This window comes from Chlamydotis macqueenii, chromosome 13, assembly GCF_036417535.1.
Source record: "Chlamydotis macqueenii isolate bChlMac1 chromosome 13, bChlMac1.mat, whole genome shotgun sequence".
Classification (NCBI taxonomy): domain Eukaryota; kingdom Metazoa; phylum Chordata; class Aves; order Otidiformes; family Otididae; genus Chlamydotis; species Chlamydotis macqueenii.
In genome coordinates, this window is record NC_141568.1 from 1,700,409 (window position 1) to 2,172,786 (window position 472,378).

The following is a 472,378-nucleotide window of genomic DNA, read 5'->3' on the forward strand; positions in this document are numbered from 1 at the left end:
CCTCCCACCTGCAGCCCGGAGCCGCCTTTCAGTTTTCTAACAAGTTGTTTCTCTCGTCGACGGCTGTCGGGGAGCCTGGGGCCCTGGCACTGGGAGAGCTGGTTTTGGGGTGCAGGGATGGACTAGAAATGGGGGGCTACATAGCCACCGAGGGGGTCACCCCAAGTGTCCGGCAGGCCAGGGTCATGCCTGGAGCCCGGCTGGTGCCCGGAGCCGATGCGATGCTGCTGTTTGGGAAGGCAGTGGCAGCCAGGGGACATCTTCATCCCCACGGCTGCGTCCCCAGGCGAAGGGGCCAGCGCCTGCAGGGCTGCAGCAAGAGGGGCGAGCCCCCGGCGTTGCGGCGTGCTGGCCGCGGCAGGCTGCACCATGTCGGCCATGCCGTGCCAGGCTGCACCACGCTGTGTCAGGCTGCACAGTGCCGTGCGGCAGCTACCCTTGTGTTGCACCAGCTACGCTGCCTCACACTGCGCTGCGTTGCATCACACTGGCCGTGCCATGCCGGGCTGCATCGTGCTGTCCGTGCCGCGCTGGCTTGCCGTGAGAGCCACACCGCACGGTGCCACATCGTGCTGGCTACACCATGCCGTGCTGCGCGGCACAGCCCGTGCCAAGGTGCGCCACGGCAGTTGTGCCACGCCATCCTGCACGACACCGCCTGCGCCGAGCTGCGCCGCGCCGGCCCCTCGCTCTGAGGAAGTGAAGCCGGTGCGAAGGGGAAGTTGTTGGAAAGTCTGACCGGAATGGCTGATAGGGAAGGCAGAGCTGGGCTTGGTCGCAGATGGTTCCTGTTGGGGAAGGACACGGGCGCAGCTGCCCGGCCTCCCCCCACCCGCCGCATTATCGCTGCCCGGCAGCTGTTCACCTTCCCCCTCGCCGTGGGACTCGGCCCCGCTGCCACCCCGGCCCCGGCCATCACACGAACGGCCCTCACGGCAGGGCAGGCACCCAGCGGGCAGGACGCCCCGCGCCCCGCCGGTGCTCAGCATTTCCCTCCCCGGCACGGCACGTGGCAGCCTGGCTGCGCCGGCCCCTGCGAGGCTGGCTGCACCGGTGTGCCGACGCTCATCCCCTGGGATGCCCGGGGGACCTCCCAAGCCAGACGGCCACCCCTCCTGGGCCAGGGCGGCGGGCAGGACCGGCCAAGGTAAGGCCAAGACAGCGGCGGGCGGAAGGCGGAGGGTGGCCGTGGCCGTGCCGCGTGCCATGCCGCAGCGCGGGCGACTCACTGCAACGTCGAACGCGGCCTCGGGTGGGCAGGTGCTCCCCGAGGGTGGCACACGGCCAGTGCCCATCGGTGCGTCCCCACGGGGACCGGCTGGCGGGAGCGGGGAGCTGGGGCATGGCCGAGCCGCAGCACCGGCACCGTGGGCTCGCCAGCACCCACCTGGAGCCCGCTCTGCAATCAGCCTTTCCATAACGAGTAATCAGCCGCAACTGGGCTTTATTTACAGGGTTTAAAGCCTCTGGTGACAGGGTGTTGTCCTTCATTCCCGAGTCGGTGGCTTGCACGTGGCTCGGCAGCGCGTTCCCACGCTCGCTGCCCGGCAGTGGCCGTGTCCCACGAGCAGCAGGTTTGTGCCATGAGGTCAGGATGAGGGCGAGGGGCGCCCCACAGCCTGGCCTTGGCCAAGGGGCTCTGGCAGCTCTGGAGGGACCCGGGGCGGGGGTCCCGCCGGGGCTGTGCTGGGTGCTGGCAGGAAAGCCGGCTGAGTCACCGGCGTTTGTCTGCCCTGACCAAACAATACTGGCCCTCTGCCCCGCTTCCCCTCGCATGCCCCTCTCCCCGCCGGCACGGCACTCCAGCCCCACCGCCCGGTCCCGGCACCCACCCTGTGGGACGGGGACGTGGCACGGATGGGCTCGAGGGCAGAGTTTGGGGTGCTGCACCCATCCCGCCGTGCCGGTTTGCTGCAGGTGGGAGCTGTGTCGGGGTCCCTGTCCTCAGACCCGCTGCCCACGGCAACGATCGGCGCATCCCGGGAGAGGGGCACCCAGCGATACAGTGCTGGGGACCGGGCGGCTCGGCGGGCACTGCTGACTGGAAAGATGCTTGAGGGGAGCCGGGCAGATTGCCGCGGGCTCGCCGAGCTGCCGGTTAGGCTCTTGGCAGGAGAAATGTTTATTTTGCCGGCCAAATATCTCTGCAAACTTCCTGATTTCCTTGCGGCCGGCGAGGCAGCGATAGGGCTGGTGAGGCCGTTGCCTGCCCCGCGCTCCGGCTTCGGTGCAGAGAGCTGTTATCTCGGATGCGCAGCGGGCAGGGAAGAGGTGGAGAAAGGGAAATGAAATACAACAGAGGTGGGACATTTTTCGCTCATGATAACAAAGCCCTGCTTTTAGCCTGGGAACTTGGAAACCACGCAGGTGGCCAGAGATGGCCGCAACGTCCCCCGCCGCATCTGTGCCTCGTAACGAGTCCCAGAGCTCCCCACGGCGAGGCCGCGGCTCCCCACCGCATCGCCTCCCACTAGCTCCCGTAGATTTTTGCAGGGATGTGAGGTATTGGAAGAGCAATGCAAGCTAATTAAATTAAATGATGGGATGGGGAGGGTGAGAAGCAGCCGGGTACCACGGTTTGAGGATACAAAGGGGCGTGTGAACCCGCTCTCGGCCCCGCCGGGCAGGGAGGGTGGCCGCGGTACCATGACGGGGCCGAGAGATGCTCTCATCTCCCCAGATCTTGGCCTTGCACCAAGGTCCTGTCCGCCCCAGGCGGAGTTAGCGGCCAGGCACTGAGGACGTGGCTTTCGTGGAGGCTCAGCGCCGCTGTTCCCCTCACCCAGCCCAGTGAAGGGCAGCGGTGCCGTGGAGAGGGGCACCCTCCGCACCGCGGCGGGCTGCGCGGCTCTCCCGGCGTGCTGAGCTGGCCGGGGCAGCTCGGGGGATTTCGCTCAGCGTTTCCCAGAGAATTCCCGCTGGCCGAGGGGGAGGCTGGCTGGACCAGGGTGCCGGCAGCATCTCTGTGCGCCTCAAATCGCCAGCTCCCGGAGGCAGGGCGGCACGTGGCCGCCCCCGCTTCGCAGTTAAAACACTTTCCAGACTCTGCGTGGCAAAGAGAAGCTGGAAACTTGGCCCCCAGCAGCCCCGAAACCTGGAGGCACAGGGAGGAATGGTGTCATATCCCAAAGTCTCCCAGTGTTTGAGCCAAGCCGGTGATTTTTTGGAGCCTGCGGCGCAGGGCGAGCTGGGATGATAAGCAGCAGGGGCTGGTTTCCCTTCGAATGCCACGAAGCAGGAACGAATCTGTCAGCCAGGAAAACAGGATTTTTTTTTCCTTTTAATAGAAGATGCTTTTTTTTTTTCTTTTATTTATGGAAGCTGTGGGAAAGCCACAAAGCCCCTGGGTCCGCTTCCCAGCGGCGACGGCCTGGGGGCTGCTTGGCCGAGGAAGCGAGGGGCTGGGGCGGCTGCGGGGCGGGTGGCCTCGAGGTCAGGGAGCCCTGCGAGCGGGCAAGGGGGGAAGCTGAGCGCGAACGAACCCCCTTTCTGCAGAAAGGCTGGCGAGTGGCACTTCCTGCCGAGCAGATGTCACCGCGGCGGATGCAGCTGCGGCGGGCGATAGCCGGCGAGCGGGCGAGCCGCCTTCCCCCGCCGCTGGCTCCCCACCAGCCCCTTATCTCCCCCGCGCAATCCCCAATGGATTCACGCGCAGGGAAATGCAGCGCCAGCCGGGACTGCTGCTGCAGGAAAAAATGCCAAGGGAAGAGCTCCGGGGGCTGCAGCCCGACTCCCGGCGCTCATTCCGGGCTGGATTTCGGTGCTGAGATTCAGGCTGCAGTATCCGTGCGCGCAGCCGGGGCGATGGGACCCTTCCCAGCCCGGCATGTCCCTGTCCTGAGCATGGCATCCCCACAGGGATGCTCAACCGGATGCGTTGGGCTTCACGCGGCTGTGGCTGCTTTGCCAGCACCCAGCCCCGCCGCCGTCGCCCGGCTCCGCTCGGCGCTGCGGCACGGCTGGCATGGCCACATCCAGTCGGGATCATGCAGAGGCACGCGGGGATGGAGGGAATGGACAGAGACCAAGAAACCCAGACGGACAGACAGACGCTGGGGGTGGCACAGGAAACCTGTGGCACGCCGGGGGCTGAGCACCGGCACAGCTCGGTGCGTTCACCTCCAGACAAGCCTCCTGGGAGAGCCGGGCAGCAGCAGGACCCCCGGCACGGCGTGGCCGAGGGGCTGTGGGCACGCACAGGCAGGTCTGCCGCGGCTCCTGGCTGCACAGCGTGCCGGCGTGGGGATGACTCACCGGCGCGGCGAGGGGGAAGGTGTGATAAACCAAAACCGTGGGCTTTTTTTAAAAAGCCTGGGGCTTGCGAAGGGGGAACGCCACCTGAATAGCAATCAGTTGGGAAGGCGTGGGGCCGAGCGAGGGTCCGGGCTGCGGGGACAACGTGGTGCCGGCGGGATGCAGGGTGAGGGGCTGGGCGAGAGCAGCGAAGGGTCGGGACGGATGGTCGGGCATCCACGGGTGTGAAAAGCGACCGTGACACCGCGGCAGCTGCGCAGGCACGAGTGGGGCACGGGGCTGCCCCGGCAGCACCCGCGGCAGAGCCCCCCAGCCTGCCTGTGCGGCCCCGATAGCGGGCAGGGGGCCATGCGCGCGGGCGATACGGGGCCCGGATGGCACGCGGTGGTGACCGTTTCCTGCCGGGCTTGGTGCCGGTTGCCCTCACCCGCCCTCAGTGAGCACCTTATCGGCTGGCACGCGCCGTGCCAGGCCACGGCGGCCCCCCCGTCACCCCCAGGCTGTGCCTCAGGGACCCCTTTGCCTGGGGAAGGACCTCGACAGCTCCCTCGAGAAGCACCCACGAACAAAGTGATGGGTGCCGGTACCAACACCCTCCCGTGGGATGGAGACACCTGCGGGCGCAGGGACGGCGGGATGGAGGAGGACAGGCAGCGGCGGCAGGCGATGCCGGTTCCTCAAAACAAAGGGGGCGCGCGTCGCCGTACCACGTGCTGCTCATCCCCGCGCCGGGGCCGTTGCATGCTGCACCATCAATCACGCGCCAGCGCGACCGACGCCGAGTCATTACAGGAGTTTCCACTCTCTCTGCTGGGTGGGAACCCGGCGGGGCCCCATCCTGCCCCGGCTCCAGATTTGCCGGGCCCTGGGCTGGGACGGATCCGGGGAGGGTATCGGGCCATGGCAGGCGCTTATCTCCCGGCCCGGCCGTCGCTTTCCCACTGCCACACGGTGACGCCGCTGGCTTTGCCCAAGCGGGACCAGTGCCATCGCCTGCCCCACTGCACCCCATCCCCAGGGATGGGGGAGGTTTCCACCACCAGCGCTGACCCCGGGAATGCCAGATCCCCCGCTCCATTCCCATCCGTGGGACCCACGCGTGTGGTGGGCGCGTGGCCGTGGGGCGCATGGCAGCAGCCAGCCTGGGCTGTGGGTGGGTGGGGGGCACGAAGGGGTTAAGGCGGGGAAAGTTTGCTCACTCTGGGATGATTTAAACCAGACAGAAAGGTTCTGTCATCCATCACGCTAACAGCCAGCTCCTTGTGTTTTAAAGTGTCGGTAATTGCAGCGATCCGGGCTGGGAGCGAGATAAAGGCTGGGGAGATGCGAACTGGAGGGGAAGCACCAGACCCCACAGCCAGCGGGGAGAAACGGGGTCAGCCCCGTCCCGGCTGCAGGGGAGGGGACAGGGATGGGTCAGGGACAGGGACAAGGATGGGTCAGGGATGGGACAGGGATGGGGACAACCGTGGGGATAGGGATAGGGATGGCCATGGGGGCAGGGATGGGGATGAGACAGAGATGGGGACAGGGGTGAGGACAGGGATGGGACAGGGATAGAGACGGGGACAGGGATGGATGGGGATGGGACAGGGACGGGGATAGGGACAGGCAGGGGGACAGCCATGGGGACAGGGATGGGACAAGGGTGGGGACAGGGACGGGGACAGGGACGGGACAGGGACAGGAATGGGACAGGGATGGGGACAGCCAGAGGGGTGGCCCAGGCATCCTCCCGCATGCCCCAGCTGGGCTATGGCACAGGATGGGTGCTGGGGCGTCGCATTGAAACAGCGCGAGCAAACAGAAACGGGGACAGGAGTGGGCAGGGAAGGGTCCGGAGCGGGTGCTGGGCTGCATCTGCCTCACTCAAAATATCGCCTCGAGATTCCGTTGTCTCGTGGCACCTCCCTCGGTGCCCCCAGCTCAACGCTCAGCCGCGCTTCTCTCCCCATCTCCTCTCCCTCGGGATGCGGGGATCCCTGGGGATGGCGTGCAAAGGATGGTGAGACCTCACTGAGGAGGTGGCCACGGGCACGGCCACCGGTGCCGGGGCTTTGTCTTGGCGGCCAAGGCCACGTGCGAGCAGGGCGGCAGGGAATTATTAACGTTCAGCCGTGGCCCGCTGAATAAAGCGAGCTAACACGAATGTTTATTTTCACAGTAGTGAATTATGACTTCAATAGACCAAAATTACAGGCTGCGCGCGTGGAATAGAAACGAAGCAGACCCCGCCACCCAAGCACCGCCGAGGGGGGACGCGGCCGTGGCTCCCTCCTGCCCACGCTGTCCCGTACACCCCAAATTAACCAGGAGCTGGAGAAGTTTTGTGGTTTTTCCAGACTCATCTCCGTGAGGAGCCCCTGTTCCGGGAAGCGCCGGCAGCGTGCACACGTCATGTCGACCGGTGGAGGGACAAAACCTTCTGGGGTGAGCACAGACCTGCTTGTTCCACCAAAGTGGGGAAGCACTCTGAGCCCCCCCGGCCAATGTGCCGGGCCACCGTGAGAGCAGCAGGGCAGGACACATGGGACTTGGGGGGAAAAATTGGAGCTGGGGGGCAGGATGGCCAAGAGTGGGGTGGAGGGGGCTGGGTCGGGGTGCTGCAGCACCCTGCCACTGCGACCCTGTCAGTGGGGTGACATGGTGGGACACTTGGCCACGCAGTGGCCATGTGATGGTCATTTACTGGCCACGCGATGGTCACACAGCAGCCATGTGATGGTCACTTACTGGCCATTCAACAGTCATGAAGTTGCCATGCGATGGTCATGCAGTGGCCGTGCAACGACCATTTACTGACCATGCAACGGTCATACAGTGACCATGCAATGCTCACGCAGTGGCCATGCAATGACCATTTACTGGCCATGCAATGGTCACACAGTGGCCAATCAACAGTTGTGTAGTGGCCGTGCAACAGCCACGTGGTGCGTACACAGTGACCATGCAGCAGTGATGCACTGGCCGTGCCAGGGCCACGCGCTGGCTGCAGAGTGGCCGTGCAGCGGCAGTGCCACCCAACACCCCGGTAGCCAGTGTGCAGCGGCCGTGCGCGGTGACACGCTGCCTGGCAGAGCTACCGTGGTCCCCGACGCCCGAGCAACGGCCCGCTCGGGCGAGGATGAGTAATACAACAACCGTACGGGCGGCGAAGGCTCCGCGCAGCAGCTCGCAGAGGGAAGGCAGCTGCCAAGCAGAGTAATTACGCAAAGAGGCAGGGCTTGGGCGCGCAGGGAAATTAGCAGGGCTTGCGTTACCCGCCGCACCAGCAAGCAACAACATCGTAGTAGGTCTTGGGGAGGGGAGGGAAATTTGTCATTCTCCCCCTCAGCTGGCACAGGAAGGGCACGCCGGAGAGCTGGCGCGGGCAGGCGGTGCCACGAAGGCACGCGCCGCTGCCGTGCGCCGCAGTAGAGGAAGGGTCCCACAGGTGTTCCCACTCTGCACTGCCACCCTAGGGACCCCCATCGAGGCCAAGCAGTGTGGGGGGCACCCCGAGGCCGGGTCAGGCCAGCTGTGTGGACCGTGGGTGCTGTGCGTGAGGCTGCTCCCTCTGCAACCCCGGTGCCGGGGTGGGAAGGGGAGGGAAGCACCGCAGCTCCAGCACCCTGCAGCCCCCCAGCCCCTTGCAAACACCCCCACCCCGCTCTGGCCCTTGTGAGGCCCAGCCTCTTGCTGTCCCCCCAACCCCACACAAACAACTCCCAGCCCCTTGCAGCCCCCCAAATGCGTGCAGCCCCTGACCCACGCAGCCCCCCCGGCTTTGCAGCCCTCAGCGGTCAGCATCTCCAGCCCCTTGGGGACCCCGAACCTTTTGCAAACCCCTGCTCCTTGCAGCCCCGCGGTGCCGTGCACCTCCTGCAGCCCCATGCAGCCCCCTGGTGCCATGCAGCCCCATGTCCCCCTGTACCCCCTGCACAGCGCCCCAGTCCTTGTGCAGTCCTCAGCCCCTGTGCACCCCTCAAAGCCTCACGCAGCCCCCCCAAGGACCCTGCAGCCCCCGAAGCCCTGTGCAGCACCGTGTCCCCATGCAGCCCCCCCGTCCTGTGCAGCCCCCCACTGCTGTTCAGTCCCCTGGGTGCAGTGCAGCCCCATGTCCCCCTTCAGCCCCCAAATCCCTGCCCTCCCTGCATGGCCCCCCAGTCCCTGTGCAATCCCCAGCCCCTGTGCACCCCCTGAAGTCCCATGCAGCCCCCCGGTGCCGTACAGTCCCGTGTTCCTCTGCAACCCCGTGTCCCCGTGCACCCCCGGTACCGTGCAGCCCTCCCGGTGCCGTGCACCCCTCCGTGCCCCGTGCACCCCCGGTACCGTGCAGCCCTCCCGGTGCCATGCAGCCCCGTGCCCCCGTGCACCCCCCCGTGCCCCGTGCACCCCCGGTACCGTGCAGCCCTCCCGGTGCCGTGCAGCCCCGTGCCCCCGTGCACCCTCCGGTACCGTGCAGCCCACCCGGTGCCGTGCAGCCCCGTGCCCCCGTGCACCCCCCGGTACCGTGCAGCCCTCCCGGTGCCGTGCAGCCCCGTGCCCCCGTGCACCCCCCCGTGCCCCATTCAGCCCCCCCGGTGCCGTACAGACCCCCCGGTCCCCCCCCCATCCCGCTCCCCCCTCCCTGCCCCGGCCGCGCACCCCGCGGGCCCCGCTCCGGTGAGCGGCGGCGGCGGTAGGGCGCCCCCTGCCGGGCGCGGTGGAGGCGCGGTCTAAGGCAGCGGCGCGGGCGGGCGGCGCTCACTCCGGGGCGGGCGGGCGGCGGCGGCGGCGGCGGCAGCGATCGGTGCGGGCGGCCCGGCCCCGGGAACCCCCACCGCCCCCCTCCATGGCCGCCACGCTGCACCGGAGGATGGGCCGCCGGGTAGCGCGCAGGGGGTGAACCGGCCCCACGGATTTTACCGGTTTTTCCGCCTTCCTCCGCTTCTCCGGTGCCCCCCCGCCCCTTCCCGGGGGTGGGGGGAAGCGCCCCGACCCCCTCCCCCCCCCCCCTCCCCGGGCTGGCGGCCCCGGGCGGGTACCGGGGGCAGCCGCCGCCGCGGGACCGCACTCCGCCCGTACTGGCTTTAACGGGGCCGGGGCCGCCGGCGGGGGCCGCTGCCGGTTCTGCCCGCTCCTGCCCGGCCCTGCCTCGGGACTTTACCTCACTCGTCCGCGGCACCTCAGGGCGGTAAGTGCCGTCTGCGGCCGGGAACGGGGGCGGGGGTAGGTCCCGGTGCCCGGGGGATGCTCCTGGGGAAGGGGGGCTGAGGATGCTCCCGGTGCCCGGGGAAACGGGGCTGAGGATGCTCCTGATGCCCGGGGGATGCTCCCGGGGAAGGGAGGCTGAGGATGCTCCCGGTGCCCGGGGAAGGGGGGCTGAGGATGCTCCTGGGACCCGGGGGATGCTCCCGGTGCCCGGGAACGGCGGAGCGGGGCAGGACGAACGGGGACGGCACAAGCGGGGCGAGCGGGTACCGGAGCCGCCGTCCGTGCCGCGCTCGGAGCGGTTCCTCCACGGAGGCAGGGCACGTCTGCCGCGACCGTGGGTCCTGGCTTCCACGGGTCGCAATCGCGCAGGGGCGGTGGGATGAGCACCCCCGAGGGGCCGGGGCTTTGCCTGCGACCCCCTCCCCATACCCGGCCCCTGCTTTCCGAGCGTGGGGCAGCCCGGCATCCCCGAACCCACCCGAGTTTCCTAGTCGTGGCTCCCGACATCCACCCGGTGGGAAAAGCCAGTTTCATCCCTGCATCCCCGGGAGCACCAACCCACCGGCTCCGCATCCCGCTCTGGCCACCGCCACCGATTTAGAGCCGGAGCCGCGTTTCGCGGCGAGGAGGAGCCGATCCACTCGGGAGAGTCCGTGGGAGAAACCCCGGGGCCGGTTTGGGAAGTGAATGGCTACAGCTGCGTAATTCCGTGGTGACACGCGGGGGCACGGCGACACGCGGCGCATCCTCGCACATGCCGAGGGGCCGGTTGGAGTGCATTCGGGATTTGGGAAGGGAGCTTGGCTCCGGGAGCCTCCCTGCTCTCTGCCTCGCTGCTGCCCTGCTCCTCATCCTCGCAGCCGTTCGTCCCGGTCCGGCTGCTGCTTTCCCTGCAGAACGGCGTTAAGCGTTGGCCGGCGCCCGCTCCGGCCTGGCTGTGCCGAGGGGATGCTGTCGGCGTAGCCATGGAGCGGGGTTGGCATCGCTCTCCTCCACGGCTCCTCCATGTCGCCGGGCTGGGGGCTCCCATCGCTCCCCCACCGCTGGATGGTGCCTTCGGATACCACGCAGCGTTTCTCTGCTTGAACGCACCTTTGGTTGGATTGGGTTTTTTTGGATTGTTTTTTTTTCTTTTTTTTTTTTCCCCCTGTTAGCCAAGAAAAACTTTGCAACTTTCCTTCGCTTGCCGAGAGGAGCTGCTGCCGCTGCTGGGTTTCATTTTGTTTTTTTTAATTCGAGGTCACGTGCACGTTGACAGTGTCTTTGAATCCAAGCGACGGTCTCGTCTCTAGCTTAGAAAGAGCTTTTGCGCTCTTCCCTCTGTTGTTTTCTCTCTGTTCAGGAACAAAGAGGTTTTTCTGCCTTTAATTAAAAGGAATATTAATTCTCCGCTCCTTTGTCGAGCAACTTGAAGACGCCCTGCAAACGTCCGCCCGCTCGGCACCACGCCGAGGCGAGCTCTGCTATGCTACAGCGCACGGAGACGCGGGGTGAAGCCACCCAAAACCCCACGGCAAATACGGAGGGATGCTGACAGCCCCGGCGCCCGCGCTCTTGGGCTGAGGAACCCCGCGGGGCCGAGCTGCCGGCCGGGGCGCTCGCTTGGGTCTCCGGAGGAGGAGAAGGCAGGTCCCCACGCAAGGGAGAAGTTTGGAGGGCGGCTGGGGAGGAAAGTGGAGATGAACTTGGCTGTGCAAAGGGGTTTTTCTCCTCCGGCCGCCTCCCGGCAGGCCCGGCCGGCGTCCGCGCTGGCAGGTAAGGATTTACCCCGGGGGACGGCCAGATGTCGGGCGTGTTTTGTTTGAAAAAACGCGTGACTGCGGATGTTGGCTCGTAGGGAGGAAAAGCCAAGAAGGCAGAGGGGGGAAGCGGCTGTTCTCCCATGGCGCTGGGTGCTGGCGCAGGGTGGGTGCTGGGGAGGGGGCTCCGGCAGGTCCCGTGGGGGACCCGGCGCTGGGAGGGGTCTCTGCTGATGTACCCCGCATCCCTTACCCGGTTTTCTGCTTCTGAGCCGCTGTTGTTCACAGGCAACGTGGAAAACCCTGGCCAGGATCCAGCTGGCGTGGCTGCGCAGCGGCCGGCTTTGCCGTGGAAGTGGGGGTCTCGGTTCTGCTTGTGTGATTTAGGGGCAGCTGTGGGGTGCTGCGAGCCCCTCGGGGAGGAGAGGCACCCCGTAAATGTGTGTTATTATGTCTCCTAACGGTGGTCAGCGGGTTGCTGGTGAGCTGGCCGGGGGGCACGGGGCTGCTGGCGAGACTTGCGTGAGTGCACGGGGGTCCCCGGCTGGGACCAGCCCTGGCCAGCTTCGTGACAGCCAGCGCGGGGCAAAACCAGGCTGGTGGCTCTGAGGAGAACCCCCCCTGCCCGGGCGCCGCTGGCCTTAGTGCCATTGCCCGGTTTGGGGTTTATTTTTGGATTTCCTGAAGCTTGTTTTCTGCCATCCCTCCCAGCGCGCTCAGGCTCCCCAGGGACAACCCCACCTTGACAAGCGGCTTTCCTTCGGAAGATGCTGACCAACGTTTCCAGAAAGCATCCGAGGGATTTCCTGTTTATTTTGCTAAATTCTCATTCATATTTTTTCCTGTGCTGTTTTATTCAATCTCACGTGGGCAAAACCACCTTGAAATGGAGCCTATGGTTCAAAAATAGACAAAGAGGCAGGAACGCGGCAGCCCAGAGGCCGTGGGGGTGCGCGGCTGGATTAGGCACCCCCTCGGAGCCGTGACCGTCCTGGCATCCGCGGGGCAGGATCCAGGCCGGCGTCCCTGGGGACCCAGCGATGCCTCGGCGTTCCCACGCCGTGGGGACCTCGCAGGGAGATCCCGCCAGCGCTGGCATGCGGAGGGGGATGTTTTCCCTTTCCCTGGCTGCTCTCTGCCTCCAAAACAGCCCGAATCCCCCGGCTGCCCACACTGCTTGTCCCTGCTCCAGCCGTCAAGGCCACCACGGGGCACAAGCGTCCCCGTGCACGTGGCTGGGCAGCTGCAAAAATGGCAAATTGGGATGTTTTAGCCTGAACCTCTCCCCGCCCTCCCAGAGCATCCGGCTCAGCAGCTGGGGCATCGGCCTTGTTTCGGGGGGCCCTTCGGCAACGCGTCGGCAGATCGGTCAGGGGTGCAATGTGGTGGGCAGCATTTGCGGCAGATGTGGGGCTCAGCAGGGTCGGTGGCCATCGTGCCGCTCCTCCAGCACCGGTGGGTCAGGGGGACCCCCCAGCCGGACCCTCCGCAGGAGGACACCCCACTGCCTGGCCCGTATCCGCGCCGGCCAGCCGCGTCGCTGCCAGCCGCTGTTGCCTCACAGGCTCCGCCGTCGAGTCCCGGGGCCGAACCCGAGATGCTTTTACAGGCAAAAGCCGAAATGCACAAAATGTTCGACTTGTAAAATATGTAGCGTGAGAAAATAGTCTTTTCTGCTCTCCTCCTCGCCGCCGCCGCTCCCCTGCCCCATCTGCTCGCTTGGAAAGCTTCCCGCAGCCGGGGCGGTGAGGGGCTGACGGCGCCCGGGGTCCCTCAGCGATCGCCACCGGCCCGGCGCGAGGACGGCGTCCACCCCGTGCCGCTGTGCCCGCGTGGAGGCGATGCCCCGCCATGGCAGGAGGGCTCCCAGGGGCAGCACGGATGCCTCGGGGATGCGCTTGGTCCACGAGGACGCTGCTCGCGCGAAGCCTCCTCCGTCCTCCCGCCCTTCCCGTTGCGCGTCGGCATCCTGAGATTTCTCTCCCCACGGGACGCAGTTTGAGAGCAAACGTGGCGCCGGCGCTGGGAAAGCCAAGCGGGCCGTGCCGCCGTCGCCGCTGGGGATGACGCGAGGCGGCGTTGGCGCGTCCCGCAGGGCCCTGGGGTTTCCAAAACGGGGCGGCCGCGGTGCCTCTCAGGAGGGTGCTGGGAAATTCCCCCGCGAGGTGCCCCGGCAGCGAGCCGCCGTGCCGGAGCTGGCCACCAGCCGCCGGTTTCGCCAGCCGCCGATAATCCATCACGATCTGGGCACATTTCGGATCCTTGCCAAGAGCAAGGTGGGAAGGGGGGGTGTAAGCATGCTTTCCCTATTCCCCTGCCATCCTTTTTGCTGCCTGTGTGTAATTAACAGAGTAATTAAAAACAGGATGAGTTAATTGGTATTCATTTATGTGGCAGATGTTTTTAATTGAGATACGAAACAATTTACCTGTTTACATAAACAATAGCAAATGAAGGCTTGTAAAACAGAGAGGGCGCTTTTTTTTTTTCTTTTTTGCCTTTTTTTTTGTTGTTGTTTTGAGGAAAATCCAACCGGTCTCCATCCTCCCTGGCCACGCCAGCTCGGGGATGTGTCTGAGCACGGGGAAACTCGCTTCACTGCTGGCATCGTGTGGGCGGTGAGCATCCCAGCCTCGGGGCGGGCAACATGGGACCTGTGGGCGAGGCGAGGCGAGGATGGTGAGGAGGAAGGCTAAGTCTCCCACTGGGTCCCGCTCAGTGGAGCGGCCAAACCAAACCACAGGAGCAATGCCCAAATTGGTGGGCCAGGAGGAGCAGGGCAGAGCAAGACGTGTGCCCAAACTTCATTTACGTCTTGTGCAGAGGGTTTAATTAACTGGCTTTCCTTTTCAAACGGCTTCATTGGCGCTGACGAGCGCTGGGGTTTGGGTGGCTCCCTGCCAGCCTGGGCCCCCAAAGTGTGTGCAGGGGACGCGCTGGCGATGGGGTCGCCGCTGGGGGTGGCCCGCGTCCCTCCAGCGTCCGCCCTCCTGCTTTCTCCCTCTCCGCCCACGATCCGGGACGAGCCACCCCCGGGGCGCCGGGGCTCACCCACCTGCTGTCACCTATCCCCATCGTCACCGCGTCCCTGGGGATGGGCGCAGGGGTGGGGGGAGATGAGGGTGCCTCGTGCTCCTGCCACCTCTGCCGGGCTCGGGCACGTGCACTCGGCCACCGTCCCCGCGCGCTTCCCCGGCGTGCTGCAGCTGGGCTGGCCGGGTCCCTCGCCATCTTTTCGGGGAGTTGTTCTTGGCGGCCGCGGCAGCGGAGGAGCAGGAACGCTCCTCGCCTTTGTTTCGGAGGCGGCCTGGCTTCGGGGAGACGTCGCCTCCAGCATCTGGATTTCATTTGTGGCCATTTGGAGAGCATGAGGGATGCTGGTCTTTTAATTCCCTTTTAACCCCTTCCTCGCCCGGGGACGTCTCGTCCGGCCTGGGAGGGGAGGATGGTGGGAAGCCGGAGCTTTCCGGCACCTCCCTGCGCTCTCCGTCCCCAGGGAGGCGGAGGGGAGAAGAGAGCGGCCACCCTGGGTGCTCTGCGGCCATCGGGCTCACCCCGGGGCTGGCACATCCCTGTCCCCGTCCCTTGGTACTGGGCTGGTGGCTGCTGGGCACTGGGGCTTCCCGTTGGCGCGTGTGGCTGTACGGTGACGTGTGTTGGTGCCCGCCGGCGTGCGCAGCCGCACGATGCCCTGTTCGGGTGACCGCGGGGTGTGCCGTGCCATGCGTTGGTGTCTGCGGGCGCCCAGCGCTGCCGACTGCGGAGCACGCAGCCACACAGACCCCCGGCCCCAGCGCCGGTGGGAACTGGCTGACGGGGCTGTCCCACAGCTTCCACCCGGGAACAGCGACGCGCAAGCCGGGGCGAGCGATTTGGGAGTCGCTGGTGCCCGGCGGGGGTCACAAACCCCAACCCCTCCGGTGCCGCCGGGTGCCGCGGACAAGCTGGGCATTATCAGCTGGTAGCGACCGCGCTGGCGCGTCACCCCAGCGGGTCGGTGTGCGGGGGGCTAAACCCTCCGCTGTGACAAATGGGGGGCTTGGGGTCGCACGAGGGGGCGTGCGGGAGTCCTGGGGTGTGCAGGGGTCCAGCATCCGCTGGCCCCGGGAGGCAGGGTGGGGGACGCCCGCTCCCGCCGGCCAAGGAGAAAATACTAATCCTTTTATTTTTATATTATTACTTATTCATCTGGGCTGCACAGGCCTAATGGAAACCAGATGGAGGAAAACAGACACAGCCTGGAGCGGCTGGGACAAATTACCCCAAAGAAAGCAAAAAAAAAAAAAAAAGGAGAGAAATAGAAAAAAAAAAAAATTCCAGCAGAGCTGGAGTCATGTTGGGGAATTATTCTTTGAAGGCGCTGCCGGGAGGCGGCCCCGTGCCTCCCAAAACCCCCTTCGCCCGCCATCGCGCTCGTCCCATCCTGCAAAGGGCCCGGGTTGGCGCCACGGCCGCGGCCGGATCCCGCGGGCATCCGGGGCTCTGTTGACTTCGGGCATTTCTGGGCTCTGGCACTGAGAAATCCCATGGGATTTGGGGTTGTCCCTTGTTGCCGCGCCAGCACGGCAGTGTTTGGGTTGCAAACACCTCGGGGAAAAATTATGATTTAGAGGGAAAAAAAAGGCAAAGACAAGAAAAAACACCGCCAGGCCCTGTTTCCCCGGGTGTTTGCTCAGCTTCGTGGAAACTTTCTTCCCGATGGGAAGCTACGGAAAAGCCGTGTCGGTGCCAGAATGAGCGTATCCGCGTTTTCCCCTTGGTGTGGGCACGTGTACGGAGTCGGGACAGGGATGGAGATGGGGATGCAGGCAGGGATGATGTCGTGGAGGCACACAGGAACAGGGATGCAGCTGGGGACAGTGCCAGGGATGCTGCCAGGGATGGGGACAGAGGCAGGAATGCTGCCTGGGATGCAGGCGGGAACAGGGATGCGGGCAGGGATGGTGCCAGGGATGCAGGCAGGGATGGGGATGCAGGCAGGGAAGGTTCCAGGGATGCAGGTAGGGATGGTGGCAGGGATGCAGGTAGGGATGGGGATGCAGGCAGGGATGGTGCTGGGGATGCAGATGGTGCCAGGGATGCAGGCAGGGATGGGGATGCAGGCAGGGATGGTGCCAGGGATGCAGACGGTGCCAGGGATGCAGGCAGGGATGGTGGCAGGGATGCAGGCAGGGATGGGGATACAGGCAGAGATGGTGCCAGGGATGCAGGCAGGGATGGTGCCAGGGATGCAGACGGTGCCAGGGATGCAGGCAGGGATGGTGCCAGGGATGCAGGCAGGGATGGGGATACAGGCAGGGATGGTGCCAGGGATGCAGACGGTGCCAGGGATGCAGGCAGGGATGGTGGCAGGGATGCAGGTAGGGATGGGGATGCAGGCAGGGATGGTGCCAGGGATGCAGGCAGGGATGGGGATGCAGGCAGAGATGGTCCCAGGGATGCAGGCAGAAGAGGGATGCAAGTAGGGATGGTGCCAGGGACGCCGGCAGGGATGGGGACGCAGGCAGGGGTGAACACCTCGCAGTCTGCAGCCTCCTCCCTCCCTGGAAATGCCAGCAGAGCCAAACCCGCCGGCACAGCCTCTCCGCGCTGGGACCCACGCGGGCAGAGGGTGCAAGCGCACTTACCCGGCCAAGCTGCCACGCTGTCCCCAAGCCGCTGTGGCTTGTCCCCGCGCCCAACGGCTGCTGCCTGGAGAGCTGGGACCTCGGGCTGAGCATGTGGGCGGTTGCAGCGTCGCGGAGGCGAAGGGCACATCGCAACGCCTCGCTGCGCCATGCTGGATGCGCAATGCCGGCCAGCGCCCCGTGGTGCAAACCCTGGGCTCAGAGCAGGGTGAGATGAGCGAGGGGGTGGCAGCGGTGCCCACGCAGAGCCCTGCGTCACGGAGCTCCCTTGGGCGATCAAGGTGCTGCGGCGGCGCGGACGCGGCTGTCCGGTCTGGGTCTCGCTCCGTGCACGCTCGCAGAACCATCAGTTGTCGTCAGGGCTGGATCCTGCTCTGCTGATGGACGGAGGAAGCCTGGAGAAGCCTTGCCCAGAGATGGGCATGTCCATGGAAAGGAAAATAAAAGGTGTCTTTCAAAAAGTACCATTTATTTTGGCAGGCCTGGTAAAGAAACCATTGTTTTATGGGGAGGGATGCTGTTTTGGGGTTTCTGCTGCGGCAGAGTGGGAGAAAATGGGCAAAGAGAGGGAAACCGGACCACAGACATCCAGGATCTGCAGGATTACGGTGTACCCTGCTCAAACCCCCGGAGCGGGGATGCTCCCATGGTGCCGTCTGGGTGGATGCCGTGGGACCGCGGCGGTGATTTCCTGCGAATTTGGCCCTCGTCACCAGCTCTTCCAGCTCCCCAGGCCCTCACCCGTGGCGTCGGCTGCGGCACGAGCCCCGGTAGCGTCATGCTCAGGATGAGGCCCCAGTTTTATTTAGCCCGGACAATGTGCTCTTGCAGGGTTCAATTAATCTCACGACAGTTGCAGCGGATTAAGCATGCATATTAAATTAGTGTTGATCAGCCCTGCCCGGCGGGGACCGTGCCGGGGCGCAGCGGGGACCCCGGAGCTGGGGGGCAGCCGCAGTGGCCACTTCCTTCTTTGGCTGGGGCCGGCGGCGGCGGCGGCACGGGCTCGGGTGCGCTGACGGACCATCGCAGCTGCCCGCACTTGTGATCACCTGTCACCGTCTGGTGCGGCAGCCGCGGGGCCGAAACCTTGCGCCGGGGCCACGGCGCTGGAGGGGACGGTGCTGGCACACTGCCCCCCGGGGATGCCGCTGCTGGGTGTTATTTGGGGTTGCAGGCGCGGGGCAGTGGGAGGGAGGTAGCGATGCCCGGGGGGAGCCCCGTGCTCCCTGGCTTGCAGGATTGGGGGCTTTGCCGGGACGCACACGCCGTTCGTGTGCAGAGCCCGATGCCTGGGCCAGCCCGAGGTCCCCGAGCATCCCCCGTCTCGACCCGATGCCCGTTAGGAGGGGAAGCGCGGCGCTGGCCAGCGCACCCCGCTCACCGCCCCGTGCCCTCTCCCTCGCAGATAACGCGGAGACGCGGGCCGCCACCATGCCCGACTCGCCGGCCGACGTGAAGACGCAGCCCAGGTCCACGCCGCCCAGCATGCCGCCGCCGCCGGCCGTCACGCAGGGAGCCACGCGCCACCCCTCCTTCACGCCAAACGCCAGTGAGTACCTTCGCCGCCGGGTCACGCGCCGCACCTGGGACCAGCCGCGTCCCTCAGACCCCTGCGCGGCGCTGGCCGTGCCGTGAGGCGGCATTGCCCGTTCTTGTGCTGGAGAAGGGCGTCGGGCTGCGTGACGTGGCCCATGGTGGGGACCACCACGGCGCTGCCCATCGCCAGCAGTGCCCTGCGAGGGGCTTGGGGACAGGGACGTCGTGGTCTCCTGCTGCACGGTCACCAAACAGTGGCACGGCACATGGCCCTGGGTGCTCTCGCCTGCAGGGAGCTGGCTGGAGGACGCTGCGGGCTGGGGGTCAGAGCCGGCTCTGTCACGGGACCCAGGCACGTGGGGACACGTGGCACCCGGCGGTGGCAGGGCGGTGGCACGGCCAGCCGCGGCGGCAGGGATGTCCTCGCCACGTGCAGGCTACAACGCGGTGGCGTCAGGGGACTCGGCGGGGACACGCGGGCCGAGTCTGCAGTAGCATCCTCAAAGTCGGGGAGCCCTGACGCTCTGCGCCGGCCGTGCGTGGGCTCGTAGCACCCATGGGGCTCGCACTGGGGGGGTCCCAGTGCCGGCGTCACCGTCCCGGCACGCAGGGCAGGATCGGGGTGGGCAGGGGCCGAGGCTGGGCCCCTGGCAGGAGCAGCGGCGGCCGTGCCAAGCGTCTGCGCTGGCTCCGCCAAGATGTGTCCCAGGCACGCGCAGGCTGCTTCTCGCTTAGAAACCTCGGTGGGGATAAAACCACCCCAAAACTACCCCCGAGCCACAGCTCCCCACCCAACGCCGCACCTCTGCCACGGCCCTGCTGCCTTCCCGGCCAGATCCTCCCTCATCCGCAATTGCCTCGCGCTCGGCTGCGCTCTGAAGGGTTTTGCTTTTTAATCCCAGCCCCGCGGCAGACGTGGCACCCTGGGTTCGGCCGGGTGCAGGGTGCAGGGCCGGGGGTGCCAGCATCGTCTCGGCCACGGCTCAGCCCGGAGCATGGAGGTGTTTCAGGTTGTTCTCGGTCTTCGAAATTTTGCAAACTGTCCCCTCTGCCTTAGGGCCGTGCAAGGGTGGTCCCGAAACGCAGGGGCTGTGTTAGGCAGCCCAGCATCCCCTCGCTCCGGCCACGTCGGGATGCGGGGACCCGGCTCCATCCCGCATCTGGGCGGCTTTGCCCGCGGCACGCGTAGCCCACGCCGTCGAGGAGCGTTGCCCCAAGGACCCCTGGCCGAGAGCTGCCCCCTCTGCTCTCTCATCATAGCGTGTTTTATTTTGCTTGCAGATCGAGACGCTGGCCCTCCGACGTTTCTGCCTCGCGGCCGTTTTCATGGTTGCTTGAAATGGTCGATGGTCTGTCTTTGTAAGTAAAATGAAACATCCGCTCTCATGAGAGACCCGAGCCGCAGCCCCCTGGGAAGGCGCAGGGGTCCCACGGCACAGGGGTCCCGCGGCGGACGCGGTGCCGCGGCAGGGGGCTCGGGCAGGGCCCGTTCCCCCGTGCCAGCCGCTCTCCCTGCCCCGGATGGGTCACGGGGATGCGAGTCCCGGCCCCGTCCCGTCCCAGGGACATGTGCGACGTCTAACTTAGTAACGCACCTGTCCAGGGAATAAAAGCAGTTGCGGCCGCCGGGTTATTTTCGGCACCTCTTTAGCGGGCGGCTGCCGCGGGCCGGCCATAGAGCCGAGCGGGAGCCCGCCAAAGCGGGCAGGGCGGCGCGGGCACCGCAAGGTTAGTGCGATCCCAGGAGCCGGCTGCCCCGCGCGCCGCGGGGAGAGGCGCGGTGCATGGCGGGGTGCCGCGGGAGCCGCGTGCGGTTGGGAGCCGGGGCGATGCGTGCTGTCGGCTGTGCCAGCTGCGGGAGGGTCCCTTGTGCTGGCGTGGTCAGCGCGGAGGGCTGGCGCAGGAGCGAGGGGCTCGCCGCACGGTGGGCTGGCACCCTGAGTTGTCCCTTGTTGGGTCCCCAAGTGTGGGGTCCTGTGGGCATCCCTCCCTGTAGCCCCTCCAACAGCGCCCAGGACCGGTCCAGGATGCGGCCCCGGGGATGCAGCAGCATCCCAAAGCTTCCTGGGGGGCTCCGGCCCTGCAGTACCCGGCGGGATGCTCCGGTCCCCCCCGTCCCAGCCTTGTCCCCGCGGTGCCAGGGCACGGCCGCCCGCTCTGACCTGCCGTCACCGCTCTCCCCGCAGTGATGAACGGGAGCAGCCACTCGCCGACCGCCATCAATGGGGCCCCGTCCACCCCCAACGGGTTCAGCAACGGGCCGGCCACCTCCTCCAGCGCCTCCCTCTCCACCCACCAGCTCCCGCCGGCCTGCGGCGCCCGCCAGCTCTCCAAGCTCAAGCGCTTCCTCACCACGCTGCAGCAGTTCGGCAACGACATCTCCCCCGAGATCGGGGAGCGGGTGCGCACCCTCGTCCTGGGGCTCGTGGTACGTCCACCGGGCGCGGGGTCGGCCCCGGGGCTGGCGGGGCGATGCCTCGGCCGGGGGGGTCCTGCGCTTTCCTTTCGGGATGGAGATGCCGCTAAAAGGAAAAGAGGGTCCTGTTGGTACCGGGTTGACCTAAATCCTGGGAAAATAGGGGCTGTTTTTCCAGCATCCCTAGGGATCTGCGCAGCACCCAGGGTGGGCACGGCGCAGGGCTGGGACCTCGCTGCCGGCATCGCCCGCAAATCCTTGAGCGTGGTTTTTTCTCAAACGCGGTTTTCCCTTGTGCGTGGTTTCCCTTGAGCATGACAGAGCCAGCACGGAGCAGAAATGGGGGGGAAATGGGGGAAAAACACCAAATGGGGGCGGGGATGGGGGTGGGTGGGGGCTGCGGCCGGTGGCGCTGAGCCCGGCCTGTCCCCGCAGAACTCCACGCTCACCATCGAGGAGTTTCACGCCAAGCTCCAGGAAGCCACCAACTTCCCGCTGCGACCCTTCGTCATCCCCTTCCTCAAGGTGGGTGCCCCCGGCCGGGCGCCACGGGGCATGGGGCTCAGCGTTGCCGGGAAAGGGGGGTTCAGGGGGTGGCTTTGGGGTGGGGCTGCCCACGGACCCCCGGTCACACCAGTGCCCCCCCCCACGCCCAGCGCCGCCTTGCACGTGTGGAGTCACACGAGGCCGGGACTGTTTGCAATAAAGCGAGGGGTTCGGCCCAGCTGGTAACCGTTTGCAATTCATTTTTAAAATCCCCTTTTTTTTTTAGTTTTTATTTTTTATTTGCCTTTTAATTTCACGCTGACTCGGCACTGTCACCCTGCTCCGGAGGGATTTGCCGACCGCTGGCACGCCTGGCAGCACCAGCACTGCCGGCAGATGTTCAAGCCCGGCGTCGCCTGTCCCTCATTAGCGAAGGAATAAGGAAAAAAATGCCAAAAAAAAAAGCCCCTTTTTCCACCTCTGCCTCCCCGGCCCCCCCAGAGCGGAGATCCGCGCGCGCTTTGCTCCTGGCAGGGGAAGGGGTTTGCAGGGGAGCGCGGGGTCCGCGGGAGCAGGGGGACGATGCGTCCCCAGCCGTGTGGTTCCGGGGGTCCCGACGGGTGCTGGTGGCCCCGCGGCTCGGGGCGAGCTGGGAGCCATCCCCGCTGTCCCTCTGCCAAGCGCGCGGCGGCTGCGCCGGCCGCCCTGGCACCCCGCTCCCAGCTGTTCCCACCGCCGGCTCCAGATGTTTCTCATTATTCCTAACTGGAACCAGCCGGGCTCGGCGTGCTTCCCAGATTCAGGGCCTTGCTTGTTTTTACGGGGTCGTTCCCCCCTCAGCCGGGGAAGGCGGGGGTCCGGCCATGCTCGCCGCGGCGCGCATCCCGCTAACGCGTCCGACAGATGGGAATTTGGCTGCGGATCAGCTGCCTGAAGGAAAAAAAACAGAGCCGGCAGCCGGGCAGAGCCTCCGCCGCTGAATTCTTGCTGCTCCTCGGGGCTGCGGCAGCGGAGTGGGGGTCAGGGTGGGTGGGGGAGTGCACAGCCCATCCTGGTGCCCCGTGGGTGCCAGATGGGCTGGAGGGGTCCCCGGGCTGGGGGCTCAGGGTGAGGAGGGGGTGGCAGAGATGCCCGACCTGGCCCCGGGGGATGATGCCCTGCCAGGATGCGGGAGGGCTGGGTGGAAGCTGCGCCCGCGGCCGAACCCTGCGGGGTCCCACATGTGTCCCCCCACCCCGACGCAGTGAGGGGGGTCCCAAGGCGAGCAGGACCCCAAAGGGAAGGCTGCCCCAAATCTGCTCACACTGTGCCGGGACAGAGGGTCCGCGCTCGGGCGGTGCGGGGGTCCCTGCGCAGCGGGGTGCCAGGCTTGGGGTGGGGGGTCTGCGGGGCCGCGGACTGGAGTGTCGCTCCCCTCGCAGGCCAACCTGCCGCTGCTGCAGCGGGAGCTGCTGCACTGCGCCCGCATGGCCAAGCAGACCCCGGCCCAGTACCTGGCCCAGCACGAGCAGCTGCTGCTGGACGCCAACGCCTCCTCTCCCGTCGACTCCTCCGAGCTGCTCCTGGAGGTGGGCGAGAGCGGCAAGAGGAGGACGCCAGACAGGTACGAGCCACGGCAAGGGGTCGCACGTTGGGTATTTTTTTCGGGGACGCATCCCCGGGGCGGCGGGAGCGGGTTCCCGGCGGGGACCGACCTCCTCTCCCCCACCCCAGGACCAAAGAGAACGGTTTGGACCGCGACCCCCTGCACCCCGAGCACCTCAGCAAGCGGCCGTGCACCATGAGCCCGGCGCAGCGCTACAGCCCCAGCAACGGGCTCAGCCACCCGCCCAACGGTTTGGGGCACCCCCCCGCCGCCCCCCACCTGCCCCAGCACTACCGACTGGAGGACATGGCCATGGCGCACCACTACCGCGACGCCTACCGCCACGCCGACCCCCGCGAGCTCCGCGAGCGCCAGCGGCCTGCCGGTGGGTGCCGGCACCCCCGCCTCTCGCCGGGGCGGGCAGGGTGCTGGGGAACCCCCCCCCCCGTTCGAGGGACTGGGGTGCTGCTGGGGGAGCTGACCCCCGCGCTTGCCTTGCAGCGGCGCACGGCGCGCGGCAGGAGGAGGTGATCGACCACCGGCTCACCGACCGCGAGTGGGCGGAGGAGTGGAAACACCTCAACAACGTACGTAGCGGACCCCCGGCCGTCCCGTGGGGCTGGCGTGAGTGCTTTGACCCCCCCACGCTGCTTTGCCCTCCGTGTGTCCCCCCACCCAGGGCTTTTCTCCAGCGTGCCGGCCCTGGCACAGCCCACCGTAGCCCAAATCCCCCCAACTCCTTGCAGCAGAGCCCCCTCCCCACTTTGACATTGGCCCCCCCCCCCCACCCCATCGCAGCTGCTGAACTGCATCATGGACATGGTGGAGAAGACGCGGCGGTCGCTGACGGTGCTGCGGCGGTGCCAGGAAGCCGACCGCGAGGAGCTCAACCACTGGATCCGGCGCTACAGCGACGCCGAGGACATGAAGAAAGGCAGCCCCCCCTCCGCTCGCCCCCACAACAGCTCCTCCGCCTCCGAGGCACCCCAGTTAGGTATTGACCCCCGGGCCGCACCCCTCTCCGGGGTGCCCGTGCCGGTTCCCCCGGGGGTCCGGCGCTGCCGGCGGGTGGGTTGGAAGGGGACGGCGTCTCCTTAACGGTGTCGCCCCTTCTCCTTCGCAGACGCGCACCGGGAGTTCGTGCCGCGGCCGCTCTCCGGGTACATGCCGGAGGAGATCTGGAGGAAGGCTGGTGAGTGCGGGGCGGGCACCGGCGCCCATCGGTGTGCCGAGCTGGCGGGGTCTCTGCCTCGTCCCCTCCCCGCGGGGCTGGAGGGGGTCTGGGCGGGTTTTTGGCACAGGGTGGATGCTCACAGCCCTCCCGTGGCGAGGGGCCGCGCGGTGCCAAGGCTGGGGTGCCGGCACGCCCCGTCCCACGCTCGGCTGCCTTCCTTCCAGAAGAAGCCGTGAACGAGGTGAAGCGTCAGGCCATGTCCGAGCTGCAGAAGGCCGTGTCGGACGCCGAGCGGAAAGCCCACGAGCTGATCACAACGGAGCGAGCCAAGATGGAGCGAGCCCTGGCCGAGGCCAAGCGCCAGGCTTCGGAGGACGCCCTGACCGTCATCAATCAGCAGGAGGACTCGAGCGAGGTGGGGGCCGGCGGGGGCGAGCCGGCGGGGGGACGGGGTCGGGGGCAGCGTGGTCATTTGGGACCCGCTCCTTTTGCAATCAAGTGTCCGTGCATGCGAGTGTGGGTACCGGGGGGCTGCGGCCACACCACAGGGTGGGAAGAAGCGGGGATTTCTTGCACCTGGGGATGGGGTGCACGGTCCAGGATGGGGGCAGCGCAGTCTGGGATGGGGATGCGTGTTCCAGGATGGGGATGCATGGTCTGGGGTGGGGATACATCATCTGGGATGCAAGTGCATGGTCCGGGATGGGGATGCAGTTTGGGATGATGTGCGTGGTCTGGGATGGGGCTGCATGGTCTGAGATGGGGATGCTGCATGGTCCAGGATGGAGGGGCACTGTCCAGGACAGGAGTGCATGGTTCAGGGTAGGGGCAGCAGAGTCTGGGATGAGGATGCATGATCTGGGATGCAGGCGCATGGTCCGGGATGACGTGCCTGGTCCAGGATGGAGGGACATGGTCCAGGATAGGGGAGCACAGACTGGGACGGGGATGCATGGTCCAGGATGGGCAACTATGGCCCAGGACGGAGGGGCACTATCCAGGACAGGAGTGCATGGTCCAGGATGGGGGCAGCAGAGTCTGGGATGAGGATGCATGGTTCGGAATGATGTGCATGGTCCAGGATGGGAATGGGCAGTTTGGGATGATGTGCATGGTCTGGGATGCAGGTGCATGGTCCAGGATGGAGATCACAGAATCATAGAATCATTACAGTTGGAAAAGACCTCTAAGATCGTCAGGTCCCACCGTCAGTTGGGGTTCAGGATGATTTGCAGGGTCGGGGCTGCAGATGCGTGGTCCAGGATGCAGGTGCGTGGTCCAGGATGGGGACGCACAGTTCGGGATGCAGGTGCATTGTCCAGGATAGGGATGCACGGTCTGGGATGATGTGTGTGGTCCAGGACAGGGGTACACAATCCAGGACTAAGGTTTGGCTTTGCATCCCCACAGAGCTGCTGGAACTGCGGGCGCAAGGCGAGCGAGACCTGCAGCGGCTGCAACACCGCCCGCTACTGCGGCTCCTTCTGCCAGCACAAGGATTGGGAGAAGCACCACCACGTCTGCGGGCAGACTCTGCAAGGGCTGCCGGCCCCCGCCGCCCCCGTCCCCGGCGTGGGGCTGCCGCCGGGCCCCTGCCAGCCCGACGGGGCGCCCGCCATCGCCAGCAGCCCCAGCGAGACGGGCTCGGCGGCCGCTTCCCGCGCCGGCACGCCGGCCACCCCGGCTCCGCTGGAGAGCGCGTCCCGTTGAGCCGCCCTCGGACTGCCGCTGCCGCCGCTGCTACCGCCGCTCTCCGAAAGACACAGACTGCACTCGATGCAACTTCCTCAGCTACCTGACTCGTGTGACCTCCGAAACGACCTCTCTAGCTCTCACAAATAATCCTCACGGATCCTCAAACGGGGCTTTAAGTGGAGTTAAGGCAAATACCGGTCTTCTCTGTTCTCTCTTTGGTCTTTGTTTTGGCTTTTTCAGTTTTTTTTCTATCTTTTTGGGGATTGTGGTTTGGATTTTTTTTGTCGTTATTTTTGAGAATTTTTTTTTGTTGTTTTTTTTTTTTGTTTTTTGGATGAGGGATTTGGCTGCAGCCTCGCCACGCGGTGATGTGGGGAGAGGCCAGCCCGGCCCACGTCGGCAAAGCCGAGGGTCTCGCTTGCAGGAGGAAAGAAACTTCTTAAACTTATTTTCTTCGTCTCTCTCTTCTTTTTTTTTTTTCTTTTTTTTTTTTTAAATAAAGAAAATAAAACAGAAAATGTTGGACTCTTTGGCTTTAAGTAAGAAATTGTAAAAAAGGAAAAAAAAAAAAGAAAAAAAAAAAAGAAAAATCCAAAAACCAGACGACGCCAAGTGAAGCCGCGCGATGGACGCTCACCTGTAACTACCTTGCTAGCTAGCCAAGAACAGACCAGACTCACCTCTGCTCCAAAGGAAATCCAAAACCAAGGAAGATCCAAACGTCTCTCCACTGCCAAAGTTCGTTTCGTTCTGTTGTCGCTTCCTTCCCCTTCCTGCAAGGATGGACGGACGCGCCCCTGGGGCTTTCAAAGAGTTTCTATTACAATAAAGAAAAAAAAAAAAAGTTTTTTTTTTTAAAAAAAAGCAAACCCCCGAGGCATGGGAGGGGGAGATGGTGGCTGAGAACCGCCCGGGCGGGCGCAGCCGGAGCCGGCGCATCTCTACCTCTGCCCACCGCCACCCTGGAAAAAGAGAATTTAAAAAAAAAATGAGATACAAAGACAAATTTCTGGTTTTCTCCCTTCCCGAAGCCGCCGGAGGCCGCCTGCGGTCGGACCCCTCCAGCCCCTCGCTGCGGGGCTGCTCCTACACCCCGCGTCGGATTTATTTTGCAAGGATTTTTTTTTTTAAGGAGGAAAAAAAAGGCAAAAGGAAAGCGAGCGCCACCTCCTTCCTGGCCGCTGCCGATTATTTAGCGTTTCTCGCGTCATCGGACGCAGCGCAGAGGACGGGAGTGCAATACGGAAAAGTCCCCCGGCTCCGAGGAGGGCAGCCCCGCGCGGGGCAGGAGTGCTGTACGCTAATGTGAATGTAAATAGTGTTCCGCAGAGGTCCAAAAAAATAATAATATTAATAATAATAATGACGATAGCGATAATAATAAGAGACGTTTGCCAAATAAAAGATGATGAGAACCGGCTGGAGGCTGTGGCGTGGGGGAGCGAGGCTGGCCGGCGGCGAACCGGGGTCGTGCGTGCGGTAGGAGCTGTAGTTTTTCCGCATTTGCAAAAAAAAAACCCATCCTGTGTGTTTTCTGTAGGGGAGGAAGAGGAGGGGGGGTCTTTGCTTTGCCAGTCACTCGTCGCCCAAGGGCCTGGCTGCTGCCTGCGACTGCCATGCCGTGGCGTGGCGTGGCGTGGCGTGGCGTGGCGTGGCGTGTCATGGCGTGTCATGGCGTGCTGTGCCGTGCCGCAGCAGAGCCCGGTGCGCGGGGCAGCCCCGAGGCGACGTTACCGGCCCCGTGCACCCCAAGGCTTCGGCGCATCCCCGGGGCGGGGGTTCGTTACAACCCCTCCCCGGGAGATTTTTGCGCGCCCCAAGGCCGGGAGCTTCGCCGGGTGCCCCGGAGTGGCTGTTCACTTTATTTATGGTGTGACATATGTAATATGTCTATTTTTCTTACGTTTCCTGAGAAGAGGTAATATATAAGAGTATTGCAGATGCACCTGCTGCGGGGCCGCCTGCTCTCCCGGGTGTCCGTCCCGTCCCGTCCCGTCCCGTTCCTTCCCACCACGCGTGTCCCCTCCCATGTCCCCCCCCGACCCCGCTCCGCACCGGGGCTCTGCCTCTCTACCTCCGCCTCGCCGGGAAACCGCAGACGAGAGCGTTTCCACAGAGTCTGCTCTCGTTTCCACTCCTTTCTGTTTTGGTTTTTTTTTTATTATCCTTTTTTTTTTTTTTTAATAATAATAAAAATACCCTACAGAACCTTGCATTGAAACCAAAAGCCGAGGGAGGGAGGGGACAGGTGACGCTAGCAAATGTCCAAACCAGAACGACAGCTTTAAAGTGTAATATTTCCCAAAAAAAATGAGTGATACGGGGAGGACGGCGGCGGCGGCAGCGCGGCCGCGGGGCTGGAGCGACGCGGGCAGGGAGGAGGCCACGGCAGCTGGGGCGGTGCTGGCTGGAGGTTTTGCTCCAAAAATGGTGCTGGGGTCGGGGGACGCGTGCCCCGTGCCGTGTCCTTCGGTGGCTTTGTGGTATCTGGGAGATGGCAGATGGATGAGCCGCACAGTGCCGGAGGACAGGGACACCCCAGCGGCTGCGGGGCAGCCTGGGGGACACGGGGTGGCTGGGCACGATCCTCTGCCGGATCGGGTCCCCACGGCCACCCACGGCTCCCCGTCTTGGGTCTCCTCCCCGCCACGGCGGCTGGGACTGGGGGACGGTGTGGGTGGCCCGGGGACAGCTGGCCCGAGGTCGCCGGTCCCCACGGGGAGGCAGAGCCTGGGGTGCTGGGTGCCGGAATTCTGGAGGAGGCAGCAGGAGAGTCGCAGCTCTCCTCCAGTGCTCAGCATCTCCCCGGCTCCTTCCTCGGCGTTCCCATGCCAAAATCCCAGCTCAAACCAAAGTGCCGTGTCCCGGTGAGGCTGGGCACCCGGAGCGGGGGTCCCACACCTGCCCGGGTTTTGCTCCATCACTGCCGCAGCCCCCCAAACCCTCATGGCCTCTCCTCACCCTCTTCCTCCGGGGTCCCCCCTTCTCCTCGGGGTGCTCCCTGGATGCCAGTGGGTTTGAGGTCGGGGACAAGATGCCACCGTGTCCCCAGGTCCCGGGCACTGTGCTGGGGTGTCCCTGCTGTGGTGGCAGCCCTGGGGGCTCCTCTGATGCCACAAACGCCCCAGCACCGCGATGGGGGTCTCACGCCGCCGTCCCCCACCTCACTCACGGCTGTACTGGCAGCACCGGTTCCCAGGTCCCCGCGTTACCCTGCCAGCCCAGGGGACAGGGACGCCCAGGGGTCCCGAGAACCACAGCCCCTCACCAGGGCCGGGTGGGCAGGGTGTGTTTTGGGGGCCAGCCCAGAGAGATGAGGCGGCAGGACTTTCCTTCGGCATGCTGTGTCCCCCCCCGTGCTGTACCCCGCTTTCTCTACGTGTACTGTATGTTTGACCTGTGAAAGATGTAAACTTTATGATTCAGGTTATGTCTGTTCTTAACTCTGTATCTGTGTAATAAAGACAATTTAATATCAACCGGAGGCTCCGCGCCCTGCGCTTGCGCCGGGTGCCCTCATCCCGCTCTCCCGGCAGCGCCCTGCGCCCCGTGCCCCCCAGTTTGGGGGACGGGTTTGTTATAGCGCTGCGATCATTTGGCTCTGAGGAGAGGTGTCCCCGGCGGGGGGGCACCAAGGGTTGTCCCCAGGGAACCCAAAGGGATCACCCCTCCCTGCTGCGGATGTGGCAACTGCTCAGGGTGCCCCACTGTTCCCCAGCACCACCAGAGGGATGGGTGGTCAAGGAGGGTCGAGGGGGAGTCCCCAGACTCGGAGGGGAGGGAGCCATGCCCCCGCCTGGCCAGGCGTTTCATTCCCGGCTGCACACGCGTGATCCTCTCCCGCCCGCGGGGCTCGAACCCGCGACCCCAGGATCCAGGCTGGGAGGGGCCGCCTCCCCCGCCCCGCCGCTTAAGGGGCGGGGCCTGGCTGAGCGCCCTTCTCTGATTGGTCACTGATGTGTGAAAGTGGCGCGCCCAGGTGGGAAGAGCCGCACGTGGCGGCGGGGGTTTCACGCGTGGCGTCGGTCGCTGCTGGTCCCGCGTGTTCCGTGGGGGGAGCGCAGGATGTTCGGGGGCAGGGCCAGGTAGGGCCGGGACGGGGAGGGGGGCGGCGGCGGCTCCGGGCCGGGGCACAGCTCGGTGAGGCTCCGAGAGTGGGAGTGGGGTCAGGTTCCCACTCGTGGGAGGGGCAGGGTTTGTCTCTCGGGGGCTCAAACCTCACCTGCCGCTGGTGGGGCGGCTCCTGCCTCCTCTCCCCCTGCCCTGCTAACAGGCTGTGATGCTTGTGCTTGGTTTTGTGGGTTTTTTGTTGAGTTTTCTTTTTTTTTTTTTTTTTCTTTTTTTTTTCCCCCTGCCCAAGGGAAGCTGCATCCAGGTGCCCCCTGCAGCCCCTCGCCCTGGCGACCTGGCACTTCAGTTTCTGCATTAAATGGCTAGGTTTTTGTCTGTTACATGGCTTTTTTTCCCTCTTCTTGTCCAGCCCTCTCTTCCTGGACACTTCAGGGATCTGGTGGCAGGACTCGCCGTCCCTGGCCGCGGTGGAGGCGTCCTGGGACGTCGCGGAGATGGCGGCTCTGCGGAAGGCTGCGGATGACAACTCGGACCTGAGCCATGGGGAGAGGGATGGCGCGGAGGAGCTGGCTGTGCAGGACCCGGTGGGTGCCGGGCTGAGGGTGGCATTGATTTTCCCTGTTTCTCTAAGGAAGTGGGGAACGTTCTGTACCTCCCTGCAAGCGCTTCCGAAACTGGAGACTGATCTGGCCCCTGAGGTTAAAACCCCTGAGCTGAGAAGCTGGAAATTGAATTGTTGTTCTCCTGCTGCTTAGCTTTTGCTGCAGAGATGTCCGCCCGGCTGAACCGGAGTCAGGGGCTCCTGCTCATCACCAGCTTCAACCTCCAGCAGCTCTGGTGCTGCCGGGGCCTCTCTGCTGCAACGCACGCAGCAGGAAGGAAATATTTCCATTTTTTTTCTCCCTGGTGGAGCTGCAAGCTCCCCACATTTGTGTCCCCCGCACCCAGCCCACCCTTGTCCCCAGGGCACTGCGGGCGGAGGTGCACGCCGTGCAGCGTGGCCACATCCCAGCCCAGGGTGGGGAGCGGGGCTGGGGTGTCCCCACTCCATGCAGTGCTCATGCAAATCTTGATTTGGGTGTCAGGAACTGGAGGCCATCAAAGCCAGAGTGAGGGAGATGGAGGAGGAGGATGAGAGGCTGAAGGAGTTGCAGCTGGAAGCCGAGAGCCGCCTCATCATGAGCTTGGAGACAGGTACGGGCTGTCCCCAGGTGCTGCTGTCCCCCCCAGGGACACCTCTGGGGCACAGGGTGGCAACTGGGACCAGAGCACGCGGCTCTGCCTCTCCTGGCAGCCTGGTGCTGGGCACGTACAGTGGGTGAGGGACAGCGTGGCACGATGCTAATGCAGGTTATCTCCACTCCTACCTGCAGGCCCAGGTGCAGTAAATTAATTCAATTTAATTCAATTAAGTAATTTAAATTTAGCACCAACAGTGCCAGTAGAGCAGTCACGCTCTGGTTTGGTTTGTTGGTTGGTGGGTTTTTTTTGGGTGTTTTTTTTTTTTTTTTGTGAAGAGAGATGGGGCAAGGGGATGGAGGAGGCAGCAGCAGGGGGATTTGGGTATGGCCCGTGTGCCCGGGGACCCCAGGAGCTTTGCAGCGCGTCAGCTCGGTGGTGGCTGTGCTGGGAGCAGACCTACACGGGCAAACATCCAGCACCGACCCCCTTGTCTCTGCAGGTCTCTTCCCAAAGACGACCGAGGAGAAGGTGGAGGTTGACCAGCGATCCATCTACGTGGGCAACGTAAGTGGGAGACGGTTCCTCGCCCCGCCGGGGGGATGTCCGAGATCCCCAGCGCGGGGACCCATCCCGTGAGGGTGTGCGATTGCCGGGGGGATGCTGGCTGGAGGGGCCGGGACTGTCGTTGCAGGTGGATTACGGGGGCACGGCAGAAGAGCTGGAGTCTCACTTCAACAGCTGCGGGCGCATCAACCGGGTGACCATCCTCTGCGACAAGTTCTCGGGGCATCCCAAAGGGTGGGTCCTACGCGTGGCGAGGGGCTGGGGTTGGGGCATCGAGGCCGCAGCCCTGTGCTCCCCAGCGGGGCGTCCCTGGGGCTCTGCTCACCCCGTCCCCTCGCAGGTACGCCTACATCGAATTTGAAGAGAAGAGCTCGGTGAAGGCTGCGGTGGAGCTGGACGAGAGCACGTTCAGAGGCCGTGTCATTAAGGTAAGAGCCGGATGAGGCCCCGGGATGGTGCACCCATCCCTCCCAGCCCCATGTGCGTCCAGCCGTGCCCAACCCCAGGGCTGGCTGAGCTGCCCCCCCTCGCCCCCCACCTTCCAGGTGCTCCCCAAGAGAACCAACATGCCGGGCATCAGCACCACCGACCGCGGGGGCTACCGGGGCCGCTTCCAAGCCCGGGGCGGGCTGGGCCAGCGGGGAGGCTATTACGGAGGGCAGCACCCCAGGGTGCGAGGGAGGACGTACAGGTGAGTGGCTGGGCAGGGGGCAAGATTTGGGTCAAGATCCCTGTGGAGCAGGGGGTCCCCAGGATGGGGGTAGCCAGGCCTGGCTTTGCACCTCTTGCCCTGGCATGGACAGGAGGATGGAGAAGGGCTCTGGCTGGAATATCCTCTGGCAGACCTGTGCTAGAGATGTCTCCTCCATGGGAGGAAGCGGAGAGGAGATTTCGGGGCAGAAGAAACACCTGGAAACTCACTGCTGTCCCCTTGTCCCTGCAGGGATTTGGGGATGGAGGGTGGGCATCGCGCTCCCAGCCTGACCAGTCCCAGAGCCGTGCCTGGCTTTGGGGCTCCTGTGGTTTTTTTTTTTTGGGGGTCAGTCTGGGTTACTGGGGCAGAAGGGTGAATCTCAGTTCCTGGAGGGGTGGAGGAGCGGGTAGTTGTGCTTTTTGGCACAGCTGATATCTCGGCTGAGCAACGCCCCCGTGCTTTAGGATGCTTTTTGTTCTTGTTTAGGGGTCGGGCAAGGCTGCTGCCTTGGTATTTTCCGTACTAGAAAGGACTGGACCTGCCCCGGTGACACCGACGGGACTGAAATGAGGAGATGGGATTGGAGAGATTTAAAAATATGCCTACCCAAGCCAAAAAAAAAAAAGATTAATTTTAAAATGCCATCTGCCTGGCCGTGAGGATTACCAGTGAGGCAGCCGTGTGCCGGACTGCGGGAAGGAAGACTGGATCAGCTCCACCGTTCCAGAGAACGCCCTGTCCTGGGAAGAGCTCTCCCAGACCATCAGGTCTCACCCCCATCCCATAGACAAGGGCTGTACTGGAGGGCTGGGTGTTAAACCTGGTTTGGCTTTTAGCTGTCCAAATGCCCTCCGCCCCACCGCTGGGCAGACCTGTCCCGCCCATGAAGCACCCTCGGCTTTCAGTTGTTTCTGCAGGAGCTGGATATTGCTTTCTCTTGCCCGTAAGATCCTAAAGACTTTTCCAAAGACTCTTTTCTTCTCCAAATCGTTGGAAAAAGTCCTGGTGTGCAGCTCTAGATCTGACTGCTGGGGAGCTTCTCCATCAGCTTTGTGGGATTCTGACTTTGGGGCGGAGCCTAACAATGTGTTTTGGGTCTGGTTTTTTTATCTCACTGATGCTATTGTAACAACCAGAGGAGGGGAAAAAAGCATCCCTTGCTGTTTCTCTGGAAGCCTCTGTATCTCCGTGGTGGTTAAACAAAACCTGGGTGTCACAAAACCCTTCCCTCCCACTTTTATTTCAAAAGTCAACAACCTCCTCTTCCCTCCATCCTGCTTTTATTCCTAAGCTACAGGGATCAAAGGGCACTGCCAACTCGTAATGTTCTTTTATTTCCAGCAGCAGAATGACAAAATAATTTCCAGTGTAGCAAATTTGGCCTGATCTTCCTCTTTACTCCTGTCACCATTCCTGCTCCAGATCCTCGTTTGGGGATGGTGTGAGCCCAGCTGAACCAGAGGGTCAGGATGAAAGGGCTGCCTGGTGCTTCCCCTCCCTGCCAATCTTGTGTTTATGAGCTCTGAAACCGCTCGGTTTTTAAAGGAAAAACTTGGTGTTAAAAGAGGCAGGCTGCGAACGCCAGCAGACAGCGTTGCTGTGTGAAGTTTGGCATGGGAATCTGTTTTGTTACGTAATTCTCACGCTAATCTTTCGGGATCCTTGGTTAGGATTCCTCTAACCCAAATGCAACAGATGCAACTGACTCCTAAAGCAGCTTTTCACAGCTCAGGGGGCATTGCCAGGCTAAAAATCCCACTTTTTTTTTTTCCTCCTCAAGATCTCAGGGTCTTTTTTTTTTTTTTTTTTTTTTTTTTTTTCAAGCTTGGGTCCTTAACTCTTCATGTTGTGTTGGTTTTGCACTTTGCCCGGCATGGACTGTGCTGCTGAGGCTGGCCTTAATCCGAGCTGTCCTTAGGCTTAGACTATAAAACTGCATTTTTCTAGGGCTTTAAACTTTCCTTTAGTAGCTTTGTAAATTCTTGTGAGTTAATTTTTAACAAAAACTGCTTTGAGGTGTTTGGATTCTCGTACGGAAAAGGAAATGCTGAGTTCCTGTCTCTGTTGAGTGAAAAGAGTGAAGACTTTTTTTTATATGAAAATGTTTTGAAATAGCAGTGTACAGCTGTGCCTTGTTTAGATGGTGGGAGAGGCTCAGACACTTTCATCTCCCATTATTTGACAGGTTGATGTTGAATAAATGTATTTAAGTTCTGTTTGAGAAGGTATTGTAAATGTCACTTATTTTTAAAATAAATGATCCTGCTGTGTGAACTTCATCTGCAGTGAGACCGTGCTGGCTGTGAGCTGACGCTCTGCGCTGACCTGGCTTTCTCCAGGCTTCTTGTATCCTTTGGAGCTGTGCAGCTATTTTTTTTTATGATTATTATTTGTTTTATGTATTTTTAACTCATTAGGTGCTTGAGTGCTGCCTGTGGGGAAGGAAAGACTTGGCGTAGAGGTGTGTGAAAAGCAGAGTAGCTGCTTGGTGCCTGCATTACCTCTGCTGAACTTGCTGTAGCTGCACAGCCTCGTGTAGTGCGAGCATACCGCAAAGCGGTTAAGAAGCTGGGATGCTTTTCTAGTGTAGTTTGTGGGTTTTTTTAATATAAATACCTGCTATTGATTTGGTAGTCTTTAGCATCTCCTCCCCCTGCTGTCCCTGTTAATAGAGATTAGTTTGGGATGAGCCAGGCAGCTGTGTGATGCTGATGTCCTCATCCCCTGGTCTGGATTTATCCCAGCTGTGCTACCTGTGCTCCCTGACCTGGGCTAGAAATGCTGCTAAGTGTGCCTGACCTGGCTGAACGAGGTGCAAAGTGGTAACAGCAAATGCTGTCAAATGTGAGTCACCTAAAGGTCTTCCTGAGGATGGTGAGATCAGTGCAGGGCTCTGTCAGGTTGGAGGTTTTGAGACCAGCCTGCCAGGGCTTGCTCAAGTACCTGAACAGGCTTGTAGAGAAACCGGGAGCCTTCAGCTGACCTGCAAAGAGTTTTCCCTTTCCAAGAATTTATGGAGTAAGTAAATACAGATCTGAGCGTTCCCAGCTAAGGAAAAACAGGACAAGGAGCCCAAGGAAGGGGGCATTGCTTGCACTGCTCCAGTCAGAACGAAGTGCTGATCAGCAGTGAAGGGGGCTGGCGAAGAGCAGAAGGACTGCTGTTGCTGATGTGCTGCTCCTGAAGCACCAGCACTCCAGAGGAACAGTGTCACTGCCTGTGCCTCTCAGCTGACTGAAATCTAGGCTGACCCTAGATTAATCTCTTAGCTGTCCCTTGTGCAGCTGTGCTTGCTCTCATCACAAGCACAGCAGGAACTGCTGTTTTCACACAAAGCCCCATTTCTACAGAAACATCTGAGTTGCACAGAGGGCACAGCTGCAGACAGCTCTGTAGGGAACAACCCTCCCAGCTGACCTTCCTGAAGAAGAGCTGGCTCTTCCCTGCTACCTGGAGGCACCAAGCTGAACAGTGACTTCTGTGCCACGCTCAGGTTTGACAAAGTAAAAATGCATGCAGGCCTTGCAGGTGTCAAGTTTATTTTACATAGAATAAATTTAAAATATTACATGGAATGAAGATATTTACATCACTTTGTAGGCACGCTCCTGTACACAGGGACTGTTCTCAACACTCAGATGAGAAGGGGGAGAGCTTCAGCACACCTGCATCATCATGGAGTTCACCATAGTATCGAAAGCCCTAGAGAAGGAAACGAGAACAGAATATTAAAGGAAGCAGCTAGTTCTGCACAGCAGATCTCCTGTCACAAAAGCAATGGCTAACAATGCCTCTTACTGGTTAACAAGCTGGCTTTCCCCAGGCAGAATACATGGTTTTACTCTTTAACTGTAGCATGCTCTGGTCAGTAAATAAGGACTCTTAATTAAGCTGAAGTAAGGACAAGTTTTATCCTGGCTGTAAAGCTGCCTCAGCGAAGTGTAAAAGAAGTTGTTCTGGCCTAGGCCCTAGAAACTCCCAGAATTATTAAAATTCCCTGAGAGATTTCAGGTGAGAAGTGAGGGGCACTGGCCCCCACACGTGAGGAGTTACGTGTGCTCAATGCCCATCTGTCCTTGCCCAAGAATCAGCCCTGGCCAAGTGCTGTTGTTTGCTCTTTAACCTGCTCTGCTCACCATGTTTATTTTCACATTTACCTACGAAACAGGCAGTTTTTGTTTTCCAAAGAAATTCATTTTCTTGAGCCAATGTTTCTAACACTGGTTCTGAGGTGGGAGTGAGAGTTCAGTGTAACCTCTCGTGAGACTCATCACAGTTTTCTGTTATGCAGGAATGGCCCAAAGACAACACAGCTGTTCTCCATTTACGTGGTCAGAGCGTGCACATCTGAACTGGTCAGGCACAGGGGTGATGCTCCTGGGCCTATTACATCATAGGTGCACTGCAAGCTCCAGAAAAATGACAAAGATCAGCATGGTCAACCCACTTACCTGGACTGGATGCGGTCCCCGGGGTTATAAAAAGGGTTACACATTATGTCCGTGTATGAATTGTGCAGCTTTCGGAACATCTGAAAAGGGATTGCAGTTTAATTAATTTTTTTTTTTTTTTTTTGCTTCTCAGCACTTTATGAATAAGCGGAAGTAGCAAAAACACTGATGTGGCAAGTTGTGCTCTGATTTCCTGCACTTACGCTGCGGATCTCATTGTCTCGAAGTGCTGTGTTTGAAGAATCCACCACCATAACAAACTTCACCTTCGAATTTGTCACATAGCCGTAGCTGTGCAGCTGTTAAGGCGTACGCTTCTGACACACCAGAGCCTGGCAAAGCAAGGCTGGAATGCACTCAAAGAATCAATCTGAGAGGAAACATCATGTTTTTGCTGTGCCCAGCACATAAGTAGGACCAGGTGAGGAAAGCAAGACACTAGATTGCAGGAACTGTATCCCCTTTCTACCTGACTTCTCCCACCTTTGATAACTCCAGGTGAAGCTTGGCCCTGCACTGGCTGGTAAGGCATGCCTTGCAATTTCAGAAGCACCCCCTACTAGCTATTTTGGTGAGGGTTTCTCTCTTCTTAAGAACTGTTTCAATGACACAGCTTATTTATTCTTGTTTGGGAGACCACAGAGACCTGGAGATCTAATATCAGCCAGTGTGATTGGGGCCTTAAAAAATTACCAGCCAGAAAACCCAGAAGTCAGCTCTGTTACAGCAGATAACTTCCACCTGCAGGATTCAGAGAAAAAGACAAAGTTCAAAAGCTCAACTCTGCGATTTAAAAGCAGTGGGATAGCTGAGGAGCACAGATTTTAGAGAAATCAGGCCCCATACCTGGGATGCAGGTACTTACACATCTGATCCAGAAACGCCTTTATACTCCTGCTACTTTCACTGGTGCTTAAAGAGTTTGAGCTTTTTTTTCTAGTCACAGTCAACTGTTTTAGCTAAGCAGAGGACAGAATACCCAGTTTATGGAATGTGAGGTCAAGCTGCACCAGACACTCTCACATGTTGTGCTCCCTCGTGCAGGCTAAGGACAAATTTTTCCCCCACCTGGTTGGGCAACGCAGCAGCTGCCAAACTGACCAAGGCACCAACCCTGAACCTCTGCGTGATAAACCGGTCAGCTGGTGAACCAGTCTGTATTTTGTCTGCTGATGTCTTTAATACGGCACCAAGCAGGAAGAGAGGTTTTCCACGCAGAGCCCCTCGCAAGAAAGCTGCTATAAACACATGCTGGCACGGCAAGAGGCATTAGAAAGATACACCTTGTAGTCTTCAGTGGGGTAGAGCAGCCCTAGGTACAGCTCCCGCTGGTCTACGAGAGCCTTGCCCATCGCAGAGATCTTTTCATCCACGACATCGAGGGAAGTGTGCACGGTGTAGTGGAACTTCAGCTCGTTTTCAGTTGGAACGCTCCGGATGTAGAGGGGATAGTTCTGAGGAGGAGAACAAATGATGCTAACTAGAACCTCCGCTGCGTAAGTGATGGCTGATGCCACGAATGTGCTTTCCTGCTACGAATCGCTGCTGCCAGAAGTAAGCTATTTTAAAATTCTACATTCTCAGCCCTTACAGCACAGCCCTGCTTTACACCTTGCAGCACCTGTGGAGCAGATCTGTCTCTGTACACCAACGGCAGGAGAATCACGTGCACAGGTGCTGCACCAGGCTCAGGTCTCTCCACTGCCTGACGTGTCCCCCTGCCCCAGCAGTGCCTGTCCCCAGCTCTTTTGTGGAAAATCCCTCTCCTCTCCTGGCAGCAGGTCGGCAGGACGCCATAGGGCACCCTGACACTGCCCCTGCCCCAGTTCCCCGTGCCCAACCCAACACAACCTGCAGTGTTGGCCCTGCTCCCTTCACCCCTGCAACCTGAGACTCTGCCGCGGTCCCCTCACCCCTACCCCACAGCCTCGCCCAGCCCCACAGCCCCAGCTCTGCTCCGCTCCTCACTCTTGCTCAGGTCCCACGGCTTGACACCCAGCCCTGCCCAGGCCCCACTGCCCCACTTAGGGCCCGCAAACCCCTCGCCTCTCTCAGGCCCCACGACCCCTGTGAGGGCCCACCGCCCCACCCGGGCTCCACAACCCCACCTAGGGCCCGCTGCCCCCTACTCTGGGCCCACGACCCCACCTGGTCCCGCTGCCCCACTCAGGTCCCACCTGGCCCCACGGCCCCTGTCAGACCCCCCCCCCACCTCCTTGGCGATCACGGCGATGCACACCGCCATCTTGTCCCCGCCCCCTCCGTCCCTCCCGGCCCCGCCCACTCCCGCGCGTCACGTGAGGCGAGCGGCGCTCACGTGACGCGCGGCGGGCGCGCGCGGGGCGGCGGTTGCCATGGCGAGGGCGCTGCTGGTGCCCCTCTGCCTGTGCTGGGCCCTGGGCCTCGCCGCGGCCTCCGCGCCCCCCAACCTCCTCCTCCTCCTCATGGACGACGTGAGTGGGGCCGGGGGGGGGGGGTCCCTGGGGGGGGACAGGGGCCTGTGTCCCCAGGGGGAAGCCACCTTATGTCGGGCAGTGACACTGAGGGGGGGGGGAGGGGGGGGGGTCTGGGTTGGGTTCCTGGGGAGGGGTCAGCGTGGTTGAGGGGAACTGGGGCCTTGGCTCCGTAGCGTGCTTGTTACGGGGTGTGGGATGTGGGTGGGGGTCGTTACTGGGGTGAAAGCAGGCTCCTGGGGCTGGTGGAGGGGCTCCCTCACCCAGGTGATGGGCGCTCGGCGCGGCGTGGGTGGGGAGGTAGTGCCCTGCGGGCAGGGCCGCTGTGGGAAATGTTCAGCCAACCGCTGGAAAATCTGTTTGATGTCTGGGAAATTTGTTCGTGGGGCGTGTGTGACAGGTCGGGGGTGCCGTGGCGGTGGTCTCCCCCCCGAGCTCGCAGGAGCTTCGTGGTGCGTGGGCTGGGTCCAAAGGTGTGCTGATGTTGAGGCAGAGGCCTTTAAACAGAAGTTTCACCAACTGAGCCTTATCCTGCGAATCACTCTTTCCGGACATCGTCCTAAGTGTGCATCAAGGGCCGTTTTTTGGGCCTGGCAAGATTTGTGTTTCGAGAGCGTGTCTTGAGCGTTTATTTGCTGCTTTATGCTCCCTAGAGCTCTGCCTCGTTGGCTTCCGCAGCGCTGAGCTCTCCCTGGCGCGTACGATCCCCCCGAGGCCGCAGTTGCCGGGTCCGCGTGTCATCCCGTGTTTAGCCGTGCGCGGCCTTTGCTGTGCCGCTCTGGAGGCGGGACAGCGCCCGAACACGGGCTGTGCCGTGAGTCACGGTCAGAGGGCTTCAGCACAGCCATCCAGGCGCCGCTCACGGGTTGGTGTGACGATCTGGAAAAGTTTGAAATAAGCAGGAATATTTTAGTAAGTTTGTAAGTACTTATCTGAAAGCCATCGTGCTTGGTTGCTTTCCTTCTCAAGTTCTTTCCAAATTTTGTGTAAAAAGTGGCGAAGAATTGAAAGGAAGGCCCAGGCCCAGCGTATCCCTGCCCTGCGCTCCTTAGGGCAGAGCTGCCCTAGGGATGCTGCAGTATTAACGCAAGCCTCTCGGTATTCCTTGTGTGTGGGTGTCCTCCGATCGGTAAAGTCCAGCCCAAATGCAAACCTTTTGAAATGGTGCTTACACACCTACACGCCTTATCTGCAAGTCAAATCCTCGTATCCACCTGTCCGTTCAGAATGACTGAGCAGTGATCTCCACAGTCCTTGGCAAAGCGTTCCACCAGCTGGTGACTGTTGAAAAACAGGGTGTCTTGGTGATTTTCGAACCTTGCTAGAATCATCCTGAAGTTAGGGCTTGGTTTTGTGGCCTACAAAAATAATTGTGGCGATATCTTCTAATAGTGGCGATGGATGTAGGTGTCGTAGCATTGAATGAGGCGCAGGTACAGTGTAGGCAAAGAAACTCCAGTACATTTCAGGAAAAGTTTTAGAAACCCAAACTTACCTCCTGAAAAACTAAACAAGAAGAAAACTAATTCCGTTAATTTTTGCTCTCTGAATGGGGAGGGAAGGGAATAAATCATTAAAGAGTGGAAATAATCACAGACTGGTTTCCAGCTGAAAGTATTTTCACGTTTGTATCCTACAGTGGTCTTAGCCACACGGGTAAGGAAATATGTTCATTTCCAACGTGTCCACTTTGCTGAAATCTTCCTGTTTGGCTTCTCTTCTGATGTTTTCACATCGTCCTTCAGGTGTATTTGCAGTAGAAATGTGTTGTGTGCCGTTTTAAGCTACTCGGAAAGCTCACGAGGGTGGCTATGTGACTCGGAGGGCGGGCAAGCTCTTCTCACCTGTGTGGCTCCGTTCTGCCTGTTCGACGCGACTGTCTCGCTGTTGTTTGCATGGTGTTTCTACGCTCCTGTACAAGATAATTACCTTGTAAGCCCGGTTTTTCTGTCCGGTTGAGCCTCCGGCAGTCTGTCTCAATTTTCCCTTCAGGAATATTTCCCCTCAAGCTGGCATTTGCAATTTTCAAGATGAAAGCTCCTTGGGACAGTGATTACCCGACTCTAGAAGTGCTGGTATGGCGTGAGACATGACGAGGCACAGATCCTGACTGGTGCTTCTGTGAACTATTTATTTATTTAATATGCCATGCATTAAAAATTCCTCTCCGTGGTCATTTTCCTTTGATCCTTCAGTAACTTCTGCGACTGTCACTGCACGTGAATTAGAGCAACATGATATTCCTTTTTTCTTTCTTTCTTGATGATAAAGATACTGAAGAATCGAGAGCTCGGCGGTGTTCCCGTTGAACCTGTTTTAATTCCACACCCTAGTGTTAGGTGGTACCATTTAATCGCTCCTCACTCAGACCTCAACAGCCAGTTCTGCAGCTCTCCAACAATTTTCTTTTCCAAACTGCACCACTGCAGTGTAAATGTTAGGCTCTCAAATGGGACCAGACAGATGGTTTTCTAAAGATCTCCATACATTACGCCCTCCATACCGGTTGCTCACCTGATAAGCATCTGTATTAAAGCAAGCTATTGCCTTTTTTAAAGCATAATATAATCTCCAGCAACCATGGTGCCTAATTGCTCATTAAGTTGTTCCCTTCTAGAACCTTCTGTTTTAAGGCATTTAATTTTATTTGTATTATTACCAGTAATAGTTTTCAGCAATGAATGTAGGCAACGGATGGTAATTTTACGGTTCTCGCGGTGTGTGACCTCTTTGAATTAGGAGGAAGACGCAGAGTGAAACCGCTGTCTTGCAGATAAGCAGAGTGACACACGATGCCTCTGGCAGGTTTCTCTTGAGAGCTTGCTTTTAAAATAAAAGCTTTCTCTCTTTTCTTGCAGCCCTGCCTTTGAGTTTAGACCTTTTCCTTGCATTTCTAGTTAGGTATCCACAGATGGATAGATGGATGGATTCAGCAGGCTGAGGTGGAGCCTGGGGCCAGTGGTCCAGCACGGAGATGCGTAGCCAGAGACGGAAGGGTCAGACTTTGCAGCTGTACCACACTGAGCATAGCATGTGTAGCTTCCTTTTCCTCCCTGGTGTGTGTGCTTGCCAGTCTTCGGGCACTTGAGTAAGATTGAACGCATTAGGGTTCTTACTCCTTCTGCTACAAGTGTTTTAATCATAGAATAGTTAGAGTTGGAAGGGACCTTCAACGGTCATCTAGTCCAGTTTTAATGCCTGTTAGCAAGTCATTTAATCTCTTCTGTGCCTCGGTTTCCCATTTGCCAGTGGAAACGGTAATAATTCCCTGCATCCCAGGGTTGGGGAAGATCATTTTTACCATGTTTGTGAAGTACTCCCTAAGTAGGGAGATGAGTGCTATAAACGTCTAGGCACGAAGGGCTACAATAAAAGTGTTATGTGGGCCCAGAAGCATTGTCACTGCGGAAGAGTAAAAGTACTTTTGCATCTTTTGGTGTGTTCTTTTTACAGATGGGTTGGGGTGATTTGGGAGCTTTCGGAGAGCCTTCTAAGGAAACTCCTAACTTAGACCAGATGGCTTCAGAAGGGCTGCTTTTCCTGGATTTTTATACTGCCAACCCCCTCTGTTCTCCGTGTAAGTAAACTTGAGTCTTAAACTAGCATCTAAGCATGCCACCTTCTGAGAAGATTGGGATGTTTGCCAGCATCTGACATGAACTAGCAACCAAACTAGTGATTACCCTCAGGGGAGAGTTTGGATTTGGTGCTTTGATCTTGCATTTTGCTCCCTTTTTATTTACATTTTGGTTGGAAAACCTGCAATCTTTGGTTCATACAAAGCAGTGTTTTAGTGATCAAATCAGCCCAGCTAAATAAAGGATTTTTTACAACGTTACGGTTTAGTATTCTAGGCTCAGTCATTGCATTTTTTCATCTTTCGTATTTTGGGATAAACAGACAAAGCAGTATCTAAAATGTTGCTGAGCATAGTTTATACATTGTTTGTCTGATTCCATTGGCTTTGGTGAGACTTTCATGCAAGGAATGGCAGCAGGTTGTGTCCTATTTCTGACCCTGGTGGCTTGCAAGGTCTTAGGGAAGGGACGAGTGATAAAGGAAACGTTTGGGTCTGAGAGATACAGATACTTTTATCATCATTGGTTTTTCTGTGGGGTGTGGTTTGTTTTTTTTTTTTCTTTTTTCCTCAAACCTGGATTGTCAGCCAAGAACTGAAACAAAAAATGAGGACCAGGGGCTTTTTATTTGGACTTTAATTTGGGATATAATTTGTCAGTGTGCTGATGACATCCTTGCTCAGGAAAAGCATATAAAATATGCTGAAATCCTGCTAAATCCAGTGGTGGTACTGCATATGCTTAAAGTTAAACTTCTGTTTAAATGTTTCCTGCAGTCAGGACCTGAGTTTTACCGTCAAAGCTGAACAGCTCGTTCTTCGCTGTTACGTGACTTTTGTTCAGGCAAGCTTGCACACTTAGCTTTAAGCATGTAATCTGTGTTGTGATTTCCTCTTACATCTCTGTCAGGTATTCCTTTTATAATTACTGAGATAGAAGGGCTGCTACAGTGACTATTGAAAGTAATTACTCTTCAGCAGTGGGTAATTTCATAGAGGGGCCAAATTTTGGTCGGGTTTGTCCTGGAATAGCTGTGGTATCAGAACCCGGCTCTCTCCACGGTTTGCTGGAGAGGGGAGTTGCTGCCTGTTGTGACGCGAGTGATCTTAGCAGTGGGCTGTGGCAAAAGGACACTGCCATGCTTCAGCCAGTGCACTGTCTTCAGCCTTAATTCGATAATATTAATTAGAAAATACATGTAAAATAAAACCTTTTTGTTGTTGTTCGCAGCAAGGGCAGCACTGTTAACGGGCCGTCTCCCAGTCAGGAATGGTTTTTACACCACGAACGGACACGCCAGAAACGGTATGGGCTTCACTCCTGATTTGCCTTCCGCTCTTCATTTCCCTCTGTGCTGTGTGGGAAGTTTTGCTTTGAACAAAGGCTTGGCTGGCTGATCTTCCCCTATGGATCTTCCAGCGTGGCACAGGAAGATTACCATGTTAACTGCTGGTAATAAGCGTGAAATTTATTGCTTCCTCTTTGTCAAGCAGAAAACCTCCTCAGATTAAGAGACATAAACAAGGCTGGTTGATCCATTTGCTTCTGCTGGCTGAGAAGGGTTTCCTCTGGGCAGTCTAATTGGTGTCTGGTGAAAGAAAGTCACGTGGGGTGGATGTTAACACCCACAGTAAAGAACAAGCTGCTTACGCTTTTATTCAGCAGCCAGTTTTCGGCCTTGGCAGTTTTGCAGCACTCTTGTGCCCATGGCGCTTCCAGGGAAGATTACCAGTTCATCATGTTTCTGGGTTGGTTCCAGCATGACAGACATCACATGAGACCATGCATGCTTGGGCAAGAATCAGCAGCTACGTGCTGATTCACACTGTGTCAGCAAGCGTGCTTGGCTATCTCCGTCCTAACAACAGTCACACCTCTGATTCTCAAGGGCCAGAGAGCTGAGGACTGTGGGAGACATCATTTCTTTCAGCTCTTGCAGTGTGAACAAATTTATCCATCATTTGATTTAGGGAAAAATGCCTCCATTTTAGAAAATATAAAGCAAATTTGAGTGAAGGCAACTCCAGTGCACTCCTAAAGCACTTGCTTTCTTTATAAACCCCCTTTCCAAGGGTCTTGCCTTCATTCAGTGATGGCAGCTCCCCTTTATTATTGGCTGTGGTCTGCAAGTGGGTGGAGATCTCTTCATCTCGTGGCCTGTGGGAGGATTTCCAAGGAGTGGCATTGCTGAGACTTCAAACTAATTGCTATTTCTGATTCAGTAATAATGCTTCTAATGATGGGTACCCATAAGCTATTTGCTCTAATATTTGTAAGAGTCAGAAAGATGTTTTTTGTTTGTCTTATGCAGCATACACGCCACAGGATATAGTAGGGGGAATCCCAGATTCTGAATTACTGCTTCCAGAGCTGCTGAAGAAAGCTGGCTACATCAACAAGATAATTGGCAAATGGTAAACTTATTTTAAGATCTCTTGCTTTGAGATTTCAGTATGAGTGTTTGTGTATTGTGAAGGAGCAGCAGAACAACCAGAACCGCAGGAAAAAAAAAACCTGCTTTGAAGCTCAGATGTCCAACTTTTAAAATTGGTGGTGGATCTTCCCCCCCGCAGCGATCGATGTCTGAACTGAATTGCTGTCGTTACGAGTACATACATACGTCTTCATACAAAGAGTTGAAGGGGTTTATATGTGGGTGTGTATGTATTTGTAAACCCTTCACCTTGTTGTGCTTTGAGCCATGTATCACACTACTTACTTTAATAAAAAACCACCAAGATGTTGAAATTTGCCTTCAGCACCTACATGCTTTTTATCTTTGACCCCTTCTATATGTTGGTTTTTTTTGTTAGAGGAGCAGGCTAAATTGTGAAAACTTCGTTTTGAGGGGGTAGAAGTGTGTGGTATACAAATGGAGATGCAGATATCTCCAGGGCTACGTTGCAGATTGTTTATCAAGCGTAGAAGGTCAGGGTGTGTAGGAATAGTCTTGATGGGGCTGGTTGATACCAGGTGTTTTAAAAGAGCTAGAGGGCTGATCCAGTACTCTGTGAATATTGTCCATGGACTTTATGGACTTCCATGGAAGTACAGTATAGTCTTTGTAGAAGATACAGAGGAACTTCTGGAAAAACAATGTTTTGCAATGTCTGTAAAGAGTCAGAAGGGAAAAGCCTGGAAGGTATTTGGATCGAACAAACACGGTGGAATTACCAGTGTAATAGTTGAAACTGGTGTATTTATAACATTTGAATTTCAAATGTGCTTGTGGGCTGTAGTGGAATCTCGTGGGGCCTGAGGATCTGTGAACAGTTGATTCACAGTTTGGAACAGCCATGTAATAAATAAATGCATAAATAGCAACTTCAAAACTGCACAGATACCAGAGGAGTGCTGCTTGGTTAACAGAGTAATTATTAATGAAGAGACGTCGGACAGGAGTAGTAATATCAGGGGGATACTGTTTAGGAATGTAATGGGATACAATTTATTTAACAGTTTCGTTAACAAGTTAGAGAAGAGTGAGTTTAAATTGTGGTTGGATTCTCCGCTGCTGCTGAAATTGGAAAGAAAGCAAACTAACCTAAGACAGTGAATTATTTATTACCACAAATCCAAACAGCAGAGTGGCCGTGAAGAATCGGATCAGTGGGCTGAATGCAATAAGATGCAGTTCAGTGCTAATAAATGTAAATTCATATACCCAGGGAAAAGAAATAAACAACACACATACAGATTGGTTCCAGGCAGTTATTTGGAAAACAGCAAATCTGGAAAGACCTGCAGCTGTTAGCAAGAAGCAGACTAAATACAAATGTGCACCCGAGAACCGTTATCCTGGACAGGCCTCGGGAGCGATACTGTACAGCAGCAGTCTTTTATCTTTTGTGTACACCACTTGCATCTCAGAAAGGTGTAAAAAAACCCTGGAGTCTTATCCTAGCCATGCATAGGATTTTAGGGCTTTTTTCCAGCAGAAGTTTTTTATATCCTTTCAACATTAATTCTAAAAACTTCTCAGGGTGTCCTGTAACAGTAAGTTCCACGGTTTACTTATATGTTTCCAAGTCAAGTATTTTCCATTACTATTTTAGAATTTGTTGCATTTCATTAAATATCTCTATTTTTTCCTCGTGACACAGAGAAAATAATCTACATCTCAGTAATTATTTGATGCCTTTTTCAAGTCTCTTCCTCTGTAAGTTCTCTTAGGACTTTCTTAGAATAAAATATTTTTTCATGTCCCCTGTTGTAGAAACAGTCAGAAATAGCTTTGTATTATATATAAAGGAGGAAAGGATAGAATCCTGCAGGTCAGGCTTGCAGTTTTAGTTACATCACTGAGATATGATCATAGCTGGAATGATGATTATTTTCTGTTATAACTCATTTTGGAGTAGCTCAGAATATCACCATGAATCATTTCACTACACGTAATGCATTTTATGCCCCTTATGTTCAGAAAGTGTGCAAAGTGTGACGGCACAAAATGGACAGGTTGCAGACACAGGCTTGTGAGTGAAAGCTGGAATGATTAAATAAACATTAAGCTACAAAGATCTCCTTTAGAGACTAGGAGAGAATGGGCATTCTGTCTATTCAAGATAATATAAATGAAAAAATTTGCAGTATAGAAGTTGGAGATTAGAGAGCAGCTTCATCTTGAAGTTAAGGATGGTGAATTTTCAAGCTGCGTAGTAGAATGGAGCTGTCATCAGGAGTAGCTAAACGTGGTTTTTTATGTTCACCTGTGAAAGTAAAGAACTCATTCTCTTTTACATTCAGGCCTCTGTACCACTTTGGCAGCATGAATACTCCGTAAAGGGAATGCAGATATAATGGCACATTTCATGAGCTTTACCTTGTGTTTTTACAGCTTGGTGGTATAAAAGTGACTTGTCATAGATCAGAATCCTTAACTTAACTGTGTGCATCTTCACAATGCCTTTAGGCACTGTAGGCCGTCAGTGCAGTCATCGAGACAGCACGAGAGAAGACACCAATAGAAGGAAATAGTGAAAAACAAAGTTTGGACAGTAGACTAAAATGGGATCTTTGTAAGCACTGGAGTGAGTCTGCATGGATATGCTTACAACCAGGATGAGAAAGATCTAGACAATGTTCTGCAGTCATTTATTTGATTAAAATGCTTGAAGTTTTTCTTCTTAGGCAAAGATTGTTTTTTTTGCATGCCATTCTGTTGAGATTATTATTTGCTTCTTTGCAGTCGAATTTTAACTCATCTACTGCTTTTGTTCCTAGGCATCTGGGTCACAGGCCCCAGTTCCACCCCCTGAAGCACGGCTTTGATGAATGGTTTGGATCCCCGAACTGCCATTTTGGACCTTTTGATAACAGAGCACTTCCCAATATCCCTGTGTACAGGGACTGGGAAATGATTGGCAGGTAATTCAGCTACTTGCCTGGTAATGTTATTTTCTTTGCTTTCCCTGCTGACATTACAGTGCTGGAAGATAAGTGCTAGTGTAGGAAACCCATTTCAGTGAAAAGGGGTTGGTAAAAACAGCAGCTGCTTCAGGATCAGAGTTACAGCCTCCGTTGGATGGACAGTGATCTACAGGCACTTCACCCCGTGCAGAGGGCTTTTGTAGCGTGTCAAGCGTTGGGAATATTCTGCCTCATGTATAATGTGAGACGCTTACTAGAGATTGCCCTGCGTGTCCTGCACTTCTGCAGTAAGCCAGTGCAGGAAAGATACTTGCAAAAGTTAATGAACAGCCCTTCTGGGTCAGGCCCAAGGCCGTTTTAATCCATTGTACTCTGCAATGACCACTGGTAATGAATGCTTATAAAAAGGGTAGGATGGTCCTTCTCTTGTATGGTTGTCCACCTTCATCAGCTGAAGGTTGTGTCCAGATCTTTAATAGCCACTGACTTAACTTCCATGAACTAGTCTTGTCTCTCTTTCTAAACCCATTCGTATTTCCGGACTCTACAACATCCTGTGCCAGGATCTCCTCTCTTGCTTTGCCCTGGTACTTCTGAGCAGAACTTTCCCTCTAGTCTGCGGATGGCCGATCTCCAGCCTCACAAGGCGTGGCTGGTGGCTTGTGTTGAAGCTAAAACAGAATTAAGGGAAAGCCTGGTGGGAAAACACACAAGATGGGCAGAAACAAATTCTCTTTAACTTCTAAAGAGAATTTGCTGAGTAGCAACGGTGACTTGCTTGTATAAGTAATGGGGGGAGGGCAGCCTTTTTGTTGTAAATTCCTTACGATTGATTATTTTTTCTCTCTGATTCATTTTATTTTAAGGTATTACGAAGATTTCAAAATTGATCGGAAGACAGGGGAAGCCAACTTGACTCAGATCTACCTGCAGGTACTGTCTATTTTAATACTGGTTTCTAAGCTGCAGTGACTTTATGCTTCTTTTTTTGGAGAGACTTAGATGGCAGAGGATGATTCCATTAAACTCATTTTTATTGTTGTTTACAGGAAGCTCTCGATTTTATTAGCAAGCAGCAGGCCAGCCAGCAACCATTCTTTTTATACTGGGCAATTGATGCTACGCATGCTCCTGTTTATGCCTCCAAACATTTCCTGGGCACTAGTCAGAGAGGACTGTAAGTCTGGTTTTTGTGGGTGTTGGTTTTGTTGGTTTTTTTTTTTGTTTGTTTTGTTTTTGTTTTGTTTTGTTTTGTTTTTTTCATTAATACCTCATGCTGCAGAAACAGAAAACCTAAGCAATGTTTATTAGATCCAAGTATATAGATCATTTCTCAAAAGTGTATGCGTGTGCTGAAATACGTTAGTTATAGTTAGTGAGGACTTTGTTTGGATTGTTCTTTAGTAATTTTGCTATAATCTGAAATGAAAATCATGTGACTAAAATGGGGGAGAAGGGGGAGTCTAAGCTCCTTTGCCAGTAGTGTGAGTAATGAAGTGCTGTATGTGGCACAGACAATTTTTTGGAAAGCTTTTGTATGATTAGTGCCTGTTTTAAAAGCCTGTAAATCAGACCAGCAAGTAGAAAAGCATGCATGAAAAACACAATTTACAGGAGGCAAAGGTTGCTGATCTCTCTCCAAGAGTGGCTCACATCTGAACAAATTCTGACTCTTAATACCCAAGAGAGGTTGCTCTCTGCAGGTAGGAGTTTGCAATAATCAAACTTTGTTGTAGTACCTGATGCATAAAAGAAGTACAGCACGGGTATAATTTGCATCCACTAAAAGCATTGTGGCTGATTGCAGTGCGTTATGCTGTGTAACACTTATCCTCTTTTGCTGCCTTTAATGTTTTGCCTCAGATATGGGGATGCTGTGCGAGAAATTGATGATAGCATTGGAAAAATCCTAAAACATCTCCAGAAGCTGGGTATCAGTGAGAACACTTTTGTGTTTTTCACCTCTGACAATGGGGCTGCTCTCATTTCAGCTCCTAAAGAAGGTGAGTCTCGGATGAACAACCTGGGGTTTTGAAATCAAGGCTTAAATCCCCATGTCCAGAGGGGCAGAGAGACCTGTACCTGGGGTTTTCGCTTGTGCAGTTAGGAGAAGCCTCAGAATTCAGCATATTTACGTTTAGACTTAGCTTATGCTCATTACTTCTGGTCACTTTATCCTTGGCTAAATGGACTCTTGGCCTAACCCTGTGTGGCTGTTCACCTGTGTGCGTTTCCACTTTGGACTCCACTGTCAGGGGTTGAATATTTTTTAGTTTCTTCAGGACCAGGTGCAATAACTTAGCAGAGTGTTTACTCTCCATGTGCCAAATGCATATTTGAACTTTCTGAGTAATTACAGAGAGTTCAGGAGTCCCTTGTTCTTTAGCTCTCATGAAAAACAGCAAAAAGAAAAAGCATTTCTGTTACTTCACAAGTTTTCTTTTGTTTAAATGATTGTTTCTCTCAAACAGAGTAATTGCAAATTGATTTTATAACCCGCTGTCTTCTGTTTGGAGGCAGGCTGTCTCGTGGTTATTGGACCACAGAGCAGGGAGTATCCTGAGTTCTGATTTCAGCTGAGCTGCTGTGTTTGACTTTGTGTGACCTGGAATCAGTCACAGGACCTCCCTGTTTGGTCCTCAGCAAGGCTGAGTTAAAAACCCAGGCATTCCTGCAGCGCATTTGCTGTCTCTGAGAGTGAACATTCAGGGAATGCATGATTATTTTTCTCATTCTCGTATCTGCATCTAATACTGCTCTGGTACTTTAAAAGGATTATGAAAAAAAATACTATTTCTGGCTGAAAGTGTCAAATTTCCTTTAGTTACAAACAGCAGTTAACATCCTTAAAGGGAAGGAAAATGCCAGCGAAGTATTTTCTTGTGTTTTGGGGTTCTTTTGTTTGGTTGATAGCAAGTTGTGTTTAACTGTCACTTTCTCCCTGACCTGAAAAGACACTCCTAAAATTTCACCATAAGGGAATCTTTTAAAAAAACCCAACACAACAAACAAATAAAACAAGAAAAAAAAAAACCAAAACAAAAAACAAAACGAACCAGAACAGTTCTGGACATGTTTGAAGAAGCATTCATGCAGAAATGAAAATTCATGTAAAACTAGCCTAAAAATTTCCTAGTTGACGGTGTCACTTTGAAATATGATATTGGCGTATTGTGGGTTTGATGGCTGCTTTTCTCTCTCTAGGAGGAAGCAATGGTCGTTTTCTGTGTGGCAAACAAACCACCTTTGAAGGTGGCATGAGGGAGCCAGCTATTGCTTGGTGGCCCGGACGCATACCCGCGGGAGGGGTGAGTACCTGCTTCGAGCGTTTCTGGTCGGTCTTAAGTGGACTGAAGTGAATGGAGTGGTTCTTGCTGGATTCAGTGGGCTGCAGATCAGACTTTTACCATGCCCGGCTTGTCAGTCCAGACACTTGTCTAAATAAGGAGCTGAATGCTGTCCCTAGAGAATGACGCCATTCTTGTTCATTATTGCAAATTTGCATCTAGAGTGTCTACGAGCAACACTTCTGTGAGCACCAGGCACTCTGGTCTTTTTGTCTTCCTGCTCTATTTAAACCCCTTACTCTTTTGGACCACAGTATTTTTAGTGGGTTACGTTTTTGAACAAATTGCAGAATAGAGACATTGCTAATGTGTGTCCCAGTCTGGAGCAGGAGTGTGTAGCCCACACACGCTCTCTGTGCCCTGAAATATCACAGCTCTCGCTTTGGTGTTGATAAAAGTTCCGCTTGGGGAGATCTAGATACCAAACTATTGCTCTTTCCTGCCTGTACACAAACTCAGATAGGATCATTTCAAAATAACCCTCCAGTGGCACTACCAGCCTCTCTTGTCCCAGTTCTCATTAAAGAAAGATGCAATCAGTTCTTCGACAGGCAGGGTTCACTAAATAATACAGATTCCCTCCCCTTTGCGAGCATCTCTCATCCCTGAAGAGAGTGATAATTCATTAACTGGGCACTGTGCTTAGGACTGCAAACTATTCATAAATAAAATATTTTTCAAAGTTGCATTCCTTTTCAGTGGTTTAATTGAGTCAGGATAATGATAATTTATCGTTTACGTTTAGGAGGAAGCCAACAGATAGCTTAGATCTACAGCTGAGGGCAGGAGGGTAGTTTGGTTTCATCATTTTTAAAGAGTTCACAAAACCTGCTAGGGATGTTTTATTATTTCTTTAATTTGAAATGAAAACAGTCTTTTTGTTTAATTTTAAACATTTCCATAAAGCCTTTAGAAGCCAAGTACAACAGCCTTGGGCTAGCATACGAGAACATGAAACTGAAGCTGACTGTTTTGTTTTCCATGTCCAAACTGAATAATGTGCTAAAAGTAAACATGCTCTAGAAATGGGGACAAGTAAATACCAAATTCAGAAATTCTTTCCATTGTAGTAACTTTGAGGATAATTGAAAACATGAGTAGAGAAATCACTATGCCTGCTTATTTTCTAACTGGAACTGGCTGGGACCCCTCTCCCAGGTAGTCTTTTGCATGTCGCACAGCAGTGAAGCTTTCTGTGGTGCGAAACGTTCTCAGTAGCCCGGTGTGATGCATGGCTTCCTGCTTGAGGCCACAGTGGAAGCTGCTGTTTGAATTCCTGTGAGCGGTCATTTCTGTGCGGAGTTAACGTGTTTGCATAGGAAGGCGACTGACCGACGCCGTACTGTCATGAGCCCACGCGTGCTCAGCGAGCTGGAGAGAGTGTTTATTGGGCAGATGTGTGCCCAAAAATCCTCTCCTGCATCGCTGCTGCTGTCATCCTTGGCACTTAAGCGCGTCCTTAATTTTAAATCCTTCCTATCCTGGGTTCCAGTTCACGCTACTGCCTGCCCAGTGTCTGCACACGCAGGTGTTACACCCCCAGATGTTCTCAGGTACCCTGAGAAGCCAGTTCTGAGCTCTGCCCCTACGATGTGCTGCTTTGCTCTGAATTAGACCCCCGTATGATGCTACTGATAAGTAAACCTGTGATAGCTACTCATATGTCTTTTCTGCTTGTATTCTTGCCATCGAGGCTCCAGCACTGGTACCCACAGCAGCACTGACCGCAGGTGAGAGGTTTGGCATTGCTTCTGTGTAATACAGCTCACGCGACGTTGGCCTGTGGTTATTGCTTCATAATTGCCTTTTTCACTGACACAGAAAGGGAAGAGACACATCTTTGCTAGCACATTTTCGGCTTCTTTTCTGCATCTTACAGAGTCTGTAGCTTCAGAATCTTCTTGACTGTGAGTTTAAACTAGTCAGCCTAAGTCCTGTGCGGTCCAAGTAGCTGTAAAATGTGGGAAAACAGCTTCAAAGTCTCTCATTGCTCTTTCTTTTCAAAAGAGCTGAAGGAAACAAAGGCTTGGGAGCCCTGGACTAGAGTGGGAGCAAAGAGCTTCTCAGGAGTGCCAAGCACAAAGCTGACGGGTCTGCTCCTCCTTGCTGCGCTGGGGTCTCTCCCCGTGCGATGGTTGTTCCTTTCCAGCCGTGGATGTTTTGAGGAGCAGGCAGAGAGGGCCAGTGACCACTTCAGCTGGCACAACTGCAGCCAGAAAAAAGAGGACTTGTGTCTCTGGCCAGTGAAATCCAGTTATTGGGTGGAAGGCTCATCCTGCTGATGGGATCTGGCAGTTTATTGATATCTTATCGATATACAGGATTGGGGGTTTTGTTTCTATTAAGGGGTACATTTGTTTGCTTAAATAAAGGAGTACTTTTTTATTTAAACAAAAGAAGTTAGGTGGCAGGATTGTGAACACTTGACAGAACACTGATAGAGGTTAGGGTAATTGCTGCAGTTGGCTGATTTGCAGTTTTTGGGGGAGAAGGATGCCTCGGGAATGCATGTTGCTCTTGGCATCGACGTTCAGTTAATTCTGGTCCCCCATCAGGAATATTTATTCACACACAAACAGCCTTTCTGCAGTTTCCTCCTCAGCTAAGTTTTCCAGGTGAATTCACAACAAATCGGCATTTCAGCATTCCCCACATCACATCTGCCTTCTGGAAGGATCCAGCTGGGGGAAAAAAAAAAAAAAAGAGAGAGAAAGAATCATATTCTGTTGGTATTTGAATCCTCCTCCTCTCTTCCCTCACCCTCCTCCCTTTCCTCTCTCGTGCCTGCTTCCTGAAGGAGAAAAGAACATATCAACCCAAAGACAGCATTGCAACCTTTTCTTCACTATCTCCCATGGGGCGCAAATTGAAATTGAATTAGACAGGGATATCAGGTCTGCTCGCTGTGATAACTGTAAAAGGATTTTATTTAAAAACACCCTGACATTTGTTCACCCAGTTTCAAATATTTAGCTTTCCTCCTTTCCATTCCTGGCGGGGGCGACTTTATTAATTGTCGCCTTTGATTCAGAGTTAAAGCTTGAAAGCACTGATAACAGCAGTGGTGACTATTTCTTCTAGCGACGTGGCCCACAGCAAAAGGATTTCATTTTCTTAAAGACGTTATGTGTATACTGAGAGTTTATTAAAAAGAGGGGGAGGAAGGAGGGGGGGAAGAATCCGTTCTTACGTGCGTAATACCGGCTGTTTCTCACTGATACGAGCAATATCTGATCTCACTCTTTTTTATATATTATTTATTTTCTCTGGGCTGTTGCCCTCTCTGGATTTTTCTTTTTCTTTTCTTAAAAAGAAAAAAAAAAGAAATGGGAAAGGCAACTAGAATGAAAGAGCACTGTTGACAGGAGAAAATGGTAATTTTTTATTTTTCTCTGAAAATACTTCAAAGTTTTATATAAATATTAACCTTTTTTTTCCCCTCCCTCCTTCAATGTGGTGCTGCAGAGCACAGATAAATCCAAGTGGCTGTGGCATGGGCATTTAATTTCCTTAAGAAGTTTTCTCTGCTTCATGGAAAAATGTTGTCTGAGAGCAGAAATGTAATTGGATGATTAAAGAGAGTCATCTACGTCTGGCTATGGTTAATAAGGGGCAGCACAAGCAGACCGCGGTGGCCCCACAGGATTGTCGCAACGCGATGTATAAATTAGGTGATATTAGAGGCACGAGTCTCAGGTCAGTGATTGCCTCTTGCTGGCTGTTATCAAAAGATTGAGGCGAGGGAACGGAGCGACAAGAAGAAAAGTGACTTTTGGATTTGCCCTATAAATTGAGAGAGACCTAATTACCAAAAGTCTCAGCCACCCCAGTTTGCCCGCCCGCTCCTGACGTAGCAGTTGGCAGGGAGCAGGCGTGCGCCAGACCTCCTCCTTATTAGACTCTGAGCTCTGCATATGGTGTTCTGCTGACCCCGCAGCTCTCCGAAGGCATGCTCGGGGTAAATTAGCCAGCAGATGAGCCTGCAAGGGACTGAGCATCTTTGCCAAGATGCTGAGCGCTTGTAATCCCCTTTGGCTTCAGAGGGAGTGTGGCGTTCCCAGTGCCAGTGGCTCCCGAGGCTGTCCAGCTCTGCTAGGAGTGAGCTGATGGTTTGGGGGTTTTTTTTGAACGTGTGTATACTGTTGATTTTTATTTTTTAATGTCAGTCCTTTTTGAGTGCACATCTGAGACCAGAGAAGAGCCTGTTGCAAGGGGACGGTCCGAGGAGCACGCAGTGCAGCCTGCCACAGCTAATCCTGTGGAGGACACAGCTGGCTTTGGTTCCGTGCTTCCCAAATGCAAGAGGCAGGGTTACCCCATCGGAGGGTCAGTTCTGTTTCCTTCTCCAGAGCTGCGTATCAGGAGATCCCCATCCTTTCCTCATGTAGAGAGGGAACTTTGTGCATACATCTGCTTTTTGTGAGGGGTTTGCGGGCTTGTCTCTGTCACTGCCTACAAGGACAGGCTGAGCATGACCTCTTGCAGGCTGCTTGCCGCAGCGATGTCCGTGAGGAAGAATTAACCTCAAACGTCCAAGACCTTCTGCAAGATCTGTTGATCCAACTGCTTTCCTGGGCAAGCGTTTCCATGGTCAGGCTTCCTCTTGTGCTTAGAGCTTTGCACTTTGACTTCTTCTTAAGAGTTGCAGCAGTATTCTTGCATGCAGCTTTAATATTTCGTGTTCCTGCCAGCAGCTTTTGATGAATGAAAGCCATTAAAATTTGAAATTACTGTAATCAAGTAATGTGATATTGTAATGTTAAACTTGCAATCAGTCCCCTGCGTGTTGCTTTCTCCAGTTTCTTTTTTATTTTTTTTAAACTTCTTAATTCTTTCTTTGTGTTCACTTTTTTCAGCCCAGTCTCTTAATAAAAGGCTTAGTGTCCCGGCAAAAATAGCATTTTCCCTTCAGTTTTCTTTTGCTAGAGCCAGCATCTCACAAAAATTCATTTATCATGTTATCATTTGTTGTCGTATTTAAATAATTATTGTCGGCTTGCAGGCTAGGGGCCTGTTTGTGTGTAGAAAGAGGATTCAGAGATAAAAAGTCTTTGATAGTCCCAGCATCGTAATGTTCACACTGACGTTCTCAAGGCTGCTGTTAGAACTTTTGGATTTCAGTCAGAAAGTGCTTCTGTACTTACAGATGTGGGCTTGTATCAGATGGCTGCTTATCTCCAAACAAGTGGTATGGCTGAAAAGGCTCTTTTCACGTCGCATCTGGTGCTGGTACATCCTGGTGCAAAACAGTCTTGCTCTTCATTTGAATGTATCTGCTTCAATTTAGTGTCTCGCTGGCTAATTAAATATCATAACAGCAGATAACTGTAGCGGACCGCAAGCAGAGTGGGAGCAAAGATTCAGGAAGACTCAATCAGAACAGACTTTTAAGGTTGCTAAAATATAAATAATTAAGACCAGAGAGATACGTATGGCTTCCAATTAAGGAAGAAAAAAAAAAAAAAACAAAACAGGGAAGGAGGAGGGAGAGAAAGCTTGCATATCTCTGTTGGAGCCAAAACCAGATGTTTTTCTCCCTTATTAAAATATATACTAAAAATACCACAACTTCACAGTTCGTGAATTGTTGGAAATGGTTTGCAGATGAAGTCATCGAGCTCTTTGTGTTATTATCCATCTATCCTTGTGCTTTCTGGGAACTCTCTCAGGGTATTCTGGACTCTGGAGATGACCTGGTGAGGGAACAAATCAAAGACTTCTTTTTTTCCCCCTTGTTTTAAGTGCTGATTTTTCAATCCACAAATGACTTGGAATTTGAACTCTGTGAAAATGTGCTCCTGTAAAGTGGATACATAGAGAAGTGAGAGGAAAATGAAAAAATGAGTCAAAGCACAAATGCTCTCTGGAAGTGGAGAAATGTGGATCATCTCCTTTCCTTTATTATTTTAATAGGAGGTTTGCTGGTGACTGCAGCACCATAAAGGGAGATATTTTCAAAAGATGCTTAGCAGAGAAGGAGGTTCAGGAAGCAGTACTCCTGCTTTGGTGGCAACCAGCCTCATTTCGTTTGGCTTTTGCTGAATGTCTTTTTTGCAAATGCATTTCTGTTGATTTTGCAGGTCAGTCAACAGCTGGGCAACGTGATGGATCTCTTCACCACCAGCCTCTCCCTGGCGGGACTGCAGCCTCCCAGTGACAGACAGATTGACGGCATCGACCTTTTACCTGCCATCTTGCAGGGCAAGCTAATTGACAGGTTCGTTATGAGCCCGCAGCTCCGACCCGTGCCTCTAGACCGAAGCGATGCCAGAGTTGGGGTTATTTTTTAAACCACGTTCACAGAAATATTTTATGAACGGAATTGATGCATCTTTGCTCCTGCTCAGTGAGGCAGGGCAGCGCCAGAGCTTTACGCGATGTGTTAATGCGCTGGTGGTGCAAGCAGAGGTGGGATTTCCTGACATGTGGCATGTTGCCATACAGTGGAGTCTGGGGACAGATGAAAATGTCAGGAGGTTAGCAGGGATCCCTGGAACAACATATGGCAGTAGGGGAGATAAAAGCCTGAAAACTGTAGCCTGGGTAGGAGAGAATACATTATTTATTACTGGAAAAACATCCAAGAGTATGCTGGGTCTTTGTAGCCCCTGCTTGAGAGAGGTCGGAGGTAAGGCTGGGCTGCTGCGGGTGATCTGGAAGCCCACCTCCTCCCAGGGTCCTGGTTCCGTGGGTGCTTTTGCAAGAATAGATGTGGGTTAAAGACTGGGATCTTTATGGGCATGGGGCAGTGCTGTCAGCTTTGGGTACAGGCGCTAAGATTTGACAGCAAATATCATTGGCTCTCTCATCGGAAGGGTTGGAGGTCAGGAGAAGTCTTGTTGTGATTTTGAGAAATTTGGCAGCCCAGGAAATCTGAATACAGGCGTAATCTTTGTCTGTGAGGTAGCAAGGAAACATACGTATGGAAATTGTATTTGAGTTATTTTCTGCATTGGATGTGAGCCTTTGTTCCCTCAAATTGCTTTTGTGCCTGTTAAGCAACAGCATTGCGTACGGTATTACCTGAGAGCTCAGCCAGTGGCTGACGTGCGGCGTTGCATATTCCTCAAACATGGCCTATTCCATCTTCACTTCTGAAAGTTTGTAAAGCTTCTTTGTTGTTTTAAAAGAAAATTTGCAGTCACCAGTGCTTTGGAACTAATGCTGTTTGTGTTACAGTAGCAGTCACTGAAAATGCACTATGGCTTTTTTTCCCTTCTTTTTTTTTTCTTCCTGGTTTGTTTTTTTTCCCTCTTCTTGTTTGGTTTTTTTTGTTGTTGTTGTTGTTTTTTGTTGTTGTTGTATTTTTTTGTTTGGTTGGTTTTGGTTTTGGTTTTTTCCCCAGACCTGAGCAGGTCACAGTTTCCACAGCCCCCGAAAACTTTCCAGGAGCTACAGTTTTTGTGTTCTTCTAAGCTTAAAAAGGAAAAATTAAATGGGGAAAAAAGAAATAGCTAATAGCAGAATTTTGAGGACAAGCTGTAATCCTCTTTCAAAAATGGAAAATACTATTTTAACAAAACAACAACAATAATAACCTACACACCTTTGATCAAAGGGGCACATAATAGCTTGTCAAATAGTGAGTGTTATGGCAAGGAAAAGGCAGACTGTCATATTTTGTGGCATATTTGTTTGGGCTTTTTGTTTTGTTACTGGAACTGGTTTAGATCAGGTTCTGCGTTTTGGCAGATCTCTCAAGCTGCCTTATTTCACCTGTTTCAGGTGCAGTGAGGATGCAGGAGTGGGCTCTGCGGGCAGGCAGCAGCGTTGCCCCTTTGTTCACGGGCAGTTCCTGGGGACAAAGGAGAAAGACTCATTGTTTGTGCAAGGAACCTGCAGGGGAGGCTACAATTTTAAAATAGAAGACATCCAAAGCCACTCCTGACATTCAGATGTGGAGATTTTAATCTTATCTTGCATTTAGGGACTGTTAGGAACCTTGCTGGCATACACAGGAAAGGATAGCGCGTGTACATGGGTGCAGACCAAGTGCCCCGAGTGAGGTGCAGTTATCAAATGTATTTTTAATTAGGAAAGCCTCCAGGAAAAAAACTGCAGTTTTCCGTGGTGTGTTTAGATGATGCAAAGGGAGATTTGGGGAAAGAAAATGGACAGGAGTTAAAAATAAAGTGTGTCTGGCTGCCAAGTTTTTCCATATGGAGCTTTTCTGAGATGGCATCCAGAACAGGCCAGCATCTGGTGTCCGCCCTGGCCACCCTGTCCGTGTGACATTAACGGCACACAGCTTGGTGCTGCCGTAAGCAGGAGACTGAGCATCACATACTCGGTGAATCCCCGATTCTCACGCACACACGCACATGCCATTTCTGAGACATTTGGTGTTTAAATCGGCACGCTTTATAGGAAATAACAGGGTCTGATAGTTCAAGGATTAACAGTCACTGGCAGCCAGGCTGTATAATGTTTCATTCTTGCACCCTGTGAGCTCTCAACTTGATGAACACTTTAAAAAATGTTAATTGAAAACCTTGCAGCGGAGACTATTAGGAGGCAGCCTGTTTCTGACTGATAGCCGAATCGGAAGTCAGACGCCATTAAAGTGTTTGTCTCCCTTATCAGCGAGGCTGCTGCGGCGGTGGCTGCCTGGACCCGGCGCGTTGACGTTTCTCATGCGGCTTTGCTCTCCTTCTCAGGCCCATATTCTATTATCGTGGCAACGAGATGATGGCGGTGAGAGTCGGGCTTTACAAGGCTCACTACTGGACCTGGAGCAACTCCTGGGAGGAGTATAGCAAGGTAACAGGACACCAGCCTGCACCCTGGTCTCATTCATTCTCCTGGGGAAAAATAATCCTTTAAAGCAGAGTTTTAAATTGGAGAATGTCGCTGTGCGCTTGCAAGCCAGCCTTGTATTCATAACCTCTTAAGAGCCACCAGATCTGCTGCAAAATCTGAGGGGGCTGATGGCACAGCACCCTTCCGCTGGAGCTGGAGACAAGCAGAGGAAAACAAGCGAAGTCTGAGCTGTTCTGAGGTTAAAGGTGCTCCCTTTAATCAGTACTTAATGCCCCTTTATATTAGACTTCTTTCCCTGCTGAATTCTGAGCTTTCATGTGTACCCCCACAAAGTCTGGAGTCCGATGCTGAATTCATCATGTGTCTCTCAATTTCTAGTACGAAAGACCTGGTGCCCTGAACTATTTAAATGGAATAGGATGGGTTTGTTGGTTGGTTTTTGTTTTGTTTTGTTTTTTTCCTTGAAAGGGAAAAGGAAAGCCATAAGAACCGCACAGTGGAAAGAACAGCAGTTGTTGAAAACAGTAGAGTACATGTGTTTAATCTATTATCAGCACTCTTGCGAGCCCGTATCACACTGTAAGATGTTTTACATTTTTATTTGCCAAATAGGCACAGCTTTTGTAATTTCCTGGCTGATCCTTCTCACAATTGGATGTTAAGCACTATTATTTTTCTTCTTTTGTATCCTTCTTGCCTCAGACTTGGATGCTAAACTCTGGGGCATTTCTTGAATGGCAGGTTCACACATGTGCCTCGCTGATTATACCTTTAGAGATGAACTAAATGCATTATGGCACAGCTCTCAGCAATTTTGACAGCAGGCTGGTATTGGGGAGGGACTGTTTGTTTGTATGCTTTTTTTTTGTGTGTGTGTCTTTTTTTTTTTTTTTTAAACTTGGTGGGTCCTCAAGGCATCACAGGTGCAGAAATAAGCGCTGATGACATTTGTGGGTATAAAAGTGCGTGGTTTCTTTCATTGAGATGTCCTGGGGGTAGAAGGAAACGTCAGTTCCAAGGGAGTAGTTTACATTCAGGGCTGTAAATATGTGCGTTTGTCTGCTGAAGACTGTAATGCTCCGGGAGTCAAAGTTTCTGTTTTACAGGGAGTAAGAAGGAAAGGAAAGTTGGCTCCAGAAATGCATTGCACGCTGTCTCAATGCTAATTCTATACAGTGAAAATGAGATAATGTGTTTGTCTAGGTTAGTGTGCAAGTAAAGCCCATATATCACACGTGGCACAGCGTGGAGGATTTTCCCCGCGCAAGAGGCGCTGGGAGCTTGTCCGTACGTGTGTGCGGGTATGTGAACAGGCTCAGAGGCGTGCTTTTCCCGTGTACGTGGAAGGTAATGTCGCCCATAAATAACTGCTCTCCCTTGTAATATAAGCACATACACACAGTTACACACCTAGTTGGGAAATAAATAAACGTCTACATTGATCTAAACTTATTTGTACATGTCTGAGTATGTGTGTAGCTGTGATAATGGGGACCAGTTACTCATCTCAAAGGCTCTCCTACTGTGAGCAGTGGCAGTTGTGCAATTAAGGAATATTTATTTTTTTCAAAGTCTTTGTTTAACTACTGTCTGATAAAAGTCAGCAATTATACTGTACATCAGAGAGAAGATTAAAAATTCACTTGCTGTCCTGCAGCTCGTATTGCGTGAGGTTGATGTGGGTAAAATTGGAGCGCGTTAGTGGACAGACTAGCCATTAACAACATGCAGAGGAAGCCGAGGCTGAGATTTGTTCCAATTCTCCTCATGTCCTCGAGCCATTAATTACAAGCCTTGCAAGTTTAAAAATAGAAATAAATCAGAATGTAGAACAGTTTCACAGTTCTGAGTCCTGTTTTAGGAGTTTTTTACCCTCATCTTATGACACAGTTGCCTCTTTCAGTGACTGCTGTTCTCAGCTGTATTGATATTGGACTACAGTTTTGCTGCCAGATTCAAAAAGGCCAATTTGTTTCCTGATTTCATTTGAAAAACACATTTAAATACATGCACGTGGGTGGCATTAGGAATTCTGACTCCTGGCACGTTTGCTGTTCGATAAGTTTGATTTGCCATCCCAGCAGAACTTGAGCTAATGAGGCCTTGTTAATTGTACGATCTTCAGCATGAGTCCTTACCTTATTGTGAATTCAGTGTGAAGATTTATTAAACTTTCAAATGTGAAGCTTTTTCTGTCTGAAGGTCCAAACTCAGACCTGGAATAAACAGACATATCTGGTTGGCACATCATCCTTTTGAAAGAGATCTGAAGTTGGCCAGATGTGTCAAAACAGCTGTCTGCAAATTTTTAAGAGGTTTGTTTTATGGGTAGTTGAGTATCTCATTACTTTGACAGATACATGGCACGTTTTAGCCAATCCTCCTTTCGCTTTCAAAATTCCCTTGTTAATTGACAGTGTGGGAATCACTGATACAGAAAACTTGCGCTGTTTTTAATCCCCACTCTGTGCATTTTTGTTTGACTTTTAGATGAGATTATATCATTAAAGCAGCCAGAACTGCATTTTCGTGTTGACACTGGAAAATGTGAAATTGGTGCGTGTCCTGGGTCTGTTTAGGACTACCAGGTCTTTCAGGATTAGCTAGAAAGAATGTGTGCAATTTTGGCCTCTAACCTGGAAAGCTGTGTTTTTGAACGCGGTATAAGTTAGTTAAGTCATAAAGTATGTATATACAAATAAAAATGTACCGGAGAGACGCAGCTTGCAGAAAGCAAAGCCTAGGAAAGCAGAACAGGGATACGAATGCTTCTCTCCATATGGCACTTGGAATATTTACCCTGGAAAGATCCCATGCAAGCCCTACACAGGTCTGCAGTCGTCTCAGACTCCCATGACGTTAACATGCCCTTACGGGTCTGCATCGTCTGCCTTATGGCCTGGGATTAGAATTTGTCATCTTTCACAAAGATGAAGTGCGCTGCTCTCTTCTTTCTATTTTTTTGTTTGTTTATTTGTTTTTTAACCCCCAAGCAGTTTTTTTTTCCAGTCTGACTCCTCATAAATTCTTGTAGTCTCTCTCAGTGCTGGAGGATACCTTGATGCTGTCGTTTCTGCTGGCTTCACTTGATTACTTGGTAACTTGCGTTCTTGAATGGTTAGTCTCTTGAAAGCATAAAGGGAAGGCTCACTCAAGAGAAGCAGGTGAGAGTAAGCGCTCTGGGGGACATTTTTCCTGCAGATTGCATAGGATGCTTACTTGGCTTCGATCTCCTTTCATATAGGTGTCTCCTGTTTACACAGTTTGACACCTCTGACATTCAAGAGGTGATAAATGGGACAGGGGTAGATGAAAGGAAACTTTATTTGAAAAAAAATATGTTTATACTTTTAAATAGTAAGAGATTTTTAGATAGTTTGGTAGAGGGAGAGGAATCTTCCCCCTGCACAAGTGCTGAGTCCCCATTGCTCTAGGACTGGTGGATACCAGCGCATAAGCTCTTCCACCATCATTGATCACCTTTCTTCTTGTAGCAAAAATCAGCAGTGGTAAGTGTAGCAGAAGTAAGAACTAGGGATAAACCTGGGGAGGTCCCTCTCTCCTATGGCATAACACGCAGGACTTTTAGTGTTAGTCTGTTGTAAAATACTGGTCTTGTTGCTCTTCATCCATCCTTTTCGCCTATAAGTCATGCTTGTTCATCACCGTGTTTGAATTGGATTGCAAAGTGCAGGAGAATTTCTGTTTTATTGCTGCTGGTGCCCACAGCTTCCCATTCCTAAAATACAAACGCTCGGTGTCTGCATTGTTGTGAGTTATTTTGTCCACTGGACTGAAGGGAGAGGTACATTTCATCTTCCTTGTTTGGAAGGAGAGGTCTGAAAGGAGGGGAAAAAATGGGTATTCTGTATGGATTTATCTGAGTAGCTAGCAAGTCCTTCAGGTATTGCCTAATTTAATGCTGCATAGAGGAGGGAGGAGTATGAGCTAGCAGGAGAAAGGAAATTTCCTTCTCTTTGCCTGCCAAAGCGACTGTCCAGCAGAGAATAGTTCTTGTGCCCTCTGTGAGCAGTGATGCAAGAAGGGAAAAAAAATAATTAGGACAAAAATGTGGAAAACACCCTTTGGTTCATTGGAGGGTGGCTGATAGCATCAACCTTTCTGCTGTCAGCTTACTATCTTGTTAGTAGTCTTCAGAGGCTTTTCATGCGAGCTGCGGTGTCTTTAAGTGATTGGTGGAGGCGCCTGCCAGAAGACCCCATTGTTTTAACGTAAAATGCCAAAGGGGTTATTCCTGCCGCAGCCTGTCTGATTGCCCTTCTCCTCCATGTGAAGGGATCGATAAGAGCCTTTTCTGCAAGGGGGATGTGAAGTCAAGTAGAACCTCACAAATAATGACATTTGATTGTGGTCCTCTGAGCGTATGAGCTAGCCATTGATCGCTTCTGCTTGACAGCGGCTGGAGGCTCGCTGATCTGCCTGTCTTCTGGGGTCCTTCCAGACAGTTAACACATTAGAAGCAATTTTTGTTCAACGGGGTTGAAGCTTGGCAGTCATACTTTCAGGTGTCTGGTCATTCAGAGCTCCAGTTTGGGAACAGCCAGGAGAGTGGGAATGACCACGTACCCATACTATAGCGAACAGCAAGAAACACCGTTCCTGGCTTTGATTAGCTGCTGTTCTTTTCTCCTTCCAATATTAATACAGTTTTGTTGCTCTGGGGTTTTGTGTGGTGGAATGAGGAGACATGACCAGGAGGCAGACCCCAGATTTGCCGCGCCGCTATCAAAATCCGCAGCCGCTTGTCAAGTCGGAGGGATCTGGGATAGCACCGGGGTGACGAATTGCCACAGGGCTTACGTTAACACAAGCGGTGATTCCATCGCTTGGCGGAGCGCCCAAACTGGCAACCGGCTGTATTTGTCTCATGTCGATATTGACATAGCATCTGTGGTCCATTTGCTCTGGAAATTAAAGCATAAGCCGCGCAACCATTAGTCGCTAGATCTTCGAAACGGAAGAACAGTCCAGGTTACGCGATTGCTGGGGAGAAGGGCAGAAAGGCCTGCTCACTGAAAGGTTTGCCTGATGTGCAGGAAATATTTGGTTTGTTAGGTTGTTTTTTTTTTTAATAAAAAAGAATTCCTGGAATTTCTCCTACAGCAAACAGGTCTGCGCAGCGGTGCAAAACACATGCATGGTGCATAGGGCAGGCATAGCTGCCTCTTTGCTCTTCTCTCACATAATGTGACTTTATTTTTGGGGTGAGGTTGCCATCCTGTTGGCAGTGCTGGGGAGCTGAAGCCGGTCCCTTGTCAGTGTAAATAATGGGAGCTCCTCTGCAGCTGGAACAACGCGGCTTTTACTCCAGCTGAGAATTTGGCACGTTTGTATTTATTGTTAAAGCCTGCAGTGTTCTTGGGGTCCACGGGGCATGTTGTCAGCTCAGGGGGGCAGCTCCTTCTCTCCCTTCCAAGACACACACAAGGGGTTTTGGCATGTCCCTCTGCCCCAGCACCACGCGTCACCAAATTTGCATGCTTTCCAAGCAACCAGAGGCATTGTCCAGATGCTCCAGAGTGTGGATTGTCTCGTCTTTAATTACTTCTCAAATCTCAAGCAGGTTTAATTTATACTGGTTTTGCTCCAGAAAAGAAAAGCAATCCAGACTTGGGGATCCCAGACTTCCAGTTCTCACTGGTATAGCTGATTTTTCTCTTTCCATCCTGACAACTGAAAATGCTTTGACTTACAAAAAAAAAAAAATTACACAGAATTAAGAATGGTAAGTTAAGGGACAGAAGACTAGGCTCCTCCGCCTGTATCTGTAGCGTATTTGTTACCGTGATGCTGGACAATCATCAGGGTGTGAGGGTATAATTTTACCTCTTTTTGCTCATTTGTTGTTGAGCAGATAGAAAATATTTTAAGCTCTTTCTGTAGGTTGAATGTTGGCAGTCACACAGTACATAAAAATAATAATAGTCAATTTTATTTGTGGAGATAAAGTTGAAAGGCCCTAGAAATTGAAAGGGTAGTTTCAGCCACATTTTAAGAGAGTTATTTATCAATGTCGTAAAATGGTATGCTTTTATTTATTTATTTATTTTATTTTTCCCCAATAGACTACACTTGAAGAGGGCATTGAGTGCTGAGAGCGGAAAGACAGATAGCTTGTGGCTAGTGGCACCAGGGAAGTTGCCACAGCATTTTCTTTTTGGGAGTCTTTGGGACATAGCCTGGGCTGTGATCTGGAGTCTAAGCTACAAGGATTTTATGAGAAACAAAAGATAAAATGTAAACAGAGCAACGTATAAATAAATACCCAAGAGACCAAAATCTTTCAGACTAAAGCATTTGCAGCCGAGGAGCATTGTACCAATTAGCAGGCTCTTAATTAAATTGGTTGTTTGATTTGCATCCAAATTATAATTTGGATGTTATGTAGGCTTTGATAACTTTTCATTAACTGTTCCTTTGGGGGAAAAAAAAAAAAAAAAAATCTATTTTCCCCTGTGTGTTTCGGAGGCCTGTGGCATCACAAGGTGGAAAGGTCAATCATTTTTGTATCCACTTAAAGTCCATTATTGGTAGGCCACTACAACCTATCAAGCAACTCTCTTATTTTTCCAGTCAGTGATTCAGGAATCTATAGCTCTGTGCAGATAAATGGGATTTCATGGGCTTCTAAACTTCTTGCTTTATTGAAAAGCAGAATATTAACTGCTCCACTGACCAGCTGCCCATTAAAAACACAGGATATTTTTAGAAAATTGTTTGCCAATCAAACCCTCCCCACATCTGTAGAGAGCCTTTTCAGTTTGTTTGTTTTATAAGCAAATGCTACAGCTGCTTTCCCACCTCCATTGAAATATTCCCATTTACCTTCCCTCCATGTCTCTGTCCGTGTCTCGGGGCGTTTTGAGGTATTGTGAGGAGCGCAGCGTGTTAGCTGGAATTGTAAAACCCAGCTTTAACAAGTCCATTTGGTGCTAGTCCTTGCTGGTCTATAGAGCCCCCTGCTTTATTTGCTGTTTGGGGAAATTAGCGCTTTGCATTTTTTCCTGTTCCCAGGGCTTAAATGGGTTCTGCTCGCCCTCAGGACTGCGGGCCAGGCTCTAGGTGATTAAGAGGCTCGACACCTGGCTAATAACCGGAGGCCTGGCAAGATGTGCAAGGGTAGATGTGGAGAGCTCCGGCCCTGGACGCGCTCACAGGCGGCTGGCTGGCCAGCGAGCACTTTAACCCATCGCTGCTAGCAAAGGGAGAGCGCCAGCACTCCTACCCTTCATACCCACTGCCGGGAAAATCCCAGCTTCTGACCTGAATGATAGTGACAGGAACATCTCCAGACTTAATACAGTTCTTTCAGCCCCACTGTCGTTCCCTCAATACCAACTTGCTATGAATCAGATCAACAAATGCACCAATTTCTTTAAAATTAACTGGATTTGCTTTGTTTTCAGTGAAACAGATCCTCCAGGTCTTCCAGTTTCAGGGAGGCTAGCGGGTGCCCATCGCCTCTCAGGGTGATGCCCCTTGGTTGGGCTGGATGTCTCTCCTGGGACTGTTGCTTTTCAATCAGATATGCCAAGTGATCCGATCCGCTCTGTGTGTTTCAAAGCTGTAGAAATCGAAGAGAGAAGATAATTTCCACGTGCAGAATTCTTATGATTAAATGGTCTCACCTCTGCCTCTTGTTTTGCCATTTCATTTTCATGAATATTTTATAGAGATTATTTTTTTATAAGGCAAAAATGTAAGGCCTGCTCCAGCTTTTATATCAGTGCAATGCCAGCACTGTCACCTTGTTTTACCCCATTTTGCAGACTGAAGCGGGCTCAGTTTAAAATAACTCTGGGGTTTGCGGGTATGTTGGAACAAAGTGCTGAAGAAAGTGGCATCAGCTAAAATTTTGCTTCCTCTCTTGATTCCCCCCTTGATGACCTCTCTCCTCTTTGCTGCAGGGCGTTGATTTTTGTCCAGGGCAGAATGTCTCTGGAGTGACAACACATACGCAGGAGGAGCACACTACTCTGCCGCTGCTTTTCCACCTGGGCAGGGACCCTGGGGAGAAGTACCCATTAAGGTAAGCCAGTTAACAAAGGAATGAAAACTCTCAGCCTTGTCAGTGTGTGTTTTGTATAATTCATTTGCCTTGGTAGCTGTTTCTTGCAATCTGCTTGAAAACTGTCCCAGAAAGCCATTACTGGTGAGAGTAGCAAAAAGAAAGGAACAAACCTTTGTTTTCAAATGGTCAGGTTAGACGGATGCACACGTGTCTATAGCTCGACTCCTCAGGCCGGTTCTTGTTCTGTGTCCTACATCCACCTGCAGAGGAGGCAAAATGCACACTTTTGGACAGGAGAGGACTGAGTGCAGGGCGGCTGTGGAATAAAGCAGTCGTACTGGCGAGCGTGTGCATTGGAGCTGTGATTCTCTGCATTTTGGAAGTAGGGAAGAAACGTCTAGTGATCTTTGCATACTCCGCCGTGTTTTTCCTCTGTGCATTGGCATCTGTGGAAGGCAAACACGGTAACTTTCCAACCTCCTAGCCTCTGCTAAAGGAGCTTCTCCAGAAGGTCTTCAGCAGGAGGACTTTCTACCCATTCCTGTTCCATCCTAGGACTCTCCTGGCTGTCCGAATCCATTTTCCTATAAACCTGCTATTGTAATATTTATCTCCGGCACACACCATGCCCTGAGAGATTTCTGTAAGGATTTATGTAGTCATCAGCCAGCACAGCCCATGTATAAACCTGCCACCTCCAAAACAGCTCCCAAGGCGTCCCCACCTCCCTCCCTCCTTCCTTCTACTGACAGAATTTTACCCTGCGGCAAAACAAGCTGCAAATGGGGGCACGCGGCCTTGTGTCTCACCGGTGGCTCCGACTTGAAGAATGTGGAAATAAATAAAGAGAAAACTACTGCTACTGTGACTGCCTGCACAGAAACGGTTTTGTGCAGCAGCTTTAACAGAGGGATGTTTTCTGAGCTGACGGGACTGCAATTCCTCAACTGTTTTAAATAATTGAGTGGATACGCTCGCTCGTGACTTTCAAAAGAACCGAGCCTGTGCTGTCCACTAAGTATTTTCACTGGAGAGAGGAGGGGAGGAAAAATATTTTCACTTCTCTCTCACTTAACAGACGAGCACCCTAGAGGTGCATTATGCGGCGTATAAAGCTCTTCTGAAGCCCAGCACGTTAGCTCTCGCTCTCTATTGCGTTTCAGCGCTAACGAATAAAGCAAATCTGCCACTCTCTTATTTTGAATTCAGCTCAGTGAAACTGTGCTACTGGGCTGAGATTCCAGATGAGACTGTGCCCTGTTTGGTTTAACAACTGCTTTATTTTAGGAAGAGGAGTGGATAGAAATGACCTCTTTTTCCAAAAGTCAAACAAATGGGTAGTATTCAGTGAACTGTAGTTTGCCTCCTGTTCGCGATTCCTCTGAATTTGAGGGAAAGGAGCTCTTCCCTACTAGGTTTTTGCAGGACACTGCTTCCATGTTCCTTAGATGCTCCTTACAACCACCATTGATTGAGCATTGAAATAAATTCCAGTGTCACATCTGCAATGATTTCTCACATGGTTCCATTGATTTTTGGACGTTCACAAGCTGTTGCTTTGATTAAATTTTATGGCAAGATTATGACGCGATTATGGAAAGCTGTGATGTTGTTTAATATGCAGACCCTAACAGAAAGCCTCTTTTTAGTAAATTAATCTTCCTTTCTGCACTGTGTTCTGCTTCTGTTGCCTCCTCTCTGGTCACAATGGAAAACTCATGGGAAGTGGGTCTCCTATATTGCACATGGTAATTAAATTATCCTCATTTGTGGAGCTGTTACTGTTGTGTATTTTTATTTAGCTTAATTATCCCCCTTGGCAGACAGCCTGTGGGGAGTCCTGACACTAACGTTTCTCAGAAGGGGATCCAGCATTCTCCTCCAAGCCTGCATCTGTCTGTCCGTTCACGCTGGGTGTGCTCGTATCGCTCGTGCTCCAGCGTGAGGTCTGTGTGTGTTCACAGTCCGTCTTGGCCGTGCTCCTCCGTTCACCTTCCTGCCGCCCTGGAGGAACAGGGAGTATCGTTTAGCTCTGTCACCAGGTTGGCTTTTCTGGTGCATCATTATGTTGCCAAAGCATTTAGAAAAATTTGCATTACACTCCTGTTTTATTGGTACCTTTCCCTCTTTTGTATGTTTTACTTTTACCACTTAGCTTTGTTAAATCTGTACTGGGTTTTATTCATTTTTCTGCTGCTGTGAAGAAGTAGCATGGCACACTGCCTTGTTCTCTCTGCCTGCTTTTGCTCATTTTTTATTTCACTTATTCCTTATTTTAATGCAGCTTTCTCCCTGAAATTATTTTAATAATCTGCCATATCTCTTGATTTGTGTTAGTTTGGAGGGTCACATGCAAAACCACCAGTAAGAGATTTCATTGCTGTGCGTGAAGTCCAGGCATCACAGGTACCTGCAGAAAGATTTTCTGCTTATATATTTGGGCTCCTTCTAGGGTCCTAGGGGATCTCAGAGCCAGGGCATCCTAGAAATCAGTCAGCTCAGTGAACTGCGGCAACACTCGTGACTTGCAGGGTGCTTACGGTCAGGCAGCCTCATCTGTAATGCCTTTGGGTCGTGACATTGTGCACACGAGGTAGTGCATGGCACTAAGAGACTTTTTCAAGGCTACGCCTTCAGTTCATCTCAGAACCTGAGGATTAGCCTTTTATATCTTCGCTGGAGAACTGCCTGCTGAAGGGATCACTGAAGATGCAAGTCCTCCAAGATCTAGAGGCAGCATGTGAAGTTTTCAGTCCCCTGGGTTTCGTGGTGAAGCAGGACAAGTCCTTTCCTCTTCCTGACGCAGCTGACTGAATTTCCTGGAGCCTGCCTGCAAACAGTATCAGCAAAAGCTTATCTCCCACAGGAGCACTTTTCATGCAGTGGAAAAACTGGTCAGGCAATTACAGGCAGGTCCTGTCATCATGTTGAGGACATGTCTGGCAGTTCGGAGCCATATGGCACCCTGCACTTATGTTCCCCTTCGTGTAAGGCTGCCCATGCATCTCTCCACACGTCTGGCTCTGGGAACAGGCTCTCCCACCAGGGCTGTGACTGTTCCTTCCGGCTGTTGTGCCTCTGGTTTTGGCTGGACTGCCTCCTGTACCGCAGCTTCTGTCCAGAGACATGGTTGGGTTTGCCCCCTTCGCCTCGAAAGATGATTACTGATGGTTCTCAGTCTGGACTGGAACTTCACCCCCAGACAATCCCACAGCCTCAGACTTTGCGTTTTGTTAGCTGGGATTCATAGCAGTGCCAAATGCATGTTAGGAGTTCCTACACTGCCTGAACTTGCCCAGGTGGTGTCATATTCACATCATCACATTGATGGGCTGGATGGAGCAAGATCCCTGTCCCGTAGTTGACCTTCAGGACTGACGTGCACAGCAATAGCATCCTCTTTCCTGGGAAGAGGAGGACTCTCCTGAGAGCTGCAGGACTCTGGCGTCCTAGCGTTGAGCGAAGCTTGGTGCCACAGGACAAGCTCAACGTTTGTATGGCTGCAGGATGAGGTAGTGCATGAACACGCCTGCAGGTACTGGTGAGGCAAAAGTGGCATTTGGAGAGGAGTTTGCAATAACACCTGCAACACCAGCGTAGATATGGGCAATATATTTCAAATAAGAGTGGTTACTGGTAAATAATCTTTCCTTTGGTTGCCAAAAATGGTAATGTAACTGCACTTACGTAAGTAAGAGTTACCTTGTTATCTGGTCCTTGTGTAGTGAGAAGTCAACCGTCTGCATCTTTTGTCATGCAAGAGATTGACTAGATCTGTGTAGGCTGTGAGATAGAAAATATCTCTTTCTTTTTTTTTTATAGCTCTCAACTCTAAGATTGTGTGTTAGGCAGCACACAAAGCAGAAGCGTTTCTCTAAGTTTAAGCAGTATTTTCTTTCCTCCCTAGATGCAATTACTAGGGGGTTTTGCTTCCTATAAATCCACTCAAACTGTGGGGTGCCTTTGTCACCAAATTTATCAGAATGCACAACTACAAGATCTGATAGGTCTTTTTCTTTCCTAAATTTTGTTATGTTTGGGGTGTTGTGTGTCCACTGAGTCCCACTTAGGGAACTTGTTTCTCCGTTCAAACCATACGTGACAAATGCAGTAAAATTATCTGTTGGTAACATCTTCACAACTGGTGGTCAGTTTTATTACCCAAGTCACAGATTACTGTTTATACTGCCTTTACTAAAATACTTCATCGCCAGTCAGGAAGAACACAAGGAATAATGTATAGCAAAAGCTGGCACAGCTTAAAATACAGTTAAAATACCCAGTGCAGACTGGAGTAGAAAGCGTGTTTTGAGTCAAACGCCAAAGCTGCAAAAACAACTTATAGCAGAAATCGCTGCAGTTCTGTCAGTTTGAGCCAGAGGTGCAAAGCCTTAATAACGAGTGAGTGCAGCCTGCTCACGCCTTGTTGATACTCCGGGTTAGCAGCGAGTTCTGCTTTGAGCAACTCTGTTCAGAACTGAGTTTGCTAAATTGTGAACGCCAAAATACCTGTGTTTTACTTAGGGCAATCGATTTTACTATTACGGAGAAAATGGAAGAGATAAGGCTTGGCTGATGAACATAATGATTTTAGAACACATTAATTAACAAGAGAGCTCACAAGTGCCTATTTTGAGCAGATGGAAAATCCAGGAAATCATCAGAGAGGTAATTGCACTGGTTATGGAGCCAGAAAATAAGGGAAGAAGCTCCTGAAGGGAAGGGGAAAGGATCTGATAGAAATGTTGCCAGTCTCACCCTACTGATCAGGGCAGGAACCTCTCTGTGGAGAAAAGAGAAGGTGCAAAACAGGGTAAAAAATGTGCGTAACAGCCAGAATCTTGCCCAGGGGTGATGCTGACTCCTCATCTTTTTGAAAAAGAAGCAAATGGCACCGGCTGCACTGCGGGGGCGAATTAGCTGGTGCCACAGGAGAGGTGGCACTGAGGAACACTATGGCTGTGGAAACTGTGGAGAGCTGTGGGAAAAGAGCCTCAGCGATGCCAGTGAAAAACATCCAGCATCGACTGTGGAGGACAGTCACTAGCCTAAAAACAGAGGCAAGCTCATCTCTCTTATCTCAACTCAGTTCTTTGCCCAGTCCAGGATCAGCGCTCCGCGTTGTGGCACGCTGTCTGATCAACCTGTAACTTGTTTAATCGTGGCAGACCAGCAGCCTGCAGGTATTTTGATGAGTAACTGTCTAGACTGATGCTGTATAAAAAGGAATATTCAAGTAAAAAGCCATATGAACCAGTTTCAAAAATGCAAAATACAGTTTGAAACGGACATCTTCAGAGATGGGTCCACGCAGTGCCACAGCCTCAGAGCAGACTGAAGAACGCATCGCTTAAATTATGATTCAGAAGTACCACTGAAGCAACTAGCAGGAGGATGAGATGGATAGTTGTTATTTGGTCAAATTAAGGCTTTATGTAGTCACGCTGCCTTTATCCCCTCTGCCATTTCAATGCTGTGGTCGCTCATGATGAAATCCAGCAGAAAGGCAGAATTCTGGAAGCTGGAGAGTTACAACTTCCATCAAAATATGTGACCAGGTAGAGGATCATCGCTGTCACATCTCCTAGCTGCAAGGAAGGCCATGGACACCGTTAGAGAATCTACACAGGTGAGAGGCATCTTTAATACTCCGAATATTTGTGTGGCAGACTGGCCACATGCCCCGCATGCCTCTGGATGTATTTGCATCTGGGATCCACAGATTCTGCTGGACCAGGGAGGTGAATTGGGGTACGGGCCACCCTTTTGGTTCCGTCTTTGTTTTTCTTTGGCCCTGTGAGTCTCTCCAGTAACTGCAAGTTGCCATGTTTCAGCAGCAGAGCCCCAAACTGGTTGTCTGCCCCATGAATCGTGCGGACTTTAAATTGCAAATAAACTTGGTAATAGAAGAGAGGAGCTGCAGAAGACTGAATAATAGGACAAGATCGAGACTTGGATACTACAGTGCTGAGCAGCCTCAAAGCACTGATAACAGATAAAATCAAACTACCTGAATCTGGGTGTATTTCACAATTAAAAATAATGGTTTTAATTAAAATAATTCCAGTGGAGATGGAAGTAAAATATACAAATCATTAGCCAAGTTTTCTGCTCTTCCCATAACTTCATGTGCGTCATGTGCAGGTAAAACCTGCTGTCAGTCTGACAGCTGCCATTAAGAGCCCACTGTCAGGTTTCTGTGAAGCACACTGTGTAACACCCATTTTGTTAGGTTCCTCTCAATAATAACGCTGTCCTGTCACTCCCAGGATAGACAGACTGCGCTGTGCTCGTGTATGAATCATCAGGACGAGGTATAAAACATCAAGATCTAGATTTTTTAAAAAATGCTGAAAATGCTCTTTAATTTGCTCTGGTTCTGATAGATTTGGGGGCGTATTTATGATGGCAGAGGATTGCCCTCTCCCGGTCCATACAGCTCGGGATGCTGGCAGACCTGAAGGCGAAAGATGGACGATTGCAAGGTTAAACCAAAAGCAGAGCGCAGCGCAAACCCTCCTCCTTCCAACCCTGTGTTTCAGCGTAGGGCATGGTGGGGTTAATAGCAGAGCAGGTTACACTGGAGCTGTGTGGCCAGGGAGGAGATGGGAACAGATTGCGGAGGCACAATTATGCTAAATGAAGGAAGCGCAGGCCACACCTGTGCCTGGGACCCTGCGCTGGCAATCCAGCCCTGATTGGATCTCCAGAGACTTCCCAGAGGTAAAGTGTCAATTAGTGTAATGACCCCGGACTTTGTCCACTCCGTTCCCTCGCTCTGAGCGTGGAATAATTTCATGTGCGCTGGGGGATCTCTTTTAGCAAACTCCTCACAACACCACCTGCTCACCCTCTCATTCTTCCAGCGCTATTCCCAGCTCTCCTTCCGCAGGATTGTTGAACTGGAATACAAAACACAGCATGCCCCGGAGGCAGCGAGGCCTGCATCTTCAGGCAGACAATAATGCCCAGACACCTGTATCGATAATATAATCTCTTTTTTTTTTTTTTTGGAACAGAGACAGTAGCAAACCCTGCCCTCGCAGCCCAGTCCTGCGTACCCATTCAGGGAAGTGATGGGACTCACGTAAGGGTAAGAGAGGTTCCCAGCTCCATTAACAACTCAGACTGGTTACCGTGAAGTAATTATCTCCATCTTACATACAGATTAAAGGCACTCGTGTAGATTTTGTCTCAAAATGCACTCTCGCGTAGGGCTGGAGGAAGTTTTAACCCCCGCCCCATATGTAATCAGTAAATACTTCACAGATTGCTGCTTGGATACTGGATCTTGGTGTGCGTTGTGGAGCTAAACTGGTCTGTCTGAGCAAAACCTGAGCTCATCGGAATGAGGAGTGGGCATCTCCATGGGGCCAAGAGAGGAAAACCAACCCCCAGCGCCGGCACCGCTTTGTCTCAGTGGGTGACTCCAGTTTCACGTGAATGCCAGATACAGGTCTGCATGAGGAAGATAGTTCCTGTCTGCAACTGAGGCATCTGACGACGATCTCCCAGTATTGAATGACACCTTACAGCACTTGGGGTCCGTCACTGCCATGTTCTTCAACACAAGGAAGACAGCTGCAATCGCATATGTTTTAAGCTGGTGTCAACAGGTTTAGCCAGCTTAAGAGCATGTTAAGCCCTGCTGAGACAAGGTTTAGAGGTTAGTGGTATGACTCGGAGCATCATCTCTACATGTTCTTTAGCTTTAGCCAGCTTTGTGCTTATGTGAAAAGTGTAAGTCTTTTATACGTGCCAAGCAGTTTCTGTCGTGCTTTGGGGAAATCATTCAGCCTATGCTAAATGCTGAAATAATCTAAAAGTGTAGAAGCTGCAGGGGAGAGCAGTTCAGAAACACCAGGAGCTGAGGTTAGGCCAAGATTTCCTGTCACTGCTGAGCTAGCTGAAAAAGCCCGGAGTGTCCTGAACATGGGAATTAAAGCAAGAAGATGATTTAAACGGCTCGAGCCTACTTTGTTATACTGCAGCATTCACGTGTCTGAGGTTGCTAATGAGCAACAATGCTTCGGATAAATGCAGTAGTTAAGATTACAGCAAAAAAAAAAATTTTCACTGCAGTAGGGCTGGCATATTTGGAGCAAAAAGCAGCAGTCATGACAACATATTGTTTGTCTTTCATCCAGACCACAGCTGTGTTTTCCACTGGCCTGTCCAGATTATAGCTAATTTGGAATCCTACATCTGAAAAGCCGTTTCGATGGATGAAATTGGGCTATCTCTTTAGCACTTAAATATTTGCAAAGATGCTGTGGAGCTTAATTAGTTAGCAGCAACATTTTTATCTTATGGGTCCACTTCCAAAAGAAGATCTTAAATGCTGGAGAGATGACACAAGGATGTGACAGAAATAAACACATTAGGTAGTTACAAGAGCAGCAGTAGGAGGCATTAAATGATTTGATATCTAGAGTATCTGTTAGACTATAACAGTTGATTAAAATATGGATTAATTCATGTTAATCCTTAATATGAGTATCTTAATAAAGTGTGCTTAGCTTGAGTTTGGAAGAGCTTTCAAATCCTGGCACAATAGGTGCATGAGAAATCTAAAACACTGAAATACGCGTGTCTCCCTAAACTGCATTTCATCTCTGTCTAATCACTGGAGGATGCAGGCTTTAAAATGTTTCTGGCTCCCTCATTTCATTCAGTCTCCAGCTGAGGTGCCCAGCGTGCTGTGTACCTCCCTGCTACTCGCCCGCGGTCTTAGGCAGGCTCCCTCGGTGTATTTGTCTCCGACGCCTTTTCTCTCTGTGTGCAGGCTCTCCCGTGTTAACGTCAGCACAGGTTAGCTTTAAACCCTCTCTGCCTCTTGTAAAAATCTGTTTTCGTTTTTTTCAAGCGTGCAGCTGAGTTGGCAATCCCGCTCTTGAAATGCGACCAGAGGGCTTCCAGATAAAATCTGACCAATCCGAAAGGCCACTGTGCCACGGGATCCAGCACTGGCTGAGCCAAGTGATTGCTGCCTGGAGTGTCCTCCTCAGGGTGTGAGTCAGAGATGGTCCTGGGCAGCTCCCAAACTTCTGCTGAGTCTTTGGGGCAGTGCAGGAGTAAAGCAGCTGGCCGCTGTGACAGCTGAGGTGGGACGCGTGCGGAGAGGAGCAAGCAAATTCAGGAGCTTTGCAAGACTAGCCTGAATTTCAGGGTGGTCCATACAGATGGCAGGCGGTCCGTACAGATAGCCTCTCTACCAGGACGCAGCGAGCTGGGTGTGAGATCAACAGATTAGTTTGCTCGAGCTTGTCATTTCCAATTCCCTTCCGGTTCTCTATCAGCAAAGCTCAGGCCCATCCCCACGATCAGCTTCTCTCTGGATGGTTGCCGAGATGGGATATTTATAGGGTTTACTGGAAACTGCTGGCACGTTACTGGGCTTCAAAATGTGATTGTTTTTCAGAGAAGGAAATTAGCTGGAGTATGGGGCTGGTAGCCAGCTTGGACTGTAAGCAAAGGGAGCCCGAGGTCAGGACCAAGCTGCATTGTTTCTTTTATCTTCAGAAGCAATTTGCCGCTCTCTGTTTTTTAAGTGACTCTTAACTTGATGGACAAAATGAGATCATTGGGTAGCAATCCTCCATTTTGGAAATACTTGAAGTATTAGTGAAGTACACCCTGAGCCACTTAAACAAGTACCTGCTGGAGTAATCGAGTGGATAAAAATCTGGTAATTTATAACCCTGTATGAGGGCTTGGAGCATGACAGATGGGTCCCAGCTTGGAATAATAAAGCTGTAACGGAAGAATGTAGATGGGGCAGAACCCCAGGGTGGATGTTGCGAAATGGAGGAGGTATTCTTGTCTTGGACAAGTCGCTTCTATTCTTCTTCTCCATCTTCCTGTTTGCATAATATTATTTCATCTTACTTGGTGATTGTGAAGTTTTACTAGCCAACGGTTGTATTTGAAACCCTTAGCTTGAGAACACTCTTGAAAAACAAAATATTGACATTACCTTCGTTTCCCTGCAATAAAAGCCTCTGCATGATGCACGTGGTATGGTAAAGCACTTGAAGTTGTGGAGGATGAATGCAGAGAGAGCTGGGTGACCTCTTGGGTGACACACTGAAAGGATCGCTTCGGCTGACTTGTTTATGTACGAACGTGTCTGGGAAGGTGTTTGTCCTGTGTCTGGGAAGTCTCCCTTGATAAGTGTTGAAGACACAGCTTGAGGACAACCCCAGAAACGTCTTCTTTGTACGTGCCACCTTTCCCCCTTGGGAATCAACGCGAGCTTGCAGCGTACCTGCCTGAATGTGAAATGACACTTTCTGGGCCTCTGGGACTAGTAGTTTTCAAAGCTGAAGCCCCATGCTGAGATGATCTGCCAGGAGCCATGTGCTTCTTGACTGGGGAGGGCAAGCCATCTGCCGTCCTTGCTGCCCTAAGCAGAGCATCTCAGACCTGCAGCGTCCAGGCCCAGCCAGACTGAGCTCTGTCAGGCCAGATGCTTTGTTCCCCTACGGACCTGTGGGCGATTAGTGTCAACTGCATGTTTATGAACTCTTCTCCTTTGCTAGGGCCCAGGAGAAGTCTTCTGACCTAGCTTAGTGATGTGGACACTGTAATGGTGCTGTGTATGAAGCCCCAGTACTAATGTCTGTATTTTTTCATGTTCTAGTTTTGCCAGCGATGAGTACCAAAGGGCGATGGAGCGAATCTCTCTCATTGTCCAGCAGCACAAAGCGACCATGGTGCCAGGAGAGCCACAGCTCAACGTGTGCGACAAGGCCGTCATGGTGAGTGGTTAAAGCATAAATACATTTGGGAGTCCTTGGCTTAAAATATATTTTGTAAAGGCTTAAAAATGTCACCTAATGCTGGGAAGGGATGGAGAAGAGATGCACACTTGCTTGTTTAAGGGCTGTCTGGCTGTTCCACGGAGGAGAGAGCTGTTTGTTACCTGTGGAATCAAGCTGCATAGGAAGACTCATACAAAGCAAGTGGAGTTAGGTCTGGAAAGCCTGCCAGCATGCTGTGATAAACTCGGTGCCTTCCTTCCTTCTGTAGAGATACGGCATTATCTACAGCTGTAGATCTTTCTTCTCCTTTCTAATCCCCTTCTGCAAACCTCAAAAGTCCTCTGTGTTTTGAGTGGTGGGACTGGGACAGTGGCTTTTTTTCAGTGACGTGTGTGAGTATCTTTGGTCTTGCTCAGTCTCCTCCAATTCCACGCATGCCTGAGTTTTCCAAAGTGTTTATGGCTTGAAACCCGACAAACATTTTCAGTTCTGTTTTCTGTTTCAAATTGCAAACTGGAAACATACAGTTTGGCTTTCCTGTCCAATGCTGCTTGGTTTGTTGAGAACCTGGGAAAGTGGCTCGTTTGTGGGAGGTAGAGTTGTCAGATGATAAGAGTTTGTGTAGTCTAAGGAGATGTGCCTGTAGACCGACGCAAAATAGTAACAGGCAAAATCTTTCTGATGCTGAAATAATCTTCTGAAACAAACAGTCAGTATCTGCTGCTTAGGATCTGTCTCCAGGCAGACAGAAAAGTACAAAATGCGGAGCTGTGGCTCCTTAGTAAGAAGGGAAAGATCTTTTTTAGCTTTGTCACATCTTTTTATTTTTGGATGGTAAGTAGGAAAAAGATTTGAAGGACCATTGTTTCTGTGTTGTTTTCTTTCATTATTCAACTTTTCCCTTAATAAACACTGTTCTGTGCTCCTCTGGGACCTTTTGGGTCCAGGCACTCTCCCCAGTGCCTGGCTGCTGCCAGAGACCTTCACTGGAAAGGCATTTCTTCTGTGCTAATTCCAGCTCCAAAACTGGTTTGTACGTTGTAGACATACTCCGCTGCTCTGCCGCTACCCTGGTGCAGAGTGTTTAGGTGCTGTGCAAACATCTGGTATTCCTGTTTGTCAACAAACAGTGCCTTTGGGTTGCATAATGGAAAAAGGGCTGGACTGGAGGTCCCGTACTTTGTCCCGTGCCCCAGCCCTCTCTCCTTGGGGGCTGCTGAGAGTCGGTTCTTCTCCCTGAGCATGCCTTGTTCTGTCTCAGCTGGGTAGAAGTTTTGCAGACCGTGGGCTGCCGCTTCTGCCTTGGCTACGGCAATGTCCAGGGCTTGGCCAAGCCCCGTTACGCCTGCCTAGTCTATAAGCAGAGGCAGCTGATGACTGCCCCGGTGCTTGGCCCAGCTCAAACCAGATCATTCAGGCCCTCTGAAGCAGAAAGCCATCCCCGGTCGGCTGGTGGGTATTGTAATCCCAGGAGAAATGTTCAAATCTCAGCAGGAAACTTTATGCATGCTGAGTTTCCTGTGCTGTGTAAACTCCTAACAGGCTTACATGGTCATAAAACTAAAATCAACAGGCACCAAATTGTTGTGTTTTGAGAATAGAGATAAAGATAACCAAATCTTTTTGGAGTGATAGCATTGCTGGGGTTGATTTGGCCCTAAATCTGTCTTTGGAGGATACTGGAAGATAAATATCACCTACTAATACTATGCCCAACACTGTCTTCTGTATTCTGTCACCTGTTTATTTGATATGGGCATTTAATGTCCTTTCTGGGACAGAGGAGAATTGTCTTTACTTATCCATAAGCAAAGCAGATAGATCGTTTTGTAGCTACTGCAGTCTTGGCATTGATGTGAGCGCAGCAGCCTCAGCCCTCCTGAGCAGGGGAAGTGTTCGCTGGCCCATCTGTGGTGTATCCCACCGGCAGTGTAGATGAAGCTCCCGCCGAGCCGGTTCTGCTGTGTTTTCCTTGTGTGGAAGCGTAGGAGAAATGGCTCCATGCGGTGAAGCCGTGCTGGCTTGACTGCGTGTTTGACTTACAGCACACATGGTGTCCTCGGGGCTCTCGGCACTTACAGCACGGATCCGGGAAAGCCGACTTGGACTGTGAGACTGAAGCAGATAACGATTTGTTTGGTTTTTTTTTTTTCAGAAGAGCAAACATTTCATGTGTTTCTTTGGATCTCTGTTACCTCTACAAGAGTGGTCAAGGATCTGAAATTTCCAGCACTGGTTGTGTGTTTTAAAATTGAGAAATGGATTTAGGAAACAGCGTTGATTGTTCTTAAACCGGCTGGAGCCCTTGGTGCAGTGAGGTGCCTTCAGCCAAAGCTCCCCTCCGTGGGCTGCTCCTGCAGAGATGCCTGGTGTCTCACTGCCATCTGTTGTCAGCTGTATGGAATAGAAACGTGCTCTGGCATTTTTTCTGGGGTTAAGCTTTTCTTTTGCTCTACAGGAATTTAATTCCGAGAAAACTTAAATGACTTGAAGGATAGAACCAAATAAACTGAAAGGCAATAGGTCAGAGCTGAGCTGACCTTTAATAGGTGACAGCAGGAATCTCCCATGGATGGATAGACCTTGAGAGAGGGAGAAACAGAGAATGAACGCAAAAGATTTCTGAAGGCAGAACAGAAATTGTAACCTGTCATTCACATTACCGCTGTCCCAAATTTAAAAGGACAAAGCTCCATGAAATTGAAAAAGTTTCCATCCAAATTCCTTCTTCCATTAATCCTTTTGGAAGCGGAGGTTTGCAGTGGGTTTCCTCGTTGACGTCGTTTCTCTGTTGTACACATGCTGGAGAAAGATGGTTCAAGAAGCATGGAAACAAGGGAGACAAATAGTTTTGGTCTGATACTTGGTATGAATAATTTTTCTGTATATTTTTTGTTTGTTTTTAACAGAATTGGTCTCCCCCAGGCTGTGAGAAACTAGGGAAGTGCCTGAAACCGCCCAAGTCTGATCCTAAGAAGTGCTTTTGGCCTCATTGATCTTCTCCGCAGCCTTCAGGAGCTTCACGGAAAAGCTATTACCAACCGGACACACAGTTTACAAAGCATGTCTTCTCATGTTGGCACTCCTGTTTACACAGGAAGGGTGTGATGTATGTATGATATCATCACTTGCTCTTCCAAAAGGGCCAGTGTTTATACTGCAAGTGCTCAGGGTTTAGCCTGTACTCTTCTCTTGGTTTAGTTGTTTCCGTAAATGGTAACTTTTCAGTGAAGGCTGTTTCAACTGTAAAAGCTCTCTGGACAACGGCAGCTCTGCCGTCACCTCAGAAGCACCGTGGATGTACCTTTCCTCTTGCTCCTTCCACCCAGCCTGCTCTCTCAAGCCATTGCTCATGTGGATACCCCAACAGCAGCCGTGGGGGGCTGTTCAGGAAGCTTACCGCCGCCAGAAAACCCTGCCCAAACTGCCCTTGTTTTGTTTGCCTGTAACTTGTTGTTTTAACTTTTTATTTCCATTGTGAACTCTAGGGACACCAGCTTTTTTTTTTTTTTTTCTTTCTTCCTAAACTTGCAAGGACTGAGTGCAGCTGCATGGCCCAGACCGCTGCTGTGCATCTCCCTTCTGTTCCCGACTAAGGGGCTGGCTCCAGGGAGGAGAGCACCCTTGCCTTCCTTCCATCTCTAGCTGCAAACATTCCCTAGGTAACAGTGTAAAGACATTTGAAGATCGTATTCATGTAAGTATTGCCTTATTGACAGTGTGCAGAATATTCTTAGGGCGCTGCGGTTTTCATTTAAGGGGTTTTCTTCATTTCCAAAAATCTGGGTCCAAATATGGTTTAAGTCACGCTTCTAGCCTCCTGATCTGGGCCCAGCCAACTGCAGGCTCAGAAATGCCCGTTTACATCAGATGTTAACTCTTGACCCTGTTTCCAGTGTACGCTCTCTGAGGAATTCTCCTTGTGCAAACTTTCCACAGCCTGGGTGTAGCACTCCTTTAAACAGAATTCACGGTAAAATGCCGATCCTTCGCACAATTTCACACTGCAAATTTCTCTTCTGCTTTTGAGCCTGTTTCATGCCCTTCGTTGTGGCTAATAAATGTCTCGAACAAAACTGAGGAAGGTTACTCTGGGGCTTCAGGGGAGTAGCTAGAAGCAACCTCAGACGTGCTCTTTGCACCACTGCCATCTCCACTTCCACCCCTCCAGTGTGCCCTCTCCGCATGGTGTTGTGCTGCCTTGGGAAAAATCGGGGTGCTCTGTACCTGTAAACAGCCCTGCTTCCTTCCCAAGCAAACCTTGGGGCTGGCTTGAGATGGGTTGAGAGTTCTGCTTCTGCGTAACTGCTGTCCTGCTACCTGCTGTGGGCTTCTCGACCTCTTGTTCTTACCCTCCCTGTAATCCCAAGGGCTCTCACTCTCTCCGTTCCTGTGGTTTACGCTACCTGTAATCCCCTCCGCAGTAATTTCTGCTGTATAACTCCTGAAGCTGGATAATCCTATAAGATTGTACTAAGAACAGCACTTGAGTCGGCTCTTCCTGTTCCGCCTATCAGAAATCGCAGCCAACATTTCACCGGCTGGCAGAGCCTCTGAACCTCCGCACATCTGCAAATGGCGTTTGTTTATAGTCCAAATGTCTTAGCCGCCTTATGTTCCCAGTTGTCCTTCCAGTGTATCAAGGCATTTCCAGTTCATCCCTAACACTTCTTGTTTTGATCAGCCTGTTCTTCAGTGACGTTACATGAGAAGGACTTGTAGGAGGACCTGCAGCAGTCGTGTGCATCTGTCAGCACAGGAGAGCGCACAAAACTGCTAACTTCCAATTTTTGGGGTCTGGTCTGCCTCTGCTTTAGTGCTCCTGTCACCCAGAATTGTTGAGAGCCCTGCGCTCTACAATTATCAGCAGATAAGGATACCGCCAGAGGAGGGAGTCTGTCACTGCAACGCCCTGAACATCCCTGTCGCCTCTCAAATAGTTAGGAGAACGTCTGCTGCGAATTGTAACAGCGCTTTGCGAGATGACATCGCAGCATCGCAGCGCATCGTCTGAGCACTAGCCCGGACACGTTTCTCAGCTTTTGGCGTTTGCAGTATGCACATCCTGAGTGTACGGGGTGCCTGCTGTCCCGTGTCCCCTGCCTGCCTGGCTGCCGCTCTGTCCTTTACTCTTTCACAGCTTGCAGTTTTGAGGATACAGCTTTTCCCCTGTCAGCATAACTTGCTTGGACAAGCCATCCTGTTCTCAGCACACCCAGTGTTTGTCTGGTTACGCAGCATACAAAGTCCTCATTCCTCATTGACATAATCTCAGTGCATAAAGACTGGATGTAAACTTTGCACGAGGAAGCTGGCTGCTCTAAGTAAATTCACTTGATGTCTGCTGATTATTTGCTTCATGTCCATTTATCAGAAAAGGTCAAAACTTAATGTGAAGAAGCTACTGCTTTAAATTTAAATAAGAATAGAAGTTCTACAGCTGGATAGCTAGGAAGAATTTTAAATCAATGTCTTTCCCAAAGATGTACAGATTTAAAAGTTGTGAGAGGAAGAACTGATGAAGAAAAATAAACTAATTTATCAGAAATGCATTGTACGGTTTGTCTGTGCGCACCTGTAAAACAGCTGAATACCACCTTGCTTTGGGACAGTCGTGGAGATACGCCTTGCAGATCATGGGACTGACTGGGGTTAAAAATATCTTGTTTTGTTTTCCCTGTATTATTTTTAACGTGGATCAATTTCCCAGCCCACACAGCTGCCCGAGTACAATTCAGAGGCTGCTGTGGGGCCCAGGGGCGTACGTGGCCTGAGGCTGCGTCCACCAGCACGGCTGCAGCGGTGAGCGCTGCCAGCCTGCACCCGTAGCGTGGGGCAGCTCCAAAACACCGATACACCTCTTGCATCACAAAGTGGCCGGCATTTATTGCTGCATCTGCCCTCATAATTATCCTGAGCCTCTGATCTGACGTCGGTCTGTGTGGTAGCTGCCCAGTTTTGCGAACTGCCCGTACTGGGGCAGGTGTTGGTTTTGCAGGGGCTGCCTGCAGGACCTGCCTGGGGTTGTGTGTGCTGTACTGGTCGACAGAGGAGTGGGTCTGGTGGGATTTACTGGCCGGTCGGGGCCCTGCAGCTGTGGAGCCGGTTTGTTGGTGGCTTCCTTTCTCGAGCTGCAAGATGTAGGGCTAAAGGAAAGATGATGTCTCTCTAAGACTGCTTCTATGTGGTGTTTCTTTCTTTATATTTAAATACATCTGCTAAACACTAAAAGCTTAATATCAGCTTAGGCTAAGAGTCGAAGGAATTTCTTTCTTGCCTTTAATTTCCAATTAGCTGAGCCTCTCAAGTCTCCCTGCTCTGCCCCTGAGGCTGCGTTATCATCCGACCCTCCGTGCAGAGAAGCTTCTGAAATGGACGTAACTAATAATCGTGGAAAAAGCCCTGCTGCATTTCCAGTCTATGGCTGCAAAAATGGAACCTTGAGTTAAAATCCTGCAGCGACAAATGGATTATTTCAGTGGCAAATTAGTCTCTGTGGACCAACAATTTGGGGGCCTGAACACTGGAACTGGAAACGGGAAGATCAATTCCAAACACTTAGAGCCAAGGTTAATGCCCTGCAAACTGTATTGAGTGCCGTGATGAAAGATAACATGCCTCTGCATTTTAAATGGGAAGCCAAGGAAAACCGGTATTAAAAGTGAAAATAAGCAAGTTTGGAACGGAATGGGAGCAGGTGATACCCACGTATTTGCTAATAAATGTTACGCGGTGTCTGGGGACTGAGTTTTCAGGTGAGTGCTGAGGGGCTTTTACTACAGGGGCTGAAACTAATATCACCAAGAAGGAGGCTGTTGAAGTTGGGACCCTCGCTGCCCCGTGGAAGCTGGCAGTTCTCGGTACTTGCCGAATCCAGCCTTTCCCAAACGTGGTGGGCAGCTTCCAAAAGCCTCCTGCTTTCGGATAAAGCAAAGCGGATGAGATGAGGATCTCCCGAAGGCTGGAGAATGTTTTTTTTTTTTTTTTTCCAGTGGGGACATCTTTGCAGTCACCATGGGAAATCATCTTCACAGCTGAAGAAAGACCTTCAGAAGGTGAGACTGGTTTAACTGGGGCTCTGCGGGGGAAGGCAGTCCATTGTCTGCAGAGTTGCCAGCAGCCTCTTCAGCGCAGCTCAACGAGAAATCTCTCCCCAGGGACCTTGCTGTTGTCCTCAGCACTGGGAAACTTTACAATTACGTGCACTTTTACTCTCCGAGAGTTGCTCTTGAGTGCTTGTTCAGTATCCAAATAACTGGTTTGCAGTTAGAGTGGCTTGTTTTCCATTTCTCTTAGCAGTTATAATAGTGGAAAACAGACTTTTGCTTTTGTTTTCTGGTAGCATTCGATGTGAGTTTTCCGTGTGTTATCAGAAAGCAACACGGCAGTGCCCCTTGGATTAAACTGTTCGTTTTTAAGAACCGAAATCCCACTTGAGGGTCCTTTTTCCTTTGGAAACTGGCTATTTTAAACACTGAGAAAAGACTCCCTTTGCCTGCTTTCTTTATATCCCCTTCCACCGTTTATAGTTTTGTTGTCACTCAAAGCCTAGTTCAGATTATATAAACCCTCCATGAAGGTGGATCCCTAGCCAAAAGGCTGTGGTCTCTTAGAAGTGAACAAAAACCTCTGCCATCCAGCTTCTTGAGAGAGAAAATCCGGCAGCTCTCTGTGCCTTTGTCCCTCCTGGAGTCACTTCATGCCCTTCTGGGCGATAAGCAGGTTGGTAGCACGATTCCCATCTGAAAGGGATGGGGGCTGGCAGCCTGTTCGCCGGCAGCGAGGAATGCGTGCCACATCCATTAGTTCTGGATCGGACTCAAAATCCCCCCCCCCAGCCAGAGGAGAGAGAGGTTTTGTGTCTTCTCCAAGGGCCTGATCCATCCTGCTGCAGCGGGAGGAGGTGCTGGGCTCGGCTCCATGCAAACAAGGATGCTGTGGAAGGGCAGAGCCGGTTCGGGACGCCTTTGCCTCTTTTAGGGGGGACAAAGCTCGCTCGTTGTTTAGTATGGAGGCTTCAGCGCTGAACCCAGGGAGCTGGCTAGGGAACTGCATTCTTCTGCTGTTGAAATAAGATATTTCAAATTTGGGGTTTTTTTTTAAAAAAAAAAATGGGTTTAAAGTGCATGCATTTCTAGAGCTGAAATTGAAACAAAACGTTCCAGCAGATTTGAAAGGAAATTTTGGTTCTCATTTCCCCTTGTGGAGTGTGTTGAAATTCTGGGCATTTTGTTCCACTTCACACTGAAGTTTTAAAATCCTTAACAGAACAGAAACTTCCGTACTCAGCACAGCCCTTCTAATTGCCTGGTTAAGCTAATTAGAGTTAGCTCTCAAGCTTTTATACCCCTGGTTTCTACGTTCACTGGCTAGGAACATCTCTCGTATCAGGTTCTAAAAGTACTTTAAAATCCCTGATTACCTCTGCGTCCAAAAGAGAGGCAGAGCCAGTGTCCCCCTGCCCCAGTACCCTCGGGGGGGTCCAGGTCGGAGGCGGTGGTTCCTCTGCCAGGCACGGACCAGCCCTCAACCTCTCCGAGCCGCGAGCAGATGTTGAGATGCCTCCCTGGTGATATTCCAGAGCCGAAGTCCTTTGACATCACATTTGGAAAATAGTCCTAGGAAAGTTCTTTTCAGATGGAAATTGCAGTAGGAGTCAGCGCTGTTGTTTGAAAGGTTGAACAATTACAGGGAAAACTAATTTACTTTGGATGTTAAAAACCAGTCTGTACTGGTAGGTGCAATCATGTCCTTTGAAATGAGGGATTAACGGGGTGAAGTTCTGACAGGGATCTGAGAAACGTTGTTTTATAAACCTGAGCTTGCACGCGGTGTAACTTCTGGCAGCTGAATCATTGCAAGTCCCATTTGGTGTAACCTTTGTGCTCTTTCTGGCAGAGCTGGTGATGTCTGAGAGGCCTGATCCTGCATCAGAGGAGGAGAGATTCCCCCCAGCTGCTTCTTCACCCGGCCGCTGGACGCGAAGGGGACCGGTGGGAGCCCTTGGCTGCTCGCCTGGTGAGAGCCACTGGTTTGCCTGGGGTCGGTGGGCGTGAGGGGGCTGGGAACCTCGCGTAGCCTCAAGATGTGGTGGTGTCTTCTGCTGGTAACGGTGGTGATTGTGCAGGAGGGTCGCAAACAAGAAAAGTGTGGCGAACCCCCCAGCTCCTCCGTCAGTGGGAGGCAGAAGGCAGGCGTGCCTGGTGTTTGCGCTGCAGGCAGGCTGCAAAAGAGCCCTTTCCCAGCTTGTTCTTGTTTCCGTGGGCAGGCAGATAAATTCCATCACTTCCATCTGCCAGGAAGAAGAGGAGTTGCTGGAATAGCTCATTATCCGGTATCATGGTTGGTAAGGTTACAAGAGAAACCCTTCCAGCTCATCCGAGGGAGCGAGGCTGTTGTGAAGCCCCTGTTCCAGTGGAAGGGTATGTGCTTCGGCCGTGTCTGCTTCGCTGGAACAGCTGCTAGAGAGGATTTTTCTGGTGCCAAAGAGATAATCTGACTTCAGGGAAAATCTTAGTCGGTAAGAGAACCGTTGTGAAAGGAGGCACGCTGACCTCCTGTGTGGGCTGGCTCTGGCAACGGAGAGCTTAATGAGAGGGAGAGCAAACCTTCAGCTTGTCTCTGTTGGCACCCCAGGCAGACATCTGTTACACAGGTGCCTTTTGCAGATGAATTAGGAAGAAAATAGAGCAGTGGAGGATTCAGCGAATGATTCTCGAGGGTTTGCACCAAGCACTAGGAACTGTGCAACGACACAGAACGTTTTGAACGCCGGGATGCGAGCAGAATCGGGCGTCACGCAAGCCATGCTGCGCGTGTGAGCCTGTCACGGGTGAACCGGAGAGGAGACCAGCTTCCCCTCCCGTCGGCTGCTCCTCCTGTGCGACAGCTGCTTCTCAGAGCTGGAAGGACCCATGGGGCTGTTGGGAGCCACTGGTCCAGCAAAAGCAGGCGAAAGCAGCGTTGCAGCCCTGAGTTCCCGGCCCACGGGGTCTGCATCAAATCACTGCAAAATACCTGGACAGCTGCTGGCACGCCGTCACACGCCTCCAAGACAGGCCCTAACGGCTGTCCCAGAGGCATGGAGGCGACGCCGTTCCTAAGGCAGCTATCGGCAGCAAGCACTGAGCTCAGCCAGGGGTGTTGCACGCCTTTGCTTTTTCTGCGGCGGGTTGTGCCCCAGTGCGTTGGGACCAGATCCAAGTTGTATTTGCTGATGGAAGAGGAGATCTGTGCTCGTTCCGCAGCACGTCCTCTGCCCGCGATGGATTTTGCACGGGCAAACAGCTATTTGCCCATCAGGCGATGGGAGATAGGAGCTGTGAGAGTGCCCTGACCTGCCGTACGCACGAGTGACACCAATAGCTGCTGACCTGTTACACTGCTGGGGGATGATAATGCAGCCAGTGGAGCTCCACCGGCTGCATTATCATCCCCCAGGAGTGTAATCCAAACCAATGGTTTTAACAAACACCAAATGCCATTCCAGGGGTTCACAAGAGGTGATGAGGGACAGAAAAGCAGGAAATCGTTTAGTCCTCCCAAGCTTGCTGTCTGTGTGAGGCGCAGGGCAGGGGTGAAGAGGGGTGGAAGTGTAACCACTGGGCATGGGACCCCTTTTCCCAAGCTAGCTGGGACATGGCAGGGTCGCAGGGCTCCATGCGCTGAAGAAATACGGCTCCACACGCTGCAGGTACCAGAGCACTCTTCAGAGCGGGGACTGGGGGTCTGCCCTGGTATCACAGAGCTCCATGCACTGGGAGGTTGGAGCTCCGGGATACCAGAGCTCCATGCATCAGGAGGATGGGTGCCGTGTGCCCTAGGATGCCAGAGCTCCATGCTCCAGGAGGTCGGGGCTCTGTGCAGTGCGGTACCAGAGCTCCATGTGCAGGGTGGACTGGCACCTTGTGCACTGGGGTGCCGGAGCTCCATGCTCCGGTGTAGCAGGGCACCGCGCACCAGAGTGGATTGGGGCTCTGTCTCCTGGGGTACCAGAGCTCCATGCACCTGGGGACTGGGGCTCCGTGCACTGGGGTATCAGACTGGGTCTGGGTCTCTGTACTCCGGGGTGCCAGAGCTCCATGCACAGGGGGATTGGGGGTCCATGCACCAGAGGGGTCGGTGCTCTGTGCCCCGAAATACCAGACCTCCATGCAGTGGGAAGTCGGGGCTCTGGGGTACCAGGGCTCCGGGCCCTGAGGGGGACCAATGCTCTGTGCCCCAGGGGGACGGATGCCCTGTGCCCTGGGGTACCAGAGCTCCATGACCCGGGTGACCGACGCTCCGTGCCCTGGGGTACCAGAGCTTCATCCCCCAAAGCACCAGAGCTCCACGCACTGGGGGGACTGATGCTCCGTGCCCCAGGGTACCAGGGCTCCATGCCCCGGGATATCGATGCTCTGTGCCCCGGGTGACCGACGCTCCGTGCCGGGCTGCCGCGGCTCCCTGCGGGCCGTACCCGGGGGCGGTGCGGGGCCGCCCCGCCGCAGCCTCTCCCCGCCGAGAGCCCCGCCCGCCGATCCCGGTGCTGCCCGGCGGCTGCGCAGAGCGGGGCCGCCATGAGCGAGGAACGGCTGCGGCGGGTGCGGGACCGGATCCGGCCCTTCCCGGACTTCCCGGTGCCGGGTGTGCTCTTCCGGTACGGGCCGGGGCCGGGGCCGGAGCGGGGGCAGGGCCCGGGGATGGAGTGGGGCCCGGGGATGGAGTGGGGCCCGGGGCCCGCCCGCCAGCCCCCCTTCATCCTCCCCTGGCCCGCTCCGGGCAGCGGAAGCCCTGCATCCCCTGGGCTGAGGTACCTGACCGCCCTCCCTCTTTTTTTTTTTTTTTTTTTTTTTGCAGCGATATCAGCCCCTTGCTGAAGGACCCGGCAGCTTTCCAGACTCTGATTGATCTTCTGGAAGATCACTTGAGGGTGTCTTTCCCCAAAATCGACTTTATTGCAGGTGAGCGTTGGTTGAAAGATCTCAGAGGCCGGGGTGTCGGGAGACGCCTCTGGGAATGGGGCAGCAAATCCTGTGGCCACCGTAATCACCCAAACGCTGGCCTCCATCGTACGGTAACGCCGGCACCCGTTGTACCCTTCGCTTCTGTCCTTTCCCGAAATACTGGTTTGGGATGTGGCAGATGCCATCTGATGATACTTCAGTGTCAATTTCATAACTTATTGCTCTCATTGTTAAAAAAAAAAAAAAGAGTCAGGGAAGGCCAGGGAGGATTGAAAGTCTGATGTAAAGTCTTACAGGCACATCTGTGAGGTCTCACACCATCCCCGTGGCACACGGACCGTGTTCCAGCACGTTTTCCTTCTCAGGGGGCCTTTCCGAGCCAACGGAAACGGCCTGTGCGGTGATAACACACCTGTGAGCGAGGCTGAGGATGGAAGCGGTGAGGAAGGCAGAGCTTGGGGCTGGGCGATAGCCCAAAGTTCGAGGAGTCTAGGCCAAACTTCGTGATAAGTGAAGTCTGTGCCCCGGCGGTGCGAAGTCCCTGGTTGTGTGGCTGGAGCGATATCGGGGCTTGGCTGAGCTTATCTCTAAGGAGAGGAGGCGAAACGGGCTGGTGGGGGGATCAGTGGGGTGCCCCGAAGCCATCAGCAGTGCGTCCTGGCAAGCAAATTGCTTCTAAGAGACCACCCCCGCCCCAAACACGGGAGGATAAACCTGAGGTATCATGCAAAGACACCCCCAGTTGCGTGGCTCTGAGCGTTTGTGCTGCTCTGCTCCCCCCAGGCCTGGACTCCCGCGGTTTCCTCATAGGCCCCCCCCTGGCTCAGAGACTGGGAATCGGCTTCGTGCTGATAAGGAAAAAGGGGAAGCTTCCCGGTCCGACCGAGTCGGTCTCCTACGCCCTCGAGTACGGCAAGGTAACGCCCGGGGAGGAGAAGAGGGTTTCTAGGCTGGTTGATGGAGGGTTGGAGGGTGTCTGTGAGGGAATGGGGTGATAAAACGGGCAGGGGGGGTCTCCAAGCTGGGTTTCGCAGCCATTCCTGATGGCACGGCACAGGTGCTGAGCTTCACCGCGCCCCGGCTCGGCAGCTCCCTTCCCGAGCCGCGGACGCACCGTTTGTATGGGTGAGCTGTGCTGTGATTTTTGGGAAGGGGATGATAAGACTTGGTGCTAAATTGCTTTCTTTGGCTTAAATTCAGGGGCATAAACATGGCGTGTGTGTCCCACTCTTCCAGTAAGTGCTATAGGTAAACGCCTTTATTGCATGGCTTTGAAACAGAGCGCTTACCTCGTAACACCGCAGCCTTCTCTAATTAAAGAGCAGAGGTGTAAGCCTAATAACCCGCTACCGCTGGTAACTAACGGCAGCCGGGCACCGGCAGCAGAAACGCCAAGCCTCAGCGTTATTTATGAGGATCGTTTGGGCCAACCCCTGTGTGGGACAAGTTCGTCCGACACAGGACGTGCCTCTGACGGTTTGGATCCGGCTTGGCGGTGCTGTTGAGGCGGAACGCTCCGGTCCCAGTGCATTACAGGAGATTTTCCCCACTGGAGAGCTGCTTCGGGATAAGGTTTCACAGTGGGACCATAACTCACTTGATGAATGTTCGGGATCTCGACGCTGGGGTTGGCCCAGCAATCGCCTAACCCGCTGTATATTTCCGTGACACTCCCCTGGAGCTGGAGTATGTGGTTTTGGGGGGGGTTTAGGTGCTGAGTGCTAAGGTTGATCTCGCTGAAGCCTTGTCTGTGTTCCACCATGTGTTAGCCGTTTGCGAGGTGTTTCTCTGAAAGACGAGACTAAGATGAAGCTACTCTTTCCACCCCGCAGGCTGAACTTGAAATCCAGAGCGATGCCGTGGAACCGGGACAAAAAGTAGTTATTGTGGATGACTTGCTCGCAACTGGAGGTCAGAGAAGGACGGGGAACCCACGTATGCATGGGGTTTGACCTCGGCACTGCTCCTCGAGTGACTGTGTTTCTCCTCAACCTCCATCTCCTGCAGGTACCATGTGCGCAGCCTGCGAGCTGATGAAGAGGCTGAAGGCTGAAGTCCTGGAGTGCCTGGTGGTCATAGAGTTAAAACTCCTGAACGGGACGGAGAGGCTCAAGTCCATCCCTTTCTACTCTCTGCTGCAGTATGACTGAGGAGGAGCTGGGAGAAGGGAACGCACGCCCTGAGCTCTGCACTGGTTTGGGCTTTGTTTGGTGACTCTTGGTGTCACGGGGGTGGGGGGGTGGGGGGAACCTACAGTTTTGATCCTGGCTAGATGCTACACAGCCATAAGTTCTGTTAATTTTCCAAGCCACAGATTAAGGCGTGTTGAGTGTAAGGATCCTTTTTGGATTTCATCCTTTTGGGAAGAAGGACCGGCCTGATGGTTTTCAGGGAGGCAGACCAAGATGCAGCTTTACTGATGAATTCTTTTTTAGGAGACCAAAGTGAAAATACTGCTGCTGAGGTAGGAGAGGTCTGATAGCTTTAGGGGCCCAGGATTCATTCCCTTTCCCTTGAGCTGTGCCTGGTCACCCTCCTAGGAACCCTTTAAAAGTTTGCCAAAGAAACAGAAGACGGGCACGAGATTATTTGTCTGTATGTGACCTCAGAGGATGGTCTGGTCGCTCTCTGCTGTCGCTCCTACCAGAACAGGTTGCTCTTAAGTTAAAATAGTGCTTGATAAGGAGAATTACATGCCTGCTGCTGACACAACAGAGGTGTACATGAACTCAAACGCCGTATTGGCTTGCAGCTCGGCTCGTGGTCTCCTTTCCTTGAGACCGCAGGAAGCTGAAGGTCTCTGTTGTAGGAAGCCGTCTGCCTTCCCTCTGTCCAGGGTGGTTCTTAGCAGTGGATTTTACAAAACTAGGAGCAATCTGGGCAACAGGCAGCGAGGAAGGGGGCCATGCGCACGCTCAGGACTGTTTGCCTTTTGTCCAGCAGCGCCGGCACCTACCAACCCGTGCAGCTCCAGCCAGCGCTGGTGGCTTTTCTTTGTCCCGAATTCCCCCTCTGACTCCCCTCTGCTGCGTTCCTCTTGGGGCATTGGGATGTTGAGAGGACGATACGGTTTGGGAGCTCATTGTTGGTACGTTTGGCATCTGAGAAGGCGGTGGGAAAGAAGGAAAAGGTGTTGTGCTGGCAGCCGAGCTCCAGCAGCCTCACTGGAGTTGTGCGATGGATGAAGCGGGGTTTGGAGGTGCTCCCTGTAGCACGGTTCAGTTTGGTCACAGGAGCAGCTAAAACCCAGCGTGCCAAAGCTTCCACATGCCTGAAAACACTAGGGACTGTGTCCCTGTCCTAGCAGGGCCTGAACTCACTGGTAAAATAAATGTTGACTTATTTTTATTTTTTTCTAAACTGTCTCAGAGCTGTTCTTGCAGTAGCTGAAGCCTTAATTACCCTCATCAGTGTCTTCCTCCAAACCTGGCTGTAGTGCAAGCTCCCCCTTGCCACCCCAAATGCTTGGAAGGAAGTTGCTTACCAGGACTGAGCCTTCAGGTATTTTTTTCTCCATGCCTGGCTAGAGAGGTGGGCACCCAGGCTGGTCTTACTGGGGTGCAGTGGCAGCGCCCAGTGTTGGTGGGAGCATAGACCAAAACACCGCAGCGCGGCGGATGCCGCGCACCCCGCCCTTACGCTTGTAAAGGCTGTTAGTGCTATCTATTTTTATCACCGTTTCCTGAAAAGCCACTTCAGTGGCTGCTCAGTTTGCGCGGAGAAACCCTGTTCCCCTGGGAGAAACCTATCCCAGGGCAGTCATTTTCGCAGCCAGCCCCTGCGCGGAGCCAAGGGATGCAGTGCCTCGCATGCATACTTGGCACAAGGAGAAGGGTCCCTGCTGCAAGGTAGGGAAGGGAAAAAATTAGTTCCACCCCCAAAGAGCCGTGGAAAGCAGCTGCGTGCTGTGGAAGCGAGCGTAAGCCCTGCCGGTGCCAGGGCTGGCTGCGTGCGGGGCCAAGGGGTGACATCAGGGAACGCGGGGACGGTGCCTTTGCCTTGGCCGGGCCGCGAGCGCCCGTTGATGTAATTTGCTCGTAGAGGCGAGGCTGTGCAGGGGTGGTTTCCAGGCAGGAGGAAAGCTTTTTTTGTCCCAAGCAGCAGAACGGGAGCTCGCTGCGAGCTCTCCTGGGGCACACATGTGCCTGCCAGGCTGCCGAAACCAGCTCCTCTGGGAGCCAGCTCCTCTCTCCACCGCAGCGAGGTATGTTCAGCGTGGCCGTTAGCCCAGCCCACACCCAGAGCCAAGTCTTGCACCCCTGTGCATCCCTCCGGGTGGGGTTTAAACCCTCCTCCCTGGAAAGAGGGCTACCTCCTGCCAGAGGTGCTGGCCAACTGGCCAAAGAATGGTCCAGGAGGGCCACCAGCCTCTGAGACCGGTGCTCATCAGGTGGGGACGCTTCCCTGGACCAGCAGTCTCCCACCCAGAAGGACGAAGGACGGTCACCTCTCTCTGCGAGTCCTCAATGCCCCACACTAAGACCAGCACTGCGGTGTCCCTGATGCAGTGCCGGGCACCTGCACCCATACTGACCCAACCATGCTGGCACCTCTGCAGCACTCAGCACCCTCTTTCTCCCTCTTCCCAAACCACTTCATCCCAGCGAGCCAGGCTTTCCCCTGGGAAAACCCCCCAACCCTGGCGCCCACCGCAGCCCTGCCTGCTCCCGTCCCCGCGGGAGCTGCTCCGCGGTTCCTGATTTACAAAAGCCGCATTCAGTTCCCTGCAAACCCCACGCTCACTTTTTCCAGTAAGTTTTTCTCCAGGAGCGCTGGATGAGGACCCAGCCCTTCCCGGCGCCAATTGCCATGGAGAACCGCGGTGCTAGCGCGGCGCAGGCAGCTCACGGAGGAAGAGCGCTGGGTTAACGCAAGTCAGCTATATTTAAAACATTTAATACAAATATGTTTTGACAAGTCCTGGAGTTGTTTCCAGCCAGCGCTGGAGATGCGTTTTCCCTCCCTTAAAAACAGAACGAGGCCCAGAACTCCAAAAACATCAGTTTGTGACTTCTTCTCTCACTCCTTCCTGCCTTGCCACCCTCTCACCCTGCCCCGCCGGGGCCCAGTTAATGGAAGAAACCTCCTGCCTCAAACCTTCAGGAGAACGCAGAAAAGCAGTGAAGAACTCCTCTTCACCGCTTGCATCCTCACCCCAGGACGCGGGGCCTCCTGCCTTCCGCTCGAGGATTAGGGGAACTACATTCTTCACGGACCCCAGCAGAGGAATTAGTGAAATTAAGGCGTTTTGCTCTTCCTCGGACATCCCTGAGGATGAGCATCCCGTCAGCCAACGCCAGTCCCCAGAGCGCAGTCGGGATTTGCTACATATGGAGGAGATTGCACGGGGGATGCCTGGACCCTCGGGGGGGCTCAGGGGGCTTCCGCCTCCTTCGCCGCCTTGGCGAGGCGCTCGGCGATGAGGCGGAGGTCCTTCCCCTTGTCCAGTTTGATGTAGGTGTCTGTCCTGACGGCGTGGATCCCCACCCAGTCGGGCAGCAGCTCTGCCAAGAGGCGCAAGTGTTTCTCCATCTCGCCTGCGAAAAGGAGCGGGAAGGCGCAGGGTCAGAGCTCAGCTCCCCAACCCCTTCCTCCCGCAAAGACCCCCTCACCCCGGCGAGGAGATCCCGCCCCGCTTTCCTACCAGGAGGCATCTGGGTGTCGTAGCTGTCAGCCATGCGGGCACAAGCCACCTCCATGCTCAGCGCCTGCTTCTTCTCAGCCACGAAGACGTTACGCAGGATGCGGGCCATGGCCGGCAGCCGCCCCAGCATGGCGAGCCGCTCCTCCTGCCGCACGTCCCGCGTCATCAGCGCCTGCAGCTTCTGCGCCTCCTTCGCCCGGATCTTGGGGAGCGGAGAAGATGGGGTGAGACCCAGGCAGGTCCCCCCCGGCCCTCCCAGCACCGGAGTTAGGGCCAGGACCGAATTACTCACCCTCTCGAGCAGGGCCTGGGACACCCCTTTCAGAGCGCTGGAGGTGCTGGCAGGGGCCGGTGCTTTGGAAACCGCCCGTTCCCCCTCATCGGCTCCGGCGGTTCTTAAGGCCAGGTTGGCAAGGGCTTTTTCCATCTGCTCATGTGGAAGAGGGAGGAGGAGTTGGGTTACAGCTGGGAGGAAGGAGAAGTTTCCCCTCCACCGCCCCCGCATCTGACCCATCCCTGCCTGTGCGGAGGACAGCTCGAGGCGCTTCATCTCCTCTCCCAGCCCCAAAATCAGTGCTGACAGCTCCTCTACCCCAAAACCAGTCCTACACCACAGCCTGCCGCAGTAACAGCCCGGCTCGCAGTCTCACCTGCCCGCATCTTACAGCGCTCCGAGCCCCGTGGCTCGGAAACGATCCTTCCCGACCCCGATCTGGTAATGTCTTCCCGGAGACACGGCTGGCTTGAGGTCTGCCAGCCGCAGACGGAGCCAGCCCCCCGCTCACCTTGGGGATCAGCATCCCCCGAGCCGTGCTCAGCACCTCCTGAGCCGTGGTGAGCCGCTCCTCCTGGGGCGGCCGCGGCAGCTCCGCCGGGCTGATGTCCGGCACCTCGTCCACGTTGAAGCGGGGATGCCAGCGGGTCAGCTTCTCCTCCGGCACCACCATGGGAGGGCTGAGGGCGGCCAGGAACGCCTGGAAAGGGGAGAGAGCTGTGTCACGGCACCCGCGGGACAGGTACGGGGAGCCGGCCATCGCCCCGTGCTCCCAGCACGGCACGGCAGCTGGCTTGGAGGAAACTCGGAGCCGGGAGAGATTCCAGCTGCCATCCTTCCCACCCGCTGCCAAGAGCATCCCACAGGAGCCAGCGATGTCCTTCAGCCCGGACGCCAGCCCGCTCCTTCTGCCCGTTCCTCTAGACGGCGACCGGAGCAACCCCAGACCCCAAAAGCGCAGGGTGCCGGGGGGGTCCCTCACCTTGTGGTGCTGCTTGACGATGTTCACCAGGTTGCGGTTGAACTCCTTCCTGCGCTCCAGCAAGCGCGACGCCGACAAGTGCGGGCGGCCGCCCACTTTCTCCTCTGCGAGGAGAGACACGAGTGTCACCCGCGGCGCCTCGGCAAAGCGCGGCCACGCCGTGACGGGGCCCAAACCTCCAGAGCCTCGGGAAGGCCAGGATCAGAGCCGCGGCGTGGGGCTGAGCCGCTGCCGGAATCGCTGCCCCGTCACCCTCCCACTCGTCCCAAAAGTGTTTTCCACCACTTCCGACACACTCAGGCCCTTCGGTGCCACGTGATTATCTAACGGACCAAGCGGAGAGCATCCCTGGAGATTCAGGGATCCCAGCCAGGACCAAGCGCACCCCAGCTCTCCGGGGATCCGTACGTACCATCCCCCAGCACCGGCTCCAGCGTGAGCTGGTAGTCGGACTTCTTCACGCCGTTGCTGAAGGTGGGGATGTTCTTCTCCTGGCGCAGCCTGTATGAGGCGGGGTACACCGCCTTGATCTGCCCCACGTGCCGCTCCTCAAACTGCCTGCAACGGCACCCGGAGAGGTCAGGAACCCGACTGACACCCGGGCATCTACCCGGCAGCTCCAGCCGGGACCCCGAAACAGGCTGCCCACCGCCGCCAACGTACTTGCGCATCATGTCTTGCACCCCTTGCTTGACCTTGGCGAAGGTGATGGTCTCGGAACGGTTGAAGAGCATCCCAGCAATGGTGTCCACGCTGCGGAACATCTCCGCCAGCACCTTGAATTTGTAGGGCAGCGTGAGCCCCGGGGGGATGTCCTGCGCGAGGGTGTGGAACCGCTGGTACGCGGGGGGCTTCTCGCTGCTGGGAAAGGAGAGGAGTCAGGGTCCCCCGACGTGCAACAGCCGCTGGGGTGGCCCCAAGGGACCGAGACTGGCCAAAGACGGGGGTCCCGCTGCCAGCAGGGCTGACCCCAGAGCCCAGGAGCCCACCCTGGTTAGGGGAAAATCCTCCCTTCATCCCAAAACTCTTCACAACTCGCCGGAACCTGGGTTGCATCACCCACCCTCCGTGTCCTGGGGACGGGGATGCCCCGGTGCTCGTGGCAGAGTCAGGGTGGCTTGGACCATGCTCGAGTTTTGCTTCGGAGAAGCCCTTTACGTGCAGCGGGGCTGGTCCAGCGCTCCCCCAGAGCCCCCACGCTCCCCCACGGGGAGGGAAGACCCCTGCAAAACCACTGCAGGGCCGCGGCAGTCACCGGGACGCCCCGATTTCCCCTCAAAGCCGGGGCTGTGTCCCCAAAGCCGCTCCTCACCCGGCCTCTGCCGCAGGAGCTGCCACCTCAGCGTCCCCGGCCGGCCGCGTCGCCGGCGTGCCTCTGCTTCCCGCTTTCTTCTCCCGGATGCGCAGCTCCAGTTGCCGAACTCGCTCCAGACGGCTCCGCAGGTCGGTGCTGGCCCCGGCGGGGACGGGTGGCAACTGGGGCAACTGGGCCAGCTCCTTCACCCTTCGCAGGCGGCACCGCAGCCCGGCCAGGTCCTCCTGGGTGGGGAGGGGGCACAACGTCAGAGCGGGGCTCACGCACCAGCAAGAAACACAAAATATTTGGGGCAGAAATGCTCGTCCCGTACCCGCTGCAGGCGCCTGGTTGTCCCCGGGGGGGCTGTGCTGGGCTGCGTCCCCCCGTCCTGCCCGCGGTTGGGGGTGCGGGTGGTGGCGGCTGGGGGGTCCGCAGCCAGGTCCAGCGAGGGTGGCGGCGGGGGCCGAGGGGGGGCCGGAGGCGAAGGGCTGGCGGCCTGCGAGAGAGCAGCAGAGTTAGACCCTGTTTGGGGACACGCGGGGAACCCACCCACCAGGACCCCTCCCCAGTGCCCCCCCCCAGCCTTGCACTGCGTGGGGGAGGCATAGAGGGGTCTGCACTCAGGGAGGGGGTTAAGCCCTTGGGGGGGGGCTGCACTAGGGGAGGGGGTCACGCCCTTGAGGGGGGTGTCTGCAGTCGGGGGGGGGTAAGCCCTTGGAGGGGGGGTCTGCATCAGGAGACGGGGGGGCAAGCCCCGATGGGGGGGGTCCTGCACTCAGAGAGGGGGTCAAAACCTTGAGGGGGGGGCGTCCCGCACTCAGAGAGGGGGTCAAAACCTTGAGGGGGGCGTCCCGCACTCAGAGAGGGGGTCAAAACCTTGAGGGGGGGGGTCCGCGCTCAGAGAGGGGATCAAGCCCTTGGGGGGTCAGTACTGAGGGGGATTGTTCCGGAGACGGTACCCCGGTTTTCCGCGCCCCCCCCATCTCCCTACCGCGGCCGGCGGCCCCGGCTCCGCGTCCCGCCGCAGCTCCAGCCTCTTCCGCGCCGATTTCCCCGTCGGTTCCCCGGCTCCGGCTACCGGTTCCCCTTCCATCTCACGGCGGCTCCGTTTTCTCCCCGCCAAGCCCCGCAACGCCGGCGAGCCCCCGCGGGCCGGGGTCCGCGGTGAACCGGGCAGCGGCGGGTGGGGGCTCGTCCCCCCCTCATCGGGACCGGTAACGGCGGCCTTGAGCCGGCAGCCGCCGCCTTTGCCCGGGGCTCCGGTAGCCGCTTTCGTGCGGCCGAAGAAATCGGTGAGGCGGAGCTGGGCCATGCCGGTACCGGTACCGGTACAGGGGACGGCGACACGTGCGCGCCCGCCAAAGCCTCCCGGTCCCGTGGCGGGAACCCGCGCGCGCGCGCGCCGCGGCACCGCCCACCGGGATGGTGATTGGGGGCGGAGGCAGTGGTCACGTGGGGCGGATTTGGCGCCACCGGGTTCTTAAAGGCGCCGCGCCTCCTTACAGCGGTGCGGCACGTGGGGGTGTGGAGGGGGCTGCGGGGGTCTAAGCTGTTTTTGTGGGGTTTTTTTTTTGTTTTTGTTTTTTTGGGGGTTTTTTTTTGTGCTTTTTTTTGTGTGTTTTTGGGATGTTTTTGGTTTTTTTGGGGGTTGGGTTTTTGTGTTTGTTTGTGGGGTGTTTGGTTGGTTGGTTGGTTTTTTTTTAGGGGAGGGGCAGTGACAGTGCCTGGCTCAGGGGACCGGTTGGTGCAGCGTGTGCCCCTGCCCGCTGCGGGGATGGGGGCTGCTGGGCGAGTGCGGGGGGCCACAAGCTGGGGGACCCCCGAGGAGGGGGAGAGCAGGGGCAAGCAGCACCAAAATGGCGCTGGCCACTGGGCTGGTGGCCACCCCTCCATCCGGGGCCGAGAGCTCTGCGGTGGCTGCGGGGTCCCTCGAGGGACAGTGCCACCCTCGCCCCCTCCTCGGTTCCAGGGGGTGGCCCGGTGGCGAGCGCCAACCGTGGGGAAAAGGGGTTCCGCAGGACCCCCGTAGCCCAGCATCCCCCAGCCCCGCAGTGCAGCCGGCGCGTTAATGGCACAGCCCGGACGTGGGAGACGCTTCGCTCGCCCATCGGACTCCTCGCCGGGCACTCGGGCCGCGCCCGCAGCGCATTACGGGGCCGCGCCGAGCCTGCGCCAGGCCGGCGAAGTGGAGCGGGGCCGGATTCGGCCCCACGAAGCAGGGCCCTGGGGTGTCGTTCCCGGCGCCCATTTATTTCCACAGCCTCCGTTCCTGGCCCGGCTGCGGTGCAACGAGCGCTCGACGCCGGCGCGGGTGCCGTGCCCTTTCCCGAATCCATTCTAGGGGGGAAGCGGGGGGGGTGCAACCCCAGGGGTTTTTGTGGCCGTGATTTCCACACCTGGGTGGAAATTCCACGGCCGTGGCGTTAATGCCGAAGCCTCACGGCTCGGCGTCGCCAAGCATTTTATTTACGTGAGCAAATCCCCCCGGGTCCCAGCGATGCGGGTGCTCGGAAGCCGTTTGGGTGCCCACAGCCCCACCCCAGCTCCCACGAGGGGCTCGCACCCACCACAACTCGCCAGGACCCCCCTGTTTGGGGACCCTCGGACCCACGCTGCCCGCAGTTTGGGGGCTGCGGCGTGGGCGGGGGTGTCTGGGCGGCTGCGGCTTCACGTGTCTGGGGTCTGGGATGGGGGGGTGAGTGGGTGTCAGTTTATTAAATATTTTCGGAAAACAAGCACCGGGAAGCCAAAGAATGCGGAGAATTTGACGGGCCGATGCTTCCCGGTAGGGACTGATGGTTACCAGTGCTGCCCAGTTCCCAGCGACTTCCCCGTTCTAGGGATACGGGGTCACGCGCCCAGTTCCGGGGATGCAGGATCCCACACCCAGCTCGGGGACACCGGAGCAGCCCCCACGGGTGCGCGGTTGCCGTGTCGCTGCCCCGGCTGCCGGGCTCCGCGGGCGTTACGGAGCCCCGGGCCGAGCGGAGCACTCAGCCTCAATTAGCTCCAGCTTTTTTTTTTTTTTTTTCCTTACGAAGCAAACAGGAAACACATCGGCTTTTTTTTATTATTATTATTTTGATTTTTTTTTTTTTAGACAGTTTATTTATTTCTTTTTTTTCCCCCCTGCTGCAAATGCCCGGGGAGCTGCGGGATCCGGCTTCACCCCCTCCGGGAGCCGCCTCCCCACCCCCGCGCCCCGCCCGCCCTCATTGGCCGTCGGGGCTGAGACCGGCCAACTCGTGGCAGCAGTGACCAAGCTGCAGTGTGGGCGGGGCGGCGCTACGCGGGGCGGGCCGTAGCGACCCGTGCCGAGCAGAGCCGTGCCGAGCCGTGCCCGCCGAGGGGGGCGGGAGGGGGGCGGTTGCCGCTTTATAAAGACCGACGGGAGCGTGGGGAGGGGGGGTGGGGGGGGGAAAGAGAGCGTCTGTGTCGTTGCGGGACCGGTCGGCGGGGCCCTGCCCAGCCCCGGTGGGGCGGCACGGCACGGCACGGCACGGCACGGCATGGACCGGGCCCCCCCCGTCTGAAGGGATGGAGCGGGGGGCGCTGGGCGCGGGGCTCTACTGGCTGCTGCTGCCGCTCGCCCTGCTCGCCGGTGAGTGCGGGGCGCCGGGGGGTGGGTTTTGGGGTGTGGGGGGGGTGCACTCTGTGTGTGTGTCCCCACGCGTGAACCGCGGCGCGGGGCTCCCCCCACCCCACCAGGAGCCGCCGCTGGAGGGAGGCGAGTGGGTGGGGGGATTGGGTGGGTCCTCCCCAGCTCCACGCGGGACCACCCTGCGCCCCCCGCGAGCCCCACGCAGGACCTAGCCCACTCTCGGGCAACGCCGCGACTTCTTTAGGCCGGATGTGGGGTGTGTGCGTTGTGTGTGTGTGTGCGTGTGTCGTCCCCCCTCCCCACGGGCACCCCCCAGCCCACGGGCACCCGTGGGGCGGTTGGGGCTGAAGCCCTCGCGATTCGGACGCGGCCGTGTCACCCCGCTCGCTCCTCTTGGAAGATTGGGGAGTGGGGTGAGGGGGGGGCAGAGAGGGTGCTGGGGTGGGTGACGCTTTGGGGGGGCACCCTGGCTGGGTGATACTTGGGTGGGCGATGCCAGAGTGGGCGATGCTCGAAGGGGCACCTTGGGGTGGGCGATGTTTAGGGGGGGCACCTTGGGGTGGGCGATGCTGGCGGGTGTGGCTGGCACCCGTCCCGTGCCCGGGTGCCGTGGCGGGGCGCGTGACGCCCACTCCGGTCACGGCAACCCCTGCCAGGCCGCGGCCCCCCGGGCTGCGCCCAGCCCGGTTTAAGCAAGCCCGGCTTTGGAAGGCAGGGACGCGCCACCCACCCGGCGAGGCAACCGTCTGGCTACCGGCCTGGAAAATACCCGCGTCCCGGGACGCGCGGGGCGAGAATCGGCTCTTTGAACCCCGGCCCGTTTGGGGATTCTCCATTTACCTTTACGCAAAAAGGAAAAAAAAAAAAACGAAAGAAACCCCAAAACTCTCCGTAAACAAGGATTGTTCAACGGGCTCCTTGTGCCGGGTGCGGCCGCGCCGGGGGGTCCGCAGCCCGCGGACGCGGTGGCGTGGTGACTTTTGGGGTAGCGTCACCCGTGGGCCGTGCGGCCCACTGGAGTCACGTCCAGCCCAGTGACCCCTAATCCTGGCCGCGTTTCGGGGAGCGGGGCTGGGGTGCGCGGGGCGAGCCTCGCCGGCGGAGGAAGTCAGGGACTGTTGGCAAAAAAAAAAAAGCTGCTTTTTAACGCGCTCCGCTTCGCTTGGGGAGTGACTCAGTGCGTCGCGCGCGGAACCCGCGGAGGTTAATTATAACCCGGCCGACGGAACGGGAAGGCGGCCGGCTGCCTCCCCGGTGGGGTGCCGGCCCCCGTTCCGGGGCGCGGGAGGAGCTGCTGGCCGTGTCCCGTGGGTGCGCGGGGCGACACGTGGCCTTTGGGCGCGGTCTCGCGGGGCCCTCGTACCCCCAATGGTCCCGAATCGTCCCGGGGCTCGCTCGTCTCGCTCCGGCGCAGGGTGTTGCGCTGGGGGGCTCGCACCCGCGCCGAGCGGGGAAACTGAGGCACGGGGAGGTGGGTGTGTGCGGTTTGTCCCGCTGCACCTGGGGGGAAGAGCGCGACCCGCCTGCGGCCCTTCCTGCCCCGGCGATTTGGCTTTTCCCGAGCGTCCGGAGGATGTGCGCTGCCGGCCAGCTCGGCGAGGGTGGAGGCGCGGGAGCTGGGCCCCACAGCACGGCTGGGCCCCACGGCACGGCTCGGGGCAGCCCCCCGCTTCCCACGGGCTGGCGGGGGCTCGGGACCCCCACGGTGCGGCTCGCGGCCCTGCCGTGGGTGGGAGATGGGATGCTGGGGTGCCTGGAGCTGGTGGGGGGGGGGGGCTCAGCCAACTGCCCCTTCCCACCAGTGCGCATCCCACCGTGGGGTGACCGGGGTGGGGACCGTGGTGGTGGGTGCAGGTGGCAGCCCCCCTCCCTGGGGGGGGTCCTGAACCGGGGTGGGGCGAGGACACGGACCCCCTGCCCAGCCGTGGGGTGCTGGGCGTCCCGGGGGGGGGTCCCGGGTGCCGCAGGGGAGCGGCGCCCAGCTGGGTGCTGGCAGGCGCGTGGGCCGCAGCCAGCTGCCTCCTGCGGTCAGGTGCTTTTTATAAAATGCAGGGGAATAAAAAAAAAAAGAAAAAGAGGAGGAGAAAAAAAAAACTTTTTTTTTTTTTAAAAAAAGAAGCCACTGCTGTGTCCAAGAGCAATAACTCCCGTTTCCTCCCCGGGTGCGCGGGGCGGGGGGGGGGCGGGAGGCTGCCTGCGGCCTCTGCCCGAACTGGGGTGCCCGTCTCCCCGCGACCGAGCCTTTTGCAAAGCCCCCGTTGAGGTGGGTGACGCTGCGGGGGGTCCCAGGGGTCCCCGCTGGGGCTTTCTGGGCCCCTGGTTGTGAAGCCTGGGCAAGGCCGGGTTTAACCCTTCGCCTCCTGCGCACCCAGGGGGGTCCTGGGGTGCCCACGGGGGCTGGGCGAGGAAGAGGAGGGGGTTCGGGCACCGCTTGGCACCGCCGTACGGCAGGCGAGGGCAATATCGTGGTGGCTCCGGGAACGTCCTCGTGCGACGGGAGTGTGGGTCCTCGTGCGCAGGGCGGGTGCGCAAGGCGGGAGAACGTGCAGGGGCATCCCGGCGCTGAGCCCTGCGGTTCTGGGGGGTCCCGCCCCAGCGTGTGCCCACTGTTGGGGCTCAGGGTGTCCCCGGGCACTGGGGTGGCAGCGAGCGCCTGTCCCCAAATGGGCAGTGTTCCCCTCGTGCCGGCTGCCGGGGTTTCCCGGGTTGGCAGCCGTGGCACCCGCTGGCACCCGGCCCGGTGCCCTCCCGGGGCAGCTCCGGCCGGATCCCTGGGGAGCGGGGCCGGCCGCTGCCCTGGCGCTGGTGGGAGCCGGGATGAATTTTCCACAAAAACAGGATACGGCGGGGTGAAACCGATGTGGCTGCTCCCTTTTCCCGGGAAGAGGAGCTGGGGCCCGGGGCTGGGAACGTTCCCAGGGCCTCACCGCTTCGGGGCTGACCGTATTTTGGGATGGGGATAGCCTCTGCGGCCAGGCTTCGGCCACCTGCCCCAGGTGCCCAGCGCGGGGTCCCGGGGGCCAAGTGACCCTGCCCCGGCACTGGGGACCCCAGTTGGTCCAGGACCCGGCTACGGGGAAGCGGCTCCGGCAGTGGGTAACGGGCCCGTGCGGAAATAGCAGGGCAGGCAGGGAATTAAAGAACTCTGCTAATTAATCCCGAGCGGCCGCAGGTTCCCCACAGAGCCGGCGGCTGCGCTGGTGCCAGCCGGCGTACGGGGGCTGCGCGCGGGCACGGGGTGCTGTGGGGTCACGGCGTGGGGCTTCCCGCGCCCCCCACCCACCTGGGACCCGTCCCCGCGAGCTGGCCGGGCGCGGGATGCTGCCTGGTTTGCAGGGATGGGGGCTGCACCGCACCCCGTCCCGCTCCCGCAGCCACCCCGTCCCGCGCTTCCCCGGCCTGGTCGCAATGGGAGAGACCCTCACGCCAGCTCTTGCCTTCCCCTGGGGTCCCCGCTGTCCCCTGTCCCCCCTTACGGGGACACCTCAAGGGGAAATGAAAGGCCAGCGTGAGGGAAAGCCGGCTCATCACGCCCAGCTCCCGTTTATCCTCCTCCCGGCACGCTAACGTCGTTAATATTTCAAGCGCTGCCGGCCGCGAGCTCCCCGGCAGCGTGGGATCACGGCCGGCTGCTCCCAGCTCCCGGCGGGGCTGGCAAGGGAGAATTTGGGGTGCGGAGCTGGGAGGTCCAAAGGGGGATGCTCGACGCGGGGCCAGATCCTGGCCCACCCACCCACCTGGCTCCCAGCCGGACGAGGGTGGATTTTGCCGCCGGGCTGCCCTCCCCACGCACCAAACTGGTTTTTCTCCCCGCGCCGGCACTTTCCCCGCTGTCAGCGCGGCGGGGAACTGGTTTCCCCCGAATGTGCAGGACGGAGCGCCCACGCCTCGCCGGCACGGCACGCCCCGGCACAGCCGGCCCTGCCAAGGCCCCGGGCGATGCCAGCGGGACTTTTGTCACAACCGGTCCCCTCCGTGGGACGGGAGCTCGCAACGGGGCCGCTTCGCCCAAATGGCCCGGTGCTGGGGTTGGGGGTGCCGGTGGCCGAGAGGGGGGCTGGCTGGCTCCCGCCTTTGCCGGGGCAGCGGCTCGCCCCCGCGCCGGGAAGGCTCCTCTCTCCCGGCCTCGTCGCCGCTGGCGCGGGAAGGGGAATATTTGCTCCATGAGATCATGGTTCGCCGAAACGTAGCCAGCAACCCTGGGCGGCACGCGGGGAGGTGACGCATCCTGGGGTCACCGCCGAGAGGCGGTTGGCGGGACGGTGGTCCCGCTCCCCCCGCTCTGGGCTCCCCGTGCCCCCCAACCCATGCTGGGGGGGCTGCCTGCGCTCCCCAGGGGTTGGGAGGTGGCTGGGGACCCCGCCGTGGGGTCAGGGGCCGGTGTTAGCCCCCCACGGGTGCCGCGTGGGACATGCCCTGGTCTAGTGGGTGCCTCCCGTCCCGCCACCCCCGCACTGTCCAAAGATCCCTGGGGTGCTCACGGGGGAGCGTGCTGTGTCCCCCCCGGCCGTCACTCACCCCAGGATGTGCCGTCCCATTGAAACCTCGTAAACACAGGAAGGGCCGTGCCGGGCTGGCGGTGCTGAGCACCTGGCCTGGCCCCCCCTCGCCCCCCCAGCCCCACGGGGAACTGGGGGCTGCCCCCTTGGCCCCCTCTACCTCGCCCCCTTCCCAAGTGGGGTGCCAAGGGGAGCACGGCCCTGCCGAACCGGGGTCCCCGACATCGGTTCCTTGTGGTCGTCCCCTCCCCGGGCTGCCCCAGAGGGGTCCCCCTACCCAAAATGGGGTCCCCTGAGCCTGCTGGGGGGGGAGGGAGCGCAGCGACACGTCCCTCTGGTTTGCAGAGGGGAAGGGGACAGAAGGATGCCCTGGGACCACAGCGCTGGCTTGGTGGGTCTCTTGCAGTGGCTGTGCCCATCACCGTGGCCTCGTGGCAGGGCTGTCCCGCAGCCGGTGCCAGCTCGCGCTGCTGCACGCGCCGGTGTCCGTCACCCCTCCGCTGGTGTACGCCTGCGGACGAGGGGAACGCTGTGTCCCCAGCCGCGCTGGCAGCTGCCCCGGGATGTCCCCGCTGTCCAGTCCCCGTCCCCGGCGGGACGCTGGCTCAGCCCTGCTCCCGGCCCGGCTCAGCTCCTCCGACGGCTTCACGCCCGCGCACAAGCTGTAATTTTGGTCTAAAAATAAGCGAGGGAGAAGGTGGCGAGCGGGTGGCGCCTCCGGAGCGGGGCCTGGGTGCAGGTGAGGGGCTGTGCCAGCCGCGGGACGGCCCTGGGTGGGTGGGGGTCCCAGCCTGGACGCAGAGTTCTCTGCAAATTTGGGCAAGGTCTTACGGGAGCAGCGCGGAAATGCAGTGGATTTTGCTCATTGCCTTCATCCCCGTGTCACCCCACACGTGCGGGACATCTGGTGTCCCCCCTCCCTCTCTTCCCTTCGTGGGGGGGGGGGTCTGTGCCTCTCATTTTGGGGTATCCCTCACCTCCCGCTTGGCCATCCCTCGCCGTGCGGGTCGGGGTGCCGTCCCCGGGGGTCCTCAGGGTGAGGTGGGCCACGGCCCCCTCCCCGTACCACATCCCTGGCGCTGACCCTCGCCCGTACCTCTGCCCCCCAGCCTGCATCTTCCGCTTCAACGTCCTCTCCCTGGTCTACCTGCTCTTCCTGCTGCTCCTGCCCTGGTTCCCCGGGCCCACCCGGCGCTCCGACGCAGGTAAGGGGCTCAGCCCCGCGACGCGGGCAACGGGCAGCGCGGTGGGCAGGACGCGGGCAGCTCCGGCCCCGGGGGGGGCTGCCGGCCGCGCTCCGGCTGCTACCTGCCCTCCATCCCCTGCGGTTTCCCCCAGGCCGGGCAGCGTGGCTCCGCGTGGCGGCCTCGCTCTGTTAATTATAGCCCGGTGCGGCTATTAATAGGGCCTCCGGCTAGAAAATGGCCAGTTTGCAGCCCCGGCCTTATTAACCAGAAACCTCAGGGCCGAGCTGTGCCCGTCGGGTGGGTGGGCAGGGATGTACCACCAGCGGCCCCCCCGGCCCTGCCCGGGCGTGTGGGGGGGGAGGTCCAGGGGGTGCATCCCCCGCGGCGGGTGCGTGGGATGTGATGGGCACCGGATGCATCCCCCGCGGCGGGCGTGTGGGACACGTCCCCCCCCGTGGCGGGCACGGGGTGCTTGGCCCCCCACCCTCTGTGCCGTAACGCAAGCCGGCAGCGCCCGGCACCGGCCGCGGGCTAAAAGCTTTGCCCTCTGAATATTTCATGGGCTCGCACGGCCCCGGAGCCCGGGCGCTGGCGAGAGCCTTCGCGTGGATTTACAGGAAAAAAAAAAAACAAGCGGAAGGTTTTTGGCCCCGGGCTGCGCCCCCCGGCCGGCGTGCAGCTGCGGTGGGCTCGCTGCCTGTCCCGCCGGCAGGAAAACGGGCGCGCGGCCCGGGGAGCCGGGTGGGATGGGGGCACGGCTGCAGCTGGTGGAAGGTCTGAGGCGGGGGGCTGGCGGTGACGGGTAACGGGGTCCCCGTGTCTCGCAGGTCACGCCGGTCGCCTCCTCAAAGCTCTGCTGGGGACCAGCATCCTCTTCCTCCTCGCCCACTTCGTTTTCCAGATATGCCTGTACACGCTGCCCGCCCTGGGCCAGCTGCTGGGGCCCAGCTGTGAGTACGGGGCGCTGGGGCAGGCTTCGCCCCCTCCCCACCGTGCCCCAGGGCCGGACCCCCAAACTGGTGACATGGGAGTGATCCCATCCTGCTGGGCGCTGGGGGGGCTGCTGGGCACAGGCTGTGCCGTGCCGGGGTGCCCGCTCGGTGACCGCTGGCCTGGGTCCCCCATGGATTTGGGGCGTTCGCCCCGTAGGGGGAAGCTGCCCGCTCTAGGGGGGCTCGGAGCCTGCCCCCGCACGGGGTCTGCCAAACTCAGCGCCTTCCCCGCTTCCCCGCAGGCAGCAGCTGGGAGGTGCTCTCCCGCCACATTGGGGTCACCAGGTAAGGGCACGCCGGCAATGCGGGGCTGGGGGCTGGTTTTGGGTGGCGGGGGGGCACCCCTGAGCCCTCCCCTGCCCTGCTCTCCCCCCGTCCCAGGCTGGACTTGAGCGACATCCCCAACTCGGTGCGTCTGGTGGCCCCCGACGTCGGCATCCTGCTGGTCTCGTCCCTCTGCCTCTGCCTGTGCCGCCGCCTCGTCCCCAAGGCCGGCGCCGCCGCCCGCGGCCGGAGACCGGAGTCTCTGGAGCCCCTTGAGCGGGTGAGAGCCAACCCCGGCGCCCTCGGCAGCACCCCACCCCGCGCGGCCCCCGCCAGCATCCCCGGGGCACGGCGGCTGGTCCCCGTCCCCTCCCTGGGGCGGCAGCCTGGGACACAGGGGGGGCTTGGCGTGGGGATGTCCCCGGTGGCCTGGGACCCGCGTTGGGGCGGTTTTGGCCGCTCGACCGAGCAGGTCAGCATCGCGTAGGGTCGGGGTGAGTCAGCGGCGGAGGAGTGCCGGTGTTTGCTCCCGCGTTGCCATAGGGATCCCGGCAAATAGCCCGGCCCCACAGCACGGCTTGATGTGGGGCTGCCCACCGGCGGGGCGAGCGCGGTGCCCGCACCCCCTGGCTCTGCCGCCCCAAAACCCTCGGGCTCAGCTTGAGCTCACCGGCAAGGTGCTGCGCCGTGCCGGCTTGGCGCCGGGACACTGTGCTGGTGGCACTGGGGTCGCCCGGCAGACACAATCCCAACCTCCTAGCCCACCCCTCAGGGCTCAGCCCCGTTTTGGGGTGCTCCGCGCTGATCCGGGCTCTGGCGGCGGGTGCTCGCCTGCCCGGCTCCGGCCGTAGCTGGGCTGTAACCGGAGCGCCGGCCGATGCGAATGCCTTCGCCGCCAGCTCGGGAGGCAGGCTGGAAAAAAAAAAACCTCGGTGCTGGGAACCCGAGTGCCAGTGCCAAGAAAAACAGCCGCCTTTCGGAGGCGCTTTCCAAGCGGGAAAGAGATAAACACGGCCAGGTGCCGGGCCGCGCGCCCGCGCAGCGCCGGGCAGGGTACTGCGGCCGTCCGCCCGTGCTCTCCCTCAAGAGGGGAAACCGAGGCACGGCTGGGAGCAGCCCGGGGCCGGCCGCGGGGCTCACGCTGCGCTCTCCTCGCCTGGCAGGGGAAAGAGGAGGACGTGGAGCGGCGCGGCGGCGCCGCTGACGAGGACGCGCCGCTCAGCGCCAAGCTGCGGGTGACGGCTCACTGGGTGCTGTGGGCGGCCGGGAAGGGCCTGGCCGTCCTGCTGCTGGCCTTGGCTGGTGGGTACGGGACGGAGCGGGGCGCGCGGTGGTCTCGGTGGTGCGGGGGATGCTCGGCCGCGCGCTGACCGCCCGCGGGGCGCTGCTCCCCCAGGGATCACCCTGCCCTCCGCCTCCTCCAGCCTGTACTACCTGCTCTTCGTGGGGCTGTGCACGTGGTGGGCGTGCCACCTCCCCGCCAGACGCCCGGCCTTCGACGCCCTCTGCGCCCTGGTCGGCGTCTACGCCGGCGCCCACCTCCTCTGCCTCTATGCCTACCAGGCGCCCTTCTTCCAGGGGGTCTTCCCGCCCCCCACCATCTGGGCTCGGTGAGTCCCCGGGGCGGGGAGCCGCGCCGTGGGTCCCCGCGCCGCCCTGGTTGAGCGCCGGCCGCGGCGGGTCCCTGTGGAGGGCGCGCAGTGAAGCCGTGTGCCGTGCCGGCGCCGGGATGGGACCCCGGCTCACGGCGGGGGTCCCGGCTCGGGTGGGCGACGCCACCACCCGCTCTGTCCCCGCAGGGTGTTCGGCTTCAAGGACATCGTCCTGTATCGCAACTGCTCGCAGCCCAACGCCCTGGTGCTCAACACCGGCCACCCCTGGCCCGTCTACGCCAACCCCGGCATCCTGCTCCTGCTCTACTACACTGTGGCCACCCTGGTGAAGCTGCGTCGGCTGGACGCCACGGTGAGGGGCTGCGGAGCCCAGCCGGACCCCCTGCCGATGCGCGGTGTGGCTGGCTGCTCTGGCTGCCCCAGCCCTGGCACGGGGGGCGGTGGGGTGCCCGTGGTGGGGGGGTGCATCGTTGTGGGGATGGGGCGTCGTCCTGCTCCCTCGCCGTGCCCTGAGCTGGCTCCTGCCCCTCGCAGAGAACTGCGGCGCCGGCGCGGCCGCCGGCGAGGGAGCAGGTGGAGCTGGAGAGCTGGCCCAAAGACACGGACGGCGTGGCTGATGACACCAGGGTGGGTTTGGGGCGGGGGCGCCGTGCCCCAGCTGGGGTGGGGAAACGGGTGCGGGGTTCTGGGGCTCTGAGCCCTCTGTGCCCCCCCAGCCCATGCTGTCCCCCAGCACCGGGAAGCCGGGCAGCGACGCCGAGAACTGCACCGTCCACGTCATGGGCAACTCGCCGCAGCCGGGTAAGGCCATCCCCGCCGCGTCCCCCTCCCCAAACCCTGCGCGTGGCCCCGGGAGGGGCCGGCTCACCGTCCCCCCCTCCCCGTGGCCAGGCAGGAGGCGTCCGGCGGAGCGACTGCTGCTGCACACCCTGGGCCACGTCGTCATGAACCAGAGCTACGTCTGCGCCCTCATCGCCATGATGGTAAGGGGCTGGGCCGGACACGGAGCTGGGGGAGTCCACGTCCCGCAGCCGAACCCCGGGCGAACGGCCGCGTCCTGCTCCGCACGCAGGTGTGGAGCATCACCTACCACAGCTGGCTGACCTTCGTGCTGCTGCTCTGGGCCTGCCTGATCTGGACGGTGCGGAGCCGGCGTCACTTCGCCATGCTCTGCTCGCCTTTCCTGCTCCTCTACGGCGTGGCGCTCTGCAGCCTGCAGTACGTCTGGGGGATGGAGCTGACCCCCGAGCTGCCCACCCGCCTCGGCTTCGTCAGCCTCGAGCAGCTGGGCTTGGTGCATCCCAAATATCCCTGCTTGGACCTGGGGGCCAAGGTGAGCCCGGCGTCCCCGTCCCCCCGTCCCCGCCGGCACTCTGCCCCGCTCACCGCCTGTCCCCCGCAGCTCCTGCTCACCCTCACCTTCTGGCTGCTGCTGCGGCAGTTCGTTAAGGAGAAGCTGCTAACGAGGAGGTGCCCGGCCACCCCGCTCCTGGAGGTGACCGTTTCGGACACTGGTGAGGGCTCCCGGCGTCCCCCACCCGGAGGGACCCAGCTGAGCGTCCCCGGGGTGGGGGGGAACATGCGTGGCCCCCCCGCCCGGCTGCCCGCAGCCCCCTCCCTGCCTTGCAGAGCCCAGCCGGCAGCGGGACGTCCTGAAGGCGCTGGGGGAGCTGGTGCGGGATTTCTACGCCAAATACTGGATCTGCGTCTGTGCCGGCATGTTCATCGTGGTGAGCTTCGCCGGGCGCCTGGTTGTCTACAAGATCGTCTACATGTTCCTCTTCCTCCTCTGCCTCACCCTTTTCCAGGTACGGGGGGCTGGGGACCCCTCCCCGTCCCTGTCCCCCAGGTGTCCCCGCTGATGTCCCCGTCCCCGCTGATGTCCCCGTCCCTGCAGGTCTACTACAGCCTGTGGCGCAAGGTGCTCAAGTGTTTCTGGTGGCTGGTGGTGGCGTACACCATGCTGGTGCTCATCGCCCTCTACACCTTCCAGTTCGAGGACTTCCCCGTGTACTGGAGGAACCTGACGGGCCTGACCGATGAGCAGTGAGTGCCCCTGACCCGCCGCGGGGTCCCCGCTGCCACCAGGGCATGGCCAAGGGACGCGTTGCGCGTGGGCAAACTGAGGCACGGGGTGGGATTTGGGGTGGAACGCCGGCTCGGCACCTGTGCAGGGTGGGACGGATGCGGGCCCGCGCTGACGCTCCCCTCCCTGCCCAGGCTGGGCGACCTGGGCCTGCAGCAGTTCAGCGTCTCCGAGCTCTTCTCCAGCACCCTCATCCCCGGCTTCTTCCTCCTGGCCTGCATCCTCCAGCTCCATTACTTCCACCGCCCGTTCATGCACCTCACTGACCTGGAGCACATCCCCGCCCCGTCGCCCTGCCACATCCCCAGGTAGGGTCCCGCGCCGGGGTGACCCCCCACCCTGCGCCCCGAGCGCCCCCGCCCTGTCCCCGCGCTGAGCCCCCCTCCCCGCAGGCCAGAGGAGCTGCACGGGAGCCGGCTGCTGCGGGATGCGGCCGCAGCCGAGAGCGGCGACTCCGACACCGCCTCACAGGGTACCGGGCAGGGACGGGGGGGACGGGGGGACATGGGGGTGGCCTCCAAGCCAGGAAGGGGCTGGGAAGGTAGGGAGATGGATTTGGGGTGTCTTCCAAGTGTGAGAGGGTAGGGAGATGGATTTGGGGTGCCCTCCAAGTGTGGGAGGTTACAGGGATGGATTTGGGGTGTCCCCCAAGCCAGGAAGGGGCTGGTGGGGTTTCAGGGATGGATTGAAGCATCCTCCAAACCAGGAAGGGCTGGGAGGGTAGGGATATGGATTTGGGGTGTCCTTCAAGGGTGGAACGGTAGGGAGATGGATTTGGGGTGTCCTCCAAGTGTGGGAGAGAAAGGGGATGGGTTGGAGCATCCTCCAAGTGAGGAAAGGGCTAGGATGGTGCAGGGATGGATTGGGGTCTCCTCTGAGCGTGGGAGGTTGTGGTGATGGATTGGGGTGCCCTCCAAGTGTGGGAGGATAAGAGGATGGGTTGGGGTGTCCTCCAAGCCAGGGTGGCCGTGGGTCATGATGGTCCATGTCCCCGCAGTGCCCACCAAATGGGGGCTGGTGCTGGAGCGGCTGATTGTGCTGGGCTCGACCTTCTCGGAGACGCTGACCCGCGGGCAGGTCTTCGTGAGGCGCCTGCTAGAGCTCCATGTCCTCAAGCTGGTGGCTCTCTACACCGTCTGGGTGGCCTTGCAGGAGGTACCAGCCCCCAGCACCCCGGGGTTGGGGCTGGGGGGCTCAGCCGGGTTCCCCGGGGTGCTGACACGGCCGCTGCCTCAGGTATCGCTGATGAACTTCTTGCTGGTGCTGCTGTGGGCCTTCGCCATGCCCTACTGCCGCTTCCGCCACATGGCCTCCTGCCTCTCCACCGTCTGGACCTGCATCATCATCGTCTGCAAGATGCTCTACCAGCTCAACATCGTCAACCCCAGCGAGTACTCCAGCAACTGCACCCAGGTGGCCGTGCCGGGGGGTGATGCCTGGTTTTTGGGGTGTTTGTGGTGGCACAAGGGGGGGTTCCTGGCCGGAGGTGGAAGGGGCGAGGGGTGCTGATGGCCGGCGGTGCTCTTCCCCTCGCAGCCCCAACTCAACAGCACCAACCTGAGCCCGGAGGAGCTGGGCAACTCCACGCTGTACCGTGGCCCCGTGGACCCCGCCAACTGGTTCGGCATCCGCAAGGGTTACCCCAACCTGGGCTACATCCAGGTGGGCGCGGGGACGGCGTTGCCTGGGCCGGGGGGGGGGATGCTTGGCGGCGTGCCGCGGTCCTGAGCGTCCCCTCCACCCCCCCCCCAGAACCACCTGCTGGTGCTGCTGCTGCTGGTGTTCGAGGCGGTGGTGTACCGGCGGCAGGAGTACTACCGCAGGCAGCACCAGCTCGCCGTCCCCGCCACCGAGACCATCTTTGAGGGCGTCACCCACCAGCACCTCGACAGCGGCCTGGGCAGCTGCGCCAAATACTTCGTCAACTACTTCTACTACAAGTTCGGCTTGGAGGTGGGGAGCGGGCGCCGTGGCGGCCATGACGGCGGCGGCGGCGGTTGCCGGGGGGGAGGTCCCAGCCTTCGCAGCACCCCCGTCCCGGTGGGGCTGAGCCTCCGCATCCCTCTCCAGATCTGCTTCCTGATGACGGTGAACGTGATCGGGCAGCGGATGAACTTAATGGTGATCCTGCACGGCTGCTGGCTGGTGGTCATCCTGACGCGACGCCGGCGGGCGGCCATCGCCTGTCTCTGGCCCAAATACTGCCTCTTCCTCGTCGTCTTCCTCCTCTACCAGTACCTGCTGTGCGTGGGCATGCCGCCCGCCCTCTGCGTGGGTAAGGGGGCACAGCGGGGACCCTGTGTGCGTGGGCAGGCTGCCCGCCCCGGGTGAGGGGCTGGGGGGCCGGGGGGACTGACGTCGAGCCTGCCCGCCGCGCCCCCCAGACTATCCGTGGCGCTGGAGCCGGGCCCTCCCCGTTAACTCGGCGCTCATCAAGTGGCTCTACCTGCCCGACTTCTTTGTGGCCCCCAAATCCACCAACCTCATCAGTGAGTATCCCCCCTCCACGCCCCCAGCCCACGGGATGCCCCAGACCCTGGCAGACCCCTGCCCGTGGGATGCCCTGTCCCCCTACTCCAGCTCCTGGAGGCCCCCAGCAGACCCCTGCCCGTGGGATGCCCTGTCCCCCCACCCCAGCTCCTGGCACCCCTCTTCCCATGGGACGCCTCAACCCCTGGCAGCCCCCTGCCCACAGGATGCCCTGTCGCCCCTCCCCAGTCCCTGGCAGCCCCCAGCCCACAGGACGCCCCAGCCCCTGGCAGACCCCTACCCACAGGATACTCTGTCCCCCAATTCCAGCCCCTGGCAGCCCCCCTGCCCACAGAATACCCTGTCCCCCTACTCCAGCCCCTGGGGTGCCCCAGCCCCTGGCACCCCCTGCCCATGGGACACCCCAGCCCCCAGCAGCCCCCCTGCCCATGGGGTGCCCTGTCCCCCCACCCCAGCCCCTGGCACCCCCTGCCCATGGGACACCCCAGCCCCCAGCAGCCCCCCTGCCCGTGGGGTGCCCTCTCCCCCCACTCCAGCCCATGGGACACCACAGCCCCTGGCAGCCCCCTGCCCTTGGAAGAGGGGCTTGGTGGGTGCCACGCCCCCTTTTTGGGAGGAGGCACGGCCTACCAGAGCCCCCCTACCCCGTCCCGAGCTGAGCCGTGTGCCCGCAGACGACTTCGTGCTGCTGCTGTGCGCGGCCCAGCAATGGCGGGTGTTCGAGGCCGAGCACACTGAGGAGTGGCTGCAGGCGGCCGGCGAGAACGCCGACCAGCTCGACCTGGCGCTGGACCCCCACAACCCCATGCCCAACTTCATCCACTGCCGGTGGGTGCCCGCCGCCATGCCGCACGGCACCGTGACCCGGGGCTGGGATGGGCTTTTGGGGCACCTGGGGCCGTGGGGATGGGACCTCCCCCTCCTGGGATGGGACCCCTTGGACAGGATGGGACCCCCCAGGCGGTGGGAGCTGCTGGGCTGGGACCCCCTGGGATGGGGATGGGACCCCATCAGCGCTGGGACCGGTTTGGGCCAGGGAAGCCCTCCCCCTGATGCTGGGCTGGGACAGGACCCCCCCACTGTCAGGATGGTGCCCCCACATGTGGGACAGGGGCACCCTGAGGCCGTGCTGGGACCGCTGGGAGAGTTGCGGTGGTGCGGGACAGCCCCGGTGATGGTGCAGGATCCCCGTGGGCGCCAGGACCCCATAAACTGGGACGAGGCACTTTGTCCCCTGAGACAGGGCCAGTGTGGGGACTGGGACTGTGCTGGTTTGGCTCGGGTGCGGGGTAGGACCTCGCTGCACCCTAAACCCCGGCAGTGCCCGGCGTGGGTGCTGGGAGGGGACTGGGACCCCGCTCCAAGCGCCCCCCGTCCCGCAGGTCGTACCTGGACATGGCGAAGGTGGTGGTCTTCCGCTACCTCTTCTGGTTCGTCCTGGTGGTGGTCTTCATCACCGGGGCCACCCGCATCAGCCTCTTCGGCCTCGGCTACCTGCTGGCGTGCTTCTACCTCCTCCTCTTCGGCACCGCCATGCTGCGCAAGCCGGCGCGGGTGCGCCTCGTGCTCTGGGACTGCCTCATCCTCTACAACATCACCGTCATCATCTCCAAAAACGTGCTATCGGTGAGGGCTGCCGGGCCCCCGACCCCCCCCCAGCCCCCGCTCCCCGGGGGGATGCCCTGGGGAGGGGACGGGTGGCGGCACCATCCCCTTTCTCGCCCTCTCTCCCCGCAGCTCCTTTCCTGCGTCTTCGTGCAGCAGATGCAGAGCAACTTCTGCTGGGTGATCCAGCTCTTCAGCCTGGTCTGCACCGTCAAGGGCTACTACGACCGTGAGTGCCGCCCCGGGGCGGAGCGGGGGTCTGGGGGCTGCCCCGCCCGAGCTGCTGGGGTTCGGAGCGGGGGGGGGTGCAGTTTTGGGCCGCAGCCCGACCCACCCGCGTCTCTGCCTGCCAGCCAAGGAGATGGGGAAGGACCAGGACTGCTCGCTGCCCGTGGAGGAGGCGGGCATCATCTGGGACAGCATCTGCTTCTTCTTCCTCCTGCTCCAGCGCCGCGTCTTCCTCAGCTACTACTTCTTGCACGTCATGCTGGACCTGCAGGCCTCCGCCCTCCAGGCCTCCAGGTGGGGTTGGGGGGTCTCGGAGGGTCTCCCGTGGGCGCCGGGGTGCCGGTGCCCCCCCCTCACCATCACGCCGTCCCCGCAGGGGCGTCGCACTGTTCAAGGCCAGCGTCCTGAAGAGCATGCGCTCCCACCGGCAAGCCGAGAAGAAGTCGTTGGCCCAGCTGAAGCGGCAGTGAGTGGGTTTTGGGGGGTGCTCGGGGACCCCCCACCCCCCCGGCACTGCAGCCGCCAGCCCCTCGGGGCACCCCTGTGTGGGTGGGTGGGTTTTGGGGAGCGGGCTCCGCAGCAGCCTCTGCCCGGCAGGATGGAGCGGATCCGGGCCAAGCAGGAGAAGTACCACCAGGAGCGGCTGCCCCGCGTCGCCGGCGAGGGGCAGGATGAGGCCAGGCCAGGTGAGAGCCGGGGGGTCCCCCCTTGCCCCCCCCAAACCCCTCTCCGGGCACAGCAGGGCGACCGCGACCCATCGCTGACGCCTGTCCCAGCGGACCCCCGTGGAGCGTTGCGGTGAACCCCCCCTCTCCCTGCCCACCCCGGCTCACCCCATGCTGGGGGTGGGTGCACCGAGCGTGGCAGTCCTCAGCCACCCTGTCTGCCGTCCCACAGCGCCCGGCGGCCCGGCGGACCCTTCCCGGCGCAGGGAGCGGTGGTGGCGGCCATGGTTAGACCACGCCGCAGGTACTGCCCCGGCACGGGGTCCGTAACGGGGCGCAGCCCCTCGGCAAGGTCCCTCCGCCGGGGACCGCTAACACCCGCGGGGAGCGGCGGTGACGGTGCTTTCGGCAAGGTGACGCCCTGCACGTCCCCCGTCCCTGCCGCACGGCACTAACCACGGCTTCTCCGCTTCCCAGCGCTAACGGGGTGTTGGACCGGGGGGCGCCGGGGTGGGTTTGGGGTCGGTCACCTCCCAACGCCAGCGCCACCCCGCTTTGGGGACGCGGGAGCTGAGCGTGCCCAAGGGGGGTCCCTGGGGGTGTCCCCGGCACCGTGCTGGCAATGCCGTGCAAGAGAGAGCCCTGGGGAGGTGACGGTGGAGCCAGCCTGGGCACCGGCCGTGCCGTGCCACCGGTCATGCTGTGACACCCCGTGCCGTGGCACCGGCCGTGCCGTGACACCCTGTGCCGCCCCGGCAGTGCTGCATTCGGGAGAATACTTCCTCTTCGAGTCGGACAGCGAGGAGGAGGAGGAGGCAGCGGTGCCAGAGGAGCTGCGGCCAAGCAGGCAGAACGCCTTCCAGGTCAGCACGCCTGGGGGGCTGAGGGGTGGGTCTCCTGGGGCCCGTGGGGCGCTGACAGCCCCTCTCCCCCCTCAGCTCGCCTACCAGGCCTGGGTGACCAACACCAGGACGGCGCTGCGGCAGCGGGAGCAGCCGGAGACGCCCGGTGCCGAGGGCGCTGCAGGTGGGTCTGGCTCACCCCGAAATGGGGCTGGGGGCGGGGGGGCTGGGAGGGGATGCAGCCTGGCCCCACACTTGCTGTTTGCCCCGGCTGCTGTCAGTACCCTGTAATGGGGCATCGCCTCAGTGGGATTCCCAATCTGTGTGTGTGGATTCTCTGATGGCTACAGTGGGGTTGGGCAGAAGCTCTCCTTTGGTGCCCACGCTGGTTTTTAAGCTGGATGAGGGGGGACGATGGGGTGGAGAGCCCCAACAGGGGCTGGAAACGATGTCCATCCCCCGCTGAGCCAGTGCTGCCCCTCCCTTGCAGGGTACAGCGGAGGGAATGAGGAGTTGGAGGTGCCCGAAGAGGCCGAAGGCCAGGAGGAAGAGGAGGAGGAAGACTCCGGTATGTGGGCAGCAGGACTGCAGCACAGAGTGGGTGCTGGGGTGGGGTGGGTCTGAGTGGGTGCGAAGTGACCCCCCCCGCTCCCTCCTCGCCCCGGCAGAGCGGAGCAACGTGGTGCAGCGGGCGCTGAATACCCTGCGGTTCCTGTGGGTGCTGTGCCAGGCCATGGTGGACGGGCTGACGCAGTGGCTGGACGCCTGCACCCGCGAGCACGCCGACATGTCCGCCGTCCTGCGCCTGGAGCGCTACGTCCTCACGCACCGGCTGGCCGCGGTGAGCCGCCGGGGCGGGGGGACCGCACACGGGGGGGCACGGCGAGGGGGCTGCAGCCCCCACGGCGGCGCTGACCCCCTGCCCGCTGCAGGGAGGCGACGTGCACCGCGGGGTCCTGGATGAGCTCTACGTGCCGCCGTCGCCACCGGAGCCCCCCGAGGAGCCGAGCCCGCGGGGGGCCGGGGGTGCGGACCCCCAAAACGGCGTCGCTTCCAGGCAGGTGCATAGATACCCCCCGAGGGGGCAGCGGGCAGGGGGCGGCGGGCAGGGGGCTCACCCCCGTCCCCGTGCCGTCCCCAGCGGGCACCGAGGCGCTGCCCCCGCCCTGGCGCAGTGCCCGCTGCCCACCGGCAGCCAGGAGCAGGTGACGACCTGGGGGTCCCGGGAGGACGTGGCCGGGTCTCAGGAACTCCTGACGCTGCCCCAGAACCGGAGCCGGACGGCCAGCGAGCTGCTCCAGAGCAGGTACGGGGGCGCGGGGCCGGCGGCGGCCGGGGGGGCAGCGGCGGGGCTGGCTCACCCCCCCCGCGCCCCACAGGCAGCTGTACTTCTCCGAGCTGGATGAGTCGGAGCGGTTTTATCAGTCCCACAACCGGTTCCTGAAGCTGCTGCTGGCCGGGTACCGCTGCGTGGCCGCCCACTCCGAGCTGCTCTGCTACTTCATCATCATCCTCAACAACATGGTGACGGCTTCCGTCATCTCCCTCTTCCTCCCCATCCTCGTCTTCCTCTGGGCCATGCTCTCCATCCCACGGCCCAGCAAACGCTTCTGGATGACCGCCATCATCTTCACCGAGGTGGGCAGGGGGGCGGCCGGGGAGGGGACAATGCCGCCCGGCTGCTGCCCGCTGACCCCCAGCGTCCCCGCAGGTGATGGTGGTGGTGAAATACCTCTTCCAGTTTGGGTTCTTCCCCTGGAACGGCTATGCCATGCTGGTGCGCAACGAGGGCAAGCCCTTCTTCCCGCCACGCATCCTGGGCTTGGAGAAGACCGACCGCTACATCAAGTACGACCTCCTCCAGCTCCTGGCGCTCTTCTTCCATCGTTCCCTGCTGCTGGTGAGCACCGGGGCGCGGGCACAGCTTTGGGCGGGCGTCCCCGGGAGCTGGGGGTGCTCCCGGGAGCGATGGGAGAGCACCCGGTGGGTGCCGCGGTTTGCGCCCAAGGCACCCGTTGCTGGTTGCGTCCCGTGGTGTGGGACAAGGGGCCGGGGGCCATCAGGAACCCCGTCCCCCTGACCGTGCTCCTCAGTCCTACGGGCTGTGGGACCATGAGGAAGACCCCTTCCCCAAGAAGAAAGTGGAGGCGGAGCGGGTGGAGGAGGAGGAGGAGGAGGAGAAGCAGAAGGAAGCAGCGTCCCCGTCGCCGGTGGTGGGCGAGGAGGGGACGAAGGCGCCGGCACTGCCGGGGGCACCGGGCGCAGCTGTGGGGCCAGAGCTGGAGGGCGGTGCCGTGGGGCAGGAAGAAGGGGCCGGGGCCACGCAGCTGCGCTTCAGGAGGAAGAGGAGGCGGGGGAAGAAGCCGTTGGAGGAGGAAGGTGAGCGCCGGTTCCCGGCCCTCGCACCCCGGCAGGGGGCAAGGCTGGCGTCCCGCAGGGCGGAGGGGTGCTGGGACCGGGCAGGACATGGCCCCGCAAGACCCTGGGCTGTCACCCACACTGTGCCTTGCTCGCAGGGGACGGGGAGGATGAGGAGGAAGAGGAAGAGGAGGAGGAGGAGGCAGCAAAACAGAGCCATGCTCAGAAGAAGCTGAAGGCCTTTGGGCTGCGGGTCAAGCTCTTCTTCCTCACCATGTGAGTGCCCCGCGGCGCTGGTTGGGGTGGGGGATGCGGGGTGCAGCCCCCCCGGTCACCCGTCCCCTCTGTCCCCTGCAGGGCGCAGAACGTGTACCAGCCCGTGCGCGGGTTCTTCTGGGACATCCTGCACACCCAGCACCGGGCGGCCACCGACGTCTACGCCTTCATGTTCCTGGCCGATGTGGTTGACTTCATCATCATCATCTTCGGCTTCTGGGCCTTTGGGGTGAGCAGGGGGTTCCCACGGGGCGCCAACCAGCCGGGCCAGGCCGTATCCTGACCTCTCCTGCATCCCCAGAAACACTCGGCGGCCGCCGACATCACCTCCTCGCTGTCGGATGACCAAGTGCCGGAGGCCTTCCTGGTCATGCTGCTCATCCAGTTCACCACCATGGTCATCGACCGCGCGCTCTACCTCCGCAAGACCGTGCTGGGCAAGCTCATCTTCCAGGTCATCCTGGTCTTCAGCATCCACCTCTGGATGTTCTTCATCCTGCCAGCCGTCACCGAAAGGTACCGAGGACATCCCTGAGGGCACGGCGTTGACCCTAGGGTGGCACCTTGGTGTCCCCAAGCCCGCCTGGAGAGGTGGCCGGAGGGGGTGACGCCTCCCACCCGCAGGTTGTTCAACCTCAACACGGTGGCCCAGCTGTGGTACTTTGTGAAGTGCATCTACTTCGCGCTGTCGGCCTACCAGATCCGCTGTGGCTACCCCACCCGCATCCTGGGCAACTTCCTCACCAAGAAATACAACCACCTCAACCTCTTCCTCTTCCAAGGGTACGGCACGGGGCCGCGCAGACCCCCGGGCACCCTTAGGGTGCTGTACCAGCCCCCCTCTCCCCGTGTGCTCCTCCGCACCCCAGGTTTCGCCTCGTGCCCTTCCTGGTGGAGCTGCGAGCCGTCATGGACTGGGTCTGGACAGACACCACGCTGTCCCTCTCCAACTGGATGTGCGTGGAGGACATCTACGCCAACATCTTCATCATCAAGTGCAGCCGCGAGACAGAGAAGGTAGGGCCCCCCCAGTAAGCCCCTTGTTGTCCCCCTGAGCCTGTCTGGCACTGTGTGCTGTCCCCCCCCTCCAGAAATACCCCCAGCCCAAGGGGCAGAAGAAGAAGAAGATCGTGAAGTACGGCATGGGCGGCCTCATCATCCTCTTCCTCGTGGCCATCATCTGGTTCCCGCTGCTCTTCATGTCGCTGGTGCGCTCCGTGGTGGGCGTTGTGAACCACCCCATCGATGTCACCGTCACCCTCAAGCTGGGAGGGTATGAGGTGAGGATACGGGTGGTGGGGGGAGTGCCCAGCCTGGACGCCGCGGTCTCCTGCGCCGCTGACGACGCCGTGTGTCCCCCCCTGCCCCGCAGCCGCTGTTCACCATGAGCGCCCAGCAGCAATCCATCCAGCCCTTCACCCCCCAGGACTACGAAGCCCTCACCAACCAGTTTGAGAGGCAGCCGGTAAATCCATCCCATCCCGCTGGGTGCCCTGGGGTGCGAGGGGGGGGTGTCGTTGGGTGGGGGGGGGTTCTGAACTGTGTGTCCCCCCCGTCCACGTGCCAGGTGGCCATGCAGTTCATCACGCTGTACGGCTACGAGGACATCGTGACGGCTCGCATTGAGGGCAGCTCGGGCTCGCTCTGGAGCATCAGCCCTCCCAGCCGGGAGCAGATGCGCCGGGAGCTGCAGAACGGCTCCTCCGACATCACCCTCCGCCTCACCTGGACCTTCCAGAGGTACCGCTGGCGCGGCGGGGTGGGGGGGCGGGGGGGGCCAGCCCTGCCCGTACCCCGCCGTCCGTCCCACCTCGCTGAGCCTCGGCTGCCCGCAGGGACCTGGGCAAGGGCGGGACGGTGGAGCACACCTTCGACAAGCACACCACCGACCTGCAACCCGGCACGCCCCAGCGCATGGAGCTGGCCCAGCTGCTGCAGGGCACCCGTGACGCCCCCGTGTGAGTGTCCCCAAGGGCTGGGGAGGGACCAGACCGGACCCCCGTGCTCGGTGGGACAGCGTTCCCCCCCCCCCCCCCCCAGCTCACCTCGCTCTCTTGCAGGCAAGTGCCCAAACTCTTCCCCAAATACATCCGGGCGCCCAACGGCCCCGAAGCCAACCCTGTCAAGCAGCTGCTGCCAGGTGGGTCCCACAGTGTTGTGTGTGTCGTTCCCCCCCCCCAAAAAATGGGTTTTGGGGGCACATCAGCGGCCACGCAGTGCCCTGACGATGCCGCCCCCCCGCCCCGGCAGATGGGGAGGACAGCTACCTGGATGTGGAGGTGCAGCTGAAACGGGAGCGAGCGGGCGCCGGCCGAGGGGGTGATAGCTTTTTGGAGTGGTGGGTGGTGCGGCTGAAGGAGCCCCCCCCCGACAATGGCAACATCCTCCCCATGGTCATCTTCAACGATAAAGTCAGCCCCCCCAGCCTGGGCTTCTTGGCTGGCTACGGGTACGTGGAGTTGGGGGGGGGGGGTGTGGGGCCACCAACCCCCTGGCTGCACCCCGAAAAGGGTGCGAAGCCAGAAAGGGGGGGGGGTGTGGGATACAGGATGTTTCCCCCCCCCCCCACCTCTCGCAGGATCATGGGGCTGTACGTCTCCATCGTGCTGGTGATCGGGAAGTTCGTGCGGGGTTTCTTCAGCGAGATCTCGCACTCCATCATGTTCGAGGAGCTGCCCTGCGTGGACCGCATCCTGAAGCTGTGCCAGGACATCTTCCTGGTGCGGGAGACGGGCGAGCTGGAGCTGGAGGAGGAGCTCTACGCCAAGCTCATCTTCCTCTACCGCTCCCCCGAGACCATGATCAAGTGGACGCGGGAGAAGGAGTAAAGGGAAGGGGCTCCGGGTCTCCTCCGTCCCAGGGACATCACCGCCAATGCCTTAACCAGCGCCCGCCCCACCCCCGCCACCCAAAGCTGGGGGCCACATCTCGCCGGGGAAGGCAGTGGGTTGCGGGGCGCTCAGCACTCGTTTTTAGGGAGGATGGGTTTTCTTCCCTTGCTTTGAAGCCGTCCGACCTGCGGAGACCACACCGTGCCTTCCCAGGGTGGGGAGGGAGCAGGAGCCGGACACCCCCACCCGCTGGGAACCCCTGGCTGCTGGGTGGGAGGGGGTGGGGGGGTCAGGAGCTGGCCCGTGCCCCCTCCCCGCTCTCCCCAGCCCTGCTCCGGAACCAGGTTGAACTCAAAAAGCAATAGCCACCCCCCAGACCCAGGACTGGTAGGGGGGCCTTGGGCCACAGCCCCCCCATGCCGGGGAGGGGGGCCGGCAGTCCCAGCTGGACTCTAGACACTCGTTGTGACTTTGTTGTTTGTTTTTTTTTTAATTAATTCAAATGGTTTATTTATACAGATATCTAATAAAAGAAAGCTGAGACCTCGCTGGCTGACGCACAGCTGGGGCGGGGAGGGGTGTGCGGGGTGGAACAGCACTTCGGGCAGCCCTCAGGGTGCCACCCTGCCCCCCAGGGACAGGGGTCCGTGTCCCCTGCTGTCCCTAGCCCCTTCGGCTCTTGCCAGCCTCCTCATCCTCCAGCGGGACCTCCTGGCTCGGCTGCTTCATCTCTGCTCTGCGAGGGATGGACACGGTATGGACGCGGCACTGGGGGGGGCCGAGCTGGTGAGGAAGGAGACCCCCCCGTCCCCCTTACCCGCATGGATCCTGCGCTGAGCCTCTGCACGCACATAGGGCGGCAGCGTGGCGACGGGGCCCTGCAAGAGAGGGGCCGTGAGGATGGGGACCCCAATCCCCAAGGAAAGCCACCCCGCCGCACCCCGAAAGCCTTACCAGCTCCTTGAAGGTGAGGCGGCAGCTGTAGCACAGCAGCGGGATGAAGGCAGATCTGCTCTCGGCCCTGCGGGGACGAGGACCCTCAGCGGTGCTGGCATGGTGGCCCCGGTGCCACCACGGCACCCCCCCGCCCACGCGCTCACCCCTGGCAGCACCCGTTCTCCGTCGGCTCCAGATCCTCCATGATCAGCGTGGGCTCCAGGGCCAGCTCCTCTTCTGCAAGAGCCAGAGGGCAGGAGGGCGATTAGGGGGTGCACAGCTGCCCCCCATAATCCCCCCACGCCCCCACTGCCTGCCCCACTCACCCCCGGCGATGTCCAGGGCGCACAGGCAGAGCAGGCAGCGCTCCGACTCGCAGCTCGCCTTGGCCGGAGCCGGGCTCAGCTTCTCGCCCGTCCTGCAGCCAACACGGAGGGGTGAGGGGGTGCGCTCCGGTCACCTCCGACCCCCCCAAAACCCCCCCGGGCGGAGGACGCCGTACCGGTAGACGGTGCTGATGGTGGAGGGGAAATCCTCCTGCAGCCCCAGGAGGAAGCGCTCAACCAGGCGGTGGATGCTGGGCTTCTCGCGGCGCTGCGGGAGCAAGCGCAGAGGGCAGGGGTGGGATAGGGGGGTCCCGTCCCCACCGCGGGGCCATGGAGCTCAGGGTCCCCCCCACGGGGGACAGGGGATGTCCCTACCTTGGTGGGGAGAGGCGGCGCGATGACGGTGGGGACGTCGAAGAAGTGGTTGTAGAAGGCGATCTCCTTGGCCATGTACTCCCGCATGGGACGCACCACCATCACGTCGCCGTGGCGGCTGTCCGCGAAGCCCTGCGGGTGGGCGGCTGCCGAGGGACCGCGCCGCCACCGAGGCCGCCCACCCCGCCTCTTACGGCGCTGCGTCACCCCTCCGGGCGAGGACAGCTGTCCCCAGTTCAGGGACAGGGTGCCGGTGGCCCGCTTACCGTGTCGACGGCGAGGAAGGCGCCGCGACCCAGCGCCAGGTTGGTGAGGAGTTTGACGGCCACGCGGGTGCAGCTCTCGCCCGTCATCACCTTGGCGTAGCCCCCGGTCCGGGCCGTCTGCAGGATGAGGTGGGTCCTGGGGGACAGGGTGACACCGGCTCAGAGCCGCCGCGCCACGCCTGGCGCTGGCAGCGGGCAGGATCGGCCCCTCACCGCAGCATCTGCAGCAGCTCCTCTCTCGCTGTCGGCGTCTCCACGGCCTCGAAGAGCCGCAGCAGCTCCTGGGTGCGGGCGGCGGCGGGCAGGCGGGGGGCGGCCGGGGGCTCTGCTGGGACGTCCTGGGTGCCGAGGCCAGGCAGCGAGGTGCCACCGTCCCCCTCCTGCCGCTGCTGCTGGATGAAGCCTTCCACGGCCTCCTTGTAGGAGGGGCCGGGCTCGTGCGATCCCCCCGGCCCCGGTCGCAAGATGGAAGGGGGCAGCTCCAGTGCCTGTGGGGCAGAGATGAGACACCAGGCGGGGATATTGGGGGTCACCAGGCTTGTCCCCCCACCCCGGCGTGTCCCCCCTCGCCCCCATACCTCCTCCAGGTGGGCGAGGTGGTAGGGGAAGCCGGTGGCCTGCAGCAGGCTCTCCATGCGGGCCAGGCTCTGCTCCCGCTGCGCCGGGCTCTGCCCGCGCACCGCTCCCTCTGCGAGGCAGCACCGGGATCGCCGCCACGGTGAGGAGGGGGCACCCACCCCACCCCCAGGGCCAGGGGGACGCCCCGGGGTGCCACAGCCTCGCTGGGCTGCAGCGAGGACCCTGCCCTGGGAGCAGGGAGGGGACAGCAGGGCCAGTCCTCACCGTCAACGTAGACGAGGCCAGGGACGAAGCGGAGCCTCTTGGCTGTCTCCCGGCTGAGCCCCTGGCAGAGGCGCAGGGTGAGGGGTGTGGGTGAGCCGTGTCCCCCTTCACCCCACCCCAAATCCCCCCCCAGTTCTCACCTCCTGGACCTGCCGGAGCATAGCGCTGGAGGCTGGCCCCCCTGACAGCGCCAGCAGCACCTGCGGGGACACGAGGGACGGTCAGCAGCCCCGGCGCTGCCGCCCGGGTCCCCACCATGCCCGTGCTCCCTGCCGGTACCTTCTCTCCCGGGAAGATGACACGGTTCTTGCCCAGCATCGCGCGGAACTTGTGCACGAAGTACTCGCGGAAGCAGCCGCTGCGGAGACGTGGCCCTGAGCTGTGGCGTGTCCCACGGCCCCCAGCCTCCACGTCCCCAAGTCCCAAAATCTTCAAGCCCCCTGTCTCCAAGCCCTGATGTCCCCAAGCTGCAATATTCCTGTGCCCTACTGTCCCCAAGCCCCGATGTCCCTGAGACCTGACATTCCCAAGCCTTTATGTCCCTGAGACCCGATGTCCCCACAGCACCTGTCTCCAAGCCCTGCTGTCCCCAAGCCCCGATGTCCCTGAGACCTGACGTTCCCAAGCCTTCATGTCCCAGAGACTCGACATTCCCAAGCCCCAATGTCCCCAGCCCTTCCTGTCCCCAAGCTTTGATGTCCCTGACATCAAATGCCCCCAAGATCAAACGTCCCCAAGCCCCGATGTCCCTGAGACCTGACGTTCCCAAGCCTTCATGTCCCTGAGACCCGACGTCCCCACGGCCCCTGTCTCCAAGCCCTGCTGTCCCCAAGCCCTGATGGCCCTGAGACCCAATGTCCCCAAGCCCCGATGTCCCAAAGATCCAACGTCCCCGAGCCCCGACGTCCCGGTCCCGCTCCCTCACCGGCAGAAGGCGTCCCCGAGGCGGATGACGAGGGCGGCGGAGCCCTGCCCGCACTTCACGCAGGGCCGCGGGTGGCTGCGGGGACACACACACGGCCGGTCACCGCACAGCACTGAGGCCAGCGCTCCCGGACTCCCGGCGCGGGTCCCCACCTGTCTCCGGCAGCGCGGCGGCCCCGCACCGGCACCGCCTCCGCCCCGCAGCCTCCATCGTCCCCCGCCGCCTCGCACATGGCGGCCCCCGCTCGGGCCCGGCCCGCTCCGCTTCCGGCGCGCTGCGATGACGACGCCACGGCGCGCGATGACGTCAGGGCGTTCTCCCCCCCCCCTCCCCTGCCGCCGCCGCCATGTTGCGGAACTTGCTGGTGGCGGCGGCGCAGCGGCCCCAGGCCCCGGGCGGGACCCCCCGGCCCTCGCCCACCGCCGGCCCCGCCGCTGAGGCGCTGGAGGCCCAGTTCAGCTGCCCCATCTGCCTGGAGGTGTTCCACCGCGCCGTCGGCATCGCTGGCTGCGGGCACACGTGAGCCGGGGACCGGGGCGGGGGCGGCGGGGACCCCCCGGCCTGACCCAGCCCCCGGGGCTGGACCCGCTGGGCGCCCGCCTTGAGCCGGGAGTCCTCGCGGCCCTCTGCCCTGTGCTTCCAGCCGGTAGTGGCTCCATCTCCGCCCCCAACGCGGTACCGGGACCCCCGTCCCACCTTCCCGCCCCGCAGCCCGGTGCCGGGACCCCCAGCCGACTCCCCCCAACCCAAACCCGGTACCGGGATCCCCAGCCGACTCCCCCCAACCCAAACCCGGTACCGGGACCCCCAGCCCACTTCTCCGCCCCCCAGCCCAGCACTGGGGCCGCTGTCCTACCCGCAGCTGCTCCGCCGGCACAGGGCACCTTGCCCGCATCCCGACCCCTTTCCCCTCTCGGGGGGCGGGGTGCTGCCCTGTCCCCCTTTGTGTCCCCCAGCCTGGACCCGTTGTGGGGGGCGCCCAAGGGGTCTTTCCCCACTCACAACCCCGCCCACTCTGCGCCCAGACCTGGTTCCTGCCCCCCACATCTCCCCTAGACTCAGCTCCCAGCACACCAGCAGTGCCGGCTGGGGTCTCGCCTGGGTGGGAATCCTGCCCTGACCCCCTTGGGTGCTGTGCCCTGCTCCCGTGGCCCCCGAAACCCGGGGAGAGGCTGCCACAGGGAGCTGGGGTCCGCTTGTCCCCTCAGCGTTTGGTGACACCCTGTCCCCCATTCACAGCAGGTTTCTGGGACGCTTGGCCTCCTGTTGAGGCCACGGCTTTGCTTGGTGCCCCAGCGCGGTCTCGCTTTTCTCCCCCTCTGGCTCGTTTGGGGCTGGGGCTCTTCACGGGGGCGATGCCGGGGAGCTGGGCCAAGGGGCACCGCGATGTTTCCCCCGCCGTGCAGCAGCAGAGGCCTAGCGGCGTTTCGTGCCCCCGTTCTGGGTGCCGGGAGCTGGGGGGGCAGGCGGGGGGGCCAGGGACGCTGTGACAGTTGACTTTGTGGGGACCCGGCCGCTTTGCCTCCTGCTCGGAGGTGCCTTCCTGTGCTTCCTCTCCGCTGCTTTCGTTTCTCATCTGCGCTGCTGCGGGCGTAAGGACCTCGAAAGGAGGTGAGCCGGGCTCTAACGCGCTCGCTCGCTTTATTCCTGCGTGGCCTGGATGCTCTGGTTTTTGTTTGTCTCCGTTCAGCTCCGCTCCCGGCCGCAGGTCTCGGAGCAGCGGTGTTGTCTGAGCCCTGGCTGCGCCTGGAGGCAGCTCCATCAGGGCTTGGGCTGTGCCTGGCCTCCCCAGACCCTCTCCAGGCTCCCAGTTCTGTCCAGTTCTCCCGGTGTGGACGCTGATCCCTGGGTTTTGGGGTTGCCCTGCAGCCTGGGGCGCACAGGAGTCCCCCAGAGCGCGGGCTGGGGTCCTGCTCCCCCTCCTCCTGCCCTGCGACGCTGCTGGGCCACTCAGCGCCGCTCTCTGTGCCCACAGGTTTTGCGGGGAGTGCCTGCAGCCCTGCCTCCAAGTGCCGTCCCCTCTCTGCCCGCTCTGCCGCGTGCCCTTTGACCCCAAAAAGGTGGAGAAGGCTTCCAGCGTGGAGAAACAGCTCTCCTCCTACAAAGCTCCCTGCAGAGGCTGCAGCAAGAAGGTAAAGCTTGCGAGAGGAAGGCTGCCTGCCCCCGTGCCGCGCGGGCACGGCTTTTTTTCGCCTGCCGATCCCGCGATGGTGGCGCCGGGGGCGGGAGGTGGCTTTCTGCCCGCCGTTCGATTCACGGAGTCCCCCGTTCGGCGCGTCCCCAAGCTGCGCCTGCGAGGCGTGGCGCTCCCCGCGCGTGGCGGCTGCCGCCGTGAGCCGGGGCGAGCGGGGCCGCGCGGAGATGCAGGCGCTCTCTCCTAGCTGCCTTTGTCAGCAGGCCGAAGCTATTATTAGGCAGTGGGGACCTTCAAAAGCAGGCTGAGGTTTTCCCGCAACACGGGAGAGGCTGAGAGAAACCAGCTCTGCTGCTGCTCCTAACGAGGGTAAGGATTTAGGTCGCGCTTAAGGTGCCGTGGGGGAGCTGAACTGGTAGCGTGGCCTGGGGCAGCCTGGTCTGGGGCGCTTCGGGGGCTGGCTGTGAAGCCGTGATTCGTGGCGTGGCTCCGCCGCTGCGTTTTCTGGCTCCCGTTAAGTTTGGGGTGGTTCTTGTAACTCCCTGGCTGCCACCCTGCGGTGTCAGAGCAGTTTGGGGTTTCCGCCTGCCGGCGGTTCCTCTTTTGCAAAGGGAAACGGAGCTGGCGTGCAGGGTGGCTTGTGTGTGACCTCCGGGGACGCGTGCGGTGAGCGTGCAGCCCCAGGTCTCCGTCCTGCGAGGCAGGACGGGCTGCTGCAGCGTTTCCACGCTGGTGCGGGTCGTCCTGCGCAAACTGATGCTCGCTGTCGCGTCGGTTGAGCAACACTGCTGCAGCGGAGGGTCCAGCGCTGCGTCTGGAAGGTGCCGCAGCCTCCAGGAATGTTTCTTCTCTCCTTCTTCTCCAGGTGACCCTGGCGAAAATGCGCTCTCACGTCTCGTCCTGCGCGAAGGTGCAGGAGCAGATGGCCAACTGCCCCAAGTTCGTTCCCGTTGTCCCCACGTCTCAGCCTATCCCCAGGTACTGCCGCGCGTCGGGCGGGGAAACGTGTCCCTGCTTGCGGACGGCGCTCCCCTCCGTCTTCGTTACAAACCCTGAAATCCAGGCGTGTGTTTTACTTTCCCTTGGGCGATCGCAGCGGGGAAACGTCGGCGCCTTTTCCCACCTGGTGCCCCTGCGTTTCCGAGCGCGGTGTGGGAGGAAGGACCAACCAAACCAGAGTGGTTCAGCCTGGGGTGGGGATGGGCTGGGCTGGTTTCCACCGTGGGTGGGTGGCACAAAGCCGAGCAGGGGCGGCTGGGTTGGTTTGGAAAGAGTCGACCAGACCCTTCCCGGGGGGATCTGAGCGCGTCCTCGCTCTCCTCAGCGATATTCCCAATCGCTCGACGTTCGTCTGCCCGTACTGCGGGGCCCGGAACCTGGACCAGCAGGAGCTGGTGAAGCACTGCATGGAAAACCACCGCAACGACCCCAACAAAGTGGTGAGCGACGCTGGGACAGGCTGGTTTCGCACGGGGTAACTCCTGGAAATCCAAACACGCCGTAGCTGGTGCTGCATCTGAGGCCACCGGACGCAACCTGAGCGGTGCTGGATTTCCTCTCCCTGTCCCCACCGGGGCGACCGATGTGGGGAATTTGCGGCTCTGGCACCGCCTCAGAGGCGCTTACGTGTGCGGGGAACTTCTCAGCGGGCTAAAAGCGGCCTGGGCCACGTGCTGGACGCGGTGTGCACAGAGGGATCTGCTCGGGGGCGTGGGGACACCCGCCAATTTAGCACATCCTCTGCAGGATGCGCTCTGTGAGAGGGGGGACCCCTACTCCCTCCTCCCTCGTGCCGTGGGGAGGGAAATAGAGGCAGAGGGCTCCGTGCCCGCAAGTCACGGCTCCCCTCTGTCCCCGCCGGCTGCAGGTGTGCCCGGTCTGCTCAGCCATGCCGTGGGGGGACCCCAGCTACAAGAGCGCCAACTTCCTCCAGCACCTCCTCCACAGGCACAAGTTCTCCTACGACACCTTCGTGGTGAGTACCCCTGCGCCGAAACGGAGTCCTCTGCCCCGCGGCTGGGAGGTGAAACCGGCCCTTCTGCTCTCCGCCAAGATGGGTTGAAGGTTAAACTCTTCCCCTGGGGAGCTGTAGCGCAAAAACCCTTTTTTTTTTCTGAGGCTTCACAAGTAGCGAGAGGGGAGCAGCCCCACCTCAGGGCTTGGGGGGTCCGGCTGCTGCAGGTGGGGGCTTGCTGACCCCTCCTTTGTGGGGCGAGGGTGTGATCGCGCAGCCTTGGCTGCGGGGACCCGGGGGAGGTTTTGTTGGTGTCCTGCTTTTACTGCAGAGACACTCGATTTTAGGGAAAGGAGCCTCCAGCTACTGACAGAAACATCCCCGCGCAGGGAGCGATCGCTGCGCTGCGTAACCCAAACCCGAGCGCTGGAGAAAACCCGTGGCCTTGCTAGAAAGCTTCGCCCTTCGGCCACGGCTTCTTGTGTGGGCGTGTTTCATCCCTGCCCGCTACCAGGGCTGGCATTGGCACGTTCCAGGCAGGAGGGGGTACAGAGGACACCCCAAAAAGCGTGGTGTTCCTGGGACTTGTTTGCCAGAGGAGACAGAGGCTCGCAGCCTTGGGGGGGACGATGAGGAGCGGGAAGGGCTGCTTTCCTGTGGCCACCCCCGCTGCTCAGTGGGGCCGTGTGGCCCGGCCACGCCAACTCTCCTGACTGCCCCTCTATTTTTTTTTTTTTTTTTTTTTTTTTTTTTTTTTTTTTTAGGACTATAACATTGACGAGGAGGCAGCGTTGCAGGCCGCCCTGGCGCTGTCGCTCTCCGAGAACTGAGGCTGATTACGGAGCGTGGGTCCGGACTCCTCTCACACCCCGTCTCCTTTTGCACACTCGGCCATCCTGCCGGGGCGGCGCGGAGCTCGTTAACCCCCCCGGAGACCCGCTGCCGCCTCTTTTCCCTCTCCTCTCTGGGCGAATCCCACCTCGTTGAAGAAGGTGGAGTCTCTTTAGCCTCACGCTGGACCGGTGAGTGAGCAAAGACGCCCGCTGCTGCGAGGAGAGAGGCGTCGGTGCCGAAGGGCTGGGACGGTTCCTCGGTTCGGCATTTCGTATCCGTACGCGGAGCACACGCCCGTATCCAGATCTATTTATTACTAGATGCTTTTTGGCACCGTCTGTCCGCACGCTCTCTGTTGCAATCGAATAGGTACGTAAAACTACGATGCGTTTTATGCAGAAACGCCCTGGTTTCAAACTGCAGTCATCCGCGTCCTTTTTGAAAAGGAAGAAAACGGCACGGAGCGTCTTTTTTTTTTTTTAAACTCTCCAAGGCTATTTCCAGAGACGTCGCTCTGGCCCGTCCGTGTGCAGGCGGGAGCTGCCGCCTCTGCCTGCGACCGCGCGGGCTGGGCCGAGTCCCGCGGCGAGACGGCTGCCCTCGCGTGCCCCGTGACGGCAGCGCCTTTGGAGGAATCCGTGGAGACGGCATCCGGTGTCCGGTGAAACTCTCACCTTCCTCGTTTTGTACCGGCTCTTGTGATACTGAGTTCTTGCCTTTTTCTAAATTAATCGGCGTGATTCCTTTTCCACGTTTTGTAGAGCGGGAACAGAAGCTGTTACTCTTCGCACTGCAATATCCGTCACCAAGGACAAGAGTATTTTTATGGAGCATTGTTAAGAAAGTATATTTTTAAAAAAAAAACCCCAAACAAACGAACGTGCTGTGGATCTGCAATGGTGTGGGATGCAGGAGCTGGACCTCGGGCCGGCGCGTGGGACTCTGCAGAGGCCGTGGGAAGCGCGCGGGTGTCCTCTTCGGTTATTTCTGCGCCGTTCCCTTCCCTTCTCGGCGTGTTTTTCCGCTGGTGGGTGGCGATGCCGGTGAGGCTGGGTCGGAGCAGCCCCTCGTTGGGTGCCGAGCGGCTTGGCGAGCTGCTTTTTTTTGAGGCGCAGCGGCCCTGCCGGTGCTCTCTGAGCTGCCGAGCCTCTCCGGGGCGCGTGGTCAGGCTCGGGGTGGCTCGGCCCTCGCGGGCAGAGCAGCTCCGTGGTGGAGCTGGATGTGGGAGAGCTCTCCCTCTGTGGTTTATCTGCCACCTGGCTGCAGCTCTGCTCTAGCAATACTGTCTCTTTTTTTACTTTGATCTAAATACTGGGTGATTTGGGGGCTGGGAGCTCCCCCGTGCCCCTGGCAGCCCTACCAGGAGCGGGCAGAGGGCAGGGAAAGGGCTGGAGCCGCTCGGCTCCCTTCCCTCGGGCCGAGCTGAGGAGGAGGGACGGGGTTTTCCCTCACCAGCCCGGAGTCGCTGGCACCTGCTGGGACAGAGATCTCCTGAAAGGGACCCCGGGGGGTTTCCCTGTCTTGTCCTCAGCTGGGACCCTTGGGATCCCGGAGCAGCCTCCATCCGAGCTCTTGCGCCATGAACCTCGGTCTCCCTCCTCCTTTTTGCCCTGCAACGCCAGAGCAGGGGCGGCAACGGCTGCTTTTGTAAAGCACTTTACAGCCCGGGCTGCGAGGGCGCGGGCAGGCGCTGTGCTGCGCGGGCAGCTCCTTCTCTCCCCGCTTTCCCCGGAGTCGGGTCCGGCTCTGCCAGCCCCCGGCCGGGCCGTGCCGGGGCTCCCCCCGGCCCTGCCCCTCAGCGTGTTGCCCGCCACTTTTTTTGCATAACTAGAACTTTTAATGAGACCTACTGTTTTTTTTTTTTTTGAAGAAGAATAAAATCGACGACGTATTTGTAGCAAACCATTTTTCTCAATAAAGGCAGTTTCATCCACGGGCAGCCTCGCAGTGCGTTCTCTGCCGTGCGGGGCGCAGCTGGGGGTGGGGGTGCCCCTTCCCCGGGGTTTTGCAGCTTCGCCCCCAGTTTGTGAACCCCTCCTGTTAACGGCAGCGGGGCCGCCCTGGAGTTTCGTCACCCTGCCCCGGCTCCCCCAGACCAAGCGCTTCACGACGCGCTGTCCCGGCGCCGGGTGTTGCCAAAGCTGCCGGGGACTGGCGTTGCTGCTGGGGGTGGGGGGATCCCCCCTGCACCCCTTCAGCTGCCCGTGCCGCTGCTGGCAGGAGGAGGACGCTTGGCACCACGCGCCGTCCCCAGAGTCCTGCTGGGCGCTGGCCGGGGGAGCACAGCGGGCGTTTCTTCTCCCTGGGAAGCGTCCCGGCTGCAAGCCTCCGTGTCAGCGTTCCCCGGGGGAACGCGGGCTGGCTCTGCGCAGCCGATCCTTCCAGCCTGGGCGCGGGTTGCACCCGTGTTCCCCCTCCCAGGAGCAGCTGCTGGTGTCCCCTCGGAGGGGTACGGGGCTTCACCCTTGTCCCCGTGGCCACAGAGGTCTTGGGGACACAATGGCCAGGGCTGATGACGTTGAGGAGCCACCTTACCTGCTCCCCAGCCCTCCCCGAGCCCTGCGAGGCTTTTTGGGGCCAAGCATACGGCCATGGAGCCACACTGGTGGCTTCTGTCCCTGTGAGGAGAAGGGGCGTCGGGGGTCCCCGTGAGCTGAGGTGCCGGCTCCGTCCTTCCCCGGGGGGGGGTTGTGCTGGGTGCAAGCCAGCCCGCCCGGGCAAGGGGATGCCGCGGGCAGTGGGAGCCTGTCTGCGGGGCGTGTGGGGTGGCGGCGGTGCCGGGGGACACGGCTGTCCCCTGTGCCGTCCCTTGCACCTGCAGCAGCCGTGCTGGCGGCCAAGGCCAGCCCTCGGGTGGCGGTTGGCCCCGGGGGCTCCCCGGGGGCTGCCCATGCCAATGAGCCCTGGGGTCTTATGGCACCTGCGGGCGCCCACGGGGACACGGAACAGGGACACGGCAGGGGGACATGGCACGGGGACGCAGCCTTGCCTGGCCGTGCCCCGCTCCTTCCTGGTGAAGAAGCCCTCCAGCACCCGCGTCCCCAACTACGGCCAGCTCGACACCCGCGCTCGCGGTAAGGCTGCGCTGGGGGACCCCGCCACCCCCCGGGACCCTCAGCTCCTGCTGCCACCCTACGCGATGGGCAGGGGCTCCCCAGCCGGGTTTGGGGTGATTCCCTGTGCTGCGGTGCTGGGGGGGCCTCTGTGCCCCCCGCTGCCAGACCCATCCCGGGTGGCTCGGCCAGTTGGGTGATGGTGCTGGGGCGGGAGAACTGGGGTGCCCCCAGGGTCTTCCCAGTGCTGGGCGTGTGGGACCACATCCAACGCATCCGTATGGGGGTCCCTGTGCTGCTGGGGGTCCCGAGGGGGTTCTGGGGACCGGGTGGGCAGCCTGGCTGCCACCTCTTGTCCCTTAACCCCCCCTCCCCACTCCCGCAGAGCTCGACGCCCTGTGTGACTGCGGGGGGCTGCTCCCCGCCGGCCGCCACCAGCCCCCCGCACCCCCCGCTTCCCCCCATCTGCAGGACCACGGCCGCCTCCTCTCCCGCTTCTCCCTCCCGCTGCCCCCCGACGCCGAGTCACCCCCCATCCCGCCGCGGCCCCGCAGCCCTGGCACCCCGCTGAAGGACACCCAGACCCTCAACCTGCCCCGCCGGCGACGGATCTTCAGCTGCCAGCGCTGCGCCCGCGCCTGCGCCAGCCTGGGCGCCCTGCGGACGCACATCCGCACCCACAGCCTGCCCTGCCTCTGCCGCCTCCGCGGAAAAGCCTTCTCCCGGCCCTGGCTGCTCCGGGGCCACCTCCGCACCCACACAGGTGAGGATGGGACCCCCACCCACCCAACCCAGCTGCTGCCGGCCCCGCCGGCACCTCTGTTTTTTTCTGGGGGGACGATGGGTGCGAAATTGCCATCTGCCCAGGTTTGGCAGGGAGGGATCTGCTCGGGGTGGGCACAGAGCGGGGTCCCGGTGCCGGGGCTGGCTGGGGTGCTGGCACGCGCTGTGAATCCTGCGGGACGCTCCCCGGCACGTCCCGCTGAAACATCACCCCGGCGGGAAGGCGGCGATGGGTTTTTGGGGCCTCCTGGGAAGCGCTGGGGGGGTCTTGGGGAGACACGGGGAAAGGTGAGGAAAGTAGCACAGGAGGGGATGATTTTTGGGGACATGGGGTACGGAGAGGGGTGTCCTGACCACCTGTGCCGTAGGGGAGACGCCCTTCGCCTGCCCCCGCTGCAGCCGAGCCTTCGCCAACCGCTCCAACCTCCGCGGCCACCTGCAGACCCTCTCGGAGGTCAAGAAGTACCGGTGCCGCGCCTGCGCCGGGACCTTCTCCCGCGTCTCGCTGCTGGCCCGCCACGAGGAGGGGGGATGCTGCGGGGCGTCCTGAGCCCCCCGCCACACGTGGCCGCCCCGGGGAGGGCAGCGAGCCCCGTGCCGCGCCGCGCCGTGCCACGCCAGGCTATGCGGCACCACGCCGTGCCGACACAACACCCTGAGAAGGGACGCGAGAGGACAGGACCACCTGGATTTCGGCAACGGTGTCGCCGAAGCCCTGCGGCTGCTCCCCGGTAGCTCCGGGGCCGGGGGACAGGGTGCCTGGCCCGTTCCCCCACCACTTTCGGGCACCCTAAGGGTTTCTTACCCCTTATGTCGCAGGAGCCGTTAAAAGCGGAGCCACGCACCGCAGGCACGAGCGATGAAATTGTCCCTTATCGCTGTCCCCGCTTGGATGGCACCGTGTCCCACCGGCTGCGGGGCGCGATTCGGCCAGATTCCGGCTCTCGGCCCCTCTGCGCACCCCCACAGCTCGACTGAGGGATGGAGTGAGGTCCCTGGCTGGCCTCATGCCCCAAAAAAAGGGACTCGGTGGCTTTTCGGGCTTCAGGTGCTGCGCTGGGGGGGACAAGGATGCCCCGCACGTGGCCCTGAGCGTCCCCGCGGCGTGGCGAGGCTCGGGGTGACGGCGGTGGGACCATCGCCACCGCGGGGCTCCCGGCGCCCTCCCCACGGCCCCCCGCCACGGCGGGGACAGCCCTGTCCCCTCTGGTGTCACCCCAGGCACTGGGGTATGGTGGTGGTGAGGGGGGGGGACACGGTTTGGGTGGGTGCCGGGGGAAGCCGCCGCGTGCACCCCGTGCTATTTGCGGCTCTGCCTGGCTAAATCGGGCGCCGCACCTGTGCCGGCGGCGGGGGGAAAGAATCCCACAGCCCAAAATAGCCGCGTGCCGTCCTCTTCCCTCCCGCCCATGGAAAATGCGGGGACATAGCTGGGGAGCCCCCGCCTCGTCACCAAAGTGGTCCCCAAATCTCCCTGCTCTGGAGAGGGGTGGGATGGGGTGGGGATGCTGCTCCCCGCATCCTCCCCGGGTCTTTATTTGGGATTGGTGTCCCCCCCCGGCCGTCGGTGACCCCGTGGGAGTGGGGCTGTGCCCACTGGCCCCCGCTGGGTGACCCAGGCGCCCAGCATGTGCCCCCCGCCACCCGGATTTGTGGGATGTTTTCCGTGGCCAGAGGATAAAAATACCCCGGAGCGGGGGGACGTGCGGCAGCGCCTGGCTGGGCGGTGCCCGTGGGGTGGGATGGAGCCAACTCCCAGCCCCTGGTGTACTGGGAGCACTGGGAGCACTGGGTGAGGGCACTGGGAGCACTGGACACTCTGGGGCTGTGTGAGCACTACGGAGGGGGACTGGGAGCACTTAAGGGATGCCAAGGGCACCGGGAGCACTGGAGGGGCACTGGGATATTGGGATACTGGCCATAGTGGGAGCTGGAAAGTCACTGGGAGCACTGGAAGCACTGAGGTACTGGGGGTCCTAAAGGCTCTGGGAGCACTGAGGGAGCACTGGGGATATTGGGAGCACTGGGGTTTGGGGAGCACTGGTGCATACTGGGGACACTGGGGTGGTGCCGGGGTAACTGGGAGCACCGGTGCATTGGGGATACTGCGGGTTCTGAAGGCACAGAGAGCACTGGAACAACACTGGAGCAGTGGGGTGTTGGGGTACAGGGGTCTTGGGAGCACTGGGAGCACTGGACGAGTACTGGGGGGACGACCAGCAACGGCGCATGCGCAACGCCTTCCCGACTCGAAGATGGCGCCCCCGCATGCCCGTCCCGGCGCCGGCAGGGGGCGGGGCCGCTCCGTGGTCCGATCGCTGCCATTGGGCGCCGGATGCCGGGCGCTGCGGAACCAACCAATGGCGAGGCGGTATGCCTCCACGAGCAACGACCACATGAGGGGCGGGGGCGGGGCTCGAGGCCGGGAGCGGCGGCGGCGCCATGGCGGAGGAGCGGGCGCTCGCCATGGTCACCTGCACGGCGCCCGTCAACATCGCCGTCATCAAATACTGTGAGTGCCGGTGCCCCCCGGGCCGGGACCCCGCCTCGGCCCTGGGGAGCTCCCGGGGACGTGGGGTCCCGCGGGCGGGTTTGGCACCGGGCTAGGCGGGGAGTGGGCGGAGATGCCGGGGCGGGCCGGACCGGAGCAAGCCGTGCTGTGCCAAATTATGCCGTGCCATGCCATGCCATAGTGTGCCGTGCCAATCTATGCCATGCCATGCCGTGCCAAGCCAAGTTGTGCCGTGCCGTGCCGTGCCATGCCGTGCCGTGCCATGCCAAGCCGTGCCATCTCTTGCAGGGGGCAAGCGGGACAATGACCTGATCCTGCCCATCAACTCCTCCCTCAGCGTGACGCTGCACCAGGACCAGGTTGGTGTGGGGTCGGGGTCAGGATCAGACCCCCGGCCCGTGCACGGGGGGGCGCTGAGCCCTCCTCTCCCCGTACTCACCCCCCGTCCGTCCGGCAGCTGAAGACCACCACCACGGCCGCCGCCAGCCGGGACTTCGCGGAGGATCGGCTCTGGCTGAACGGGGAGGAGGCCGACGTGGGGCACCCCCGGCTGCAGGCCTGCCTGCGGGAGGGTGAGTGCGCCCCCCACCCCAGCCACCTTTTGGGGCCCGGGCGGGGTGACCCCTGTACCGACGCCCACCCCCAACCTGGCTCCTGTCCCCTCACAGTGCGGCGCCTGGCCCGCAAGCGCCGGGGCGGCAGCGCTGAGGACGCGGCGTCGCTCAGCCTCTCCTACAAAATCCACATCGCCACCGAGAACAACTTCCCCACCGCCGCCGGGCTGGCGTCCTCCGCCGCCGGCTACGCCTGCCTGGGTGGGTGAGCGGGGACGTGGGGGGTGACAAGAGGTGGTGGTGGGGTGTCCCCCCCCCGACCCTGACCCTGTCCCGTCCCCCGCAGTGTCGACGCTGGCGCGGCTGTACGGCGTGGAGGGCGAGCTGTCGGAGGTGGCGCGGCGCGGCTCGGGCAGCGCCTGCCGCAGCATGTTGGGGGGCTTCGTGCAGTGGCAGCGGGGCGAGCGGCCGGACGGCAGGGACAGCCTGGCCCAGCAAGTGGCCCCCGAGACGCACTGGCCGGAGCTCAGGGTCCTCGTCCTGGTGGTGAGGAGCTGAGCCCACCGCCCCTCGGCTGGGTGGGGTTTGGGGGAGAGTGCTGGCGACACCCAAACCCCGTCCGGGTGCAGACCCCGGGGTTCTGTGGGTGCCCCTCGATGGGGCTGGGGGCTCAAGGAGGGGTCACGTTCTGCCATCTGTGCCCCCCCCCCCCAGGTCAGCGGGGAGAAGAAGCCGGTGGCCAGCACGGCGGGGATGCAGACCAGCGTGGACACCAGCCCCTTGCTGAAGGTACGGGGGCGACGGGCCTGGTCCTGCCCGGGACAGGCAGGGTTTGGGGTCCCGTTCCCCTCGGCGGGGGACATTTCCCCATGCTGGGGGGGGGGGCATGGAGGGAGGGCAGGGGGGCTGCGCTCGCGGTGCCACCCGAGCAAAGCCCAAAGGGTCGCGGTGCCCTGGGTGTGACCGCGACCCGCCTGCCGCGGCAGCACCGGGCGGAGGCGGTGGTGCCGGAACGCCTGGAGCTGATGATACGGCACATCCGTGAGCGGGATTTCGAGGGCTTCGGGCAGCTCACCATGCGGGACAGCAACCAGTTCCACGCCACCTGCCTGGACACCTTCCCCCCCATCTTCTACCTCACCGACGTCTCGCGCCACATTATCGCCCTGGCACACCGCTTCAACGCCCACCACGGCCGCACCAAGGTACCGGCTGGCCGTGCCGGCCCCGCGGGGCTCCAGGTTTGCCGCGGCGCCCTGGTCCCTGACCGCGTCCCTGTGTCCCCCCGACTCCATCCCACCACAGGTAGCCTACACCTTCGACGCCGGCCCCAACGCCGTCATCTTCACGCTGGCCGACACTGTGGCCGAGTTTGTGGAGGTGGTGAGACGCAGCTTCCCCCCCGCTGCCAACGGGGACCAGTAAGGGCGATCCGATCTTTTATTTGGGATGGGAGCGGGATGGCGGAGGGGCCCGGGACTGAGTGCTCGGCTGTGCCGCAGGTTCGTGCGGGGTCTGCCCGTCGGCTCGGCTCCGCTGCCGGAGGAGCTGCTGGCGGCCGTGGTGACGGAACCGGTGCCAGGGGCCGTCCGGTACATCCTGCACACCAAGGTAGTGGGGCTGAGGGGGGCTACGGGGGGGACGTGGGGACGCGTCTGCCCAGCCTCTGCGGCGAGGCTCTGGCCCCGTCCCCATCCCAGGGTGGGTTTGTGGGACCCCATCCCCAGGGGGGTGTGTGGGACCCCATCCCAGGGTGGGTTTGTGGAACCTCATCCCCAGGGTGTTTATGGGACCCCATCCCAGGGTGGGTTTGTGGAACCTCATCCCCAGGGTGTTTATGGGACCCCATCCCAGGGTGGGTTTGTGGGACCCCATCCCCGAGGCTGTTTATGGGATCCTATCCCCAGGGGGGTGTGTGGGACCCCATGCCTGCTCCCAGGAGTGCACAGGATCCCATCCCCATCCCCAGGGGGTTGTGTGGGACCCCATCCCCAGGTGCATTTATGGGACCCCGACCCCATCCCCAGGGGCCTGTGTGGGACCCCGTCCCAGGGAGGGTTTGTGGGACCCCATCCCCGGGCGTGTTTATGGGACCCCGTCCCTATCCCCAGGGGGTTGTGTGGGACCCCATCCCAGAGGGGGGTTTGTGGGACCCCATCCTCAGCCCCACGGGGGGTTTGTGGGACCCTTTCCCCCGGGGTGGTTTTTGGGCACCGTCCCCCTCCCCAGAGGTGTGGGTGAGACCCCATCCCTGTCCCCACGGGTGTGCAGGACCCCCAACCCTAGACATGTTCCCGCTGCCGTGACCCATGGGGTGGCTTTTTGTGGTCTGTGGGGCTCAGAGCTGCCCCACAGCCCCGAGGTGGGGGGGGGGATCCCTGCCAGGATGTGGCCCCCGCTGCTGCTGACCCATCTCCTGCCCCACAGCCCGGCCCCGGCCCCCAGCTCGTGGATGACCCCAGCCAGCACCTCCTGGGAGCGGACGGGCTGCCCCGCTGCCGTCCCTGAGCCCCGGTGACGCTGCCAGGGACGGTGACGCAGTGACAATGCCAGGGATGGCTGTGACGCGCCGGGACGGGGGGGCCTCCGCTGGTGCCCGCCCGGGGGGGTTCGGGGCGCTGAGTCTGGCCCGGTGCAAAGCCGTTCCAGCCCCGCTGCAGGACGTGACGCCCCGCGCCTGGTTTTTACTCTTTTGTAAGGAAATAGAGGTTTTCTGGCTGCAGCGCTGTTTCGGGGTGCACGGGCTCTGCGGGGGGTGCTGGGGGGGCGGGGCGGATCCCCAGCCAAAAAGCGAGGGGCGGGAGTCGGGGCTGGTTCTGCCTAACGGCTGTGCCTGACCGTGCTGGGACTGATCCTGTCCCCCCGTGTCCCTTGAGGGGCTGGTCTGTCCCCCCACGGGGCCCCTGTCCCCCCAGTTGTCCCTGCTGGGACTGGTCCTGTCCCCCCACGTGGCCCCTGTCCCCCAATTGTCCCTGCTGGGGCTGATCCTGTCCCCCCACGTGGTCCCTGTCCCCCCGTGTCCCTTGCGGGACTGATCCTGTCCCCCCAGTTGTCCCTGCTGGGGCTGATCCTGTCCCCCTACATGGCTCCTGTCCCCCCGTGTCCCTTCAGGGGCTGATTCTGTCCCCCACGTGGCCCCTGTCCCCCTGTGTCCCTTGCGGGACTGATCCTGTGCTCCCACGTGGCCCCTGTCCCCGAGTTGTCCCTGCTGGGACTGATCCTGTCCCCCCACGTTGCCCCTGTTCCCCAATTGTCCCTGCTGGGGCTGATCCTGTCCCCCCACGTGGCCCCGGTCCCCCCGTGTCCCTTGCGGGGCTGATCCTGTCCCCCTACATAGTCCCTGTTCCCCAATTGTCCCTTGCGGGGCTGCTCGTGCCCCCTGTCCCCCCGTGTCCCTTGCGGGGCTGGCCCTGTCCCCGCACGGCCCCCCTGTGCCCCAGCGCTGTGTACTCACGGGGGGGGCGTGGCTTTGTGTTATCGGGGCGTGGTCTGCGGGGAAGGGGCGTGTCCCAGGGCGAAGGTGGGCGGGGCGAGCGGTTGGTTACATTGTAGCGCCTCATCCGCCTTCCGGGTCGGGCGGAGCCGAACCGGGCCGGAACGGAGCCGAACGGAGCCGAACCCGATCGGGTCGAGCCGAACGGAACCGAATTGAGCCGAACCGGATCGGGACGAGCCGAGCCGGGCCATGGGGCAGATCGAGTGGGCCATGTGGGCTAACGAGCAGGCGCTGGCCGCCGGGCTCAGTGAGTGGGGGGGGTTGGAGAGGGTGGAGAGGGTCTGGGGGATGCAGGGGCTGGGTGGGTGATGGGGACCTGGGTGCTGCAGGGTTTGGGGGGGGGGGGTGGCCCCACCGACGCGCCGGGTGCTGGGGGTTTCCAGGGGGAGGCGCCGGGGGCGATCGGGAAGTTGTGGTGTCGCTGGGGATGCGCAGAGCTTGGAGCCTCCTCTTCCTCCTCTCCCGCCCCCCACAGCCCCCCCCCCCGGGGGGCGGGGGGGCGGGGCGGGGGGGGGGGGCCGAAGCCCGTGGGTGGACGTGACATGAGCCCACGGGGCCAAAAGCCCACCCCCAGAACCCCTCACAAGCCAGGACCACCCCCCCCCGCAGTTCCCTTCCCTGAATCCCGGGGGTCCCGCACACAGCATCTCCCCGCCATCCCACATGTTGATCACCCAGGGCCATAATCCTGGGTTTAGGGGGCCACAATCCTGGATTTGGGGTCCATAATCCCGGGTTCAGAGCCATAATCCCTGGTTTGGGGGGGGTATAATCCCTGATTTGGGGGAGGGCTTAATCCCTGGTTTTGGGAGCCTGTATCCTGGGTTGGGAGTTTTGCATCCCAGCTTTAGGGGGCCCTGTCCTGGTCTGGGGGTCCATACCCCGGTCAGGGCCCCCGTCAGCCCCGCTCTGTCCCCCCCAGTCATGCTGACGGGTGGGATTGTGGCCGTGGCGGGGCAGTTCAAGGGCTGGTACTTCGCAGCGTACGCCATGTATCCTTGAGGAAAGATTTCCCGGGGCTGCTTTGCGGGGAAAACCCCTTCTTGCCCCCAAAAAAGCCCCTTTTTTCGGGTGGGGGGTTGTGCCTAGGGACTAATCCTGGCCCCGAGCACCCCTTTCCTTGACCCCCCCTGCAGCGTGGCAGGCGTCCTGGTCTGCCTGCTCGAGTACCCCAGGAGCAAGCGGAAAAAAGGCTCCACCATGGAGAGGTGGTAAGTGGCACCCCCCCATCCTCCACCCCCAGAATTGGGGGACACACACCCCCTCTCTGACCCCCCCCCCGGCGTTGTTCTGCAGTGGCCAGAAGTACGTGACGGCGGTGGTGAAGGTGTTTGGGCCCCTCACGAGGAATTACTACATCCGAGCTGTCCTGCACGCCGCGTAAGTGGGGTGTGGGGGTCAGGATTGGGGTGCAGCCCCCCCCACCCGCAGCCCCTCCTGAACCCCCAATCTCTCGCACAGCCTGGCCGTCCCGGCCGGTTTCCTTCTCTCCACCATTCTGGGCACCGTCTGCCTGGGCATCGCGAGCGGCATCTACCTGCTGGTGAGTGCAGAGCGCTTTTCGGGGGGCTGGGGGGCGCGGCTGGAGGAGACACACCCCCACCCCTAGCCCCCACGGCTTTGCAGGCGGCGGTGCGCGGGGAGGAGTGGAGACCCATCGAGCAGAAGCCCCGGGAGCGGCCGCACGTGGGGGACACCATCAAGCAGCCGCCCAGCAACCCCCCTCCCCGGCCCCCCGCCGATGCCCGAAAGAAGCAGCCGGTGGAGGTGGGGGGGCAGGTGAACCCCATCCCCATCGAGGCTGAGTAACGGGGAGGGGGAGCGGGGAACGTCACCCTCCTGCCTCTGCCGCGCTGCTCGTGCTCCTGCTTCCCGGCTGCATCCCGGCCCCTCGGGGGGGAAACTGGGATACCCACCTCCTGGGGATCCCCAAATCCCTGGGGATGCTCAGCTCCTTGGAGGAGGTATCAGCTCCTGAGGATCCGCAAATCCCTGGGGATCACCAGTTCCCCAGGGGCTCCCGAGCTCCCTGAGGGATCCCCAAATCCCTGGGGATGCTCAGATCCCTGTGGGGTCTCCAGCTCCTAGGGTGTCCCCAGCTCCCAGGGGGTCCCCAATTCCTGGGGATCCCCAACTCCCTAGGGATGCTCGGCTCTTCAGGGGATATCCTGGCTCCCCAGCTCCCAGAGGGATCCCCAAATCCTCGGGAATGCTGAGCTCCTCAGGGAGGGTCCCAGCTCTTGGGGATCCTCCCAGAGGGATCCCCAAATCCCTGAGGATGCTCAGTTCCCTATGGGGTCCCAGCTCCCAGGGGCTCCCCAGCTCTCCAAGCAGTCCCAGGGGATCCCAAATCCCTGGGGAACCCCAACTCTTGAGGGAATCCCCAGTTCCCCGAGGGGTCTCCGTGCCCTGCAGCCCCCCGGGGCCGGGGGGGGATCAGGCAGCTGTGCTCCCTGCACTGGCTCTCGCTGGTTTTTGTCATTTCTGCAGTTGCTGTTGCAATAAAAAATGGGAAAGACACCGGCACCCCTGCCTCTCCCTCCCCTGGGGGGGCTGGGGCTGGGTTTGGGGGGGTTTTAATGACAAAAAGGCCGGTTATGGGCAAACCCCGTGGTGCGGCTGAAGCTGGGTGGTGGGCAGAGGGCTGTGGCGGGGTGGGGAGGGGCGTGGTGGGACGGGATGGGGACGACAGGGACAGGGAGATGTCCCCAGGGCACATGTGGGTGCTGCTGTGCCCCCCCTCAAATCTTCCCTGGACCCAGTGGTGGGGTGAAGCTGGGGGGTCTCCGGGGATGGACCTGCACAGTGTGTCCTGGAGGAGCCCCCAAAGGCTGGGACGGGGTGGGGGAACGGACATTTCCCTTCCCACTCATGGGTGCTGGAGGGCGTCTGGGTGGGACAAGGGCCACGTCCAAGCGCTGCGGGGTGGTGACAAATCCTTGACCGCCCCCCCCCCCCCACCCTCCTGGGAATCAGCAGCTGCTGTGGGCCCCCACTTGGCCCCTCACTTGAACCCCAGTTTGGCGATGGGTGCAGATGTCCCTGGGCACCCATGGGTGCTGGCAGGGCCAGTGGGGCGGCCTCAGCAGGAGGGGCTGCATCCCTGGGATGTGGGGGGGGCAGATGTGGGTGGTGGGGTGTGAGGCACCCCCCCCGCCGCCACCCTCCTCATCACCGCCCCGTTCATCCTGCCCTGTTATACTGGGTGCACTGGTGCTTTGCGTCCCATGCTGGGGCTGAGAGGTGCCCCACAGCCGAGCGTTGCCCCCACGGGACACCCATGGATGTGCCCCCCCCGCACCCCTTTGCCCCCCATCGTGCCATCCCACCACGCTGACGGAGACAGAGCAGAGCCCGTGCCCGGGGATCGGCCTTTATTTGCAAGGCATTAAATATCGCGTGGAGAGGAGACAATAAATAGCTCTGCGGGGAATAAATAACCAGCGAGCCCTCGTCAGCGCTCGCAGGGTTGGGCCGGGGGGGGCCTCGGGCACGTGGGGTGACGCTGGACCCCGAGTCGCAGCCTTGGCCGGGGAGTCAGCAATAAATACGGGGTAAAAAACCCCCAAAATAGTGGTCCCTCGGCAGCAAGGCTCATAAATAACTGATAAATAACGAGGTGGTGGGGGGGGGGGGGCCGGGTGGGTGCTCTAAAACAAGCACGGGTGGGGCGGATGCGGTGACACGGTCACGCTACGGGGGCTTGGCGGCTCAGCGGCCGGTGCGGGGCAGGACGCAGGTGCAGCCCACCGGCACCCTGATGTAGTCCACCTCGAAGGTGACCAGGCCGTGGCCGGCGGGCCGCGGGCAGGGCTTGCGCCGCAGGACCATCATGGTCTGGTGGATGGCCACGGAGTTGAGCGACGTGGTCTCCCGCCCCGTCTTGACGTCCACGCAACCGCTGCAGAGGCACTCGGCGAAGGCCAGCTTGCGCGGGTAGCGGTTCTCGTCCTCGTCGATGCTGCGGGGCGAGCGGGGGACATGGTCAGCGAGCCCTGTGCCCCCCGACGCCGGGGCGAACCCCTCCGAGCAGACACCGGGGATGCTCCCGGGAAAGGGAGGTGAGGGATGCTTGGGGAACCGAGGCACGGCGCTGGCTGGGGCACTCACCGGTAGCGCCACGGGGAGATGGAGCGCTCGTTGGGCTCGCTGTGGAGGTCGGCGCGGAGCTGGAGCGCGGGGCAGGCGCGTTCGCGGTGGCGGCGGTGGCGGCGGTGGTGGCCGCTGGCCTCCTGCAAGCGCTCCAGTTGCGGCACCAGTTGCACGGGCACGTAGCGGTCCCAGCGCAGGCTGCGGCCCAGGAGGTGCGCGGGGGCCTCGCCGTCCCGCAGCTCGCCCGCGCTGTAGCAGTGGACGTGGGGCTGGTGCGGGGGGCCGCCGGGGCGGCGCAGCCCGCGGCACAGCGCCAGGGTGCCCAGCAGTGCCAGGGCGCCGAGCCAGCCCTGCGCGAGAGCACGGGTCAGAGGAGGGGGACACCACCCCCCCGTGCCCCGCACCCTGTCCTGGCACCCTCCCCCTCCCCCCCGCCCCGAGCAGGGACCCCCCAGCCGCCCCGGGGGTCCCTTAGGGGTGAGCTCGCAGCCCCCCCCATCCCCTCAGCCCTGGGAGCTTTGACGTGCAGGGCACCAGCACACGCGTGCACACACATACAGAGTACCAGCACACATGTATATAAAACCCCACCACAAAATAGCAGCACATGTATGTGCATGCGTGCACACACAGTACCAGCACGCATACATAACAGCTATACGTACACAGAAAAGACCTGTGTATATACACACACACACACGTATATAAACACATGCACAGCGTGCCAGCACACACATAGCTAAGCACAAATGCACACACGGTATCAGGACAGGCACCTGGAGCACCAACACGTGTGCATGAACACATAAAGATACCAGCACATACGTGTAACACGCACCTTAGTGCCAGTGTGCACCTGTGCACGCACATATTTACACGCACATGCCCCACACTGCCCTTCTGTGCACATACGTGTGTGTACACACAGAGGTAACAGCACATATGCATACATACATGTGCCTGTGTGTATGCATACATGCAAACACACACCCACCAGCACACATGTGAGCTACCCTTCCACGTGCACACAGACACACACCCCAGCCAGAAACACGCAGACCTCGCCACCGTATGAGCACGGAGCCAGGCACGTGTGCACACACAACACTGGCCAGCCCTTACGCATACAGAGCGCTGGGCTTCCCCACATGCCAGCACACACGTGTGCCAAAAGAAAAAAAAAAAAAACACAAAAAAAAACCACACCAAACCAAAACCAACCCACAAAAAAACCCAGCCCACAGCGGGACGGCCATGTGCTTGACGTGTGCTGGCACACACGTGCACCTCCACGCACCGCAGCGCCCGCCAGCCTTCACGTTTCCATCCCTCCAGCTGCGGACCCCTTAGGCACACGTGCGCACAGACAGACACACACACACACGCGTGCGCGCGCACACCGCCACGCAAGGGCGCGCAGACCCTCCCCGCGCGCTCCCACCCCATCGCAGCTGCCACCCCACGCTCGCTCCCACACCCCCCGAACCCAGCGTTACCATCAGACGGGCGTCGAGGGTGTGGGAAAAACGATGAGTTTTGGGGTTGGTTTTTTTTTTGTTTTTTTTGGTTTTTTTTTTTTTTTTTTTTTGGAGGGGGGAACCCCCTTATGAACTCCTGCCCCGGGGGATGCGGGCGCCCGAATGGCAGCACCGCCGCGGCCGCCGCCTTTATATACAGCTGGGGCAGGTGATGTACACACACCTGGAAACTCCAGCTCCGGTTGCCTTCCTCCTCCCCGCGGGCTGGCCGTACTTCCTTCTTCAAACCCCACTTGCGTTCCAGCCCGGAAATTGGCTCCCGACATCTCTTAAAAAAAAAAAAAAAAAATAATTGATGGGGATGGATACGCACGGACTTGTCGGGAAGGTGGCCACCGGTTTGGATGCCTCAGTGGTCCAGGTCACTGGGAGGGCTGGGGGGCCGGCGGACGGGTACCCAGGGCGTCCCGTGCCCGCCGACGGCGGGCACGGGACGCCCTGGGTACCCGTCCGCCGGCCCCCCAGCCCCGTAGAGACACCATCCCAGTGCCCCAGGTCATGGCCCCGTTGCGTAAACCCGCCCAGTGATATCACCCCGGCACGTTCCCGGAGCAGAAATCCCAAATTGGGCAACCCTGGAAAAAAAAAAGAGTCGCCCTGATGCTCCCCAGGTCCTGCAGCGACGGATGTCCCAGTGATGTCGAGGGTCAAAGGTAGGATGATGGTGCTGAGGGGAGGATGGGACTGGAGCAGAGGGGCTGGTTCAGAAATTTTGGGGTTTTTTTTGTTTTTTTTCTTTTTTTTTCTGCTCTGCATCCCCCTCGGCTCACCCGGACAACAGCACCACGCCAGCACCACGCGTGCCGTGGGTTCAACGCCTTTGGTGAGCGGGGAAAGGATTCGGGGTCAGGCTCTGTCCCAGTGGTCCCAGTATAGCAGGAAGCGCAGTACTGGGGGGCACAGCCCTCATCCTCCATGAACGTAGGACCAGGCAGAGCCACGCTTTGGTCTTTTACCAGAAAAATGGGATTTGCACTTATTTTGACGGTGACATTTGGGGTGTCACACACCCCAGGCAGGCAGGGACAGAGCACCCAGAGCCCTCCCCATAACCCCCCAAAGGTCTGGATGAACCTAGAGCCCCCTACCCCCCGCTAACATCCAATACCAGTAGGATACTGGTTTCCTACTGGGTGCAAGGATCAGGGCAGGGCTGCAGGATGGGAGACCCCACAGCACTGGGGGTGCACAGGGCAAGGGGGGGCTCAGGGAGGGGAGGTGGTGGAGGTGAGAACTGTTGGGGTGATCAGGAAAAATAAAAGTACACACCCCACCTAAGGGAGGAGAGGGGCAGGCACAGAGAAAGGAAGAACTGGTTATCAAAATACTTTATTTCAGGGAGATCCCTCAAAAAAAAAAAAAAAAAAAAAAAAAAAAAAAGAAAAAAATTAAAAAAAAAAAAGGGCCCTCCTCATTAGACAGATATCCCCACACCACCTTCAGGGCTCCTTCGCAATCCACCACAACTTCAAATAAGAGACAGGTCGCTTTCCCAATCAGCCTTTCGTCAAGAATATATATATATTTTTGTTCCTGGGGGAGGGCGGGGGAGAGGGGACGTCGCCAGTAGTTCACAGCAGTTTCGGCTCTCTCGGTACACAGTATATAGAGCTGCATCGCTGCAGACACTCGACACACAGCAGGGCTAACTAGGAGAATACAACTCGAGGCTAGCAAAGAGGAGAGAAAGAGAGAAAGAGAGGAACAGCGCGAGCGTCCGACGGGGCCGGAGTCCTCTGTGCAGAATTTACACGGAACGGGCGGCGGCGGAGCAGGGGGGGCCCCGCTGGCGAGTCGTCACGGGCATCTCAGCTGACAAAACTTCAGGATTTTTTTTTTTTTTTTGTGTGTGTGGTTTTTTTTTTTTTTTTTTTTTTTTAAAAAGAATCGCAGCCAAAATAAGACAGAACTGCAAAATCCCAAAGTGGCCGCTTTTACACTATTTATAAAAACATCAACAGTCACTAAGGGGCAGAGCGGCGCTCCGCGCGCGGCCCACTATACTTTCCCCGGGATTTTGGCCCGCTTGCGAGCGATGGCATCTTCCACCGCCTTCAGCTGCTTCAGGAGCTCCTCCCGTCGTGACAGGGTGCTGGACTTGCCCGCCTTGGCGCCCGCGGGGCCTGGCTCAGACGCTTTGCCCGGTACGCTCGTGACTTTGCTGGAGCTCTTGGACTGGGGCGAGAGCTGGCGTTTCCTGGAGGGAGAGGAGAGGGTGGTGAGAGGCGGGAGGTCGGCAGCGGCGCGCCGTGAGGGAAACAAACCCACCCGCGCCCACGCGGGAGGAGGTGCTGCTTCACTGCAGTCCCCCTGGGGAACGCTCCCGTCCTGTGCACGTGGGGCTGGCCCTGCACGGGGAGGACAGGAGCCACTGGTCCCCGTCGCTGGCAGCAGCGGCTTTTCTTGGGTCAAGCTGTGACCTGGGCTGGAGATAAGTCGCCCGTGGCTTTTCCCACTGCAGGCCACCACTTCCCCTCACCGTGGGACAAGGACGACAGGAACGCGACACCGGTGCTGGCAGATGTCAGCAGCGGGAGCCACCGTCCCCCTCTGTTAGGAGCGGGGCTGTGCAAGTGTGACCCAAACAACCCCACAGTGCTCAAAACAGGACACAGACCTGCCCTGGAGAAACCCAGCGCGTCCTTAACCACCCCTGGGCACATCAAAGCCACCACGCGACACTGCCAACCCAACGGTGGCAGGCAGAAGAGGGTCAGGAACCAAGGATGCGGTCAACACCACCAGCCTGGGAAGGCTGAGGTTCCTCTTCGCTGCTAGAAAATGAGACCTCAGGGCCTGCAGAAGGACTGGGCTGTGGCAGCTGGGGACAGGTTTTGGTTTGGGAAGACTCTGACACATAGGAACAGAGGCTCGCTCGTGCCCCAGGCCGGGGAGAGGGGATGACACAAGTCCGGCCAGCCAAGGACCGCAGGGGCCACGTCTGTTTGCTTCCGGAGATCCTCGGAGCGACGACGCTAGGGAAATGGAAAGCAGCGCCAGCTGGCTACGGGCAAGGAGGACCAAGGCAGCTTTAGGTGTGCCGCAGGAGGTGCTCCACAAGCCTTCGGTCAGAGGGCTGTGAGCAGAGCACAGCCCAAGGCCCCTGGAGCCACACATCCAGTTCTGCAATGGGATATTCCCAGCACAGCAGCGGGTGCAGGCTGCTGAGGAATTGGACGTGAGCTGGTCACCTGTCGCCAGAGGGGACGGGAAAGCACAAAGCCAGGGCTGGTCCCCATTCAGTGTCACGCAGGGGCCACATTTTCACAGCTCAGAGGCAAAACGAGTGGCTCGGCAGCACAGCGAAGGCGTTGTGCTTTCTCCTCATCAGCACTGCGCAGCGCTGGCGAGAGGCAGAGGTGCTGGCATGACCAAGCTTGCACCTAACCCAGTCAGCTCCTCTTGCTGGGACTGACCTCAAGAAAAACCCCAGGCTTCTGCTCGTTTCTGAGCTGGAACGGCTTAGCCGGTGGCTTCCACGCAAACTCCTGAGCACCTCTGGTTCCTGCACAGGGAGCTTCACGTCCTTCCTCTGCTCTACCTCCACGGCAACCAGAAACTACAGCCAGGGAGCCTCAGAGCCACCTGAGACGAGGGACTGAACCACGGAGAAGTGTGAGCCCCAGCCTGGCTCACAAGAGAGCCCCAAGAACAAGCAGGCACTGACCTGTCTGTCTGCGCAGGAGAAGGTTTCGGGTTCTGGCCCCTCTGTCGCTCCTGCTTGGGTGAAGAGAGTCTCCCGCTTGCCTTCCTGTCACGAGAGCCTATCGGGAGAAGAAAAGGTGAGATGTTACCTGCTACCCTGCCTACTGTACCGTCCCAGCAGTGCTCTCTCGAGACCGACCAGATCACATCAACAAAAGGCCAAGTCCAGCAGCAGTCAAAAGAGGAACTTACTGTTCCACATCTCATCTTCAGGGGGAGCGGAAAAGCTAGTCAAGGCCCTGCCCTACGGCCAGGTGTACACAACATCACCCGCAGGGAGCTGCACCGGCCCTCTCCTCACCCTCTGGCTGCTGGAACAAGGCTCCTCCACCGTGCTTTTAGGCCATGCTTTGCTTGCAAACCCCAGGAGATCATCTGGTTTGTACGCAACGGGCACAGTGGCACCTGAGGCAGCTGTGTGCTGGCCAAATAACAGGGTGCATCGGCTTAAAGTGCTGGGCGAGCGCAGCTCTGCCGCTTCAGAGCCAGCCGGGGCCAATGCACAGGCAGCATCACCCCCGTGTTTGCTCAGCGCGGGCTGAACCATCACGCCCTGCCTGCGCAGAGCTGCCGTGGGGATTCACTGGTGGTAGGAAGCCCGCTGGGGTCCTGCAGCAACACTACCCAGCTTTGCTGCGGCGGGTTTCCCGACCAGTGCTATCCCAGCGCACAGCTGTGGCTGGCGGGCAGCCCGTGTGCCGCAGGGCTGTCTGTGAGCCCCGGGGAGCAGCCCAGCAGCATGCCCTGCTAGACTGCACTGGGGCAGTACCGCTGGCGGCTGCTGATCTCACTTCCAGCAGCGCTCAGGAGAGCGCAGGTGTTCAGTTCCCCAGAGCAGCAGCCAGCCGTGTGCGTCAGGGCAGCCCTCCGCTCCCGAGGGCTGACAGCGTGAGAAAGGCAAGGCTGCAGACGCTGCAGATCTGATCGCAGCCAGATTACAGAACAGGGAAGCGAGACTCGGGGCACAAACACCGACCAGCTTTGTGCTGCCATGCTGCAGTGCAAGCTGCATGCCGGAGGCTGCCTCTTGCTCCGTCCCAGCTCAGTCAGGGGTACGCTTGCAACTGGGAGGTGAGGTTGAGTTGCCTTCAGGGCTTGAGTCCCATTTGCCACCGCTTAAAAATGCTTTATAACATATAGGCAACAAATAACTACATCTACATCTCTACAGTCGGCACAGTTTGCCAGGTCAGCCCATTCATTTGTCTGGAGCTCAGCAGCAGTTGTGAACTACATCCCAGTGAACTTGAGCCTCACCCAGTCCCTTCCATCGCTGCCTTTACAGGACTCAAATGCAACCAGGCTATTAGCACAGAAATTTTTTCTGGCTGGCACCCAGAGTCAACAAGATACACCTACAGCTGAGACAACAGGGAAAACAACATCACGTGTCAATGCTGGCTCATACGTCAAAACCAAGCACCTCTGGCTGACAATTCCCCCCCAGCTTTGCGTTTCAGCGGGGACAGCAAAGGCTTGAGCGTGGCATTTAGGTCTCTCTCGATGCAGCGTGCTAGCTCAATTTTCTGAGGTGCTAGAGGATTCAGACACAGGAGCACACTTGGAAAGGCTGTGTCTTTCTAAACATTCAGGGCAGATCAGATTGTGTCACACACGAGTGGGGAAATCGCCTCATTTCACAGGACGGGTGATCTAGCCAAATACTGCATCCATCCCCGAGCCTCGGCAGCCCGGGCTCCCTTTCCAAGCACTGCCATGAGCCCTTCTGTCAGGAGGACAAAGATCCATTGCAATGCAGAAAAATACAGGGCGGAAGGACCTGGGATACAGTAAGAGAAAACCCTACAAATTGCACAGCCACATCCAACGATGTTACTACAGAATGGGAGGCCACTACAGGATGGATGTGTACCTACAGCAGAGATGAGCATGCTGCATCTTCAAAGTGAGAGTTTTTTTTCCTTCAGTGGAGTTACACAGACATAGTGGAGCCAAGGAACTCGCAACGTGCACCACAAGACAGCTAGGTTTGTCCTGCCTAGGGCTGACCTCACCTCGCTTACTTCACAGACTGGAGTGTCTCACCTCCGCTGTGTTTTTGCAGCAGGACAGCCAATACGTCCGAGTTATCTGGTGGCAATCGCGCACTCTGAGGTTTTGGAAGGACATACGCCTGCAATTAACCTCTCCAGTGAGTGGACTATGGCAGCAGGGACTTCCCTGGAACATCTGTCGCTCGAGCACTGCCTCGAGTGGCGGAGCAGGAACCCGGCCAGGCCAGTAGTCCCTGGGACGGCTGATATCTCACCTCTGTCAGGTGACAGGTTTGCCCGTTTGGCTGGGGGAGAAGTCGGTCTGTCTTTGTCTGTCGGCTCGTATCTCTTCCTGCTTCCTTTGTCAGCTGCCTAAAATGGAATTAAAACAGACAATGGAGCTGAGCAGCCACTTCCCTCTGGGGAGGGAAGCAGGCAGAGATATTTCCTGTGACGGGTGCTCACGATGTGCACATCTGCTAAATTTTGTGCGTACCAGTCCCAGCCATCACCGGTACCATGCGGTTCCCCTACCACCGTAAGCAAACGGCAACATCCTCTGGCACTGGGGCCAAGACTGCGCTATTTTTCTAATTGTCCAAAACGGGAAAATAGCAGCATTTTGTGGAGGTTTTTTTCAGCAGCACCAAGGATAGCAAATGTCAAGGAGACATGTGGAGCCGTGCCTTCTTCCAGGATCCGACCATGCCAGTCGGTAGTTATGTGTAATTGCACACTCCTCCCCACGGAGCGTGCTTCACAGACTCGATAAAGGCGTCCCACGTCATAGCACAGGGAAGTAAAGAAAACTGTGGCCTCAGACTGCAACGGGGAATTTGGACTGTCAGAAAAAAAAAAACATTAAGGCTTCAAAAACAGGAACCTACCCACGTGACTGGGGCCAACACCCTGCTCCAGCACAAAACTCCACGAGGCCAAACGCTCCCACATGATCTGGATTGTAATCTCAGCCAAAGGCACCGAACTGGGGCACCGGGCTCAGGCATAAAGGGGAAAGAGTCAGGCTCCCTGCGGGAAGCACAGCTGGCGGCAGGCACGCAGGAGAGGCGAGGCGATGGCCACTTTTATCCTCCTAACTCAGTTAACAACTCGTCAGCAGTTCGCTCCAGAGTGGGCAGTGGGAGTAGAGTTTGCTTGGAAGCGTGCGGGGAGCGTGCTTTCAGCAGGCAAGGCCCCAGCGCATGTGGGACTGCGCCGCACACGCCTTTGCCTCGGCGCTCCGGCTGCAGCCTTCGAGAAAGCGGGGAAGAGCCCTTGAAGCTGCAGCAGGAATGCGCCCCAGGGGAGCCGCCAACACAGTCCCAAACTCAAGCCACCACAGGGTGTGTGCCGCCAGACTGGTTCTGTCTGCCGCCCTTCAATCCCAGCTGCAGACCTACCTGGCTGAGCTCATCCCGACAGCACGGAGCCTGGAGCTCCCCTTCTGCCAGGCCCGAGCCCCAGTATCTGTCCCATCCGCTCCTCGGACGCCCAGTGCGGAGGGAATGGCACCCACCCCACCTCTCACCTTATTCAGGAGCGTCAGTTTGATGTCTTTGTGAGCGCTGAAGCCCCCTTGCTGAGACTGGGGGCCTGAGGGCTGCTGGCTCTGGAGGGGCTGCTGCGATTTGCCCCCCTGGGTGGGCTTGGCTGATTTCAGGAGCTGAGCGGGCACGTCCCGTTTCCGTTTCTCCTCTTTAGCGCTATCTTCTTTTTTTGACTTTCCTGTTGAAAAGAGAGAGCAGATGTAGCGACTTGTGATCAATTCCTTTTGCCTTTGGAGGGCAGAGCAAGAGGCTCCAGGGACTGAAAAGCCCACAGCAGTTAGCACAGCACGTAGCCCCAAGGTTAAAAGATTTGGGAAGCCAGAACTGCCACAAAGAGGACACTTAACATAGAAGACAAAGTACAAAAGGCTCTTGCTGTCAACTTTGCTACGATCTAAAAAGCACAGAGGAAGAGCAACATGATACTGGAGTCCTCCAGAAGACTTAGCATCACCTTGCAAGGGTGAAAGAGAACAAGGTAAGAAAGGAGGCATCAGGCAGAACTCCCAGGAAGGAAAAGGCATCTTTACAGCCAGAGACACATAGATGGGAGGAAGTGAATGCAAAATTTGTTCCACAGCCTCCCTTCTCCATGGTCTCACCCTCCTCAGGTGAAGCCTCTGGGCTCCTCTAGTCTACACCAGCCACAAGTATCTGCCTCTGCTCAAGAATTTTCCCGGAGCCCACAGTGTCATCAGTCAAGCTGTATTCAGATCTCCGTTCCCCTCTTTTCCCAGGAGCCCTTAGAGAAGAAAATAGCAAACCAGGTACCTCTACCTTTCTTCTGCTGGGCTGGGGTTGGGGACCGGGAGCTGGCTGAGGAAACAGGACTGGCCAAGTCAGCGTACATGTCTTCAGAGTCGGCGCTGCGTACAGAGCTGCTGCTAGAGGAGGCACTAGAGACAGAAGAAACGCTGCTCACGCTCAGGGACCTGGAAAGAGCCAACAGCCCATTACGGTCATGAATGCAACAAGAACCAGGCAGCGATGAGACAGACACCTTTGGTTTAATTCCCTTGAGCGGCTGGGATGTCAAAAAGCTGCTGAGGCAGGCAATAACCAGGAAGAGATAAAGGCTGTCTCCCGGGGTGCAGACAGTATGAAAAGTCTCAAACATGTCAGATGCAAGCCTAGAAAGTACTGTTTATTTATCAACAGGATTAAGGCAACAAGTGAACAGGTCACTGTAAACAAAAAGCAAAAGCAGGGTGTGCGCTGTCACTACAGGTCAGCATTACGGCTCGGGTCAAGAGCTCCCTGGCAATGCCTTTGCTGTCTGGCACATGTTTACTCACAGAGGCTTTAAAAGGCCTGGAGTCCTACAGCCCACAGCTCCCGCCCGGCTCCCCAGGGTACAGGAGAGCCCAGCTGCCTGTTTGGAGGATGCAGGTACTGTCACGACCGATAATGACAGGGAAGACGACTGAAAGATGACTGTCTTCTGATAGTGCCTAGCAGATGGCTATCTGCTAATGGATTCACAACATTAAAAATGTCAGACAGTCACTAAATGACGGAAGACTTTCTACTTAGACACGTATCAGACAAAAATACAGGGCTATGCATCAGATTTCCCTTCAGGGGCACGCCGCCACCACAGCTTCGCTAGACTGAAGTGGCTCCAAAAATCCCAGCGTAGCTGGGAACCAGCTGGCATCACAGCCGCTGCCACACGGGACCAGGCGTACGCTAGCTACGTGAATATTCCAGGCAGCCTCTCCAGCAGGTTCTGCGGGCCACACCGACTCCTGCGCTCCAGCGACTGCTCTGCCAGCAAGATCCAAGCTCACTTGCTGAAAGCTGGCTCGCGTACGACTGAACAGGCTGCGGCAGCTGCAGCGCAGACAAGCCCTGGAACAAGATGCAAAGTTGCTAGCCACTGGTATCCTGACAGAGATGAGTTTTGAGAGGTATCGTCAACTGCTGGGCTGGATGAGCCAGAAACTCCTTCTCCAGGAAAGCTTCAGGCTACGAGGTTGTGACAGCAAATGTGGTTTGGGGACAGACTACTTCATATGCTTCCTCCTTTTCCACACACCTGTGAAGCAGCAAGCAGGGTCCCAGTGCCACACAAATTACACTTGCGTTAAGTTTTCCCCATCTTCTCCTCTCAAGCCTCGTATGGCAAGGCAGCGCAGAGCCAGCGCGCCTGAGCACTCTGAACCTCTTGCATCATCCCTGCCTGATCTGATGAATGCGACAAGCATGTAGTAAACAAGTTTGCATTTCTGTAAAATAATGCGGATGTTGGACCTTGGAGCTTCACAGAGTTCAGATATGTGAATTACTGCTGGTCAGAGCCAAGTCCTACTTAATCCACTAGTTTTACACTTCTGGTCTGCTTTTAAATCTGACACGACAGGGAAGTGTCATGTTTCAAGGCTGCTTGTGAGGTTTCAGGGATTCCTGCACACAACAAAAAACCAAAACAAAGGACTTAAAGAGGTTTATTTCATGATTCTTTACTGGAGGGAGTTAGCTGTTTACAAATCCCGTAGACTAACAGATACACAACTATTCACTTGGGGCTAAACACAAAGGGAACTGGCCATGCAACTTCACCAGCAAGGTAAAAATATCATTAGCTGGGCCTTTTGGGTATTTTCTGACAGGCCAAGCATCTGCCCTAAGGACATTGAGCAACCAGCAGAGGTTCAGAAGAGCAAAGCTCCATAGCCCGAAACCGTTACCTTGTAAATAAATTAGGATGTGGGATCACCCTGGCCATAAAGAGATGCTTTGGTCACCATTTAGGTAAAAATGGGTGCTTGGGCACATGTGATAGACTATTTTCTTGAATAAGCCACAAGGACACTGCCAACACTGTACTACTGTCACGATTCAGGACTCGGGATTCATAAAACCACACAAAGAAACAATCTTGTTTCACGTCCTAGTTAGCTAGAGCTTCTGATACTTGAGGCTAGAGAGCTCTCGCTGCAGGAAAGCACAACAGTTAAGAACAGTTATCTCCTACTTCAGCAAAGGTTATGGAGTGGGGAGGCTGTACCTGGATTTCCTGGATCCAGACGGCGAGTGGGAGACTGAGGCAGACGACGATCTGGAGAGAGAGCGAGACAAGGACCTAGATCGGGAACTGGAACCACTGTAGCTGCTGGCGCTGCCACTGACGCTGCCGCTGATAGTCCGCCTGCAAGACAGTAAAGGACATCCTCACCTCGCTGCGCGCTGCCGCGAAACGGGGTTAGAAGAAAGCATTCAGGGACAGTCTGAGCACGATGCTGTTGTCCTGTGTTGTATACAGGATCGGTGCTTTCAGATGTTCTCAACCTTGTGTTCCTGGTCCTGAGGAAGCATCTGGACAGTAAACGTTTTATGCAAGACTGAATAATGCTAATGAGAGCCGGGCAAAGAATGAGCTAAAACACCTTAATCCTGTGCTGGTATCAGCGGCAAACGCTTCCTACAAAGAAAAATTGCTAACTGTGTAACACAGCGGGACTACCTTGTATTTCAGGCTATACAAATAATTATACACATTTTTTTGTGACTAATACAGCAGCACTAACAAACACAGCTGTTTGTCATGGGCACAGCAGGGAGAGTGCAGGGCAGTGCGGTTTGTGTAGGCAGAAGCACAAAAAAACCTTAGACTGGAATAAAGAATAAGGGAAGGTGACTAAAGACATCCCAGATTATCACTAACTAGTTAGAGTAAGTGAAATGGAAACCAGAACTGACGGAGCTTCTAGGGAAAGGAAACAGTCATGATCAGCTTTCACCTATGGAGACCTAACTGCTCAGCCCAGTCCTTTTCTTCAGCTGCTGGGAAGAAACAGGAGATGTAACCCCATCTAAAATTGAGAATTGACTTGGGATGCTTCTGAAAACCTGGCAGAAAATGGACTTACAGCCATCTCCAAAACACACTAATAAAAGCATCATCCAGTGACCCAAGAAAACCATCAACGCCTTACTGCACGGATAAACCATTCTCCGCTCCTCAGACAGACATTTACATGAAATACATTTTGTACACATCAAGCTGCTGCTTCCACAGACTAGGCACACAAATATCATACTGCTAGTTCAAAACTTCTACCGCAAGAAGGATGGACGATGAATTTCGGCGGTGCTTAGCTGACGGTGTCCTTGCAACAACAGGCAACGTTACCTGTAACTTTTCTAAATACAGTACAACGGATTAAGCCTGAGAACATATTTCATTACAAATGCTCCTTGTTTGAAAACCATCAGAAGCTTCTCTCATTTCAAATGCAAAGGAGAAAAAGACAACAAAACCAATTAGAGGACAGGGAGAACACACTTGTAATGTTCAGGCTAGTCACACAGGATGAAGCCAGGAGGAGAAAGTAGAGGGGGGAGCCAGCAAACTGTGTCCTGGGGAGTTCTTCCTCCTCTCCTCCAGCAGTACTGCTGGATGCTGACAACCCAGCTCCCGGGACTGCACAGAAGAAACGAAATACTCCCTGCACATTGCCTGAGCCCATCACCACAAACCTCGACCCTCCAACATGTCAGTTCTGATCTCCAGACCAAACACACCTTTGTTCCTCGCTGTGCAGTCTCCACAACCAGCGGCTCTCAAACATGCCTTGAGTTTTCTTTTTTTTTTTTTGCTGCAGACCCTGCCTTTTGGCACATTTCATGTATTGCACCTGCTTCATCCCCCAACCAGCCTTCAGAGACAGGGGCCACTTGCTGTGGCAAGTCACTACCACTCATCCCCAACTCCTTCCTTCTCTTCCCCATTTCCTTCCTGCCCCAGGAAACAGATTTCTCCTTTAATACTGGAAAGTCCTTATAGTTGGTACTCCCAAAAGAAAACCAGGATTTGCTCTGTCTTCTAGGAGATCAAACCTCACTCCTCCCCACAAGCTTTCTTACCTCCTGGGTGGAATCCTTGTCTGGCGTTCCTTCCTTCTTGCCTCTCGATTATCCCCTGGTTTGGTTGGCTCCGGTGCAGTCGTAATTTTAGTGAGTGGCTGAGGGACTGGAAGGGCAGCTAATTTCTTCACAGATTTCTCACTACAAAAATTTAAATTTTCATGTGCATGATCAAAGTTGGTAGGCGCAGAAGACATTGTCACAAGCAATGAGACACGCTCAGTTTTGTTGTTGACTAAATATTATATAGATATAATTACTGTAGCTACAGACACATGGCTATTTCACCAAAACACTCTCAAACAATAAGGATTCCCCTCAAGGTATCTGCTTTCCATATTCCTAATTAAATCACCTTTTCAGAGACAAGTTACTACACAACAGCCACTTTTGGAGACACTCAGCTTGTAAATTAACTAGCAAAGGAGACTGTGGAATTGCTGTTTCTTATCCATCTGATTCCGTGTGTTTTTACCCAAAACATAGACATCTGGTTAAAAACTGCCAGCCAGGCTTCAGAATCAAACGCAGTCCATGCAAAAAATGCTTTTTCACTCCACCGCACAGATCAGCACAGTGCAAAAGAGCCCATGTGTGCAAACATCCCCTGGACCCGTCCCCTGACTCGCGTGAGCCTAACAAAGACTTTAACGGGTAACACCACCGCAGAGGACCGCTAAGCGATGTTTTTGTGACTTTATCTAGCACCCAGTACGCGAGACAGGAATCGCTTTGGCTCGTCAGCGCTGCTCACTTCTGGGCTCAGAGCACTCCAGCTTCTGCTCTAATAGCTGGTTACTGCTCAGCACTCCCAGCACCGATGTCATGCCTACTATTAACTGGGGAGGAGGCGGCTGTCTACGTACAAAACTAGAGACTGTTAACTCCTCCTCTTGTGCTTAAGAATATCCGTATTCATCCCCTGCAGAACACAGGATTAAGGGCACGCAGTGTTATGCAGCGAAAACAATCCCCATGCTAGCGCAGGCCGCCGGCTGGTGCCGCGTGTTACCAAACCAGCACCGCGATACGCGTGCTAGAAGGGTGTAAAGACATCGCTGCAGGCAGAGAGCACGTCCTTAAAGGGCTGAACCCTCAGAGTTGAGAAGAAAAAGAGAAAAAAAAAAAAGCAGGTCAATAAGGCACAAGAAGTGTGGCAAAGGGGATTGTCCCACACCCCGGAGAATTCAGGGGGATTCCCATGGCGTAGTTTATTTGCAGGTCACATTAAAAGAGGTGACATCACTATGGTGTTGTGTCACCTTCCAACGTATCCGTAATTTACTGTGTATTACAGGAGTTTGTGAAATAGCAACTTCAAGCATTTAGAAGAGCAGAAGCGCTCGCATAATCCAACGAACCAGCAGTTTCATAGCTAAACTACTGCTTTCATTTGTATCCAGTGTTAAAAGTAGAAGAGGCTGAACCATTTCTTTATTCTAAGGCAGTGCATTAACAAAATCTACAGTAGAGGAATGAATTAAACAGTCTTATAGCTCCTGTATAAACATATCCGCAAACACAGAATGTTTAAATAGTAAACCACGCATGGGTTTAAAACGCTCATGTATACATGCTGGGGGCCTTGCTGTGGCACTTAGGGCCATGGTGTAGTGCTGGACTTGGTCGTGTTAGGACAACAGTTGGACTCGATCTTAAGGGTCTTTTCCAACCGAAATGATTCTATGATCCTATATAATACTTAAGGATACCTGTACAATTTAACTTGGATTTAAGTGAAAGCGTTATCATTTAATTAAATATGTAAAGCTAAGCACTCTTGTTTGCAGGTCGCATTTCGCAGCTTCCATTTCTTCCTTCAACTGTCAACCAGCTCAGAAGGGTCTGACTCAGGAATCAGGCTACTGTTTGGAGCCTCTTCTGCACCGTGTTACCAAAACAGAGCTGAAGCCTTACCCTTTACCAGCAGGTGGTAACAACTCCCCTTTAGCCTTCGCAAGTGGCTTGTGTGGAGACGGTGTTGGAGAAGGAGAGGGTGAAGATGAGAAGGATCGTGATCTAGAAAGGAAGGACACATCACTCAGCTCAGTCTCTGGGACTGCAGAAGGCTTTCCTGACTTTCTGTGTATTTAGCCACCACTCCCTCCTTCAGCTAATGACCACATCCCAGGAACTAGTGCCCGTGGGTCTGAGCTTATCCTACTTTTAGATTTAGACTCTGCTCAACAAAACCAATTCAGTGACCAGACCAGCGGTAGACATAGAAAACAAAAGGAAAAAGTAGAGTTGGCTGCAAGAGAGGCACTCTTCCAGGTATTCCGCACCAACACCCGTGGCTTTCTCTGTACTCTCTGTATTCTCTCCTTAGGGAGAGTATGTCTACAGGAAAGTAAGTAGGATTTTGACTCACAAGTGCAGCATGATTTGTTTCAACCTGCTTTATCTAACTCCTAGCGCAGTCCACAATCCTTTAAATAGCAGCAAAAAAAAAAAAACCCTTGGGAGAAATACACAAAAAAAGACATCTAACTGGGTATCTGTAATTTCTGGAACACAAGGAGAAAAATCAAGCAGAGTCTATAAAACCCAACAGATCAAAGGGCAAGAGCTGTTTCCCAAGATCAAGAGTGACCAAAGAGGCAAGGAACTTAGCACACCAGATGCTGGCGTCCAAGTGATTCACCCCACTGCCAAGACTGGAAGGAGGCTTCTTGCGGCCCTGTACTTCTGCCAGACACCTCGGTGACCGGCTTTCTGAAGAACAGTTAGGGACCTGGGTGCTCCTCACTCTCCTATCTTCAGAGAGAGGCAAGCTAGTCAAAGTGCATCACCTGTGCTTGGCAACGTCCTGCAAGGAACAGAGCCTGAAACGGGGTGGGCGGGGGAAGGTCAGCCTGCTCCCCAAAAACACCTAAGTGCTTGCATCAAGACCAACACCCACCTGAGCCTTTCCTAGCAGAAACCACCTCTCCAAAAGCGACACCGGGCACTCCCATCGAGTGTGTGATCCGCTCTAGGTGTCTGTGTGATTTTGGCTCTGAAGAGGTGCCTATCTAGGGAGCCAGTTCTCCCACTATGCATATTCCAGACTTGGGAAACTGTCTGCAGGGGCAAGGAAGTGGTAGAGTAATAAACAAGCTTCTGTTTAATCAAACTGCTACTTTGAAGTGTCAGGACTATCACAAGACACAACTGCAGGGACTCCTTTATTAAAGAAATGCAATTTGCCTCTTTAAATAGAAATCCCAGAGCAACAGAAAGGAGATGCCAGTAACTTCTTCCAATCACACAATGCAAATGATGGTGACATTAATCTCAGCCAGGCTCCTAGAACTGCTCAGCTACCGCAGGCATGGGAAACAGCCCAGCACTCACAGGCGGGGGGACTGGGGAGAGGAGGGGGTGGCTGACATCAACAACCAAACCAGCAGCCTGCCTTGCAGTCTGTCGTATTTCCCTCGCTCAGGAAAGCGCTTTGAATGTTTGATTTCAAAATCTGGCTGTTTGCTTTTAAGTAGCAGCAAAAGTAGCTGTTAGCAAGTGTTTGGAAAACAGTCCACCATCACTTTCAAACCCAAGGAGTCATTACCTGGACCTGCTGCCTGAGAAAGAGCTGTGTCTTGAAGAGCGACTAGAGTAAGAGCTGTAAGAAGATGATCTGGAACGAGATCGCGAGGAACCTGAACCAGAATAGGTGGATGAACGAGAAGAGGACCTGAAAGAAAAATATTAAAATTCAGCACCTCTTGAGAAGTTCTCAGAGACCAAGGTCTTGTTTCCAGTACACCCTGTCCAAGTTCTCAAACCCTGCTCCAAAAATTACCTGCCTTCTCCTCGGTGACCTGTCAGGACTGCAGCCTCTCCTCAGCCCTCCCTTTTCTTTTAGGGAGGATCCTGTTGTTGCTACCCACTCTGTGCCCTTGAACAGGCCTCCCCTCCTTTAGCTACCGGACTTTCCATCCCTTTCTGAGGACTCCTTCCACGCAGCTTCATGCCTTTTCACCAGACAATTCCCCGATAGGTCGGGTCACGCAGGTATGAGAAAACAGAAAAATCTCAGGTGCAGTGATCCCAGCAAGTAAAAGCTATCTGCTTTGGGAGGACTTTGATTTTTAGATCCATATCTTCAATTCAGTGTGTTCCTCATTCCTCTCCGATACTTTTTCCCCCTCTTTTTCAGGAGCTTCATGTTCAGGCATTTAAAGAAAATGGATGCAGCTTATGCCTTAACTCTCCTAGATTCAGGGCGCTTCTTTCTGAAGTAGCGTTTTTTATCTCACACTCAGTTTCTGAGCTCCACTGCAGCCCTCTAAGGTTCTGCCAAGCCTCCACAAGCCCAGTGTTTCCTGCAGCCTCAGCATGCTCTTCCTGGAACGGGCTCACCTCATCCCCCCAGCACTCATGGAGCAAAGAGGCTCCAGTTTTTACAGCTTCCAGCTCTTTCTGCTCCTATCAAGGTCAGTTTTCATCTAGGTGAGCTACTAATTGTCTGGACTGCTTCTAAGTCTAATTTCCCTGAAGAGTTACTTTTCCAAGGACCTGTCTTGCCTTAGTCTTTAACAGATCACATCTCCACACAGCACCCAGTTATGGAACACCCTTTGGCTTCCATCTCACTACCTTAGATGCTGGTGTCCATAGCTGTTACTGAGCAGTAAAGCCTTGAGTTGCTCTCCTAAACATCTCAACAACATCTACTGACAAGAAAAGAGTCACGTCACGTTCCCTGACACACTAACAAGGCTCTGATGTGACACGCTCTTCGCCCTCACTTACCTTGAAGACCCAGAAGCAGATGCTGAAGAAGCAGAGGTTTTTCGGCGCCTACGTGCACGGCTGGGAGAGACAGAGACACCGAGTTTCTTTTTTGGGGACTTGGATCGGCGCCAGGGGTCCTTCCACTCATCCGCTCTCTTCGACTGAGTGGTGGTAATTGTGGTTGCCTCCTTCTCCTTCTTTGGTGGCTCAGGCTGACGGCTGGAAAACAAGGAGGAGTTAAGTAGGTAGGATTTTTTACATAGTAAGGCTAACAGAAACACAGGGCCAGGAAAAGATCTCAGGAATCCGTCCTTCATACCAGTACTAGCTCTTAACCTCCACTGCAGGATATTCAGCATCATTTTGGGGTGATGAAGGGTTAGAGCAGCTACCACTTTGTAAATCAGTGACTGCAAGCTCTTCAAAGCAGCACTACCTGCAAGTCTGGTGAACTACTTTGTCACACGGACCAAGCAGTGACCTGCTAGCTGATTTTAGCTTCAGCTTCTGGCCTCCAAGGATTGGAAATGAGCACATGCAAGAGGAAATGGAAGATGGGACCTGGGTCTTCCTAGGCCAAGTAGCTAGAGCTGGAGGAACCCAAGCCTGGTAGGCAACCTCCAGTGCAATGAAAGCACTCAAGAGAGCTAGACTAAGGACAGCATGTGCATCCAAAACACCTCAACATAGCAAACTGCTGGAAAAAACCAGCAGGCACCGAGAGAAGAGACTCAGCCTGAATTACTCTCCTGCAGTTCCCTTATCAGAACATCACGTGGGACTGTGTCACAAGTCGTAGTACAGTCAAGACACAGCCTCCCCCTCACAAAGGGGACAATTACCTCATCAGCTGAGCATAAAGCAGTTCGTAACGGCTGTTTTATCACTATCATTCTCTAGGTGGTCATAAACACCATCAAATATGTGCTCTTCCATTGCTGACAACCATGAAGATGCGACAAGTCAGGCTAGATACTCTCCATCTCCTCCCTTCCCTTTTAAGGGCTCCAGTTGCGTTTCCCCTTTTTCTTTGGTTATCTGGGCTTCCCTTCTCCTCCACAACCCTCCGACAACAATTCAGGGCTAACTTTTCAGCATCTGCAACAGATAGTTCCTTAAGGACCGCAGGCTGAGCTTCTTCAGGCCTAGATTTTATTACCTCTCTTATCTATGGGTGATTTAACTTGGGATTTTTCCTCACCCTTCCTCTAATCCGCACACGACTGTTCAATTACCTGCCCATAACCTTCTCCCTTGCGTTTCAGGCAACGTTTGTGCTTGCTTAAAGGTTTACAAAGCCCATCACACTCATCAAATGACCAGTACAATGATGCATTTATTCCTTTTCTCAAGATTCTGAGAATTTGGGGGAGGAAAGGCACCTTCCATCGCTGGGTTCAGTCAGTACCACCCCATTAGTCACACGGCTGAAGCAACCACTCCCCACACTACTTCCTCCATCTTTTGCGATAAAAAAGCAACTTATAAGTTTTCTAATAATTCTATGGATTGTGTTTCTTGCCACAACACTTTTTCAGCAGACAGCAGGATAATTAAATCTCTCATTAGCAGCCTGTTCTGCTCTTTGAAGGCTTCACTAGTCACTAAGAAGCCTCACTCCCTCCTTGCTTGGCAATATTAAAACAGTCTTAACATGGTCAAGACTCCTACAGCCTCTCTCCTCCTCCCCAACTCCAGAACTTGTACATGCTGACTTTAAAGTCCAGCGCAGCATCCTACTCTTTCCCATCGTTGCCAAAATAACTGCAGCAATTTTACATGTCCCACGTCTGTAGGTGGGAATTTTATGGGAGAAGAAACATCTTTCACATTCACCTCTCCCACAAATCTCATTCCAGCCTCAAAGACGATGCTTACGTATTAACACAGAAAATTGCTGACTGCCCAGCAAGAGAGACCCAAGCAGGGTCATGGCTCAGCATTATTCACCAGCATCTTCACCGAGCATCATCACCCTTCCCAGCGCTGCTCTAACAGACACCACTTAACACAGCGCACGTTATTTGCAGTGAGCTGGTCTGGTTTCCCATATTATAGCTACAAGTACATCTGCGTATTTAAAAATGGAGGAAGATCACGACTCTGAATACGGGGTTGAGATAGACCGGACCTATTATTTATACTCTAGTAAGGAGCTGGGAGTTGGACTAGACGATCTTTGAAGGTCCCTTCCAACCCTAACCATTCTATGATTCTATAAATAATTGTAGCCAGGGTCAAGCTCTCGCTCCAGCACATGCCGTACAAACTCATTCTGAAGCCATCTTGAGCTCTGGAGTATCTTCAGAGCAACTAAGTGCATAGCAGGAAGAAAAAGAAAGTTGGGAGCAGCCTACACACCTTGCATTGAGCAGCAGACTAAACAGCAACAGAAAAGAGGAGAATACCACACAAGGATGCTTGTGAATTATGCTCAACCATGTCCTGCTTCTGTGTCCCTTCCTGAGGGACCACAATCCGGATGCTTTGGGAGATGCAGGGGGAACATTCTGCCGGCACAGAGGCAGTATCCATCTTAAGGTCTGGATAAAGCCCGCTGAGAAGCTTTTCACTGCAGCGTCCCAGGTGACAAATGTGAAAGCCAACAACTAATGAACGACCTTGCCCCTCTCCAGGCTCAACTCTTCTGCAATAGTTTTCAGACAGAAAAGCCTCCTACAGAGTTTATTCTCCATCTCTCTCAAAAAAACCAACTTGCCCACATTCACATCCAACAGCAGCACATCCTGGGAGCCAGACTTCAGCTCCCACCCCACATGGGAACAACTTACGCTGAACTCCACAACTTGGGCGCGAGCTTGGAGCAAAGATGACGATGAAAGCAAATCTCATTACTCGCACCTATTACCTGGTTTGATGCAATTCTCTCTGGATGAAGTCACTTTCTGGAGGAAAGGGTTTTTTTTCCCCAGCAAAACCACAACAGAAAGCCTCATTTCTGGATATGCTTTGGCTTTTTGACTCAGCAGTAAATATGTTTCCATATTACAGCCAAGCAAGAAAGATGATACTCGTGTCAGGACATTTTCAAAGTCTTTCCTCAAGAGCTACCTGCGTGCCCAACACGTAGCATCACCAAATAAACTCGTTCAACTGAATACGAGGGACTGGTATCTGATGCTGCTTGGCTCATCTTCTCCAGTGGAATTCAGGAGTCGGAACTGAAAGTAAGCCAGAGCAACAGCCAAGATCCTCACCATCTGCCTCAGACACACATCTCAATCACAGCCTGTGCGAGTTTCACCGAAGAAGCGAGCTGAGCGGTGCATTTGATCCCGAGAAGGGATTTCTCCTCACTTTCACTCTTACAAGTGGGTAATTTTCACTTCCCATCTCGAGCTGGATCTGGCGCTTGTTGGAGCTCTCCATGTGCCAACTCAACTCCTTCGGTCAACAGGCAGAGGGGGAAAAAAATAAATTAAAAAAATTGAGTAGTTTGCTGCTGGGTTAGCAAGTCTAACCAGCCCATGGCAGGGTTTGAACAGCTGCGGGAGCCGACCCACAGCGAAGAGAGGAGAGAAGAATTGGCTGCTTTGGGGTGGCTTTACCATGAGATCGGCTCCCAGCACTTTATACGTGTTCACCCTCAGCCCAGCGCAGTTCCTCAGGCTGGAGCATCTGCGCTGCAGAGAAAAGTAACTCACCTCAGCGCAGAGCGTGGCTGGCGAAAGTCATACGCTGCCAAAGCACACGTGTGAATCCTGGTCTCCTTTTTCACCAAATCCCAGTTTTTAGGAAGCATTTCAAATATTTGAGAATTAACTCCCTAATGAGGTAAGCCTATGCCACAAGGTTTAAAAAAAAAAAAAAAAATTACAGAGGGAGTAAGAGACTGACAAGACAGACAGATCAAAAGCAGCTTAATTTCCTCACAGAGCCCCGAGGAGCAGCATCCTGCGTCACCAGGGCACGAGCAAGGTCTGCAGAGCTTAGCTATTTCCGAAGCCCATTTTAACCTTAAAATAACTAAATGCTTTATCTTCCAGAACGAACACGTTAATGCGTATTTGGCTGGAATTTAATTACAGCAATCAAGCAGAGAACTGAAGCTGAACGCGGCTTTGGCAATGAGAGGAGGAACAAAGGCAGCTCCAGCTGGCATCGCAAACCGCAGCGTAGGTCAGCCAGCTCCCAGCCGCACGCGCTCCGGCTCCCAAATAAACTCGGTCTGAAGCACGTCACTGAATCCGACAAGAATTTGGAGGGGGCAAAGCGGAGTCGCACGGCTCAAGTTTTCCTCCTCATGTATTATGCAAACAACACCAAAGTATTTCTAATCTTGGAGGGGAAAATAAGCTTCCTGGGGAAAGTGCTTCCTTCCTTCCCTCTCCCCGAGGGACACGGCTCCCACAGGTAACGCAAACCTTATCACCCACGGTCACCGGTGACGTCAGCCCGGCTCCAGGGCTCCTCTTTTGGCCGGCAGTTACAGCTCCATTTTCTGAAAGAGTAAAGTCCACCGATGATTTAAAAGCCTTTTCGCTTCTTGCAGGAAAGCAAGCGTTGCGTCAGCAGTGCCAGCGTGACTCTTCCTTTGGTGTCAGTGGAATTTTCCAGAGGAAGTGAACTCGAGGAACAACTGCAGCCATGTGCCAAGGCAGTTGTGCAGGGACCTGCAACTGCTGCAAAATAAACGCCCGCAGTGTGCATGCACAGCGGAAGATTTTTCCATCTCGGCACAATAAAGTCACTTGCGTGGCCAGAGTGGGACAACAGCTCCCAAAATCCACCAACGTGCAGCTATGATGGGAAATGTTGAACCTTGGAGTCTGCACTAATTGATCTTGGTGAAATATTAGCAAAGGATATGCTTTTCTCAAGATGTTCCGATCTAAAGCAGAGTTACCAGTTGCTTTAAAAAAAAAAAAAAAAAAAAAAAAAAAAAAAAAAAAAAAAGAGATTTCTTCAAAGCCTGATGGGGAGAGGCTTTGAAATTAAATAGTGGAGATACAATCTGAACCTAGAGTATGAAATCATCACAGCAGGTAGATAAATGTATCTGAGATGTGATCTACCCCAAGGGCTGAGCATTTGACGCCTTGAGAGCCTCCTCGAAACGAGAGGTACCTGTGTGCAGCAATTCTGCCCCGGTCTTTGCAATGTTTTAATAAAATCCAGTGTGTGGGATCTCGCCAGTAATTCCATCTCTGAAATGCCACAGAAAAACGCTTTCCTTGAGATCCACATCTGAGTCACTCGACGCCCTTCATCTTGATTTACGGTTACGAAACCCTTCTCCTTTTACTGTGGAAGGGCAGGCAGAACCTCAAGAACCATGAAAACTCCAGCCAAGAGAAATGCTTTGTGGAGAACTTTGAAAAGTTCTGCTGATTTGGTTCGTGGAGAGATTGTGCTATTGCTAGCTTCCCAAATGAACCAGGAGAATACATAAGAGTGAAGTCGTCTAACCAGGTTCCAGTGCTCTGACTGGAAGCTGCACCACAAAAAACAGGGAGGTAAACAAGTTCTTATAGTGTTTATCACCGCAGCGTTACCACTCAGGGCACTCCACTACGAGTCTGGAGAACCACAGAGTGGCACAGGGCATGTTTTGTATGAGGGGAGAGGGAAATCCGCTCCTGAGCAGCGCTGCACGGCAGACCTGGTGCGTGCAGGAGGAGCGCAGGTCCAGCTCCGGGAGCCGACAAACCTCACTTCAGCCTGGGGCCATTCGCTTCTCTTCACTCGCTGCACTCCACTAAGACATCCTGGGAAGGTGCAGGCACCTGGAAAGCAAATCCAGGTCTCCTGACAGAGGCTGCTTTCCCCTCTCAGTCACTTCTCAGGGATGTAAGGCCAGCACAGAGCGCTCCAGGGTCTTAATGATGCCTGACTCTAAACCTGAAAGAGCACACAGTTGTCCACCCTGCCTACTCTTCCTCCTGTGGCAGGAAAACAGGAACAAATGAAGGATTTCCTGTAAGAAACAGCTAGCATTTCCAGAGGGAAAACTGCACCGTCTTTATCCGACAGGATGAGATGTTATTACGAAGCCCACCAAAACACCCACCTCTACGTGAGCAACAGCTGCTTTCGTACAGAGCCCCTGCCAACCACACGCAAAAAAATCGGAAGCAGATCCAGCTGGCGGCACGAGGAGACCACGAGAAGCCGTCGGGAAAGATGACGAGAAGCCAGGAACGCTTAGAATTACAGATTCTTCCAAAAAACGAGTTGAGTCAGTTTGTGATCACACACACAATCATGAATCACTTCATTTGCATTCCCTTACCTTCGCCACTCCTTTATCTAATCAACCTCATTCCAAGACTTTCCATCTTGCAAGCCCTGGGTAACCTGTCCTCATTGATTTTTAGACTCCAGGTTACCCCAGATATTAACAACAACCTATTACAAAGGCAACTTGAACTCGCTCGGAAAATTAACGCAAGAGTGAGCTCTGCGGAGGGAACACGTAACCTTCTGTCCCAAGGTCTGCAGCAACTCAAAATTGAGGGCTGCTGCCACCTCAGCAGAAGCTGGAAAAGCACAACACTCCTTGCTGGAAGGGTTTCACGAAGGATTTATGGTTTGCAACAGAGTAGCTGCCCTTTCTGACATTGCTTTAAATTTTACAGCGTCCCTTCTCGCAGGTGTTATTTTTATATTTTAATGGCTGCGTAAGTGCTCTCCATCGATAGTCTTTAGCCCAGCTGAAGAAAACTTCCTTCCAGAAAACCGTTGTGTGCGCGATAATTACAGAGGATGGTTCACCAGGACACCGCTCCTTCCTGGCAGCTTCGGAGCTGCTGTCACCTCGTGTTCAGACTCTGGGATGTCTCTGAGGACAACAGCCACCTCATCCTCGCCCCATAGGTGCTCCACAAATTTTGGGGTCCCTATCACGGGCTCAGGCCAAACCTGTCTGTGCGGAAACAGCTTTCAGGTCAGACTGCAGGAGAAACTTCCTTGAGAAGCAGAGATGGGAAATTTCTCACCTGAAGGTTCATTTTGCCATTCTGCTTCTCACCAGGGCCCACAACGTCCCTCACAGAGGGAACGCAGGTGGGAAAGGAACCAATGTCCATCTCACAGACCTGCAGTGTGGGTTTGCTTCCTCCTCTTCCTCCCTGCTTGGCAGACAACCCACCTACTGCTCTCCCAGCCAACGGGGCAGCGATACTGAGCCTGCTGCCCTCGCTGTGGGTCTAATCCTCAATGTTCCTCAGTGCTGTGGAAATACAACTGCTAGCAGGTCCCAGGACATTAACTGTGTTGCTTAATGTGCTCCTGAAACAATCGGATTCGCTCGGATGTTGGAAGGATAAAGATTTAAGCAATAATAGAAGAATTAAAGCAAGTTACTATTTCTGCACATAGGGCTTGCCCACAGCTGAAGGCCAGCAGCCTGGGTAAGAACATCTTGCACTGCTCTGAGTTTCTTCAAATACCATATTTCACACCGCTTCTTTATCCCTGAAATGCTTTGCACAACAACGATCTACACTGGCAAGACAGAGACACAAGGCAGAAATTTTGCACTCAGCAAAATCAGTCAGAGCCTCGGGCATCAGAACCCGTTCTGGAGACGGGGAGCACGAGGACAGCCAGCCAAGTTATCCCTCTCGCTGATCATAAAGCGTCCCGGCTTGTTTAAGTGTTCGATGCCTGAGGAAGGAGGAGGAGGAGGAGGGGGAGGCACAGTTTTACCAGCATTGCAATCTCAGATTATAAACTTCTTGGAGTGCTCATCTTAAGCGTGGGGAAAAATAAAAACAACCCCAAAGTGTACAGCAGCCATTGCACGCTCTTTCAAAGAGCGTCCAAGCCACGTGTGACAATCCTACTTGAAGCCTGAACACTGCAGCCTCTTCTTTTAAAAGGCTGAAGGAGAAATGTTTGCCACTGAGTCCATTAGGGTTTGCAATCTTTGTTGTTAAATTCTAACCCTCACTTGCAGCAACCAGAGATGCCAGGAAGTCCTCCGGCTCCTCCGTGTTATTAGCCTTAACTGCTCCACTGTTGTTCAGAGATCAGATTAAACCTTTCTGCTGTCAATATAACGGAAAGGGAATTTGTTTTCACGTTCCTGGCTATTAGCTTTTCCAGTTTTCTTTCATCCCTTTCAACCCTGCGTTCTGTATGTCAGTTTGTTCCTTCCTCCAGCCTCTGCTCGTAGGCTGACGGTCGGACCGGCATCTACCTGTAATTACAGACATCCTCAGCGCTGCCTTTGGCAAAGCTCCTGGCAGGTTGCACAATTTCTGCGGAGCAGCTTTCCCAATCTCCCAAGCTCATTACTAAGGGAAGAGCAGGGCCGCGTGGGCTCCAGCTGGAAGCGCCGCTGCCTTTGGTGCAGGAATGTTAACGGGCAGCTGCCTGCAGCCCGGCGCGCCAGCCCCCGTCGCCGCATGACGCCTGGAAAGGCTGGACTTGCCAAAAGCTGGGATGTAGCGATTAGGGAAAGCCCAGAGTCTATAAATAGAGCGGTAGGTGAGTGCCACGCCACTACCGTGCCTTCTGCTGCCCAGGAAGCACGAAGCAATCACAAGCATTTTACATGTTAAACAAACTCAGCAGCGGTTTAATCCCGAGGTGCCAAACCTAACCCTCCGCAGCGCGGCACGAAGGTATGTGGAGAAAAGGTGAGACGGCTCCAACAGCCGCACCGCCACGAGGAAGTGTGGAGCCTGTCAAAAAGGTTACGTGGGACAAAACGGCACTGCCCAGAGCCAAGTCACATCGTAAGCGTGAGGGAGGCTTCTGGGGAACGCAGCGTAGCGAAACACAAACTGCTGCATGAGGGATGTCTTCTCCAAGGGAGACAAAGTTGAGTTATGCCTTTACGCTTTAAAAAAGCTCTTTAAAAACTTATTTCTACAGTTTTATTTTCTCTGCAAACACCCATACATCTGTAAGTGCTGCAGTAAGAGAGTCCACGTTGACATGGGTTTCAGCAGCAGGAACTGAAGTCCTATTAAGAGTACTTGAAGAGCTGCCTTCAACAACGTAGGACTTGGGATTCACTGGTAGGTACTCCCACTAATTCCACTCTCCTCTAACAGGAGACAGTGTGTAGGTGCTGACCCAAGATTTTTTTTTTTTTGAGATTTTAAAGCTTTCTGCTCAGTACTAGCTCCCTACACAACACAAATTACAAATGTGTCTTGCCACCAGCTTTTAAAGCCCTGCGCAAATGAAGCCAAAACCCAAGCCTTGCTTACTGTCCCTCCCTCCAGCTCTCTGTCACCAGCGCTTGCGTTACAGGATACGGCTGAGGACACTGCCAATGGCAGAGTCTCTACGATCCACTTCTAGAAAGAACAGCAGACTAAACAAAAAAGCAAAGAGGTGTAACAAGGACTAATTTCAATTTACCAAGACCAGTCTTAAGGAGCCTGTTTGGGGGATTCAAGAGGCACCCACAGCTCCCTCAAGCGGTGCTTATGTCAGAGAAGGGGCACAGGAGGGAAGCAGGGGACCCGTATCCACAAAGCATGGAACCTCAGGAATCCTGTAAATCCCACCTCCCGGCTCACACAGAGGGTTACACGGAGCAAGACCGGTGAACACGGCCACCGCTCCTCCCCAGCAAACCTCAGGCAGCAGGACTCGCGAAAGCTCTCCCAGAAAGCCCTGCTCCGTGACCCAGCACGAGCGTCAAGGCAAGGAACAAGGCGCCTCAGCCTTGCACGCGGTGATCCTGGTCACGGTGGCTGTTAATGACTAATACCCTGAGCTGCCAATCAGCTGATGTCACTTTCATCGCCGTCATCATCATCACATGGTTCTGGACAGCAAGATCTCTTCCATTGCTAACCCAACGAGAGCACAAACCAACAGCAAATGTGGTAATTAAAGCGCACAAGTTACGGTTGTAAGTAAAGAATTATTACGTGTAGCGTGTAATTAAATTATACCTACAACCACTCTGACACTGCTACTGTACCAAAGCACTCACAAGACACATTCAAACTGTTCTGAAAATGTCACTTCCTCTTGGAAAAAAAGAATCATCATTAAAAAAAAATCAGCTTTCCGTCTATTAACACAGATAAAAATTCTGGGTCAGATTCAAAACTAAATCTCTGCTCACACCTGGAACCACACAATTCCATGTGGTACCTCGTTCCAGGCCTTCTTAGCCCTGTTCTTCTTTAAAACACACTCTTCCTCACACTCATGATGTTCCACGCCTTCCTCTAGCGCTCGAGAAACAACACAGACATCAGGAAAAAGGAGAAGTTCCAATATGCCTTGGGAAACAGCTTCCCTGCACCCCTCTTTGCTGCAACACGCGCATACGGATGCTTGTGGTCCACACGCCATCCGAAGAGTCCATCTGCCACTAGTTTCCAAACACTGACCCTGCTAAGCAGCTTCCCTGGAAATATCCTTGACACTTTTCCCCAGTTTTGAACCAGAAGACATTGCGACATTGGAACTTCCCGTAAGAGAAGTTCTATGCTCAGTTGCGATATTTATACTGCGCTTTACAAATATGCCTAGTACACAGTATGCTGCTAAGCCACAGTGCTTAAGTAATTGATAAAGAAACAAAATACAACTTTCGAAATTCCTAGACTTCTAGTCCATGTGGTTCAATTTTCTCTTTCACACAGGTCAGAACCAGGATTTTCAGGAAAAAACAGGCAGAGGCAAAAAAACCTGACTCCACACTGCAATTCCACCATACGCGCGGCAGAGACTCATCAATGCATACAACGCCTTTACCTTTTCCTGACTTTTTGGAGTTTTATTTAATATATCTCCAGATACTTTTGCTATCTGCAAACTCCCAAACCAGACCTGACTCTTGTTGAAGGACATTTGCCAAGGCCTTAAAGGGAGCTGCCACCCTCTGCAGGACTCTCATCACCGGGGACTGAGCCAGCCTCCCATAACACGCTGGCCTCGAGGGAGCAGGGACAAGCGGAACATCTCCATACCAGGAGGACAGGCACTCTCCTCTCCCAGCTGGGTTACGCACACTCAGTTCTTACTGATGTTTTAGCTCCACTTAGTGGCCAGTAAGGCTCATTTAAAGTGTCACCTTCCTCTAGAAACTCCTGCTTTACTCAAGGGTTGCAGACAATAGGGATCTTCTCCACTCTGATCAGCGTGAGCCTGGCTCGTGATCCAAAGCGAAACCAACGTCAAATAAAACATCAAATCTGAATTCCAGCAAACGCTTACCTTGGTAGCAGTGGGGACCGGGGCTTTGGTTTCTCCTTCTCCTTTTCACGTTCCCTGTCCCTGTCCCGGTCTCGGTCCCTGTCCCGGTCCCTGTGCTGCCTGTCTTTTTCATCTCTCTTCACTCGTTCTCTCTCACGTTCCCACTCTTCTTTCCGCCGCTGGCGCTCCTTGTCACGCTCCCGTTCCCTTTCGCGTTCTCGCTCCCGCTGGCGCCGCTCCCGTTCCCGCTCTCGCTCCCTCTCGCGTTCCCTTTCCCGTTGTCTGTTCTCTCTTTCCCTTTCCCGTTCTCGCTCTCTTTCCTTTAAAAAGACAAGAAAAATCATTGTGACACTGTGGTAACACCTCCTAAGAAGAGGGCAGCAAGGTTTTAAAGTCTTAGACTGCAAGCAATTAGATACATCCTCCCATGTTCGAGCAAAGCATTGAGAGAAATAATTTGGAGCTTGCTGGCCATCATTGTTTGCTGAGCAGGCAGAAAGTGGAGAGGAACAAAACACCAAATCATATTCATCACAGCTGTAATTTTCAAAGGCAACAGTCACAGATTGATTTGGCTTATTATGCTTATTACATAAATGTATTGATGTTTATAAGTATTCACTCTCATTGTTAATCATATTTATAACAAGCTAATTAACTTTACAAACAAGGACCATGGAAATAATTGATGGGGCATCGTGTGCAACAGCGAGGACAGGCTTCTGTTCATGCACCGCTTCTGTAGAACAGCACCGCCTTACAGCGAAAGGAAAGCCACTTTTAAAAAGACGTGACGAAAATCTCACCACCGAGAACAATTTTATTATTTTCGCCACTACTCTAGAGACTCAACAGTTTGCACGAGGGCAAAAGCAAGCAGAGGGAAAGGGTTCATAGCTTTGTCTTCATTGAGCTCTACACCTTGCAGCAGTGCAACACCGACTGCACCTGGGATTTTAACAACTGTTTGGGCGCTTTCCTCATCTGACTCAACCAAGTAACGTGCAACTCCACCAGCGGCGGACAGTCACGCCAGAGCCTGCGTCTGTACACAAAGCACGCCTGTCCAAATCTAATCCTTTCCGTCTGTCCCCAAAACTAACAAGCAAACCGTTCTTCAGTCAGGTTATTTCCTGGAAACACCCTTCCTCTCCAGCATTTCCAAAAATGGCGGCAGATGCGGCCCCAAGCGCTGCACAGCTGCCTGGAACGCAGAGAAGAGGAATCATCTTCCCATCTCAGACATGCTTTTCGCCTTCATCACGCTGAAGCAGAACTTCCTCCCATCCCTGCACCTAGAGTGTGTCTGTGCAGTAATAAAGTCAAGATTCAACTACTTGTAAGACTGGAACGTCCATGAAAAGTCCCGTTTCAAGCACTGCACTGGAAACACGACAAGCACCAGAAGCACCTGGAAGAAAGTTGAAAGAAAAAGCGCGGAAAGGGGTATTACCTTACTTACTCTGTAGTTACGGTAGGGATCTGGGTCTGTATACTGAACCCTGAAATTCTCATACTGCCCACCACGCCAGAACCGTTCTATTTCATAGTCATAATAGGGGTCTGTATAGGGATCAAGCCTACAACGAAAAACAGGGAAGGTTAGAACGGGAAATAGCACCTGGTCGCTGTACAGAAACACTACGTACTCTAGGTCAGGTCTTACTCACTTGTGCACTGACAAGAAAAAACATGTTCAACAGAGTAAGACCGTACAAAGCGGTTTATTTTCTACATATCCCAGACAGAAACAGTCTTTTTTAAGTGAAGCTTATCAGAGAAAAGCACAAACCTTTCTTGATAAACACAAAAAAGAGAAATACTATGAACCAAATTCAGCCTTCAAATCAATGTGGTCAAAATGCAGAAACACCAATTGGTTTTTTTCAGCCACTTCAAACGTATGCAAACGTCACAGAACATGTTTTGCCTCACTGATTTCGAGCTGCGTTTTCTGTCCATGCACACACAGCTCATTTCGAGCACCCTCCTCACATCAGAGCTGGAACAGATCGTGACCTCCTACTCCCCTGCCACGCTGGAGGCGATGGGCGCACCCCAGTGCCGCCAGTGCAGGATACGAGCTGTTGGTGAGCTTTCCACTGGGAGAGGCTGAGCTTCGGGGGCAGGCCAGCAACGCTCTGCCCCCACTCCTGGAATTCCTCCACGCAGTGAAGGAGCATCCGCAGCAGATATCCTCCAGTGGAAAGCAGGCGCTGGCAAATGAACTGGCATGCCCTGCTCACCCACAAAACTTTTGGGGAGGAAAAGGATCTGAACCCCACCCTCCTTAAATCTGCAACACTTCCTCCACTTGATCATTTCTATTAAGATTAATTGATGTTTTTAATTCACATACTCAACACCATCCAATCCCTGCCAGCCACCTGGAGTGAAAATATCAGATCCATTGTAAAGATGGAGAGGTGGGTACAGGAAACAAGAAACTTCCAGGGCCACAGAGGGGTCAGTGGCAGAACTAAGGTTATAAAGCAAGCGCTCCCAAATTCCAGATTACCCACAACAAGACTCTGACTTGTAAGTACCAGGAATAAAGGGCCCACTTTCTAAAAAAAAAACGCCAAATCACCTAAAATAGGTTAAGATGTAAGTGCTGCCCTGCAAGTCAAGCAAGTACCTGTATTTCTGTCAGGGCTTTTACATGGTTTAAGATTTCTTTTTTTTTTTTTGTCTGAAACAATAAGCCGAAGGGAAAGAGTACCAGGGAATCCTGAATACTGATGCTTAATTCAGCAACAAACTCCTGATGCCAACCAGACAACGGTCTGGATTTGGTGACAGCAGGTGTTCAAAGAAACAAAAAATCTCTAGCTACACCAAAAAAGAAACTCTTGACTTTTTAACCCAGCCTCAAGCCCAAATCTCCCCTTCCTAGAACATTTGTGGCCTTTTTATTCATTTAAACAAGCATCACGGCTGTGCATTTGGATAATTCAGTGCTGAAATCCTCAGGCAAATAATTGGTAGCACCCCAAAAAAATAAAATACATCCATTCAGTTAATAAACCTCCCACCACACCTGATGGGACAGCAGTCTGTGGCCTAGGAAGTTTTAAGAAATACAATGGAGAAAGGAAAGGGAATATTTTCTTACAGTTGCAACAGTACTGGAATCAAAGACCTGCTTACCCATAGTTAATGTTTTCTTTGATGTCCACCTCCCTATAGTTTTTCAAAAAAGAAAAAGGGATTCATGAACTATTTAGACATCTTCATATGTCACAAGACATTCCTGAAAGCATTTACTAACATCCCAGCTGCACCACCACTGGTTAGTTTCCTGCGAGGTGTCAGACTGCGCAGCAAGTGCGTGCGTGAGAAAGATTACCATTTTCTAGAGCTGGCAGCAGCTGCAACTTCACAACTTTTGCCTTTACACACAATAAAGATATTTTAACGCCACAGTCTGGTTATACACAAAGGTGCTTGAATTTTCAGGAATTCAATTTGTTTGATTACTTTTATTTAACACTGGCTACACGCAGGACATTTTTTCATGGACTATATGGAAAAAAAAACCAGAAAGTCTTGTACCTAAGACAATAATTCTTAGATTAGTGAGGCAGTGGCACACAACTGGAATGCTGATGCCAGCTTTCGTATCAAACCATAAAATAAAGATACTATATGGTCAACCCACAGAGCACTGGTGCTAATATATCCCAGGTGCAACTGAACGCCTTCTCAGAGGAAGAGGAGACCAAGGTACAGATCATTTTCTACACAGGAAAACTTTAATATGGGGCAACTGTTTTGTTACAGTCTGCAGAACTGAGTGGATAGCTTCTTTTTAAGATGGGGAAAGGAACTGCACTCCAGAGCAAAGCAAAGACTTAATCTGCGCCTTTTCAGACTTTTTTTTTTGCAGTTCATTCACTCTAAAATAGACAGAGCAAAGCCTTGCAAACACTTTCTCTGTGACTGAGTAGAAGTAATCCATAATCTATACATGTAGGAAGAAGAGAGGATGTGTAAGCAAGAGCAACAGAGATTCACCTGTACTCCTGCAGAACACAGGTTTCTTAAAAATTTTTTCCTTTCCATTTCTTGGCTCCTTAACTACTAAGCAAGTCTCTCAGGGCTGACTTATTTATCCTCATACCTTCTTCTGCCTGTTCTCAGTCCTGACAGGAGTGCGTGTCTGAGGTCTCCAGCACTTCATGTTTTACCTCCTTAAAAACCCCGTCACCTGAACACTTAATTTCAGGGTCTTTGTTTTGGCTGAGGCCGTGCCCTGGCAGCTAACAGTGTCTTACTAAATAGCTTATCTGGGTCTGATCAAGATGTTTGTTAAACCAGCTGCTGTGCCAATGCCCTTGCAAATAAATACCCAGCTGCTGGCGGTACAACTGCTGCCCTGAAGCTCCTGGACGTTGAGCATACTCCAACTTTGCAGCCCCAGTTTTAGCATTTTAAAACTCTCATGGGTTAGAATAAGAAAACAAGAGGAAAAAAAGTGGGAAGAATGCACTGGTGTGAGACACGGAATGCACAACTCAACTGGCCTTGAAGGACCAGTATGCCAGTGACATTGAAGGCAGAAAGCTTTAAAGATGACTGTAAAGGAAAGAAGTGTTGAACTGTAGTGAGCGGAGGCAGCTCGAATTTTTTACTGGTGAACACACTGCTTATTGGAAGTTGCTTCCATTTTCTGAGCTGAGCATCCCTCCAATTTGGAGGAACAAGTTAAGTGAAGGCTGCCACACTGCGCTACATCTCCCACCCTTCTATTCCACGTAGCAAAAACAAGAGTGCATCTTACGCTGGATCTCTGACGTCTCTGGTGATGCGGTAATTCCAGTCACGGAAAAACTCATTTTCTTTGTCAAATTCACGTTCATCTTCTCCAATAGTCACTGTGAACCTCTTCTCCTCAAAGTCAGGCTCCTGCTCTTTTCTCATAGTTGCCTTTTTTAATACCTGCCAGAACATAGAAATAAAACACTGTAAAGAGAGAACACTTCTGAGGCATAGAGAAATTAAGAGTACTAAACATCCTTCACTTGGGAGAAACCTGTTCTTTCAACCAAAGTACCCTTCTTCTGACCAAGTCTGGACAGAACTGGAGATTTCTTGACATACAAAGTGTAATTCACTATTCCTTCATCTCAGAGCAGCAGACAGGCAACAGAAGTTTCACACACACTGACCCTATTTTCTGCAATGATCAGATCCATGGATCCTACAGGTGCTGGAGAAATAGGTACTGAAGTAAGGGAAACTGGATCAGCTTAAGAAGTTTTGCTTTGTGGAAGGCTTGACTCCAACGTTCCTGAACCAGTCAAGGCCATAGACTCTCCCTAGCTCATGTTAATATAAAAAACAAGCCCGGATGACAGCTCTTCTTGACTGCATAATGACTGGGATACACAACAAGACACAGTTAATAGGTTAAAGGCAAAAAGAAGGCTCCTTAAAAAGGGCAAGACACGACATGCTCCAGGAAGAGCTCTTCTACCACCCTGCTCCCAGTGAAACAGGCCAGTGGATTTTGGAGACATCAGCGTACTCCCCGAGGACGGCACTTGCCTCTTTAGCATGACGGAGTCCTCTCTCCCAGGCACTTTCTGTTGGAGGGTCCGGAGGGGGCGGAGGTAAGATTTCATCAACGACAGGCCCTCCCTGTTCAAAGGGTAAGGAGAGGAAGGAGACAGACACTTGTCATCAGTTTTAAGTAGCAAACACATCCTTTTTCAAGAGTTACCCCCGAGCACCTCCGATACTCCAGAGATGTATCAGCAGGACAGGAGCTGGGATACCCATGGAAAATTACTCCTCTCTACTGGCAACTTCAAGACCATCTTTTAAAAACCACACATCCAATAGATGCACTGAATTGTGTTAAAGTACTAGTTCAAATAAAATCTTCAATTCTTATAGAGCAGGAGACAAAAGCTACACGCAGAAGCCATAAATTCACAGGAAAGATGTCCATACCCAAGGGTTGGCTGGCATCAGCGGGTGAGGGCCGATAGGAGGAGCGCCGTTTGGGGAGAAGGGCTCAGGCTTGGAGATCAAGGAGTAGTTTCCTTTGTCATTCACGCCAGGGTGAATAAATCGACAGTTCATGCCCCAGGTACAGTGACCTGTGGAAACACAATTCTGTTAGACCCCAGTATGCCTACAGCAAGCATTTGTTCAGCCCCACAAACATTTAAAATCCATCAAGGAATAATGCAGTTTGAGATGTATGAGTTTTCTCTCCAATTTTCTTGAGATTTACCCGTTTTCATACACATGGAAAGACACTTGCCACCCTCCACCTTCCCAGGGAGGACAAACAGATCCAGTCACAGATGGATGAACGTAGAAGAACCTTACTCTGGTGAGGAGATAGGAGGGACGGACGCACACACACCATTAAGCAAATGCAGTAATAAGCCTATGAGCTCTTCAAGTCTTATTAATGACAAACACCTCAAGTTAGGAGCTTTACCTTCTACAGAAATCAACGAATATAACCTGACAGCAAAGAAAGCATCACAGTGCATTCAGAATAAACAGCTCTCTGGTGAGGCACCAAGTGCATCAAAGCTTTTCTCTCCAACCAACTCTGCAGGCTTGCCGGTACAAAGCAGGAAAGGAGACGTTGCTATGGAGGGCAGCAGATAAAGCTGAAGCCCCTCATTAGCTTCAGGTACCACTCCCAAAGAGAGGGTAACACTCAGGGGTCAAGGGGAATGACCACCCTGACAAGGAAGGGCTCCTGCTGCACATGTGAAGGTGGCTACACGTCAAGCTACTTCACAGGAAGGCTTTGCGAGCTTGTCATTCATAGCACTGGACAGACACAGCCACGTGAGCGCTCCTCAGACACAGCAAGGACAAAAATCTGAACGTCTCCAAGGTCCCACGTGAGCAGCGCCCGATCTCCCCGGTGGCAATAAAGCCTTTACAGGGCAAGCAAGAGTGGATGTCACACGTTATCTGAACCTATGCCAAATAAAAGGAAAACAACTGCGGCAGGAGATCCTGCAGCCTGAACTTTGACTCAGGCAAATATTTCCATGCTGCACAGCGGCATACGTCACGCGAAGGATTCAGGAACAAACAGCTCTCCTTGCCGAGGGACTTCCCTGTTCCACCATCAGCACCAACACGTTCGTGTCTCAGCACAGGCAGAAAATTTGATACAGGAAGACATTCAGGAAGCCAACTACGTGATATCTGATGGTCACGTCTCCGGAAAGCCCCTAAGCAGTTCCCTACGTTGCATACGCCATTGACGCAAGGAATAAAAGACTCCACCCTGTTCTCCACCCTTCTTTTAATTTCAGATTTTCATAAATTGTTTCAAGGGCGACTGTAAATAAAACCAAGTAAATAAGCAAACATGAAGTGAGATGAAGCTGAAGGAAGTGGAAGAGATCTGTAATAAGTTTAAATAAGAAAACTTTTATAATGAAACAAATTGCAGGATAGTCTAAGAGCTGCTGTGCAATAACACAAATTTTGGGGAATGTCCTATTAAGAATTGCGAAAAAACCCCACCAATTGGTGAGATTTAAAAGTTTCAAGTCTTAGGTGTCATTCACAGTAAGGAACACATTTTATGATTTCCACCCCTATTCCTTCCAACTGCGGCTGACAATCCCAATCACATTTCGGAAACGTGATATGTGATACAGTGTGGAGCAATCTTCCGGCTTGAGGAAAAAGCTTCTATTTACACGAGGATTATTTTTTTTTCCAGCTGATCATTTCCTCAGCCCAGTGGAAGTACTGGCCGCTGGCACATCTCACCCTGTCAGGCCCAACGTCACTCCTCGAGCACGCCGTCGCGCTGGGGTTTCCGGGTTGCTTGTGAAAACAGCCATACAAGAGACGCCAACACCTGACGCCACCACGCAGGCAGCGCAGGAATCTGGTCAACAGATGTGTCTGCACGGGTTGCAGCGGCTTGGCGGGTGTCAACACGATGTCACATCAATATTTCTTATAGAGAAACAGTATTTCTAGCCTTATTTTCTACTTAAAAATTTGAGCCAATGCCTTTTAATAACTGGGGAATTGAGATGGATATGGGATTGCAAGAAACAACTATGCTTTGGCAAGGCATGAGCTTGATAAGAAGTGACAAGTATTTGTCACTTTAGTTTCCCACAGAATAACCTCTAAGCAATAGCTGATTGTTAAATCAGCCCAAGCAGTTTTATTCCATGCTGTTTTAGAAACACTACCAAGTTTTCCTTAATTTGCTTCTACTGGGTTCACCACGCTTAGGGCAAAGTTGTTTTTGCATATTGGCTCCATGTAAATTCAGCATCTGGCCACCAAGGAACAGAGAGGCGATACTGAGGACGCCAGAGCACAGTTCATCACGCAGACAGCAGCTCAAGGGGTAAAAAAAAACCAAAGAGGAAAAAAAAAAAAAAAAAAATCACACCATCTTTGGTTTTCTTCCAGCATTATAGCATCTCGTTACCTTTCATGAAGAATCGGCAAGTGGGACGCGGCCTCACTTTTCTGTCGCTGGGGTCTTTAACTTCTCCTTCTTCTAAGTCATCGTCCTGGAACAGACAGACAAGCTGACATTTCACGTGGTGCATTTTCTGCAGCGACTTGACATTTCACAATATGGTCAAATATCAGTCACTGAAAACACACCCTGGAGCAAAACAAGAGAAAAGCAATATAAAGTTACTATAAATGCCCCACAGTGTCTTCGCAGTGTGCTGCTACAAACAGGAAGACTCATCAACCTCAGTGTCTCAAAGGTGACTGCAAAACCCTCCAGGCGTTATGGACATCTTGGTGCCACACCACAGACCAAGGCCCCAAGCCACATCATTTCACCTGATATACGCTTAAAGGCTCAAGATCAGTGGATTAAGCTCTCTTATGTCAGCTGAACAAGGCTGGCTGGGCATTTTTAGCTGAGAGCAAGAGCAAGGCAGTTAGAAGAGGGAGCTTCATGCTCTTTTGAGGCAAATAAGCTAAACCACGTTACCCTTCCTGCCCGGAGGCTAACAGCACGCACACCCACAGCTACTAATTATAAAACGCTTCCCCACAATGCTCAGTGACAATCTCACACACAAGCTTTTCAGGAAAAAAAAAAAGTCATATGCACTTCTTCCAGTCCTCTCTGGCAACAACTTGAACCTTCCCTTCTACTCCTGAGCTCCACGCAGGAGTTGCGAATCGGCTCAAACAAAACCCTGCATCATCTCCAGGCACACCAGCCCCGGGAAGAAATTCTGGGAGAGGGAAGTTTTTTCAAAGATTAATGAACCACAGGGGATGAGAGTGAAATAACAGTCATGAGACACCTCCAGAAGAAAGCTGCTGAAGCTTTAAGGTACCAGCCTTTGCCTTTGTTCCCCAGGAAAGGAAAAAAAAACAAAAAAAAAACCAAAAAACCCCCGAACCTTTTACTGGCTTCATTAGGCTGCATCTAAAAAGTCAAGAGGAGCTAAAAAGAGGTGGCGAGGCAGAAGGGAAAGGCACACACGACCAGGGAGTTGTCAGAGGTATCTGGCAGGAAATCAGTGATTTATCCTAAAAGGCACCCTGGCCTTCCCGCAACCTGCCTCTAGTTCACCGCCACAAAAGTTCTCAGTGTATGAAACACATCTGAAGAGGGAACATCTGGTGGAGGCCTTCCCTCTGCGCGGCAATTGCAGCAGCCCTGTGGCAGCAACAGCACTTGTCTACACGGAAAAGATGAGGAAAGTTATGTACTTTGATCAATTCAGCAGCTGGAAAGGAGGGAAAAAAATCATCACTTGGCTGTAGATAAACAAAGGATCTACAGAGAGATGGGTTAACAGCTTAACAGCCTCTTCTGCTGCATTCCTCTGAGGGCAATGCGAGTAGAGCTCTCCCGAACAGAGCGGGTTTAAACGGCTACACACAGATTCAAATTAAAATTTGCGTTAATATTCCCCTCCCTCCAAGACAGAAGCCTGAAAGCAGAATAACAGGCAGAGATTTAACAGTTTCCCCCAAAGCCTGGGATGGCATTCAACGACGCGTGAATGGTATAAGCAGAGTTGAGCTGGTTCTTTCAAAAGAACTGTGTGAAGCCTTTGCAAACGCTGTACTTGAACAAAAGGGAAAGTATTTATTTCTGTGAGGTCTCCTTGGAACGGGGCAGCTGGGATCCCTGTTATGACTTAACGTATGAAAACCACAGTACAGATTCATCTTGTGCTTTGTAAGGGGAACGCTCCCAAGAATGCCTTCGACTCTAAAGGAAAGCATTCATATTTTAATCAAGAAGCAGGCATGGAGTCAGGACTCCAGGAATTTTTTCTCCCCCCCTGTCTGGACTCTCCCACAACACGCTGAAATTCCTTCTGACTGAATCAGAAATATACAAAAGTTGTGGAAAACATGTAAGTGTTTAACAAAATCATCTGCCAGAACGGGCACCATGAGGAAAAATTACATCACTTTTTTTAAGCACCAGAGCTCGTTAAAGCACCATTACAGTAAAAAGTGCACAATACACCGCTCTCCAATAAAAAGCGAGGAGGGTCTCTCCAGCGAGGCCCCGTAAGCTCTCCGAGCACGTGGCCAGGTCAGCTACACAGCAGCTCCCAAGTCTGAAGCCTCCCTCCCTGAATGAGAAGCCCCACCACCAGCGACCCCAGCCCACAGCCAGTTGCTTCCCTGCCTGGTCCCCAGGACACGCTCACAGCACTGTCCCAACCTAGTCCAGCCGTGCAGGAGCACTTTGGCAAGGACAGCAAAGAGCAGAGCCAGTCAGGCGCTCTGGACCGGCTGTTTCTCTACGTGGCGCACTTCACTAACGCTATTCAGTCTCCAGGAAGGTGTCCACCAGATCAGGAACACGCAGAAGGTTTCTACTCTACTGCTAGATCACTTTGTCCTGTTTTCCTCTGTCTGTAAGAAGGCAAATGTACTAAGCTATTAAATACAACCGCTGTATTGCAGTGCTCCCTACTCAACGACAAACACTGACAAACAGTGCCATTTGCCCTAATCACTAATGCAATGAAACACAGGTTTTTATTTTTCTAAATAGCTGCGTTTGTTCTCAGCTGTGAATCAAAAGCTACTGCGCAGCCCTGAACACCTCACCCAAGCCATGTGCAGGGTGGCCACTTTCCAGAAAGCCCAGCACCCTCCGTTCCTCTTCCACGCACCCAGAAGCTGCCAGAGCCCAACAAACAGCTCAGGGCTGCGGGCTTCCCGCACACGCCTGATGCCTCAAGCACAGCAGCCACTCCACAGCACAAATCTCTCAACCTAAATGGAGGAGGCAGCTTATGAATGTCTAATCCATGGCTAAGTAATTTGCTGTCAGCATCATTCAAAAGTCCTCTGAGAGCTGAGGCAGAATAGTTTCTTAAAGCCCTGAAGCCCTCCCATACTCAAGAGGAGCAAAGCTTATTTGTGACGGCTCTGACAATACTTAGCACAAAGTTTTTCTCCAGTACACGGCACCGGACATCCCAGCCACTGAGTTTATGATTTGGTACTTAGTGTGGTCTTACCTCTGAAGAAAAAGTGTGTTCCTTGCACACTGGGGACACGGCCAACACAGATTTTCGCGCCAAAGAAGAAAGAAGACACGGCAGTCTAAAAGGCAAGCAGTTCTGAAACACCACCACAGGTCTCTCCCTGCAAGACTCTGCCCACTTCAGACCAGCTCCTACTTACATCAATTTCTCCATCATCAATTTCTCCATCATCCTCTTCTTTCTTCTTCTCCTTGAGGGGATCCTGGCCATCCTTTTCATCATCACTTTTGCCACTGGATTTTTTCTCATCTTCATGGGCATCATCTCCTTTCTCCTCTTCCTCATCATCCTCACCAGCAGCTTTCTCACCATCCTCCTCTGCAGCAGCAGCGCTTGGTTCCTCAGGAACCTCCTCATCATAGTCCAACTCATGCTCATCTAGTTCACGGGTAACAGAGGACGCTTCATCACCAAGGTCATTTGTCCTGTCTTCCTCCTCTCCTTTGTGAGGCGGAGGGCTCTTCAGCTCCCCACTCTGCTCATTGTTGTCAGACTCCTGAGACTTGGTTTCACTTAAGCGATCCTCTTCATCTGAGTGGTTCTCCTCTTCACCATGACCCAGTCCCCTGGCTGCATCCTCCTCTTCCTCTCCCAGGACACTGCCTTGCCCACCTTCTCCATCAAGTTCCCGCTCTGAACCGCTCTCCTTCAGGACTTCCTCATCAGAAAGCTGCTGGTCCTCTTCATCAGGAGAGCAGGGGTTTCTCTCAGGGCTGTCGGAAACGTCCATCAGTACCCAATAATCTGCAGAGGGTAGAAAACAACACTTGTTACGGGGAAACAAGCTGGGAAATCAATAAAGACTTACCTTGCAGAGTTTGTACTCTTGTATTTCACCTCCTAAAAAAGAAAAGGTTGCTTGAATTTATGAACATTATTTATCTTACTACCTTCAAAAAGAAAATATAGAGTTTAAACTGCATAAAGAACCGATTCCAATATTGTCCCAGACTAGATAGGAGTGTGCTGGGTTTTCTATAAACGCACGGCATCGCGGGCTGCACAGGCTGCTGAAGAGGCACAGGAGCACAACTCACAGTGATGCTGGAAAAAAGGTCAGTATATTTACAGGACTTGTTACACGCAGAATAGATATGAAAGCAAGGACGGAGTGCATTCATGAAAACTCTTGGATATTTAATACGGTTTGATTTAGCCAGCACACACGTTGCCATCTAATCTCCACCAGTGAAGATTCACAATTCCTTCAAAGAAGCAGATCAACTTCCTAACTGCCTGCGTCATGCACTTCCACTAAAAGCTCAATAGGAATAAATTAAAAATTAGATATCTGCTTAGAATAAGCATAGTAAATGCAACAGGAAGGGAGAAGATGCAAAGCAGGAAAAAAAACCCCATGCCATACATCTATTTATTTTACTCCAGAAAACAAAAAAAACCCCATGAATTACAGCAGAACTGCCTGACCCAGGGAGCTGGTTGAGCTGTCTCTTACTAGGAAAATTACTGGTTCACACCTAGACAAAAGCTCTCGGAGATTAAAAGCTCTTACACTTCAGCTGTGGTCTCTTGCTGTAGCCCAATAAACAACGACACCAACTCCTTCCTTGCCCCTCTCAGCAATAACCAACAGCGCTCGGCTGCAGGAGAGCCCAAGCTGGGAAAGGTGCCTCAGCAGGTTTTCCAGCACCGAGGCAGCCGACACTCAGAGATAAAAGCACCGGCTGTAGCTCTCTGGCTGTACCAGGGGAACAGTTCAGAGGCTCCTCTCAAGGTGGCACCTTTCCAGGGGATGAAATAGTCGCTGTTTCAGCGTGTGCCACCTGCTCCTCCAAACCCAGAAGTCTGTACAGGAACAAGCTCGGGCAGCCACCAGACAGAAATGAAAAGCTAAAGACAAACCCAAGGCTTACAGAAGCGTATTTAGGATACTTAATATGTACCATGTTTTACTTTAGCTGCTCCTAGCTACAGCCTCTCTACAAACACATTTACTCCAGTGCACATTTACTTCACCTTTTCCTGACCCACCCCGTCACTTTTCTCTGCCGTCCTCCTCCAACTGGTTGTGCATCGCTGAGGTTATTATTTACCACAGGTTATAATTTACCATCAAAGAGCGAGAGCAGACAGGCAGAAGGCACAGCAAACCGCGGCATCCAAACAGACTGCCACGCGCTGTAAACACGACCAAAGCAAATCCAGGCTTTCTCAGCGTCTGACACCCAAAACATTTCGGTAATGAGAGAACTGGAGTCTTCAGTGCTGAAATATGGCAGGATGGCAAGCGCGGGGAGCACGAAATCAGGAAGGCATGACAGCTTTGTTACCCGCGCTACTCATCTGCTTCTTCATAAACTTCCCTGGACCAGGGCTGGGAATTGTCTTTATGTCTCGTACGCTGACAGATGTATTGTCATCACAGAGAGCATCTCCTGCCTTCGCTGCAGTGAAGACATTATTAGCTGGTATTTGCAGCAAACTCTTAAGATAAAAGTCACGCTCAAGAAAACGCTGCTCATTATGCTATGGGAGGTCTGCAGAGAAGGAGCTAAGAGCATTTCTCAAAAATAAAAAAGAAAAAGCCCTCCAGAAGCAGTACAATTCTGAATGTTAGTAAGCAGCAACTCTGCTCTACTTCATGTCTTCAAAGCCCTGCGCAAACATGAGCTAATTTATAAATGTGAGGATGATCTAAACATTTGACAGGGCCTCGAGCAGCAAAGCGTCACATTTTGAGCTTCCTACCTTCTACTCTTCTTTCTCTACACATTCGGAGAAGCTGGCTCTTGCTCACAAGCAAAGTTGTGATTTTACCGAAAAGTTAAAAGCCAAAAAAAAAGACAGCAATTGCCTCCCGGTGATGGTGGCTCTGGGCAGTTAAACAAGATGTAACCTGAAACAAATTATATTCTTACTGCGTATCTAAAGGCTGATGCCGGGTTCATAAACGCTTACACAAATTGTTACTGGCTTTAAGAGCGAGTTTGCAGCAGTGATTTTAATTGCCTAATGCCTGAGAAGCTACACTTCGCGTGCACGTAGAACAACTTAGCCTATGACGTCTGAAAGGTCAGCCTTACGAGGCCAGTAGAAATACAAAAGCTGTCAAGGGCAGATGTATCCAGGAAATTTGTTTCCCCGATTTCTTGCAAATAAGCAGCACCAAAGAAAAAGCGTTTAAGTGAACCAAACGCCTTTCTGCATGCGACATCATGACCTTTAGAAGGATGCGGGAAAACAAATACGAACGCATTCTCAGCACCAGTTAAAAACACTCACCTCCACCGGCACCTACTGCAGCTATTTATAAAAATCCAGTGCACCCGTCACTTACAATAATTTCCTATTAATTTCCATCAGCAGAAGCAATAAGAAACACAATAAATGACAGCCCAGTTGAAAAGGGCTCACAACATCCAGGCAGTCCGTTTTTGGTACGCGCTTCCCTGGATTCAAGCGCAAGTTTGCCTTCGGCAACAGATCTTACATCCTCCCAGCGCCTCTGTCTGCGCAGGCAGCGACGCAACGCACGGAAGCACTTATAGCTCCTCTATCGCCTCTTACATCAAATGATTTTGGCGAGAGCCACAGTTCAGCCAGGAGGCAAGAAAAGATACCCCAAAACCAACCAACCCAATTTTTGCTTCTATCTTATGTGCAACAGCACGGAAATGTCCCAAAGGAAACGCGCGACATGCAAAGGTAAAGTTACAAGCATTAAAAAAAAATAAAAAAAAAAAGGAGATGGAAATGAAAAGAAAAGCGTCAGACTAGTTATGGAACAGGACTAGAGAGTTTCTGCTGCTTGACGGCGAGATACCGCTCCAGCAGCCATCCAAAAGTCAGGCTAGCCTCTCACTGCCACAGCAACTCCTCCCGCACCGGGGGAGACCGAGACGATAACATCTCCTCCAGCCATTCCCCAAGGCTCTGAGCCCAGGAGGAGAGCGAGGGAAGAAGGTGTAGCACCCCAATAACAAGCCTTCAGGCAACAGCAAAGTCGCAAAAGCACGGTCTGAGCTGGGAGAGTGCCTTAGCGCTCAGCTTATCAGTATTACTTGTAGTCATTCATTTATAGAAAAAAAAAAAAAAAAAAAGAAATAACTGAACATTATGAAAGGCAGGAGTACCACAGTAAGAATTTTGTGAAGTGCTAGAGTACTTGCTCTAGCCACTCAAGCTTCCTTTCAAGCTCCAAAGGATTTATTCTGTGCACAGTCGCAAGCTGAATCCTGGTTTGAAGCACACGTCCCAAGCGCTGCCTCAGAATAATCTGCAAGTCACAGTTTATCCCGAATCTCTGGAATCCTGCAAGGTTTTTGGAAGTGCTTTTTTAGGGAGGAGGATTGGGTGGTTTTTTGTTTCTTTGGGTTTTTTTTTTTTGCTTTCCATTCTCCTTTAGTTACCCATACAGGTGAATACCAGAAACACCTTAGAAGAATGTCCACAAGGAAGCATTTCACACTGACATAAGTAGTAGAGCAGAAGTCCACAGGCTCCATCCCTCATCATGAGCTTGGAAATCTTGTGCCTTAAAACCAAGCCAGTTTCTTACTGTCTTCAAAACCAGTTATAAAAGCAAAAAATTAACTTCTAACCTACAGATAAGACTGTTTGACTTGTAGCTTAGGATGATGGGGCAAGAAGCAGGTATATAATAATACTTCTCACTGAGCAGTGTTTCATCTTCTGAGGTTTTTTAAAATTACAGCTGTTCAGGCAGAGCTGCCTTTGGCCAAAGCTGCACAACCCCTTCTCTTACAAAACTGACTTCACTTGCTCGAAGCGCGTGCCATTTTCATTTTCAGTGCTGTGAGCTACGGCTTGCATACAGTGGAACAGATATGCTCCTTCTAAGCAAGCCATCTGCGTGGCCATCGTCACCTGCAAGGACTTGGGACGCAAGAATGAAGGGGTCCGTCTCGTTCTCTGCTCCCATTTAAGTCTCACAGCCTTACTGGAAAACATTTATACAGAAAAAATTATACAGATTCCCCCCACACCCTCTCACACAGGTAAAAAAGCACCGTGCCTTGAGGAGGTGTTAGGGAAACTTAAGTTCATCTCCTTCAGCCACACTACAATATGTTTTTTCTATGGCAGCGCAGCGTTTCACGGACCCATGTTCTGACTCTGCAGCTCTCGACAACGCCTATTGCTGGCAGGAGGCTCAAACTCTGTTTCTTATTGCTCTGTGTTGTGCTGGTTTCAACCAGAACTCATGAAAAGTTTGAGCAGCATCCTCAATCAGGCCAAGGATGTGAAGCTTTGTGTACAACTGACTTGCTGCTGCAGGTAGAGTCTTGGCAGCAGATGAACTGGAACCAGTATGGAAAGGATGGCAGCTTACTCTAACCCACAGCAGCACCTAAAGGATAAAGCTGTGAGTTAAGACGGGATTTAAAACAGCCACCGAGAGAAAAATACTCCTGGCAAGCATTAGTTCCATCCATTAAAATCCTCCCTCCAAGGCTTAGCCTCTATACGGTGCCACAAAAAGGTTTTTCCAAGTGAAAAAGGAGCACATCTTGGATATAGGACAGGAACCAACGGCTCAGAGGGTTCCAGTGCCTCCAGCAGCAGGAAGGCACAGAGTACCCTCAAGAAAACTGGAGCTTCCCTTGTGAAATCCTATAAATCGTCAGTCAGGTGGCAAGAACCAAGCTCCTACCCAACCTCTGCACCGGCCCAGCAGAGCCCTCACAGCTCCTGGGGCGTTCACGGGACAGACACTGCCAGGCAGAGGCCAAGGGAACCTCTCTGTGACAGCAGAAAGGGCTTTTTCTCCTTTCTCACAGCCAAACAGCTCGATGTAAAAAATCAAAGCATTTCTATCCATCAGATACAGGAAAACCAGGGGTTAATGCAGAACAGAAAAGTTCCGGAACGTGGACTAAGTCCAGCCACAAGCACGGGCAAAGAATGATGCCTTGAGGAGAATGAATGGGAAATAGCGCTGACAGGGCAGGTGAGAAGAGAAACAAACAACAAAATCGTTTTGGGAACAAAGAACAGGAAAACAGAAGCAAAACAGAAGCAACGGGCAGGAACAACAATGGGGAAAAAAACATGGAAGAGCAGCAACAATAGGAGAAGGAAACAAAATGCCTCGTGATCCAGGAAAGGAGCATCACATAAAACCGAAAAAGCTTGGAGAACAAAAGCGAAGCCCCCAGTCCTTCACTTTGAATGAAAGTATGGTCGTTAACAGCGTTAATTAACCAAAACACACGCTTATCTGCCACCCTTAGAGAAGCACTGACTTTGAAGATGTACAGCAAACTTCCATTACCTGGCAGCTGCCAGGAGAGCCTGTAATGCAGAAAGAGGAGCTGCCTTTCGGTATTAATTTGAGAGAACCGCTTGGCGACAGCCGTTTTCAGCCAGCTGATTTTTAAAGAGCTCGGAGAGCTCCGATCCAGACCACCGACGCCGAGGCAATACGCTGGCGCTACAGTGGCTTTCCGTCAGGCAGATTTTGGGACTGACACCTGAAGAGAAACGATGCCGTAAGCAGCTGGAGTTTGTTTTCACAGCGTGACTGATTTTCCTACTGCTGGAGCACAGGCGGCTCTTCCTGCAGCTCTCTGCTGGCAAATGCTAATTTTGAATTATCGGCGCTCGGTCCCACGACAAAATAACCACGCTCGTTCCTGTAGGATTCACGAATAACCACGCTCAGGAGTCTAACTTCGCTCAGAACATCGGACCAGAGATCTTGCAAAGAGCTGTCTTGATTAGACCACAACCTTTTTCCTCAATCTAAGCAAATCCTAGGAAGACGAGGGGGAAAAAAAAAAAAAAAAAAAAAATCACCCCTTGGAGGTGCTGCTGTCGCTACAGCCAACTGTTCACAGCTGTTTCAGGAGAGCTGAGCTACCGGTGGCAGTAAAAGAAAATACTGTTAGTGCAGATGCTGAACGGACACCTCTGACAAGAGACGGTCCTGCTGAGGTCACTCGCGGAAGGATTTTAAACCCACGGGGGATGTACCCACCCACCCATCACAGGGTGGGCCCCCAGGTGCAGCTGGCACCGCTGTGGGTTCCCAGTCCTTCTCCCTGCTCCCCCTTCACCCCAGCTGCCCCCTCCGCATCTCCCTTACCTCACGGGGCCTCCTGCCAGGCTGAGGTCCTCCTCCTGTGCCCCCCGGGCCGAGGCTGCTGGCGCTCTCCCTGTTCCCACCTGCCTGGGGAGGGAGGGAGGACGGTCAGAGCTGTCTGCACCCCTGGGCTCCCCCCACAGCCCCCTTTCCCCAGCATCCGCCCCTCGGGGCTGCCCCCCCCCGCCGAGACGGGGCGGCTCTCCCCAAATCCCCCCACAAACGAAGGGTTCGCCACCCCAAGCACCCCCTGCTCCATCCGCGCTCCCGCTATGGGGCTGCCCTCGCCAACCCCCCCGGCTCTAACCCGCCCTCCCGTCGCCTCCAACCGCCGTTTCCCCCTCTCCGCGATCCCCCTTCCCAAACCGCACCCCCGCTCCGCGCTGGGCCCGCCCCCTCCCCAATTCCCAGCAAAAGCCACCCCTACCTTTCCACCCTCCCCCCCCACAACTCTGGGGGTGCCCCCGCTCCCCAGCATCCCCCACCGAGGCCTCCCCCCCACCGCCCGCGGCCTCTCCCCCCCCTGGCTGGGCCAGCGCCCGGTTCCGCCCCCCCCCTCCCCTGCGCTAGGCCGCAGCCGGCGCCCGCCGAGCGCGGCCGTGCTGGCAGGAGCTCACCTGTGCGGGCGGGCGCGGCGGGGCAGGCCGGGCCGGGGCGGCGGGGAGGTGCGGGGCGGCGGGGAGGCGCGGGGTGAGGAGGGGGCGGCGAAGCGGCGGCGGCGGCGCGGGACGGGACCGGGCCTCTACTCGCGGCGGCGCAGGGCGGCCATGGCGTGACGTCATCCAGGCGCGACGGCCCTCGCGCCGAGAGGGAGGAGGAGCCAGGCGGGCGCGCTCACCGCGCTACTTACGCTTCCCGCGCGCGCCGCCGCCCCCCCTCCCCGGCCGCGCCTTAAAGGGGACGCGCACGGCGGTGGAGGGGGGGAGGAGTGGGACACGCGTGCGCGCACGGGGAGGGATGCACGCGTGGATGCACGCGCGAGGAGGGGGGTGGGGGTGCGCGTGCGCGTGCGCGTGCAGGTGCGCAGAGATGCTACACGGGTACGCACGCGTGCACGCGCAGGGGCGCGCCCAGGTAGGCACGCACGGGGGGAAAGTGCACGTGCGCGCAGGTAGGAGGGGCACGGGCCCCGCCCCCTGTGGCAGCAGGCGAGGAGGGGATTGGGTGCAGGCGGGAAGGGGCGGGGCTTTGGGGGATGGGGTGGGCGGAGCCTCGGGGCGACAGGTACATAAGGTGAGGGCGGGGGCGGGGGGGGGCGGTGGGCGGAGCCGGGCCGAGGGGAGGTGGGATATGGGATATGGGATATGGGATATGGGATATGGGATATGGGATATGGGATATGGGATATGGGGGTGAGGATGCCCCCGACGCCCCCTCCCCACCCCACCCCAAGGGGCCGGGGCGAGGCCGCAGCCCCCCACCCGCCTTCGCTCCAGCGCTGACTCAGCGCCCCGCTTTGCGCAAGAGCCGCGCTGGCAGGCGGACCCTGCCCCGGCCAAAGGGCAGGCCCGGCCCCGGTGACGTGCTGGTGGGACGGGGCATCCCGGAGCTGGAGAGGTGGCTGAATCCTTCCCTCCCCGGCAGGCTGGGCCGCGCTCCGTGCGAAGATGGACTACGCCAAATCCCTGAGCCAGCGGCTGGCCGCCCCCGTCTCCAAGTAAGTCGGGGGGGGGACGGGACGTGCGACCCCCCCTCCCTGCTCCGGCACCTCTCAGCTATCCCGAATGGATATGCCGATCCCCACTTGGGGGCTGGCGGTGCGTCTCGGGTCACCGCGATCCTCTCCATCCCTCCCCTCAGATGCGTTTCGGCGAGCGCCTCCGTGACCCAGCAGCTGCTGTCGAGCCCGACCCCTCGCCCCCGGCCCTACCGCGTCTGCAACTGGGACCGCAGCCTGCGCAAGGGCCTGATGGCGCGCAGCCTGGCCGACCTGCTGCGCCAGGTGAGCTGCGGGACCGTCCGTCCGTCTGCCGGGCGGCCGCCCGTCCGCTCGAACGGGTGGTGGGCCAGCCGCCCCCCCCCCCCCAACCCCGCTGACCCCCAGCGCCCTCGCAGGCTCAGAGCGCCCTGCTCGCCCCGGGTCCCGTCTCGCTGGTGCTGGATGAGGACGGCACCGCGGTGGAGACGGAAGCTTTTTTCCAAACGCTGGAAGACGGCGTGGTGCTGATGGCCCTCGGCAAGGGGCAGAGCTGGACGGCCTCCGAGGTGGGTGCACCCCTGGGGTGGGCGACGGTGGGGGGGGGAGGGCAGGAGCCTGGTTTGTCCCATGCTGGGATCAGCGGGGTGATGATGCTGGTACCTGGGATGCTGGGTGAGGTGGGACCAGGAGGGTGGGTAACCCCCGTCCCGCCCTCCCTTAGACGCCCGGCTACCAGCTGAGCCTGTCCCACAAGCCCCCTCGGAGGATCGACGTCGCCTGCGTCACCTTCGATCTCTACAAGACCAACCCGCGGGACCTGGGCTGCCTCAACGTCAAAGCCACGCTCTACGGCACCTACAGCATGTCCTACAACCTGCGCTGCCGCGGCGCCAAGCGCCTCATGAAGTGAGTCGCCGGGCTGGGAACGGGGATGCTGCAGCGGGTGGGTGGGGGGGGGGATAACGACGACACCAGTCCCACTGCCCACCCCACCCCTCAAAAAGGGCCGCTCACCCCTCTTTCTTCCCCCCACCCCGACCCAGGGAAGCCCTGCGCTGGACGCTCTTCACCATGCAGGCCACCGGCCACGTCCTGCTCGGCACCTCCTGCTACGTGCAGCAGCTCCTGGACGCCACCGAGGAGCCGAAGGAGCTGGAGGGCAGCCCCCCGCCGCAGAGCCTCCTGCCCCGCAGGAAGACGCTGCAGTGAGGCTGGGCTGCCCTGTCACCCCCTCCACCCCATTCCTGGGGGTCCCCACACCCCCCTAGGTCAATGCTGGGTGGGGGGGGGGAGGCTGTCACGGTGCCTGGCGCTCTCCTCGCACGCTGCTGAGCGCGGCCAGCTCGTCGCTGTGGCGTCGACTGCTCTGTAAATATATTTATTTAAGCAAAGCTCCGCTGAATCCGGCCGCGTCTCGTCTCGCTTCTGCTGGGTGAGGGGTTTTGGGGGGGGGGGGTCAGGCCCCTTGCCCCACTGGGCACACTGGGGCCGTGCTGGGCGGTGGCGCAAGAGGGTGCAAGGAGGGGAACCTGTCGCAAGTGCTTCCCCAAGGGAGCCTTCATCCTCCTCCTCCTCCTCACCCCGGCTGGCACATGGGGCACAGAGCTGGGGAGCAAGCTGTGAGGAGGGGGTGGTGCAGAGGGGCTCTGTTCCCCCCCCAATTTTGCTGGCACAGGCCCCTTCTTGCCCCGTTCACAGGGACAAAAGCCGCCCCCACCCCGCGCTGCTGCCGCTCAGGACCCCGACTGCGCCGCTGGCACCCAGGGCCGGGCTGGATCCGAGCCGTGGCGGGGGGGGGGGGGGCGAGGGGGTTGGCCCCCCCATTGACAGCCCCAGCCTTGCACAACTGGTCCCACAGCGCTGGGGATACCAGACTGGGAAACAAACTGGAGGCAGGGGTGACACCGGGTTACGCCGGACGTGGCAGGGACAACTGGGAGCGGGCACTGGGTCCCTGATACGCAAGCCCCGCCAGCCAGGGTGGGCAAGCTGGGAGAGAGTGGGGACGCCCCGCTGCCCACCCACGCTGTACTGGGAAGCACTGGCAGCGTCCCGCGGGCCCGGCTTTCTCAGACGTGTTTATTTCTGTACACACGTATACACACGCTGCACTATCCTCACCTTCGGTGCCGTCCGCCTGCGGGGGTCCGCTCTGCGGCGGGGGGCACCCGCACGACTCTCAGGGTGCCCAGGGCCGAACCCAGCCGCGCCGTGCCCCCTCCCCATCCCTGTAGTGTCTGCTTGGGGGGGGCAGAGCCCCCCTGGCCGGGGCAGGGCCACATACCTTCCGCCCTGCCTCAGGTTTCCCCCACCAGCACCGTGCTCCCCTCCGCTCCCCGCAGGGTCCTCAGCCCGGGACCCCCAACCTGGGGGGAACTTTGGGAATACCAGAGCGATCTCTGGATGCTGAAGCCGGCCCGACGGAGCCTCCCGGGGGTCCTCCGTCACCCCGACCCCTGCAAAGCAGGGGATGGGGGTGCTGGGCATGGGTTCCCGGTCCCAGAGCCCCCCCGAGTGATGGTGGGGGGCCGTGGTGGGGGTCTTTACTTGACGTGCTCGGCGGCGTGGGAGGAGCAGTAATACTTCTTGTGGGCGATGAAGGTGGAGAGGCTGCTGAACTTGATGTTGCAGAGGCGACAGTACCTGTGGTTGCCGTTGGGCACAGGGCCGGGCACAGCCTTGGCCGGGGGGGTCTGCACCCCCCTGTCCGTATAGCTGGGGGGCGTGGGGGGCTTGCGATTGGCTTCCCGCAGTCCCTCGGGTGCTCCGGGCGAAGCGGGGGGCCGGGGGCTGCCGCTGCCGTCCCGTCCCTCCTTGCTGTCGAAGCTGTCCCGGCGGAGACGGGGCGTGGGCGGGTGGGGGGGCGACGCCGCGGGCAGCGGGGGCTCGGGCGTCCTGCTGGCACCGGGGGCCGGGGTATCGGGGAGCCCCTGCCCGGCCACCGCCGGCTTGGCCACAAAAAGCCCGTGGGCATTACGGAAGTGCTCGAGGAGATCGCCCTTGACGGCCCCGTTGAGGGGACAGTAGGGACAGGCCGAGAGGGGTCCCTTCGCCCCCGGGGGTGCCAGGGGACCCTTGAGGTGACGCTGCAGCGAGTCCGCTCCGGACGCACTGGGGTAGGGGCCGCCGGGGCTGCCGGCCGGGGCCGCCCTGGCCCGCACGCCTTCGGGGTCCTCCTCGCCGGGGCTGCCGGGGCTTCGCCGACCCTTGAGGGGGGCGGGCACGGCCCCCTTCATCTTCTGGAGGTGCTCGAGGGTGCGGGGCTGCAGCGGGGTGGCCGGGCACTGGTATTTTTTGTGAGCCAGGTAGCTGTCGAGGCTGTTGAAGCTGATGCGGCAAGCGGTGCATTCGTGGTAATCGGCCAAGGGCAGCAGCGGCGCCGGCACCGGGTCGCCCTGCCGCCGCGGTTTCTTGCTCAGATCGATGGGACCGTCGGCGTCCGGGCTGGAACGGGGCGACGGGGCGGCTCCCGGCGGGTCGGGGGCTGGCGGCGGGTCGGGGGCCGGCGGGGGTTCGGCGGGGTGGCGAGCGACCCCGTGGATCTCGTAGAGCTTGCGGCGTTTGCGGGTGCGGAGGGGCTGGGGTACGAAGGGGACTTTGGGGGCGCTGGGGCGGCGGAGTGGGGGGTCGTGGCGGGAGGCGCAGTAGAAACGCTTGTGCACCACGTAGGTCTCGTGGCGGCTGAAGCGGATGTTGCAGGCCTCGCACAGCGTCTTGCTGGGGTCCTCGTCCCCCTCGTCCCCCGCTGAGCTGCTGGGGCTCTGGCTGTCCTCGCTGCACCGCCCTGACCCCCCCTCCGCCTCGGGGGACCCCGCTTTGCCACCCACCTCCTCCGCTTTCACCACCTCCGGCGGGGCGGCCGGCGGCGTGGCATCCCGGCCGGCATCCCCGTCCCCCTGCCCGTCACCTGCCGGCGGGGACAGCAGCGTCCCCGAGGCCGGGGGACCCTTGGGTGCCCCGGGGGGGGCTTTGAGCTTGCGGGTCCCGGGGGGGCTGTCTTCGGCGAGGTGCCGGCTGGAGCAGTAGAGGCGTTTGTGCACGTAGTAGTTGTTGATGTTGTTGAAGGTGATCTCGCATTCGAAGCACGTGGCACCCTTGGGCACCGGCGCGCCGGCGTAGACGGCGGGCGGCACCGCGCCGCCGTGGCCCTGCTTCAGCCGGCTGTGCACCAGCTCCGACATCTTCGCCAGGATCTCCGACGCCTGCGGCACCACCGCGGCTTCGTGGCCGAAGACGTACTGGGGCAGGAAGACGGTGCCGCCAGCTGCGCCCGTCCCCGGTTCGCTGGGCACCGGGCTGGAGCCCGGCGTGGGGCTGGCGAGCTCTGACTTGACCTTCGCCGAGGGGAGGCTGCGGGGGGACGAAGTCCGGGAGCAGGCGTCGGGGCTGCCGCCCCCCTCCCCGGGGCCTCCGCTTTTCGGCGCCTCCGCCTCACTCACTGGGCTGCCGCCGGGCTCCTCCTTGATGCGGATGGCCTCGCCGGACGAGGAGGAGGAAGACGAGGAGGATGATGATGATGGACCTTCCCCGTTCTGCGGCTGGGCAGGCGGCGAGAGCTTGCCGGCCTTGGCATCGGGGGGCGAGGCGGGCTGCGCCGAGGGGGGCACGGTGTCGGGGCCGGGCAGGGGGCCGTGCAGCACCACGTGCTGCGGCAGCGCCGGCAGCCCCTCGGGCAGGAACGCCGGCAGGCTGCACTTCCGCAGGGACGCGTTGTTCGTCTGGCTCAGCCCTGCTGAGGGGAGAGAGGCCCCGGCGTCACCCGGCGTCAACCCACGTCCCCGGCACAGGGGTGCTCACCCCGTCCCTCCCCGTGGCTGGAGCCGTTTGGGGCCGTGGCCCTGCGTGGCGACGCCGGGCTCTAGGTGGGACGCTGGCACGCGTCCCCGCCGCAGCCCGCGGTACCTACCGGGGGCGAGGGGTTTGGCGGCGGGCAGGGCCGGCCCTGGCGAGTAGACCTCTCCCTTGGAGCCCGGCTGGCAGATCATGTGGTTGGTGACCAGGTGGCTGTAGAGGATGTCCCTCGTTGTGGAGATGAAGCCGCAGCTGTGGCAGACGCCTGGTGGAGAAAGTGGCATGGAGGGGCTGAGCGGGCAGGATGAGACCCACGGGGAGCTGGGTGTGCTGGAGGGGACGGGATGGGGCTGTCGCCGCCGGGCAGCGGTCACTCACCGTTCAGGGTGTCCGTGTGCACCTTCAGGTGACGCTCGCAGTTGGCTTTCGTGGTGAAAGCGGACAGGCAGATGAGGCAGACGAACGGCCGCTCTCCTGCGGGACGGACGGGGACACGGTCAGGGAAGGGGGACGGGGACGGCGGGGACACCCCACAGGTGCCGGCTGCGGGAAGCAGGACGCCCTCTCCATCGTTACGGCGCTGAGATTGGGAAGACCTACAAGCCAGCCGCCCCAAAACCAGTAACCCAACTGGGGCAAGATGGGAAACCTCATCTAACCGGTCACCGTGCTGCGGCCCCACCGGCTCCCGGGGACTCGCATGAGCCACGCCGCGCCGTGCCGTACCGCTGTGGCTCCGCATGTGGATCTCCAGGGAGCTGGCGCTGGGGCAGCTCTTCTTGCACTGCGGGAAGGGGCAGACGCGCTCGTTGGGGTAGCTCTCCTTGGGCTTCTCCTCCAGCGCGGGCGAGCCGGCGCTTTGCCGGCTGGCGCAGTAGTACATCAGGTGGGCTTGCAGGTTGCGCTCGCTCCGGTACCAGATCCCGCAATCCTTGCAGGGGAACACGTCCTCTGTGGAGGGGAAGGGACGTACATCACCTGCGCGAGGGGCTGGGGACCCTCCGGCACGGTCCCGGCACCGCGTCATCCCCCCACCCCGTCTCTGTCCCCGGGGACTCACTGTTGACCACGGCGGTGGCCAGGATGGCGGCCATGCCGGCCTGCTGCGGCAGCAGCTGGATGTCGGAGCGCAGCGCGGCCGGGTACGGCGACTCCCCGGGCTCCGCTTTCACCGCGTGGTGGTTGGGGACGGCCGGCGGCTCGGCCGCCACGAAGGCGCACACGGCCTCGTCCTCCCGCAGGGCACGCGTCGTCCGGCACCACAGGGCTTCGTCTGGCGGGGGGGGCGCGGGCAGCGGTCAGTGCGGGTCCCCCCCATCCTCCCCAGAGCCCCGTCCCGCTGCTCTCTGCCTGGCTCTGGGCCCCCCAGTCCCCTCTGCCCTCGTCCCCTCTGCCCCAGCAGCACCCAGTGCTTCCTCCCAGCCCGGCTGAGCCCCAGCTTGCCTGGAGATGGCGGTGTCTGCCCGCGCCCGAGCTCGCCTCGCGCTGCCTTTCGCACCAGCGCTTGCACCAACGCGTGCCGTAAGGCTTGCACGGACTCTTGCACCGATGCTTGCACCGAGTCTTACACCAGTGCATGCAGCAATGCTTGCAGCGACACTTGTGCTGAGTCGTGCAGCAACGCTTGCACCAATGTCTGCACTAATGCTTGCACTCACACTTGCACAGATTCTTGCACCAACACTTGCACCGAGTCTTACACCAGCGCGTGCAGCAACGCTTGTGCTGAGCCGTGCAGCAACGCTTGCGACAATGCCTGCACTAATGCTTGCACGGACTCTCACACGGATCCTTGCACCCAGTCTTACACCAGTGCGTGCAGCAATGCTTGCACCGACACTTGTGCCAACACCTGCACAGAGTTTTGCACCAGCACTTCCAGTAACGCTCACGCCGTCTCACACCACTGCACGCAGTAACGCTCGCACCAGTGCTTGTGCTGAGTCTCGCACCAACCCTTGCACCAACGCCTGCCGTAGCGCTCGCGCTGAGTCTTACACCAACACGTGCAGCAACGCTCGCGTCGGGCCTCGCGCCGAAGCTTGCACCGCGCCTTGCCCAAACTGCACCCAAGCAACGCTTGCACCAACATTTGCACGGGTCGCTGCACGCTGGGACCCTCCTCACGCCCCCCAGCACGGGGGGACAAGCCCCAGGGTCGGCCAGCGGTGGGCCACGGAGGTGGCGGGCAGACTTGGGGGGCACGGCTGGTGCTGGGACGGATGGGGCACACACCCACACCCCTGCCCTCACCCCAGCACCCGGGCAGCCATGCCTGGGCCCCCTCCCTGGCCCCCCCTCCCCATCACCGCCACGGCACCGGTACCGACCCTTCCTGTAGATGACGGCGTTGGCATCGGGCTCTCCGGGCACGAGGGGCAGCCGGGACAGCCAGCAGCTCTCGTCCCCCAGCACCAGCGTCACGGGTGGGCTCTGCGGGGGACAGGGAGAAGGCGGGGGGGTGAGCAGCGCTCCCCGAAACGGGCCGGGGTCAGCTCGCACCCGCATCTGCCTTCCTGCATCTCTAATGAATATTAACGAGCAGAGAGGCGGGGGGGGGGGGGAATTAATCTGCCTGATCCTCTGATGGCTGCCGCGGTAACGATATGAAATCTAATTATTTGTCCCAATATTTCTAAACCCTCCAACTCAGCCTGACAGTTGCAGCCGGTTGAGGCCTTATCACCGCCGAGGAGCCGAGCGCCGGCAGCGCGATAAACCCCGCGCGCACGCGCGTGCACGCCGCTGCGGGAACCCGCCTGCCCCTGCGGAGAGCGGGTGGGAATGGGGCTGGGGGCTCAGAGACCCCCCACCCCATGTGGGACGGGGACTATGGTGGCCCCTCCACGTCCCTGCACCCCGGCCAGGAGGGAGAGGAGGGTCTCTGTGGAGCGTTTGTGGGTTTGCTCTGCGTACAGGGGGGATCTATGGGCACCCCTCAACGGAGGGAGGCTCCTGCACTGTCCGGGCACCCCACAGCACCCTGGGGTACTCCCAGCACCCCAAAGGCTCCCTCAGCACCCCTGCCCCGGCTCCCCTGGGCGGCCCCAGCCCCTGCGGTGAGCCCTTCCCTGTTCTCCCTGGAACAAAGGGGTCAGTGTCTGGGCTCCGCACCGGCCTGATAACCATCGGAAACCCTATCTGCTCCGCATCCGCCGGGACGGCCTTAGCGGGGGCCGCCCCGCGCCCTCGCTGTCCCGGGGCTGGGAGGGACACGGGGCAGGGATGGGGCTCTGTCCCACTGCCAGTGGATTTGCCCGAGCAAAGCTGGTTTTGGGGGAGGCCCATGGGACCAGCTGGTGGGGCAGACAGGCATCTTCCTCCTCCTGCTCCTCCTCCTCCTCCTCCATCAGTGCAGCCATGGGCACGCGCGATGCTCCACACCACAGAGGCGTTCAAGCTACCCAGTATCCCCACTAAAACCCCAGGATGGGATAAATCTCCCGCACAGAGATGAAGAGCAGCACCAGGCAGGATTTGGGGGAGACCCCCTGCACCCCCCACCCCGCCCCGCCCCGCCCCGCCGCCAGCAAGGAAGACGAAGGGACCCGAGGGCGACAGCCCGTATCAGGGACGGGGCTGCGATTCCTTCCTCGCTTCCCTGAGCAGAGATAGGGAGAGAGGAGAGCGGGGCTGGGAATCATCAGCCGGGCTCGATAAGGGAGCTGCTGAAATGGGAGCAAAAATATTTAGACAATAAATGAAGTATCAGAAAAAAGCCGCGCATATCTTTAAGAAATCAATCATCCTGTACCGGGTGTCTGGACACACGGCGCCAACCGGGAGATAGGGAGCCAAACTGGGCAGATAAGGGTTAATCAAGGATTTAATTCAGCAAAGATAAACGGGCCTGAGCTAAGAAAAAAAAAGAAAAAAAAAAAAAAAAGAAAAAAGAGCGAGGAGGAGTAGGAGGAGGTGGGGATGGAGCCTGGGCGAGATCCTCCGGCCTTGAAGAGCCTGGGCTGGCGCTGCCCGCGTGCGGCTCCAGGGGATGCTGGGGGAAGGATGCGGCTGTGTCCGGAGCCCCCTGGGAGCAAATTTGGGTGGGAAACCCAGATCCCATCTCCTCTGCCAAGACACACGTGCCACCGAGCGGCCCACTTCGCCTGCAGCCATGTGCGGGAGGAGATGGAAGGGGACGGCCAGCGTTCCGTCAGGGAAACCTCCCAGGCACCCAAACCGGGCGATTCCTGGGGGGTCAGCACCTCAGGCAGGGAAAATCCCCCCCAAACCAACTCTTCTCCTCAAACAACTCGTTCCCTCGGGACTTTCCCCGCCGCCATCCCCAGCAGCCCGCGGCGGCGCTCTCCTTACCGTCTCGCTGCGTCCCGGCGACACCGGCTGGCTGTGGATGCTGCCCTGGAAGGGTCCCCAGGAGAAACCCTCGGGGAGGCTCCTGCGGGTCCGCACCCTCCTCTCGCCGTCCTGCACGGCCAGATCCAGCTCATCTGCGGGGAGACGGGCACAAGCATCAGTGTGATGCCCCCCAAAGCTGGACCCCCCCCCGGCCCGTGCAGCCCCATGTCCCCGGGGGGACGTGGGCACCCACTCGGACCCAAAAGCTGCTGGTGGGCGCCCCGGAGCTGCATGTCCGCGGCGGGTGGGTGGGATGCGGCCGCTTGCTGTGGGGGGTCCGGGCACGGTGCAGGGGGGTCCGGGCGCAGCACGGTGGAGCGGAAGGAGCATTTCCCGTCCCGGCACCCAAAATCGCAGCAGCTACAGGCCTTAATGGCTTTGATTATCGGATAAGCCCCGGGTTTAATGGGCTAGATAACGAGTTAATACGCTATGAAGGCTGCTCTAAAATGTTTTAACCGTGCCTCTGTCTTTCCCAGCGCAGATAAGGTGGCAGGTCACCAATACGCAGACGGATGGGCGCTGGCTGCCCCTCGCCACGTGGCGAGGAGGGGCTGGATGCTGCACCCCAAAAACCAAAATGCTCCTTGATGGAGCCGAACACGGGGCAACCGGCACAGCAGGGGTGCCCAGGGCACCCGGTTGTGTCTGGGAGGGCTCCCAGCACCCCGGGGTGCTCCAGGACAGCGGCAGGGTCCCCTCCCTGGGAAAGAGCCCCCCTAAAGCCACGTGCCTGGAGCCCCGTCCTTCGAGGGCAGACGCAGCCGGTGCTGGGGTCCCATGGGCGGGGAGGAGCCTGCGCTCGTTGGAAGGCAAAATTGCTTTCAGCGCTGGAAGCGCGGCGAGGATAAAGCGATCCCACGGCTGCGGAGATTGAAATCTGATGTGTTTATTAGCCGGGCTGACATCTGGATCCTCCCGGCGCTGGGGTGAGTTAAGGTGAGCGACTGGAAGCGCTGGGTGGGGAGCGCGGGTCGGCGGCACCCACGATGGCCCAGGTCCTGCTGTCACCCGCGGGTCCCCTCCATCCACCAAGGAAGCCCTGCGCTGCCGGGGACGCAGCTCCAAGCGCGTCCCAGGGGAGCAGCCGGTGCCCCTTGGCAAAACCCACCGTGGGAGGTGGGCTGGAGATGAGGCCTGCGAAGGCGTCGAAGGTCCCCGAGGTCTTTGGGGGTCACCGGGCTGGTCCTTGCGCTCAGGGACCCTCCATCCCCCTGCCGCAGCCTCCAGCAGGTGCCGGTGGACGGAGAGACGCGGGGATCCCGGCTCCGTTTCTAGTGGGGATTTCATCCCCAGTGAAGCGGTTTTGGGAGCAAGCACGGTGCTGGCTCTGCCCGTCCTGCGTCCCCGGGCCCGTGTCCCCACCGGCCCACCTCGGGATAGGGATGAGGAGGAGGGCAGAAAGCTGCGGCCTTCAAGCAGCCGATGGGATTTATTCCCTGGCACGAACCAACGCCAAGGAGGGGCAGCAGCAGCCCCTCACCCCGTGAAGAACCTGGCAGGGACAGGCAAGGGAGCAGAGCTGCCGAGCAGGATGCGGCCATCAGTGAGGCCTTGGGTCTGCATGTTGCTACACGTTTGCAACGCCCGGCTCCCGGCTGGGTCCTGACGCGCTGTCGGGGTGCCGGGCTCCCACCAGCCCCTCCATCACGAGCCCAGCATCCCCAGGTCCCTCACCTCCTCCAGCTCTGGGGTGGGGACCACAAACCCCCAAATCCCCAGGAGAGCCCCAACGCTGGTGGCTCCCCTCGGGCTCTTTTGGGGAATGCAGCCCAACCGCCACCTCCCCCGCTCCGTGCCCCCCTGCTTTTTGCCCCCCCTTCCCCCCGTCTCACTGGTAATCAGCGGCGTTTGGGTCAGGAGACCATGTCTCCGAGATAAGAGCGTTCGCCTGACACTTCCCATGTCAGAGCACTTCATCTTCTGTGTATCAATCCCCAGCAGAGAAAACACGCAGGCGCTGATAAAGAGAAAACCGTTCCAGACAGGGGGACAAAAATAGGGTTGTCGGAGCCGGCCCCGTGCCCCGCCAGCGCCCGGTGGCCCATCTGCCAGCGTCACCCCGAAAACGGGGTGGTGGTGAACCCCGGAGAGCGGTGTCGCCGCGCCCGGCCACGGATGCTCCTGGAGCCGCCACCCGGCTGTGCCCACGTGGATACAGCAAGAAAAAAAAAAAAAAGAAAAAGATGAGGAAAAAGATGATTTAAAAGATAATTGAAAATTAACCACGCGGCATTGCTACGCTTCTCCCCTGGCACGGGGAGAACGACACCGAGTGGGGATGGGGCGGCCTGGGAGGCGCCGCGCGTTCACGCTGTCCGCGCTTCCGCAACTTTGCCCAAAGCTGGCGAGGAGCAAGCGACGTCCCCACGCTGGGGACCCCCATCCCCAAATTCGGCCACATCGCCCTGCCTACAACACAGGGAGGGTGGCAAGATACAGCACCAGCCCGTGGGGTGCCCCCCGGTGATCCCCCTGAGCGGCGAGGAGCAAAGTTCGCGGGCGAGGGTCCCCTCCCTGCGGGATCCCCCCCCGGCAGGTGAACACCACCCCGGCTATCTCATCTGGCCATCGGTCCCGGGCCAGGCAGTGCCCCGCCGTTATCGCTGCAGCTTTATCTCCCAGATCATTAACCAAATTGGGCAGGGACCCAGCTGTTTGCTTCGGGTGGCGAAGAAAAGTGGCGGAAATGAAAGAACGAGGGGGGAAAAAAAGCCCCCCCCCGGTGAGGCGGGCGCACCTGCTCGGCGCGGCACGGCCCCCGGCGCTCCGCCCGCTGCCGAAATATGGGGTGCCGGGGCTGCTCCCTGCCCCCCGGCACCCACAGCGCCCACCGGCCCAGCGTTCGCCTCGGCTTATCTCCCCATCGAGAGATTTCAAAGAAATAGGCTGAGCTGTGCCAGAGAGCAAAGATTAATCCTGTCATCGCGCCGCGGGCGATCGATGGCCGAGAAGGCGCGGCTGGGGGTCCCGGGTGGGCAGGCGAGGGCATCACCCCGCAACACGGCTGCGTCTTCCCGCGGCGCGGGGCAAACGCGGGACCGGGGCGCGAGGAAGACCTCGGTGGGTGATCCTTCACCGGTCCCATCCCGAGCGGCTCCCGCGTCCCCTTGCCCAGACCGCATCCGCGCGACTTTAACCAAATCGGAAGGAACCGGCTCTGCCCCTCGGCGGGGATCCGGGCTCGGCGGTCCCGGAGTGTTTGCAGCTGCCTGGATACTATCTGGATAAATACCGCTATCGGGGCGTCATGGGACCGCGTCCCAGCATCGGCCGCGCCGCGCGCCGCTCCTATTAATACAGCGCTTTGCGCCCGGTCCGGGGTCACAACGCTGGGTACGGCCCCCAAATCAGCCCTGGTGACGGAGTCTGGGGGAACGGGGATGAACTGGCGGTCCCTGCTCCCATCCCAGCACACGCGGGATGTCCCCGTGGTGTGGGAACCGGTGAGGGGAGGGATCCATGGATCCATCCATCCGTCGGTACCTAACCTCCCGCGGCTCTCCCGCTCCCGTCCGGGGAAAGCTGAGCCGGAGAAGGCCCCGGCCTGGCCCCGTCGCGCGCCCCAGCTGCTGTTTTCAGAAGCGGCGAGCGCGCGGGCGGAAGGAATAAATCCTGACAACTCAACTAGCGAAATGATGTGATGGCACCGCTCCGATAAGATGGAGGGAGCCGATTGGGAAGAGTCTTAAGCTGCGAACACGCAGCATCTCCACTCTTCACCTCTGCTCACAAAGGGAAATCTCTCCAAAGGGGCTAAGGAGATTATCCCGGCTTTGCCATCCCGGGTGCTCGAGTAATCAGGGCAGCCTCGGGGACGACAAAGGAGCCAGGAGGGTTTAAACTCAAGCCTTGCTGGGCTGCGCCTGCTTGGGCGCAGCTTGGGGTTGCTCAGGCCGAGTTGCCGTGGACCAAGGCGGGACGGTCGGGGGAGAGCGGGGCTGCCACTGGCTTTGTCCCCCTTCCCAGTTTTAGGGTGGGAGCTGAGGGGAGGTTCCTGCCTTTATCGCTCCTGCCCATCGCTGGCAATTTATTGATTTTTTTTTTTTTTTTTACGTTTTGACAGAGTACAAAAGCAAATCTTTATCGGGCTGAACCCTGCCCCTGGTTAATGGAGGAGCTGTGACCTCCCGGCACCCGGGGCGATGGCAAGCGGAGGGAGGGGTGCTGCACCCCCAAAAGGGCCGGGCACCCCGCTCGCCAGCTGTGGCGCACAGCTGGCAGGCACGGGCAGCAGGGCGGGCACCGGCCGTGCCACGCGGCGCCCGGGGATCGCCCTTCCCCTTACGCCCCACGTAAGCCGGGGTGCCCTGCCCGAGCAGGATGCGTCCCGATAAGCCCGCCCGGGACGTTTGCGTTCGGGGTGTTGCTGCGTCCTGCTGGGATGTGGCCCTGTCCCCGTCCCCGGGGGGGGTCCCCATCCCATGGGGGTCCCCATGCTGGGAAATAAACGGGAGCTGTGCCCGGGGAGAGAGGAATAAACACCGGGAATCACATCACAAAGCGCTCAGGGAGGATGGGAAGGAGGAAAAGTTCCCAGTTCCCCTGGGGCTGCCAGGGGTGGCTGGACCCCTGTGCCCCCCGTCCCCGCTTGTGGGGCTGCTGGGACCCCCCCAGCTCTGCCCAGGCTGGTGCCAGGCAGTGGGCAGGGGTGCACTGGGGGGGCAGGAAGCTGAGCTGGGGGGAGAGGAAGGGGAGCGAAGGGGCCCGGAGCCAATGCAGAGGGCAGATATCCCCTCCGGAAAAGGCAAGGGGACCTGCGGTGGGGAGGGAGGACCCCCGGGGGGGCAGCACCCAGATGGAGGAGAGGAGTGGGAGCGCTGAGCCCAAAACCCCCCCCGGTCCAGAGAGCCATCCCAGGGCAGTGATTGACAGCTGTCAGTCACCGTGAGCCAGGCAGCCTCGCCCTCAGGGCTCCCACCCCAAGGAACGCAAGATGTTTTTCTCCTTCCCAAGGGAAAACGGAGCGGAAGATGGGGACAGAGAGCGGGGATGGTGCCTGCACATCTCAATAGCCCCCCATGCAGGGGTGTCCCTCCACTCCAGCAGTGTCCCCAAACTGGTCTGAGCATCCCTTCCACCCCAGAGTGTCCCCAAACTGGTCTGAGCATCCCTTCCACCCCAGCAGCATCCCTAAACTGGTCTGAGCATCCCTCCAAGTCCTCAGTAATATCCCCAAACCGCTCTGAGCATCCCGCCACCCCGTCAGCGTCCCCAAACCATCCTGAGCCTCCCTTGCACCCCAGCAGTGTCCCCAAACTGGTCTGAGCACCCCTGCACCCCGTCAGTGTCCCCAGACAGCGGCTGAACCGAGGGCAGGGACCTACAGGCACGGACCCCAGCAGGACCAGGGTCCCCTTGGATGTCCCCCAACCCAGGACAGGTCCCACCACCCCTGCTGGGACCATCCCCAGCCTGATGCCAAAAGCCAGGCAGCGGGGGGTTCAGGACCCCAGGGAACCCCCCCAACTTGGGGAGACTACCACCCCAAACCCCAACTTTTCCCCATCCCCCAGCAATCTAACGCAAACACAGCTATCTGCCGCTCAGCCCGGCTCCCGGCGATAAAAAGAAATAGCTGGAATAATTTTTCCCACCCACACATACCAGGGCGGAGGGGAAGGGGGAGCGATGGCGGGGGGGGGGGGGGAGATGAGGCGCGCTGCCGGCCATCCGGACGAGCCGTCCCTCCTCGCCGTGCCCTGCTCGCCCCGATAATAAACCTTGAGGTTTGCAGACAAACTCCGGGCGGCCGGAGATTATTCAGGCAGGAGTCGCGGCGCAGATAAACACAACCGAAGGCGAGCGGGAGGCGAAGGGGAAGGGGGAGGCAGGGAGGGGGAAAAAAAAAAATTTTTAAAAAAAAAAAAAAAAAGCTTGCAGTTTTAATTAGAGACGCCAAAAATATAACGAGTTGCGCTGTCCCATCCCGACACGCCGCACACGGGACTGGCGGCGAGGATGGGTTCCTGGTCCTGGGAGAGGTGGACCCGGAGCCACGCGCCATAATTAACTCGGAGCCATCGTTACCACCCAGCAGCAATTAAATAAACCCGGGACAAGCCCGCAGCGGGGGTCTGGGGGGGCTCAGCAAGGTGGAAATGTTGGTGGGGACCCAAATAGTGAAGCTGGTGGAGAAAAGGGGGTGAGGAACCCCCCCCCCCCGGGAGCGAGCAGAGGGAGGACGGTGGGACACGGCCGGGGGCGCCAGGGCAAAAGTCACCCCGGGTTTGGCCCTGGCTGCTCCATCCCTTCCCCATCGGCCCGTTGGTGTCCCCACAGGGACAAAACCAAAACGTTTCACCCCAGCCAGCAGAAAGGCAAGCGCCAGCCGGGCTTCCCAGAAGCTCCCGGTGGGGATTCTCCAGTGTCTCATAATGCGGTTGAGCAGCCTGCCCCTCAGCAGGGCTCTGCTCTCCTCCGTTCCCCTGTCCCAACATCACGTTTCTGAAATTTGTTGGTGTTTTTCACCTTCTCCCTCTGGGAAACCTGGCTGGAGTTGGGGAGGTTGGCTGGGTGGGAGGGGAGCCGGAGGCTGTGGGTGCTCCTGAAAGTCTCTGCTACCGACCCTGCTCCGGAGCAAACAAAAATGAGTGGGAAAGGTGGAAACCTGGGGCACGGCCAAGAGCTGCAAGGCAGGGGAACGGGGAAGCGTTTGGGGAAATTTTGGGGTGGTTTGGGGGAATCTGGGGAGGATGCACATCCCCTCTCCAGCCCCACTAGAGGATGAAGCCGCTGGCACGAAGCATGGCCACGCTCCATCCCGGGATCCCGTCGGGAAGCAGACCCGAATCGGGGTGTCCCAGCACCCCGGCCAAAGCGGCGGCACATCCGAAAAGGCTCCCAAGCCAAGGATCACAGCCTGCAGCTCCCAGGGACTGGCGTCCCAGCCGGGCGAGCGGCCGCCCCCTCCGCCGAACAAGGTCATTTCAAAGATAAAACCAAAACACTCCCTTCTCCCTCGCCGGCGCACGGGGCCAAGGAGACCCACGGCAGAGTCCCGGCACGCCGCGTCCCCACGCTGCCGAGCCTCCTGCGCAGCGGTTTTGGAGACCCAAACGGCGGAGGGTTACCCCACAGCCCCCCAAAAAGGAAGCAAGACCCCGCAGGACACGAACAAAGGCGCCCGGAACGCCCCGCTCGCCCCTCCCCGGCCTCGCCGCATCTTCGCGGCTGCCATTGCTGACATACGGCGGATCCTGCCAGATAAAAAAGAAAATTCAGGCTGCTCAGAGTTTCCCTTTTCGCCAGCTCCATCCCTGATAAGTGCAGAGCCTGCAGAGCGCCTGATAGACGGGCTATCGCGGCGGTTGGTGCGAAAGGAACACCCTATCGCTGCAGCATCGCCGGACCGCCATCAACTCCCAGCCACACAGAAATTAATACCACTCCAATTACCAGAATAGAGATGGGCTGGGAGAAGGCGATAATAAAATCTCTTTTACATAAAGAATGCAAATAACCCGTGAGGGAAGGGGGGAAGGGGAGGCACGGCCGGAGATGAGGCTTCATGGTCCGCAGCCGCCCGTTCCGCTGGGATACGGGGGTCACGCGGCGCCACGACCCCCGGGATGTGGGGACACCCGTGGGTTTGGCACCGCGGTCCCCTCCCGGGATGCCAGCGCAGGAGCGGGGAGCCCGGCGATGCCGAGGGCAAAGGGCCGGGGAGCAGATAAAGAGGAGCCGGGGGTGGCCTCGCAGCTCCTTCCTGCCCGGCACGCAGGAAGGGCCGGGATATCAGCGGGACCGGCGAGCGCTTCCCCTCGGATGGGGCGGAAAGAGGGAGCGGGGCCACGGCTCCTCGTCGGGACCGTGAGGATTTGGGCAGCTGCAGGAGCACGTGCGTTGGCAGCCGGCGTTTCCCAGGATTTCTCCATCGCCCGGCCCACGCGGGAGGCTGGTGGCCCTGGGGACGCACCAGGACCCCGCCATCGCGCCCATTACCCACGGGCGATCGCTGTCCTGCGTCAGGGCCACCCCTTCCCATCACACGCTGCTCCGAAATTCCACCGGCATCGCCCCACCGGGAGCTCCCCTGGGAGGAGTGGGGTGTGGGCAGGGGCTGGCAGCACAAACGGGACCCGAAACGCGGCGCATCCACCCTTGGGGGTGTCAGCTCCCCCCACTCCTGTCCCCATCCACCCACCGGGCACCATCCCCAGCAGACACGCGCCCGCAAACCCAATCTACGAGGAGAAGCCCGAATTTCACCCCAGCGGCGGGTCGGTTTGGAGATAGCGGGGCGATAGGGCGCGGGGTGCCCACACGGCACACGCCGGGCCTCGCCGGGCTGCCAGCGCGCCGGTGGCCCCGGCGCGGAGATGCCGAGAGGGAGATAGACGGCTGTATTCGCTCCTTGGGGTTTTGATAACCATCGCGAAACCGCCCCAGCGTCGCTCTCGTGGTCGCCAGGAGGTTTCGCCAAGTGCCCTCGCGAGCGCGGGGTGACGCAGGACGAGGTCCAAACCCTCCCTGTGCTGGGCAGCGCGGTGCCGGCATCCCCACCGCGCCCGCGTCATTTTTTGCGGTCTCAGCGGTGGCCCAGGGGACGCGAGTGACCACAACCATCTCTCCCAGCAGAAGTGCTGGAATTTACGGCCTGCCCAGTGCTCCCTGTCCTCCTTGTACTGGTCTTGGCAAGAGGTCGTGAATACCAGGGGGCCGCTCCGGTTGCTCCCACCGCGCGGTACAGCCAGGAGGTCAGGATGATGGGCTGCACGCCGAGGACTCACCTGGGCCATTCCAGGCGTCCGTTTCCTGTGGGTTTTCTCCGGGATCGGGCTTTTCCGGCTCCTTCGGGCTCTCCGGGGCGTCCCTGGACTCTGGAGCAGGAGAGGAAAAGGAGGTCACACATGGAATTTCACAGGTGGCATCCCACGGGGGTTGGGACCACCGCACCGGGTGTGGGCTCACCCTCGAGGATGTGCACTTTGTTTAAGGGGGGTTGTTCCCCTCAAAATCCCCACACCCAACCCCCCCGCTGCCCAGCCGCGGGGTCCCCTGCGCCCCACGGGACGACCCACAAGGACAGCCAAGCCCACCCGCGCATCCTCCCTGGGTGGGGGGGGCGGATTTCCCCAGCTACCCCCAAAACCCCTCACCCCGCGTCCCTCCCATCCCACGGCCGGCCCCACGTCACCCGGCCGGGCCCCGCTCCCGTCACGGCTCTATTTGTAGCGTATTCATAGCAACTTGATAACAATTATTTTCTCCATTAACCGCTGCGGGAGATGCAGCTGATAAGCCCTATCTGCATATGACAGTGTGGAAGATTAGCGCCCAAAGTACATGTTTGCCTTGGCGTCCCGGGCGGATAACCAGCACGGAGTCCAATCGATCGGCACCAGAGCGAACACCCAGGGGTGACGTCACCGGCATCGGAGATTATTAATACAGGTGATAAGCGGAACGATTAACATCAAATAAATCAATCACCGGGTATAAAAGTCCTATTATTTTTGGCTATAAATCAAAGTGCCTGGCATATCGATTTTTATCCATCGCGCTGAAAGCTTTAGTGGCCGTTATTGCTGCTCGGTGTTATCTCTGCTATCACCTTTTTATCGAGGCAGGCTAGTGCCAGGTGCAGCTCCGCGCCCGGGCTCCCGGCTCCCTCGCCCCCAGCCCGCTTTCCCCATCAGATAAGCGCCGCTCGCTTCCCCCCGCTGCCGAGCAAAGTTTGCCGGCGAGCCCTCCCTGCCCCCGGCTATCGGGGTGCCGGTGTGGATTCCCCCCCGCCCCGACTTTTCCCAATCTGTCACGGCTCGGCTCCCGTGGGTTTTTAGCGGGGGGATGCTTTGCTCCCCGTTTGCCGGCGGATGAAGGAGCGGGCGCTTGCCGGGGACGGGCCGGCTCCATTAGCCGGTGCAGCCTTGCCCCGCCGCGGTTATCTCGAAGGGCACTGCAAACATGAACTGATTAGGATTTGCCCCCACCTCCACAGGAAGGAACTTAAAGGATATCTGGGGACTGTTTCAGCCCGGCCCTGAAACGCAGCCGCCTCTGGGGCGCGGCACGGCACGGCGCGGCGGCGGGCAGGCGGCGGCGCGGGCAGGAAGCAGCCAGCAAAGGCCCCGTCCCCCCAACCCCATCCTTTACACCCCAAGAAGTCGCTTTGCACCCCAAGGCGGGGTGAATTTGAGCCGGGGGGGGGGTCACTTTGCACCCCCACGTCCCTCCGTGGCCGCCGGCAGCGCAGCGCCGGGGCGGGTGAAAGGCGTTGAAACGGATACGGGGTGACGGCGCTCATTAGCAGCCATCGCGCCGAGCAACCCGCCTCCGGTTTCCAGCAGCCCGGCACGCCGCTGCCCTGGGCCAAGCCGAGATTGCGCCGGCAGAAGGGCGCTCGGAGAGACGGAGCACCCCAGGGAGAGCGTGGGGGGGGGTCTCACCTACCCACCAGCCCACCCCTCGACGGGCAGGCGGGACGCTTCGTTAGCTAATTAACAGCATGCATCACCACCAGCGATGACGCCCAAGATGCCAGCGTGCCCGGGGTGTGGCTCCGGCGGCAGGGCCTGTCCCCGCGGCGGTGGGACATGGCGCTCAGCCCGTGCCGTCGCGGCGAGGCTCACCTTCGCTGCCGGGGGGGCTGGAGGCGTCGCGTTCGGCAGAGCCCTCGTGGTCTGAGGCGGCCCCCTCCCTCTCCGAGGGGCTCTTCTCCCCCGCCGGGCCGTCGTCGCCTTCCTCCATCGCTGCCAGGGAACCTGCCGAAACACAGAGGGGGCGGTCACGGGGGCAGAACTGGAGGAACAAAAATCCCAGTGGGTTTTGCCACCTGGGAAACGCAGGATGCCAACGCCTTGGGTTTTGGCAAATGGCCCTTTCCTTGCTCGGCTGTGGGGCCGGGAGACGTCCCGCAGTTCTGCGTGTCGCGGGAAGGGAAAACCCCGTCCGCCGCCGGCCCCGTGCTGGGGTCCCGTGTCCCCTTGCGGAGGGGGGGCGTTTCTAGAGCCGTCGCCTTGCTCCGGGATGTCCCCTGAGCGACGCCTGGTTCCCCTGCCGACCTCCTGGGGATGGTCCCACGCCTGCCTGGGACGTGAGAGGGGTCCCACCCTGTACCACGGGTGCACGGCCCGCTGCACCGCGCACCCTCGCTTCCCACCCAAACCACCCCACCACCTGCTCCAAATTGGGGCGAGGGACCCCAGAAACCACCCGCCATGGTCCCCAGCACCCCTTGTCTGACGGGAGACCCACGACGCAGCCCCCCTGCCATGCCCAGAGCCCCGGCCAAAGCAGGACACTGCAGTGGGGCCAGGGGTGCAAGTGGAATCCAAAGGGGACACCCCAGCAGCCCCCCCATGAACAGCTGCCTCTTCCGTTTCCACGGCAACGCAGCATCTCCCCCCCTACATCCGTGCCGAAATCCAGAAAGAAAGGACAGAGCGAGCGCACACGCGGCTCGCGCCGCACGAAGCCTGTCCGGGGGTCTGCCCACCCGGTGCCCCATCCGGCACCATCCGGCGCGCGGGCAGTGGGGGGGACGGCGCGGTGACAAACCGGCTGCAGACCTCAGCTGCTCTCCGTGACTCCAGGCGTGGATATTTACAGCGGGAGAACAAAGAGCCCATAATCTATACAAAGCAGACAACAATGAGCGTGGATAAAGAGGCTGCCGGAGAAGGGAAGGCAATTTATTCTAATTCTGCTAATTTCAGTTCCAGCACAATTAAAAAGGCTCTGATAATATTCAGAAACAATCGCCGGCTAACAAATCGTTTCTCTCGCCGTAAATGAAACATTGTTCGGCTAATTTCTTCTTTCACGCCTTCACGGCTCCTGGGCTCCCGATAAAGTTAACCCGACTCTCGCCTGCTCCACGGCTTCGCACCTCCGGGATGGACGGGGAGGGACGGACGGGGCTGGGACCGCGCGTACGGCACCTGCGTCCCACCCCGAAACGCCAAGCCCCGGCCAGGAGGGCGATGGAGACGCCCCGTATAAACGCAACAGTAGAAAATTTGGGGTTTGGGTACCGCAGCATCAGCGAGCGCCTATGGGGATGCCAGGTGGCCGGCAGCATCCCGGCGCCGCGCTCCCCGGATGCATCCCCGCATCCAGCCTGTCCCATGGCGGCATCCCGCTCCCAGCGCGCCCGCGATTCCCAAGGGATGCTCCGGCCCCGGCGGTGCGGGTTAAACGAACGAGTGGGTAGCTTAAAAAAAAAAAATTTTTTAAAGGGAAAAAAAAAAAGAAAAAAAAAGAAAAAAAAGCAAGTGAGGGAGCACGGAGCAGGGAGCGGAGCGTCACTTTTCCGGGATTGCTGGAAGCCCTGCACAGTTATCACCGCACACAGCCTCCCTCGGCTTGCCTGATCTGTCTATTCTTCATTAAGCAAATACGCTGAAATGGAAATGAAAACATAATAGCTATTTGATTTTCGGCGAGATATTTTGCATATTGGTTCGGTGCTGATAGTGGAATTTCATCAACTCCCTTTTTTCATGCTTTAAAACTGAATTACTGAGGCTGGCTTTACAGAGAGGGGAAGAGCCAAAAAATGCTCCCTTCCAAGATACTCCGCTTCGACGATTAACTCTTCTCCCTCCCTCCTTCTCCCTCTTTTTTTTTTTTTTTTTTTTGATAACAAGGAAGGATTTCTTTTTCTTTTTTTTTCTCTCTGTTTTTTTTTTTAAAAAAATTACAGTGCTTGTAAAACTTGCAGGAAGCGACGTGCCTGTATCACCTGGGGGCGCGGGTCCGGGCGGGCGCGAGGGTCGGCATTCCGGGGGTTTTTCCAGGAAAACCCATCGCTACCCAGGGGATGACTGGATCGTTTCACCCAAATTAAGGTTCTCCTGGCACAGGGACAAGAAATATTTTCTTGATTCTTTGCGCTTAGCTAAGCAGCTAAATAAATTAGCGCTTAGCAAAAAAAAAAAATTAAATGAAAGGAAAAATAATGGAGAAAATAAAAAAAAAAAAAAAAAAGGAGGGGGACTTCTCCAGGCTGCCAAGAGTGAGACCCTGGACGCTCCGAGAGCCGGCACGCAGACAAGAGCAAAGCGATAAGAGGCCTCGATAACAGATAGAAAATAGCAACAGCCCCAGACTTTCCCACCGGCTCCGGAGCGAGGAGGAGGAGGAGGAGGAGGAGTCCCTGTGGAAGAACGCGGGTTCTGGACCGAAAACACGTGCAGGGTGGGGGTGACCCGCCTTCGCCGTCTGGCGTCCGTTGGCACGCGTCCCACGTGCCAAACCTCACCAACAGGCACCTCAAAGCTCCGATCCATCTTCCAATTAAAAACAACTGCCCCCCCGCCCCCCCAAAATAAATTCAGAATAAGCCAAAAAACCCCAAAGCGGCCGGGTGAGGCTCCCCACCAGCACTGCCATGGCACTCATCCATCACTGCGTGATCGCGATGTGGGGAATCCAGCTCGCTGCCCCCTAAATCTCCTTATTTCCCCCCAAATTTTGCAGCCACGAGCAAACAGCTGCAGGAGTGGGCACAGGAGCGGGCACTGGGGGTGGTATTCCCTCCAGGAAAGCCGCTGTCGGAGAGGACTGCAGCGGCAAAACCATCTCTGGGGATTTGGTGGGATCTGGCACAGGCCGGGGATTCCCCAGGGTCTCGTAGCAGGGTTGTGCCGCCGTCAACCCTGCAGCAAGCAACGCCCAGACAGCAACCTGGGCCGCAAATCCAAAAAACCGCCGGTATCTGATGGGACACCAGCCTGCCTCTTCTCACCCAATTTTTTTTTCCCCAGTACGGATTAATGTTTGCTTTCACCGACGACCTCGGGCGCCCCCGAGCCCGTTCCCCGGGGGATCGGGGATGCCAAGCGCTGTGGCCGAGGGCAAACGAGGTTTCGGTGGCTCGGAAGTGACGCCGGTCTTCAAAGGTCACGTCATTTTTTTTTTCCCCTCCCCTTGGTTACTGCTGCTGGGACGCTGCGTTAAATCGCAATGCTCTCCAAAAACGGGCGAGACCCTCCCAAGACCCCCATTTTTGGATGAAAATGGACGTTTTTGAGCACAAATCAACCTTTTCCCCTATCAGCCTGGCTGCAGCATCCCAGGGCCGGGCTCCCCCTGCGGATATCAGCCCACGAAATATCAGCCCGGTGCACGGAGCCGATAGCGGTTGGGGCTGGCCCCAGCGGTACCTATCTCTAATTCGGGGGCCCTTCTCCATCGCCCCCAGATAAAACTCGCCCCGAGCCTTCCCGCGGTGCCCTGGGTTAAAAGAGCAAGGGGGGGTAAAAAAATTTAAAAAGAAGAAAAAAAAAAATTTGGGGAGCTGGCAGGTGGAGGGGGGATTTCGAATGGATTTCTGATAATTGGTAATGATATTAAGCTTAATTTATCGAGGGGAATGAGGGTGGTTGGGGACGCTCCCATCGCTGGTGGGACGCCGCGATGGCTCGTGAGGAGCGGTATCGATAATAATTTATCATTAAATGTATAAAGTATTCAGGCCTAACTTATCCAGGAGGGGAACGCAGGATAGCGGCGATTGCTTATGGGGGGGATTTATAAGAATTTATTATTAAATTTATAAAGCATTGAGGTCTGATTGGAAGAGGAGGGGAATGAGGGAGAGTGGGGGAATGCAGGTGGGGGGGGAGGCTGCCGTTGCCCACAGTGGATATTTATAATAATTTATTATTAAATTTATACAGAATTGAGGCCTAACTGGTCCAGGAGGGGAAGGAGGGACAGTGGGGGATGCTGTGATTTCTCACGGAGGGGCGAGGATGCTGCAGGTGGTCCCAGGGGGATGCTGCAGCTACCGACGGGAGGGATGCTCACGGCCGCACCCCGCAGCACCCCGACCGCTGCCGAAACGCCCCGGCGACGCAAACCGCCCCATCGCTCCACCCGCGGGGCGCGGCACCCCCCGGCGTCCCCCTCTACACCGGGGCAGCACCCCGCTCGCAACCGTGGGGGAAGAAACAAGGCGGGGAGCAGCAGAGCCTGAGAAAAACCAGCCCTGCTGATAGGGGAGAGATTGGTTTCAGCCGGAGCTGCTCCCCCTGCCAAGTCCACATCCTATCTGCGCGGGGTGCAGTTACTTAACATTCATCACCGCCTGAACTCTGTAACTTTATCAGCGGCCGAGCACGGCGCCATCGCCGAGCCCAGCCATTCCCGGCGCTCAGATAGGGCCGATAAACCGCTGATAGATTACAGGAGATTGTTTCACTTCGGGGGCCGCGATTACCAATACCCGGAGCGAGGGAGCCCGGCATCATCTCCCAACAGCGGCTGGGGCGGCGGGGCGGGGGGCACGGGGGGCACGAGAAAATAATGAGAAAGAAAATACAGGGACAATGACAATGAAGTGACTTTACGTTTCAGATGGGGTCGATAACGCCCTGATAGATTTTTTTTTTTAAGAGAGGAGAGTCTAATAGAGCCGTCCCTGTCCCCGGCACAGCAGATGGATGCTCCGGGAGAAGAGGATGCGATGGGATGAGTAACGCGGCCCTGCCTTCCCGGCCGGGGCGAGGAGATGATGTTAAAAGTACGGGAGGGAAATTGAGGCGGGCGGCAGAGAGGGACCGGCCCTTAGCGGGGGGATGCGGGCCGCGCGCTCCGTCCCAGTCCCCCAAACCAAGAGTAGTCAGAGACGTTCGACCCGACGCTGATGGGATCTGGGCAGCTTGGCGCAGGAGCAGCTGGATACCCCAAAAATACAGAAGGAAACTCCGTCCGTGAAGGCCAGGCTCCAAACAGGCATGGACGTGCGAGGCCGCACCAACGTGCAACGCTCACTGGCGCTGCCGCTGCTGCACCAGCTGCCTTCACTGCTGCTGGCCAAAGGGAGTTTTTCTGGGGGAAAAACCCCCCAAAACCCCAATTCTGGTACTTTAGCTCCTACCTGGAATAAAGCCGTTCCAGCGGGGAACGGCTGCGATGCTCGCCCGGTGGCACAGCCCCATCAATACCAGGTGACGGCGAGGCCAGAGGTCAAGCTCTTTGCTAATCTAGCGACAAATTACCCCGGAGATGCCGCGCGAAGCCATCCCCCACCCCGTGGGAAGCTGTTTCAGGTCCTGCCGGGCCCAGCCCACTGCCAAAAGCCGCTGGGAAGGGAACTGGGACAGATTTCAGCCTCCACCACGACACTTTCAGTCCATGACAGCACCAGGCAAGGACAAGGATGGAGGGATGGGGACAAGGATGATGGTGGACGTGGCCTGGAAGGCCATCAGACCCATTCCTGAAGATGGTCTGGCTGGGGTGTCCCCGCTGCTCCCAGCCTCCCAATGCCAGCTCCCAGTGCCGTCCTGGACCACTTCGGGGTCTCCAGTCAACATTGCAGCAACAAACAGGGGGGACGGGGCTCCAGGAGCAAAAAAAGGACCCTAAGAGGGTGCAACACGGTTGGGTGGCCCACCTGCAAGAAGCAGGGTGGGCAGGTGGGAGGTCACCGGGGGCTGCTGGGACAGCGCTGTCCCCAAAAACTGGACGGCTCCAGGCCCCCGCCTCGCAGCCTTTGCCGGACCAGCGCACACGCTCGTAGCGACGTAGCCCCTCCGCCGCCGGGACCCCCAACCCTCCTCTTCCTCCCACTCCAAGCAGCATGGCCACTCGTGCCCGGCTCCGCAGACGCTGAATTTGCCCGCGTTCAAACGCGCGTGCCTGTGCTGCCTCTTTCTTTTGCTATTTTTTTTTTTTTTCTAATTTTTTTTTTTTTTCCTGTTCTTGGCATTTTGGTGGAGTGAGATAAGAGTAAAAAACAACAGAGCTGCTCGGAGAGTGAAAAAGGGAGATAGATAACGCAGATACCGACTCCTACACAAAACAGTCCTGGCTTTATCGCTGCTTTTTATCACAGTTCCCCTAAAAAAAAAATAAAGAGAGCAGCCCAACTGGAATGGGGCAGCACATTAAAAAATGAACTTTATACCGTTTGCTCTTTAGTTTTATATTTAGATGCAACAAACTTAGATTCCTGTGGTCGATACCTTTTCCAGCCCAAGGAACCAAAAAGTCTGGCAGCCCCATTTGCTCCGGCGGGGACGAGTGAGGAAATTCAAATATAATTTAGAAAATTGGATGCTAAAGGAGCAGAGCTTGCACCCATCACCCGGCCTTCGGGGTGCCATGGTTTGGGCACCTTTAAGCCCAGATGGGCCAGCGGGATGAGCCCGGTCCCAAAGCATCGCACTGGCCACAGCACCATCCCCCAGTAAAACCAGTGAGGCTCAGGCTGACGATGGGCGTCAACAGGGAGACGCTTCCCGCGCATCCCCGTCAGCCGGCATGGGGATCCCGGCCACGTGGCATCGCCGCAGCCGGCAAAGCCAAATATCCCCGCGATGCGAGCGGGTCCCTGGCATCTGAGGACAGCGCCTCCATCCCGGTGAGACGCGACCATGCGTGCGATACACCCCAGCCTCCCAAAAATTTCTTGCCCACGGCGACGCTCTGTCCCTGAAGGCACCGCACGGGGCTCTGCCCTCCGGCTGCCAACCCCAGGCAGGGCATTTCAGAGGAGAAAACCCCCAACCCACAGGGCACGGCCAGAAAGAGGGAAGGGAGAAAAAAAAAAAAAAAAAATGGACTGGAGGTTTTTCCCTCCCCTCGCACTCCCTTCCCTACCTTCTTTTTGAAAAACATAATTTATCTGTGTATTATCAAGAAATCCAGACACTTTAATCAGTGAGCTATGAAGTCAGTATTTCCATTCTTATCTAGCGGAGGAGTGGAAATGGAGAGCAGATAGGCAGCTCCGAGCCGGTCCGTGGTGGGGAATGTTAATGGGAGGAGCGGCAGAGCCATTGGCTACCGAGCTGCCGCTATCGCTGCCATTATCGGGGCGTTATCGAGGCAACCATCGCAGCGCAGTAATGGGGCCAGTTCAACTTTCCGCATTATCATAGGAGCTGGAAGTAGCATGAGAGGCCTCGGCTGGGAGACGGAGAAGCGAGCGAGCGGCTGAACTTCCCGGCGGAGCAGAGGGTGGAAAGCTAAAAGTGTTCTTTTTTTTTTTTTTTTTTTTTCTTCCTCCCCCCTCGCCGTGCTTCCCGAGCTGGCGATGCGCGGGGTGATGCTGTCCTGTTTGGGAGCGTTCCAGGTACCAACCCTGAAAGTCCGGGTACCAGCCCTGCTGAGCATCACCAAAGCCCCAGGCACCAACCCCATCAAGCATCCCCCAAATCCTCGGTACCAGCCCCACTGAGCATCCCCAAAGCCCTGGGCACTGACTCTGAGGCGCATCCCCAAAATCCTGGGTACCGACCCCGCCAAGCATCCCCAAATCGCAGGGCCACGACCCCCAGCGCGCCAAGGACGAGCGAAAACAATGCATCTATATTTCATCAGATGGACAAATTAGAGGAGCACATTTCCTCCACGCGCTATCGAACGGGAGATGTCAAGAAAATATGTTCATGTGAGAAAGGGGAGATAAAGAATTATTTTGGAGGAAAAAAGCCGTGGAAGGCTCTTATCTGGAGTGACTCACAGGCACACACTCCTTAACCCCACTGCAGCCCAAGGTCAGCAGTTACATTCCTTTCGGCATTTCATCCCTTCCAAAAAAACACGTTGCTGCAGGAACAATGCGGAGCCTTTGCCGGGCAGCCGTCGGAAGAGGGAACTGTATTACCCCCCGAAACACTTGAACTTTCCAGATAAAAGAAGCAGCGGGACAGCAGCCTGGCCAAGCCGGAGCGCCCAAAAACCCTGAGTCAGGCAACAAAAACAGTCATGGGACGTGCTGCAGAGAAAAAAAAAAAAAAAAAAAAAAAAGAAAAAAAAAAAAAAAGAAGATTTTGACCTCACGCTCCCATTAACGCTCTTTTCCAATGGAGGGGCGAGCTGATTTCTGCTCCCCTCAGGAAGAAAAATCCACGCCCTCGGTGCAACCACAGGACTCGCACAGCCGGAACGCGATGCAGGGCTGGCAGAGAGGCGTTTTCCACTTTTTCTTCTTAAATAAAGAAATCTTAAAAGCACGAGGTTTCTCCGCTCCCGCCACTCACAGCCCTCTGGCCGGCAGCCTCGGGTCCCAGTTCCGGCCGTGCCGCCGTGGAAGGTACCAGCCACGTAACGTTGGCCAAGCCAGCATTTTCCAAGGCAGGTCGTGGGGATTTTTACAGTAGGATGGACAGCACGCACGGAAAACATCCTCTTCCCTTTGCCCGGAACGGGTGTATATGCTCACAAATCCACCAACACCCCGCGGGGCGCAGCGGCTCCATCCCCAAGTCGTGCCAGCCCTGCCGCTCCCAGTTTGGGCAGTGTTGTCCCTTCTCTTTCCCAGGGATGTGGGGGGCACGGACCCCACGGCCGCCACGGGGCCGGGAGTGTCGCACGGCACGGGATACCCCAGGGACGCTGCGGATGGGGACACGGTGACACCGGAGGAGTCAGGTGCCCCAGCGCCGTTGGGATGCCGCCATCGCCGGGTGGCTCCGGTGGGTCTCCAGGGAGGGAGGGGGCTGCCCCTCTGCAGGAACCGTGGATCACCTGCGCCGTGGATCTCCATCTCCTTGCGCAACGCCCGTGGGGAAAGAATTGCTCTCTTCCCGAGCCCCGATTGCCGAGTTGGCCGGCTCGCGACGTGGTGAAAGAGGAACCTGCAGCTTGCTAGGTGGCCTCGTGATTCACGACGGAAAAATAAGACCTTGCCCAACCATGCAAGTTGGGATCCAGAGCCGTAAATCCCAGCTGGAGGTGGCTTTCCCGCTCCGACGTGGGATGTCAGGGATGGTCCCTATGACGCGGGCATCACGGCGACTCCGTGCCTTCTCGGGGCGCCTGGGGAGGGGGTGGCACGGGGGTGTCCCCCCGGGGTGCGGGAGGTGGAAGAGCGGCAGCAGATGCAACCCAACCCAACCCCAGCGCCCACGGGCCCTGGAAGCGGCCGCTTGCCAAAGCCTCCGCAGCCTCCCTCGCCGGCGCGGCCGCCAACGCCGTCTTCCCGCCCTGCGGCGGCGACGTGCGCCGGGGCTCTCGGCGGAACAGGTTTTGCACCCGCGCTGTCGGGTGCCCCGCGCGCGGCTGTGGCCGGCCTGGCTCCGGCGCTTGCCCTCCGAGCATCCCTCACGCGTCCTCTCTGCCCGCTGTGGATCCCGGCGATAAATCCCAACCGGGGTCCCAAAACGGGCTCGTGGAGGGCAGCGAGGGACAGGCACCGCACGTCCTGTGGCCGGCAGAGCATGAGGCAGCCCAGAGCCCTCTAAATGAATTTATTGCCGCAAAGAGAGGCTGAGGCAAGTTGTCCCCTCAGCCACCAGCCGCCGAGCACGGTGCCAGTGCCTCTCCCTGCGGGGGACGCTCACGCCGGGACCACCGCCCATGGAAGAGGAGAGAAACTTCTTCCAGCATCACCTGCAGCCGGTCCAAAACCCTGCACGGGGGAAACGGGCGGGAGAGCTCCCCACGATGGGCTGCGGGCTTTGCCGGAGGAGTCCCTGCCAGGGTTTGGCAGGGAAGCAGGCGGCACCCGCGGGCGTAGCGGAGACGCGGGACACGGGGTAGCGCGCTTCTGCCCACGCCGGCCCAGAGCATCGCTTCCCCGGGAGGCGCGAACGGGGAAACTGAGGCACAGAGGTTGGATGGAAAAGTGTGGTGGCATCAGAGCAGCAGGGGGTGGAGGGAGGGAGGAAAGAGGAACAAAAAAAAGCAGCAAGCAGAGGCAGTTAGTCACCTGTGAGCGGAAGGAAAGGAGCAAGGAGCAAAGGGAGCGGGAGAGGAGCGGGCAGGAGGCGTGCCGGGAGCATCCCACGCCACCAGCTCACCACGCCGCGGCTAAAAATAGACTCGGGGTTGGCCACCGTCATCTCCACAAGAAAAGCAATTTTCCAAGCTCCCGGGAAGGATGGCTCCCACGGTCCGGCCACAACCGTCATCCCCACCCCGCATCGCGACCCCCCGTCCGGCATCATCGCGGAGCCCGCGTGGGACAGGGGAGCAGCCGAGCTTGCAAAAGAGGAAAAGAAAAGAAAAGAAAAGAAAACAAAACCAAAAAACCAACCCAACCCAGTTCATCGAGAGGCGGGTTGAGCGGCGCAGATCGCGCTCGCTATCTAACACCATCTAATAGCAATTAAAGAAAATCCACATGCAAAAATATGACGGTGCTTTCGCCGCCTCCCCCCCCTCCTCCCAGCCCATGCGTTTGCTCCGCGGAGATAACGATCGAAAAAGAAAGTCAGAGCTCTCATCGAACTAATGCAACATCTGCAGCTGATAACCGGCGCTGGGGAGAGCTCGGCTTCTCGGCGGAGCACATGGAGGGGGAAAAAAACCCCAAAACAACCCAAAAAAACCAACACACCTTGAGAAAGAAACACACATATGCAGCTGCTGCCCCCCCATCAGATAATTAATCTGCGTTAATCACGTTTGCAATGGAACAAGTTGTTGGAGCCCTCCTGCCCCTCTTTGCTGCCTGTGTTGTTGTTGAATCCTGCTCCGGTCTGGTGGGGAGAGATAAGTGGTCCTGATCTCCCCTGGCAATCGCTATCGGGATGGAGATCAGGCCCGCGGCGCTTATCGGAGGCGCTGATCTGCTGTAGCTGAAAGCAGAATAGAAGGGGAAAAGGGAAAAAAATAAAAAAAATAAAAAAAAAAAACAAACCACAAGCAGGCCCCTGCGACTACTACAGAAGTGTGCGCTTCCAGTTCATTTCGGAAAAAAAAAGAAAAAAAAAAATCTATATATTAGAACAACAAGAGAGGGAGAGGCACATCAGCACGATGAGATCAATCTCCCGCTTATCAGCATCCCCATCGGAGGAGCGGGCGCTGGGAGCGCACGCACAGGCAGCTGCCAGCAGCCTCGCTCACCAGCCGGGTGCCCGCGCTCCCATGTTTGAAGTTAATAAATATAACAGGCTATCTGGGTTGGAGATCAGCTCCCGCTCTCTATCAGCCCCTCGCATCTATCTACCAGCAGAACAAAAGACAGAAAAAAAAAAAAAAATAAAGAGAATAAAAAAAAAAAAACCAACAACCAAACCCAAACCCTACAAAGCAGCAGCAGCAGCTGCAGGGAGGTTGCTGGCGTTACAGCCGCGGATGGAGCGGGGGGGGTGAAACGCAACTGTCCCCCCCCCTCAAGGCACAGGTACCCCAAAAAATTTAATAAATATCTGCTCTGGGTGTTTTCTCCGCTATTGAAGCGATCGGCTGTCAAAGCCCCAGCGCCGCGTGCTGCTGGGCAGAGCGCAGAGCGGGCGTCCCTGGGGGTCCCCGCGCCCCCCTGCGTCGCTGCAGCGCTCCGGCCCAAAAAGCAAAGAGGGAGGAGGTCAGAGCAGCCGGTTAAATATAGTCCGGTGTCTGATCTTTGTCTTATCGCTCTTGGCCATCACCCGCTCTCTCCCGGCGATCTCTCCTGCGAGCCTATCTGCGCATCGCATCGAGCTTGCAAAAAAAAAAAAAAAAAAAAAAAAAAACAACCCAACCAAAAACCCAACCCAAAAAAAAAACAACAACAACAAAAAAAAACAACCCCAAACCCCAGAAGAGATGAAGCCAGAGTGAGAACGTAGCATCACCCAGGGGAAAAAAAAATAATAATAATAAAAAAAATATATATATATAATCAGCAGATAGCAATCTGGAGGAGGTTTTTAATGCTCCAGCCGAGACGATAAAAAGGACAGACTTTGTGGAAACAGGTCCGGTCTGTACATGAGAGGAGTCTGGTTACCGGAGCCCTGATTCATGCATACCTTCCCGCGGCGCGCAGAGCCGTCGGAGGCAGCGGCACGGCGCGCTCGCCGCGTTCGCCGCCTCTAATGACTGTTTTCATGTTGACACATACAGGAAAGGTTCCAAGCTTTCAGCTTTTAATCAGTTTTGGCCATCGCCGGCGGCCTGAGATCAGCCTCCCACTTTATCATTTCTTCACATCTCTGCAGAAAAGCAGCAGAGGAAGGAGATACGAGCCGCCTTCGCCCGGCCAAGCTGCCGTGGCCTCATCCAGCCCCATTTTTAATTTTTTTTTTTATTATTCCCCCCCCCCCCCCCCCCCGCCGGTAAGTGCCGGACGGGCGTCCCGTAGCCTATCGCCTACATCGGCCTCGTTATTTCCACGCTACCGCTCGCTTCGGTCTTAACGCTCCCGGTTGAACGAGCCGGAGTTACCCGGGAAGGGATCGCCGGGCAGCCGGGCTTTTTGCCGAAATAAAGCCGCGGAAGTTGGATTAAAAAAAAAAAAAAAAGGAGAAAATTCTCACCCAAAAAAAAAAAAATAGGAGGCAGCTGGGACTATTTTTAACTCTACCCGGGTAAAAGTCTAGCTGAGCTTTATCACCAGAGCGATCACCCCAGGCAGGGAAACAGGTAGGTGCAACTCAGCCTTGCAATTATTTCGAGAGAAAGATAAAGCGAGATTATCGCATGGTGGCCAGCCTTCCCTATCCTCCCATCTCCCTCTTATCGCCAGTTTCCATCGACTGGAGGGGGAAAAGGGAAAAAAAAAAAAAAACACAACAAAAAAAAAACCCAAAACCACACACACACACACCAGAGAGGAAGGGAGAAAAGCCAAGCTAAAGCCTGTCACCGAAAAAAACTTCCAGCACTTTGCAGAATTTCTCAGCGCAGCCGGCGCATTCCCGAAAGCGGATCCCGGGAAATGGGTTGGATGGCGGGGAGCGCGACCCTCCGGTGATGGGGAGATGCGGCCGAAGTCCCACGAGACCCTAGGGTGGTCCCTGTCATTGGGTTATCGCCCCGTCCCCGCCTGGGGGGGGGGGGGGGGGGGGGGGAGACACACCACTGGGGTGGGCAAAAGGTTGAGGTCACGGGGGACGACGGTGGTCACGGGGGGACGACAGCACCCACGGGGGGACCTCGTGTAGAAAAGGTTGAGGGTGCTGCAGCCGGAGGGAGGAGCTGCTGGCAGGGCTGGGGTGCCCTGGGGGGGGCCGGGGTGGAGACCCTCGGGGGAGTTTGGGGACTCCCGTGGGTGGGTTTGGGGAGCCCCTCGCCCCGGCTGACGGCGCTGGATGGGAGATAAGATCACAATTTCAGGCCGTCCCGACAGAGCGATGTTATCGGGACGGGACTTGCAGAACGGAATATTTTAAAGCCTTATCGGGGCCCCCATCGGGAACCGGTACCGGAGCCACCGCGCTGGGGGCGGGGGGGAGTAGGGGGGGCAGATGGGACAGAGCCCAGAGCCCGCAGCAGGAACGAACACGCACCGCGGCCGTCCCGGGCGGGTACCGGGGGGTAAGGGGGTACTGGGGTGGGGGGTGAGGGGGTACCGAGAGTGAGGGGGTGCTGTACAAAAAATAAGGGGGGGGGTGGTACGGAAGGAGGGAGGGAGGCGGATGGGTGCCGGTACCGGTAGCGGGCGGGGGACACACTCACGTTTGATCTGCCGGGGGTTGCTCTGTTTCCTCCTGGACATCGCTCGGCGAGGGGCGAGCCCGGTGCTCCGGCTGGGCGGGCGGCAGGTGGGTGGCGGCGGGCGGGCCCCCGGCTGCTCGCATGCCCGCCCGCCCGCCCGCCCCCCCGCCTCCCCTCTCTCCCGCCCGTCCGTCCGTCCGTTCGCGCTGCCGGGGCCGGGGCCGGGGCCGGGGCCGGGGCCGGGGCCGGGGCCGGGCCGTGCGCGGCGGAGCGGAGCCGCCGCCGCCGCCGCCGCGGGATTTTTCTCAATGGGGCGCCGCAGCCGATCAAACGCGCGGAACGTTCCACGGGGGCGGGGCCTGCCCCCGCCGCGGCCGCCCATAGGCCACCGCCGCGCCCCGCCCCTCCCCCGACGGCCCCGCCCACCGGATGGTGTAGCCGGCTGCTGCCGGGGCGGGGAGGGGCGTGGCCGCGGCCGCGGAGTGGGGGGGGGGGGGGCGCTCCCCCCACCCCAGGGCCCGATCCGTGCGGGGGTTCGGGGGTTGTCTCGCCTCCTGTGTCGCCAGCCTCGCCTTGGGGTCCCCGCGCCCCCCGGGAGGCCCGTCAGTCCCCTGCATTGGGGCCCTGCTCCGTACGCCTTTGGGGTCCTGCCCCCTTTTGGGGTTCCCAGCCCCTCCTTTGGGACCCTAACTCCGACGTTGGGGTCCCCAGCCCCTCCTGCATATCCCCCCCCCACCTCGGGGTCTCCAAGCCCCTTCTTCCTGACCTCAACTGCTCCTTGGGGTTCCCAGGCCCCTCAATTGCTACCCCAGCACCCCCTTTTGAGTCCCCAAGTATTTGGCACTCCTTTGGGACTCTGCCCCCCACCTTGGTGTTCTCAAGCATCTCCTTTGGGACCCTAACCCCCCTTTGGGGTCTCCAAGCCCCTCCTTTGGGGTCTCCAAACTCCCTTTTCCCCCTCACCCCACCTCTGGAAGGTCCTAAACTCCCACAGGGACACCAATCCCCCCCTTCCAGCACCTCAGTCCCCCCCACTGGGGTCCCAACCCACCCTTTGGAGACCCTCAAACCCTTCCATGGGGTCCCCAGGGCTTCTCTTTGGGATCCCAACCCCATCTTAAAATCCCGCTTGTTTGGAGATGGACAATCCAAAAAGTTCCACTCCCAACTTCCAGGGTCACCGTCACCCTGTCTCGTGGTGGGGGGGGACACCCCAGGGCACACTGGGAATGGAGCCCCCTTGGCACCATCCCAGCCATGCCATGTGGGGTCCCCATCCTCACCACCAGCGTGCAAGCAGGCGGCAATTTTGGGGCTAATTGTGGGATAAACACATTTATTATATTTTGGGTCCATGAAGGAAATATTGCTGCTGTCAAAAATAATAATTTCTGCCAAAGCCGGCTCTCCATCGCGGCCGATCACGGTGCAGGGGGGCGTTGCCGGCGGCGACGGCCGGTGCTCCCCAATTAGTGATGCAATTTTTGGATCAGCAGGGGAGCAGGGGGGCGGTGGGCTGCGGGGGCACAGCATGGCATGGCACAGCACGGCACGGCATGGTGCCTTGGCCATGTCCCCTCTCCATCTATCCTGGACATGGGGTGTGGGGTTTTTTTCCCCCCTCCTCTCTTTTTCTTTTTTTAAAGGGTTTTTAATTAACTTCCTGTTCCAATGGTGGGATAATGAGTTTTAAGCAGCACATGATTCCAGTAAAGAGGTCAAGCCGGCAATGAGGATGTCAAAAGAAATTAAGTTAGGAATTAAGAAGAGTTCCAGGGGAGAAAAAAAAAAAGAAAAAAAAAAAAAAACCCATCGAGGGAAGGAGATGCTGCCGAGGACAAGGCTTTGCTCTCGCCTACTTGGCCAGCTGCCCCCCAAAACGATCCTGATAACATTTTGACATTTTTCACCTCATTTGGCCCCGAATCGCAGCCTTCCTGGAGACTGTCACCCCCCAGGGCAGGTGGCTTTTCCTTCCCCGAGCGATGAGATCAAGCGCCCCGACGCCTTTGCGGGGTCCGGCCCGAGGAGGCTCGGGCGGCCTCTGCCTCGCGTCAGCCGCGACGGACGCTGGCTCCGTCAGGGTGGCGGGGAGCTCCGCTCTGCTGCTTTCGGGGGGTCTCCACCGTCCCTGGCATGGCCGCGGGTGTTTGGAGGTTCACCCTCGGGGTGCATCCACGGCATCGCCTGCCAACGCCGCTCACGGCACCGGTGTGATTTTACCCAGCGCGTTTGCCGACACTGAGATAATGAGACGATTTAATTAAATACAACGCCATTAATTGCATGGGCCTGGGGGGCTAGGGGTGAGCAGACATAAATAGGCCACCCCAAATTTCCTGTCTGCAATACGGAGCAGGGGGCTGTTGGTTATTCCCGGTTCTTCGTGCTCGAAAATGCACGAGAACATCCCTTGAGGGGCCAAGGGGCCAGATCCTGCTTGCTGTCCCACCCTCGGGTGGCTGCGTCTCACCCCTGCCCTAAGAAGCCAAAAATAAAACCTCATCCGAGCCATCCCGCATCCCCGTCCCGGGGAGGGAAGCCCAGCTGTGGTGGGGGGAACAGGTTGCAGTCCTTCCCCTCTCGCATTCCTCACCAGTGCCCTTTCAATGAGCTTTTTTGGCACCATCTCAAAGCCTCTTAGATCCCCCTTCCAGGCCAGAAAATTCGCAGTCGCATCAAACGACACCGGGCCGAGGGCTGGACCCCCGGCACGGGGACGTCCCCGAGCCCCGTGTCTCCCTGCCCCATCACCCACGGGTGCCCCTGCGCGGGGACAACCGGCTCGGTGCCGGTGACAACGGCACGGTTGGGTATTTCCCCCCTCGTCCTCCTCCCCGATCCCGTTGTGTTTGCGGAGAGATTGTTATAGGGTAACAGAATAAATAGCGCGTTTTCCTGCGGAGTGAATTACACGCCTGCAGAGCAGAGATAATGCGCGAGCGGCCGTTCCCCCCATTGTGAGCGGGGTGACATCTTTTTATGGAGCTGTGTACATTTGTGTTAGCGCCAATTAATCTGGGGTGATGTTACGAGGGAACGCGGGGAGGGGAGGCGGCGGCGCGGGAATGGAAACGGGAAAAGCTACGGTGCTGCCTCGGCCGGGTTTCATGGGTGAAGGGGCGGGTGGCGGGGATGCTGGGTGCTGCGCTGAGCACCCCGAGGGGCTCTGTGTCCCCGTGGCGCCGTCCGCTGGCAGGGCAGAAACAGCAAAAGGTCAAGGTTTAGAGTGGTTTTTCTTCTTTGTCCCAGGAGGGAGGAATGGCATCGCGATGCCCCTGCCCGTGGGGTCCTCTCCGGCTTGGACACGGCTGGGACACGGCTTGGGCACGGTTTGGGTACGTCCTGTGCGGAGATGCTGCTGTGGGATTCAGGGCTCCCAGGAGCTGTGATGGCAGCGCAAAGGTTTTTTGGATTAAAACAAATGATGCAAAATGATGCTGGATGCTACTGGTGGGAATGTGTGGACGAGTGGTCCCCACGCCCCACATTCGAGGCTGGGATTTCTCCGTGCCTGTTCCCCCCCGCATTGATCTCCCGCTATACGGACGGTGCTCCAACTCACAAGATCACCGATCCTCCGTTCCCAGGGTTGGGCAGCAGCTCGGGGGGCATCGCTGCTGGCAGAACAGCAGCCCTTGGGCAGGTGCATCGCTCCCGCGTTGTCTCCTCCTGTCCCCACACCCTGCAGCCGCCTGGACTCAGGGTTTCCCCGCTCGAAGGCAATTCAGCATCAGGGATGCAGGAGCCTGTGGGCTCCTGTGGTCCCCATTGTACGCATACGGCCGGGGGAGGTGGGAGCCGGGGTTTAAATTCTTGCTGTGCAAGGAATGGCCAGATTTGACTCAAGAGCAAGAAAAAATAAAATAAATCTTCAGCCTCTGCTCACAATGTGACAACCATGGTGGATCCCATTATCCTCAGGCTTTACAGAGCGGCTTAAAGCACCTTCAGCTCGGAAACTTGGGTGAGAAGAAAGGCTGGCTGGATTTGGTGGGGCTTGAAGAGCAAACAGCAGCTCGGGGAGAATTTAGGGTGGGGGCAAGGAGCCAAAAAATCCCCTAAGGGACTCAGTGCAACGCCAGGCACCCTCCATTCAGACCCAGCCAGCCCCCGGGATGTCCCCATCTGCAGAGGGCGCGGGCGAGGACGGTGCAGATCAGCTGCGCATCCCATTGGGGTGCAGCCCTGGGACCCCCGGACGTGCTGGGTCCCATGGGTGCCCCCCACCCACGCTGCGGGGACCCACGGAGCAGCGAGTTAATCTGCAGCTGGGCTTTGCCTTCCTCGCTGGAATTATGTTGACGGGGACCCGCAATCTTTCCAGTGACAAGCGCTGCCGGATAATGCAGGAGTTGGCAAACGTGGGGGCTTTAGGGAGGTGTTGGGGGGGTCACCCGCTCAGCAGGGATGTGGGTGAGAGCAGGCGGGAGACGATGGGAGAAAAAAAAAAACCCACTGTCACTTAGAGGGGAAAGGGAAGAATTAAATATTTCAGCTGTCAGAGCTGCAGGGACGATGCTGGCTTCCCCCCGAAGACCCAGCGGTACCTGAGGCCGGCATCGCTCGTGGCCTGTGCCGCCGCGAGGTGGGGGCTGCTCTGGGACCTTGTCCCCGCACCCTCCCCAGGCCCCCGGAGGGGTCCCATCCCCTGCAGCAAACCTGTGGCTCTCAGCGGGCTCTGTCTGAGGAGAATCTGGGGGCGCGGGGGAGCTACAGCAACACCCAGGCTTAGCCCCGCAGGTTTGCTGCCCTGCTGAAATACAGCCGAGGGAAACCATAAAAGTCCCATTTCCAGCCCCATCATATTTCCTGCCAAAACAAAGTAAAATGCGCCGCCTTAAATTTTCTGCGAAATTCTTCTGAGGTTATTTTTTTCCCTAAATTAAGCCATACTAATTATTTTCAGCCACTTTATCTCCGCTCTGCAACACACCAGGAGGGTGCAGGCGGCAAGCATTTTAAGCCTCCATAAACAAAAGAGTAGTTTGGAAAATAATTCTATCAATTAATCAAATTAATCCTGCAGTTTTAGTTACAAGCCCCAAGTGGCAAGGATTCCAGCCCGCGGTTAGGAGCTATCTCTCATTGACAGCGTTTAAATGTTATGATTGCAACAGTAATTAAAGAATATAATATGCCCGGCTTTGTGTCAGCCTCCTGCCTTCAGACCTCAGCCTTGTGCTGGCAGAGGTCAGCTTGAGGACAAATGGGTGACGACCAAACTGTGCCGGCACCTTCATCATCACTGTCATCACCATTGCCACCATCATCATCATAAATCGGTGATGACCAAACAGAATATCACCATTACCATCACCAATGAATGCTGACCAAACCAGCTCATTGCCATCACCAGTTGGTGATGGCCAAACTGTACCATCACCATCACCAACTAGTGATGACCAAACTGGACCACCACCATCGCCAACTGGTGATGACCAGACTGGGCCATCACCATCACCAATTGATGCTGACCAAACTGGGCCATTGCCATCAGGAATTGATGATAACCAAATTGCGCCATCACCATCACCAATTGGTGAGGACCAAACCAGACCGTCACCATCACCAGCTGGTGAGGACCAAACTGGGCCATCATCACCACCATCACATTGGGCTTTTTTTTTTTCCCGCTCTGGGACAAGACACCTGTGTTGTGAGTAGGATTTGGGCAAGATGCGGTGAGGAAGAAGAGATGCACGAGCACCTTCACCACTGAGAAGCTCCACCGCTTTGCAAATGATCGCAAGGCGATGGCAGCAGCACCAACGTCCTCCTGTGGCCAGCCTGCAGAGGACAAGGACACCGTGAGGACGTACAGAGCATCTAGCTGTCAAATAGAAAATTAGTTAGAGACGCGCGCGGGAGGAGGGGACACAAATACCACGCAGACAGGGAATTTCTGTGAAAATATTGGAATATATTTGAAAAGATTAATCATGTATGATTTTACAGTACCACCCCATATTTTCATCTCATATTTATTTAACAATATTAAAGAGGCACTTTAAAAGCACACATACAACATCATAAAACGGCGTTTCCTGCTCTCTCTCTGCTTCTCTGACAAAATATCAAAATAAAAACTTTTGACAGAACACATTGCACCCAAGGTAAATTACCTACAATATTTTTATACAATACAAAGAATTGTAAAGATACATATTAACAGAATAAAGCCTCTTTTTTTTTTTTCCTTTTAAATCTAAAACAAAACAAAAATAATAATTGCAGGACAGACGCAAAGTACTCGGACTGTTCATATCACATCAGTGCATCACTTCACCTCCTTGACCTGGGAGTGTTTCAATAGGATTTGTCATTATCTTCCATGTCCTCGTTTGCACCTGAGATTTTGTTCCGGATTCAAAAGTTCGGTTGTACAACGTGCTCGTTTAACGTGACGTAACCTTTTCGACGCTATGGAGTACCAGCATATAGGATTTTTAAATTTTTTTTAATTTTTCTCTAAAGTTGGATCATTTTTTTTTTTTTTCCTTTTTTTTTCCTGCTTCCTTTTCTTTTCCAGGTAACGGCTACTTCCTAATGGTTCCCTTTTATTTGTCAATCAAGGAAGTCTGTATTCACATTACAAAAGAAGAATAGCACCAGTAACTGCATAGTAAAGCGGATACCTATAGAGCCACTAACTCGATACAGTAAGATAGTTTAGAAGCGATACCGTTGAGGGCACTCGGACAGTACCGGTTCGGTGCGGTAAATTGGCACAGTTTTCTCATTGCGCAAAAAAACCCCCCCCACAAACAAAAGGAAAACACACACGCACATACACACATACAAAAAAAAAAAAAACAAAAAACCCTAAAAAACTCAGAGTTTGTCACAAGTGTCAAGGTGCAGTTTGCTCGCGGTGGCGGCTCTCCTCCGGTCACATCGCCTACAGTGGTCAAAGCGTGGCAGCATCCTCTGACGGGCTCCGACAGCCCCAGCGCCGGTTCGTTATCCTCTTGACGACGTAGAAACAAATTCATAGGGATGGCTGTCAAAATATAGGACACTCTGTTCTTAATTTAATTTTTTTTTTTTTTAATTGTATCATCTCTTAGGCCAGCTCCCAATTAAATGAATTGTACGGGATTATTTGTGCAAAATCTTCAAAAAAAAAAAAAATTGGCTTTCTACAGTGTACTGCACCTTATGAATAAGACGTCTACGGAATGAAGTTCATCTCTTCAAGTACTTTGTACAAAGATAACACAGACACAGTCTCAAAAGGGTCTGAGATTTGCAAGTATCCTTATAACCTCAGCACTTCTGCAATAAAGCAACTGCTCTCGACGATTCAGTCTGCCCAAAGCGATTACAATTTCAGTTCATGAAAATCATCAGCAACATCAAAGTTCTAGCATTTGCATGATAAATCAGGTGAATTAAAGTAGATTAGTAGACACAAAGCAAACTATTTCACAGAGGCTGCAGTGCAAGTTCGTTTAAGCTAGACAGAGAAATCATGCTACACAAACGAATTTAATGCTTTGATAATTTTTCCCTTGCAAACCCCATGAAAGCAGCTGAGGATCACCGTAAGTCACTTCCATAAATTACTCTGAAGTATCTCTTCTCAAAGGAATTTTAAAGCTAGTTAATTTTTGCCCAAAGAGTTGGCTTAGCAGGTTGTTCTGGGACTCGGCCGTACGATAGCTGGCCGAGCCGGTCGGCTTGGCACCCCGGGCGGCGCGCGCGCCGTGCAAGGAGCCGCGCGGTGTCGGAGCCGGCCCCTTGGCCAACACTTGGTGGAGGCTCTTCCCTAGGATGGCCTTCCTGCGTTTCAGGTCCCCGTTGGCGTGACGGAGCTCCCCCTTCTTCTGGTTGTAAGTGTCCAGGACCATCTTCTTCATCTGGGTGCCCGTTTTGGGCTTGGGTACCAGTTTGTTGCAGTGCGGCTCCCTCCTCCCAGAGGAGAGGGCAGAGGCTTCGGCGTTGCTCCAGCCAGTGCGTTTCAGCTCGCCGGTGCTCTCGCTCCTCCCCGGGCATGGTGTCCGTGCTTTTTTCTTTTTCCCATCTCCCTCCATGTTCTCCCGGGAGCCGGAGCTGCTCCGGTGGCTCAAGGACTTGTGCTCTTTCCGCCTCTTGGGGTGAAGCTTGCCGCCGGCTTTGCTTGGCTCCACGCGGCTGTGTCTCATGACGTTGCTGGCCGCCTCGCCTCTGGGCTGGTGGCTGGTGGATTTGCTTGGGTTGCCGCCTTGGTCCTTGGCGTTAGCGCTGCTCTCCTTAGCCTCAGGCACGACTTTCTCCCTCCCCAAGATGGGTTGCTGACCCTCCTCGGCACTGCTGCTGGGGCTGTCCACGCCAGGAGCAGCCTCGCTGCCGGGCTGGCTACCTGCAGTCTTCTGTGGGACCGAATCTTTGGCAGCCCTGTTCAGTGTGGGCGATGCTGTCTTGTCCTTCAGGGGCAGGGGATGGTGGTGGGCAGCTTCTGGAGATGTGGCCTTAGATGAACCTTCCCAAGAAGAGGCATCGCTGGCATTGGGGTTGCCCCACCTGTGGGTCTCCTTGGCTGGTGGAGCCTCTGCCTGTGAGGAAGGAAGCTCTGAGACCTTCTTGGCAAGCTGGAGAAATGGGATCCCATCCACAGCATTGGTGGCTGCACTGGGGTTTTCCAGGACACCTGCTATATACTCATCTTTGTTGCCTAGGCTTTTTCTTTTATGGGCATCGGCGTAGCCATGTTTCTCGGTCAGGTGTGGAGGAGAGAGTTTTTGGTCTGTGGTCTGGTTACAAGCCAGCCCAGTGAGGTCAATGGTAAACTCGGGTGAGTCCAAGAAAGGAAGTGGTTTCCCATCAAACGTTCCTTTTTCCAGCTCCTCAATGGACAGGGCAGCGATATGGCTGAGCTCTGGGCTGCTCACCGCAGCCTGCGGCAAAGACGGGGAGAGGCAGGGTGGTGGAGGCAGGGTGTCAAACTGGGATTTCTCCATCTCTGCCAGGAGGTCAGAGAAGTTACCCACCAGGTCTTCTGTTTTCACAGAGGGTTGGGGTGCTCCTGGGTCACCAGGTGATGTAGAGAAAGAGTCAGTGGGAGCCTGCAAGCTGGGGCTTGCAGCTTCTACCAGCTGAAGGTCGCTAGCGCAGTCAAGATGGACCGGTGAGCCACGCGGGAGCGAGTTGCTGTGGTGAGCAACCTTCCTCTTCTTGCTCGGCGGCACGCCCTCCCGGAGAGAGCCGTCCTCTTTCACCTTCTCCCTGCCCTCCCTGGAGGCAACGCCAGGCCTCATGACCCCTCTGAATTTGAAAGTCTTGTTGCTTCCCGCCAGGTGCTTCTCCATGTGCCGGTCATACTGCTCCTTCTTGGAGAAGGTGTAGTTGCACATGCTGCAGATGAAGGACTTCTTGATAACGTGCATGACGTCTGCGCAGAGCTCGCAGGCATACAGGGTGGTGTGCTTGATCTCCTGCTCCTCCACTATCCCGTGCTCCTGGCTGAGGTGGTTTCGAAGCTCTTTGGTCTCCTGGTAGAACATTGGACACTTGTGGCACAAGTAAATCTTCTGTAAACTGTGCACGACTAAGTGCCGCTGGAGCTTGAAGGGCTTGGGAAATTGTTTGCCACAGTGATGGCAGTCCCTGGAAGGATCCTTGCAGTCTGGGTGCATGGGGACAGATTTTGAGGTGCCTTCGCTTTTTGCCATATACTCTGGAGAAGGACTGTCGGATGCTCTAGAGGAGCTGGGTGCAGGTGGCTTCACCTTGCCGTTGCTTTCCAAGGGGTCTTTCATCGCCTTGGCCTCCTGCTCGAGGGGCAGCTCCTTGGGGCTTGTGGTCTCTCTGCTAACCACATGCTTGCTGCTGGGGTCGGCATGCCGGGAGGATCTGCTGGGCTTCCGATACATGATGGTGTTGAGGAAGTGGGTGACGGCGGCGTTGTCCTCACCAAAGTAGGCTGGCAGGCCCATCACGGACTTCTGCGCTTGCCCTTTGCGAGCGAACTGGGTGGCGTGCTCCCGGAGATGCTCATTGTACATCCAGACATCGGAGATCTCCTTCAAGCACATCCCGCAAGCCCACAGACCGGCTTTGTTTTTGGCGTGCTTCTCCTTCAGATGATCCCTCAGCTGCTCCCGGGAGCTGAATTTGCGCTGGACGCACATGTAGCAGGTAGGTGGAGGGGAAGGGTTATGGGAGAGCTTGTGGAAGTCCAGCTCCCCTAACGTCAGGAACCACTGGAAGCAGACTTTGCATTTGTACTGCTTGTCTTTGCCCTTGATGGCTATCTCACCACGGTTTTTCCCCAGCTTCCCATCTTCTAGCTTACTTCTGTGCTTGCTGTGCTGGCCCGGCTTTGGCTTGAAACTCACAGCATCGTCCTCCCCATGGCCAGGAAGATCTTCGCAAGGGCCAAAGAAGCACACGTCTCTCATTTTCAGCTTTGCGTTCAGCATCTCGATATCGATGGTATGAAATTCGGCAGAGTCTGAATCTTCGTTAGCCTTGCCATCGTAGGGCTCCTCTGCCAGGTCAGGGGGCTCGGAGCTTGCTTCTCTGAGCGAGTGCTCATCCTCAAGGTCCATCAGAGGCTCAAACATGTCCTCGGCAGAGAGGCTTTCTCCCTCCTTCTCCAGACTCCCCCAGATGTTCAAGCTGGGGATGTTGTCCACTTGGCTGTTTTGGCACAAGAAGGTCAGCATGTTGTCCTCCAGGTCAATGTCCTCCTTCCCTTGGTCGGTCTTCTCGCAGTCCAACCTCAACTCAATGCTTTCAGATCTGCCAGGAGCAGCAGCTCCACTCTTCGCCTTGCTGCTGTGACACATGTTTAGCATTAAAGCATCATCAACAGAGATGGTTTCATACTCGCAAGGGTCCTCCCTGGTGACACAGAAAGAGCTGGTTTCGCTGAGGTCAGAAGTTAATCGGATCGTGAAGAGGTCGACGGCATCCGCTGGCTGGAGGTTTACCTCGCTGATGGGCTTGGGTTTCTTGCTGCGCTTCCCGTACACCCGTGTGCACTTTCTCCGGACAAAATGGTCATCCCGGGGGAAGAGCTGGGAGAATGTGGAGTCATCGTCAAACAAGCTCTGGAGGTCCGAGACGGCTGCGCTCTCAATGCAGTGCTCTCTGCCCGGCGGCACGTCTGCCTTCGCCCATCGCTTTGGTTCCGCAGGAGGAGGGCTGATCGCCGGCGTGGTCTGCAGAGCGCCTGCCTGGGGGGCCTTTTGGGTGGTTTCTGAATCACGTGTCTCCAGCGGCAGACTCTCTTCAGCAGGAGCCGTGGGACCTTGCAGAGCATCGCTCTGGTTCCCAGTGCCACTGCCTGCTGCAGGACTGTCTCCTGTCTCAGCGTCCATCTCCTCTGCGCCATCAGGACCACGATGCCGCTCTTTGCCTACCTTGCCCAATCCCTTCTCCACTTGCTTCACAAACCCGCTAACCCATTTTTTGCAAGCCCGCGTGTCTTCCACTCCATTTGGATCTTCTGTCTCACTGGGACAGGTGACTGTGCCCGTTACCGACTCCTTGCTGACCGACTCCTTTGAAGACACCATCCTGTCACCCAGGTCCTCTGCGAGCTCAGCTGCACAAGGGGACGGTTTAGCTTTGTGAGAGTTCTGGGATGAGTTGCACCTATTTTGTTCCTCTGTGGAGACGCAACCACCTGGCTCGCACAAGCCCTCCATGGTCCTGGGCAGACTGGAGCTGAGGACAGCAGGAGGAGGACTTGTGTTCTCCAGCTCACAGGGACCACTGGACTCATTTCTGCTGGGAAATACCTTTGCTTTCCTTCGTCTCACTTTCCTGTTTAGCTTCTTTTCAGAATTGCTGTTCACCTCTCCAGGATCTTTGGTTTGGCTCCTTCTGCACTTTTCTCCCTTCTTAGCTTGCCGTCCCGGATCCAGCTTCCCAGCCGTCGCCTCACCTGCTGCCCTTGTCTCCAAGCACGGTCCCTTTGCCTTCATCTCCCTCTGCAGAACGCATGTGCGGTGCAGCTCCTGGGACATCTCGAAGGAGATCACGCTGAGGTCGCTGAGCACTCTGCTGACCACTTCTTGCATCTGCGTGCTGGGTTCTTTCTCCAGGTCTGGGCATATTTTCTCAGGGACGTGGTCAACGTTGGTGGTCGGCATCTCTAAGCTGCAGGTTTTCTCTTTGGCTGAAGTCTTCAGGCTCCTCCTGGGCACCTTTTGGACTGCTTTTGATGTTTTGTCTGCAAGAATCAAAGTGGACCTGGGAGTCTTGCTGGGCTGTGGTACGCCACCGTTCTTCACCTGGTGCTTGACAGCTTTGTGCCTGGTCAGGCCAGGCTTGGACCGGAAAGAAGCTGAACAAATGTCACAGGTCACCGGAAGCCCGGTTGGCTTCTTGTCTTTGTGAAGTTCATTTTGGGAACGGTTTGGAGTACTGTTACTTGCGTTGCCCTCTCCTTGGCCCATATTGCTTAACAGACAACTCCCAGCTTTTCCAGCCCCATGGCTTTTGGGCTTCTCCCCTTTTAAAGGCTTTCCTCTGCTCTCTGTGGTTTTGGAAAGATCCAGTCTCACCTCTGCTGCTTCTGAAAACTCGTGGCCATTTAATTCAGCAGAACCAAGATCTCCCATCCTTGTAAGACCACTACTGACAGCGGCTGGCACCTGCTGGACAACAAAACCATTGGACAAAGCCTCTGGTTCACTTTGATGCTCATTTCCGCCATCAGAGCAGCTTTCAAGCTTGTTCTCTTGATTCAGGTTTACCTGTCTCTCTCTGCTCGGCAGAAGATCCGTCGTGGGCTGTGTTGGGTAATCTTGGCTTTCCAGAGGAATGGAGTTAGCAACCATATCTGTGGTGGCGCATGCCCAGTTTTCTTTAAAATGAGAGGCTGGCAGCACAGCACCAGTGCTTTCGGGTACCTCTTTCCCAACAGCCTTTTGGCTGAAAGGTGGCGAGCAGGGAAGAGAGCAGTCCTTCCCGCGCGGTTTCTGGGGACCATCCATCTCCAAGGCAGAGTCCACCAGGCCATCACCACACAGCAGAGCGCACGTCCCTTCTCTTTCAGATGGTCCATAGTCACCCAAAACGCCATCGGGCAGGTGATGATGACCATCCCCGACCACCTTCATTGGTGTGGTCCCACAGTGATGCAACGAAGGAGGAAAGGTGGGAGCCCTTTTCCATGTCCCTTGCTCTACTGGGCTCACGGTGGGGTGATGGTCACGATGGCTGTTGGCCTCGGGAGGACACTTCTTCATGACAAAAGAACTCGAAGGGTTAAGCAGGGACATACGGTATTTCTTCTCATCCGAGAGCTGAGCGCTGAAGGCGGGGACCTCTCCTCCCTCAGCCCCACCACTTTGCAAGCATTTGGTGTCAGAAAAATCGGTCTGTAAAGGCATGCTGGCCGGAGGTTTGCCTGTGTAGTGACAACCATTGAGGGGTGACTTCTTGACATTTCCTTCTCTGGGAACCTTTGCACTGACTGCGCCGGCTTTTGTCTCCGGCTCCAAGTGGTGATCCCGGTGGAGGTCCTCCTCGGAGGGACCAGGGGGGCTGGTGGGACTCGCGGGAGCACTGCCCAGGGGCTGAGCCCCCTGCCCCACCTGATTCCTTTCCAGCCTCTCTGCTGCTGCACTGCCCAGCGTTTCCTTCTCGAGCAAAGTACGGCTTAAACGGGATTGCTCGTGTTTTTTAAATGCCAAGGTCGCTTTGTCTTTATCTTGCTCCTGCTCTTCCACGAGGTGATCAGCTTTCTTTCCTTGCCCTGGCAGTGGGGTCACCGCTGTGGTTTTGAGTGGCGAGAGGTCATTCTGCTCTCGGGAAGCACCATCTGCACAGATATTAATGTCATTTGGCTCCGCGTGTTCATTTGCTAAGGGCTGCAGCTCCGTTACATTATTTTGCAGCTCCGGCTTCGCCAACGTAGATTGTTTTGCACAGTAAGAGCCCGCTGCACCGAACGACTCCAGCTCCTCGCATGCACCGGAGAAAAGCACAGCCTCTGTCACTGGGGTAGCAATATTTTCCACGTTGCCTCCAATGGGGATGTTCCCCTCCCCTTGGGAGTGGCAGTATGTTGGATTTTCCCCTTCCAAACCACCGCTGCTCTCCTCTTTTTGCTCCAGCTGGACACGGGCAGTGGCAGAAGGGTGGCTGGGACCAAGCAGCATGGGGAAGCATGGCATCAACAGTTCCTCTTCGTTGCTCTTCACCGTTCGGGCAACGAAGAGCTGGAGCTGCTGCAGGGGGTTGGCAGCCGTCTCCTGGGATGCCAACACCTTCTGGGAGCTGCAGTCGCTCTCCTTGGGCAGGCTCAGCACATCAAACAGCAGCACTTTTTGCTTGCTGGTTTTGTCGCTGGGTCCAAGGGCTGGGTAGGTGGTGGGGCTCTTCCTCTCCTCCGTTTCTTCCATCAGTGCGGACCCACCACCATCCCCTTTGAAGTCCATGGCACTTTTTGCCATTTTGGGTGAGTTGGGCTTGTGTAAGGGTCTTTTTTCTGTATCTGGGACCTCTTTGATGTGAGGCGAAAAGGCGAGATCTAAGGCTGCGGTGGGACCTTGCTCAAAGCCAAGTTTGGGTTTACAGTTGGGAAGATTTGCCTCAAACTTCTCCAGCTCTGCAGCATCAGCGAGGCTTTCATCTGCTTTCCCTGGCACAGGGAAGCTCTCAGCACCGCGCTGACCTGGCAGGGATGGCAGGGGATCTTTGGTCGCTTCAGCTGCCTGCAGGGTCTTGGGGAACACGGTGACAACAGGGGGGCTCTTTGTCACGGGGTCTGTGTAGACGGGTGCCTCTGTTTGATCTGGCGTACGTAAGCCAGGTGGACTTTTGGAGGAAGACCCATTTTCCACCTTTCCAGGGTCGCTGTCCCGAGCAGCTGCAGCTCCCTGGAGCGGCTCGCCGCTGTCTTTGGAGCAGAAATGTTCTGCGGCGAGCGGGGCTGGCGTGCACATCCCTGCCCCCAGCGAGCCCATCTCCACCAGGCAGGGCCAGGCTTCCCTGCGTCCCTCGTATTCCCCATGGGAACTCGTGGCAGCCGGCTTCTCACCCCCCAGCCTCTCCCCGACACAGAGGCTTGAACTCCCCAGCTCGTCTTCCAAAAACAGTCTCTTCTCACGGCCCGTCTCTTGCTCCACTGGCAGCGGTGGGAACTGCTCGGCCGCCCGTCCTTGCAGTTGGGCAGCGACGTGTTGCTCGGGTTTCTGAAGGGCGACGGCTGCCTCGCTATCCAGCTTGCTGGTTTGCAGTTGACTTTCCAGCTCTGTGACTAATCGCTTGATCTCCAGCTCATCATCTGATATGTTGCTCATAAAAGTCACGTTATAATCTGTTATCCTGTCCGGCAGCGGCAGGGAGAGTTGGCTGGTGGGAACAGGTCCTTCCTCTGGGAATTTCTTGGCTAGTGGCTTCTCCACTGAAAGGCCGTGGAACTGAGTCATGTCTTCTGGCAGCATCGGAGCCACCTCCTCCATGAGGGACCAGTCTTTCTCCGGCATGAATGGTGGATATGGTTGCTCGAACGGCAGCGGCTTGCTGGGGGGATTGCCAGGGCAGGTGAACGTTGTCACGTAACCGTCCTTGCTGGCAGAAACGCTCTCGTACAGTGGTGGATCAAACTCGGTGACGGGAAGCTCTCCAAATATCGAAGAGGAATCAAAGCTGAGAGGAGAGGAGACCTTGCCCTGAGGCGTTTCTCCGGTGTAAGGGGAGATGCTGGCGTGCTTCTGCTCGAAGGAGCTGGTGTTGATGTCATCCCGGCATAAGTACATGTCATCCACGTGCGAGGAGCCCAAGGCTGGGGGCTTTGAGAAGAGGTTGTCATCGTAGTGACTGGGAAGGCCTTTGGGATCAAAAAATGCGTTGTTGCTGCTGACGTATGGATCGGGCGCCTTGGCAGTGAGCATCATCCCCACCGCATCCTCCCCGTATGGGGCCACCGGCATGGGATAGTCCTTCCGATCGTCACAGAGCCCGTGTGCCTTCGCGTATTTGATGCCTGATTCCGAGTAGGAGGCACTCACGTTGCCAGGACTGGCCTCGTCACCGCCGTGGGATGGCGCAGTGAGCTCTTCCGCACGGTACTTCAGCGCCTCGCCTGCAAAAGGGGTGAACCGGTGCCTCTGGTTGACCATGGTCAGTTCAGGTGAGTCCTGAGTCTCCAGGGTGGGTTCTCCTGCCTCAGCCATGCGCTTTGCTCCTCCCTGGGGCTCTTCTGCCCCCTCCTTACAGGAGAGCGGGCTGGGGCTACTGCCTGAGGCGGCGGTGCTGGGCGGCTGTCTTTCCTGGGGCTGCGGTAACGGCTCCTCCTTCGCGCAGTCGGTGGCAGCAACATCTGGGTCAGTACTCGGACTTGTCCTGGAGCCTGCTGGCACAGGCTTGGCTGAGCCAAACCGCCTGCTCCCCTTGGGAAGGTCCTCTCTGCTCTTCTGGCTCTTCTTCGGGCTGCTGTCCTCGGGAAGGCTGAGCGGAGTCCCGGGCACGCGTGCCGGGCTGCCCAAGCGCCTCCTCCTCTGTGTGCCTCCCCTCTCGCTGCCCAAGCCGGCCCCGTCAGCGTGGGGTGGGCTGGTGCCCGTCTCGCCGGGCACGCTACCGCCGTGGTTGCTGCTGGTAGATGACTGGCTGCTCTGTCTTTGAACTCTGGCGGCACAATCCTCCTTCTCGCCATCCTCCTGGCTCGGGACGCCCCTGTGCTCCCGTGCCTCCCTTTTCCGACCGTCCCTTTTCTGGCTGTAGCTCCAGGCTGGGTCTTTCTCTTTGGCTCTCTCGTTTCTTCTGGGGCGTTTCTTGCTAAAGCTGTACTTGGTCCTCCCAATGTATCCCGTGCCACGCTTCTTCCTCCCCCGGAGCTTGCTGCACTCTGCTCCATCATCATCTGAGTCGGATACGTAGTCGTACTCCCGAAACCTGCCCTCCTTGGCAGCTGGCACTGGCTTCTCGGTGACCTGGGGGAACTGTGCCTGCTTGCTGCTCTTCACCTGCAGTTTGTGGAGCTTGTTCTTCTGCTGCACAATCTTGTGAATGAGCTCCTTGCTCCATGTCCCGCTCCGGGGCTTCCGCTTCTTCATGTCCTTCATGGAGAACCGGGGTGGCTTGGAGCTTTTGGTGGCAACGCCCGGCCCCACCTCACTCTTTATCAGAGGCTCCTGGCTGAGCTTCCTGGGATGCTTTTGGCTGGAGGTGGACTTGGAGGAGGTGGTGGTCGGTGGGACGCTGTTCTTCCTGCCTGCCCGCATCCTGGCTGTCCTCTCTGCTCCTGCTGCCTTGGGATCCAGCTCCTGGGCTGCCAACCTCCGTGCTGTCCTCCCCTTGTGAAGGTGCTGCTTTCCTGCCCCTCTCTTTGGCTGCTCCCCACTTGGGTGGTCGTCATCGTAAAAACAGCTGGCCTTGTGTTGACCTGCTGCCTTCTCCTCCGCTGCTGCCTGCTTCAATTTGTTCTCCGAGGCCAGGGCTTCCTTCGCCTTGTGGGACATCCCACCACCGGCCACCTTCACGCCCGTCAGCTCCTCATCGGCAAACACGTCTATGAAGCTACTGTCGATCTCCGGGTTATCTGACTGGTAGCCCATGCCGTTGAGGGCTTCGGTGATCAGGCTGTCCAGCTTGGCATCGTCGATGTCCAGGTCCGAGGCGGTGAGCGGCAGGGAGCTGGCGGCCAGGCCGTTGAAGAGGCCGCCCTTCAGAGCGTCTTCCTTGCCCTCGCTTTTGCTTTCCCCATCCAGCAAGAAGTCATCGCTCTTGTTTAATGCCAACAGGTGCGCCTGGGGGTCTGGAGAGAGCCCCAGGCTTTGGGGCTTGGGGGGCTCCAGGGGGAGCGCTTTCCGCCCCTCGGCTGCCCGGGGAGCATCCTTGCCCTCTCCCTGAGGAGCGGGATGGGAGGCGCAGAACTGGCGGTGCTGCAGGAAGGAGGAGAGGTTGCTGTAGTTCTGGTCGCACTGCTTGCAGGTCAGCAGCACGTCCAGCTGGTCCAGGCTCGCGCTGCTCAGTGAGCTGGCCAGCAAGTGATGGGAGGAGTACGGCGGCGGAGGCTGCTCCCCGTCCAGCCCATCCGAGCATCCTTTGGCCACCTCCACGCTGGGTTTGTGGAAGGGGCTGGCCGGGGCGCATTTCAGGAGGCCGTCGTCTTTCAGGGCATCGGGAGGGAAGTGGAAAGACTTGACGGAGTCCGGGGGGTGGTAGTGAAGCGAGCCCGAGCTCAGGACGTCGGAGGGGTGAAAGGCTTTGTTGCCGTCCTTGGGATGGCAGGCGTGCTGGAAGAAGGGAGAGGGGGTGAGCGCTCCGGACATCTGGCTGTCTTCGAAGGCGGGGTTGAGCGGGCTGCTGGACATGGGGGAGAGCGACGAGCAGGTGCTGCCGCAGGTGGGGTTGGGGACAGGGGACGGCAGCGGGGACTCGCAAGGGGAGGCAGCCACCAAGGCTGACGGCGGCAGGACCAGCGCTGAGCCCGATGAGCTCCTGGAGGAAGGAGGAGGAGGAGGACCTGCTTGACCCATGCTGTAGAAGAGGGCTTTGCTTCTCGAATCGCAGGCAGGAGACCCCGGTTCCTTCCCACTCTCAAAAGAAAAAGCGCCCGTCAAGTTGGGGTCTCCCCTCTGGACCCCGAGGCTCTCTCCCGACACGAGTTTTTTGCTGTGATACCCTGGAGAATTACTTACGGGGGGCCCCTTCTGGGCTTTCCCGCTCCCCTGCCACTCCGACGTGCCCAGGGGGAAGGGGAGCTTCTGGCTGGTGATCTGTCTCGACAGCTCGAGCCTGTTTTGAGCGGGCATTGCAGAAGCGAGGTGGATTTGCTGCCAAGGCATCCTGGCATTTTTCTGCCTGTGCTGCCTCTGCTCGGGGCCAGGCTGGCACTCGAATGAGAACTGGTTTCCAACAGGGTTTGAATAAGGTGCTGAATTCTGGTCCATGGGAGAAAACGCCTTAGTGGCACCTTCCCAAGCTTGCACAAGCCTGGGGTGGGTGGGTGCCGGAGTGGGAACGCTCGTCTCGAAAGGCACGGCTCCTGCGCCGGCGCTGCCCGCGGGGGAACTGCAATAGGCTTTGCTCTGAAAGTGCACTTGGGAGAGAGGGTTGGGTGGCACGTTCCTTCTCAGGGGGCTGCTCTGGACCAGCAGCCGCGGGCTGGGGACACCGTCTTTCGCTGAGGCTTGCCTCTTACCGACCGGCTTTGGCATACTAGGCGAGTGTAAACTAGACGGAAAAACAGCTTGGTTTTCTTGGAAAGTGCTTGGGTTTTGGTCAATAGCACCAGACGACGAGAGAGCACCATTGGAGTCGGCGGGACGCTCGCTCCTGCCCTTGCAGCACGGCAGCGGGCCGTGGCGCGGGGTGGGCGGCGGTGGCGGGTGCAGGAACGGCGGCGGGGCGGGCAAGGCGTACAGCCTGCCCTCGGGGGACACGCTCTCGTAGGCGTCACCGCTCAGCACCTCCTCTTGCCACTCTCTGGAGGACGAGTGGAAGGTGAAGGCGCCGTGAGCCAGCTGGCCGGCGGCAAGCCCCATGTCCAGGTACTCCTGGCTCCCCGCCTCGCTGCCGTACGGCTCCTTCCCCGAGTCGTGCAGCAGCTGGAAGGGGTACGGGCACGGCAAAGCCCCCAAACCGTGGGCACCGGCTTTGCCGCCCTCGGGGAAAGAGCTGGGCTTCTGCACCGAGATCCCGTAGCTAGCACCGGCAAAACCCTTCTCCGGGGAAGGCCAGGAGTCGGCCCCGTTCGCCTGAAACTCTAAATAATGTAGCTGCCCATTGGTGCCGGGGCTCTTCAGGGGGACGCCGGCGGCGGGGGGCTGCCCTTTGGGGCCGCGGTGGGGAGCGGGCTGTGAGGTATAGTTGGCGGAGGTACGGCCGGCGGCGGCATCGGGGAAGCAGCGACCGAAGCCGAGGTCTTCTTGCCGGAGCTCGGCCTCGCGCTGGGGGACGCTGGGCACGTGGAAGCGGTAGCTGCCGGCCACGGGGCCGCGATTTGCCTCCGGCTTCTTCGGGGGGGTCACCTTCTGTTGGGGGTAGGCGATGCCGATGGTGGGGTTTGGCCGGGTGCCGGCGATGCTGAGCCGGTAAAGCTGATGGTGGCCCCGCTCGCCTTTCCCCGAGCGCCGGCTGCGCTCGCGGGCTCGCCCCTTCCCCGGGGGGGACTGGGGGCTGCCCTTGACCTCTCCCCAGGCGCCGTCGTTGCCGAACTTAGGTTTGCAGTGGAGGGATTTGAAATCGATCTTTCCCGCTTGCTGCGGCCGGATCACGGCTTCCCGCTGGCTGTGGGGCTCCTTGTCCTTGGCGCCGGGGAAGGGGGACGCGCCCTCCCCGCTGAGCACCCTCCCATCCTTCTCCCCGCAGCCTTCCAAGGCAAAGTCCTTGTCGGGGTCTTTGGGGCCGGCCTCAGCGTCGCCGATGGTGTAAACATGCTGGGTCTCTCCAGTCATGATACCCAGGTTGGGGGAAAGGCTAGAAAGCCCCGTTTTCCCGTCCCGCTGCGAGCTGCCGTCCCTCCGTCACGGGCATGGTCCTCCGCCGACGGGCACCGGGGCGGTGAGAGGGGCAGCGGCTCCCCGGGGCCGGCGCGGAGCGGGGTCCCGAGGGCCGGTGGGGCTCTGCCGCATTGTTTCAGACCTGGAGGGGAGAAAAGAGAGAAAAGGCAGCTGTCAGCCGGGGAGGGGGCCAGCGGAGGTAGTTTGGCCCCTTTTCTTGGGGCTGGGGTGGGGTGGATGGAGGAAAGGGCAGCGCAACTCCCCCCACCCTGGAGTGAAGCCCTCCAGCTTTGGCTCTTCGAAGGATGCTCGGAGCTTTTCACCTTTGGCGAAAGCTGCTGAGGGAGGCATTTTTTTCTTGCGGGGAAGCTATTTCTGGGTACTTCTTAGCAACATAAGCAGAAAAAGACGACAGAAGAGCTCCACCTACGGATTAGCGGGAAGGGCTGTCGGGCCAGGCTGGGAGAGGCCTCCTGGGAAGGGCTCTTGCGTCCCTGTGTCCCCATGTCCTGGTGTCCCGGCTCCCGGGGCTGGAGGGACGATGAGGTGGGGTTGTGCAGCCAAAGGCTTTTGCTTCACCTCCATTCCCCCCTCTCCAGCGCACCCCCTTCGACCCGGCTGCCCCTCCACCAAACCATCGTCCTGGAACCCCCCGGAGCACGGACATCAGCTTTCTGCTGCCTCTGCCTTGGCTTCACCACCACCCGCAAACCAAACCGCCCTCGCCTTTTCTGACACCGGGAAGTCGGTGAAAGCGTAAAAACGAAGTCCCCAGTTCCCCAGTTGGTTTTACAATGCGGGATCTCGGGGTGTTAGGCACGAAGCACAAGTCAAGCCCAGCCTTTACCCCCAGGCTTTTAGCCCCAGACATGGGTTGTACTAAAAAGAAGAGTAAATCCCAGTTTTAAAGAGACTCTTTTAAAAAATTCAATGGAAACAGAAAGGGTTTCTTTCTCCTCCCTCACTGGAAATGCCTCTTCACTGTCTGCTGCGGCACGCAAAGGCGCAACGCTGCTGGGAGCTGGGGATGGGGTGACCTGGCTGCAAATAACTGTGAAACTCAGCTCATTCACCTCCTGGGTGCAATCCTTACAGCTCCCCAGCCCCGTCCGGGGTCCCCCGCGCCGCACAGCCTCGCCATCCCTGCCCAGCAGCCACCTGAGCCAAAAACGAGACTTTCTGCCAGAAAAGAGGCAGGGCCCGCACCCGTTCGGGGTGCGCAGCGCGCGGATCGTCTCTCGGTTCACAGCTGCCGCTTCCGCAACGCTGCCGCAGCGCGAGTGCGTTAATATTATGGTATAGATGGAGAGATAGCAGAGGCACTGCCGCGTCCTCACTGCTCCTTCCACAAAGAGGGGAAGGCATTTTGGGGAGGGGTCTCCCCGGGGTCCCCTCTCTGCTTCGAGCAGCCAGGCTCAAACTTCTCCACAATTTCACACCCCGCTCAGCGAAACGAATCCCGGGCTGATCCGGCCGGACCCTATCGCGCTCGCCCCCCGCGCGCCGGCCAAAAGCTCACACGCGGCCCGTTGGCACGCGGGGGTTTTGCTTGCACAACAATGCGCCGCTTATGCCGCGTCCCGGCCCAACTGCGGAGCCTGTTTGCTGCTGGTTAAATTTGCAAAGGCTCCTTGCCAAGATAAAATACCCAAGGCCAGCGCTCGCTACATTATCACAGTCGTGCTCTTTCAGCCACATAAAGGAACCCTTTTTTTTTTTTCCTTTTTTTTTTTTTTTTTTTCCTGAAGGAAAGGCTTGTTTGTGCATCCGTAAAGCTGCGGGATTTGCATGGCGAGGGCTGGGGTTTGCTGGTGCATTAGTGCTGAGCGCCAGGAGAAACAAACACCCTGCTCCCCGCGCGATGGGGGTGGGGAACGCGGAGCCGGCGGCACGCAGGGATGTCCCGCTGACGATGGGGACCCATGCGTCACACCGGGATGCTTGGCAGTGGTGGCAGAGCCCGGGCAGGAGCTGGGCATGAATTTAGCCCATGCAAACGACAGATGGTGCGTGGGGATAGGGACGAGGTGTAAATTAGGGCTTTGCTCCCCAAAACCCTGATGCTCGTCCGCGCGCCGAGGCTGGGTGTGCTAATTTAAACTGATATTCCCCAGGCAACTGCCTGCATCCGTCACCCGAGGGTTTACGGATCCAGCCTAACCACAGCTCATCCCTTGCAGGATGAGAAACCCGGAATGAAATGAAAATAGAGATAATTTCTTTCTTTCTTTTTTTTTTTTTTTTGCAGGCTCTCAGCCTGCTCCTTAGCCTGCCCCTGGGAGCAGGCTGCTCTCTGGGGTACCGCTGGCATCGCTTCTTGGGTTGTTATGTTTCAGCTCCTGGAAGAGGAGGTGGGAAGCGACGGGACAGGGCAAAGGAAGGTTATGTTTTATAAAAACTGTGTGATATTTAGTGCCAGCCTGCCTGGATGCAGGGAGAGCGCTCCCCATCTGCGATCGTGTGCCCTGCCCAGCGCTCAGCCCCTTCACCCAGCACCCGAAGCATCTTCCCACGCTGGGGCCGACACGGGGCTGCCCACAGCTGCGGCTCAGGGACACGGGGGACGATCCCGGCAGCGATGGCAAGAGCCTGGCTGGCAATGCCGGGGCGAGTCCCATCCTGCCGGGAGCCCCAGCGTGCCAGACGGGTTGTGATTCACTGCCCTGGCTCTGCGGCACCCGGAGCCAAGCCTCTCAGCTCCTGGTGCCCTGAGAGCTGGGGCAGAGCCGAGGGTCCCCCGGGGCTGTCCGTGCTCCCTGAACATCCCCTTAGTGTGGGATGTCCATTCCCACAGGGCTGTCCCAGCACGCACGTCACCCCCAGCCCTGACCCCGTCTCCTTCCCGAGAGAGACGAGCGGTGAACCCCACCAGCGGGATGCTGAAGCTTTGCATCTCGGCCGAGACGCCACGTGGTGACCACCCCACGAACAGCAAGGGGACCACCGCGTCCCCACCACGCACAGGGCAGTGGCAGGCGAAGCATCCCCACCACAAAACCCTGCTCCGAGCAGAAACAAACCGGCCGTTGAACGGAGCTCAGCCCCACTGCCCAGGCTTCGGGCGAGCATCGCTCCGGCTGGAAGGAAAAACTCCTTCCCCGCGGCGAGGAGCGGAGGGACGGCCTTGCCGGGGGACTGGGGAGAGCCGGGTTCAGCGCTAGGCTCGGCCTCTCCCTTGCGTGACCTTGGGTAAGCCAGTTAAGCAGGGTGACTCAGCCCTCCATCTGTAAATCAAACCCGACAACGCTTCCCCGCGCCTATCTGCTCTTTGTATCGTCTGTTGAGATTAGCGAGGCAGGGACTGTCCGTGCGATGCCTACGTACAGCGCCCGGCCCGGCAAAGCCCCGGGCTGGGTGGGCGTGAGGGGGCTGCGCTCGGGGTGGGGGTCCCGGGACTGGGGGTTCGGTACGGGCGAGGTCGCAGGCTGCGAATAAAGGTGAATAAACAACCGTCCCGGGATGGGGCTGCTGGTATTGCGGCCGGAGGCGCTGCGGTTTCGGCAACGGCGGCGCGGTGATGGGTGTGGGAGTGGGTGGAAGGGAAAAAAAAAAAAAAAAAAAAAAATCAAGATGCCAGCTGGGTGGCATCACCTAGGTAAATGCCCTTTGCTGAGGCTGGTGGGAGGGAAATGGGTGGGGGTCTTAAAATGAACCCCCCTGGCTCTACAGGCTTTCACCGGCTCCGCGAGACGCAGGGGTGACTCTGAACACATTTCGGGGTTTTCTTTTTTCCCCCCAAAAAGGGGCATTTAACCACTGCCTAAGGAACTGAAATCCTACGCAGGTGGGTCCAGCCTACCCAGTACAGCTTTGGCCGGGACTGGGAAAAATCCCTTCCCCTTGCGAACTGGCCCCTTCTCAAAGCCGCTTGGAATTTTCTGCTTCTCGCAGCCAGAGAAGAAAAGCGGCCGGAGAGATCCCCGAGCATCCCCGCAGCTGGGGCTTGGGGCGGCCAGGGGCATTCCCCGAGCCTGTCTGGGACGAGGAGGAGAGCGCCTGGCTCCCAAAAATAGCATCCGACCCCGCGCCGTCAGCTGGCCCGTACCTTGGCACCCTCCGCCGCTCAGCTACTGCCGGGACTCACTTTCACCTCCCATGAAATATGAATTTCTTGGCTGCAAAGGAAAGAGAAAAATATGTCAGGAATCTGTGTTTGGCTTGGCTGCTGGCACCGCGGCGCGCGGGGAGCGCTCGGGTGCCAAAAGGAGGGGTTTCCACCCCAAAATGCCCTGTCAGGGCCGCCCCCAGCCAGGTCCCGGCGGGTGGGTGGTTTTGGCTGGGTGTGTGGCCGTAGGGTGCTGTGGGGGTGAGGAAACTGAGGCACGGATGGAGATGGGGTCCCTCATCCCCCTCTTCTGCACCCCCAGCTCCATCCCAGCCACCTCCGCCGCCCCCTGGGGTCCTGCAGACCCCACGCCTTGCAGGGGCTCATTGTAACCACGGTCATGAAACGTCCTTGCGGTGCGAGGAGGAGGAGGAGGAGGAGGAGGAGGAGGAGGAGGTGGAAGGGGAGACCGAGGACGGCCAAAGCCCAAACCACAGCCCCGGGCGTGCTGCGGGCAGTGGCCAGGCCTGATCCTGCACCCTGGGTCCAGGCTGGACTTAACCCACTGTCGTTGCTCCCCACGGGTCGTATCCAGACACATCGAACTCTGTGCTGATGTTGAACCCATTTCCCGGTTAAATAAAGAGAAAAGCGGGATGGAAGGCCTGGTTCCCAGCCAGGCGGGAGCATCTCGCCAGGAGGGACGTGCCACCGCCCTTGCCAGCCCTGCTCGGCCCTGAGGATGGAGGCTGGGATGGGGACCTGGCACTGCCCAGGACCGAAGGGGCAGGTTTGGGGATGGAGAGGGGCTCCGTCCGGGAAAGGCCAGGGGAGGCTGGAGCATCCCTTGGGCAAGAAACCGCCGTGGGAAGGAGCTTGTAAGAGGGGCTGGGAAAGATGCTGGAGGTTGTTTCCAGCTGATTTTTCTGGCCCGAGGAGAAGTTGGAAGGTTACTCAGAAAGTTTGTTTCTTGCTCACGATGATCCCAAATTGATTTTCTGGATCGGGACAGGTTTGAATTTCCAAGCTGGGCAGAAGCCAACGTTCGGTCGGGATCCGGATTTCGCCAACAGTCCTAATCCTTCCGCGGCTTGTCGTGTGAAGCTGTGGAGGGGGGCAGGTCCCTGGGTGGGCATGGCCCAGCCGAGCCCGGCAGCCCCTCGGGGAGCCCCACGAGATGTGGGGGGTCTCGGCAAAGCTCTCCTGAGGTTTAGCTCAGCTTCTCCTCTGTCGTGGAGCGGGAAAAGCAGCTGGGATGTGCCGAGCGGGGCTGGGAGCTGCTGGGGTGAAGGGGGACCGGTTGGAGCAAGGTCAGGGGCAGCTCCCAATCTGCCCCCCCCCGCCAAAACAAGGGACTGGGCTAGGTCTGGTGGGTTTTGGCCTGGGCGAGCAGAGCCCTTCAAAGCATCCGCTGCCCCAAAAAACCAGAGGCATCAGCCATCTGAGACCTCCTCCCTTCCTGCTCGCGGAGCCCCCGAGACTGCGGCGGGTTTAATCTCCCGCGGGGATCAGCAGAGGGGCTGGGGCTGACAGCCACATCTTTGTAGGGCTGTAATAAAGAATGACTTATTTTGACATTTATTTAAGAAATATTAATCTTTCATTTTCCTTCTAAATGCTCCTGTTTGCTAAGAAACTATCTGTTACCTAAGTGCTCCGATAAATCTTCTAAGGTAAAATTACATGTTAGATGCTGCCAGAAGGGTACATTTAAGAATACTTCCTAAATTATCAACTGCATTAATCTTAATTACTTTGGTAAAAGTAGAGTCTGGCATTAGGGTGAACTAAATTGAACGGGTGTTTGTTTGTCTTTATCATATCACATATTTGAGATCATTTAACAGAACACAGATAAAAGGCGCGCGGGGCAGCGAGGTACAGAGCAGCTGCCTGATGAAAACGATGGCTCCAGATGACAAAGAGCAGGCGGGAGGGGACCGCAGGAACCCCTGGGGTCCCCGACGTGGCAGGACCCCTGGGAATGGGTGGTACACGGGCAAGGGAGCACAGCAAAAAAAACATAAAAAAATAAAAATTAACTCCTTTGGCACCGTTCTGAGGGATAAAAGCAGAAGACTGGAAGGATCGGTGTCCCGCCGGGTGCAGGGCTCTGGGTACCAGCGCATCCCGCATCCTGTCGGGCTGCGAACGGACGCCGCAGCCCGCGCTTCAGTTTTTGCTGGAATCTGGCCGCTGCCCTGCTCGTTTGGAGAACTGCGGCATGCCGCAGCGGGCCCGGGCCCTTGCGTCGAGGTGAGCGCATCGCTCAGTATTTTAAGGCACAGCAATGAAATTAGGCGTGGGATTAAGTGCTCTCTTTCACGGGGGCCTTGGAGAGGTATTAAATATTGCCGCGATGAAATTTCAGCATCTCCCCAGCATCTGCATCACCTGGGCAGATTCGTTATCAAAGCAGAGTGAATTTGTGTAAGGCAAAAGGGAGGATTTTCCTCTCGCTTTAAATTTAACAAAAATTTGCCCATTGACACCCCTATGCACAGGATGCTGAAGGGGAGCCGGCGGGAGATGCAGATAAAAGAAGGATTTTGCAGCGGAGGAGCCAGCGGCGACACCGTGACCATCCCCAGCCCTGGCTGACCCCACGGCACAGCACGCCGGTGTCCCATATCAACACACCCCCCCTTCCCGAGATACGACCCTGCTCTGCGTTTCCCTCCGAGCCTCTTGTGACCCCCCAAAAAGGAAGAAAAAAAGCAAAAACGCAAAGGTAATGACACCATTCCCAGGCCAATATCACGTTTCCTTCCTCCCGGCGCAGCCTGGGTCTGCTCCAAGCTGCCCTCCCCTCCTCTCCAGCTCCCAGCCCTGGTCAAACGGGGACAGGAAACCTGAGAGCAATGAGCGCATCACCGGTATTTTCACCCAAGCCTCACTTAGCTCCTCGTCCTTCTGGCATCCTCCTCCTTCGTTCGGTGGCACGGCTGCCAGAGATGGACTGAGGGGGGGCCACGGCAGATCACAATCTGCCCCGCGTTCATTTGGCCTTTGGGCAGACACACACAGGTACCCGCAAAATTAATTGGCTCATTGCAATTAACGCAGGCGCAGACTTCAATTGGGATTGGCTGGATGCACATCAGTGTGCTCTCACCCATCGGGGTCCCATGAACCCCCCCCATCCGCTGGCAAGTGACTGGCAAAGGTCTCTTTCCTGCAGGTCTCATCCTTTCTATGTCTCCAGTGATGCCCAGTGACACCAGTTGTGCCAAGCCCCAGCAGACAGACCGACAGCCAAGTTCTGGCAGACAGAGAGCACAGCATCTCCCGACGGGGCTTAGATGGACCACGGGCGGCACGAGGACCACGGGTGGCACAAGGACCACAGGCGGCACGAGGACCATGGGTGGCACAAGGACTACGGGTGACACAAAGATCATAGATGGCATGAGGACCACGGGTGGCATGAGGACCACAGGCAGCACGAGGACCACAGGCGGCACGAGGACCACGGGCGGCACGAGGACCATGGGCGGCACAAGAATCATAGGCAGCACGGGTTGCATCACGGCGCCGGCCAGCACGGATGCTCTGATGACACCCGCCAAGCTGGCTCAGACGATTTTGTCACCCTCCCCATGCTTCTCCTGCCGCAGCAGGAGCCCTCCCAGGCCCATCCCAGGTGACACAGACTCCTCACCCCCTGCATCCCACCTGGCACCATCCCAGCGTGTCCCCGCCATTCCCAGTGGCACCCAATGGCCACGGTGGCCATGCCAGCCCGGAGAGCAGAGATGCTCCCGTCCAGCCTGAACCAGTTACCGCAGGATCTGATAGGAGGAGACTCCTGCGAGATTGGGGGGCTTTTAAGTTGTCAACTTTCCTATAATTATTCACAATGTTTTAAATAAGCTCTCTTCTGAAATTTGCTCCTGAAAGACAAGATTAATGAGCATTTCCTTTGGGGATTTATTGCACTCTTAATTATTCTCTTCCAGAAATTTGGTTCAGAATATTATCAGCTTTTTTTTTTTTTTTCAATTAAAAGTGATTATAATTTGCTCTGTATAAAAGAAAAGTGGATTTTGCAAAAAAAAAAAAATTATAATATCCCCACTTCCTGATTAAGTATAATAGTCGAGCGATGGAGATAAAAGTAGCCAGTGGCTCTGGCAGGCCACGCGGCGCGGACGCGAGCTCGGGGTCCTCCCCGCCGCTGCTCCATCCCCGGTGGGGTCCAGCTCTGGGAATAACGCGATGCGCAAGAGGCCGGCTTGCAATTTATGGAGATTTCCTGCAGAGGGAAGCAAAGGTGTCTGCAAGCAGGCGCCCTGCGCGGTGCCAACTTCGGACAAGGCGTTTGGGGAGGAGGAGGATGGGGACGGCGAGGTCCAGCGATGCTGCTCCAGCAGCCACCTTCTCCCAAGTAACGTTCGGCAGTAATTTCGGGGCCGGGAGATGCTCGGTGGGAGATCCTGGTGGGAGCGTGCCATGGGAAGGCGTTGGGAGAAACGGTGGTTTCTCTTTTCACTGAAAAAAAGGCCTTTTTGCACCCGGAAAGCTGGGGGTTTGAAGCAGAACTGGAGCAGGGACGGCCCTGGAGAAGGGGCTCAGGTCCCCAAAACGCAGCGTGGGCCAGGCACCCGCACCTCCGGGAGGTGGGAGCGGGGCCGTCGTGATTTTGAGGGAGAACGATCCAGGTTGGCTTTCTCGGGATGGGGCTGCTGCCTGAAGCCAAGCTTGCCATCGCCTCCAGCGCCTTGCACGGCGTTTCCCTGGGATTCAGGGCCCTTCGGAGCCAGGAGAGATGCGCCAAGAGGGAAACCACGGAGTGGGGTCCGGGGTTTCGGAAAGGGCTCGATGCTCAGACTCCAGCATCACCGCAGCTCCTCGCCGGGATGGTCCCTTCGTGTCTGAGCTGCAAAATGCACTGGCTGCCCCTGCGCCGAGCTTTGAGCCCACGCTGGGGCAGAGGCACGCCAGGAACGCTGCATTTTGGGCAGCGGGACCCCCCAAAAATTAGCTGCCCCTGTGCAGCCCCCTCCCACCCCGTCTGGCTGCGGACACCGGCGCCGAGAGATGCTTCTCTGTTCTCAACGGGAGCAGAAACGCTCGGGGCCAAGAAAAACGCGCGGAGCTATAAAAAGGCTGGAGAACAGAGCGACATTCACGGCAAACTTCAGTCGGCCGCTCCGTAAAGACACTGGTCGCAGTCGGGCGGGTTACGTGGCCCCAGCCGGCCCCCAAGGTGATGCGGATGTGTCAAAGCATCGGTGGTAGGAAAGCGGGATGGATTTGCACTCTCCGCCAGTGCAAATCCGTGGTTTGCGGGGTGAGGAGAAGCCGGACCAAAACCCAGTGGTGTTTTCCGTCGTTGTCTCCCCTCTGTCCCCTCTCCAGGAGGGTGACAGCAGCTGGTGGCAGCGGAGACCCTCCCGTGCCACCAAACATCAAAGCTGGGCGGCCGCCTGGCTCAGGTTGCTTCGCAGGTGCCGAACACGAGTCCGGCACATGCCTGAAACTTCAAAGGCCGAGTCACAAAAAGCGTTTTGCCGAGGGGTTTCCAGGCACAGGGAGCCCTTCCTGCTTGTCCCGCTGCTGGGCGGCAGATGTGGGGACGCATCCCCGCGCCCCAGCCACGGCAGGAGAGGGCACCAGCCAGGCGATGCCAAGGCGGAGAAAACTCCCCGAGAGGCTCTGTGCTGCTGCTTCTGCTTTTTTTTTCCCCCTCTTTTCCTTTTCACCAAGCACCATTCCTGGGTGAGCGCGGCTGAACACCAATATTCATCGCCCGGACAAGCCGGGCTTGGCACCTTTTCTCTGGGGACACGCTAGTGACAAAATCCCCTTCCTCACACCGGTGTATTTTTCTTTTGTCGCTCAAAAAAATTAGCAGAGGATATTTCAGAGGGCTGAAGAATGGCACCTTTTGAATATTTTCCTTTTGCTGGTGCTGTGTGAGGGGGAAAAGTGCTTGAGGTCCAAGCCCGTGCCCGCTGCGTCGGTCCGGGTACCGGTCTGTGAACACATCCCTCCTTGACGCACGCTTACGAGACGCAAAGCAAGGATTGGGAATTTCCCTTCTGCTTTGGGGTCTCATTTTCAGGCAGAGCAGGGAAATTTCAAAAAGATTTTGTCTCAGGAAGACCAGGTCGGAGGAAGCGACGCTGCTGCCCTTCCCGCAGGGAAAACGCAGATGCAGCCGCTCCCAGGGCTGAATCCCAGCGGTGAGGTGATGCTGCAAGCGGAAAGTGGCCGGAAAGCCCAGAAACGGGGCGGGGATCTGGGCTCTGACCCTGGCCCGGCACGGGTAACACTACCGGGGACCGGCTCCACGCCTTCCTGTGCGGCTCATCCCGTTCCTCGTCTTCGACCACAGGAGGAGGAATGAAAAAGAACAAAAACCTCCCCCGGTCCTCTGGGAGTCTGGAAAAAAATGTGTATTTTTATATCCTGGCTGGAAAACTGAATTATTCCAAAAAGTGACAATTTTTTTTTTTTTCTTTTTTAAGAATCTTGCTTCTGAATAACGGCTGAAAGCCACTCCTTAGTGGTTTCTCTCCAGACCCCAGCGGCGGGCAGCGGCGGCTAGGAGAGGGCAGGGGGTCGGGGCATCGCTCTGCATCCGACGGGCCGTGTTCATCCCCGGATCATTTTTCCTCCCCGCAGAAAGCATCCCAGACAATACCTAATCCACGGACACCGGAAACTATTTATTTCCCTCAGCCATTTAGCAACGACCGAACCAGTGCTAATGCAGAATTACCAAACCCCGCATAGTTTTACAGTGAATTCACAGACCAAGAGGTTTTTTTTCTTTTCCCTTCACCTGGAGATTGAATGCTGCAGGGGGATATTTGCAGGGGGAAGCCGGGTGGGATATTCGGGGGGCTGCGAGCAAATAACTTCACGCATCTGTCATCTGCCCCGCTCCTTTTCCTTGGTTTTTCCAACAAAACGTTGCAACTAATAATTTTCGCACATGGCGCAAGAGCTGCCGTAAAGTGGCTGCTTATTTCATTAACAGCCACCGGGCGCTATCGGGTTTTCGGGGAAGGGGGTGCTGGCGAAGGGCCGCCCGCGCCCCGCGGGGTATCGCTTTACCCCGCCGCTTCCTGCCCAGGTGAACCCACACAAACCCGCCTGTGTGATGGAAAACATTCGGGACGCGAGACACGTTCCTGACCGAAAACACAGGCTGTGATTCAGCCTCCCTCCCGTGCCTTCCGCGACGCCCTCCTTGTAACGCAGAAAGTGGCATTTATCTCGGGACTCCTCAAACCCGCAGTGTATAAAATTAATAAATAATTAATTAAAATTGAAATATAGGTCTGGGAGTCTGCCTGCGCCCTGCCAGCCATCGCCGTGCCCACGCCGCCCGTCGCCGCAGCGGGGGCTGCCCCTCGTGTGCGTGGGGGTGCTGGGGGGATGCTCCCAAAACAAACCACCCACAACCCTACAACAACAAACGGCGCTGCGATCAGCCCGAGGGAAATGGGTTCACCCTCCTGGGTCCTGCTGAAAAAGAGCCGGGCTGGCGAGATGGAGACACGGTGAGAGGACAACTCCCTCACGCCGCGTCTGCTCCCGGGACGTCCCCGCGTCCTGACCCCCAGCCTGCCTTCCCCCGAGCCACCCTTTAATCTTCCTCGCCGCCTGTTTCTAAACTGAGAGTTGCAATGAGCAACCAGAGCAAGACTTTGTTTTTTTTTTTTTTTTAAAGCTGCTTTGCAAAAACACATTGTGAAGAGGAAAATGTGCCGCCTGCCTCTGGCCCGGGACAGGGCCAGCAAGCGCGGCGGGGGCTGCAGGGGCTCTGCCCGTCGTGCCTCACCAGGGCCAAGCCCAGGCAGAGCCCGGGGGTTGCTTTTCCCTTTCATCGGATGCCAGGCTTCATCCCAGGATTTATACGGTCAAATCCAAAATCCCTGGAAGGCAGGGCTTGGCGCAGTGGGAAGCCAGATTCTGCCTTTACCCTGCTGCTGTAATTACGCCACCAAACTTAGAAAGCAGCGGAAGAGCCGTACGTAGCGCTACAATTAGGAGGCTGTTTAATTGCGGCGCAATTGCGTATTGTTTTCCTCTCCCCGGCTCCGGCTGCCAACAACCAGCTGAGCATCGGGAGCCACACTGCAAACCCAGGCATGCCGCTCGTGCATCCTCTGAGTGGCACTGCCGCGCGCGGCCGCACAGCTCTGGGGACAACGGGGCTTGGCACCCAAAGGTGACCCACCACAGACGTACGGCCTCGCTGGGTCAACAGCAGCGGGCAGGCTCAGCCGGAGCATCCAACTGGGGAGGGAGCCACCAAAATACGTCTCTGCTCGATGAAAGATGCTTTCTTTGAGCAACAGGCATCGTTCCCCTCTCTCTAGGATGCCCCTTCCCCTGCCCAAAGCATGCTGCCTGGCTTCAGGAACAGCCAGGAATGATTTCTCCTGTCAGCCCGGAGATTAACATGGATATATGCGTGGGAACCAGTGGCAGCAATGGAGACGACATGGGAGAGCAGCTGATTTATATCGCGTTGCCCCTGCAAACGCTGTGCATAAATCTGCTGCTTTTCAAGGCAAAGCGTGAATCTGAATAGCTCCGCTCGATTTTGCTTTATCTCCTTGTTGCGTGACTCATCCTTCGAGCGTTGAGTTGGGCTTCCTACAGAAAAGTGATGGATGCAAGCGGCCAGCGGACTGGCTTCGCATCAGGGATTTCACAGGAATGGTGCCACCGCCAACTCCATCGTTGCATATGAAGAAAATGAGTCCAAGAGGATAAAACCCAGTTGTTCCCAGTCTGACACAGGCAGGTGCACACCAGTTTGGGCAGAGCCAACTTGGGTCCCTTGCTCTTGCCTGCAAACATTGCCACAACCCCAGGGTTTAAGCTGGAGCAAAGCCTCCCGAGATGCTCACCAGCCCCGAGGCTGCAAGAAGCTTCCATGGATTTATCCAGCCACGGCACCAGGAGGAAGGATGTGCGGGGAGACGCGGAGCGCATCCCGGTGTCGGCAGCCCGGCTGGGGCTACGCGACCCCGACAGAGGTGGAAAACATGAGCAGGACCTGGCATCTTCTGCAGGGTGGCGCTGGATTGACAGCGTTGCCAGAAGGTGAGGTGATAATGCTCAGATAGCAGGTGTCGAGCGTTCTGAAACAAGGAGCAGCTCTGGGGAGCTTTGCGGTCCCAGCAAGGCTGGGGTCTCCTCCAAGCCTCTCCCCAGCCGTTATCGGACAAGACCCTTCAAAATGAACAGACATGGTGACCTCACCCTCACATTCCACCATGTCAATCCTGAAAGCACGTCTAACGTTTAGCAGTCGGCACACGGGGTCGGGCATCGTCCCGTCACAAATGCGGAGGTGCCCGACACAACCAACGCTGTGAGTCCTCTGCTCCCCATGCCGTGACGGTGGCAGGGGCTTTGCCAGAGGAGCCGGACACATCTCCCATACCACGCAGGAAGGCGGCTCCTCTTGTTTTCACAGCTGATGTCAGGTCTGGAGAGGCTGCCGCAACGCTACGCCGGGGAGGAAACGCGGCAGAGGGTCGGCCGGCAGCTGTGGCCGTGGAAGCTTGCACCTGGGCTTGTCTTGAACCCGCGCCGACGGGGATGCTCCTGGATCTGCAGTGCAGAGGGACGCGGAGGAGGCTTTCCAGGGACGAGCTGCTGCTCCGAAGCCCTGCCGAGCTCTGCGTGCTTGAGAGCACGGGAGAAACGGCGGCATCGCTGGGTGATGTTCTAGCGAGATATCAACATGGAGATCCTTCAGTGTCTTGCAAAGAGCTTCAGAACCTGCCTGCAGGATCACTCTGGGGAGCGCAGAGGACCGGCCAGACCCTGGTCATGTCCCCGTGATGTCCTCAGTCCTCCTTCCGCCGGCCAGCAAGGGAGAGTAGGTGGCAGGGAGCCTGGCTGCAACTGGCAGCGTGGACACGACGAGGACTGCGCGGACAGCCACAATGGGAGAGATGTCCCAGCAAAGCCCAGGGATGTGCCACCACCCCGGGCCTTGGTGACAGCAAGGACACCGCTCAAGGGAAAAAGCCTGGCTGCAGAGAAAGGCCAGAGAGCCTCTTCCCTTCCTTCCTTCAGTGATCTGCTCTCAATAAAATAATCAGCAAAAGGAAATATATACACAAAAGCAGACGGTCTGGCAGTCCCTTCACGGCACCCTGCCGTTGCACGCTTCCCAGAAGGCTGCGGAGAGCTCGGCCGAGCCCAACGTGCGCCTGTCCCCAGCAGCCGGTGTCACGGTGCAACTGCCATCGGCTTGTCCCCCTCTGTAAAAACAACAGGCGAAGAAAGAGCACTTTTGTTCCTTCCTCCTCTATTGACACAGCTGGGAGGGCTGGAGTCGGGGGAGGTTCCTCCTCTGGAGGGCCAAGAGCCTCCGCACACTCGCTTTGTAGCTCGGGCGGTGCTGGAAGAAGCAAAGCTCCTTCGCCCACCTCACACGGGCTGGCTGGGTGCAGCCAGCGTCCCTTGGCCTGTGCCAGGGCCCTGAGGGAGGTGGCAATGCGGAAAGACGTCACCCCAGCTGCTCCTGGGGGGTCCCCTCGGAGGTGGCAGCCCTGGGAAGGATCGTTCCTGCGATGACGGTGGTGCACAACCCCAGAGCTGCGGCTGCCGGTGCCGTGCCAACTGAGCCGCCCATCGGTCCTCCTGTACCCACCCGCACCCAAGCTGGGGATGCTCCTGTAGTCCTGGAGGATTTGCACCGGGGGCCGTGCCGAGCTTCCTTCGCCTTCCCCTGCGGCATCTTCCCAGCTCGGTCAGACACGGCACGATGCCGGCACAGACGGACCAGGCGATCGAGCCGGTGCGTGCCCGCAGGCGAGCCTGGCTCCTCGGCCAGCCCGGTGCCGCTCTGAGTTTAGCGTGAAGGCACCTCGCCCTCCTCTCCCGAGCATTGCTGCCGAAGCGTTTCCTGCGCTGGCTTTTGCAGAAGTCCAGTGCAGCTGCTCTATCGCCATTTATTCCAAGCTCCTCCATCAGCACCGTAACGACACGGGGAGGAGATTAATCAATAAACCGTAGAGAGAAGCCGTACGTTCCCCGTAACTGAGCTCTTAGGTGCTGCTGTGCGCGCGCTGGCGAAGTGTGGCCATCAGGTGGGATTTGGGAAGGGACCTGGTTCGGTCTCTTTGAGCAGAATGTGCCCTCCAAGCCAAACTCGGGGTCTCCTCCAGCCAATATTCAAAAGCACGAAGCATCCTGCTTCACAGCCCGCCCCGAGCACCACCCCTGAGCATCCTCCTCCTCGGATTTCCCCAGCCGGAGCCGAATCCGGCCCCCCGGCCCCTGCGCGATTGGTGCGTTTGCTCCTCTTTGCCTCCAGCCTCTGAGGCAAGAGACAAATGCAAAGCATTCCTTTATCTCCCTGCCTCTGCCGTCCGACAGGCAAAGCAATAAAACGCATTTTTTTTTATAGAGCTGTAAATTTAATTTCCTTTTAAACCATTTGCTTCCACTTAGAACTCAATGGAAATCCTGCGCTGCTGGCAGAGCTGCGGCTTCCCTGTCCTGCATCAACGTATAGAAGCAGAGGGCTGCAGTTTTTGGATGAACTTAAAAGCTGATGGAAGGGAATACGGGGTCGAGGAAAGAAAGGAAAATTCTTAGGGCATTAAAGGTTTATTTTCCTCCTGAAGCTTCCTCAAGGGAAGAGCTTGGGCTGCTTTATGGGGGCACGATTAAAGCCAGATCTATCTGCAGGATAAAGGTTCAGCCCTGGGCATCTCTGCGAAGCAAAGGATGCTGGTTGTGAGAGAGGGAAAAAAACCCAAATTTCGGGCCTGGAAATCCACATGGGGCTTTAGATTTGATACTAAGAAGCAAGAAGCAGCAGCGTGGGCTCATGCGCACGCCCAGCATCCTTACGCCAGAGGGAAACCGGAGGGAATTTTCCCAGCGAGTGAGGCAGCGGCCCCGGGATCGCCTGCCCTCGGCATGGGGGACCAACCCGCGCAGAAGCAAGCGGTGGACGGCGGGTCTGGGGACTGATCCCCCGGAGCGGACTCTTCCTTCAGCACGGGATTGATGACGGCAGAGCCCCCACCGCGCGGCCGCCGCTCCTGCCAGCTCCTCGTCAGCGCATCCCTTGACAGGAAGCAAACCAACGGCTGCTATGGCATGATGGCCCCCGGTGCATGACGCACGGTGGCCCTGGAAGTCTGGAGCACCCGTCACTCGCTCAGTTGTGGATCTACCGTGCCAGGGACCACACCTCCGAAACCCCTTCAGCTTTTGCAAACATGCAGTCTGCACCTGCAGCAGCTGCCGTGCCAGGACGGAGCGGGACCAACGGATGGTGCTTGGCGCTGTACAAGGATGCCTGACCCATGCACCTCACCCCAACGCTGCGCGCATCCTCCACCCGCGCCCGGAGCTGGTGCCGAGCTCTGGGCACCCATTTTGTGTCTCCTCCCCAAAGAGGGTGGCCGCGTCCCCATCACCTACCTGGCACCTGAGGACTCTTCTGTCCTACTTGGGCTCTTCGCGTGCTCCGGACGTGCGGAGCTCCCCGGTGTGGCAAATCCCAAAGGCTGGAGAGGCCATTCCCGCTCGTCCTGGCCGGATCCTCCTGCGTTCGCGCTTGTCCCGTGCCACTCGAAGGTGGCAGGCTGCTTACTGGGTGCTGGATCTGCAGGAGAAGGGAGGAACCCAGATCAGTGGGCAATGACTGCATGGGGATGCTGGAGGTGGGCTCCAGGCCACCGCTGCAGGGACATCATCCCACCACCCCTGGGTATTGAGTCCGAAGTATAGGAGCTATGTGGGACAAGTTCTGAAGGAGAAACTGTTCCAGAAAGCCAGTGCAGGGATTTTGGAAGAGTACCCCGGCCCGGCTGGGAGGGGGATGCTGTGGCACAGATCGCGGGGGGGTCCCACCAAAGCTCGGCGGTGCTGTCCCTGCTGAAGCCAGCGCCCCTGCCAGGGGACAGCAAGGGGAAAGCAAGCACCCGCAGCGCTGCCGTCCCTCCTCGTTGCCAGTGCTGCCAAACGTGAGCGGCGCCGGCCACTTTCTCCCTGTGCTACAGCCTATTGATCTTTGAGCTCTATTCGTATCCTGCTTTTTAAATTTGTCCTCGAGGAACAAGGACAAAAAGGCTCAAGACAGATCGACGGGGGCCGCCGGTGCCTCTGGATGTGCCAGACCTCATGGCCAAGTCCCCTGCTCCATCCATCCCCTTCCCCAGGGATGCTCACCCGGCTGGCACGGGCTCTCCGGCCACGATTCGGGGTACCCCTCTGCAGCCCAAAACCCAGCACCCTCCTGGGGGAAGATTTGCTTGCAAACACCTTCAAATCCCTCCTTCCCACTACAGGTGAGCAGAGCTCCCAGCAGTGGCTCCTCGAAGCCGCTCCCATCCCGGCGTCGTTTGCTGTTGCCTGCGGAAAGCTTCGTGCTGTTGCTTCCAGCCGGATCCACGGCACCCCCGAAACAAGATGTGAGGGTGCCTTTTCAGGGGGAAATTTTGGGCAGGCAGCCACAGAAGCAAAGCAGAAAGGAGTTTTACAGCGACCCAGATGAAAACATCATCCCAGCGTCTGCGCCCTGCGGCTCCTCCGAAATCAGGACGTGACCTGTTTCCACTGCCTCAGGTCACAGCGGCAAGGCCAGATGTTCGAAACCGCAGCGGAGCACCCAGATCTTACCCAGGCCATAGTCCTGGGCTCCCTGAAGCATTAAATCTCCCTGAGCAGGCTCTGAGCTGTGATCTCATCTCTTCCGCAAGCTCCCAACCGGAGGCGCGAGCGAGCCCAGCCCACGGACATCCCTCGGTGGCCACGGTCCTTGGATCCGAAGTCGGGGCGATCCGTACCAAAGCTGCACCCCATGCCGAAGGTTGAAAACCCCCAGAAGTTTAAAGCGCAACGTGAAGCCCACTTCAAAGAGCTGCAGCTTCCTACTTGATAACATCAGGAGTCTGGATCAAAGGCTGCGTCCTAGGAAGTCCAGCAAGGGAAGGGAAAATAAAATCGCTTCCTCTAGAGCATTCCTCACTGCTGAGCATCAGCTGCTGCTTTAGGAAAATTAGACCATCGTGTTAAAATTATAGATGATGCTGAAGCGCGCTTCTCTCGTGGCTTTTCGGGGTTTGCTAGCAGAGGGAAGGGGTGGCAGCAGGTCGCCGGTGATGTTTGAACCCGGTCTTGCACATCAGGGCACACCCAGCTCTGCCCCGTGCCGGGACGTGGCTCCCAGCTTCTCCTGTCCCGATGGGGATGGGGCGAAGGGGAAGGCTGCAAGCACAGCCCGGGACGGAGCGGGCAGCTGGGGACACAGGAGCACTGAGCCACGCATGGGACCCATGACCCAGCGTGGGATGTCCCTGGCAGGTCCTGGGTTTGGGAGTATCCCGTGCCCCCGGTGCCTCTCGGCAGCTGGAGGCAGATATTCCTCTTTTCAAGGCTGCTTCCATGCCAGCTAGAGGCACGGCCGTGGGCTTTGCAATCCTCCCAGCTTTTAAGTGTTCCCAGTTGGCCGGTCCCTGCTGGGTTTGATATCAGCGCTCTGGTATGCTGGCCTCGGGATCTGGACTTCACTGGAAGCCACCCCGGAGAACAACCTCATCCCGTCCTCCAGCTCCGATAACAAGGTGAGAGCGAGCAAACCTCGCCCGGATGGCAGCTCCTCGCCCGGGGCACCATGCGAGGCTGGGCTCTCCGGGCTGGGGGATGCCCGATGTGTGGATGGAGGACAAGCTGCCACCCCGGGATGTCCTCGTCCCCGCTTGCCCGGCGCCAGCCCCAGCACGCGGGAAACTCTGCCCACTCGGTCCTGCGCAGCTGCGGAGGGCAAGGACCACGGTGCTGCCTCCGCCACGGCGCTCACGTGGCCAGCCTGGCATTTCCTAACGCATTCTGCAGGACAGCGACCGGCGCTGCCCTCTGGGAATCTCAAAGTGCCAAGAAACAGCAAAATGGCCACACGCAAGAAAAAGTCGAAGTCAAGCAACACAAGAAGAAGCCACGGGGAGAGGTTTTCCTCCTGGATTTGCAAACACCATGGCTAAGAGTCGGGGTAAAAGCAGCCTGCCCGTTTCATAAAGCTGCCTCTGACCACACCAGGTTGAAACAATCCCATTTCACCCCCCAGCAAAACCCCAACGGCCCTGCAAAAGCCTGCGAACACCACGCACCAGGTGCCGCCCGAGCCCTGTCCCACATGGGTGGGCTTTGCACCGGCCGGTTGGAGCAGAGCCCCCGGCACCAGCAACCCAACACCGGAGATATTTGGGATGCTCAGACCCATCCTGTGCCACCCAACTCTGCCAAGAGCATGGAGAAAGGGTGCTGGGGACCAATCGGGGGGCAAGCGTGCCACGAAAACACATGCCCTGCGCACGTACCATCAATCACCGGTGAGACGCCGCCTGCAAACCGATCTTCTCCTCTGGGAACGCGCTGGGACGCCTTTGCCAGATTCTCGTCCCCGAGCGCAGGCAGGGACTGCGGCAGAGCCCGGGCCTGGGTGGGCTACGGCTCCTCCTCACCCTCCTGCCCCTCATCTCGCATCCTGCAGCGCGCAGGGACAGCGGATCCTTTCTCTGCCCTCCGCCTCCGCAATGATTAGTGCCTTTCAGGAACGGGGTGTGTTTTTTTTTTTTTTTGGCTAGCCGGCCCCAGATGAATAGCTCTGGGCAGAAGCGAGCAGACAGCATCTCCTGTATTCCACCCTTCATATGAAAACCAGATGCCACGAGTACGGTTACAAATCAAAGCTGACAGGGGGACGAGAGGTTTACTTAGGAATTGAGAGAGGGCACGAAACCTTTCAAAAGGGGGCTACCGTGCAGCCCCCTCGATGCACAAACCCCAAATTGTACCAACCCTCCCTCCGCCCCGTGCCACGGAGCCTGAGAACTGCCGACAATCATCCCCGTCCGCGCTGTTCATCCTTTCCCGTTGGCTTTCCTAGAAATGGCAACTGGCTAAGGAGCCTTTGAATTTCCTTAGTTTTAAAACTCGGGGGGTGCTCGGGGGGCGAGGCGGTGGCAGCATCCCGACGGGCACCGCGCTCTAACGAACCGGCAGCTCGCGGAGGGAGAGCTGATGGAACCGCCGGGCTAACGCTCAGCGACGGCCGCCATTTACTAATCCACCCGAGAAATAAACAGGAGCCACGCGGAACAAAACCGGAGTTCAAGCCCGGCCCTGGCTGGGGCATTCGCAATGAAACAAAATGTCAGGTTTTATAAACGACTTTTTCATGTGAAGTCCCCGGGAGGAAGCGGGGGCAGCTGCCTGGGGAATCCCTTCGAAAAGTCAGGAGGCTGGTGCTGGATGCGGCCGAGGCCACGGCGGGATCGGGGCTGGGATGAGCGGCAGGGAGATGATCGCTGGGATGAGCGGCAGGGAGATGATCGCTGACCTGCCTGGCCAGAGGATCGGAGCGTTGCGGCCTGCATCTCCCGCGTCTGCGGCACGCATCGGGCCGTGCAGCTCCCGTTTAACCTCCGAGCTGCGGAGCGGAAGTCCCAGCTTAGCCCTGGCATGGGCAAACCGGGCTAAAATCCCGATTTCCCACGCTAAGAAACGCTTGGATGTGCCATTCCTGGCCTCCAGGGTTTATCCAGCCCCACCAAGAAGCCATCCCGGCTGAGACGCCGGGCCGCGGTGAAATATTCTCCGCGAGCCGAGCCCTCGCGTCGCTGGTGCCACTGTCTCAGGGCTGTGCGCGTGAAGTGCGGTGGGTTTCGGTGCCGTGGAATTTCCCGGCTCGCTCCTCCCGTGACACACTGACAGCCGCGGGAGGGATGTTATATTGCAAAATCCGTCGGGATGCAGGGCGGATCTGGCAGTGAAGGACCTCGCAGTGAACTCGGGGTTGTGAAACTCTCCCCAGCCGACATTCCCATCCGGGGAGCTCCGTCTGTCCGGCTCGTACATCTCCCAGGAAGGATTTCTCTCTACTGGAAAAAGAGATTTTTTCAGAGCGACCTGAAGCCCTCGCTGCCGTCACAGCCCAGGAAACATTTCAGCGCGGGTAGCCGAAAGGATTGCTGCAACCAGCTGGCAGCGAAGATCGCTCGGACTGTGCAAGTGCTTTGGGATGAAAAGAATGTGATAAATTAAGATTACTACTCTTCCCTCCCATCAGCCAGTCACTGGTTTCCAGCGCGGCGCTGGCCAGAAAAGTCTCACCGAGGGATTCTGGCCTCGCCCCGAGAGCTTGTGGTTGAATGAAAGCAGATATTTTACACCAGCGTCCAGAGCCTGCTTTGGGCTCTCGAAGTGACAGAGAATTCACCGCAGCTTTCGTAATCTCTTCCAAAATTAATTATCCCTGCTTCTCCAAACCTCCCCGCTTGAATTGCTCAGCCGGCAGCTTCGGCGGCGTGGCCAGCGACGCAGCAGTGTGTGCAACCGGAGAGCCTCTGCCACCAGGTCCCCGCTCTCCGGGCGAGCGCATTGAACCGCATTCTCGTATTTTTTTGCACTAAAACCAGACTTAAAGCTCGCCCCTAAGCTCCCGGCACCCCTGTGCCCTGCTCCCGTGGGAGCACCGTGACGAGCCCTGCGCTCTGGCTCGCCTGCGACCTGAGCGCTTCGCTGGTGGAGATTTGCTGTGGGCTGCCGCCGTGCCGACCTGCGTGCCAGCCGCAGGCATCTGCAGCAGCGCTTCACGCTGCTCCCGGGTCAAAACAATAATCCTGAAGAGTGAAAAGCAGGGAGCTGAAGGACGAGATTCCTCCAGGATGCTCTGGGAAACATCCACCTTGCTTGCAACTCCTTACTTGCAATTTCTTACTTGCAATTCCATACCTGCAATTCCTTGATCGCAATTCCTTGTTTGCAATTGCCTTGCTCGCAATTGAGGCGGAGGCAGGTGGAGGCTGGCAGGAAAGTGGCTTCGGACTTCCAGCCGGAGGGCGAGGAAGCATCGGGGCGAGAGGCAGTGCCCCTTGCGCGGCGGCGGGCAGGGACCTGGCACCGTGGCATCGCTGCTGGAGCAGCCGGCGAACGTGAGGTGGGGATCTGCTCTCGCGCTGAGCAGAATTCAAGGCAAGGAAAAGCCAGCGCCCAACCTGAGCAGGTTTTCATGGAAACCTTCACCTCCGCGGGAGGAGATTCTCCAGCTGCGGTGTGGGCGGGTGAAACGGGGCTTGAAGGAGGATAAAGAACACGGCAGATGCACAACACGGTGCCGATCCCCTCTGCTGCGGCACGATAAATGGCAACAAAATGCTTCCCCAGCCCGGATGGGAGGAGAGGCCACCAAAACACATCCAGAAGGACTTCATACGAAATAAAACACTCGTCTTAGTGGAAATGCCACTGGGAAGCACATCACTTGCTGCGCTGCTAGAGCTCAGGGGAACATCACGGAAAAATGGTTTATTACCCCAAAATGCAGGTGTGAGCCGCCGGAGCTGTTCAGTGACTAGTGTCAGCTGCAAAGATGGACCAAAAAAGCCCAAATTTTCCATTTCCAGAGCAATGCTCCACCACTAAATTTAGGGTTTTTCTTAAATTTCCAAGAGGATGCCAATGGGATGGATAAGACAGAGACCCTGCACACGCAGATGCTGGCTCCTCCGGCGGGAGCCTCCCGTGCCCATCCCGCCCCGCTCCCTGCACCCTTAGGCGAGGACCAAGGATGGGCTCCATGGCACATCCCGACGGCACAACGCTGCAGTGCCGGGCAGTTGGGCTGGGGAGACGTGGGAATCCTCCCTGCCACCATCTCCCTCCAGCGCCTCTGAACGCCGGCCAAGGAAAACACCATTGTGTTGGGAGCAGACAAGGAGCCGGTGCCAGCCGGGTCCAAACAGCCGGCTCATTGTGTCCCTCCGGCTGCCGGCTTCGCTCGGGGTTAGGTCAGCCTAAGTGTGCAGCTTTTCACTTCCAGCCTTCGTTAATGGAGAGAGGAAATGAGAAACATTACACGCCGGGGCTGGCTTGCGTGGAAGGCGAATGTAGAGAAGGAAAACAATCCTCCTTCCCTACGCGACGCCTCCGGCAGAGAGCGACGGCCCGAAACTGGAGCTCCTTCCAGCCCATCCCCTCCATCCCACATCCCAGGTCGCCGGGATGCGCGGGAGTGCATCCCATCCTGGTGTGCTCCTTCCCCTCCCCTTTATTAATCCAGGGGGATTAATTTATTCATCCATTTGCTGAAGAACAGGTATCTCACACCGGGCAGCTAATCCAGCCCTCCTGATGTGTCCTCGGGGGCTTCTCCAGCTTCGGAGGGGTGGGAAGGGACACCCGAGATGCGGGCTGGGACAGTGGGATCGCGGTGGGCGAGGGCAGAGGGGATGGTTTCCCGACGGGCTCCGCGTTCAGCTTCATCTCCTGAACCGCTTGAGATGAGGTCGTTTTAGTTCAGCCACTGCGTGAACTCTCCGAAACCTCTTCCAACAGCTCTGTAAGCTTTGCCAGCCCAAGCTGCCTCCTGGGTGTTTCCTGCAGGTTTTACAAGGTCGGTGGAGAGGCAAGAGCGAGCGCGTCCTCAGCATCCTCGTGTCTCTCTCCTCTCAGGTTAGACACCAGGTTTTTAGTGAAAATCCCGGTCCTCTTCCTGCCTCCACTTTTGGAGCAGCGGGGATTCTATGGGGGCTGCTCCAAGGTGCCCGAATCCCTGCTCCGGGTGGGAGCAGCTGGTCCTTGCACCCGGCCAGCCTCCTCCAGGCAAGCACCTCCTGGCTCTGCTCGCTTTGCTCCGTTCAGCATCCTCTTCCCATGCCCCTCGGCAGCCGTGACAGCCCCAGCCCCTCCGCACCAGCTTCTCCCATTCCCCCCGTTCCCATCGCTCCGGCGTTTTCACAGGGATGGGAAGCACCAAGCGTGCCACCGGCAGCATCGCTCTCTCCGCTCCCAGAATTTCCCAGGCTCTTGTTTTGGTTTCAGCACAGATAAAACATCGACATTTTAGGCACAGAGGGACAGGGCCAGATAGCCTGACCTGTCAACATCTCGAATGGAAAACACGCTCGTCAAGTGCTCGGGATGAGGTTCTAATTACTCCCCACATACCAGCCTGCATAAATACAGCGGAGCGGTCCAAGAAAAGCACGCTTCCGACACGAAGAGCTTTTCCCGGAGTTAAACGCAGTCTCCTTTGCCCTGGGAGCCGCGTTTCGTCTCCAGTAGGTAGCAATTTGCTTCTGCTGGGTTTGCAGGGCGTTACGGAGGAACCCCAGCCCAGGCGGCATTTCCCTGCGGAGGTAAAGAGCGGCTCCCTCCGCGGTGATGGGAACGGCGATGCTGTGGGACCCAACCCAAGGCTGGTGCGCCTGAGCGGGGCTGGCGTGGCCCTGTGGGCTTTGGGGACATCGGCCCCTCCGATCCCGAAGCACTGGAGGATGCTGACGTCTCACCGGATCTCATCCTCCCTGGCTTTGCCTCTGGGAAAGACAAATGTGGAAGAGATCTGGTGCCTTGTTTCATGGCACAGGACAAACTCCTTCATCTTCAGCAGCAGCTTCCACGCTCCCACGTGGCCATCGGGCATCGCAGGCGAAGAGACGCTACCCCAGAAAAACGCAACAAATCTGCTTGAAGTAAATCCTCAGCTCCCGGCCTCACATCTCAGCTCCTCAGAGACACGGTTTCTGCTTCCCTGCAGCAAGAAACCCCCTCTTGCAAACTTCCACCTTGACTTTAGACAACCTGCCCTCTCCGGGCTGGCTCCGGGCTCCACAGAGGCAGCTCCTGCCTTAATCGCGCAGGAAAGAAATGCCTCCCGCCTTCCCGAACGTGGACGCGGAGGAAGGGACAGGGATGCTCCCAGCCAGGGCATGCCAGTGCTGCCGGGTGGATCTGTGTTTATCTCAGTTAACCGCCGTGAGAACTGGGCTTTCTGCTACAAAGTTCCTCTTTTCCACTCTTTATCTTACAACTTTTGTGTCGCCAACGGGCAAGTTAGAAAATACACTCAGTCGAGGCTTAGAAAAATGTTCAGGGGAGCAGAATTCTTTGTTTATGGAATTGTTTGTGGTCAAAAAGACCATAAACCAGCCCAGCCATCAGCTCTGAGGACACTTGACCACAAGCAGGACCAAGGTTGGGCTTGGAGACCCCTGGGAAGAAGGGTCCCAGCAGAGACTGGGACAAGGCGGGAGGACACCCAGACCCGAACCAGCGCTGCCTCAGTTTCCCCTTCCAGCCTTCTCCCTGCCACGGATGTTCCAGTTATACCTTCCCAGACGATAAACCAAACGGCACCTGGGGTGGGTCTCAGCTCCGGCGGGCGCTTCCACGGCATTCCCAAACACCCGGCCTTGCCCGGCAGCCGCGGCCATGCCGTCTCCCGCTTTGCGCTGGGATTCGCAGCGGCGCTGGCTGGGTTGTGGGAAGCCCCAAGCGGGGGACCTGCCCTCTGCAATCCATTTAGCACTTGGCACCGCACAGAGGGCTGTTTTTAAAAGGTATGCAACTGTCCCAGAAACCCAACTTTGAAGTGTGGTTCAAGGCTTTGTTGTTCCAAAAAGAAAGGTTGGTTTTTTTTTTTTAGCATTTGTAATTAAACGCAAACACGAGTGAGTTATTGGACCGGAGCCGGCCAAGGCAGGTCAGCTCCATCCATCGGGGCTGGATGTTATCCCGCTCCGCTTTCACAGCACGCCTGACAGGCTGCTGGCCTTCTCTCCGCTCTGTAAAATGCTGCGGTTTGCTGTCAATTAGAAAAAAAAAATATTGTTTCCTGGCCGCTGACAAGGACCAGGAGAGCTCAGGGCTCCTCATCCTCTGCAATCTGGCGCTGGCGTAGGAAAATCATTCCCCCAGGCTGGGTGGGGTGGGCAGGGGGCTCGGCTGAAGGTGACGCCAACGGTGATGCCCCGGCAGCGGCCACCGTGGCTGGGTTGGGGAGGTTACCTCGAACCCCCCATCTGCATCCCTGTTCCCAGTTTGCCTCCTCCTCTTCCGCCGAAGAAGCTCAGGCTTTTCAGGGTCCATGCTTTCGGGGGCAGGTGATGCTTGATGCAGGGAGACCCCAGAACTGCCCGGAGAGGCGATACCAGCCAGTATACACAAATACGTGGTGTGTATATATACACACCGTACTGGTGCCAAATGAACCCGGCAGCATCGCCCCAACGCCCCCGGGCTGGCAGGAGACGCCCACCGGCGCGGTTTGCATCTCTTGGCTGTGCCGTTCCAGCTGCAGCAGGCAGAGCCGCAAAGCCGCTTTTTAACTCGTCGCCCCGCGGCCGCCCTGGCCCCTTCGCAGGGGTAGCGAGCGTCCCCAGCTCCCCTTCATCCGGGGAGCCCCGACTGCAGCGGCGTGGTCCGGCTAAGGAAAAACATCCACGCTGGGAAAAACACGAGGGTCCGCTCACACGTCCCTCCCAGGGAGGTATTTCGGAGGCGTTGCTGAGCGGGAAGCCGGGGGCCAGCGCCCGGTGTCGTTGCAGCCCGGATTTAACCTGGGCTGGGGCGGGAGGGTGCTAATTAAACATGACAGCTTGACAGGAAGGGGCGTTAAATAATCCCTGCCACGCCGTTTGTCCGGGCAGCTCCACGCAGCCACGGGGAGGGGGCAGGTGGTTCCCCTTAATTAAAAAGCAGCAGATCCAAACCAAAAATAGATCAGGCTCTTTGGTTTGTTTTTTTTTTTTTAATGGGACACTGATGGTCGCCGGCGGCTGCATTTTTCACATGCTTTCTGAAGGAGATCTCTATCGAAGCGCAGGGAGGGTGAGTTGGTTTGGGGCCTGCAGTTTGCCGGGCGTTGCACCCGGGGACACGGCGGGGCGGTGGGGCAGAGCTGGTGGGTCACGGTGGGGATGGAAAAGGCCTCGGCGGCGGGCGAAGCCGCGAGAGGGGAAGGAGCCGGTGCCAGGCGGACTTCAGAGCGCGGCCTGGAAAGCGGGCGGATGGGCGGCGAGGGTTGGCACGGGGGACACCGGGCTTGCAAGGAGGCCAAAACGCAGTGCAAACACCCGCCTGCCGCCCCGCCAGCGCCCAGCACTCGTGTGCCATGCTCCTGGCCCCGCTCCCCACCAGCCGGCACCTCCAGGTCAGGAAAAGGTGACCGTTAAATGTATTTAAACCCAAAGATTTAAAAAATCAGATTAAAACCCAAGAGAAAGTGCGGGGGACAGCATAAGCACTGGTTCCACTGCTGGATTTCGTTCCTAGGGTTGCAGGACCCCGGAGGAAGGAGGGATGCACGTCCTCGGAGAGCAGAACGCACCCTCCTGCATCCTGCTGCGGGGCGGAGCAGGGTGCGGCCCCGCGAGCACGGGGGTCAGACCTCAGGCCTCTTCATCTGTCTCCGCGTCTCTGAGAGCATCCCGTAGCGAAGAACGCAGGGACACCACTGATGACCCTAAAGCTCCAGGCTGAACATTCCCTTCTGAACTGGACTTGTGACAAACCTGGATGGTTTTCTTGGATGTAAATGCTCCGTCTTTTTCCGAGATACGTCAAGCTCTTGGTTTCAGCCTCTTCCACCAGTGGCTCTTTGCTCCCAGGTCTTTGAGGGCTGCAAATAAGCAGAGATGCTGGATCCCAGTACCCTCAGGTGATGCTCCAAAGGGAAACCCCGGCTCTCAGCCACCTGATGGGTGTTACACTGGAAAACTCCCACCATACGTGCAGGCAGGTGGGACAGCAGCAGTCTGCAAGACACCCAGGTCTTCCCTCCCAGCCATCTCACATGGGTTGAGTTCCCCAAATCCTGGCTCAGGATCACCAGACCTGGTGTTGGACATTATTTCTTCCAGCTCCTCCAGGATGCAGAGAGCCGGTGACAGGGCTGGCACAGGGATTCCCGGCGTCATGAGGGATGCTGCTAAACGCCTTGTGGACTTTTCTGGGCGAGCGTTAAGGCTTTAAAACAAGCAGCACCTTGGCAGTGATTGCCGTAGGAGCTCCGGCCAGCCCGCAGCTGGGATTCGTAGGGGACCAGGTAAACACCAAACAACCCCGCGGTGTCTCCCGGGGCGCACGGCTGCAATGCGGTTTCCTCCGCGCAGCGCAGAGTGCATCAATCTCTGCTTTGTTTGCGATAACAGAAAGGCGAGGGCAGGCTCAGGCTTTCCGGGAAGCCACATCCATGCGAGCGGGTGTTAAATGACGAGGAACACCATCGGCCGTCCCCTCCATGAGTCATCCAGCCTCCCCTCCCTGGCCCTCTGCCCTTCGGCAGGAGGGAGAGGAGAGTTCCTTCGCATGCCGGAGCGGGAATTTAAACGGAGAAACCCTTTCACTTCATCCCAAGCGGGCGATGGAGAGACCGAGGCTGGCACAAATATTGTTGGCCAAGCCAAGCCCAACTCCGATTTCGCTGACGTGCGTGCAGAGGAGACCTAACCCCAGCGGGGCCGGCGCTGTTGGGTATCTGGGCTGAGGAATTCAAAGCTGGATCGCGGCCTGAGGTGCGCTTCTGCAAAATGAATGCCCGGCAGTCAGGCGCAGATACCTTCAGGGGTTGACTCCCAGCTACATTAAGGCCCCTTTATGCTCCTCTAGCCATGTAAAGAGGTCTCTAAGTGAGTGTAAATTAAATTTAAGTTATTTTTGCTTCCTCTTTAAGGCCCCCTTACGCTTCCAGTGAGGGGTGAAGGAGCCCTAGCGTGACCGCGAGGCGCAGGCAGGTGAGAGCCCCTCCTGCGCTCCCCACTAACTGGGCTCAGCAGCTTCACTGCTGCCAGCTCCAGCCTTGCCGGCGCGGGGCGCGACAGGGACCGACGTCCTGGGGACAGCGGGTCTCTGGGCAAAGGCAGGTCAGCAGGAACCACATCAAGACATCCCACGTTCACGCGTGGCCAAGGCCTCTTTTCCAAGGACAGCACAGACTGGGATGTGGATTTTAAATTCCCAAGAGCATTTTTCCCCATCCAGGTGAAGGCATTTCCCCACGTGCCCTGGCCGACTTCCAGCCCAGGTAACTCCGTTCTGTGGGAGAGCATTTTCCCTGCTCCGCCCTGGTTAGGACGTCTCCCTCCAAAGCTGCTGGGTGCAGGCGGTTCTCTCACATTTATCCCAAAAGATGACTGTATGTTTATCATGCCAAGAGCAATTCCTGCCCTTGCTGCTCGTACGACACTCGCCAACCATGAGAGCGATGCTGCGGGGTACGGAGTGGCACGGCACAGCCGCCACGTGCTGCGACGCCGGCACCTCGCCGCGAGCTCAGCGCATCCTCAGCCTCCCCTCCCAGGCACCAGGACTGCCGACACATCCCGACCTGCCACACAACCCCAAAACTTGCTCTTCAACCGCGATCCTGGTAAAACTGTGACATAACTACGACGAATACGCTCAAGTCATCCCGCGGTCCCCACGGCATCGCTCTGTCCACACACCTTGTGCAGGCGAAGCCCCAGGGCAAGGTCCCAGCTGGGGGAACCACCCGTCCCAAGCGCTCGGGTGCCAAAATCCTCCCTCCTTTGCGCTAGCAGGCCCAGGTTCCCAAAGCCGCTCAGCTCCGAAGGAGTTAACGGAGCAGAGCGGACTCGGATTCCTCCACCTAACCCTCCAAAGTCCCCGTATAACCAGACTTGGCACTTTGAGAAAGCTCCACAAATCCAGAGGCTGAAACGCGCTGCCTTCCGTTCGTCAAGAGAAGGCAAGTCCCAGCTAATTGAGGAAACAGAGCCTTCCCCCAGCCCCCTTCCAGCCTGCTTATTTATTTAGGGTTGGTTTTTTTTTCCCCTCTTTTTCCTTTTTTTTTTGGTTCTTCCCAGAGCAAATGTTCAGAAAAGAAAGCGCAAATTAATTTGGTGGGGCACGGCTGCAAGTTATGATGCTCCCCAGCTGGCGAGGACCCTTAACCCCATCGGTGCTCGGCGTGGGTGGGTGCCGACACCCCGTCACCCCCCGTGTCTCGTGGGGAGGCTTCCCCATCGCCACCGCCCCGTTCCTCCGCAGGGAGAAGGGGAACGGAAGGCAAAGGGAAACGGTAGCAGATGACTTTTTTTCCTTCTAAACCTCATTTTTTTTTCCCTAAATCCCTTCCCCCGCCCTTTTTCCCGTGTCTTGCCGCTGCAGAAGGTTTCCCGAGCGTACAGTAGTTTTTGCTTTTTTTTTTTTTTTTTTAACTCCCTCTGACTACTGCACGCAATTCAAAAGGAAATCTGGGAAACCAAATTCTCAGCTCTCCAAAGCAGCAAATGGAAAGTCACTTAAAGGGACTTCTGCCTTAAAGCGGCCGCAGCGCTTTTCTTCGGCGGCGAAGCAAAAGGGGTTAAAGTCCCCCCCCCCCCCCCAAAAAAAAAAACTCAGCCACCTCAGGTGACAGCTGGTTCTCGACCCCGCTCCTCCGGTCCCCACCGAGGTGTCCCCCCCCACACACACACCCCGGGGGGATGCGCAATGGGATGGGGGTGGGAGCAAGTGGGTGGGGAGATGCCAGCAGCCCACGCGTGTCTGTGACTCTCTGCCACGCACGCGGGGTGGTAAATCCACCCGGGAGGCTGCGAGCACCGGCCGAAGGGTTAAAGGGCGGGGGTGGGGGAGAGGGAAAAAACAAAAAAAGACAAAAAAAAAATAAAAAAGGAGGAGGAAAGGCAGGACTGACATCAAAGGCAAGTCCTCTGCTCAGCAGATGAGCAGATCTATCCTCACTTCATATTTTTTGCAGCTGAAGTTGGGGGGGCGGGTGGATTAACTCTTTCTGTCCCGGGAGAGGTGGGATCCTGGAGGGGGGACCGGGAGCAGAGCGGAGCGCCGGGGTCCCGGGAGCAGCCCCCAGCCCGCGGAGGGGGGGTCCCGGCATGGGTTTCGGGGGATGCTCCTGCCTTGAGGGGCTGGGGAAAGGGGGTGGCACTGATTTTTCTTTCAAAGTTCCGGGATGACACAAATAGCCCAGCGAAGGAGCATCTTTTTTTTTTTTTTTTTTTAAAAAAAAATCTCTGACAAACCTCGTTGAGTCATTGAATGAGCCAGAAAGGGGAGAAAAGTTGCATTCAAGGGACTTTGCGGTGCAAAAACTCAGGAGCCTTCAGCGAGGCGCGTTACGGAGGCGAACCAACGCCGGGAAATCGCCGGAGCGCAGGCATTAAACCCCCAGCGCTGACATGTGGCACGCAGCACCCTCTCCTTTCCCCCATCCCCGTCCTTCCACCCGACAAAAATCATATTGACGTGACACCGGGGAGCAAGCCTCAAATGACAAAAGTCTGTTTACTCACCTCATCACACGCCGGCCGGAGGGGAAGGCTGCGTTCTCCTCGGCGAGGGTTGAAAAATTAAAAAGAAGTCGGGGAATTAAGAGCTGCTGCCGCCTGGCCCCGTGCAGTTCCTCCGTAATCTGTGTATAAAAAAAAAAAAAAAAAAGAGAGAAGTCTTCATTACTGACCACAGGCACGGAGCCGCGCTGCTCACGCCCCCTCCGCGCCGCACCAGCCAGTAGCGCACAGAAGTTGGGCTACGGGGAGAAGGAGACAAGCTGAGTGGAGGCTATAATGATTTATCTGCACCTCTGGTAGGGGAGAGAAAAAAAAAAAAAAAAAAGGATAGGAAAGGGGAAGAAAAAAAAAAAAAGCGGCTTCGCTCGGAATACGACACGAGAGAAAAAGTGAGTTTTGGAGCTGCAGAAGGGTGACAGAGGCGGGGATGTGCCAAGTCCCTAAGGACAAAAAACCCACACACCTCTTTAATCAGCCCTTCAGCCAAAGCCTTAATTAAAAAAGCTGCTACAAACTATCAGATAATGGATTGCATTTTCAGGCCTCTCTGGAAAACCAGCTCATATGGCAATGTTTCTCAACTCCTGCCAGAGCAGGGAAAGCTGCCAGTTTTGGGTTACAATATCAAAGGCACGCATCCTCCCCGCCGGCAGCCCGCTCCCGGTTACGCCGGAGTAAATCCAGAGCCACCGCGCCGCCTTGGAGGCAGAGCGGGATCAGGCCCCTGCGCTGGCAAACCGCTGGGCTGCTCCCGCCCGCGGCTCCGCCGGCGCGGGGAGGGTTTGGCTGCTTTTTTCCCCCAATCTGGGATCAGGTCTGCTCATGCCTCGTGTTGAAAAAAAAAAAAAAATTACAAAAATAATTAAAAAAAAGCAGCATTCTCCCAATTTGTAAGGATAAAAGGCGGGGAGGATTATCGGCCCTGCTCTCTGACCGCAGCTGGTACAATATTTGAAACCCCACTCGAAGGTCGGCGCGGCTTTCTACAGCGCGAGACCGACTGTTGCTTTTCACGTCACGCCGAGGATTTCTGAAGCTCCGTGAGGGCAGAGAGCGAGCTGCCGGCTCGTCCTGGCGATCAGGCGGAGCCGCAGTAAAACCCCTGGATGGGATGACATCCAGGCAGCTCCGGAGGGAGCAGCCCCTGGAAGAGCACACACTTCTTTCCAGCGACGCCTGCAAGCTGCCTTTGAGAAGTCAATCTGTGGAGCGCAATGGTGGGCCTACACCAACTCTTGACGTTGCTTGCCATAAAGCTTGCACGGTTTTGAATTACTCATATTTAACATCTTTTTTTTTTTTTTCTTTTCAACCCCAAAAGCGAACAAATATTTCTTGGCGTCACTGGGATATGGCTGTGCCCTTCACACAGCATGAGCAACCTCCCATCCACGGCTTTCCCCTCATGACGTCCACCACCCTTCGGAAACATGGGACGTAATAACACACACCACTTTGGATCAAAAGCTCTCCAAAGGCCTGTGCAATTTCAGCGAAGGTCTATTTTGACGAAAACCAGATCTAAAGGGCTGAAAAAGCTGCGGCTTGCCTCCAGCCTGTCCCACCGAGCCTGAACCCAGCTCTACATGGGTCAACTGGTCCACGCATCCCATCTCCCACTGTCTCCCAGTGCTGCCGTGGCTTCGGCACGGGCTTGGCTTTTGAGTTTTGAAGGTAAGCACGTGCGTGGCTTTTTACATCACACCTATCCTTGGGGAAAACACCCCAAACCATCCCTGCATGTCCAGCCGTAGCACGCCGTATTCCAGCAAGAAGCGTCCCAACGCGCCGGCCTTCCGCATCCGTTGGTCAAAAATCACCACAAAACGCGGTCCCCAACAGAGTGGGTGCATCCAGAAGGAGGGATGAAGGAGGAGAAAGGCCCAGTCTAGCTCCTGAGCTAAACTTACGTCCAGAGGAACTGGGAGCTACTATGGACTGAACCCGGTCTGACAGCGAGCCAGCTCTGGCTCCCGGTCCGGGACTTTTTTAGAAGACTCATTCAAACAATGAATTTTAAAATACACGCTGTATTCATAGATTTGTTTTGAACCCACTAAGATGAAACCACTTATATAATTGTCACAGCGCAAACATCTCATTATGCACAATAAACCAAAAATTTAGTTTCGTTCCCCACCCCCCCCTCCCCAGTTCTGTGCTTTTTGCCTTGGCCAAGACGTTTCTCATGTGACATAAATCAAACCCAGGTGCATCTCTCTGCATGAAGCACTTTGCTAATAAATGTTGCTTAAAATACATATATGACTGCACTAAAATAAAACCCAGCCCATCGTTCGGAGGCCTCAGAATTCCCTTTCAGACCCAGGAATAATGGTTTTTCCCCCAGGTGGTGACGACCCCATCACCATTTGCTGCATTCGATATCAGGACCAGAGTGCCCCGTTCTTCCCCACACTGGATTTCCTCTTCCAGATTTCCTGGAAATCAGGAGGGCTTGAAAATGTTTCCATCTTATATACAAGAAAATGATGTTTTCAACCAAGTACAGTTGGCTGCACGCTTATTTTTAACGGTATAAGATTGTAAGTATACATTAATTATATATTATTAATATACTGCAGTGTTAGAAGATTGGATAGAAGATTTTCCCCCTTTTAGCCAAAGGCCTTCAGCATATAGCTGCTGCAAGTGTCCGCTCACGTGGTGGGGTGAAGCCAGACGTTGCTCTGACTGCAGCACACATCAGGGATGTCTGATCCTGATCCGAACCCACAACTGCGACCTGCACGGCTTTGGAGCGCGCCGGCTGGCCAAGCCCTTGCACGAGATGGTCCCAAGGAAGGTGGAGAGGGCTCAACCTCAGAGACAAAGCCAGAAGCCGATTCATGGCGGGGAACTTTGCAGGCAGTGTCGCTTGTCTTTGCCATCTGCTTGTTCTTCATTTCAGGCTCCTCAAAACCACAATCCAAGTAACTACAGGCTCAAAATCAGAATCCAAGGTAAGGGAGATTGTTCCACACCACTCCATTGAGAGCACTGACACAAAACCAAGCTGTAGACCCAGCTGCGGGGACTCACAGGACATTTATGAATGGTGGCTCCAGCCTGGGTGATCCAGCCAGGTAGCAGCGAATCAAACGGGCCACTCAACGAGAAGAGGAGGTTACGTAGCTGCAAACGCTTTTGATTTCACTGGGGTTTGCAAGGCTGATTTCAAATCCCCAGCTCACAGCAGGTACCATCATTGTTAGAAGTGTATTTGTGGGGACAGAAGGAGCCAACACTGTTCCCACCACATCTGGATTTGCTGGAGACAAGCCAAGCAATGGGGAATGTCTATGGGGTCCTGGGGACCAGAAGGGCTCATCACTACTGGTGGTGATGGTTGGACTTGATGATCTTGGAGGTCTTTTCCAACCTCCAAGATCCTATCATTCTATGAAGAGATGGCACCTCTCCAACTCCCTTTTCTACCTGGGTGCTCATCACCTGGGGTCCCCACCTTTGTATTTGCACCCTTCCATACAGCAAAGACAATCACCGGCATGAGATGAAAGGGAACAGTGATCCAAAGACGGCAGCACCATGAGACTCAGGGTTGGCACCTCCAAAGAGCCTGGCTGGCTTTGAAGGGCTTTGGTCAAACACAATGTGTCACCCTGGCCTCTGAGCTACTTGTGAGGCCTCCAAGAATGGGAACTGAAGACATAAATCAGAGATCAGGAAACTTAAAATTCACCCCAGATGAATCGCTGCTACTAACAGAATAATTGCAAAGGGCCAAAAAACCAACTAAGGTTCAACATCACTGTGGATGGTAGATGGTCAATGTGAAGCTAACATCTTGCTACAAATTTCCGTGCAAAAGCTTGTCCCTCTTCCGTTGAAAAACTCATCAAAAGTTAATTTTCTTCCCCAGCTCATCCATAAAAGCGGCAGCTTGGTAAGAGAGCCAGGCCAGGGCTGCGGGCTGATCTCATCTGGCGGGTGGCAGAGGGGGTGGCGAAAGCTGTGGCTGCTCCACGGTGCCTTGCTCTTCCTTCCCAAAGCAAATTCCCTCACCGTAACCCTTCTGTGACCCTCTGCGTCCCAGCACGGATTTCCTCAAAACTCATTTTCTTGCTCTCCTCTAATCTCGCTCCGCTAAAGCCTTGCTGAATCGCTTGACTCCTGAAAGAAAAGCTGACATCGACCAAAAAACCGCTTTCTGCCCAGGGAGACCCACTCCTGTCCGCCCCGTGGCTGCGATGGGTTTCTTCTGTCCACCATGAGAAGATGGGTTTCTTCTCATCGCACGCTCGCATGGGCGCGGAGGGCAAGGGCAGCCAACCCATACAGCGTCAGCTACGGTACTCAAGGCACGCGTGTATACTACGCCGCAGTCCCAATGTGCGCCCTCGGAGCGCTGCCGTGGCTTGGGTGCAGCCAAAAAAGCACCAGAAGATCCCGAAGCATCTTCCCAGGGGTCCCCGCGGCAGGCAGCTAGTGGAAAGTGCTGCAAACTCATCGCTGTGGTGGGTGGAAATGGGAAACTGAGGCACGGGGCAGGCGGGGCAGCACTTAAAGCTGCTTTTATGGCAGCACTTTAGGAAAAAAAACCCCAAACCCCAAAGATTTTGGCTTTCTGGCTCCGCAGGGCTGACGGCAAAGGGCAGGAGTGCGCGGGGCAGGTATTTGCAGAGCCCTTACGCTAATAGGGTTGGAGCATCTCTTCCCAGCCCTTCGCAGCCGTTCAATCTGGGAATCCTGCTAATGAAAGGAAAACAGCGAGGAGCTGCGGAGCGGAGGCCCAGGGTGTGGTAACTCTAGAAGGCAGCAGAGGAGGGATGAATGAAACCTTTCACTGTGGTCCAGGGGAGCCAGCGGCACACAAGCTTGAGGAATTCAAGAGCTCCGCGCACCAAAGCGGGCGGTGAAGACGTTTCGCGGGACGCGGAGACGCGACTTTCCGTTAACGAGCGGGGCAGGGAGGGCGATGGAGGAGCTGCAAGAGGGGGGACGCGCCACGCCGGGCGCAGACACCCCGCGGCGGGAAAATAACCCGTGCATCCGCAGTCAGAAAGGGGACGGAGCAGGCCAGCTTCCCAAAAGCTGAAAAGCTGTCCTTATTTTTTCCTGTAATTATGTCTCCAAGGGATCACTAACATTTACATTTTTGTGCGAGCTGTATAGTTTATTCACAGCCCTGCTCGGCAAAAGGCTCCGCTAATAAATAGACTTATTGATGCTTGCACTTCTATACATTATGCTACATCCCCCCTCAGACAACCAGCCTATTTTACCCCGCTCTACATTGTGAACAAATTCTTCTCCTCTCCGGCGCGGTACGCTCCCACCCAGCCACGCGCCCCGCACGCCCCCAGCCGAGCCATGAATGGGCGCAGTGTCCGGAGCCCCCGCTCCCCTGCCTCTCCAAACACTCGCAAAGGGGGGAAAAAAATAAAAAAAAATAATAACAAAAAAAAAAGGCAAAAAAAGAAAAAGGAAGGGGGTATAAAGATTCCTTCACACTCTGCCTGGGATTATTTCACCTCCACACTCCCCTCCAGCCCCTTTTCCCACTCTAAAAATAAATATATAAGGGAAAAAAGCAGAGGAAATGATTCCTTAATGCTCCTGCACAAAAATCCCGTGGCCTCGCTCCCCGTTGTCTTCCTCCTGCGGCCAGAACAAACTCTCTTCTCCTGCCCCTCATGGGGGGAGAGTACTACGGGGAAACGTTTTGCCTCCCACACTCTCAGCTGGCTTGAAATGATTTCTGTGAAACGGATCTGGAAGCTTCTCCCCGGCCCGAGCAGCGCCGGGTGCCTCCAGGCCACGAGCGAAAGCCTGGGCAAGGTCGGTCGCAGCCGTAACCTGCCCTCGGTATGATCCACAGCGCGCGTGAAGTGAGTTGGGGAGGTCTCAGCCCTCTCCGACGTGGCCCGTGTCCACGCTGCGAATTTTTCAGGAGCCATCCTTGCACTCTGCCCATCCCACTGGCTGTGAATTCAGGAATTCACCCACTCCACTCTTTCATTTTTATGACTTTTTCTTACAGCCAACATCTTTTTTTTTGAGCTTTTTTTCCCTCCTCGCCCTGTGCATCCCTGCCCGCAGCCGCCGAAGCCGCCCAGGCACGGGTGACGCGCCCCGACACGAGCATCACGCTGCACCGCCACAACCCACGCCCCAGCAACGAGCTTTCCTTGCCCCAAATCCCTCTCCAAGGGGGGAAAAAAGCATTTCTGGCAAGCATCGGCATCGGGATCGCTCCCGGCATCCCTGCTCTCAGCCGAGGAGCGCTCCGAAGGCAAATAGTACCCCTCTGTGCCTCCGGCACGCAGCGCCACGGACACATAGATGGCATTATATTTAGCTGGCCCCAGATCTCGGGCATAATATTTTTTTTAGCAGTGGACTAAATATTTTTAACATATGCAAACATGCATGACTGAGGCAGCTACAGAGCCGCGGAGCTGGGATGCTGATGGCCTTCCAGGGCAGAACAATGTCACCTTTCTACTCTCCGGCGCTGCCCGTCCCCGAGATGCCGGCCGCGCGGGTTGAGAGGGATGAGGAGAAGGGGGCGAAGAAAAAACGGGGAAGCTTTTCAGGGTGAATTTTGCAACGGGATCGCAGCGAAAGGGTCCGAATTCCTCGGAGGCAGAGAGCCGGGGATGCACAGAGCGGCGGTCTGTCTCTCGGGCAAACACACCTGCGTGCGCGCCCGGCTTGGCCGAGAGGAAGTGTTCCCGGCTCTAAGCAAACAGAAAGGTGCCGGGTCAAATAAGTGGAGCAGAAAGTTCTGCCGTAGGTAAATAGGTCACTGTCAGCCCCGGGTTGAGCAGCACGGCCAGGGACGTGCCAGCCATCCTGAGTACTCCTCCCATCTCCGCTTTACGGATGGGGAAACTGAGGCACGAGTGCCAGGAGCCATGTGCCTTTGGCTGCAGGAGGGAGAAGGGATGCTGTGCTGGTACCTAACCTGGCGCTGACGTCCTGGACCCCTGGACCAGCTCCGGATAAATTCATTTGGGTGAACGGCCAATGGCTCCGTTGGGGACGGAGCGGTCACAGGAACAGGGCGAGGAATCCCAAACCGAGCCTTCATCCCGCACCGCCAGCAGCAGCTTCACCAGCTCAGCCCGCCGCCGGGCTGCACGAAATGTGCAGAAATCCCCCATTTCATTGCTTAAAGGAGGCTCCTGAGGAACACGACAGGGTTCTTCCAGGGAGGAGAGGGGGTGTAGACGGGGCTCTGCCCCACAGCAGCTCTCCCAGCCTTGCTGCGCACCCTCCCCACGTCACCAACCCGTCTCGTGCATTTCTGGCTCCTTATCTCAAAGCATCTCTGACATTTCTCCTTGCTGAACACCTGCAGCTCCCGCGCACAAGACGCTCGCCGTTATTGCTTCCAGGGGGCCAGACGTGCATGGGAGGCACACGCCATCCCCCGCCGGGGCTTCACGTCCTCCGCTTTCCCTGCGAACAGGCACTTTTGCACTGCCAAAAAGTGCCGGACTGTCAAAAGCTGGACCCGGAATACCACTGTCGACCAACAATTTCCATGAAAACCTCCCCTGCGCCTGGGACGGGGCTGCTATCACCCAGCCTGGGCGCAGGGATGGGGCACGCCAACCATCTCTGTTTCCGGCGGCGGTGAGCCTACACCTAAACCCAGCGCGTGGAAGCGGACGATGAAGCAGCTGTAGAGGAGTGACGCTTCCAAACCCAAGAGCCAGATTAAATAGGAGCGCGGTCCTGCTGCTCCTTCCAAGTCACCGGACACTTGGAGCAGCTTGTGATGACTGAAGGCACCAACCCAGGACCAGAGTGATGGTTTTGTCGCCCAGACGGGTGACGTTCCCCCAAGAGCCGGTGATGGCAAAGGGGGAATCCCAAGGTTAGACCAGCTGGAACGGTCACGGGCTCAACTGAGAAGCCTTATGTGGGGTCTTGGCTCAGAGCACACACTGCTCTTCACCCTACAGCAACAACATGAGGTCAGACTTGGACTTTCCTTTCTTGTATCTCTGCTGGCACAAGTGTATTTGCACCCAACGCTGGGGGTGGATGCCCTTAGAGCAGCAGAAGCCCCACCGGCTTCAGCACAGAGCCGGGATTTGGCTGCTGGGCGACGCCGGCTCTCAGCAGGCGGGAGCTGATGGGCCGATGCGAGGATTTTGCTGGCACGGCGGCGACGTGCGGACGAGGCTGGGGGCGCGTAGAAACGTCTGCTTTAAAGCTTCCTTTTTTAACTCTAAGAAAAACAATCAAAACTCACCTTGCCTCTTCTCCTGCTGAGCCAAAAATCTGCAACCTTGCGCCCAGGGGCGAGAAACCGAGTGGAACCCGGCAACGGGCAGGAGCGAAACGTCGCCCGGAGGGACTGGTGGCACTGGCTGAGCCAAGGGGGACCGCTGCGGGCTGGCACGGGTCCCGCAGCCCTGCCTTGCCTGCTGCCAGCTTTGCAGCTCTCCCCAGCGCCGGGCTCGTATTTGGTTTGGAAAGAGGCGCGATGCCTGCTAGAAGCGCGATGTTCCCTCTCCGGCGCGATGCAGGAGGCGAGTGCCAGCTGGGCGCCTGGGGAGCGGCCGGTGCATCCTCCCGTCCCCTTCCCCGCACAGACACGCCGCTCATCCCGGGCTGCCGCACTGTTTTGACCTTGCAGATATGAAACTCAAGGGGTCGATTTTCTGGCTATGTAGATGGGGAAAGATTTGTGATTCTGCCAAAACCGGCATCTCGGAGGCAGCTGCACGTTGCTGAGCCCTTTCCTGTACCTTTTGCGCAGCATCCAGCCGGGACGGAGCTCAGCCAGAGCCGGGCTCCTCGCTCCCTTCCCCGCGCCACCAGCGTCAGCCCTTGTGCCAGCCATGCGAGGCTGCCGGGACGCAGCGTCCCGTGCCGGTGGTAGGACCTGGGCCATCAGCCTCTGGCACCACCGCTGCTGGCACGAGCCTGGCCAGGAGCGGGGAGGCGGAGGGCTGTGGATGCGGGCGAGGTGAGCAGTGCGGGAAGCAGAGCGAGAGGAAAATCTACATTTTCGGTGGGTTTAGCACCTACAGCGGCCACAGGACAGCTGTCCCCGCTGCTGCATTTCCATCTGTGCCATGGGATTCCTGATGTGGATCTCTGTTTCTGGGTGTCCTCTGGAAAGAAGAGCTGGGAAGGCTCCAGGAGGCTGGCAACACCTCCGCAGGGCACAGCTGCGGGGTGTCCCAGAGCCTGGAACCCAGCTCCTGCCACCGCGGGCAGTCACCTCCACCACAAACCCATCTGGAGTTTAATCCTTTTTCTTTTCTTTTTCGCATTTTGAATTGAACAAGAGTAATGAAAGAGGGAACACCATCTTCTTCTTCTTCTGCCTGCTTTTGACCGGGACATCCCCAGGTCCTGCACCCCAGAGTCACCGCGCTGTGTCTGGATGGACACACGCCTGCCCGAGCCCTGCCACGGCCACAGCGACGCACTGGGGACCTGGGACCAATCCTGCCCCTATCCCGCTGCATCTCCAATGTCACCACAGCCATAAACTTTCCCAAATTTCTCTTAAGGCCATTCAGGCTTCCCCCCCCACCCCTCTCCATCCCGGCTCCCTCTCACACCGAGCGCACAGACCCTCTTTAAAGTCTTCTTGCAGACACAGCAGCTCAGCCTGGATTTTGCTCGAGCATGCGAATAAAAAGAATCTTTTCACACACTTTCAAGCTGCATATGCATTTAAATTTTTTTTTTTTTTTAAGACTAAGAGGAGGACAAGGTTGCTGCCTGGGTCTGCAGCCGGGTCCTCTCTCTGCTCGACACAGAGGGCTGCAGCCTCACCCCGAGGTGCTCGGGCAGCTCCCCTGCGTGTCGAGATGAAAGGCCACCTCACAATCTGGATAAGTGTTTTTCTTCAAAATTATGGGAGAGGAAATTCAATATTTTTTTAGGACTTGGCTTTGCATAATAACGACCGGCGTGGGGAGAACAATTCGGTATTCACGCTCAACACAAACAAGCGCCTTCCAATAACCTCACACCTCCGACTCCAGCCCAGCTACGGGTCAGGTATCGACCTGTCCCCAACTGTCACCCGTGCTCCCAAGGCCACTCGTCTCGATGGAGGGCAGAAGGGTGACAGCGCTGTGTTTTGCCCACCTCCAGCTGCAGATGCCCCCTGAGATGCTTCACAAAGCTGGGATATGCAGGATACAGGGAAAAAAAAAAAAAACAAACCAGAAGATATTCTCCAAGAAGAGGAGAAAGGTCTCTCGCCGCTGTGGTGGGACGAGGAAGGGGCGTGTGGGGAGTACGGCAGCTTTGCCCAGAAAAGCTGGATTTCTGCCGGCACGCAGACCCAAGCCTAGTGAAACATCGGGAGAGCCATCCGGAGCACGGCTTTGGCCAACGCTCCCGAGAGGTTTCAAAACCACGGAAAAACAAATCTACATCACGTCAAACGAAGGAAGACGAGTTTGTTTCAGCCACACAAAAACTACACGGGAAGCTGGAGACAGGAGACCTGCAGCCCCACATTGCACCGGACCCCGCTTTTGGGCATCTCTCCCCAAACACATCTCACCACATCCACGCCCAACCTGCTCACGTCCTCCACCACCGCGGCATCCCGCCTGCGTTATCCTGGAGCAGTCCCAGGGGCTGAGACCCTTTTTACACATTTTTCTGAAGAGGAGCAGGAGAGCCCAGCATCTCCCCACCTCCCAGGGGAGAAGGACCTCCCTCCATCACTCAGCAGCTGGACCCACGGCGACGCTCGCTCTCCGCTGAGGGCAGCCAAGGCACAGAGCGTTATTTACATTTTGACAAACACTGACACATCTTTTGGAGCAGAAGGCGGCTTTCGAAACACACAGCGAAGGGGAAAACGAGCAGCGAGCTCACCAAGCAAGATTTTCAGGGAGCAAAAGCGCTCAGTGGAGTGTAGGTAAGGGACTGGAGCCCATGCCCCCGATCTTGTTTCTTCCTTCACCAAATCCTGTTTCTTCTCGTCTCCATCTTTCGCCATTTATTATTCCCTCTGCAGCCCTTGCTGAGCAGCTGCCCTTTGCTAGTAAACAGCCCACAGCCCCAGGGCCAGCTTTCCCAGCACTAAAAGCCCACTTATTTCTGTTTGTCTTGACAAAACAGTAGCAGATTTGTGCCATAAATCCCCGTTAATGGAACGATCTACGCTGGCTCCTTCCCACGAGCACTTTCCGAGGGAGAAGGGGTTTGCGTGCGTGCACACGCAAGTGAGAATGTGCGCACGCATCCCCCTCCTGCAAACAGCAGCCAGGGCTTTCAACCCCCCCATCCTCCCCTTAAACGCCAATATTCATAAGCAGAATCTAAATATTTCAAATCCCAACAAATTTAAACACGCAAACGTCTTGTTGAGTCATTTCCTAGAAGGCTTCTTTCAAGCAAAAGCCTGACACTTAATCCATGCACGCGCTGTTCATGGAAACGGGGGCAGCATTTGCCCACAGTATCCGAACGCCCCTTACGCAGTGTATAGGCACAAAAAGGATGTGAACAGCCCCTATGCATCGCGTAGGCGTGAAACAGCTTATAGCATTGAGGTGGAGGAGAAGAAATCCAACGTACACGTGGGTCCTATTGCCAGGTATCCTAAATATCCACTGAAAACCAAGGCAATCCACCAAAACCAATGCAATCCACCAAAAACCAACACGATCCACCAAAAACCAATGCGATCCACCAAAAACCAATGCGATCCACCAAAAACCAACGCGATCCATCAAAACAAATGCAGTGAGACGCGTGAGCCCAGAGCCCTGCTGCTCAACCCTACTCTTGCTCCAGCTGTCCCAAACCCTCCACCTGCTCTTCTCCACAGCATCTTCCCAAATAGAGATTTTCCAGCAGAAGCAACTGGTTTTGGGGAGCAGACCCTGCATTTCACAGCAGACCGACTCCACCACGACGCAGCCTGCGCCCTGGCTTAATTCAGCCACCTGGCCCCGGTCCCTGGGAGCACTTTGGAAAGAGAAAGCCCCTCAAAGGAGCTTTGCTCACAGAAGAGTGAGAAGCAGGGTGAACCCCTCACCAGCAGCTCAGCCCCGCTTCCTCCAGCTCTCCGCATTTCCCAGCTGCCACTGCAGAGCAGATCTTCCAGCCTCCCAGGAGGATGCAGCTGCTACACTGGCTCGAAGGTAGTGCTCAGCTCCCGAGGGTTTGCAGGCCATCCCATCACACACAGCTCAGCGATGTCCTGGTTTTGCTGACTTAGTCTTGCTCATGTCAAGATTTGTTTAAACCTCCTGATGTGGATGGAGAAAAAAAAAAAAGCATGTTAACAGCCTTGCAGCAAAGGGCTCCAGGGAAGCACACGTGGGTGGAGGTGAAAGCAGGAGGTCCAACAGTCCGGAGCAGGAAACGTGGTACCAGCACAGCAGCGCACTCCCCAGTTGCATCTCAACGAGGTGCATCCCGATGGGATGTATCCTCATGGTGTGCATCCTGCTGGGATGTATCCTGGTGGGTTGTATCCTGGTGGGTTGCATCCTGGTGGGTTGCATCCTGATGGAGTGCATCCTAGTGGGTTGCATCTCGATGAGGTTCATCCTGGTGGGTTGCATCCCGATGGGATGTATCCCAATGAGGTTCATCCTGGTGGGTTGCATGCCGATGGGATGCATCCTGCTGGGGTGCATCCTGGTGGGATTTATCCTGTCGGGATTTATCCTGCCGTGATTTATCCTGCTGTATCTTCGCCTGTGGCAAACAGGTGGCGATGTTGTACTCCAGGACTTCAGCTCCCAGCCCCAAAAAGCCGGCTGCTGTCAGAAATCCGCGCTCGGAGCCTCGTGAGCCCCCGAGGAGGCCTTTGAGACGAACCCAAGCTTTCCCCTTCACTTTAATTAAAACAAACGCAAGCCAAAGCCTCTCTTCCCATTCCATTTGAATCTAGGCAAGGGATAAAAACTCCCATCCTCTGGAAGCGCATGTTTCCCTTGAGCTTTGAGGCGAAGAGGAAAGTCAGGCTGGCAAGGACAGGATGCTTTGGGGAAGGGGCATCGTCCCACGGTTGCGGGCACAGGGGTTGCAGTTAAGATGCACGGACCTGGGACATGGCAAGGGTATTCATTGTCTCAAGCAGAGGGAAAAATTCCTGCCGCAAAGCAAAGATTCGCCTCGCAGAATGACTTCCATCCACGGCAGGTACCTGCGCTGCTCGGGTCGGAGCGTGAGGTGCGCAGGGATCCGTGTGCAGCCAAGGCACCAGAGCAGCGGGGAAGGTGCCTCGCCAGAGCGATTCCTCATCTCCGAGGGAACCGAGCTGGATGCTGCGCACGCGGGAATTGCTTCGTGCACAGGGACGCAGCACAGGGAGCAGGGGCACAGAGGGGACCAAGGCCATGGTGACGGAGGCAGCAGTGCTGCGGCAGACGCCGGGGCTCATACTCCCCATCCTTCCAAAGGAAAGGTGGAAGCTCAGGGAAAAGCTCCTTCCAGCTTTGCCATCGCTGTGCAGGAGATGCCCGCAGGCCAGGACGCGTTGAGCGCATCACAGAGCAGTGCCGCGTTCCCACAGACCAATGCCACCGCTCAGCAAAGCCCCTGCGGCTCTCGGCACCGCAGCCGGCTGGGCTCGCGGGGCACCGGTGATGCCGGACAACAGGCATGGTACCAGGGTGGTGGGCTCCATCCTTTTAACAAGTGCTGCCTGTGCAAAAAAAAAGCGAGTGCTGTGGAGGCGATGGCCACAAATTCAAGGGTTCCTCAGCAAGCCTTGGAGCAGCGGAGGCTGGAAATGCAAGGGAGCATCCGCAGGCACGGTGAAGGCCAGCAAGAGGAAAAATGCTGATAATTTTCAGGTGAAGAAAGCAAATCCCAGGGTGAGGTGAGATGGGCTGTAGGATGTGTTTAAAAGTAGGTTGGGAAAAGCAGCTCCGTTTCTCTTCTTCGAGGGACTTCCCTGACTTTCTGCCTCTCTTCAGTGACTCTCTTGCAAGTGTCTGTGTTTTGCTGGCTAACCCACAACACAGCCCAAGAGACCCATCCTGCAGAGACAGGAGTCATCTAAGGTCACAACCAAACCGCAGCAGGGCTCGGGAGCCAGGCCCCTCTGCCAACCCCAAATTCCATCCTCGCCTTTCCACGGCAACCGGCATCACTGAAACGCCGCGACACAGCCCACGAGACAGCAAACCAGCCCGAGCACACACGTGCTGTTCCTTGCAGCAACACCTCGCCGTCCTCAAACCCTGACAGATTACGGCAGCACAACTCGCCACGGGAGCCGGAGAACGCGGACGAGCTCGGACGGCCTGACGTCTGCCTATGCGGCTATTTACGTAGTGCCGGAGAGCAACGGCTCAGAGCCGAAATAAATCCACTCGCGTGTGTAAAACGCCTTCGCTCGAGCCATGGTTTCCAGCCTTTCCAGCAGCAGCATGGCCACCCTGGGAAAGCCGCCTTGGAAACACTACCCTGGATAAACCCACTTTTTTTTTTTTTTCCCCAGAGGTTTGCAGAGTAAATGTTGGCTTTGTGCTCGCTCGGTGTTCCCTTGAACCTCAGTGGTGAGATGGGCACCTCCCAAAGTGATTCCTGGTTTCCCACCTTTGGATGGAGCTCAGGCATCTCCCCAGGATCGCTAACGCAGCTCCTGCAGGACTTCCCGGAAAATTCCCTGAGCAACTCAGATCCTGGGGATCTGCACAAAACCCGACACCGCTGGGATAACACCTCCTTTCATCGGCTGAATTTCCCTCTCTCTTAGCCGGTGCGCGGTCAAGGCTCGATGACCTGTCCTGCAACGAGCTGCACTGGGGTGAAAGTTCCAGCCCAAAAACACGCAGAGAAACAGCACGCGGCATCGAAACGTCCCGTAAACAAGCATTAAAAAAAAAAAAAAAAAAGCCTTAAGAACAGAAACCCGTAAATCCCAGCTTCTCGCTCAGGCTATCTAGCAGCCAGAAGAAATCCACATTATTTGCAATGGCCGTAAATAATCGGGGCTGTCTAATCTCTAAGGGCCGGCAGATTTGATGTGTGGATGCTGTCATCTAGGAACGAGCGGGGAGCAGCCGACGCGCACTACTGACTCACACCGCAGAGATGCTGGGAATCGGCTGCCGTTCCCCTGTTTTCATAATAGCACGCATTTTATTTGCTTGAGGTTGTTGGTAACTGTTGCTTAGTAGTGGGTCATGGGCCCTTTAACACCTTTCTGCTCCAAGGCCAGCCGGCCAAAGTGGACGGCGGAGGAGCCAAGGGTGTTTAAAGCCCTTGGGATCTGCGGGCAGCTCCCGCTTTCAGGTCCCTGAATGCTGCGGTCCCCCAAAATCCGCAGCAAAAATCAGAACAACGCAACCAGTTACTGGTTCGTTTGCACTGGACGCACAACCAGCTGGTTACGGTGCAACCGGAGCTGAAATGGGGCTCGGGAGATGGACAAAATCCACGGCCGTGGTGGGACGAGGTGTGTGCCGGCTTCACAAACGCGCTCCCATCTCCCACCGAAGGCAGCCGGAGCCACGCTAATGGCCAAGCTTTGTTACCTGCAACCAGCACGGCCGCGCCTGGACCCGCTGCTGAGCACAGGGCTCGACTCCTACCCTCAAAAAAAAAGAGGAATTGGCAATTTTAGTTTTTTTCTGGTTTTTTTTGGGGGCTGCTCAGTACCGCCATGAATCCTGCTGGCAGCCGGCTGGGAGGGCACACAAATCAAATCTCTGCCTCATCGCTTTAAATTATTTGGGGGGTTTTAAGGAAAGGTCACCCTGAGAGCTCGGAGCCGCAAGTTGGGCTCGGAGGGGTTGCGGAGAAGCGGGACACTGCACCCAGAAGACCTCGCCAAGGGTCTTGTCCACCTCTGCCCGTGCCCCAGGCCCTTCCCTGGGTCCTCTGCTTGCACCCACCGCGGGCAGGACACAGGACGTTGGGGACGAGGAGCAGGGCAAGGGAGTTTGGAAAGGAGACGATCCTCCTTGAATGTTCTCTGATTTAATTAGAGCTCTGCTTGGAACAGAAAAAAAAAAGCCAGTGCGATGCCCCCAGGTGCAGCAGGGATGCAGAGCCGGGTCCATCGCGAGGAGCTCGCCGAGACGCCGCCCCGGTGCGCGACGCACGTGGACAACGGCGCCTTGCCCACGCGCAAGGGGCAGAACGCACCTGCGAAGGGAAAACCCTCCCGGGAAGGTGGGCCCGCGGGCACCCACCCGTGCCCCTGCGCCGCCCAGGGAGGGGGGTTTGCAGGGGTCTGCTTTGGGCTGGGACAGAGCTGAACAGAGAAATGTCACTTTCAGGGCAACTCGCTTCAAGATTTTCTAGCTATAACGAGATATGAGGCAACATCTGACGTAGGATTAAAAAGGTAATCATCTTGCCAATCTTGCTGGGAGTCCCTAAGCCCCAAAAATTCAGTTAATGTTGATATCATGTTAACCTCCATATGGATAAAATCAAGGGATTTTTTTTTTTTAAGGACGTATTATTCGCAGCGAGGAGCGGGGTATTGCGGGAGCTCACACAAACCCAGAAGCTGAGCGTCTGTCTTCCTCAAAACACACCCTCAGCCTCACAAGCCGGGGCACACAAGCTTCTGCAAGAGGAAAATTAAAACTACCGTGGGGCAGAAAACACAAAATCTGGGGCCAGACCTGAAGCCGGGCTGCAGATCTCTACAAGCGCCGAGCTCAACGCCGTCGTTGAGCCGTCAGCTCCTTTCTAACCGCTGCAAAGTGAGCTGTGCTCATCTCATCCCAGGAACAGACCCCGGGACTCGGCATCTTGAACGGGTTAATAGCATCTGGTTAGGAGCAAAACCTCTTCTGCATATTTCCCTTTCGTTTACGATAAACAAAAATGCATGTTTTCATGGTGTGACTTTCTGTAAATTAAACAGCACAGTCGAGTCATCAGCTCCAGTGTGGATTTCTCTGCATAAGAGTTCCCGGGTTTAGCCTTAAGGCAACTGCTTAACTAAAACTTCGTTCTTTCCTAAGTTTCTAAATTATTTCAAAAAAGCCATTTTTTAAACAGAAAAGGTAGGACCTGAGCCTACGAGCCGCCGATGCCAACGTGCACAGGCTCCGAGAGCAAGGATGACAAAACCCGGACACGGTTTCTTTGCAAAGCTCCAGAAGAGAAGAACAATTATTTAAATGCTATTCAAACCGCCCACGTATTTTCCAAACGGGGACCCGAGGGCGAGGACTGAAGGCAGCCGGGGTCTGCCCTACTCGCCGTTCCCGGAGCGTCCCCTCAGCCCCGGGACGTCCCTACCTGGGTGCGGGGGCCGGGGCAGCGCTCGCCGGGACATCGCCATCCCCGGACGCCACTCGGGAAACTTTCCGGTTGCGAAGCGAGCTTATGAAAAGCCGCCGTCTTTCCAGAAACATCCCCCTTTCCCCACCCTCAGCATTTCCACAGCCCAACCGCCGGCGATGGGGAGAAACCCAAGGGGTTTCCCAGAGAACGCCCTCACCTTTCCCGTGGAGCTGGGAGCTGCCCTTTGCTGTCTTTCTAGTCTGCACTATCTCCAGTCTTCCCGCAGCTCCCGCCGAGCTGGAAATATCATTAAGCTCCAGTGAAGCAGGAGAAAAAAAAAAAAAAAAAAAAAAAAAAAATCCCAAGAAAAGCGTTGCAATATCCAAAGGGAGGGGAGCGAAGCCAGCGGGACGGCCGAGCCCCAGGTCCCCGCAAGCCCCGCTCCACCTGCACGCGCCTCGCTGGGATCCGGCGATACCCGTCCGGCGTGGAGCAGGCATGAATACTTCTCTGGTGTCTGCTGATGACTTCACTTCATTAGCATGCTCCTGATAGTTCTCTCTGACTGTCTTTTTTACTGACTTTAAGGCTCTGCTAATCAAAATACTGTAGCGTTTAACTATTTCCTGACTCCAGGGTTTGGAAAGACGAAATTCCGCGGGGCAACGAAACCCGAACGGGAGCGGCAACGCGAGCCGCGGCGCGCGCCGGCCCCAGCCTCCACCCAAGAGCAACTTGCGCTGTTGGGGTCTGCGGGTCAAGGCTGCGACGTACGACTCCGAACGTCTTCCAGTTTTATCTGCCGAACGAGGGCGAAACGCTCCTCTGCCGTGCTGGACCTGTTAGCGCAGGCGGATGCAACGAGGAAAGCGCCCTTCCACCTCCGGCGCTGAGATTTCCCCCTGTCGTTATTTTATTTAGAGACCGCTCAGGCAGAGGGCGAAGCAGTTCAAGCGCTTATTCTCCCGCGACACCGCATCAAACGTCCCTTGGAGACGGGGCGGTGCGAGGCAGTCGGGTCCCAGGCGATATCGCCCGCGTGCCGGGAGATGCCACCGCTGCTGCCTTCACCTTGCTCTGTGCCGCGGGAGCAGAGCTGACTTTCAGAGGCAAAGACAAGCTGCCTAAGTCCCGAGGTGGAAGAGGGGCAAGCGAGGTACGGAAAAAATAAAGCAATGCCGCCGAGAGCACGCGCGGCAGGGACAAGGACTCCGCTCAGGGCTCCCAGGTGCCAGCCTCCTGCTTTCTCCTTAGGGTTTGCAGCTGGTTTGGAGTCCATGTCAGGTTTTACTTCAACAGAGAAAGAACAGGAGCGGATTTTGCAACAGTGGGATAGGAAAAATTATTAAAAAAAGAGAGGCTGCATTAGCGTACGAGCAGTTTTCCGCGGATGGGTGCGTTGGTAGCTGGTTGCGCGTACCCGTGCATCGTACCCACGGTGACGTGTTCCGGCCCACGCGCCCGTCGGCGCTCGCACACGGACACGCGCCCGCGTTCGCTCCGCGCGGGCCAGGTGCCAAGGCGGAGCAGGCGTGTGGTTGCGCACACGCGTGTGCACGCAGGCGGGGTGGGAAGAGCGGGTTTAACCATTTGGGGCCCTGCTCTGAGCACCGGCACTGTCCCCAGGGAAAAAAGCCATGCTGCACTCTTCCTCAATTAACACCCGTTCGTTATAACCCAGCAAACCGGCCCCAAAAGGCCGCTAACGAAGGCCTGCCGCGGGGTCTGGGAGCCGCGGCTGGAGCAGCTGTGGGGTCCGTCGGGCTGGAGGCCTGATTCATACCCGGCAAAATGAGGTCAGGAGCAGATGAGTCTGCGACCGTTCATTTCTTTGCACAGGAGGTGACCCACATTTTTTACTCCTGATTCACAGCTCAGCTGCAGACACGGCTATCTTTAGCCCCAGAGAGAGACGCAGAGAGGCCGAGGGCCCCTCGGCAAAAGCCGTAAGGTCCAGCCTTCGGAGGGCTATGATTTTTTATGATGACATATACACCTTCCCCCACTTTCTACCGCGTCCCTTGGAGGAGAGCGGGACGAGCTCCAAGCGCGGGTTTGACGCACAAACCAGGAGAAGTCCTGCAGGGGCTCCAGGAGGACGGGGGTCTCCCCGGGACGCACCCATCGGGTGCTCGCCCATCCAGAGCCCATCATGACCCCCGTTGGGACCCACCGGAAACGGGGCCAACCGCAGCGGGTCGGGACATTGGGACTTTCCAGAACCATCTCATGGATGGTGAGACACGGACTGATGGGACCAAGGAGCCGCCAGCACCCATCTTGTAACCATCCCTGAGGTGGGGACCACTCTTTGTCCGGTCATCGTGCTCCCCCCAGAAGATGGGGGCTCTGTTTATGCTGGCGAGGGCAGGGGATGCCAACCAAATCCGTTCCCCGCTCCAGCTGGTCCCAGCGAAACTCCCAGGCGCGCTTTCCCGTGCCGTGGAAGAGACTCTTGCGGCCGTGGCCGTACCCAGCACCCAGAGCGCAGTTGCACAAACACTAACATTTTAGCAATGTTTATCCTTCTCCTTCGGGGCGGGACTTTTTTAATCTGTTTTCAGAGCCCTAAAGCACATGTTTACTTTCACGATGAGTAAAGTCTCCAGCGCTGGTGCGGGGGAGCCTCCAGCACTGGTGTGAGGTTAAGCATGTGCTTAAAGGGCTTGGACTAAAAATGGCTTTGCTCTTCTTTTCCTTTTTTTTTTTTTTTTAAGCAAGGCCACGATGCAGGAAAAAAAACCCCATCCCTGGGATTGCTACACAAGAGCAACGGGACACAGAGGGCTGCTCCCTGCAAACACCACTGCTCTCCTGGGCAGAGGCTTGCAGAGAGACATAGATTTTTAAAACCAGCCCTAAACAGCCCCAATTCTGACCTGCAACCTCTCACCTGAAGACGTCACTCGGTACCCAGAGCCAGCGCGCAGCGTTGTCCCTTTTTGTCACAAATGGCCTGTCTGAATACGCTGACCTTCTCACAGACCAAGCGGCCTCCAGAACCCAGTCAGGAACCTGACGAGGGTTTGCTGGACCCTCCAAATCACGTCAAGCTGCGCTCAGAAGACACTGAGGAGCTAGGACACATCTCCTGCTACCCTGAGATCCAATTCCACTGCCAAGCAGCACATGGCCACTGGTGACACCTTCCTTCATCCTCCTGGGATGGATGGGAGGGCGTCCGTCCACCAGCTTTTGCTGCAGGTGGTAGTGTCCCATCAGAGACCACAGGCTCCCTTGCAGCTTGCAAACCCAGAAAAATCCCCCTCTCAGAGCAACTGAGATCCCTACACCAGACATATCTTCACCACAACCTTGATTTCTCTCATGGCTTTGGGCGGCCTCCCTTTGAAAGCACGTAGCTCCCAATAATTCCTTCCCTAAAGTGAAGAAATGGAGATTTAAAACCCATAAACCCCAAACAACGCTGCTTAAACCCGCGCCGTCGGATCCTAACCGGGGGGAGAAAGCCCGTGCACGCATCCAGCTCGCGCCTGTAGCGTGAAAACAAAAAAAAAAACCTCGCAGCCCCAGCATTTGTTTGCGAGATAACGCGGATCGTAAAGAGAGTGAATCTAGAGCCCCGCAGCTCTTCCCGGCTTGTTCCGCGCCCGGACACCAGTCACGCAAAGCCGATGCCCAGCCAGGTCCCCAGATCAGGCTGACTGGGCTGGGTGGGCGCTCTCCGTCCATCCCTCCCTTCCCCTCCCGCCTATACCACGGAACGTGACTCAGTTATTTCATAACACACACAAACTGAGTAAAACCAAGGGAGAGAAAAAAAAAAAAAGCACCGGCAGCACATGCTTTCTCATGCTTTCTTAAATAATAAACATATAAAATGTTAATCGTGCTTTTCAACGGAGAATGATGGGAAAATACTTTCACACAATGCTGAAATCAACACAGCTCTTTTTTTCTTTCTTTTTTTTTTTTTTTTAATGTCTCCTTGCAGCCAAAGACCAAGCGCGACGCAGGGCAAGCACCGTGCAAGCGCTGCAAATCAAAGGGAGCCACTCTCCTCTGCAGGAAAGCATCCTCCGCGCTAACGGAGGATGCCAAATGACTTAACGTGTCCTGAACATCGCTCTAAACGAGCCTGCAGTAAACAGCGATAGGAGACCCAGATGTTTGATACCGGCCTCTCATTTCGTGCGTCCACAACCTCAGAGTTGCGCTGGCAAACCGAAAAGCTTTGGGGCCTCCCACCTGGGAGCATCCCTCCTCCAAAGAGGGCACGGCCGAAAACCCAGCAAGTTGGGGCAAACAGCTCCGCAAACAGGCGAGCAGAACTCCGGGAGAGCGGAGGGCTCCTGCAGCGCCTGGTTGCTCCCTCACGGATGCGTGAGCTCAACCAGTTCAGAATCGGTTTTGGCTACAGCAGGGTCTGGGTGCGTGTCCAATCCCTTCAGCAGCAAATCTCTTCTGTCCATCCTTGGGGATGCTGCGCTGGTTTAAGGACAACTGTCTCCCTGGGACCTTCGTTGAGGTCAGCGCACCTTGCAGAGGGGTCTGCTCGGTCTCGTCACAGGACAATTTATGGAATAAATCCTGCCCAGCTGGAGACATCGCACAACTTGCTTTCCTTATGCCTCCTTTCGGATCCTGAAGACCACGGGTTCAAAACCGTTGGCTGTGGAGGAGCTACAAGCCCAGGCTGCCTCTGCTCATCTCTGCCCAAAGCTGGGAAATGAAGGAGCCTGGGTCCCTCTTGGACGCAACAACTGCCCCAGCGAGACTGGCATCCCTTCTCTGAAGCAAGCAGATGGCGAGGGGCAGGCACAGGAGGGCAGAAACAAATTCCTCTGCAGTGGCTCGTAACAACTTTATGGTCCAGTCATTCCCGCAGCTCTCCTTTCTGCTGTGTTACTCGTGCTGCTGCAAGCTTCTGGGGAGAGTTTTGGTGTCAGGCTTGCGCAGTCACCTCACTTGTCACATATCCATAGCCAAATATCCAACCTCCTCCTCTAGAAAAACCTGCTAACAGCTGACCTGCTTCTCCTTCAGCCTCTGCAAAGATCAAGCACGGATGCTCCTTGTTGTTCCTTGCTGGCTCTCCAGCAGCTCTGCCCTTCCTCAAGCGGTTCTGGTGGCAACGATGGATGTCCACACAGCCACAGGACAGGCTCAGTGACGGGCGGATATGGAGGCAGACAGCGGCAAGAGGAGGAGAAGCAGCACATCTGGCGTCACAAACGGTCTCCAACGCTTTCAACAGAAAGCTGATTTCTTGGGATTCTCCGAACGCCTCCTCCGTGCCTACCGAGAGGACAGCCTGCTCCGAGCCAACTCAAAGAGCAACAGGAGACTCCTCTGAAACCTGCTTATGAAGCTGCTGAACAATAGACTAGCGAGATCCCACGGACAGGCTCCAGCCTGCACCAAAGGCAGCACGGTGATGAAAAGCCAAAGGAGAAGGGACATGGAAGCAACAGGCTTCCTAGAAACCCGACAGCCACTGTGCAGATGGCTTCTGTAGCGAGGAGGAGGCATTCAGCGGCCTCTGTGTTGTGGGGAGATGCTTTGGGATGGGATTGAAGTGGCCTGAGTCAGACAAAAGCATTTTGACAATCATGTTCTCAGGCCAGAAATTAAATCCGAACAAAAAGCTGGAACTGACCCAGCAGGGATAATAAGGCGTGTGTAAAAGCTCGCCGACTCCCAGCTGTTTGGAGAAAGCCATCCTTGCCACCATCCCCAGAGCTTTTCCTCCACCCTCTTGTAGGAAGTTCATCCCAGTTCTCATCCTCTCAACCCCACCAACTGATGCTCTCATTCCAGAGCAGAAAGAGTCTGGCTCCGCCGCCTCCACCCCTCGTCTGTTCTTCCCATGCTTTGAGGGAGGGCAAGATCCTCCTAGGAACGCCATGGTGAGCTCTCACAACAAAGAGCCTTCAAGAGTGTGGCTACGGCAGTTGCAGTAATTTATGCCGAGGAAGCCAGAGCCTTGAACATGGAGAGGAAGCCCATCACCGAGACACCGAGCTTTGGTTCTCCAAGAAAACCCCTGCTGATGCGCAAAAAGGGTCCAAACACGCACCTGGGCAGAGGCGTGCTCCTCCAGCAGCATGGTGTGGTTGGAGAGGAGCGGGTTGGAGCATCACACCATGCGCTCCCACAAAGCCGAGCATCTCCATCCCAAAGACAGGAGCTCCAGAGGCCAGACCAGACCTCAGACACACGGTCCTCCTGTCCAGCCTCCTCCTCCCCGTCTCCAGAGAGACCTTCTTGAGGAACATTTCTGGCAGCAACTCCCTTCTCACCGCACGTGACCAATCCCCGACAAGGGGCTGCGACCCTCGTTGCTGACCCCAGCTTCACATCGGCGCGATCCACCGAGCAGCGGGTCTCCCAGGCAGCCCCACCGTGCTTCCAAAACAAGCCTCCCCGCGAAACGCCGGAGAGCCAGCATGCGTCTCCAGCTACAACGCAGGCACGAGCCAGGAAAACTGTCAACATCAAAGACTAGATCCATACATCCAGTAACCCAGGACAGCAGGGGGGAAGAAACGGCCCCCGAAATTGGGCAGAAAACCATCAAGCTGCATTCTTGGGAGCACAGTTTTGTTGACACCATTTCTGCCAAGGGGAGAGGGATGAGCGAAGGAGCAGAGGCCACCGAGACAGCGCAGAGGGTCACCAGGAAAAATGCAGATGCCGTAAACAGCGGCAGAGGACATGGTGGGAAACGCTCCCAAACCGCTTCAGAAGCGAGGAGGCAGCGCTTCGCTCCAGACGAAAGCAAACAAACCCCACGAAGGGACGGGTCCGGCCCCTTCTCACGACGCTGCCGCTGCCCCCAGCACCTCCACACGCCTTACTGGGGCTGAGAAAGGACAGCGATTTAACCCAGAACCAGCCAGACTGAGCCATCCTTCCCAGCCCCTGCGACACGCACCTACTTCAGCAGACACGGAACAATTTTCTTGAGATATTCATCATCTTTTGAAAGCTGGAAAACTCTTTTTCGCCCCTCCCACACCAGGGTTTGTTTTTCCCCACCACCTAAACCAGCAGCTCGTTGCTGTTCACTGGTCTATGATGGAGAAGAGCTTGGGGAAGCTGTGCATTTCATTCCGCACAACATAGTTGTATATTTTTGGGGACTTTTTGATTCTTTGTTTTGCTGGAGTGATATTTTTGACGATTTGCAGCAGGGGAGTGAGGAACAATACAGTAACTATTTTTTTCACACTCTCAGACAGGAGTGACGAGAGTTTGCCAACACCTGCAGCCAGATTATTCCCCACCCACCAAAGCGAACACGATCTCCTCTCCCATCCTGCTTCCCCGACCCCGCATCATGCTTATGAATGTCTTTCTCAAGAAAATGGCATCTCTAGGAGGTGACGCTGGAGCCTGGCACGGCAAGAGCAGCTCCGGGACCCAGCTGAAGCCCCGGGAGATGCCGATCCTCGGGCAAAACCAGCACGGATAAATAAACCAAGGGAGATCTGCTGCTCGAGCAGATACTTGCTGAGAAGCCCCGTTCCCATGGAGAGAGGTGACTTTTCCAGCACAAGAACTACCGCTTGGCACTTTGCTACCCCAGCGTAAATCATCCCAGTCTCAGGTGGGGGCTGGAAAAAGAAGCAATTTTTTTTTTTTCTCTAGTTCACTAAAAATTCTTCCAGTGAACCCGGAGGGCAATCTCAGGTGAGCTCAGAGAAAAAAAATCGAAGCTTGATCAGCTGAAAAGCTGTGGAAAAACACCCTTTCAGGGTGAGTGCGACACCTCATTCAGACCAAATCCATCCCAATTATTGTAGTGTTATCAAAGGAAACCGAGGGTGCTCCCATTCCCAACTGGGAACTTGAAATGCTTTGAAATGTTTCAGGATTTTAGGATTTGTTTGCATTCGGTCCCCGAGGTAAGCGGGGCAGGATCCGTGCAGCAGCCTGGTGCTGCGTCCTTCCTTTTCCCTTTGACAAAAACTGTTTTGGCCAAAATTTTCGTTCCATTTGCACTGCTTCATTAAGGGACAGGCTGGGTTTCTCAGGACTCTCGTCTTTCCCTTTGTTTTGTTTCCCAGGGCTTCCCCCATCGGCTGCCTCCCTCGGCTCAGCTCTCAGCATTCAGGTACAATAATATCCTCCAGGCAGCCGGAGAGACGCGATCTTAAAAAAATAACATGAAGAGCCTCTCCGTTTCCATCCCTGGCCTCTAAGATCCATTTTGTTTGTAGTACAAGGGACCCAATGCCACACAGACCTAGCTTTGCAAAGCACTTAAGCCCAGCTCTAGAACTAAACGCGGGCAAATTGCCTCCTGGAGTCACTGGGTTTGGAGCACCGTGGGCTCCAGCATCAATATTTTGGGAAAAGCCACCTCTTCTGGCTCCTACATCCCAGTAACAACGTGCACAGCGTCGACAACGACTGCAACTCTTCACACCGCGATGTCCTGGCAAACAAGCTGTCCTCCTCAGGTGGAAGATGCCACCATCCAGGCAGGTGCTGCGGAGCCGGCTCTGGCTGAGGCATCGTTCCCGCATCTCAGCGCATCACGTCGCCGTCCGACAGCCCCTGGATGGGCTCAGGCCTTGGAGAAAAGCCACCTCCCAGCATTTCCAAACGCCAAGAGCCGCGCTAGCCCTCCCCTTCCTCTTTTTCTGGCAGCTTTTTAATGAATCCTCCCATCAAAACCAAAGGAAATTACATGAAAAAGGAGCGCGTTAAAACAGCTTTAAGGGCCCGACTTTAACCGACACCTACGGTTACAGCACGTTTCGCCAGAGCGTGAATCATGCGCAGATTATCGGCCAGCATGGGTGATTGCCATTATGCAGCCTGGAGTAGCTGGAGCTGTTCGTACGGAGCTTGGCACAACATGCTCGGCTCTCCTCCTGCTGCTGGTACAATTATATTTAAAAGCCTGCGACTATTGTAGCCCTCCAAAGCAACAGAAACGAAGGGGGAGGAAAGAGAGGGGGGAAAAAGAAAAAAAAAAAAAAAAAAAAGCAGTTTTTGTGGCTGGCCCAAGCTGTAAAACAGAAATCTTCCAGCAGAAAGTGGAGAAAACGCGTCTTTCAAAGACATTTGTCTTCACTCGCCGACTGTAGCGGGGAGAGGGGTTTATTTATGGGCTTATTAACCGCTAAAGCCAAAGGAATTGGATGATTTCTCAAACGGTACCTCGCCCCTCTGAGTTTAGGAGCCTTCAGACGCATTCAGACCCCACACAGAAGTCGCTTTTTCCTCCATACACGACCCCAAAAAGCTGCTCTCCTCCAAGCAGACCCAAACTTTCCAGGTCTTCTCACTCCGGCGCTCGCCCACATCCATGCTTCTCCAGCAGATCCTCCCCGCCTTCCTGCCAGCTTGGACCGAGCTTGTGGGAGAAAGCTAGCCAAAAAAAGCCATTTCTGGGATATTTTCTTAAAGGTTTGGTTTGGAATTTTTGCTCCTTTTTTGACACATACAACAGCAACACCGCCGAGGGAAAACGCGATGCTTGAGAACAGCGCTGGGTCAGAACATTTGATTTCTAATAAAAACGTAGTTATTTTCCAATTTTGCAAGGGAAATGGAAATGTAAAGTTTGGTCAGGTCAGGTGTTTCCACTTACAAACCCCACCTCGCCTGGCCTCGAGGGAAACGCTGGGGTGTTTTGTGGGGTGGGAGATAAGGCTCTGCCCCCTCATGCGAGAAGAAGACATCTCCCACCACGCAGGGCAAAGTCCCTGTAAAAAATGCCAGGTTTAGACGAGCTCTGGGTCCTCTTGGAAGCTGAGGCTAATTTTGTATCCTCTGCTGCCTGGTTATTTTATTCCTAATAAATATTCTCCCTCTCCCAAGCCCTCAGCCCTTGCAAGAAGCCACCACGCCATAAGGACCTGGCTGGGATCAGGGACCCGCAGACCGAAAGCGACTCCTCAGTCTCACAAGGCAGCAGCCAAATCCCAGGGCACCGCCCCAATTTGCTTTATTTTTTCCAGCTATGAAGATGATTCGAACCATGCAAAGACGAGACGGTTCATCCCGCCCCAGCTGTCGGATCGTCATCTTCTTTGGGGCACTGCTGCCGTCGGCTGCATCTCCGTGCGGGCATCGACCACAGACAGCTGGAAAATCCCACGTTCTCCTTCCCAAGGGGCAAACCGGTCCCAGTCACCACCAGAAATACCACCTGGGAAATATTTGGAAAAAATATTTGTCTGCTAGGACACATGCCCGCCCCATCTGTGGACCAGGCGAGGGCTTCTGCGTTTCCCAGGACGAAGCAGGGAGGCAGAGCTGCTCTGGGCGCGCGGCCCGGAAAAGCCAACGCCGGCTCTTCATCAGCAGGCGGGTGAAAAACTGCAAAGGCTGAGCCGAAAGGGCAGGTACCTCCAAGCGAGCGTCTGTCGGCGGTGGCCGGCTGCCAGCCCCCTCCTCCTCAGTCTGCTACTGCTGAATTTTCTAACAGCCCGTGGCTCGGCGGTTTCACGTGAGCATCTTCTGCCTCCACCGTTGTTCCCGGTCCCACCTGCTCCAGCTTTCCCCCCCGCCCTGAAGGCTTTGGCAACGAGTTGTGGCACGTAGGAATTTTTTTTTTTTTTTATTAACAGCCTGACGCATGCCAAACCTGAGAAAGGAGCTTGATAAACTCAAGGTCAGGAAGGAATTTTAACTCAGCTTAATCGCTAGGAGGCAATTCAGATCCGCACCTAGACGGGTGACGCAAAGGAGCGAGACAGATCGTGTGGGAGCAGACCGGTAAAAGCTACAGAAAATATAAAAGGATTAGGTAGATTTTTTTGTTGTTGTTTGGGGTTTGGTTTTTTTTTTTTTTTGAAATTACATGTTCTGCCAGGCTTTCTTGGAGGCAAACATTTTTGTACCGCAGCCAGCCCTGCCAGCCTCAAGTACGCGAAAGCCCTGAGTCAGATTTTGAAAGGCAAAGTGATATTGACTTAGAAATAATTAGAATGAAAAAAACGACTTGGTTTTCTATTCCAGTCTCCATCCTTGCTCTTACAACATTTTTCTCAAGTTTCCAATTACATCATTTTTACTCTAAACGAACCCGCGAACCTCCTTGAACCCCCTGCCTCCAGCAGCTGGGGATTCGAGGGACGCAGCGAGTATCGCAGGATTCGGGGTGCCCCGGCCGAGGCTGGGGGAGCTGCGTTCCTGCTGCGGGGGCTGCTTCGTGCCCTCATTCCTTTCCCCATCCCGGGTCTGGATCCGGATGCTGGCGGCGATGAGCCGCAGCGCCCGGCACTGCTGCTCCGGTGCCGTACCTGCCCGGCGGGGCTGGAAGGGAATCCTCCTCCGGAGCGGTTCAGCCAGCACCTATCTCAACGGCGGCTCCCGTGCCAAAGCCTACAATCGGGAATAAATCCCTCTCCCTGCTTTCGGCTGCCGGATCCAGCGCTTTGGCCAGAAATCTGGCTGGCGGGTTCGAGCCCGCTGTGCCTCGGCCGCCGCCTCTCACGCTGCCCTCCCTTCCAAGAAAAATGGAAACAGGAGACGAAGGAACTTTCCTACGCCGCATCCAGCTTTGCCCGCTGCCAGATTATCATCATGATATTGTATTAACGTGCAAATCAGGATTGCTCGCAATAAAAAACATAAAAAGAACAGAACGCAGAATGTGCGCGCCAGCGAGGAGCAAAGCGGAACGCGTGTGAGCTCCAGCTCAGCCTTTGGCAGGGCCTCACACAACGGCAAAGCCCAGATGAACCGTGACGGCCTCACCAAAAGGGTCCGGCTCAGCCCCGTGCAGGATTTGCCCCCCAGGAGACATTTTGGCAGCCTAGAGCCCCCTTCCCCCCCACCGCGCTTTGCCCAAAGCTCCGTCCAGGATGCATCACGCCGGGCACCTGCACGCTGGGGTCAGGGCTTTGCTCCAGCGACGCGGGAGATGTGAGACGGGTTTATGTGATTTGATTTGAGGGGATCAAGAACAAGTTGACTCAGATTTTTTTTTTTTTTTTTCTGTCAAAGCCACGGTAATCTCCAAACTGATTCCCTTTGAAAAAGCAATGGTAGCCTCGGGAGGCAGGATTTCCACCCATAAACCAGGGCTTATAGGTTCAACCCTCTGACTTCTAGGTTTCTGCAGGAAAAAAAAAATCTGAAAGCAGCAAACTACATCACCACTCGCATTCACACAGGGCTTCCCACCCTCTGACAATCCCAAAGCTCGAGAGACTGACGCTGCTTCACAAACCATTGACCTCACCGACCCACACCAACGTCATTAAAGGACCCTTAAAATTGCAAAAAGCAAAGTTGGGAAATTCCAGAATCGCCGTTTCCTGGGCAAACTCAAAAAGCCGCTTTGTGTCTCCGCGTTTCCATACCTGCTCTTTTGTTTTTTTTTTGCCGGCCCCATCCCTTCCCTTGCGGCAAGCCCGCTCTTGCCCGTGCACGCCCTGGCCTCCCCCGTGCCCAGCGCTCCCCAGTTGGTTTGGGAGGCAGCCGGTACCCCAGACGTTATTCTGGGGAGGGAGTCCTGGGGATGCTGGAACCACGGTGGGAAGACGAAGGGGACGGCAGGAGCGTGGTGGCCGCCTCCCAGCCTTGCCGGCCCACGGCATGCCGACAGCCACGGAGGAGCGCAGGCTCCGCGGCAGCAAAGTCCCCGCTGATGTAAAATGAAGATGCCGGGTGGATTTCTGTGGTTTGGAGGAGCAGTAGAACCGAAATCGGGTCCCAGGCTGAGATTGCAGCTATTTTCCAGAGCTATTTTCAAGCAGTATCAGTTCCACCCTGAAACACAAAGGCTTTCCACAAATACCCCCACCCACAACTCAACAAAAATGCCAACTTATCTTCCGAAAGCATCTGCGCGGTGTCAGCACGTGTGGATACACGCAGACCGGGGAGGAACAGAATGGACGAGACCGGCTCAGAGTTCAGATAAAAGCAGGAACAAAACCCCATCAGGACTCTTCTGGGCAAAGCAGCCTTGCAGATCCTGTCCCTAAACCAATATTTCTTTTTTTTTCCATCCATCACATCATCACTGAGCCAGAGGAGCTGGTACTGGAACAGACTCGGGGAGCCAAGAGAAAAGCAAAGACGTTGCTTTCCAGATCCACCTCAGGATCCTAGAGGAGATGGTGCCGGGCCGCACCATCCCCGGGCCCCGACGTCCCCAGGAAGGTTGCGCTTATTTGCGTGCACGTCAAAACACCCGTACGCCCTTAGACACGCGCAACAAACTCAGCAACGCAGAGCGCCAGCTTCCTTCGGCCCCGCAAGTCACAGCCCAAGCGAGCTCCAGGAAAATCAAAACAAGGTAATTAAGAGCAGATTTGGCCCTTAGCGCTTTTTGTATACAAAACGTTTTGGAAACTAATTAAACCACCGTCCAGAGCGATGCCGTTAACGCATCCAGAACGCCACGAGTGTACTGGCGAGCTTGAGGATGGTGAAAGCATCCACAACCACAAACCGGGTGTGACGGAGCATCCCCAACGCCTCCCAACCAGCCCGCAGAGCCGGCGCTCGGTTTACGAGGTGTCAGAGAGAGGAGGGGATGTCGCTCACAAAGGATCAGCTGATTCCTACCTCCAGGAACCACACTGAGCTGTTCGAACCGAGCTCGAGCGGAGGGGAAGCCTGGCTTTCTGCTGGTGGGGAGCTGGGCTGGGAGGAACCAGTCACACCAGCACGCTGCCACTGGGGAGAAAGCAATGCTGCAGCGAGTCCAGGGCAGAGCTGCCGGACCACAGTTTTATGCCTCTTCCAGATATCAGAGCTCCACAAACTACAAAATACTCTGACCTATTAGAAGAGGGACCGGCGGCAAAACCTCTCTGCAGGAGCAGGCTGCGAGCCGGAGCAACCTCAGGACTGCGCTGGGGTGTTACTGGCTTTTTGGTGACCCCCACCTTCGTTCATGTTTTTATTTAAGCACCGGAAACAGAAAAACATTCCCTTTCCTGAAAAGCTTAGCAAAGCTGCCCTCAAACAGGAGGCAGTAAAAACTGAAGCTGAAGAGTGCGAGATGGGGAAAACAGCGTCAAGGGGCAGAAAATAAGGAGCCGCTGACCTAGCAAGGATGGGGAGAGCTGGCGCAGCCCCACACTGGTGCTTTGTGAGGGCTCCCTACGCAGGGTTTTGCAAAAACCAAGCAATCTGGATGGACGACAATACATTTTTGTGCTGTGATGCATGGCAAACATCTCACCTACGTGCTTGGTGCAAGACATCCACATCCCTCCAGCAACGCGTTGGGTCACTCAGCAGCTCATTTCCCCCGGTTTACGAGGAGGAAATGGCTTCTTAGCTCCTTCATCCCCCTGCAAAGGCTTTGCTGGCTTTTTTGAGCTTGTTGGCAGCCGGTCCGCAGGATGTGCCAACCTGCTGAGACAGCAAATCCCTGTGGAGGTGGCGGTGGTCCAGGTGGGACCAAATTTGTCCTGCTGGTGACTGCATCCCAGCAGCATCCCAGCGGAGACGGACAGAGCGGTACCCCAAAAACCCGGATAGGCTGACGGGCAACCCAGAGATGCAAAGAGGAATTATAAAACACGAGCAAAAGCGCTGCTCTCAGCAGGGACGTGTAAAATAGGAGAAACAGAAAAGGCAGCAGAGGTGGCAGAAAAAGCAGGGCCGCATATGAAGGTAATTATTGACACACACACAGAGATAATAACGGATGCGGACGCTCATTTCTCCAGGAGCATCGCACCCCTCTCCAAGGGAAAACGAAGCATTGCAAAGAGGATGCTTCCAAAAGCCCCCTTTATTTGTCCTCTTAAGATTCTGGCAGTCTGATTTTCTGCAGCGGTCTGACACCCCAAAACAGCCCTGGACCTGTACAAGAAGTTTCTCGGAGCTGGAGCCACTCAGAATCTCTTTCCATTTTCAAAGTCTCGACAAATATTCAGCTTTGATATAAAAATACAGACAAAATACGTGGTGCGGTGATAGGAAACAGAAACACCCCACTCTTTCTCTCCAATAAATAAGTTAAACCCCAACTGTGCTGAACTTCGCCTGGCTGCATATTTTATTACTAATCCAAATTATTTATTGATGCCTTGAGACAGGCCCCAGCCACGGTGTGAAGAGACGCAGCCGTAGCTGCATCCCAGCATCACCACCGTGTATCGGAACAAGCCCTTGCTTCAGCTCCCATCTCAGACAACAACAGATAAAAAGAATAAAATCGCAGGAAATTAAAAATGCACAGTATTTGTCACCACTTCAGCGCTGCAGCTTTCACTTTTTCCTTAGCAAGACCAGACAGAAATCATTTTCTCTGCCTGCTTACTCTTGATCACCCCTCCAAAATTCAGACCTTTTTGGGAGGAAAACCTGTAAAGACTGACCTTTCTGGAAACACTTGTAAACCTTTTCGAATTTTCCCTTTTACCTCAATATTCTGTATTTTTATTGGGATTCAAATGTAGAGTTATTCTCCCTTTTTATTTCCCTCCTTTTTTTTTTTTTTTTCTTTTGCTGCTGAACCTGACAGCAAACACCCCGGAGGAGGGGGAGCCGCTTTCCACCCTTTCTGGTAGCAAATTCTTTGACGTTTCAACGTTTCATTTTAGCCTTTTGCGGCTTCAAAGAAACAGCTTGAACTCCAGAAAGGGTCCAGATTGGCCAAGGAAATATGAAACATCGTAATATTTCTAATGTGAAAAGAATTTTTAAAAGGTTACATAGTGGAAAAACAAAATATGAAAACCTTGTGGAAGCAAGGAGGTTCCTCGAATGCTCCTGCCAGCCCCCCTGCTACTGCAAAAAAAGGGCAAAAGGAGGGGGAGGAAATGTCAAAAATCCCCCCTGAAAGCAAATTTCACCAAACAGAAGGAAAAGCATTTTAAATCCTGCACAGCAGAAAAACGCTGCAAGATGGTAAAAAGCTTTTCTCCATGTTTCTCCCATAGCTGACCTATTCTAATTACCATTTTCACTCTTTTTTTTTTTTCTGGCACGCCAGCCCGAAGCCGCTGCATGCACGTCCCTAAAGCTGCCTACGGACTTCCAAACCCGATTTTAATGGAAACGAAGCAGCAATGGAAACATTTCCATTTCCTATCAGCTTTCCCCAAGCCTTTTTTCACTCTGGGCTTACGCCGTGCCGACGCACGCATCTCTTCAATCCCGGTCGCAGGGCTCGCCCGACCCCAGCCCTGAGCGGGATGCTTTGGGCTGGCAGCCGGTACGGTAAACAGCATTTCAGGGAATATTTTATTCCTGAAGAATAAAATAACACCAGCGAAAAGCCGAGGTATTGACCCTACCTGAATCCCCAAGCATCCTGCGCTAGTGTTTTTGGGCACATCATTCCTAAAGAGCTCAATTTCCATCTCCCTCTGGCTTATCAAATGAGCAGGACATTGCCACCGCGTTCCCCAGCCAAGAAAAGCTCCCTTTATTTCTCTTTTTAAATTTTTTTTTTTCAGCTGTTCTTTCACTTGAAGAATGAGGTGGTTTATGAGGATTTTCTTCACAGAGGGGAAAAAAACCCGCTCCAAACTATCAGCCCGCGCAGGCAGAGAATAAGCTGATTTTTCAACACTTCAAAATTATGTCATAAAGGCCCAAAAAAAAAAGGCTTTGGCGAATGTATAAACATCGAATCCAATAGAAGTCACAGGGTGATTAACTAAAACCAGTGTTTCCAGAGGAATTATATCCACACAAACAGCCACGCGCTTTGTTTAGCTAAATGAGTAACAGCGCGTCGGCTGCCGCCAAGTGTCTTTCTTCAGCGAAAAACCAACCAAAACCAAGGAGATTTGAGAAAGATTGGCTCTTTTCTACAAAATTTAGCGTTGTAAGCAAGAGTCACACCCAATGGGCCTGACGTTGAGGAGTTTTTGCCTTTATGGGATGAATTATTGCCGCTCGGTTCGGGGGGCTGTGCCCACGAGTGGGGATGAGCAGCCCGGGCTGCGCGAGGAGGAAGCGCAAGTTTTGGTGGGATGCTGAGACACGGCCCAAAGCTCACTTCTGGAAGCTGGGCGTGGAGGAAAGGCAAAGCTCCTCGTTACAAGGCCATTAATTACCTGCTGGAGGGGTTTGCTGCCTGCTTCTGCAACCGGCGCTGGCGCATCACCCGCATCTCCAACACCAACCGGTTGCACGGGGCGAGGTGCCGTGCATGGCTTGGCCACAGAGGTGAGAGGAGGGTGCAAATATTGCTGATTTTTCACAGGTCAACAGGGCCAAACTGGATTTTAAGCAAGAATATTGCCCTGCCTCTCCCACGGCAAGATCGACCCTTTGCAAACGTCGGCCCTGAGCCCTCGCAGCTGCACGGAAAGGGGCGGTGGGTGCCTCGCACGGCCTCCCCATGGGGATCCCACCCTGAGGGGACCAATCGAGGGATGAGCCAGCGACACCACCTATGTCCTCCCAGTTTCACCCTCCAGCTCTCCTCATCCACGATCGCATCTGGTTTTGCTCCTTTCCTGGGCGCCAGCACCCTGTGGGCCGCCGTGCACAAGCTACCCGCCTCCGAAAGCGATGCTCTCCCTCCATCACCTCATACCCCTGCCTGATGCTCACTCCGGCTTCCTGCGGCATCTGCCCTGCGGAGCAGAGCCGTCGAGGTGGGTGACAGAGAAGCATACAACAATAAATAAAAAAAACCAAACCAAACCCAAAATAAAAATTAAAATATCAAAAATTAAAATATCAAAAATTAAAATATCAAAAATAAAATAAAACAAAACAAATCCTCTAACTGGAAGAGCAGCCCCTGGATCGTGCAACCCCATAAAGCTCGCAGCGAACGTTGGGCCCCAGAGGAAAGTTTCCTATGGAAAGACATACGGCGGCGCGGGGCTGGAAAGGCTCCCGCTGCCCGGGCGCCGGCAGCAGCCCAGCGAGGGGCCGTAACCAGACCCGGCCGCGACGTGAATGGCTTTAGCAGGGCACTTTCCTCCGTACGGCATGTGCCTTCGGCCCCGGGTTGCCATGGCAAAGGGTGAATCTTTGAAGTAAATAGTCTGTGCGGTGACGTCCCGGGTCGGGTTATAGGCTTGCATCATCTGATTTGCATTTTATTCCCATTTTTCCCTCCCTGCTGCCTCTTCTTTTAAGTAGAGACCGGCATAAAAATCCTCACGGCAAGGACCCTGCGGCACCAGCTGAGACTTCAGTTAGAAAGCTTTCCTGGAACAAAAGCGATCCAGAAATGGGAAAGGCAGGCCGATGAGAGGTTAGAAAATAGACTTTGGACTTCAGCAGCCTCAGCATCCACAACCTAAACCCGCACCCAGGAGAACAGCTGAGCGCTTAGCTGAAGTTAAGCAGATGCTTGTGCTCCCTCCTATCCTGAAATACGGAAACTCACCGCGTGAGACGTCGCGCTGCCAACCAACCGTCTATGATACTTGAGCAAAACTTGCCCAGAAATAAATCCGGTATAAATTGCACGCTCTTATCGCTAAGATAACGACAAGTAGACGGGCGTCTTAGTTCCCTGTCCGCTTTCCTCCCCGGAGCTGAGGGTGCAATCCAGGGGACGGGAATAAATGTTTGTGCCCAGGGTGGGGGATTCCCAGGCTTGGAACCCTCCCCACGAAAGCTTGCACAAAGGCAGCAAGGGAAAAAAAGGCAGAAGTTTCCTTCAAAAGACGTTGAGAGGCAGGAAAGCTCTGGAGGAAACGCGCTCGTTGCCAGTAACACCGAGGTGTGGAAATACAAAGCAATTAAGATGAATAGCAACTGCGAAACCAAAGTCTCCTGGACCACGAGACGTTGCTTACAACAAATAAATAAATCCAGAGCCTGATGGCAAAGACGAGATGTTCACGAGAGCCGCTCCCGCGGCAACACCTGGGGCCTTTCTGCAGTCCATGATGGCTTGTCCCGTGGGTCGCGAGCCCTCAGCCCTTTCCAAACCCTCCCGTGCCAAGGGGGACACAGGGACCCTTTTAATTAAAAGGTTGTAGTTAGACAGACAACAAATAAATGAAGCTGCAACAACGGTGCAAGCAAATAACCTGACGGTGTGGAAAGAGGGGAAGGGCTGTGAGGGCATCTATGAATATCTCGTTAGTGCCACAGCAATTAGTGGCTACTCCGGATTAATTGTACAGCACCCTTAATCGCTGTACGGCAGGCAATTCCCCACACTTTCCCTTCTGGCACACACTTCTTCCTCCTGAAATTAGCTGCATGGAAACAGCTCATTAACGCACACGTAGGCAAAGCTTGCCTAGGCCAGAATTAATTAGGTGTTATCAGTTCTGCTGCTGCTCTGGCGTTGGCCATCTCAAAGGCACAGACGTGCCCTCCAGAAGATCTCCTGGGACCACGGAAATTCCCTGCAACCACCACGCACCTTCGAGCCTGCTCAGGAATCTGCTGTCGATCTGAGAAGCTGGCCAGGAAAAAGCGGGGGGAAAAAAAAAAAAAAAATCAGCCACCTGCTTAACGATAACCACGGTTTCGGGTGGAAAACCAGAGCTAAAGCTCATAACGAGGAGTGGCATCAAAGGCTGATGAAGCAGAAAGGAGGAAGAGGGTTAAAATAAGACGCATCGTTTAGATTAGAGCAGGCATCAGAGCTGGATTAGGTTCAAGACGAACAAAACCATTCAAGCAGCAAAAATCCTTAAAGGAAAGATCTGCACAGGATAATAGAGTGTAAAAATGTAACACACACAGGCAAATTCCTACTAACTTCCCAGAGCCAGTCAAGGGAATATTGGGATTACTTCTCGTTTTGGCAGAAAAATAATCCCTAGGATAACGGCAGCAAGGCTTTGAAGGTACAAACCAAGGGAGCGGGCTGAAGAGCCACGCGCTAGAGGGATGTGCCGATGAGCCGGGGCTGATATTGTCGTTTCGGCGTGAGCTATGAGAAATGACCGTCTGCTCTTCACCGTCTAACCAACTTAATCGCTTCGTGATGAACCAACGAGCATTTCCACCTCCATATGCTTTTGATATTACTTAATAAACTTAATTAGAAAGCAGCCATCCTACTAGAAAAATAACATTTCAGAGGGTTCCCTCTCCTGGGTTAGGAACACGCCATGTTACGTAACTGGATTTCTTTGCTGCTCCGTATTATCACAATTGGGTTAAATCCCACTATTCATTTTTACAATACATGGTAAAGCTAATAACCGTAATCATTTGGCAAGTAGGTAATAAAATGTCTGTCTGCCCCAGCTTGCAGGTAATGCCTTAAAAGATATTGGGTATTATTACAAAAGGATATCCTAGTCTGCAGCTCTTCCTGCGTGACTTAGGAATTAAAGCCACGAACATCCTGTGTGCAGAAGGAAAAAAAAAGGAAAAAAAATTCAGGGGAATCTGGAAAGGGGCGAGCGAGGTTACCCATAGGGATGCTGAGACAAAACCTGCCCAGGTGAATTCTCCTGGGGAGGGGATGGCAGCCAGGAGGAGACCTCTCCTTGAGGTCATGCCAAACCAAGAGGACCAAGCGCTGGGGTGCGTTTCCATTCCCACCTTGCGTCCCCCCGTCCCACAGATGCTCAGCATCTGCGTCCTCCGCACGCTCCGGTGATGGGCACGCACACCCCTTCCAGACGACTGGAACAGAAAGCAAAACCATCTGTCCTGGTTTGAGGGAGGATGAAAACAACTAACATACATTTCAGCCTTAATGTAAGGCACGCTGCTGGTATTCGGGTGAGGGTTTTGTCTGCAGATAAATCTTGTCATCCGACCGGGACGAGCCCGCACCACGCGATGCACGGAAGCAGCAAAGCTCGCTCGCTGGTTTGGCATCTCGCAGTGCGTTGTGTGAGCTCACATGGGGACTTATCGGAACAACGGGATCTCTCCAGGCAAACCCCAGGGCTTGCTACTTCAACGGCTGACGTACCCTGCTCCCTGTGAGCCGCGTCCCCACAGGGATCTGCTCTGGCACCATAGAACATGTCCCTTGCACCGTCATGCTCTGGTCCTTCCTCCTCCCTGCAACGGCCTGACAGCAACACAGAAATTTCCGTTTTTTTAACATTACCCAACGGTCTGTATTTCTTTAGTCACCGCCAACCTCCTCACAGTTTGCAAATTACACTCTCTGAGAAAGCAGCTGGCGTGTTCAACCAGCCACTGAGGGTTTGTTCTCTTTAGAAATTATTTGTTTCAACAGACAGAAAACTGGACCAGCTTTAGCAGCATTCTCGATTTGGAGGTATTTCAGAGGCAATACAAATTTCAAGGCTTTTTCTACAATGTGCAAGAAGAGTACACGAGCCTGCAAGATTGGGAAGTGAGTCTCCCACCTCCGGAAGTCATCCCACACGAGCAACGGGGCAGCAGGAAAGGTCTCTGGGACACAAATGGAAGACAACCACAAACCTAGCAGAGATGAGATGGGGTTTCAACCCTCAACTGATTTTTAAGAGTAAAGATTTTCTTCTGTCTTTGCTTTTGCACAACAAATTGTCAAGCTTATAACAATACTCCATGAAAAACTGATTAGCTTACAAGAAACGTGAAGACCTTGTGATGGTTTTGGAAGCCTGTGTCCTGTCTGTGAATTCCGTTTGGTCACTGAGGACATTTTATGCCTATGTTTTATGACTGAAAACTTACTGAAAGTGGAGCTTATCTGTTTTTCCCATTGCCTTTTTCCACCGACGAGCCTCTGGAAGCTCAGCAGCCAGAAACACAGGTACTGTTTAAGCAAACCGTTTTTTAAATCTGAATTCCAGCGCTGAAATAACAAAGCAACAGACCTGGTGAGATGCCTGGATCATGCACTGGGGCTGAGCAAGAATCATCTGGAAAAGGATGGGAAGATTACGAAACAGAAGATCTCTCAGCGGTCGTTTTTGGAAACCAGCTGCAATAGCAAGAGCAGCTCTGTGTGCTGGAGGAGAGCTCAGGTGCATCAAAGCAGGAGGAGGGAGGAGATGGGATTATTTAGAGGGCTTGGACTCGCGTTCAAAGACCTTTCAAGAGGCATTAAAGAGAGACAGGAAAACATACTTGGGCATTTATTATTTTGTCTAAATCTATGTGTTTCTTGGGTTAGCTAAAATAAAATGCTGGGGTTTCTTTGGAACCGCTGGTCTCCTCCAAGGCAAAGCTGGCACTGGGTCAGTCCGTGTTCCGATCACGCTGTACAGACTGCGCTCACCGCAGAGCACCCGAGTGACCTTGGGTGAATCCCCTAATCCGTTTCCATTCTTGGAGCCCAGCCTGCCAAGGTGCTCACAGCCATGGCTCTGCTCTCCGTGGGCAGCTCTTGGTATGGCTACGGCGCGGCAACAACGAGCAGATCTGGCAGGAGGGAGACGGGGGTTAAGGATGAGTGACACGACGCACGATCTGGGTGTCATCGTAATACCTGGCTACACAAGAAGTCAAAGGCAGCCTTTAACTCTGATTTTTCTGGCAGTCAAGAAAGAACTACAATGTTGTTGTAACGTAACGTCGAGTATTTAACTTGGGATTGCTGGCATGCTCGCACAAGGATATGACTGGGAGACAGGATGCACTAATATTTGCCAGTGAGACAGAACAGAAGACAAGAGATAAAGAACAGGATTACGCACAGCACACTACATACTTACACAATAAAGAGCATTATTTCATTGCTCTTGGGACCGTCGTGCAAACTAATTAAAATGGTATTTCAGCATATTGAATTAATGACTCCACTGAGGGCAAGAAAGATCTTATCAACAGGCATTTTGAAACCTCATTTGCTTTAAAAAATGTACCAGATTGGTAATAATCCCAACAGCGAACTGGCGGAGTCGAGTAGAAACGCTCGGTTTTCTCAAGGTTTGTGCGGAGACGAGCGGCGCGGGTTCGCGGCCCCGCGGACGCCATCGGCCAGGCGCGGGGCGCGGCAGGACGAGCGCCGAGCATCGCTCTGCACTCCGCGCACGGATACTGCTCTCTTCACGGGAACTCTTTCCTTCTCTTTAGCTTAAGGAAAGGATTTCTGGCTGGACTGGAAAGAAAGGCTGCAAGGAGCGGGGCATTTTGCCCAGTTTGCCTCTCCTGAAGGAGACGCTGTGTTGTTCCCTTGCAGTCAGATAAAACGTCACCCACGCAACTCCTGGCTCACAACTGGGGCTCTGCTTTGGGACTTTTTTTACCTACTGCAGTTCCTAAAAACCACGTCAGATAGTCCTCTTCACAGACACAACCACGCTTCAGCCCAGAACCAGCCAGGCTTTTGCCCCCACGAGAAGGACACACGTGACTCACGGCCATGTTCTCTGACAAAGCATGGATTGGCGTGTTCAAAGGATAAAAAGAGAAATAAAATGCCTTGGCTTCCCTCCCTGCTCCTCCCCAGGCTTCCGGCAGCCCGGATCAGACCCTTGCGTGGTGCGGCCCACCGCAGGCGATGACGTGGGCTTCGCCGCCTCCGCGGTCCTCACGCGGTCCAGGGTCTGCGGGGCGAGCAGTGCCTCGGCTCAGACGCGTCGCTGCCCCATCGCAGCCGTAAAGTCTTTCCCATGGTCCTGAAGTCAAGCCTCAGAGCAAGAATCAGCGCAAAACCAACAAAGTCCTGGAGAGCGCGAAGGGATGCCAAAAAGATAGATGGGAAAAACTCACTTTTCCAAGTGCCAGAGAAGACAATGAGACATAACAAAGCTCTCTGTTCGGGAGAGGGTTTTCTTTAGGGAAGAGGGGAGAAGACTGGAGTGGGAGTTGGGGGAATAATAGTCTATCCCACACGCGATCCGACAGTCAAATAATTCCAAAGAAGCCAAAAACTTTTCATATCCAAGCATCACATGTTGGTGCCAGAGAACTCCCCGGACAGACAGCCTCCCTGAGCAGGGACATGTCCTGGGCTGGTCTAGCCAGCTTTCCTGATTTTATACAAACCTCACCACCCTTTCCTCGGAGATGTACAGTGGAGCGGGCAGCAGGGATGCACCGGGTTCATCGTGCGCAAGCGCACAACCTTGTCTGGGTCTGACAGGGACCGGGATCAGCCGGAGGCTGAGCGTTGGCATCGCGAGAGGACCGGCTGCAGGGAAAAGGCAGCGTGTCCTGGGAAAGCGGGATGAAATGTCATCTCACCTAATGTCTGGAAAATTAGAGCTGAACTGTGCGGCTGCTGCACACGGGTGTCGCTGCGGGGACGCCAGCGCAGTCAATCCTGCCTGGGTACTCGGGAGATCCCGACCGGCAGCGACGCAAAACCCTCTGCCTGCTTTCGGCAGCTGATTCGGAGCGACGAGGAGCTTCACTGGGAGCCTGAGAGTGTGCAGCAGGGCTTCCATAAACCACCACAGGCACCTGGGTGTTTAAGAGCAGCACCGGGTGCTTTCTGGATGGCTGTTGCACATCAAAACACCCATTACCGCTCAGAAGGATTCAGGTTACGCAAAGGTCTCTTTTTAAAAGGCGCCAGAGCATATGTAAACCTTTGGCCCCTGCTTCCAGAGAAGCTGATACACCTCTAAAGGCAAACACACGAAAACCAGAGCACGCGGCTTTCCCGTGGTGACCTTTCCGATCTCCCGCTCCCATCCCAAGGGCTCGGCAGCCGCGGCGGAGCAAAGCTGAAGATGCGCTCCGGGGTAATTTGAGGCAGAGGATGAGGACTGGGAGGCATCAAACCTCATCCTCAGCAGGCTGCTGACGCGACTCCCGCTGACACCTGTCTGAGGACATACCAGCTGCCTTTCTACGGTTGTTAAGGGGGTGATTAGCGCAGGCTTAGGCATCCCCGGCTTTAGATGCCTAAGGTAAGGCAGGTGAATCCATGCCTCATCTGCTAAGCAGCTACCACTCAGGAGCAGAGACAGGCTGAGCCAGAAAACTCCCCATCATGACAGGAAAAAAAAAAAAAAAAAAAGCCCCTCGAGTGCATTGACCTCCCTGTGAACTGCACAGGGAGAAAAAAAATAAGCTGTCAGGAGTAGCTGCTATCTCGCTCGTCACGGCCGTTACCTGGGATGGCGGAGCTGGCAGATCTCACCTGAGGCGGGCGCAGCGCTGTCCCGGGGACTGCAGCCCTTTCCTCTCCCCAGCCGGGCTGGGTCCCGGCCTCGCAGCGAGGACCCGCATCTCCTCCCAGCCTGGGTGGGGAGCTCGGGGACCGCCGACGCTCAGCCCAGCATCGCGGCGTTAGGCTTTGCGACGGCGGGTCTTAAGAACGAAGGTCCGGCAGCATATGGCAAATCCCAGGCAGAAAATTACAAACATCAACGTTTTTTTTTTTTAATGCTGTTTTCCATCCAGGAACAGAGAACAACACGGAGCGTGCTGGGAACTCGGCCCAGGGAGGGGAAGAGGCCCGTGCGGAGCGGATATGGCTCTTGCTTAATGGTTATTTGAATCTTTAAAATCTCCCTCCCTTATCAGCAGTTTGGTGTCTGGATTCTGAGAAAGCCTGAGTACGCTTCCCAGATCGCTCGTAGTCTCCCACTACTCTGATTCCAGGAGGGATAACGCCACAGTACAGTGGTGAAGCGGGGAGCTTGAGCTTGCCTGTAGCACCGAACCGGGGCTTCAGCTTTTGCAAAAGCCCTTTTGAAACACCTCGCTCTGCCGACTCAGGGACCCCTGGTTAAATCCCAAGACACCCATGGCAACACCACCACCACAAAAAGGGACGGGCAGGTCCCTTACCCCGCCGAAGCTGCAGCTGAGCCCCGTGCAGGGCAAGTCAGCTGCCTTTGAAAGAAAGAGCATCTTCCCTTCCTCACCATAAAACCTCCGGTCGTTATTATTCAATATTCTCTACTGAGTTGTTCTTATGTTGGCATCTTCTCTTGGTAGAATAAGCCCTGAGCCAACTAAAATAATACGATCAGAGCTGCCCTGTCGTGCTCCCTGGATGGATGGACCTGGATCTCAGCAAACATGAATGCGTTCAACCTCCTGGCATCTGCTCCTTGCTCACTGCAACTCACCTACCCCAGCTTTATCACCATCTCTATGGTAAAAAGGGCAAAGCAAATTATTTCAGTGCCAAAAGGCTTCCTCGCATCGGAGAGCAAGATATGAGCTGCTGGAAGAGCTCAACCCCACACGTGGGGGCAAGGCGGCTCTCCTACGCGCCCCGGCCATGCAAGCCCTGCCACTGCCGCAGCAACCCGCCCCGTTCGCATCGCCCGCGCTGCTGTTTCGGGGCCGTTCGCCGAGGGCAGCGCTTCGGTTTCTACACTAACAGGGATCTGTTTTCCCCATGTCCCCGTTAGCACCTGATGCTGAAGGAGCTGGACCTTTCCTTCCCTCCCCTCCGACAGCTCGCTACGGTCAGAGGACATGGCAAGGAGAACAAGGCGGCGCGCGCTCCAGCAGAGGGAATTGGAGCCCAGCTTGAAAACACAGCTAATAAACCTGAAAGGTCGAGCCTATCTGAAGCCAGTTCCTCGATTTTTATGACAACCCAAAGCGTCGTGTGAGAAAAACGCAGCCTCTCCGCAGCCAGGGCTGGGGGCAGAAGCATCTTCCTCCAACAGCGCTGGGCAGAAGCGCCATTTACACTTCCAAACCCACCAGCTGGACCAGTTTGTTTTGAACCATCGGAGATTTCTGCTCCAAAGCTGTGCCATCCTGTGCCCTGGCGACGATAAATAATCACCTAACCAGAGGCTGCCGAATCCTATCAGGATCCAGATCAGCATCTTTTATCTTCCCTGTTTGTCCTGAACTTTGTGCTTCCCAAATCATGGCAGGAATTTCCTGCTTCCTGAGACAGCAGAAAATACTTAAACAGGCTAAATGAGCCGCTGTGCTGTTAACTCGTGTTTTGGAGAACGGGTCCTTGGTTTCCGCAAGACCCACCCCGCGCTGCCCATCACCCTCAGTCCTCACCCCGGCGCAGCGCGTTTTTAAGTCAAGTCTTGGCAACGAGCTGCCCGCATTTGGTACCAGCAAACATCGCTGTGTTGGAGAGAATTCCCTATTCAGCAAGATTTTGTGGAGCTTGAGAACAAAATTACTTTTCTTTTTTTTTTTTTTTCTTTTTTTAAATAGAAATCTTTCTCCCTGTTGCTGCTCTACTTCTAATTCTTAATTGGACGAGGCAGGTTCTTTCCTATTTCCAATAGGGCTGCACAAAATTATGACATTCATTAGCTTTGCAAAGAGAAAAAAAAAAAAGCCTTCTCAAATGATTTTCAAATTCTTCCTCGGAACACATGTGCTCTGTGGCAGGGTAATTTTGTTTAGGGTAATTCACTTGCGCTAATTTCCTGTAAGTCTTGCAAGATATATGACTATAGTTTTTGGTTAGTTTCCACATACATTCAGCACTAATTTCCCTCGGAGCAATATTTACGTGCAAGATATCCCCAGAGACAATGCTTTTTTCATTTTTTGTTTGTTTGTTTGTTTGTTTGCAGGAACAGTGCAAACGCCCGGCGGATCACATCACCGGCTCGTTGGATTCTGCGTTCCCCCGAGCGAGCGGGGTGCCGTTACTCCCAAACACATAGATCCCGCCTCAGGCACCGTCCCACCTTTCCCCAAGGTCCCGAGCTCTCGGAACTGCAGTTCTAATTAGCCTCGGTGACTTCATTTCAGCAGATTGCTCATAACTGAAAAATGCTGTTTCTGTAAACGGCGAGCTATTGGTGAGCAGGCTGAATGGTGAACGTTTCAGATATTCACAATGTATGCCTGAAATGAGTAAAATCTGATGAGAAGGCAGACACTCGGTGCACAGGATGCAGAAGCAGGAGCCAAAAAGCTTCAGCCACCGAGCTCAAAAGAAACCTGTGCCCTGGGAAGGGAGATCCCTTCGTTCAAATCCTCGCTTCTGGCCCCAAAAAACTCAGCGGTCTCCCCACGATAGCGGCGGCAGGGCTGGAGACAGATGCTGGGAGAGACGCAGCCTGGCATTGGAGCGTCTCCTCCCATGCCCTGCCTTTCCATCCCGTGGAACGGCTCCGCACTCTTCCACATGGCTTTTCTTTTAACCCATGGATTCTTTTCCGCAACCTAACCTCGGTCTCAGGTCAAGGCAAGGTAAATGTCTACCCCTCTGCTTTCCCGGTTGGGTTGCGGATGTAGGAATCCCAGCTGGCCACCGAGCCCCCGTTATAATTTCCTTTCACCTCCAGGTGGAGCGTTTCGGTCGCTGATGCAGGGCTGAGCCCCGCTCTCCTTCCAGCTTCGCAGCCGGGGCCTCAACTGGACACCATGCCACAACGGAGAGGAAAAAAAAAAACAAACCACAAAAACCCATCGATACGCAAATCCTAAACGCCACCGCATGCTTTGAGCCACCACTTGCTAAAGACGGCCAGACGGCAGCCAAGCAGTCCCTTGCCTTGGCACGCGTGCAACAAGACCCACCACTGCCATCCCTTGATGGTGGCAGCGAAGACGTTCTGCAAAGGGCTGGATTTTGGGGATGTCCCAAGCACGCAATGCAATGAAGGGATGCACGTCTCGAGCAACCTTTCCATGGCAGCATCGGCTCCCCCGGCAGCAGAAAATTTCCCTCGGTTTTGCGGGAGAAAACATCTTGTTCCAGGGGGATTGTCACACTCAGAGGTAGAACTGGAAAGCCGGTTGCAAGCCAGCAAGGAAAAATTGCAAAACAGGAGTGGGGAGGAAGGGAGACCTGGATCATAAACCACCTTCCTCACTTGCAGGAAGGCAACTGGGAGAAAGCATAGTGGGGAAATGAACTTCCCAAAATAAAGGGAACTTAATGCTAACCAAAACACCCAGACACAGATGAACTTAATCATACCAAAGTGAGCGAAGGTCATTAAATAAACAGCAAAAGTCAAAGTGTTGAGATCGGGAATATATTTAGCTATCAGCTCTTAGGGAGAGAAAACAAACATCGGGAATTGCACTGCAAAAAGTTATTTGGAACACTGAGACAAAGAGAAAAAACCAAATACGAGTCTTTGCTGACACGTAACATACATAACGGCTCTTTCAGCAGGACGCGGGCAGAGGTTCAGAGCCGGTGAGGAAGGCAACGCTGCAACGGCAGGGGGATTTCCAAGGCACTTTATACGCATTTGCCTTCTCTGATTTCTTATTCTTCTCCACCACAGTCCCAACACCACCATAAAATTTTTTAATGTTGACTGTGGTTGGTATAACCATCAACGGCAACGGGCTGGTCCTTGGCTGCTGGCTGACCCTCGTGTTTCACCTCCCATTATTGCAATTAGTTTCTTTAATTGCAAAGCACAGCGGCTCGGGCGCACGGGCGTCCCTGCAACCATTTGCAACTCCGCGGTATAAAACGAGATATAAATTTTTATACTTCTCCAGTTTTCCTTTCTATCAGCTTGGCAAGCGTCTGCATTTTTTAAGCAGATGATCCAGGGTTCAGTTCTCGCTAATGAATTTCACGTTTGTTTTGCCGTTGCAAGAAAACCCGGACAAAAAGCGCACCCGACTGTTCAGCCTTTGCGTAAACCCCATGCCCTGGAAACCAGTTGCAAGCGTTTGCACGGAGGGATCCTCACGCTTGATGGTGGTGGTGGTGATTCGCCGTGCTCACCTGGCAGTCCTCTGCGTGCAAAGGTGTCCGCAAAACTTGCGGGACCCATAAAAATTGGAATTTGGCCGCTTAGTCATCTGGAGCTTTTGACCTCGAATCACTCTTCAGTCTCCTGGATGGGGAGTTTCAGCGGTTTTAATAAGACACGTGCCAAATAAAGCACTTGAGCCAATATTTTCCGTCACACCTGCACTACAGAAACATCTTGGCAAAGTGGGTAAGCAGAAGAGAAATTTTCCTGATAGGAACAAGCACAAGGGCCCTTTGCACACTCAAACACGGTGTTTAGGAGTGGGGACAGACGCAGAATTGCCATGGAGCCCCCGTAGGAAGGACCGTTCGTGGAGCAGTCACTTGGAAATGCAGGGGAATAAATCATCCTCCCTGAACCGCAAGTCTCCGGCAAACAGCTACCTGGACTGCCAACACACATGCTCACCAAACGTAGATAAATAAAGATCAGAGCTAAAAATCACGGTCAAAATCACCCCAAGAGTCAGTGGGGACGTGCATCTGATGCCTCTGGCTGCTTCTAAAGTATTAACTTCAGCTCTTAACGCCAGCAAAACCTCTGCTGGGCCCTCTAGATTTGCCTGAGTCATCAGACGGTCAACAAAACAGCAGGCCACTGGATGCCTGTCAAACCCCATACAAGAAACTGATAAAGCCATTTATTCTACACAAGAATCAAAACCAGCGCATACAAATTTCTGCTCCCAAAACCATTTCGATGATTAGCTTTGATTAATGGTGCTGCCAGAGGATCATTCATCAGCATTAACTAACAACATCTTTTTTTTCCACGTTACTTCCAACTCCCTAGAAGCTGAGAAGTAAAATAAGTTTCTCTTTTACGACGTTCTTTTTACCGTGTTCCCATCTGCATACTGGTTTGGGGGTGTTTTTAGGGTTGCCCACAAGACCTGCTCAGACACAAGAGGGTCGGTGAAAATCTTTGCACAGCACAGGCAGGTCCTCCACGTTAACGGGCTGTGGGCATCCCTCTTTCGTTTGCTTAGGAGCACCCCTTACTGGAAGGCTGCTCAGAGTTGTTGAAATTCTAGAGGGAACATTTTTCCCCTCCCTTTGTGTTTTTTTTTTTTTTTCTTCCCACAGAAGAAAACTGCCATAAAGTCCTGAAACTGGAAACCAGGCCATCACAGCCTGTGATGTTGCTTTTGCAAAAAAAAAATTAAGTCAGATTTTGGGCTGCAACAGCATCTTACCACCAGTGAAAACAAAGAGAGCATGCCCCACACATGGGACCTTGAGCTCTGCGCTCTCCCGGCGCATCCAGAAAAACACACACACACACAACACCTTCCTGGCCAGGATCTCCACACTGCGTGAGGAATTCCTCGCTTCCCGAACGCGGGAGTCGAGCGCTGCCTTCCACAGGCTGAACATTCGGGGTTTCTAGCTAGGAATTATTTTGGAAGGTGCGGTATAATCGCGGCTCGCCCCGTAAGGAGCACCGTGTCGTAAGAACATAGAGCTATGTAAACAGGGAGGGGGTGGCGCAACCTTTACGGCCGCGGGAATCAGGGCGCAGCCGGGTGTCTGGGGTGTCTGCAAGCAAACAAAACCTCAGAGGCAAAGTCCTGCCCCAGTCCCTGGGCACGAGTGAAAACATTCTGCGCTGTGTTCGATGATTTACCAGTTCAGGAGAAACAAGAGGTTATTTCCTTACCGTTGCGTGGCGGGGCCCACGCTTCCCGCCGGCAGCGGTGCTGTCGAGGACGGCGTCGGCGCTAAGCTGAGCTCCCTCTCCCGATCCGGTCCCAGCCCCTCACCTGCTGCCAGACACCTTTGGGAAGAAAAAAAATAATTAAAAAAAAAAACCAATGAAGATATTTTGTTAGCAAACAGAAAGGTCTGCGTTACTGCTCCTAACCACTTTATTCTGGGATATGAACAATAAAAACAGCAACCAGGAGAAAGCACCTCAGAAATTTTAGAAGAACAAGCTGAAAGGCAGAGCAAACATTGCTTGTGATGGCAGTGCTAACGTCTGCCCTCCAGGAACGGCGCTGGGAAGGACTTTCCATGAGACAGACATCTTCCTCCAGCTGGGGTGATGGCTGTGAGGGGAGTCAGCGCCCCTTGTAGCCCCCAGAACTTTGGTTCTTTCCCCAAAAACACCTTCCAGTCTTTCTAGTTACAAGTCAGCCCCCCGGGAGAAGCAGTTCCTCCAGCCCTGGGGAGATGAAGTGGTGGGGACCCACACTATTCCTCTCCGGCACCATTGTCAAGGTGCTCAATTTGGGCGTTTCCATGACGACAGGCGGAGGGGCTGAGCGGCCCCCGGGCTCCCGCTGCAGCCTGCCACAGGTCAGCTTTCCGCCAAGCTGCAGAGATCAACCATCGTTCCTCTGACAGCTCGGGGGGCGCTTCCAGGCCGCTGGACTCGCTTTCTGTCACTGCGGATAGGAAAAAATCTCCACTCATCCAAAAATGGATTCCAGCGGGCCCTCCGGGTAATTCTTAAACCTTGAGACAGGCCCGGAGAGCAACCGTTCCTCTCTTAATCCTCTAAAAACATCCACGGGAACGGCAAGCCGGCTTCCCCTACGCGTCTGCTCCTTCCCCTGGAGCCCCGTCTCTCTTCTGTTTGGAACTGGACAGACAAAGGTTGCCTCAAAATCTTGGCTTTCCCAAGAGTTTACTTTCAGGTCAACGCGCCTATGAAGGATAATTGCATCGGAGGAACGGCACATGCCATCGCTGTGACGCGATGCGGCTAGAAGGGCTTTCCCCAGCTGATGCTGGCTCCTGGGGTGCGTTATTCCTGAACCGCCGGGATGCTGCTCCAGCCTGGGAATGCCGAGACCTCGCCCAGGCACTGGAAGCCCTTGGAGATGTGCTCACCTTTCACTTCTTTTTTCACCAATACGTGTTTATATTTATGCATTAGCCTGGTATACAGCAGATTTATGATGATTATAAACACGTTATGTGTTTATATTTGTGTTTTGCATCCAGCTAACACTGACACAGGTGTCCCAGCTACGCAGTAGGTAGGTAGAGATGGCAACGGTAAGAAAAATAAAGCCAACGACCCACCCCTTCAGCAAGCACACATACCTGCTCCAAGCAGACTCATATATGCCTCAGGAGCAATTTCCAGCAAACATACACCAGCCCTTCCCAAAAACGAGCTGCCGGACAAAAACCATCCCCTGCCAGGCCACCTCCGCTTTCCGTCTGGCAGCGTTCTCCACCGAGGTACAGCCGGACGCACACCCTCCCACGATACCCTCCGTCCCTCACCGTCAAAAACTGCCGAAAACAAACCAAAAGGAACCAGGGGGATTCTGTAAATGTGCTTTCTTTCTTTTTTTTTTGGCTAGGAAATGCTAGAAAACGAGTCTCTCTGTATCCAAACGGCCTCATTTTGCTTCAAGTGTTTCCCATTTTTAAAGCCTGTCTGCAGTTGTGTATCCAGTGCTCTATAAACATTTCATTGAGCCCGCGGTGCGAGCCCTTTCCTTCGAGTTCATCCTTCGACACTTCCCCTTCGCTCTCCAACGACGCCCGAGCAGGAGCTGCCTGGGGCTGACCCCGAGCTGTCGAAGCCCCACGCAGCGCAGACGGGGAGGTGGAAGCGATGGTAACGGCTAATGGGATCACGTAGCTGCAATTTCTAGAGTCAGGATCATCACAACGCACATTTTTTTTCCTGCAGAGAAGCTGGAAACCAAACGGTAATTTTTTTTTTTTTCCCTCTCCTTTTCTAGTCATCAGCTCACTTGAAGAACAGGAAGAAAGCATGATATCCTACCAACACCAGATACAACAGTGTTTCGAGGGACTACTGTGCTGAAAATGAGGATCTCGGGATACAAGGAAAGAGAAATGGATGCCCTCCTCGGGCATCTCCATCGCTCTGCAGATGACTTCTTGGAACAAGCACAAGGGCCACCTGAAATGTCCCTTAGCGCATCCGCGAATGCTCACAGAGGAGGAGCGAGGGTTAGTAGATGAAAGTTTCTCCTCCAAAAGCCTTTTTGGTGACCACCACCCACATCCCACTAGCACTGCAGGGGGTCCCCAACTTGAACATGGTGGTTTCTGTGAGTATTTTTCACGTTCTTACCCCCTTTTTCTCCATCCCTTAAGGACTTTACTCTTCATTCACATTAATCCCATGCGTGCTCCTTCCAACCCTTCCCTATGACTGGATCAGTCCTTTGGTAAGGTCTAAGCCAACGCAAAGGATCCTGCCTACTTTGTTTGCACTCAAGCCCAACAAAAAAAAAAAAGTAGGTCCTACATGAATGAAGAAGGGGAAAGGAGGAGAGAAAACATGACTCCAGCAGTTTTCATGACATTTGGCAGGGCTGGAAACAGTGATGGCAATAATTGCCCCTAGCCTCCCGAAAACTGCTTGTCACAGATTTTCCGAACGCCGAAAAATACAGAGATATGTATTTGTAAGTAACCACCAGACTCAATCAGCTCATCTTGACCAAACACTCCACAATGACATTATTCCACAATGGCATAATCCTTAGAGAAAAACCACAGCATTCTTGGACCCCAAGCAGAAACTCGACACACGTAATACCTAATACTAGAGTGTGCTTTAGACCCTGTTTTCCTATGAGTCATTTTCCATCCCACTGTCTGTTGAAAAACACTTTTTTTTTTTGTTTATTTATTAAAGAGCCTCTCAATGGCTTTATTGATGACAGAAGAAGGGAGCGAACTAGGCAGAGATTTGGCATCCCGGAGACCTGTCACCAAATCTGGCCTAACTAAAGCCATCTGCTCAGGACAGGAGCCGCAGCCGCCGGACCTGCTGCCAAAATCGGGTTTTAAAGGGGCAGCGCTAGAGCGGGTGGGATGCAGACCAAGCTTTGCATCTTGAAACAGAACCATCTTTAAAAAAAAAAAAAAAAAAAAAAACAGAGACATATGCTCTTTAATTTACTGGGAGGACATGGGATGGACGGGCGAAGTTGTTTTGTTTTGACTGTCAAAGCCCACGTTTCTTGGCACAAATGGAAACACTCCCAGGCTTGTCTGGAAGAACATACACTGGACAGCTTTTCAGTTGGCGCACGAAAACGGGCAAATGAAACCGTGACCCAACCAAAAAAAAAAGCAAAACTGGCTGATCTAGCTCAATAGTCTGAAGCAAAGGCTTGATTCAGCCTTCACCCCCGCTAGCATCCGCACAGTGGGACCCGTTCAAAGCCAGCAAGAGGCAGCCCAGCATCAGCCCCGCGGGTGCAAGGCAAAAGGAAAATAAACCACCCATTTATTTAATAAATACACTTACTTGTGCTATTTGATCAATCTTCATAATTCTCAACAGCTCAAGCCTGAGCCGTGGGGGTTTATTTTCCAATTTAATCTTGGCAAGACCCATTTAAAAACTCTAAAGTGAGCAGCAGCATCTTGTGGGGATGTTGCAGAGAGCTGAAGGGCGCTGGATGGAGCTGGGGCTGCTGTGAGCTTGTATGAAGCTGGGTGAAGGCAGTGGGGGTATCCCAGCACCGACATTCAATAGATCTTTAACCAACCAAACCTCTTTGTTTTGAGCTAGGGCACTCAACTTTGCTTCCTCAAACTGTTTTGGTGGCAAGCTACTAGATCACTTGATAAATGGAAAGTTGACCTTTCCTTCCTCTCCAGAAAAGAGCTCCAGGTCTTTGCTTACAGGTTATGCTGGGTTTTTGCTGGATGTTGGGACTTCCTAAAGGGAAAGAAGAAGGAAGGCTTCTAGGCAGAAGTCTTGGACGTTCTCCAGCTCTGGTTAGCCAAATCCAGCTGATGGCTATGGAGACAGACTCATTCTAGCTTGCCCCATCACTCTTGAGCTACACAAGACTGACAGTCACCAGCCCACTGGCCGAACAGCCCAGACGTCAGAGGTCACCAAACACCACAACCCGTCTGCGCTAACGACTGATGAAACAAGCAACAACGCGTTGGTGGTCTGCAGGGGATCAGATTCACCGATGGTCGTGATCCATGCAATGGGCGCCACGAATCCAAGAGCCCGTAGCAGATACGCTCGCCTTCTGACGACAGTCATGCCATCGCTGTGAACGAGCACATTGCGTGGAGCTCTTGGCATATAGTGGGACTCGCCGTTTACATTAAAACTCATGATCGCAGATCTAAAATGATAACTTTAGGAACACTCTTGCTTCAAATACAGGTTCTGTCTTCCCCGGCTTCAGCCAAATACAAAGAATAACTCAAATCTATGCCTTTATATACACGTTTTATAAATACAGGACACGAGCAAGACAGCCAGCTCGGCTCTCCCGACCTATCTGAGGCGCTGACAGGAGATCCCCAGTGCAAATGTTACACGTTGGCCTTACATCCATTCTTACACAAAATGAGCAAAGGTCAAAACTAAGTTCCTGTAGGAGGGCACATTTGCTGTCCAGATGGTAACAAAATATGAAGGCCTTTTCTGTGAGCAGAATGGACAAACAGACGCTCTGCAGCCCCAACGTCGTTCTGACCTTCATGCTGTACAGTACACGTGTGCTTTTTCCCTTGGGCTTGTGCACCAGGGATAGAGCTTGGGGTCGGCAAAGCAGCGTGCAGGGAGGCACCTGGTTCATAAGGCACCTACTCTTGCACTCCACCAAGCTCAGCCCAAGCGCCTTCATAAAGCTCTAGCGCAAAGTTCAACCTTGGGACAAACAGTCCATCCGTAGCATGTGTGGTTTCATTGCCAGTGTTTGGCACAACCCTAAAATGACTCAAGAATAGTCTCTAAGAACAGGAGAGGGTCTGGTAGGGGGAAAAAGAGAAAACAGACCCAAGGCTGGGACCAAGATCAGTTTAACAATATTTCTCAGGACAACCGGGTTAACTTGCTGGTTTTTAAAAAGCGCACGCTAAAAATTCTCATCCATCCGCCACTCTTGGGAAGAAGCCCCAAGGCTCAGCAGAGCAGGTTGCCTTCAGTGGCAACAGCTTCCCACCCTTGAGTAAGATGCTTTAACTGGGGATTTCTGAGACCAGAGAGCTTGTGAAGAGCTCCAAGAGGAGGATCAGGGATCTAGGGAACAGCGCTGCAGGGACTTTTACCATCTACCATTGGCACCACGGTCATGCCTAAGCCATACCTGGCCACGCAGGAGAAGGCAAGGAGAGGCAGACCTCTCCGAGCCCTCATCCTCATCAGCCAGTGGTTTAGTGACTGTGCTCCAGGTCCCACAATGAGGAAGACGCACGTCGCAACTTCACCCAGACCACAGCGCGGAAAGCACTGTGTGACATTTCAAAGGAAGAAAAAAAAAAACCAACAACAAACCCAAACAACCAACCCAGGGCCATGGCCCAGAGTCAAAGCGCCTGGGTCCTACGGTCCTGGAAGCAATACTGCAGACTGAAAGCTGCAACGATTCCCAGTTGTTTCTGTTTTGTTTTCTTGGCCTAATTTCTTTCAGGCTGTCAATAGCTGCATGTCCTCTGCAGAGCCAAGCATAAATCGAGACAAATCCTGACTTATCCTACAGCAAAGAAATGTCCTTATTGTTATTCGAGCCAGGAAGGCATGCATTTTTCTTGGCCTGAGAAGCGCAATCCCTTGGAGCAAAGGTACTGCCCACCTGCCACTCCTCTTTTTCTATTCCACGAAGATCAAGCTTCTTACAACCCATTTTCTGTGGGGTTGAGCTACCAGGTAAGAAGGAAGGTCTCCAACGGCAGGAGCAGCGGTGCTCCTCAGCTGCAGCTTTTGTATCTCACTCCGAACGCCGACGCTAACGCGATGTGAAAACAATCACCCCATTGCAGAGGAAAGCTAATTCTCCAGGACAGTCTGAAATGTGCAAATATAACCATGAACTTTGCCATTTGCGACACAATGGAAAACTGCTAATAAAAGTTCCTATTGTGTCGGGGATGTCGTACTAACCGCACGGTATTTCTCTCTCCCTCCCCTTCCCCTTTGCAGCCAGGCAGCTAAAAATGGCTTAAAATGCCCCAGCTCAAAGGCTGGAGGTCAAACAGCGATGCCAAAGCTCTGCAATGAACGGTCTGAGGACTGTCTACGGCACAGCCCGCTGCTCCCTTCCAGGCCCGGGCGATGCACGGTTCCCACTCCACGCTCCAAGCCCAGGACCGCTTCCACCCTTGAGGGTGGACATCCCTGAAGGGCAGGGGGCTGTAGGGCTCCCCTCCAGCCCCCAGTTAATGCCACCCCACGCTCTCAGCCAAGCTATGGGATAGGGGACGGGAAGTCCAACCAGCCTCCCTCATCCCTGGCGTCTCCAGAACACCACGCCGGCACCGTCCTTCCCACCCCACCGCAGAGCTGCTGCTCACGGTGCCTCTGTCCCACGCAACGTGACAAGGAGACCTTTCCCCATCCTCGTGGCTGTGAAGGCACCTTGCTTTGGATACAGCTCTCCCTTCTCCTCCTCCTAAAGCAAAAATGCACGCGCGTGCACACGTGCTGCATTGATGTCTGCCGACACCCCCGTCCCAGCCCCAGGAAGGGAAGCCCAGACACAGGAATTAAAATCTGGGCCAGTATTTTTGAGGCTGGATGCTTAGAGCGAGGCTCCTTGATCCATCCTTCATTATGGAGACAAACGACCTTGTTGCTTTACAACTCGCACGAGCACCTGCAGCTCCTGTCAGCTGCCGCCGCCGCCTCCTCCTCCTCAGACGAGGTCGGCGCTTGCCAGGATGCCAAAGGAAAGGATTGAAAACCTGACGCCGGGCTCCCCGCTCTGAGGGCTGGGAGTTTTCCCGAGGGTCTTTCTGACTCTGACTCACTTCCCTCCTTCCTCCCCAGGCTTTGAGGGTCAAGCGATGAAGGTGAGAAGAGGCAGGTGCAGCGCACAACCCGCTTCCACGGAAGGGCTCTTGTCTCTCCCACTTTGTGTTCTTCCCGCCCCAGCATCCTTTCTCCTGCCAACCCCTCATGCCCCCAGCGCGTCAGCATCTCTGTTTTGCCCCAGCCTCTCCTCCAGCCCTTCCATGGGAGAAAAGCGTGGGATTAAACTGTGACACAAGACTCAAAAACCCACCGCAGAACCTCAGATCTTGACAGGCTGCGGGAAAAACAGGGCAACCCGGGGCAATTAAGAGATTTCAGCCGAAACCAGTGGCTTCAGTGTTTCGCCGGCGCAGCAAATGGCTTTATTTCTGTGTATTTGTTAATAATCTCATTATTTACAGAACCCATGTGCTCTTGATTACTTTCCATATTCCAATATCGAGGGGACATCTGAGGCCGGTTAGCCTGTTTGTAACGGGTCCATCTTCAGCTTTTTGGTATTTCCTGGTTGGCATGGGACCAAAGCAACACAGTCCTCTTTCCACTTAAGAAAAAAAAAAAAGTGTCCCTCCAAGGGACTCTACTAAGCAATTACCTCGTTCAGCAATTCCTAATGCACAGCTGCCTTGAGACTTCATAAGTTTTAGGGAGGAAAAAACCAACCAAACAAAAAACAAACACACAAAAAACCAACCAAAATTTCAAAATTTAAAAACAACAACAAAATGTAAAACCTCTCTGATTCCCGTAGTTGTCCACTGGTTGAGCAGAAGCAATGAATACAGTTCTGTGATGGGGAACATTTCCACTGAGGAGGTATTTCAGGGGTTTGTTCTGTTTGGGGGTAGTTGTGATCTTCAGGAGGAGCGGACAGTCAGCTGCAGATGTCAGCTGCACGTCTGCAAGCAGAGGATGTGCTGCCAGCACCTGAACCTCTTCCACCCGGTTTCCCTTGCAGCTGACAGAGCCTCAGATGGAAGAAGTCACACAAAGCAGAAGCATTCCTCCCGGGTGCTGAAGGCATCTGCTCCAGCTGCCTAAAAACCGAGTGGTCTTCGCATCCCTCTTTCCTGTGCCTCAGGAGTACTACCACTCCACGAGGTGGAGGGTCCCTTTCCCTTCAGACATTCCTACATTTCACAGCACCGGCGTTGACCAAACCTTACAGCACGCCGCTTTTGCCCCTGGCATCTCAGCCTGGGTTCAACACCTGGTACCTTCAGAGAGATCAAGTTTGGGGATGGTTTCCGAGCCGTTGGGTTGAGGCAGAGCGAGTGGCTCATCCTACGGCTTCAGCACAAGCTGGTGACCCATCCTCAGCCCCAAACAGGCACCCTCAGCTTGGTTTCCTCACGCCTCACAAAAACTGGGCAGCACAGGTGCTCCCTTCCCAACCTCACCATCTGCTGAAGCACAGAGCAACCCATCAACCAACCAGGTAGAAATCCTTTGAATGCAACACAGTTGGCTTAGGAGACCAACTTCTGCAAACCCCATTATGGAACCAATATGCTGATTTCTCTTCTAAATGCATGCCATGCACATCCACGTGAATAAGAGACCCACTTCTGAAGGAATGCAGTGTGCATACCACAATTATCGCCAAAACTAGTAGCACGTAGTGAGTTAGATTAAATTCTTCTCCAGGGCAGCCAAAGATGGTCACCACTGGCATCCAGAGGTTGACACGCGTGATCTAAAACTCCCTGTTAGAAGACGGTCTGCCACATCCCCTCGAGAAATGAAACCACGCTTGCTGCTTCCCGCAGGGAAGCACAGGATGCATAGCTGGCAGGGCCTGCCAGGAAAGCTTGGTTGCTCTTATCCCACTTGGAGTAGAGGGAATTGAAGGGACAATTCCCCAGCAGCCGTGACAAGCACCTGCAGAGATGCTAACGCAGATCACACCCTTCCTCCACCCCACCACGGACTCCCCAGAGCAGCTAAAAGCCATGCAAACCCAATCCCTGACAAGCCTGCCTCTATCCTTCCCAGAAGCCACCTTCAACATCGTGATCTTACACATCACGGACATCATGACTGCCAGCGAGGATCCAGCTCAGCACATGCCCGTCGGCTGGACGTGGTGGGGACCATCACAAGCTGCGGCTTGTGACCGCCGCCGTTGCTGCCAGATCCCGCCGGCACAGCCAGATAGGCATATCTGCTGGCATCTCTGACTTCTCGGAGGTTCGTGGGTGGCCCAGAATATGACAAAATATTGAGCTGTTAGCAAAGCAAAGAGATTTGGCCTGGAGTTCCTGGGTAAAACTGCCAGATGTGTCACTTTTACTCAGAGCTGAATTGGCAGACTGTCACCGCTGGGGAAAACGCTGGAGGGGAAGGAAAGGAAATCAAACGATTTCCCAAGTCACCTGTTTTCTTTATGCCAGCGCCGCCAGCTTCACTCCGAAAGCACAGCCTGCAGATTCAGCTTGTGCTGAACGGGATCCCTTCCCCACTCCTCCACTTATTCTCCCGCTCCCTCCGCATCCCTCCACCCGCATCCCTCCACCCCAGCCACCCCTCGCCATTTCACACCTAATTATTTATTATCCCTAACAAACGTTCTCACGCATCCACCCCTCTCCTCATCTGTAACTGGTTTGAATCAGGCAGCTCTGTCCTCGGCGGCGAGAAGTTGTGCAATCTCTTGCATGCATCTGCCACCGGCCCTGCTCCACCTCCGCTGCTATTTATTTTAATCCCAAACAATGAGTCCTGAGGACTTTCTCCGGTCCGTCTGCGCAGGGAGAAGTGTCAGTCACTGCAGAGGGAGAGATAATGTGCCCGGCTGATGCTTAATCAACATGACGGCCTCATTAACGGCACAACCCAGATAACGCAATCCTCGCAGCGCTGGCATTCCTTCTCGCTGAGCGGGCGCGTCATAAATCAAGAGGAGATCTACTGGGAAAGAAAAGCCCTGCTCGGTTCTCATGTGCGCTGATGGTACAGCCTTCTGCCCCAAAGGCCCCAAAACTTCTGCTGGGACGGAACCCAACACCCCCTTGGCTCCAAACACGCTGGTCCCCGGCTGGACCCCTCAGGCTCCTACCGACAGCGAAGGTAGCAGCGTGACCCTGCAGCAGGCAGCTGGGAACCCACGGCAGCCATCGGCAGAGATGCTACAATCAATTACCCCCAAGTAAAATCAGTAAAACCCCCCTGAAATCCTCCCCAACATCAGCCGGCTGCTGTGGAAAGCTGCGCCCTGCTTTTCCTGGGAGCCTCAAACCTGATACGGGGAAAGGGAGATTTTTTAGCCCATTTTTTTTCTCCTTCTTGGGGCTCTCTTTGCCTGCCTGCGATAGAAATGTGAGCTCCTGCCTGGCAAGAGGCAGACAAATAAACAGGGCTGCACAGCTCGCAATCCAGCCTGAAACCACAGCGTCCTCGCCCCGGAGAAGCGCTCCTTGTGAAGCCGGCTCGGCGTGCGCGCCGCGCTCCCGGGAGCACATCCGTTCACTTGAAAGCCTAAATGGAAACCCTTTGAAAGCGGTGGGAACAAAAAGGGCATAGATCGGTCCTCGCTTCTGCAGAACAGAGCTCTGCCTGGCAGCTGCCCATCCCACAGGGAGAAAAAAAAAATATTCCACAATGGCTGTTTGTTTTCCGTTCATCCTTTCTAGGCAGCCTCTGCTGTGTGCTCACCTTGTGAAGGAGCAAGATGATGAATTCAGGCACATGATGGGCAACTTCCCTCATCCCACAAATGCTCGCAGCCTCCTGACGCTGGTGGCACCCACTGAGGGCTAAGAGATGAAGAGCCGACCTAAGGCAGAGAATTGTCTTCTCCTCGTAACCTGGGGTCTCCTGGAAACACCACAGGGAGGATTGCACCTTGCGAGAACCTCAGCAGAGCTTGCACACTGGAGAAGTCCAGGGGAGAGGGATGGAGGGAAAGGCCAAGAAGCAATCCAACAGCACAGCAAGTTTTCATTAAGGCTGACTTCAGATTTGGCTTTCAAGCACTTCTCAGATCCAGTCTGCTTTGCAAAAAAGGACAGTTTTTACCCCGGCGAGCATCATGGTTTAGATTTACATCAAGGCTTTTGGTTTGAGTCTGTTTTGCCTGCTGTGGGAATTTATGGGTAACTAATTTTTCCTTGGGAGCTCTGGAGATGACGGAGTCCTCTTCCCCAAAAGCCTGCCACATACTTGTTGGGATCTCACCTTGCACTTGGCAGAGGGAGGAATTTGACTGCATCTACCTGACATCAAGGAAAAAAAATCCATGTCGTTTGGATTCAGAGGAACAGCCGAGAATTTTGAAAGCAGAGGACACAAAGAGTCCCACAGACAAAAACCACTAACATTCAAACAACCTCACGTCAAATGCCTTGGTGCTGCTCTCATGTTCCCCAGCGCACAACTCTGTTGAGTCTCTTGATCTGTTTGAAGGAAGGCAGTGGCTCACACACACACCAGCCAACACGGCTCTCTCACGCCTCGGTTCACGGCTCCATAATCAGAGACAGGCCTGAACAAAGCCCCAGACTGGAGAACATCTACGTCTGGTGGAGGCAGGAAGCTTCAAAATCCAAATGCAACCCCCAGTTTTCAGAGAGACCTTAAACTTTTTAATGGGACTCATGCACCAATCCACGTATGGACTACTGAGGTGTTTGAAACCCAAACTGATTGCCACCTCAGGGCTTGGACCCATCTCATTTTTCAGCTCCTCTTTAACCTGTGAAGCAGGAGTCTCCCTCCTGACTCCAGTGTCCTTGTTTTTCCATTTATCCCGGAACCACAGAATTTCTTCTCCAAGGGTCACCCTGCGGGGTACCAGTACCTTGCAGAGAACATCTTGGCAACGTGAAATGAAAACCTCAGTGCAAATGCCAAATGTGGTTGGCAGCTCTGCCTGAAAACAGGCAGACAGTGACTTCGGCAGATCTTCTGGAAACTCGGGTCCCGTTTGTCAGTGCACTTCACCTCCACTTCCTCCAGGACTCTGGGACCTTCGCCATTCCAAAGCCCTTTTAAAATGTCATCACTTTAGGAGAAGCAAGCCGGTGCTTGAGCCAGGGCTGGCCTGCTGGGTGACGGAGAGTGATGAGACTACAGCTTTGAACTTTGAACAGTCTGGAAAGCCGGGAGGAGCCAGAGCAGGAGCTTACATCACCCTATCTCGGAGGCAAGCAAGCACGGATTCTCCCCAAGCCTGTGCAATGTAGCCACTGTCAGACGGTTACGGGAAGCCAGGATGATGAACGTATGAGTCATTGCGGCTAGATGCTCTCCTGGGAAGAAGGAGCAAGAGTTTCCTCGCAAGAAGTAGCTTTTTTCCACTGTAAATCTTCTAAGCGCAGTGATGAGTCTGAAAGGTCACTGGGGCTTGGCACTGGTTTGGCAACTGAGAGCCAGATGGCTTTGATGGGAACAGAGAATAGCACTGTCTCCTTCTCAGTGCCTCTCTGCTAACAGGCTTCACCTACAGCTTGTCTGGTTCCACCATGGACCAGCTTTCCTCACCTCCTGGCTGCTCTATGGTAGGCACAGGTCGAACATGGGCTTTTGCAGGGCTGGAAAGGTGAATTTTGTCTTTGGCTTCGACAAGGGAAGGATTTTCAACAAAGATCTCTATTTATATTTTGAGAGGGAATCTCTAGTGAATAGTGAACGAAATCTGCATGTATTCTAATTGTCCTAAGTGGATGCAGAGCTTTTGAATTTGCGGTGAAGGTCCTGAACACCTATAACATCACTGCTTCCTCCCCATGCAGCTCTCAGCTTTGCCGTTCAAAATCAATGGAGTTCCTGATACGAGTCAGTTCCTTCCTCCCATAACTGTTATTCACTGAAGTCCCTTTTCTTGGATTTGGGAAAGGAGTGTCAACATTAAAGGGTACATAGATCAGAAACCCTTCATCTGGAAACGTGGAGGAGAAGATTTGCAGTGCTCCATGACGGAGCCGACACTGTGCTGGCAGCAGCGGTACCCAACGAGAAAGCACTCAAACTCTGGAGGCCTGAGCATCCTCGGAAGTGCTCCAGAAGATGGGAGATAAAACCCCACAAAAGCAGGTGTGCACAGCTCTAGCCCGCCCAGGGCTGACCTCTTCAGAAAGGCTAGTGGTACCACAGTAGAGGAAAAGCCAGGTAAAAGGAAAGAAGTTGCCAGAAGAACGGCGAGAAGAAAACTAGAATGAAGACGACGACAAAAAAACCCTCTGTGTCCCTTAGCGCTTCTATAACACGAGTTAAAAGACAGAGAACAACGTGATGATGCCGACTGCAATAACGGCTTTCCAAGGTCCATCTAGCTCAGTACTTTGTCACCAGAAATGGCCAAAAGCAGATGCCTAGGGAAGGGTTTAAGAACACAATAAGCACGCTGTGATTTTTTTTCCCAGAATATTCTCCCAGCCTCCAAAAAAACGCAGCTCAGGGATTTCCTGAGCTGAAGGAGGTGTTGTCTTTGTATTAAACAGGACTCGGGGGACTTCCCTCCCACAAACCTCTCCATTGTCCTTCGCTTAATAACAAAAGAAGAGAAAAACATTGCAAACCATATTGACGATGAGGTGTCAGCCCAAAACTCAGGGAAAGAAATCTAAATGAATTCACCTGCGCCCGAAAGCCAGGTCAGGGAAAGCCCCATTTGTTCCTTTGACAACCAAATCTTGGTCCATTAACAAAAATTTGCAGTAAAATCTTTCCCCAGACTTAATGGGACTGTGCTCGAACGTCCTTGGAAGGATTATTTCAATGCTACAGCCTGAATCAGTCGGTTCATTAAGCAGCAAAGGCTGAGAAAATCCACCCGGGATTTCTCCCTTGAACACTGTTATTGCTTCTACAAAATGCCTCCCTTGATTTTTCAACCAGCTGCAAGTGAGTTTGTGCTTTTAAAGCCAATGAATCAGGGACCCATCAGCACCCAAACACATCTGTGTGGAAGTGTTAACGGGCCTTTTGGGGTGGACCTGAGAGCTGGAGAAGGTATTTAAAGGCATTTGCCTAGGAGGGATGGTGGGGGAGATAGGTCCTTCCTCATCACACATCTGCACGCAGCCACAGCTGTACCTTTTACCCCTCCACAAAACAACTTTTATGAGGAATTTGCCGTTTGCTCCGTGGCCTTCCCAGTGACACGCGACCTGGGCAAACACAGAATCGCAGGCACAACGCAACGGCCCCTTCGCGCATCCCTCCCTGGACGGCATCCCAGGAATGCTGCCGGAGCTTTCTGCTCCGCTGGAGAGATCCGTGAGCGTATTCAGCGGGACGTGTCTGGGCAGAAGGCTTGGCCTAGAGGACCTGCCTTAGCCTAATTTCTGAATCAGGAATTTCTGCCTGGCTTAAGCAAAGTTAATTTTCTTTGCCAGTCTTGGTAATCATTATAGAAAATTCATCACTCAGATTTTTTTTTTTTCTTACTATGTCTCCATTTCACTGACTTTCCATCACTTTGCGTTATCTTTCTTGTACATCTTGGCCTAAACCTAACTTCCAGACTAGCTACGACATTTTCATTGCATGTCACAAACACAAGACTCTAATCTGTGGTGCGAAGCAGATACTATCATGGGATGCACCTCCAACTCACTTCGGTACCACCCTTTTTTTGGAAGTCGTATCAAAATTGGGTTGAGAAAAAAAAAAAGTCACACAGCTTAGCAGCTTCTGGCTGGTAGTCCATGTACCACCAGTATGATGGAAAATAATTGCAAGAAAAATAAACACACAGAAGCAGTCCTGCTCCTGCAAAAAGAGGATTTATTTTTTTTAAAAAAAAATCAAATACCAAATAGGCATTCAAAATCTACCTTCATTTTTGGTGTTCTAAGAAGCACCACTTGCATGGCATTGCCCTCTGGCAGTTGCTACTAGACAAATCTGCAAATCTTGGATTTTTTCTCAAATGATGTAACAGCCCTTCAACTAAAAAGTTTGAGAAAGACAGATCTGGTTCCCCGCCTCAAGGCAGGGTGAGCTGTTATCGCAGCATATCTGAGGGATGTTTGTCTGAATGATTCCCTAAGTCTGAAGACAGGCAATGCAGGAGATGGAACTGGGTCCAGAACTGGTGTTCCTGATCTCCCAGCCAGCATTACCTAAGCAAGCCTCAAGTCACTTGTAACACCACAAAGGCAAAAAAAAAATTACCAGTTTCAGTTCTGCCTTAGCAATACAGTAAAGGGTAATTTGCCTGGGAGATGTTTCCCAGTTTATTTCTATGCAGACACACATTCATGAGGCACCTCCAGACACCACAACAGGACCACTGGGCCCGAATTTCTTATTTTTCCTGGAAAACAGCAGAAAGAAGAGAAGTAACTGGAGGAGAGCATCCAGCCTGACTCTAGTTTCCACCCAAATCCTTTAAAACAACCCAGGATTGCAGCACCAAGGCCTTCGAGGACAACACAGTGTACGTGAGAGAGCATGAACCAAAAAGTGTGATGGGAAGAGGACTCTGGAAAAAGGAGGAGAATGGCACCGAGTCAACACAGCGATAGGGCAGATGAAGAGAAGAAGAGGGAAAGAAGCTCTTCATCACACAAACCTGCCAAATTCCTCCTTCCCATGGCAAATACAAACACATCTTGCTATCTCCACGCCTTGGTTTTGTGGCCCATAAGCCCAGGACTTCCACACAACATCGGGCTAGCTAATTGACATTGAAATCATTAGCAGCGCGCCAAATGAGTATCAGGGCCTCCTTGGGCTGCTGGCTTGTTTTTGTAGCCCAGATCCCAGAGAGGAGGCCCTGCTCATTGTTAATGAGGCACTTCAGCACCTACTCGGGATCGTTATTGGGCTCTAATGAGGGCAAAGGTGTTTGTGGTATTTGACCACTTGCCTAATTAGTTTATAGCACAAATGCTCCCTGCTGATTAGGAGATTTATGAGCTTGGGTTTGTCCTGGAGAGCAGTACTGGGAAGGGAGCTGATGGCTGCAAGCACTCCTGGTTTCTTAAAGCACAGCTCCCACCTGCCCGCTTACCCCACTGGTGAGATATCACAAAACCAACCGAGGACCTTCTGGGGAGCAGCACCCCCAGCCCCACAGGGCACAGTGGTTTTGGGCAATCTACAAACTGGTTTTGCTTCAATTCTGCATCACAACTCTGCCCGATGTCCCCAGCAACCCCAGGAAGGCATCACTCGAGATGGGAACCAACTTGGTTTGACCTGGGCTCGCAGTGCTCCCCCACTGCCAACCACCAGCATCACCATACACCCAACACGTCCTCAACTTTGGTTGTTTCAGAGAGCACGCTGGGTTTCGTTGTTATGGGATAAGACTTGCAACAGAGCTTCAGAACCTCCTCACATGAAACACTTCAGGAAAAGCATCAGAAATTCAGAGCTTTGACCGAGTTCCATCTGAAACCTTTGGGACTGGGAATCCCCCATGCAACCGCAGTATCGAGAGAAGAGCTACTATTTGTTGGCAGCCTCTTGAAATCATACACTCAAAAATGTCCAGTGACTGGAAATCATTTCCCTCAAAATTTTCAGCTAATTAAAAAGTATTATAAATGCATCATCTTAGATTGCTAAAAACTGTTTGCTTTGCTTTCAACTATTAGACTCTTTCATACACATTTTTGAGTCAGATTTAGGAGAATTTCCAAGGAAGAAGCTGTTTCAACCACCGTAAGAACGCCTCCATTACAAAATCCAAAAGCCTTAACATCTAAAAAATGTGATGTAAATTAAAAAAGAAACAAACCCAGCGTGTACGCCCAATAAGCTTCATACACATCCACGTCTTCTGCAGGGGACGAAGGGAACATCTAATACAAACCACGTTGCAGCAGCTCAGCTTCGCCACGGCTGAGCCGGCGACCCCAGGACTGAGCCCGTGAGCTGTGGTCCCTGAGATGCTCGACTTCTTGAGAGCAGGGGAGGGCTCCGAGACACAAACCCCCTTCCAGCCACCTCTCTTCTGTTTGCCTCAGCAGGAAGAGCTGTTTGGTTTTTTTGGTTTTTTTTTTGTTTTTTTTTTTTTAAGTCCCACTAAATAGCTTAATGCAAAGCAGCAGCAGGGCTTGCCAGACGTGTAGCATCTTTCCTGCCTTTCGCCTGTGGCCGTACCAGTTCCCTTTGCTTTTTTTTTGTTCCTGTTAGCATTTGGGCTGAGTTCGTAAATCAATCCCGACAGTCCCAGTTGGTAATTGTGATGCCAGCCCGTGTAGGGGACCGCAGAAACCAGCATCGCTGCTGCTGGGATAAGGCTTAGCTTGACTGGGAGAGCAAGGGGCCTCCCCAAATAGCCCAGTGCCTCCTCTCCCCTGTCTTCCCCCTCCTCTGCTCCCCAAAGACACTTGCCATTATAGGGGCATGTGGTGCCAGCAACCCCCCAGCTCCTCTCCAACACCCTCACATCACATAAATAATCAATGCTAATCCTTCAGACCCATTTTCCTCTGTTTTTTCCCCAGTCCTCTAGTCCTTGGTAGGCACCCATATGGGTTGTCCAAAGGTTGCTCACAGCCGTGGTTCCCGGTACACCCTCCATCCCCACGCCCTGCTCCTGCCCGAGCGTCGTGGGTTTGGCAGCAGCACCGGCTTATGGTGGTGGTGCAGTAGCTTGAGGACAACAAGTGAGAGGTAACGAGATGCAATTCTGTCTGCACAGGACAATAAATCACCTCTTTGACTTTTCTAGCCTTAAAATATGTAAAGCAGAGAGTAAAGAAGTAGCCGACCAAGGAAGAGTGGAAGGATTAAGGATTGAGGTTGCTTTTGCCAGAAGGAAAAGACGACAGCTGAAGAAAGATGCAAGAGCGGTCTTCAGATTCTCAGCAAAGAGAAAAGGAAGAAAATATGCTCCACATCCACCGTGCATAAGACAAGACATGCTTGAAGACATCCACCACCGCTGCCTCAACAATGAATCATGCTTTGCAGACAACGTCACATTCCTGAAAAGTCTCAACAAATGCACATTTTGGACAACAACAAAGTAAAACCATGTGAGGCGTGCTCATTTCCCCGTCACCCAGGGCCAACACATCTCACCAAAGCTTCTCAGCACCCTCAGGGGCCTTTTAGCTATAATTGTTTCATTCGTTAGCTGGAGATCATTTGGTATGTAATAATAGCCCAAACAAGACGATACAACAGTGTAGCAGAGGAGAAAATAAAATATAGTCTTTGTCTGAAAATTTAGGGAGAGTGGCAAGGAGGCAGAACTGATTGGTGCCAACGAGGGGCAGTGCTGGAGTCAGCCAGGTGCCAGCAAGCTGCCACCCGACGGGGACACTCAGCTGTCAGCTCTGCTGCTGTCCTGTTAGGTGATGGCCTCGTGACAAGACTAGGGGTAATGGTTTTAGAACAGAGGGAGGTAGATTCAGATCAGATATTAGGAAAAATTTTTTTTACACTGAGGGTGGTGGAACACTGGATCAGGCTGCCCAGAGGCGGTGGATGCCCCATCCCTGGAAACGTTCCAGGTCAGGTTGGACGGGGCTCTGAGCAACCTGATCTGGTTGGAGATGTCCCTGCTCCTGGCAGGGGGGTTGCTCTGGGTGACTTTTGAAGGTCCCTTCCAACCCAAACCATTCTGTGATTCTAAGCTTGTTCACCGCTCTCTGCCTCACCTCTCCTCACCTGCAAAATCGGCGCAACACTACTGTGCACCTCTGCAATGCACGGACGTGGGCGCTATGCATGGAGAAACGGGACACAAAACCCACGCGGTGTCACTGTTTGCAGTTTAATCCACATGGACAGCCCCTTCTTTCCGATTCCTGATACGCCAAGTCCTAGGAGAAAGCCTAGTCAAGTTGCTTAAATGGTGAGGAGGCTCAGCATCTCTTTCCTACCGGGCTTTCAATTTAAAAAGCATTACACAGCTGTAATTGGATTCAATCGCTGCTACACATGCCATCTGGGGCGGCAGCCACCGGGTAATATTCAATATCAAAAAGACTGCGTTTGGCACAGCCCCTAATGAGGGCAGCTGCAGCACAGCCCGGCCAAGAAACTGTCAAAAAATGACAATCAAAAAATAATTACCTGAAAAAAAAAAAAGAAAAAGAAAAAGAAAAAGTCTAATTGCCACAAAACCAAACAGGCAATACGTTTACCTCATGTGCCCGCAGAGGACAAGCGGGACGTTTAATACGATCTGCTTTAAATCAGGAAGACGACACCCAATCGCGGGGGCACGCAGCCCCAAGCAGCTGCTGACAGGCGAGGCCCAAAGGTGCAAATTCAACTCATGTGTTGCCTTCGCCACCGAAAAGATACAAACCATTGCCACAGCCACGCTGGTAGCCCTCACACACTTACAAAATGCCGTTACCCACCCTGTGGGGACAACACTTCACCGCCCTGACATCTCAGCAGCTTCCACTGTGGTTCCAGAAGACCTCCTCCAAATGAGACCTACCCCTGGTTTCACCACCAAGGGGAAGCATCTCAAACACGCAACATCAGCACGTCCTAAAGAGAAGCACTTGCCCCAAAAAGTCTGGAGTTGCCTGCCCAAGACATCTGCTATTGGCTCCTCTTCATTTCCAGCTGCTAAGTAATCGCCCAAACTTCTGCTATGTTTATATTGCAAGTTCTCCGAATTTTCTCTTGCCAGGTAGGAGCTTGCTGTGGCTTCCCAAGAAAAATCTCCAATACCAATGCGTCAAGGAATGCAAGCCATGACCTCTTGCTGAAGCACACTTGTCATCTGGTTGAATGAGGCCGGTGGAGATGACAGCTTTCTTTTTAAAGTTTCAAAATAAAGGATGTTAAAAATCCAGCAGTAAAGTCATTTAACAACTGAAGCAAATCTGAACCAAGCTCCAGATTCACACTGGCATTACACGCTTCCTCTCCACCCCTTTTTCCTGGAGAAACCCTGTCAGAAACGCGGGTCGGGTTTCAGCCTTTCTGTTGAGGTCACCAGCACGTTTGCCAGTTACACCACTCGTGATAGCAGGTTTTGCTGCCTAGGCATCTTCTCCGCTGTGTCAGCGACCGAGATCCACCACCTCGGATTCCACACATTACCAAACCCCCATCAGCCATCAGGGCTCTTTGGTCATGGGCTGGATGTGAACCATGAAAGGCTCCACATAGCACATTACCAACCTCCCGAGCTGCTCCATGTTCCCCAAACCTGGGTATTAACTTCTCTCCCCTCATCATTTTGTGGTTTGTGGTGCTCTCAAGAGGAGCCCAGCTGAGCTGGAACAGCCCCATGTGTAATCAAACAAGGAGGTAGCAGATAAAGCTACGACTTTTTGGAGGCGGCTCCAGAGAGGACAGATGGACCCAGGGAACAGCATCTCCCCCCGAGCTCCCGCCTGCATTGCCTCTTCGTTACCATGCCACCACTTCTTGTTGGAGGCCTCCTGAGACACAGACTTTTCTATTGCATGCCACTGTACTCATGCTCAGATAAATTACACGCTATGATTTTAAAGTCAGTAAATAAAAATGCAGAATGGCCATGACCCAGGTGCAGAATAGAGAGCGCGTTCAGTCACGGATCTTCATTAATGTCCTTGGGTGCTCTACATCCAGGTCAAAGTGCACACAGGGTAAGTTGTACACCTTTATGGACCAAAACCTTGGCTACGTATTCTCATTATCCATTTGAAATTTGCAACCAAAACATCCTAACATCCTGCTGGCAACGCATAATTTAGAGGTAGGAGTCTCCGCTCTCTTTGCTACAGACATAACTTGCACTGACCACAGGGAAAGCTGTGTGGCATTACACAGAGGAAAAGAGAACCAGAAAATTAATTTGACTTCTCCACTGCTGTTTTTGTTTCCAGGGGCTCAGAAGGTAAGTGTTCAAGATGGGCTCAAATCACAATGTTCAGCTCCAAATCCAAACTTTCCCAAAGTTCAGGGGTATGAAGATCCAAGGTTTTGGTTCAGCAACGAAGTTAGGCCATCAATTTCTCTCAAGTTCAGGGATATGTGGGTCAAAGCCCAGTTCCTGGTCCATCTCTAGGAAGACTCCTGGGGCAAGCAGGGACCCTGACCCAGAGAGCCACGCACCAACATCTTTATGCCGGAGAGAGGCATGAGACACATGCTGGGTACCCCCATAGCCGAGGGGAACCCAGGAGGAGTTCACCAGGGGTCAAAGAGGTCCAGAGAGAGAAGTTGACCTGGGGCTTGGAATTCCTCTGTTACCAACTTGCTAAGCAATATTTTTTTTAAATTTTGCCATGTCTCTGCTCTCTGTCCATAAAATGGCAGCATCTCCCAGCGTAAGAAGAGTGTCATGAAGGTAAACAAATAAAAGAGACTGAATGAAGCAGCCTCAGCTCATCACACGAAGAGCTTAAGATGTCAGAACAAGTAGCACTCTACATACTTGATCTTTATATCCCCCCTCATTTCCATTTCCTTATAATGGCTCAAAAGCAACTGGACCATGACGTTTCCCATACTTGGTCTAAACTCACAGAAGACAAGACATAAACATTCAAGAAACATCTACCGAGCCATTTTACTAATTGGCAAATGAGGCGAAAAACAACTCCGCCATACTTCCGCCATATGTTCATGAGTACATGGGGTGTTTATGATACCAACCGCAACGCTGCATTAACTGTGCTCCTCACAAGGTTGCTATGCATGGCTGGAAATCACGATCCTGACCTTAGACTGAGAAAGACCATCCAACAATGACAATTTAAATAATAAATTGCATCTAGCACTAATGAGCGCTTCCATAACATCTCACATCTCCCAGGTTTTATGCAAATTAGTTCTTCCTATAAGCAACATAAGCGTCAAACGATGCACAGCTCCAGAAGGATCACGGGCAAACCTGAAGCACAAGGAATAACTTTGCAAACCATCTGCCACATCGTTCTGTCTACTTTCCCCTGGAGAAGACGGCAGCCCATCACGGAGGATGCTCAAAGCTCCGCACACCCGTGTACATCAAAGCAATCAGGAGCACCAGCAACCAGGGCCACTAGAGAACCATCCAAAGAGACAGACCAGTGCCAACACCCCTTCTTCATGACAAAAGGGAACTCTAATTGCATCTGAAACAGGGGTTTTAACAACCCATAAATAAACCAAGATTAGGGATCACAATTTCTTTTGCTTTCCATAATAATATCCAGACCCAAGCTAAGAGGGAAATTCTGCACCGCATTAGCATCCTGCGCAGGGCTGGCAGCGCTCGGCTGGGGCTGCAGCGTGAGGACACGAAGACACTGTGCTCCTTGCAGAAACGCCAGCCTGCTGCCGTGCCACGCCGACGGCACTGCTCTGCCAGGGAGCATATCCTGCCGAGCGATGGTCACCATCACAGCATGGATACAGGCTGTGCCCACAAACAGCCCTACTCCTGCCAAAACGGCAGTAACAAATGGGAAAAGCATCTCAAACCAACTTTAGGTGACGCCAGGGGTAGTAAAATAAGAACGTGGAAAGGTCTCCAAGCACAAGCACACATCCACCAACCTTTACAGCAAGATGGACGCCCTTCCTTCATGGACACTTGGCTTCCAGAGCTTGCACAGAGGGACTCTGGCTGGTGTCAGGAGCTCCCACGTGAAGGGTTCACACATTGCAAGGGTCTATGTTACCTTATCTACAACAGTTTCTACAAGGCTCTGAGCAACCTGATCTAGTTGGAGATGTCCCTGCTCCGTGCAGGGGGGTTGGACTGGATGGGCTTTAAATGTCCCTCCCCACCCAAACCATTCTGTGACTCTATGATTCTAAGAGGTAAGTCCACTCCATGCGCATTTTCATGCACTTCCAAAGCACCTTTATTTTCGGAGTTGCTGAATGGCCAAAATTTTGGGTAAAATCATTATGGGTACTCACCACCTCCAAAAATCACTTACCTACCAAAGGGTCCAATTCAGCAAGTGCACGACAAGCGTTAAAGTGCTTGAGTAGATCCATTGAGGTGGCTTGGACCCGTACACGGTATTTCACATCAGCCGCTTGCAGATAGCCCAGAGAAAAACTCTCTTCTCCCCAGACTCCCTCCACCAAGTCAGGCCCACGGGATCCAAAACACGCCGTGAGCTGCGCTTCGCTAAACTGAAACCTCATCCACGACGCTAGGCAAAAGCCAGGCCAATCCCCTCGTCTGCCTGTCTCCAAGCCAACGATCACAAGGATGATTTTTTCACACTTATAGCATGGCGGCACCCAGAAGCTCCGGCACAGAGCAGGACTCCATCCCGCTATGCGCCATGCAAACAAAATGCTTGGAAGGCAATAACTGCCTCTGCTCTGAGATGCTGCGGGAGCTGCACCAGAGGCTTCCAGCCGCTCTGCAAACCCAGACAAAAGCTATAAAACCGTGCTGTGCTGCAGGGAAATGGAGAGCGCGCTAGAAGGAATTCCTCCATCTATAACCATCACAAAGCCATAAGGTTGTTTAAAATAGGGAACAGAGACTGTTTTCTTTGTGGAAATCCTATGTTTATTATTAGTTATGCCTCTGAATGTAAATAAATACGTAATGGATTGCATATTGATTAATTCCCTTCATTGTGCACTTAATTGCTTCCTTGTTTGCTTTATACTTTCCACTCTGCTATATCCTCATATTTCAGCATAAGCTCATCTCTTCCACGTTTGTTTATTGTGTCTACATTTCCAGAAACTGAAAGGGCCAGAGAAAATATGATTTGTTATGGAATCCCTACCACTAGCACAGCTCTAACATACAGCCCAGCTCCCCGCCCTCCCTTGGCACGCGGATCAGCCGCTGAGCCCGGCTTCCCTCCTTGCTCAGACGCCCACCGGCCTCAACACCAGGCAAGCCAGCTCGGTTCCAGCAAGGAGGCAGCTTCCCTGAAACGTCCTCCCCTGTTTTCTTTTCCAGACAAGAGGCTTGTGTTCGAGCCCTCAGCTCGCATCCCTGAAGAGGACGTTCCTCGAACCCACAGGACAGATGCTCCTTGGGCAGGGATGCTGCCAAAGCAGGTGGCATGCTGCCAGCACCTCCTTGCCCCGGTTTTGTGGGGCCACCCTTGGCTGAGAAACGAGTCATCAGCCCTTTTGGCACCGTCCGATGATGCTTCCCAGCAGGACTGGTGGTTTTTGCTACATGCATGCCTCCGTACATGAGTTGGAGCCGAGATGGCTGCGTGCTTGGCCACAGCGTTTCTGTCCCAGAGCAGCGACATGCTCCATGCAGTTTTGAGCGGTGAAGGTGTCACCTAGCGCTGATAGCCTCTAAATCCCCTCCTTGACCCGCAGCAGGGCATAACCCACATCCCAGCTGCGCATATCTCATCACAGAAACCTCTGCAGCCTTCCGTCGAATAAATACACTGGGCCCTTCGCTTCCAAAACGAGAGGGAGGAAGCTGCAACCCTCACTGCAGGTGACACGCGGGAAGGGGTTTCCATTTGCACTTCTTTCACGGGCAAAGAGCTGCTGTTGCTTCACAGCAGAGACACGGGTGGGAAGCGCATGCTCAAGACTAGAGCATATTTTGAAGAAATGTGGCTCTACAAGTGTGTTGGGGAGGGTTTCCATGTTCCCCTAAAGCACCCGGGAGCAGGCAGACCTGGAGGCACCGGTGCGATCGCTCAGGGTGACGCCTGGAATTGCGTGGAGGTAACGACACCCTCTAGGAACGAGATGGCAGGAGTTGCAGAGACGAGGCTGAACACAAACTTCACGTGGCGGAAAGAAAGGAGAGAGGGGAGCTTTGTCTGAGTATCCTGCAACCCTTCCCTTTGCACCACGCTCCCAGCGAGCAAATTTCATCTTTCCTACAGGAATGCCATCCTTCTCCCAGCACAATGACATCCTGTAGATCACAGAATTTTAAGGTTGGAAGAAACCTCCAAGATCATCAAGTTCAACTGTCAACCCAACACCACCATGCCTGCTAAACCATGTCATGAAGTGCCACGTCTACACGTTCTTTGAACACCTCCAGGGATGGTGACTCCACTACTTCCCTTGGCAGCCTGTTCCAGTGCCCAATTCCTTGGGCAAGAGGAAGGTGTTACTGCCCTCAGGACCAGCAGCCGGTCCTCTTGAAGAGGCAAACCACGACCACATGAAATGTTTTCCTATCCTGTCACCACCACCAGTCTCTGACTAGCACCAGTTTTATTTTTTATTTTTTTTTTTAAACCTGTCCTCAGACTACAAAGCTGCCCAGAGGTCCCAATAGGCAACCGCCTGTTAGGGCTCCCGCCCTCCATCTGGTTAGTCCTTGTGCTTCTCAAAAAAAAAGGGCTCATTTTTGGTAAGCAACCAGAGGCTTCAAATTCCTAGCTCAACCTTATTAGAGGTAAGGAGAAAAATATGCAGGGACGTGAAGCAAATTCCTGTCTAATTCCTCGGGAGACCCAATGAATGGAAGACTTCTCCTCTCTGTTTATTTTCTTCCCAGCAGAAGTCCCAGTCTGTCCTCTTCCTCTTCCAAAAAACCGATTGCACTCCACACCCAGGAGCCGTGACATCAGAGGATATTTTAGGAAGGAAAATTTGTCCCCAACCCAGGTTTGGTCTCGTTCCCTTTTCCCTCGCACAACCCCAGCCCAACCTCACAGCTTGCTGCTGAGGAAAGGCAACGCTGGCTACTGGATGCCAAACCTGGAGGTAAAGTGGGAATTTAAAAAAGAAGGAATTGTCTTTTCCAGTAATTTCCCTCAGAAGAAATAATATGCTTGGCTTGTCTCTGTGTTGATACAAGGGTGACTCATTAATCCAACAATGTGAGACTGTTTTAAGGTTAATGGCAGGCATCTAGAGCTGGCATCGTGTCAGTTGGCAGCTTCCGAGCTCAGCTAAAAAATGCACTTTTATCGCTGTAATATATCCGGAATGCGGCCGTACCTAAAGATTTCCTTCTCAGACTCATTTTTTAAGGCTATTCTCAGAGTCTGTTTGCTCCTGGCTCTCAGCTTTGCTTGAAAATTACCCTCGGAAACCCCGCTGGTGCCCAGCCTTCGCGTAGTACATCAGAGCCCGGTCGCACCTCTGCGTAGTCTCATTTTACCTAGGTTTGGTCTGAACCGAAACTCTGCGCGCGATTCCGCGCTCGGTCAGCTCGCTGCGAGAGTTCAGCGCAGGCAAGAGTTTTATAACTCTCTCAACATCCGTTCGGCACCATCCCTTAGAGCCTATCTGGGAGCAAACTCCAAAATGTCTCCTGACCTCCACCTGAGAGCTGAAAAAAGCTGCTCTCCCCAAAGTTTACTAGCTTTTCAAGATGACCTCCAACAAAAACAACCCATAGTGGTATTTCTGCTACGAAAAAAAAAAAGAAATGAGCTAAAATAACTACTTCCACCCTTCCTACATCATAAAATGAAGGGGGGAAAAAAATGCAAGAGTATTCTCTCCTTTCACATTGCCTCTGAATTTTCCTTTAACTTTTAAAAGATGTTTGCTTGGTTGGTTACAGCCATCCTGTGGACAAATGCCTACATCCTTACTCACAAACTGCTCAGGCAGAATGCCCAGGGAAAACAGCGGGCCAAGTCTTAAACAGCTTCATCCAGTCCTACCAAAGCAGGGCTCTGCTGGCCAGGGACACGCAGAGAGTGGAAACTCAGCCCCCTCAAAGCCAGTCGGGCTGCAGGAGAACAAGAAAAAAAACCCAAAAAATAAAATCTATTTTTCAGCATCAAAAGCCTCTCCTCCCTTCTAAGAGGGACGCTAGGGACAGGCAGAAGGGTGACGCAAGCTCCGTGGACCAGAGTGGCCATACCAGGACCCAAGAGCCAGCCAGCGCAGGATTTGCTTCCAGCAGTGGCGAAGAGCCATGGGAAGCACATACAAACCAGAAGCATAAAGCGATACTCCCCCATGATCCTCTATCAGCATCCAGCTTTTTGACTCAGCTGGACGTGCCACGCCAGGTACTCTGTCTTTGTAGCTATTAGCCCTTGGCTCGCGCTCCTGCCAAGGTCCATATGGGGCAAGTTCTCTGCTGGCCTTCCAAATCCCATTACTGCGCGTAGCTTCGAGGCGCAGCATAATCACGCTTGCAGAAGTGGCCCGACGAATTTAGTATTAGCCAGGTTAGGCCTCATTAAACATCTGCTTAGCGTTTGTAGGACCATGCCTCAATGCTTAGGGTTGGTTTTTTCCAAAGATAATGATCCTTTTTCCGTCAGATTCCTAGGGACAGCACAATACATCATTCTAACCGTGGGCAAAGCTCTCAAAATGCAAACCTGCTGCTGCATCTCTCTCAGAAACGTGCATAGTATTTTAATCAGCCCTCTCATACCAAACTTGCACACCTATAAGTGGAACAGACAAATCCCAGAGATTCAGGATTAGAAAACACATCTGCTGTTAGGATTCTGAAAAACTGGCCTCCATCTATTACATACATGGAAGTTACAAAATATAAATAAGCCAAATAAGTTATCTCTGCTTTCCATCTTACGAAACCTTCCAGTTTTGTCTTGAGGAACAGATCACATCATATTCCTGAACTTCTCATGCCATAACATTTGTCCATGCGCCATAAGCCTGCGTCTTCTTTTCCTGTACCTGCACCTATTTTACTGAACCCCCAATTAAAAAGGTCACTCATGAACAGCCCATCTCCACAGTTCTCCATCCATCCACCCACGGCAGCCTGAAGACCCCGTTGCAAACTCCCACCCTCGCAGGAAACATCCACTGCAGAGAGCGCTCAACTCGTAAAGTCATAAAGTAATTATGGCAGAGAAAATGGAGAAAGAAAATGGAAAAAGCACAGCCATCACAGCACTACACTTGTCAAATGCTCAACGTGCACCTGAATATGCGGGATCCATCATCCTCCCCCTCACTTTCTCTGGTTCAATATCCAAAACTGGTGGTTGACCAGAACTCTTGGGCACGTCTGCAATAAGCTCAAGCATTAACAACTACGCAGCTACTCCAAAGCGGATAACGGCATCAGAATGGCTGAAGGAACAACTATGTGGAGAAGAATAGGATGATTCCTGTAACACCTTCATCTCCACCCTTGCTCAGGCATGATGGCTACTGTCACTAAACGCATTGCCCATGTGGGCAAAGCCACTCTAAGTCGTGATCACCTCACCTCTCCCTGCTGTCACTTTGCTGCACGCAAAGGGCACTGCAGATTTGCTGGACCATGAAATTCGGAAGCGACACCGGGGCCGCCGCAGCCCCCGGCCTTTGAAGCCGGCGGGAGCGGGGCTGGCTGACAGCAGCTGAGGGCACTGGTCGATTGGCGCTGGCCAATTTGTCACACTGGCATGATGAAAACATGGACACGTGTTCCTAATAACTCTCCCCATAAACTACAGGCGTGTCCAGTCCTGTTAATTATGGGAAATCTAAGCCAGCAGGTGAAACTAAAGGAGAACACAGACGCTTCGCCTCGATTCAGGGTGTGTTACGGCAAAAACGCAAAACCAAGTACACAACAGCGATTCCCCACAGCTCCCAGCCATGGAAGCAGAGATCGCTACTGGGAACTTTATTCCTTCTCGTGAAGGTGCCTACCATGGGGACAGTGCTTCAGTCCAGGGGGAAGGCAGGGGAAAAAAAAATAAAAAAATAAAAAAAAAGACACCCTCAGCTCCAGTAACAAGATATTTTTTACATGCTTCAAAAGTGTATTTTTTTTTTTTTTTGAAAACCAGAAACAATTGTCAAGTAAAACAAACATTTGATGTTTTATTCAAACCTCCTGGCCAGTGCCAGCCCTAACCGCCTCTGCAATTACTGTTGATAAATCTTAATTAGGGTAGCAGATCCAGGAGCTTCAAACCCACCCCAGCATCCTTCACGCAGAAGGAGGGGATCCAAGCAGAAAGCCCCACCAGCAACCAACGGCCTGCTCCTCCTACAGCACACCGACACCTGCCCTTCGCCACCCTCCTCCTCCTCCTGCGCACACAGGGCTGAGATCACACAGCCATCTCCCTTTCATTTTATGAATGGCTTTTATTTCTTAAACACAATTCCTCCCCAGGCCAGAGAGTCCTAAGAGGAACAGTAGTAGAAAAGGGACATTAAAGGCTTTTGGAGAGCCAGGCCACCAATTATGTTAATTGCTAACGGCTTTCATTACTATTCCTCTCCTTTCACTTCGCCACACATGAAGTTGGTGCTGAGGGTGCAAGGGAGCGGCGGGCTGAGGAGCACCACCTGCTCCGCCGGCTGTCCCGCACCAACGCGGCCCAGATCCATCATCATCCTCCTGCTCCCTCCAGCCCAGAGGCTCCTGTCCACGCTGCCCTATTTCTGGCAAAGCTCAGACCTCCCACATCCACCCGGCCACGCGTGGTTTCCTCCAGCCTCACCTGCCACGCGCTCTCCTCTTCCAGCCCCGCGTCTCCCCACACGCACAAGCCCAACCCAGCCGTTCTCCAGCCCGACACGTGCTCCTCCGTGTGTCACCCTGACATTTAAAGCTTCGCCTCCTAAGCAGACATCTCAGCCTTGGCCTGTGGCACCCAGCGGATGGAGAACAGCTGTAAAACACTTCAGCCCAGACAACAAACCATTCTCTAGAATTTAAAAGGTCAGGAACGAAATCCATCTTATTGCACACTGCACGGCATTTCGCCACGACGCCAGGCGAGACCTTCCCGCCGCTGGCGTTTCCACGGCGTTACGGGAACGCTTCTGAGCAGGACGCTGCGCTTGCGGGATGCTTGAGACCTTTTGGAGAACGTTCACCCAAAGTACCACCCGTCCTGCACTCTCGGAGTTCACTTCAGCGCGCGCGAAGGCTTTCCCTTTCATAATTTGGCCCCTTTCCCTGCTGGCTGCATGCCTGTCGCTGGCAGCCCAAGCATCCCAGCAGATCCATAAATAATTCAACAGCTTGCTAAAAAAAGCGATCAATCACGTTTATGGTTGTGAAACGCGCAGAAAACGTAGGCAAAGTCAGGGAGCCGGAGTACCAGGAATAAGTCAGGAGAAGTCAGAGGGGGGGCAGCGTAAGGCAAAGCATCGGAGAAGCCAGCTGCAATAGGATTGAGCTGCTCAAGGAAGAGGGAGGAAAAAAAATCCTTCAACTTTTAATTAAATCTTCAACAAAATAATAAATAAAAAAAAAAAAAAACCAAAAAAAACCCCACCAAACTTTTCCATTTCCAGACAAGAACATTTCAGGGCCCTAAGCAGCCACATGAAGTTCCACCTAGAGTAAGCCTTTTTACACATCCTCCAGTAGCGTACGCTTTAAAAATCACACCAGAGAAAAGCACGTACTTCCTTGGCTACTCGTGCCTATTTATTTCCCGGCTCCAGGAGCAAAGTATGCCACAGAGACAAATCCCATCCGTCCTCATGGCTACCGCTCCTCTGCCGACATGCGAACACCAGCACCCATTCACGCTCTTTTGGAGGTTTATTAGCCCGCTTTCCACATTGCTGTTATTTCAGTAACGCCATCCGAAGCAGAACTCGTAATCCCGTATCCTGTGCTCCGCAGATACTGGTGTCAAACGAAACGGCTATTTTCTCGTGTGGAGATCTCCAAATCTTTCTGGCAGGGAGAACGTCTGACAACTGACTGGGCTCCAGCCCACGCTGCTGAGCGCTGTTTTCTTTTCAGTTTTCCTTCCTTTGGCTGTTGTGCTAGATGTAGTGAAAAGAGACAGACTCTTTTTATTTATGTATCTCATATACATGTAAAAGCACTCCAGACCCCACTGGTCACGCACGCGGGAGAGGTCCTGCCCCAGTATCGACAGGAGAATGACCATATTTTCTGCAGCATTTTCACTCCAGAAAAAGGACCGCACCAAAACCCTGGGTAGAGTCAAATGCTCATTTTCCTCCCCATTCAGAGAGAAACACGGGACATGGAGACGCAGTTCCAGCTGAGAGAGGCTGTCAGGTCGGCTGTCCATCCACCCGCAGCCCTGAGCAACGGGGCTTGGAGCAGGATCAGGCTTAGGTACCACACATGCCCACCCCCAACTTCCTTCCGTCTCCCATCACTGGATCAAATGGCATTAAAGAGGAGGACAAAGGCAACGAAGGACTTCAGGATGGGAGAGATTGCCTTGTTTTTAATTGTTACAAGTGCAGACATGTTCGTGGTGAAGTATCCTACTCAGTTCTCAACGGCTGGAGCAGGAGAATTCCCGCTGCTCTGTTGGTGATGCTATGTCAGACCTTAAGAAAAAGCTCCCTGTAATAAAACATGGTGTTGATCCTCCTAGCAGAGGTTTTGAATGCTGAAGTACCTAAACACAACCCCACTGCTCACCCATGCTGCAAATCAGAGACAGTTCTCTGTCCCTGTCCTCATGGTACTGCTCTCCTCGTAGCTATGGAGTAAGAGAAGAGCTCCAAAGCAACATGACAACTGGGAACATCCTAAGTTCCTTATGGAAAACCTCTTCCCTCTGAAGCAAACAATCCTAATCCAAAGTTAAAATAGCAAGGAAGAGTGCAGGCACTTGCAAATGCCAGGACTTAATTCTTTTAATGGAAGCAGGCAGATGGTCAACAGGAGCAGGACCAGCGTTGTGAACATTTTGGGTTACTGGCCCAAGGAAAGAGAGATCTCGGTTCATCTCCTAAACACTGCAAAACGCTGCGTTACCCTACTGACACTGCACATCCCACGTCATTTATCTTTCAATGATGCACTTAAATCCAGCTTTTTACAAAGCCTCGGGTGCATGCATGTTTTCAAAAGCTCTGTAAACACAGTGACACTTCCAGAAGACCAGCTGGAAAGGACACCTCCCATCCCAGCCCTCCATCCTGGCGCGCTCCCCGTCGAGCGGGACGCTGCCCTCCCACAGAGATGCAGGTCTCAAAAGGAGCCTTTCAAAGCATGAACTCCTTTTGCCTGGCTCTAAACAGGTAAAAATCGTTCCCCATAAAAGCTTCCCATTTTTTTTCCACTCCTTGTTCCACTGTTCTCACTTGATGTCCACAACAAGCCTTTCTCATTCAACCCCACCACACCTCGCTGAGGCGCACAGAAGCCTGGCCTGCAGCTATGAGCAAAGCAGAGACATCTTGTGGTTTAATCACAGATTTGATAAAACTGCACAGCAAGAGCCCACTTAGAGCCATCGACTGCCCACCACTCATGGGCTTTACACAGGTGCATTAAAAAAAAAAATAAAGATTTACATGCAGATGCAATTGTTTTTTTTAGTGCACTAGTTGGCCATGTCCTCAAACGTCACCCTGCAGCCAGCATGGTCCAGGAGCTGGTCAGGTCTGGGTTTGCATCTGTCCAGGAACACATTGGTGTTCCATGATGGTATTTCATGGGACACGGGGTCAGCTAAGATCCTAGAGTTAGCTCATGGGGAAAAAAAAACCAAACCAACAAACCCCCCAAAATAAAAAAAAACCCCACAACAACCCCCCCAAAAAACCCCAACAAACCCCCCAAAAACCAAGCCCAAACCACCAAAAACCCAACCGAAACCCCCACCAACAGGTATAATAGGTGCAAACAGGAAATCTCAGCCTTTGTTATCAGCACTAGAAAAACAACTACAAAGAAGGCAAAAAGAGGCAACATGAGGCAGAGGACAGAAGGTGCCCATTGCACAGCCCTCTGCAGACTTCATGCATCATCTTCCCTCGGCTCTTCACACTGAAGGCTTTTGGGGAACTGCTTTACTACCTACGGAGGTTTCCTACACCGCCAGAAACAGATGGATTAGAGGATTATTCAGTTCCTCTTCTGCCCAGTCCTACCCGCGGAAGAGCAGCTACGGAAGCACGTTGATGTCTTGGGCAAGGACCATAACAGTTCCCTTGGGGTGAAACCTAATACAACACCACGTCCTTATCCCACCAAGGAACAGGACTGGCAAAAACAAATGAAAAAGAAGAAAAGGAAGGAAAGAGAGGAAAGACAGCCGTGCCGGTGGAGACACAGTGGCTGCGCCCAGGCGCAAGCGCGGGGTGAAGCAACAACAGCACATAGCAGGAGATGGCGTCAAAGCCACCCGCAATGCCTCTTCCTGGCTGTGAGGAGGTCGCCGGCCACAAGCCTTTGAGTGAAAAGCTGTTTCCAAGATGTAATTGCCTCTGGCACCTTTTGAGGGACGGATGGGTGTATAGAGGGTGCTTGTAACTCAACTGCCTCCAAAGAATGAAAGAGGCTTTTTTCCTCTTTTGAAAAAAAAAAAAAAAAAAAAAAGAAAAAGGGGGGAAAAAAAAAAAAAAAAAAAAAAAAGAGAGAAAAGCAGAAAAGCATCCAGGTAACAGTTTCCTTTGGGAACAGAGTCCTCCAAAATGTAGGTGGTAGGACAAATACTTTTCTAGAGAAGCTATATTGAGAACTTGGCCATGGTGAGCTTCCATCCAAAACATGCCTTATTGCTGTTGGGCTAGGAGGCGAACTGCAAGTCCAAAAATAAGAAAAAAAAAAAAAAGCTCAATGGAACTGAGCTTTAAAGACAGCAACTTCCAAATGCTATTTGGACACTGGCAAGCACATGCTCCGTTTCAGACTTGAGGAGAAGAGAAAACAAACATGCCACTACTGGGAACAGGCTGGAGGTCTTTAGCTGGGGATACGGAGAGGAAGCTCCCTCGCCAGCCCACACAAACACACGCACAAGCTCACGCAGTTGGATCAGTCGCTCAGAACAGCAGGAAACCTTAAACGCCTTTGGAGGTGGACACTAGCACGGTGTCTCCAGGGACCTGCCCCGTCACACAGCCCGCAGCTCAGCCAGGGCACAGAACTGCCACCCAGGAGAGCCACCCCTAGGTCCCCCGGCATGGAGGAGCTGCGGCACCTCCGTCATCATTGCGGGGTACGGGATTCACACCCCGCGTCGTGTACCTGCTCATAGGTGGTGGCGAGCACCCAGGAAACACCACGTTTCAGGTGTCGCTGAGGGAGCTACACTTCACCTGCCCACAGAAAAAATGAGGGATTAGCGATATTTAATAGGTTTTACAAACCTACGAACTGCTCAGAAAACCCCACCACAACCCGAGATGAGCAGAGGGAAGGAGGAGACTGGTGGTGAGCTGGCCTTGCTTTCTCTTAGGTTGGTTTGAGAAAACCAAGAGGTAGGAGAACTTACAGCAAGTCTGGATTTCTGCAAGGACATAAAGGACCAGCATTGCCACTCATTCGACCCTGAGCAAAGCCCAACATGTTTCCCATCCTCTGCCAACTATCAGTCAAAGGCTGAGCTTTGAAGAAAATCTCTTCCACCCTTCCCGCCACCCCTGCCAGGTCCCACCGCCGCATCCCTCTCTGCAAAGGGCGTAACCAGACCATCTCGCCAGCGGCACGCGGCACCCTTCGCTCTCTCCTGAGAGCAGGTTTTGGGTGAAGAACAGCGGGTTGGGGGCTCCCCCAAAGGGTTCATGCGTCCTCCACCCATCGGCAGGATTTGGCAGGGGGCTGACCGCCTGCATGCCGTCAGACCTGCGAGTTTTGTTTCCCTCCTCCTTGTATTTTTTTTTTTTATAGCCCCACTGGCAAAGCATCTGACGGCTTCACAACCTCGAACGTACGCAGCGGTGGGAGGGAGGGCAGAGCCAGCTTCTCCATTTCACAGCAGGGGCAGAGGAAAAGGAGGAAAGTTGCTGGGAAACAGGGGCCAAAACAGCAAATGGGCTTGGATCCCCCTAAATCTAAAAAGTCACTCTGCTGAAACGAGGGATAATTTCCTCCGTGAAGGCCAGCTGCCACTACCAGCAATTAAACATCTTAGCTTTGTTGTTTGCAAGGCTCTGGCACAGAGGAAGCCACGGGAAGTGTTGTGCGGCGGTGACGGTGGCGGTGGGATCTCTGCAGCCCACGGTATGCGAGCTGGCGTACGGCTCTCCCCACACACACCAGTGGTCACCAGTGGCTGACCACGCCAACAGTCATTCCTCCCAGGCCCCATTTCATCTTTGGCTGTTCTCAGCGTTTTGGGGTTTCTCTTCCCCAAACACTGCAACACAAGCGACAGGGTCGCCGCTGCTTTGCGGGGCGCCCAAGGCAGAGCCTTTGTGAAGGCTCCTCGAGCAGATTTGCACCCGTGAGCACACACAGGGATACTGCATGGTGTCAACAGAGAAAGAAACGGAAAAGGTACAATTTATGGATGCTTTACTCCTAGGATGGTCAGTTCCTGGGAAATTCTTAAAAAAAAAAAAAAGTTTTCTTTACTTCTTCTTGACAGAAACAGATGTGAAAGTCCAGGGCTTACCATCTGCTGTGAAGGGGATGGGGAGCAGGGCAGAAGGGAGAAGCAGACCCTCAAAAGTCAGCAGCATCAGAAGCTTCTTCTGAGGACAAGAGTAGTGGGAACCCCGTATCCTCACACCTACCACACTCTACCTCCACAACTTCACTGCAGACCGTGAGGGTCTTCGCTCGCCCATCCCACATAGCTCGGTGTGGTGACAACACCCTTGGTCCCTTTGCTCCCACCTCTTCTCCGGAGGACGGGCACGACAAGCCACGGCTGTTTCATCAAATTTGGTCACCTGAAGGTGACATTCCAAATAAAACAACACTTCCAGGGACCTGCCATGCTTATGCAGAGATGGATGGGGACGATTTACAGGTGGGGAGGGCAGAACAAATCAAGAGCAGCAATTTCCTTCTTGCCTACCACCTCTCAACATCAGCGCCCAGTCCAGCTCCCCCGTATGGGACGCTTCCCATGCGCCTGGCTCAAGGAGGACACAGATCTGAGGCTGCTGTACTAAAATAAAATAAAATAAAGTGGTAGATGACCGACTGATCCTGCCCATAACACAATCAACTTGCTAGAGACCAGCAAGAGAATTTACTTCCCAAAAACACTCACAGCCATCCTAGGAAGGGTAATTCCCATTCATCAACTTGAGTTTTTCCTGGCAGTACCTTCAAATCTCTTGGCACCGGTTTGCGAGTTAAAGCAAACAGATGTGTACGTTTGCAAATCTAACTCCTGCACGCAAGTCAGGTGTGGGAGCTGATCAAAAGCCCCCAAACAAATGTCAGGACTGCATTCTGAAGACAAATTAAGTTTTGATTAATTCTTTTAAGTGATCCATTTCCCTAGAAGACATCAACCACTCATCAAAAATTTGGGAACAAATTTTTCTAGGTTTTGCTCTGTTGTATTTTGTTGTCTCCACAAGAAAAAATAAAATTAAAAAAAAAAAAAATCTCGAAGCTTTCCCTTAGGCAAATCCCTTTTTCTTTTAGCTCCAGCGCAGTGTCATCTGCATACACCATCACTAAACTCTGCTCTGTGGAGTCAGAGGATCATAACAAATCTAACAGAAGCAGCAGCATAAAGATGAAGTTTAATTTTTTAAAAAACACCTCTTTTCCCTCAGCGCTCCCACAAGCATTTTCTATTATCTCACGACAAGACATTTACCTTAATTGCAAAGCTCCTGTGCGATGTACCGTGTTGTCCCAGTGACTTCCAGGTACCCCACGAGAACTTTCCACCTTCCGCCACCACACGCTGGCCCCGTGGCAGTGATCCTGCCAAACCCGGCTGTAGGCTGACGGACGGGGAGAGGAGGACACAAGCCGGCAATGTGTGCTTGCAGCCCAGCAGGCCAACCGCATCCTGGGCTGCATCCCCAGCAGCGTGGCCAGCAGACTGGGGGATTGTGTCCCTCTACTCCGCTCTGGTGAGACCCCACCCGCAGCACTGCGTCCAGCTCTGGAGCCCCCAACATCAGAAGGACGTGGAGCTGTTGGAGAGGGTCCAGAGGAGGTCACGCAGATGATCAGAGGGCTGGAGCAGCTCTGCTGTGAGGCCAGGCTGAGAGAGCTGGGGCTGTTCAGCCTGGAGAAGAGGAGGCTCCGGGGAGACCTGAGAGCGGCCTCCCAGTGCCTAAAGGGGGCTGCAGGAAAGGTGGGGAGAGACTCTTCAGCAGGGCCTGGTGTGATGGGATGAGGGGCAATGGTTTTAAAATAGAAGGAGATAGATTCAAATTAGACATCAGGAAATTTTTTTTTACCTGAGGGTGATGAAGTACCAGAACAGGTTGCCCAGAGAGGTGGTGGATGCCCCATCCCTGGAAACGTTCAAGGCCAGGCTGGACGGGGCTCTGAGCAACCTGATCTGTTTGGAAGTGTCCCTGCTCCTGCCAGAGGGTTGGACTGGGTGGCCTTTAACGGTCCCTTCCCACCCAAATTATTCTGTGATCTATGATTCTATTTTATGAGCTACAGCAGGGACTGTGTCTGGATCTGTGCCATGCAAGTGTTGTCCTGTTGGAAAACAAAAATGACTCTTTGGGCCCGCAGCTTGATGGCCTTCATCTCTGGGCTATGGAAACTCCTCCAGGACTGCAAAAATATTTGGAAGGGGCAGCCCTCCAAGGCAAAGCTTTTGGATTGTGTATGTGTAAAATGCCAGGTCTTTATCTTCTACCTCCATAATCCAAACAAATAGCTCTTCTACCCAAGAGACTTCCTTTTCTTCACTTAAAGAAGTCACTAAAAAAAAAAAAAACAAAACTGCTAAATTGGCGATTTTGCATCACCATTACCTTGTCAAGCAGCAAGGTACCCAACGCTTTGGACCTCAATTTATCTTTCTACTTTATCTCAAGGGGAAACTGGATGGTGCAATACTTGAATCTAAAAAGCAACAGGAGCACCTCAGAAATACCAACAAATGGTCATTTCCCTTCTCACCATGGCTCACATCCTCTACAGACCCATCTCCCGGAGGCTTCGGAGCCAGAGGGGCAGCAGTGAAAAATGACAAGACAGATCCATATTTCAAACACACTTATCTACCATTGAACAAATCCGGATGTGAGAAGACACAAGTTCTTGCCCGAACGAAGACTTCAGGACTTGGCCAACGTTGCTTTTTTGAGAATACCAGAGGAACTGAGTCTTTAGGAAAGCTGGGCAGTTCCCTCTTTAAATCAGTGATCGCTGCAATCCAAAAACAGCTGAGATGTGCAAGTCTAGTCACAACTGACATCCTAATGACTCAACACTTGATAAAAAAAAAAAAAAAATTAAGTTGGCCAAGTTTTACCGGGCTAGGTGATAGAAATAGCTTGGTCAACTTAAAAAAAAAAGTCTTCTCCTCAGCTACAAGAATAGGCAGTGTCACCTTCTGACACCAGAAAGGAAGGTAAGGTTGGAAAAACGAGTCTAGAAGGCCCAGAGACCGAATGTATTTACAGGATAAACCTACGCCTTGCTGACAGAGGAGGAACGCACTCACAGCCACCGTATCCTTATAGACACAGACTCATCTAAGGCGGAATCAAAAGAACCTACATTCATCTGGGCATTTGTCACATGCCCTACAGATAACAGCAGTCCAAAGGAAACCCGGAGCTTCCGTGGCTGCCATTGGTGTCCGAGCAGGAAGCTTTGCTGTTCTGATGATGGGGACACAGAGCGGTGCAGAGCTGAGCACGCACCCCCAGGACACGGGAGCTTCTACCAGGGCTCTGCTTCCTGCAGACAACCTCCGATCCCTGCCCTTCGCACCCAGCTTGCAATCCCAACCCAGCCCTCGCCCACCGCAGGGTGAGGACAAATTCAACCCTGCGCTGAACATTCATACTCTCGTCCCCACCCCAGGTTGTCCTTCCAAAGCCCACAGCAAAGCTGACACAGGGCTCATCTTGAGCTGCGCTATCAGATGAGACCACTTCACCAGATCCCCAAATTTAGCTTCTTCTGGAAAGAAAACTCACAGAAGCGGGAACACTGGGACTTGCACTTTCCAACCCATGCCAGATCCATCCCATAGGGACTCGGTAAGACTTTGGCGCAAGCAGCCTAAAATGTTGCAAGAAGCTATGGAAGAGATGATGACTGAGATGATGACTTTGCTGGGAGAATGAGTACATCCTGGCTGCTGCTGGCTATGGCTGTACAGCCAGCATCTCCCTCTCCCATGCCTTACGGCCTCACCCCATGTATTTCAAATTCCTTTAAAGGTCTTGACTACTGAGTCACTTTCTGAGATGCTGGGAATCTCCATCACCACCAAGTCAGGAAGAACCACAAACGGGTCATACCTTAAAAACCCAAACCAGACTTGCTCCTAAAGCATTCCTCCGGCATGAGCGCAGATGATCCTCAGACAGAATCAACAGGTCAGAGCAGTGGTGAGAAAAACAGGGCACAGACAAAAAGCACCATGACTTGCAGGGAACAGAGTCACACCACGAAGTCACCTTCCCACGTCCCTTTGCGGGGTGACTCCTCGTGCTGCGTGCCAGCGAAGAACCACGCGTGCATGCAAAGGACGGGGATCTGAAGAATGCGGGAATGGCTTGTTTGCGTTCCTGCTCGGCTGCAGCTGGATGTTGCTCAGAGGCAAAGCTGATGGGGACTTGATTTATTTATTGGATGATGCACGCGATTCAAAAATACGGCACTGAACCCAGAGCTCTGCGGAGTCTGTTTAAAGGCAAACATAAATCAAAAAAGCACGGCGGAAAAGACAAGATCCATGCAAGCTCGTACTGCACACCACCTCCACCTGTTACCTTCTAATTTGCCCCAAGCTCCTCAAGAGCTGCAGCTGCCCCTCTTTGCCAACTACTCCTGCCTTGAGCTCCTGCGGGGGCTCAGCCCCAGACGTCTGTTGCCGCGTGGTGGTGGACTTCACGTCCTGCGGCGCGTGCACAACCCCGCATTCGCACAACACTGCGTATGAAAACTCAGGCTGGCTCATCCCCCAGAGCAAGTGCAAACATCAAGGGAAAAGGGAAAACACTCAGGCAATATTTTTTTTTTTTCCCCTAAGGATAATTTCTTACATTGGCTTTTGGCTCCTGCGCGCAGCGTGGAGTGGTGGGTTCTGCTTAGGCTTCCCCCATTGCGTGTGTTAGACCAGGAGAAGGAAAAGCCACTTCAGAGGCTTTGTTGCGGATGTCTGTTTACACTTTACATCAACAAATCTCTTAATTTTTAATAACATTGTCATCTCACCTACTTAAAATATGTATTAAAATTAAAACCCATGAAGCTGTAGGCTAAGCAAACATCACTCCAATTTGTTGTTAGTCCTACAGCGAATGCTCAAATTGTTCATGTGATTCAGCCAAATCATTTTTTATTAAAAAAAAAAAACAAAACACAAACAAACAAACAAAAAACCCAAAACAAAACCCAACAGAATCTACAGCAGAATAACAGAATTCATATTCAGAACACGTGACCAGGTCATCAGCTTTCCTCACTCACAAAGGTTGACACAGAAAATTCCATGCCTATCCCAGGAAATCTATGTCATGGAACTATAAGCAACTTGGACCCAGTATCTAACCTGCTGCAGCAGATCTTCACCTGGAGAAGGGCATCTTGGTTCTTCTGCCAACTTGTTGTCAAGAAACAGAAGCAATCCAGAGCCGAAAACTAAGTTTGTCCTAGCTGGTCAGAAGATACAATCCTACAAAACAATGGTACAACTGGATCGGGGTCTGAAGCAGGTGAAGGATGTGCTAGAAGACAGAGCTCACCTCTTCCCCTCAGCTATGCAAACTGATCATCCCTCAGTGTTTTTCTTGGCTGCGCAAGGTTATTCAGAAGAACCGGCACGCGAGAGCACCTTGCCGCACTGCCGCAGGCACTCACCTGTGTAACTTAGAGTCAGCTGCCTCTCTGTTCTGAAACACCCATCCCATCAGCCATGATGATCTGGGGACAGGATTAGGGCAGCGTTACGTGGGAAGGGCAGTAGCAAGTTTAGAAGACAAAACACCTTTGAAGTGCAATACACACGTACAAGCAGGAGCCTCTCCAAGGGAAAACGTTACTCTTCCAGCTTCTTACCTACAACAGAGCAGAGAGCCCTTCTCCTCTCACCAAGGCTGAAATTTAAGCCTAATCATGGATTAAGCTGCAGAAGGAAATTCTTTGTCCCCGTGATGTTTAAATCGGTGTGAAACTACAGCGGTTCCGCGACAGCAGAAAAGCAAGCCCTGTCCATCATTTCCTTCCTTGAGAGAAAGCCCAAAGCAGCAAGTCAAGTCTTGCTCCCATAAATGTGCTGGAAACACAATAAATATTATTAAATTCCATCACACTACAAACTTGAAAGCCTTGTTTGGGGGAGGGGGTAATTTCTGACACAGGGATGATTGATTTCCAGTAGAGTTAGGAATGTGGTGCTTGCTTAATAGAAGTAAAATACACGTATTTAAGTCTTCCTTCTCACCAGGAAACTGCAACACAGAAGACTCTGTCTTGGTGTGACAACTGCGGTGATGATCAGCTACTGAACAAGGTAAGACAAGAAGTAGGTCCTGACCTGCACGATTCATAGCTAAGTACACATCACTGCAACATGACAGATGAGCCCTAGCAATCGTACCTCTCCAAAAAAAAAGCAGCAGAAAAAAAAGGAACACAAAAATACACCATACATAACGACGCGTAACACTGGAACAGGTTGCCCAGAGAGGCGGTGGATGCCCCATCCCTGGAAACATTCCAGGCCAGGTTGGCCGGGGCTCTGAGCAACCTGATCCGGTTGGAGATGTCCCTGCTCCTTGCAGGGGGGTTGGGCTGGGTGGCCTTTAACGCTCCCTTCCCACACAAATTATTCTATGATTCTATGCTAACGTGCCAAAGGACCTTGCTCTGCGTTACTCCTGTGTTTGTGCTAGAAAACATCTGTGTGTGCTTCCACAGAGGAAGGTTTTAATACCTGCTTGGATATCCTTTAGCATTTTTTGCATGATTGCCTGGATCCTCAGGCACAGATCGCTGGAAGAGCTCCACAGGCAGCAAAGACAACACCAGGAGTGGAGTGCCAAGTTACACCCAAGATGGAGGTGTCGGGGGACCGTAGTCCCTGCCATTACCAGTGCCATGGCACACAGCTTGCTCTGCACCCTCTGCTACGTGTTGTCCTTATCTTGCTCCTTCTTGGCCGGTTCTCCCCGACAACAGTGCCGAAAGCACAAATCGCTCTCCCAGGATGAAGCTGGTGAAGTTCCATAACTGAACATGACACCAGGACTCCCACGCGCTCTCCAGAGGCCAGTCAAACCCAGCCCTTCCACTTCCATGCGCCGCTTCCACGAGTCTAAGGTTTCTAAGAACTGGCCCCAGATGCTTGGAAGTTCAGGATGCAGCTAAAACAGCTCGTGTAGCCTTTAGCCTAGAAGGGCCGAGAAGGACAGGAGAAACCAAGCTGGGGTCATTTAACACCAATCCCACGAGCTTCCCACTTCAGCCAAGCTTGGGGAACGCAGCTGCAGAGAAGCAGCATGGGGGTTAACGCCCCTTCCCTGCTCTGCCGCGAAACTCTGGGAAGGGAGGTACAAACGTGGAAAGGCTGGCGGTGCCGGCTTCAACAGCCAACTCCTGCAGCCAGAGGTTAGAGCCAGAGACCAAGCTCCTAACTAAGGTCCTGTCGTCTTCTTGGCCAAGGATACACAGCAGATCCCACAACAAAGTGCTCTGTCTCATGTGAGGAACAGAGATAACGGAGATGAAAGATACTGCGTGCGTGTAAAGAACTTATTATTAGCTCAGTTCGCGAGCTGGCAGGAAGAAGGCAGGTCCTACCCTGGGTAGGCACGTATCCCCTGTTCTGTGTACATTTTTTGGTCTGTAATCATATGCTGCTGTCATTAACACCGTACATCCAATGTGAGGCTTCCCTGATGTTTGGAGCCCACCCACTGACTCTTTGTTGTGTGTGCAAGGTTTTCCCCGCTGTTCTCCATGGCTCCAACCGAACTGCCTGTCCCAGCAGCGCGTTGTTCTCTGGGGAAAGAGATTCACCTGGCATTACATCACAAGCGAAAATCTTAGTTGTATTCGCAGGCTTGGCTGTTGGGAAACTTAAGTGGTGGCTTCCACAAAGGCTTCTGGAGAGATGCTTGCAAAGAGAAGGAGCAAGGATGGGGCGTTGAGTCAACTAAGAGCACATTACACCAGTGGAGCTGAGGTGCAAACCACACGCTCATGACCTGTCTCTGCATTAGTTTTAAGCATCAGGTCTCAAACAGAGTGCACAACAGGCATCATCTAAGTTAGGTATATCAGGAGCTTTCTGCTTTCTTTTGTTCTTGTAACAGGCACCAGAAAATGGATGGGGTGAAGAGATCTGAGAGTCAAACCTCTCTCAGGTATCTTTAGCCGTGGTTCGTTTGTCATCACAGACAAATATATCACGGTCAAGAGCACCGTGAGAGCCACACAGAGCTTTGTGGAAGATCTGAGCATCTCCAGTGCAGGAGCACAAAAGAGCAGAAGGCAAAGGTGGAGAAATGAAATGACCCAGAAACAGAGGCTTTTCTGGGTTTTCTCCCAGGAACAAGACTACAGATACACATACGCACATTTTTCCCAAATAAACATATCTTGACTTTGGTTAAACTAATCCCAGGTAATTGCAGCATTTCAGCGACCATCTCTCTCGGAAAGTGCAGCGATCTTTCTTTCTAGCTTTCCTTCCCTGGCCCAGCAGCAGGTTGCTGTTAGCTTGTCCTGGGCTACGTCAGCGGAGGCTAAAAATAATTATCCTTAAAGGAAATCCAAACATTGCAATCTCCTCTTTCACTCACTACCTAATTAATAGTTTCCAGGTCACCCTGGCTTTCTGAGAACATCTGTTTGTTTTCACTACGTTCAAGGAAAGTCAAAGCTGGCCTGAAAGGGGAATACGAAAGCGCGTTTTGTGTTTGCACAGTCTCCCTTCCACAGGCCTATCCGGATGTTGAGGCCTTCGAGTAAAAAAAGTGCCTCCACAAAGGCAGATTCATGACCACAAACCTACAGTGCAGGCTGGTGGCACTGCTCCTATGCAGAAACATCGCTGTGACACAGCACCCCAGCTTCTCTCTGCTCCCCATCTGCAAGAAACAACGTGCAAAGCCAGGAGATACGACTGCAGCAAGAGCGTTGGAGGTACAGGGCAAGAAAGAGACACCAGAACAGGATAATGGATGTACCGTTAACAAAGTTGGAAAATCACGGACAAACTGCTCTAGACAGCAAAGGCTGGAAAAGCAAGGAAGAGTCAACAGCAAGAAGATGAGCAGGAGGAAGCACAGGGAGATACAGCCCCCAAAAGGAGCTTCTAAACGAAGAGTAATGGGTAATAAAATGAATGGTGGCAGGGAAAGAGGTGGAAGATGGACGAGATACGAGCGTTCTGGCTTTCCATACATCCAGGGACAGAACCCGGCACCAGGAGCTCTCCTGGAGTCTGTCAGCACCTTCAACCCAGTCATCACTTCACAGCATGGCCCTGATGCAACTCCCAAGCTGTAACACAAACAACATGGCTCCGCGACTCAGATCCCAGCTCATCCCCAACCGCGGCCAAGGATGTACATTCCTGCACGCTGCGTGCCAGAAGGCAGCACACTGGCTGGGTTGGGAGGCGCTGACAGAAATTAAGCAATCACTCATTATTCTTCATTGTCAGAGCACTGTTCCACCCCAAGAACACCAAGTCCTTAGGTGACAGGAACTGGAAGGACCTTTAGTCACTTCCCAAGTGACATCAGCTGTGCAAGACAAGCAGAAACGACAGGTCCCACTGCACTTTGCACTGCACGCTCCGGGGAGGATGGGCTCGCCTGCGCTCTCCAGTAAAGCCAGCATCGCGGTCCAGTTTGTTACTGGCATCCACTTAGGCTACGTCATTTTCTCCTCCCTGCAGAAACTTTTCAAGCAGCGGGAGCAAACAGACAAAACCAAGACACCAAGCCAACCGTGCAGCTTCACTGTGTCTCCAGAGCTGTTGACCTCTGCTTGTAGGTCAACACATTGGCCACCCCATCTTTCCCCGCCCCATAGTTCGCTCCGCACTGGAACAGCGGGGGAGTTGCAAGAATAGACCTGGGATCAGTAAAATAAACTTGCTTAAGCTCTGAGGTCCTGGGGGCATGATGATACTGCAAGGGGTAGGAGTATCTCAGGAGCAACTAGCAGAGTACCCTCCTCCACAGGGCTGGACATTAGTTTTACGGTCATTCTCTTTTTACTTTACTAAGTAGATGGCACAACCAAGACTCGCATTCAGCCTTTTTTATCCTCAGTTCCATGCTTTAACATCACCCCAGTGTCTGGCTCTGATTGTTCTGCCCCGCTGCTCAAGACATGGAAAAACAAGCGCGGTATCACGCAGAGCACTGTCACTGGTATTTGCTCCGTTTCAAGAGACGCTGTGTTTAAAAGCCAAACCCAACGTGCCATTCTGTTTACCGTGGGCAGATGGAATAACACGCGGCGCCTGGAGCTGCCCGGGCTGTGGGACAGCACGCGTGGCGGGTGCACGGAGGCGGGCTTCCACGACGGATGCTGTGCACCGCAGTGCAACTTGGACACTACTTGGCTGTGCTCATTTTCCATGGATTTTTCTCAAGTATTGGATAGTAACATCAACCAACAATGCAGCAACCCACCAAAACTGGGAAACCTTCATTTTACAGTCTTCCCTAGCACTGGTGAGACCACAGCTGAGCCCTATGCTTTCCATTCCAGACCAACCCATACGGTCAGGATCAGTGCCATGGAGCAAGAGCCCTTCCATCCTAACCACACCGCCCAAACCACAGCAGGGATCCTCTTCAACCACAAGAAATACTTTATCTTGGAAACTAAGGAGATCTTGTGGACGCATTCAAAAAGCTTAAACTGTTGTCCTGAAGTGCAATGAGTGTTTTGGTTCACAAAAGCACATCCTGGCCTTAAACACACCCACTGCTGCCTTGCACCACAGTTAACTGTGATCTGAATCTGGTCGTCTTAAAATTCAAGAGTGTCTAAGAAGTCAAGAGCAAAGTGACCATGGACCTCAATAAGTGAAGGTTGGGGGGTCTTATCCAAGAGCGACCGCCTTGAGAACAGACAAAAAGGAATGAGCATCCGGGAAGTGCCACTTCCCCAGATCAAAGCACCAATTAAATACTAATTCATTCTCATGATGAGAAACTATGGCTGAGAAAGCACCCATGATGTGGAGATTGACACTTGCGACTCACAATTAAGCAAAGAATAAACGAGATTCATGGGCTTATTTAAGGGGTGAAAGGAGGTTATGTTTTCATTAGGAGTGAAAAGTTTTTTATTTGTTTTCCCCTCTCAGTAAAGGAAACATAAAAATAATCCTTGAAGTTCAGGTCAACCGAAATGCATGACCAATCCCTTCATTTTGGTTTGGTAGCCTGGATAATTTTTCCCTTTTGCAGAAAGGATTACAATGCAGGCAAAGTTACAAAACGAAATGTTACTCCAAAATGGAAAAACATGAATATTTAAGCTCTGAAAATGTTGAAACAAAACATAGCTGCCCTTCACAGAAAGATTAGCTCCTAGTGACAATTCAGTAAACAGCTTCAGTTAGCCCCCAAATAGCATTTCTCGGCAAATAAACCATCCATCCTGAAAAAGGTTGCCCAGATCTATGCACACTCCAAAACCAGAGCACTCGACTATTTGAGCTCAGCACAAACCTCCATCACCGCAACCATGCTAATGACTTGGATCCTCTCCGGACGTTTCCAAGCCATTACGTGGAAACATGTTTTTAAGAAGAACTTCGATAAAAGTGATCTGGTGGTGCTAAGTTTCATTCTTAGGAGGAAAACAAGAGAAATAATATTATTTTCCTCCCTTATCCAGGAAAAAAGGGGAGTGGGAGGTGGGAATTTTGCCAGGCACCCATACCAGGCTCTTAACCAGGTTAAATGATCTGTGTAAGAAGAGATACTGGTTCTGAAAACGCAGGATCCCATTACCTGGTTGTTAATATTTCCGTATTGTCCTCCACTTTGTCGGCCCATTCTGTGGGCTTTTGTAGTGGAAAGAATTGAGGGATTGTTACAGTGCTGGCTTCACAGAAACAAGCCCCAGTAGATGCTAATGGCAGGACCGTAGTCCCACTTGGGTTTGGTTTGTTATGGGTTTTGTTTAGCAGTGCTGACAACAAAATCCTTTCATCTTCTGGGAAAATGGCAAATGGCCTCTAACAAAAGAGCAAACCCATGACCCTGACAATTAAAGTTTTCCAAACCAGGCATCTCGGCTCCCCGCAAGTTGAGGCTTTTCCTTCTGTTCCCAGCACCTCCAAGGCAAGAGGAACCAGCACCCAAACTTCACTTACTACACAGCAAAATCAGTGCACACATCCATACCCAGCAAAGACCTGCTTGTAGGCAAATGGAGCTCTCAAGAGATGACACATTCAGACTCCAGCAATAAAAGGAACTAGTCTTGACCCTTCATGGAGAACATCATCCAAAACTTAAAGCCAGAAGAAGCAGCACAACTCTAAGTTCATGTCACCCAAAGATGGACTTGACCTGCACAGATCCAGCAAGTTGGTTTTTTTTAGTGCAAATATTGCCCAGAAACAAAACACTCAAAAAACCTAAGGTTTGAAAAACTAATGATTAAACAAGAGCTGAAAAAGTTTATACCTTAGGCTTAGGTCTTCTATCTATCAAGGAAACTAGACTAAAGATTACTGCTCCAGATGGAAACATCTACATAGTGACACTTAGATCGCATACGCAGCCAGTAAAAACCACTCTCTATTTGAACAACCATACACATCTTCCATTTAACCCAGTTTAGTCACCTGAGCAAAATCATCTGTGCACATCTCTGCAAAGAGAGGACTGAGAGACAGCTGAAGACAAGACTTCATCTTTGCCAGCACCCCAGCCCTCCAGTGAAAAGTTCTCAAGAGTCTGATGCTGCTGTTTGCTTTACAAAAAATATCTTGTCCCTAAGGAAGGATCCCCCACACTGCTCAAGTTGTTTAGACCTCCTCTCCATCCTCTTTTCCTCCCCCTTTTCCCGCCCCCAAGACTTTCCTACTCCTTATCACCAGCATCAGCTTTCCCAACAAACTGAGAGGGCTGAGGCTGGAACAAAAATAGCCATCGTTTGACATCACATTCCCCAACAATGTGTCTTGGTAATCAGGACAAATCCAGCCTCAGCTCCTGGCAAAGCTCCTCCTGGAAGATGACCTCTCAGACTAGGTCAGCATGAGATGGGAGTTCACTTACTCCTCAAAACAGATATGTAAAAAAAAAAAAAAAAAAAAAAAAAAAGAAAGAAAGAAAGATTAAAAATACCTAGGGCCTTATTCTATTCACTTTTATAACTGGCTCCACACTGGGGAAATCCAGCTGATTTCCTTGGAGCCGCTCACAGTTTACATCACCACGAGCACAAGAAGAGCCGGGCTGTTCACTGTGCGTGCTTTGCAGCACTGGCTCCAGGCCATAATGATCTGATCCCAATCTACATTTTCATTAAGCTTGTGGGTGGTTCAGAAAGAGGGTTTTATTGGGCTCAGGGACAACAGGGTGCAGCTGTGAAGTTTGCATCCGGATCTGAACTTGCAAAGAGTTCAAATCCAGGGTTTTGGGTCAGATCCATCTCAAGCATTAATCTTCTAGATATCAAACTACCACCCTTGGGACTTGCGAAAACAAGGCCAACTCTGGCGTACAATGGTGTAACAGCGTTGCCCTCCACGGAGTCTGTCCTGATTTACACTAGAGGGAGATCAAAATTCATGCCAGGGCAGCAGGGAACTTGTGCTTTACGTTCATTGCCACGATTCCAGTGGACACAATAACATCTGCTTGCTCCAAACCAGGAAAATATCCTAATGTGCTTCCCATCTCTTGGTTATTATTGCCAGAAGAACTCTTAAGTGCGTTTTGAGCTACTATTTTTGTTTTGGGAAGATGTGCACAACTCCTCTGCCTTCACATCCAAATGGTCTTTTTCATCCTCCTCCACTCCTCCCTGGCAGCCGCTCGCGCTGCATCTGTGCCGGTTGCGTGAACCATACGAGCGGGGTGTTTTTATAGCTGGGAACTGGCAGTCGGCGTCCTGGTACCCGCTGTGCTCTGGCCACGGCTCCGCCACCGCTCTGCGCGGGTTTAACCGCAGCTTCTCAGGCCTCCGAGCGTTCCGCGCCCGACAGAGGTTTGTGCTTTCGGGGAGGGCGTTACGACAGCTTCATAGTCAGGGGTTGAAAAGAAGGGAGGGAGGAAAGGCAACCGCAAGCTTAGATACAACTTAGCATTGAGTATATCTTGGCCAAACTAAAGGCTGTACGCGCTGGAGATGACTTTCTAGTGGTGGAGGCCGTGGAGGTAACCAAAGCCTGGGAACGGCCGTAAGGACCACAGGAGCTTTGCTCCAGCTCCAACGATCGAGGCTCACAGTGCCATGAGCCTTTGGGGATTCAAAGGAGATGGAGTTCGCAGGAACAAGCCCAAGACTGCTCTACAGCAACCACCCATGCTCAGGCTATCAGCCCTGCGCGACAGGGAGGTGAACGGGATAAGGACTAAAAGAGGCCAAAGTGGCTCCAGACCCCTCGTGTTTGCCATGAGCACACCTGGACAGTCACCCGCACACGAGCGATGGACAGTGCCTGGTCACCCTGCCAGACCAGACCTTCAGAGGCTTTAGGCACGGTAGGATGCAGGGCTGCTCCTAGAATCAGTCCCAGCAGATTTTTCTGGGACTCCGATGTTTACCCCAATAATTATTTCTTAAAAAAGAAAAATCACGGTATGTGCAGATCGGCATCTTCCAACACTAAGAATACTTTTGAAAAATCATCAATATGACAATATTTAAGCCTCTAACTTATCTCTAGCAGAGAAGTATATCAGACAATCCTGATTCTCCCCATTCCCAAGGCTTTTACAAGTCTGAGGGACGAGGTTCAGCACTGTGCCCTGCTTCCTTCCCAGCTGCCGTGGCTCCCAGGTGGAGTTGGGCATCACCAATGGGACCATCACCTCTTCTGGGAGAGGAGGGCTCCCCAGGTCACAGATCCATGCCAGGACAACTTTAGTAATTGCTAACTGAAAAGTTTATTTTTAGGTGAAAAACTGCCACTTCCTCCTCTTAATATAACACCTCAAAAAATTGCTTGCTTCAGATCCAGGCCCTTTGAGAACCTGAAACCCTGATAACCAAAAGCATTTGGGTTTTGGTTACGGAAAATCCAAAAGTTAAAAGAAAAAGAAAATTCTTTTAGAATCAGATCAGAAACCTGCCAGTCGGTCAATATTTGAGACGGAGCTATGAAAAGCAGCTGCAAAATCTCCACTGAGCTAAGTGAAACTGGTCTCATCTCAGGAAGCTGAAAGCAAAGCAAAAGCTGCTTTTCCTGTGGGTGTACCAGCTTTAGAGTTCAGATTCTCATTTAGCAACAGGATATATGGGTTCAGTCCTTGCCAAAGAAGAGTTTAGTTTTGAGTACGATTACACCAGGATTTTCACTTCAAGAAACACATTAAAAATAAACAACTACTTGTGCAAAGCCATTAACTTCACATTTAGCATTCTTATATTTGAAAGAAACCTCCCAGCAGAAGCACAGGACGATAGTAGACGTTAACCGTCGCCTTGCTCGCGCGGCGGGGTTACCTCGCAGCACTCCCCGGCTCGGTGACACCCTGGGTGCTGGCAGGGAGCTCCAGCACCGTGGCCGTGCGGGGAATTTGGCCCAGTATTTTGAGTACATTCAGTCGGAAAGGTCAGGTTCAGAACTGCTTGCACGCTCTTTAAGTCTGAAAATCAGAGGTAAGACATTAAGCACGGCTAAAATACATCTTAGTAAGAGATTCTTGGAAAGTCTCCTAGTCTCAAGTGTCTTCACCTCTGGCCAAGAGCAAAGGAAGACTCTCTCCCACTTAGTCCATCTCAGTCACAAACAGGGGCCCTTTACAGCTGCACAGAACTGATGCTGGTGGGAATTCCACCAGACAAAAATTCCTACGGAAGGCCAGTCCATCCCCTCCTTGCCGCAGGGAAAACGGTAATTTTTTAATTTTTTTTTTTTTTTTAACTGGCAGATACAGGTTCAGGAGCTGGGGAAGCAGCCACCAGAGACAAATCCCTGCCTGCACCTCCAACTCCTCTCAGCCCACGCAGCACCAGCGACTGGAACCGGCTCCTCCTGCCCTTGGCACGCTGCTGAGGACAGCGGCACTCCACTTGCTACAAGCATTTCTTCTGCCGCCTGACTACCGTTGTTTAATCAGGTGTCAGAAAAATAGAAAAATATGCCACATGAGACTACGCACCTTGTCTACGCCACAAAATGCCCCTGTGATTTCTACTCAAATTACTTGGGAACTGCACAACAGACAGCGACGTACAGAAAAATTTTGTTAAGCAACTATCCTGACAATGGAAGAGACAAAAAATTACACTCACCAAATAAATTACATTACTGTGACATTTCTATTAAAGCCAGATTTGTTTTAGATGACACTTGCTAGCAAGGGGACACTTCACAGCACAGAAACCTCCACAGAGCCCAAGAACAGTAAAATGCAAAGTATTTCTCCACACATCTAACAAAAAAAAACCAAACCCAAACAACAACCTACAGACCTCACTGCCACAGGATCTCACAGAGGCCAAGAGGTGGTGGGATGCAAAAGGATGACGTATTTATATGTAAAACAAGATTATTGGGAGTTCTAATTTGAAATATCGAGGAAAAACCCTGGAGTTTGAAAAAGCTTTAGTGCTTTTAGCAAAATTTATCTCCCAAGAGCTGGACCCAAATCCTTCCTTCGGCAGGTCACCCACCCACGCTCCCCTTGGACAGGGTGGTCCCGAGCCAGCGCCGGCCGCGTGGGCTGGCGGCCGGGAGCAGGGTGAGGGCTCTGAAGCTGCCAGGTGGAAAGCCTGAGCTCTGCGGCCCGCTGCAGGGGCCCGAAGGACAAATAAATGACAGAAATAAAGAGAGAAAAGTCGCCCAAGCGGAGAGAGCTGAACCAAACCGGGCAGGAATTTCTCCCGCTTGTCCATTTTAAGGAGCAGAGCGGGCAAGCCCGCCTGGCCCAAAGCTGCCCACCTCCACCCCAGGGACCCTGGCAATCTCCCTTCTCCTGCCGCAATCCTCAAATCCCACCCCAGCTTTAAGAACCGGGGTAAGAAACAGAGCCAGCTACAACACAGCGGCCGCTCCAGCCCAGCCCCAGGTAGGCAGAACGTTAAGAGCACACATCTGGAGCTGCGCCAGCCCCGCCAACATCTGGCTTTACTTTTTATTTTCTGTTGACGCAACACATGAGGATACGGAGCACCCACATCTTCCTCTGCGTTTATCTCCTCTCAGGATCCTCACTGCAGCCTCTTGCTTTCAGCTGTTGTGTTTTATTTGGTTTGCCCTAAAAAGTGTTCTTTAATTAAACAGCCATTTTTCTGGGGTATGTTTCTGATCGTATCATATTTAAACCAGACCCCTGAGTCCAGATCTACGTTTCTGACACAAACCAGAAAGCTCTCCATAGAACAGTCTCCCAAATCCTTAATTACTTTTCTTTATGTTATTGCTTTTCTGCTTTAGAGGCCAACACGGGGTCTTCGGACAGAGAGCTTGACATGGGCAAGAGCCTTGAAATTGCCCCCAAAGCAAGGACGATGGCAATACCAGGTTCCTGACCCATCATTTGGGCAGGTGCTGTCAAGAAACCACTGGTATCTCATATTTACTTCAGTCCTTGACTCTTGAGCTAGGGTGATAAACCAGGCTGCTCAGACTTATTGGCAAGGTGGAGAAACGCTCAGATGCCGTGCATTAGCTGGACAGGAATCCGTTGTTCTTTCTCCCATCACTTGTGTTTTTACAGTTAGGTTACCACCTCCCCTTGAATATTTGAGCTGATCCAGAACTTTTCCAGGACGGATAGCAGGTGCAGAGTTAGGGGATTTTACAGTCCCGGGTTTGGAAATCCTAGCTGCAAAACGCATCAGGCTGGAGCGCCCTGCTTTGCTTGCCTCAAGGTGTTACCAGAAGAAACGGCCAAGCCAAAGGTAAGGAGGCACCACGACCTCCTCACAGCAGCCGAGCAGCGCAAGCTGGCCCTGCAACGCAATTAAAGATCCGACCTTCCACAGCCGTCGCTAATTGTCTGCAGGCAGCGGGAAGCGTTGTCCGGTGAAGGAAGCTGGAAGGATCAGTGAAAAGCTCAGGGGGTTCAGCAGGCTGCTGATGAGCGGATTAGGTTACTGTTAGCTCTTACACTTCCTTCCATAGGGACACTTACGTATATTGAAGCCTGCACGAAAACGCCACGCGCTCTTCAGGCCAGCCAGCAGTTAAACCGTAGATCTGAAACTTAGGGTAAGGGACAGCAAAGCAGATGCAAAATCCCATTCAGCATCACCGAACATGGGCCAATAAATCCTTCTTGGAGTTTCCAGGAACCCAACGCATCTCGACTGCATACCAGCGCATTTCTTTCCAATACATATTGTCAACACAATGACATCAGCGAGCGCATACATCCCAATACGTGCACCTCTTGTCCAGCTCTTCGTTTCACTTGACTCACCATAAACACGCAACTCCCACTCTTTTTCACTTCCAGCATCATTAATCTTCCTTCTTGGGAAAGTTTCAGCAATCGGTTAGCCTAAGCCTAAAAGCAATGAAGTCATGCGCGTGGAGCTGTCGGGGGAACTGACTCAGAGGGGCAGTGACTCACCCGCCCGAGACCAACTTGCAGATCTCCATACGCTCAACTCCTGGACCGAGCCGGTTAAGAGGGCTGTTTTAAGACATTGGCCACTAAAACATTTCAGAGCGAGTTTAGCGCAGATGCATTGGGAACGCTGGAGAATTAAGCGGTGTTGCAAGTCAATGAACACGGTGCACATGAATGTGAGCGCACACATGGGTGAACACCGATCTCCACGCTCGCAGCTCGCTGCCAATGTGGAGAGGCGAGGATATGAGTTGTGTCTTAGTAGAAATCTGAGAAGACTTAGCTTTTTCTCCTATGCTTCTGTCACAGGTTGAGGCTAAAGTGAGGAGGAAACCTAGAGCGGAGGGGAGCTTCCAGAACCGCTCTTTGGCAGAGCTGCCCAGGAGCAGACACACAGTAAGGACGGTTTTGGTTGGCAACTTGCCTGTAGGAATATATATATATATATATATTTATATGTATATAAAAATACCTTTGGCAAATAAAAGATCGTAAAAAGAAAAGTTGGTTGGCCTTCCTGGCTGGGTAACGAACATACTTTAGGTTAAAAAAAAACAGATACTGAATTGAACAGGATGAAGCAAGGGGGAAAAAAAAAGAAAAAAAAAAAAAAAAGAAAAAAAAAGTTCTGTCTGCCTCTGAGCTTGCCTTATGGATTGCTGACGCCACCAATCAGTGTCAGGGTGAGAACACGTTACTCATGGAAAGCAGTTGATCAGCAAAACATAGGCGTGCCACGCTTTTAGGGAAAAGTAGTAGAAACGAACATATTTTCAACTAGGTCCAAAAAAACATATTTATTAACCTGCTCTCATGATCTGGAATGAATTTCATTCCACGTAAATCACTCGGCTGACAATGCAAATGAGGCAAAAGAGCAACCACATGTTTCACTGCAGAGTTATTCTCTTTTTCCCCTTTTCCTTTCCCCTTTAATTGCCTGATGCTAATCCCAAAACCTGCAGACTTTCCGTTGCCCCCCAGCTTCTCACTAGCCTTGGGATCGTACCAGTGCCTTGACCATTAATGTGAATTTCTTTCATATGGAGAAGGAAACTGCTCAATGCAGGTCTTCTCTGCAGCACTAAGACAAGTCCTAAATGTTGCCTTAACATGTACACGTTTTACATGCATGCTGGAAAAGCCTATTTCAGCACGATAGATGCATAAAATAAGGTACAGATCATTAAACTGGTGTCACTTCAGTGTGAAATGCCCATAAAGGTAATCGGCCTGTCCCTTACATCACGTAACTTGCTTCACAAGTGCTCCAGGAGGTCAACGTAAAGCAATCCAAGAAATAAAAGCAACTTTCATGTGTAAAGGATGTTTTTGTGGACATGATCCTAGCAGAAAAAGTCTCCAGGCATGTGGCCATCTCAGGGAACTAAGTTACGGCAGGCTCCACCAAGCCAACCTGCACTTTCAAGGATGTGACACTCGGACCCAATGCTGCAAGTGGTGAAAGCCCGTTAAATTTGTGTGAGAACAGGGCTGGTGCTGCAGGCCTGGTCCAAAGCACCATGAGTTACTGGGAACGGATCCACTGATGACACTGGGCTTCACACCAGACACCGTGCAGATCTGGAGATCCCTGTTCTTAGGCATCCATGTGCTCTTTGGCACCCTACGAGGGGCCTACCTGTGCTATTTTCGAGATATAATAATTCAGAAATCTAGTTCTAAACACATAAATTAATAACAACGTTGTTAGCACGAAGAACCATGCCTTAACGGTGGTTTGCAGAGATTCCCACAGAATCGTTAGCAGAACGCTGTCATTTACACCGGCATTTATCTTGCAAAATAACTCTACCTGAAAAGGCATTTGCCAACTGAACACCACATCCACACATTAATACGGTGGCATTGTGAACACCTCCAGGTTTCAATACTGGTGAAAGTGTGTGGAAAGGACACCAAAACTGGCCTTTCTATCAGCATTTGGTGTATGCTGTTGCACAACCCGGACTCTCCAGCCGGGGCAGTCTCCAGGTGAAGCCGTGCCTGTTCGTTACTATTTCCGTATCATAAAATAAATGCACACAAGGTTTTACAGTGTGTAAAACATACTACCTGAACCGCAAAAATCTCTGCCTTGGGGAGCTTAAAATATTTAAAAAGCACATGGTTAGGTGCCGCTGCTGGCGAGGCGGAGGAGGGTAGAGTTGCTGGATCCTGAAGGCAACTCTAGACAGATATGGTGCAGATCAACCTCATGAAAAAGTACACTCTACTGAAAAAGTACAGGCAGAAGGATTGTTAAAAAAATAATTAAAAAAAAATATATATATATATACACACAGGCAGAGTACCGAAGTCCTAGCTGAATACTCCAGCTCAACTGAAGAGCGGATGAGTCAAGAAAAAGCACCTAGAGAAGGGAGAGATCTTAGGTCTTCGAGCTCTCCTGTGGACATTTGTGCATCAGAGGGCAAAGGATCTCTGCCAGCTGGCTGAACTTATTTATTTGCAAGTTGTCAAAGCCATACAGTCAGAAAATAATGGTGTGTTGGCATTTTGAGCTAAATTTTATCATGAAATTGCACAGGAAAATTAAGTTACGTTAAGTAAAGTTTGTTTGTTCTTGTCTTTTTTTAATCCCTCTAATAGAAGTTGCACTAAAATTATGACTTATACAGAGCATTTCAGAGTTTCCCCATCCTCACTACCAGCAACACCGCAAAAAAAAAAAAAAAAAAAAAATCACAAACTGGCAAAACTGTTTTCAGTGAAATACAAATAATTTACCAATCACTTCCCTAATATTCTTCCCAAGGCTGGGAAATCCATCCCATGAAACAGCACTGCCTTCCGCAGGCGTGGTAAAGTATCCACAAGTCTTTATAAACTTGAGCTTTAAAGCCAGAAAATCCCTTAATTCTTAATTACACGAACAGCTACAGAGTTAGGCAGTTCACACTTAGTTTTTTATTTTCCTGTTTTACTGGTCATAGGTAGCCTAGCCTCTCCCACTCCTGTCATCCATCCTTGGTAGATACGACCAAGAACAGATCCACGATCTCACAGGACCGTCCCTGGACTCTCAAAAGTCTTGGCGTGGGGGGGTCCAGCATGTGCTAAAAAGACTTCCCAAGCCAGTTCAATGCTTCATGCTTTAATACCTCTCCACCCAAGCCTCAAAACCACCACAAAAATGAGAAACAATGTCAAAAATCATGAGGAACCAAGCAGAAGTCGCAGCTGACCCAGACCCTCCCCTCTCGGCAGCTCGCCCGTCCAGGCACGCACACAAGTGGCCAATCTGCCACAGTTACTGTGTCAGCGCAAAAAAAGTTTGTTCTCCATTAACTGACTCATGAGTTGGAAATCCACAAGCCATCACAAGAGTCTTGACGCATCCGTTGAGCTGGTGGTCAGAACATTGTATTCTGATAAACACAGAGCTAAGAGGGAGCTGCTAAATGTTGCTGGAAAAGGGATGCTTTCAGCCAGGGTGGGAAAGACGTGCCCTGCTCTTCCTTCCCTAGAGAAGAGCCCTACCATGCACCCAAGATGCTTTCCAGGCCCAACAGTGACTCTTGCTTCTACCATACTGTGAAGAGAAGTGGGGTACGTTCACAGCCAGCAGCGCCCTGATGGGAAGGGAGATCCGAGCTACCTCTGGAATGGAGAACAAAGCATCTAACTGGGATTCTACATCCAGTCCAGCATCTCTGCATGCTGCAAAACAGTCAACATGCAATGTAACACTGCTCCAAATGCCCCAAGGGCCTGATGCCCATGCAAGGCTGGCATGCCTCCAGCCCTTCCAACTACATATTTTAATTCCACACATACTTTTTTTTTGGTGTTAGATAACTTCATAGAAAATCCAATTGAAAGTTCAAGAGAGAAGGAAATCTGCTATCCCAGTGGGTGTGGCAGGCCAAATTAGTTTCCACCTACAGCTGGTTCTTCCCTACTTTTAAGGTTGCATGGCTGTCCCTTCAGAAGATACCTTGAGTATTTGCATGCCCAAGTACTACAAAGTCAGTGAAAGCCAGAATCCAGCTGCTATAGGTAGCTTTGCAAACTGGCTCCATAAATGTCATACAGGTACTCCTGGGAACTGGTTCTGTCCAGAGACAAACAGAACCAAGGCCAAGTCTTTCTGCTAAGCAAAAAAAAACCACCCCAAAACTCTTCCCCAGTCAACAGCCTTTCAAAATCAATTAAAACACCTCGTAGGCCTGTGGATATGACCTGAACTGGCAAGTCTGGCAACGCTCTGGTTATCAGAACAAAACACCATGAGGAGTGCTGGTTGTCGGGAATTTTGCCATTAGAAAACCCAAAAAACCCCAACCCCACCATTTTTAGAGCTCTGTCATCTTCCTGTCTGTTGGAATTGAGATACTGGTTGTTTCTATAAGCTTCTGGCTCAGCCCCAGCCCTCAGCAGCATAAACACAACCACAGAACATCAGGCTTTTCAGAAGTTGTTTCTTTTGAGTGTGTGAATGTGGCTTTTGAGGCAGTGCGAGATGGAGAAAGACTATCTTCAAGGAATCCTGTATTAGTCTGCTTTATATAAACCAGCACCAAACAGCAGCCAAGCCGTCTCCATTTCCGACTCCGACTTAAACATTTGCCGATCTCATTGGAAACACATCGCCTGACGTTCTGACAATAGGGGTTGTTGAAATTAGAGATGGTCGGGTCTTTCTAAGGAGCTTTGCAGAGACAGATTCCCAAAGCTCGCTGCGTGGCGGTCCTCCAGGGATTTGCCTGGCCCTTCTCCCAAGCACCGCATGCCTCCAGGCTATCACCAAACTGCATTAACAGTTCCAAGGGAGATGAGGCTAAACCAGAGGATCAAATCCAAATATCCTTAAAGTGGATATGAAATCCAAACCAAATAACTCAATTCAGACTTGTCCATCTTTCCTCTTACAGGAAGAGAAGAAACGCCACCTTCCAACACCTCCAAAACTGGAAGCACTTTAACACCTAGGTCTGCCTGCTGCAGGCCTCCAAGCCAATATGTTAGAGATTTAACATCTGAAGAAAATCAACCACGTTGCTAGGGATCTGGACTAGGATCCAGGAGGCTTGGAGTCAGTTCCACACAGCTATCCAGGGTTACTCCCTCTCAGCTTGCAAGCAGTGTGTGCCCACATCAAGCCCAAATCTGGAGCAGAGATATTCTTATACAGCAAACAGTCCAATCCCAAAAGCCAGCAAGTGGGTAAACAAAGAGACCTGTTCTACAGATGGAGTTGAGACAGGTCACAAACCAAGTTAAGTTTTGGAAACCTGACAGCTTTTTGTCATGTGGGCATGTCCAGGTTTGGATTCAAAGTCAATAACTTTGGCTGATCCATAAACCCCACCCAAAACGCCCAAGCAGAGAGGTTGACATTTGCGTTAAGCTCTACGTAATCAAAGTGGCAGACTCTTACCCAATGCAAGCAATTTCTGAAGACTCGTCCATCAATCCTTGTTAATGTTTCGTAATAAGCAAGCTTACTAGTTTTGAAGCACTGGGTTTGCAATAAAGGAATTTATCCTGTTAATGCTGCCAAATGTTTCAGTTTGTTGAACAAAAGTTGAAGTGAAGCAGACAGGTTACACCTGCAAACACCTAACTCAACAGCAAGCTCCAATTCTCTTCCAACAGCGCTCATGTATCTGCCTGAGGGCTGTTTGATGAGCATGAGATGATTATTGTGAAGGCAACATTTTATCAACCACCACCTATTCTGGAAACTCTTCGGTTTAATTATTACAGGATTAGTTTTAAGGTTTGGGCCAGCCACAGCAGAGCACAGCAGCAAAGCTTCGCCTAGTTTACTCATAGCAGAAGAGTTTCAAAAGGTCCAATAAAGGGAAACCAACATGCATTTACAGTGGCACAGTCTTGTCTTTCTAACACGTCTTTCACCTTAACGACGATCAAGCCAAGCACTTCCCAAGCTACGCCTTGGAAGGTTCAACTGGACTTGTGCCCACGCCTGTCAGTCGCAGCTACACCTTCCAAGCAAGGGTTGTGCAACCATCGGTACTGAAGGAACCGGGAAGCCGCTCTTGGAGTAGGAGGAGTTGTGCACAATGCTTTACAGGCACAGCAAGATGGTCTCTGACCCAGAAAGTTCACTGATTAAATAAAGAAAAAAAAATAGGGCTTGGAGTACTAAAGGAGGCTATGAAACTGTACTGGCACTGCCCTAAACCTGCTTGCAGCCTGGCAGTTGGAACGAGGAAGATGAAATGGCTTCAAAGGTATTTGCAGAAATTTTGCCCCAAGCTCAATAGGCAGCAACAGGAAAGGCTAAAAAAAAAAAAAAAAGCCAACTTGCAAAAACCATCCTGTTCTTTTACCTCCATTTTCCTCCCCATAATTTCCAAAGAAACACAAATTTCTCACTGACGTCCCGTGGTTTTCTCCCTTTTCCCTCCCCTGGGGAAGCACACCAAGAGGAGCCTGGTCACCACAGAAGCTGCCATCAGGCTTCCTGCACCGACACCAAGTTTGTCCCTCCTGACTCCCAGTGCTGCCCCAGCGCCAGGCTCCACTCCAGATTCAACCTGCACCTAAGCCTTGCTCAGACTAAGTCCAAGACCTTCCCACGTTTCTTGCTGTTCTGCTCGTTTCCCAGATGTGCCACCAAGAAAGCTGCGAGCAGCCCCGGCCGGGGTTGTGTCGGTACACGGACCCGGGTGAAATGACAGAGCAGGCATCAATAAAAATAAAGAAAGAAAGAAATAAAGAATGGAGCAGCCTTGCTCTAAAGTAAAAGAAACTCAACACCTATAAATAATCCAACTGCTTTTATTGCAAAGAAAAACATTTTTAAATTTACAGAGCCCTTTCATTTATGTATGTACAGCAGAGATCAAATTTATGTTTCTCTTGCAACTATTAACACAACGAAAGGAACAGAGGCATCCAGGATCCTCACAGCACTTTAGAAACCCAGAAATATTTATGATCAGGCATCCAGCCTTTTAGTATCTGAAAGGAGCATTGGAGCGAACGACTGGAGAACGCACTTTAAAAGATTTACTTCCCTCCCACTGGGAATTCAGTGTCTGAAGCGGGAACAAATTCTGAGATGACATAATATTCCATTAAAGAAAAATATGGCACAAATATTTTGTTTGTACATTAGAAATCACAGATTTAATTAAAAGGAAAAACATAGAGGTCTTATCAGGGCTTTTTGGCAAGAAATAAGTGATACGCTCAGTGTTATACAACCAAAAACTACCAGAATTTTTAAACTTCATTTTTATCTGCCCTGAGACGCATTTCACAAGCAGAGTTATTGGAAGGATCCTATTCTGGTTTCGCTTAAAAGAATAAAATGGATAATTGCATTCACTAAGGACATTTTAATTACGTCACTACAGATCGGTCCCCCCTCAAGGTCACTGTCCCGAGCCCCCCACGGAGGCGAGTTCCCTGCGGAAGAAACGCGGTCACCCTCTGCAGAGCTTGGCTCGTTCTCCCTTTTTTGGCATTTGCCTCGTACCTTCGTCCGGTTTTGGTTTGCATCGACTGCAATTCCAGCTAATTTCTCCTGGCACCAAACTCAATGACTCAAAAGTAACGCGGTCCAAGGCATCGACTTCTGCCTGGTTTTTGGTGGAAATCATATGACATTTTCCCTTCTTTGGCCTTTTGCACGGTTCCCACCCGCAAGCGTGAAATGACCCGAGCTCCTTCAAAGCACCAACTCAGGACGGGTCACGCTCCATTTAGACCGTATTTGTTCTGTTTGGGTGAAATCCTTTCTCAAGCTAAAAGTGGCCTGCAGTCTGTGCGCCCCGGAGCTCTCAGAGCTGCCTCTTCGTGTCTCGCTGAAAGCCACCGCTACTGACCAAGAGCATGGCATCAAGTGGCCACATGCGTCCCTGCCCTGTCCCATCGCTTAACGTTCCCGTTATTGCCCAGTGGAGTTCAAGCCTCGCTGCCCCAGTGCACAACTCCTTGCAAAACCATCATACTTTGGTCATCCCAGTGACCTTTGACCATTCCAGTGGCCACCATCACCACCAGCATCTCCTGAAAAGGCAGAAGACCACACGTGTTGCCTGCGCCTAGGCAAAGCGATGCTTAAAACCATGAAGAGGCGGACCAGCCCTCTGTACTCCGTGCCAATATCTTGATAATACACCCCAATAACCCAACCGGCGAGTCAAACCATACCCAGGCAAGGCTGAGTCACCCCACAGTTATTTCGCAGCAGGACTTTCCATGCCCTACTGTGCCCCTCGCAGCAAAGCTCAGCAGGGATCTGCTGTCTGATCCCACGGAGCGGGACAGAGTTACAGAGGCCTGAGGATGACTCACATCAGCCTGGGCTTCTGGATTTTATTTTTACTTCAGCAAATTATTCAGCTTGCCCTGGAGCAAACCTATTAGTCACGCTCGCTTCTGGGAACGGTCAGAGCCCAAAAGGGATAAAGAGTTATATGTGGTTTCCTTCTTTTTGATTTGATTATTATTCATCAGGGGTGAAATTCCTTCCTCTGCAGAAGCCCTATCTATCATGCATCCCTTAGACGGAATATAGGTCACCTAATTTCACCCCTGAAGAAGCAAACATTTGCTGAGAAAAATCCCTTTCAGATTCCTGAATAATTTTCTTCGGAACAGAAGAAACGCTTACTCCCCAATCCCAAACTCTGTCTCATTTTAAGTCAGAAATGTTTGAGTTAAAGCACACAGTCTCCATCCTTTCGGAGGAGATACATCCAGGGAAAACAGAAATTGCCTAAATCAGCAAGCCATATTAGCATAGAGGTGGAAGATGACCCAGATGACGATTAAGAGTTTCAGTAGGACCCTTGGGACATTCTGCATGCACAAATTATTCGCTATGTTTATTGCAATAGTGCTCAAGGATTCAAAGACAAACCCATCTGCTGTAACTTAGAGCTCTAGCTCAGATCCAACCTGGATCTCCAAGCAAACACGCGCAGTCCTTGGGACGCTCCGCGGTACGTGACTGTTACGCTAAGAGCGGACATGGCACCGCAGCAGCTCCCTCAAAGGGTCTCCAAGTTTCCTTCCAAGACCTCTATAAGATGAGCAGGCATTTGAGCCCCAGATGCAGCAAAGAGTTGATGCTTTTCTCTTTTCATAGAACAACGTGTCCTAGGGGAGAGGGGTGGGGTGTTTGTATTAATAACCAAAGTTGAGAGGAGATAAACAGATAAACCATGGGTGCTCATAGGGATCCTCCTCCAAACCACTCATCCCATCGTCTCCACAGACCCTTCCCGTGTCCTCTCTACCCGGGTGGGCAGTAAATCACTCCCGCTCAGGGCAGCAGCTCTCACTTCACCGTTTCCCAGCAGAGCCTGCAACTGCGCACGGGACAGGATGCTCTGCACAAACACCAACAGCTTTGTGCGGTATTTACGGTGGAAGAACTGTCGTTCAAGATAAACGCCATTAAGAACAGCACTGTTTGGTACAAATTACTTTCACTGGGATGTACAGAATGTGAAAAGTTTTCACAGTTTTAGTTGGACCGCAAGTACTTCTGCGTTAGAAATATAAATAGCAACTTAATCCGAGCCAGACCTTTTCCCAAAGAGAGAGAATCCCTCAGATTTACTCCAACCTATCCAAATTTTATCTGATTCACTGCTAATCCAGCTAACTTCTTCTGAACTACTAGCAACAGTGAGACAAAAAAAAAAAAAAAAAAATAAAAAGAAAGAAAATCACCGTGGGAAAACAACAACTTGTTTTAAAACCGCTTAGCTCAGAGTCGCTGTCCTCAGACACAACATCCGTTAGTAACATGGATGGCGTTTATCACCTCCAATGGCCCTTCTTGTCACGGGTAGCAGGGAAACACCGCTTACAAAATCAGGAAAATGTGAATATGTCTCCAAGTGATGAAGCAGAGACGCATCTTCGCTGCATCTGCACATCAGCATCCCACAAGCACCACTCTGAACAGGTCACACAGCTGGCTCCCGAACCCCAGCTGAGCTCTCCATCGCTCACCCCAAATTAATCCCTTCCCTACCAGCCGGCTTTGGTTTTTAACCCCGGTTGAAACTCCCAGTTTCTGAGTTCCAGCCAGTGCCTGTGAGTCAAGCTCACAGTTGGCTCCAGTTTAGAGGTGGCGTTAGAGCACGAGGAGGCCAAGCGACTTGCACAGCCTTGCACGCCGATCACCTCAGGGACTACGGCTCCTGCCCTGCCTTACAACCATGCAACCACATGGGCTACAAAACAGACTAAAATATTTCACCAGATTTAAAGATTTCATGAACCTGACCTACTAATATGTTTGAAAGCCAGGACAGGTGCAATAATACAGCAGAGGACAAATTCCAGCTCATCAGACATCTTTGAAGGACGCAGCCGTGTGATATCAGACAATATAAGGGACACAAATAATGTAAAGATTAATCATAAAAAAGAAGAAAAACCCATCAAGCATTTTGAGAAAAGACTCATTCAGTGCAGAAAACCCCATTAACAAAGCAGGCATTCTGTAGTAAAGCTGTGGATTTTGTCTTCTGTGGGGTATTTTTTGGGGGAAGGATGCTTTTTTTTAAAAAAAAAAAAAAACAAACAAGCAGCTGTAATTGTTTCCTATGATCACTTCTACTCAAGTCAAAAACACCTTTCCATTGCATAGGGGAGCTTTCCCCGCTTTCTCCAACCCACAAGCATCACCACCAGAACTAGCACTGGAAGCACTGGGGCGGACGGGGAGCAGCGACCAGAGCCATCCCTACCCAGAACAGCACACCTCAGCTTCTGCTCTACAGAACAGCATTGCCCTGAGCACTACGGAAAAAAATAAACAAATAAAAATCTGTGTTTCAGGTTGAAAGCCATCACTAGAAAGCCTCTAAATGTCAACAGGGGGATTTCTCCTTGATCTTCAGGCTGCTGTTTTGCACAAGATCCATGGTACGGATTTATATGCCCAGGCGATTCCGCAAACAATTAATATCCTAGCGCCACATAAACTTCTATATGCAAATAAACAAATGCATACCCAGAATCGCACAGCTTGCTTCTTCAAAGGCTCGGAGACCACCGCTCCGTCTGCGAGATGCAGCCCAGGGTAGGATACTCAGCTTACAGTGTGGGACACAGGAAGGAACTACGAAGGAAAACGCTGTAATGAATTCGGAGAGGAAAAGACGCACGTAATTTAGTGTCCTGATCTGTTCTAAAGCACTTCCAGCAGCCTGCCTTTTTTCACCCTGAACAACAACTACGTATCTAACCAGAGCACGTTTTGGTACAAATGTACAAATAGATAACATATTTCTAAACAAATAAAACAGCAAATCTTTTTTTTAAACAAAAAAACCCAAACCCTTCAGCTAGATGTGCAAGCATGCACACGTTTGCCTTTCGCAGCAAGGGCAAAGCTCCTTTGATTCCACAACTCCCCCAAAACACAAACACCCCACCGCTCCCCCCCATCCCTGGGACCTCCTGGCAAGGCTCCAGCTAGAAACAGAGAAAAACCATTAAGACCAAACAAACAAACAAAACCCCAAAACAAACAAACAAAAAAAAACCCAGCCAGAAAATTGCCAAAAGCATCCCCACTTGCTCCCTTCAGGAAAAAGCGGGCAGATCCTGCCCCTGACAGGGAGAGGGCCAAGCCCCACGGACTCTCCATCCCGTCCCATCGGCAGGAGGAGGTGGGATGGGCAGAGCACGGGACGGGGTGGAGGTGCAGCCCCACGGCAAACCCCACGGGGCTCGCTCCGACCTCCCAGCCGTGGGGGCTTCCAGCTGCCGTGTGGGTGGCAGGGCTTGGCGGTCTGCAGCAAAGCTGTGGAAGACCCTCACCTTGAAGGTCAGTGCCTCCATGTCTCCTTCTGTTTATGGGATCCCATGGGATTCTTCTGGTTATCTTTCCCAGATTTCTCTCCAGGAACTCGGCAGCGGGACACCTTTGCTTTCAGCTGGAAACCCCAAGGCAGCATCTAGGCTACGTTCACTATTTATCACTGCATCCCCGCTCCCCACTTATTCACCAAACAATGTCTACGCAGCCGGTTGACGCAAGTGGTGGGTGATCCGGAAGCCAGCTCCAGCCCCTGGGATCACTCCGTCCTGCCTACTCATCCTTGCTGCGGAGAAGTGGCCACAGCCACTGGCAAGAGCAGAGATCTCCAGCTACATCTGCCGGAAGATACATCCCTTCTGTGTGGTCCTCAGAGGGAGCCCAGCGTTGCTGACAACATCTCCACTCCCCCACTTTCCACCCCAGTCAAGCCGGCTCCAGCGCACAGCGTAGACCATCCTGAGTTTTAGCATCTTTGAAATTTGTAGTGCAGTCGTTAACTGTGTCATCCTACAAAAATTACATTCCTACGGTCCGCAAAGGAAGACCGCAGCACAGAGGGATGCGGTCCACGTCTCCTTCCACCGCTGGAAGGTTACATCCAGGAGAGAGGAGAAGGGAGAAGGAAAGGCAACCCCGCTAACACAGCCTGCTGCTCCTCTTCTAGTGCTGAGCCTCCGTGGTGCTCAACACTGTTCTGACAGCCACACCGGGCCGCCGTGCGGCTGTAAAACCTTAACCCCAAATCAAAAGATGGGTACCAACAGGAGCCTTAGCACAACGCTTATACCAGTCGTTGCTCAGGAAACAGACACCCTGGGTAGAGGGTCTGGAAGCCTACACATCAAGCCGTCCTGCCCTTTTTAAAAAGCTTAAGCACACGTGTTATCCTTGAAGCAGGCCCAGTACCACCAGGAGAAGAGTGGCCATTGGCGGCCCTGGGAGATGCTCAGGAAGGGTCATGGAGACCAGTTCCTCCCTGCTGAGGAAGGTGGTGAGAAGGTGAGCCCTCGAGATCAGCCCCAGCCTCATCTCTGTAACTTCGCATGATTTCCAAATCCCTTTCCCAGATCCCTTCCCCACACCTGGATGCTCAGAGCTGGATCCTACCCTCCCCAGCAGCTCCGGCCATCCGCCTCTCCAGCCTGGAGAGCACGGGGAGCCGCTGCAGGTCCCCTGCCCCGGCTCTACGGCTTGCACCTCGCAAACCACTGCCCGATCGCGGCAACAAGAGCCTGGGCTCGTCTCTGAGCTCCACCCAAAAATCTGATCCCCTGTGACGGGAGCTCTCATCTCACGGCAGCCCTGCACAGGTCGCGATGCCTCTGGTAAACACACAAGATGAACAGGCACAGCGATTACTCCCACTAACCCCAGAAAACGGGAAAGTTTGGGATCTTTTCTCCCCTGCCCCCCACTCCCAATTGCCTCATAGATCAGTAACCGCAAAGCAAACAACTGCCATCTGCAAAGAGAGCGTTCTCCTTGCAGGAAGGAGAGGGGGTGTGGAAAGCGCTCTCGGGAGAGGGCTCAGCTGCTGAGGAGGATGTTCTGATGAAAGATAATTAAATCTGAGCTGGTTAAAGTCAGGCAGGTTTCTTCCCCACCCCCCCCCCCCCCCCCCCCCCATTTTTTTTTTCTGCACACACCAGTACTTGTTACTGGGGACAGTCCCCACTTGCCTGCATGTCCCAAACCCCATCCTGCCAGCAAGAACCTCCCCACCCTGGACTCTCTTCTGGCTAGAGCGTAAGAGCAGGGATGCACTCCGCAACCAAAAGCCAAGTCATCAACTGCGCTTTAGGAGAGGGAAAGCAGCTCGGGAAGAGCGACCGGCGTGCCCAGGGCCACACAGCAGGACTGGAAACAGAGTCTGTGGGTCCAGTTCCCACCTTCTGGCTGTAATCAGAAGAGGATTTTGCCTCCTGATGCAATTTCCCCTCCGTTCCTCCACGCGTGTGCACGAAGGGAAGGAAAGCCAATGCATCCAAGAGGAGGGATCTCGTGTTTTATCCCGACTCAGCGCTGCACCGTTCATTCTACACTGCTCAGCTAGTGAAGTTTGATGACAGCCCAGAAGATACCAGGAAACAGCCCATTTTCACAACCATGCCAAAGATCCGTCTGTTCGCAGAATAGCTCTCACCTTAGCTACCCCATCACCACTACCTCAGCTCTACCTTTTCCCCTACCAATTCAAATTAGGCTTAATGATCTCCCAGCAGCAAATCGGAAGTTTCAGTGCGATTCTCGGACACGCCGCATCCCCAGGTCAAAAAAAACCTCCTCGCCCCTTGCGTGAGTTTAAGTTTGAAAGCCTGACTAAAGGGATTTTTCTTTTTCACTTCAGCAAAGATAGCTGAAATGCTGCAAGGCGTTCAGCATAAATTCAGTTTAATTTAATGTGCGTCCACCGCAGCATAAATGCATTAAAGACATTAACATCACAATGAATTTAATCCAAATCTATATAATAATAGGGCCAGATGTTTCCTCTGACAACGAGCTCAGAGGAACTTATATGCTCATTTACACCAGCTGGAAATTTGGCAGAACAGAAGGGGAACATCTGAGTTTTGCAGAGAACCGTAAAGATGTGCTAAAACGAGAAGATTTGCAGTACAGCAGCGCTCTCATTTCGGATATTCCTCAAATCCCAATTAAGACAGTAATTTGTCCGGGCAGTGCTCGTGACTTGCCCAACGGACAGCTATCATCACCCGTGCCTCTCGAGAAGCGGCTGCGATCATAAAACCCCCTGCTGCAAAATATGACGTGGGAGCGAGAGCCCAGCCCCGGCAGGTTCATCTCTTTGTCATCCCAGTATTCCCATCTTCATCATCCCAGTATTAGCACCAGCCTTTGCACCCACAGCCAAGGACCACCACAGAAAAGTTAGAAACCCGCATGTTATTTTCATTTTCTAGCAAAGACAAATATAAAGAGAGATGAAAGCCCAGGTGCTTTTTAATTCTTCCATCTACATACCACTCATTCTCCACTCAAAGTACTACAACATTTTCAAAAAAATATGGAATTATCCTTAAAAAAGACACTCGTGCAAGATTGACTGGCACCTGTGAAAATACTTTTTCCAACTAATTCCAATGAAAAAAAAAAAAAACAAAAACAAACCAACAAAAAAACCCACCACACCAAAACACACCTCATCCAAAGCAAATCTGAGAGCATCCCTACATGTGACACACGAGAACGATTTACGTCACACGTTGATTGATAACCGGACACCGCGTTATTTGGTACCCAGCACATTTTTGTTATGTGAGATTTCTAATAACGCTCACACAGCTGAGTTCAGCAATCCATATTTTGCGTGCAATGGTTCGCTACAGCCATTAAAATAAATTATTTGTGGAGCAGGCGTCGTTTGCCATATGATTAACCCAAACTGAGAAGCAAGGACAGATTAATTTTTCTTCCCAATTCTTCCTGTTCTACAGCAAACCGCCTGCCCCCCAGAATGGATCTGTAGGGGCAGTGCCCACAGCAGGAGGAAGCAGAGAGATTCCCACGATGTTTTTAGGGACAGTGCCAGGTAGTTCGGCACAGCTCGCTCAGTCCTGGAGCCGCAACACCACGCGGGCACTAGCACAGCTTTTCTCAGAGGTGGTTTTGTCTGTGATTTTGGGCAACTTGGGGGGAAGAAAAAAAAAAAAAAAAAAAAAAAATCACATTTCTGTGCTCATGAACAGGTTTCTGAACCGGGCACAGTTTTATTAGAAATACACAGACTCATTTGTTCAAATGCTGCGCCAGTCACATCTGCTGGGTTGTTATCCTCTAGAAATATTTGGGAACTCAGCACAAACACATTAGCTGGAAGAAAAGAGAAGCAATGCCTCTCCCTGCTTGGTTCTTCACAAAATAGGGTGGGTTTTTTTTTAATTCCTCAAAACGACACATTCTTATTTGGATACAGCTCGTCAGGATGAGCAGACAGTGCAGAAAAATAAGAAGTGGCCTACGCCCTGAAAATCTTCTATCGCCAGGATTTCGACTGAAGACAGACATTTTTTTGAGGTTAGAAAACCCATTTCACTTTGGAGCTTGTAAACTTCTACCCCTCTCTGGGAATCCAGGAAATTAGAAAATACTCCAAGAGAGAGCTTTTCTGGGGAGCGTTATCCGGCCTGGAAATGGGAAGGGGCTCCCCGCGTTGCAGATTTGGGACGCGGGCGTTCCCTGGGCTTGGGATTTCATACTGGCGACTCCGGCCCAAGTCATCCCCAGGCTGCGGGCTCTGAAAAACCCCAGCCCCTCAGCACTCCGCTCCAGATCTACTTTTGCGTGCGCACACGTGCAAAACCAAGGGGGTCGCGTGGCAAAATGCAAGAGTTGCCACCTGAAAGCACTTCAGAAACAGGGTGTTCGCGGGCGCAGAGCAGTATAAACGTCAACGTCACGCAGCAGGCGTGTAAAATTCTAGATTCAAGCTTTACGATGACGTGGAAGCAAACATCAGCAAAGCACTGGAGGTCTGCGTCGAGCGCGCTAGCCCTTACCCGACGGGCGTCTGAGGTTTCGTGGAGCTGCTCAATAGCTTTGTGTTTTCTGGAGGACCGGGGCAGCGCTCCCTCTCAATTCGCCTTCGAGCCGTTAGGACTCGCGCAGATGGTCGCGACCACAGAAGGTTCAGCGGCGTAAAGCTTTACAAGAAGCCTTGAGAAAAGACAGAGCCCTGCCTGTGCAAAGGATTAGGCGAAGGCACGGGAAAGCAGAGCACAATTTACCATCAGAACCCTTTTTACCTTCAAATAACAGCTCATGTGTCCTATGGGCAAAAACCACCGCGACCACAAGTCTTCTAAATTTGAATTATTGTATGAAAAGGTCCTGTTACAAGCCATGGAGGTCTATCGGGGGGTTATAGTAGCAGATATTTTATAGCCTTGCTGTTGTTCAGGCAGTTGACTTCAGAGGAGAAAAGAGATCTCGGGGAAAGTCTGCAAGAAAAAGATATTCTTCTGTAGCCCATAAATACCAGTGACCCAAACTGCGAGGTGCTTACACTGGCGAGTTTTCAAGACACTATGTAAAGAAACCAGATCCCTCTGCCCGTGATCGAATCCACTCTTGGTGGGGAACTCGCTAAATAAGACAGAACATGAGCCTGCTTCCAAATTTACTCAGCTCAACCTAAAACTTGAATTATTAGCTCATTGGTGATGGGAAGATAAAGTATTAAAAAAAACCAAACCAAAACAAAACACCCAAGTGGGTGACAGCATCCAGGTCATGGAGCAGACAAAGAGAAGACTGAAGAAGTGAAGGACCAATGACAGGAAGGAGAAGTTTTCCTAGGCCGTGTATCAGACTTGATTCACATTAACAAAAGGGTTTATGGGCACTCTTAGTGCAAACTGGAAGCTTTTAAACAGAGAAGACTTCCACTGAAAAGCTATGGTAGTTTTTTTTTCCCCCATGTGGAAACACACCCATATTAATAAAGTGTTCATTGGAGAAATTTCACAGCAGCTGTAAGTTTAAATTTCTGACATTATCAAAATTTTAAATTGTCACTTTTTCAGTAATATTCTTGACAGACACCACCCCACATACATTTTCTCAAGTGCACTGTTATCCATCCCAGATAAGACCATTTTCTCTTAAGATATAGGAACTTTCCAAGGAGAATTTTTTTTTCCAGCTATTTGCAGTCATCATCCAATTATGAGCCAGCATCACAGAATATCTGGCTCACAGGAACCATGGGCTCACCTAGGATCTTCTCTACAACGATTTATTTTTTTTTTTTAATGCTCAGAGGATGCATTCAAGCTTTATTTAAAATGATAAATATGATTTGGAAAAGGTCCTGTTTCTAATCAAAGATAGAGAGGAAAAAGGATGCAATTTGGAAAGGATGCAGCTGAAGTCAGAGGAAAAAAGCTGAAGAAGAGTAAGTGACAGTGACCTGCTTCTTTTATCACTTTCCAATCCGCTTTCACACTTTGCCTGTTCTGTAGAAGGACAAGGATTCTGTGCAAGCAGAAAAACCAACAAAAAAAAAACCCCAAAACAAAACAAAAACAAACAAAAAGAAAAAAAAAAAAAGGAAAGGTTTACTTCTGTAAAGCCTGATTAAATTTCCACAGTGGGAAGGCAGGGCAGGATGATGCCACTCCACCTCCTGGTTTCCATCAGACACGCTGAACGCATATCTCCAGTTACGGGGGAAAACCCAGGGCAGCCACATATCACAGATGGGCTAGAGAAGGGAAATCAGCCCATTTCCTATCCAAATGCAAAGCATTACGATGATCTTTTTGCATCCAGGTACCACTGCGCTAGCCCTCACAACTCCCGTAAAGTGGTGATGAAATCTCAAATCAATATTTTCCAGGCAAGGAACCCAAGCCAAAAGAAGACCTCAAAATGAAAGTCAAAATCTAAGTTAATCCTTAAGACCTCTTGACAGCCCAGGCCATGGAATTTGTTGTTCTAGAGCTGGATCCATGCTGGAATATGCTCTGCATCTGATAATTAACTTTCTTAAGGAAACATGCCTCTTCCTTCCCTCCATCTTCTTTTGATTACACCTGGTCTGGATGGTTTGAGAGGCTGGAGTAAGATGTTGAAGTCTTTGAAGACATCTACCGTGAGGCATTTGTTGCTGGTGTTTAATTTCCCAGAGTCTGCGCTGGACCTCTATCAGAAGTATCCCAAAATTAATTTGGGAAAAGAAGTACAGGAGTATAAGAATGCCTTGCCCTGCACAAACACAGGGCAAGCCCTGGGCTCGAGGTGGCAGCCCTTTGCAAGGTGACTCACCGTAGAAAGAATCTGGTGTTTTTCCAGGCTCTGGGAACTGGTAATGGCATACGGAGCTAATAGCCTGTTCAAACCCAACCCACATCAATGCAGCCCAAAGAGGCTACGCTTTGAGGGGTTACGAGAAACGAGCTGGAGAGCCTTGGGGCAGCGGTGTCTGGCAAGAACGCATCCCAGGAAAGGGCCACCAACACCGGCACCCCTCCCTCAGCCGTTTTTGGCTGCTGTGATGAGGGATCTCGCTCGCTGCAAGACCACCCGAGAGCACAGGAGCTATTTCAGCAAACGTGGTGTTTGCACCGTGGTCCATTCTGGGGACACCTGGGCTCAAGCAGGAAGAGACTGCTCAAGTATCTCCCACCGGGCACCAATCCTTGCGGCGCTCCAGACCAGCACCACGCAGCCACAAGCGGTCCTGGTCCCAGTTGCCCCCGCGCTGCTGAGCACATCTGGGAGCCCAGCCATCAGGAGCAAAACAACTAAAACCAGCTGGATCAGGAAATTAAGGGAGAGGACAGGGATCAAAATGCCACACGGGAGCAACTCCATCAGGCTCGAGAAGCGTGCAGAATGCAAATAAAAATGGAAATAATTTTGTTTGCTGCAATTCAGAGACAAAACACGTCTAACCTTATCTGAAAGGATTGTGACAAACCCGAAGCAGAGGCTGTGCCTTCCCAAGCAAACACAGGCTAGACCAAGAAAACAGAACCAGAGACAGTTCATCTCAGTATTAGCTTTTTCACAATTAATTCCGTGTGTTTGCACAGAGGAGCTCACTGAAATTTAAGCAAATAGCAGCAAACCTCAAAGAACAGGAGAAATCTCACTGCATCCCCAAAGTATGCAGCAGTGGAGATGTTGCAAAGATGCCAACTGGCAGGGAACGAGGAGGGAACACAGTATTCCTAAGAAACCTCCTCATTTTTCCCATTGATGATCTGAGCCAACCCAAAGGAGCAAGGAGGAGGGGGGAGAGCTCAAACCTTTCCCCTAAATCAGGGTAAGAGGGAAAGAAAACACTGTAATTTCAAAATGAGCAGACCACACAGTCAAAGAGAAATAAAAATAGTAACAGAGAAAGAAAGCTTATTTTCTCTTAGTCTTGTCTTAACTATTTGTTCAGGACGAACCATACAAGATGTCCCAAATTCAGAGCTTCCATCGGTGTTCTGCCGATAACCCATCCGTAAGGGTTGCGCTCCTCAGCGTACGCTCCGCGGCAGCTCCTCGGAGAACAGCCACTAAAGTACATCAGAAGTCTACGAAACTTCAAGAAAACCAACTACGTTGTCCTCCACAGAAGGTAAACGCACGTGTGATGTCCGAAGCCTGCTGATTTAGGGTAAGCCACGGGTCCTGCCAGTGACAAAGCCCAGGCTGGCCAGCAGCAGAGCCTGCTGCCCTCAGCAAGACTTCTGCCCTTGAGTGGAAAAACATTTATCTAATTCTTGCTCGCGTGACTAAGGAGCAACCAGATGGTGCTGCAGTACCAGAGACAGAAACTAAACTCCCAGTAGAGATCAGAGTCTCCCAGAAGGTCCTAGAGAAGGGAATAAGAGGAGAAGTGCCACATCCTCAGCTGAAATCTTTGAGAGGACTCACCTGGAGGACACAAAAAGGTCCTGGGGTCACCAGAGAGAAGGGACAGGCAGATTTCTTCCCCAAATCAGCAGGAATCAGCACCCCAGCAAACTAGCAAACCAACAGCTCTTAGGGACAGCCTCCCTGGGCACAAGAGGTGGAGACAGCCAAAGCCAACAAACAAGGCTGCCCCCCAGCAACAGCGAGGCTGGTTTGGATCACAGCCAGCTACGAGACTGGGGTGTTTCTGTCAGCATTCCCCATCACCCACTGGAGAGGCCCCACCAGTTTGTGGTGGCGTACGGCACTGGAGAACGCCAATGCTGGTGGAGGTCAGAGACCTACCGAAAAGCACCAGCCTTCCCCGCAGGGCGCTACGGAGAGCTCGACCCAGAGAATTCCTCCTGCAAAACCCATTTCACAAACCAACATTGCTCAAAACCCACCGCGGGGCCGAGCGACTGCCAACAGCTTACACTGAGGCAGCAGCTGGTCCACGCTGCCCGCTCTGAGAAACGGCTGGAAAATAGCCTCGGGGCCAGGCAGAATAGTTTCACAAAAGCCAGAAAAGCTCCAACAGCTTTCTCAGGGGAGCCCGGTCCCCACCCCAGGCACTGCAGCCTTACACGCTGGGCCAGGCTTTTGCTGAGGTGGCCACCACAGTCGATGGTGGTTTCACCTCCAGCTGTGCATCACCCTCTCCCCAGCCGTGTCCCATGAGCAGATCCCCAAAAGCCGGTCACCAGCTGCAATGCTGACTCAGCTAAACTGGCTTAATCCTCATCAGAGGTGCCTTGAGCTAATTTGCACCCCCAGCCCAGGGAACAGTAACCCACCACCAACCAGCCAGGGACACCGGCATCTTAAACACCCACTGCCACTCCTGCAGCGAGCATCCGTCTGTGCCCGTTTAAACGCCCGCCTTACTACCAAAGGCCATTTTTTTTTTCTCCTCCTGGATTCTTTGCATATTTCTTCCCTGCCAAAAAATTAGTTAAAATGATTTCAGAGCTGTAAATCTTTGGGGGGAAAATAATAAATAAATAAAAATCCACACTGCAAGCTAATACTGAGGTATTTATACCACAGCAGCTTGCAGCCTGCGCAGCGAGCCCCAGTGTTTCCAGAGCTGTCGGAGGCAGTCCCAGCACAGCCTGTTTGCTCTGGTGCTACCAGAGGGAAAACAAGAAAATTAGTTTGTATACAAAAACGTTGCAGAGTCATAAAGATGAAGGTGCGCTGGCCTGCTTTCCCGAAACACAGCCCTCGCTCCTGTCAGCCTTTGCGCACACCGAGCGGGGACGCAGGCTGGCGCACGACGCAGCCGCGGCTATCGTGGGGCGTCAGACCGCGGGGAGGGCTGTTACAGAAGGATTGCCATCTCCCAAAGGGAGTTTTCAGTCTTAACAGTTAGAAAGTAAATCCCTTTGTCCACTCCAGTATTTTATGGGAAAAAGCGCAAGACAAAGCTCTGGCCACAGCACGACCTCAAGCAACTGGGGCGAGTGCTGGGTGGAACCTCCGCCGTGCTCAGCTCCTCCCCAGAGGCTGAAGTGACCCCACGTAAGCCCACCACAGAAGAAGCTTCAGCAAGTTCAAGTCCAGAGGAGGCCAGGCAGATGATCAGAGGGCTGGGGCACCTCTCCTGTGAGGCCAGGCTGAGAGAGCTGGGGCTGTTCAGCCTGGAGAAGAGGAGGCTCCGGGGAGACCTTAGAGTGGTCTTCATAAGGAAGAAATTTTTTACACTGAGGGCGGTGGAACACTGGAACAGGTTGCCCAGAGAGGTGGTGGATACCCCATCCCCGGGACCAGGTTGGCCGGGGCTCTGAGCACCCTGATCTGGTTGGACATGTCCCTGCTCCGTGCAGGGGGGTTGGACTGAATGGGCTTTAACAGTCCCTTCCAACCCAAACCATCCTAATGAAGTGCAACACAGTCTACACAAACCTTTTATAGCTGAACTATACAGCCCCTACCTAAGGCAACTCACTTCTCTTCCATCCCTTGCTTTTGACAAGTCACCCACCCCAATTCACCCAGCGACGTGGGTGACTCACTGGCTCCCAAAAGAGCCCCACATCTGGTTGCTTTCCCCATTTGCTTGGCTATCTTGAGTTCAGGACTACCCAAGCAGCGCCCAGAGAGCCACCACAGCTCCTTCCACAGGCCCACCTGGAAAACCCCAGTCATGGACATTGCTCCTCCACCCAAGGAGCTAAATCCATTTTCTGGGGTCTGCTCACCCACCAGCAGAGCCCCCACACCACCCGCAGCCCAGGGTTTGCCTGCCTGCAGCGTCCTTTTCATGGCTGCTTGCTGCTGTAGGCAAACCGCAGCGGCTGGAAGCATCAAAGGGAGGCGTGATGCGGTTTGAGAGGGGAAAAAAAAAGCTCAAAGAATCTTTTCTGCAGGAACACGGACCCCTTGTAGACAAACAGATTTTAATGGCTAAATTCCCTTTTGCTTCAGTTTATGTTCATGACTTCCCTTGACCTCCACGTACATAAGTGCTCTGAAAACTTCCCCAAGCCATTTATTTACAGCTGCAAACCACCACTTCCTAGCTCACTTCAAACGTCAGAGCAGTGCCAGCAGTGTTTTGTTTTGATATTCCCCAAGACTGGAACAGTTGTTGGGTGTCAGGAATATCTGAGATCGGAAACTACGGACACCAGCGGGGACCAAGTTGGGCCTGGCCATAAGAATGTGTCCTTTCTACAGCTGCGGGACATCAGAGCCGTAAGAGACTGGAGAAAGATGGTGTTGGATACCCTGAGCCATGCAGTGCTTTCTTCTGTGATTTTGCCTGCTCCTCCACTGTCCTCAACTCCCTTCTCCTCACACCGTAGCTCTCCTTCACCTCGTTTGCACTCTCCTCTCCTCACACTCTGTTTCTTGTTCTGCCCGGGCACCGCACTCGGCATGACAGATCCCAGCCGTGGCCTCCAGGCACTTCCGTGATAACGCTAAATAACGCTTTTAATAACACAGAGATCATCCAAGGAGCCTTCAGAGGAAGTTTTAGCACTCCATCTCCTACGCCGTCTTCCCCTCTCGTATCTAACGTGCAGCACTGGAGTTCCGTGACAGTATCTTACTGAGATGCAGAGTTAAAGACGAAAGACAGTTTTCTTCTTAAGCTTCTGACATTCACACGGAAAGTACTTTTCGGTTAAAAACCTTTGAGCTTATTCTTAGCTCATAAGGCACTCAGGTACGTAGAAAGTCTGGAGAAAGTTGGACAAGCCTGCACCAGGAACGGACCAAACCCAGAACGACCTCTCCAGTCCCCCCGTTTGTTACCTCCATCGCTTCCCACCCTGCGCCAGCCCTCTGCCCAAACACTCGGGCAAGTGAAGCGGACTTCCTGATCACCCCTGGACTCTACAAATCTGCACCTCCTTTTGCTCATCTCTGTGACTTCGTGGGCTCCACTGGATATAGCTTCAGTCCTCTCTGACCCAGTTTGGTACAACCTAAATTCTCTCTTCATGCTTTTTTTAAGCTCTTCCTGCCAGGCTGAGCCAGCTAGCACAGCACTTCTGACCACGGACACATCCAGGCTCCTCCACTCACCTGCAGAGACGAGCGTGGGCACGAGCAAGCACACAAGAATTAATCTACCATAGGGCCCACGGTCCTCCCCTCCATCCCTGAGGGGAACATTTTCTTTCCCACACCTACTTCTGCAACCTGGGCCACCTTTCCAACAGGAGCTGCCAGATGAGTTCAGCTCCTTGGTACGACAGCAGGGCAACAGCACACGCACACATGTTCACATCCACACGCGTGTATCTGTGTTGCACAAACATACATCACCCTCGTATGCACGAGGGCAGAGCTGTCAAACCGGGCACGCGTGTGCACACAACCCTGGTTGGTGCTCATTGAATGAGCAGAGGCACTCTACAGTGAAAAATGAGCCCTTGGAAAGACCTCACTATGGGGAACTCAGCTGGACGCAGAGACCTTCTCCGACATGAAATATTCGGCAAGCCTGAGGCTCGGCGTTCCCACGAACAGGATGTGGTACCTCTTCCCTCTCTCCTCCTCCAAGGATCTGGCTGTCTGCTCTGGCTTTCACTGCAACACCTTGATCACCCCACGTCCTTTCCCAGACGGCAGCGCTTCCTGGTGCCGCAGCTCAGGCCACGGGACGTTAATGTGATGGAACAGCTTGCAAAGGTGGAGGAGACTATGTGACGCTCTCAAAATGTCTGGATTCCTTCAGGATTTCCCTTGCTTTCTCTCTCGCTATTAAAAAAAAGCGAGGCTCTAATGAAGGAAGGGGTGCAGCCAGCCCCAGCTCCAGGTGCAGCCCACCCCAAACCCTTCCCAACCAGCTGAGCTCCCCTATGGGCATCTGCTAAAACCCCCAAAACAGGCAGGAGCCATCAGGTGGTCATGAGACATCAAACTGCTGTCAGGAAGTTTCTCCACCATGGTTTGAGGTTATGTTATGACTTTTCAATATTATTTTCCTCAATCTCCCTTCTCCTTTCTTCAAAATAATCAGTTTGCTCAGATTCTTGCGGTGAAAAGCTTCCAGTAAGTTCCAGCGTGGAATCTAGGCAGAGGGACAGATCTGCTTGCAGTAGGACACCTCACTTAGAGCAGTCTAATAACATAAAAATGATATATTTTAAGTCCTGCTCCCTCAATGATACCTTTTAACGTACTCAACTTATTTTAACATTATAAATAAAAGTGCTGGCACACACTGAGGTTTCTTTTGGAAGTGGGGAGCGGCATGCTCTCCAGCTCCTTAGCCTCTCTGAGCTTTGGTTGCCAACCTCAGAGCTGGAACTCCAAGTTACTTTAATAAGCAAAATATTCCATTTTCCATGTATTGTTGCTCTTCAGAATGGATCCAGTTCTTGGGAGTGATGATGAAAAGCTGCAGATTTCTTCAGAGCAAAAGGCAAATCTCATCAAAACCATATTACAGACCGTTACGATGGGGCTCCGACCGTCGCCTGGACAGGGAGCTTCATACTTGTCCAGGAGAAGAGGACCGGCTCTGACTCGCCTTGCTGGTGTCCCATCTCCACCAGCTCCCAGGTCCCTCCCGCTGCTGAAGGTTTGGTCACTCTTACCATGCTAGTCTCTGCGCAACAGAAGCCAAAAGATTATTTCAAGCCCACATTCCTCTGCTTCTCCGAGTCCGAAAAGTCTGGAAAAGTGCAAACCCAGACCCAAAACTTGGTACTTTGAGATCATCTTTTCATGTGGGAGGTTGGAAATAGCCCTGAAAAGATATTATCAGTGATGTTTTCCATAGTTTCATGAACAAAACTTTCTCTACTTTTTGTTTTTAATAATTCCAGAGCAAATTGGAAGCTCCAGGGAATTTTTCCACATGTACTAACACATTGCCTACATCCCCTTGGACGCGGGTCTGTAACTGCACGGATGGCTCATGTGTTGCTGACAGTACTAAGCACCTCGTTCTCCAGGAAAGAAGAGCTGAAAGCCTTTTGCTGGAAAAAAAGAGAAAAGAAACTTGGCAACTTTGAGCTGATCGGACGGGGAACGAGGCAGCATCACCAGCATCCGTATTCACAGATGGCCGAGAACACAAATACCTACTTATAATGCGGCCCCAGAGGCACCCAAAACTCCCTATTGCCTTCAGGCCTTCTGGAGGCAGGTTGGCTTCCTGGATAAAATGGTTTTGCTGCTTCCAATGACTTCATCACGATGAAGGGTGGCCACCAGGCTTGGGGGGGTTGCTGGCAGCCGCGCAGAGCCGCTCTCCAATATTCCCTGGCTCAATCACCTCCCCAAGCACCATTATCTCCAGTCATGCACAGAGCTCATCTCGCCGCTCCATGTAGATTCCCCAGGCACCGGCTTCCATACGATAGGTTTTTCTTTTGCCAAAAAACACTGAACAACATTGACCTCCACGTTCTGGCATCACCGCTTCTCATGGAACACGCATCTGCTTTCACATCCAACTAGGATAACTGGGGTTGTTTTTGTTGTAATTCTGATACAGCTGCATGACTGAAGAGTCATAGATGGAGCTGTTATAGAGTAATTGACCTGGTCCGCTGCTCCCCAGAACGCTGATCGCAAGCAGACCAGCTGAAGAGTGGGTGTGGAACTGGCAGAGCTAAACCAAGGGGTCCCCACCCCATCAACTTCTCCTTTCCCCAAGTGTCCCACATTAATAAAAAAGGGCGTGTCGACATTACGCCGAGAAACCAGAGCGGGATTTCAGTTGCATAAAGCGGGCGAGCTGCTTTCGTTCTTACAAGGGCTCGGGGGTCTGATCCCAATGAGGGCAACGGAAAGATGCCCTGGGATGAAGCTCTTCCAACATCTGTCCAGCAATGTCATTTCAAACAAGCCTGTTCAGGTGCATCCACCCACACCACACCTTATCATGCTTGTACTCTTGCTTTCTCCAGCCAGGCTACGTGCCCAAAGGCGCCCCACAGCATTCAGAAACCGAGCTCCTGGATGCTGACAGACGTACAGCGTAGCCACCACTGAGGGAGTTGAGTTCATGATCAGCATTCCTTGGTGCAATCATAATACAAAAGCTACTCGTAATTTGTAGCGTCCACCCCTGGAGCTAAGAACAGAGGCTTTTGGAACGGACTCAGTGCAGCCGTCCGAGCGGGTGCAGCTGCAAACCCTTGTAAACCTCCCATCGGCACCGGTGACGGCTAGCTGCAGGCTGCGCGGCTGAAGCTGGCTCCATCTAGCCCATCACAGAATACGTTCAGGATTTTGAACCAGTCTTATTTCAGATTAGGAAAAAAAAAAACAAACTGAAAATCCTGAGCCTCCTGCAAAGAAACACCAAAGTCCAGGGGGAAAACCAAAAATAATAATAATAATAAAAAAAACCAAACTTCATTTCAGGTCAACTAAAATGTTCCATTTCACTTTGCACCCCATGACTGTACTTGCACATATAAGAGTTGGGTATGTTCTTTTAAGACTAAAATCAAGGTAACATACCATTAGAACATCCAAAAATCGCTTCTGTGACACATAATATTTTATTCTGAAAAACGTAACTCAGATCAAGAAGTCTCTCCTCGTTTTTAGGCCCTTCTTCCCTCACAGCCGCACACAGAAAACAGCAGATTGAACATCCCACTTCACACTGAGGGTGAGTTACAACTGATACATCTCAGCTAGCCCTCCCCGCTAACAAATACATCCTGATCCTATCAATCCCTGCAAAACTTCTGGAATGGCTTTTGTTTATAAAGGCAAGACCTACAGCAGGACACTCAAAATATTTCATCTTGGGCTATGCTACAGTGCCTTCCTGACTGGCATGTTCCAAAACACTTGGAACGGATACGGCCCAGCGTCAGAGCTCCCAGGCCTTCTGCTGTCGTTGAGAACTCACACGCAGAGCCAGCAGCAGTAAGAAAAGGAAGGCAGGATGATGAAAAGAAGATATTCTCGTGAAAGGCATTAGCATTGTCCAGAAACAAGAAAAGCTCCCTGTGGGAACTATATCATACGTAGATCTGAATTTAACACTTCACTGAGAGCGAAGAGCTCGCTGCAGAAGCACCGAGCCCCAAGGCAGAATAACCATTAATATCAGAGCCTAATCTCAAGTGTCCTGGAGAAAGAACAGCACCGGAATTTCTCCCAAATTCTGCTCTTCGTTCATCCCCACAAGCAAAACTAAAATACTTTGATTGTGCAAGCACCTTCACTGCAAAAAGGCGAGGAGGAGAATGTTGGTTACATCAACATAGTTTTACAAGATTTCCTTCTGTAGGACCTTATATTTATGCTACTCTTATCAGCCAAGAATCCCCCACATCAACCTACCAGCATGAAATTGTCTGGTATTTTCACACTCAGCCCAATGAGTGGTTGTCCTATCGAAGCCGTTAGCAGTACTTACAGCACCTCCATGTCTCAAAAATAAAGGCAACGGTGTCCAAAACTGGTGAGGAGAGGAGCTGTGGGGCTAGCTGGCTACCTAGCAGCCAGCTGTGTGGCAAGGAAAGATGAAGAAAGTCAACAAGACATCCTAGTACCTCGGAGTTACATGTCTCACGAGCGTGCTGCTGCTGTTTTGATAAGAAAGGAGACTGATGTTCATTAGTGCCTCGCATAGCAAACTCCCAAGCTTTACAGAAATCCAGAGTAATTTTAAGAGTCAAGCTTGTGCCAGGCCGTTAAACAGAAAATGCCAAAGCAACGGAGCAAAACTCAGATAACCTAGATCCAACTCCCTAGTTTTGCAGCAGATTTTCCTGCTGTCCCCATGTGCTCAGAGGAAAGCAGGAACACCTCCCCTGAGCACGCAGAGCATCCTGTATCTCCAGAGCCCTTGCCTTAGCCCAGTGTTGCTCCTGTAATTCATACAGTTCCTAAGGTCAAGCACAAATCTCGAGTATTCAGACGCAGATAGTACAAACCCCACTTTCCAACAAAATTAGCCACCTCTCCCTGGTAAGCACACGGAGTTGCCTTCAGCTCAGAGCCTCCTCCACCAGTCCTATGGGCAACCCAGGAGAAGCAGCTACCTGCCTGCAGACTTCCCTCCGTACCACGCCACACCAAGGCTACCATGCCCTAGGAACACTGCAGCAAGAACCATCCCATCGGCCCCGGCTCAGACAAGCTTAAGCCATAAGCCGATGATTTCTGCAAGTGACAGTGCCAATGTCACCAGGAGGTAAGCCCAGAATAGAGGGCTTTCTAAAAATTCAACTGCATGGGCACGCAACCAGCTATTTGACCACACATCTTTTGTTATTTATCCTCCAGCTGCCGCACAGTCTGTATAATCACCAGCAACATACCAATGTACACACACTGGGCTTCTCAAAAAAACAACTGCTGAAAAGCTGCCTTTGGGAAAACATCTGCAGCTATAGACTCCTATCCACTATCACACCATGCTCAGTAAAACAGATGAGTGGACCTCCGGAATAAGAAAGAGGTCTACATACGTAACCCACAGCAGTATCCGAATTAGGAGTCCACTTGCTCTTAGCGATTTTCTACAAGTCTTTTTTGTAAATGTCTAAAAAATATAAATTCAGATCTCACTTGGGCTGAAATCAAGACTTAGAGTTACCCATCTCTCCTCACCGACTACAGAAGGTCTAAAGCTAAATGGGATGGAAGGGAGGTTTTATTATCCTGGACAGGGAACAGCCATCCACAGAGTTTGCACACACCAAACTCTGCCCCGCACAGAACCACGTACAATTTTTCTGCAAAAACACATCCCCAAAGCAGGCTGAGGAGCAGGTTTCTCTTATCCAGGAGCATAACTGACAGGGCAAGGGTGGACCTGGCTTTTATCCTCACACAGCACTGCAGGCACCTCTCAGGTGGCAGCAAATGGGAGATAACACAGGAAAATTGTGACTTCTACAACTCCTGTCTCTACTTTCTTCCCTCCAACAATTTCCCCAAGAATTTCAATTCCAGATCAGGCTCGGATGACAAAACTTTGCTCAACTTCAGGATCATAAAACACAACGTGAGTCTGCTACTGAGTCCTGGGCAGTGTAACCAGCTTTGAATAAAACAAAACCTCTGTGGGAAAACCCCCAAGTATTAAATTAATGGAGATGCAGGATAAACTTCCGTATCCAAGCATTTTTCTTACTGTGAATCTTGGATCCTGAGAAGCTCAACTCAGAATTGCCAGTGAGCTAACTCACTCAAAAGAGCAAAATTAGCTAAAGCTAATTACAAAAGTGAGGAGAAAAGCATAAGTACAACAACTGAAGAACCACGATTGCACAGCCTACATTACAGGGGAAACAAAAGAAAAAATCATCATACTAGTGGTCTCTGAGCCCAAAACTCTGATGAATTTATGAGCCATCAACAGCACAACAGGTTGGAAGCCCTGACTTCACAAGTGATGAGTACCAGACTTCCAGGGGAAATTAAACCCTCCCCGCAGTGTGCCCCGGATTGGAGATGAGCATCACCAGGGACTTCTTCCTTGGCTCGGCAGGAGAGTACGATAAGGGAAGATTCGCTCACGCACATATTTTTGAGAGATCTCAATGCGTTCAAACTTGGCTATGCTTCAGCGCTTAAATACACTCCAGACCTGGATGGCTCAAAGGGACAGCGTTATTTGAAATCTCCAGACCTCCAGGAAATAAATGGAAAACTTTTATAGCTAGCACGCAGCAGAGGTCAAGGGCAGAGCACGCATACAGTGCATGAGTGTCAAGATGAACGTTTATGAAAACAGATTTGTGCATCTAAGTTGGAAGGGTCATGGCCCATCTCATCACTAGGGAACCATCTCTTCCACCCCCATCACATAGCAGGGAGGGAAACGGGGAGACTTATCTTCCACGTGTGGGCCAGGAAAACCAGTGTCATACATCTGCCCTTTCCAAGGCAAGATGATGGACGCGAGGCGACGCGTAAAGCCAGCACGGGACGCAGGGAAGGGGAACGGGGGAAGCTGACTCAGAACGGCACGGTCTGCTCTGCCATCTGCTCCTGGAACGGTACATTGTACACAGGCCATCACACGGGGCTTGTGGAAAAGTCACAATCTGGTGCCAATCCTCACTGGTTGGAGTTTCTCAGGACTATATCTAGTGCTTTTTGGGAGGAAAGGGGTGTTATTGGCTGTTACTCGTACAAAACCATGTGATTCAGTCAGTAATGCATTTGATACCACTGGACTACAGCATCATGTGAGTCCTCGTAACCGCCGTGGTTCCCCGTTTCTAACTTCCCAAGCATTTTTGAGCATTATTTTTCTTATTTTTTTTGCATGCTACACAAAACATTGATGGAAAAGAGAGACTTGCTGCATGCTGAAATTGAGACCCACCGTGTCCCATCCAGACGAGAGCAAAACAGCTTGGGATTGGGAAATACAATCCGCTAGACAACGTGATTTAACCCATAAATCCATGATTTCACTGGCACAGCTGCTCTGTTGTAACATCAGACCAGACATCAATAAGGAAAGAGTTTGCTGGCACTGCAAAAGCCTATCGTGTGGCTCAGCTAATTAAAAACTGACCCAGTCCATGATCATTAAATGTTGTAATCACATGCCTGCAAGAGATTAGACGCAGAAACAGCCACCCCCTCTCCCTGTTCCCACAGACCACACAGATCAGCAGCAGAGTAAGTCAAGCTCAGGATCGAAGGGCCTCGATGATCAATCTTTTTCATGAAGACCAGGGCTTAACTTCTGTCAGAGGTGAGCACCCAGGAGTTTTGACCATTCGTCCTTTCCTCTCACTCCACAACTGCATTTTGGAAAGAGGTGGAGGAGTCTGCATTGGCTTCAGCCCCTCCGCTCTCACAGACACGGCTCCCCTACTTCACCAAATCCTTTGTACCTGAACTGGACTGCAGCCCAAGTCCTAAGGCTAATATATCTTAAGTGTACTAGAAAGGTGATTTAGGTAGAGGTGATACCATCAGCTATCAGAAGACAAATTCCAGCCTTGGCACTCAATCCTTGACAGGTACATGAAGACAGAGAAATTGATTTTCAATTCTCTGAAAACTTTGCACTCCCTCTTACGTTAATCTCAGGAGTATGTACGCTCAAGCAGAATGGGAAAAGTTAATTAAGGGCAGATGAAAGATGATGGAAGTAGAAGAATGGATAAGAGGGGACAGATAAGAGGCAGTGTGTTCCTTGGAGGATAGAGAGAGGAGGTTGCTTAAGGGATTCTTCACCCCCAAAAGGCTTAAGCCTGCCCTGTGCTCAAAACCCTGCTTCACAGAAGAAATCACGAAGATGAAAATATCTTTTCTTGAAACTGCTAGGATATGCCAGAGAGTTACCACCCTGCCTCTGGTACTGGCTTCACCCATGCACACTGAGTGTCGCTGCCTCCATTCACAACACGAAGAGGAAGAAATTCCTCCAGATTGTAACAGTAAAAAAGAAAAACCCCAAAATATACATGTGCATGTATAAACCCCTTCATTCTTGTTGACTTAGTAGATTCTGATTGCCTTAGTGTTTTTACTCCCAGATATTTGGGTATTTGTTTAGTTGTGGGTTTGGGGGTTTCGTTTGAGGGGGTTTTTTTTTGGAGGGGTGAGTCTTGTTAAACTCGGGTTTAATTCATTGTCAGCCTTTGGAGCTCATGGTCACAGTGTGATTCTGCGAGGTACCCAACATCTGACAACCCAGCTTGCTGATCTTTGCGTTTAACCGAGTACCTCTTTTGTTGCATATTCACAGACAACTTGACTAAATGTTCTATCTCCTTGCTTCCTACTCCTTCCAATGATTTTAAAACTCACTATGGAGAAACAGCTCCAAAATATTAAAATCCTAACCCTTTTTGTTTCTCCTGCCTCTGAATTCCTTCTTATTTTGCCGCCTCCTTTATGAGATAAATTTAGTAGGATGGAACTCAACATTTCAGGCAAAGGCATGCAGCCGATTTATATAATGGCAAGATATTTTCCATGTGTTTTGTATGCCTCTTTACACTTCTCTTTGCTTTTTTTTGACCACTGTTGCATATGGTGCCAAAGGCTACATTGAGCAACCACAAAGAAGCTTAAGTACTTCTTCCCAATCAATATAATAAACTCAGAACAGAAAAATTGTAGAAGCAGCTCCAATTATTCCCTCTACTGTGGCTTACTTGGCATTTGTCAGTAGAGAATTCATCTCTTACTAGCTTCTTTCAGCTCCCTCCTAGCACCCAAGCAGTGCTCAGTTCCAGCGCCACGTCAAAGTTGACAATAAGCCAACACCAAAACCAGATGGCCAAAAGGCTACTGCATCTTCCAGTCCTGCTGGTCTACCGATGGAGGCAGGAAAATGAAAGGCCCAGTTAGAAGCATCATAAAATAGCATATAGGAATTGCTGGGTGTGAAAGAGGAAGGGAGTAACCACCACGGGAAGGAGACCCTGCATGCACTCAGAGCTTTCACATTATCAGTCTTCTACAAGTGAAGCCTTGGACTGCAAGTCAGCACAGTCACCAGCAAAATGTGAATGCAGAGGTAACAGAACCATTCTGAAGTGGTCCCTTCCTCATAAGGAGGATGTCAAGATCTTCCAAGTATGTCCATGAAATCAAAAACTTGACCACTGATCAAAGTCAACAATTAGCTTAGATCATAAGTACTCTTTAAGTCAAGATTTCAACATGTCACCCACTGGTAGTTAACAGAACTCCCACTGATAGTTCACAAAACCACTGAAAGATGTGTCATCTTCATGCCAGGATGCTACTCTCTGCCCCACTGCGTGCCAATCACAAATGGAAATGTTGCATCTTGCAGCTGAGAAACCTGGGTAGGAGGGTCTTGTTTCCCACCTTGTTCTTGGGTTATTTCTCTTAGAGTCTCTCTGGAGATGTTCCATCGTTACTGTCTTGGCCATCCTTTGCTCTTTTTGCCTTATATCCAGCCTAAGCTCTTCATTTTCCCTGCCCCTCCTGGCAAAAGAGCTTCCTCCTCTACACCTCTTCCAAATTAAAAGGAATTTTAGGTTTCTTCACCTGACTGGTTAGTCACATCTTCAAAGCTTGCCAGAAAGTCTCTCAAACCTCAGCCAAGCAAGGTATTTTAAACCGCTCTTCTGTGCTATTTTCCTGCATCACATGTTACGTAACACAAAAAGATACCTTATTGCTGTTGCACGCTTTTCCTTTTTACTATAAACTGCAGTTCTTCCATCATTCGTAAGGCAGAAAAGCACTTTAATAGAAAGGCCAACTCCCAGGAGGCGGCTGGATTTACTGAGCATTGACAGGGCTCTTGGTGCTCTGCTAATACAGAAGAGAAAGAGGAGCTCCCTCTCCGAAATGCTCGTGATCTAAACTAGAGATGACAGGATTATGGCTGCGCTAAGCAGCGATCTGGCTCCGCACAACGCCCAGAAGATGACACGTTCCCAACCCTTATGGCACTGAGAGGCCAAATTGATGTACGGTATAAAACAAGCTCTGAAGGAAAGGTTTCTCGGAGAATATTTTTTTTTCTTAGGTATGTAGGCTGCAGTTCAGCATGTTGTTTCAGCATGAGGCTAGTCTCCCCGGACACAACAAGGTTAGTCCCATGCCTTAGCCTCGGAATGTGCTTAGTTCACTGCTGAACTCTTGGATTTACGTAGGGTCAAAAATCGTGCTCGCATCAGGGGAGACCAGTGAATCAGAGATACGGGATGAACCAAGACCCAGTCTCCCAGCTGCACTGGGTGTTTATTATCATTTTACATTCATCTCATCACCGTATGGTGTCATACAAGAACTGCACGCGTGCATCCAGCAGGCTCCCTTTAAGGAGACCCAAATGTGCACAACAAGCAACCCAATTTTTTAAGCACTGGTTTTGCATGGAATACAAGCAGCCAGCTCCAGAAGTTTTATCCAGTCTGACTCGTAGGCATTAAAGAGGTCCAAAGTTGTTAGTATTTGATTATGCAGAGATTCCCCCACGTTCAATTCCACTTCATTGCAAAGGTCAGTGCCCCACAGACTGAGCAGGAGATGCAGACCAAATCAGCATTACGGGCAGCCGTGAAAATTGCATTACATGACGTTCAGCCCATCAAAACCAAGACACAGAGTCAAGAAAGATCCACGTGTCCTTTTTACTCTCACTTAGCCCCTAACACCCGCAGCTATGAGCCAGTCCAATGATATCTCACAAGGCTTTCATCTTCAAATCCAGAACTACTACAAACCCCAGTTGCACCCCAGTACAACAGTCCAGACCACGCTCCCTACGCTGTGAAGGCAGAGTAACTTCCCAAGGATACGGCAGTAGACGGCACTGGGAGCTGCTGCTCTACTAAATTACCTGTTTTGAAAAAAAAACAGATGGACAAACATGACACGGGTCCAGCGATGGGTCCAGTCCTTCAGTACCCCAAATAATCACATTAGAAAACCCCAATGACAAGGTTAACACAGCCTTAAAATTTGCACGAGTTTTAGCCCTGGGGGGTTCGACTAAACAGCACCAGAACCTCTCCCTGCGGAACGAGAGAAGTCCTCCAATTCCAGCCTACTTCCATTTGTTCCCAACACAACTCAGCGTTTCTTATTTTTAGGAACCCAAGCCTTGCAGTAGCTCTCCAAATCAATGCTGTACCTACATGAGCCAACGGGAACACCCAGAATCCACACTGCTTCCGGGCGCAAACGGCAGGGACGAGGCACCCAGCGACCGCGGCGGCGACCGGCACCGTCCCTCGCTGAGCTCTGCTCACGTTCCTCTGGCTCTGCAAACAGCAACGCTGTTGCACAATACACAATACACAAAATAAGTGTGCCTAGAGACTTATCTTAGACAATAATAAATGCTTTGCTTTCTGATAACATAAAAAATCTACAGAATGGGAAAACTCCAGGAAAAAACCTAAATACTATGAAATCCTAGAAAATAATTAATAGATTTTTCTGTGCTTTCATAATAGCATTCACTTGGGTAACTATAAAAAAGCGATTATTATGGTAATAAAAAAGGATGAATAATTTATTATAAACCATACACAAACTGCTCCTTTCCAGGATTCTAAGATGACTACACGCATATGAAAATAAATCTCTTAAATGTGTACGCTTGCTGTAGCCATTGGGCCAGAAAGCGTCTGCCATTCTTTATAGTTCTATTGGATTTCTTCTCTTTTCCAAAGCTCTCCTAGGGAACTGAATTAAAATGGGAGTACAAGCCTGAACGTACTGGCACCCCAGCCCGCAGGGCTGTTTAACCTACGGCTGCTGTTCATTCAGCACAGGGCTCAGGTTTGGCATCTGCTGCATTTCAAACAGAGCAAGCTGGGGGAACTGCACATTGACCCCCTCCCCAACACCAGCATCTTCTCAACAGACAAAATTTGATATCAAACTACATGCCTGCTTGCAAATTTTGTCTGCAACAGCAGCATCCAGAATTGCAAGCATCTTATTTTTTCGTACGGACCGACCATCACAGTGGCTGTAAACTGTCAAGAATCAGTCAATAAACCGGTTATTTGCAACACACCACCGCACCAAAACCCGAGAGGGAAACTTTTCATCACCAGGAGCTGAATAAACTGTTAAAAGCTTCTACAAACCTCAGCGCTATTCAAAACGAACACAAAGTCCTGTGGCAGCTTCACACGAAGGGGTGGCTCTGGTCCAGCCAGCCAGCCTTGCCACAGCCTGGTCCTACCCTCTTCCATAGAGTCCCAGCTCCGGTCACCTACAGTTCCAGTCTCATCTCCAATGCGTTAGCATTCACCACACCCATGTAAACAGAGACACTTCAATTTTCAACAGCTTTCTCCTAATTCAGGCACTGAGCAACCACACTCAAGACATTTACTTCCCAAGAAAGATACGCCAAGTTCCCTAAGTCTGTTCAAACACTTCTGATGCACACAAACACAACCTCTGAGCATCTCCTTTAACCCATATCCCAAACTTCTACATGGTTCTGTCCTCCCTTTCTTTAAGGGACGGCCTTTTAAGAGACAGTATTTTCTTCAGGCCTTACCAAGGTCCCATGAGAGATCTACATAAGACGTCGTCATCTTTTGTTAAGCATCAGGTAGTGTCTGCTCCTTTCACCAGAGAAGATGAGTCCTCTCTGACTCAGCTACGCAACACTGCCACATCTCAGCCCAAGCACACCAGTCCAAGGCATCTTTCACACTGGAAAAGAGACCTTAGAAGTTCTTCAGGGGCTTCCACATACAAAAATGAACATCAAAAAAGTAGGAAAAAAAAACTATGAACTTGAAAATAGGCTTGTCACGGGTCAATCAACGGACCCATGGTCTCCATGACAAAGTATAAGAGAGTAGAGTTGCTGCTCATCAGGAGGATGAGCAATAAGCCAAGCCCTGAACAGGACACGCAATAACCCAGTGGTTACCAGCTTAGGGTGGATGCTCCTCTGTACCAAAGCTGTCCTCTGTATCTTCCCATGGCAGCAGGCTCCACAGAAGCCCTGAGTTATCATGACACGGGGATTACCAACGCGTGCAGACAAGAGAAAAATAAGCGAAGCTCCTTCCAAAACAAACAGCTGTAATTCAGGGTTTGAGACTTCACAAATTACCTATTGAAAGCAGTAGAAGCTAGATCTTCATAAAGTATAACTGCCTGGTTTGGATTTCACAGACGTTAAAAGTGTTTGCAATCTGGAATTAAATGGGGCTAATCTAAACCATAAATAGGAGCCATCATTTTGGTTATAGCTGTAACCCTCTGGTTCAGTTCACAGCTCGTTCTTCCAGAGTTCAACAAGCGACAAATAAACCTTAGAGAAAGAAAAAAGAATTTTGTTAGTGTCTAGTGTAATCTGCTATTAAATAAGTCCTCACATAAGCCATAATAAAACTCAATTTATTGTAGTTTGTAAAATGTGATTCCCCACCTTGATAATTAAAAAGATATTGTAATAAAAGTCTTCAGTCCTCATGCGCTCACATTTGCTAAGATCAGATTTTTATCAGAGCAGAAGGATTATAGGAACATGGAATTGCTGTTACAGCCTTTGCGTGCAAATGCAACGTTAGTGGAGCCAATTTTGGAGTTACATCCGTAACAGGCAGGACATTGACAGCTCTGAGCCCTCAGCAGCCACTCGCACGCTGCTGCGCCAGCCCGGACCAGTCCTGCACTCAGCGGCATGAGCCCAGCCTCCCAGCAAGGGCACTGGGGCATCACTCAACTCCGCTGCTTCCACCTGAAGATCTCTGCACCACCTCCAATGTACGCAGACCCTCGGTCTGAACAGCGGGATTAACGCCGCTCTTCCGCTTCAGATTCAACGGCGAGCTCAGTGCAGAGTAACAGGCAGAAGAATCAGAGGGGCGGCGTTGGCCCTTCCAACCTGCGTGGTTTGCTACTACCCAGGACCCTCTTGCCTGGTTTCCAAGAGAAAGAGTCAAGCAGTTTCCTGTTTAACTGAAAAATGTGCATGCAAAGCCATTTTTCCCTGACTCAAGTCAGAACAGAAGGAGAATTTCCTTGCAGACGTTTCCAAGCCAACCTTCATAGCCAACACTCTGCCTGAGAAACTCTCATTCTCTTGGCATCATCTTGGGGCACAGCACCGCCACTTCTGTGGATTTTTCCTGGCCCGTTTGCCACTTCTGACACATACAGACTCGCACACCCGCGAGCCAGTCAGGGTTCCAGCCCTGTACTCGCAGCCAGGCTCTGGGAAAACCCTTCAAATTACCCCAGGTTAGTTTGGATTCAGGTCTTCTGCAAGGTCAGTGCTTTGCGTGGTGCCTTCTATTGTTCCGCTTATCTTGGCCAAAAAAAGGTTTGACTCTTTCTCCCACCAAGCTGGTGCTGTGAGCGGAGGAGCTACCTGTCCCTGATCAAGAGTTCCACTCCAGAAGCTCCCTCCTCATCAGCAGTGACTGATGGATGGAGTCTACTGGATGCAAAAACGGGACCAAGCGTGGGGAAAGGCCATCAGTTACAACTCACAGCTCAACAGCGAGATCTCAAAGGGCAGACGCTGCTCCTCACACGCAGCCCTGCTGAGCAGGGCCCTGCGCTCCAGAGGCTCTCCCACGTGGACAATGTCTTCGGTTTATGCAATTCCCCTCCCCTTACGACTTCCCTTGGCTGAACGCAGCATCCAATCTCAGCCGTTGGACCGAGCTCAAAGGGAACCCGACTGCAAAATATAAATCCCTCATCCAAAAACATCGCCCTTCCTAAAAATCAGGCAAACACACCCAATTCTAGAAAGTGCCCAAACCGAATGTTTATTTAACATGTGTTGCTCCACCTCATCAGAGATAAATACATCTAGCTAGACAAACACCCCCATAAAAAAAAAAAAAAAAGACAAAAAAAAAAAAAAAAGACCATACTCTCTCCCTCTACAGCAAAAAAGTTTGGAGGCTCCAGAGAACCAGCATTATAAACTCCATAAAAGATTTAAGTCCTACCCCTAGATTAATTATTTTTAAGTATGTTCCGAAAGCAAGCACCTCCCAGCACAGGTTCTCCTACGATGGCACTCTGCCCAGTACAGCGTGATGAAACCAAATCCATGCCACAGACTCATCTCTGATTCACCGCGTCCAAAGAGCATTCATCTGTAGGTGCCCTTATCACAGCACTTGTCAAAATCACTAAAAAACATTTCTAATCTGCATGCCAGCACTAACACTGGTCTGTAATTGAGTTCATTTGTTCATATTGAGCCACGCATAAAAACTCTGCATAAAGCACTTAAGAGCTTTAAGCTGGATAACTTTACTTGGAGAAGTCACTGTGGAAAGAGAAGACAAACCGTTAGCTGATTGGGAGGGTAGCTAATGGTAACACATGACAATAGATGGAGGCAGAAGAGCACCAGGACCATCGCTACCGTACGGAGACTGCGATTTATCACAGAGTCCAGCCAGCAAAGCATCGGGTTTTTGCACAGCAAGAGGCCAGGACTGCAGGAAAATCGCGCTGAAAGAGCAGCGCGGCAGAGAGCACGCGGGGTTCTCTCATTTGTAGGGCCTGTGGCAAACCAAGGACTGGACTTCACTGCACGTTTGAAACGGCCCCACCACAGCGACAATCAACAAAAAAAACCCCAAACCACAAAACCCCCCCCAAAAACCAAAACTAGCAATGTGTAACACACACATTAAGGTGAATCTTTTATTGTGGGACTATTCTGAAGTTGGGTCTACACCTTCATCTCCAGTTTCTGGCACGTAAGCCCAGTTGCTGCCATCTGCATGAAAGTCACTGGACTCTACGCTAGAGCACGGAAGTCAAGAAAATAGGCAAAACCTCCAGGCTTTCCCGCCCATACTAGAAGAAATCATTCCATGCATTGAACTACTAAATATTCTTTTTTAAGTGCTCATTCCTTTACATGTTTTGCAATACCAGTACACAAAAGCCTCCACGGCCACCACGCCACATGGAACACCAGGAGCAAAGAGCAAAGCAACACGTGGTGACAAGGCAGCGACATTTGGAAGAGGATTTGTCCTCTCCAGCTCATCTCGGCGCTGCACACGAGAGGGCACTGTTCTGTAGGCTCAGGGGATAGAGCAGCACAAATTAATCATGTGCTGCAGATGAAAATTGTTGTGCTAGCGCCAAGCAATTAGACTTTCTCTGGAGAATTAACTGTGTAGCTAGAAAAGCAAACCTGCCAACTAAATCAGCATCTTCAAACACCTTACCCGATCCTGTCCTTCAGTGACCAGCATTACTCGTTATTTTTTTTTTATTATTATTTTCCAGAAAAAGCAGAAAATCAAGCCATTTATCTTACCACAATTATCAACATTATCATTTTTCCAACATTACAAGACTGGAGCTGGCTCCACACAGGACAACAGCTTTTGGCTGCGGGTATCTGTACGGCAGAAACCGGGGTGACAGAGATGGGACACGGCATAAAGACCTTCAGAAGGCTCACAGGTCCAACCCAGGCTGGATAAGCCATTCAAATTTAGCTGAGTATTTCAGGTTTCAGCAAACAGATCCAAAAACTCTCCAGTTCAATCTAGTGGTAAAGTAACGGGTTAGAAACCAGAGTGACACAAACTCATACACTGGGCAGAAAAATAGGTGCCAACACTTCGGGTATCTTGGTTCTGCATCCACTAAGTGAAATCCACTAAGTGGATGCAGAAGAAACTGAAGGGACAGAAGCAGGATTTAGCCAAAAAAGCAACCTAGCATGCAGGTGTAACGGAGGTAGGAAAGCACACGGAGCTGTGGCTCCTCAAGACTAAATGCCGGTGAATTTTATTCATTTCAGCAAAACCATTCCAGATTTACCTTGCCAGGGACCACACCGGCTACGTTCTGCTTCTGTCCCCAGAAGGACGCCCTTTCGTTACCTGCTGGGTTTGTGACACTTTCTCTACCCTCCGAGTACAAAAGCACAATGTTCGTTATAGCTGTCCTCCACTCCTCCTCCAGCTTTCCTCCCCTCCTCCTCCTCCCGTAACTCACCCAGGCAAAATTAAGAGGAACGGGTATTTTATTATTTAAAATGCAGGCATCCGCCTCCTGTCAAGTGCGGGTTTCAGGCTTCTGTATTTCTCTTGCAGCACGCGTTGACAGATGCCGCATTCCTCACGCTGCCATGAATTTCTGCAACGGGGAAAGACAGAGGCAGACTATGGCCTTGAAACATAAGTGAGGCAGGAAATTGCTATCTGTTCATTCCATATAAAAAGAAACGTATGCACAGCTTCAGCGACGACAATAACGTTCCTACTGAGGAACTGGGACCAGTGCCTCCATATCCGATTACCTGCACCCCAGAGCATTTTATTTCCCTCCCATTCACATTTCAGCTTTCAAAATCTTATAGGTAAGTGGCCAAAAAACATATCAGTCTAGTCATCGTGTCTGGTTTTCTGTGCTTTTTTCCCCTCTTTCTGTGCTAGAGGGCCAAGCAGCGCCACGTCACACGAACAGCGGCGCCCTTGGCGTTGGGTATCCCGACCCCACCGCGGCCCATCGCGATGACCGCAAGCAGCTCCGCACGCCCCTCCGACCCACTCACCACCAACGAGACTTTGCAGCAGAAGCAGCGTTGTATAAAGCCTCTGGATTGGAGGCAACCTGGGAGCGCCAAGTTGAGCATCAAGCGAAGCCTCTCCTTAAATTAAATAACCTGAAGATGTCCGCAGGCCAGCAGCGTTGTGCGTTACAAGGACAGAGCGCACGCCTGGAACACAAATCTTTTGTCCTTAGGTAGCCTGTGAACTTCCTGAACTCCTCCAAGCCCACGAATCAGGAGTTCATCTCGACATGCCACACCGAGGGATATTCATGTCTCCCCTGCCAATGCTCCGCATTGCTATGGAGCCATTATATCATCATCTGTATTTCAGAAAGATGTTTCAAACATCTGGTTAGCTTTAAATGCACAAAACCACATGCACGCACCACGATTTTTCACATTAATCCGCTTCTCCCGCGGTTATGAGAGAACGCAAGGGTAGATGAACCTCAATGACTCCTGATTGATGATGGACACTCTGTTTACATTTCAGCTGACAACACGAAGGTATTTCCACTCCAGCTGCAGCCAAACAACAACAAGAAAAGAGAGAGCACACCACCAAGACTCCTAATCACAAGTCACGGACTCCGAGCCCGCTGTCTCCGGGCCACGTGAGCTACAGAGGTAATAACATCGCAGCAACGAGTACACAGCATCCTTCATCCATGTTCCAGAGGGACGCAGATGGATAACGTGATTTCACCTATTGCTTAGGGGCACTTAGCTCCGATCTGGAAACCATTTAACACAATGGAGCTAATTAAACTCGCTTACTCATTCTATGATAATAGAAGTAAAATAGAATTTGACTGAGAGGCAAGATAGGCACCTTGCAGACAGGAGAAAAAAAAACCAACCAACAAAACCAAACAAAAAAAAAAAACAACCCCAAAAAACCCCCAAGCCCCCCCCCCCCCAAACTACCACAAACCCTCTCTGCTATTTTTAATAACCTCAGGGAGCAGAGCATCACCAGGATCAGTCTCCCAGCTTCATCACAACGGTTAGAACAGGAAATTATCACAAGTCACATACCTGACCCAAAAATATTTTTCCCCCGGTTTTGCTACACAAAGCCTAAAATATTTGCTTTCCCAAAATAAAGTATTTCTTTTGGTAAGTGAATAAACGTGTTTGGTGGGTGGAGGATTTATTACCACTCTCTGCTCCATCAGAACTCTGTCTTCTGATGAAGACTGAGCAACATGACAAACAGAACAGAACCTACAGAGATGTCTTAAGAATCAGACAGATAAGAAAGGAAGGAAAAATGCACCCTGGGTTTCCCTTGCCTTGACAAAACCAGTTTGTCTGTGTTTCAGAGCTCTTGGAACAGCGCATAAAACTGTCCTGGATTTAAAAAATGATTCTGTAAAGACACCAAAAGGTATCTAACAACCGTTTCACTTGACCATTTTTTCCTCTCAATACTATTTTCCATGATCTCTAAGGAGACAACATTCCAAAGCTATAGAGCTGGTCATGAGCGTTACCCCCAAGCGCGTCAGCTCCTTTGCTGAACGTCCCGGGGAGCCGGGAGAGAAGGCCGGCTGAGCCGGCACTGCCTGGTGCAATGCTCCAGCCAACAAGGACATGGCCATGGCGGCAAGTCTCAATCTCACCTTCTAACCTCAAGGAACACCAGTCCTTTCCACTAGAGCACAACAGGATTTTCAAATGCCTTTATTCATGAAGCTTTGAGTCCTGAAGGGACCATGACACCATCCGTTCTGACCTCCTGCAGCACCCCGACCGTTACGTCTAACCCACTCACCTGGCTGTACAAAGCCTAAGAACTAAAGCCCTACAATTACAGCTTCGTTTGGGTCCTGGCTAAAGCGTTCCTCCCGTGCACGCAGGCTTGGTTTGACAAGCACCAGGAGACAGTAAATCCTCTGCGGCACTCGTACTCAAACACTTGCTTTACATCTAAAGTTTGAATGTGTTGAGTTTTAGCTTCCAGCTAGGACTCTCACTATATCCTTTCCTCTTGTTTCCCAGACTTTCTCTCAAAATGATCCCAGTGCATAAATACCAAGTCACTTCATTTTTTTCTTCCATAAATTCAGTAGATTAAGAGCTTTTAAATGTCTTGCTTTCCCTAGCTTTCAAATCATTTTTCTAGCCCTCTTCCACATTGGCTTCTATTTGTTGACATCCTTTTGGAAAAGAATAAAAAAGACCAAACCCACACAGTTTGGTGCGGGAACACAAGGCTTTCCTGCATACACATCCCAGCATCACATCAGCCTTTTTTCGCAGTTGGCTACACTAGGAGCTCATTCCGTCCTTCAGAAAGGCATTTATTTCCACGGCACAGCCGGCAGCGCCATCGGTACCGCTTGCCTGCCTCGTTCCCAGATGTAGAGCTACATCTGCATCAAAGCTTGTTTTGTTTCCGTGGGCTGAGCTCGTCAAGCCTTCCAGACCACACGGCATTACTTCTTTAGTCACCACTGCGCGCTTCCCAGCCAAAGCGTGAGCTGTACAAAAGCTTCATCAGCAGTAATTTTATCATGACTTCAGGTCGCTGATGAGATGATGGAACAGCATCGCGCCAAGCTCCACGAAGCCCAACAAGCGACCTCTCTTATTTCACGAGGGCTCCCCAATGATGACTATTTCTTCAGATGTATGAGCCAACTCTTAATCCATGTGGTGTGTACACATTATGCTGCAAAATGCTAATTGCTTTCTTCAGAGACACGTCCAGCACTTCAAAAAGACATCCAACTTTGTTTCAGCTACCTTTGTCAACCGAATCCTCAACGAATGTGGCAACTGCTGTTTGACAGTTGACCTCCATTTCAAAGCTGTCCACCAAAAACCGCATTTGTCTACAGACCCACAACTGGAACAGTTAATTAGTGCTTTCTTCCCCACTACAGGAAAACGGAGCAAGCAATCAAGTAGTGACAGTTTACTTGTTGTGAAGCCCAGTCTACCCAAGTACCAAAGGCAACAGTTGCTTTTCCCATTACTTCGCAAGGAGAGAAGCAGAAAACCAGATTAAAGCATCCATCAGTGCAAGGCACTGAGAGCAGACTCCCAAGAGACAATCACCATTCACTAACAGCTCTCCAGAAGCACAGGCATTAACTGGTAATTGCTTCAAGAATACTCAAAACTGAAAGGTAAACAGCCTTCACATTTCCCTGATGTTGGTCAAATAATACTCTTCGCATTTATCCTGCAAACCCAGCTCTTAGTTTAAGTCATAACAATCTATAAACACACTGCAACTCTTCCACAAATTTCTCCAGCCTTTAGCTCCTTGGAACAGCCTGAACAGACAAACCAGAGTTGCTACAGACAGAAATGAGTTGCTATGAGCCTGGACTACCAGTGCCACTCGATTAGTCAACCCAGGCCAGCTGCTTTCGTTTCCCTCCCAGACTTGACGATCAAAGGCTTAGATGAATTACAAGTCTTCCCAACTTGTTTGCCAGTTGCCCACCAAACAGCTATAAACATTCAACAAGTCTCTTTGGTGAGTAATCAGAAGAGAATCCGCAAGCGGCCGTGCGAGCGCTCTCGACGTGGATTCTCTTGTGAATATTTATTCGCACAAGTATGCAACGTGATGTTGCTTTCCCACAAATGTTCTTGCCAATGCAATTTTTGCTCATCCGAAGTGGTTGGGGAATAAACAAAGAAGTGTGGTCAAAAAATACCAGCACAGCAGATCAGCAAATTCTAGATGGAAAAATACTCACGGAGGACAACCCCGACCACGTGACGGGGAATGGCTCGGTGCCTATGCACCACATCACTTTCTCTGAGTAGGGCAAGAGGGCAAATCTGAATCACTTTCTTCTCCCCCCTCTACTTTGGCGGCCGCTTGCTCATTTATAAGTGGAAATAGAGGTAACGTATAGTAGTAAATACCAGTAAGAAAACATATGAAAACGATCACATAAATGGGTGAAGCACTCCACGCAGTTTAATCGTAGAGCCAGAACTCAGCATTGCCTTGGGCTCTGTGGTCATCAAAGCATGTTGTAACTTCAACGTGATGAAAAGAGACTGGGGATCAGTTTGGGAAAAGTATTCAAGTATTTCAGACACTTCAGAAACGCGAGATGTCTCAGGTCACACATGGGGCTTTCTCTCCTGACATGCTGCATCTGTGATAAGAAACAGCTGGGAAGTGATTGTTTTGCAGAGGCACGGTACTCACGGTTGTGAGAGCGCAACCGAAATCAGCAGGGACACCAATGTCCTTTATCCAGCCCTCCTCACGTGCTCCTCAAGCAACGGAAAAATCAAGATTCTGGTTTTTGCAAGGCCTCCATGTACCATTCAATCTGCTCTGAACAACAACATCCAGTCCCTATTTCCACGCATCCCATCACCCCCCGTTTCCATGAGCAGAAGCATCCTCTTGCAATCAAAAGAAATTTGGGATGCCAGCAGGTAAAATATGGAGGATAAAATATGGAGTCCAGTCTTGGGAAAGCAAGAATAAGATCTAAACGCAGCATCTGTTGGAGCATACAGACCTTTCCGAAGTGGCATTAAACAAAGAGACAGCACAAACATGCAATGAAAAGAAAGAAGTACCTGGTGCGGGTGTTCAGGAGATGAATTCACCAGGACAGAATCAGCGTGCCGAATCAATAATCCTGCCTGAAAAGAGAGAGGAAAAAATAATTAATACTTTCTCAGAATTTAAAACAAAGCTCTTCCATAATTGAAGAAAATAAAGATCACCTTTTTTCTTTACACCACAAACTTTTTTCTGTCCTATAAAGGAACAGCTACTAAGGTTTATAATAATTATTATTCAGGCTTCTTTTATTCTCCAAAAAAATAATGTGTTCTAGCAAATAAAATGCTTGGAAAAAACCTGAAATAGTCTTTAAAAAACCCTATAATGCGGAAGTTTAATGAACAAGCTTCTTCAGCAGCTGGTTCCTTCATGTCAGGACGAAGTCTAACAGGCAATTTCTTGGTAGTACAAACATTAGCAATGACCACACATCCCATTCACTCCACAAAACTTTGCAAAATCCTTCCTGAGAGGCCACTTTATTGCATTTTAATCATCTCAGCATTTAAAGGAAAAAAAAAAAACCAAACATTTAAACAAACACTTAGAACTTCAGGGATGTGGTTGTGATTGCCATTAAGTGTCTTCCATAGGCATTAAGTGACTTAACAACCAGTTTCATTAGAGCAGCAAGGACGATGTTCAAAAGTCCAAACGCCACTGAGAGCCAGGGAAGGTCCTTGGCCATCTGAGACAAGATTGTCTTTTCTTGCCTCTCCAGTGAGCAGACACAAGAGAGCCCCTGGGGAAGGGCTCCAGCACACGAGGCGCTTACCCCATCGCTGCTCCCTGAAGCCCGTGCCACCAGCTCGTATCGTTTCATCCACAAAACTCTCCAAACACTCGATGCATCTTTTACAAGTCTCGCGTCGGCAAGAATTTCCACTATGCCGTTAAAATTAAAGAATAAATCCCAAGCCACTGGGGTTGCAGAGCAATCCAGGAGGCAAGTATTGATTCTACCCAGAACCACGGCTGTTAGACAGCAAGCTGAAACACCCTGGCATTTATTTATTTATTTCAAAACCTCCTGATTTTTTTAGCAACCGACGCTGAGCGTGCAGGGTTGGCAGAGCTGCAAATCCTTTTGACTCACAGCATTTGCGGGGGAATCCCCAACTGGCCTTCGCTCCCCACCCACCCGGGGAGCGCCGATGCAGAGGCGGCTTTTACCAGGTTCATAAACACGTCTGGAAGAGAACGTGCCTCCCCATTCATTACGGCCGCCGGAGATTTCTCTGTCAGCGTATCTATGGCAAAGCTATTGCACAATAAACAACATGAAGCGTCCTGTTAAAATACGGCCAGTGTTTTGAAATCGTACAAAGAATGCTGAAAAGATAAATATTTATGGGGTTTGACGTACTGCAGCACTGCCCTAATGAAATCAAGACTTAAGATGTGCTTGGACGTCCTTTACCCAAAATGAGTAAGACTTTGTTGTAAATATTGCTATTCAAAGAAACAATTTATATGCTGTCTCAACGGCAGACAGCACACATGGTAGATCAAAAGTGGACAGTGGAACCTTTTAATTGAGCTGCAGCGAGAAACACCAAGCCAACGGTGCTAACCATTTCCTCCTCCTCATCATCTCTTGGCTGGTGGCAACGAGGTGTGCATGCACGCAGGCAAACCCCTGAGCTGGAGCTAATCCCAACGAGCGGCACATTCATTTCGACTCCATTTCCCCCGGTTTGGATGCTGCCCGCGATGCAGACGCGGAGGAAAGCCCTTTCGGGAAGGCGTCTCCACCGCGGCGCAAGAGTTACGGTGCACGGCAGCGCCGTCTCAGCTGGTTTCCAGCGAGCCCCTGCTGCAAACTCACAGGCTGGGCTCTTTTGCAGACATCCTGCTTTTCCCACCCTGTAAAATGCTATTCCAGAAATTCCATATAAACCCTTTTCACATTGCATTCTATTCCCCCAGTAAAAAATAAGCCGGATAAGAGATGCCTGCCTATGAGCGTTACGATCACACTTTCAACACCTCTCAACTTCAAAGAGACCGGAGAGAAAAACTGCTCATCCCAGCAAATATTTGCTACAGCCCCTAACTCCAGTGTCATCCAGGTGTCTGATAATCAAGTTACACCACGAAACACGTGCAAATTAAGGATTCCCCAACCGTTCCTAACTGGCCGATAAGCTTCTTAACACTCATTGACCTTCTAAACGATCAGCGAATGAGACTTAAAAAAAAAAACCAAACCAACAAAAGCCACACATATGGTAGTACATTTGAAGACAATGGTTTTAGAAGGAAATAAAAGCTCTCTGTGGAGTCCGCATCCTCTAAACCCATTCTGTGAGCAGATAAAAGCCACTTTGTAGTTGAGCCTCCACCTAAGCAGCTACAGCAGGATCTAGGTCAGCGTGCTCTCCTAGGAGCCGATATATCAACCAGCGGCGCTTCCAAAGGGGCTCCTGACTAACACTGTGTTTTTATATAGGAACTGGCAGCCACCAGCTTCTGCAACTCAATACGCTCTCAAAGGCTCAAAGAGCCAAAAGTTACACTCGAAAAGCGCTTCTAAGTCGGCTGGAAAAACAAGGCTGGCTTTGCCCTTATTCAAAGAAAAAAAAAAAAAAAAAACACCAACATAAAAGACAAGATTACACTACACTGGCTAACAGCAGCTCCCGCACAGTGCTTCCCACAAAAGCAGCGTCCTCTCCTTGCAGGTGATGGCAATCCATTTGCTCAAGGTCCCACCACGAGTAGCTGCAGACCCAGGAACGCAGCCGCCAGATCAGGATCCCCATCTCCGCTGCAGGCTGCGGGCATCCGAAGTTTGCACTCTATTTAAACCGAGAACCGGTCACAGGGAGTTTTCTGTGGCACTGGATTTAAGCGGGACCATCTTTGCTGGCTGGAAATGAAGTTTCTCATCCCAGTTCTTTGGGACTGGGACTCAGGACATGGTTCCTCCTGGCAGCGTCAAAGGAACTTCACATTTTCTGCCCAAACAGTCCACAGAGATGCGTATTAGTTCTGACAATATTTGGTGGAAAAGAATCTGAGGTCCAGCATGAGCCATTTGCTGCCTCCAGAGAGACGGAGGGAGGCAAACTGGTGGGAGGGAGAGCCTTTTCCATCCAAATCCAAATGTTTTGTCTCCATTCCATTCAGAAAAAAATAATAATGAAAAAGCCTTCGATCTAAAAGGTTTTGTTTTCATTCCTTTGTGGAACTAAACCACATTTTAAACCTCTATGTTTGTACAAAACAGATTTTCGCTTTCTGGTCATTCATAACACTCACTCCATCACCAGCTCCCACTGCCAAAGCGCGGGTGACACCGCGGGACAGGGCACCGAGGGGCGGCCCCGGCAGGCTGGGAGCCACCACGCGGGAGCCCGGAGCTGGGGATGGTACTTCTCCCAGGCCATCCAGCTGTATTCCCACAAGGACATAAAAAGCTCTTACTGTACAGAATACATTTGTATTTTTTTTTTGCCTCTATGAAGAGAATTAGAAAATTGAAGGCTAACCTTTCCTCTCTCCCCACAGCCTCACCTTACAAAACCAGGATTCGGAGCCTTCCACCCTCCTGCTTCTCCTCCAAATTCAGCCCCAAAACCTTTTGGCCCCACAAGATGCAGGTTTTGACCCTCGCTGAGCTCCTGCACGTCCCGCAGCACAGCAGCTGCAGGACCCTGGTCAAGAGAAGGGCAAGAAAATGGGGATGAGGGGAAAAGAATGACACCATGACCCCATTTCAGCAATTCTGCAGAGCTGGGTGTGCAGATCGGGGTGCTAATTCTGCCTTCCCAGGCCTGGGTAGAGCCATCCTTCCATGCTGCCCAGTGGCATGTGCCCTTCACACCTGCATTTTTATCTGCTTCGGACACGCCAACAGCTTCCAAGGGTTTCCTCGGCAGCGCTCGCTTTGCCACGTGCCAAGAAGCAGCTAAGATTTGTGGATCTCCTTCAGCGCACACCAACACCCAAACCAACCAGGCGGGAGTCGCTCGGGCTCTGTGTAACATCCCATACCCAACGACTCACAACCACTCCTGACCCGCTACCTTATACATGGACATGAAAAGCCATCCTGCGTTTAGCAAACAGCTTGGTTTTTTTTCCGTTTGCATCAGTTTCATGTCCATGTTGCTGGGTTTAGTACATATTTCTCCATCATTCTTCTGACCCACTATCTTCTCCAGAGTTTGCAATCTCGCTGCGTGAGCTATTTATCTCCAAACCCAAACAAAGAACATTTTCAGGCTGTGTCACTGCATGGGAAAGATGCACTTTAAGTTAACAGCTTGAATTAACAAGCCAGTAAAACTTAAAATGACCTTCTTTGTCGTTCTGGGCATTAGAGGAAGCATCAGGTCTTCCCTTTTCTTTTTCTGTTAGCATGGCAGAAGGTGGGTGAATAGAGCCCTGATTACAGTATCAAATGTTCCATTTCACTTTTGCTCTCTAACAAATAAAAGAAAAAAAAAAAAAAAACCTCTCCTTTCCTAAAAGGACTCCTCCAGAGATAGGCTTTTACTGAAAGATACACAGCACAATTATATTTTAACTAGGCTGCCCACAAAGAATCACTATTCAAAGTACCCACTGCCTCCTTCGCAGCCAGAAGGCTTTGCAGAGAGAGTCCGGGAAAATGGAGACCAACTATTAAAACCACATTTCAACAGAATCATAGTATTTCTCAGTACAAGTCCGTTAAAGAGATGGACTGATACCTCCATCTCCCGTCAAGATGGTGTTCCTCTAGTTGTGTAAAATGGGATGCTCATTCACTAGGACTGTGCTGCTAATTCAGAAGCAGGCTGCATGCTTCCTCCACCCCGACAGCTTAAACCAAATTTCCCCCCGAGCAGAAGCTGCTGAGGCGGTGGATGTGCTGCAAACGCACGCTGCTCCCACGTCTCCTCAGTGGGAAGCCAGAGACCTGCCCCAGAGGGACAGCCTGGACTTTTTGGTGAACGGTCCCGCACATCCTATGGGCAACTGACAAAGGAGTGATGCTGCTTCCAGGAGACCTCAGCACCCATCTTCAGATGGTGCCAGGACTCTGCACCACACAGGATCAGGCACACCGCTACAGCCTGGCCCCCGATCCATCCACTTTTCTTTCCCAGATGTTAATACTGCACTTCTATTTTTCACTCAAAGATCTCCAAGCGTTAATAAATCAAGTTCTCAGGTGCCCACGTATGATGTATGTACCATCACACCCACTTCACATGCAAGGATAACACAAAAGCCTGGACTCCAGTAACGTTTCACTCCATAACACTGAATTGAGCGATGCAATCGGCACAAGCACCATTACCACGAGTGCTATCGTTCCCTCAGACACAGGACTGGTACAGAGATGTTTCTGCATCCAGCCCATCCTCTCCCAGTGCCAGCAGCAATGCCCTAGATCAAATACAGGATTTGGGGCTTTTTGAAACACTGTTTTATGTTCAGCCAGCGCTGTGAAGGAAATGTGTACCCTGTATATAAAATAAGATAGTTACAGAAAAAATTCCCAGTTGGAAAAAAACAACCCCCCACAAAACATCAGTATTTTCTGTCTTCAAAAACCATTTTTGGAAGACAACCACACCCTAGAGAGCTCACACACACACACGGGTTGCAGCAGAGTTCATGCTTCCTCTTTCCATGGCTCCCAACGAAAACCAGCAACTCCCAGTTAGAGATTTCTGCAGTCTCAGTGCTGCCCAACTGCTAACCCCCAAAGCCAGTGCCCATCCACCTCCTACTCTCAGAAGCAACTCCTGAAGGAACACAGGACAACTGCTGCAGGTCCTTGGTGCTCCATGGAAAGTGATTCCCGAGGAAACAGCTTTTCTCCAGAACAATATCCCCAAGCATGGACATAAGCACTTGCTGCAGCGGTTCAAGAGTGCAACCACAAACGCCAGGAATGCTAAACCATGCTTTCAGAGCTCTTCAAATACCTTACAGGTGAAGGCAAGCACTACGACTGAATCTCCAGAGAGGCTCCCAACAATCACAGCTCAGCTGCCATCAAACCCTGGAAACATTCAGGCCCTACGGACGCTTAAAGCCACTCTAAAGATTTCGAGGTATCCAATATTCTGCTTCCAGGAAGGGAGAATGAATTTTACATGTGAGAACTCTGCAATTCAACACTTATTTCCAGGCTTAATCAAGTCTTAATGATCAACACTTTACAGGAGATGCTCAGAGAATCAGGACCCAGGTTTCACACAGCTGCAGAGCCCCTTGCCCTCTTGCCAAGAATTAAACCTATAAACTCATTCACAACCACACAAGCATAGTTTGGGAGTTTTGCACCCCCTGTTCCTTCTTCTCTTCTTTTTGGGAAGTGCTGGAAAGATTCACTTTGGAACAGGAAGTCAAGATTCAGGACATTCTGATAGTGAACCTATCTGAAAAGGCATATGACAATTTCTTTTTTTTTTTTTTTTAATTAGACCAAAAAGGTGAAGGCATCTGTTTAGCATACAGCCCCAGGGAGCGCGTTACCCAATTATCTATCAGGTATTTAGTGGGGATGCTCTCAAGTGATTGCAGCTGCAGCGAGAAGACACTCTACTGGGTAGGGAAGGCAAGAGAGACTTTTAAACAAAAGCGAGGCACACATCGCAGCATCTACTCCAAAGACCACTAAATCCATGGAAGTCTTTCCGACAGCTTCCAAAGGTTTTGGATCAGACCCAGAAGCTGCTTTTCATCCACAGTTCACAATGACTTTACTAGACAGAGAACAAAAAGCCTTTTTATTCCCATTTTCCAGATGTGGAGACCGAGGAACAGAGAAAACTGGTGCGGAGCAGGTCACGGCGACAGAGCCTGCGACGGGGTCTCTCCAGCTCCCCTCCAGCGTGGTGGGGAGTCATCAACCAAAACTCACCCTTTGCACAAGGAGCAGCAAGGATTCACGCTTGCTTTATTATTGCAACACACCAAAGACTGTTTTTGGGGAAAGAAAGTTTGAAAGCAGGGAAGCAGAAGGCAGCACGGTGCACCACAGACATCATACAGTTATTTCAAATTGCAGGGGGCATTGCCCTCAGCCAAGTATACAGGTTCATAAGGAGAGGAATAGAAAAGGATAACAGCAACACCTAATAAAAATAAAAGTGAACCATGTGCTACATCCACCTGCCAGCATTTAAGAGCTATAAGAAGGGGCTGGTAAGAAACAACAGCCAGACGTACCTTCTGAGGACACTGAAGAGCACAGCACCAAGACAGATGAGGCTCTGGGAGAAACAGAGAGGAATACTGAGAGCTATTCTGCTACTAGGGAATTTTCCTCTGGAACCGGAACAGTTTCTATATTCTGAGACTTCACAGCCCCGGGGCTGAGAGACCGGCACCAAATATTGCTCAAAACAACGGAGGAAGGGATGAGCTTTGCATTAGAGGCGGCTGTAATCTCTCCTAACTCAGACCAGGCAGCATGCAGCAGAACTGAACCAAGAGGGAGCTAAACCAAACCACAGCTCAGCCTCCCCACACACCCCAGTAAATCACAAACCAGTAAAATCAAATAAAAGCAATTCAGGGACACAGAGGAGAGAGGCACCTCACCAACCTGCGGAGCGCAGAGGCTGCTGCTCAGGGAAGAAAGGAGAAAGCTGGAAGGTGGTTGGGTCACAGAAGAGGCAGCAGAATTTCCAAGGTCAGTATCAGCCCAAACGTAGCACCTTACAGCCCAAATCCAGGAGGTCAGGAAGACCCACACAGCCCTCCAGGAAGGGGAGGTTCACTACCTGTCCTCCAGCTCCCTCACTGCCCCTGGTAAGCTGCGAAATGAGAAATAAAAGCCCAGCCCCAGAGAGGGGAACCAGCCCTTCTGGATGGTTCTGTGCCAGGTGGGGCTGGGCTGGGCTCTCCCACCTCGTTAATCTCTCTCAGGTGCCCACAGCCCCTGATTGCCCCACCTGGGGAGCTCCGGGCCCCCCTGCAGCCCAGGCAGCGGCAGAGCCCGGGGTGGGGAGGAAAGCTGGTACCTCCTGCCAAACATCACTGAGCCCGGCTGCTCTCGTGCTGCGGGCACCCACCCCTGAAAGCCATCCCAGGACTTGTTTTTCAGCAGTGCTCCCTGTTAGATGGATGATTTTCTCCCCCATCCCAAGCATCAGTGCTAAGAAGTTGCCCAACCAAGAAAGAAAAACCTGGTCCTCATCTCACCTTCCTCAGCACCACCTGTGTTAACCTGCCATCACACCAGGGGCTGATTTGGGGGATGGAGGGGGGAGGAGAGTGCAGACTTTTGAGAACATGGCAGAGTCTCAAAGACAAAAGAAGTCTGCGGAGTTGAGAAGCTGAAGGTTAAGTTTCCACTGGAAAAGGGAGAGGAAAGCTCAGACACGGGAACGTATAGAGAGGCAGCGCTGGCAGCTCTCGCTGCGTTGCTGCGTGTCCCGTGCTATCAGTGCTTCGAATCATGGGAATGCACAGTAATTAACCTCTCATAATTACTGCTTAAAATCCAGGACTTCAGTTTTGAATGCATAGGCTTGCAGGGAGAACTTTGAAATGACAGCAAAGCACTTCTTAAACTAAAAAAACCCTACACAATCAGGAAAAGAACCCCAAATTTATTAGACATCTGAGACCTCATAATTTTGAAATCAGCCTTACAAGGTTGGAAGCCAGGTCATTAAAAGCAAGGGCCAACAATTTTGTGAGTGTGAGCAAACAACGTGCGGTACAGGATGTGAAATGTACTGAGCTACTGGATGTGGCTGTTTTAAATCCTTCACTTTCTGATTTATTCAGTTTTTATGCTAAAGGTGAGGCCAGACGCACACCCCCATCTACAGGCAGAGACCGTGGAGGTGAGTCTGAATGATTTCCAACTATTAAAAGCTCTGTCTGCTTGCAGCCCTGAACAAGCTACAGTTTATTTTTATTTATTTTTAACTAAACAAGGGTTAAAGCCTTGCTCCAGGCCACGCTGGTCCTGCCTCAGCGCTGCACAGGAGATCAGGCCTGCAAGCAGCACCTCCCACGGAACCAGGCCGCGGCCTCTGCAAACCAGAATTTTCCACTTTTCTCATTTGGTTTGGTTTTGTTTTGTTTTGGTTTTTTTTCTCCAAAAGCAGGGAAAAAGGGCACTGATGAGCTGTGAGTGACAAGAGAGCTGTATGAGACATCTCCAGCCAGCACTGGGTTGGTGTTGGAGGAGCTCTGCCACCGCCACTCTGCGGTGACAGGACACGCGCCGTTACGCGCCTCCCGAACCGGTAACTCCTGAAATCGCCTGCGTTCACCCCGCAGATGGAGCGCAGCCTCACGTGACAAAGCCGCCTTCTGCAGCTGCTACCATGCGCAATGACCCCGTGCCTCGGTGCAAACGCGCTCCGCTCCACGGGCCATGAGCAATTTCACTGCTTATCAGTCATAAAATCCTTTACGAATGGCAGCTGTGAGTGCGTAGCATCTCCTTCCTCTGCCAAACCAACGTACGGGGAACAGGCATGGTTCCCCTCTTCCTTCTTCCACCGAGGCTTCTCCATCTTCTCCAGGGCTCCATGTAAAGCCAGCTGCCGGTGCCCTGCGTCCTGCAGAGGCGAGCATCGCTAACCGAGCATGTGGTAGCGCTGAAGCTCAGGCCCTAACAGCAGAGGATGGAAGTTATCAAACGCAGCTGCCTTCATCTTGTCCCAAACACAGTCTGGGTTGCTCCTCAAAGCCTCTTCACTCCCTAGGAAACTGAAATCCAGGAGGAAACCTCATGGAAAAACTGCAGGGTGGAGACGCTACGGAGTTCAGGGTACCCCCTGCTCCTGCCTTGCTTTGGCTTTACAACTGAATACAAGAAGGCTTGTATTAACATCCACCTCCGTTAGACCGTGCTCTTCCTGAACCTCACACGCCGTGCTGACCTCAACGATTTTGTGGACGAGTGGAAAACGCAGAAGCAGGACCCTGAGCAATCGCACAGGGAGATGCCATTTCTGGAAGGGAGAGGACAACGGCTCTTCTCCCGCCTCGCGTTTGCAGACTGACTTACGAGATGTAGTTCCCATAGAGAAACCTTTCGCCGCAGAGGAACGGTGTCGACTCTGCTTTTGGAAGAGCCACAAAATCCAGAATTGCCAAAATTCCTAGTTCCCCAGCAAAATAGGGCCAAGAGAAAGCCAGCTGTGACACCCCTACAAATATGCCGTATAGGAATGCTGGAGGGCCGTATGGAAACTGGATAGCACACCTCCGGTATTTGCAGAGTATGCATTTTTTTTTCCGAGACCGAAGCCCATTTTCACGGGGTTATAAATCAGCTATAATAAAAATTAATTCTCAGCACAAAACACTGCCCAAAAGTAAATTTAAATACATATATTTTAATTTTATTTTTTTTTTTCCTGGGGAGGAGCTCACATTTCCACAGGTTCTACTCCTGAAACATCCCACACCTATCTGGTCATGGACTGTACTCCAAATTTCAAATGAAATCTCACAGAAAATGGGCTCAGATTCAATAGCCTGGACTCAGTCTATAGGAAAACAATAAAGAGAATGAGTGCCCTTGGCAGGTCAGCTGTAATCGTGCTGCTAAACCCTGCAGAATGTTTACCCACCACCGAGATAGGTGTACTGTATAAATACTTAGGAACAGCTATCTGTGCAAGTACTAATTGAATTTCCCAACCATTTCAGGCTCGGTCGGTGTGGAGAGCAGATCTTCAAACCCCCGCAGGGGATCTGGGAGCACAGGTTGTTAGAATCCACATTCCTCACCCGTTAGACCCTTTTAAATTACAGTTTTGGGACTCAGCATGGCATTTTGTCTTCCTTTTCTCCACTCAGCAGCACTGGCAAGACAATCCCAGCTATCTCAAACCACCCCTGATTCTGGAGAAGCAGGCAACCACTTGGTACATGTTAAAAGCATCACTAAATAGATATACTTTGTGGGAGAGCAGACACTGAGCAGGGACAGCCATAGCCTCCCAGAGTACCACAGCTGCAATCGTAGGGACCTTGCTGAGGTTGCAGGTATGTTGTATGGTCTCACATCTAAAATAAAGCAGAACTCTTGTACAAAGTCTGTGAAATGCCACATAACCAAAAAATATATAAAAAGGAGGAGAGAGAATGGGAAGACAGGGATGTGGGGTTGCTGTGTGTTCCTGAGCTGCGCATCACGTCACCCACAAGTTGGAGAACCTGGCCAGCCTGGCAAGCACTGGCTAAGAATATTTTCCCTGTCCAGTTTGCACGTGAGGAGCACTGGGTATAAATCAATGCATTTTAATTAGCCACCTAAAATAAGGATTTGCCACCCGCTTGATGGAAAGCTGTAACAGGAGAGCGGCCGGGGCCAGATGCTGCAGGATGCTGCTCGCAGTTACCCTAAAGTGAGATGACGGAGGGACGGCTGGTTCCAAAATCAGCTGCGCACATGCCAGGCAAAGCCCCAGGCACACACAGCACATCGGAGATGGTTAGGAGAAGTCAGCCCCTGGCTACGATCAGCTATGGGCAACTTTCAGCCAGAAACCCTGGGAACCTGTGAATCTACCTACTCCACAAACCGTGGGCAACTGCAAATTCCTGCTTTTCATCTTCGGTGGCTTCAAGTCACTGTTTTCTCACCACAGACATCACTGTCTCTGCACCTTGCTCCCCTTTGCTGGCAGACGGTGACTTTGTCCTTGGCTTTGTTGTGTCCTTCCCACCTCTCCAAAAATAGTCATATTTTTTTCCACTTCAGATTTATTTTTAGCCGCTACATTCCTTTCACCAAAGCAGGCAGCAAACATTTTAAAAGACATTTTTCTTCTTTTAGTGGCCTGACTCTGACCTCACATAGCACGGAATAAATTGGGAGTAAACTCCCTGAAGTCCAAGAAGTACTGAATGGGTGTAAAAGCAGCACCACTCTCCCCAGCAGGAAAGGCTGCTATAAATTGTCCCAGTTTCAGTCTTAACCTCACAGAGAAGCAGCTAAGCTCACCGCTTACGTGCTTGGAGGCTGATTTGTCTCTGTAAAATCTGCCAAACCTGAAGGAAATGGCATTTGCAGTCAACCAGCCAGGTCTGATGGTCTGTTAGGAAAACGGGCGGTCAGAGTTAAAAAATACAGCTTGCTCTACAACAGTAGTTTGGATAAAATGCTTCACACACAGGAAATACAACATTTTTGCCTCTGATAGGTGAACAGCTTCATCTCGCAGGGCGAGTGCCATCGATTTGCGCTAATTGCATGACAAGAACTCAGTGTGAATTCCATGTGAAAAAGCCAATAGCAAGGTGTGCAGCTTCCGAAACTCCTCCGAACGGGCAGGATGCCGCCCTCCGCAAGACCCTCATCTGCAGTGGCATCGGGAGCAGACGCCAAGGCAGCAGCTCCTGTTCCGTTCAACGGCAGCAGCGAGCACCTGAGGTGGGGTGGATTTCCATGCAGAGCAAACATCTACCAGCTTGTTGAGAAGGGAGCCAAGAAACAGTGGGGGGAAAGGTTGAAACTCCAACAGAACTCAAAAACCAGAAAATAGGAAAGGTCAAACAGTGCCACTGCAGCACCGTGTCTCATTTCATTTTGGACACGGCGCAAGCCACTCTTTACGGGAGGAACACAATGCTGGTGTCACCAGATTTTTCCTACACCACAGTTTTGCAACCGGCAGCAGAAATCAGGTCGGTCCAAGCCCCTGCGCAGGCAACTGCTGCATGGTGAGGCTGCTCAGCATGGCTCACGCAAAACAGGCAGGCTTGCCAGTGTTAGTGTAACCCAAATTTCTCCATAAATACAAGCCTCTGCACATTAAGTGATGGGAAAGTGTCTCTGTCATATGGCCACTGGAGGTGGGGATGCTACTCCCAGGAGATGACGCAGCCCACTAAGCATCGCATGCCTCTGTCCGATCTGTCCTCATCGCCACACTCACCTCGTGGTTCGTGAGAACCTTGGGGGCTCTCGTAACTTTTAAGCAGTGCCCTAAGCCTCTCAGTTCTGTATCTGCTGTCTCCCCTGGTGATTTCTTTTCCCAGAAGAAGCAATCCCAGCACTGGCCTGACGCGTCTCGCATACTTGCAAGGGTTTCCCCTTGGATGAGCTGCCATAAAATGGAAAGGAAAGAGTGAGAAGAGGAAGTTGAGTTGGAGGAGGAGGAGAAAAGCCTTTTTCAGTCACTAGCCCAGGGGAGTTTCACAAGCTCACGTCTCTGCCTGCGCCAAAGCCCTGCCCATCTACAGCCCAGCATCTTCTCCCACTCCCCCACCCCACAACCACTTTAAATAACCTGGGAAATGCCCCGGGTGCTCTGCCTCACTCCCCTCAGCTTTTCAGCTGAAATTTGCTCTGTGGCATTACAGAACGCTGGCACGGGCCCACCTCTCCCTCCCGGTCGCCCGCCGGAGCAGTGTTGCCTGTGGCCGTGGCAGCCAGGAGATAGGATGTATTGCTTGAGATGCGGGCGGTTTGGCAAGGGGGGTCAGTAATTGATGTGGATTTCTTCCAACTCTGGAGTCTGCAAAGGTGAGAAAACGGAACAAACAAACCAACAAGCAGCAAAGAAAGGATCTCTGTGATCTAAGAATAAAATTAAGCTGAGGAAGATTTCACATTTCAGTGTTTGCATCATCCCTTTCTCATCTGCCCTTGAACAAAGACAGATAGCGAAACACCTCTGAAATCAGAAAAAATATTTAAAATGTGATATAAATGCTGTTAGCATAGGGCAGTAGCACCAGATATTTTATCTTGCTCACCAGGACAAAAGGTTCATTAATCATGTTGCACTATTTTATGCACCATATCTTATCTTCCGATTGCTCCCTATACTGTCTTTTACAGGACATCTGTGAGCAGAAGTGACAGCAGTAAAATATTGATTAATATTATTATATAGCAGTGCTCTTCACTGAAATTGCTTTACTGCTTGCGAAGATGGGAACACAAGCATTACCTTGCCCCAGAACGCAGCCACCTCCTGGGTGGAACGTGCCTACCAGCAGAGCATTTAGGATAAAAAATGGAAAATCCTCTAACAATGAGGAAAATACAAGGCCTTAAGGAAGGTGGAATAGAAGGGCACAAGTAGGCATTGAGAAAGAACTGCGCAAAATCCTTTCTCTCTTGGGAAAGCGCTGCAGACCTTCGGAGAACATGACTGGTGCGAGGCCCTGATTCTTCATTAGATACGGAAGAAATGGGGATGTTCATTCGCATGCTTTATGGCTCGGCAGGCAAGGTTCCCCAGTCATCGATTATTATGTGCTTTTATAGCTTTTACTGAATCTTTTGGCAGAGTCCACTCTCTGACATGTTGAATATGTCCCTGGGGAAGCGGGGTCCACGCTGCGTGGTCACCTCCCTGCGAAAGCCGTGAGCAGCGGCTGTGGGTTACAGCAGAGCTGCGCGGACGGAGGACTGCACCCCACCAGAGACGGAGATCAGGGTCCAGGATGGGCATACGCTGCAGGGAAACACTGGAAAACGGCCCCAGGATTAAGAGAATAATAAAGATCCTTTGCAGTGCTGAGGCTGCAGTCTAATTAATTATTCCTGGCGCACAGACGTGGACACAAGCAAAGGGGTGGGCAGGAGCCGAACGTGGCCACGGGTGAGGCAGCGGGCCTGTGGCGGGGCTGGGAGACGGCCACCACATCGGCTGAGTCTCCACGCCCAGTCTCCGGAGAAGTTCGAAGCTTTTTTATGACGTTGGGTGGGAGCAGAGTGAGTGGACGGGCACAGCACCCACGAGAAGGCAGCAGCACGGTGCACATGCGGGCGTCACGGCTCTGACCGAAACACGCTCCCCCAGCACCGCGTGGCAGAGCTGTCCGTGGATGACACGGACCATTTGAATAACGTAAAATAGGGGCTTGCTGGAAAGAGAAATGGCATGTTCATGAAGTAATGACCTTCAAAGAGGTGGAGACTTATGAGTTATGAACCCATCGCTGCACCCCCCCACACTTCCTAGCTCATGTATAAACTTATGCAATGATTTATTTGCATCCTGCACGAAAACAAATGGATGTTTTACATATTTATATCATAAGATAAACCGATATTTAAACTGATCAAAGATAGCGGCAGATCTGGAGGCGATTACAGCAAGTGTTTTCTTAACTGAGGTCACGGTGCACTTTGTGCGGGTGAGGCTACGGATCTGCTCAGCACATGTTAGCGCACGCTGAAGGTCAGCAGATAGAGGCGCGCGCCGAAAGTCCTGGCTTTCCAAGAGCACTGACAGTTCAAGCAAAACTGAACCTGGCTCCCTGCATCAGGTCTTGATAATGACAAATACCGGTCAAGGGGAGAGATCTTGTACTGTTTGCAAAATAAAAAAATTGAGTCCTTATGGAGCCTAAAGCCTTTTGTCTCTAATGGAAACCAGGGGGCAAGTCTGTCCAGCAGTTTCTGAAATCTGTCCCGGGAGACGCACGGATCACCAGCGTGCTGGGACTATGACTTCAGCAGTTTCAATCCATCAGCTGAGCCGCGGTAACGGGCTGGACGCGTCCTCCTGAGCCACTGTAAGTGGCAAGAAGCACCGTGCAGCGGCATGCAAGTGGTCGACAAGCCAGCTGACAGGCAGTGAACTCGCTCGCCTGGAGCACCCCGATTGCTCGCAACCAGCTATCGAGCGTGATGGGTCTGAAGGGTGGAAAAAGTAATTGCCAGATTCAGAGAGATGCAATGGCTTCTTTCAGTACTGGATAACGCTTCTGCAGTTTTTCCAGGTGCACGGTCAAAATCCTCGTGGCCAGGGCTCTGATTTGAAAAGCTGCAAGCTGTCTGCAGCACAGGAGACAGATGCTTAATTCTGCAAACCAGACCTGGCACACCGAAGGGATTCTCCTCTTCGGCATCTGAGGTTACGCACTTAACCACACTGTTGGTCAGGTGCCTCTGTGGAAACAGCAAAGGATGAAACGGATGGAACGCTTCCGCTTGCAAAGCCTGGCGGTGACTGCGGCTGGGCAGAGGCTACAAGATCCACGGATGACCAGCTCGCTCCAGCCTGGCAATCTGGAAACGCTGGTCCCCCACCCCACCAGCTGAGTATCTCCCGAGGGACGCAGGCAAGGGGACTTTTGTAACTGCCACCCCCACGGGAAACCCAGAGCAACGCTGATGCAGAGAGATCTCCACGGTGCATTCCTTGCCACTTAACTAAATGTCATCACAGTGTTTTATTTGTCTGTTCCTTTTGAAACAGCAGCTTCCCACTCTCCTACCAGAGCCCGCTGGCCAGCAAACTCACTGCCTCCGAAAGTCCGACGCTGAAAGAGCCAAGCTGTCCCTGTCAGAGGCCGTCAGGAACTTGCCTTCTCATTTTCCAGCCTTGCAAAGCCACCCCTTCCCCTCAGCACAAGTGACCGTGCAGGCCCAGAAGATGAAGTCAGATGGGATTTGCAATCCCTCAAAGAGGCAGAGCAGCTCTGGGATTTCACCCCGAGAGACATCTGGGTCCCTGCTGGCCTTTGCAGAACCCGACAGCAACGGCACAACACGGAACTGCAAACAAGCTGCCGGGATGGGAACATTTCTCCTTCTGTCTAATGCAATGTTGAAATCAAAAACATATTGTTACCTTCCACCTCCTCGTCAGACTGTGTCTCTGCAACTAATTACCTTTGCCCTCGCTCCTTTTGGCACCTCGGTAGCTGCAGGGAGGGCAGCGTCGGCAGCTTGCGGTTGTCTACACGGAGCACGTCACCTTCCCCAAGCTGCAAGACGCCAGGCAGCACATCCCTAAACCACGCCGAGGACAAGAGGCTCGCTCTCTCCAACAGCCCGAGCGTTCATCGCCGCCGCTCCGATGTCAGCGGGTGCGATGATAACACAGCTCAGCGAGCCCGTTATCAGCCTGTCTTGGGTGGGATGGGAACATCAGCAGCCGCCGGCTCTGAAGGGTGGATTTAACCGCTGCTGCTGTGGGGTCTGCTCTGAAGCACGGAGCAAACAGACTCGCTGCAGGTGGAAAACTCCCTGAGAGGCTGAGTTCAGAAACCACAGGAATTTAGTGCAAGTTTTTTCCTTAAGTGCCAGTGAAGGCGACTACAGGGCCACAGACTCAGCCCTCGGACTGCTGAATGCCTTCGTGATGCTCTGGGACAGACGAAGCCAGAACACCAGGCAGCAAGCAGAAAGCTTTGCTAAGAGGAGTCTCCTCTCCTCTGAAAAACATTCCTGAAAAACAGTAGAAGCCTGAGAATTTAATAGAAAATCTACAGACTTGTCTTGTCAGTTCCTTTCAGCAGCACAAACAGGTTGGGGCAATCTGTCTCGCTGTCTACGGGTCATGGTCTCTCTACCATGGCAAAGTAATTATTTGGTCTATAAAGGGATTTTGATACAAAATACGTGAAAGAACTAAGACTTCCTGTAGCCAAATTCCTGCATAATACATAAAAAGGCAGAGACTTCAAACAGCATCTTTCAGGAACTTAAATAAAGAGCTGTGCTTTTGAAGAAACCAGGGGAACGGGAGCTGCCAGACAGTGTTTTGCAGCTTTTTTGGGGAAATTCCATGTTTCGCACCATCTACACTCACTACCCAGGGCTCCCTAAGAGTTTTAGGAAAATTTACCACTGGCAAAGAGGGCGCATCCAGGCTAGACACAGCCACAACTGGGGTGCAGAGCTGCCACAGCCTTCACCCCACTTGACACTGAGCACGTTCTCGACACGGAACAGCAAAGAGGAGAGCAACAGCCCCGTAGGGCAGCGTGGTACTTCTCCTCCTGCACCCTAACAGCTCAGGAGATCAAAAGTCTGCGCTTCAGACAAGATGGAGCATGGGCAAAAGCAAGACACGTTACCCTACTTGCAGCAAAATCCCAGTGCTGACTTTGCATACGTCCACCTGTCCATCTCCACCCTAAGTCCTGCTTCTGGGGAAAACCCCACTGGTGAGTGCTCGGCCTGACTCCTTCGCTTGGACATACCTTGGCCTCTTTGCTGAGGCTTTCCGTGCGTGTTACTGCTGATGGTGAGACGGACGCTAGCCCTGGCTGGACTGGATGGAGGCCAGCATGCACAGCTTCCAGCTAGCCAGGGGAAGATTTCTGCGGGATCTACCTTGGCGTTTCGAAGACTTGTATCACCAGAGTACACTCGCACAGCCTGCCTTTAACCGATCACACAGAAACACTGCCCAGCAGCAGTGAAACTGGGATGGAAATACGCAAGTGACCTAGAAAGCAAGGGCTTCACCTCCATTTTTACCAACCGATACAACTTTCGTGTGTACTCGATCACTTCAGTCTCCATGTTCTTGGCAAGTCTAGTCCCGACTTTCCATTTGCATCCCTCAAAACCTCTGCAAAGCCCTCGGAAAAGGACAGATTTCATCATTCTTATCTTAGCTTTGTAGACAACATTTATCTTCTCTGACAGAAATCAACTTGGTTTGCGAGCAAGAAGACAAATTAAAAGGCCACGAGACCCAGGAGGGCCGGGATTGTTTGAGCTGGCGCATGCGGGGGGTGAAGTCTCAGAGGTTAGCACTTGTTCCCAGTTTGTCCCTTCGCACGTGGCGCACCAAGACCGTTCAACACATCAGCACTTGCAGGACACTAAGCAGGGCCAAGCCGTACACGCAGAGCGCAACCTCGGGGGCTGCAAGCCCGTCCCATCCCGGCAGCCACCCGCCCTCCCCACGCCGCCGTGGCTGTCCTGTAGCCACGTTTCTGTTGGCTCCCGTGCTGGCTGGGCTGCGGTACAGGGATGAAATAATATTTGGACATGCTAAACGTTAACAGCAAAGGTTCACTCGCAGTAGCGTTGCGTTCCGACAGGTCTTGCAGGGTTTTAGGAAGAAGATGAAAGGCCATTTGCCCCCCTTCGTGAGTGGAGAAATGGTTCACAGTCCATTTTGACCTAGTAAACCAGGCTGTTCTGGAGAGGATCCTCTGCCATGCAACGTCCTGCTCAGGATGGGGAAATGCCACCAGAATGGTGGAGCAGGTCCCTAAGGTCTCAGGCCTGCTGTGCGCTGAAAGTCAATATTGGTTTTGGAAACCTGGGTTCTACCAGGCTTCCAGCAACCCTGGGCTGCCAGGATCAGTCCCAAACTGAGCAATGAGGTAAGCAAGCCAATCCCATGCTGGGCATCGTAAGGTCCAGATACTTCTATCAGCTGGGACCATGCAACGTGAGTCTGGATTCAGACAGAGCTGAAATCTCCCCCTTTGTGGAATAAGTGTGGCAGCAAGCAAGCCAAAGCAAGTTCTCCGCCCGAGATGGAGATCCTGGTTTTGCAGACCAGGCCCATTTCTCTAGGAAAGACCTCTCGCACCCTGCACAGGCCGGACTCTGAACAGAGAGGGAGTAAGCAACGGTCTAGAAAGACAAGCGACATCTGATCTGCTCGCCATGCACTGTGCCTTGGTTAACAACTGTGTTTCCATCAAACACCTCTTCTTGGTTTACCCAGAGTCCAAGCTGCTTCGCGCAGCGTGAACAGATTCAACACCCAGCTCAACGAAGGAGTCCACTGCAAGCTCTGTGATGTGCCAGAGATCTCCAGCCAGGCAAAGCAGCCCAGTCCCAAAAAACACAGCATCCTGCCCTGGAGAGGGTGTCTCCACTGACCTTACTCTATCAAAGCTTCCAGGTTTTGTCTGCTTGAACTCTTAGTTTCTTCTGTACGGTTCCCTTGAGAGGACATACTCATCATGGACTATGCTCCAGAAGTGACCCATCGCACCGAGACCAAACGGCCAGACAGACTCTGTGCCGGCCAAGACACAGAGCAGCCCAGCCAGCACTGCGGCACAACAGGTCCTGGGAGGTGGTGAAACCAATTCACAAGGAAAGAGTCGAGAAGGCTGCCTCATTGTAAAAAGTCCCTCAGGAGATGTTTCCAAGCACATTATTTCATGTTGAACAGAGCCAGCTGAGCCTGGGGCTGGGTTTATCCCAACGGCAGGTGCAGCGACACGGACCGCATACCCCACCGGCCAGATCTGCCGGCATCGAGCACGGAGAGGCACCTGGAGATTTGGCACACGCAGCCCAGCAGCATCAACGTGTTTCTGCCTCTGGCTGAGTTCAGCCTCCAAATCCAGTCATTCATGGGGCCTTCCAGCAAGAGAGCTGCTCCCCGCCTCACGGAGAAACTTTTTCTCAGCAATTAAACGAACACGTGCAGAACTGATCCGAGAGATCAGTTCACTCCATGGGGTTTTTCTTAACACGCTCATCACCATGGTACGCCGGCTGCATTTCAAGTGTCACACGCGTTTTGCTCACAGAAAACTCGGTTGGTGGACTTTGGCAGTAAAGACCTGAAGAGTCCAACTTCCGTAAAGAGCTTCAGGCAATCAAGAATATGGGTTTCAAACAACTTTCACAGCGACGGGTCACATCCCAGGCCCTGACTTCAACCCCAAGAAAATTCCTCCAGGCCAGCCATCAGTTTGACTTCTGTAGGGGCTTCCACGGGCAGATCTGCACAGAGGGAAGAAATTAGCTGCTTCCCCGAAACAGAAGCTGAGCAAGACAAAACAACCCTTTAGAAAAGGCCGCAGTTGGCATCCATTACTGCAGAAGGCTAACTGAAAGAAGGAACTGAGAGCAGAAAATGATTGATGGTGACTGCAATGACAGAGAGGATGAGGCTGGTGGCGGCTGGGGCAGGGACCATCGAAGAACCAGCAGTCCCCTCTCGTGACCTTGCAAAGAGCTGGGCTGATTACAAAGTTAGGTGGGCAGGCATCGCTATTTCCCATCGGATAGAAAACAGGGGAGATACCGGAGTCAGTCCTTGGTGCCAGCTGCATCCCTGGCAGGGGTTTGCCCAGCGCTAGCGGGGAAAGCTGAGGGAGAAGGTTTGCCAGGACGCGCAGCGGCTCCGGGTAAGGAGCTGTGATCATAACAGGATGCAGGCTACGGATTTCTTGACTGCTCCCGGGAAGAGCGGCCCTGCTTTGCTTAATGTGGAGTTGCCATCAGTTTTAACGCTGTTTTTCAGACATTCCCACCGACGATGGGAACAAAACCCACATCCTTTCATGGCAGAACCTCCATCCATTAGAGCAGCAGGAAACGATGATGCACGTTTCTAAGGAACAGAGGCCCTGTTTACACAAAGGGAAGAACAGAGAGAACAATCATCGCAGGGCTGGGGAAGAGGCTTAGGGATGTGGGTTGGGGCCATGCTCAGGAACGGCAAAGCCGAGAGGGATACGGCTGCTCTGCAGGTAGGGAACATGCAGCGCTGCCCGCTCTCTGTTCTCTAATATTTTTTCAAGTGTGCTGGAGGTAAAACAAGTGAAGTGACACTTTAGGCCTTTTCCAATTTCTTACCAAGATTTCTGCAAATGCGTGATCGTCAAAGCAAGCACAACCTGAGTCTTCTCTACTGACCTGAACTAAACCAAGTACCACTTTGCATAAAAATTATGAAAAAAAATCTTTATCTTAAAAAAAAATTAACTCCTATTCAAAGTCCCGTCACCGACCTCAACAGCATCATCAGCAACTTCAATCCACTCCACAACACTTGGAGCAAAAGAAAAAAAAAAACTATGCCATCTCTTTGGGTCAGTGTGGTCATCGATACCTCGTTGCACCCAGCACTTGAGTTACCAGCTCAGACCAAGCCTCATCGTGCAACAAACCATTTCGAACCCCTTAGAGGGGTAGTTAGGCCTTACCCAAAGATGACCGAGGTGCGCGCGCAAAACTTTCCACCACCCGCGCGCTGGCAAGGCGATGCCAAGGCTGAGGAGCGGGACAGCCTCTCAGGGCTGGGCAGGACGCTGCCGTGCTTTCGCTGTTTTAAAGGCTTTTCTGGTGTTGTTCGAAATTTTGGTTTGTTTATCCATCTGTTTGTAATTCTGCTGAGGTTTGGGTGTTTTATAGTTAAGGAGAAATTGTTTTATGCACCCCAAGCTCTTAGGAGTGGGAGAAAGGGTGGGCGTTCCTGGAAGCTCTTGCTGAGCAAAGCGCTCTTCCTACAAGGCCCCTGAAGTTTTGAGTCGCAGCACCGGGCTCCTCCAGGACCTTGCAGAAGTCTCTGCTCTGCTCAGCGCAGGTGCTGTCCCCGTTTTCCTGCTTCTTTTACTCAGAAAGGCATGCTCTCCCACGCAGACACGTGGCATCCGTCCTTCCCACGTCTGCCAGTTTAATTTAGCCCATTGCCACCCGGCTGGGGATGCTTTCGCATCGTTACCAGTCCCTAAGCAGCCTCAGGTTTGTTACAGACCCCCAAAACGACCCAACAATAGATCCGTGCTCTTGTGAAAGTGAAGAATTCATTAGTTTTACTATAAATACAAAAACTAGGACTGTGATTCAAGATGGAGTCATACGAATGGAAAGACATCTTCAGCAACCCACGCACTAGTTCGGCTCCCATTGGCTTCTCCATCTGGATCCTTCCCAGTTGAGAAACCATCTGGTAGCTGATGGAGCTCTCAAAGGAGTACTGGATCCCAGTCAAGTCCTTATCCTGGGTGTTGTATCAGCACAGCCTGTCCTTTTCTAACCATTTTCTCCCCATGGATCATCTCTTGATTCCAATCTCAATGCCTGTGGTTTCCTCTGCTTCATAAGCTTGGTACTGAATCAAGATATCTGCTTCTAACTATTTGTTGAAGGATTAATTCCTCACTGCCTTGCTTTAGAAACGTTCGTGTCCTTCGGTCATGGTTAGACTGAGTCACTTTCTGGCCAGACACACGCAAAACTCTGCTGAATGGACAGGCAAAGCCAAAGGACCAGCTTGGTCCTTACCATGACTACAAACAAATCATTCATCCCCCGTGAACGAAGCGTTCCCACCAGAGCAAGGGGAAAGGGTTCAGGGTTTACTACACAGCCTTTACGCACTGAAAACTGTCCTTCCCACCAACGCCAGCGCTTCTCACGGTTGTCACCTCCGTGCTTTGCACAGCTGTGTAAGACAGCGATGGCCTGGACTCACTATTTGCTCCGCAGAGATGCTGGATACAGCACTGATATTGGAACTATGGGCTGAACAACTGCAGATTTGGGGTGTCTCAGAGTGAGCCTGGGGTATTTTATTGTTTTAAAACCAGGCAAAATGCTGGAATATAATCCACTGGGAGCAAACCCCTCAGAGGCGTTCACTGCTGGAAGGGGCTGCGGAGGATGCTGGTGGGTCCAAAACTCTCCCTGAGCATCTCCAGTACCACTGCCACAAGGGCGGAGGAAGAGGGGACGGAGGAGGCCGCACCATCTCTCTGTGCCTTGGTGTACAATCAATGAACCACTCGCTCCATCAACGTGTTTATGGGTTCCGTGCAACACAGGTGAAAGCAGTACATCTCAAAATCAATAGCATACTAAAAATAGTGAAAGCACATCAAAGCCTTAGCAGTGTTACCACAGAGCTGGACGGACTCTCCATGCGCACTCCAATGAAGGAATACTAAACCTGGCTTCAGTTTAGCCACCACTTCTGTAGAAACGGAGCACCTGGGTATACCAGAGCTGTTACAGGAACAGAGTTAGGTCATAAATAGTAGCAGCAGCAGAAAGAAATTAAGAGGTGCAGGCAAAGAAGAACAGGCATGCTTTCAACTGAGATCTGGAAGGAGGCAGGGAGATAAAGGCAGACACTGCTGCAGAAGGCAGGAGCAGCAAAGAAGAAACGCGGGCATGTGCTGTCGTCTGCACCACTTTTTGGAGTTGGTTGGGGTTTAGTTGCCCAGGAATCAACAGGACAGAAGTAGAACCCACAGCGACAGAGCAGGGAAGCGGCGCTATGCCCCAAAAGTGGGAAGGAGGCAAGGCGAAGGCAATTTGTGGTTAATACCCTGATCGGAGAGTGGGGCGGGCTACAGGTGTGATATGACTGGCAGCTGTCACTGCTGTGGCCAGGCTCGTCTCTGAACCCACAGCCCCTGAAGGAGCTGAGGAGACAAAGGGTTCATCCATCCCCAGCTCATGCTCAGCAGCCCTGGGGTTTTTCCTCCAGGAGGATCCTGGCAGGCTGTCGGCAAACACTTAGAGGCAGTAACGGTGGGTGGAAGCCAGGGTGGGCCCTAGATGTCTTGCAGACCATTTTTTTTACGGTTTTTCTGGGATGTTGAAACAAATCCTTCACTTTCCACACCTCTGGGAGCCTGAGAAATACAAGGGGGTGCTGCTGGATCTCTGGAGCTAATTAAATCCAAGCACTGAGCCTCAGCAGTCGGAATAAGCGTGCTGAGCTTTATTGGTTACGTCAGCACCGCATAGGTGTCTGCTCAGCGGCCTTTCCCTGGCGCGTACCGACGGCTGCAGCAGCCCCAGAGGGTCCGTCTCTGGACAGCAGGAAGATCCAGGGTAGAAATGCAAGGGTTTTTCCATACCAGCAGTGCCTCAGTGTGCTGTCACTGGAAGGGTGGGGAGTGAGACGCCATCCCCAACGTGGGCATGACCCAGCGCTTGCAGCTGGGAGCAGAAAGACTGCTGTGAGAGGTCAGCGTGTGGATGCTTTTAAGAAACCGGCCTGAACGACTCACCAAAGTGAGGTTTACACCACAGCCGGGATTCAACCGCTTGTCTTCTGAGCCCCAGTCCCTTCCCAGGCAACCGTTCTGCCTTATGCAGAACTGGAGCACGTGCGAAACACGAGGTTCTTCCGCAAACTGAATCCATTTGCCGGGTGTCCCAGCGCACTCCATTTTATCAAATAAATCTCACCCAAATTTCCACTCGCACTGAGCAAACGGTTTTCCAGACGGCACCGAAGAGGGAGAAAGAAACGCTGGCTGGATGCAGCGCGGGAGCTGCGTGCTCCCCTTGGCTTGCTCCTGTAGCCTGGCTTGCCAACTGGCGAGGGCTCCCCGTCCGCGAACGGGGGCAACTACAGAGGGACCTCCAAGTCTGAGCCATCGAGAGCAAGCCACGCGAACAGGGGAAAATAAAATTAATAAAACGCCCTTTGTTCTGCTTAAACCCAGCTGAGAAAGGTTGATATAGAAAGCACAGAGAATTGAAACAGGGGGAGAAGGCTCACTCGCCTGCCAGTTGTGTTGTTCAAATCCAGCTCACTCTCGGTAAGAAAACAAAACCCAAAGCCCAGACCATCCCTGAGCGGAGCTCCACACTCACGTCCCTCATTTCCATTTTTCCAACAGATCGCTCGCTCCGTGCTCACGTGCCCAAAAGCTGCAAGATCCCCGTGCGCTCACACCCACCCGGCGGAGTCATCCTGACTCACCGCTGGCTGCTGCCCGCCTGCCCCGGCCGTCGCGGAGACCTCGTGCTCGCCCCGGGCCATCACGGCTCTCGGTGAGCGCGGTTACGGCAAAGCAGGAGCTCGCCAGTGGCCTCCGTGGCTTCTTGCTGATTGTTATTAATGGTTTCTAATCTGATGCCAAAGAGGTGAAGGCAGCAGCGCTGGGTAACAGCTGTCTCTGATTAACTCCGCATCACGGAGCCGTTCTCATTTGGAAGCCCACAGCCAACTATAAACTCCCTTTGGAAGGTCTTGGTGCCATTGTGTGAAAGGAAAAAAAAAAAAAAAAAGGAAAAATCTCAGGAGGCAATTAATTTATCATCTGCTTCTTGCTAACGTGTGTCCACAGGATGAACCCCTGTCACAAGACAGGGGAAAAACCAGCCTTTGTAAAAGCCAATCTGGAGATTTCCCCAATCCCCGAGGAAAACAAGCATCTGCTAATCTCAGAGTCTCTGGGCCAGAGCTGAATATCCATTAGACTGGGTCAAAGCCAAAACTTCAACTCTCATCCTCTGCTTTTACTTTTTATGTTGGTTCTTTGTTTGTTTTTCAGTAAACGGGCGAACGCGGTGACTCCTCGCAGCACCAGCCAGTTCTGCAGCGCGGCACGGGCTCCTCCTGTGCAACACCGCGGAGAAGGTGACACAATCGGTGGTGGTCCCTGATGGTCCCTCTCCAGGGGGACATCTGCCCCACAAGGAGACACGCGTCTGCTGCGGCGTAACATGGCAATCTCCGTGCACACAGGGCAGGAGATGGACAGGGGGAACTTGGCTTTTCTGTCTGGCGCTTGGGCAACTGTACACACTTTGTGCCTTGACTCAGGCTCTGCCGGATCGCAACACGGCATCGCTGTCCTGACACAGCCACCGCTGCCACTTCTGTGCTCAGGCCAGACGCCCAACACACCCATCCTGATGCTCCAAATCTGGCCTGCAAAGCACTGTGGAGCCAGCCCAGCTCATCGTTCCTCTGGCCCAGGGTCCTGGGCTGCCCAGCTACATGTGCAAAGACACATCAAAAAGCCATGAGGCCACCACCTCTGTGGTTCATGCTAAATTTTAACAAAGATCTCCAGAAGGGCGAAGCTGGTGATTAACCCCTCTGACACATCTTCCTCAGCCCTCTGAAAGCCAGGGAGATCTCCCAAAGCAGTAATTCCCTGCCAGAGCAGGCCACACGGATGTAACCAGCTGGAAGAGAGGGCTTTAATTTCTGATTTTCTTATGGCATTGCTTTAACCTGCAGACAGTAATTTCAGGAAGGGCAGCTCATCTCCTTACATTTCCTCCTGCCCAACCTTAAATGATACCCAGAGAGATGGAGAAAACACTGCCACAAGGGTATCGCCAGGGGTAAATCTCAAATCCCTACATCCCAGGACAGAGCTTGCAGTTGCAAGCAAAACAACAAAAAAGCCCCAAAACCAAACGAACCAGAGATTTGCCTCTTCAAAGCCATAATTGGCCCAGCTGATGACAGACTCAGGGATGCTACCCTGCGCCTAGCATTTAAAGCCTCCCCAAGGAAACCGCAAAAGCTGACGTAATACGCCAAGACCCCTCTTCTCTTCTGATATCCATTACACGGGAGCCAGCTGGCGAGCACATCTGCAGATCACCCTCCCCCGGTGAAAAGCACCAGACCAACTTCACCAGCAATTTGATGTTCCTTTGCTAAAACCGCAGGAGAGTTCCCCGTAACTCGGTAAGGGAGGGCGGGCATCTGCACAAGGAGTCGAAGGCATGAAGCCCATAAATGCGCCAGCTCCGGCATCCGCCACGTCACGAGAGCAGCCTGATAACTCATCCACTCACTACCTGGGTCATTTTTGCACAGAATTTTAGTTCCTTTTTCCTTATTGCATAAGCATTTTTGCATCTGGTTAGTTGTAAAACCTGGCCCAAGGTTTCCTTCAAAATGGCTAAAGTGTTATTTTACGGCAGGGAGGAGGTTGTGCACACTGAAAAAACAGACCTATACAAGTTTCAAATAAGTCCTTTTTTGTCCTGCAGACTAAAGTTATTGGAGTTTCAATCACTGCTATTTTTTGGAATAGCACCTGGGAGGAGATTTAACCCTCTGAACAAGCATTATTAAATTTTTTAAAAAGGGAGTTTATTAGTTCTATTCTTCAGAGGAATGTAATTCGTATATTACTAACAGCATCGGGGATTATTAAAAAACGGTGAAAGCAAATTAAAATGTAATTCTGTTCTCACCATTTCCTGACCTCTTACGCTTTTCCTATCCTGGAGTGTGAGACCCTGCAAAAGACCGGCGGCACAGACGGGGCACACGATGGGAAGGGGTCTCTGCACGGCGGGGAACGTGCCTTCAAGTGGCCTCCCTGCCACTGACAACTGACTCGTGTTTTCCACTTCTTGTTTTCACTTTCTTGTCCGCACACGCTGGGGAGGGAAACAGCGGGAGATCCCAGAGCCACAGCAAAAGGCTCTGGGTTTGTTTTTTTTTTTTCTTTCTCACCACCTAATTTGCATTTGCATGAGTTGCAACTTTTTTTTTTGGCGCTGCATTTTATAAAATAGTTTCCGTAAAGAGGAAAGAAGAGAAAATCCAAGCTCGTTATCTGAATATAGCCCTTTAACACAAGGAAAACCCAGCACTACGAAGAGACTCAGCAAATTCACTCATTCCTCTTAAAGCAGAAGCCTGTCATTATTACACGCAGCATCATTAAACATGAGAAGCCTAATGCCAGACTTTAGCAGGAGAACAATTAACACTCAGCCCCTCGCACGCTTCCACTGGTGTTTCCGTTTCACCCTTTCCTTTATGACATGGCCAACCCATGCAAATCACAGCAACCATTTGTAAAGCACCAATTACCTATCTTGCAAGATACAACCAAATAAATGCTCATGTTCTATCTGGAATCATAGAGAGGCAGTAAATAAGGCAAAAAGACATTAATCTACTTACCCTGGCTTTTTGCAACACCTCTGCATATCCTTGCGAACACTCACTTGCAGGCGATATTTATTCTCCAACAGGTAATTTCATCTGTTGTTGCAGCTCCAACGTTTTTTAAAAGGATGTGACAAAACCAACTAACCTTGAACTACTGCGGGCTGAGAGCACGAGTCACTCCACAGACCTCTCGCGCATGAAGGAAATCTTTTTTTCCAGTGGAAGAACAAAACCGCCTGGTGAGAAGGATCAGAATCAGTTTATGTTTTAACATGCTCTTTCTGGGACATAGCTCCACCTCAGACATGCAAATAAAATAAATAAAGGGGGTTAAGAAACAATTGGAACAGTTGATTTCTATTAAATTCTACAGGATTTTTCCCGTGCCGTTGTTTTCAACACGCGTCTGTTCTTATGAGACCAGACACGCAGGTGTCCCCACCAGTTTGGTGAGCACACAAAACTCCGTTAATAAATCACACGTGTGCAAGCTCTCTATCATCTAGGCACAACTGTTCTTCAGCTTTCTGCATTTGTCAAAACAGGAAGGTTTTTCAGGGAAGATGCCATTCCCTTTAGAAATTTGTGGATTGCTGCAGAGCACGCAGCGGTTGCTCCGCTCAGTTCCTCTCGCAGAGCCCGTGGCAGGTACCCACGAACACCTGAAATTCCACTGCTGGCAGGCGGATGGAGAGCTACGTACAGAAACCCTGCGTGAGCATCCGCTCTCTCCAGGATACAGAGCACATGAGAGAGGATGCTGTCATGGATGGGTCTAAGCAGCATCCAGGGGCATGACGGGGAGGAACGTGTATGTGTATGCAGGTACTCAGCATTTCTCCAAAACCTCAGATCAAATTCTTCAGGAACATCACTGCATAAGGCAGTGATGTCCCGGAGTTTCCCTGCCTCGGAACTTTTTGCTGACTTAAGATGCTATAGCTGATGATTCTGGGATTACGCTCCGTTCGTCTAAAATCCTATAGAAAACCACAAAACCTGGCAGAAATAAATCTATACTCTAAAGCAGAAGCCATGTTCGTTTAAAAAAAAAAACAAAAACCACCATACAGTCCTTTTTCTAATTTACTGCTAACCTCTCATCTGAGTAAAGAGCCACTTTTTATCCATGGGACTTCAGGGCATAAAAGCAGGAGCAGTTTGGGTTAGGAAAATGGCTGCAAAAGAATATGCCAGCAACAGGAGCCCGATGTACCACAGCCAGCCACACTTGAGAACAAATTCGTCACCACCAACCACCCAGCTGGGCAGCCAGAGAAAGGCAGAGGATAGGCAGGGAAAGGAAACAATTCGAACACGGCTTTTACTTGCCTGGAAAAGATGAGATTAGTAAAAGTCAGTGAACAGACGAGGAAAAGGTGCTGAACCACCCAGAACTGCCAGGGTGGCTGACAAAACCAGGTTTAAGTCACTTCTGTCAGCTTTTATGTCCAAACTGAAACAATTTTGGGGGTGTTCTGAAGAGAGCGCACAGAAAACATCCAGACAGGCATTTACTGCAGCACTTATCAGCTCCGTTTGCACTAACACTTCATAGATGTCACCAGCTGAGCCTGCAAAGGAAGCCTAGAGAAAAAGGGACAAAAGTCAGCTGCTCCTCTCTGGGCCCAAGTCTGTCACGAAAAAAAATCCTTAAACTAATGGGCTCTGCTCACTGTCTCAGTTTTAACTTGTACATCCACACCAGACGAAGCACACTGGTGGTGTTAGGGCTAGGGCAAAATGTCCCAACCTGATGGGGACCAACCAGAACAGAAGAATTGTCCCAGCAGTCGCCCACAATTTTTCAAGGGTAACATTCTCCTTTAGATGTGTGATTTTCCTTGATTCCCCCTCTTGAGCCAAGACTCCGGGACCGTGCCCAGCCCCCAGGTTATAACAGGAAACATGTTCCTCCACAAACGCTTTGGCACTGGGGTTATTCCCAGTCTCACACCTTCTGCTTCATTTGTAAGATCTAGTTGCTCTCTCAGTTGAGCAAAAATGACCGCAGGCACCTTGCTGCTGTCTGGAAAAGAATGCTGTGTGGCTTTCCTCTTTTTCTGTAGGGAATAAGGGGAAAGGATTTGCTTTGCGTCCAGCCAAGCATAAGGTCCCTATGCTGTCTGGAAATAACGATTAACAAAATTTCCTAGGGAGGAAATGATTAATTCCCCCAAGCTCACCACTCCATTCTCCTCCTCCTCTGATGTGCCACTTGCCTTTCTCACTTGCAAACCTTTTGACACGGGGGCGCGGGGGGAGCAAACTTCAGGGGGTCTTGAGACGGACCACCGCGACAGCACGAAACGCTAAAACGGAACGATCCTCACAGCCTTGCTTTCTGGCCTGAGGCCATCGAAGCAGCTGGAAAGGAGGAAGGTGTTCATTTACCAGGCTGATGATGACTTTGGTAGGGTAAGAGAGGGGGAAAGGCAAGAAGCCCAGCCTGCAAGCCCACCTCGGAGGGGAGCTGGGTCTGGAGGGCAGCAGCAGAGACCCCTCCCAGAGTCTGTAGGACGCTGTGGAGGTCAGAGTTAACCTAGGCTGCTTCTTGCCCTTGCTGTCTATTCACACACATTAACAGTTTTTTGCATGAAGCAGGGCCTGGCGAAGCCCTTCCACAGGCCCTGTTGTTCAAGAAGTCAAGGTTGAGACCCGGGGGCTCAGTCTGAAGTACACCAGTGCAAGTTAAAAATGAACTGGTTTCCATCTTACCAAGGGTCCCAGAAAGCTGGAGAAGAACTGGATAACAGGCACGTGTGACTCCTCCACGCTGGTAATTGTGAGCCATTATTCGTAAGAACCTTTGCTGAAAGGAATGTTATTTAGCCACCGATGTGACTACATCCAGGGACAAACTGGGGGAACAAAATGGCAAAACTGGTGTGCAGCCTGCATCTCCTGACTCTCCCATCCATTTTCCTTTTCTTTCAGCACCCACATCACTGTGTGGTATCTGCTTTGATCATTTATTTTTTTACTGTGTAATCACCAACAATAATTGCTACGCACCAGGCCTATTAGGCATGCTTGTAAAGTGATTTCCTACCCCCGAGAGACCGTGCAATCGGACACCTTCTGTGCTAACCCACGAATTTTATCTGCTTCAACATATATGGGGGCCTGAGGCCTTGAGGAAATTAACAATCCAAACAAAATCTGCTGAGGTTTAGAGATGAATTATTTTAATAACACTGAACTTGTACTGGACTCTGGTTTGGAGACAGCTCTCTCCAAAATCAGGCAAAATGTCTCAAGCAAAGAGGGATTTGAGCAAACTTCAGCTCAACTGTCACATAGTTTTCTGTCTCCTTCCCTTACATTGCTGATTAACAAGATTATTTATGTCTAAGCACAAGCTCAGTCTCTTTTCCCTTATCCAGAAGATTGTTCTTTCCATGAGTTCCAGAGAAAAATGAAAGTTAGTGAATTAAAAATAGAAGAAAAAAAAAATTGCTATCTCAAATGACTTTTGCTTCTGGCACTTCAAGAGCTGTTCCTTGTTTTGTTTGCTTTGCTTTATTTCTTGCCTTTTTGTCTCCCTCTTCTCAACAGCAAACTGCAAAGGTCAGACGCCACCACGACACATAACGCCTTCCGCAGCGAGAGTCGCTCCGCAGCACTTGGCAGGCAGAGAAACCAGACAGATCCTCCAGCGAGGTCGCAATCCAGCCCCAGCGAGATCACACCGAGCACCGCAGCGTAAACAAGGCCTGGGAACCCTGAGTCACAGTCTGAGCGCAGCCCAGCAGACGTCCCTCCCGTATGCGGATCAGATGCAGAGCTGCGAGGGAAGGGGCACATCGCTGAGCAAACCAATAAACAGGTAATTGAGAAAAAGAGCGGATTTTATACCTGGCTTTTGTGAGGAAGCAAGTCATCAGACCATCCGTGCTGCGAGGGCGAAGAGGACCTCAGCTGTTTCACAGGGTTTTAGAGAGGAAAGGAAATAAACTAAACAGCTCATAGGTGAGAAAAGTTTCTGAACTAAGAATAACCTGCCCCGGGCCTTTTTGTGGCAGGTAAGGTTCAGGCATCACTGCTGGAGTCCTTTATCGTTTCCAGCCTATTTTATCCCAAAATGGATCACAAACATCTGCCATGCAACGCTGCAGCTATGAAACACAGCCACCATGGTGGCAGAGGACAATGCACCGCACTTCGCAAGAGAGCGGGACAGGAAACGGAATTTAGGGAATTTAGAGTCAATGCTTTTATACCCCATGATCTTTACCAGGTACACTATGAGACAGGGTGCACTGCAGAACCATTTGGCCAATATCACGGTTGCAAACACTAAATTTGAGTTTGACCTGGAAGGAGCCATGCTACGAGATGTCTGGTGGCCAGCGTGACCGTATACCTTGGTACAAAGGCGTGGTGTGAACCTGTAGCTTCTCAGGTGATCAAAAGCAAGTCTGTAGAGCAACAGGTCTAGAATTTAAGACAGACAATGCAGAAAGTGCGTCTCTGATGCTGTTGATCAGATCTGGTGACTTCCATAATCTCTGTGATCTCAGGGAAGTCAAGGTAGGGGTGAAAGCCACGTCCAGGCAGGAACCACGTATCAGGTAAAGACCAGCTACAGTAGCAGCAGCAAATCCCCTGGCTCAGAACTGCTGTAGCAGTTTCCGAAGGTAAATATGCCAATAAAGCAACACCGGAGGTGGAAAAGGGGAGGACTCCGGCTTGGAGGAAGAGAGGCGGTACCACAGGCTTAGCCAGCGGTGGGTCAGTGATTCTTTTACAGCAGAAGTTGGTTTTATCTCTAGCAGCTCACTAGCACCAAACAGTCACTTAAAAGTTAAACATTTGTGTCACAGTGTATGACTTTTGAACGGTGTCACATCCCACAGCCTGAGCCCCATCCCCAGCTGCGGAGAGCGAGCGCTTGCTAGACCAGGACAGGTTTGTTTCCAGGCAGCTGCAGTGGAACGGGTGAAGCACAGCTCCAACTCGGTCCATAAAATGGAAGCAGATGGTCACTCCAGGCTGCCAGGCCACCCTGCTTCTCTGCTGAAGGTTACTTTTACCCAAAAGCACTTTCCCCCTTTCCAGGGCTCCCAAATAAAGCTCCAAAAACGAAAAGAAACCAGCTCCCCCTGCCCTAGGCTTCCTGCTTTGGTCTCAGCCTGGCACGGATCCCGCAGCAGCAGTTAGATTTCTTCTAGGAAAAGGAAAAGCCGTCACTGGCAGATCCAGCTCCTTCCAAGCTGGATCTGCAGCTGCCTACGTATCCGAGGTCGTGACTATTATCTCCTGCAGTTTATCCCCAAATTCCCACACTGCCCACTGATCCTTTAAGGTCTGTGAAGGAGATAACCTTGGCACAGTCCCTTTTGCCTTGTCAGAATTTCAGCTTTTCTCGGAGAAAAAAAAATAAAGCTTGTTTCTAAAACCCTGCACTGAAAAGTTCTACTGCAATGGACTAGTCTGACACTAGGCTCTGGTCTGTGCACAGGACAGGGAGGGCATCCACTACATCTCCAAGATTCAAGGCTTGGGTCTGCACAGCAGTTCAGGATTTTTAGCTGTCCACATCTGTGACTCAGTTCTCCTACCCACCAGCCAAGGTAAGAGCGACCCCAGCAGCAGAAAGGAGATCCCAAATTCAGTCCCTCCATCACTGTCTCTTCTAGGATGGCAGCCAAGCCTGAACGGGAACTGATGAGTGAGGATGCCAATATTCCTGTGTCTGTAGATGTCACACCTTCACATGGCCTTCCTGGGTCCATCACATGCTGGAGAGGAGAGAGACGACAGAAGTTCTGGGAACCACACTGCATGCAGAAGGGACAATGCTTTCGGTGGTCCTCGTGCTGCCACACACGATGAGGCGGAGCCGGGGGGAATCCTGTGCTTTGTGAAGGTGATGAAGGCAGACATGGGTGTTGTGAGCTCTGGGAAGGACACGTCTCCACAGGATGGCTACATGCATTGATGTCCCGCCAAAGGCGTGTCGGCCCTCATAGTGGAAAAGGATCTTCAGCAGTAGGTGAAATCCAAACTGTGGTGCTGATGAATTACAACTATATATATCTGAAATACTTTCTATTTAATTAATGAATAAAACAGGATCATGGAATGAAGATAAAAAGGGAATTCAGCTGAATTCAGCTAGCTTGTTAATGGAGTGGAAGCTTTCACAGCGTGAAGAGAAAGCTTCATTTCTGGGAACACAGGAAACAAAGCCAAACAAAAAAAAAATTTTGAAAGGTGACTGCAGGAAGTAACTCTATACTAATAAGAGAATGGACTAGCTCAGACCTAGAAGGGCTTAGATGATGTGTTAATGATGAGAAGAGAGACGATAATCCTATAACGAAGCTGCTGGACTGTGAGTTAGGAGGCCTGCATTTAGCCCTTGTCCTGCTGAAGCGTGCCCATGGTCAGATATCGCTTCAAGTAGCTGAAGGACCAGGCTTAAACTACTGGGAGGAACTGAGCAAGCATAGTTGGTTTTGGCTTCCTCTCCCTGCCATAAAAACAAGCAAATTTAAAACACAGGATAAAAGGAGGCAGCAACAAGTGCAAAAGAAATAGAAAGTTTATGTACGTTAGCTGTTTATAGCAGGAGAGTGAGTCAGTCTATCCCAGCAGTTTTCATTACGACCCAGATTAGGCCTTCAGCAAATCCCCACCTTGAAACTGGACCTTGAAACTGGAAAAAGCCTCTGTACGTTGTATATAAATAGACTTTTTCCAGACACATGAGGACAAGAGCTCAGACTAACTGGACAGACATCACTCCGCAATGTAAAACTACCATCAGGTTTTATTATTATTCCTTAGAAACTGACCTTGTTTATGGCAAATGTTAAGAACTAAAATAAGGCAAGAAAGGGAAAAGCTAGGCCTGTTTACATACTGCAGACGCTATTCCATACGCTACAACAGGTGCTGGTTACTGAGGACTGCCTGTTCCCCCTCCCAGGACTCGCGGAGCTGTATGAATTGGGAGTTCACATGTCAGAGGAGCAGACTCTGCTTGATGTAGAGCCCCACAGAAGTAAGAAGCCAGGCAAGGATGAAAGCCAGGACAGGTCGACATGTTGCCCAGTGACAGTGATCACACTCATCTGAGTCTACGCCTCTCCCATGCGAGCTTTCCTGGGCCCTGACATCTGTCATTGTCTTTTATCCCATGACTCGTGTCCCTTCCACAGCCAACACAGCCACACACTGCTACTTCCAGGTTCCGTTAGTCCGTGTGAGACTATGGTGGACTTACCTAGAGGATTAATTATTTCTTGCATCCAAGAAAACATCAGTGATGGAAAGAAAAGACAGCTGCTATCGCAAACCAAAACCGAGCCAAGCACAGAGACGCTTCCTGAACTCGTGAGGAACCCCTCGGCTACAGCCTGCTTGCAAAGGGACTCATTATCCAGCAAGCTCAACTCCATAAAACGCAGCTAAAGGAGCTCTGGGCTTCCCCTACAAAAATATAGGGGATTCCTGGGGTGTCTGTGATCCCAAGCAAAGATCAGCAGCTGTCTACAGCTGCTCCCCGCGTAAGCCGTGCTCTGAGAAGGTCAGGCACGGACAATTCGTAACAAGTCGGTGTGTTAGAAGGAGGCCTTACGCTAAAAAACTCCGAAGAGCTGGAAGCAGATTTATAGAAGCACTAGCCACAAGCCCTGCAAATGTAAGACAGTGCCTTATGGCCTTGGTAGCTCTGACCCATCTTTGGTTCTGGAATTATATTTTCGTTTTCCTTTTAAGTTTCTTGGCTCTGAGAAACTACTTTTCCAAGAGTAAAAACCTATCCTGAGGAAAACTGAGTAACAAAAAGCCTCACCAGAGCTGAAATCCAGTAGTGATGAATCCAGTGTAAAGGTGACAAAAACAGAGGAAAATAGCATTAGTTCCGGGAAGGTTTCATAGAAACAAGAGCCGGTGCTGCAACGGAAGCAGATTTTAAAGCAGAGGTGCACAACACAGTATGGAGCGAGCAACAGGAGCACTGAGCTTAAAATAACGAGGCAAAACTCAGGGCTTGGTGCAGAAATCTTGGTCTTAATAACGGCACCCAGAGCTGGAAAAGATCAAATTATAAACCAAAGCAAGGAAAAGCATCAACAGATTTATTATAGTCACAGGTTACTGCAAGAAAAAATTCTGTACAGACAAAATAATTATAAGAATACGTTAAAAAGAAACATTTTCCATTACCTCCAAAGAGAGACATTTTTGGAGAGATGTCTAATGCCAAATGTATTTCTGTGCTTGATGCATCAGCAGTGTTCTGGCAGGTGCCCTTAGAAAAATAAAGTGCATGTTTGTGGGCATTCAACACCCTCTTTGAGAGACACTTTCCTCAGCCTGTCACTTGGGCTGAGTTCAACACCAGAGGTGTTTCACTGGAAAATACAACATATTTTTGTTGGTGTATCCAGGAGGGTTCCAAAGTCTACAGAGCTGATGCTTACATCTGGGGAAAATCTGCAGCAATGGCATGACAGAAAGCTCCAACTCACTTTGGAAAGAGCTGGAGCTGCTAAGCTAAAGCTGAATTCCACGTCCTGGAAATAAAGGAAAGATATGAGGCAAGGAAGAGTTTGGCAAGATGTACCCAGCTGCCACAACAGACGAAGAGATTCAAGGATTTCCTGGAATGACGATGTGCAAACAAAGCTGCCCTACTTCAGCTGCTCAAATTAGCAACCTGAGAGCGCTACTGTACAAAAAGCTGTCCCGGGGAACAAAGGACACTGATCTTAGCAGAGCACACGTGGGAGCTGAAGCAGCAAGGCTTCAGTCCTTAGACGCTGTGATATACATCTAGAGAGGGTACTGGCACAGTCTCTGTCACCAACATGGTGAAAATCAAGACCTGTGCCATGGATATGTTGGAGTTCCTGGAACTAGTACACTCACAGGGGATGGAGATTTTGGCCGTAGTTGGTGGTTACATGGTGAAAAGCAGAAGTCCCTCCTTGAGGAAGACAGGTGTTACCTGCGACCAACCACAAACCATGAACATGATTGGGATCCAGGAACATGACCACTGCTGCCAAAAAGATGCTGACAAGGCAGTCATTGAGAACACAGTTCTGTTTCAGCTATGAGCACACAATTTGCAAAGCAGATAAAAACATGTGGTGGTTGCAGACACCCTCTACGCTCCTTCACTTACAGCACTGGTGATGCCAACAACAGCTTTGCATATTGCGTTAGCAGCACCACCACACCGTGCGCTCAGAGACCTGCTGATGGAAGAAAGGGATTGTCACCTCCTCCTGCTCCAGGCAGGACCCCAGAGCAACACCCTGCCACAGCTCACCCCCAGAAGAACCTGCCCACCCAGCACCATTACCAAAAACAGACCTACCGCATTCAGAGATCTCCTGCTCTAGAAAATTTGTTAAAATAAACTGGATAAGCCTCACAGTCCAAATATTTACACACCAACACAAACCAGCCTGTATATATTCTTGGAAAAAAACACAGATTGCAAATGCCAGATCTATTGTAGGAGACGAGATCTCACAGGTAGGCACCGGATCAAGCTAGTACTCTCCTAACACGTCTTAAATCTTTTGGTTTGGCGATGGGATTTTGTTTAAAAGCACTGCGATAACAAAGAGAAATACTTTACGCCAGCTGAAATAAACAATCACATGGAAGGAATAGCTCAGGATTGGCACAGATGGCAACACTAGTCAAACAGGAGGACAAAACCCAGTGGTCTACAAAACTTTTCACCAGAACAATGCAGGTGTATTTTCATTAATAAAATATTGATTTTCTCAATATGATCCTGATTATTAAATCTCTCTCCATGACACAGCATGCTTGACGTTTTGGTGGCTAACAAGACTGAGCTGATTTTTGCTAAATATGGCACCTGAATTAACAGTCCTTGCTGACGGGCTTCGCCATCTGCAGCAAAATCAGGACCTGGAGTTTCCTTCCTGACTTGCTCCTATGATCACCAGTGCAACGGGTTGCTGTAAAATGCCAAAACAGTGAAGGACCGACTGAAAAAAAGCTACAGAGTCAGACTCATATGAATGTTTACACTTCGTTATTACAATTGTTTTGTTTGGCGAGGCAGGGAGAATGTGAGCAGGGACACCTTTCAGAGGCACTTTCAAGAAGCAGTTGGACACGGCTGTGGTGCTGCCCAGACGCTCGTGTTACAACAACGCAAAACGAAGCCCTGAACGGAACAGGTCTCTGCTAAAAGTTGTGCCTCGAAGTCACTGCTGAACAGCTCAGCTCCTGATTCTGCCAGAGCCTCTTAAAGCCAGAGGCTAGGAAACATCATCCCTGGGAACGACCTGGTGGGAAGAGAAATTTTGGAAGATTCAGCCCGATGCCAATGTGCATGTGGTGGTGGGGAGCATCATGGCCACAGCCAGACAGTCCGACACACACACAGCTCCTACATCCCTGCCGGGGAAATCCCAGATGAAGTGGTCAGCTCGCATCCCATGCAGAACAGGCCCAGCAAGTCCGTCGCGTCAAGGATACAAGCATTTGGAAAAAGCACGTACAAGTTCAAAGCACTCAAAGAGGTCTGACAGTCTGCCTGGATCTAGCTATCAGCTGGCCAGAAGTCCCAAAACACCGGGAGGGAGAGCAGAGCTGAAGTCTCCTTTCCTCCCTGACACACTCGTGCCAGGAAATGTGTAGAGACCATCCCGTCTGGGGAGGTAATTACAGTGATGGATCTGGGGCCTCCCAAATATTTTGTTGATAAGGACTCCGGAGACTGAAGTTGCAAGAAAGGTTTTATTTCAGCAGATGAGCCAGTTTGATCTGCTCTGCAGGGCATGGTAAAGTTTTTAAAGCAGACTGAAAACCAGCAAAGGGTTTCTAATCCGCAACCTCGAGTCTTGGTTTCCTCAATGCGTGCTAACTCCAAGCTAATTATTCTTAATCTTAGCATGTAAAATAATAATTTAAACCAGAAAATAACACTGCTTATGCATTAACGACCAAAGCTGCTGAGCTGGTGATGAGCGAAACATGTGAATGAGTGACTGTGAGCATCCTACAAATAGGTGCTAGATGCTGCACAAGGAAGAAAGGATGGGCCAAGCCTCAAAGAGAAAGAAGGCCCTTAAAGACAGGGAATATCCTTCCACCACAGGAAGGGACTAAAGGACAAGAAGTACAGCTTGTTTGCATGCAAAATTTTGTTCCTGTCAAGTGCCAGGGGCAGCACACGGGGAGGAACAGATCTGAAATGAGAAACAGGATGTAAGACGGGGACAGGCCAAGAAGGACCGCAAAAGTACAGACAAGGGTTTGATGTGATAGAGAAGAAAAAGTCAAATGAGAGGAAGTTTCTGAATGGATATGATTTGGGCAAAAGTCAATGCTCATCAAGGCCAAGAGAAAAGGATATTGCGTTAATCAAGACACGATGAGATAACAACTTGGACAAGAGCTTTAGCTGTGAGGAAGAAAAGGTCGAAAACACTTAGTACAGGAAACAAGATGTTTATTGGCCAGAAATAGAAGGAAAAATCTCTATCCACCACCTGAACTGTATCAGCTGAGACAAGTCCTCCCAGAAGACCTTCCTTCCCCTCCCACACTGCACAGCTTCCTCCTTCAACTCTGATTTCTGTTATCATGTGGATGTCTATCTTTTATTCTGCAAAGGACTTGACCAAGGAAAACAGAGGGCTTGTAAAACCGCCTGCCTGAATGCGGCTTTTTGATGTCTGGAGCACAGAGACATACTGCTGAAATTTACGGTTGCCAAGGAGGACTCAGAAAGGGAGAAATTTATGTTAGGAAAATGTGACTGTCATCTTCGTTTATCTCCCAGTTTCGTAATGGAGAGCAGGCATTTTACAAACACATACACACAAAGCCCAGCATGAAGTGGTTTATGAACTCGAGCGCATTAACCAAGAACCATTCCACCAAGACTGGTAATAATAACGTTAATAATGCAGTAAATCACAGACCATCTGTAACATCACATCACCATCCACCTGGCAGGGGGGGAAGCACCCCATTAAGAAGCAAGGCAGCGGCATCTCTTTCCTCTTCCAGCCTTCACTCTGCCTGTATCAATCAAAAAGACCTTGGATCCTTTAGACCAGCAGACTGACCACAAACACCCCACAGTCCTCACAGCAGCTGTTGCACGTTACACAGGCAGCAAATAAAACGTAGAGCTACACCAGATATAGAGGATGCTTCAAAGTGGCAACTTCAGGAAAGCCCATCCTAAACAGGTGGACTACCTGAAAACGTTCAGCTCGTTACACCGAAGCAGGCAGGTAACCAGAGCAACTCAAGCAATTAGCTAAGAGGAGTTATGCTATTAAAACAGAAACCTTCACATTTGTATGGTAAAGAATACAGACAAATTTGCATTCCCGCTAAATGAGTGTGCTTTCCAGTCCTTGGCAACTCATCTGGAGTTCTGGATTTACGGCAGGAAACAATACAGATTATGCTTCAGACAACCACAGTTTGTTTCTTGAGACTATTTGCAAGGAAACCTGAAACTTGCCGTAAGATAAAAGAGTATCTATTTGATCTGGTACCAAATAACTTGAATTCAAAGACAGCTCCATCTCTGAAGTTTACGCCAAGCCATTTCAAAGTATTTAAACCATTTTGCACGCGTTTAGACCGGAAGCTTTTCTATACTCACCCTGGAGAAGTGGTGGCATGACTGATATATGTCCTGCACTAGATAAGTGTGGCTGTGGAGTTATTTATGTGCTTTTCCTGACTTCTTTTGACACAGGAGTTGATTGCAGTGCTGTATGATTACGTCTGCATCTCTGAATCTTTCTTTCTCAGCTGGAAAGTCTCAAGTTCCAAGCTGGGATTCCCTCTCCACCCCCTTCTCATGTACTTAACCCTCCTTCTGCTGGAAGTGCCTGGTAAACACTCAGAAAACTCCTGGGTACAAAAGACTGCAGAGAAGCAGGAAGTGGGAAGGCAGCATTTTAAGAGGAAAAAAAAAAAATCTTTTTCTTAGATGCTCCTTCCTTATTAACTCTGTGCTGTAAGAAAGCTCTTTTTAATTCTGGCATTTTTAACTAGAAACCCTTAGAAACCAACCAGTCCCAAAGGATTAGGGATTTTAAGCATTTTTTTTTTTTAAAAACGGTTTCTGTCTTGAATTCTTCTTCTTATGATCTCTATCAACCCACCCCTCCTCCCCCGGTTCCCAGACCACCTACGGACAGAAGCATTGTTCCTTAGCAAGACTTTCGCTGTCGGCTACAAACAAGCATCTGTGCACAGGAACCTACAGCTTTCTCTTTCACTGGTCGCAGCTCAGTAACGTGCACTTCCAGCCCAACTCAACCCTCCTACGCTGAGAACTGCAAAGCAGACAAGAGCACGTGCCCTCCAAGGAGAGATATGCAGGATGAAATAGCTGCCACCTGATTCCGGAGCCAAAGGCTTCCTGTGTGGCAGTTCTGTCACACAGCCAGGCACGCCGCCCACCGCCCGTTCTCCATCGTCTTGCTCAGATCTGCGCAGACCAACAGAAAGAGAAGCAGCACCCTGCAGCAGAGCTCAGGCTGCTCTGAAGGTTTGAGCAAACCTGGCACACACAGATGAGCATGGCCATTAAAGCAAGAACTTGTGTGCCATAGCTTCCGTTTGCTCACCAGAGCCAGCGTCTCAGATGCATCACAGACTTCACTGCCATCGTGTATTTGTGTGAAAGACATGAGGTTGTTCTGGGCTTTTTTTCAGAACGTTGCCAAACTTTATTCAGAAATTTGTTCTATTGGCAGCTGAGCCTCTGTAGTAAAGCCAGACCAAGGGTAACAAGCTAGTGATGGGTTTGGTGTTTCTGGATGCTTTAGTGCCAATCTCACTTTCACACAGCTGCAACCTGGAAACAGGAAAAGTGTTTGAGATGTAGAACAGAAACTCTTTTTAAGATTTTTCAGTTGATTAAAGCTGAAACCATAGAGAACGGGACCAGAAGAGACCCATAAACTACAGAAATAAGCATCCAAGACCTACACCAGCACATCGCTAACAACAGAGAAAAAGAGAAAATTCTCATCAGAGAATTTCAGAGAAAAATTGCTACAAGGCAGCAATTTACACCTTCACAAATTACAGACTGCATGATTTAACAAAAACGCCAACCTCTGCGGCTGTCACAAAGGCCTGGTCTGCTCAGTTCCTTGGCACTGAGCAAAGACTGGAGGAGAAAGTGCTCACCGCTTGCTGGCTGTTTGTTGTGCCCCATCAGTACCACACGAATCTCAA

The 472,378-nt window shown here is 54.1% G+C and overlaps 17 protein-coding genes across 41 annotated transcripts; 10 read left to right on the forward strand and 7 right to left on the reverse strand.

Moving 5' to 3' along the window:
• Positions 1-656: 656 nt before the first annotated feature.
• CBFA2T3 (CBFA2/RUNX1 partner transcriptional co-repressor 3) lies at positions 657-29,169 on the forward strand. Of its 6 annotated transcripts, XM_086757835.1 has the most exons (13): positions 9,010-9,409; positions 10,772-11,184; positions 18,204-18,347; positions 19,616-19,693; positions 20,521-20,762; positions 21,186-21,275; positions 22,658-22,839; positions 22,950-23,206; positions 23,323-23,408; positions 23,620-23,815; positions 23,945-24,013; positions 24,220-24,410; positions 25,406-29,169. In XM_086757835.1, exons 2-13 carry the CDS (start codon positions 11,109-11,111, stop codon positions 25,703-25,705), a joined length of 1,911 nt encoding a protein of 636 aa, XP_086613961.1. In that variant the 5' UTR covers positions 9,010-9,409; positions 10,772-11,108; the 3' UTR covers positions 25,706-29,169. The 6 variants fall into 6 exon arrangements, with proteins under 6 accessions (XP_086613963.1, XP_086613961.1, XP_086613965.1 ...); XM_086757837.1 differs by lacking the exons at positions 9,010-9,409; positions 10,772-11,184 and adding an exon at positions 657-1,147; XM_086757839.1 differs by lacking the exon at positions 10,772-11,184.
• A 1,023-nt stretch (positions 29,170-30,192) lies between these two features.
• PABPN1L (PABPN1 like, cytoplasmic) lies at positions 30,193-33,946 on the forward strand. The gene is made up of 7 exons (XM_086758150.1): positions 30,193-30,345; positions 30,847-30,955; positions 31,443-31,507; positions 31,635-31,741; positions 31,848-31,935; positions 32,053-32,198; positions 32,688-33,946. The coding sequence occupies exons 1-7, from the start codon at positions 30,256-30,258 to the stop codon at positions 32,725-32,727; spliced, it is 645 nt and encodes a 214-aa protein (XP_086614276.1). The 5' UTR covers positions 30,193-30,255; the 3' UTR covers positions 32,728-33,946.
• Positions 33,947-35,719: 1,773 nt separating this feature from the next.
• Positions 35,720-38,910, reverse strand: TRAPPC2L (trafficking protein particle complex subunit 2L). Its single transcript, XM_086758413.1, has 5 exons — positions 38,865-38,910; positions 37,934-38,106; positions 36,856-36,943; positions 36,653-36,732; positions 35,720-35,903 (listed from the first exon to the last, which is right to left on the reverse strand). The coding sequence occupies exons 1-5, from the start codon at positions 38,895-38,897 to the stop codon at positions 35,858-35,860; spliced, it is 420 nt and encodes a 139-aa protein (XP_086614539.1). The 5' UTR covers positions 38,898-38,910; the 3' UTR covers positions 35,720-35,857.
• A 69-nt stretch (positions 38,911-38,979) lies between these two features.
• Positions 38,980-88,347, forward strand: GALNS (galactosamine (N-acetyl)-6-sulfatase). 10 transcript variants are annotated; one of them, XR_015260069.1, is made up of 17 exons: positions 38,980-39,105; positions 42,559-42,682; positions 43,914-43,988; positions 44,995-45,097; positions 47,907-48,050; positions 48,920-48,986; positions 49,103-49,230; positions 49,917-50,056; positions 51,258-51,361; positions 57,481-57,617; positions 60,058-60,160; positions 68,089-68,210; positions 78,835-78,952; positions 81,865-82,652; positions 85,250-87,689; positions 87,854-87,973; positions 88,255-88,347. XR_015260069.1 is itself a non-coding variant. In XM_086758494.1 (14 exons), the coding sequence occupies exons 1-14, from the start codon at positions 39,007-39,009 to the stop codon at positions 81,949-81,951; spliced, it is 1,551 nt and encodes a 516-aa protein (XP_086614620.1). In that variant the 5' UTR covers positions 38,980-39,006; the 3' UTR covers positions 81,952-83,437. The 10 variants fall into 10 exon arrangements, 4 of the variants coding, with proteins under 4 accessions (XP_086614620.1, XP_086614621.1, XP_086614623.1 ...); XR_015260070.1 differs by having other exon boundaries at positions 85,250-86,010; XR_015260071.1 differs by lacking the exon at positions 85,250-87,689 and having other exon boundaries at positions 88,255-88,339.
• A 2,155-nt stretch (positions 88,348-90,502) lies between these two features.
• On the forward strand, positions 90,503-94,260 carry APRT (adenine phosphoribosyltransferase). The gene is made up of 5 exons (XM_086758498.1): positions 90,503-90,593; positions 90,794-90,897; positions 91,684-91,817; positions 92,733-92,811; positions 92,908-94,260. The coding sequence occupies exons 1-5, from the start codon at positions 90,514-90,516 to the stop codon at positions 93,048-93,050; spliced, it is 540 nt and encodes a 179-aa protein (XP_086614624.1). The 5' UTR covers positions 90,503-90,513; the 3' UTR covers positions 93,051-94,260.
• A 1,515-nt stretch (positions 94,261-95,775) lies between these two features.
• On the reverse strand, positions 95,776-100,494 carry CDT1 (chromatin licensing and DNA replication factor 1). 2 transcript variants are annotated; one of them, XM_086758085.1, is made up of 10 exons: positions 100,089-100,494; positions 99,429-99,593; positions 99,113-99,339; positions 98,464-98,658; positions 98,213-98,358; positions 97,801-97,904; positions 97,330-97,518; positions 96,837-96,971; positions 96,545-96,746; positions 95,776-96,437 (listed from the first exon to the last, which is right to left on the reverse strand). In XM_086758085.1, exons 1-10 carry the CDS (start codon positions 100,407-100,409, stop codon positions 96,274-96,276), a joined length of 1,848 nt encoding a protein of 615 aa, XP_086614211.1. In that variant the 5' UTR covers positions 100,410-100,494; the 3' UTR covers positions 95,776-96,273. The 2 variants fall into 2 exon arrangements, with proteins under 2 accessions (XP_086614211.1, XP_086614210.1); XM_086758084.1 differs by having other exon boundaries at positions 98,464-98,661.
• A 2,049-nt stretch (positions 100,495-102,543) lies between these two features.
• PIEZO1 (piezo type mechanosensitive ion channel component 1 (Er blood group)) lies at positions 102,544-125,181 on the forward strand. 3 transcript variants are annotated; one of them, XM_086757764.1, is made up of 51 exons: positions 102,544-102,698; positions 108,307-108,402; positions 109,212-109,334; positions 109,619-109,661; positions 109,758-109,920; positions 110,804-110,942; positions 111,037-111,250; positions 111,440-111,605; positions 111,788-111,880; positions 111,970-112,054; positions 112,145-112,236; positions 112,326-112,586; positions 112,656-112,767; positions 112,883-113,061; positions 113,151-113,299; positions 113,474-113,647; positions 113,732-113,811; positions 114,337-114,494; positions 114,576-114,752; positions 114,876-115,001; positions 115,092-115,292; positions 115,410-115,614; positions 115,724-115,828; positions 116,504-116,657; positions 117,212-117,455; positions 117,567-117,663; positions 117,788-117,956; positions 118,039-118,128; positions 118,260-118,348; positions 118,560-118,631; positions 119,087-119,190; positions 119,266-119,353; positions 119,660-119,737; positions 119,838-120,010; positions 120,102-120,230; positions 120,369-120,475; positions 120,549-120,807; positions 120,881-121,069; positions 121,263-121,548; positions 121,686-121,803; positions 121,885-122,032; positions 122,105-122,319; positions 122,428-122,586; positions 122,673-122,820; positions 122,895-123,083; positions 123,176-123,268; positions 123,371-123,543; positions 123,639-123,761; positions 123,864-123,943; positions 124,054-124,252; positions 124,382-125,181. In XM_086757764.1, the coding sequence occupies exons 1-51, from the start codon at positions 102,635-102,637 to the stop codon at positions 124,629-124,631; spliced, it is 7,428 nt and encodes a 2,475-aa protein (XP_086613890.1). In that variant the 5' UTR covers positions 102,544-102,634; the 3' UTR covers positions 124,632-125,181. The 3 variants fall into 3 exon arrangements, with proteins under 3 accessions (XP_086613890.1, XP_086613889.1, XP_086613891.1); XM_086757763.1 differs by having other exon boundaries at positions 120,102-120,226; positions 120,311-120,475; XM_086757765.1 differs by lacking the exon at positions 111,788-111,880 and having other exon boundaries at positions 120,102-120,226; positions 120,311-120,475.
• Positions 125,104-128,564, reverse strand: CTU2 (cytosolic thiouridylase subunit 2). Of its 2 annotated transcripts, none has more exons than XM_086757766.1 (15): positions 128,458-128,564; positions 128,306-128,380; positions 127,660-127,738; positions 127,521-127,580; positions 127,381-127,441; positions 127,116-127,225; positions 126,751-127,025; positions 126,538-126,673; positions 126,272-126,403; positions 126,073-126,164; positions 125,897-125,988; positions 125,735-125,807; positions 125,589-125,655; positions 125,452-125,512; positions 125,104-125,365 (listed from the first exon to the last, which is right to left on the reverse strand). In XM_086757766.1, exons 1-15 carry the CDS (start codon positions 128,535-128,537, stop codon positions 125,298-125,300), a joined length of 1,461 nt encoding a protein of 486 aa, XP_086613892.1. In that variant the 5' UTR covers positions 128,538-128,564; the 3' UTR covers positions 125,104-125,297. The 2 variants fall into 2 exon arrangements, with proteins under 2 accessions (XP_086613892.1, XP_086613893.1); XM_086757767.1 differs by having other exon boundaries at positions 125,104-125,370.
• Positions 128,565-128,650: 86 nt separating this feature from the next.
• RNF166 (ring finger protein 166) lies at positions 128,651-135,160 on the forward strand. 4 transcript variants are annotated; one of them, XM_086758300.1, is made up of 7 exons: positions 128,816-128,951; positions 130,281-130,437; positions 130,703-130,808; positions 131,305-131,417; positions 131,764-131,878; positions 132,307-132,414; positions 133,158-135,160. In XM_086758300.1, exons 4-7 carry the CDS (start codon positions 131,320-131,322, stop codon positions 133,221-133,223), a joined length of 387 nt encoding a protein of 128 aa, XP_086614426.1. In that variant the 5' UTR covers positions 128,816-128,951; positions 130,281-130,437; positions 130,703-130,808; positions 131,305-131,319; the 3' UTR covers positions 133,224-135,160. The 4 variants fall into 4 exon arrangements, with proteins under 4 accessions (XP_086614424.1, XP_086614426.1, XP_086614425.1 ...); XM_086758298.1 differs by lacking the exon at positions 130,703-130,808 and having other exon boundaries at positions 128,651-128,824; XM_086758299.1 differs by lacking the exon at positions 130,703-130,808.
• A 957-nt stretch (positions 135,161-136,117) lies between these two features.
• On the forward strand, positions 136,118-137,849 carry SNAI3 (snail family transcriptional repressor 3). The gene is made up of 3 exons (XM_086758446.1): positions 136,118-136,301; positions 136,666-137,043; positions 137,432-137,849. The coding sequence occupies exons 1-3, from the start codon at positions 136,118-136,120 to the stop codon at positions 137,611-137,613; spliced, it is 744 nt and encodes a 247-aa protein (XP_086614572.1). The 3' UTR covers positions 137,614-137,849.
• A 1,653-nt stretch (positions 137,850-139,502) lies between these two features.
• Positions 139,503-142,851, forward strand: MVD (mevalonate diphosphate decarboxylase). The gene is made up of 10 exons (XM_086758056.1): positions 139,503-139,575; positions 139,864-139,934; positions 140,033-140,147; positions 140,244-140,390; positions 140,476-140,675; positions 140,844-140,918; positions 141,116-141,334; positions 141,435-141,550; positions 141,632-141,740; positions 142,557-142,851. The coding sequence occupies exons 1-10, from the start codon at positions 139,506-139,508 to the stop codon at positions 142,635-142,637; spliced, it is 1,203 nt and encodes a 400-aa protein (XP_086614182.1). The 5' UTR covers positions 139,503-139,505; the 3' UTR covers positions 142,638-142,851.
• An 818-nt stretch (positions 142,852-143,669) lies between these two features.
• On the forward strand, positions 143,670-146,145 carry CYBA (cytochrome b-245 alpha chain). Its single transcript, XM_086758017.1, has 6 exons — positions 143,670-143,872; positions 144,548-144,617; positions 144,762-144,836; positions 144,922-145,005; positions 145,087-145,168; positions 145,252-146,145. Exons 1-6 carry the CDS (start codon positions 143,815-143,817, stop codon positions 145,432-145,434), a joined length of 552 nt encoding a protein of 183 aa, XP_086614143.1. The 5' UTR covers positions 143,670-143,814; the 3' UTR covers positions 145,435-146,145.
• Positions 146,146-147,336: 1,191 nt separating this feature from the next.
• Positions 147,337-149,755, reverse strand: IL17C (interleukin 17C). The gene is made up of 4 exons (XM_086758447.1): positions 149,653-149,755; positions 149,419-149,603; positions 147,736-148,067; positions 147,337-147,586 (listed from the first exon to the last, which is right to left on the reverse strand). Exons 1-4 carry the CDS (start codon positions 149,753-149,755, stop codon positions 147,337-147,339), a joined length of 870 nt encoding a protein of 289 aa, XP_086614573.1.
• Positions 149,756-150,751: 996 nt separating this feature from the next.
• On the reverse strand, positions 150,752-196,563 carry ZC3H18 (zinc finger CCCH-type containing 18). Its single transcript, XM_086758092.1, has 20 exons — positions 196,422-196,563; positions 195,808-195,891; positions 188,878-189,482; positions 185,672-185,756; positions 183,184-183,332; positions 182,776-182,868; positions 182,009-182,166; positions 180,376-180,408; positions 178,688-178,805; positions 177,247-177,545; positions 166,108-166,308; positions 164,921-165,046; positions 163,288-163,389; positions 161,371-161,511; positions 159,512-159,652; positions 157,279-157,433; positions 156,483-156,679; positions 155,230-155,326; positions 152,923-153,019; positions 150,752-151,452 (listed from the first exon to the last, which is right to left on the reverse strand). The coding sequence occupies exons 3-20, from the start codon at positions 189,466-189,468 to the stop codon at positions 151,254-151,256; spliced, it is 2,982 nt and encodes a 993-aa protein (XP_086614218.1). The 5' UTR covers positions 189,469-189,482; positions 195,808-195,891; positions 196,422-196,563; the 3' UTR covers positions 150,752-151,253.
• Positions 196,564-196,739: 176 nt separating this feature from the next.
• CIDEC (cell death inducing DFFA like effector c) lies at positions 196,740-198,834 on the forward strand. Of its 2 annotated transcripts, XM_086758090.1 has the most exons (6): positions 196,740-196,878; positions 197,389-197,461; positions 197,605-197,746; positions 197,860-198,009; positions 198,165-198,349; positions 198,487-198,834. In XM_086758090.1, the coding sequence occupies exons 2-6, from the start codon at positions 197,412-197,414 to the stop codon at positions 198,650-198,652; spliced, it is 693 nt and encodes a 230-aa protein (XP_086614216.1). In that variant the 5' UTR covers positions 196,740-196,878; positions 197,389-197,411; the 3' UTR covers positions 198,653-198,834. The 2 variants fall into 2 exon arrangements, with proteins under 2 accessions (XP_086614216.1, XP_086614215.1); XM_086758089.1 differs by lacking the exon at positions 196,740-196,878 and having other exon boundaries at positions 197,169-197,461.
• A 669-nt stretch (positions 198,835-199,503) lies between these two features.
• On the reverse strand, positions 199,504-231,106 carry ZFPM1 (zinc finger protein, FOG family member 1). Of its 3 annotated transcripts, none has more exons than XM_086757820.1 (10): positions 230,879-231,106; positions 217,165-217,296; positions 215,323-215,412; positions 206,549-206,682; positions 204,565-204,667; positions 203,295-203,507; positions 202,961-203,185; positions 202,613-202,708; positions 202,350-202,499; positions 199,504-202,172 (listed from the first exon to the last, which is right to left on the reverse strand). In XM_086757820.1, exons 1-10 carry the CDS (start codon positions 230,916-230,918, stop codon positions 199,987-199,989), a joined length of 3,369 nt encoding a protein of 1,122 aa, XP_086613946.1. In that variant the 5' UTR covers positions 230,919-231,106; the 3' UTR covers positions 199,504-199,986. The 3 variants fall into 3 exon arrangements, with proteins under 3 accessions (XP_086613946.1, XP_086613944.1, XP_086613945.1); XM_086757818.1 differs by lacking the exon at positions 230,879-231,106 and adding an exon at positions 229,231-229,998; XM_086757819.1 differs by lacking the exons at positions 215,323-215,412; positions 217,165-217,296; positions 230,879-231,106 and adding an exon at positions 206,790-207,236.
• Positions 231,107-238,422: 7,316 nt separating this feature from the next.
• Positions 238,423-251,199, reverse strand: ZNF469 (zinc finger protein 469). Its single transcript, XM_086758249.1, has one exon. It carries the CDS (start codon positions 251,197-251,199, stop codon positions 238,423-238,425), a length of 12,777 nt encoding a protein of 4,258 aa, XP_086614375.1.
• Between the last annotated feature and the right edge of the window lie 221,179 nt (positions 251,200-472,378).

Bases quoted from the DNA above. Each gene is read 5' to 3' on its own strand.
- CBFA2T3 (XM_086757835.1), top strand. From the start codon at position 11,109: ATGAACTTGGCTGTGCAAAGGGGTTTTTCTCCTCCGGCCGCCTCCCGG. The intron at 18,348-19,615 runs GTGAGTACCTTC...TTTTGCTTGCAG, and splicing joins CTCCTTCACGCCAAACGCCA to ATCGAGACGCTGGCCCTCCG. The intron at 22,840-22,949 runs GTACGAGCCACG...CCCCCACCCCAG, and splicing joins AAGAGGAGGACGCCAGACAG to GACCAAAGAGAACGGTTTGG.
- PABPN1L (XM_086758150.1), top strand. From the start codon at position 30,256: ATGGCGGCTCTGCGGAAGGCTGCGGATGACAACTCGGACCTGAGCCAT. The intron at 31,508-31,634 runs GTAAGTGGGAGA...CTGTCGTTGCAG, and splicing joins GATCCATCTACGTGGGCAAC to GTGGATTACGGGGGCACGGC. The intron at 31,742-31,847 runs GTGGGTCCTACG...GTCCCCTCGCAG, and splicing joins TTCTCGGGGCATCCCAAAGG to GTACGCCTACATCGAATTTG.
- TRAPPC2L (XM_086758413.1), bottom strand. From the start codon at position 38,897: ATGGCGGTGTGCATCGCCGTGATCGCCAAGGAG. The intron at 38,107-38,864 runs GTGGGGGGGGGG...TCTCCTCCTCAG, and splicing joins TCGCCGTGATCGCCAAGGAG to AACTATCCCCTCTACATCCG. The intron at 36,944-37,933 runs GTATCTTTCTAA...ACAGCTGCACAG, and splicing joins CCCACTGAAGACTACAAGGT to CTACGGCTATGTGACAAATT.
- GALNS (XM_086758494.1), top strand. From the start codon at position 39,007: ATGGCGAGGGCGCTGCTGGTGCCCCTCTGCCTGTGCTGGGCCCTGGGC. The intron at 48,051-48,919 runs GTAATTCAGCTA...TTTTATTTTAAG, and splicing joins GACTGGGAAATGATTGGCAG to GTATTACGAAGATTTCAAAA. The intron at 50,057-51,257 runs GTGAGTCTCGGA...TTCTCTCTCTAG, and splicing joins CATTTCAGCTCCTAAAGAAG to GAGGAAGCAATGGTCGTTTT.
- APRT (XM_086758498.1), top strand. From the start codon at position 90,514: ATGAGCGAGGAACGGCTGCGGCGGGTGCGGGACCGGATCCGGCCCTTC. The intron at 91,818-92,732 runs GTAACGCCCGGG...TCCACCCCGCAG, and splicing joins ACGCCCTCGAGTACGGCAAG to GCTGAACTTGAAATCCAGAG. The intron at 92,812-92,907 runs GTCAGAGAAGGA...CATCTCCTGCAG, and splicing joins TGACTTGCTCGCAACTGGAG to GTACCATGTGCGCAGCCTGC.
- CDT1 (XM_086758084.1), bottom strand. From the start codon at position 100,409: ATGGCCCAGCTCCGCCTCACCGATTTCTTCGGCCGCACGAAAGCGGCT. The intron at 98,662-99,112 runs GTGAGGAGCGGC...CTCCTTTCCCAG, and splicing joins GCTCCTGCGGCAGAGGCCGG to CAGCGAGAAGCCCCCCGCGT. The intron at 96,972-97,329 runs GTGAGCGGGGGG...CCACATGAGCAG, and splicing joins GGGGGATGCTGATCCCCAAG to ATGGAAAAAGCCCTTGCCAA.
- PIEZO1 (XM_086757763.1), top strand. From the start codon at position 102,635: ATGGAGCGGGGGGCGCTGGGCGCGGGGCTCTACTGGCTGCTGCTGCCG. The intron at 102,699-108,306 runs GTGAGTGCGGGG...TCTGCCCCCCAG, and splicing joins GCCGCTCGCCCTGCTCGCCG to CCTGCATCTTCCGCTTCAAC. The intron at 124,253-124,381 runs GTACGTGGAGTT...CACCTCTCGCAG, and splicing joins GGCTTCTTGGCTGGCTACGG to GATCATGGGGCTGTACGTCT.
- CTU2 (XM_086757766.1), bottom strand. From the start codon at position 128,537: ATGTGCGAGGCGGCGGGGGACGATGGAGGCTGCGGGGCGGAGGCGGTG. The intron at 127,026-127,115 runs GTATGGGGGCGA...TCTGCCCCACAG, and splicing joins ACCTCGCCCACCTGGAGGAG to GCACTGGAGCTGCCCCCTTC. The intron at 126,674-126,750 runs GTGAGGGGCCGA...CCTGTCCCCCAG, and splicing joins GAGCTGCTGCAGATGCTGCG to GACCCACCTCATCCTGCAGA.
- RNF166 (XM_086758298.1), top strand. From the start codon at position 128,652: ATGTTGCGGAACTTGCTGGTGGCGGCGGCGCAGCGGCCCCAGGCCCCG. The intron at 130,438-131,304 runs GTAAAGCTTGCG...CTTCTTCTCCAG, and splicing joins GCAGAGGCTGCAGCAAGAAG to GTGACCCTGGCGAAAATGCG. The intron at 132,415-133,157 runs GTGAGTACCCCT...TTTTTTTTTTAG, and splicing joins TCTCCTACGACACCTTCGTG to GACTATAACATTGACGAGGA.
- SNAI3 (XM_086758446.1), top strand. From the start codon at position 136,118: ATGCCAATGAGCCCTGGGGTCTTATGGCACCTGCGGGCGCCCACGGGG. The intron at 136,302-136,665 runs GTAAGGCTGCGC...CCACTCCCGCAG, and splicing joins GCTCGACACCCGCGCTCGCG to AGCTCGACGCCCTGTGTGAC. The intron at 137,044-137,431 runs GTGAGGATGGGA...CCTGTGCCGTAG, and splicing joins CCACCTCCGCACCCACACAG to GGGAGACGCCCTTCGCCTGC.
- MVD (XM_086758056.1), top strand. From the start codon at position 139,506: ATGGCGGAGGAGCGGGCGCTCGCCATGGTCACCTGCACGGCGCCCGTC. The intron at 139,576-139,863 runs GTGAGTGCCGGT...CATCTCTTGCAG, and splicing joins CATCGCCGTCATCAAATACT to GGGGCAAGCGGGACAATGAC. The intron at 140,676-140,843 runs GTGAGGAGCTGA...CCCCCCCCCCAG, and splicing joins TCAGGGTCCTCGTCCTGGTG to GTCAGCGGGGAGAAGAAGCC.
- CYBA (XM_086758017.1), top strand. From the start codon at position 143,815: ATGGGGCAGATCGAGTGGGCCATGTGGGCTAACGAGCAGGCGCTGGCC. The intron at 143,873-144,547 runs GTGAGTGGGGGG...TGTCCCCCCCAG, and splicing joins GGCGCTGGCCGCCGGGCTCA to TCATGCTGACGGGTGGGATT. The intron at 144,618-144,761 runs GTATCCTTGAGG...CCCCCCCTGCAG, and splicing joins TACTTCGCAGCGTACGCCAT to CGTGGCAGGCGTCCTGGTCT.
- IL17C (XM_086758447.1), bottom strand. From the start codon at position 149,755: ATGACCTGGGGCACTGGGATGGTGTCTCTACGGGGCTGGGGGGCCGGC. The intron at 148,068-149,418 runs GTGTGTGTACAT...GCTCTCGCGCAG, and splicing joins ACCGGAGCTGGAGTTTCCAG to GGCTGGCTCGGCGCCCTGGC. The intron at 147,587-147,735 runs GTGAGTGCCCCA...CTCGCCCCGCAG, and splicing joins ATCTCCCCGTGGCGCTACCG to CATCGACGAGGACGAGAACC.
- ZC3H18 (XM_086758092.1), bottom strand. From the start codon at position 189,468: ATGGACGTTTCCGACAGCCCTGAGAGAAACCCCTGCTCTCCTGATGAA. The intron at 165,047-166,107 runs GTAAGTGAGGGC...TTTTTCTTTCAG, and splicing joins TCTGCTTCTGGGTCTTCAAG to GTCCTCTTCTCGTTCATCCA. The intron at 156,680-157,278 runs GTAGAGGTACCT...TCTTTTCAACAG, and splicing joins CCCAGCCCAGCAGAAGAAAG to GAAAGTCAAAAAAAGAAGAT.
- CIDEC (XM_086758090.1), top strand. From the start codon at position 197,412: ATGGACTACGCCAAATCCCTGAGCCAGCGGCTGGCCGCCCCCGTCTCC. The intron at 198,010-198,164 runs GTGGGTGCACCC...GCCCTCCCTTAG, and splicing joins AGAGCTGGACGGCCTCCGAG to ACGCCCGGCTACCAGCTGAG. The intron at 198,350-198,486 runs GTGAGTCGCCGG...ACCCCGACCCAG, and splicing joins GGCGCCAAGCGCCTCATGAA to GGAAGCCCTGCGCTGGACGC.
- ZFPM1 (XM_086757820.1), bottom strand. From the start codon at position 230,918: ATGTCCAGGAGGAAACAGAGCAACCCCCGGCAGATCAAAC. The intron at 215,413-217,164 runs GTGAGCCTCGCC...CTCCTGCTCCAG, and splicing joins CAGCCCCCCCGGCAGCGAAG to AGTCCAGGGACGCCCCGGAG. The intron at 202,709-202,960 runs GTACGGCACGGC...TCCGTCCCGCAG, and splicing joins CCACATGCGGAGCCACAGCG to GAGAGCGGCCGTTCGTCTGC.
- ZNF469 (XM_086758249.1), bottom strand. From the start codon at position 251,199: ATGACTGGAGAGACCCAGCATGTTTACACCATCGGCGACGCTGAGGCC.